The sequence below is a fragment of the Maniola jurtina genome, chromosome 10 (assembly GCF_905333055.1).
Source record: "Maniola jurtina chromosome 10, ilManJurt1.1, whole genome shotgun sequence".
Lineage (NCBI taxonomy): Eukaryota > Metazoa > Arthropoda > Insecta > Lepidoptera > Nymphalidae > Maniola > Maniola jurtina.
This window is the reverse complement of record NC_060038.1, coordinates 7,910,907-8,426,402: the sequence shown is the minus strand read 5'-3', so window position 1 is coordinate 8,426,402 and position 515,496 is coordinate 7,910,907. Positions and strand designations below refer to the sequence as shown.

The 515,496-nt window shown below is 35.6% G+C and overlaps 8 protein-coding genes and 3 long non-coding RNA genes across 24 annotated transcripts; 7 read left to right on the top strand and 4 right to left on the bottom strand.

The window, feature by feature from the left end:
* The first annotated feature begins 56,406 nt into the window (after nucleotides 1-56,406).
* Nucleotides 56,407-72,609, top strand: LOC123868882. Its single transcript, XR_006796752.1, has 2 exons — nucleotides 56,407-56,493; nucleotides 72,571-72,609. It is a non-coding gene; the product is annotated as an uncharacterized LOC123868882 (long non-coding RNA).
* Nucleotides 72,610-163,708: 91,099 nt separating this feature from the next.
* Nucleotides 163,709-192,034, top strand: LOC123869158 (lachesin-like). 4 transcript variants are annotated; one of them, XM_045911925.1, is made up of 11 exons: nucleotides 163,715-164,077; nucleotides 173,792-173,851; nucleotides 177,118-177,221; nucleotides 180,931-181,138; nucleotides 183,268-183,423; nucleotides 183,946-184,074; nucleotides 185,232-185,369; nucleotides 189,248-189,412; nucleotides 189,485-189,559; nucleotides 190,108-190,191; nucleotides 191,600-192,034. In XM_045911925.1, exons 1-11 carry the CDS (start codon nucleotides 164,008-164,010, stop codon nucleotides 191,695-191,697), a joined length of 1,287 nt encoding a protein of 428 aa, XP_045767881.1. In that variant the 5' UTR covers nucleotides 163,715-164,007; the 3' UTR covers nucleotides 191,698-192,034. The 4 variants fall into 4 exon arrangements, with proteins under 4 accessions (XP_045767884.1, XP_045767881.1, XP_045767883.1 ...); XM_045911926.1 differs by having other exon boundaries at nucleotides 163,822-164,077; nucleotides 189,263-189,412; XM_045911928.1 differs by lacking the exon at nucleotides 189,248-189,412 and having other exon boundaries at nucleotides 163,709-164,077.
* Nucleotides 192,035-197,615: 5,581 nt separating this feature from the next.
* Nucleotides 197,616-223,221, bottom strand: LOC123869155 (4-coumarate--CoA ligase 1-like). 3 transcript variants are annotated; one of them, XM_045911919.1, is made up of 9 exons: nucleotides 203,599-203,944; nucleotides 201,809-202,016; nucleotides 201,012-201,327; nucleotides 200,721-200,883; nucleotides 200,478-200,623; nucleotides 200,262-200,394; nucleotides 199,939-200,160; nucleotides 199,274-199,444; nucleotides 197,616-197,785 (listed from the first exon to the last, which is right to left on the bottom strand). In XM_045911919.1, exons 1-9 carry the CDS (start codon nucleotides 203,716-203,718, stop codon nucleotides 197,660-197,662), a joined length of 1,605 nt encoding a protein of 534 aa, XP_045767875.1. In that variant the 5' UTR covers nucleotides 203,719-203,944; the 3' UTR covers nucleotides 197,616-197,659. The 3 variants fall into 3 exon arrangements, with proteins under 3 accessions (XP_045767875.1, XP_045767874.1, XP_045767876.1); XM_045911918.1 differs by lacking the exons at nucleotides 199,274-199,444; nucleotides 199,939-200,160; nucleotides 200,262-200,394; ... (3 more) ...; nucleotides 201,809-202,016; nucleotides 203,599-203,944 and adding exons at nucleotides 214,889-215,059; nucleotides 216,061-216,282; nucleotides 216,873-217,005; ... (3 more) ...; nucleotides 219,892-220,099; nucleotides 222,753-223,221 and having other exon boundaries at nucleotides 197,639-197,785; XM_045911920.1 differs by lacking the exons at nucleotides 197,616-197,785; nucleotides 199,274-199,444; nucleotides 199,939-200,160; ... (4 more) ...; nucleotides 201,809-202,016; nucleotides 203,599-203,944 and adding exons at nucleotides 214,324-214,511; nucleotides 214,889-215,059; nucleotides 216,061-216,282; ... (4 more) ...; nucleotides 219,892-220,099; nucleotides 222,753-223,221.
* On the bottom strand, nucleotides 204,700-210,031 carry LOC123869156 (luciferin 4-monooxygenase-like). 2 transcript variants are annotated; one of them, XM_045911923.1, is made up of 9 exons: nucleotides 209,825-210,031; nucleotides 209,523-209,730; nucleotides 208,924-209,239; nucleotides 207,669-207,828; nucleotides 207,452-207,597; nucleotides 207,064-207,196; nucleotides 206,238-206,459; nucleotides 205,793-205,967; nucleotides 204,700-205,318 (listed from the first exon to the last, which is right to left on the bottom strand). In XM_045911923.1, exons 1-9 carry the CDS (start codon nucleotides 209,945-209,947, stop codon nucleotides 205,275-205,277), a joined length of 1,527 nt encoding a protein of 508 aa, XP_045767879.1. In that variant the 5' UTR covers nucleotides 209,948-210,031; the 3' UTR covers nucleotides 204,700-205,274. The 2 variants fall into 2 exon arrangements, with proteins under 2 accessions (XP_045767879.1, XP_045767877.1); XM_045911921.1 differs by having other exon boundaries at nucleotides 205,797-205,967.
* LOC123869162 lies at nucleotides 219,586-226,664 on the top strand. Its single transcript, XR_006796820.1, has 3 exons — nucleotides 219,586-219,665; nucleotides 220,227-220,231; nucleotides 226,654-226,664. It is a non-coding gene; the product is annotated as an uncharacterized LOC123869162 (long non-coding RNA).
* A 4,494-nt stretch (nucleotides 226,665-231,158) lies between these two features.
* Nucleotides 231,159-253,453, bottom strand: LOC123869159. The gene is made up of 4 exons (XM_045911929.1): nucleotides 253,444-253,453; nucleotides 249,366-249,370; nucleotides 232,492-233,539; nucleotides 231,159-231,815 (listed from the first exon to the last, which is right to left on the bottom strand). Exons 3-4 carry the CDS (start codon nucleotides 233,369-233,371, stop codon nucleotides 231,802-231,804), a joined length of 894 nt encoding a protein of 297 aa, XP_045767885.1. The 5' UTR covers nucleotides 233,372-233,539; nucleotides 249,366-249,370; nucleotides 253,444-253,453; the 3' UTR covers nucleotides 231,159-231,801.
* Nucleotides 253,454-269,615: 16,162 nt separating this feature from the next.
* LOC123869157 lies at nucleotides 269,616-271,939 on the top strand. The gene is made up of 2 exons (XM_045911924.1): nucleotides 269,616-269,859; nucleotides 270,567-271,939. Exon 2 carries the CDS (start codon nucleotides 270,572-270,574, stop codon nucleotides 271,907-271,909), a length of 1,338 nt encoding a protein of 445 aa, XP_045767880.1. The 5' UTR covers nucleotides 269,616-269,859; nucleotides 270,567-270,571; the 3' UTR covers nucleotides 271,910-271,939.
* Nucleotides 271,940-272,912: 973 nt separating this feature from the next.
* Nucleotides 272,913-275,933, top strand: LOC123869160 (transcriptional regulator ATRX homolog). Of its 4 annotated transcripts, none has more exons than XM_045911930.1 (6): nucleotides 272,915-273,057; nucleotides 273,808-273,859; nucleotides 274,030-274,104; nucleotides 274,290-274,445; nucleotides 275,698-275,760; nucleotides 275,841-275,933. In XM_045911930.1, the coding sequence occupies exons 1-6, from the start codon at nucleotides 273,007-273,009 to the stop codon at nucleotides 275,891-275,893; spliced, it is 450 nt and encodes a 149-aa protein (XP_045767886.1). In that variant the 5' UTR covers nucleotides 272,915-273,006; the 3' UTR covers nucleotides 275,894-275,933. The 4 variants fall into 4 exon arrangements, with proteins under 4 accessions (XP_045767888.1, XP_045767889.1, XP_045767886.1 ...); XM_045911931.1 differs by having other exon boundaries at nucleotides 272,916-273,057; nucleotides 274,299-274,445; XM_045911932.1 differs by lacking the exon at nucleotides 274,030-274,104 and having other exon boundaries at nucleotides 272,913-273,057.
* Nucleotides 275,934-276,655: 722 nt separating this feature from the next.
* Nucleotides 276,656-507,868, top strand: LOC123869153 (autophagy-related protein 16). 2 transcript variants are annotated; one of them, XM_045911916.1, is made up of 15 exons: nucleotides 276,656-277,009; nucleotides 277,272-277,382; nucleotides 278,098-278,263; nucleotides 278,641-278,803; nucleotides 280,952-281,040; nucleotides 281,784-281,837; nucleotides 283,117-283,273; nucleotides 283,798-283,903; nucleotides 284,312-284,457; nucleotides 474,245-474,365; nucleotides 475,681-475,860; nucleotides 482,868-482,952; nucleotides 484,391-484,537; nucleotides 496,941-497,073; nucleotides 506,579-507,868. In XM_045911916.1, exons 1-14 carry the CDS (start codon nucleotides 276,916-276,918, stop codon nucleotides 497,032-497,034), a joined length of 1,713 nt encoding a protein of 570 aa, XP_045767872.1. In that variant the 5' UTR covers nucleotides 276,656-276,915; the 3' UTR covers nucleotides 497,035-497,073; nucleotides 506,579-507,868. The 2 variants fall into 2 exon arrangements, with proteins under 2 accessions (XP_045767872.1, XP_045767873.1); XM_045911917.1 differs by lacking the exon at nucleotides 281,784-281,837.
* LOC123869152 lies at nucleotides 292,190-354,604 on the bottom strand. 4 transcript variants are annotated; one of them, XM_045911912.1, is made up of 11 exons: nucleotides 354,355-354,604; nucleotides 326,626-326,669; nucleotides 301,715-302,107; nucleotides 300,906-301,066; nucleotides 299,815-300,016; nucleotides 294,904-294,998; nucleotides 294,569-294,810; nucleotides 294,246-294,490; nucleotides 293,892-294,141; nucleotides 293,634-293,804; nucleotides 292,190-293,526 (listed from the first exon to the last, which is right to left on the bottom strand). In XM_045911912.1, the coding sequence occupies exons 3-11, from the start codon at nucleotides 302,098-302,100 to the stop codon at nucleotides 293,026-293,028; spliced, it is 2,253 nt and encodes a 750-aa protein (XP_045767868.1). In that variant the 5' UTR covers nucleotides 302,101-302,107; nucleotides 326,626-326,669; nucleotides 354,355-354,604; the 3' UTR covers nucleotides 292,190-293,025. The 4 variants fall into 4 exon arrangements, with proteins under 4 accessions (XP_045767868.1, XP_045767869.1, XP_045767871.1 ...); XM_045911913.1 differs by lacking the exons at nucleotides 326,626-326,669; nucleotides 354,355-354,604 and adding an exon at nucleotides 320,798-320,872; XM_045911915.1 differs by lacking the exons at nucleotides 326,626-326,669; nucleotides 354,355-354,604 and adding an exon at nucleotides 314,256-314,410.
* On the top strand, nucleotides 486,169-491,718 carry LOC123869163. Its single transcript, XR_006796822.1, has 3 exons — nucleotides 486,169-486,180; nucleotides 490,345-490,348; nucleotides 491,130-491,718. It is a non-coding gene; the product is annotated as an uncharacterized LOC123869163 (long non-coding RNA).
* Nucleotides 507,869-515,496: the final 7,628 nt, after the last annotated feature.

Genomic DNA, 515,496 nt, shown 5'->3' with positions numbered 1-515,496 from the left:
TTTCAATACATGTGTAAATTAAAAATTTAGAACACCCCCGACAAGGGAAGGTTACAGTAACTAGAAAACAGCTGATAACTTTCAAACGGCTGAACCGATTTTCTTGGATTATAGCTAAGAACACTCTCGATCAAGCCTCCTTACAAACAAAAAACTAAGTTAAAATCGGTTCATTAGTTCAGGAACTACGATGTCACAGACAGGTACACCTGATACACAGAGACACACGTCAAACTTATAACACCCCTCTTTTTGGGTCGGGGGTTAAAAAGAGGATATATCCTCTGTTAGAAAAACAAAACAGCTGTTTTCTTTGGGGCTCTCTGGAAGTAGGTAAGTTATTTAAACCGTTGCTTTGATCTTTCATTAAAAAAAACTTGAGTTACTCTTACCTAACTCTCAAGTCACGCCTAAAGGTATTTTAAACTTCCAAAAATTACAAAATAAGTGCGGATAAATCCGTGGGCAATATCGTCATAATGTGATGTAGGAATTACGAAATGACACGCCGTATTTCGTAAACGGTACAATGCGCTCGAATCGAAATTCTGTGTTCGCTTTGAAAATTGCGAGATAAAGACATCAATCACTTACCTGAGAACATTCAATTCCCCAACGACTACAATAGAAAAAGAAATAAAAGCCTCTAATAAATTACGTAATCGGATCGTCTATATTATTGATCTATTATAAAATATTCTAATCTAATTAATGCTTGGATTTTAGAAATACATTTGGCATTTTCCGTTGTTTGCAGATAGCCCAAGCAAAATCAGTGCGATGCATCCCTTTCACAGATATGTATTTTTTGTTGATGTAAAAGAGAAAGCCGTAGAAAGCGTTTTTAACCCCCGGCCCCGACCCAAAAAGAGTGGTGTTATAAGTTTGACGTGTGTATCTGTCTGTGGCATTGTAGCTCCTAAACTAATAAACCGATTTTAATTTAGTTTTTTTTTTTGTTTGAAAGGTGGCTTGATCGAGAGTGTTCTTAATCTAAATAATCCAAGAAAATCGGTTCAGCCGTTTGAAAGTTATCAGCTCTTTTCTAGTAACCACTGGTCGGGGGTGTTATAAATTTTTAATTTACACTTGTCAAACTTATTGTATCTGTGCTGCAGGTATAACTTATTGAACTTCAATTGAAATACCCCTTATAGTACAACATTTTCAATAACCAAGATGTCGAAATGAATCATCACGTTATTATAAATATAATAACAATGGTTGGCCTGAAAATGCTAGACTTGCCAATTAACCTGGCGGAATACAATATAACAACGCTAATAAGCTGAATAACATTTACCTACTTTATCCGCGAAAAAAAGATTTTCGTAAAATTTTACATAGGACGTAGGTACATGTATTGTATACAATGGAATACCTTTAAATAAACACGTAAGACTAATTAGGATTATGTTGAGGGTTTTAGATTACACACGTTGTATAAACATAATACCTAATGCGAACTTTATACCTACTGGAGTTGTAAGGTTTAGCTCATTAATTGCTTTCAAAATACATATACATTTCATTAGAAATTTTAGAGATAAGAAAACTGTTTTCCAGCAAATGCCGATAGGTAGAAGAAACTTAAAATGAATAAATGTAACATTTTTGTCCACTACCAAAATATATAATCAATCGATCAGGTCAATAACAGCTAAGGTGGTGCTGCATCTTTCTTTAAAACAAATTTACTTGTTTTACTAACTTACTAATTTGGCGCATGTGGGTGCCCCGCCGGCTTTATTTACTTTGGCACAGAGGCGGCAGGGCATCCACATGCGCCAGAGCATAACGAGTCCTTTGAGTATCCTTCGTCTACCAGTTTTAGTAAGTGTACGTATCAATTTCAAGTGTATATCATTCAAGAGTCATTATAATATTAAGTTTATGTTGTCATCAAAAAACTAGTCTCCTCCGTTTCCTCTGCCTGTATGCATTGGTCCTCTAAAAACATATTTAGAAATTCATGGAGTGGTAAATAATAATATAAGCATAAAATGTTGATGCATCCATTTAAAAATGAAATCAAAATATCCATTATGAATACATCTAGATATGGCTATATGTATTGTGAAACCCAGCGATATACACAATTCGGATCGGCTGCACCACTCAATCTTCATTCCTCTTTTTTCCATAACACTATCCTGCCAGTTGTGATCTATCAGTTCCAGTATGTGAAACGAATGATTGGCAAACCTCGCAAAATAAAGCCTCCAAAATCCCTGCGAATTCATGTCCGTTTTGTATTCTTGACGGATAAGTGTTTTGATTTTCAAATATTTTCTTCCAGTTCATTTTTTATGTCGGAATCTAAAAATTCAGGAGCGTGTGATCACAAAAAAAAAAGTGTTGATAAACTAGTTCTTAAGGCGTCGATCTTTTTTTCGGGAGGTCGGGGGTTTGATCCCGGGCAAACACACCTTTAACTTTTTATAGTGTTATGAGCGTTTTTAAGCAATTAAATATCACTTGCTTCAATGGTGAAGGAAAACATCATGAGAAAATCTGCAGGCCCGAGAGTTTTCCATAATGTCAACAAAAGTGTGTGTAGTCTGCCAATCCGCATTGGGCCAGCGTGGCAGGCCGAAGTCTTTTTTTATTCTGAGAGGAGACCCATACTTGGCAGTGAGCCGGAAATGAGTTGATCAAGATGATGATGATGTCACACTGGGAAAAACCTAATTTTCGAAGTTAGGTCAGTTCTAAAAGATTTTGGTCCAAGTAATACCATGGTCCATGGCCCTATGCCTAAGATGTAAAAATTACAACAATATATTTGCCTTTCACGTATTTCTCACCAAAAAATCGTGAAATATAAGGGAAATAAATATTAAGTTTTTATATTAAGTACGTATTAGCGTTACTGCCTTTAGCAATATGTAGTTATACTATTGTAAATCTGGATTTGCTACAGGAATACATTTAAATAAGCCAAATGGTTCTACTTTGAATTGAATAGAAAGTCCGATTATATTGCACGATTTCATTCATCTTTCAATTGTGAAGTCGATCGTGTGTGACGCATACGGACGTATTGCCGTGCAAAGGCTTGAGCATTCCTATTGAATTGAAAATTTCATGTCTGGAACTCTGGTTTGCATTTTGCGGCAAAATGCAATATCTAATGAAAATGTTTTTTGTATATTATATACTTCATCGCATTTACCGAAAATTTTATTTATTGTTTAATAGTTGTAGTTGCGTTGTTGTGTAAAGCCGAAAAGAACAAAATTACCTACTAATAGTGTTATAAAAAGTAAGATAAAAAACACACTTATCGTTTTTATAGATTTCCACCAGAGGTTAGATAAATACAAAGAAAATAGGTGTATGTAAATAAAATGTATAGTAATAGTACATGATTTTCTTAAATTTCTAGTCTTAAACGATGGGCTTAAGGCTATTTGTCAGGAATAGTTTTATTTTCTCAAAACGGACAGTACTTTAAGTTTCACCGAATATTATAAATTTAACTCACTTGAGCTTTAACCAGAGTTCCAGATATGAAATGTACAATTCAGTTGAAACTGTTCAAGGCTTTGCATGCCAATACGTCCATGCGGTGCTCACACGATCGACTTTTCACACTGCAAGATGAATGAAATCATACCTAATAATATAATTCTCCTTTCCATAAGTAATATCTATAATAGAGCTATTTTCTTTATTATTTCAGTCTGTCCTATGGAATATTCAGGCTTTTTTGTCTTGGTAGGAAAGGCGGTCCAAACGTTAGATTCACTTGACTATTAAAAAGTACTTTGAAAAATTTAATAGTACAAAATTAGTTTAAAAGTATTTTTTATAGTAATTTTACCAACGACAAATCTATCATAAGGATAGCGTCAGTCTACGCTACGAGTATTTGTTTTTACAACTATGATTTATAATATCCTGCCTTTTCAAGAGAACACCCTACTATATTTCTACTTTATGTTTCTAAGTGACAAGTACTTTAACTGGGAAATTGATCTAAAAAGATATCAGACCAAAAGAAATTAGTTTGCCTGAGAATTATTCATCAATGTCCAAAGCCCGACCAAGGCCTAACATAACGAACTTCGAGAAAGTTCGAGAAAATTCATGAAACCTTTGTTGAAGTTTAAACAATACATCAAGGCGCTAATAACATTGTAATATAGCTGCAAGATTGATCACTTGAATTTCAAATACTATTGAACGACGGCATTGTGCGCATCCGCCGTTCGCCCTAACTTAGGCTGAGATCCACGAGTATAGAGCGCACTTTGACTTTGCTCAGACTTAAGACACTGTTAAAACGAGACAGCGTTATACCGCTGGAATAAATCTGTCTCGTTTTAACTGAAACTTAAGTCTAAGCAAAGTCAAAGTACACTCTATAGATTTCAACCTTAGTCTAGGGCCTAAACTCAAAACCGCCGATCTTCCGCCGGACCGCATTGGTATTTTATCTTCCAGGAAAATGCGCGTCACGTTGCATGTTTGTGCGAAGCGTTGATTATTATAATTTTATTGTGTATTTGTGTACCTATATTGTGTATATTGTATTAATATAAGGCAAAGATGTCTATCCGAATTTTAAATAAGAATTTTGAAACTCTTGCAGGCTATATCACGAAAAACAAATCTCTTATATTTTTATTTCTTCATTATAAATCTACTAGGTATAGCTTTTAAAAGATTTTCGAAAGTGATTCGCATTTTGTTAAATGTACAAGTTTCTCTTCGCGATCAAAGAATAAAGTTTCTTTCCAGAGAACTTTAGACACTCAATTCTTTTTAATCCGATGATATAAAGGATACTTTTATGCCTTATCATTCCACGATACATAAATGTGTTAAACACATTTTATTAATGTTAAGGAAAAGATTAGATACAATAAGTAACAACGTTGTTATTTATCAAAAAAATTATGGTAGGCATTTTTAACAAATAACAATGTTGCTTAGTAATTTATCGACTTAGTATAGAGTATAAGTTAATTCGATATTTTAAGTCGCTTTTTATGACTGTCTTACCTAAAAAATTAGTGTGCTTCGCCAACCGCTATGGACCAACAAAGAATAACATATATTAATAGAAAAACCGGCCGTGCGAAAATCTATTTTGTATGAAATCAGCGATATTTGTAATAGTGCCATGGCGTCAGTAGGCTCTGCACGTCGTCACCCTATCGCGACCTTCATACACTGCCCGGCGACATCTGCACATTTTCGATGTTATCGAGTAGAGTGGAGGACACATTTTTATAGGATCAAATTTAATCTGAGCACATGGAGGGATCAGTCTCAGGAGTACCCAGCTCGCACGTGTCCTCGCGACGTGAGCACGGACTAACGATTTTTCACTCAAAGTTATTATGTTCCGATGAACGACTTTATTTTTGAAACTCTACCATTTCAGAGTGATGTTGTGAACGGCTACATGTAACATTTTGTACCTACTAAGTAATAATCTAGTATTAGTATAATTATATCTGTATATATAAAAAGAAAAGCTGACTGACTGACTGACTGATCTGGACTGATCTTTCAACGCACAGCTCAAACTACTGGATGGATCGGGCTGTTTAGCATGCAGACGATATTACGCCATAAAAGTACGCATAAATAAAATAAACCGGTCAAGTACATGCACAGAATAGAGTTTCATAGATGCCCATCATAATATACCTACTACTTATCTGTTTCACACAACGAATAACTTCATTCATCTTAGTAATTTTCAATGAAATAATATATTATATACGATTACGATACTGTTAGAGAAGAGGTAAGTACTCTAAAAAAAAAATTTAATATTTATTTTATTTAATCACTTTGTCGGCATGATTAATATGTAGGTATACCCATGCCAAATCACAGCTTTCTACTACTAATAGTCTCTGTACTAAGCCGCGGATAGACAGACAGACTAACGTGGTGAAGCTTTATGGGTTCTTTGTTTACTACGGAACCCTAAAACAATTAAAAGGAACTATAGTGCAAAAGAAAACTATTCAAGGAAACGAGGCATTGCATTAGAATCGTAGAATACAGAGCTTTAGATTTTCCGTTAGGAAAATGGTTGCATTGCAAGGGGGAGCAAATATTCTACTAAGCCTATATTATGGTAAAGTTCGTTTTAATTAAAAGTAATAGTTACAGTCTTAGAAAACAGCCTACTACTAGTTTGAAATAGTTATTATCGAGAGAGGTGATTAGATTTTATCCTTCTAATGCTATATTGTCTGAAAAGTGTATTTGTTTTTTGGTTTGTCTTTCAATCACACCACAATGGAGCAACGGATCGACAAGATTTTTTGCATGGATATGGACGGAGAGTGATAAATGCTACTTTTTTTTACGGGATTTCAAATAGTTCCCACAAGAATTTTTAAAAATCTTAATCCACGCGGACGAAGTCGTGGCTATACCTAAATATTTGAAAATTATATTCATCTAAAGACTTATACTTTGGTAAGGTAGTCCAGATTGCCAAATAAACATTTAGAATTCACTTAGGATTACAAAATCAGATTTTGTAAAGGTCTTATGTGAATAAAGTGCCTGTGCCTGAACAGCATGTTTTCGATACATCCGTTATAATAAATGCGGAAGTGTCACAGTGCTGTCACCTTCTCACGGCCTATCCGTTCAACCTAATAAGAGATACCTTTTTATTTCGGAAAACGAGTCCTCACGTAATTTTTAAAAGCCTATCCGTTTAACCGATTTTGATAGTATTTGATGCACAGGTAGCTGTCAACCCGGAGATAAACATAGGCTACTTTTCATCCCGGAAAATCATAGAGATCCCAAGGGACTTAAAAAGAGAACCAAAGGGAACGAAGTCACAGGCATCGTCTAGTATGTAAATATACATCTCTATGTTTGTATTACATTCGTTCCCGCAATTGCTACCAACACAAACCACTAACCTTTCAATTCGCTCCCAAGGGTTTAGCGGGGACGCAGTATTATAGAAAGAAAATTTTCTTAGAAAAACAATAAATTTCCTGTGAGCGACGCTCGAGTGAGTTTCAGTGTCGGCTGAGCGAGAGCACGCTCTAATATATTGAATTTGAAACAGTGTTTTCGCTGCGCGTAAAATAATTTTCGCGTATACTATAAATTGTCCTTATTAGAATTTGGCTGGATATCAATATGTATTGGTCGACTAATAATAACCGGTCTAATAAGAAAACTAGAAAAGAACTGGTAATCTACAATGGCTGAACAGATTTTCTTGGATTATAGCTAAGAACACTCTCAATCAAGCTACCTTTCAAACAAAAAAAAAACTAAATCAAAATCGGTTCATTCGTTTAGGAGCTACGATGCCACAGACCGATACACAAAGACACAGATACACAGTTAAACAGGCCAAACTTATAACAGCAATATATTTGGATCGGGGGTTAATTAAAGACATAGTCAAAGACTAAAATTATTACAAATACCTGGAGAATAATCATAAGAATCAATTTTATAATGTAGTATAATGATTTAGATTAGATCTAAAAGAAAATTGATCTACAATGTCTTTTTATATTATACTAGAGGATGCCCGCGTCTTCGTCCGCGTGGATTTAGGTTTTTAAAGATCCCGTGGGAACTGTTTGATTTTCCGGGATAAAATGCCTATGTCAATTACAGGGACGCAAGCTACCTCGGTACCAAATTTCATACAAATCGGTTAAGCGGATGTGTTTTTAGCAATCCCGTGGGAACTCTTTGATTTTCCGGGATAAAAAGTAGCCTATGTCCGTCCCCAGGATATAAGCTAACTCTGTACCAAACGTCAGAATCGGTTTAACTGTTGGACCGTGAAAAGGTAGCAGACCGACAGACAGACACACTTTCGCATTTATAATATAAGTATGGATTAATAAAATAAATAGAACGTAGGACAATACGTATTTCATTTAAATTAGATATCGTGACTCAAGGTTTTAAGGTTATGATTTTGTGCAACAAAACTTATGGTAAACTTAGTTCATTTGTCACAAGGAATGATAAATAGTTTTGCTGGTTACCTGACAACTTTTCCGTTACTACATACCTATTACCTACAGATATGAACGAATACCTTTTGTGGATTTTTATGATTATAAATACATTATACACCAAGATTATACAAATATAGATATATAACTATATTTGTATACCTATATTTTATATTTCTAATAAAGTTTTCAACAGTCGGTATCGAAAAAGTCGGAATTGGTAGGTAGGTACCTCCCTGAGCAATGGAGTTTGGTGAAAATGTTACAAGATTTTTTGTCTTCTTTTTTACCTTCAGCGCATTCGAATTGTTCGATCACAACGAATAGAATAGTGATATGTGAAAAACAAAACCAGAGTGGACCGCTCAGTTTAAAACCTTTCTTTTGTGATTGAACAACCCTTTTTTTCTTAGATAGGTATATTTTAACGACAAATTCAAATAGTAAAACTCAAAACTACAATCATTTGTCTTACGTTGAAGTCGTCGGTCGTGTGTGGGTCGCATGTTTTTAGGGTTCCGTACCCAAAGTGTACAACGGAACCCTATTAGGTACTAAGCCGTCGCTGTCCGTCAGTCTGTCAGGCTGGTGGCGTGTAGCGGCAATAATAATACACGTTGTGGTAATTTCATGGTTCAAGATTTATACAATCCGCTGACATACAGACAGACGGACGGAACGATGGATGGACAGACGGACGGATAGCTGAGACTTAGGAATAATGGGTCCCGTTGGCACCCTTCGGGTACGGAATCCTGAAAATGATAAAATTTGGAAAAGATGTGTGTTAAAAATTTTAAAACACATGTTTTAGGCCCATGCCAATTGTCTGAGCTTACGCCATGACTGTGGGTAGCGGTTTGTTTTAGTCTTACTTACTGTTTTAGAGAATAGAAAATCTAAATTGTATAATAGTGTCTTAGTGAGCAATTAATGGAAAATATTATGAAATGTCAATGGAATTAACAGATCACATAAGTTGAAAAAATTGTTTTAAGTTTAGAATAGTGCAGTTCCAAGTGTAGGTACATTTCATTTTGCTTTGAACGCTTTATATGCGGTTTGTGAACCGCTGACAGATCCGTGAATCGTGCGACCGAGAACTGGGATAGACTTTTCAATAAAGCGTTTAGTTTTGTTTTAATAAAAAAATAGCAGTTTGTTAAAGTTTACTAGCCGTTGCCGTAGAACGGCGTTGAATATTATGAATTTACGTAATTATGTAAGGCTGTGATTACACCTGCAAGTTTTACTCACATTAGTAGCTTAGGTACGTAATATAGTTTATTGGATGGACGCAAACGAATGGAAAGGAGACAAGAGATGCTAGGAAAAATCTGACTAAGTAGGTGCATAACTTATAGACACACAAGTGAAATAAGTCTAGACTCTCTAGATACCTAAATTAAAGCGCGCATAGCAACTATTTACATAACAGTACCTACACCAAAGTATTTTACTCTCTTTTTTGCAGACTTTTTCTCTCACAAATCGGCTTTTATTATAAACGGTTATTACAAAGTAGGGCACCACTACCTCTTAAAACATTACCGTGTTTAAGTATTACAAGTAGCGCATAATGGAAGGTTTTATTACATCGCCATGAGGCCGTTAAACGTTGAAACGATTCACATTATCTATCATAGATATTATTAAATGTGCTCAGTACATCGGGAATCCATAATCATTCAATATCGCGAAGTTAACTGGGGTTTTGTTCGCAGTGGGTGCACGATCTGAATACCAAAAATGTGGGAGCAGTCCTCAGTAATCGGGACACGTTTATCGGGACCCTATCACTTCACTCTTTATTCACTTGCTGGGCAGCATCAGAACAACTTACCTAATTCAGTAGCGATTATACAACAATGGTCTTTTTTGTTATTAAAGTTTCACACCTTATTGCAAAGAATGGATTGGCTTATTTGTATCTTAATCAACAAAACCTTAGAATATCTAAGGACTAACCAAAAACTAAATTTGAGTTTTGAATACCCTCTATACATTTACCTAAGTGATATAAAAGAATTGTTCTGACTGACTGACTGATTGACCACTGACCTAGGTTTTAAATGACGTAAGCACTCACGAAGAAAGGATTTTTGGTAATTCCACCCTTAAGGGGGTTTAGAGGTGGTCCCTCTTAGAGGTGGAATTTCCATCAATCAATCAATAAAAATAAAGAACTATGTGTTTTTCTATTTTTGGGAATTTCCAGCCGGACTGATTTTCAAAAATTCCACTTGTTCGAAGCCTAGGCGGATCAGCTAGTTTCATTATTATTGTAAAGTTTGTACAAAATCACTCCCTAAATTCAACACAATAATTTTTAAAGTAAAATAGAAGCTTATAAAATAGAGTTTTTCTATTTTACCCTATTCAATATTTTTACGATAAGAAAAAGCATCGTTTTTGGTAAAATTAGATGTGGTGCTCAAAATATGAGCACGTCGTCGGAGAGTGTTTTAATGGCCTCTTGACAGGATTTCACCGGGTTCTCGACGTCACAGCGTTGCTCTGGTTTTACAAGCTGTTTGTTATGTGTGCTATGAATATTCTCAAAGAAAATTTTTACTTTGGCCTTTTATCAACAGATACACAAATAGTTATGAAAATAGTAGGTATCTAATTAATTTATCAACTAAAAAGTAGGCACAACTGAATTTAATTTTATTATGATCTCCATCGCGTACCTACTATCCTACAAATGTAAATTATTATTTAGATATTAGCAATATGCAATAGTATGTACCACTCTGAAGCTGGAGTGGCGATGGACAGGGCACATAGTTGGAAAAATCAACCAATGTTGGGGTCCCAAGGTGCTAGAATAGCGACCTCGACCGGAAAGTGCAGCGGCGTTAAGGACTAGGTTGACAGACGACGTCAAACGAGTCGCAGAGAGCCGCTGGATTCAGGCGGCGCAAGCGTGGCGTGTCAAGACAAGAAGTGTATAACTATGGACGAATATCAGTTGTCTATGATATAATGTACCACACATAACAATTAGGTGGTATAATAATAATTTTGCAGGTCATTAGCCTTTGAAAATAAATCGGGGATGACATTAAACGGCCGTTTACAAACTTTACTAATATGTTGCCTAAAACCTCTGTCACCTCATAAAATAATGGAGGTAATATTTGAAAAGTTCCCGAAGGTAGAGGCGAGGCCATCGATATACAAGTAGAGTCGATTCGCATCCCTTAAAAAAGTTTGCTACCCGATGTACTATCGATGTTTTAAATTATTATTTTGCAAGATTATTTTGGAGTAATAACAAGTGTAAATTAAAATTTATTACGCCCCCGACATTCGACAAGTGAAGGTTACCGTAATAAGTAGAAAAGAGCTGATAACTTTTAAACGGGTGAACCGATTTTCTTGGATTATTATAGCTAAGAACACTCTCGATCAAGCCACCTTTCAAACAAAAAAAAACTAAATTAAAATCGGTTCATTAGTATAGGAGCTACGATGCCACAGACAGATACACAGATACACACGTCAAACTTATAACACCCCTCTTTTTGGGTCGGGGGTTAAAAATAGAGTCTCTTTTACCTTTTCCACGAACAGTGCGGTAAGCGGGCAATAACGTCAGCCTACCTAGGCTATTATATACTAACTTAGGTACTCTTAGAGGATTTTATTTTCCTAGGTTTACTACAATAACTCTTGTAACTTGAGAAAGTAGCTAGTAGCAAAGTAATAAAGATTCACTAGTCCTTCGCCATTTTTGTCAGTTGGTATGACTGACCAATTTTTTCTTTTCGCCAAGGACTACACTCAGCCAAATAACCTGATGCCATTTGCTGAAATAAGACGCTTTCTAATTTACATTCCGTGTAAAAAATTGCGCAAATGTGAATAAGAAAATAAAATTTCCTTCTTTTCTCTTTTCGTAAGGCGGCGGTCTTTGTTCGCATTATGTAGATTTGTATGACATAAAATAAACTGATAATAAGATCACAATATGATACCTACTTCTAGCACTATTTGTTATGTTGATAAAATAAATAAACAAATCTTAAAGAGTTTGTATCGTTAAACTCAAACACTGCGAAATGGCAGTCAGCGAGACTGCCGACAGAAAACTTAAAACTATGAAATAACAGTAGTCCTTTGGATTTTAAAATTAATTGTAGTACTTATCAAAAACTAAAATTTCATAATTTGTAAATTAAAAACATTACATTATGCATTTGTTGGCATTCCAAGCACTTACATTAGCATGTCACTCATGCGACCTTGAAGTATTTTACCCATTCCAAAAGCGCCCACGTGCCTAAAGAAGGTTTCACCACAGGTTTCACTTCAAAAACGTGGGGTGTATTGCCGTCTGAACGTGGCCTAAACAGTTAACTTATGTCGCGTGACACAAAAGCGTTCCGACATCAGGCCAAGTCAGGACCTCGGTCGGATCAACAGATTAACTTCCTGTAGCAGTATGTCAACCAGACCACCAACAAAGATTTACGCCTTTGTTTCCATTCTTTAAAAGGATTGTCTTTTATTGTCCCGATACGACAGACTTTATCTATTTGTTGTTTTATTTGAAACTGTCTCAACTGAATTGCCAATCCGCGGCAATTACTTCTTTGTTAATTAATTACGTACCGCTATTGTTCTCTTTGAGATCGTTTTCTTTGACTCGAAGCTTAAAACATCCTGAGACAATGAGGGAATGTAATGTCAACGTAGAAGAAAATCAAGTAGTAAATGAATATTAAATTATCATTGACATTACACACTGTAGACATCAGTAGACATTCATGAATTTTTTAATTCCACCATAACTTCTAAATACCTGAACAGATTTGGATGTATGAGATATCGTTAGAATCTATAAACCATCCTGAATGACACTGGCTATAAACTATAAAAATCAATATGGCAGGCCAATCGTGTTTTTAACTTTTTAATTTTTAAGGACTTGTTTTATTTCATTTATATTTGACCCACTTTAATCTATCTTTACAGGCGAAGCTAATACTAATGCGATGGATAAGCTCACTATTTGAATTACTTAAAATAATCGACTACGTACGTTATTACGTAGTCTATCTATCATCATAATAGATGGCGTATATATTTTGTGCTCGCTGATCAGTAAGACAGACAAGAGTAGAAGAGATAGCGTTTTATAAATATCGTCTCTACTAGATAGCTACTATGTTACTTGGTATGACATTTTAGCAGACATTAATACATATTATCATGGTCGCAAGGTCATTTAAAAATGTTAATGAGCTTGACTGACCTACACGAGCTTTATATTGTTGTTGTCGTGCAAATGGCACTTTAGAGGGCTATAAACATTCTTTGTTTTATCATAAATTGCGAAAGTAGATATCTGTAAAGTATAATATATCTGACCATTTGTTAACTTTCACGGCCCATCTATTCAACCGATTTTGACGAAATTGGGTACAGAGATTACTTTCATCCCGGAGATGGACTACTTTTTTCCCGGAATATCAAAGAATTCCCCACGGGTTTCTTTAAAACCTAAATCCTCGAAGAAGAAGTCACGGGCATAGTCTAGTATTAGGAAATGTAATATTAGTAAAATGAAAGAACAAGATAACAAATAAAATAGTATGCAGGTTATTGCGCCTAAGTAGCTTTATTCGCCAAAGTAGACTCACTATTCGTCAAGCGCAATACTGCCAAATAACAGGATTTCTGCAATAAGACGCTTTCTAATTCACATTCCGTATACAAATTGCGCAAATGTAATATGAAAATAAAATTTCCACCATTTTTGCTTGGTCATGGAATGTTTCTCTTTCACATTACATGTAAATTCTTATTACTTTACTAACCAGCAAGTTTAAATTAGAATTTAGTATTTGCACATTGAAATGGTTTTAGGCGTTTTTGGTTATTTACGACTTCTATGGCGCAGTTGTGAGCGCTGTGGTTTTATTAGTGGGAGGTCCCGGGCTCGATTACCTACCGGCAAGAGAAATTTGGAATTTCTCAATTTTCTCTGGTCTGGTCTTGAGAGAGGCTTCAGCCGTAGCTAGTTATGAACCTGCCAGCAAAGCCGTGCCGCCAAACGATTTAGCATTCCAGTCTATGCCGTGTAGAAACCAACGGGGAATGGGTTTAATAAAAACTGTCATACCCCTTCCAGGTTAGCCCACTTCCATCTTAGACTGCATCATCACTTACCCCCAGGTGAGATTGCAGTAAAAGGCTAGCGTCTATCTGAATAAAAAAAAAGGCAAAGAGAAACTGAAAATCAAAATAGAAGCGACGTCATGTCAATACATAGGTATTGCACTATAAATTTTGTTACTACGTGACTATGGTATAAGTACGAGAATAATTTATTTATTTGAACCACTTAATTGCATTAAAAAAAACATAATTCCAAATGAGATATAATATTGAAACACACTATGGAAGTCATAATGATTGGGCATAGAAAATAGAATTTATCAAACAACCGAATAAAATGAATGAGTGCCGATGCTTTACGATTTCAAGGATTCTGAAACAAAAATTAAAGGAGTTCCAGGGGAAAGTAAAAAAATAACCTCACAAGATTTAATCTTTGTGACTTTTACACTGCTAAACTTGGAAAGGCATAACCATTTGAAACGTTCAAATAACGAGAGAAAACAAAGCTACTTACTCGCAAAACAGAAATTAGAACAAGGTACACAAAAAAGTTTTCAAATAATTCACTGGTTTTGAATTTATTACGATGTTAATTATCGCGGAGCCTAACTGTAACGGTGTATAATCGTTTTATTAATGTACGAAAGAATAATCTTTGAGCTACGCGATGTGATCTTTAATAACAAACTTGCAACTCGCTCTGGCTTTGTACGGGCCCATTACTAATAAAGAAAATAAAAATTTTATATACTTAAAAGTACTATCCAAACCGAATTTCCCGGTAGACTTCTAAAAGTTTTCTTTCATACAAACTTTGTCCTGATAATTACGAATACTACAAAAGAATCAGCCAAATCGCTTGTACCATTCTCAATCTCAAGTGATCAGGCAATTGATTATAATTTATAAAGATGTTACAATAAAGCTAACTAACTCTCGTACTCATAAGAAATACCTACTGTTATACTGGCTTTATTTCGACACTAAATGGTTAGGCATGATTATTTGCGCAAAAAATTAACCAGTCATTCTGCAACCAGATGATGTCGTCACGACAGAAGAGATGTCCCAGTAGTAGACTTTTGCGGTAGTTTGAGATCTTGTCTTATTTCAAAGAAGCAGTGTTTAAAATAGATAGATAGATAGATAGAACACTTTATTGCACACAAAAACACATGTAAAGGAACACAACGCAGAAAGAAGAAAACAGAAAAAACAATTGTGTGCAAAGGCGGCCTTATTGCTTGGAGCAATCTCTACCAGGCAACCTTTGCTGAAAGGTAAAGGTTGCTTTGCTAAAATAGTTAAATTTTGGAACAATTTATAACAATATAAACATGTATACCAGCCCGCTGGACCGATGACCTGAAGAAGGTGGCGGGGAGTGGGTGGATGAGGAAGGCTCTTGGAAAGGCCTATGTCCAGCAGTGGACGTTTACAGGCTGATGGATGGATGGATGAAACATGTATACAGTTCAAAACTGGAAATTATAGCTCAAACTGCCTTTCAACATTCGCTTAAACAAAATATTGGCTACTTAACTTCTGTCACTCAACTCTTTAGAAGTTGCTCATAAATATGCAAGTCTGAAGTTGTTCTTGGTTTACCATTTCAGCCAGGCGCAATATGTTGCTGGACTTACAAATACAAACTTCATTCGTTGCATAAGTATAAAGTTCCGAAGAATTATAACGAACAGAGATCATAAATATTCAAGGCAGCTGCCGGCAGATATCCAAATCAAACATTTTAATTAAAAGTGTTGCTGGTACGGTCAAACAAATTCCTATATTATTTTATTCAACTATTTGACGATAGTTAATTGGTAGCTCTGTATTTTGACTTTTAACGAGGTAATTACTTGATGGTGCGTATCATTTTTGATTGTTTACAGGCTACATTTTGGGGCGAAATTTCCGCTTCATTTTAAATTTCGCAGTTCGATTGTCAAAGAAATATTACTAGTAAATAATGATGTCCAATTATTATTTACTAGTTTTTACCCGTGACGTCGTCCACGATACACAAGCAGCTGCTACTTCTGGATGCAGTAGCTTTCTAGTGGTAAAATAATTATTAAAATAGATTTAGTAGTCTCAGAATTTATCCATTGCAAACAAACAAACAAATCAATCTTTCCTTTTTATAATATTTTATTGTTTATATCATTGGAATATTAGAAAATACAGTAATATCTATCATTATTCAAGTCTTTTAACTTCATTCATTATGAGCGTTGATGGTATAGGAATCTCTGCTGAATAGGTACCTGCAAAATCCCAAGTTTCTAGTCCTGTGGTTTGAGCTATCCTTGATATGTTAGGCAGTCAATTACTATTTTTGTATATAGATGTGCCAGGTTATATTTATCACATTTTTGTTTATAAATTTTGCATGAGTTCGAATGTATTGGTTTTTATTTAATAACAAAATTGGATATGCTTTTTCCCCGTATCGTGTGCGCGCCAATAGCATTTACTGTCGTAATTCAATTAACAAATACAATTTTGATCATTAATATCATTTATCTGATATTTGTCGTAAAATTTACACATGAAATTATAGGATAGGCATTGTAAACGGTACAAAAGCATTCCAAAGTCGGCCAAGCTAGGACATCAGTAAGATCAAAGGATTAATCTGGTAGCAGGTACCTCAACCAGTCCATTGTTTCAGTTCTTTCACGAGATTCTGTTGCTGCGTCTATTTTTTTTTCACTTCGCTAGTATCAAACAGTTGAGTTCTTTTTTTTTTTTAATTTTTGTACCAAATAATTTCAAGTGCAGACGGGGACTTAATCGACAACTTGGTTGGTTAAATCGAACCTTTAAAGGATTCCTTTGAATCACTGTTCACTTCGAAAGTGTGGTAAATATGTCCTTTAAATACTCCGCAACGGAGCAACTGATCGATGTGATTTTTCTTATATAGTGAAAGACATGGAGAGTGACATGGACTACTTTTTATTCCAAAAAATCAAAGAGTTCTTATATAAACATATTAATGCGGAAGGAGCCGCGAGCATCAACCAGTATAAAATATTGGAAAACAACATTTACGCAAAGTAGAAAACATTAAAAAAAACTAAAGAGTGAACGTAGAGTTAATTTAATAAATTGAATTCAAACAAATAGCTTTTTTAAACGCTTTGAGATAAAATGTTCAATCTCTGCAATGCGTCCAACTAAGCGAAATGCGAGCTATCGGTTGCCGATAAACACAAATAAAGAGTTCATTATAATACGGCCCGCCTCGGTAATATTCATTCGCGGGTAAAAATTGATTGTCGCATACTCGACTCGGTATTTTTCTGGTTCCATTGTTTGGAATTACGCAGCACTGAAAAATGAATAATCGCTATCGATTTTTGTAATATATTGATGTGGCGACAGAATTTATAGGCTTTACCTTTCGATTAATTGTTCACAATAATTATGAAAATGGAGCTTAAAAATAATAACTTTCTGTAATCAAAGTTGCATTTTTGTGATCTTGTTAATATAAAGTTCCACGAGGATTTTAAAAACAAGTAGCCCTTGCTATAAATTATGGATGAATTAAGCTATAATTTGGTTTTAAAAAACTACTCATAAGTTACAAAGCACGATAATATTCTTTCAGAGTTAGGTACCTAATACCTAAAAAAATACATGCTGTCTCTAAACTAAAATATCATGACAGGTATTTTATTTATATTTACTAATACTAAGTAAACATAAAGTTCTAGTAATTAGTGACCGTCAGACAAAGTTGCGAACATCTAGTAGTTATTAACACTTTAAAAAGAAACCGGCCAAGTGCGAGTCAGACTCGCGCACCGAGAGTTCCGTACTCAGGTAATCTTTCCGACATTTTGCACGATAAATCAAAAACTATTATGCATAAAAATAAATAAAAATCTGTTTTAGAATACAGAGGTAAGGCCCTTTCATATGATACCCCACTTGGTATAGTTATCTTACTTTTAAAATTGAAACACACTTTAATTTTTTTAATGATGTAACCACTGCGCTCTTCAGATTTATTTCCTTCACTTGTGCTATAAGACCTACCTACCTGCCAAATTTCATGATTCTAGGTCAACGGGAAGTACCTTATAGGTTTTCTTGACAGACACGACGGACGGACGGACGGACAGACAGACATACAGACAGACAGACATACAAGAAAGTGATCTTATAAGGGTTCCGTTTTTTCTTTTGAAGTACGGAACCCTAAAAAGTTAATTTCATTTTCAGGGCTCTGATTTACATGAGCATTGAGCATGCATGCAGTCTGTCGGACCACATAATCTGTATTGTAGTGTTTTTTTTTGTCGCCGCCAGATCCAAGATGTATAAATGCCCCAGATGACCACGTCGATGGTCATGCCTAAACTGGTTATAATGATAATGTTGCGAAGCCTGTGTGTTCGATGAACATAATATGCGATTTGTATTCACGATCGTGTTGTTTATGGGCCATTTCAGCGTCCATTGACTAAACAATTTACATTGAATCACCACTTTGGTGTAGATGGTTCTATTGAAACACAGCTAGGTATAACGCTTTTCACTACTCATTTAAACACTTAATTTTGTTAAAAGTTTATTTCAATTAGGTACCTATAAAAATCGTATTTATACTCGTATCGTAATAAATTATACGTCTGCTGAACATACTATACCAACCCACCTTTCAAGAGAAACTCTTTCAGAGTTATTTTTGCTTTTTCCTGTGTTTTACGTATAATGTTTCAATGTAACTTTGTTTGTCTGCCTGTTTGTTACTTTTTCCGACTGATCCTTACCGATTTTAACGATTGGCACTGAGATAGCCTTCAAAATGGGTAGTAACATCATAATATTATAATCTAATGCTTTTTCCCGGAAAACCAAAGAGTTACCGGATTTTTTAAAAACATAAATCCATTTACGACACGTACACGAAGTTGAGGACATCAACTAGTTAAACAGTAAAAATATGAGGAACTCCTGGATCAAAATTTTATAATAACGTAACGTACACGTGACACACGGGTTTAATGCCACGTGACACAAATGAACATGAGCCCCTCAGGTCCTGCTTGACGTCAGCTAAGCCAGGAATTCAGACGGGTCAGCGGATTAACTGCCGGTAACTGTATGTCGACCAGTCTGACAACATTTCACGCCACTGTTTTCAGCCTTTTTTTAAAATTCGGTTTCGAATTCTTTTCCATTTTATATATTTGGGTACGCTGCCTTTTTTAATGAAAAAATAGAAAAAGGAATGTGATTGACTTTGAAGTATCAACTTCAGAAGTACTTATGGTTATGCAAGGGAACTGCAACAATCAGCACGTACGCATGCAGGTTGTTACATAGGTAATGATTATTTTTACATTTATATTACAAAATCAATTGAATTACGCAATATCAAATATTGACAGCTAAGATATCACAATGAATCATTTACTCTTAGTCGGATCAAATAAGTAGTAACACAGTTTTCCAATATTTTTTTCAAATATAAAATATAATGTTAGGTAAGAGATCACCACCGCCCATGAACATTTGCATTTTGCAGCACCGCCAATGCATTGCCGATTTTTCAGGAATTTATTTATCCGGCCCATTTTATAAACCATTGTTAGAATCTAGTGGAAATATCAATAATTGCCAAATAATAACGAAACGAATTACCTAATATTAAACTGGGAAATGGTTAATTTTATAATAGACTAATCCAGCCAAAATCATTTAATAAAACATTTTTAGATATTACATTAACCCATAAAGAAGTTATAATAATTTAAAATCATAATTACTTACCTAATTGCTTAATTTATTTCAAAGTCAAGTGTTATCTTTACGAACACATTACTTACCGTCTAAATATGTGAGCTCTTTTAGGGACCAAAAGCTTCAGCTTCAAAAGTTTTCCTCTATTTATCAAGTTTCTCAAGGTTTTGTTTACGAAATCTGTGTTGACTAACACTTGTTCTTTATCCGTCGTAATCCGGCCTCCACCTAAACATCGTTCATTCGGCACCTATCGTCGTGTTAAGATAAGAAAAGGGATGTCGTAAACTTGAAAATAATCTTTTTATTCCGTGTATTCTGAGCTTGTTCTACTTTCACAAAAATATTATGATTTATAAAACCTCAAAACGACATATTTTTAGTATTTTATGACGACACGAACCGATTTTTGATATAAGAAGTTTCAATTTCAGTTTCATTTTCAAGAAGTGTCTGTTAGCCACAGATAATCCGCCAAAAAGCTTAATGAACTCTAAGAAAGAAACTAGTCCCATTTTCAGTATGCAAGAGTCTCTATATAATCAGCCTTAAGCTAGTCAAAATATAATACAAAACCGCAAACCACTACCAAAATAAGTCAGCTACGAATATGTACCACAAACCACAAGGTGTGGCGATCTTCATCAATATTGCGCGCACGTTCGAAAACTTTCTGCCACAATTACCTGCAAGCTCAAGTGTCGGAAAAAGTATTGGTTTCATTCTTTTTCTGCTTTTTACACGACTGTCCAAAAAAAGAAGTATAATGTTGGCAGGTTTCATGTACTTGTATGTAGGTATATGTATGTAAGTTTCTTTATTACATCATATCTTCTTAATGCCTGAACAGATATAAATGTATGGGGTATCCTTAGAATTTTTACATCATCCCGGGAGATACTGGCTATAAAATTATTAAAAAAAATCAATACGTATGGCGCCATTTTCAAATGTGTTTTTTTTTTGCATTTCAGTTCGTTTTTTGGAAGGATAGTCGTGTATTTGTTTTTAAATTACGATTTGTTTCTATAATCAATTTCCAATTATTCATTTATGATAATTATATAATTATTATCTATTTGTCTTAGTTATAACAAAAAAAAATGTAAGTTTATTATACAATTATTCTGATATCATCTTAACTACCAACAGTTCTTAAAGTGCTTCTTCGTAGGTAGGTAGGTACATGTTATTTAATACTTTTGATGAAAACAATGTTTTGGTTAAAACAAAACTTTAATTAGTAAACTAAACTAAAACGAATACGAGCCCGAATATATCAGTTATATCTACTTCTGTTTAACTTCTGTTATTTGTCATCATCATCATCATCATCAGCATGCAGACGTCCACTGCTTTACTTAAGCCTAATAAGAGCCATCACATCCGGTCCTCAGCCTTCTTCATCCAGCAACTTCCCGCCAGTCTTTTTATATCGTCGGTCCATCTTGCGGGAGGGAGCCCCACATAGAAAATAAATAACAATGTGTAGTAGAAAGTTTAAGACTAAATTCTTACACCTAATCGTATTTTAACTTTATATATATCTAACAGAATAATTACTCTGAAAGCTGATGTAAGACATTTTGACCTTTGAACCTTTTCAGCCACATATTTAAGTACATGAGAGTCGAGAACCCGTCTAACAGAGTTAATTAATGATAACCAGGGCAGCTCGCTGACATTCAGCAAAAGTAGAGGACATAAACAAAATAATATTATTATACTTGATATTTGGTACACAGCGACGCCTTTTTCCTCGAAATAATAAGATATTGCTATAGTGATTTATTGTACTGGCTTTGTGAAACCTTACATGGAAGCCTGATAAAATGATTTCAGTTCTTATCATTACTATAACGTCTAAATCGGAGTCAATTAATATAACCTATCTAGCCATGAAGCCAAAGTCAAAGACATTTATTCAAAATACTTAGCTACCATTGTACACTTCTTGATTGTTGAATTTTGAAAATACCTAATTTGTTGTAATTGTGATAATAATTTATTAATAATTAATTATTCATAGAAGAAATATTTAAAATTGTTTTATAATTTTTTTTAAAATAAAATTATAACGAACCGAAAGTATTTTTTTTTTTAATTTTTATTCATTAAAAAGAATATTAGCCATACTAATCATGAATACTCCCCCTTTCCCCTCCAATTAAGCGTAAAGCTTGTGTTAAAGGAGCGTTGTGCGTAAAGGAGTGGGTACGACAATATTGCAGCGGGTGGGATTTGAACCGCCGACCTTTCGGAATTCAGTCCGCTCCTCAACCGTTGAGCTATCGAGGCTCTCACAATCACTCAATCAATCTCTCAACTCACGGAACAACCCCTCAGAAAACTATTTTGTGATTAATTTTAAGATTTATGAGTAAGTTTTATAAGTAATTTGGTCCCAATCTTCGAAGCTCTATAATAATGTAGGTACAACATCGCCTTGATCCCAGGAGATTTAACCTCTATTCAATTTTGGCTAGTCGTTTTGGGGTACTTGTGAAGCAAAACCACTTCTGGCCAAGTTAATTAATAATAACCGAGAAAGTCTGCCGGCGCGGGGCTGGTGGTAAGAAACAGGATGAAAATAAAACTATTTCATAGGTAGAAAATAGAAATATAGAAAATAGAAAAAAAAATGAGAATAGAGGTCAATTCCGCATTCCTTTGACACTCGACTAGGTCTTCTAAGAAGTCTTTATAAATAAGTACATAACATCATTCGATGACAAGTTTACTCTTGACTACGATCTGACCACTGTGGGCGCGACCACGATCAAAGCGAGATTTATTTTCCAATTTGCACCTGCCGGGAATCGAATCTGGGACCTCTCATATTTTACAAGACCACGACGCTCTTCCTACTTACACTGTTCATACTTCCAAACTACATACATAATATTATATCATAATTGCAAAAGTCTGCAAGCTTTTCATAACCCATGCTTTTAATCGAAATTAACCTATAGCTCGCGATTTTTGAAAAACTTACGCCGATGAAATCGCGGGCATCATCTAGTACAACACGTCATAAAACTAACAAAAAAAACCGGCCAAGTGCGAGTCAGACTGGCGCACTGAGGGTTCCGTACTCGGATATTTTTTCCAACATTTAGCACGATAACTCAAAAACTATTATACATAAAAATCTGTTTTAGAATGTACAGGTAAAGCTCTTTCATTATGATACCCCATATGATAACTTGGTATAGTTATCTTACTTTGAAAATTAAGGGTTTTCAGATTTATTCCTGTACTTGTGCTATGAGACCTGCCAAATTTCATGATTCTAGTTCAACGGAAAGTACCCTATAGTTTTCTTGACAGATAGACAGACAACAAAGTGATCCTATAAGGGTTCCGTTTTTCCTTTTGAGGTACGGAACCCTAAAAACATTTGAGAATTGTAAATAGTTGATAACAAAATAGAGCTCTGTGAGGTTGATTTTGCGGTTAGTACGGCAGTATCCGATTAGAGTGGATAATACGGGGAAAACAGGCTGATAGATAGATTGCCCGAACGAGGCGATGTTACGTATAGCACGGGCTGCGAGATAAATTACGCAATTAATCCTTCGATATTGCTCTTTGTAGTGATCCATGCAGCTATCACTTTATTAAACACTGATATTATTCAGTTTTAATTTGACCATTGTTTACTCAGGGTCTCATAATATGGCTCGACAGTCTTGGAGCGGACTGAAATTCGAAAGATACGGTTGAAACCCCATGGCGTACCTTCTTCTAGCACTACACTTATACAGAGATAGGTGTATAATTACCGGTTACAAATACCGGTGGGTATTTGTAACCGTGGGTATTGTTACTTACACCGTTAAATATAAAGATACCTAGATATAACGTTAAAGGATCTGTGGATATCGTTATTTTCATTACTACTCTATGGCGTCAACATAAATAAGTACCTACCTTTGTACAAATAAAATAAGCAGAAATTCAATCTCTGGTTAAACTAGCACTTATTTTTGGCTACTAATTTTTTAAACAAAAGAAAAACATCTTTATTTTAATTATCATTATTAACAGCTACAAAAAAACTTTAAAAGCATTGAATGTTATTATTTAAATACCTGTCAGGTGTCATCTTGTTACAATAGAAATACTTGAGTATCCCAAAGAACATTTATTTTAAACGCAAGTTTCAATTTACACAAAGTTTTGTGAAACTTAAAACCCTATCGTTTAAGCTGAAAGCAAATTGAATGAAAGACGGCTCATTTTCTTGTTAGTTAATGACTATAATTATTTAGACTTGATAATAAGATGCGACAAGGGGCTTTGTTTGTTTTTGAAAGGTAAAATTGCACAGCTAAATGAATGCTTATTACGAAACGGCAGCGTTAAAATAAAAGCAAATTAAGTAGGTAAGTAGCATGACATTCTGAAAAGTCTGACAATTCATTGTTTCGAATTTTTATATTTTCAAAATTAAAAAAACCTTTGTTTCGCTTAAATACGTAATGACGTTGCTTCAAAATGATACAAATAAGAAAATTAAAAAAAAACAAGTACAAGTTTGGCATCACTGTACAAGTATGGTGATGCTATACTTGGTTGAAACACGTAGAAATACAGGGTATATACCTACCTAATAATAACTCAACATAAGAATCTATTACGTTGCGATTCGCCTACGGTTACAGTGTTGAAATATTGTAATAAAATCCAGGCGTCTGTTTTCTCTCGCCAACAACGTAATAATATGATATGCGACCTGCCTCTGCTTTCTGTATTGTTAGATTATAGGTTAAAGTAGCTTCGCCACCACTCTCTTTGTATTTTCACTTTTCAGTAAGTAACGTTTTCTTTTTTGATGACTGGGGGAACTTTCGTAACATCCCAATTTGAGTACCTCAACTCTGGGGAAAATTGGGTTATGTGGGATTTCTACTTATTAAATCCCTCTCACCCTCTCAGTGGCCATCTTCAAGGTATAAAAAGCGTCTCGGAGCAAACTGCCGTCTTCTTAGGGTTACCGGCCAGAGCCTCACTCCAGCTTGTTGCGACCTCGAGGTCACATCGCCTAGGCAATACAGGTTGGACAGATCAGCGCGTCGATCAGCGTCGACCTAAATAGCGTCTCCGTCTCCGAGCAAAATCGGCCCAAAAGGAGACCACTGCCCTCCATGCTTCATCATCCTCTCGCATTACCGCTAGTAGTGACAGATCTATCCCTACGTAGCTGACTAGGGTGCGCCGTTCGGGTTCGATGTTGAACCTAAAAGTGAAAAAATAAATAAATTATTATTAGTTACATTTCTTAGTTCAAAATAAATATAAGTTATATTCCTACATATTAACGCAGAAAAAGAACTTACAATTTGTGTCTTTAATTATAAATCAAAAACTGGTTAATAAATAGGCTTCCATTTATTAGACTTTATTTAATTGCTTCAGTCATACAGAATTTATGTAGCTACATTCTTTTACTTGGGGTGTAAATTAAAAATATTACATGCCATTAATTTAATAAAAGATAACAACAAGCACAAATGAATTCAATTAATCACTTCGTACAGTGTTGCGATTTCGTGATGTTTTGTAGTTAACTTACACAGCAACTTACCTGTTCAGATAACACCCCTCGAGTACATAATTGCAGGCATTTGTTACCTCGACGAGTAATAAAGTTTATGGAGCGACGGCTAGACGGCTTACAAATGTCACACGTGGACCGATAGTAACAATCCCTAGGGTTTGAACTAATAATAGTGATTATATTGCAAAGCATGGTCTGCGTCTTTTTAACCCCCGACCAAAAAAGAGGGGTGTTAAGGGGTGTAAGTTCGACGTATCTGTGTATCTCTCTGTGGCACCGTAGCTCCTGAACTAATGAATCGATTTTAATTTAGTTTTTTATGTTTAAAAGGTGGCTTGATCAAGAGTTCTTAGCTATAATCCAAGAAAATCGGTTCAGCCGTTTGAAAGTTATCAGCTCTTTTCTAGTTACTGTAACCTTCACTCGTCGGGGGTGTTATAAATTTTTAATTTACATTTGCTAAAGGGTGAAACTAGAAAGCTCTAACATGAAATAACTATTTAGTTACGCTTATATTGTTTCGTTTATATGCTACAAGATGATGAAGACGTAATCCCTGTGATTTCATCCGCGTGGATTAAGTTTTTTAAAAATCCCGCCGGAACTTTTTGATTTTCCGGGACAAAAAGTGGCCTATATCCGTTCCCGGGATGTGACATTTTTCATTTCCTTGCGAAACATACTAAATGGCTGCATTGAAATCTACTAAGCGAACAAAAAACAAATAGGTAAAACAGATCATTGATAAGGTAATAGTAGCGTAAAGTTTCAATTAGGTAGTTCACATTCACACCATTTCGATTGCGTGATATTTGAAATAACTAACACAGCAAACCGCTCATAATAATGCATTACCATTTGTTACCTTGAAGAGTAGGTAAGTCAAGTTCAATACAGAAATTTTATTATTGAAAAAGCCAATCCATCAAAATTCACTTATAGTGCTGTCCTTGGTCCTAGTTGTTCTTGTGTTGTAATAGATATTATGATTAAATCTGTTCGTTTGTATGAATTGTTGGTAGTGTGGTTTCCTGGGCCAACATTTTATTAAGACTGTAACCTAGACTTCTGGACAAAGAGTTATTAATTATACTACATACTCACTTCTCTGGACCTCTATCTTTCTCTAAACTAGTTCGCATTCACAGAATAGAGTTTTCGATTGCTGAATCTGAACATAATTTCTAAATATAGTCTTAGGGAAAAGCAAAAATATCTGAAAGATTATTCATAGCACCGATAACAGCCTGTACAATCAGAGCAACGGAGTGACTTTGAGGACCCGGCAAGATCCTGTCAAGAGGCCATTAAAACGCCCTCCAACGAGCCCATCTACTCGAGCACCTCTAACTTTTACAATAACGATACTTTTGTTTCTTTAGAAATACCCAGTACCTATCTCCGAATAAAATGCGAGAATTTTTCATCATGATAATTATTACTAAGGCTGGTAGGCAAGCACTTGGAACTTTTGATTGTTGAATGGAATTTCAAGAGGTGTTTGTAATTTCTTAAACGGATAACGAAAATATGAGTAAAACGTTGCATACAATATCTATAAAAAACACATAATTAAGTCTTTAATTATGTGGTTTGTATGAACACCTTCTAAAAAATGGATGGTTGGAATGGATACTTTCTCTATCTTCTTGCTTTAAACCAAAACAAATTGTTGTTTAAAAAATAGATATTCGTACTCTGTTACAATCACTACGATATTCTGTCATATTTTTTTACAACTTCATCATTCTCTAAAATACGAAAAACTTACCTAAAAGGATATGAATTGTAGACTCCTAAAGATACCCCGGACAAAGAAGGAAAGATCTGTGTGATAGTAGGTATTGTGTTATTCGGTAAACCAAGGAGTCGACTTCAGTACATTGAAAATTAAAGGAAAATAGATTAGATACGCTATTTTAAAAACACAAAATACACTTTTTATTTACTAGCTAATAACAAGAACCGAATCTATAGTATAATCTTTGTTACTGAATTGGGCTGAATGTGCAGATGGCGCCCAACGAGTAAGTAAAGAGTGAAGTGATAGGGTCCCGATATACGTGCCCCGATTACTGACGGCAGTTTTCACATTTTTGATATTCAGATCAAGTAACCCCTGGGCACAAATCCCAAGTTAGCTTTGGATATTGAAAGTTTATGGTTTTTCTATGTTCTCAGCAACAATTTGATAACAATATAAGATTGGGAATATGAGTCGTTACAGCGCCTCCTGGCCGCGATTTATGTAACGCATTGTAAGCAATTGCTTTCAACTTTGGTATTTTAGAACGTGTGCTTGGATTACACTGGTTGTACCTATTCCTCCACTCGTTAATAACTCTTAGTAACTATAATATTAATTTTTTAGTAGGAGTTCTTAATAACAATTCAAATATATTTTCATTTGATATGTACAACTTTGACCGAAATTTCGATGTTTATTTTCTTAGTTTATAATGCGTAATGCTTAATTCTCTCTGATATTTCTTTGTGATCTTATATAGGTATCATACCATTAGGCATAAAAAGATTTTTGTAACTCATGTTAATTTAGCACATTATTATAAATAATATTATGTTTTAATAGTCGAATGATGAGCTTCATATTGTGTGGTGATTTAACAAGAGCTCTCGTAAGCACTCTATGGGTATGCCGTTATTATTATAATATTATGAGTAGGTACCTATGTAAGCACTAAGCCATAATAAATGATTTTATCAAAATGTAAGGTTATATGTACCTAGGTGTCAAAATAAATTTTGATATTAATAATTTTCAAGTAGTAACTTTAGTCCTTCTTTAGTCATAGATACTCATTGATGAAGATTAGTTCTAATTTTTGTGTGAGTACCTATAACCTACACTGTAAAGTAATTTCAAATTATAATAATATGCAAAGGAGTTCTGTATTATTAATTATATTCATTTATTTAATTTTACCTTATGAAAAAGAGAAATATGTCTGTAGTTATGTGATTATGTACCTTATTCAAAAGCAGAAACTGAAAAACTGACCCTATTCGTACCAACTTATAGCTTAAATCACTAAGAAATAACCAAATTTTTTAGCCGCTCCCTAGAATCTAGAACCTTATATTTTGCACGCAGGTTATATTCTAATGATGCGGGAGATAATGAAAACCGTGGCATCTATGAAAACCATTTTTTCTATAAAATTCCCGTGGTCAAAGCCGCCAAAAAAAGTTAGTATTGCTATAATGAAAAAGCATAGAAACAACATAGTTGTAGTGCATTTAGTTGCTTACATGGACAAAAACGGTATTGCAAAATGTCTAGGGACAGTTTTTGTACATACTCCTGTCGTTGTGTATGCTAATGAACAAAATTGAGATCAACAACAACTGCTTCACGTTTTAGGTGTTAAAATATTTTATAGAGTGAAATATCATGTTGAACGTATATTACGTGAACTGAAAGATATTTTTTCGAAAGGACAGACATTTTTCAATGTACGTATATTATCTGTTAAAAGGTTTCTTAGCAAAGTTTCATAAAAACAAAAACAATCAAGATCTTATGGTACCTATCAAGAAAGGAAACAGATACTACGAAAGCTAGCAAAGACTGTCGTATCGCAAAAGCAATCTCTACAAACAACTTTGAAAGCGAAAAATAAGTTTTCTGAATAAAATAGAAAAAAAATTAACAGAATTCTAGGTTTATATTATGTACACAACACAAAATGCTGTGATAAAAAAGTAAATTAAATCTTTAAAAAAAGATGAAAGCGCTAATTCGATTGTACATCCTCGTAATCTCTAAATTAAACTAAAGCAATAGGTATAAATTATTATTTCAGCGGGGAATATTTTAGAAAAGAATAACACTACTTATAGGTATAACTGTTGAATAAATTCAATTTAAAATTTAAGTAAAGTGCGACTGAATCAGTATTATTCGTAGTAGTATTTCCATAAAAAGTGAAGTGTCCGCTAGCAATAAAACTTGAAGAAGCTATTCTTGCAAATCACTCAAATATACAAGGCAAGTCAATTTCTGCAAGTTTTGATAATACAAAATTTGCAGGTATTATCTTGCTGCGAGTGCAGCTGTGCAAGTGATTTTCCATGCCAAATTTATTTAAGATTTTTGCGCGAAATTCTTAAGTAGGTACTTAAATACTATAATAATTATTAGAAATTCATCAAAAAAAACTCATACTGCTTCTTAAACGCCCTTTTGATAATAAATTTCTCACCAAAAACCTTGATTCAGTTTTAGAAATCTTAATTAATGAAGCGCGGAATGAAAATATTTGTGTTATCGGAGCTACTTACGGAGTTTCCACTTAAACATTGTCAAAATATCTATCGAGGGTTCTCAAATCTTACAGACTGCGAAAAAGTCCCTCTTTATCTTTAAAAACCTTTTAACACATTGTTTCATAAATTCTTAACTCATTTGAAAATAATTATTCACATTTCATAGATAAATTTTGTTTTTGAGTCTATCCTGTAATTCTTTGTCATAGTATTTAGCAATAAAGGTGTTTAAGTAAATAAATAAAATAAAATATTTATTTTGCCTACAGGAAAAATAAGTTTTAGATTATGTAGATATGTTTTAACGATTTCATGTGTTATTTTATGATTGCGTAAAAATTGGATTTCTTTCGCTTGGAGAGTATATTTATCAGCAGAATTGATCACATGCAGTGGTAGCCCTTAACATACCTTTAAAAATCCTTTAGTAGTTCTATAGCAGTATCACATGTACTACTCTTTTGCATATGATTTCCTTGTATCCTCGTTATAAACGATGACCAGTTAGCCCTTATATGCAATATGATCCTATGGTAGTGATGATGCAGGGAAAGATGGAAGCGTGCTAACTTAGAAGGTTACGCCCGTACCCCTAACTACTGTCTACGCAACATTATACCACAAAGCTAAACTAACTAACTTCTAACTTGGAGTAACGTTTTTGCCAGTAGGGTAGTAACTAGCCATAGCCAAAGACTCCCACCAGACCACACACTAAATTGTCTTTGAATTAATAATCACCAAATTACCATGTAGGTATTCGAACCCTGAACCTCGCACCACATTACTTACCACTATACCAGGGACGCTTATCGTGTTATTGTTGTAATTGTCTCAAATGACAAACAACCAAAAATGGAAATATGCCTCTTGTTGGGATTTCCACATGTCATGGATCTGATGTCGATGGCTTTCAATGTGGTGTTGTGTCATTTATGATCCTTGAAGAATTATTATTGCAACTATTGCAAAAATAAAATGGATACAGTACATCACTAATGGAACACTGTAAATCTTTGCTGGACGGCACAATGGGAAAATTCAATATAACATTTTTTATATATTCACCGCACTGCGATCGTGAAATCCATTTTGTGCATTCGATTCAATTTGTGAACTATTAATTTTACACTTTTTTTTTTTAAAGAATATTAGTCATGTTAAATGACTCATATTCCCCTTTCCTCTCCAACTAAGCGTCAGGCTTGTGCCAGGAGTAGGTACGACAATAGTGCAACGGGCGGGGTTTGAACCGTCGACCTTTCGGTTTTCAGTCCACTCCTTTACCGGTTGAGCTATTGAGGCTCAACCGGTAAAGGAGTACAAAATAATATGTATAGTATTGCGGGATACTAAAATCTAATACTTCGAGTTTTCTTTTTGTAACCTGTCATTTGTGTTATGTGGTGCAATAAAGTATGTATATACATTATACATACATACATACATCTGATATGGTTGCTTAAGTAGGAAAGTAGATTTTGTATAAACTTCAGAATTTACAATTGTTTTGAATCATCATAGGTATTTATAAACTGGTAGTTCATTATTATTATTGGAGTAGGTAACCAATTGGAGTAGGTAGGGAATTGCAAAAAAATAAAATTCTTCAACATGAAAGCTCTATCAAAACCTTATTGACTACACTAGCGAATGTTCACAAAACAATAAACTCGCATCAACGCTCGCTCAGTGGTTGCCGGAGGGTTTCATTGGCTGACCACCCTGTAAAATCATTTAGTATTTGGCTTGAATAGAAATTCAAAATATTTGCAAAAGTACACCTTTTTAAAACGATAGGATTACAAACAATAACTTTAGAGCCTCGATAGCTCAACGGTTGAGGAACAGACTGAATTCCGAAAGGTCGGCGGTTCAAACCCCACCCGTTGCACTATAGTCGTATCCACTCCTGGCACAAGCTTTACGCTTAATTGGAGGGGAAAGGGGAGTATTAGTCATGATTAGCATGTCTAATATTCTTCTTTTTTTTAAAGATATTATAGGTAGGATTTCAATAACAGTAGTGTTTGAAATCTGCTATGTACAGGTATGTACCCGCTAAAGTAGTGACCATACTAATACATGAAAAATATAATTTCAGTATCGTTACCTGCAAGGACGCGAAAATATCTCACTTTTTGGCAATTTTTACTTTCGATTATATTCCAAAACTTGAATGAAATTGAAATCACCAAAAACGGATACAATGTTCTTCCTTGCAGGTGTCGATATTTTCTAGCACTATATTACAAACATATGAAAACTGAGGACGTGGAGGCAGACGTGTTAATCTCACTATGTCGACATCAGTGACAATTTTCAAGTCTATTATTTCTCTCAAAGTTCTTTTCAGCGAAACCTCACTCATTGTACAGATGTATTCGGTTTTTGACGATATTATCAATATTTTGTAGCACTACACAAACTATACAAACTCGGAGGACGTGCAGGCAGCGAATAGACGTGTTAATCTCACAGTGTCGGAAACATGTGACGATATTATTTTTCTCGATCTCGTATCCAGTGATTAATAACGTATATTTCTTCTGCTTTCTTTATTTATCTTAGCTGCCTTTTCTTATTAGACATGTTACGGAGCCAGTATATTTATTTATTGCGGATATTTCTTTAAAGATACGCATAAAAATATTTCCAAAGCAAATAACACAATATTTTATTTTTATTATTCCAATAGGTATACATTTAGCTTACTAGCCGCACTTGACCAGCTTGGTGGATTATGGCCTAAAAGCTTCTAAATTCTGAGAGGAAAAGTGCTCAGTAGTGGGCCATCAATGGGTTGAGATGATGATAACAATAACGGCTAAGCAACTGTGAATAAAAAAATTGATAAAGAGCTAAAATAATCTTTTTTAGTATCCAGATACAGTTAGAAATCGGAATTAAAATCTGATCATTGACATAAAACAAAATACAAGCAAAATCCAACCAAAATCTTGTTATCTCAGTAATTAGATTTTATATTTGTATGGTGGATACCTACTTATTCATTTTATTTCCACAATATTGAAGAAGATATTATTTATTTATGAGGATTCTGGAGCTGTGACAATATCAATGCCAATAAATTACTCGTGTTCGTACGAAGATGATAAAATGAACCAATATTGAACCGACTGTTTATTTTGTCAATATCGGTACGATCAGAGGGCGTTGTTTTAATTGTAAGATAAAGTTACTATAAAAAATGATGTCATCGATTGAAATGTTTAAAATCAAAATTGTGTTTTTTTAAGCGGCTTGTTAAATACGTAACTGCAATGAAGAATGTGTTAAGATATTTTCAGCAAATTCCCCTAAAGTTTAACTTTAAATTATTTTATTAATGTTGTGTGTGTATGTAAAGCCTCTTTACTTGAATAAATATAAATTTTGTGCTCAATGGTGAGTAAGACAAAAGATACGAGAGGCATGAGGGAAGAGGAGATAGTGCTCTATAAATGTACTTTTTTTCACTTTAAATACGAACGTAACGTATACACTTCTTTTTTACTTTAAAATAATAACATCATTGGTTACCTTAGACACCAAAATTTTCCTTGAAAGAACTACACTTCAGATCCGCGATAAGTGGAGGTATTCTTGAACAGCTAGAATTACTGAAAAAAGAGCGCTCTCACCTAGCGCGGTCCTGACTAACGATGTATAAAATTTCCATTGTCATCAATCTCTGACACCGCGCCGAGGATTCGCAAACTCCTCACTAATTGCAATTTGAACAAAAAACTAAAGAGCAAAGTCATCGTGCGCTGCACTTTTTACAGTCAGCCTTTTAAAAAGTGGCTGTTGTTATTCTATAAGCTATGTCAGCAAGCGAAATAAATGGGAAAGGAGATGTAAAATCTGTTCATAAGGAACTTAAAATAAACATTTCTTATGTAAAGAAAACTTTCTTGTAAATTAATTTTATCCTTAGTCTAAACTTAAAGTAGAATAAAGTCACTTACAATGTAATTAGTTAAAGTCCCTCTGTGCATGGCGGAAAAATTCTAAGAACTATTTAATAAGTTATTCATTTTTTCTAATAGGTATGTGAATCAAAAATCCTTACAATTTCTCAGTATTTAAGTGAATACTTTATAAACTTGGACTGCTTTAATCTGTAAATAGTTAAGTCAGAGGCGCAATTCACGTTTGTCTGGGATCTCACTGTTATTCAGAATATTTCATGAGAAAAGTTTATCACAATATTATTAATCTATAGAATAGTTAAGCCCATCCATGCAAAGCTGAGCGAGTTAAGTCATCTAAACTAATAATAAAGAAGTAAAGTTTGCAAGTTTGGATGTGGGGGTTAATTTCCAGAACTAATGATGCGATTGTGAAAATTATTTCACTGATAGATAGCTACATTATATGTATACTAGCTGATGCTGAAGTTTTTTAAAAATTCCATAAGAACTCTTCAATTTTCCGGGACAAAAATTAGCCTATGTCGCTCTCCAGGTCTTTAATTATGCCCATGCAAAAATCATGTCGATCCGTTTCTCCGTTGCAGCGTGATTGAAGGCCAAACCAACAAACTAAACTAGCGGCACGCTATGATGGCCGGTTTGACGTTTGTCCGCTCATGAAGTTCCGTATTAATTGATAACGACTTTGAAGGAAATAATTGTATTACTTTATTGACGATAGTGATGTGCAGAGATTCATAAATTTTATCGAATGTAGTTTTAGGTTTAGGACTCAAAATTTATTTATTAAATTGATTTCTTAAATGTATACAAGTGTAGAAAAATCAGTTTGCACCATTTAAGGGGTGAATGTACTTGTGAATATGAACAATTTTCACTATGTGGACAAACCTCTGAAATCGCAAAAAAATATCAATAAATTTTTAAAAATGGAATCTAATACGATCGTCACATAGGATCGCTGGCTAGCACAACTACTACCTCCGGCAAACTCGCGTCAATGCTCAATGCAAAACAAAGCAGTTTCGAATTGACGTTGCTTCGAAAAGTATAAACTGTCAGTGCAATGCGATTGTGATATAGTTTTGACCTGGCTTTGGATTTCAAATATTGATACTGCATTACTGTTGACCCTTGCTCGTTAATTTGGACTCTGTTCAAGCCCTTTGTTGTGGATTTCGTCGATATGACCGAACGTACGCAGAGAACTGTTCTAAATAGTCAGACACGTGAGTTCGTAATACGCCTTCGTAACTATTTCGATCGTGAAGCTCAAAATGGAGGGCCAATTTTACCTATAACGTCAGTGGTTGAACGCGTAGCTGATGCGCTTAATATTGGACAACGAACTGTTAGACGGATAACTAAAAAAAAATATGGCGAGACTGGCACAGAAGAAAATAAACTTCACACACCAAAAAAGAGAAAACGAGCAAAACCAGTCGTAGGCATCGATAGCTTTGATGCCGATGCTATCCGAAGACATGTTTACGGCTACTATTTACAGAAGGAGTATCCAACAAGAAAAAAGTTGGTGCATTCACTGAAGGAAGCTGGATTATTCTTCGGTGGGGAAAGTTCTTTAACGAAGATTTTGAAGACCATTGGATTTCGATACAAAAAATGTAACAAACGCAAAATATTGATGGAAAGATTTGATATAGCGATGGCAAGGTATACTTTTTTACGGCAAGTGAAAGAAATCAAAAATTGGCAAAATGTTGTGTTCTTGGATGAAACATGGCTTAATGCTAACCATACTGTAGGCCGTTCTTGGAACGATGACACAGCAGCATCTACTTCCAAAGTTCCTGTAGGAAAAGGATCGCGACTTATAATTTGTCACGCCGGAACCATCAACGGGTTTGTCGAAGGTTCTCTCATGGCTTTTGCGTCAAAAACCACTGGAGACTATCATGAAGACATGAATGGAGAAAAGTTTACTGAATGGTTTACCTCAATGTTGTGTAGCCTCCCTGAACCATCTATTATAATTATGGACAACGCCCCATACCACTCGATGCAAATTGACAAGCCACCTGCCCAATCCCAAAAGAAAGCTGATATCGTCGCATGGCTTCGTAAAAATGGCGTAGATGCAAACATGAATATGTTAAAAGCGGAATTAGTACGTCTTTTAAAAGAAAACAAACCAACCAAGATCCGATACGTCATTGACGAAATAGCATTAGAACATGGGCACAGAGTTATACGGTTACCGCCTTACCATTGTGAGTATAATGCGATTGAGTTGGTGTGGGCTCAAATTAAGGGATATGCTGCAAGACACAATACAGAACCCCCATTTACCACAAAAAAAATGCTAAAATTATTAGAAGAAGCTTGTGAACATGTGACTAAAGGAGACTGGGAAAAGGTTGTGAATAGAACTGTTAAATTAATAAGGGAAGATTATGAAAGAGATGTGAAAATAGATAATATTATAGAAAACGAACATATAATTATTAATGTATGTGATGATAGCAGTGACGACAGTGAAAATAGTAGTATGGACGAATCTGATTAATTATGGCCTTTTGTGGCACCTTTTTTGGTATCTTTTGTATTCATATGTTTCTTGTGTGCATATAAAGTATGTATATTCATTTTCGTTCAAATATTCAGTTCGTTCAAATAAATTAAATAAACATATACATTTTTGTTTTATTAAACCTATTTAATCAGGTACAAAAACAAAACTTAATTGTTTTTTGTTCGAGAATAAATTGACATTCCACATCACTATTGTAATGTGTCAAACCGGCCATCATAGCGTGCCGCTAGTGTAAAAATCAAAGACACTGTCACATTTATAATATGGGTAATGATTATTCTCAAGTGCTATAGGCAATAAATCATAAGCGAAAAAGCTAGTAGCTAGGAAATATACGAAATATTTAACTTAGGAGCCTATTTGTAATTCTGAACTATGCTAAAATATCTGAATATCGTCTGTCAGTAAAGACAGGAGCAATAAATAAAGGGATGAAATATCGACGGTTTAGATCGAATGTAATTTGTAAGCTCGCCTATCTGGAGTAGGTATTGGAGATCATGGGTCTGTGAAAATTACATACAACAGGTTTTGCGTGATTTGTAGCGCCCCCCGGCGATTTGATCAAGATACCGGTCGGTTGTGAGAACATCTCGTACGAATACGAATGTACCTAGTAATATAAAATTATTCAGACTAAATGCATACGTATTTAAACATAACAAAATGCTTTTAAACATGAATCTGAACAGCTAGGCTTATCTTTTGTGAAAGAAAAGCTAGCCCTTCTATCACCAAGTGAGGCAAATAACCGTGGTTGAATTATTAAATTATTATTAGGGTATTAATCCTGATAATTGCTTGAAATTGACAAGCTCGGTACATAGAGGTACTATCTATTAGTTTCGAAACAATAAACCAACCGTGAATTCAGAGACGAGCAATTTTCGCAAGCTAGGTGAAACCTTAACCGATGGGAAAATTGAATTGAATGTGCAATTATATAAATTACTTCGACCTTTCGTATAGGTCCCATGCGGAATTTATGATCAAATCTTGTGGACTCAGGTGACCATATATGCAATCATGAACCCTTTGTAGATTAGTGTTTCAATATATTATTATGAAGACACTTGCTGAGTCATCCCGGCTTCACTCGGGTGGAATTTCTGAAAATTATGTCTTAGTGGAAAACACCCATAAGCTTTGAGCTAGTACGGGTAGGTACGTTGATGTCAGTCAATTAAAAGATTTTCTTCCACTTATAATTTTGAAATTAAAATAGAAAAGTCTTTTATTTGAATGTGTAAGTTATAATAAAGAAAATAATGTCATAAATATTTTACACTACATAATATTTGCAATCTCACCTCGTAGGCCCGCTACGTATTGTGTCGCAGTCGGTTCGTTGGTACCTACAAAATTTTTGCATAACTAGTCCTCGATTAGGGTGAACTATTTCGATGTAGTTATATAAATAATATGAGCTAGATCCATACTAATATTATAAATGCGATGTGTGTCTGTCTGTCTGTCTGCTACCTTTTCACGGCCCAACAGTTTAACTTATTCTGACGTTTGTTACAGGGTTAGCTTATATACTGGGGACGGACATAGGCTATACTTTTGTCTTGGAAAATCAAAGAGTTTCCATGGGATACCTAAAGACCCATCCGCTCAACCGATTTGTATGAAAGGTACCGAGGTAGCTTGCGTCCATGTTATTGACATAGACAACTTTTTATCCCGGAAAACCAATCAGTTATCACGGGATCTTCAAAACCCTAAATCCACGCGGACGCAGTCGCGGGCATCCTCTAGTTAATCATATCCTGACTGAAATTGAGTTTGATGGTTTTATTATAAATATATTATACTTGTCCTGACTGACTGACAACGAACATACTAGTGTTAGAAACTTGAATTTTTTAAAGTAGATTCCTATTATGACGTAAACACTCACCAGGAAATTGTTTTGGTGAACTATACTTCAAAGGTCAATTAAATAAGTGGTGTAAGTTTGTATTAATGTCCGTATTTTTCAAGTTATATCCATCAACAATCATCATTATATCCATCATCATCAATCAGATTTTGGATTTTCGATGTCAGTCAAAAATCACTACCTACAATTTTTGGAAATTCCACTCCCTTCCTGATTTTCAAAAATTCCAATTGAGTGATGATGGAGTGAATAAATTAATGAACATGACTTATTCAAATTTAGACCACAACCTTGGTATATAATATATAACTTAAGAAATACTTGACCATCACATCATATATCTTGACCCAATAATAATATTGTATGAACCGCGTGCCAACTCGGTTACCCAATTAAGTGCATGTGACGCCAAGTACTGTATTAAGTGTAGTTAATTAATAATATCTGGGCAGGGATCGCTGGTGATTGAGAACAGAATGAAAGAAAAATACTGTTGAGATGACCAGCGTAGAATGGTGGCATATATGGTGGTACTAATTTCACGATCCCTTACTGAGTTACGTGATTTATTATTTTAGCTTTCCAGAACGTCACGTCTTCGATACAATATCGGCTCATTAGGAAGCTTCATCGATAATAATGTCATATTTGTAGTTAAATACATTTTTATCAGACTTGTTCCCACTGAGCGTACCAAGTAAAATCATCAAAGTAAAATTGACATTTTGTATCAAAAATGATCTTCATGTTGACTGTGTGTATTTTGGCAAATGTATAATTACAAAAATTTTGTTCTAAGTTTTTTTGGATTCCGAGTGGATCCCAGGATTTCAAACTCAGGCACTTTATTAGTAGAGGCTAGTGGAAAACCTACGAAAATTGACAAAACGTTGAATTCGTAAAACGTTTTCTGACAGTTGAAAAATCGGTGTAGATTACCTATTTTTTATATATTGAAATATTGGCTTAATCTGAATAGCAAAGTTTGCTGAATTTGTATTTGTTCCAAAGTGGAATTACGTATAAAGTATATAAGCATAATGTACTGAACCGAGCACAATAATTTAGAAACTTCGGATTTTATCGCGAAAAGCAAAATTCTTTGCGGTAGGCGTTAGAAAGGGGCTACCTCGGGAAACTTTTCAAATATTACCTTCATTATTTCATGAGATGACAGAGGTTGGGCACATATTAGCAAAGTTTAGAAATGGCCGATTACCGTCACTTCTATTTATTTTTTACGACTAGCATTATTATAATATAATGGTTCTTAGTACATGTGATTATACTAATTCAATTAAATGGTCCTTTATAGTAGGTTTAGTAACGTTTTTAGGTATTAATATAATTTAACTGAAAATACGTGGGAAAACAGCTGTGTTTTCAAAAATAATTAAAATGGTTGCCTACTTGTCACCCTCACTCAAATCTGCGTATTCATTTTACACCTTACTCAACCACCGATTATTGGGGTATACCGATATATACCTAATTGCAATTCCAACCTTAAGGAAACAATATACAAACCTACTGAATCTATAAATATAAGGTAGTATCGCCACAGAAAGTTGGTGGCTGGGACAGTTTTCTCATACCTACTCATGTTTCTGTTTATGCTAATAAACAAAAAGGGGTACAAAAACAGCTCAAATTCCCCTCGCTTTAGGTGTTAACAGTTTCAATTTATATGCTCTGTCGGGGAAAATTGTGCGGTTAGCACGTCACTAGAATTAAAGTACAAATTACCTGAAACTGAATATTGGCGTCACTCAGAAAAACAGGTATTATTTAAATATTTTTATCGAATTATTGGAATGTCCTCTCCATAACCAACACAAAAAAACACAAGTTTAATGTGCAAGGTTATCCGAGAGTTTTAATCTAAACAAACTAATGCCAAAATAAATAATTTAATTAGAGCTTGATTGCTATCACAACATCTAATTATCCAGTTCACAACCCAAATACCGAAAATATGCGATATCGCCGAATCTCGGAAGGAGACTGAACTAAAACCTTCGAAACACCCGTATTTATGCAAGTTCAATCTTGTTGGCCTCCTAGCAACAGATTGTATGACATCGAATGAGCCAAATATCGATTTTATCAAACTACCTGCATTAGGTAAATTAATAATTTTATATTATTTTTGACAACTCAAATCAATTTTTAAAAATAACCTTACATGAAACACAAGCTGAAATGTAGATTGCTTTAATAGTATTACATGTGGTCACGTGACCCATGTTTATGAGTGATTTGGTGACCAACGACTGGAACGAATGGGCTTCACAGAATTTTAATACCGAAAGTATATGTTTATCTATACATTGATACACATACTGCCTAATTGAACTGCTTATTAAGCTAATAAAACCAAATTCCTCTGGACTTTTTAAAAAAAGCCTTACATTTCCAAGTTTACATGACCTTGGAACTTGGAAGACAGTATAGCGTTGGGCACAATATATCGATCTACGAGTATGTTGCTCAATGATACCTAATCCGGTGGACCTAGATATTTGAAAGGAGGACGTCACATTCCTTGAGGTCTCTAGAGGTACTCTAAGATAGGATTTTTAGAAATTCTTACGGGATTTAAATAAAACGCATATCAATTCCGACGGAGTTGTGGTAATAAGACCAAATACCGGATTTTAAAAAGACCATTTGGAAATAAGTCTCAGCAGATAAATAGGTAATCTTTGGTCACAAATGGTTCATTCGCTGGCAACAAACCGCTAAACAAATTGATGGGTTCCTGAAACGAATGAAATAACCGGCAAAATCCGAGTTGAACTTTTTCCTTTGAGACCTTGCTTCTTGCCAAACATAGTTCTAGGTCAACGATAAGCACCATTCAGGATTTTATTAATTTGAGAGTGTCAAAATAAATGGCCGTATTTTTTATTGATTTATTGGACTTTTTTACAGCTCTAAAGGACCGTCGACCAGATATTTATTTAAAATTGATACCTTCATGCGTTCCTAAGAAAAAGAGTCTTGACAGATAGACAGACAGGCAGGCAGACGCGGGACAGCAAAGTAATTTTATAAGGGTTCCTTTTGAGGTACGGAACCGTAAAAATGTTCTTTTTTAAAAGGGAAAAAAAAAATTGTTGAGCTTTTCGTAAAATGCATTGTCAAAATATCTATTGAATCTACCAAAAAACTCGATTCGGCGGTCTAAAAACGTGTACAAGTACGTAAGTAATGGAATGTTGTAAATCTTTCACCGGGCAGCGCAGCGGGGTCGCTCTACAACATTTTTTTCCATTCACTCCACTGGGAGCACGGAATCCATTTTGTACACTGAGTACAATGTTGCGACTGCTATTTTTAAATGGTAAATAGTGTAGTGAAAACCTGGTATATTTTATTACAGTAACATTTTATTATTACCTTGTTTAAATTAAAAATTATACATAACATTTTGATGAATTAACCTGATATAAATAATTTTATACCTACTCCTTGCTGTTTTAAAGCAAGGAGTATTAGTCAATAGTCAGTATTCTTGCAATCAAAATTTCACGCGGATATCTATGACTTGTACAATTTGAATTTAGATTAGATTAGCTAAAAGTTTTGTTTATTAAGTATTGTTGCAATATTCTGTAAAAATATTACAACCACCACGCTACGCTACCCGCTAGCCAAGTGCGGATTGGCAGACTTCACATATTATCTTTGAGATCACGATGTTTTCCTTCACCAATAATGCATGTGATATTTATTTTCTTAAAACATACATAACTCCGAAAAGTTAGGATTGAACTTCGAATAAGAATCCCACCTTTTAACCACAAGGCTATCATAACTTATTTTATAATTTATGTAGTTCTTATAATATACGATATCTTTCTGTTCATAAATTCACTCCGATTTGCAATTAAAATTGCAAGCAATCCCATTCCAGCGAGAATGTAGAAATGAATAATCGTCATAGGATTTAGCGGAGAGCAATAAAGTCGGATTCGGGCGGTGCCCGGTGATGTTAATAAGTGGGATCATTTTTTATCAAGCTTCAAGCGAGGTTTCCCAAAGCCAAAACAATAAATCACTAAGGCGTGTTGTAGCTTATTATTTTGAATCACTACTTTCCGCGACCAATGCGACGTGATATTATTTTTCTGCGTTAGTTCCTTTTAAGTGCCTAATTATATCAATGACAATGCTATATTATAAAATAATAATAGTCAGGATATAGTTTTAATTCCTTCTATATATTTTGAAAAATATCAATAAATGACCATCAAACAAGGACATCGCGACGAAGAATAAAGAATATTGTTAATGGTACTTACCGTATAACAAAGATTATTGTTATCGGCGATTTTATTTTGCTTTAAACTAAAATTTGTCTTAAGTTTCTTAAGGGTTGGCGATGTTAAATTATTACAGAACCCATTAGGTACACTTATCTAAATAGATTATATCGAAAGCTATAAATTTATTGATATCACATTCAGTATAATTTTAATGGCCTATCATTTGCGTAATGAGAGGGATCGAATTACTGTTAATAATAATAATAATTATTACTGTAATTGTATTTATTATAGACTAGCATTATAATTATTTTAAACGTACTTACGAGCATTTTTTTTCTAGAGATATGTATTTGAAATGCCCATTCTTAGTTCACCGATAACTGTGGTTTTTATTCGTTTAGAAAAAGCAGAGTGTAATGTGTATATTGAGCGCACCTCTCTAGTATGACATAAAATACAAACGATGTGGACACTATGTAAGTCTTTAGGCTCCAGTACACTATTGGTATCCAATATCCATATACTCGTAGGTTTGACTAGAGCCGGTCAATGTATAGACGCTGTTCACCACCGCGCCAGGCTACGTCATGTAGTCTTATACCTACGCATTATCCGAGTGCATTGGTGAAAATGTAAGCACTTAGAAGAAATTTAAGTTTATTGTATCTATTCGTAACATATCGACAATTAGCTGACGCCCGCGACTTCGTTCACGTGGATGTAGGTTTTTCAAAGTTCCCGTGGGAACTCTTTGATTTTCCGGGATAAAAAGTAGCCTTTGTGCTAATCCAGGGCATAATCTATCTCCATTATAAATTTCAGCCCAATCCGTCTAGTAGTTTTTGCGTGAAGGAGTAACAAACACACACACACACACACACACTCACACACACACACACGAATACAAACTTTCTCCTTTATAATATTAGTGTGATATTTGCTACACACACACATCTGTATAAATCGGAATTACTATACTTACACAAATTCTTAATCTTACTAAACATTGCCTGCTAGTCAATAATGGATCAGTTTTACAGCTCTAGATAAAGTAGGAAGAAGTATTATATATGTATCCTCTATATCTGGGCTATAAAAAAGAATAAAACTAATAAATATATGTTCCAACACTTAAGCTCCCAGGTAATTGTGGCAGAAAGTTTTCGAACGTGCGCGCAATGTTGATGAAGACGCCCACAGCTTGTGGTTCATGACACAGCTTGCTTACTTTCCATTACTTCTCTCTATATTGTGAATGGATTAATCATAAGGATTTACCTATAATAATAAGTAGTGATACTCAATATACACTGTGAAGTTTTCACAATATTATATTTTGAACCGTACCTTATATTATAGTTTCGATATGTAATGGTTTAGTTCTTAAAGGACGGACAAGACGGGTTCTAAGCGATTAAAACTGAACAAATTACCGTAGGGTTTAATTCAGGTATTATATTAGGGACTAGGTGACGCCTGCGAATTTTTTCGCGTGGATAATCTCGCGGGATATCTATGATTTTCAGAGATAAAAAGCAAATGTTAATCTCCGGGCTGCAAGCTATCTCACCATCTCATCCAAATTTTGTCAAAATCAGTTAAGCAATGGAACGTGAAAGGTAACATGTGGAAAGTTATAATCCCATACCCATTTTTATTTCGTTCACAATAGACCATCATGATCAACCCATAATGTCCACTACTAAGGATCTCTTCCCTCAGAGTGAGAAGGTTTTTAGGCCATAGTCTGCCACGCTCGCGCTGGCACAGTGCGGATTGGCAGACTCACGATACATATAGATTGACAAATACTGTAACTATTTCACAGTAACAAGTTTCTACATTCAAAATTCAGAAATTATGTTTTCATGACGATGGAATTGGAAATTTTAAACATGAGTAGGTACGTTGGAGAATTTCGCTTTAAATTTACCCGCCACCTGTCAACAAGTAAACGATACGCACCATCAAGTAATTATCTTGCTACCTATTAAAATATGAAATATAGTATTACCAATTTAATTAGAATTTATTTTGAACGAACAGCGTTGTTCAACAAATACGTTTCGTTGTACGGTCTATATATTTAAGGTTTCATAAAACCATAAAAGTGAGATACCTAATTTAAACTTGTATTTACCTATTTCTATTTAAATTATATCTACTCATGATATTAAAATAAATAGGTAACATTTTTAAAACGTATAAGATTCTGATCAGCTTTCCTGATTTTTTTTGTAAATATTAATTATTTTATTTTTTTCTATGCGGTGCAAAAACGTTAATAGGTACAAACTGTATATAAATATCGTGAATTAACGGTATAATATTATCTACAGTACCATTACTGACAAAAACAAAAGCACAGAAAAATTGATAGCTGAAATTGATTTGAAAATTCTACATAACGAGATCAACCTACAATAAACCTCGAAGATGAAAATTTTATTTTCATATTTACATTTTCGCAATTCGTACGCAAAATGTAAATTACAAGGCGCCTTATTTAAGCCAATGGAGTCTGGCTTTTCGGCCTTCTGTCTCGCTTGACGAAAAAAGCTTATTCACTTTTGTTATTTAAAACATACATGCCCCACGGATCCTATTTATAAATAAAAATAGATAATACCTACTTTTTAAATTCACAAAAAAATATATTTTCATTTAATCTACTCGCAGTTTCATTTATTTTAACGTTTTTGATATAGATTTATGAATTTCTGCAGTGACACTGCCAGTCTTAAAATTATCACACTAATATTATAAAGGCGAAAGTTTGTATGTGTGTGTGTGTGTGTGTGTGTGTGTGTGTGTATGTTTGTTACTCCTTCACGCAAAAACTACTGGACGGATTTGGCTGAAATTTGGAATGGAGATAGATAATATCCTGGATTAGCACATAGGCTACTTTTTATCCCGGAAAATCAAAAAGTTCCCACGGGATTTTGAAAAACCTAAATCCACGCCGGCATATTAACATAAAATAAATTCAATACATGTTTTAATGTAGGTAATACTACATAATATTCTAAATTACGAAATCTTGTTGTATCATATAAATGACGTTCGTTTCAGTTTGTAATGTGGGCATCTGTGGCCTGGGAAAGAGTTGAATACCTTTGAATAATAAAGCGATCAGGAAACCGACTTTCGCTGTTTTAATTTTGTTGTGAATGTTCACGAGTTTATAAAAACCACATCAAGGTCGATTAAATTTACACAAAAAAGTAACCAAAAATTTCACTTTTCCAATTCTAACGTTAGCATAATGTGTGATGTACATTGTACACTAAGTATTACTTTAAACGATTTATGAATCGTAGTGACCATCTGAGGACCGCTTAAACATATTATCTCTTCACCTTAAAAATAAATATTCGGCCATATTTAAAAACTGTATGGAATATATGATAAGCCGTCCACGTCGGTGTCCTTCGTATTCGAGAGGTCGGGAGTGCGATCCCGGACGAGCACCTCTAACGTTTTGGAGTTAGGTACGTGCATCGCATGTTTGAAGCAATTAAATAACACTGATTTAACGGTGAAGGTAAACTCGTCTAGTTAAAATAGTGTTCTCAGAGATGTGTGAAGTTTGCCTATCCGCACTTGGCCAGTGTGTTGGACTATAGCCAAACCGTTCTCATTCTGAGAGGAGTACGAGCTCAGTAAGCTGAAAATAGGTTGATGATGCTAATGATGATGATGAAACAAATATAGAGTCTACAAGCCTATAATAAGGTCTCCATTTTGAAATAACTATATTATTATTATATTTGGCTAAGGTTTTGCAAATTTAATTAAGTAGCCACCTAACCTGATTGAAGTGCAGAGAATTTCGTTCCCCGCAATAAACTCTAAAGTTCCTAAATCATTACGGTCTTCCAGAGTAACTTACATTTTGTTATTTTATGTGGATAGGTAGCGCTAACTTTTGTTAATATTTTTCAATTAAAAATATTTTCTTTCCCTTTCACCACAAAAAGTCTGAGGCTAATAAATAGTATTGTGCTTTCTTTGCTGCGATGCAGGGAAAACATAATATTCCTCATTGCTGAGGGTCGTGAACCCTTCCATTAATAGGAGTAGGGTGAAGGTTTCCTTGGAATGTTAATGTGGTGGATCATAGACTCCCAGAATCTTAAAAAAAAATCCAAAACCTAAAAAACAACTTGATTAAAGTACAATTTCCATTCTTAGGCTTACGATATCAGACATATTAAGTGTTAATTACCTGGACAAATAGCTTAACGTGCTCTCTGAGGCATGCAGGATAGGAAAAGGCCAATTTTTGTGATCTATCTTTACAAATTTACATGCCTACATCGTACGGAATCCTTTCCACGCGAGTTTAACTTGCACTTATCCGTTTTACTGAAGAACAAGATTTTAATTGCACCGTTACAATAGAAAGCGTTGCTTGTGGTTCATGAGATCAAGAATGTGTTTCTCCAATTTAACGATGGACGGAATCTTATTAGCGTCAAGTGGGTGAGCTCGGGGGACATGTCCAATGCTGGTTGCTTCTACTTCGATAGCGTCCTCTCTGCTACTTTACGTATTCTAACATTTGATAAATCTTGGAACCTTTTATCGTTTATCACACTAATATTATCACACTAATATTATAAAGGCGAAAGTTTGTATGTGTGTGTGTGTGTGTGTGTGTGTGTGTGTGTGTGTGTGCGTGTGTGTGTGTGTGTGTGTGTGTGTGTGTGTGTGTATATGTTTGTTACTCCTTCACGCAAAAACTACTGAACGGATTTGGCTGAAATTTGGAATGGAGATAGATAATATCCTGGATTAGCACATAGGCTACTTTTTATCCCGGAAAATCAAAGAGTTCCCACGGGATTTTGAAAAATCTAAATCCACGCGGGCGAAGTCGCGGGCATCGGCTAGTGTTTGTTATAATGTTCAATGGTAAAGGGACGGATTGAAATCCATAAGATTGTAGACCACTTGACAAGAAAATCATGCATTGATTGTAATGCATGTAATATCGCTGGTAAAAAGGTTGTAGTGGTTCAATAAAATCGCTTCTGTAATAATAATTTGTTGTGAATCCTTTTGACTTATGACCCTTTTTGCATACTTTCTAAATGAGAAGACGATACTGAGATTTTAGACGATAAATAAAATATTTATTTGGTAAGTAGCATAGAATACTCGTAGACTGAAACGCTGCTGAGAGAATTTGTCTTACCTAATCTTCTTTTCTTTTCTGGTGAACTTGGTAGGAATCCAAAAGATGTCATGATAACTGCTATAATATTTGTATAGAAGCAAAGGTACGCTTTCGTTACTATGCGTCTGAATAGTTTCCTTTTCAACTAAGTAGGTAACAACTACTTAATCATTTTTTAATAAATTAACGAATATAGTTAAGCCAAATTAAGAAAAATACCTAATTCTAAAAAATGTTCAAATGGATAGATTTAAAAAAAATACGAGTTTAAAAGAATTTAAATGCAAATAAAACAGAACGAAAAACCATGTCAAAAGAAAACGTACGCGTTAAGAATTTTATTCCCATACTCACATTTACTCAATTTGTATACTGAATGTAAATTAGAAAGCGTCTTATTTCAGCCAACGGCGTCAGGTTATTTGGCTTAGTGTCGCGCTTGACGAATAAAAATATACGTAGAGGAATAAAGCGGCTCAGTCACATTCGTTACTTTTCAAAATGCGCAGCCAAATGAAACGCTCCGTGAAAATACTTTTCGGGATTTCATTTCATTAAGCTTGAAGTACCTACAGTCAGTGCTTGAAGCCCAAAGTCTTCGAACAGTGCATGTTCTCAGTGATGACCTATGGATCAGCGACTATGTCGCTAACTATGAGCCTCATAAGAAAGCTCAATTACGCAGCGGGTGATGGAGAGAGATATATGCTTAGATTTTCTTTATGTGATCATATCAGAAACTAGAGGATGCCCGCGGCTTCACCCGCGTGGATTTCGTTTTTTTTTTTAAATCCTGTAGGAACTCTTCGATTTTCCAGGATAAAAAGTAGCCTATGTCCTTTCCCGGGATGTATCCCAAGTCTGTACCAAATTTCATTAAAATCGGTTCAGCGGTTGGGCCTTGACAGACACACTTTCGCATTTATAATATTAGTATGGATATGGATAAAGAGATCCGTTGGAGAACCAGAGTAACCGACGTTGCTCAACGGATTGCGAAGCTGAAGTGGCAATGGGCAGGCCACATAGTTCGTAGAACCAATAAACGGCGGGGTACCAATAGTGACCTCGAACCATAAAGTGTAGCATTCATAGACCTCTCCACTAGGTGGACAAACTTGCTTGTCTAGTTCTAGCCATAGATATATATCTATGGTTCTAGCGGCTTAAAACTCTACGCAGTTTTAACTGAAAGTTACATCAGTAAGCTACTAAGTTGCAGGAGTGCTTAAAATATTAAAATTCACCGCGGATTTATTTTTATAAAATAATTGTAGGTTTTTTATTTTACACGTCATTAATATTGAGATTGATATCGACGGCATACCCTAACGATTCATGAAATATTCTCATTCATTAAATCATGTAGCACGGGACTGGAGTAGTCGCTAGGGCTCTTATGCAATTACGATCCGACAGACAATATTATATTCAGGATTTAATATTGATAATATTGAGATTATGAAAGGAGACTACAGTATGCATATAAAAAGAATTATAATGGATACATGCATACTCCCTACGCTAACTTACGCCAGTCAAACCTGGGTCTACACCAACAAAATTAAGCAGAAGGTAGCCGTTTGCCAAAGAGCTATGGAGAGAAGCATTTTAAAGTTACGCAGGCTGCATAAAGTCACAAACAAAAATATAAGAAAAAAGACGAAACTGACCGATGCATTGCAACGAGCATTACAGTTGAAATGGAGATGGACAGGACACCTTGCTAGAACGACTGATCAAAGATGGACATTCACAACTACAACATGGCCTGGTCCTGCAGGAAAAAGACGAGTGGGAAGACCAAGGTCACGCTGGTGTGACGATTTAGTACCCATAGCGGGTAAAAACTGGATAAAAAATGCAAAGGATAGAGTTAAATGGCAGAAACTGGGGGAGGCCTATACCCAATGAGGGATCCTTATCGATAAAATAAATGTATATAGACTAACACTAGCATATTATACTAACATTAATTAGGTTAAGAAACTAAATTGTAATAGTTAAGATTATACATAAGGAAAAATTTGTAAGATAAGGAATAAATAAAGGCTTAATAATAATAATAATAATAAAATATTGAACACGACACCCCATGTTGCATAACATAACATGTATTTAATACAATTTGATACTAATTTATCGATGTTAATCATCAGTTTATTTATTCTGAAGAACGGCTGAAATTTACGCTTTTTTGTCGTAGTTTGCCCGTTGTAGTTTCGGACCGGTCCTGGATCCTTAGTCATGGACTTGACCACGCGACACATGTTGCATGTTGTTTTTGCGAGCTTTAGTCATCCTATTATAATATTATGTGTTTGTATCGAAAGGTCACACTTTGGTCACAGAACTCTACTCTACACGCTCTACATCGAGAACATTAGTACAATTTACGATACTTAAGCGCAATTATTCAATGAAAACGATACATCTTCTTCGTTGCTTCGAAGTGGAGCGTAACGATAGCGGTCTCTGCAAAAGTTGGCACGCCTGGCGAACCAGACCACTGCCAATTTCCATTAACCATCGTCCAAAACGAAAAAATGCATAGACGATCACTTTTTTATTCAATTAAAATTGGCTACCAACCAAAACGGTTACACATTCCGAAGGATAAGCATGACTGCATTTTAGAATACGTTTAATTGCCTTTCGCGATTGTGGCTTCCTATGGGATTTATTTAACAATCAACTGCGTAAAGATTTCACATTTATTACTATTAGGTATGCTATGCACAGAGATCATTGTATAGTAAGTATTTTTTTCTTTTCTAATATTTGAACCTTTTAAAAGTAATTTAGGTAAAAAGGTAGAGCATTCAACCAAATTAACACATATAAAAGGGCTATTACAAATAATAGTGTTTTTAACCCCCGACCCAAAAAGAGGGGTGTTATAAGTTTGACGTGTGTATCTGTGTGTCTGTGTATCTGTGTATCTGTGTATCTGTGTATCTGTCTGTGGCATCGTAGCGCCTAAACGAATGAACCGATTTTAATTTAGTTTTTTTTGTTTGAAAGGTGGCTTGATCGAGAGTGTTCTTAGCTATAATCTAAAAAAATTGGTTCAGCCGTTTAAGAGTTATCAGCTCTTTTCTAGTTTTCTTGTAGAAAAGAAGGTTAGATAACCGTTAGGTTCATAATATTATGTCAATTGACAAATGTCAAGCTGTCAAAATGGACGTTGCCTAAATACATAATTATTTATTTGAAAATGATGGTTTGGAAAACTCAAATACTTTGGATCGTCGGGGGTGTTATAAATTTTTAATTTACACTTGTATGAGGCTGTCAAAATTGGTACACATGACACTGGACATCAAGTTGTAAGCAAATACGAGCTGCAGCTTGCAAACATTTTTGTTCGGATTTTCGCTACTACGCTCTACCACTATAAATCTTATCAATACCAGTACCTTTTAGGTAAAAGAAAAGTAAATAGCTACAGAAATAATTGTAGAAGTTTGTAAATTTAAACAAGCGCTATGCTAACTTTTCTGTTTCAACACACACGCACACAGGCGTTTTGGATTTAATGCAAATACCTACGTCAACTGTTGAAGCCGCCGCACCGACAGGATGCTAATCAGTTCGCTGCTAATATACTGAAGCAAAATATACTAATGTAAAACTTTTAGCTTTAGTATAAATTTAAATATAAAAATAAGCTACTTGAAAATACAGTAGCAATGTATAACAACACCCAAACTGCAGATGTAAGGATCATCATCATCATTGTTGATCGCCACTGCCACGGGTCTCCTCACAGAATGAGAAAGATTTGGATGTGTACGGTCGGCCTCAGAATTCGAGTAGCAATTCCGCAAAACTATTGCATCAAGAACCTGTGGCACTTATGACCTATTTCAATAAACACACCACACACACCTACTGTGCATAACCGTGCCACGCGAATATGATCATTAAGGTGCTAAACAACTTATCGTCTTTTACTGTGCATCACGTATATGTACATACTTCCTATTTTTGCTGCGTAATGTTTTATTTTTATGTTTCTTTTTATAATGGTGTACAATAAAGCATATTTCATTCATTTCATTTCATCACGCTGGCTAAGTGCGGATTGGTCGACTTCACAAACCTTTTTGAACATTATGGAAACACCGAGGCATGCAGATTTCCTCACGATGTTTTCCTTCACACCTAACTCTGAAAAGTTAGAGGTATGTGCTCGGAATCATACCCCTGGACCCCTGGAATAGGAGGCTGACGTGTTAACCACTAGGCTATCACCGATATAAGGGTAATGACGTAATAATGTTTTGATTAGCATGTCACGGAATGAACAATGACTGTCATAACAAAGTCATTATTAAACTCGTGGGCTCATTATTTAGATTAAATGAGCGCCATAACATTTACTTACGGCTATATTAATGTCTAGTTGCGTAATAATGGTTAGCTTGCGTAAATCGATCGTAAACAATATCGATTATGAACATTGTTCCATATTTAGATAGTAAGTATAAGTAGTTTACATTTTTACGTATCTATTGTATGAGTAAAGCTAGACATTTTTCTTGTCCATATCCATACTTAATATTATAAATGCAAAAGGGTGTATGTCTGTCTGCTAGAATTTCACTGCCTATCTATTGGGCATTGTCTACTTTTAATCCCAAAAATTCAAAGATTCCCACGATATTTTGAAAATCTAAATCCACGCGTACAAAATCACAGGCATTCTCTATATATACGGAATAATTACTACGAGATTTTGTTAGCAGTACATTGAAGGTTTGAGGTTACGCTGCTTCAAATGGTTTATCTTTTTAAAATACCTAAGCATGCAGAGTTAATTAGAATTAAGTTATGAATTTGAGTTACAAAACTAATTAGAACCTCATCCAGCTTTCTTGTATTACATTTCTATTTAGCGATATGACCGCCTTTTTGTACCTACATTTTAAGTTTTCTTTTTTAGAGTTCTGTGGAAATGGAAAAAAGATTCCGACGAATTGAGAACCTCCTCCTTTTTTGAAGTCGGTTAAAAAAGGAATCCTTATAGGATCACTTTGTCATCTGTCTGTTTGTCCGTCTATCCGTTTGTCCGTCTGTCATGTCTGTCAAGAAAACCTATAGGGTACTTCCCGTTGACCTAGATTTAGAATCATGTTTGGCAGGTAGGTAGGTCTTATTGCATAAGTATCTAAAGGAAGAAATCCAAAAACCGTGAATTTGTGGTTATATAAAAAAAAATGTGTTCATGAATAAATAATTAGTATTTTCAATTTAGAGTGTGGCATAAATAGGATGTGGTAATATAGGATGTGGGTGTACACAATATCACGTGCATGATACTTACACAAAAATAATTTCTCCAGCGGTGTTATAAATTTAGAATATTATGTAACAACAAAATATTTATAATAAATTCATAAATACATATAGTTAATTGTTACTTGACTAAAATTTTAACCTTCATATTTTACCTCCTTTACCTCCTCCTAATGGTATAGTAGGTACCTGCCAAATTAAGAAAATCATAATTTCCGATACCAGGCATAATAAATGACTCATGTTTATTACGAAGAAGACTAGAATGTATTTACCAAGTTATAGTGCAAATAAGACTTCAAACTTAGGTCGTTTATCATAGAAGTTTTTCAAAACGAATAAAGTGAGTTTGTTACCCAGTATCTTGTTCTGTAAAACATGGAGATGATAAGTAACTGTAACTAAACTCAGGAGCATAACTGTTCCGATCAAATGCTGGAAACTTTTAATGAAGCGAATGTAAGTTTAATTGAGTGCAATTTTCTAAAGTTTATAACTCAAGTAATAAGCAGAGTTTTAGCTAGAGGAAAGTTTTTATTAGTCAGGTGTCTACAATTAACTTAGAGAATTTATAAAAGAAATAAATTTTGTAGCTGCAAAGATAACAACTATTTTTATAAGTCGGAGTGAATGAAGATTAAATGCAAAATAAATGTTATAAACATTATCCATACTAATATTATAAATGCGAAAGTGTGTCTGTCTATCTGTCTGTTTGTCTACCTGCTAGCTTTTCACAGCCCAACAGTTTAACCGATTCTGATGAAATTTGGTACAGGGTCAGTTTATATCCCGGGGACGGATATCTAAGGCTACTTTTTATCGCGGAAAATCAAAGAGTTCCCACGGGATTCCTAAAGACCCATCCGATTAGAAGCCCTTAACCACTAGGCTATCACCGCTTTGAATAAAATTAGAGCGTACTAAAGTTCAGTGGAAAATCCTTACTGTCGATACAAAAGTAGCGATTTAATGTAAATTTCCCAGGCAATGGCCACAGGAATGGGTGCTCGTATCTCAATAGCCCATAAACAACACAATCGTGAATACAAATTGCATATTAGAGCGTTCATCGAATAGACAACACGCTACGCAATATTATCACTAGTGTCGGCTTTAGGATGACTGATTATTGTCATCGGAGCACATGTGGGTTCAGTACATCTACATCTAGTTCTAGATAATATTATGGATACCATCTAGATGTAAATCACATATAAAAATTAATATGAAATTAGATGAACTTTAATAAAAAGAGAATAAATCGGGTTTAACTATAGGGTAAGCTATCAGACAGACAAGTTTGAAATGCGTAAATTAATTGTCTGTTCCAAATTATTTACAAAAAATAAAAAGCTTGAAAACATCTATGGACAATTGGCAATAAACAAGGGTGCCACAATGTACCTATAGTGATGGATAAGGATGATGGTTGGTAGAAATATATTTTGAATTTTTTTGTTTTGAATTTGCTAATTTTCAAAAGGTGCAAATTTTTGATGGTAGGTACCTATATCTTAAAATTTTGAAAAACATCCAACATTTTCTTATTTTTCTTTCTATAATCTTCACTTTTAATATTGTACCGTACTTACCTACGGTGGAGCCCGTTCATATTTTTATAATCCAGCGGTACAGGAAGCAGGCATAAGTTACACATCATATTATCTTGGCGAGAGAAAACAGATGGCTGGATTTCATTACAATATCTCACCGGAGCGGAACGCGAATCGCAGCCGGTACTTACAATATTTCTTAGAACATTATATGGTATTACTTTCAATTTTTGGTAATGCACACAATTTATCGTGATGGACCGATGTATATATTAACCTGCAGCTCAAACTGTTGTGTCTAGTTACAACAGATTTTGCATGTAATTTCTATAACGTAGACTCCAGAGATGAGCAACATTGCTACTTTAAAATCATTTTCATTTGATGAAAATATTTTTTCCTTCACATCGAATTCACATATGAATTTTAATAAAGAGTCATTAACAATCATTAGTTACATTAATTTAATTATATGTTTTTCTATTTCTAACACTCAGTGATGCGAGTGTTCTCGTTCGCACACTCTTTAGGATCTTAGCTCGGGTAGATGATAATGCGCGCGCAAATATTCCGCGCAGCAAATTGGGATTAAATATACCTAATAACAATTTTCAAATTTTTTAAGATTTTGCTTCGTGACTTTTTTTGTCAAGCTATTTTAAGTAAGAAAGTACACTATATTTATGAAAAAATTCATGTTATTTTTCTCATTCTATCTGTGAAATAGTCCATCTCTAGTAAACTTCTAAAAATAATTTTGAGAAATTTCAAACACCTACATATGGTCCAAGTTGTGATAAATAGCAACGAGTACTTAGTTGACAGAGAAAGCGACTAGGATGTAAATAAGATTACCGACTTTAGGTGACGTTACTTTACCAATGATATCATTTTATATGAACACTTACTATGTCATACTTAGCTGCGAATTCATAGCCCTCCATATGAATTACAAAAGTACTACGAGATAAACTGCAAAAAAAAAAGAATGGAAACGTCCTTTATGCAAATATTTTTGTTTTATTCTCAGTTTGCATTGAGTTCTATTGTGCAAAAGCTGTTTAACTGCCATTTGCATGGCAACGACGATGTATAGCGGACATTATATCCGGTACTTACCATCCTTTTTACCCAACTACTGGAGGATATGGTGTTTGGCAGTTTTTGTATGTTTGTCTTACAGTTGCTAAATTATTAATGAGTGTCGTTTGCTTTGTTTTAATATTTTGCCTTCGCCGGTCATAAGGTATATTATGAGCAACGCAATAAGGCGGTCAAGATCTAATACTAATAATTAGAAAAGCGCTAGCCTGAAATGGTAAACACGGTGCGGATATTCCAGACCTTTCATTATTAGACTGTATTTACGAATACTCTACAACCGTTATTGTATAGAAATACAAATTTATTTTGCAGTTATAAAGCGGCTCTGGCAGGTAGAGTGGAAAAGACAGAGCTCTGGTTTTTAATTTGACTCAACCGTAAATTAAATTAATTAAAAAGTAGGTGGATTTAGAAAAAGACTTGTTTAAAAATTCCGGGATAAGCTAAGTTAATGGATGTAGCTACCTATTAAAGTAATTTCCTTCAGTACGAAGCATACCTTTTAATTTAGTTAATTGTTAGTCACAGAAGTGAGTCTCAAGTTGATCTTCAGAGATCACGGATGTCTTTATCCAATTTGTTTAACGATGGACGCGCTCTCATTAGGCAGCGTAGTCGACGAGCCTCAGGCATCTCGAGTCTCGAACGTTGGCTGCTCTTGATTCGCTAGCGTCTTCTTCGTTAGTACCAGGGACGAATCAAAATACCTCCAGCACTCTGACATACCATCCAGCTCCTTATACAACTGCGTTTTAAGTGCCCAAACCCAGGTAAGGTCTCATTAGGATGAGTAAGTACATAATACGCCATTTGATGAATTAATTATTATTTTAGTTAAGGGTTAAGAGGGGGTTATTCGTAGTGCAATCCAAACAAACAACTCTCATTTGATTACTAAACAATCAAACTCAATGAAGTTTTGTAGACAAGTTCTTAGAACTAATACCTATGTATGTGGTTTTCCATATTTGCGTTAAAATATTCAGTTTCAATTTCAACGTTACATGGTCTCAAGAATTTATATACAATTATATTACCTGTCCAACTTTAAAACTAGTAATTTTTACGGAAATCTGGTAAACATAGATATTAGTTTTTAGAAGTTTTAGAAGTTACATTGTGTTTTATTGGTTAATACATGAGAACCAAAATACGTTTGTATCGAGCGAGTAATGGAGATATCACTGCTAAGGGCTGATTTTTCAAGTGTTGTATAAATACCAGACGAATTTCGGCGAATAAATTATTCATCAGGTAAAATTTAAAACCTATTTTTTTGTATAAATTAATTGCAATAGATAAGATAAACTGAGCGGTTCGCTTGGAAAATGGTTTGAAATGTTGGCATCTGTGTGGGAGTAATTAATTACGTTTGAACCATGTTTGAACAATAAAAGTATCGGGAAATCGACTTCGTCGTTTTAATTTTGTTATGCGTGATCGCGAGTTTGTAGAAAACCTTCAACCACATAGACCTTTTAATTAAAATGAAACAAAACTGAACACCTTTAATTATAATATGATTTTTCTACGATATCGTATTTATTAGGGAATGAAATGAAAATGAAAAAATAAAAACGATTGGATATTCAGGAATTTTTGACCTGGTTAATTCTTCAACTTGCTAAGGCATCGGCATCGCCAAGGTTTGCATCCGTATCTAATCGAAACACGAAAAATGTTGTCTGCTTTTCAAATTACGAGCTGGCCCCCTTTTTTCTAAAGCAGTCTGTAAAATTTGCAGCGCATGATGACTTTGCGTTTTACTTTTTTGTTTTGTCAGAGATTGATGACAATGGAAATTTTATACATCGTTAGGCACAACCACGTTAGTTGAGTGAAATCCTTTTTACCAATTCTTGCTTTTAAAACTAAACCTTCATAGTAGCGAAACTGAATAACCGGCTGATCAGAATAGCAGTCTCGATACGGCAATGTATATAATTTATTAATATGATTGCACGTAGGTACGGCAATTTTGGCGTATAATTTTGTAATCCATTCGCTATTTGCTTTGACTTTGATATAAATAAAAGCATAAACTGCAAAACAATGAAATCTAAAAATTATCTATTCGACGTCAATATTTTTTTACCTCACTGGATGAGTATTATGGAGGTGGACTGTTATCCAAACTCATTCAATTGTGTTTATCAGCAGAAAACCGATAACCCTCATTCCGCTCGGTCTGACGCAATGCAGAGATTAAAGGCTTTCACTTGTAGTGCCGTGCTGGTGGATCCAATATAATCCCATCCTGACACTTGTGTATTAAAAAATCGTATTTTGAATACATTGCCAAATTTCATTTCAGTACGAACAGCGAGGCGTTATCGCACAATATCACAAGTCTATGTACTGCAGACATGAATACATAATTACATACATGGGTTTTGTTACACAAAAACCATGTCTTGTCAATGACACCATTCGACGACACCACTGGCGTGTCGTTTACAATTATTTTTTGGTAACGACACCACCGCCGACTATAAGTGAGGCTCTACATAAAAAAAAATATTGATCCAATATTGTATAATTAAATACCCCAGTAATATCACTGTCATCCAATGGCGTCGAGTAGCATGAAAAGCCCCTTCTAATTTTAGCATTTTCTGGTGAAATACAGAGACAACCTTTCTTAGTAGATAATTTTTCCACTTTAGTACTTGTTTCTTGAGTATCATTAAAATTTGATGACAAATAAGCACTTGACGAAGCAGTCTAAGACACCTCACTCATTTGATGGATGCAGTCTAAGATAGCTTGGAGCTCGCTAACCTTTAAGGTGCCCACGCACTTTGAACTGAACTGCAGCTGAACTGCGCGTCGCGTCAGCGCCCCGCACGATATTCTCTCCAGCCGCTGACGCGACGCGCAGTTCAGCTGCAGTTCAGTTCCAGTGCGTGGGCACCTTTAAGTGGTATGCTAAAACATCCCCTATCCTCCATATCATGGTAGTTATAGTGGTACGGTGCCATAGCGCCAAATTGCTTACGGTACTTTACTAGATACTTAAACAAAATTAAATAGTAAATACCTAAACAAAACTACGAAAAAAACAAAAATATGAACTTGTTCTGAAACATTCTCTAGCTTGTATATGAACAACACGAATCGCCTAGATATACGGCAAAAATAAAGTTACGTATCTCACGAATGTCTTTTGCCACCAAGTGTTCGTGACAATATGATATAGACAATGCCATAGAAAAGGATTGTGCTGCGTTTATACTACACACAATTTTAACTTCAGAAAGTATAGTCAGCATAGTAATAAAAATAAAATAATCGACATACCAATAAAATAATAGTAGCTTTTTCCCGCTACTTCGTGAATATGCGTTTTTTAAAGATCCTCTTGGAATGTCTGATAATCCTTCCTTAGTGCATCCCAAGGGATATGTCCTTCAAGTTTTACCGATTTAGGTAGTTCATTGTTTTCCAGTCAGCAAGAAGTTAGATTGAGGAGTTAGAATATTGCACATTGATAAAAAAATCCTAAAATAGGCAGTTCTGAGTTACAACTAGGTATACATCATCTGTAATTCAAATAATTGTCCCGGTCTTGTATATAATATTATATAGTTACATTATACTTTACCATTTGGAGTTCAATAGCAAAATGCAGATCTAATACCCAACTAAAACAAAAAAAAGAAAAAAAAAAAAAAGATTTTTGGTATGGTCACTTTTGTTTTCTATGTCCTATTATGTTGTGTGTTATTACAAGATTATAGGTATAACGACAAAATTAGCTGCTAAAATGAAATAGGCAATAGTATATGATAGCCAATATAATATGGCTAGTTTTGAAGCCAGGAATAAAATCTTCGCAGTTAGGATTTTTTAACTTGCTGATGGACAGTCTAATAGAGCTTGAAATAGTATTCTTTGTAGACAATATAAACGCGGCATAAGAGACAATGCGTTAGAAAAGGGTAAGCTATATTGGCCTCACGTTCGTGAAATATGATTTCGATAAGTTGTAAGCTATTGGACGGGGTCTACTTTCTATATAATAGACTATTTTACTTGTAATTCAGAAGGGTGGAAGTGTGTTGTATTATGGTTTATAGGCTTTTGGAAATTGAAATTAAGTTCATACTATAGAATAGGTATTATAAATTCAAAAATGTGTCTGTCGGTCTATTTTACGGACAGTTTATTTTACAAGGCAGCCACAAAACCTGAACCATACTTTCCAAAAAGGTAACCACAAAATATCCTTTACACAATATCATCAATACCAAAGCCGTATAAAACATCCAAATAAGCATTGAAATGGAAATAATATTATATTTCGTATCTTTCGATATAACACGTACACACTTCCTGATCGAATAATTTAACTTAAACGCAAGTTGTTTTTGTAAAGGGCATCTGGACCACAAGCGCTTGGGGGCGCTACAAATCACGTAAAACGTGTTGTAGGTAATTTCCGAAGACCCGTGATCTCCAATACTCCAGATAGGTGAGCTTACAAATTGCTTTCGATCTTAACCGGCAATATTTCATCTGTTTATTTATTGCTACCGTCTATATTGACGGGTGCTATCCCTGATCTGTATTCCGGTTGTTGAATGGGTACGGTTTAGCATAAAATATTGCTTGTTTCATTTATAAACAACTTTAGACTGCGGTACGGCTTTGTCAGTAGAGATATAATGTAACTATTGTCGGTATATTATCATTTATCACTCAACAGAAAATCAAGATATCGTATTTTGACTTGGGGTGTCCTTCCGTGACATCAACAAAACTATTCAAGAAGTTTTTGTAAATCACCAGAAAGTTTTTTGTTTATTGACATAGTTTATCATTGAAAACATAATATTTATGTATGTATATCAAAAATATTTCTATACCAATGATTTGTACCTATATTCTGCAAACTGGATTGGTCATTCCAAACAAGATTTTTTCTTCTGATTGAATTTATTCATGGAATATGGAGCTTGCGGTTTTGACTTTAATTAAACTATTTATATGAACTTTACCTTTTATTTTTCATGCTTGGGCCTCATAGTAATCGACAAATAATCGCCAGCTCAAAGCCCATAAATTCTGTCACCGCAACAATACATAACGGGAATCGGCAGCGATTATTCATTTTTAAGGTTCGCTTGATCCCAAACAATAAAAATCCAGAAATAGCTATTCAATTGTGCGAAGGAATTTGACGGATGAGTGCTTGTACGAGTGTTCAATGCCTCCTAGTATTTTTGTGCTCTCAGAAATAAAAATTAAATATAATTTTTATGATAGTGTTTTTTTACCTACACGTCAAGGAAATTTCTAAATAATATTTAAATCACATACATATCACAAATTTCGTCACGGGCAGTAAGCGAAACCGAGGCTTAGCGGCCAGAGCGTCGGGCGCGAACCCAGAAGACGCAGGTACGAATCCTGCCAGTTACGCAATTTTACATATGTATGTATTTAAAAATTGTATAAAAAATTAAATATTATTCCAATAGGTATGTTATCCGAAACAGAATATCGTTAAAAAAATTCATGGTACTTAAATATGGTAGAGTTAAATGATAAATCACTAGCGGTTGCCCGCGACGTTATCCGCGTGCATTTTCCAATATCACTCGATATTAAGAAATTTTCCCGCGGTAAAAGGCTTATCACTAAAAGGCGACTAAAGGCACATTATATACCTACATGTTTTATTATGTGATATACTAATACTTAAATACCAATTTTCATATCTTTCTGTCATGTTTTGATGTAACTTCAACTTCAAAAACATAGAACTTTCATATAACATTCCAACCCCCATTTCATCCTTGGGGTAGATTTTCTCGAAAACTTTTCTTAACTAATGCCTACGTCCTAGAAGGAACCTACCTTCGTTTCAAGTTTTTAGGCTTTATAGTTCCTGAGATTTCGTGAGTTTTCCGAGAGTCTGTGAGTGAGTGGTATTTCTTTTTAGGGTTCCATAGCCAAATGGCAAAAAACGGAACCCTGTGGATTCGTCATGTCTGTCTGTCCGTCGGTATGTCACAGCCACTTTTTTCCGAAACTATAAGAACTTTACAGTTGAAACTTGGTAAGTAGAAATATTCTGTGAACCGCATTAAGATTTTCACACAAAAATAGAAAAAAAAAACAATAAATTTTGGGGGTTCCCCATACTTAGAACTGAAACTCAATTTTTTTTTTTTCCTCAAACCCATACGTGTGGGGTGGGGTATCTATGGATAGGTCTTCAAAAATGATATTGAGGTTCCTAATAAGACACTTCCAAAGTGGTAAAATGGGTGCCCCCCCCCCCCCATGTTGCCACATGAAGTTACATGGGGGGGGGGGGCATGTAACTTCTAAATAAGAGAACGATAAAACTAAAAAAAATATGTGATGTACATGCAAACTTCCACCGAAAATTGGTTTGAACGAGATCTAGTAAGTTATTATTTATCAAATGTGCACGTCCTATATTATCATCCTACACCAGTGTTAAGGAGACAGTCAAACTGTTCGATATTGCTCATTATATCATACCAATCCGATCAGTCGTAATTTATTGTCAGTGATAACATCAGTGAGCCAGAATCCGTCCACATTTAAGTTAAACCGCCCACTGAGACCAGGCGACAGAATGATAAAATATATTTGTTACGGTATTGTATTAGTCTGTGTAATATCCTAACGTCATCTGTCACTTGTCACATACTTGTCACTTGTCACCTATCGCTGTCTTGATACAATGTCTGTCTGTGTCGTGTGAATGGAATTAATAAAATCAAATCCAAGAGCATCCATGTTTTATTTGTAACACACCAATGAAATATGGTGCCAGAACAGGGATCACAATAAAGAAAAACAATGCAGGACGAAGATTTTGTGAACACAAAGCCTAGAAGACCACCAGGTCACAGCGAGTCGTCAACCAGCCACGCCATGACGCCATTGCCAGTAGGCATGACCCTGCCGCCGTTCATCGTTGAAGGTAACAACGTCCCATTGCTATGGAAAAAATGGCTCACACGACTAAAAGTCTATTTAAAGGCAAATAATTTAGATGAAGCCGAAGATGCACGTAAAACAGCCATTCTCTTGCAATTCATCGGATCAGATTGTCTGGAAATTTTTTACTCATTTGACTTAGATATTGAAAAAGTTAGTTTTGGCGATCTCTGTAACAAATTTACACAGTATTTCACTCCGAAAATAAACGTCACGGTAGAAAGGCATAAATTATTTAGCAGGAAACAACTACCAAATGAATCTATAGACACCTATGTCACGGATCTAAAAAATTTAAGTCACACTTGTGAATTTGGTGACATACGTGAAAGCTTGCTCAGAGACATATTTAGCTGGAACTGCAACAACACTTACTATAAAGAAAGGATTCTAATTGAAAAACCGAACACCCTAGAGGAGGCAATAAACATAGCCAAGCGCTGTGAGTCTACTAAACAACAAGCAAAAGCATTGGAAGACGCATCATTACATTTCATAGGACGCGTGTCAAGATCACCAAGTCGCAGAGACTCTTCCCATAGAAACAGGTCCAGACACCAGTCACAGCAAACACGTCAACGCACACCATCAACGTCAAGTCAGAGGAATACATCATGTGGTCGGTGCGGTCAGGTACATAGATTCAAGTGCCCAGCTCAAGGTGTCAAGTGCAGAAAGTGTAATAAGTCCAATCATTTCGCTCAGTTTTGCCGTTCACATCAAGTAAAAGTAGTCAATTGTGAAAATCAGTCTGTAAATAATGAATCTTTGTTTTATCTTGGTTCTGTCTACTGTATACAGGATGATAAGTCTAATTTGTCAAAACCTTGGAATATTGATCTATGTATAAACCAAATACAGGTAAATTTTTTATTAGACACTGGAGCAGACACAAATATTCTATCCATTCACACATACAACTCATTAAATCTGCCACTTTCCAACATACACAAAAGTAAGAACACACTTTCTACATACAGTGGAGAAATTATCCCCCTGGTAGGTCAATGCAATTTGTCAGTGATTCATAAAAATAAGTCATATACAGTTAACTTTCATATTGTCGACATGAAAAGTCAAAATATTATAGGTAGGGATACCTGTAAAACTTTAAATTTAGTAAGAAAAATTAATAGTGTTTCTTTCCAGAATTTAACATGTCAAGATATAGTTGATACAAATAAGGACTTGTTTGAAGGTTTAGGTTGTCTAACAGAATTTCAATGCGAACTAACCTTGAAGCCTAATGCAACTCCATCTATAGAGGCATGCAGAAGGGTTCCATTCCGTCTTCATCAACCACTAAAACAAGAGCTAGAATCTATGGAAAAAAGTGGAGTCATACAACGAGTTGAAGAGCCTACTGAATGGGTAAGCGCTCTAGTCTTAACCTCAAAAAAGAATGGTAAATTACGTCTGTGCATTGATCCTAGAAAGCTAAATCAGTCAATTTTAAGATCACATTTCCAATTTCCAACCTTAGATGAAATTAAATCTAGTCTTGCTGGAGCTCAGTATTTTTCAACATTAGATGCCAATAAAGGCTATTGGATGCTCAAGTTGTCAGAAGCTTCTTCTAAGCTCTGTACATTTATTACACCTTTTGGACGATATAGATTCACTAGGTTACCCTTTGGTATTAATGCAGCTCCAGAAATATTTCATAGAGAAATGATAAAAAGATTTGGTGATATTGAAGGTGTTAAAATTATGATGGATGATTTTCTTATTTATGGTAGAACTGTAGAAGAACATAATCAACGGTTACAAAAAGTCTTAGAAAGAGCACGTCAAATTAATGTAAAATTTAACAAAGAAAAGTCTGTGTTTTGTCAAAAAGAAGTCAAATATTTAGGCCATATATTTAGTGAAGAAGGTGTACAAGTTGATAAGTCTAGAGTAAAAGCTATTTGTAACATGCCAAGTCCTAAAAATATAACAGATCTTCAAAGATTCCTAGGTATGGTCAATTATCTTAGTCCATTTATTAAAAATTTGTCACAGCAAATAAGTCATTTGCGAGCACTTTTATCAAAAAATACTGAATGGTATTGGTCAGAGCACCATGAGTCCCAATTTAATAATATTAAAAAAGTTATTTGTTCAACACCTGTCTTAACATACTATGACCCTAAAAAGGAAATAATTTTATCTGTAGACGCATCGAAGGATGCCATGGGTGCAGTGTTATCCCATGACAAGCAACCCATTGCATATGCATCTGCTTCTCTAAGTAAAATACAACAGTCCTACTCGCAGATCGAGAAAGAACTACTAGCTGTCCTCTTTGGTTGTACTAAGTACCACCAATACATATACAGTAGAACTCCAATTATCCGAACTCCGACTATCCGAATCGCCGATTATCCGAATCACAAAAAATTGTCCAAAAAAAGTCTAAGTGCGCTATTATTCTTCCCCCCGCGAAGCCAGTGTTTGCGCGTCAAGTCTTGACTTGACTTGTCTTAACTTGCCGTTGTGCCTACACTGACTTCCCCCCGCGAGGTCGGTGTAGGCACGGCGGCAAGTTAAGACAAGTTCCGGCGCATTGCAGTCACGGCGCACCTGTCATTGTTTGTTTTGATTAGCCAGTGTGCTATTGACCTTGCTCCAGGACGCTACTCTTTCGCTACGGCTTACTTTTGTTTGTGCGTGTACAATACTGTATTGTTTTTATACCATGGCTTCGAAAAGAAAACGTGTTGTGCTATCGTTAGCGGACAAACTGAAAATTATAGAGCAACTCGATAAAGGTGTAACGGGTAAGAAGTTGTCTGAGATTTATGATGTTGGACAAGCAACAATTTCTGACATTAAAAACAGTAAGTCAACACTTTTAAACTTTGTTTCGGTGCTTGAAAATGAAGATGGAAGTTCCTCCAGGAAAACAATGAAGTCAGCAACCAACAAAAATTTGGAAGATGCCGTGTTTAAATGGTTTTTGCAGCAACGTTCTATGGGAAATCCGATTTCAGGTCCAATCCTTTGTGAAAAAGCCAAAATCTTAGCAGAAAAGCTTGGTTATTCATCTTTTAAGGCTAGTAACGGCTGGCTAAGGAATTTTAAATTCAGGCATGGTGTACGCGAGTTAGATTTGGCTGGTGAGAAGCTTTCAGCAGACTCTGCAGCTGCTGAAAATTTTATTGAAAAATTTAAAACTGCATCAGAATCCTATGATCCGGAGTTTGTTTATAATGCCGATGAAACTGGCCTTGTTTGGAAAGCATTACCAAAAACCACTTTGGCTTCTAAAAGGGAATCTAGTGCCCCTGGACATAAGGTCAGTAAAGAACGTGTTACAGTGCTTAACTGTGCCAACTCCACTGGAAATCATAAACTGCCACTTCTTTTGATAGGAAAGTCAAGAAATCCAAGAGCATTTAAAAACGTAAAAAAACTTCCACTCTTCTACAAAAGTCAACCCAAGGCCTGGATGACTGCAGCTTTGTTTACCGAATGGTATGATGAAGTGTTTATTCCTGAAGTGAAAAAGCACCAAAAATCGGTGGGAAAAGAAGGCAGTAAGGTGCTTTTAATTGTTGATAACGCACCCACTCATCCTACAGCAGAACTGTTGGAAAGAGAGAATGGGCAGTTTAAAACGACGTTTTTGCCTCCCAATGTTACAAGTTTGCTGCAACCCATGGACCAGTCTGTTATTGAAACAATGAAGCGCCATTACAGAAGGCAACTGCTGAGAAAACTGCTGATCGAAGGTGCTGAAGATGAAGAATTGGTTTTGGCAAATCATAGCAAAATAAATTTAAAGGACTGCTGTTACATGGTAGCGGAAGCTTGGAGTTTGGTTACGGCAGTGACGCTAAGACGTGCGTGGAATAAACTGAAAGGCCTACCGTCTGAGAAGAACAAAAAAAAAGAATCTGAAGAAAATGAGAAACAAGAATATGGAGAGGATGATGATGATGAAGATGCGTTGTCACTAGAGGAAATAAGAAAAATGATTGTAAAAATTCCTGGTTGTACAGAAGTAAGTGCTGAAGATGTAGGAGAGTGGATGGCTTGTGACACGTCTGACCCTGGTTTTCAAATTCTCAATGACGATGAAATTGTTGTAAGTGTGAGAGAAGATGTTGAAGTGGAAGAAGAACTTTCTGCTGATGTTGAAGTAGACGCTGGACCATCAGCTAGTGAAGCATTTGCCGGCCTCGAGACTGCTTTGAAGTGGATGGAGCGTCAGCCCGAGTGTGACCACTTGCAACTGCTTACCGTCAAGCGAATGCGTGACCTGGCTGCCCGAAAACGGTTGAAGACCGCAAAACAGCTTACATTAACGGAGATGTTTAAAAAACAATGATTTTTATTTCTAAACTTGTACATAAGTACATTTTATTTATATTTAAAACATGTGAAAATTTCATGTTTCTTTCATTTAATTCAATAAAAAAATAGTGCAATATCAAAACGTAGCTTTTATTCTCTCCAATGGCAATTTTTTTTAAAAAAATCCGATTATCCGAATATTTGATTATCCGAATGGGTCCCGGTCCCCATTAATTCGGATAATTGGAGTTCTACTGTATAGTCATAACATAACAGTGGAGACAGACCACAAACCTCTCATAACTCTTTTCAAAAAAGCTCTATATGACATTCCCCCAAGATTGCAAAGAATCATGCTTAGATTGCAGCCGTATGATCTAACTGTTGTATACAAGCCTGGTCGTTACTTATATATTGCAGATACTTTGTCTAGAGCAGCATTAAGTGAAACTTGTTTGTCAGAAGTTGATCAAGATATAGATTTACATGTCAATATAATAATGTCTAATTTGTCAGTCAGTCCAGAGAAATTAAAAGAAATTCAAGAGTCTACAGTCCAAGATCAAACATTAAGTCAAATAATTCAATATTGTCACAACGGATGGCCTGAACATAAGCGTTCAGTTAGTCAGTCAGTCAAATCTTATTATAGTCTCAAAGATCAAATATATGTCATTGATAATGTTGTCTTCAAATCTAACTGCATTATAATCCCAGAGTCAATGAGAGAGTATATATTAAAACTAATTCATTCTGCCCATCAAGGTATAAACAGCTCAATCCGTCTAGCAAAAACTACAGTCTTTTGGCCAAATATGCAAAATGACATAGAAAAATATATAGGTCAATGTAACATTTGTCTATCTTACCGTCGAAATAATAGTAAAGAACCAATTATGCAACATGAGTATGAAAACATACCATGGTACAAAATTGGTATAGATATTTTTGAATTTGAACGAACTAAATACTTAATGGTAGTTGACTATTATTCAAAGTATATAGAACTTGCCAAGTTAACATCAGGCTATTCAGCTAGCCAAGTAATTACACATTTAAAGTCAATATTGGCCCGTCATGGAATTTGCAGGATTGCAATAACAGACAATGGCCCCCCGTTTAATAGCAAAGAGTTTAAGTTATTCACTCAAGAATGGGACATAGAACACATAACTTCTAGTCCATACTTAAGTAGATCAAATGGTTTAGTTGAAAGGACTATTGGAACTATAAAAAATATGTTAATTAAGTGTAAAACTGACAAATCTGATATGTATTTAGCATTACTCTTGTACAGAAATACCCCTAAACAAAGTCAATATTCACCAGCAGAGCTGTGTATGTCTAGACAACTGCGTACAGTAGTTCCTACTGGAAAAGAAAACTTGCTACCTAAGCTGTGTGATATGAATAAAATAAAGAAATTAAATGAAAAACAAAAGTCATACACAAAATTTTATTATAATAAACATACAAAAATGCTTAAACCATTACATGTAGGTGATAAAATCTTATTTAAACACAAACCTGAACACAAAAAATGGGTTCCTGGAGTTATTATCCAGATAGGTCCTGAACCTAGAAGTTATCTAATAAATAGTGAACTAGGACAGTTTAGGAGAAACCGTCAGTTTATCATTAAACAGTCAGTACACACATAATATCATTTTCCACAGCACACAACACAGTCAGTATACCTATAAAGATGTAAATAAAATGAAATTGTTATTTGTTAGTAAGTTTGTTAGTATTTCAATCATTTAAAGATGTAAACAAAATGTTAGTATTTAAATTATTTTTCAGGAAAGGTAAAGGTTCAAAAAACAAATGTCAATTTTAGTAGTAGTCTGTCAATGTATCGAGAAAGGCAAAGGTTGTAAACCATGCAGCCTGGATAGTCATAAGTGATTTTCTTGTGGTGTTATAAAAAATAATGTTGTACTTGTACTATGTATATACTTGTGTTTATAAAATATAAAAAATCTGTCGTTGTCATAATAATAAAATTGTTAACAGTTAGTACCTAGTGTTAAAAAAAAAAGGGAGATGTTACGGTATTGTATTAGTCTGTGTAATATCCTAACGTCATCTGTCACTTGTCACATACTTGTCACTTGTCACCTATCGCTGTCTTGATACAATGTCTGTCTGTGTCGTGTGAATGGAATTAATAAAATCAAATCCAAGAGCATCCATGTTTTATTTGTAACACACCAATGAAATAATATTGTGATTTTGGTTACACTGGTATTATATTGTATTAACAAAAGTTAAAATTTTATTTGGTGTTTGCTTTCGTGTTTGGATTGCTGTTGTTTTCGCCTATAATTTTCTTTTTTTTGCGACTATGTTATATCATTGGTATTTAGATATCTCCATGAGTGATGGATAGTTAAAGTTATTAAATTTAAAAATTAAAAATTAATGTACCTACTTTTTAAGGTCACAAATGTCTTGAAGTATAATGTAAAAATACTGATGTTAAAGTAAGCGTTCGGACAATCTTTTAATTTACTTAATTACTAGTCACAGTGAAGAGGTTCAAGATATTCTTGAGAGATCCCGAATGTCTTTATCCAATTTGTTTAACGATGGAGGTGCTCTCATTAGAGACCGTAGTGGACGGGCCCCGAGCGTCTTGAGCGTCGAATGTTGGCTCCTTTCGCTAACGTCTTATTCTTACGAGCCAGAGTTGGGTAGCTTATACATAATTCCATACTACTTCTGCACCCCATACATATCTATCACCATATTGTAATAATAATACAGTCAACATCTTCATTTGTATGTGGAGTTTTGGGAGAGAATATTTCAGAAATCATTGTTTTGTTTTTATTCGGTCATAAACTCAAGATTTAACTACTATAAAGACCTCGGTAACCACAAAACGAGTGTATTTTTTAAATATAACTTCTTTTAAACTCTTCTTCAAAAGCACATAACGCATTTTTTGTTTATTTATACATCTTTGTATAATTTCGTAACAATAATATTCTGGTGGCTATCAACATTAGTTGTACCTTATTGTACTAAATAAATAAATTCTTTTTTCCTTGGTTTCATCAATAATGTCGTAGCGATAGAAACCAACTGGCTGGCCTAGTAAGGCATATAAAACGGTTCGCACGTGATACGACCCGTCATATGAGACAATATGTAGGAAAAGGGTAAACTCGATTGTCCACACGTTCCTGATATATGATTTCGATAACTTGTATGTTATTGGACAGGCCACAGGATTGTAAATAATGAAGCCTTTTCACAACAGACACCTTAAACGAAAGACTTAGAATATCACATCACACTAATATTATAAAGGCGAAAGTTTGTGTGTATATGTGTGTGTGCGTGTATGTTTGTTACTACTTCACGCAAAAACCATAGGACGGATTTGGCTGAAATTCGGAATGCAGATAGATAATATCCTGGATTAGCACATAGGCAACTTTTTATCCCCGAAAATCAAAGAGTTCCCACGGGATTTCGAAAAACCTAAATCCACGCGGACGAAGTCGCGGGTGTAGCTAGTAACTAAATAATATTGAAGTTAATAATATTTTAAAGACCATGACATCGTGATTGGAGTTAGAGATTTAAATGTCTGACAGGAATAATATTATTTAGAGTTCGTCGTAGTTTAAGAATTATCTTACAAGCTAAATATAGTAATATCACAGCTTGTAAACAAGAAATACTCCGGGCAAAAATAGACCAAGCCAGCTTTGATTTTTGCGAGAAATGTTGAAAAATAAAATACAAGTTGGCCAAGTCTCGACTGTTCTTCGAAAATATCCTCAGACAGGAATCTCAGTTCAACTCATAATAACTTTAGGCGGTTTCTTTTTAAAGTCAAGACTAATTTCAAAGTAATTATGATTTAAACTTTTCTCATTTCTGAGGATAGTTGCGATTTTTTAAAATAAAGAAATAAGTGCGCTTATTTTTCTACACACCTAATGGTACTTAGATAGTAACGTACAGATTTAGACATGTGTATAAAAACAAAACCAGTTATGTGCGAGTTGGACTCGCACACCAAGGGTTCCGTACCATCGTAAGTATAAGATATAGGTACCTAACACTTTAATGAAGAACTTTTATATGCATAGTTGATACAGATAAACAGTTTATGACGGACTTTGTCATCTATATATTATGTGATTTCGTAAATTAATTTTTTCGTGAATACATTTTTTTTATTTAACCACAAATTCACGGTTTTCGGGTTTTTACCTTTACTTGTGGTATAAGACCTACCTATCTGCCATCTAGGTCAACGCGAAGAACCCTATAGATTTTCTCAACAGGTACGACAAACAGACGGATAGACAGACAGGCTACAAAGTGATACATAAGGGTTCCTTTTTTCCTTTTGAGGTACGGAACCGGTAAAAATACTGCCTCACCTTGACTTTGTCCACGATATTCCGTGATATATTATTTTTATAAAGTGGTTTTAGAAATTAGCGTATACAATCAGAGGGGACTTTGATTTTTTAAGTATGTACACTGATATTTTTTTTAAATCACGACAGCACGTTCCCAAACCCTATTTAAGCTCATTGTAAAAGAAGATGTTATACAGTTAGTCCGTTAGCCGGTCAGCTTACAAGAAATATCAGTTTATCGGATTACTAGGTACGTAGTTTTCCTTGATCCAGCGAGCTGATTGTGTATGCCACTCACGGCACCAACTCGTTTGTAAAGGTAACAAGGTTGAGTGGAAAAGAGTTAAAAGGCCGCGCCCCCGGCCGCTTCGAGAGTGCCTCGGGTTTGGTTACGGATCATTAAGCTTATTACATTTGTTGCAAACTCCTATTGTTTTGATCCGATGCGAAGTTTTTTAAAGTATGCTTTTAATGATGACGTTTCAATTATGCTTAAAATTACTAAACAACTTTCCGAAATTTTTATTGCTCAAATTGGAAATAATTTACCACTAAAGTGTTTACTGTGAATAAAATGTGTTTCCAGCATCTAGCTGGATGAAATAAGTTTTTAGAAAGGACCTGGACTCAATACCAAGGAGTGCCGATAATGAGTGTATTACAACATGTTTCCACCAACCAAAGAAGATTTCAAACAAAGCACACCAAAGATCCGAATCAAACAAACCAAAAAAGTTGCGTAGACCGTGCATGTTAAAAAGTGTTTTTTTCACATGTACTCTACGCAACAGATATACGAAAAAAAAATTAAGTCAGGGTCAAGGGATCATCCGTATTAAAATAATTAAAATGTACTACCAATTAGGTGGCGCCGCAAGGTCTCGGACTTAATTAAAATATCTTACTTTAGAGAACCCTGAACTGGGTTGTACGTAACTCTATAAAGGTAAATAAATTAGCGCGAACAAGCGCTTGTTCTGTTTTGACCAGGCGCTTTATTTTTGTAATACACTTTAAAGAAAGAAAATCTTATTTATCGTAGCTAATTATTATTTAGGAAAGTAGAGATTTCTTTTGTAACTTCTATCCTTTGAACTTTCTTTCGCTTTTTTTATTTTCATCATCATCAACATCACGGGACTCTTTAATAGGCTAAAATTGTTATAGTAGGCACATCACGCTGATCAAGCGCGGATTGGCAAACTTCACACACCTTACGAAGGACTTTCTGCATGCATGCAAGGTTTCCTCACGTTTTCCTTCACCGTTAAGAGGGCCCTCTCCGTCACTCGTTTCATACAATCGTAGTTCCAATTTCATTTGAATATTAAGCAACCAAATTCCATGAAATTTTGCAGACATATTCTAAAAACTAATATCTATGTCTGTGGTTTTCCAGATTTCTGTTAAAATATTCGGTTTCAAAGTTACGCGGTCTTAAATATTTTCATACAAATCTTTGAGCCCCTGTAATTTTAAAACTACATATTTTTAGAAAAATCTAAGACACCACAGACACAGATATTAGTTTCTGAGAGCTGTGTTAACGCAAGTGATATTTTTAACTGCTTGTGTTGCTACTGTTGTGTAAATATCAACATATCGCCTACTTGAACTTTGCGTCGGTAAAGATCTAATTTACGCTCAAAACTTGCAACTTTATCATGCGCTGACAAGATATTCGTCATGTTTCCTTTCAATGAGATATTCAACCTACTAATTTCACTGAATGATTCTACTGTTTTGTTTGGGTGTATTGGCGAGGAGGCTAAAATCATTTTCTTCATGATTATTTTTTGTTAAGTTTTGATTCTAGTAAAATAATATAAATTTAAGTTAAAGCTTATTTATTGAAAATTATTATTTTTCCCCAATGTGTTGCGTCTAACTTGCTGCTAGAACCGCAGATGCTACAATTTTAGTAGGACCTACCTACCTATTGAAAATGTAAGTTACAGATCTGCATTGGTCGAAGAAATGCTGAAGATCTCAAAATGTTCCGAGCATTTTCAGTACTGAAAAAAGCGTTGCGTGCGGCTCTTTCGCCTTCTGCGGATATAGCCGTTCGTCTCTTAGTAATAAGTATGCGATCACCTTTAAAAAAGGTTTAACAAATTGAAACGTAATACTCCTAAATACTAAGAATCCATAAAGGAATAGATAAAAGGAAATCCAGTAAATAGATAAATGGAATTAACTATAAATGTTAACATTATTGGGATAGAATTTGGTTGGCTTAAGCCACTGGATCTTCCTACTGTCGTAATGCTTTGACATGTGGTTACGCTCGCGTAGATATTAATTCCCCTAATGGGATAGGTATTTGATTCCAAGACCAACAATATCGCACAATGTGTACATTATAGTATCTTCTAATACTTACTCAAGTAAACTCAGACGTTTTATTAAGGCTTTCGAAGGTTGAACTAATTATATTACTTCCTAGAAATGAGATTAGCAAAATATAAAATTACGTTTGATCTAGCAATTGAATTTTATGTGCGTAGTACTTACATAGAAATTCCTGATATAAATCTTACTAGTGAAATGCTAAAGATGTTGAAACCACTGTTTCAAACCATTACTACTTTTTGTCCCAGAAAATCAATGAGTTCACTCACACGTTAAAAAAATATCCACGTGGATGAGGTGGCGCGCAGTGTCTAACTCTAATTCTAATTTAATAAGATAACAGTAATTAAAAAGATAAGAATCCATATACAGTCCTTATATTTTGCCATTTATTACTATGCAAACAAAAATATCAGGATTCAGAAACTTTTAAATAGGTAGGTATTTTAAAAACACGACGTATTAAAATTTTCAATATTTTTCCAAAGGTAAAATAGGATTTTAAAATGTTATTGTTATTCGCATAAAATAGCTATTCGTGGTTATTTAAGCTCGCGTAGGGTAATTCAGCACAGTCTATAAACATTTAAACAGTCCAACGAAACGAACGGGGCAGCTCTATGTAAGCAGTAAGCACGTATTGTACGTATTTGGAAATTGCATTGTACTAACATTTAGTAGCCTTGCAAATAAGAGGTCTGCAGTATGATTTTTGGTTCACTTTGAGACACTGTATTATCTATTTTTTCTTTCAATCAAGTCAACACCGAATAGTATGCACGTAAGAAGACTTAGGTATGTCCTACACTGCATAGAGGCAAAACATATTCGAATTGGCTGTAGCCTTAGCTGGGAGTTGAACACTATTGGAAACCCTAATAGTAAATGCACACTGACCATGGCATATTTGGCTCACGAGACTTACGAGGCATCTCAATCGCTTGTCATGTGGTACCACTAAGAGAAAGGGCTTACAAAAACTACAAAAACCTAAAATAGTTACCCGTCCCAAGGCTCATTGCTGTGACATTGAATTGCGTCGACACGAAGCGATGCGGTTTTTGAAATATATTACATAGAAATCATTTATTCAAAGTAGGTGAGTACTATTGTACTCCTTTGATGGTCAGAATTGTTAGATTGTGAGATGATAATAATAAAGAGATAATAGTACAATAACTAAAGCTACAAGGGTTACAAACGCGCCCAGGTCTGAGAAGAGCCCACAGCAATCTCGCTTCTTTGTAATATCGATGCATCTTCTATGTATAGATGCGTATAGACTCTGCCGCAATAAGCTTTGTGCTGTCCGTTTTTAGCCATGTTTACACCAACAAATATATTTGATACCAGTGTTGGCCAAAACTCATAAAAATTACGTCAAAAATTTGTCAAAGATAAAGGTATAATGTAAGGTATAGTAATTGTACTCCCTCTATGTTAACAGATAGTAGAAGACTTGCATAGTCCAGCTCATGTTTACAACCTCATAAGCTGTAGTAAGCAAGACTGTGATGTTGAGAACATTGATTTATTATATTGCTTTTCTCGACCGCCAAACAGACTGCGTGAAAAATGAGCGTTATTTCGAACAACACCTCTGTGGTTGACGTTTTGCTCAAACACAAATACTCAAACACTATAGACTTTATTTCCCAGAATAAAGGGTTTCGACTTTGTAAAGTTACCTTTATGAGCGATAATATAATATTATTATACGAAGGATGTGAAACATTACCTATAGCCTCCCATAAAAATTATGGGGTTTTGTATAGAAGCAGGCGTTACTTTGCGGAAGTTCATGATATACAAAGAATCAAAAGCTTCATTTGCTATAATCCGCTAAAAAGGCAAATATGTTTGGTATAACATGCAGCATGCGGCATACACCACCCGCCCTTCCATAGCTGCTTATGTAGGAAAAGCCACCAAGCAAGCCCCAAGCAGCCCCACGACACACCACACGCCCTCCCACAGCTGCTTATGCAGGAAAAGCCAGCCACCAAGCAAGCCCCAAGCAGCACCACTTCACACCACACGCCCTCCCACAGCTGCTTATGCAGGAAAAGCCAGCCACCAAGCAAGCCCCAACCAGCACCACGCCACACCACTCAAAACCACCACCAATGAACACTTGCAAGTATACTTGCTTGCTACTTGCAAGTATACCTACTTGCAATTGTAAGGTCTACATCTCATGAAGATGCTCCGGTGTCGGAGCGAAACGGGCATCGAGTGTGTTCTGGTGGATTTGTGTGGTGTTATCTGTATGACTTTTTATCATCACGATAGAGTAGGAACGCGCCCTTAGATTTCCCAATAAAAATAAATAAAATGAAAGCTTCGAAGTTTTAAAAGAAGCTAACCTAGGTACTTAGGTACTATAAATTGGTCAATGGTTAAAAATAACTTATTCATTCCGCGATTGTCGTCGGATCTCGGAGGTAAATGGTTGCAACTAAATCGCATCACAGTCACTCGGACGTAAACAATTGAAGCTTATGGAAATCAGGGTCCGTAGTATTTTACCGGATTAAATATACTAGCAATTAGTGACGTCCGCCACCTCCCGGTTAGTTATTTATCGCCAGGCTTTAGACTTAATTAAAATATCTTAGTTTGGGAAACACGGAACGTACTTACACTGATCTTTTTTAAGTCTAATTATGTCCAACTGAATGTAATTGCTGCCAAGAAAGAATATTGTTAGTCAAAACGACTTATAGAATGTCGTAATTATATTCCAGTGCGTGTTCACGTCAATTCGCGGATGCAGTAGCGGACGATGCAAAATATCAAACATAAATGAAGCAATAGTCTATGTGTATTCATTAGTTTAAAAACGCGTTCACGCTCGATTATATACAAAAATTTAGGCGCACAACACACCGACGGAGTGGAATGATGGCGAGACGAAGCTACTATGGTCTATGTAGGTATGTCCGACTCTCTAGTTTGTAACGTTTTCGGTTTGTAATACCATACTATGCGTTTTAACTAAGAAGAATACAGCCAATTTTGTCTTGTTCTTCCTGGTTGATAAGCATAGTACCTAAACTTAAAATAATTGTTCTGTGATCTTTATTTGTTGCTTATAATATTTTATTTACTTATGTATTTTTATCCACTTAATCTCAGCATTTTTACTCTCACATACAGGTGTAACTGTTACAATTAAATTGAGCGCAAATATTTATAAGCAATCGCGCGCACTGCGCATGGGTCACAGAGGCGCACCGCGAGAGGTCCCGCAGTCTAACGTCTAGCTCATCACCGTCCTAGATATGTAATCACCGTACATTAGCCACCGCTCGTCACGCTAAGACCACATCTACTCGTGTGCTACAACTCTCGCCGCACCTCGGTCTTTGATTGCACTCGCCGTGCTTAATCTAAATCCGCTGCCGCTCTCGTCCCAGCTGAGCTTTCGGCGTGAACACGCACTCACGCCAACATTAACGTCAAAGATATTAAAATATTACATATCATTTAAATAATGCAAACTAAATGGGCTAAAGATAAAGCAATATTATTTACCCGCGGACATTTAAAGTCTATTTAGGCGTGAATATGCGTACAGGGCCAATTTAGCGTACAGCCCATAAACATTTAAACAGCCTGGTTAACTGCGTAGCTCTGTGTAAGCACGAAATTGTACGTATTACGTGATTGTAATACGGTCCGTATAAATGTATTTTATATTGTTCAGATTTTACGCTAAAACACACACGCTACCACTTAGTAGCGACTACGAGTATCTTAATTAATACTGGACCCCTGCACCTGCTGTATGGAGTTTTGACGTCTTTTGCAATATTTGATTTCAGCGTGAAAATCGCGCATTGTACCACAGAATAGGAACTTAATAGTACGTACCTTCCGGGTACAAAAGGCTCCACAAAAACTTTAGATAAATAACAACTCTTATTGTGGTATAATAAAATGCAATTCAGCTCGCACATTAACGCGGTTCATAATTTAATTAATGCCTCTTTTACTATTCCGTAAATTCTCATCTTTTATCTCCCTGTCCCTCATAGGAGAAGCTAGAAAGAGAAAGGGAATAAATGTGCACAACATTATAGAGTTCAATCGCAGCTTCGAGCTTCCGCAAAGTGGTAACCGATGCTAAAAGTATCGTGTGTGCGGCGGCCTTAAACATCTGGTTGAACGAGCTTCAATAGGGCACGACACAAAATTGTTAGTACATAGAGATGAGCCTTTCCTTTGAGATCATCTACCAATATACTTAGACCTGGAAAATCTTGTCTAAAAAACAGAATCATGTTATAATCTAGAATATAAAATTTAAAATCTATAATTCAAAACAACTTATTTTTTATTAAGTACTTTATTAGAAATATTTTACAAAATAAAATGTGTATATTTGATTAGAAGTGAGATAGATCTATAGTCATCGAAATTGATCGGTGCAGACTACCCATGTAATGTAATGGGTCATCAATACTTAAGTCGTTTGATCTATTTGTAAAAATATCTACTTATGATAAATAACATAGGTACCTATTTTACAAAACCAATTATAAAAACATCAGATTGAAATCTTCTGATTTATTTATAGTACTTAGTATTTAGATACTCAGTTGCACTTGCAATAGGTACTCCAGAACTCTCATTCCCTTATCAACTTAGTCGTATAAAGTTATTGATTATTTTAAGGCACAGCTATCATTCATATCATTATCATAGGATAATCTCCAAAAATTTTGATTTGCTTTCGTTAGAACAAAAATATTAGGATATAAAAGGCTAAAGGCTAATATTCAGAATTCGTCATAATATAAAAGTAAAACATGTAAGTAGGTACCAAAAAATTCTTTGATGTGTATCAAATAAATAAATCATGTATCAAGTATATTATACAACTCGCCTGAAAAAGGCTGGTATGTTTATATTATAATAAAATAAAATATTCCTACTCAAAAAATAACAATGGCGGCGTGGCATTGAGCCAAAGCTAAATTAGATAATGGAGTTTGCGTGCTAAAATATAGGAAACCGAGAACAAAGACGAATGAGGTCGAGTCTGACTCTGAAATGCCGAAATAAAATAATATAAGAGATTTCGGTAAGTCCCAAAACCCTAGCGGTTTTTAGGCATGTTTAAATCATACATGGTAAATTATTTTGTTCGTAAAAAAGATCGCCGTCAACCGATAGGATAGGCCCACAGCTGGACATAAGGTCTCTTGTAGCAATTTCCACACGCCACGGTCTTGCGCCGCAGCCGCGCCGCCTGAATTCAGCGGCTCCCTACGACTCCTTTGATGTCGTCTGTGTACCTAGAGTTGTCTGCCAACACTGTGATTTCCAATGCGAGGCCGCCATTCCAACAACTTAGAGCCCCAATGTCTATCGGTTTTCGAGCAATGTGCCCTGCCCATTGCCACTTCAGTTTCGCAATCCGCTGAGCTGTGTCGGTTACTCTGGTTCTCTAAGGATCTCTTCCTTTCTGATTTTAACATTATACTTACCTAAAAGTATTAAATAAAATAGTTAGGTTTATATTGCCCTTCATATCATGAAATCTGCCTATTTTAAATAATAATTAAAAAATTGTTTTGTTTGGAATATGTTTTAAAGTCTTGTGTTATGTTTAAAAGTTTTTGAATAATTAGGTATTGTGACTCTAAAGTATTTATAACAAAATAATTTATGGTTCAAGTTTCAAGTATCAATTACATTTACCTATTGTGAAAATTAACCGATGTTCTACATAATATACCTAAGCTGTTATTCATATAAATGATTGCAACAAAAAATGACTACATAAACATAATTTTACTTAAGTACCTAAATAAGGTTGATATATTTTCCTTATCTTCGCGTGTTTTTTTTTTTTAATTTATTTTAAGAAGAACTTATGGAATGTTCAATGAAAATTCAATCTCTCAAAAACGTTATGAAGTCAAGTCAATCATTCTTGAAACGGAGAATTTGCTCAGGAATGATTAAAATTTATAGATCAAAAACAAAAGAAATCATTTGTGGAATTTTGGATCCAAAGTTGTTGTTACCTATAACTGCACCGTGAAAAAATATCGAATATCTAGATTAAAACTACAGTTTATTCTAAAATGGTCCTTAGTAATTACAAATATTCAAAATAGAAAAAATCATCATAATATTTTAAGGTATCTAGATCAAGAATTTAGTACAAATAACATTTTGTGGCTCAAAATTATTATTAATGTAAAAACTCAATGTCGTCTAAAGTTAAATAGACTTTGCTAACGGCTCTCACGACAATTTGAACTATTATTCTACACTTGGATAAAATGTCACCACTGTCTAGTATTACTTACTACTATTGTACATAGTTGTGTGATTGTGTACGCCACTCACGATGCCAACTCGTTTGTAAAGGTAACAACGTTGAGTGGAAAAGAGTTAAGAGGGGTCTCTCCGTCACTCGCTCCATACAAACGTAGTTCGTCTCTCCTTGGAATACTAACCAATCATACTCAATGGAATTTTGTAGAAACGTTCCTGGAACTAATATCTATGTCTATGCCTGTTGTTTTTCAGATTTCCGTTAAAATATTCGGTTTCAAAGTTACACGGTCTTAAAAATTCACATACAAATCTTTGAGCCCCTGTAATTTTAAAACTACATATTTTTAGAAAAATCTAAAACATCACAGGCACAGATTAGTTTCTAGAATATGTCTACAAAATTATATGGACTTTGGTTGCTTAATATTCAAATGAAATTGGGGTTACGATTGTATGGAGTAAGTGACGGAGAGAGCCCTGTTAAAAGCCTGCGCCCTTCTAGCCAAGTGTGACTTGACTATAGCTCCTGTTACGGATCATTAAGCTTACCTTTATTGTAAGAATTTCTTCCTGCATTTTTCTATTGTGCGTATTGTGTTATCGTAATTCAGTGTTCTGAATACGATATTTAATGTTAAGTATTATGGAGCTTCTGTAAAGAACGATGGGCAAAATACAAAAATCTTGTTTCTCAAAACGCGCTCTTTTTTGAATTCTATATAAACTTTGATTAAACTAATTAACGTAGTTTTATTAAATGCTAAAACTTATTGAGGAAAAGTTACAAGATTTTTAAATTAAGTTTGGCAACTAGCTATTATAAAAGATAATGTGATTAAAATTCCTTGAAACATGTTGTAACTGTTCGTTATTGTGTTTAGAACTAAGACAGAACACCCTGGCCTAGCACTCTACAATAATGTAGAGAATGTTGTTCATAAAAATATTTGCTCGTAATTAAACCACTTAAATCCAATTATTATCAAAAATGGCCACAATTAGGATCATTTTGCTCATTCTTCTTTTATACATATATTTGTGAGATAGTATAAATTCATATCAGATCCTTAAAATGTAGATTGTATGTAGTAATAGTTATTAATTTAAAAAAACTCAAATAAAAAAATATTTGTTGTATGATATTGATTATCATGTCATTTTATTTGAAGTTGTCAGATGCAACTGCTTGACGATATAACTTTAGTGATCAGAAACTAACGAATTCCTCAAAATAAATATATAAAATAAAACGTATAATTACTTTCTACAGGTAGGTAGTTATACAGGCTCAATGACACATACGTTGAGGTAAACATTTGAAGCTTATGGAAATCAGGGTCCGTTGTATTTTACGGGATTAAATATACTAGCAATTAGTACAATCCCATCCACCCCGGCTAGTTATTTATCGCGAGGCTTTAGACTTAATTAAAACATTTTACTTTGAGAAATCCGGAACTTGGTTTGAACATAACTTTAGGATTTAAATAAATTTATAGTAAACTCGAATATTTTTCTGCTTTATATGTTTTTTTTATTCGTTACTATTAAATATCAAGATTACTATGAAAATATCAACATAAATTAAAAATTTTGAATCTGTTGATTTTTTGTAATTTCGCTTGTCAGAATATTTTATAAAAAAAGAAAAATGTTCTTAATCCAGGGCCACCACTTTTTAAAATATTTTTTCCAAGAACTTTATGTTACTTTAAACTTAACTTAACTAATTCAAAAACTTTACTTTTGAAGTCTTCATTTTTATTGAATATTACTTAGGTATCATTTTATTTAAGTATCATTTTTTTCTTGCTACTATGCATCAAAGTACATGCAAGAATTTCTTGCTCAATCTCATTATAAGACTTTTGAAACTTAAATCCAGTAGATAGGTATAATAGAAAAGCAATTATTTGAAAATTGGCTATACAATTAGTATCAAGGGTAGTATCATCGCAGCATTTGAATGTGCAGCTAAACGAGACTGTTGGAATGCAGATTTGAATTAAAACTCGCTTTCTAAAGAGGAGCTCGGAGGATTAGAACAACTTTGAATGGCTCATCTTGAAAATTAATTAACTAATTTCTCGCTTGGCGGCACTTATTACTCGCTCACGGAATATAAAAGTCATAATTTGATTTTCAGATATTCAAGCTGGCTAATAAAATCGAAAATCAGTATTTCAAAGTTTGGGAGAAAAGGAAAATAATTTTAGATAGTCTGTTGGATTTCATTACCTATAGAATGCCCGAGAACGATTATTTATTATCATGAGCAATTTAGGCTGCACATTCCATATCCCTCCCAGGTTACCCCACTTCCATCTTAGATAGCTTTATCACTTACTACCAAGTGAGATTGCAGTCAAAAACTAACCGATTAAAGCCGATCAACTGCGAATCGGACTCGTACAGGAAGGGTTTCATTATTTTATAACACAGACAAGTTGTTCCAGAAACCGCTACCGCTAATAGGTATGCGATGCGAAAATATTTTGGAATAGTTACTTTAAAGTCACCATTAGATTAGGTCTAATTCATCCAAGGATTAGGTAAAGCATACCTACATCTTATGCGGTATCTACTTAGGATAACTTATTCTGTGCCAAAGAAAATGTCATAGTTCACTCTGAAAATACGAAATAGCCAACTGTAGTCAAGATCCTGATAAAAACAGATTTAGTCAGCTTTATTACAATAATGAGACCAAAAATGGCCACGATGGTGGTGGTGGTAAGTAAGCTTAAATGTATGCTATGCTATAATATTGATGAATGATATTAATATTGAAATGATATCGATGAATGATTTTGATGAATAAACATAGCCTAGTAATTTAATTGTGAATAGGTGCATGTATGTGAGTGCGGGTAACCAATAGATTTTCCAATTTAAAATAACGCCGCAAAATGTTATTAATTCACAAAAACAACAGGTATTAGGTCCTTAGGGGTTCCCATAATCATGATTACAAATATTTTCACAATTCAAAATACGTAAAGGATAAAATTTTACATATTATTTTCCCTCGGGTGTTTAAACAACGTTATGTTTATTCGAATAAAATTATTATTAGGGATGGTGTTTAACAAAACGCAAGCGAGCGTTAGTAAAAGTTCATTACACTCTCGTTAAATATTTAACTGAAGGTACAGTTTTAAAAAATCTTATTTTTTAGTTAAGATTCGCATTCAAGATGGAAATTTGTTTGCCGATATACGTATTAATGGGTGGTAATAATATAATTAGCATTCTGTGCCATGGCATAAAGTAAAAGAGTAATGATATACTTACACCAAGATAAAGAGATATGTCACTTTTTAGTAAAGAATAGGCGATCGTATTGACACATCTTTATATAATGCGCTTACACGCGTAGGCTTTATTTATTCTTCCCCTAATGGCAGATTATAATACGCCAGCAAAGTGAATTTGGTATGTTAATTAAACAAAGATGTTCCACTCTAATGGAATTAAATAAAACATAACAAGTACAGAGCTTTACCTATATTTTCTGATGGTATTTATAACATTAGGTACTTAATAATTATAATTTTATTACCTGCGTAGTTATATTTGAAGAACAAAACGAGAACAATTTTGAAACCTGATTAATATTACACACCTTATCAATTCAATTATTAATCTAATATTTATAATTAATTATATATATCAATGAATTTTAATTGTTATATGTGTGAATCGAGAAATCTCTGGTTAATTTTTATATAATGTCAGAAACTTAATATTAAATGCATGCATAAAATAATTTATAATTCATCAATCAATTATTTATTTATCTATACTTATACATATAATAAAATTGTAGAAAAGTGGTGTCTGTACAATGAAAATATATAAAAAAAATTAGCAGGGGTTGTTATTATATCGATGCTGAACCCAAAATTGTAATTAATTTTTTTTGTCTGTTTGTCTGTGTGTTTGTGCACGCTAATATCAGAAACGGCTTATTCGATTTAGATACGGTTTTCACTAATATATTGTAGTAAGCTTCACTTAATATTTAGTGTTTATTTCATGTCAATCGGTTCATAAATAAAAAAGTTATGTCAATTTAAAGAATCACGGCGAACATTTTTAACGTACAGAGTACGTACTACACGCCTCGCGCCTGAGCGTCGGTGGCTATATAAAGCGCGGTCACTATTCCACGCGAACGAAGTCGCGGGCACAGCTAGTAAATAATAAAAAAGGCTTTTTGTATTGTTTTATTTACCTACGATGATCTTTTAACTTCAACGGTCGGTCATATTATTTGCATTTACTGACTTTGCATATTATACATTACAGTCAACTCAATCTAATGATATTAACTATCATAAAGAGGCTGGATTTAGGAGTTACATAACATTTGTGGCAAAAATTAACCGGACTGAATAAGGTCGTGATGTTGGCAACAATGATTTATTATATCGCTTTTCTCGGCCACCGAATGAACCGCATGAAAAATGATCTCGGTTATTGCTGGAGCAACTCTGCTGTTGACGCTTTGTTTAAGCCCAAACGGTTCACACTACGAAGTTGTTATTTGGACTTATGTTTTTACTTGTATGGGAACCGAGCCGAGCCGTCCGTAACCATCATACGTTGATGACAAATCGTTTCCATTTCGAGAGTGTTCGCAAAAATAGTAGCGAGGATTTGGAATTACGGTATTTCCATTTGTATTCTTATTCGTATTTATTATAGTCATATTAACTGGTTAATTTTAAAAGATTTGTCTGTTTTAAATGAAAGATGTCCACATCCAAAAACGGTTTCTTAAGATTTCAAATTGAGGAATTTAAAAAAAAAAACTATTCAAGTGCATACCTACTGAAGGATTCCATACATCAAACATGTCTCTTCCATACGTCGAACTACTATGAAATGGCTACTATTAAAAGGACGGACTGGATGAACCTCTATTTTCCTTGTTTTATTAGCAAACCTTAAAAATGTTGGTTCTCTAATCCATACCTACTAATAATATAAATGCGAAAGTGTATATATCGGTCTGTCTGTTTTTCACGATCCACCCTTTCAACAGTTTTCGCGTTTTGGTACAGAGATAGCGTTCATCCGGGGGTGGATGTAGGCTACTTTATGTCCCGGAAAATAATAATTAATGAGTTCTTACAGGATTTTTACCTTATTGCATTTGAACCAAGACGTAGGCATCATCTATGATTATACAGTGATAGCTTGCATCCTACATACTGATATACATAGCTACTTTTTATCTCAGAAGATCAAAGAGTCTCCACGGAATTTCGAACACTTACTGAAATCTTACGCTGACAAGGTCGCAGGTATGATCAGGTAAATAGTATTGAAGTAAATTAATGAATACATAAATAACGAAGTAGTATCTTAATTAATTTAAGAGGCCAAAACAAATGCTACAGTTGTCACATCTCATTAGTTTGAATTAATTCTGTCACAGGTAGAGAGATCAGAATACTTTTATCCTTAGCGAATAATTAAATTCATTTTACAAGTTTCAAGATCAAGTTAGGTAGACTTTGATAGAGTCAAAAAATAAAAGAATTTCGAGAGAAAACTTGGCAGCTTAGTTTGTAAAGACGTTTCAGATCAATTCATTTAAAAAGATACACAGAAGATTTTTAATTGCAATTAAAATTAATGAAAATAGTACCTATTATGATAAAATTGTAGGTTAAATATCTACTTCAATTGTGAAATTTCAGAAAACCCTTTACTTGATTTTTAACGCTTACAAAGTCGTTGCATGGAAGCTATTAGTGGTAATTATTTATCATTTGTATGTTTATTATCTTTCCTAAAATATTTTACCTAAATAATATCACATAGAACAAGTAGATATAGGTGGTGTACAGAACGGTGATTTTTTTTGATATTAAATGATAAAACCCCAGGGTATCGTGAAATACGCACCTTGTAGGTACAAAAAGTAAAGCTGTACAACTTTGTTTGACCTCTACAAATATGGGCAGGAATACGTACTGCCCACCCAATGGTGCCGCATGCGGTCAACCGTTTTACTTTTTGCCAGAGCTTCTTTGTACAAATTGTATTGCAAACCTAGCTTTGTTGCTGACTGTACAAAGAAGAAGTATTTTATAATAGCATGAGTTTTTTATAAAATATCATAAAAACTTATTAGATACTAGACGATGCCTATGATATCATTCGAGTGGCCTTAGATTTTTGAAATCGGGTGGAAACTTTTTGCTTTTCCGGGATAATGCGTAGCCTATGTCCATCTGGAGATCAAGCAATCGCTGAACCTTTCACCAAAATCGTAAAATGCATGGACGTGAAATATCCACAGACAGACACAACAAACTTTCGAATTTATAATATTAGTATGGATACATATTAATTATCTGTGCTTGCAGAATAATTGAGGTACACACTCAGTGTGAGCAATCTCTTATCATCACTCCCAACTGGAGAGCGCGAGCCGCTACTGATGAGGGTTTTCTTTTTCTCGTCGGCAACGGAAATTAATTGTCACCGAACGGAAAATAGGGTGAAAGTCCAATTAATTATTAGTTACTTCATTTATTTAATCCAAGGGACTCACGGTTCTTTTTGATATTAATGCCCAAAGTGCCAGATTAATCGCGTCTCCACTTTTTAGGCGATTTATTATATTTTTAATGCCCCTAAAATCTTTTGAATTTAGTCTCAGCGTTTTTTGTAATTTATTTCAATGTAGCCCGTCATTTTTTACAACTTTACTCTTTGGTCTTTTAGATAAGAATATTATTTACTGACCACAAAAAATACCAACGGTCTGAACTTTTCTTAATCTAAAATCTTTCAGGGTTTTCAAATAATGTTTTTTAGATTGAATCATATTATTTTGCTGTCTTGAAAAAATATTGGTTCTACTCCTAAATACTCTTTATTTATATACTTTAAAAGACAAAAAAATTATATATGGCAGAAGTGGATTCCTGCTCTGAACAAATTCAATACCTACCTATGGTATTTCACATATACCGCGTTTAATAGCCTCATCGGGTGACAGAAGGGCTGGCTCATTTTTTGCGCAACGGATCGGCCTGGCTGTCCAACGCGGAAATGCAGCCAGTATTCTTGGCACCATTCCACGCGGGCATGATTTGTATAGTAATTAGATAAGGCTAGCTTTAAGTTTTATTGTAATATTTTCAATTTTTCACATAGTAAGTTTCCGTTTTTAAAATAAGAATAACACCATTCACCTATACAAAATAATATTATTCATTTTGTAGTAGCTATCCACGAATGTATGTATTTAGACTAATCTATAAATACTCGTACTATACTGTGAAGAAGACTGGACTAGGTACCCTTAATATTATTATTTGGTATCTATTTATTACCACAGAATATTATAATAGTCTATTACACAAACAAGATATTTAACAAAGCCGTGGTTATAAAAAAATTGTTAAGTCTAAATACATGTTCATTATAACAAATTTGTCTCATAATAATCGTACATTTACATTAAAATAAAGTCACGTATAATTCACTTTGTAATTTACAAAAGCTTATTAACATTTTTGGAGCACAGATTGTTTTAAATGAAGTTAATGAGACCGCGGCTCGGTACTGCAGACGCTTTTTTATAGCACTTGGCTTAAGGTGCAAATTATGAAGATTTTCTCTACGAAAGTTAATTGACTCTTGAATAGTGATAGGTACTTACTATTTTAAATTTTGTTTGAACTAATGTATGCTTCGGTGGAACATAATATTAAGAGATTTTCCTACAAAAATAATTTTAATTAATTTAATTTTTTTTAGTTTGCCTTTAATCATGCCACAACAGAGCAACAGATAGTCATGATTTTTCTAATATATATTATTATAAGTAATATTACGTCGGAAAATCAAAGAGTTCAAACAAGATTCTTAAAAACTTAAATCCATGCGGACGAAGTCGCAGGAATCTGCTAATCACTGGTATATAGATGTATTTTGAGAATACATACAGATTTTTTTATTATAATATATATTTTTCCTTAATTGACCTAAAAGGAAGGTAAACAAGTACTTAGCTTCTCGCTGAAATGCGTATGAGTAGCAACGAACTGATAATAATAAATAATACGAGAGAAACACCTAACTCCACAAGGTCTAACGTCGGAAAAATTACGTCACTTACGCGTTTCTCGAGGTTTCTGCAATTCGTTTATCTTTTAAATCTGCTAAGGAAAACCAAAATAGGTCTCATCATCATCTTCATCATTATCAACCGATAGACGTCTACAGCTGGACGCAAGTCTCTTGTAGGGACTTCCACACGCCACATTCTTGCGTCGCGTCGCTTGAATCCAGCAACTCTCTGGGATTCGTTGTCCTATGTGCACCTTCCAACGCTGCGCTTTCGGTGCGAGGTTGCCATTCTAGCACCTAGGGTCCCCAACGTCTATCGGTTTTCGAACTATTTGCCCTGCCCAACCCGTTGAGCTACGTCTGGTTCTCCTACAGATTTCTTTCTGATTTGCGTAGCTCTTTCCATCGCCCGCTGAGTGACTCTGAGCTTTCTTATGAAGTAGGTATACGATGCACAGTAAAATACAGCTTGATATCTAAGGTGTTATACGAAAACCGGCGATAACCCCTAGCGGCTCGGTCCGGCGGCGGCAGCGCCTCGGGCAGCGCGTTTCCGACAAGCTATAAATAGGGTGGCAGGCAACCACGCCTATTAATCACGACCACCACCTGCGCTCAGTCCACCTGCGAGAAACACAAGGAAATGCAGGCAAAAACATTACACCACATTAGTAACGTCACGGAACTAATCTTTTCCCGCTTTTTAGGATTCCGCACCTCAAAAGGTCATAGCTTACTACCCAGTCAAAAAGCGAACTAAAAGCAAAATTTTCCATATTTGAAAATGGTGTCATACCGCCGCCATATTACATTTAAAAAATAATTATAGCCACTATCACTCGGGATGATATTTTAACGATACCACCCCATACATCCAAATCTGTACAAGAATTTAGGAGTTATAGTGGAATAAATAAACGCACATACAATACATAACAATACATAAAATATGATCCCTGAAAACATTACACTCCTTCTTTTGCGCAGTCGTGTAACAGAACCAATGATCACCAAATCACTTCGTTATCTTCTGTCTGTGTATGTGTCTATCAAGATACTTTTTCTGTGGGACGGATGCGTAGATATATCAAGTTTTAAAGCTGGGACACACCAAACGCGTATGCAGCACGTAAGCGTAGACGTAGCGCGTACCAGGACGTTGTAATGTATGGAACTGTATGAGATATTATGGCATATCGCTTGCGTGATGTGAACGTTTGCGTAGACGTAATGCGTGCTGTCATGTCTATGGATTCACGCGCGTCACTACGCGCGTGGTCACGTGTACGTGCTTGGTGTGAATCGGCTCTTACTTAGGTCTACGTATTACGTCAAACTATAAAAAATCAAGTTTCTAAGTCACCTTCTATGTGTGCCGCATATTTTGAAACTAATAAATCAACACCTATAGGGTTCCGTCGACCAAAAATCATGAAAATAAACAAGAAGCAAGTTCAAGCATTGATCTTCATAGATAAGGAAAAATTTCGAATATCATTAATTTGATCGCTGTGTGTAGCTACATGACATAAGATTCACATAATTAAATTAACCTTAATTTACAGTTTGAGATAATAAATAAGCAACAAAATAATTATTTCATGTATCCAAGGTACGAAACCGTAAATGAACGAGTTGAACTCGCACTTGGCCGGTTTTTTTTTGTTTCCCGCTTCTCGTATCAGGCACAAAGGCCACGTGGAAAACGCACGCCAAAGCTAGGACTTTTCAGACTTTTTGTTCCCGTAATATCTGCATTGTGTTTACTGTAATTTTAAGCAATTCTTTTGTTAATACGTAATACTCGCGTGGATACTTTAATTTTTTTTTATATGCCACAGATAGAAAATAGCTTTTCTTATCATTAAAAAAAAACTTACATTAACATTTGCATTTAGTATTTGGGATAGAAGTTTTGTTTAAAAGTATTTTATTTTGAATATTTATAGCAAGATTCGCTGTTCAAAGCAAAATATACTTGAGCAATGATGACGTGAATGAGCTAATCAGGGGGCACGGCAGTGCCCCCGCCAAGACGAGCCAAACGGCGGCCGGGGCGCTACGTAGTACCTTTTTCTCGAAGTGTTTCGCCGTATTTTCGACCCGTCATAACTTCGGTCTGGATGGCGCTAGAAAGCTGAAATTTTCAGTATAAGGTGTCCTCAGCAAATGTACCAAATATACTAAGTATCAAATATCTAGCTTTTATGGTTACAGATTTATTGATACCTAAAATACGCCGTTTTCGTCCCTCACTGATGATCATCACTATTCATAGTATGTAATTCTAGGGTACTTCCAGAAGTCCTAGAAGGCTGAAATTTGGTATGTAGACTAGAAATTGCATACAAATTACAGGAAAATTAAGAAATTGGCAATGCCCCAATGTATAACAATAAATAACAAATCACTCTACTTACAAGCTCTGATTCTACAAACCCTACATCTTGGTAAAAAAAAGACGGCTTGGCCCTTTAATAACTTTTAACGTTTAATATGTTATGTCATGTAATAGTTTTACGAACATTAAACGGCCAAGCCGTACTTTTTTTACCAAGATATAGGGTTTGTAGAATCAGAGCTTGTAAGTAGAGTGATTTGTTATTTATTGTTATAAATGTGATATAGTCAAGAACATTTAAGAGCTATATTACTTTGGACTTGGGATAGGTCCCATGGCCAGCACAAATCTAAGCTCAGCTAGGGGCTTGGCTCTACTAGAGATCTCATAACTTTTTAACAGTGAAAACATTATGAACTTGTGAGTCTTGGCTAACTTTTTACATGATTAATTTGATTCTAATATTCATTATGCTACTTTGGTAATTTTAGAGGCTGTAACTTTTTAAATGTTTTGAATGATTCATGAAAATTAAAATTAAGCTGGATTTAAGATAATTACTAAAATCATTGTTTAATTACTTTGTAATGAAAGTTAACCGTAGCATGAAATAATAATAAGTGAATGAAACATTTTCAATTCATGCTGAACTGGGAATCAAAAGTTATTTTAGACCAGATTTTGTTACCTACTTTTTTTGTTAATATGATGTATTAATTATTTTCCATTTTCCCAATGTGGGCTATTTAAGAGAAGTAACCCTTTTCATCCAATTTAAACCAATCAGAACACATAATGAAATTTTGTGTATAAGTTCTGTCTGTTAGTATTTCTATAAAAACGTATAGTTTTAATTTTACACTGGCTCAAAGATTTTTATATAGGCCGTACTTAAATGTTTGAGTGTTGTGTCTACAAATTTTATTGAGGTTAATTGGTTAAATCTAAATGAGAACCAAATCGTGTTTATTTTTAGCGCTGGAAAACGAGCTATTGTTATTTTCTTTACCTGTTGTATTGTCATAAAATACTTACGCGTACCTACCTGTGCTTTAAATATTAATAATAATCAGTTTACATTAAATCTTCATGTTTGGAAAGATCTATTTACGTATAGAGATTGGTGGCTAGTACTGCACTTAAATACTAATTTGTCAAAAGAAATAAAACAAATTTGTATTCCCAATCGAATCACAGCCAAACCCATCCCTAACTCGAGACGTCACGTTACGCCTTCTACATTTGCACAAATACCTCATCTCTAGGGGCCAATTAATCACGCGGGCCACCTGCTACCAGTTTTGTAATACCGGGGGACATACGTAGGGATGGACCATTTCACAGGTAACATGTGAAAAATTACGTGAAAAACCTTTTCATAATATTATGTGACACTAACTTGTTATCTTACTAAAGTAGCCTGTGAAAAATCACGACGCAAAATCTCACAGTTTGAAAATTATTACAATTAATTTCGGTTTATTGTTTTTTCGTGCATGCATGGTCATTGATCCGAGCTAAGACGCTAAAGAATGCTCGAGCAAGGACACTTGCACCGCCTGTCACACTAATATTATAAAGGCGAAAGTTTGTATGTGTGTGTGTGTGTGTGTGTGTGTGTGTGTGTGTGTGTGTGTGTGTGTGTGTGTATGTGTGTATGTTTGTTACTCCTTCACGCAAAAAGTACTGGACGGATTGGGCTGAAATTTAGAATGGAGATAGATTATATTCTGGATTAGCACATAGGCTACTTTTTATCCTGGAAAATCAAAGAGTTCCCACGGGATTTTTAAAAAACTACATCCACGCGAACGAAGTCGCGGGCATCAGCTAGTGTTTTATAAAGGAAAAAACATCTATGTACCTAGTTGAATAAATATAGCAAGCAATTGTTTGCTACGTTGCACGGAAAACAACAACAAATGACGTTATAAGTACGAAAATTCATTTTCCGTGAAAAACCACCTGTGAAGTATTGATCTTGATCATAATTCCTTCCTTCCTTTGCTATATCAATGTAACTACATTGATATAGCAAACGATTGGAATTGCGAAAATTGAAAAATCACTTCCCGTGAAAAATCACCCGTAAAATCGCTGTGACGAAAAATTATAATTTCATCAAATGAAAACGATTTAAATTAGCAATCATGCCCATCGCTAGTTAGAATAATCCTCCTAAAAAAATGCATTGCAAAATCAAAGATAATGTAGGTAGATGTAGGAAAATATTTACTCATGTGATATTACTAGGCACATGAAGAAACGACACTCACTCTCTGCCAATATATCGTCGCCCGCAAAGTATAATGGTACGGCTACTGGCACTGCCGCTCTGGCGTCACTCGGTTCTCGCCTTGCTATCACGCGACGGAGTAGCACCGCGTTGCTTACGTATAGAGTTGTCCTTGTCCCGCTCAATTGTTTTAGCTCAGACCTCAGCCCAAACGTTTCTCACAAACAAATCTTATACGAACAAGTGGGTGTGCCGGTAGTAGTAATAGCTAATAACAGTAGCAAGCACTTGAACCAACATATTCTGATGACGTTAACGTACCTGTTTCATTTTAATCCATACTTTCAATCTGATATTATAAATGCAAAGTCTTGTCTGTCTGCTAGCTTTTCACGCCCTAATAGTTTAATGGTTTTTGATGAAATTTGGTAATTAGGTACAGAGTTAGCTTAATGTCGGGGACGGACATAGGCCACTTTTTATCCCGGAGAATCAAAGAGTTCCCACGGGATTTTTAAAGGCCCATCTGTTTAACCATTTGGCACAGAGGTGGCTTACGTCTCGGAAATTGCCATAGGCAACTTTTTATCCCAGGAAATCAAACAGTTGCCACGGGATGTAAAAACCAAAATCCACGCGGAATATATACCTACAGTTGCATATCTATCGCAACAAGGCGACGCGATACGATACAACTAGGTTCAACTTACAAGTTACGTCACATATAGATCGTCCCAGGACGCCAATAAATCACGTGAGCCACCTGCTTCGAGAAATTTAATACCAGATTTGTAATAGATGTTGCCAGCAGGAATACTGATCATAGATCTTAATCGCCTATGATTGGTTTGATCGAAACAACATGATCACCGACTTGTTGCGACTAAGCTTTGCGATTTATTTACAATTCTAAGAAAATGTTTTGCTTTTTATGTAATAAAATGGTATGTAGCTGCTAAATACTGAGACGGATAAAATTTTGAACTAGAAGTAACGGTAACATAAATAATTAACTGATTTATAGAGCTTTGTTTACTTTAAACAATTAAATATCGCTTGCTTTATCGGTGAAAAATAAATAACGCAAGGAAGCTTGCATTCTCCATAATGTTCTCAAAGGTGTGTGAAGGGGTATGAGCTTAATAAAAATTCCAGGTTAGCACCTGGAAGGGTATGCTTTCATCTTAGACTGCATCATCACTTAACATCACGTGAGATTGCAGTCTAGGGCTAAGTTGTATGTGAATAAAAATAAATAAAAAAAGAAGTCGTTTAGTTCATACTTTGCCAGTGCGGTGGACGATGGCCTAATAGACTACAGGCCCATACTCAAAAATGGATGGGTCATATGAACCACCAGGTGACGTATACAGGACGATATAAGAGCATAAAATAATAAGATTCAGCACTATGCCGTCACTTGTAAGCTGTCCAACAGAGTGCTGGTGAGAATTCAAAAGTGCAGGTAGAGTGAGTACATTTTGGTCATATATTTTTGTACGGCATTTTTACCATCGATAGATCCATGAAAAATAATAAGAAAGCGCGCAGTGCCGTAAAAAAATGGTGCGCCACAAAGTCAGTAAATTTTTTGATTTTCTGATAATTTCCAGGATAAATTTGGTCATTTGATTCTGTACGGCATTAGTTTCATACTGTTTCAATACAGCCTCTAATCCATTATTCCGCAACGCCGTACAAAAATCATACGACAAGGGGAAAAAATTGAGGGTAGCAACCCCCTCTCTTTCCGTGGTCCGGGGGGTGATTTGAAAAAGTACGGCTTTGGTTCCAAAACATTATCTAGCACTCAAAAGTACTATTAAAAATAATGCCGTCAAAAAATTAGTGTTCATTTGAATGTGTATCAATAATTATCTTAATTTCATGGTATACTTGATTTTTAAAGCTGTAAAATCATTTGACTCTGTACGGCAACTTTTTTTTAACATGATAGTGTAAAATACTATTGTTATATAGTATTGCCGTTCAAAAGAAACTGTTCTAAAAAAAATTATAGAGAAATACAAAAACTGAAATTTTTCAAATTATTGCAAAAGTTTAAATATTCATAGATTAATAAAATATCGCAATTATCTACGCTTTTCCCTTGTTTTAAATAGTATTAAGATAAATAAATTAGGAAAAAATTATGCCGTACATTTTAACGCAGACCATATCTTTTAGGCTGATGAAAATGACGCTACCATTTTAAAGGTGTAGTACTTTATGGCCATCTGATACTGTACGGCATTAACATATTTTTGAAGAGAACAATTGATAATATGATAAAATCACTATGCCGTCTAACTGAAGTGAACGGGTGTGTATATAATATCCACATCCCCTACAAACCTTTGGACCGACGAAAATGTACGGCATGTAAAAAAATATTATCTATGCATAAAACACTTTCAAAATAAATTAATTTTATGTTGTTTCAAATCACCCCCCGGACCACGGAAAGAGAGGGGGTTGCTACCCTCAATTTTTTCCCCTTGTCGCATGATTTTTGTACGGCGTTGCGGAATAATGGATTAGAGGCTGTATTGAAACAGTATGAAACTAATGCCGTACAGAATCAAATGACCAAATTTATCCTGGAAATTATCAGAAAATCAAAAAATTTACTGACTTTGTGGCGCACCATTTTTTTACGGCACTGCGCGCTTTCTTATTATTTTTCATGGATCTATCGATGGTAAAAATGCCGTACAAAAATATATGACCAAAATGTACTCACTCTACCTGCACTTTTGAATTCTCACCAGCACTCTGTTGGACAGCTTACAAGTGACGGCATAGTGCTGAATCTTAAAATCTTTCATGAAATACTTCTATATCCCCCTTGTTACAGTTTCGAGCTGTTACATCCTTTGAGCACGTTTTTGCACCTGAATGAACAAAGGTAAATGGTGACATAACAACGAATAAAGTGTTTTACGAAGTAGCGAGTGGAGGAGATTTTTCAAAAAAATACCCAAATATCTCCAGCAGTCTCCGAGAAATCGGTGTAAGTACATAGGTATCAAAAATATTAGTAAGTGTATGTAAATATTTTATTCCTGAAAACATGTAGATTTCACGATAGTTCTTTGAGTTCTTCTAGATCGTAAAAATAAATACAGCTATTTATATCTACATACGGGTTGAATACATAACCTCGTTTTTGAAGTCGGTTAAAAGGTGCCTTAACTATCATAAGTTATGTGGGACCGACTGGTGAGGGAATGAAAACGTACAATTGATAAAATATCTACATTATCTATACCTTAAAGTAAGCATTGTCGTCAGAGGAGGAACATTAAAATGATTTAAGAATTTGATGCTTCCGCTGTAAGCGTAAAAATGATAAACGGAATAAATTTTAACCCGTTTAGTTCCCTTTTAGTGAAAATGGCTTCCTTTAGATAGAGAAAACGTATAATGGAATGCAATAACTCTTGACCGGGTGTGCGAAGAAATAACAGTGTGTCATATTTCACAACCCTCGAACATTTTTATAAAAGTGGACCATCTGCTTTTGACTCCTCCTTTTAGTTTCACGTACCCTATTTATAACTTATTATTATAGTATAGTTAAGACGGGTATTGTTTAAATTATAATTGAAGCCAAACTGATAAATCCATATATCTTAATATTATGTCTATCTGCTATGTTTTCACAGCCCATCTGTTTAACCAATTTTGAAGAAATGAATTATTAAAAAATAGTATGATTTTCAAAGTAGCATGACAACGAAAATAATACTGATCAAGGCATGATCAGTTCATCAATTTTAAGTTATTATTTCTTTACTTTTGTATAATTTCTTGAGCTTACATAATTTACTAGAACTTTTATGCCACCAGCTGCTGTGGTGATCCCATCGCTATTGTGAATAAAAATCATTCATGTGTATGATACCATTCTGACATTAAATGTGACTATTAAAGCCGATTTACACCAAGAACGTACTCGTACATGTGACACGTGCGTAGTGACGCGCGTAAACCCCTAACACATCGGGTTACGAATACGTCCACGCTTTGCAAGCGGTGCGGTGTGCCATGTTTCATACATTACAACGCAATGGTACGCGGTACGTCTACGCTTACGCAGCCTGTGTGAACGAGCTATTAACATGAATACTACAAAATATGCTGCATTAATCATATTTAGGATTATGTAAGACAAAAAATTTGAGTATTAGGTAATTAATTATCTATCTTACGAAGCTATCAAATTCATAACAACCATAAATTCATTTTATTAAAAACAAACATAATTCCAGAAGTGCTTCATTGTTATATTGCGTACAGCTAGGGGTAGGTTACACCTACCTACGAGTATTTCGTTTGTCGCACCGAATCACCAGAATACTTTACGCTGAGAGAGGCTTTATCATCTACTGAATGAGTACTGTAATAAAAGATGCCTGAAAATACAAGGTTTCGCAGGCAAAATAATATGACTAAGGCTTTTTTGTAAATGTGTCCTATATTTTGTTGGAAGCTCTGTAGAATTTAGAGTCAGAAACTTCATTACTGTTCATAATTCAATTAATTACTCCAAAACTATTTTTTTCAACTTTGTTTGGACAAAACTTCACTTTATTGGGATACCTGAAGCTCACTCCATCGCCCGGGAAGTAACTCTTTTTTATGAGACCTGTGGCCATAGTAAAATTGTATACCTATTACTTATCCTTAAATTAAGAATTTTCGTATGCAATTGTGCATTGTAATGTTTCCTGAGGATGCTCCGGTATCGGAGTGAAACGTGTGTCGAGTGTGTATTGGGGGATATGAGTGACGTTCTCCACCACGGTGGAGGTGCGTGTTGCTTGCTTGGTGGCTAGCTTTTCCTGCATGTTTAGCAGAGGGAGAGCGGGTGGTGAATATCGCATGCTGCATGTTGCTCAATGCATATGTGTTTCAGTGGATTATAGCAAATTAAGCTTGTGGTTCCTTGAAAATCATTTTGATGAGTCCAATTTCTTCAGATAGCAAGTGTAAATCAAACAAATTATAACACCCCCGACAAGTGAAGGTTTCAATGACTAGAAAAGAGCTGATGACTTTCAAACGGTTGTAAAGATTTTCTTGGATCTCTCAATCAAGCCGCCTTTCAAATAAAAAAAACTAAATTAAAATCAGTTCATTAGTTTAGGAGCTACGATGCCACAGATTGATACACAGTTACACAAATACATATTATGTCAACCTTATCCCCCCCCCTCTTTTTGGGTCAGGGCTTAAAAATCAGTGGATGCTATTAGAAACTGCTCTTTTAAATAAATAAAACAACGTACAAGTTTTATATAAGGCTTATTATTATTGCACAACATAGATTGCTATAAACGAAGGCAATTAAACCGCAGCTTGTTTCTACAGTCGCGCCGTTTTATTGGAGTAAACCAGTTTATTACATGTTACGAGGCTCGTTACGCCTATACGCTTGCCAAGTATGTGATAACAAATACACACAAGCTGCTTAATTTTTTCTTTATCGATCTTTTAAAGCTCTCTTTATGTACAACTTGAGTGTAAAACTATGTTACAAGATTTAGGGAACAGAGTTAAAAAAACTATAGAAATATTTTGACCAAATTTATTATTATTATCAATGGCATTTCTTAAGGCAACAATTTTAGTTAATGCTACGAACGAATAGTGTAGAGAGAGGTATGTAGGCAGTATGAGATAATTTAGAATAAGGTAAATAAAAGGTGCTAGTCTGGAGGATCATCTCAACCCATGACCAGCTCACTACTGAGTACGGATCTCCTCTCAGAATGAGAAGGGTTTAGACTTTAGGCCATAGCCCAACTTGCTAGCCAAGAGCGGATTGGCGGGCTACACAACATTGAAAACATTGTGAAGAACTCTCAGGCATGCAGGTTTCCTCACGATGTTTGATATATTGTTATTGTTTATAAAGTAGGTACATAACTCCGTGAAGTTAGAGATTCATGTTGGGTTTTGAACCCTGACCCCTAGAATTGGTAGCTGAAGTTCTAACCACTGGACTATCGCCATTTTTTCCGCAGCCTGGCGCAATTACCATTAAATGCAGAGATAACTTTGTTGTTCTGTGAGTATTCATACTAATGGAGACTCGGTCTTTCAGCATGCCTCATTGGTCTACGCACGATATACCAGTAGATGGGTATCTTAAGAAATTGCGATCACACGATTTCCATGTTCCATTTCAGGACTATGCAGTTTCAAAATGCAATTAGCACACGTTAGACGTACCTACTGTTCTGCTAAAATGTACGTGGGCAGGACGTGTCCGTTAAGCAATGCAATTTGTGGAGCTGAAACGAGCTAAATTCTGGGTCCTGCGGAGGCAATATTGGCGACGATGTGGCAGACCTAGATGGTGCATGGTACTTTAACGGCTATATTATTCTAGGGATACTAATACTAGGTTCATTCATGACTTGAAATCTCAAAAGCTTTTTAATCCTGACTATGTCGCCGTATCAAATCATAGTATGCACAAACGATTCTTTGATAATGGTTACTATCAAAGTGAACTACTGAACTTTACGCTAAAATTGCCATCTACCAAACTCAAAGGTTTTATAGTCGACGTAGTTAATTTACACTTAATTTAGGTCTCTCAATAAAATTATTGAAAGGTTCTAGAATAATTAAATAACAATACAGAAGTTATATCGCTAGTTAGCGATTACTATTATTGAAAGATTATAATTTCTGTGCAAAATATCTGACTTTTGGTTTAATGGCTTAGTCAGTACAACGGTTCGTAGAGCGATGCATTTACATATTCAGTAGTAACATGCTGGCAATATTTCTTATGATTTCTTGATCAGATCAGTGGGTTAATTCTATCTCACTGAAGATAGTAGTAGTAGTAGGAGCTATGATAGACTAGTGGTTAAGAAGTCCGCCTCTTTGGAGGTCGGGGGTACGATCCAGGGCACGGACCTCTAACTTTTCGGAATCATGTACATTTTATGTAATTAAATATTACTTGCTTTGGCGGTGAAGGCAAATATCGTGAGGAAACTTGAGAGTTCTCCATAATATTCTCAAGGGTGTGTAAAGTCTGCCAATCCAAACTTGGCTAGCGTGGTAGACAAGACCAACTCATTCTAAGAGTAAACCCGTGCTCCGTAGTTATACGGCGATGGGTTGATCCGGATGATGATGATGATGACAAAAGATAGTAAAGGTAGTCGAAAACGTAATCTATTAACAACACAAGCCTAAGGCTATTGTTCCCACCCATACCTTTAATTAGGATTTACGCCAACGAAACCCTTCCTTTACACGGCCCGCACTGATTGAGATTGAGATAAGATCTGATTGTAAATCAGTTAAATTAGTTTTGAGTCCCAGTGTCCCTAAATACAAACTCATAACAATTAATAACTGGGTTAGTGCGTGTCAGAACACGCATACTTAAGTTAAAAAAAAAACCGGCCAAATGCGAGTCAGACACGCGCACCGAGGTTTCCGTACTCGGGTATTTTTCAAACATTTCGCACGATAAATCAACAAGTGTACATTTATAACACCCCCGACAAGTGAAGGTTACAGTAACTAGAAAAGAGCTGATAACTTTCAAACGGCTGAACCGATTTTCTTGGATTATAGCTAAGAACACTCTCGATCAAGCCACCTTTCAAACAAAAAAAAAAACTAAATTAAATCGGTTCATTAGTTTAGGAGCTACGATGCCACAGACAGATACACAGATATACAGATACACACGTCAAATTTATAACACCCCTCTTTTTGGGGTTAAAAACTATAATGCATAAAAATAAAAATAAATCTATTTTGGAATGTAAAGTTAAAGTGATGTAAGTAACCACAAATTCACGGGTTTCAGATTTTTTCCAGTACTTGTGCTATAATACCTATAAAGGTATATACCATAGGCCAAACGTGATTCTAGGTCAACCTTGAAGTCAACGGGAAGTACCCTATAGGTTTTCTTGACACTTTACAGACATGACAGACGGACATACGGACAGAGGGACAGACATCACACAGATCTCACATTATTGTTGTAATTTTTTTTAAATAATAATCAGTAGGTAATGTTAGCTTAGAATATATCAGATTTTTCCAATTAACTAGTTTACAAGTAAGGGGCTGGGATATTCATAACTTTCATGTCAATGAGGTACTCTGAAAGATTTTTCTTTTCATTTGAATAGACGTCTATTTATCTAGCTCTATGTTAGCAGTAGCTAACAAGTTAGCTACAGAAACACTACATGATTGTGCCAAATTTTAACTTTACAACTTTAAAAGTTTCTATATAAAATGACTGTAACACACAGATAGATAGACTGGACAAATCTTTAAGTTTTCTTAGTTTTTCTACGTTTCTTACGTTTAGTTTCTAAACCCTAAAAATGCACTTTGTGAAGAAAAAACTCGGATGAATATTACAATAAATCACAATGTCCTAAAACGTTAAAAGTTTCGGACAAGGTCGTAAAAGAAATTATACCTACTTTTCTTTTTGAAATTAGAAGACAATAGTCCAATTTTCCAAACTACACCAAATGCTTGTTATTTTGAATAGATTAAGAGGTATAATATATTGGCGTCACTCAGAAAAGCAGGTATTATTTAAATATTTTTATCGAATTATTGGAATGTCCTCTCCAAAACCAACACAAAAAAACACAAGTTTAATGTGCAAGGTTATCCGAGAGTATTAATCTAAACAAACTAATGCCAAAATAAATAATTTAATTAGAGCGTGATTGCTATCACAACATCTAATTATCCAGTTCACAACCCAAATACCGAAAATATGCGATATCGCTCCGAATCTCAGAAGGAGACTGAACTAAAACCTTCGAAACACCCGTATTTATGCAAGTTCAATCTTGTTGGCCACCTAGCAACAGATTGTAGGTATGACATCGAATGAGCCAAATATCGATTTTATCAAACTACCTGCATTAGGTAAATTAATAATTTTATATTATTTTTGACAACTCAAATCAACTTTTTAAAAATAACCTTACAGTTTGGCCGTCCTGAATTTAACACGCCCTCGTGTTTCTAAATAATCTTGTCATGTCAGTCGCGGGCTTCCTTGCCCTAAGTCAAATCCAAATCATGGGCTATCCTGCCCTCCGTCAAATCATTAAAACCTATCCTTGAACTGCCGAACTCTCAGTTTTAATATCAAATCAACAATAAATCCAAACGACTAACTTCTCATTCGATGTATACAAAATCTGAACCACTTATTGCAAATTACTTTCCACTACACAAAAGACTAAATTCTTAAAAAAAAACTAGAAATTTTAATCACCAAATCAAACTCAATAAAAAAATTTAATCAAATGTGGGTTGTTTACAAAAAGATACCAAAGCGAAATTAAGGCAACGTGAGACACGTCCCGCTTCTGAATTATTGGCGTCACTCAGAAAAGCAGGTATTATTTAAATATTTTTATCGAATTATTGGAATGTCCTCTCCAAAACCAACACAAAAAAACACAAGTTTAATGTGCAAGGTTATCCGAGAGTATTAATCTAAACAAACTAATGCCAAAATAAATAATTTAATTAGAGCGTGATTGCTATCACAACATCTAATTATCCAGTTCACAACCCAAATACCGAAAATATGCGATATCGCTCCGAATCTCAGAAGGAGACTGAACTAAAACCTTCGAAACACCCGTATTTATGCAAGTTCAATCTTGTTGGCCACCTAGCAACAGATTGTAGGTATGACATCGAATGAGCCAAATATCGATTTTATCAAACTACCTGCATTAGGTAAATTAATAATTTTATATTATTTTTGACAACTCAAATCAACTTTTTAACATTATGAGTGTCACATGAAAGTGTGCTTTTTTGTTGGTTTGTCCTTCTATCATGCCACAACGGAGCAACGGATCGACGCGACGTAACTTTTTGTATGGATATAGTGAAAGACCTAACCCGGAATATCAAAGAGTTCCCACGGGATTTTTAAAAACCTAAATCCATGCGGACGAAGTCGCGGGTGCACCTATTCTGGCTAAATAGGTCCCAAGAAAGTTCTAGGTAAAACAAAATTAAACATAGGTAGAATGAAATTAAATATAGAATACACATAAAATATTATAATGCCGATCCCTTCCAAAGTAATGTTTGGAAACAGCAATATCGATGAATTTTATTTTTCATGGCTTTAATACTTTAGGGAAATTTGTCCCCTTCAAGAATCTCTTCCTTTCCCCTACTTTTATTGGATTCTCGCATCTGCGCTACAAACTTTGTTTACGTATCAAAAGTTAGTAGTGATTTAAACCCCCTTCTTATTCTAGGGCTTGGTTTGGGGTGCATAATGTTATGAACAAGTCCAAGTGGCAATAAAATCATGTGGTCAAACAGTAGGTAAGTATAGGCCATAGGGCAAGATGCAAAAAAAAAATCTATAAGAAAATACTATAACTGACCTGCTTACTATTTTTTCATAGTTTATCGTATTGTGCCTGTACTCTTATGTAATAATAAGTAGGTATATTTTTTGAAATAAGTATGAAACACACTTGGAATATCACTTTAAGAAACACTGTACCGTAATGCAAAGTTAGCGCAAAAGAGAACGACATTTGAAAGCCGATATATTTATCACGTTCCGAGGTAAAGTCAGTGCACCTGGATATTTTAGGTGCAATAGGAAAATCGGCGGTAACCCCCTGCGGTTTGGTCTGACGCCTCGGGCAGGGCGATTCCGACATACTATAAATAGGGTGGCAGGCTCCCACTCCTCTTAATCAAGACCACCACCTGCGCCGGTATGCACTTAATACCAGTAGCAACTCTAAATAAAGGAAGCTAAGTAAAACATCACACTACAATATATGGCAATAAGCTAACTTTTTTATTTTTATATATTGCCTTTCTGAAAGAGATCAAACGTGATAAGACTCTCTGCAAATCTTATCTGCTGTTATGTTGTAATATACTTTTGCTTTCATACATTTGTTGTGTTTTTTGTTTGTAATAAAAAGATTGTAATATGTATATCTTGTGTTTTATTGTTGTAGTAGTGTGTAGAGTCTAGCTGTCGCTCAGACTAACAATACATATCGTATCCTTAGAAACGCGTGTGTCCGTCTATCCACTGGGGACTAAAAAACGGCTACACACGCTAACCCTAGTGACTGTTTTGGGGTTAATTAGCGGATTAGAGAGGCTGGCTGGAAGTAGCTGGATGAGGAAGGCTGAGGATGGGTGTGTGAGGACTCTTTAGGTCTATATCTAACAGTGGACGTCCACAGGCTGATGATGGTGACGATGATAATAAGCGGAATAAGCCGCAGCATCGACAGAAGTGAACCGTTGTCTAAACCGACTAAAGGCATTTGGCCGCTTTAGCTAGAGGTTCAGATCTTACTTACCGGTTCCGCATTAAAAATTGATCACGAAATTTCTTTTAAATGAAAGTAAATACTTAATTTTTTTTTCAAAGTTCTTATTTACTTACTACTTATTCACATAAACAGACAATTTTATCGTTTTCATGATGTTTCCCCGTATTTTTATTGGCAAAGGCTCTTCAGTATACCTTTTTCTTTAATTTAAACCAAATCAAATCATGTCAAGTTTATTTTATGAAATTGTGGGTGAATAAGAGATTGGCAGAAAACTATTTGAATCGAAAGGAATCCTCTTAAGTCCGTTTAAATTATTTACGTAAAGGCTTTTTACGTAACGCTCCAATGTTTCTGAATAGCGCCGTTAAGGTCCGTAAGCAGGTTACAGCTGCACGTCCATCTGCATTTCTGCAGCTCGCTCGCAGACGCTCGTAAATAATCCTCTGGACCTGAAAAACGTTTCAGTGAATCCAATAAATACGTATCCGCAGAGACTACGCCGCAGTGAGCTCGTTACCACGCCTAGACGATTTATTGAGATTTGAAGGTTGAAATATTGAAGGTATTCCGTTTTAAAATCTTTTATGAAACACTGCTTCTATATTTCTCTTGTTTCTGTTTTAATCAGTTTGGTCCTTTGAAGAAATTTGTTTCTCTTGTTTCAGTTTTAACCTATTTCGTCCTTTGAAGAAAGTTTCTCTTGTTTTAGTTTTAATCTTTTTCATCCTCTCAAGTTTGCCATAGTTATAAAGAGTTGTCATTGTTGTTGTCTCAAAATTCATATATGATAATTAATAATAGTGCGTCCTGCACATCCTCACAACCCTCACGCTAACCCGCTGCGGGTGAGCGCGGGTGACGTGTGGGTGTGCGGGGCGTCCCCCCGCCTCACACCCCGATTGCCATCTCGACCTGTCGCGTACTATACAAGTTGACTCTATCTCACCTGGTGGTAAGTGATGATGCAGTTTAAGATGGAAGTGGTCTAACCTGGAAGGGGTACTGCAGTTTATCAAACCCATGCCTCTTTAGTTTCTACACGGCAATAGACGACGTGTACTAGACATGACCTATGTCTATCCTTTGAAGATTTCCACCCTCTACAGTCCGGTGCCGCCCCTGACCTTGCGCCTCTTTTGATGATATCTGTTCACAACTTAGAGTTAGGTTCACAACATCCATCTATCCTCCGAGTTTAAAGACCAAACCAATCTAATCATTGCGGCCTATACTATAGTGATAAGAAGGCTTATTTTATCTCTAGATTATCCTTTGCCCAAACATTTGTCCTAAAATAATTAATGTATAAAGAGCTAATTTATCTGGTTAATCTTTTTGAATGTGAAATATTGTCATAACCGGCGGCTCGCGTTTACATGACACGGGACACAATGACGCAGAGATAAGGTGTTCCCTTCCAAACCACTGAGTCTATTGTCAGTCTCTTACGTTGCGTGGTACGTCGAAAGCAGTCAATGGCTCGGCCTTTACACAACCCGTATTAAGGCTAGATACAGTTAATATTGAGAAAATTTAATATTATAATGACACTATTTGATAGGTGAAATCTTCGCCTTTAGGGTCGCAGGGAGGTCGCAGGGAGCTGCTGGATTCAGGCGGCGCAAGATCGTGGCGTGTGAAAGGTAGGTAAATGTGTACATAGTTGTGTGTGTACATAGTTCACTTGTAGGTACATTCACACTGTGAATGCTGCTGTACATAGTTCACTTGTAGGTACATTCACACTGTGAATGTACCTACAAGTGAACTTTGTACAGCAGTTGACGATGATGATCATGATGACTATTTGGAAATAGTTTCTACGATTTCTACCAGAAATTAAACTATAGTTACGATATCTCATTGCAGGACATAGGTACACCTCATTCGTTGTTAAATTTTCAGAATAACAATTCCTTTCACTATGTACTACTAACAACGTAAAAATGATTTAGGTTTGATATTTCCGTGCGCGCGATAAAATGATAAGCGGAATAAATTTTAGACAGTTTAGTTCCCCTTTAGTGAAAATGGCTTCCTTTAGATAGAGAAAACGTATAATGGAATGCAATAACTCTTGACCGGGTGTGCGAAGAAATAACAGTGTGTCATATTTCACAACCCTCCAACATTTTTATAAAAGTGGACCATCTGCTTTTGACCCTTCATTCTTTTTGTTTCACGGATTATTTCTACATTAGTAACGTATACAGATTCATTATACCTCCTAAGAATATTTTATGTCTACTCTTCCTTGGTATTCTTACATAGTAGGTAACTGTCTAAGTTAATATTATTATTATCCATGGGAAGGGTTTTATCCTGACAACGGCTAGCTATAAAGCGGTATGGGTCACTGTAGCGTTAAATAAGTGCAAAAGCAAGCGGGACAAATCTAATGAACTGTGTCCAAAATCAAGCTAATTCAAGCTTAGACTGTAGGTAGGACTATACATATAAAGTGGTATGCAATACATAATCATCTGTGAACTAAGTATGTACAAATATGCCGGAATTTTGTAACAAACCAACAAAAAATATACAGGAAATACTAAATATCACTACCCATATTATAAATGCAAAAGTGTGTATTTCTGTTTGTCTGCTAGCTTTTCATGGTTCATCCATTTAATTGATTTTAATGAAGTTTAGTACAGAGTTATTTTACATCCCAAAAAATCAAAGAGATCCCACGGGATTTTAAAAAATCTAGGCAGATGAAATCGCGGGCATTATTTAGTACAGAATAAATATATAAATTTTATTGAAGTGAAAACTATAAAAAACATCGAGTTGCTTATTTGTAAACGACACAGACCGAAAAATTACAACGTGAATGGCATTTCGCAAGATTTTATCGCCAGTACAACTAGCAATTTCATAAAGCAATCTCCATGTCGCGCTGTGTTATTATAAAACTTGCAGTATTTTACAGATAAATTCGATATTACCCGCTCAAAGGGAATTACGTTGTCCAAAAAATCTCAATAGAGGGGTGAGTATTCGCTCCGTCCATAAAAACTTTGGGGGGTGAACGTGTAAGGAATAAACGTCACCGGAGCGGGGTGACTGCGGTCATTTCGCTAAACGAAGATCAGAATCGCAAGCTGTTAGCATAGAGATTGCCATCGAATGAAAGCCGACCGAAGTATTCCATCGCTGAATCGGAGGGCACCGAATATTGCGGCTCTGAAATAACCCACTACCGACTCCACTAATATTCTGCCACGCATTTAGCTGCTGATTTCCTTCCTTTGTCTAAATGGATTATTGGCCACAATTAGGTTTTCGCCTATCTTCATAAGGAAATTACGAAATTCATACTAACATACCTACGTGGTATGCTGAAATATTATACACATAATTTTACAGATTGTGGTACTATCCTAGTGATACCTACGACGTTGGTTTTGTAGTCGGGGACCAGGGTTCGATTCCAAGCAAACTTTAAGCAATTAAGTATCACTTGATATAACGGTGAAGAAAAACAAACTGCATGCTTGGGAGGTCTCCATAGTGTTCTCAAAAATGTATGAAGTTTGCCAATCCGCACTTGGAATGCGTGGGTAGAATATGACCAAATCCTTCGTTTTCTGAGACGAGACCTCGAACTCAGTAGTGAGTAGTGATGATGATGTAGCGAATAATGTACAAATTGCAAAGTTTAAAAACACTTATATTTTAAAAGAAATAACCCTAGCGCGCGAACAACAAGAACCCCATTTGGGATCCCCAACCTCACTTCATGAAGCCCTCGGCAACCTGGGCGGTCTACTCGGCTTCTGGAGCGAGCTTTTTTTTTTTTTATTTTATTTATTATTATTTACATTAAAAATATACAGAGAGTTTTTGTTACAGTCAGCTTGGATGGCTGGAGTGAAGACTTCGGCGGGGAGGGGCAACGCACGCACAACAGACGGAAACTTTAAGTGCGGAAACCAGCCCAGAGAGAAGAAAGAAACCCTGGCGCGCTTCCCAGCGCCATAAAACATAATTTGGTTCACAACATAGGTTTCACAATAGGGTTATATTATGTGGCAATAGATAGAGTATGTTTTACACTATTTCCATCCTTTTATACTATTTCCATCATTCCATCATTTTCCAAAAAATCTAATTATCTATTTATAAAAATTAAATTTAAATGATGGTAGGTATAGAACGGATTCTGATAAAGCCTTTTCAAGTAACTTTCTTTTGAAGACCGATCGACATAGTCAAATGAAAGGAAAAAATACGTCTGAGGAAAATTTCGAACCCGTCAATTGTTTTGTATTGAGAAAACTTTCTTTGTCATTTGATCGATGGGCTCTTGTCCATTAGGGCCTTTTAGAAGTTGTCCTTTCATTTAATGTATATTTTAACAATAAACGCGAAGTTTAGATAAGAAACTGCGCTGATGAAAAATAAATAACAATTAATCACATAAAAGCATTGTACTTTTGTTTGAGAAATGAAGGCTAAGCTCTTAAAAGTTTTAGGATTCATAAATTAACAATTCAATCAAACAAGAAAGAAGTGTAAATTAAAAATTTATAACACCCCTGACAAGTGAAGGTTATAGTAACTGGAAAAGAGCTGATAACTTTCAAACGGCTAAACCGATTTTCTAGAATTATAGCTAAGAACACACTCGATCAAGCCATCTTTCAAACAAAAAAAACTAAATTAAAATCGGTTCATTAGTTTAGGAGCTATGATGCCACAGACAGATACACAGATACACACGTCTAACTTATAACACCCCTCTTTTTGGGTCGGGGGTTCATAAAAGAGTTCCCACGAGATATTTAAAAACTAAATTCATTAAGACGTGGTCACAGGCGTCATCTTGTAAAAAACAATATACATATAATTAATTTACTTAATTGGCAGCTAAGTTATTCACAGAGGCAATTTTCATACTAATATAGTCGTGAGTTCGCTAAGTTTATGCCGAGAAAATATTTTTTTCAGGTTTTTCAACAAGTCGCGGCGAGTCCGTTAAGTATCAAAGGTAGCTTGAATCTCTCTGACGCAGACTTTGTTCAAGTTATTTACTTTAGAGCTCGCTCATTAGCTAAATGACCGTGTCTTATTAAAACAGTAATCAAAAGAGGACCTAACTTTAGCAGCGCTGCCTTCTTTTGGAACTACATACCATATCAGATGCATTTAGAACCCATGCAAATTAATATAAATTATGTTTTACTTATTTAAAGTCATGGTATCACCTAAGTACTTAATAATGATTATAATATAATATTTTTACTTATATTATATTTTTAAAATATAATATAAGTAAAAATAGTAGGTATTACAAAAAGACCTTGTTAAATCAAGCTGAATAAACAAATCAAAATTGCCACATGAAAACAAATAATTATTTTATTCTAGCAATTTGTACATACACATTATAATAGAGGTTCGTAGAACCACTCTGCAGTTTTTTTGTCTATTATTATACAGCACAACTACAGCTGATGGATTTGCATGCCGAATTTAATTTAACCCATATAGACGAGTTGTTTAAATAGAATTACGAGGGCCCAACAGACCGTCGGTCATGATATTATGACATGGTAGATAACGTTTTTCAAATGAATTCCAAATAATATTACTATAGATTTAATAAAAATTAAAAAGTACTACTACCGTAACTACCGTACCGTACTTAGTAAGTATACTAGCGGCACGCTATGATGGCCGGTTTGACGTTTGTCCGCTCATGAAGTTCCGTATTAATTGATAACGACTTTGAAGGAAATAATTGTATTACTTTATTGACGATAGTGATGTGCAGAGATTCATAAATTTTATCGAATGTAGTTTTAGGTTTAGGACTCAAAATTTATTTATTAAATTGATTTCTTAAATGTATACAAGTGTAGAAAAATCAGTTTGCACCATTTAAGGGGTGAATGTACTTGTGAATATGAACAATTTTCACTATGTGGACAAACCTCTGAAATCGCAAAAAAATATCAATAAATTTTTAAAAATGGAATCTAATACGATCGTCACATAGGATCGCTGGCTAGCACAACTACTACCTCCGGCAAACTCGCGTCAATGCTCAATGCAAAACAAAGCAGTTTCGAATTGACGTTGCTTCGAAAAGTATAAACTGTCAGTGCAATGCGATTGTGATATAGTTTTGACCTGGCTTTGGATTTCAAATATTGATACTGCATTACTGTTGACCCTTGCTCGTTAATTTGGACTCTGTTCAAGCCCTTTGTTGTGGATTTCGTCGATATGACCGAACGTACGCAGAGAACTGTTCTAAATAGTCAGACACGTGAGTTCGTAATACGCCTTCGTAACTATTTCGATCGTGAAGCTCAAAATGGAGGGCCAATTTTACCTATAACGTCAGTGGTTGAACGCGTAGCTGATGCGCTTAATATTGGACAACGAACTGTTAGACGGATAACTAAAAAAAAATATGGCGAGACTGGCACAGAAGAAAATAAACTTCACACACCAAAAAAGAGAAAACGAGCAAAACCAGTCGTAGGCATCGATAGCTTTGATGCCGATGCTATCCGAAGACATGTTTACGGCTACTATTTACAGAAGGAGTATCCAACAAGAAAAAAGTTGGTGCATTCACTGAAGGAAGCTGGATTATTCTTCGGTGGGGAAAGTTCTTTAACGAAGATTTTGAAGACCATTGGATTTCGATACAAAAAATGTAACAAACGCAAAATATTGATGGAAAGATTTGATATAGCGATGGCAAGGTATACTTTTTTACGGCAAGTGAAAGAAATCAAAAATTGGCAAAATGTTGTGTTCTTGGATGAAACATGGCTTAATGCTAACCATACTGTAGGCCGTTCTTGGAACGATGACACAGCAGCATCTACTTCCAAAGTTCCTGTAGGAAAAGGATCGCGACTTATAATTTGTCACGCCGGAACCATCAACGGGTTTGTCGAAGGTTCTCTCATGGCTTTTGCGTCAAAAACCACTGGAGACTATCATGAAGACATGAATGGAGAAAAGTTTACTGAATGGTTTACCTCAATGTTGTGTAGCCTCCCTGAACCATCTATTATAATTATGGACAACGCCCCATACCACTCGATGCAAATTGACAAGCCACCTGCCCAATCCCAAAAGAAAGCTGATATCGTCGCATGGCTTCGTAAAAATGGCGTAGATGCAAACATGAATATGTTAAAAGCGGAATTAGTACGTCTTTTAAAAGAAAACAAACCAACCAAGATCCGATACGTCATTGACGAAATAGCATTAGAACATGGGCACAGAGTTATACGGTTACCGCCTTACCATTGTGAGTATAATGCGATTGAGTTGGTGTGGGCTCAAATTAAGGGATATGCTGCAAGACACAATACAGAACCCCCATTTACCACAAAAAAAATGCTAAAATTATTAGAAGAAGCTTGTGAACATGTGACTAAAGGAGACTGGGAAAAGGTTGTGAATAGAACTGTTAAATTAATAAGGGAAGATTATGAAAGAGATGTGAAAATAGATAATATTATAGAAAACGAACATATAATTATTAATGTATGTGATGATAGCAGTGACGACAGTGAAAATAGTAGTATGGACGAATCTGATTAATTATGGCCTTTTGTGGCACCTTTTTTGGTATCTTTTGTATTCATATGTTTCTTGTGTGCATATAAAGTATGTATATTCATTTTCGTTCAAATATTCAGTTCGTTCAAATAAATTAAATAAACATATACATTTTTGTTTTATTAAACCTATTTAATCAGGTACAAAAACAAAAGTTAATTGTTTTTTGTTCGAGAATAAATTGACATTCCACATCACTATTGTAATGTGTCAAACCGGCCATCATAGCGTGCCGCTAGTGTAATGATTGCACATTTTTACATACCGAAACATGGGACGAATTTTCCTAAAAAGGTAACTAACAATATGTTACACACTATCACTAACCAACCGATAATATTAAACTTAATTTGTGAAAGTGTGTTTGTTTGTTAGTTTATTAGTTTGTCCTTCAATCACGCTACAGCAGACCAACAGATTGACCTGATTTTTAAAAAGGAGGTGGTTCTCAATTCAGAACGTTTGTTGTACGTGGATGTAGTTGAAGATATGGAGAGTGACATAGGCTACTCTTTATCCTGGAAAATCACAGAGTCCCCACGAAGAAGTAGTCGCGGGCGTCAGCTAAATTCCATGTAAACCGTACCTAGAAACATTTTATTGATATTTGAAGAAGCAAATAAGGAGAACTCTGGTTTGTTTAGATTCCGGAATTAAGCGGGGCCGTTAAAGCAGTGGCAGAAGCCGGCTGCAAACTTGCAAAGGGAAGGCGTCGAGCTGAATAATTGCCGCAATCACCGTCAAGCCACCTGAGCTATGATCGGGAGAAATTCAAGCTCCATCACACACTTGCACATCAATTGAACTTAAGTTATATTAGGCATGGTTATAGAGATCAGAGCGGTGATATGGCACAGAGGTACCCTGTGTAATTCACTAAGCGAACTCTCACTTGAAAATGAAAATTATTAGATTAAATCGTTTTCTTTTTTGCGCGCATTATCGACCCGATTAACTCGGCCAAGTGTGAGCGACAAGACTTGTATCGTTTTGTGTAAGAATTTAAAAAGATCTATCTCTCAAAGAGAGGTACACCGCGTCTTGAGATTAATTTTACCAAGCCATTATTTTGTAGTATTTCCTTTTTTTCGACTGAAAGTAAGGTAACGGAAAAGTTTAAATAAAATCAAAATAATATAACCATAATAACCATAATAACATAACAATAATATTATAACCAACATTTTAACCTCTTCTGCAGTTATCATATTTTTTACTGTTAAAGCACTATCCTTTTATAGACATAATATGGAAAGCAAAAGTTTGTATACAGCGGTGTCGAGATTAAATGAGGCTGTAGAGGCCACAAAGAGAAGGCGGTGAGGTGAATAATTGCCGCGGCCACGGGCAAGCGCCAAGCAGTGGCCGAGAGAATTTCACCCGATCGGTGTTCTGTGTATTACCTATGGTATTTTATTAACTTCATTTACAGTTTTCATTGTGTTTTATTATCGGAATTGAAGTTTATTAACTACTAACTGGTGTTTTAGCGTTTAAGTGCGGCTTCACCCAAGTGGATTTATTAGCATTTTGTTAATTCCGCGGATACTTTGTTATTTTTCGGGATAAGAAATAATGTCACTCTCCAGGTCTTTGAATATATTTATGCAAAAAAGTCACGTTCATAAACTGTTACGTACCTTACCATAAACCAAGTCAAATTAGTGATAAATTGTTATGTAAAATATTACATTTTTTTTTTCTATATTTTATTATTTACACCTACACTAGTCCTAATCTAAAAGTTTTAGAAAGAATAAACATAAATTTTAAACAATAATGTAGGAAGTTAGGTATATATCCTAGGGTTAAGAAAATTCACTAAGAATTACTAGACTTTTAAAGTTTTAATGATTTTATTTGTCCAAGGAAGGATCGATTTGATCCTTTCTCAATTGACGAATTTAAAAAAATACCCTACAAAATCTGTAAGGCCTATCATCTTATATGAGAGAATTTATGTGTGTGTGTATTATATCGTATATGAGATATAATATATATTATGTGCTATACTTACATCACTTGTTATTGGATTTCCGCACTTATTCACTCTGTCGCCTCCGAAAGCCTCGTTAAACTAATTTTTTTTTTTTTTTTAAATTATATAGACTAGCGCTTGGCTGCAATCAGACCTGCTAGCAAGTGATGATGCAGCCTAAGATGGAGCGCGCTTGCCTAGAAGTTGCCTATTAACTCTTGACTTGAAGGTACCCATATTATAGGTGGAAGGGAAAACTGACGCCGGAAGGGCGTTCCATATCCTAGCGGTTCGAATTAGGAAAGAGGAAGCAAATCGTTTCGTACGTGTTCGAGGAATTTCGACTACGTACGGATGCAGACCTTGACGATGCCTGGCAGTACGATGGTAGAAAGGTGAAGGTGGAACCAGGTCAAAGAGTTCTTGTGCACACTCTCCGAAATATATCCTGTAGAATACCGATAGACTGGCAACTTTACGCCGATGTTCTAAACTTTGGAGTTTAGTATTCACCAGTGTTTCGTCACCAATGAGTCTTCTAGCTCGGCGATCCACCGAATCCAATGCTTCGAGCTGGTACTTGGCAGAGCCATCCCATAAATGGCTGCAGTACTCCATGCACGATCGAACTTGAGCTTGGTACAGGGTAAGAAGCTGTTCCGGCGTGAAGTACCGCTTGACTTTGTTGAGGATGCCAAGTTTCTTGCCAGCTGTTTTTGCCTTGGATTCGATGCATTGTCCAAAGTTGAGATTGGACGAAATGTTGATTCCTAGAAGCTCAACACTATCGGTAATCGGAACGGGACTAAGCTTTGTCAGTGACAATTTTCTATCGGATTGTAAAGTTGTAGAGCTGCTACTTGTGCACGTTATATTTCCATTCTAATTCAACTATAGGGTTAAATATTATGTCATAAAAGGTCGTAGGTATCGTCCAAAGTTAAAGCTTTAAAACCTAATTTATAAGCTATATAAGCTAAAGCTATAACATAATTTATAGGTTTAAAATATAATCGTAGAACATAAATAATAATTAATTAATGGAGACGGTATGCCAATTTCCTCACGATGTTTTCCTTCGCCGTTAAAGCAAGTGCTTTTAATTTCTTTCTTTTGAAAAGTTAGTGCGTGCTCGGAATCAAACCCTCCAGAATAGGAGGCCACCCGTCTTAACCACTAATAGGCTATAACCACTGTAGGTGGTAGGCTTAAAGGGGTTCAAATACATGATTTTAGAGCTACTTCGCTTATTCAAACTGTCAAAATAAAACAATAATAACATAACACTATGAGTATTATGAGCTTAGGGATACCGCCAAAAGTAAAAGCGATACACTGTTCTTCCTTGACAGCCGAGCTTTTAGACTCTGGAAACTTTGTCAGATGTCGAACGCGGCGAGTCCTGTGGGTTTTCCTGTCTATATAAATATTTTAGCTTGCTTACAGATGAGCGGCATTTTGTCGTAGTCGCGTGTCGTCGACTGCCATTAGTGTCGGATGTTGCCATCAACACTAGCAATGGACGATTGTTGCACAAAAAAAAAACAATTGAATGAATCGAACAATTTTAACAATCGATTGTCGACTTATTTGTCTGCACAAAAAAAATCGACTATTTTTAGATTGTTCAATTGTCATTCGATTGTCCTCAAACAATAACTACAATCAGATAGTTTGATTGTTACTCAAATGAATCGCCCATTGCTAATCGACCTGGCGGCTGTCGTCGCGTGTTGTTGGCTGCCGTCGACACGCGCGTTGCTGGAGGGACGGCGACAAAGTGTCCTTCGTATGATGGAACACCTAATGCAAGAACTACATAATATTACCTTATGTATATTGTATATACTACATATTACATACTAACTTATGTTTATAAACAAGTTACCTATGAACTATTTATATAAGCAGTAGATAAGTATTACCTACCACTTCATTATACCTAACCTGCTAATAAATATGCTGCAAACAAAATTCTACAGTACCACTAACGCAATTTTACAAGATAGGCAAATCGAAATGCACCTTTTCGGCTGGTTTTGATTAATATGTTTCGGAGCTGCATAGATTGTGTTGTGCAGATTTGAAAGCCCAAAAGAAGCAAAAAATCAAGCACATAAAAAGTGGGTAAAAGTCTACCTTTACTAATATAAAATAAACTTACCTACCATCCCTAAATTACGAAGAATAATTTATTAGTAAAAATAAACAGATGAAATAGCTGAACATAATAATGATTCATAGTTTTGCCCATAATATTCATGTTCGTCAATCAGCTAATGATACAACTACTAGCCAGTGTCCTTGTATAATGAGATATAATTTAAATATAAATAAATAAAATATATCTTCAAGTTTTTATTATAAATAGGTATAATTAATATAAAATCTCAATAAATTACGCGAAGATAATAACATAATTTACATAAATTTTAAGCACCATTATTTAAATATATATCTCTCCGTGCTCTCTATCTGGAATGTTTCCAATTTTGCGAAGCGAGCATGTTTATTGGCACAGTGAAGCATGTAATGTAAGTGTTGGCCTGGGTTGGGGAAACCTAGATATTTCCTACTATATTTGCTTTTAATATAAAATACAGCCAAAAGCTACAAAATAGTGGCGTTAAAAACTCTGTGGATAATAAATCTAGTTAAAATATTACAACACAATTATTATATTTCGGAATGTAGTTTCTAAGTAACTAGTTAAACGTACAATTAAGACATAAGGATAATCGCACATTGGCTACTAGGTATGTCTTGAACGTCTTTTCTTTCTTAATAGTAGTCAGAAGCTCAAGAGATATCATTGAGACACTACTAAAGTTAAGTACGGCTTTACTATTTATATTTTAAGCTATAAAACACGCAAGAAGTGTTTTCGTTTGGACGACGGGCCGTGTCTTTATGGAAGCATGGGGACAGGGCTAAAAATCTGCCACAATCTGCTCGAAAAAAATAATTGTTGAGCGATAATGAAATGAAAAAAAATCGATTCTTTTCAGCAGCAAAGTTGTAGTTCACATAGTAACTAAGACAGCTAAGTCTTGCCTGGACATGGTTCATGTTTCTATATCTGTATCTTTAATTAGAATGTTTAATTCAAACTTAGTGAACCATTGCACGAAGTGTTTACCAAACCACGGAATTATTCTCAAACGGATCTATTAAATTGCTCCTTAGCATTGTAAAGGCGTTTCAAATGCTTATTTGCATTCAAGAAGGCGGTTTAAAAGAGCAGGCGGGAGTATGGTGGTAGTAACGTTAGTACTCCGGCTCGCAGACAGAGGGCTCCCTTGATAGCGATTAGACGATCCTAATACCATTTACTTTCCAAGTTCTCTGACTTACCGACCGTTACGTGAACATTCGCTATTTATTTTACAGAACTTTGGAATCATCTTTAAACGGTAGGTTAAACTCTGCCGCTCAGTTTATTAATAATAATCGTTTTCTCTTACCTACTTAATGTTTTAATTACATCATAATATTATATAAGTAGTTAATGTACTAGAAAAGTACTTGTAGATAATTATAAAAAACACTATTCTTAGAAGAAATCTTTGCGTAGGATTTAAAGTGTTGACGTTAGCAGAGGCGTAAATCAATAGTTTTGTTGTACCTATTGTAATTATTGTACAAAATTAACATTAGGTAGACATATGGAGTTGCATTCCAAAAAAAGAAACAGTAATTTTATACTTGGCTATGTATAAGTACAATACATACGTTTCATCAAAATGCTATTGTCAATTAAGTTATAATAATTATGCACTTAAAGTAACTTAATGTAACAAGATGCTGTATGTTATTCATAAGTTGGAGTATGTAGATTGGAGATGGTGTTCGCATATAAGAAATACTAGCTGATGCCCGCAACTTCGTCCGCGTGGATTTAGATTTTTCAAAATCCCGTGGGAACTCTTTAATTTTCCGGGATAAAAAGTAGCCTATGTGCTAATCCAGGATATTATTTATCTCCATTTCAAATTTCAGCCAAATCCGTTCTGCAATTTTTGCGTGTAAGAGTAACAAACATACACACACACACACACACGCATACACACATACACACAAACTTTCGCCTTTATAATATTAGTGTGAAGCATACCTATAGTGCGCGTCAGGTTGAGATGGCGACCGGGGTGGGGACCGCAGGGTGGGCAACCCGCTGCAGGTGAGCGCTGATGACGTGTGGGCGTGCGGGGCGTCCCACTGCCTCATACCCCGATTGCCACCTTAACCTATCGCGTACTATAGGTAAACTACAATAATAATTATCTATGATGTTATGTGCCCCTCTAAGAACATAAAATTTAATTTTTTAAATTTTATTCGTATAAAGTAACCATAATCATTATTATACAACTCATATTAGCTGATACCCGCGACTTCGTTCGCGTGGATCGATGTAGGATTTTAAAAATAAATAACTAAGTAAGTATATGTCACTCTTCAAGTCTCTAACCTAACTATAAACATGCAGAACATCGAGTTGATCAGATGCTCCGTTATGACGTGATTAAAGGACAAGCCAACAAGCAAACACATTTCGCATTTAAAATATGGGTAGCGATTAATAAAAAAAAATTAAGAAAATTGGACACAGAAATCTGAAAAACTGGATAGAATTTGCGCTGTTTCGAGAAAGTATTTTGCATGCATTGTACTATTACTAGATTTTTGGAGTAACTGTACTGAATAATATACCTTATAATCATAGATGATTATATTAGTAATAGCAAACGTATTTGTGTCACTAAATTAAACTCAGTCAAAGTTCTTAACTGTACCTACTTTTATACTTTCCGTTCCGATATTATCACAATATTAATAAAATCTCTACGCATAACGTACCTACTGCCTAGGTACCAATTATTCTATTTGCATTCACCAAGGCTACTATAAAAGAGCTAGCTTAAAATGGCAGTACTAGATATCTAATGTTAGTATTGAAGCTTGCAGACAGAGGGGTCCCTTGATAGTCATTAGACGATGTTAAACTTTCTAACTTCCTTGTTATACCAACCGCTATTTATTTTACAATGCTTTGAAATTATATTTAATAAATGACAGAAGTAAAGTTTTCTACTACACCTTTTTTTTACTACAACTTAGGGGATACATAAAACTATTAAAAAATTGACAGTCGGTGGCAACCGCCGACAGAAGTAAAAACTTTGTTTTGGATTTTCAAATTATTTGTACCTAGTATTAAAAATTAAAATTTCAGAATTTGTAGGTAAATTATAACCAATAACATTAGTATATTTTTTACGTCTATTGGCACTCCAAGCACTATTAACATGCACTATCACTATTAGCATGTCGGTGACGAGATCTTGACCTTGATTTTGACCCATCTCAAAATCACTCAACGCGTCTAAAGAATGTTTTGCAGCCAAGCGCTGGTCCATAAATTTAAAAAATCTCTCTAATAAAATCATGAAGATTCCCGTGAAACATTAGATACTTTGAAACCATGTTGCAGTAATATTTTCCCTTTCTTGCTTAGGATAATTGCTTCAGAATGAAACAAATTACGCCAAGGAAATATGCTAAGTGTAACTGAATAAGCATTCCTAACTTCTTATTTTCATTCCTTACAAAAATATTAGAGTGGTAAAATTATACCAACCTACTTATTTGCTTTTTCTGCTATATAGACTGTTATGATTCTACGCGTATATAAATTAAAATTATTATACGCGTTATAATTTACTAACTAGGTCTCTAGTAAAAAAAATATTTTAATTATTTTCTATTTATATTGCCTTTGCCTTTTTACAATCAACAGTTTCTCGCATTTACTTTTTTCTATTATTTTTGATTAAAAAATTTTGAAAATAACCTGAGTGGTGATGGAAAGTAACCTGGTGAAAAAATACTGTTAGGATTTCTTAAAATCCTTTCATATAATATAAGCTTTCAAGATTGTAAGCCGAATAGTTCGAGTCAGTCAGTGAATACGTAGTGGTTCCTCCTTTTAAGTATTACTAGTAGTCCTGATGCCCGCGACTTCGTTCGCTTGGATATAGGTTTTAAAGATGCTGTGGGATTTGATTTTCCGGGATAAAAACTAGCCTATGTGATCTATCATCAATCCAAAATTTCCCCAAATCCGTCCATTATTTTTTGCGTGAAAGAGTAACAAACATACACACAAACTTTCGCATTTATAATACTCGTGTGATACAAGATAGCACTATTCATTGTGTAGGTACGGGTAGATACCTATGGAATAATTAGTATCGCTACCTCGCGTCTCATTTATCGTTCCCCGCTGGGAGAGGGTCAGCTGGCAGTAAATCTACCAAACTGAGCACTGCCGCCTTTGTACACTTGAAAATCTAATTACATTTGCAGAAATAAGGCAGATAGTTTCAGCTATCTTCCCTATTTGCATTTTCTTTTTCTTATTTATTTTAAACCTTATTTAACTCATACCTGAAACTAAATTTTGCGAATGATTCCGAAATAATTTAAATTACTTAACAATTCATTAAAAATTGTTTCGAAAAGGTTAACATGCATAATCTGAACCAAATTAGTTTCAAATCAAAGATAATGTTCACCTTTCATAACATAAAACTTTCAGTATATTATGTAAATATTTGATTAAAAATCGAAAACATTGAAAAGAGAATCAATATTATTTTCTTTCATTGTATAAAAATTATTTAAATTTTTTCGTGATTCCCATAATCCACAACGATGCGTCCTACTCGTACGTCGTTGTAGATCAGAACCGTATTTTGAATTCACACTGTTACTGTATTATTTTTTTGAATTATTGTATAATGTAATTTTGTTGCGGTAGTTAAATGGCTTAGCTGAAATACATTTTGCGAAAAGTTAAACGGACTTCTTAGTATGAAAACTATACCAACCCGCGTCGTTGCGAGCAATAACCTAACAAAATCATATAACACAATAGCTCAAAAAACTAAAAGACACGACTTCCCTGGCATGTTGATTTTTTTTATTCATAGCCAGCTACCTACCTACTGTTAGGTGGGATTCGTTGATGGTCTGTGCGAGGCCTAGCACCCTCTGGACATTCTCAAAAAGTCTATGGTATCGGGGGACTCTATACTCTCTGACGCGTAGAGTGGAGAGAAGTCGTTGTGCTCTATTTGTAAATTAATAAAATAAGAAAACAGGCAAATAAAAGTATATTAAAGTACACACAAGTGTTTTATCTCTATTACTACCTACAACTATCTCTATGATAGCCAATGTTGCTCAAGATGATGTAAGGATTCTAAAGATCCCCCATACATCCAAATCTGTTCAGTAGAAGTTAGGGTAGAATAAAAAAACTCACATACATATTTCATACAATGAACCTTGAAAACATAAAATCAGCCCATTTTTTGGGTAGTCGTTTGATAAGAAGGAAAGAGTATAAATACAGAAAAGTCTCTAACATTAATTATATCACTTAAACGTTATATGGAAAAGCTTCTTTCACTAATATACGTTCAACCTCATAATATAAGCTTTAGGTATATTTCACGATACCCACTTTGATTAACTAGTGCAACCCAGACGTAGAAGTTTCTTCTTTAAGCTTTCATAACTTCTTCGACTTCGGAACGCGATGAAAGGAAAACTTTAAACATATTTGGTATAAATATTAAGACTAATTTCATACTAAATGTACGCTTTATATTACAAAGTAAACATCTTTTAAAAACCGGCCAAGTGCGTGTCAGACTCCCACACAAAGGGTTCCGTACCATCGTACAAGATATACCATGTGCTTTTTTTTTGATCTTTGTGGTGGCAATTTCGAAATTCGCCATCTTGGTTTTTTATTATTAATTGTTGTTATAATGACACTAAAACTACACGCTCCGTGAAAAATTCAACTCGACCTATTACGGTTCAAAAGATACAGCCCGTTGATTGACAGACAGACAGGGACGACCAGTGGAGGCTTACTAAAAGGGTTCCATTAGCACCTTTCGGGTACGGAACCCTAAAACGGTTTTATAACGGTAAATAATAATTAAGTCCAAAACTCTGAGCGATGAAGCCATTTCAAAAAAACGTAAATTTTGTATTCAATACAGCTACACTTTTAAACCTGATTGGTAGAGCCAATAGCATTTTGTTCATTCGTAAACTTTCTCCAGAGATTTACATTATACTTACAACTAGCTGTGCCCGCGACTTCGTTAGCGTGGAATAATGACTTTTCGGGCAGCATATACTCTGTACGTTAAAAATGTTCGCCGTGATTCTTTAAATTGACATAACTTTTTTATTTATGAACTGATTGACATGAAATAAACACTAAATGTTAAGTGAAGCTTACTACAATATATTAGTGAAAACCGTATCTAAATCGAATAAGCCGTTTCTGATATTAGCGTGCACAAACACACAGACAAACAGACAAACAGACAAAAAAAAATTAATTACAATTTCGGGTTCGGCATCGATATAATAACTACCCCTGCTACTTTTTTTTATATATTTCCATTGTACAGACACCACTTTTCTACAATTTTATTATATGTATAATATATATAGATTAAAATACTGACGAAACATTGCAGGCTAGTAGATAAACTAGCTGATGCTCGCGACTTCGTCCACGAGGATTTAGGTTTTTCGAAATCCCGAGGAACTCTTTAATTTTCCGAGATAAACTGTAGCTATTATATATATTAAAAAAAATGGAGTTACTCTTATTTCACTTAGAATTAACACCCCCGAAAAGTGAAGGTTACAGTAACTAGAAAAGAGCTGATAACTTTCAAACGGCTAAACCGATTTTCTTGGATTATAGCTAAGAACACTCTCGATCAAGCAACCTTTCAAACAAGAAAAATTAAATTAAAATCGGTTTATTAGTTTAGGAGCTACGATGCTACAGACAGATACACAGATACACACGTTAAACTTATGAAACCCCTCTTTTTGGGTCCAGGGTTAAAAAGACCGAGTTGTAGGAATAAAATAACAATGTGAAACTACAAGAAGCAGCCCAAAAAAAAAATCGTTTCCAAAAACCATTTTCAAAGTACTAATTATCTACACTAGGTTATCAAGGAGTAAATAAATGGTTATCAAGTTAAGAGAAGTTTTTCATAAAATAATTTCAAAGTAAATAAATGATATTGAAAGAAATCCTATTTTCCATTTCATCGGAATAAAATAAATTAGAAAGAGAGAAAAATCGGTGAGAATTCCAACACGGCAGCTTGTTTTTCCCTCGATCATTGTTTAGTCGGCTTGGCTTTGATTGTGGCAATTATTCACCTCACCGCCTTCCCTTTTGCTGCAAACGATCCTATGTCTCCGCTCTAAAACCTTGACTTTACAGTTATACACTGTAAAGTCAAGGTACCTCTGTTAACTACTATAGTTTAGACAGTATTTTGCACACTTTTTTAAAAGTATACTTTTATAAAAAATACTAGAGGATGCCCGCGACTTCGTTCGCATGGAAACTGTTTGATTTCCGGGATAAAAAGTTGACTATTTCGATTACAGGATTAAAGGTACTTCGGTACCTTTCATACAAATCGATTAAGTGGATGTACCTTTTAGGAATCCCGCGGGAACTCTTTGATTTTCCGGGATAAAAGCTTACCCTGTACCAAATTTCGTCAGAATCGGTTACACTGTTGGGCCGTGAAAAGGTAGCAGACAGACAGACAGATAGGTAGACAGACAGACAGACACTCTTTCGCATAATAACAATAATAATACTTTATTTGCATAATGTGTGTTACAAGATGTTGGTAATTTATAATATAAGTATGGATTAAATTGCTTAGTTTAAGATAGATTCTAAATTCTAATTCAAAATAATACGTAAAAGGAAAAGCTGACTGACCTATTGACTCTGATCCCTCAACGCACAGTCCTAACTACTGGACGGATCAGACTGAAGTTTTGCATGCATCTAATAATTATGACGAAGACATCCGCGAACAAAGGATTTTATAATTCAACCCTGTAGGTGGTAAAACAGGGGTTTGAAATTTTTGCAGTCCACAGGGGTGATATTGCGGGCTAGTTTATTTAGTATTAAAATCACATGTTTTAATAATTTTAATGAGTTAAGTAATAATGGGCAAACGAACTTGTACGACCAGTATATAATGTAATGCATTCTTTGAACTATTTATTCGAGACACTAATGAAAGTCATCATGGACCGAAATAAAATTGGAAAAAAAATAATACTTACTTTCTCCCATTATGAAAATAGCTTTTCAAAACAGGAAAAAAACAAATTATAAATACAAAAAGTGTTTCAATCTACATAGTTTGTTAAAATATTGTAAAAGGAAGTACACAAAATAATTACTTACTTCAGAGTGATTCGATTCTACGAATCATTGCTTACTTGGCTTAGCAGCGATTGCGATAATTATTTACCTCGACGCTTCCACTTTACAGCAAGACTTTGTTTTATTCTGACATAGACATAAATAAAACTAACTCTTATACAAACGGTGGATCTTTTAATGAAAAAATGATAAAGAAATGTCGAAAAACTTGCACATCCTAGGTAAATAATCGTCCCCTCGTAAACAGGATTACTTGATTTATTCTAATATTATAATGGAATCTCAAACAGAAATATAAATAATAAAAATACTATTTGAGCTTTAGAAAACCTTAAGCTCAAATAATATCTATTTCAAGTGAGAAAAAGTATAATTTAATATTGCTTGAATATTAAGTGGGTACCTACGCAGAATTAGGTCAGACAAAAGAAAACGAAACTTAATAGGCTCTCAAAATCCATTGTCAATAAAACTTGTAAACGTAATTCACAGTAAAGTTGCATAAGAATACCTTTCTGCAGAGAAAACCTTATAGTAAAGATGAACAAAGGAATATACCAACCTACCAATGCATTGTATTGATTGAGCTTCAGTTGGCCGCAATATGGAAGATTTGTTGAGAATAACGGCTGAGCAGATAGCTCGAGTGGCCATTACAGATATCATGAGCTCACTACGATCGAGAACGCCCATACCTATGAGTACGTCGCATTCGAGTTTCTACTGGCTATCGATTGTGGATGCTCATTACACCGTAACGTAGCAAACAACAAAAAAAAATCTACTGGTAAATAATTTACACGTGTAAAGTATTCACTAACATCGTTAATTCTTACTCAAATAACTTTATTTCGTGTAAGATAATTAATTAAAACGTCGGTCCCGGTTATTATCACTGACATCTGATATCATTAATTTCATTAAAATAAAGACCCGTTTATTCTCCAAACCCATGTAACATTAAAACTACACAATATTATTGTAATTTGGCCCTCCAAAATTTCATTGAGTTTGATTGGTTAGTAAATAGTGAGAAATTAACCTGTAGGTATGTACAGAGGAGCTGAGGTTAGATCGCAGTCATGGCTCGAATAAAAAATTGAAGCAGTCAAATGTGGGCTTAGCATATTACGGTAAAAGTGATGGGTGCAAAGACGGTGTAATTGCGGGGATGCGTCGTACTGCATTTATATGATAGAAATGAATGTAAAGTGAAACACGACACTTGGACAGAATATTTATTTTATTGCCTTTAGAATTTATGTATACAGGATTTCATATTAACAAGCACGATGTAAGTAATAGGTACTTATTACCGATGATGTTCATATTATAAATTAAAGCTGAAGCTTTTAAGACCTAAATGTAGCAAAACCTGACAGAGAAAGTTTACCTTATTGGTATCATTAATGCTAGTTTAAGTTTTAATTAAGTTTAAAAAAGTGAAATCTAAGTAAAAAAGTAATCTTGCCTACTTACAGTTATCTAAAGTTTTTAAAATCTTACGCCTGGTATACCCTAGACTTGTTAAAAATTACTAATATTTTGTATACCGGTAAAAGTTCTTGCCTAGTACCTACTTACAAAGATTTTTAAATCTGATGAGTTTATCAGATTTAAAAATCTAACATGAACTAATCTAATATTAAATTAATTGCATTAATATTTATATTCTACGATTTCCATAAGAACCGCCAGCCTACTTAGTATTCTTCGCACGTTTCTCTTCTTGATAAGATCGCGACTACTTGACTTTCCCATAGGGTGATCTATTAGGAAATGCAATATGTATTTACATTTGTAATTCTCCATATTAGAAATACTACTGAATGTATGTACAGACTTAAATTTTGTACTAAACCATCTACAATCACTAGTCATTGCAGGATTTCCACATTTATTCCATCCAATTACCTACGAAAGCTTCGTTAAACTAAGCATTGTCTGAAATAGTATTTTGGAGTACGTTTCTTTGAACAACCAGCTAAAGTTTAAGTCCAATAGATATCATAATACCTAATATTATTCGTACGTGGTTTTTAATTCATTCCATATGACTGGCTTCAGCTATAACGGAATGGCCGTATTCAATATAATTTTAAGTTAAATCGGCTTAAAACCTAATAGCTTTCGCATACTCTGGAACTGGATATTTCTGTGCGGATTTATTTTATTTTAAATTCACTGGTTAACTTTACTGTAATATTTGAAAAAATAGGCAATTAGGCCAAATTCTGACTTGTAGAAATAACTATAAACTAATAACTAAAAACAGAAGTAAACTTCTGATTGATTCTCAGAGAAGAACCGTGCTCAGTAGTAAGCCGGCATTTGCTATTGATGATGATGAGTATTCTGATTACAATTTGATTAAAAGTTACGCATTTAGTTAAGGAAGGACGTTATCTATTTAGGCTAACCAAATACATAAATCCGTAGCCAAACTTGCGCGTAAGCAAGCGCATCATAAAAACATAATGTGGACGTGTCCACGAGTAGTTTGTGAGCGGTTAGCGTGCATGTTGTACAAGTCACGGCATGCATTTGCATCGTTAGTTTTTGGGAGTGAGTACAATCATGACATTATACGCGTTCGCGATATGCACACGCATCGTGACGCGTCCATAGGTATTCGATGCGCGTGGTGTGCACGGTTCGTGCGCGTGCGCAAGTGTGAATCCACCTTATATTTTTTAGCTCAAGCAGATTTGGTATGTCACTTAAGTTTCCTTTTCTTGATATTTTGACATTTATTATTTTTTGATTCAATAGGTATATAGCAATCCGCCATTTAAAATTCACCGTTCAGTAGGTACAATATACAGTAGTTTTAATGAAAATAACTTACTACAATAACTTTAAAGCAAATTATCATCAGCAACGTGTACATACTAAATTCAGGATATAAAAAAAGGAATTGCATTTTAACTTTACAAAAAGTCGAAATCGCCGCGGCAAACCTACATTAATCCTCGAAACAATTTGTACAGAAAAGGTAAACATTGAGAAAATTCATAATTTGCACAAGAGCCACGGACTGTTTGATATTCCACTCACGTTTCACTCCGAGATAAGTTTCAACCACAATTACCTGACCGTTCAGGCGCTGGGAAATGTATTGGCACCTTCAGCAAACCCACCTCCGATTGCGTCTTCAGTCTGATACTAATCTTGAATCTTATATTTACAATCCAGCTTTGAACATAAATGACTTCATTTTCAAAGAAATCTAAATCAAAAAATTTTTGGTAAAAAAAATTAGTCCGTCCAGTTATAAATTTGTAGTTTTTGAGAAGTTCTTTATTGATCGAGGAAAAGGGCTGAATTCTCGTTGAATATTTAATTAAATGTCCACGTCACTGGTTTGATTGATCAAGATTACGTAAAATAAACATACTTAATAATATTATAATATGACGACTCTATTAGACTCAATGAGAATAATATAACTTCTCTGCTACGTGATTTAAAAATATTAGACTACGATAAGCAACGTGTGTTGAAATCACGATGGTTATAATTTGATTTGAATTGCGTCCATTAATTGGGTGTTAGTTTGATTGAAACTCACTGATAGATGATTTGAAAACGGGAAAGCGGTTTAAACATTTAATGCCGACACAACTAGAAAGCACGGCTTCCTGTGGGATAATTAGTATCGCTACCTCGCGTCTCATTTATCGTCCTCCTCTGAGACTTAGGAGAGGGTCAACTGCAATAAATCTAGCAAACTGAGTACCTACTGTCGCCTTTGTATACATGAAATCTAATTACATTTTCAGATAATTACTGTTTACGAACACTTAGGACTAATAAAGACAAAGGGTAAACAAACAACTTAGAAATTTCTTTTTTACATCCTACATCACAATACATTTCACTGTATGAAACAAATCATGCTAGACTGTGCAGTCAGTCTTTGTCTGGGCAAAAAAATATTTACTATTGCACTATATTAATAGTATATAGTACTAGCTGATACCCGCGACTTCGTTCGCGTGGATGTAGGTTTTTTAAAATTCCCGTGGGAACTCTTTGATTTTCCGGGATAAAAAGTAGCCTATGTGCTAATCCAGGGTATAATCTATCTCCATTCTAAATTTCAGCCCAATCCGTCTAGTAGTTTTTGCGTGAAGGAGTAACAAACATACACACACACACACACACACACACACACTTTCTGCTTTATAATATTAGTGTGATTAGTATTCTGTGCTATTGCCCAGCCGCGGTAGGCGCAGTCCTGTACACGCATGGCATTAAAACCGGCCTTAGTGGCTATTGGAGCTTTTCTTACACGTCTTATAATTTATCTATACATGATCGATTTAATACTGTAATAAAGACCGCCAAAGTTTAAAGACCTACTTATATTTTACTTTAGAAAGCGACAAAAGTAGACTTCGTTAACGTCAAATTCGTTATTTTAATATCATGTGCTAGTTCCACCCAGCTTTATGAAGAAGGAAGAAGTTACCTACCTTCAAGCTAAAAGTTACGATGTTAAAGTTATAGATTTTATAAGTTTAGGCATGATTTATGCTACGCCTTGCTGGAGACGGCAACCAGTAATATGAATACTTTATAAAGATATTATTCTACAATTTTATTATTATGAAAACAACAATGTTCAAGGAATAAAGCAAGAAAGAAATCGAATAGATAATAAATGAAATAAATCCACCCTAATTCTTCAATTACTTATTACAATAAAAACCAAAATGGCCACCATACAAATTAAAAAAATTTAAAAGTTTTATATCTAGTACGATTTTATTATAGAAACCTAATTTGTTTTTGATCGCTCTTATTTTAATTGAACATAGTCTTTATAGTACTAATTATCGTCTTTGGGTTGATTTTCAACCGTCAAATTGTTGCATAAAATTCACATTTTAACAGATTTATTTAGATTAGGTTAGATTCCATTGTTTCAAGTGTTGGCGTCTTATTAAATAACCCTTAGTAGGTAATTATTAATTATTATTTAGTGATTGACAAGCCAGCTCTTATTATGCAGAACAGTGCCACTATAATATTATGTGAAGCAGCGTTTTTAATCCAGATGACGTCATCGACTGCTGGTTTAATTTATAATTGAATACGGGTAACAGTGGTCGTAATGAAGTATTCGTAACTGAATTCAGTGCATGCACGACTGTAAATTACATCGATTGTAAAACCAGTTAATTTTATTTACTTATGCTATTCCGTGTCCTGTTTTTTTAATTGAAATTGTAATGTAACGAAACCAAATTATGAGTTCTGTTCTGTAGGATCTTTTTTAATCTCGCAAGAATTATTTATTTTTTTGGGATAAAAAGCCTGTTGTGTTAAGTCAGGTTATAAGCTATTTCTATTACAAATTTTAGCCAAATACGTCTAGTAGTTTTTGCATGAAAGAGTAAAAAACATTACACACAAACACACACACTCAAACACATAAATATAAACCTTCGTCTTTATAATGTTAGTGTGATTAATTAATTTACCCATGTACAAAATTGGATGTGTGAGTTAGTTTGTCATTATGATCTCTACTATTAGTAATTACAGACCAGAAAGGGTCTACGTCGCGCTACAGCGAATGCTACGTAGCTACATGGTGCTACGACACGTTAATATTATTTAGTGAAAGTGTTATTATGTATAAACATCCACCAATTTCCTATTGAATAAAAGAATAAATTGACGAACTAACACATCATTAGTACAGAATAAACAGCTAAGTTTTTGACTTTTGAAAACAAGATGCAAGTATCAACTAGTACCTAATATTTGCAGAAATTAGCTCTGGCAGTCAATTGCATATCAGTTGCACTGTATAAACACTCGTAGTAAGTAAATTTTAGCAACTTACCTTCGTAGTGGACACTTATTCATGGCTCCATATTTTAAGTAATAGGTTTAAAGCAAAATGTTAGTATTTTTCATTTTACTTAGCATTTTAATTCAAAACGACAATTTAAAAACCAAGCTCAAAGTAATAAAAAAAACTTAATAACATAATATTGACTTATAAATGGTAAAATTTCCAAATTCTTCCTATATTATATCCACATATAGAATAAAGAAGGCTATTCAGACCCGAGGGTCTTATTTCCCCGGTCTAATGATGTTGAACGATGCGACAGCCTCTGCATATTCAAGATAGCACCCGTCATTTTAAAAAAATGGCGGCCCTTTCACCTCCTTTTCATGTAAAGAACCCTTTCGTTTTCCAAAAAGGATATTACTTAGACGGTGGCTCGATAGCTATATTCGGCTATTCATGTTTGGTATAGCAAATATGTAGTTAGTTTTTTGAATTTACATAAAACCTCAACATATATAACCTACCTACTAAACTTTACATATATTTTTAAAATTCTACAAGTAGGCTAACGTTCGAAATTAATAATAATAAAAACAGTCTATCTGCAATCTGACGTTATGTTGCTTAGCAACATTGTTAAATTTTGTCAAAGAAGACCATACAATTATTGCTAAGTAATTTATCGACAGATAAGACAGAATGGATTATTAAGTATATTACTTCGGCCGTCACTAAAAATGTACAAGCATAGTTGTATTGAATTATATTTTCAAAAATAGCACTTAATACTAAAAAACAGTAAAACGGTATACAGTATTTACCTAAGTCCTAAGTAGGTAGCTACTTGAAAAAAGAAAGACGATTAAGATGAAACAAGTGAAAAAGCATTTATGTAACTTATTTTCACAAGAAAAATGCAACGACATTTTCTTCCAGATTTTACTTAGGTATATATTTTCTACTAATACAAAAAGCATAAGAATAAAAGTAGTTACTTCTATACTTTTCCTTTGTCGGGCTCCGAAGTCTTGGCAGGTACTTATAAAAGCTTGCAAAAGTTCGCCTCTCTGCACTGGCTGCGGCTCTACCTAATTTATGTAAATAGTTACTTGGGTATCTAATTATAATTACTAATTATTATGTTACTTAAGGGCCTGCGCACATATGGCGGAACGCAGCGCAGAGCATGCCCGCGAAGTTTTCTAATCGCATGACACATCACGCGAATTTCTACCAGAGAATGCGCGAGCACGCGCGGGACTGCGCGCGGATGCGCGAGTATCCGCACGGATGCACAATTGATTTTAGATATTATTTCAATGAGGATAATGTCGATAATATTTTGACTGTGAAAAATGCTCTGCGCTGCGCTCCGCCATATGTGCGCCGGCCCTTAATATGTTTTACCTATTACGCAAAGAGTGAAAACAGTTTGAGGAATAAAATTGTTTTATTTGTGTCAGTCTCAAAATTTAACTTAATGAACAATGACTAAACTAGTTCAACCAACTTCCAAGCTGTTTTGAGTAATATTTTCGACATCGTACTCTACTAGAAATTAAATGCAAAGCAACGTAACGTAGGCAAAAAACTGTAGTAAGCAGGAAATGGTATAGATATATTTATGAAAACTGAAAAGAGAAATGTAAAATAGTACATAGGTAATGCCTACAAAATATTTTTATCATTGGAAATTACCTTTTCTTTCACCATGCCAAGGTTATTATGATAACTTATAGAACGGAAAGATGATAATAATTTAGTGCACGACTCCTATTAAAATCAAAGACCAGCACGTGGAAATCATGGACCTAGTAGAAACTGGTAAAATATGGAAGTAGGTAGGTACATGAGGCTGTGCACAATTTATACTAGTTCTTATAAAATACAAACAAATCATTTTTCATAGATAAACTTATTTTGATTGCTATTAAATGTAGATTCTAGTTCTCATTCTAAGTTAGATGGTTTTTACGAGCTAACTTGGAGTGAAACGGCTTGCATTGTGCGAAGAAACACTTAACTGCTGGTATACTTGTAGTGTTGCTGGGAAGTTCCTGTTCGCGGTCAAGCTCAACATATAACTTTATGAAACTTTAAAGCCTCAGTTTTCAATTTGGTTTTTCTCCTATAGAAGTTGAATACTGAAATAAGAAAATACGATACCATCGCATTTTTTTTGCCTAAAGATATTTATTTTTAGCAGACTAGTTTAGAAACTATCTTGCTTCTGTGGCGTGTGAGAGATAAATCACTAATGGGTACAAACGTGAGACATAATTTTCACCTAGCTTTCGAGTATTTGAAGCACTTATAATGGTATCTTCTTTTGGCATGTTCCAGCATAAACATAAAATCTTCAAGTTTTCAAAAGAAACGAGAGCAAAACAGCTCTAAATATAGCATTTCACTTCAAAGTTTTAGTGCGTGCATTCAGAATACATATTTTTAAGCTCTCTGCCACAAGTAATGCAACTAAACGAGTATCAAAAACTTTGCGCTAAAGTTTCCCCCAAGTTCCTTGAAAAGCACCGTATGAATATTCACAAACGCCTGGGGATTACTCGCGTACACAAAACTGTTTTAACAAGCACATTAAGTGCTGTTATATGTATCTAGTTAAATTTTTATCTTAGAATTTTGAAAGTAGAGTGTAGCAAACACCATGTCGCATAATCTAACGCCGCAAATTGCATGGCTGAATACAATGATATTATTACCTACCTATATATGGGTGAGTTTTATTAAAATAGTCAAAGCGCGCACTTAAGTAGTCTACCACTGAACACCAATCTCAACCAACCTGATAGTAAACCCCAACCTTTGCACTACGGTTATCTTAACTGCTAGCACAAGTTTCACATCGAATTGAAGAAGAAACCAATCCTCGTCATGTTAGAAAACATTCAGATATTAGTAATAAACACTTCTTCTTATTAAATACAAGTCTTAAATTCCTTCCATAGATAAATGAATCCGCATTTCTCACAATTATTTATTTTACTTTGCACTAACTGACTCGCTCTACCAATTTTGTACTTATAGACTAAAAAGTATGTTAGTGCCTAATAATGACCTCCCGACCAAATTTTTGCCATGGTGTTAGGTAACTTAACATTATATAGCATCATATATACCATAAAATATTCTGATATTGATGGTGGAAAATTGAAAGATACGAATATAAGAGGTAAGCTCGAGCTTGATCATTATTTCAGCTGATTAACAAGTGTAAATTAAAAATTTATAACACCCCCGACGATCCAAAGTATTTGAGTTATCCAAAACATCATTTTCAAATAAATAATTATGTATTTAGGCAACGTCCATCTTGACAGCTTGACATTTGTCAATTGACATAATATTAAGAACCTAACGGTTATCTAACCTTCTTTTCTACAAGAAAACTAGAAAAGAGCTGATAACTCTTAAACGGCTGAACCAATTTTTTTGGATTATAGCTAAGAACACTCTCGATCAAGCCACCTTTCAAACAAAAAAAACTAAATTAAAATCGGTTCATTCGTTTAGGCGCTACGATGCCACAGACAGATACACAGATACACAGATACACAGATACACACGTCAAACTTATAACACCCCTCTTTTTGGGTCGGGGGTTAAAAACAACTAAGATGGATTTTTTCTACTCGGAAACCTCCTGATATTTATATTTCAGAATACTTGAATGATGGAAAGATGAGGTAGGGTACGCTTTTCTAGAAGATGCCTATTCATTACGATTTTAATCAGTATTGTCTAAATTATTTGAATGACGCATTAGAGTATACCTACTATACATAGTAACTAAAGTGCTGTGTAACTTAGACATTAACTTACAACGCAATTCACAGGTAGAGTATAAAAGCAACGTTAAATAGCTCCCAAGTGTGTTCTTAGTCTAGCGTTCTAAACCAGAATACCAACATCTTGGAACAAATTCTAGATTTTTTGAGGAGTAACTTTCGCGAAAATTGCCTAGTACCTACATTGTCTTCAATATGAAGCCATAGGATCCCTGTACCCATTTTGCTTTTGTAAAATTTCCTCTGTTTACCGATATTCGCAATAAAGGAGTTCGATTTGATTTCAAACCTAATAAGTACCTAAACAGAATAATTTTCAAGTATTTCGCCAGACAAAAGGCAACAAAGTTTAATCTATTATTTACCTACAGTCCTAAGATGAATCCGAAGAAATGTAAAATACGACCTGGCTGCCATCTTGAATGCAAATAAGCATTTGAAACGCCCTTACAATGTTGAGACGCAGTTTATTAGACTTGTTCGAGCGTAATCCCGCGGTTTGGAAAACTTTGTACGCACTAGATACCTACTATTATTGCTGAGGGGGATGAGTCATATTATGACGAAATTGAGTATTTAGTAAGGCGTGCTTTCCGTTTGAAGCGGAGAAACACATCTCGTGTTCAGTGGGCCATTCAGATTTTTAAAAGATGACCAAGATGACATGATAATTTTTCACATCATCTGTTAAAAAACCTGATTGGTCGACTGAAAACATCTACTCTCCGCCCCGCTTAGGTGGGAACCGGACCTGTAAATCCCTCCACCTCCCCCCATCTTAGCCTATCTCCCCTTCACCTCCCGCCTGCCTTTCCCCATCTCTCCCCCCCTCATCTACCACATCTCTCCCAACTCCCCTCAACCTCCTTCCATCTCGCTCACCTCCTCCCACATCCTTCAACCTCCCCCCACCTCCCCGCACTTTCCCTCTACTTCCCCCCATCCTTTTACTTTGCTTTTTAATGGTTTGGAAAAAAATATTAAATCAAATCAGTCTAAAAAACTGAAATTCTGATGAAGTCTTCCAAAAACTGCAGTCGTAAAGTGAAGTTAGTCGTTGCGGCTCACCGCGGGGGAAACTTCCCGCAGTACATACAACAAGTGAATCTGCAGTTAAGTGTTTATTCCGCACGTTGCAAGCCGTTCCATTCCAACTTGGCCCATAAAACAGGTCTGACTAGTGCATTCTCTACTATTATAATTATTACATTTGATGTAATTTTGGTCATAATGTTCGCTTTCAATTAAAATAATAGGGATCATAATAGTGGGGGACATAAGTTAAAATATTGATTCAAAAATAAAGGCGCTCGTAGCTAGATCTCCACGTCTCATTCATAATTGCTAAGGGTCATTACTTCTTTCATAGTGGAATTTTCTTGAGTTAATAATGAGATGGTACCCTTGAAGGAATAAAATAAGTCATGAGTACTTTATCAATTGATATATGTAATAATTAAACAATGTCGCAATTAAACCACACACATAATATTATCACTGATGAATAATCTAAGCAGATTTCAAGCTTCCTGAGACCAGCCACGCTGTAGCCTCAGCAACTTGAATATAGACGTGTAATCCGAGTAAAATACATATAATTAAGTAAATGTTGCCCGCGTCTTCGTCCGTGTAAGTTTTAGTTTTTTTTTTTAATCCATGAGAGCTGCATTTTGCCGAAAAAAAAGTAACCTAGGTTTATCCGTCACCGAGTTACAAGCTATTCGTGTGTCATGTCAAAAACGGGGATCGGCCCTGAAAAGTTAGCAGACATAATGTAGACATACACTTTCGTATTTATAATAGAAGTATTAACGAATATGGTACAGGTACATATTGATACAAAAGTACATACCGATTATATTAATACATACAAAAGTACATATATTTTTTTTTACTTCTTACAATAAAATAGGGATACAAAATAAAACAATGCTTGAAACAATGGAATTTAATAGCAGGAACGTTTTATCACCAAAAGGGGATAAGAATAAAAAGGTCAGTTTAGGAGATTAGAGACTCTTAAGAAAAGCTGTAAATGTAATTAGATTTTCAGCAGTACAAAGACGAAAGCAGACTTTAGATTTACTGTACTGAGTAGCTTTTTATCGTAAGCCCGGAAGAGATAATGTGCCTGTAGCTTAGCCTTTGGATTAATAAACGGGCTTCCGAATTAAAACGAAAATACGAAAAAATTATATACTAGTTAAGGCCCGTCACTTCGTCTGATTTTCCGGCATAAATCGTAGCCTATGTCACTCTCCGGCTCCTCAACTATACTCATGCAAAACAATCTTGTCGATCTAAAGCTCTGTTGCAGCGTGTCTGGTGAAGGACAAACCAAACAAACAAACACACTTCCGCATTCGTAATATTAGTATGATTATTATAGATTATACACAATACTGTGGATAATTCTATTGTAAGCGATCTTTATACTTAAAGGATCTAATTGCGGATTCATATAGAAGTATCGAAGGTGGCGCACACCTAGTATGAACACAGCGAAGATATAGGTACCTACTTCTATCGTATATTACCACGCATAAAATGCACACAGTCTGCATGATTGAATTCAGCTAACATTTTATTAGATCCATCTGTGGCAAAGCATTTAAACTTAAATATTATTTAGCCGTATATCTCAAAATACCGTGCAAAGTATGAAATTGAAAATGTGATCTATTGGTACATTCAATTTGATACGGCAAAAGTGCTCCGAATGTGGAACGTGACGTAAAGAGAGGGCGACAAATTTTAACCAGAATAAAATATTTTACACCTAAAAATATCTTAAAATCTATAAATATACTAGAACAAGCCACATGATCTAAAAAGGTGAGATTTTGTATCTACCTAGTTACATTCCATATCGTAGTAGACGTTGATGAAGAAGACTGAAGAAAAGATTTTGAGATACTTATTCTAATCTTTAAAAACTTAAATCCACGCAGCTAAAGTTGCAAGGAAAGACTAGCCAATTAATTAAATTCTATTTCATCATCACCATCATCTCATCTTGTGGATGACTAGCGCTGAACATAGGCTTTCCCAAAGAGCGCCTCCAAACCCGGTATTCAGCCTCCCACAACCAGTCATTTCCTGCCACTCTCTTTTGGTCCATTTTGTTCAAAGGCGCTCCACATTACGCTCACTTGATCGTGGAACTCTGGAACTTTCCAATTCAAGCGGCCATCGCCCCTACGGCAAGCATGGCCTGCCCACTGCAATTTCAACTTGCTAATAGTTTGGGCTATGTCGGTGATCTTGGTTCTCCTACGGATCATTTTATTTCGAATACCTTCAAAGGGACTTCTAATATCCCTTCCATAGCTCGCTGAGCGAATTTAAATTCGTAGATCAAGCCCTTTATCAATGCCCGCATTTCAGCGCCATTTCTATTTAATACATTATACATACCTAGTATGAAAAGAGTTTGGGAAGTACTTAACTGCATATTGGTAGGTATCAGAGTCGTTTAATTACTATCAAGAGAGCTTGCTCAGTTAGCGTAGAATGAACGCAGCGCAAACGCTTTAGAACAGCTTCGTATACTTGGTACTTCTTGCTAACGTGTTCGGGACGCGTTCATGAATGCAAATCAGCTCCGTAATACATTAAAGAAACTCCTCGGATAAAAAGATAAAATTTTACAAAGAACGTAATGAATACCTTATCATTCACTAGGAAATCTTATAGGAAGAGCCTTACAATTAGTCTCGTTTTGTAGGAAAACCTCAGACCGGAAGTGAACTATGAAACACGTCCTGCACTAGGCCGAAACTGTTTTATGCTTATCTATGATATAATTACTATCATAATATGTGACGTTGAATGAAATCAAGAGTGAACCACTCGGAATGGCACAACACCGTAAACGTCCTCTGCCCCATCAGAAAGCTCAAAATGTTATGATCAGTTGATTACACCTGACAAAAAAAAGTTGTTGAAAAAAACGCTTAAACCACTCATATTAACTTATAAGTAATCGAGCTATAACCGCTTAAAAACTCACAGACATAAAATACTTTGACAGACACACAAACGATAGTTATACAAAAATGCTATTTCATATCGGAAAATGCTCCTACATTATTCAAAAAACATTTCAATTTAGTGGAGCAGCCTCGCTAACAAAGTGGAGCGATAAATCTAATATTGTCTGTAAAGACAATATATTGTCCGAGCGGATGCTATGACAGCACAGCGCTGTCCACCAATGTGTTGAGCTAATGTAATATTCATAATAAATGTTAGTCGTTCTAATAGAATACACTATTATTGGTAAACATATTTTATTCAACGATGACTCCTCTTATAGCGTGATCCCGGCTTTAACTGGGTTTGTTAATTTTAATTGTTATTGACAGGCTACACGTTGTTTACATGGAGACACTACCATCTAACCTCCACAATCGTTTCACGGTAAACAGGAAGTACCTAAGGTTTAGATAAATTATATTTCCTCTAAAAAGTTAGGATGGAGAGAGCTATGTTTGGAGTTTCTATACGATTAGAAATGTCCGGAGGTCTGTAGGAGAACTAGAGTAACCGACACAGTTCAATGATTTGCGAAGCTGAAGTGGCATGTAGTTTGAAAAGTCAATAGACCTTGGTCCCAAGATACTAAAATGGTAACCTCGCGCCGTAAAAAGCACCAGATGGAGGAAAGACATGAAATAAGTCGCAGGGAGCCATTGGGATCAGGCGGCGCAAGATCGTGGCGCGTGGAAGACCCTAAAAAGTCTTATGCTTCTTTTGGGGACAACAAGACGTCTATTGGTTGATGATGATGATGATGAGCAAATCGCATTGCAACGATTGCCGTGGCATCAACATATTATTGCATGTCTAAAGTCAAGTAGTCCATGCCATTTTCTTACAACGGTGTATTCTTTTAGCACTCACATAAAGCTGGGTTGGGCAAATTAGGTAGATAGGCATATAAAGGTCGGTAAACTATATGATGCCCATTAGAGGCTGCGGTTTCTCGGAGGGCAGTGATATAGAGACGAGTAAAGATACTGTCTCGCCCGCATTAAACCAATGTGGCGAATTAACGGTCAGAACCCTACGACGGCATTTATTGGACACTTTCAGTTATTTACGGTATTTTTTTCACTAACTTTAATCTGATTAGGGCTCCCATGAATTTTAATGTGCTTGGAAAAACACTGGGCTTATTTATCGCAAAAGGACTTTTAAAAGAAAGGATTGAAAATAAAACGAGGATGGGAAACGACTGAATTGATAAGAGTAGAGTTATTGCTGGTGTACATTTACACTTGTATTCACGAAGTCTCATAGTCTTGAACGCAGTATAGATACAACCAATCAGATTACTGCGTCACGTCAATTTTCAATAATCTGATTGGTGGAATCCACACTATGCGTTTGAGCTCACTGAGAAACCTCATAGTAATGAGTGTGAATACTGGTGTTAGTGTGCTTACAGACGAGCGGCAGCATTTCGTCAGCAACCACCGACCTGCGTCGATGGCAGCCACCAGTGTGTCAACGGCCGCCATAGATATGTACAGCAGCGCCTGATACGCGACTACAGCTGTAAGCACAAGCAACTATATTGCTAAAAAGCCATAATCGTATTTAACAAAAAAATATGAATATCCTGAGACAAATAAGGTGTGACACAATAATCACCATTAAAAATTCAGTACAGAATATTTTGCAGCTCAGTCGCTTCGCACCGCACCGCGCATGCAAATAAATCGGCTGCGAAATAGACCCGGTAAAACAGATATACTCGGACTCCTCGCATGAAACAAACAGGCGAGGTTTATGCAAATTGGGCTCCTTTGTATTTCGCCGGATTAAAATATAGCGGGAATTAGTTCCGTGTCAGATATCCGACTGCGGTCCACTTGATTTTATTGCTCACTACTTTATTTGAAATGTGGCCTTAATCTATCTGCTTTCTCTATCTAAGGAAATGTTTATTTTGAACCAAACAAAGCGGTGTTATACCTAAACAGTCGTGTAAATGCTTTTATGAAATCAGCCGTTACGTAGGCACCTAACTATGTGAATTTTGAATAAAAAATTCTTATGTATCTAAGCTATACATATAAAATACTTGCATTAAAGCATGATATTATGGCATGTAAATTGATAAAATCGCTACCCATGTTATAAAATAATGCGAATGTGTGGTTGTTTGTTGATTTGTCCTTCATGCACGCTGCAACGGAGCAACAGATCTGCATGATTTTTTGCATGGATATAGTTGAACACCTGGAGAGTGACACAGATTACTTTTATTCCGGAAAATCAAAGAGTTCCCACAGTTAGTAATAAACATTACGGTTGGAAATAATATTTATTATAAAATTGGCGGGGAAAATATTTAGTTAGATTCATTCACCATATTATTAAGTTTTTTTCACCAAAGTAAGAATAAAGATATATTCACAATAATTTAAGATATTTGATATTATTTGTATCCTAAAAAAATATCTTCTAGTTAGTAGTGATTACGCGTAACTCGTAAGAACGAAAGTCTCAAAAAGTAGAGCATAAATAATCAAATCAAAAACAGGAAAAATCTTCGATGAAGAAACTATTTAATGCCCCTTCTTCTTGAGTATACATAAAAAGTTCATTGTTCTCGAGTCATGCCGGTAAAATAAGTTTGCTAGCGGCGTCGTCTTGTCTGGGTTTCATAGAGACATATTATTGATGGTGTAATTCACCGTATAAATAACCCATTTAATTATCCTGAGTAGCGCTCAGTGTCGCTTGATAACATTATGTTCGCTAATACGATAAAACTTTATGTGCTAGACTTGTTCAGTATTCTATCCCACTTCCTGCTGACATTATAAAGTTGGTTTCTTGGTTAGTCCTTCAATCGCGTCGCAATGGAGCAATGAATTGACTGGATTTTTGCTCCTGATGTTTGCTTTTTGATCCTGGAAAATCAAAGATTTTCTACGGGATTTCCAAAAATCTACATCGTCGGGGTTTTTTTTAAATTTTGAGTTATCAATTTATGTTTAAGATATAAGGAATGCGGTGCAGTTAGGTTGAAAATAAATAAACAAAAGTTGTGTAACCAGCTTTTCGTAGTGAAATGCTTGAAAATAACATTTGTAGGTTAGAATAAGTAAACAGAATAAATTAGAATAGAAAGTCCTGCCAAATCGGCGGCCTCCCTGGCACAGTGGTTAAACACTGGTCTTATAAGTAGGAGGTCCAGGATTCGATTCCTGGCCGGGGTCTGGAATTTTATAATTTCTAAATTTCCGGTCTAGTCTGGTGGGAGGCTTCAGCCGTTGCTAGTTACCATCCTACCGGCAAAGCCGTGACGCCAAACGATTTAGCGTTTTGGTATGATGCCGTGTAGAAACTAGAGGTATGGGTTTAATGAAAACTGCCATACCCATTCCAGGTTGAGCCCGCTTCCATCTAAGACTGCATCATGACTTACCACCAGGTGAGAATGGATCACCTATCTGAATAAAAAATACTACTATACAATAAATACAGCCGCTTCGCGTATAGATAAATTTTATACAAATACAATATAGTCGCGGTGCAGCGAATATGCCTCTCGAATGAAACAAACAGGTCGAGGCTTATGCAAATTAGGTCTTCTTTGTATTTTTCCGGATTAAAATATAGCGCGAATTAGTTACGTGTCAGATATCAGACCGCAGTTTCATTATCATCATGATCAACCGATCGCCGGCCAGCTATGGAGCACGGGTCTCCTCTCGTGAGAATGAGAAGGGTTTGGCCATAGTCCACCAAGGTGGCCAAGCGTGGATTGGCAGACTTCACACACCTTTGAGAAAGTTATGGAGAACGCTCAGGCATGCAGGTTTCCGCGACGTTTTCCTTCCTTCAAAGCGAGTGATATTTAATTTCTTAAAACACACATAATTCCGAAAAGTTAGAGGTGCGTGCCCGGAATCGAACCACCGACTTCCCGAAGGAGGCGGATGTCCTAACCACTAGGCTATCATGGCTCTACCACGATTAACTTGATTTTTATTTTTATGTATCTATGATATATACCTATGTAAGTATATCATTTATCTATGGTACCTATACTTATAACCACTTACTTAAAATAGAGTCTTATAACTTGACGCCTTCGTCTACATCTATGGCATTGTAATTTATTCTTGAGATTTGTTACACTGTCAATATTATCACACCATACGCGATATCATTATCCTGTATTCAGAACATATTAATGGTTTGGCAGTATCATAATGTAGGTAGGTATCTGGATGTTCTTGAAATCCTGCGATACCAGATCGCGATACGGTATTTATTGATAGTGTAACACCCACTTACCACACTAAAAGGAGTATCAATATCAATACGATTATTTTTAATTAGAAGGTGGGTTTACTCTCCTTTGAATAGACTGATATTTATATACGGTCTCTTTGCTAAAAATACTAGACACGACTATACACATATTATAGACTATTTTCTTGGAGAAGACTTAAAGTCCAGTTACATGTCAGGTGGTTAAAGTTACGTTACCGTTACCGTTAAACTTTGACCAACGAAGAAAGAAGCTTGAACCAAAACGACTTGCATAAGTACGAGCTTTTTGATTTTGAACCAAGTTTTACCTTTAACCGTAATAATGGACGTAAGAATAGGTAGATTCTAAGTAATGAAAATCTTTTTTTTTTTCAACGCCCGACATACCTACTCGTAGATCTAAGTTGAATCTAGCTTGAACTTCAATGCTCAAAGTTTCTGATACGAACTTCTAATGCGTGGAATGCCCTTCTGGGCTCTGGCATCCTTATCTGACATCATTATCTTCAAGGCAAGAATGAAAAGGCATCTCCTGTGCACTCCAATCTAGACCTCATCATTGCTTTTTATCGAGCATGATTGACGTCAAGCTTAGCTTATCTTGCAAAACTTATTTAAATTCTAAGCTAAAGTATAAACCTGAGTGTATAAACCAAAACATAGTTAAGTACCTACCTACTTCCAGAATAATCACTAAAGCCAAAAGCATTACTTAGACAACTTCCCCGATGAAGTTTATTGGTATTGTTACCATAATGGCGTTAAAATTATTTAAGGGTTCGATAAAGTTTAACAACCCAACGATATTGACTTTCCGACGCTAATATAATCCCTGTGCGCCGATCGCATCTTATAATAATCTCATTGACTTCTCGGCTATCGATATTTTTAGTACCGTGTTGAAAATTACCCAGAAAATTATCTCTGTAAGTAGCTTTCACCAAAAATTATTCCTTAAGATTTTAGCTCCGAAATTTATATTACTTTCAACTCAATGTTTGTGTAACGTACGTTAATACTTACCTACAGTTAAGAGATAGAACAGCTGTAGAGTAGGTAAAATATTAATGAATAAATAACAGAAGCAACAAAAAAAAATAGCAGAAACAACAAATAATAAAATAACAGAGACAACATAAAAATTAAATAACTAAACAACAAAAGAACACTATAATGACGGAAAAAAATATTAATTAAAAATATAATTAAAAGGTGGTAAAATTAAAAACAATAGAAAAAGGATTTTTATGCGTCATAATATTACCATGATATGCCTCGTATTATAAGTTCAGATAAAAATGCTCCAAAAATAATTTTCCAATATGTTTTCAAACAACACCACCCATGGGAGTGTGTTTATGCTACCTAGTTAACCAAAAAATAAATTCATCACACATAACGAGCACCGAACTGAAAGCAATCCTTTTAACGGTTTTATCGTGAAATCTCTATAGAAACATAAACAACTTTATATTATCCAAACCAGAGAACTTTATATCATCCAAATCATTCTATTCTTTAGATATAATCTGGTACTAACTACATACTAAATATAACAAATCGTGTAATACTAATAATAGAAAACCATAATATAGAAGAATACTTTCTTAATAATCTTCTTTATAATCTTCAGGTGATATAATTCCTATGTGATTTGATTCAATTAAGATCCAGGTGATCAAAGTGGAATAAACCAGTTTGTAGGCAGATATATTCCACTTTGATGCCCTGGGTCATGGGTGTTAAAGTGGAAATAAATCACTGAAGATTAGTGGAGCTGTCAGTGTTTCATAGGTATTTATCAGTCTTACTAATTTTGGTAGAATTTCGTAGTTTAAATAAAATACTCTTGAATTTCAAGGTGTTAGATCAATCCTTAGTTTATGGTTAAGATGTTCAATTAACTTTAAAGCGTTTTCAAATTTTAAGGCGCTCTATAAAATTCTATTTTACTTATATTTTCTATTGTAGAGTATTTAAAATGTAGAGTATTACTCTAAAATTTCAGCGTTCTTAGATTTTAGGGATTTCTTAAATTATTAATCGCTGTTAACCATGAAATGTCAAAGGACTGAGGTGATTAAGAGGGCTCTCTCCGTCACTCGTTTCATACAATCGTAGTTCCAATTTCATTTGAATATTAAGCAACCAAAGTCCATGAAATTTCGCAGACATATTCTAGAAACTAATATCTGTGTCTGTGGTTTTCCAGATTTCTGTTAAAATATTCGGTTTCAAAGTTACGCGGTCTTAAAAAATTTCATACAAATCTTTGAGCCCCTGTAATTTTAAAAGTCCATATGTTTAGAAAAATCTAAAACACCACAGACACAGATAATTAGTTTCTAGAATATTTCTGCAAAATTTTATGGACTTTGGTTGCTTAATATTCAAATGAAATTGGAACTACGATTGTATGAAACGAGTGACGGAGAGAGCCCTGTTAAGTGATGTGATCAAAATAGAAGCTTCATTTAATCATAAGAGATCGCTTTTACTTCGTGATAAGGCAGTTTGCCCTTCTTAGGGCTAATTATCATAATTTACTCGTACCTAGCCTACCCGTAAAATTAGACTATTTTTGCGACCTAGCTCGCTAGGATTTTCGAGAATTCCAATGTAATTTCTCAAAATCTCTTCTTCGTGGGTATGCAACTTGCCAAATCCTAAACTTCTATAGATTCGGCATTTTTGGTTAGATTAGTTTCACTTTTTGTGTACATTGTGATCATAATCAAATCAAAATATTTTTATTCAATTAAACTTTACAAGTACTTTTGAATCGTCAAATGCATATAACACTGCTTCGGAAAGCCTATCCTACCGAGAAGAACCAGCAAGAAACTTGGCAGTTGCTCTTTTCAAAGATTTTACAATATTAGGCCATGTCTAAAAGTAATTGAAGTGCCGCGCATTGCTGGAGCGATTTGCAGGTCAAATCCACGCTCTTTTATCATTTACATAATCTGCGATTTATAATATGCTTTTTTCAAGAGCATAATTTTAAAACACTTTTTAAGCCTGTGTAAAGGCAAGTCCAAACTTGGGTGCGAAATTTTGTTATAAAAGATTATCTATACCCATTCCCAGGAGTCGCAAACCTGATTGCGTAATTATTTTCATATCTCAATAGTTAACTACGGTCTAAAAATTTATTGTTAATTAGGAAGGTGGAGGAAAGGTTTTCAGAACTGATATCTTAATTTTTCACTTAAACACCGCCAGGGGAGCTTCATAATACCTATTGAGGAAGCTTCCGAAAAAATATGATAGTAATTTTCTAAGCTACTTGTTTAATTTTTTTTTGAGTAATAAAAGTATAAATAAGATCTATTTGCTTTAGTACATAATACATCCATAAATCCATCCATTGTTCTCCAAAAAAAATCATTCAGTTACAGAAACAGGAGATAATATATCAAAACGGATAAGCAGAAAAAACAAAACTTTGAACGTAAGTAGTGTAAAGAATACTTAGAAGATTGCATGGAAAGCGAAAACTAAAGCCAAACAAACAACACTAAACAAGCAGTTAGCGTTTGTGAGAAGCGTGAATGGATGGCGACGCATTTCTCTCGATAAAGTCCTTTTCGCTACAGCAATAAAACATTCATGAATTCAGATTTTTATACAGCTCCAATAAAAAGGAAAATAGGGAGATTGCCTTCGCAAATTCTCATAGGTAACTATCGATAATTAATTATTACCTTAACCAAGCATTTATTAAAGATTATAAAAATAATAATAATTTATGATGTTTTCTTAGTAATACCTTTGAAAATAATATTAAGTATAAAAGTTTTCAAAACTCATATGTTAGGTACTTTTATGTATAAATAATGTGTAAATTGCAGAAGTGATTGCTTAGGTTACGCAGATATTTATTAATAGGTACCTATTCATTATCTCAACCGCAGAATTAGGAATAATATAAATTCTTATTAGGATTTCTGTGATATCAACCCATCTCCGGTCAATTATCAAAAGTTGACCACGGCATCATAAAGAGGCTATTAGTGAACAGTGATGATGGTGGTGTTGTGTGGTGGTGATAGGGTTATAAGTATAAAGGGTTTAAAATCACTTCAAATAGGATACTAGGGGTGACTTAGGGTCCGTATCCAATTTTTTTTGGAAAGGTCCACCATATCACAACCCACCATATTTTTCAAACATACTTTTGAAGCTTATGCAAAATGTTAAGTAGATTGTATGTATGTATAGGTACCTACTGTGATTAGCCCGATTGACTATTATTTAACATAAAACTATATTTACTAAAAGTTTAGATGGCGGAACTGATTGCAGTTACAAAACTTCTACCATTCAGTTATAATAGTGAAGGCTAACGAGTGGATATTGGATACCTTTCATTTTGATTAGATACAGAGTACAGACCGCGTGTCCACTTTTGTCACTTTCGGCTTTGGTAACAAACAAGCTCTGTGTTTCGAATACTAAGCCTAATTAGACAGTATTTTGTCTAAACAAGTATTACTCTAAGTTAGTAATAGACATTGTATCTGTACCTAGACCTACGTGTTTGGCGACGCGTAGGTATTAACTTTATCTAATTGCTATGATTACTTTAAAAACAACAAAAGTAATATAATAATAGAATGAATAGGTATTTTTTATTGTTTGAGGAAAAATAATATGTATGTTAATCTGGCTTTGTGATCGCATCAGAAGGGATCACCCACAACACGTACAGGCGCAGGAGTAGCTAGAGCCGATAAAGCCGCAAGAGATGCCCGCAACCCATTTTTACCCGACTGCGGCAATGCCAAAAGGATGGGTTATGATTTTTTTTATAGCAGTCTATATATGTATGTGGTTATGTATGTTTGTATCCAGATTCTGTGTGTTCCACCGTAGCGCCTAAACTACTTGGCCGATTTTGATGAATGAGGTGTCAATCGATTCGTCGTAAAGGTCCAGGTGACATAGGCTACACTTTATACGAAAAAATTGACCTAACGGTTGTTACACGTAAAAAAGTGGCGTCTCCAAAATTTTTTTTGCTATTTTATCGAGTGGGATGTCAAATGAAAAAGGAAAAAATGAGTTCATAAATGTAAATGTACTACAACATTAAAATATACCAAGCGACGGAAAAACAATTTTGCTATAATATTTCAGCGTTTATTAAGACAATCGCAGTCGGGTTTTAGTTTTCAACTTTATTCAATAGTGAAAATACGTGTGATAGATGGGCGGCTTTTGCAGAGCCCTGTGCATATATTAACCCGTTGCACTTGGTGAATGCACACTGCACAGGATCCCTTAGTAAACATTTGCCGACTTAATTAATTGTGGGATTTAATAGGTACAAACATCAAAGGAGCTTGGCGCAATTTGAAGACAGCGTTCACATGCAGCCCGGGAGTCTCCGAAAGCCTTTGGCTATTGTGTACTGAAGCAGTTATAAAATCATTTGAAATCTCAACTACAAATATCGATAAATTGTAAAAGCAGGTTAGGATTTTTGACAGTGTATCAAGAAATCAATCTATTGTACTGGTAGTCGTATCTACTTAATTATTATGTTATTCTAGTAGTTAATCTGCTCAATTGCGTGTCACTGTCCTCTATTGAGATCATAGTTTCGAGGCCAAGACTAAAACAAGTTTCTGGAAAGATTCCCGGCGCCACCTTGTCTGGTTCCATGAAAATGATATTGTTAAGCTCTCTTTGCATTCGTTGAAATAAGTATAATATACTATAAGAAAATACTTTGCATTCGTTGAAATTACTAAAATATACTATAAGTAAATTGTTTCAAATTAGCTTGAATATTTTAAGCTAAAACGGCTCTTTAAACGAGAAAGGTGAAAACATAGTATTAGTTTAGTAAAAGATACACGGCTTTTTAAAATTTTACACATTGTTCAAATGGCTTTTACTAGTTCTATATGTGTAGAAGTGTTATGTATTTTTTTTAAAGTGGCAATGTAGGAGAACTACATAATATGTAACGTTAAATTCTCTGTCTGGATCATTATAAAAGATAGGCATTAAAATTGAAAATGGGTAGTTAGGAGTTTAGGTATTAGTATCGATCGAACAGCGGCGACGTGTTTATTTACCTACTAGTTAGGTACAAAGTTTTTCTATATACTCCTCCTTGACCTCCCTGACGCAATGGCAAACAATGGTTAGTAGGTAAGTAGGTACGTTCTTACTCTACCTTATAAAATATCCATACTAATATTGTCTGTCTGTCTGTCTGCTACCTTTTCACGGCCCAACAGTTTAGCCGATTCTGACGAAATTTGGTACAGGGTTAGCTTATATCTCGGTGACGGACATAGGCTACTTTTAATCCTGGAAAATCAAAGAGTTCCCACGGGATTCCTAAAAACCCATCCGCTTAACCGAATTGTATAAAATTTGGTACTGAGGTAGCTAGCGCCCCTGTAATTGACATAGGCATTTTATCCCGGAAAATCAAACAGTTCCCACGGGATTTTCAAAAACCTAAATCCACGCGGACGAAGTCGCGGGCATCCTCTAGTAATGTATAACTAAGAAAAAATCAATTAAGTTGGTATATCTAAAATATTATATTTTAAATATTTTGTACAATAGGTACTGCGTAAAATCAATGTATAAAAGAATATCTAAAACACATATGTACATAATATTTTTAAAACATCTTTCAACAAACAAGTAAAATGCATCAGCGACAGGACATAGTTTTACGTTGCAAACTTGCATTTTTCCTTAGAAATCCAAACGACACAGTAGTATACGCAGTTAGTGTCCGTGACGAGTGTGAATGGATAGCGACGTATTTTTCTTCCAAAGTTCTTCCTGATAAAATATTCGTTTTGAATGTTTTAGGTGTTTCAAAAACTTTTAAAGTTCAAAGTTCATACCACAACACTTCTCTCTCATATTTATAGGCGAACTGATGCTCTTCATTGTTATATTGGTGACGCATTGAAATGTTCTATTCTCCTAAGTCTAATCTATCTAGATGAAAGCTAAAAAAACACAGTAAACCCTTTTAAACAAAAATAAAACCAAAAATTTACTAATACCATTAAGTACTATGTAGATTTGCGTACTTAAATACTAATGTTTTCTGTTAATTTTATATAATCCTGTAAAAAATATTAAAGCAATATGTAGCCCAAATAAATATGAGTACGTACCTACATGATTTATCGAAACAGACTTTTTTGCGCAAAATTTTATATAGGTAATATAATAAAAGTTTATTAACACCGAGTGAAATTTAAAACTATATTATGATTTTTATCTGCCAGTGAAAAAGTCCACCTGCAGCCAAAAATGTAATATCAACAACCTCATATATCTGAATGAAAATATGAATTTTCACTAGCTAAAACAAATACGTGACGTAGTAATCACCATTAAAATTTTCAGCACAGACTGTTTACAGCCACTCACGTCCGCGTCGCATCGCGCATACAAATAAATCGGGTACAAAATAGTCCCGGCAAAGCGGATATACTCGTACTACTCGCATGAAACAAACAGGCGAGGTTTATGCAAATTGAGCTCTTTTGTACTTTAACGGACTTAAATATAGTGCAAATTAGGTTCGTGTCAGATTCCGGCTGCTTTTCTATTAGTTATTTGAAACAGTTTTCTATCAATGTTTAAGAACCATTGGACTAACTCTTGCTCCACTCATTTTATGAGTCACTAGCGGCCCACCCTGGCTTTGCATGGGTAGCCTGAGAGGAACTCTTCTACTTTACATTGTTTTCATATAACTTTGTTAACTATTTTTTAAGACATATCAAGTAAACCTAAGTGGTTTTTTGTTGTGTCAAAAACAGTCTTCCCAAACATTCCATATTTGATAATTTAAAAAAAAAATATTACGGAAGATCTCAGATGGAACAATTCATAATTTGATATTAGCACTCCGACTTCAAACAGTTTTTCTGTACATACGCTTATAGTATTTTTCTAAAGCTCGCAAAGAAAGTGAGCCTACGAGGCCTGTGGATCAGGTATGGAGACGCTATCTTGTATGAATTTTGATGTCTATAATTATCTAATTATTATGTACCTTATTACTACATATATTATAAATACTTACATTATACTTACATATTATTAGATGTACTTGATTTATTACAAAGATAACTGAAGAAATGTTATAGTTATAGTTTCGATAGTTACCTATGACTTACAAGTAGATACATTTAATTAATAAAGAAAATATTGTATTGTATTATATTTTGAAGATTTAACAACGCATCTTCTTACAATAAGCTCATCGCGTTCCGTTATTTTTAGTCAGGTACCTATATAAAAATGTCTAAAAATAACTCCTATGAAAGGATTCTTTTACTCCCGACTTTTCAGTATTCTTCAGCTTAATTTAGTCAGACTATTCATATCTACAACAATGAAATTAGAGTCATAATGTTTAAATAAGTAAATTTTTGTAAGTAACACTAGATGATGCTCGCAACTTCGTCCGCGTGGATTTTGGTTTTTGAAAAATCCTGTGAGAACTCTTTCCTCTAACTTTTTATTTGGGATAAAAACTTAGAGGCTGGGCCAGTGGATGCAAGCTACCTTTGTATCAAAAAGATAATACCCGCGAATTTTGCCAGAAGTATTTAGGTTTTTTTAAATCTCTGGGGAACTCTTTGATTTTCCGCAACCAAAAGTAGTCTATGTCCGTCCTTGGGATGCAAGCCTTCCTGGTACCAAACGTCAAAATCATTGAAACCGAAAAGCAAGCGAACAAACAGACAAAAATACTTTTGCACTTATAATATTAAGTATGGATTATGCAAGATCTTCCAAAGAATGTTACCCTAACATCTAAATCTACTTAACTAGGTAAGTGCACCGATGACACAAGCGAAAAAAATAAACCCGGTTTTCCAATTTATGTGAAAAAATATACGTATTTCCAAAACTCACGAAGCTTTTGAGTTAGGTCGTCCAACACCCATAGACATAGATAGGTACCTCCTTTTTTGCAACGCTTGTACACTCGAGTTTAGTAACAAACAAGCTCGGTGTGTGATTGGAATACAAATTCTCTGAAAATTCTTTGTTTTAAAAGAACTAACCAACTGGACTCGACTTTTTCACTACGCGGTTTCATCACATGGAATTCGTTTACCAAAAGAAGCTTTCTTTATTAGATTGAATAAACAAAACATAATATCTGGATAGATTTTCTTTGTTTTACACACATTTTATTGTTTGACTAGCTCATGCCCACGACTTCATCTGCGTGGACAATACTTTCAACGAATTTAAACTATTTTACCCCCTTAGACGTTAAATTTTAAAAATCCTTCCTTATTGGATATCTACGTCATTATAGTTATCTGCGCGCCCAGTCCATTCCGTCCAACAACCCTTTCTTAGCGGATGTCTATGTCACAAGAGCTATCTGCATGCTACACAGTCCGACCCTTCCAGTAGTTTGAGCTGTAGGTACGATGATAAATCAGTCAGTCAGTCAGTCATCTTTCGTTTTTATTTATTTATATAAAAGCCGATTTCAATCGGAACCCTCGTAACTTTAATTTCAAAAAATTGTCACCATTATTCAACAGTTAACAGTCAAAAAGTATCAAATTAAATGGCGTGGACTTTTGAATGTTGTGATACAAACATTTTCAAGAAATTCAAACTATTCCAAAAAAAATTATAAACTTATAAGACTGAATAAATCGTAATTTTTCGTACAGTCCTTACAAAAATAACATGCAGTTTGTGTCCGTGACGAGGGAAGATGCAACCAGCGCTAACTTTCCAAGCTTATACTTCCCTGGTATAAAATATTCATAAATTCTGAACGTCACTTGACACTTTTTCCTACAGGTAACCAAAATAACGGCTTTGCATAAGAAATACAATTATTAATTTTATTTTTACTTAATAAAACTTAGTATCTGTATTTATAAAGGCATAAACGACTTAACAATGTACAGTTTTCCCAAAGCGTAGACACCCACTTTGCAAGAATTGACAAAAATTCCACTCGAGTAAAACCCAAGCAGGTCGGTAGTTTAAAATACTAAATTAAAACCAGAATTCAAAAATAATAAGACGAGTTTATTCGGAGCGCACTATATACAAACGAAACTTTGAAAATATTGACAGATCGCACTTAGTTATATAAATTTTCATATATGCTCACGTCAAATTATATTTAATTTTCGATTGTGCAAAGCGTGCTACGAATTGTACTGATTAAAATTAACACCCTATAGAAGACCGCATTGTCAGCAAAGTATTTTGTCCAATTCAAGATACGAGTACATTCAGCAAAAACGTAACTGTGACGTCATTGAATTAAGACGTCAGAATGTAATAAAAAATTTCACTTCTAAAATGGCAATCCATTTTAAATCGTAGGTATAGATGGCCTGTGAAATGGAGAAATGACGGAAATAAAACTGTATTTTCAAACATATCTGGCAGGATTGCACTGATTCGACGGCAATGGAAGCGCGGCGAAGCTATGCGAACAATTTTCCAAGAGTCCAGAGAGTGAGACATTCTCCTGTGATAAACGTAAGACAGTTGTCTGACCGCCGACGATTAGCGAAATACGAGTTAAGCTAAAAACTAGTGAGTTGGGGAGCAATGAGATGCAAATATGTTGAAGGAATAGTTTAGTTTTGTGCTGGGCTATGAGCGAGTGAGCTAGTTTCATGATGATTACTCGTACTAGTTGCCGAGATATACATAAGTATAATAATATATCCGTGCGCAAATTGCGTAAGTGTTTTGACTGCCAAGAGTTTTAATCGCTCAGTGAAATTTTTTCTTCGATAGCTCTTTTCGCTACGACAAAGTAGTGATGAGAGTGTTCTCACCGACAATGTGCACAGTTAGCGATCAACTATTAATATATTTATTTCTTTTATATGCACAGTATCATGCATCGATGTACGTTTTTTTGAGGGAGAAAATAAGTCAGTAATTAAGAAAATAAAACTCTTTATCACGCACAAATTATATACAAATAACGTAAGAAAAATTAAACAATACATAGAAGTTAGGGCGTAAACGCGAAAATATAAAGAAAAGAGGAACAAAAAAGGAAAGCTTAGTCGATATAGTCGATAGCTACGCTCTTTCTGCGAAAAGAGGGTCTCTCTGTTACGTGATCTCATACAAATGATAGAGGCAAAAATCTCAGTGGATACTAACCATTTTGAGTCACCAACTAATCACAAACGAAACTATGTTTTCTAATTGAATTTCGAATGTTTTTTTGAAAACATTTTCTAATTGTATTTCAAAGATTTTTAAAAAACGTGTTGTGATTGGTTGGTGTTTCAAAAAGGTTAACGTCACTGAGATGTTTGTCCCTATCATTTGTATGGGATTACGTAACAGAGAGTGCTACTTATACTAACTGCTATCCGCAGATATAGTATAGTCGCTTTCTCGTCGGCAGTGGGACAGCTGCCTGAAGAAGGCTAATAAAACCTTACACGGAGGTGACGAAACCAAATGCGGGAAGGTGGCAATAATGAATGCCGGCTGCGGCTTTATTGTTGTTAATATGACGTGCCGCTGGGAAAAGAAACTTCTCTGTTGACGCTAGATTTGTCGAAAATATATTTTTCTTCCTACGAAAATGTTATTTCTTAAAGTTCTGGTTTCGTCTTAACTTAAAATTAAACTTAATCCTTTTTTAATCAATTAGTGAGTGACTTAACTAACGAATGAGATTTGCTATTGGCCTGTAAATATGTACGTAAGATATTTTTTTTTTTTGAAATATGTAAAAATTTTTTGACGACATCGATGAATTTTTTTTGACAACTTACCTAGTGTACCTACCTACCTATTGCTATTGCCTACTTGTGTTGCGGTGGCAGTGCAAGTGGTGAATTCTGAAGTGGAAGGTCCCGGGCTCAATTTCTGGCAGGGGCTATTAAGTTATTTAAATGTCTTAAATTGAGTGCTTAGAGGAAATATATAATTTTTAAATTGTTCGGATGCTTAGGCCGTGACTCTCTACCGACCAAACTCCAAGGTTTGTCCACTTCCATGTTAAACGGCATAATCACTTACCGCCAGGTTAGATCGCAGTCAAGAGCTAACTTGTAAAAATAAGTAGGCACGGACGATTTTATAATGACAAAAGTTATGCTGCAAAGTTTACAACAGCGTTCTGTATTCCTATTCGTGAATACTGGTAATTAATATTCCTTATTGCACTGGCGTATCATAGCTAGATGTTGGAAGAAGATTAACGTAAACGGCGAAAGAAGTAAAAATAAACCGTTTAACGTAAAATGTTTTCATCACAAACATGTTTAGACGTCAGATTTATGTTTTCTGATCCATCTGCGGTGCCGCCTCGCATAATATTGCGGTCGGACTTGGAAAATAATAAAGGCGGGGAGAGATAAGGTTTTCGTCTGCTCCCAAAGAAACGTTGAAATTGACTTGGGACAATTTTATTTTTCATTTTCCACAGGCAAAACATATACGTGAATACGCTTTGCCATTTCGTACATACATTTTCATCATTTTAAGATTACATTTGAGACAATATTATTGTGAGGTTTATTTTTGATACAATAAGCAACGTTGAACAGGCTGGCTTTACCATTATATGAGTAAGTAATCAGTCAAAAAGTTAGTTACTTCACTAACATCTGCCTTCGAATTAATTAAAAATTTAGTCACCACGCGTTTTTACGAAACCTAGGTTTTGTAAAAACCTAGGTTTCGTAAAAACGTAAGGTTTGCCTGCGATTTCGTTTCTCTGTACCTACGAGTACTTACTTTTTTTAATCTCGTAGAAATCATTTGCTATAAAAAGTATATCCTATATTTTTCCATGAAAAAAGCTTTGTGCCCGTTAAAATTGGTTGAGTGGGTTGAGTAGTTGATGCACACAATCAGACATCCAACACACGTTCTAAATTACACTGATTATTTATTATTACTATAATCAATAGAAACAGTGTAATTTATAACTTATACCTAGTGTTATTAAATAAAACATAAATACTCTGAAATATTTGCCTATTTTTCCAGAGTGCATCTTGTAAAACTGTAGGTAGTTATTTTGCTAATCCGCACATCTAGGAGACCAGTGCTGCAATGCACTTGCTGTAACTTGATGCTTGATGATGATGACAATGAAGATGATAAATTGTGCTGCAAAATAACATGATTTCTAGGTTGATACTTATATTTAAGGTCAATTTTTCATAATCTGAAGTTACAAATTTCAATAATAGCTTAACAAGAGGAGTACCTAATATAGTCAGTCCTTTAACTATAAAACATAAAATGCTATATTTTCTTAACTGAATACGTCAGTAAAAAATGGAATATAAAGGTAATAAGGTATTTCCATCAAATATAAGAAGGTAAGTCTCAATATTGTGTTATTATATTTTCTCAAAACCTCTTCTTTATTCCATCGAAGAAATACCGCTATCATTCCACGACAATATTGGGCCAGAGATTAAAACATCCATAACATACCGAAAGAAAACGAAATAATAAAAATAGGTTTCAGCGTAGCAAGTTTCTTCGGGCAGTGGAGCGGCAAGGAGAACCAATTTCTGAGCCGATGCGAACCGTTTTGTTGGAAATAGCTTTCTTAAATCTGCATTTTCTTGCTGATTTACCAACTTTCATATAGAACGGGAACTTTCATGATATATTCAGACCGGATAGGAACTTTGGACGAGTCGACACATTTAAATTATTATTAAAGTTATCTGGCAATACTGGATTCCCAAATTGCTCAGCTAACTTTACAAAGTCAACATTTCAAGTGGGAAAACAATGTGAGCATTGGCATTTGCTCATGATTGGGACATTAAAAAGCAATTAGGATTTTTTTCACGAAATGAATATTTTTTGGCTTCGGCAGCCAAAGCTATTTGTACGAGTAATAAGAAAAACTGGAAAGGAAATCGTTCCTAGGCAAGTAAGTTGTATGTTATTTTGCCACTAGAGAAGTTTTTAACAGTAGGTAGCCTACCAAATTCCTTGCATGAAGTAAAATGTAACACTAGCTAATTCCTGGTATGCATTTCAATACGACTCTCTACGTTGATAGTTTTGCATCATAAATCTTCATGCAAGCATCAACAATAACTGTACGAAGTTTTAATTCGCTCGATGAAACACGAGAACGATGTAACGTACAGACCCACATACATATATTATATCAACATCCATTTTCAACCAACATAAAAAATACTAATAAAAAATACACTAATAAGAAAATATGATCGGGTACCTATTTACTTTAAATATATTTAAATAGAATTAGAAAAATAAATTATATTTTATCGAAATAAAAATATTTATCTTTAGGCAGTCATTATCACAAATATGACCTTGCAGACTGTAAAACCCTAAAAGTTGAAATCGACTCAAAGTCGAGTTGTATGCGGAGGATCATTATTATTACTATCCGAAGAAAACTCTTACCATGAAACCATAAAGGTCATGATCCTCAAAAATGAAGAATACGACGCATAGAGAGAGAATACCCCTCTTCTCAAATCAACCAACAGAACGTGACACGAATTTTAACATAAAAACCTGACTGGTGAGAAAATTAGGTTTGTAACACCAAATTATTCTTATTGATATTCAACAAGTAGATGCCGATTTTAATTTTTGTCTCTTTAGGGAAAGGAGTCTGATTTAATACGATTGAAAATACTTATTCATTTATGTAAATCAGCGAATTTATTAATTGATGGATTTCTAATTTAATTGACGCTTAAGGGTGAGGTTCTCTTCAAGCATTTTCATAAAGAATTGGCTTTTAGTTTTAATTCTTTACACCTTACTAATATTTATGATTTTAATAGATGCAGATTTCTTTCTTTGTTTTAAAACCATACTAATATTATAAATGTGAAATTTGTCTGCCTGTCTGCAAGCTTTTAATGACCCATCTGTTTAACCAATTTTGACTAAAGGTACTTACAGTGATAGATTGCTTCCCAGGGATAGATTTTCTTTGTCCCTGAAAATAAAGGTCCCCATGAGATTCTGAAAAATCTTAAATCAACGTGGACAAAAGTCGCGAGCATCATTTATTTGGTACTTCCAGAGATAGCTTACATCTTGAAATCCCTATATTGGATACCTACTTTTTACCCTAAAAAAATCAATCCCAAATCTCGGACATCATCTAGTAACAAATAAATAAAAGTTCTGATTTAAGTTTTTTTTTATACTTAAATACGAGTTAAGCTCAGATTATTTTATTCGGGTTTCATCAAATTTTAAGATGAATAAAACGATTTTAGAAAAACCATATAATATATCACTAATCAATACTTTATTACATCTCTGGTGGTCGTCTTTTGTCTTCGTTACTATAATACTATTGTACAAAGCGTCCTTTTACAAGAATTTAACAGCAAAAGCGATTCCAAACTTTAAATTTATAGCACTAACTCAGGTGCAGGTTAGATTCCCTAATTTATAGTAGGTTATAACCCTAATCTGTAAATGCTTAGTGTAGAGAAATGTAACTAAACTGTGTAACATTTTGTAATTATTATCTATATCTAGGTACATCTAGGTAGTTACCTATTATTGTCCATAGTTAATTACACAAACATTAAAAGTCCCAAAAAATTGATAGTTTAGAAGGAAGTAAATAGAATTATTTTTGTCTTGGAAAAATAAAACGTTTTTATAGATTTTTATTAAAAATCTAAATGCATGCGACGTAGTGGTCAAAAAAATATTGTTTTTAATATTATACAATACTAGCAACCGATCGCGGCTCGATTTAGGTATTTCAACAAATTAGGCCTTATTCCTTGTCTACTTTATAAAATGAAACTCCGTGCAACATTTTTACTTTCTAGATTTGGGATGGGCGTTGATGAGTCACTCAGTGAGACAGAATTTTTCTTTTTTATATATTTACTTAGAAATAGAGCATTTTTAATTTCCTTGCTCCATAATTTCAGTACACCACACTTACTGAAGTTTTTCTAAGTTAATTATTATTATTAAGTCTAAAATGTAGGTATGTTAGTACTCGTGATATAACGTCCCAAGAGATAGGAAGCCTAACATCTGCAATGCGACCATATTTCATTAGCGTATAGCCACCTACATCTCACATTATCTTGGAAAAACTCCAGTAATAGCAGTATTGAAATGGTTTCAAATTAATGCTATTAAAGTATGCGTTTCATATTGTAAGTCGACAGCAAAGCTGATTCCTATAAGTGCCATGGTCAATATTACATGGTCTGTCAAACTCGTAAAAACACCATCTCGTTTGGTTTTATTTTACTGCTTTTATTTTTGAAGAAAACGAACAAAAACACATACTCATACGAAAAATAAGTAAATCTTAATTTAAATAAATCTAAAAGAGTAAAAAACATATTTACGGTGATTTTCAAAGTGTGATCCACTCACCATCAAGACATATGAAATCTTTCTGAAATGCATACCTAGACTTATTGGATATTTTATGTATTCCTACATTTTTAACAAAAACGTACTATTTATTATTATTTAAGCCAGCTACTAATAAATAAGAAAAATGGCAACTGCAGCGTACCTATTTGTTGCTGCAGAGGAATTGTGGCAAAGTAATGCAAAAGTTACGATTTTTAACGTTTCCAAGAATGTCCAATGAAAAGTTTTGTGACAAGTTTCACTTAAGTCAACTTTCGACTTGCTGTATAATTTAATTTGCATCACGAAATTTAAAAGTGCATTATTATTTTTAAAAAACTTATTTTTTAATACAGTTTCTATTCTGGGGCCTACCTGGTCCAAAGGTTGTCCATCGCCATTCAGCGGGGCAATGCTGCCAGCTTGATGGGCACTTTTGGTCCAGGGGCAACCAGGGGTGGTCTTTTTGACGACTATAACTAATAGGAATAAAAAAAAAGTTTCTATTTAAATCATTATATTTATAAGTAGGTACATAAGTGTTTAAAAATCACATAAAATCTCTCTTTTTCGATTATTCCTTGTGAGAATATGTAGAAATAATAATAATGAACTATTTAAAGCTTCACGTGTACCATGTGACGTACATTATAATATTATGCGGCTTAAATAACTCTCTGCTTGAATCCGCACCGATGATCGATTTCTAGAACGGGAACAGCCTTAACGTCGATTCTGCTGGGCGAATTGATCAAAAGATCAAAGCGAATAAAAGCGAAAATATACATTTTCCCTGATGACTTAATCCTACTAACTACCACAGTGACAGAGTAATGTAGACATAGTATGTTATTATCTACCAGAGATTCAACGAAGCCATCTAGACAGAGCAATCGTGGGAGGCCCAAGACGATCTCAGTTATTCCGCGACCTATAGGTAGGTATGGCAGAATCAAGGCAGAGTTGTTATGGTCGTCATAATATTAAGGGTGGAATTCGCCGACTTTCAAAGATCTTGATTTCGAGATCAAATGCTTCGGAGCACTGTGTCTCTCTTTGTACTGTGCTAGTACTATTTCTACTTTGTTTCTAATATATAATACGTGAAAAGTATTTGTTTGATGGTTGCTTGGCTTGTCCTTATCACGGCGGCGCGGAATAACGAAGTAACGGATCGATGTGATTTTTTTACACGGATTTATTTTAGAGAGTAACATAGACTACTTTTAATTCAGAAACACAAAGAGTTCTCATGAGATTTTAAAAAACGTTGATTCCCGGACGAAGTCACGGGCACCATTACGGATATTTTGTTTTACTTTTTTCGTTATTTTTTCTCCCGTCTAAGTATGTGCATGTGAGCTAGTGTAGACTGTGGAGTGGAAGAACTTGTTGTGTGTCAGATGCCTACCATCGTGTCTCTAGGAGGGTTGAGCCGCCATATTAATACCTAAAGGATAATTCCCTCCGTGGGAACGCGTGATCGTTTGTTTGTTCGTTACTCGTTGCGTAATGAACCAATTTCCCGTTGGATTTAGTAGCAATTCACTATCGTTTAGAGCTATTAACTGTCATCGAATTCTCTTGGTTTAGTTACTGAGACAAAGCTACTTAATATTTTGAATTGTTCTATTTCTAGAGTATTAAATCAATGATTTTCAGCCAAAATACACAGGCGATCCAATAAGCTAAGCTAATCGTACGCCTTCCTGAGAAGGCGGTGCCACCATGTAACGGCCGTAATGTAGAGTTGATAAAAGAATAACATGGTGGGCAGAGGCATGCAAGTTATATACGCATAAAAGCACTGCTTACCCTAGTTGTAGGTAATCATCATCATAAACAATAACTCATCGCCCAGCATTATGTTTCTACTTATTTCATTTTAGTTACAACTTTTGCAAATCTTCTAACAACTGGTGCAATTAAACCACAAACTTCAGCTTTAAAGTCATATGCATTGTTCTAATGATAATAATTTAATAGAATATTAAGTTTGGTCTACATATAAAATTTTAGAATATTAAAACTTCATTCTATTTGATTGAAGAAGGCGTAAAATGAATGAAATAAAATTTCATTTCATTTCATTTCATTTAAAGATGCATTGAATGGTCGGTTCACTTTACCTATTCGTTTGACAATGGTTTGACAAATCTCTTGCCAAATCGGGCGCAAATCACGGAAATCGTGCCGTAGTCACGTACCTACTACATGAGCGCTTTTCTACTAATGATGATTCAGCATGAAGTTGGAAACACGTCTTTGAGCTGAAATTTTAGAATACTTAAACTGCAATCCACCAACTGGCATCTATATCTGCTTGAATTTTTCAAATATTCTTTTTATTTGAATGTTTTTCTTTACTGACATAACAGTGCGTTGTGGAGCTTTGTAGAGAGGGTACCAGTGCAACGAATAATAAGACATGCAAGTTCTGTAGCGAACTAAACTGATTTGTGTCAGTTCGCAAAATTACTCTCATGGTTCCACAACTTTGTCAAGTAACAACTGGCAATTATTTTAAGCGCACCCATTGCTCTACAACTACGTTATAGAGACGATGGTCGTAACAAACGTCGTTATCCTACATTCTGAGGTCGATAAACTACGAAGCGGGAGCGACGCGACGGCCAGGCGGCGACCCGCCGGCTGACTTCAAGCCATTACTTGATCAAAGCACACACCGCTCAGAAAAAAGCTGTATACTTCATAAATTTTCATGTTGTGTCCAATAACTTGCTGTGCGTACACAGCTTTGGCCCAGTTTCGCGTGCCAAAATTTTGGGACCATCTCTTAGATCAATCTATAAGAACTCTAAGTACCTACATCAAAGTTGTATCGTATTCCCAAGCAAAAGTTTAGCCTCTGGCCCGCGTTAAGAAAAAAATCAATGCGATATTAATCCATACCTTAAATCTAATATAGTTATATAAAAGGAACATGTGACTGATTGACTGACTGATCTATCAACGCACAACTCAAACTACTGGACAGATCAGGCTGAAAGGCATGCATCTGCTCATTTAGCTATCATGACACAGACATCCGCTAAGAATTTTAGTAAATTCGACTCCTAAGGGGATAAAATAGGGATGTGTTTGTGTAGTCGACGTGGACGAAGTCACAGGCATAAACTAGTGCATTATAAAACAAAAAGTGCAAGTTCGTCTGGTTTGTCTGGTATCTTTTCACTAATCTTGATCGTCACAGAAATACAGCTTGATGCATCTCCAGGACAGACGTAGGCTTTTTTTTATCCCAGAAAATCAAAGAGTTCCCTCGTTCAAAAACCTAAATAAACCACGTGTATGAAGTTGCATGCGTTATCTGAACAGATGATGCCAGTAACTTCCCGGAGACGGATTTAAGCTTCTTTTTATCCTGGAAAATCAAAGGGACCCCACGGGATTTTTAAAAACCTAAATCCACACGCACGAAGCCGAGTGCATCATCTAGCTGTACCAATTATAAACTGGGCACCTTGGTTTGAATATAAGATGAGCCCATCTTAAATTCAAACAAAAAATAATTTGTCAAAAGAAATTCAGCCACTACAGATACAAACGAAACTCGAAATTCATATTTTCACCTTTCAAATATAACAAAAGCGAGAACAAATGAATAACAACGTTATCGAAATATTCTGAGAACACTTGGCGCAAGCTGATAACCTTGATGTTTTCCTACTCCCAGATAAGAGCTCTCGGAGCATACTGTAAGGAACAGTTACACTTAAGAAGAGCATTATAGCGATGGTCTTATACAAGACAGTGTTGAGGGCGTCTTTAGCGTCGAGTCTAGGACCGTTGTAGGTACTTCCGTTCATGGTAGGTACAACAATAACGTTGCACTATCGTACCTATTTGAGTCACATGTACAGAGTAATTTTGCAGCTTCATATGGCCAGCTTGATTCATTTAAAGGTTTACTTTTTATTGCACCATTATAGTCGTAATTAATATCGCGATGTTAAAGCATGACGATTGAGGTAAATTCACATAGCGGTTTTAACGGTAAACTTTTCAGTCTGAAACTAACCATTGTACTTAAATAAAAACCAAAAAAATATGTATTTAATGTGTACCTACCTATCTACTACTGTGACCTCAGTGTCACAAAGAGGTGCTAAAACTGTTTTTGATGTAAAATATTCACGAGTAGTTATAATGTACTGAAAAGCTTTTAAAAAATATTCAAAAGGCAATAAAACGTTTGATATGCAAGTGCAAATAAAAACAATTAGTTACTGTTTCATCAGATTTTTTAAAACGCAGTTTGTAGTCTATAGTACGCCTATCTATTTTCATTTCGTAAAATCCAAATCCTGTCTGTCTGTCTATCTGCCAACTTTTCACGGCCCATCCGTTCAACCAATTTTGATGAAATTCGGTACAGATGTAGCTTACATCCCGGGAACCAACATAGACTCTTTCATTCCGGAAAATCAATGAGTTATCACCAGAAATCTAAATCCACGCGGACGAACTCGCAGGCATCATCTAGTTAATTTATATAAAACGAAATAATTTTGCTTTATAATAACTAGCTTATGTCCGTGACTTCATCCGCGTGGACTTTTAACTCCCTATTTTACCCTCTGAAGGGTTGAATCCTTAAAAGGGTAAAATCCTTAAGAGGATAAAAATCCTTTTGTGTGGTAAAAGTCTAGTAGTTGATAGATCAGTCAATTGGCCAGCTTTTCCTTTTATACAGGTATAATATATGTATAGATAACAATATCATATCACCATCATCATCAATCCATAGCCGGTCCACTATTGAGCACGGGTTTGCTCTCAAAATGAGAAGGGCTTAGGCCTTCGTTGGTTTTCGTTCACTGTTATAGCAAGAGATACCTATATCTAATGTACATAAGTCAGAAAAGTTAGACGTGCATGCGCAGGATAGAACCCTGAACCACTCGAATACGACACTAGCGTCTCGCTATAATCACCACTAATTATAATATAGGTAATACGGCAGGTTAAAAATAGCCTGAAGTTTGTTATCGGGCCATTTCCACAAATCAATAAAATAGGTAGACATACTTAAGTACCTACCTAGTATGATTATCATTTGATGTTATTAACTAATGAGATTTTAATTTCGCACATAGCTAACCTAACTACCGAGTACGAGTATGCTATGTTTAATGAGGAAGCTGACTGGACCAAAATAATTCACTCAATTACACGCAGCAGTGAAATGGTGTGAGTATTATGGCAATGATCATGACTCATGAGATACGTTTTACTTTTTGTCTGTTTGATTACATGAATACTTAGATAGGTACTTGCTACTTATATTAGCTTACTTAATAAGTGATGAAGAGAGTTTCTGTACGTCATCAAATCAAAAATGAGGAGATCCTAAGACGAATAAAGTAGAAGTTTAGACAAAAATTACAAGCACTTAAGAAGGTTGAAATTAAGGATGATGGGTCACGGCATTCACATTCAACCCTTATAAGTAACCTTCTTCTTAATTCTTTAGGCTCCAGAAATAAGCACAAATGTGCAGCACACTAAATTGATTTATTTCAGCTGGACTGGCAGACAAATTCACCGGATCCGTTTATTATTCAAATAGTGCATTTCGCTTTCAAATAATTTGACAGCGAGCTGCCTAGAAGAGTGGCGGGTGTGAGCGGGTATCTCGTTGGTTATTCGTCTTTTGTCTTATTTTACTACCCCATTATTCGGTGCAGGTTATAAAGGCCAGCGAGACGGTTTGTCTGCTCGTTCCTGGTTTTCTCGCCCTTGTTTATCCGGCTGGGGTAGTTAGCGCGGCGTAGAGCCGGCTTGCGCCCCGCGGCAGTGCTTCCGCGAGCCGCCTAGCGATGGCACGCGCGCCCGCCGCCCTTCTGCATGATCCTGCGTACGTCCGCGAGCATAGGTGAACTTCAGCCACAAACATTTTCACTGAGACCCCCGTTTTATATGACTACCAAAAATGACTTTTTTTATACATTTATATTGTGTGGTATGGATAACGTTATTGACAGCCTGCAGCAGTACGACAGGTGAGCAGAGAATGCAATTAGCATTTTTATTGAGTTTGCCCGCAACTTGTGAAAAAGTTCCCATTGATTGGGAAAATGTTGATGTTGCGATATTTTACTGTGTAAAGTATGTTACTATATAAAACAATCAAAACAGTTTTATGGAGGCCTGTGTTTTGATGCAAACCTGCTTTTTTTTGGATAATTTTTCAAAAACTTTCTTGGCGTCACTCTTTTTGCAAAAGCATAGTAGAATACCAATACAATGTTAAAATCATCCATATTATGTTTCTACTTTTAATAGTTTTTTTTGTCATCAAAGTAGAATAACATATTGTAGCTATGTCTACATACCTACATATTATACTATATTAAATGTATAAATGATAAACTGTCCAAAAATACAATGGCAAGTCTTCCAAAAGAAAGCTCTATTTTAAAGATCTCAACGTTCAAGCCAACTCGGTTATTTTAATTAAAGTCCGCGAAATTTTATTTGATAAACATTACCAGGGTAAAATAAAGGTGAGCTAAATTATAACTGAGAGATGACGTCTCCACTCAGAGATGTAAGAATTCTTGGAAAATAAGATTTATTCAGAGGGTTCGGAATAAGAAGCTCTCGTATTTCTTTAACATAATTCTGCTAACAAGGGGAAGGAAGACAAACAAAACGGACAAGGGTCGATCTGTGAGTCATCCGCGGATATCCGCTGGCATCTCTGCAGTGACAGTTATGGATGTATTCCATTATTGCGATAAATAAAGCTGAGTAATCTTTTATAGTTATACGCGTAAGAAAGCCGGGGAAACAAAACAACAAGCTACAACGTATGTTGTTTTCATTCCACACAATAGCTAGGTTAGTTTTACTAATGGAATAAACTATTATGTTACTGGAAACTTGAAAAATTCAACTAGGTACCTAGATAGTTTAATTATTGACAATATTTACGTAAACACACATTCTTCATTTTTCAGTTTTCTAAAAATAATGTGTTTTTGCCTTAAGTACCTAGGTTCTGCCATTTTACTCTACAATTTTCTGAACATCAGGAAAAGTTTTATGTATTTTTTTATTTAAGTATTTCAGTTTTTAAAACAAGAAAAGCATAAAACAAAAGGTTATCCTCTGAAAGTGTTTACAGTTACGGATTTCTTGGGATAAATAAGGAGGAAAACGTGTTCTTCTAGATTTGCCTTTTCTTTCAGCTTATAATGGAATAAATCATGCCACGTGTTATTACCTACAATGTATACATAATAAGCGTGGTAAAAAGCTCGTTAGAAAAAGTAAAAGACAAAAATGAAATGGTCTATTTCTATTCTGTGTAAGAGAATATCCAGAATGTTTTAGAATATTGAGCATACTAAATTATAGATAAGAAAATTAGACTGAAAATATATTTCTTTGTAATGCAATGGTAAGAACAATATACGAGAAAGTGCAAACTACTTCTATCAAATCCGAAGTCAATTGAAAGACGAACTCTTTGATACAATTCTGACTATAAAGTCAGAGCGTCGATTGAGTTCGAATCTCTTTTTATTTTACCAATATATTTATGTATTGGTACCAGTGTAGACAACTTTATAGAATAACTAGCTGTACCCGGCATGCGTTGCAATGCCGTAAACAAACATATTTTTATTTATTTATAGATATATAGTTTTTTTGATGCAAGAACCATCTCGGACGCCCTCAGAACACCCTATCAAAGTTTCATAACAATCTGATCAGCGGTTTAGCCGCCTATAGAACACAAACATACAAACATTGATTTTTATATACAAGATTATGTAGAAATTAGAAAACCAATGTTTCAAAATGTTACCTTAAGTGCCTACCTAGTAAGTAGGTATTTATGCTGTGGAATGCTCTGCCCAGAAATATTTCGTGATTTGAAATCTTTGCCCATATTTAAAAACCTTTAAAAACTTTATGCCAAAAAGTGCACTTCAAGCTTCGTTATCACCACTCATTTTTAATAGAAAATGAAACGTGTGCGTAATAGGGCTTATTACAACACAAGTGTGGGTTGAAAAACTGAACCGCAGGCGAGAATTTTAGTAGCATCATAATATAAATGCTTTAATACCTAGGTACTTCTGTGCTGTACCCGTTTCATACACTTTATCTAAACTCAAAATCCAAACATCAAAAACATCAGCCGCACTTTCTTATTAGTCTAGTAGTATTTTTGGGTATGGATTTTTATTTACACGTAAGGTACGTGTCTATTCGAGATAAATAACTCAGCTGGTTTACAGATAGATACTAAATATAATAGACATGAGTGTAAAAATAGGCTTAGCTATAAAAATGATTTATTCTCATTCATAAACACCACTGATTGATGAATTGTTATTCATTGAAGTCACGTAACTCGGCATGAACCCGGCCGAGCTATGAGAATCGTTTATAAGAGGGACGCATTATTCATATTGGAAAGAGCATTTTAATATTAATACCCGCTGTGGGCTGTGATTGCGTCTTTCAGTACAGAAAAAATTATCGCAACTCACCGTAATAATATTACAAATGTGAAAGTTTGGATGTTTGTTATGCTCCTTCGCGAAGATTTGATGAATAGTTTAGAAGATGGAAGACGGAACTCCTCAAAGGGCAACAGAAAATCAATCGCGATTAGGGCAATATCTGAGTAAAAGATAGACGTTTAATATACACAATATATTGCTACAATACATCTATTAATTTACTAGAGGATGCCCGCGACTTCGTCCGCGTGGATTTAGGTTTTTAAAGATCCCGTGGGAAGTCTTTGATTTTCCGGGATAAAAAGTATATGTCCGTCCCCGGGATATAAGCTAATCTTGTACCAAATTTCGTCAGTATTGGTTAAACTGTTGGGCCGTGAAAAGGTAGCAGACAGACAGACAAACACACTTTCGCATTTATAATATTAGTATGGAGTATGGATTATTTGCCGAGGCGCGGCATCAAGTTTCAAATGGGTACCTACTACGAAAAAAAAAGAGACTTGATTTTCACATTCTCAATGGGATAGCGGAAAAATCAATGTGTTTCTTTTAGCATATTGATTCCAAAAGAAATCATTACCATATATTGGATAGAACGTTCAAACTGTATTATTTCATCAGCATTAAGCAATTATTGACTGTTACAAAAATTCTTTCGATGCTAAAGGTGCCCACGCACTCAAACTGCACTGCAGCGGAACTGCGCGTCGCGTCAGCGCCCCGCACGATATTCCCTCCAGCCGCGCCGCGCAGCAGTGACGTACGCGCGTCGCGGCTGGAGAGAATATCGTGCGGGGCGCTGACGCGACGCGCAGTTCCGCTGCAATGCAGTTCAAGTGTGTGGGCACCTTAACTCGCTCAGGTTTCGCATAGACTAAGCTAGTAGATAGATATACCTTATGTTACGTTTCTCGTGAAATAATGAAAAAACTAAAACTACAAAGTTGGAAACAATTACACAGATAAGCGCGGTTTGCAGACTTTGTTTTATACTATTTATAGAAGAGAAACAATAATTCAATCACGATCAACGAAATACTCTGAATCATCTTTTGATTCAACTCGAACAATGTAAATGATTCACACTCTTTCTAATAAAATCAACCACATCAATCTTCCACTGCACTGCTAGAAATAATACACCACAGATCACAGATAAAGAAAACGTACAAGAATACTATAAATGTATCAACCCATACACCTATTTACCTCTAACGTTAATATATCTCTATAATATGTTTAAGATATTGCAATCAATGTTTTCCTATAATATGCATTGTTCTTCTTGTTTACAAGAAGGAATACAAATAGATAAAAGCAACAAGGAGCATGAAGTAGAATACAACCTATCAACCTAGGTGTCTGATTCTAGCGGATTACCGTCCTAACAAAGAGTGCAATAAGTCGAGTTTTTGGGCAAATTGACTTAAGACCATATCCGTAATCAGGAAAATGAGCTCTATATTTTCGCCTTAGACGTCTTTTTTGTATCTTCAGTAGTTTCGGTTCTGTTGGTTATCAAAACTGCAATATGTAATATTACGATTTGTAAGTAGCTAACCATAACCGCAAATATCTCGAAAGTAGTCGAAACCTAGTTATTGCTCTCTTCGTTAGGGTAATCAGGAAAATGAGCTCTTTATTTTCGCCTTAGACGTCTTTTTTGTATCTTCAGTAGTTTCGGTTCTGTTGGTTATCAAAACTGCAATATGTAATATTTCGATTTGTAAGTAGCTAATCATAGCCGCGAATATCTCGAAAGTAGTCGAAACCTAGTTATTGCTCTCTTCGTTAGGACGGCAGACTGCAAATAATCTTGTTGGTACTCTAAAGTCTTAAGTATTACCGTGAGCATTAAAGTAGTTAGTAGCATTATCTTAATTATCTTTATAGAGGGCTTCAACAAAATACCTAACGTTTTCTTTTCATTTCTCCAGTACTAACTAATAAATAGATACCCAATAACCAATACACTTACGATGTTATTTACCTACTTGGTCGGGGAAGTTGAATGTTGACTCAGAGTGACTCCAAGTCAACAACACTCACGGACTTGCGAACCTAGAACTTATGAGCTATTTATTTACTGGAATATGCGGTAAGTTCGGTAAGTTGAAGATTTTACCCATCGAACATTGAATGGAAACTGGATATCATCATCCTGATCAACCCATCGTCAGCCCACTAATAAGCACAGGTCTCCTCTCTGAATGTAAGGTGACGCATTCCGGTGCTTTCTTCATACAAACGTAGGATTGATCACTACATTATTTGATATTATCTCGTCATTATCTAGGTTTATTGATATAAAAAGTATTTATTTTAAAGTTATGAGCCACGAAAGATTCCTCTTTTACACTAAAATGAGTATGATAATTCGGAAACAATTTAACTTAAAACATTGTTTACCTATTTATTCATTAGTTGAAATGATTTTACATTGCAGACATAAGTTCAGTAGTTTTTTTTTTTTTTTCAAAAATACTTTCGACCAAACGACTGTTGAACTCTTTTCGTGCGCTTGATTTTGGTGAAAATAATCGTGAAAATAGATACCTCTATGAAAATAGATATAGATAATTCAAATGACGTGAGGTACAAAGTATTGCGATATTCGTGATACCATTCACACTTTATATTTCAAGTGGTAAAGTTGTTAACAGAGTAACTGTTATCTCTACAACTAAAGATCCAATTTCGGAAATTCATTCACTGATAAGTAAATAACTACATTATCCCCGAGTGATATGGAGTAGGTAGGTATACCTACCTACTCCATATACATATATAATTTATAAATCATATTATGCGGATGAAGTGACCGGCTATAGCTAATCAAAACAAAATTATTATTGTTTATATTATATACTTAAGTACTTAAATGCAACCTCATCATGATAATTTTTTATCCATAAATTCTAAGACTGGTATCATAATATATTATATACTAAGTATCAGACCTGAATCTTCCTTCGACAGTTTTAAAATTACGAAAAATTGTAATATATAAGTTGGTAAGTTAGGTATACAAACTGTATATTATATTTCTAAAAGAGGACTATTCTTTTATTCCTACATTTTTAGCTCAAAGTTGCAAAAAGTTTCTTCATAATAGTGTCGTAGTGTTTTTTAACCCCCGACCCAAAAAGAGGGGTGTTATAAGTTTGACGTGTGTATCTGTGTGTCTGTGTATCTGTGTATCTGTCTGTGGCATCGTAGCGCCTAAACGAATGAACCGATTTTAATTTACTTTTTTTTGTTTGAAAGGTGGCTTGATCGAGAGTGTTCTTAGCTATAATCCAAAAAAAATGGTTCAGCCGTTTAAAAGTTATCAGCTCTTTTCTAGTTTTCTTGTAGAAAAGAAGGTTAAATAACCTTTGGGTTCATAATATTTAAGTCTCAATTGACAAATGTCAAGCTGTGAAGATGGACGTTGCCGAGAAACATAATTATTTATTTGCAAATGATGTTTTGGAAAACTCAGATACTTTGGATCGTAGGCGCGGAATAGTCCAAGAAAATCGGTTCAGCCGTTTGAAAGTTATCAGCTCTTTTCTAGTTACTATAACCTTCACTTTTCGGGGGTGTTGAAAATTTTTAATTTACACTTGTATTATTTTCATCTTGAAAGTCTTGGTGCAGTCTCAAGTCTCAACAGGGTTTTCGACGAAGTTTTATAATGCTGTTTTAATTACTTTGATATGTTATTCATAAGTAGGTATAAATCACGGATTCCCTAAAATATTACATCAGGTTTATTATTATATTATATATTGAATCCCGGAGACGGACATAGGCTACTTTTAATCCCAGGAAATCAAACAGTTCCAACGGGATTTTTATAAATCTAAATCCACGCGGATGAAGTCGCGAGCCTCATATAGTTTCCAATAGTGTTTTGTTTCATATTGTCGTCGATAATAAAAACTGTTGCTTCCACTCCATATTTCTGTAAGTACATAGATTAATGATTACCTACTTCTAAATACTTTTACACCCTAGAGACTTATGCGGAACGTGAGGAAACGATTAATTAATTATCATTAAGTACGGCGAACGTTAAATACTAAAATCATAAATTCTACGCGTAGCGATAATGCATCCCGCCTTCAAAATTATGTCAATTATTCAACCGTTGTTTATAATGGAACAACCCTGTCGCAGAGAGGGGCTGTCAACACCCCTCGTTATGTGATGTTGAGCTAAAAACCAATTCTACTTTATGTACGAGATGACAACTCTCATTACGGGCAATCGAAAAACGTCCAGTGGAGTTTATTACACTTATTTAATTAAATACGGTACAATGTACCAGAGCAATTCAATCCCTATATAAAGTACCCAACTTACACTTCTCATACACAACGTAATTAGTCCATCAGGGTTTCTAGAAGGCAAGGGTTTTTTTTATTTTTATTTATTAATCTTCGATTTAGACTTATAAGAGCGCTTACGAAAGTCAGATTAGTACAGTACAATGACAACATAAGTCTACAACATTATTAATATATTATTATAGATATTATAGATTATACTTACTTACTTAAACTTATTTAAACTTTTACCAATGGACCCTACACTAGAAGATGACCTGTATCGTAGGGTCCGAATTCTGTGTGACTTCGTATCGTTGTATGCGTAGATGTTTTATAAATCTTTTCAGGCTTAGCAAAGTCATAACGTAAAGTAGTGCCGCATCTAGCGATCGTGGTGAATATCAATTATTCAACCGCTGTCTATAATGGAACAGCCCTGTCGCGAAGAGGGGCTGTCAACGCTGCTCGTAATGGTATACGTTCAACAAAACCATTTATACTTAACGTATGAAATGACGGCGCCAATTATGAAATAATTCATTATAGTGTTTATTGCGTTTATTAATAGATACTTTAAGTAGGTATACGAAATTTTTTGTAGCTAACAAAATAGTGTGATAAAGAAACGTTTTACTTATGGTAAGTATTCTTAAGGATGGTATAAACTGTACCGTACTCAGGCCTTAACTGGATAAAACATAAAAGCTTGAAAAAATTGTAGGAGATAATAAATTATGATGTAGTTCATGTACCTACTAATTTTTCATCGAACTGCTAGAGACAGTACTGTGCCCGTGCCACGTCCAAGCTCAAATGTATAGTTATTGAGGGACTAGTTAATTGCACGGGTATTGAACGTAGCGTGCACTGTGTAAAATTATCTGGTCTTGCGATGCAATTAGTTTAGATTCTGTTCTTAACACAGGACGCTTCATAAGTTAAGTAATAGAAATAATGGCTTCTGTTGTCACCCTCTTCGATAGAAAAATTTACAATAATAATTCACAAAAAAAAAACAAAATTCTTATTAATATTTTCGAATAATTCGAAATTCTCAAACGTCTAAAGTAACATAAATTATTATTAACAGGGCTCTCTCCGTCACTCGTTTCATACAATCGTAGTTCCAATTTCATTTGAATATTAAACAACCAAAGTCCATGAAATTTTGCAGACATATTCTAGAAACTAATATCTGTGTCTGTGGTGTTTTAGGTTTTTCTAAAAATATGTAGTTTTAAAATTACAGGGGCTCAAAGATCTGTATGAAAATTTTTAAGACCGCGTAACTTTGAAACCGAATATTTTAACAGAAATCTGGAAAACCACAGACATAGATATTAGTTTCTAGAATATGTCTGCAAAATTTCATGGACTTTGGTTGCTTAGTATTCAAATGAAATTGGAATTACGATTGTATGAAACGAGTGACGGAGACAGCCCTCTTAAACTGTAAAACTATGCAAATAAATCTACTTTTACAGCAACGCATCATGATATTCACATTGTCGATTTGCTACAATTTTTTTGAACAATCTTTAGCTGTAGGGAGCTAAAGATTGTTCAAAAAATCTTTAGCTCCCTACACTTCTATACTTATTCTGATTTCTGTGGTTACCGAAAAAACCCGGTCAAGTGCGAATCGGAGTCGCACATGAAGGGTTCCATACCATAATAAAAGATATAACACTATATATACGCATTAGTTTTTTTTTAATTAGCACGGCGTTCATATTGAAATTTTTATTATCTATTTATAGAGCGGCAATAGAAATACAAACTACGTGAAAATTTCAACTCTCTGTCTATTGGTATATGAGATAGAGATACAGCCAGTTGGTAGAGACTGACGGACCGACAGTGGAGGCTTAGCAACAGAATACTGTTGCACCTTTGGCCTTCGGGTACGGAATCCTAAAAAGGGTTGTACAACTTAAGCTCAATAGTGAAAATCTTTGTGCCTCGTAAATAGTTCACCTGAGATCAATTTGTTTGAGTCTGAGTGATAGCTCAAAGACCTACTTATTTTATCTTTTACCATAAATCGCTACAAAACAAAATTGCCCTACTTAGTCCGTAGATACATAATATAAAAACATTATGCGGGAGGAAAGCACAGCCGCTTTATGTAAATGTTTCTATTTAACACATAATAACGAATTTAAGGCCGCCCCGACTGCATTATGGTAAAGTTTCTAACACAATAAAGTAACTGCTATTTACTACATTTCAGCTTATAAATCATATTAAAATTGTACCAGTTTCGCAGACGGTTGAAATATAATGAACCTAGGAAATCTGAATATTTGATTTTCTAGTATTTTTTTAATTTTATCCAAATCGTCTCGCAGCTAAATGAATAACATAGGGAGTGCCATGAACTATCATAGCGCTTTTTCAATTATCTAATCTGTATAATATCTATTATATAGAATTTATAAAAGAGGCGTAAGTGAAGGACGGTATATGTCATATAATGCCCGCGACTTCGTCCGCGTCGATTTAAGTTTTAAAAGTCACGAGGGAACGATATATTATGTATAACAAGTGTAAATTAAAAATTTATAACACGCCCGACAAGTGAAGGTTTACAGTAACTAGAAAAGAGCTGATAACTTTCAAACGGCTTCCGATTTTCTTGGATAGCTAAGAACACTCTCGATCAAACCACCTTTCAAACAAAAAAAACTAAATTAAAATCGGTTCATTACTTCAGGAGCTAAGATGCCACAGACAGATACACAGATACACACGTCAAACTTATAACACCCCTTCTTTTTGGGTCGGGGGTTAAAAAACGAACAAATGGACGGCGGGAGTTGGTGTATACAATTTTTATTTGAAAGGAATAAGTAGATACCTATTTGTAGGCCAGTAATAGCCTAGGTTCTTTATCATTCATAAAATTTAATTGCAGGTCGTGAACTGCTCAACGGGCAGAATGTAGTATCAGTAGCTCCTATAAAGGTTTTTGACGGTGAGTTTATTTAGCTATCAGATTCAGTCCTACTAGTAGGGATGCAAATAAATAATATAAACCTAGTAGGTATGTACTTTTTGGATTCCGTACCTCAAAAGGAACAACGGAGCTCTTTTAGAATGACTTTGTTGTCTGTCTGTTTGTCTGTTTGTCCGTCTGTCAAGAAAATCTATAGGGTACTTCCCATTGACCTAGAATCATGAAAGGCAGTTAAATTAAATTATAAAAAATAAGAAAAAAAAATTAAAATTAAAATTAAAAATTATTACAGTATTATGTAGTTGAAATTCTCGACTTTGTAGGACCTAGTCATTCAGAATATTGAATCTGATAGAAGTCTTTTAAGTTTATAATTTTGATAAAAAAATTGGTGCAATAATTAATATTTTTGTACACATAAGTACAAAGCACGAGATATTCATATAAAACACAACTAAGGGCCTTTTCAGTGCGACGCGGATGACTACGCGGACGTCCGCGACGGACGGTAAAATGTATGAAACCTCAACAACTCCGCGACGCGGACAGCTCCGCGTCGCTCTGAACGCGCTGTTGAGGTTATACATTTTTACCGTCCGTCGCGGACGTCCGCGTAGGTCGTCCGCGTCGCACTGAAAAGGCCCTTAGGCTTTTGAGTCCAACGTCTCCTAAATGGTCCCTACCGAAGCAAAACCTTAAACTCTACTATGAATCTCAATAAAACTAGTCGAACTAAAACTATCTTAATATACCTAACATAATTTTAATACAAAACGCTGCCTCCAACCATCTAACGTACTCAGTATGCTGATCAATTCTGCAGTATAATATGATGACCGGCAATTGTATTAAAAGCGTTTCCAACTTAGAAAAGAGTGCAACACTTTTAGAAGAAGATTGAACAGAAAATAGCTTATAGAAATCTATAGACAGTCTTATATCTCTGCATAAGTCTTTCTTCTTTTAAATCCGGCTAACTTTGAGAAAAGTCTAAATAGGTACGTTCTATAGACCTTAACTTAAGAATATCGGTGAATCACAAATTAGACATTAGCTCCTATACTTCGGATAGTAATAACCGGTCTAATAAGAAAACTAGAAAAGAGCTTATAACTTTCAAATGGCTGAACAGATTTTCTTGGATTATAGCTAAGAACATTTTCGATCAAGCCACCTATCAAACAAAAGAAACTAAATTAAAATCGATTCATTGGTTTAGGAGCTACCATGCCACAGACAGATACACAAATACACCGCCGTTTGAAAGTTATCAGCTCTTTTCTAGTTACTGTAACCTTCACTTGTCGGGGGTGTTATAAATTTTTAATTTACACTTGTTCTCTACAGACTTTACAGACAAGGATTTTTGATTGAAATTTTTTCGATTCGTTGATATTTTTCAACAAAATCTTTAAATTTTTTATTGTATCCCGGCAGTAGACAAGCTGTAATTTGAAAAAATATACATGACGTAGGACGTGGGTACATAAAAGCAATTTTCCTATATTGATTCTGCTGTTTACCAATTCATATACAAAAAAAAATACTCAATTCATAATATCATGCAGAATTTTTTCCCTCTCTCTCTGCGTCAAGTACCTATTCCTTATTGTTGAGATTCATGCTCCCTTTAGCATTAATCACATAATGGTGGAGGTTTTCTTGAGATGATAATGCAGTAGACTCCACTATTCAATAAACCATTATCTCTACCCATAAGACAGTGGGTAGGGACATACCTACCTAATGAATTTTTTTTCTACTTTAATAAAATGATTTTATCCTGTAGTTACATCATAAAAAGAAGGCGTCCTCGTAACTAGTACGTAGGTATTGATCAAACAAAGGTGAGTAAGAAAGTGGGGCAATTGCGTTGATATAAGAATATGACATTTCAAAAGATTACTCTACAAATTGCACCCACATATTCGCTTCTTCTTCAAAAAATCAACAATACGGTATGGAAATATACCATTGATAAAATTTTCCCCTTAAAAATTAAAAATAAGGTTAAAGATTTCCTTTTCAAACAATTAATTCTTATTTATTTAAACAGCACAATCGTGATTTATTTGCTAAGCGATTTTATCTTTTAAGCGTAGTTTACCGACACTCTACTTTAAAAAGGTTTTTTAGGGGGCGCGATATATTATTTTGGCAGCGCGAGGGAAAGAGTGATACCAACGACAAACCGCTATTTGTCGTGGCATTCTGGACATAAATCATGCACCCCTCGGCACGGCAGACGCGCCGGCACCCAGCGATCGTCATGTCCTTAAACCTGTGAACATGACACGAGCGGACGCGGGTGCAATAGCTACGTGATTTGGATCCGTAACAGCTATTACTTCGTATTTTCTTTTATTAGATAAAGAATCTGAATTTCTCCCGTTTACTTTACGTGTCACGGTAGTTTATATTTCATTTTATATTACTTGAATGCCGCCTTATTTTGTATAAATAAATGTTGACGGAGGTACTTTTTTAATTTTAGGTAAATCCCGTAAAGACGGTTAGCTACTAGCACAGACAAGCGTTTTTTAGAGCGTATTATTTCGCGCTTTTATTATATCAATATCAAAGTTATGTGCATGCGCTCATTCCAGAGTGTTCGCTCGAAACAGCGGGTCCTGACTCGCTGTTTCAAACGAAAATAGTAAATAGAAATAGAAACACAAGCAGCAGTAGAAATATGAATATCTATGAGAAATGGCTGACATATAGGTATGGGTTAAAGCCGCGTCTGCGCTTGTATACCCATGAAATACACGAGTGACAAACGGTGCGACGCTCATTCAGAAATGAACTTAGGTATACGCGAAAGAACAATACTAATCTGAAATCGCTGATAAGGTCACAGACAATACTATGTAAACTATGTTGAGTAAGTTACAGAATTGTCTGACCATTTACTTACGCAATCATTTCTGATCAGATTTTTTAACGCTGGATAATAGGCTAAAGAGTTGATGTACTAAAACCTTGAAAGCTTTCATAAAATGTGTTATATGAAACTGAAAATGTTTCTGACATCATTAATTTATTCCTAGAAAAATAAATTAATCAAAGACAAGTAAAAATTTTCTCTTAAAAGGGTTGATATAAAGTTTCATGATTGACGGTTACGCTCGCGTTCGCTTAATTAACGTGAACAAATGCTGACTCAGACGCCCGTGCTCAACCCATCTTATCAACGTATTTTATGGAAGTTTTATTATAAGTAAACTTATTTGTCTTCTGTATTTATTGTCAGCGGTACCTACTTAATGAATGTTTCTTTTCAGAATCTATGTATCCGAGATTCGCTGAGCCAATACCAAATGTCACAGTCACTGTTGGCAAAGACGCTTTGCTGGCTTGTGTTGTAGATAACTTAAGAGGATTTAAGGTAAACATTTTGTTTTATTGTACCAAGTAATAATAATTTACTATTGATATTACTGAATATAATACTTATACCCATATTATATAATATAGCACTATACCCTATTGATTAATGGACGGAATGACACGCATCAATAGCAAACCTTAGTGCTTTTTTTTTGTTGAATATTAGATAATTAAAAAAAAACAGGTAGGGTTCTTGCTTGCGACTTCTTTGACTTTGGTTTTTCTGTAGGAAACCCGTATTACCGGCTTTATAGCTAATAAAATAATCTATACAAAAAATGACGTTGGCGTGTTGCTGCGTTAAAGTCTAACAAAGTAACAAACAAACACAATTTTGCATTAGGTCATATAAGTACGCTGTCTCTGTTCTTGATTTATTATTAGATATTATTATTACTGACTATCACTTTATTTTGCAAAGAAAGTGATTTTATTTATTAGTAACTGATCTCACTAATATTATGAACTTGGCCACTCTTTCTATCAGGGGGCACGGCAGTGCCCCCGCCAAGACGAGCCAAACGCGGCGGCCGGGGCGCTACGTACCTTTTTCTCGAAGTGTTTCGCCATATTTTCGACCCATCATAACTTCGGTCTGGATGACGCTAGAAAGCTGAAATTTTCAGTATAAGGTGTCCTCAGCAAATTTACCAAATATACCAAATATCAAATATCTAGCTTTTATGGTTACAGATTTATTGATACCTAAAATACGCCGATTTCGTCCCTCACTGATGATCATCAAAACCTCTACTCAAAACCTCTAAGGTACTTCCCGAAGTCCTAGAAGCCTGAAATTTGGTATGTAGACTAGAAATTGCATACAAACTACAGGAAAATTAAGACTTTGGAAATTCCCCCCCTCTACGCCTCTTATGAGAAAAGCAAATCTGTAAATTCTGTCGCTAGAATGCTGATATTTTCAGGATAAGATGTCCTTGGCAGATTTATTAAACGCATTGAGTATCAATTGTCTAGCTTTTATAGTTTCAGATTTATTGACAGTCAAACTTCTAGTCTGTAATTCTAGGGCACTTCCCGAAGTCCTAGAAGACTGAAATTTGGTATGTAGACTAGAAATTGCATACAAACTACAGGAAAATTAAGACTTTGGAAATTTCCCCCCTCTACGCCTCTTATGAGAAAAGCAAATCTGTAAATTCTGTCGCTAGAATGCTGATATTTTCAGGATAAGATGTCCTTGGCAGACTTATTAAACGCACTGAGTATCAATTGTCTAGCTTTTATAGTTTCAGATTTATTGACAGTCAAACTTCTAGTCTGTAATTCTAGGGCACTTCCCGAAGTCCTAGAAGACTGAAATTTGGTATGTAGACTAGAAATTGCATACAAACTACAGGAAAATTAAGAAATTGGAAATTTCACCCCTCTACGCCTCTGTATGGGGGAAGCAAATCTGTAAATTCTATCGCTAGAATGCTGATATTTTCAGGATAAGATGTCCTTGGCAGATTCATTAAACGCACTGAGTATCAATTGTCTAGCTTTTATAGTTTCAGATTTATCGACATTCAAAACCTCTAGTCACAAATTCTAGGGTACTTTCTGAAGTTCTAGAAGACTGAAATTTGGCATTAAGTAGGAATTTCAACAATTATGAACAACAGATAAATTAAGAAATCGGGTCCCCCTTCATCCCCTCGTATATGAGATGCATATCTGTAAAATCTGTTGCTCGAATTCTAAAGTTTTCAGGATAAGATGTCCGTGGCAGATTTATCAAACGTACCAAGTATCTGTGTTTCCTGAAGTCCTAAAAGACTGAAATTTGGTATATCTGCTTCAAAATTGAGTTGCAAGATTCCACCCGAACAAACATATTTACATACGAGTCCATTGCAAGTTGAATAAAAGCTTTTAAAAAAAGAGGTAACGATAGAGAGTGGGCCATGAAAATGATGTACCTACAAAAAATAGATCCAAAAAAATCTAGGGCACCTGCCAAAAAGAAATGAAATCCCACCAAAAACATTTCATGTAAAAAGGTAGCCAAGACTCACAAGTTCATAATGTTTTCACTGTTAAAAAGCTATGAGATCTCTAGTAGAGCCAAGCCCCTAGCTGAGCTTAGATTTGTGCTGGCTATGGGATCTATCCCAAGTCCAAAGTAATATAGCTCTTAAATGTTCTTGACTGTATCAAATTTATAACAATAAATAACAAATCACTCTACTTACAAGCTCTGATTCTACAAACCCTATATCTTGGTAAAAAAAGTACGGCTTGGCCGTTTACAGTTCGTGGATTTTTTATCTGAAATGACATCTAAGCCCGGAATTGCTTCTGCGACCATCACGAAGTACAATACAAATTAGTAATTGTCGAACAAACTATTCCTTAAGGCCTTAAAATATGTTATGTCATGTTTTACGAAACATTAAACGGCCAAGCCGTCCTTTTTTTACCAAGATGTAGGGTTTGTAGAATCAGAGCTTGTAAGTAGAGTGATTTGTTATTTATTGTTATAAATTTGATACAGTCAAGAACATTTAAGAGCTATATTACTTTGGACTTGGGATAGATCCCATAGCCAGCACAAATCTAAGCTCAGCTAGGGGCTTGGCTCTACTAGAGATCTCATAGCTTTTTAACAGTGAAAACATTATGAACTTGTGAGTCTTGGCTACCTTTTTACATGAAATGTTTTTGGTGGGATCGTTTCTTCTATTCATTTCTGTCACACATAACGTTATGATAATAAATTATATTTCAGTTACTAGGACAAGATTATGACATAGGTTTACAATAGGTATATTTTCACCTTATATTACCTTCATTACCAGTACCATTTACTAGGCAGAATGTTTAGTTTAGACATGTTTAAAGGACATGCAGGCTTCCCCGCAATTCCTTCATGCAGGACACGTAATAAATTCTACATTAAGTATTCAACATTATTAAAAGGAACCTAGAAATATTCGCACGAACTCTCATTGAATTATGAAACCAGGTAATTTTTTAATCAGTAAAATAGGAAACAAAAGTCCGGTTAAAATATTTTTGTATCAAAAACATTACTACTTTTTCTACTTACCACATACCGCTAATAAATTAATTTATTTGACTGTCATAAAATGGTTATAAACCTTGTAGTTCATTCTGTTTCGGTTGAGAGAAAAAAAAATTGAAATCATCCATAATAGGTGCCTTGTCCATGTTCGAGATATAAATTCCGCTCCCTACTTTATACCTATATTCACGCATAGAGGTGGGAATTGCGTCCCGTAGTTTTAGTTTAGAAGTGAAAGTATATCTCATGAAAACCAAATATACCTACTATAAATAAAAAAGTGCTTGAAAAACATTTGATATCTATAAGATACCCATTAAGTTCTATAAGATTACCCACGTTTAAGATTGTATGTTTTTTTTTTGTATTCATTTTGTGGTGTACAATAAAAGTATATTCATTAATACATTCATTCATAAGTACGAGTATTCCATATTAATATTATAAGTGTGAAAGTGCGTCTATCTGTCTGTTTGTCCGCTTACTTTTTCACGACCCATCTGTTATACCATTTTTGGTGTGATACAGATATAACTTGCATCCCGGAGATGAACATTTTATTCCGGAAAATCAAAGAATTCCCAAAAGATTATTAAAAACCTAAATACACGCTTACAAAGTCACGGGCGTCGTTTTTAATTAATATGAAAATAAATCAAAATGTTATGATTACCAGGTCGCCTGGGTTCGTATGGACACCCAAACAATCCTCAGCATCCATCACAACATAATAACCCAGAACCCACGCATCAGCTTGTCGTACAACGACCACCGTTCGTGGTATCTTCACATCAAGAATGTTGAAGAGGTGGACCGAGGATGGTACATGTGCCAGGTCAACACAGACCCGATGCGTTTCAGAAAAGGATATCTACAAGTTGTAGGTTTGTATCAATATAATATAATACGTATTATTCAGATTTCCAGCAAAACATTTTGACTCATAGCATATTGCAGGAGAGTCATATACCGCGAATATTTTCAGCTATTTATAATTTGGACACCGATGATAATATTATGATCTGTTAAATTTTTTTTGATTAATGAATAAATATTGATAAATGAATTTTTAGTAAAAAATTATGGCGGTAAACCATGATAAAATTACTAAATAAAAAAAAAATGACTGACAAAAATATGTTTTTTTTTTCAAAATACTCAACCCGAACCGGTTTCTTTTATCTCTGAACCCTTGTAAACATGTTATACAACATATTATTGCTATTAAATGCCATCTAATGGCGTAGGTAAAAATATAGTAGGTATAAGCCTTGTATAAGCGTGGGTAAACTACTGAAACACCCACCGGCGCACTTGATGCTTTCATAATAATATGCTTGTCTAGACTCTAGACAGATCATAGAACTTAACTATTATTGATCTTTTGCATAAAAGTTGAATATGAGACAGCACACAGTTTTATGTCGTAGGTATATTTTATATTTAAGGTACATTGACCAATGCTTGAACACAATTGTTCAAGTGTTGGTGAGGCCACAATAATTGTAAATGTAAATTTTTAACCGCTTCTTCGTTCCATAAAGTAATTACTAAAATTAATTTATAAGAATTAAAATTGTATACTTACAAAAAAATTGAGGCTTAGTTGCTCTAAATAAAGATTTATTTGTTTATTATTTTACGAAGCCAAAAAACATAATTTGATGGGTATGGCTACATGAATATTTTCCAATGTTTTTATGACTTCTTAAAGCGATATTAATAGCGCTTTACGACCACCAGGTAGACTTTAGCTATCTATTTAAAACAATTGAAGAACATCGAGAACTCAGCTCATAAAAGTAATAAAATATTTTTATTGCTAAAATTCCGCAAAGCGAGTTAAACCCTGATTTGAATGTTAAAGTATAGTCGGTGAATCTCAAACTTTTCATTTCAATTTAGAAGGATTCATTTTAACTTCAAAGAACAATGGATTAGGCGAGAAAAGGCTTTCTTCTTAACTTAATTCATTTCCATGCGAATTACAGTGGGGATGGCTTAAAAACAAAAATAATATCTACCTTCCCTATTTCCCTATTGCTATTTTCTGGCACTGCCGCCGTGTTCTTATAAGTGGGAGGTTCAATTTTTTACAAGGTCGATATAGGAATTAACAAATAAATTTTAATTAAGTTTAGCGCCAGGCTTTGGCGACAGCTAGTTTCTACCCTAGCGGCAAAAATAAACCGCCAACAGTATTAGCATTCCAGCACGATGCCGCATAGAAATTAGACTAGGATCTCCTTCATTTTCATCCATAGATTTTCATCATAAGAGTGCATCATCACTTACGAAGTGACTGTTGCAAACTTTAATCGAGTGTTAAAGTCAAGAAAGGCCCATATGATTTTACTTGATTTAAAAACTTGTCATAATTTAAACCTATATCGCTGCAAAAATAAAAATGGTTCTATGAAAATCTAAAATAGAAAGATAAAATGCCTACGAGGTACGATTAAACCACTGTGCAGGTTCTTATTAGAATAGACTTTATGCTAATTTACTTTATGTATTTTATGCCTTTCGAAATAGAAGTAAAGTTTAGTGGAACAGTTTTTAGAATTTATACCTATGAGTATTCCGAAGTATTCCGAAGTCTTAATCAATAGGTTATCACCGATTTTATCTAAGTATGTACTAGCTTATGCTCGCGACTTCGTCCGCGTGGACTACACAAATTTCAAACCCCTGTTTTACCTCTTAGGGGTTGCATTTTCAAAAAATATTTCTTAGCAGATGTTTACGTCATAATAGCTATCTGCATCCCATATTCCAGTCTGATCCATCCAGTAGTCTGAGCTGTGCGTTGATCGATCAGATAGTCAGTCAATTCTTTTATATATTTAGGTTAAGTTCCAATACTTAATTAGGGATACAATAACAGGGAATTAAAATTCAAACTATGTCAACCATCTTATTTATTATCTTATACAGTTCGATAACTTTTACTAAAATGAAAGCATTATAGAAATATGAAGCTAACACCGTAATTACTTAACAACATGTCCAGTTCCCCCATCGATCATCGACAACATGACGTCTACGGATATGGTGGTGAGGGAAGCGACCGACGTGACCTTGGTGTGTCGCGCCTCAGGCTATCCGGAGCCTTATGTCATGTGGAGGAGGGAGGACGGACAAGACTTTAATTATAATGGGGAATCCGGTAAGTTTGAAACTCATTTATCGTTTTAAATATTAACATTCACAGCTCTCTTCACATCGCTCAATTGAAATTGATTTTGAAACATGACTGGTAGGTATTAGACTCAGGGCTAAGAAATTTTAACTTTACTAACTTCAATGAATCCACCCAAACCTCACCTGATGGTGTCCACTGTCCATTAGTCAAGACTCCTGACTGATAGACATTGGAATCCCTGTAGACAAGGGCAAACTTTTCCCATCCCACATTCTTTATGGGGCTTTACTTACTAGAGGCCATAAAATGCATTTTTAGCTGGACTTGACAAATAATATTCATAACCTTATAACTTCCTATGCTATACAAACAAAATTTTATTAATATTTAATATTTTTCGACGTGTTTCTAAAACCAAGCTGAACTGGAAATTCCTTCTGGCGATGAAAATATGCCGAACACAAAAAATCTTTATTAGAATTGATAAGGTTTTTATATGTGGCTGTCACTGCACCATATAAAGTTTGATGTTATTTTTATTGGCAGTAAGCGTGGTGGATGGAGAGACGCTTACCATAACAAAGGTGTCTCGACTACACATGGGAGCCTACTTGTGTATTGCGTCTAACGGAGTGCCTCCGTCGATAAGCAAACGGATCATGCTCATGGTTCAGTGTGAGTATCATCATCATCATCATGATCAACCCATTGCCAGCCCACTACTGAGTACGGGTCTCCTCTCAGAATGAGAAGGGTTTAGGCCATAGTCTGCCACACTGGCCTAATGCGGATTGGCAGACTTCACACATCTTTGAGTATATGGAGAACTCTCAGGCATGCAGGTTTCCTCACGATGTTTACCTTCACCGTTAAAGCAAGTGATATTTAATTGCTTAAAATGCACATAACTGAAAAGTTAATGGTGCGTACCCGGGATCGAACCCCCGACCTCCGATTAGGTGGCGGACGTTCTAACCACTAGGCTATCACAGCTTTACTTCAGTGTGAGTATAATGCTGGAAAATCTTAACTTTTTTTCTCAATTCGGCACTTGCTAATTCCAACAGCTCATACTCAAATTTTTTAGGGTTTCGTATCCGAAGGGTGTCAACGGGACCCTATTACTAAGACTCTGCTCTCCGTCCGTCCGTCTCATAAGCTGTATCTCATAAACCATAATAGGTAGAGACCTGAAATTTTCGCAGAATGTTTATTTCTATTGCCGCTGTAACAATAACAACAAATTATATTGAAAATTTTAAAAAAGTTCAAGTGTTAATTCTTGTACGATGACACGGAACCCTTCCTGTGCGAATCTGACTCGCACTTGATCGATTTTTTTAATACTAATCTGTAATAAAATTTTCACAACTTCAAAATAACAGATAGAGAATAATCTCTTATTATTAAAAAACCTATCGAGCTAATAATCTTTTTAACCAGCTGCAATATAACTGATATAGGCACCTATTACTTGATTAAGTATAATTAGTTCAAACATCATAATAATTTTGGAAGCGTATAATTATTATTATTATTAAGGTTAAAGTTTCTTTCAATTTATCTAAGTCAATAATGCTTCTTATGTCTGTATAAAGTAAAAAATGTTTTGACTTGTAAAATTTTGAACATATTTTTTTGGTTCAGATACTTACCTACTTTTATTTTGAAATCGAAGGTCTATTCCGTCCTATATCGGGACTTCAAAATACGTAAAACATACTTTGTAACGGCATTTGAAGTCGTATTTTTATGGGATAATATTTATTTGTGGTAAGTAATAAGTATATTTAGCACTAAGACGATTTATATTCAAACTTTTTTTTTCATAGTTCCACCGATGCTGTCGATACCAAATCAACTAGAAGGGGCCTATATCGGACAGGACGTGACTCTGGAATGTCATACGGAAGCATACCCTTCCTCAATCAACTACTGGACCACGGACCGCGGAGACATGATCATTTCCGGTGAGATTTGTTTGAATATATTACATCCCTTGTCATAAATGACGGATATTATTGTCATACTAAAGAAACTTATGTAAACGTATTCGCTTTCGTTAGAGCTGCGTATGACATAAAGTCTTACTGTGAGAATGCATCGGTGTGCTGGCTTGAATAGATATAATTTATATTTATATTTATTAGGACACCCAAAAATTATCATATCTATACATGCTTAAATCTATACACATACCTACACACACGCATTATTTGATATATAACTTATTAAAAGGTGCCACAACGTGTGCCAAAAGAAGATATTATATACACTACAACCGATTAAAGGGTATAGAAAGAAAACCTGCAATGTCTTATGTCGCATAAAATCCAAAAATAAAGTAAGTAAGGAAATAGCGCCGGTATTACGAGTAGCAATATTTATAAGGCAATAGATTTCCCCGTATATTTATGTGGCATTAACCAAAAAATGTAAAAACAATGATTTCAAGTTCGTCGTTTATACAAGCTTTATTACCTTAATAATAATACTGAAAACCTGGAACCGTCTCAAGAACTACTGCCTTCTGTATCTTACCCTTGATCCAACAGTTAAGCGACAGTTTCTTAAGATGTTGGTCGAAACTGTTCGCATTAAGACCATGGACTGAAACAACTATCAGTACAATAATCGCTGAGTCAACACTCCACATGGCGGTAATCTCGTGGGCAAGAAATACTGAAAACACTCTTGCCCAAACGATGCCTTGACCTATTCAATGTTTAGGTTAATATATGTATTAATTTTATAATAATTATAATAATCTAATCTAACACTAATATTGATAAAACCTGTGATATACTTATAACGCTATTGTTATCAGTACACGATAACCAAAGGTAATAGTGTATAATGATACACTAATGACTAATAACAAGCTACAAACTACAACTGCGATCCATCAAAATTCACTACATATAGGTATATTTAAATCTCAATTTGTTATCAGCGAACACAATAGAACTGCTACAACACATTCATCATGTCGGCTTAAATAACATGTGTCTCTGTCAAATATAATACTACGATTCATCATTGATTTATAGGCTGATAATGAAAATAGTTCGTGTTCAAAGCGAAGAAGGCGACATTGTGGCCATTCAGTCGGGCAAAAGAACGCTGTGGAATGGAAATATATAAAGATTTTATGCCTTTAGTAAGGGAAAACGTAATAAATGTCTTTTAGAAAAGATAAGATATATTCGTGATCATGTTATGAGTGTCCCTGAAACACACTTTTCCTAAAATCTTGATTGGGGATGGCGAAAAACAGATCTAAGCAGCCCGAGGTGCAGAAATCCACAGATTTAATACTATAGTTGGTTTTAGTATACAGATGCTAAAGGTGCTTGCAAACTATCGTTTCCTGCATATTTTATGCGCGCATAGTGTTCGCTCGAACAGTGTGTCAGTAGTGTCTGACGCATATTTTGTCCGAGCATATTAGGGAGATTAGAAATTGTCACCTTTCACGGCTCGCGAGTAGGTAATATTGTGCATCTCGTACGAGCCTTACGACCTTATAAGCGCATCTCGTACGCTCATACACGCCTTACACGAAAGTCGCGCGTACGGGTGTGTGCAAAAACGAGCTTATGCGCTTAAAAAAGCGCTAAACTAAAACCGCTCTAATCATGACGTTTGTCCATTCATAATGATTGATAAATTTTGATTATGCTAGATACGCACGCACACCCACACCACGCAAAAAGTTGCCTTGCGTTATTTATGAAATGAAACAGAATGAGTACTCTTTCACCGCTTCTTTGTAGCGTCTAGTTTCTTACTCTCTTGGAGTTTTGACATTCGGAATAGATATAATAAGAAAACCTACTTTGATGTGAAACTACATATTATATTATTTATCTGTTTTATACGGCTATTACCCATAGACATACAATTTTCGCTTCGTCTTTGCTATTACCACTCATAAAGATTAAGAAGTAATTTTCGAATATGAGCGATCAATTGTTTAAAAAGTCCCCAATGTGATTCGTTCCCCAAAGTTCGTAGTTAGTAGTAGAATGAATTTAGCCGAAATGGTTATAATTTAACAGCAAAACTTTAAATTAATTTCAAAAAGGTACTTACCGTAAAAGTTTGTTTAAATTCGATATTCGATTCAATATTTTCCGTTGAATTATACGTGATTCGACGAAGTTTTAAATTATAGTTTTAATGTTTAAATGTTCTTACCATAATAATTTCAGTGCTCATATTTTCAATTTTACACGAATCGTGCTCACGATAAAATTATATTATTATTATGCATACTTAATATTATAAATTAATGCGAAACTAACAAATTGACGAGGAATAGTTAACGGTTTATTGTATTTCAACGGTATAAAATAACAAAAATGTAAACCTCGTAATGAATGTATCAGGCTTCAAAAAGGCGCCCTCATAAATATACCTAAGTAGGTACCTATTGGAACCTGTAATTATAGGCGTAGTAAAAATGAAAAATCCTAGAAATTTGTAGTCACATTTCAGTCCCCACAGCCAGAGGATTAAAAAATCGGTCAAGCCACACGAGGGGTTCCGTAGGTACCATCGTACAAAAAATACCACTTTTTATTTAATTTATTTTCATAGTCATTTTAATATTTTTAGTATTTGTTCCTAGCAATTTGCAATTCAAATTTCAGTCTCCACAAGCAGCCTTTAATACTAAATACGAGCTGCTTTTTTAATAGTATGGGATTAAAAAATCTGCCTTTAATTGTAATCAGCATAAATTTTGTCTTACCTACAAAATTGTTTCTAAATTTCTATCGCGCTGAGTTTTGGCTATCCGACGATAAACTTTTCACTTTACACCAGCGACGGCCCCGTTTGCAAGGGAAATTAACTTCTGGGAACTCTGCGTGTTTTTATAAACTTTTTTGTCAATGTTCCACCTCTGCAGTTATTATGCACTACGGAATTAGTAACTTGATTAAGCGATACAAGTACCTGCTAAAAGCATAAATTACTTTAGAATTTAAAAGTGAATTTTATCGTGCAATGGTTATATTTTATCTTAAAATATACAATATACATACATATAAAACATATTATGTTTATTGTTTAGTGTTCGTTCGTTACCTAGGAGTTTTGTGTTTAGCATCGTTTTTTATCTTTTACGGTTAAAGGACGCCACATGTCCTCACATATTCCAACAAAGAACAGACATGAGAAGGAGACAGCGTTCACAAAATGAATTATATAGCTTTGTACACTCAAATAATGAATTCGCACATAGATCTAGAATTAAAAAAAAAATTAACGATTGTCTCTCATGTACCTACTGAAAGACTTCTTATCACACACTACATATCCAAGGCGCCGTTGTGGTAAACAGGCGTAGTAATAAATCTGAAAGCAGTAAATTTAAATGCCCATACTCCCCATACCTACGTTTTAAGACCACAAACTTGCCCCTTTATGAGAATATCGTAGTACCCTATCACACGATTGCACCCCATTTGTTTCTTAACGGTCCATTTATTTCATAACTATCAAAGCGCTACATTGATGTTATGGTTACGTTTTAGAAAACCAAAACTGACATCAGAGAGAGTCTCGCTTTGTAGCGGCTTTAGTCGCGCTTTGAATGATTGTTTATGTAGCATCGCACATTCTTTTGTTGGGAAATCTTACCAAATATGTAGTGGCGCATTCACTGTGTAGGTATAGAACCGTTCACACGATTAAGTTAATCTGTATAGGTATAGTTTTTTGTAGTACGAACAAGGTGTGAATGGTTTTATTCTCAATGTGCCACTACGTATAACAGTACAAAAATCTTTAAAATTAAATGTGATTTTAAGTCACAGGCACAGGTTTTATATTTAAGCAGAAATGGAAATTGTAGGTGGCAAGTACGAAGCGTTCCCGGTGGATAGTGGCTACAACAAATTCATGATGCTCAAGATTCGCAATATCACCAAAGAAGATTTCGGATTTTACAAGTGTATCGCGAAGAACTCTTTGGGCGAGACGGACGGCATCATCAAACTCGATGGTACTCAACCACGTTTTTGAATCTGAATTTATTTTAAATTGAAATATACTGAAATTTTGCGTCTATTTTTAGAAATCCCGGCGCCGCCGTCTGTCTTCACGACCACGCTGAAATCCGTCCTGGATAATCAAACGATCAGGAAAAAGGGTTCGTTTCTTCCCTCTATAAAAAACCGGCGAAGTGCGAGTCAGACTTGCGCACTGAGGGTTCCGTACTCGGGTATTTTTTCCAACATTTTGCACGATAACTCAAAAACTATATATTTAAATAAAATCTGTTTTAGGATGTACAGGTAAAGCCCTTTTATATGCTACCCCACATGGTATAGTTATCTTACTATGAAAATTTAAACGTGGACATTGCGTAATGTTTTAATCACAGAAATTAACTTTAAAATACGTTTAAATTTGTTTGCTGGAATTGCTCCTTATATCGAAAATTTTCTCGAATTGAAACACCTCATCTTTTATTTCCAATGTATTTTACTTAATCATCCTCCGGTGTACCGAGCAATACCTGAGACATTTCAGATAGATTTTTAGTGATCTCATTCGCCTTGATTATGACGTTACTTCAAATCCTTTGATTATCACGTTACTTCAAATCCTCTGGACTCCCCTACCAATAGGAAATCATTAACTATTTCTATTATATTAAAAAAAATATATACTTACCTGATATGTTTTTACTTGCAGGGCAACTTCAAATAGTACAAACGAACGATGCAGTCAGCTCTACATTCCAAGGTGAAGCCTTTGGTGAACAAATAAGAGATTTTGGTAACGTATTATTTGAGCTTAAAAAGAGTTATGAATAGGGACTAATTAATGTTTCAATTAAGTACTAATAAAACTTCTTGACGCTGATTTTGCAAAAACATACTGAACAATGAATTAACATTGATTTGAGATCAAAGAAATGAAATAAAAAAGTAACAAGTGTAAATTAAAAATTTATAACACCCCCGACAAGTGAAGGTTACAGTAATAACTAGAAAAGAGCTGATAACTTTCAAACGGCTGAACCGATTTGCTTGGATTATAGCTAAGAATACTCTCGATCAAGCCACCTTTCAAACAAAAAAAACTAAATTAAAATCGGTTCATTACTTTAGGAGCTACGATGCCACAGACAGATACATAGATACATAGATACACAGATACACACGTCAAACTTATAACACCCCTCTTTTTTGGTCGGGGGTTAATAAAAAGAAATTATCATCACATATTTTCACGCTTTGAAGAGAAAGATTTTTTTACTTTACAATTTTATATCTGACAGCAAAATATCACCTATAAAGACATTACTGATTATTTTAATTCTTATTTCAACGTTAGTCAAATTTCAAAGACCTAAAAGTAGAGGATAAATCGATAACCGCAATTTCGCTCGCCGTGCGACACGGATAGAATTACGCACTCTAAAGGTTTCAATTGTCAACTTTATTTATGCTAAACAGGAGCTTTAAAAGTTGGGAGCAGTAGTAAGCTAATTCCCAACACTCTCACGTTACATTGAGAGAAACAGTTACACAATAGTTGTACAAGTCTGTCAAATAAAAACAATTTTCAAAATACCCAAGTATATCGAAATCGGAGACTTCGACAGTTCTTAAATTTATAGCTTTCAGGTGTGCTGCTTAGAACAATTTATTTCATCCACATAAAGAAACAAAATATATACTGGATACTACCAAACTAAAGATTTTTAAAAACGATTTTCCAAATTATTGACCTGATTACTGATAAAGATAACTAACCCGTTGAGTAAATCTGTTCTCCATCTCTGAAGATCTTCATCGGACCTGCACCTTTACTGGTCCCGCGTTAATAAAGTGTAGAAGTAAATTCTTTTAAAACTAAATAAATAAGTAATAATAAATGATTTTCAATAATTAATGAATGTTGACGAAAAATGCAATCAATAATCCTCAGAAAATTGTGCAAAAAAAAAAGAAGCGAATAGCTTCTAAGTGATTCAAGAACAAAATATTAATTTAACGCTATACTCCGCCTCTTACAAACACAGCCTCTTCAACTCATTACAATGACTAATTAGCGCGCTCGGCTCAAATTTAATATTTACAGCACATTTGCATTAATGCGCCTTAACTCGAAATTCATAATCCCTGCCGAGTACCGACCTATTTTAACAAAAAACGCTAACGAAAATTTTCTTTTACAGATTTTTATGAAGAAAATTCCGCTCCTACGACAAGTAAGAAGAAACTATTATTTTTAATACTGTTGGTGATAAACGCGGCGAGACAAATGCTCCTTTGATAACTGTGATGTAAATAAAAATAAATAAGTACCTTTCTAAAATATACTATTATAAGTTCCTATAAACTTATTTTGTTTTAGCTGAACAGACAATAAATATTATTCGAGATCAACTTTCTTGACCTTAATATTATGTTTGTTACACGCACATATTTAAGTAGATGTATATATTTTTTATATATATTGGATCTTGTAATGATTAATTTAGATTTTATTGTCTTATCCTTGTAAAAATGCTTTTTAAGTAGGTAGTGTTAATAAGTTTGCGGATCGTCATGCTTGATCCTCATACTTTGCGTAAATTTAAAAACGGATCGTGCACAAAAGATAGCCAATATTTATTATAGGGGAAGTTTTCATAGCGCGCTCCCCAACGCTCCTCATACAAAAGCAGTTTAGGTTCTGATTAATTGAAACCAACCAACCAACTCACCAATCAAACTCAATGTTTCGTAGATATATTCTAGAGAAACCACGGATATTAGATCCGTGGTTGGTCTTTCTGTAAAAAATGTATAGTTTTAAAGTTACACAGGTTCAAAAATTTACATACAAATATTTGAGCCCGTGCTGAAACTACACATTTTTACGGTTTTTATATGGAGCGTGCTACGAATAAATTCGTAGCTTTAATTTTTTACGAAATGTAGATATTGTGAAGATATAAGTATTATTTCATCGAATCTTGTACAACTTGATGTATGATTTTTAAAAACTTTTTCTAGATTTTTAACAGCCGATTATAAAAAAGTTGTTTGCAATATGAATCTATAGGTTTTTTTTTTTTTTTTGGTAAGTATTTATAATATATTTCAAGAAGATAAACATAATAAATACTATGCTATTATTTGTACATAAATAATAAATAAGATATAAAACATTTAAGGTTAGGTTGGCCACAATTTTTGTAACAATTTAAATAAATAATTAAAAATTTAAGTCAATTATTAAAGTTCATTTACTTATAATTACTTGAAGTTTGGCAAAATCTGACATCGAATACTGCTATTACAACGTCCAGCTTTATATTATGAAAAACATCTGCCCATCGACTTTTACAATATATTTCAAATGTAGATGTAAGTATAACAATTTTTATCAGTATTTATACAATTATAGAAAAATTGATTTATTATAACTAATTTATAATTTTCCTATAGTAGGTTTAAGATTAAGAAACATTTTGTAAGATATTGTAAGAAATAGTTATGTACATGTATCGACACCTCCCACGCAAGTTGTTGTAAGCCACAAAATTGCCATTTTGCGTTTTTTACATAACAATGTCTATTTTTATGTATTTTATATGTTCAATTTAAAAAAATCCTAAAAATGTTGTTTTTTAAAGTACTTATGAGGCGTATAATGTTGTATGTTTCAAACGAGGACGACGTAAAATATCATATTGACCTTTACAACGTTTTATGTGGGGTGAAGTCGCACGTTTGCGCCTCGTATGTAACAGATACAACAGATCACGCCGGACTTCAGATGAAATGTTTGTAACTCAAGACACTGATATGTCACGGTTGTGTTTACATTTTTTTATTTCATTATCGTATTTTAGTAATTTAATAGTGATGCCAAGCTAAACTATTGTATAGATTACATACAACAATTTACGTCGTTGAGGACACCCAAAAACAGTATTGTATGATGACATACAACCGTTTACGTTGCAGAATTATAATAAATTTTGTGTTAAGTGATACATACAACATTTTACTTCGGCATTTATTTCTCAAAATTTTGTTGTATGATTACATGCTATATTTTACGTTGCTATGACATTGTTTTTTTTCTTACATACGACATTGCATACAATAAAACTATGTTAAAATTTAGTTTGATGGCGACGTAAACTCATGATAGTCAATAAAATAACTAATCGGCTCATCATACCACTAGGTTACTATATAATTAACAAAAAAATCACTACTACAATATATAATTTCAGAGCCTACCTTTCCAATAAATAGGTTGGTAGAACCTGCCAGGTGGTGGAGTCCGATTTCTTTACGGCCTATCGTCCAAAAATAACAAATATTTTTTATGATTTTAAAGCTCATGGCCAGAAAAAGGCCAGAAATGATACTGTAGTCTTCAGCAGATGCACCTTCCTACTGGCAGATCTCTATTGTACAAACACGTGACTTATGGATCTTTAATTTCGTTTTAAAGATACCATAGAGCGGAAGAGGAACTCAAAAGTATTCACGAAAAATCTGTCTGTAGTAGTCTAATCTAATCTGTCTGTGTGTCTGTCTGTAGTGTAGTTTTTTGTCGTATCAGCATGCCCTGTTTAGACAGGGCATGCTGATACGACAAAAAACTGACAACACCTCATTTCAGCTAAACTTGAGCTCTTGAAATAAGTGGAGAAGTTCTATGGACAGTTATACACAATACAACACAATACAATACAAAGACTTGTTGAAGATTTGGCTAAAGATCCCAGAGCTAAATTGACGGGACACTATACCCAAGATATCCCAGATGCCAGTTTATACGAGATAAGTATGGCTCTCAAACAACTCAAGGATAAAAATTCGCTCGGTGATATCAGAATCACAGTAGAATTCCTGAAAGCGGGTGGCAAACCAGTACTTAAGGTCTTTCAGCGATTTTCCAATCTTTTTCCAAGAGATTTCCAATCCCGTCATAGCGATAATGCCGTAATAAGTAATGGTTTATTTGTTGCAATGTGGGCACAAAAGGTTAGTGAATCTTATATTCAAATTAATCTAGTTCATTGCATAACGAAATTACAAAGTTACAAACATTACTCAAGAAGAGTCATAGACTCATTTCGCTGCTAAGCCATGTCTATAAGCTGTTGTTATCGTAAGTCATTTTTCACAGACTAGGCCAGTCCAATTGCAGTGACAGGGTGCACATTGAGACGTAATTCTCTGAAACTCTTTACCACTGCTTTGGAAGACGTCCTTATGTTTAAGCTTGGATTGGAATGAACTTGACATTAACATCAAAAGAAATTCACCTTCAATTTGTCGATGACATAGTCTTTAAATATTGGATAGAATCAGGCGTTACTTTGCGGAAGTTCATGTTTAGCAAGAAACAGTTAAAAATTATTTTGCTATAATCCGCCAACAGGATAAATCTGTATGGTCAAACATGCAGTTACAAGCTAAGCACCGCTTACCTCCCCAACCAAGCAATAAAGCCAAGTTCCCAAGCAAGCACTGCCACCACCATTCACATGCAACACCACACAAGACTTTTCCACTACTCTCGACGCACGTTTCGCCCCGACACCGGAGCATCCTCAGGAGATTTTGACTTTACAATGCTGTATTGTCAAGTCTTGACAATACAGCATTGTAAAGTCAAAATCTCCTGAGGATGCTCCGGTGTCGGGGCGAAACGTGCGTCGAGAGTAGTGGAAAAGTCTTGTGTGGTGTTGCATGTGAATGGTGGTGGCAGTGCTTGCTTGGGAACTTGGCTTTATTGCTTGGTTGGGGAGGTAAGCGGTGCTTAGCTTGTAACTGCATGTTTGACCATACAGATTTATCCTGTTGGCGGATTATAGCAAAATAATTTTTAACTGTTTCTTGATGACATAGTCACTATCGCAGAAATTAATGAGGTTTCCCAGTTTCTACATTTACAGCTCAATGACCTTTGCAAAGTTTCACAACAGATGGGCCTGAAAATGAACATGAGTAAGACGAAAATTGTGTCTAATTCTTATGTCTCGGCCCACCCAGTAATCGTTGAGGGCTCTGCACTCGAAATTATAGAAAAGTGTGAGCCTGGAACAGGTACCTGGACCAGGTAGGTAAGTGCAATTTCAAGAAACAGGTCAGCCAACGAATCCGACTCGGCGTCAGTGTACGGAAACTAAATTAGTCTTCGAACAGTGCGTTTTACCAGTGATGACATATTATGGATCCGAGATAATATGGTCACATATTGTAATGGAATTCATAAGAAAGTTCAGAGTCACTAAGCGGGCAATTAGAGAGCTATATTTGAAGTTTCTCTACGTGATCGAATCTGGAATGTGGGTATCGGTAGGAAAATCAGAGTAACCGGCATAAATGGGTTGCGAAGCTGAAGTGTAAATGGCCGGGGCACATAATTCGAAGGACCCATAGACGTTGAGGTCCCAAGGTGCTGGAACCTCGCACTGTAGGCGCAGCGTTGACAGACTCCCACTAGGTGCACAGACGACATCAAACGAGTCACAAGGAGCCACTGGATTCAGGTGGTGCAAGACCGTGGCATATAGAAGTCCCTACAAGAGACCTATGTCCAGTAGTGGACTTCCATTGGTTGGAAATGATGAATCGGACTACACATACTACATTTTTTTTAAATTTTAAACGACGTACACTGTTGTATTTAACACATACGATGACACTCAACCCGTTTTTTCCAGCGTAATTTGTTGTAAGTATCTTGTACAACATCTTACAAAGATGAAACACGCCGTAAAATGTTGTATGAACAAAATCTCAGAAATGTGAAGTATTTCTATAAATTATCTTTCAGAATATGTTAAAGTACTGTAAACTATAACTAAATACCGAATTTCACAAAAATATATTGAAAAATGGAGCTTTAATTTCAATTTATATCTTTAAAACGCTCTACTGAAAAGTTGTAGTTTTGGGGATACAACAACTTACGTGGGAGGTGTCGGTATGTTCTCATTTTTATATAATATCTTAGTTGTTCTTAAAATATGGCCGGATTATGATTTTGCCGTAAGTGTTAGACAAGTTAGAAAATATCACTATAGAAATATTGTAGAATGATTTGTTATTATTTACCTGCTACTAAATAAAACTGCCAAATGTGTATAAAATAAAGGAACGCTTAAACTATATATAATTTTCATCCATTCATTCATCTATTTATGCATTTAGGCATAGTAATAGAGTCTAACGATAAATACGTTAAGTATGCAAACTGCCATACCCTTTCCAGGTTAGCTCGCTCTCATCTTAGACTGCATTATCACTTACCACCAGATGAGATTGCAGTCCAGGGCTAAATTGTACCTGAATTAAATATTTAAAAAAACGTTTCTTTTCGAGTGAAGGATGCTGAATAAAAGACAGAAATGAACAAAAAATAGACCGTCTGATATCAGATTTAGGCTACTAAGTTTGGAGATCCTTGCCAACACGAGCTCCTGGCCGCTTAGTCGCCTCTAGTCGCCGCACCACCCTTCGCCGCAACCCGCTGCGCCTCGACTTCACTCGCCACACTGTCTGCGCTGGGCCAAAGCATGGTTTTTACGATCTACAAGGTTTGTACTTTGGAATGCCTGTGAACGGAAGTGGACTGGAGTAGGAATGTGGTCAGCGGAACAATTAGATTATTGATAATATTATCACGTTATTTTAATAATGTGATTGGTCTATTAAACACGTTATCACTTCGCTCCGCTTCAGTGGGCAGGTACTCCAGTCTCCAACTGACTTAGCTTCGGTTAGGTTGAATTTCTGAAAATCCTTTCTTATCGGATATCTACGCTATATTATAAAGAAAATCTAATGAATAGGTAGTTTAAGTTAACTAACAAGACGATGCCCGTGAATACGTCAACGTGGATTTACACTTTTTTAAATCTCCCACGAGATTTAATTTCTGGGATAAAAAGAAACCTATGCCCGGCTTAAGTATGCAAGCTTTTTCTGTATCAAATAGACGATGCCTGCGATTTCCTCTACATTTTAGGTTTTGTAAGAATCTCGTGGTAATTCTTTGACTTTCCAGGACAAAAATAGCCCATGTAGCCAAGCTAATTCTGTGCCAAAGTCAAAAACAGTTAAACAGATAGGCCGTGAAAAGCTAGCAGGCAGATAAACACACTTTCACATTTATAATATTAGTGTGGATAATGGATTTCAAGAATGAAGACAAAAACTAAGAGCATTTTAGTAAAAATTTATTTAAAAATATTGAAATGAAATGACTACAACCAAAATTAAATAAAAGTTATAAATTCATTTATCATTTCTCTTAGTTGGCGGCGTAAAACCTTTCCTCTGGGACTTCTAGGTAGTTCGTCAATAAACCTCACTCCACCAGCTAGTTGCATGTGTTCACGCACCTGAAAAATAGAAATGTACTTAATTAATTAATTAAATCTAAGATTCAAGTTCAAGTAAAACTTGTTTCTTCAAAATGATATTGAAAGAACAATTGCTCAGACCTATGAAGCGTACTTTAACGTTGCTTAGGCTTAATTTTCAGTTTAAAAGAGACAGGGTTCTAGAGAAAGAGCCAGCCCGTGCCAGACCTTCGTTATTTTATAAAAGCTGAAAGTTTCTCTGCGTATTGTCTGCAACACAAGGAGGAACGATCAGCGACTACGAAGTTTGGAAGTTTGGATCATGGTAGCTTTGGGAGATAAGAAGTTATAAAGGTGTAAATAATTTACGTCAAAGTATAAAAAGTCTGATTATTTTTATATTTTCTTCGAAATAGCATAAGAAACCACGTCAGGCATTGCCAGACACTTTGTATCATGGCAAACTCTTGCTAAACATCCTTAAACTTTTAATCTTTAAGGGCGTCTGGCCGGGGGTTGCCACGATACTAATGGTCTAGTAATGCATGACGTGATTTCTAATACTATTCCGAAGAAAATATTAAGAAAATGTACTTTGTACGTTGACGTAAGATTTATATCGCCGTTATTTCCCAAAGCCATCATGATCCAAACTTCATAGTGGCTGAACGTTCCTCCCTGTGTTGAGGACAATAAGCACAGAAACTTTCAACTTTTGTAAAATAATGAAGATCTAGTCATTTGGTAGTTTTAGATGGAAAGTTTTCCGGGAGCTTTGCAAATTAGTGGTTTTATAGATTTCAACGTGCTCTTTCCGAATTTTCACTTTGCCACCTCGTATCTTTGTCGCTTGCGCCGCCATCTTGGAAAAATAGCGTCTAAAAACAGTTTTTTGGCGATAACTTTTCTCTGACTCATTTTACGATGAAAATGGTTATGTAACAATTAAACTAGAGACAATTTTTTACAATTTATGAAGTCACATTTTTTTGTAGACTCAATAGCGTACGAAGGCTACAAAGCCAACACTTGTTTTGGCCAAATAACTCATTTCCACGATTCCACGGTGCGGTTTTTTTATGGTATATCCAGGAGACGGTAGTCACCTTAAATTTAAGCCATCACTTTGTCCAGATAAAACTAACGCTCTTCAGAATTCTGCTCGAGATAAGAGTAAATATACTGCATCGCAGTTTTGATCTCATGGGCATATGAGTGTTTTTTTTTTTTTTTAATTTTGAATTCCCTTTCTCGAGGACCAAATGACTGGACTATGAAATAAATACAAAAAAGGGTTTTTTATAGGAAAATCTATAACGATGTTATTTGTACAAACTTAGGTATTTAACTCGCACTTTGCGGTTTTTAAATACCTACCAACTTACTAATAATACTTAATAGGTTTTAGTAATATAGTAATTTAATAGATGGGCTTTGCCTATCTGGAGTTTTAATACCTAGATTATATCGATCAATAGTGATCGATATATTAGATCAATAGTGTCACTTCATATAGCTACAACTCACCTCTGCGGCTACATAATCCACCAATTCTTGCTCTGTGATATTTGAACCTGGCTTCATTACTACAAAAGCCATTGGAATTTCTCCACTAACAGGGTCTGGTTTTCCAATAACAGCGGCTTCAAGAACATTTTGATGCGTTTGTAGTAAATTTTCCAGTTGTATTGGGGCAATCTATTGATAAAATGTAAATGTAAAATGCTTATAAAACGGCTTAAGAAAACGTGAGTGTGAATTTTCCTTTTACACCACTACTTTTTTAATTGCCTTAAGGACTTCGTCTGTGGTGGCGTTTGCTGGCGCGCGTGTTGTGCCTTTTTGGGGTGCCGATTTTTGTGTTCTGCTTGTGTTTATTGATGGTGGAACTGACTGGGAAGCGTTCTAAAGGGGCGCCGCGTGTATGTCGGCGGGCGCCGGCACAGACGAAGTCCATACTTATACAAACATATAGTTTCCCTAACTTGTAATTTGTAAATAACTACAAACTTGACATTGGCTAATCAGTGTGGTAAAAATAAATAAAAAATAATTGCCTTAAAATTTTTTTTTAAATGCGCAATCAAATATTTTTTTGTTGTTGAAATGAACAATGTTATTAAAGTTTTTTTTTTTTTGTGGTAATAATATTATAAACTCATTCTATTTTTTTAAATATATTACAATGATACCTTTTTCCCTTTACAAATTATTATATCTTTTATTCTGTCGACGATATAGAAATACTTGTCATCATCATAGTATCCCACATCACCAGTTTTAAAAAAGTCTTCGTCATCAAGGTAAGTAGAAGAGTTGATTTCTATGTATTCCTTCATAAACATTGGGCCTGATAATCGAATTTCTCCGGTTTGGTTTGGGCCTAGTGTCAAGTTAGTTTTTAGGTCCACGATCTAAAAAAGATTTTAATATAATAATATTTCATGCTTTTGGAACCACCGAAAGGTAGCTATTAATATTAGAATTTTATTGAGTATTATTGTTTACCACCTACTTTAATGATAATCCCCGGTGTCGCCTTACCAATACTTCCCGGTCTCGGACCCTCATCTGCCCAAATTTCTGAAGTCGGTTCTCCACATTCAGTCATCCCATAGCCTTGTAAAATGTTTTGTAGCTTAGGTAGTCTAAGCAAAATCAAGAAGTTCATAAATTATCATTTACGATAGTAATTAAAAAAGGCCATTTTCATTTGATTGTGTAAACTGACCTTTTCTTTACTTGTTCAATGGTATTTTTGTGAAGAGGAGCTGATCGTGAGTAAATTATTTTGAGAGAATCTAAATCAAACTTTTCTAGAGTTTCTTCTTTATTTATAAGGTTGAGCATATACGGCAGAATCATTGTTATATTAACCTTAAACCACAAAATTTGAGAATATTATCAGGGTTCTTTTTTATACCTATTTAAATTTATCCGTTTATTTTCTCCGTCAAATCTACCGTTGACTGACCTGGTATTTTTCTATACATTTCAACATATTGAGAATAGTTACATCATTAACATATACCACTTTCTTGCCAGATAATAATAATCTATAAGTCATAAAGATATCGTAATTATGAAACCAGTCCCCATAAACAAAACCAGTCTGTATATTCCACTCATCCTTGTAACTGAAATAAATAGTGTTTATAGTTAACACTTCAATCTAAAACAAAAATGTCTATTTTTTTGTTATTTTTTGCAATTGGTTCCAATTATGTACCTAGATAGATATTAAATAAGTATAACTATATCTTACTTATCCGGTAGACTGCTCATAATACAGTTTAGATGTGTTAGACAAACGCCTTTTGCTAAGCCCGTCGTCCCGGATGAGTACAATATCAATGCAGTGTCCACTTGTCCAACCCCTCTCGCTGGTTCAAATCTTTCAATGTCAATATCCTTTGCAACTAGCGACTGTACTGTAATGGCGTTTTGTGGGTAGCCATCCAGCGCAAAATATGATTTTATAGAGCCACAAGAATTTAATATTTCTTCATATCGCTCCCAGAAAAGTTTAGAGCATATAACGTGCGTAGGTTTGGCTACAGACAATTTGTGCTGAAATGGGGCTGAAAAAATATCACAAACACGTGTAAGCAAAAAAAACAGTAAATAGGTAAAAATGTTAAATTCAGTCTATGTTTTAATGGACATTTGCAGTTTGATTTTTAATCTAGCAAACTGAGGGGCTGTCCGCAATTTGACGATTTTTGATGTAATCGTGAGCAGTGCCTTATAAGTGAGAGGTCCCGGGTTTGATTCCTCGCAGGCGTAATTTATACTTTTTTAATTTTCTCTAAAAATAGGCTTTGACCGTACGTATAGGAAGCTAATTACCACTTTACTGGCAAAGACGTACAAGTTAGCCCACTTCCATCTAAAGCTGCATCATCACTTATCACCTAGTGAGATTGCTATCAAGGGCCGATTTTTTCAATTACACATAATTTTTTTTGAACTACTCACTACATTATAAGCTTGCCCTTGACTGATTGCAGTCCACCAAAATTTTTGACTTGTAATTGATTTAAAAAAAAAACTAAGTCTTACCTTTACCATTATCTAGATAATATGGAGTACATGTAGCTCCAGTAAGTAAGACACCTAGTACATTTGGAAGAAATGTAATGCGTTTATCTGAACCTACTGCAATTACGTCACCTTTTCCGATTCCTAACTGAGTAAGTGAAGTGGCCAGGTTCACAGAATACTGAAGTAATTGTCTGATAGTCAGTTCCTCTCCAGTAGTTCCATTTACCTGTGGAAATATCAAAGTAGTCATTCAAACCAGTAACCATCAATATTTTACATCACATTCAAATATTAATAAATAAAAATAACTTCCTTTAACAAACAGTACTAATCCTGAATTGCTAAACAGTATTTTAATACCTACAAAAGTTTTTAAATAATTGCTAATTTTAAAAATACTGGGGTCAGCGGCGAATGCCTCTTTCAACCTTTTCCAAGACTTTATATCTCTAGAGACTCTACTTCATGTACTTAGGGCCTGCTACTTTTATAATATCTTCGCTTCAACGTTGACGTGGTATGCCTGGCCTGCGTTTTTTTGAATGATGGAGTAACAGGTCTGTAGTTCATTCGGGTCCAGTCTGTTGTCCTTAGTTTTATGAAGGTTTCACTTCTACCTCGTGTGAACACACACACACACAGTTTCCATTATTTATTTTTTAAATTCATGACCTCTATATACATGCATATCTACAGTGAGGTTAAAAAAATTGTGACATGCTGATAACACCGTCGTGTATTGCCTTATCAATAGACCTCGTTGTGCTACGGGCTTGTTTTCTGTAATAATAGGGTTACAGCAACGTCCATCAGATATCGAGCATGTCATCATCATCATCAGCCTGTAGACGTCCACTGTTGTACACAGGCCTTCCCTAAAGAGCGCCACCACACCCGGTCCTCAGCCTTCCTCATTATAATTAAAACAAGCATGTCAGCTCGTTTTGATCTTTTTACTCTTGGGGCAGCTAGATGTGAGTTGGCAAGTGAGTTCAGATATTTGGAAAGACGAACTTCGTGTTTTTGGAGTACTTATTTATTTCCTCAGGACTTGTTGGCATATCATGGTAGACAGATAAAAATATTTTTGAATTGATTTTATGATAAGTATAACTAGATGATGCCCGCGACTTCGTCCGCGTGGATTTAGGTTTTTCGAAATCCCGTGGGGACTCTTTGATTTTCCGGGATAAAAAATAGCCTATGTGTTAATCCTGGATATTATCTATCTCCATTCCAAATTTCAGCCAAATCCGTCGAGTAGTTTTTGCGTGAAGGAGTAACAAATATACACACACTCACACACATAAACACAAACTTTCGCCTTTATAATATTAGTGTGAAGTGTGATAAAAAACATATTATGTAGGTACCTATCTCCTATAATATGTTTTATGATATAAACACAATAGTATACAACTATTTGATCATCTAATGATTAGTTGATCAAATAGTTGTATACCCATTAGATTCTAATCAATTTAATTAATAATAATTAGGGATTTACAACTACATGATGCCTGTGACTTGGGCCTCGTAGATTCAGGAAAGAAAACTCTGTGATTCTCCTGGATAAAAATTAGCTTATGTCCGTCCCCAGTATTCTTGATATCTGTATACCAAGTTTCACAGAAATCGCTTAAGCGAATAAGCAGTGAAAAGGCAGCAGACAGACACACTTTCGGATTTATAATATAATAAATATAAAATAGTATAATAAAAGTCGTTATTAACGATGAGTCTAGCTTGCATGCTGGAAAATTAATACATTAGTACGTAATTAGTACTTACATAAAAAAAATATTTACCAGTGCCACTTTGTTTTCCATTCGTCGAAGGCGATCTAATACATATTTGCCAAAATTCAAGTGAACTGGCACCATAACATTCTTCTCACCGAACACATGAAATTCATTAATTACAGACATGTTGAAAAAAATTATCTTGCCGTGATTTCTATTTATTTCATTGATTCAACGTCTGGTTTGTTTCGTGTCAAATATACCTTTAGCGAATCATGAATCAGCGATTTTATTTAAATACTGCTACTTTACCCTGTTGTGCGCTCATTGCCCTTGTTTTGGGTGTATGACACAAAAATATGTTAGGGCCTTGCCTCAAATTGCAGCGAATAGCGATACGTAGTGTACGTACAGATGCAAAAAGGTCACGATTCACTAGCGATACGTTGCTGACCCGTTTACCGCCGTCTACTTCGCCGATTTTTATCGTTATTGGCTACTATCGCGATGCAGAATCGATGCAGCATTGATGCAGCAGTGACTCAAAGAAGCCTTCACATTATCCCTTGCTTGGTCTCAATTAATCCTAGATTTTGAATTAATTAAAAAATATTATACCTTAATTTTTATTGACTATACTTAAATTTTGAATTTTTAAACTTTCGTATTGGATTATAATTTCTATCTGTCTGACTGATACTATTTAAACTGATTTGGTACAGAGATAACTTGCATTCCGGAGACATAGGCTACTTTTATCCCGAAAAATCGATTTTTAAAACCTAAATCCAGGCGAACGAAGTCGTGGGCATTATGTAGTGATTCTGAAAACTTTAGGGGAAATTTCTAGAGGGATTTTTTTTCTAATTTATTGTAAGTTCTGATTTCAGATTCCGAGTTTTCTAGGTGTCATCGGTTTTGTCTTTGTAGGTACATAATATATGTATCTCTGTAATATGATTTTTGCGGGAACAAAGTCTTCCATAAATCTAGGGTAAAATATCCTACGGTGGCAACACTGCTATTACTTAGCAGCCTAGCGATGTATCATGCTCAGTGCCGTGATATCATTGATTTTAGAGCGCCACCCCTACGTGGTATTCTCCACTGGTGTCGTTGACAAGACATGACCGATATCAACGGGTAGGTACAGAGAAACAAGTTAAGCAAGATTTCACTTTTTATTTCCAGTAATCCAACGATTTCAATTTTAAGGAAGCGCCTCCGTTTCTGCAACTGATCATCAAGTTCTGTTTTCAGTTCTTGCAATATATTTTTAGTCTAGAAAAGTTCTTGGTTTGTAAGTCAATTGTTGTAGAATGCTGGCGGAAGAGTGTAAGCTCGAGCAAGCTTTGCCTACCTAGGTAGGTACTGCTAGGAAGTAAATCCGAAATATTACTTACTAGACTAGATCTCCCGCGACTTTGCTTTAATGATACAGATTTAAAAAAATTGATAAGATCGTTTATTTGCCTTCAAACGTTTGAAAACAAATTTTCAGAAACTGGCAGCTAAAAGTAGTAAACTGGCAACAAAACTCACTCACTTCACAATAAAATTCACAATAAAATTCACTCATTCATTCATAACCTAAGTAATAAATATTACAAAAGTTTTTTAATTAGGTCAGTTTCATTAAAATATTTGTCATAAACAAGAAATCATTGTTTCAAAATAATTGATTTAGCATCTTCCTTAACAGGCCACGTAAAATCTTTCCTCTATCACTTCTGGGTAGTTCGTCAACAAACTTCACTCCACCATGTAAGTGCATGAATGGAGGCATCTAAAAAAATCAAAACATCATCATTAAAAAAACCGGCCAAGTGTGAGTCAGACTCGCGCGCTGAGGGTTCCGTACTCGGGGATTTTTTCCAACATTTTGCACGATAAACCAAAAACTATCATACATAAAAATAAATAAAAATCTGTTTTAGTATACGTAAAGCCCTTTCATATGATACCCCACTTGGTATAGGTATCTTACTTTGAAAATTGAAACACATTTTAATTTTTTTTTAAATGATGATGAAAATTCGCGGTTTTCAGATTCCTGTATTTTTGCTATAAAACCTACCTACCTGCCAAATTTCATAATTCTAGGTCAATGGGAAGTACCCTATAGGTTTCTTGATAATAGACAGGACAGCCAGACAGACAGACGGACAACAAAGTGATCCTATAAGGAAGGGTTCCGTTTTTCCTTTTAAGTTACGGAACCCTAAACATCGTAAATACAAAATCATCATTTTGTATTTACCCACCTCTGCAGCTACATAATTTATCAACTCTTGCTCTGTAACATCGAATCCCGACTTCTTTACTACAAATGCCGTAGGAAGTTCTCCTAAATCAGGAACTGGTTTTCCAACAACAGCGGCTTCAAGAACCTTTTCGTGCATTTCGAGCAAAATTTCCAACTCTAGTGGAGCAATCTGTAGATAATAAACGTAATTAAGTAATTTATTATTAAAGAGCGGTATTGTGTTAAAGACGCACAAAACCGTGGAGTGTAGAAATCTGTACCACAGCAAAACGTTAACCGAAATAATTGTCGCGACCTACGGTAACGTTTATTGGTTAAAACGTCAACGAAATCAATCATTCAATAAATTGCAAAAGATTCATGAGTAACATTTTATCTTAAAATCTATTATAGTGTGTAATTTAAACGTATGTAAAATAATATTAATAAAATCATTTACCTTATGGTCTCTATGAACAATAACTTCGTGTAATCTATCAACAATGTATAAATAATTTGCTTCATCATAGTATCCCACATCACCAGTTTTGAAAAAGCCTTCTTCATCCAGATAGGAAGATGGGTCGACTTCGATATATTCCTTCATAAACATTGGGCCCGTTACTCTTATTTCTCCAGTCTGATTAGGGCCTAGTTTCATATTGGTTTCCAAATCTATAATCTAATCCCTATATAATTAAATAACTTTCTACTAAACTAAATCATTAGAATTTTTTTTCGTTCAATGTATTGTTAAAATTCTTATTTAAAATCTTACGAATCTATATTAATATTATAAAGAGGTAAAGTTTGTAAGTTTGTTTGTAGGAAGTAATCTCTGGAACTGCTGAACCGGTTTTGAAAAAATTCTTTAACCAGTAAAAAGCTATATTATTCATAAATAACAGGTATATTTTATTAAAAAAAATTAGAGATCCATACGTAAAATTGTAATAAGCTTGTCTAGCGCGTCGCTAGTAATATTATATTAATGTGAAAATATGGATGTGTGCATGTTTATCAAACTTTCACGCCACAATGGCTGAACCGATTTGGCTGAAATTTGGAATGAAGATAGTTTGTACTGTGAATTAACACACATAGGCAAAGTTGTCTACGCGGATTAAGCCCTAAGGGTGAGGCCTGTTAATTCGCACGAGCGTAAAAAAAGCGTTGCACGCATTTTGTATTAACGCAACGCTTTTTTAAAGCTCATGCGAATTAGGGCTAAGTCACAGGCATAATCTAGTATTATTTAAATTACTAGTAACTGGTATGATAGTTACTTTGAAAATAACACCTGCAGCTGCCATACCCGTACTTCCTGGTCTAGGGCCCTCAGTTGCCCAAATATCTGAAGCAGGTTCTCCACATTCCGTCATTCCATAGCCTTGCAAAACGTTTTGCAATTTAGGCAATCTGAAAAACTTTGTAGTTATAGGCTTTTATATCATGGATATGCATTTGACGATTTAGAAGTCATTGTAAAAGTTTAATTGAATAAAGTCTCAACTCGAGATCAGCTGACGATAGTATTGATGAATGGCGTAAGTACACCGAAGCGTTGTGCATCTTAAAACAAACAGTCAAATTACGATCATGGTCGGAATGTGCCTTCGAGCAACAAATATCAAGACCTTCTTTTTGATAGTGAAATAAGCTGTGGAAACAAACCTTTGTTTAATTTTTTCGATGGTCTTTGTATGAAGAAGTGAACCTCGTGAATAAATAAATTTTAGTGAATCTAAATTATATTTTTCCAAGCTTTCTTCTTTGATCATTAGATTAATCAGGAACGGTATAAGCATTGCTATATCAACCTAAAAAATAATGAACGACATTAACCTATATATGTAGATATACAACAGAATCTCTTTTCATTATAACTGACCTGATATTTTTCTATGCATTCCAATACTTTGTAAATTTTTTTATCTGCCACATAAACCACTTTCTTTCCAATGGATAGATATTTATAAAAAAAGAAGTTATCGTAATTATGATACCATTTTCCAAACATGAAAACTGTTTGTATACTCTCGTTGAAGAATCTGAAAAATATAAATACTTTCACAAAATAGCATTTTCATCTCACTAACTCGGAAAGGTTTTGTTTTTCCTTCGAAATCTGCGTGCAAAAGTCCATTTTAACCACTAGCGTGGAAAAGTCATTTCAAATTCGAACGTGACGAGTTATGGTTTACTGGTGTAACTAACTTTTTCTTTCTAAGTATCAAAAAATACCACAATTCTGAACGCACCCGAAAAAAAATCTTTATTCAAAATTTTGTTTTTTTTTTTAACGGTTAAGAAATATTTATTTGAACTTGACATCAACATAATAGTTTTTTTTTTAATAAAATAAACTTACACCTAAATTAAAAATAAAAACAACAATAATTAAATAAAAAACTTAAATGAACTAATTTGAATCTAAAACCTCATTGAGACAACCGCAGCGAGGTATTGTACCCAAGATGCTGGCAGCATGACTCTTTTGGATGGCCAAGGCTTTTTGTCCAAGGTAGCTGCCAACTCTCAGGTCCCCGGTTGACTCGATAACCCTTTTCGAAATTTCCTCAAAAAGAGCTCGAGGCCCCACGGCCCCAAGGTCTCCACGCCAAAAGGTACAAATTTGAAGCTCCCATTGGGTTTCATATTTGCGCCTCTTGGCCCATACGGCGCTGGATATAAATTTTGTTGTAATCTTGCATCTAGCGTTTTCCTCACTGTAGTGAGATGAAAAGTTGTAGGTTTTGCACGGCTGCTTTATTTGCGCTCGTGCCTTTGAATTCTTCGCTACGCTTAAGATTCTATTTTGAACCACTCGAACTCGCTTTACTCGTAGTCCAGTCCTTCGCTAGCTCGGAATTCAATACAAACTCTCTCGCCAAAATAGCAACTTTGCAGCCTTGCATAACAAAACAATTATTTTTCGTCTAGCCATCGCGATTTTGTATTTTATGGCCCTCATAAATAAATCGCATGGTTTAGACACCTCATTGATTAAAGTCCATCCAGCCGTTGCAGCTTCGAGGGTATAAAAAATCCATATGCAAACCCAGATAAATATTATATTTATTACGAAGTAAGTTTTTAACTCATGTTGGAATATTAGGCCAATTTAATTGAAACTAAATATTTACTTATCTGGTAGACTATTCACAATACAGTTCAGATGCGTTATCCGAATGCCTTTTTGCAAACCCGTCGTTCCGGATGAATATAATATATACGCTACGTCCACTTGTCCAAGTACTTTAGCTGGTTCATAGCTCTCTATATCAACATCCTTCGAAATTAACGATTGTGTTGTTATAGCATTTGGTGGGCCATCATTTAATGTGATATAAAATTGGATAGAGTCGCAAGACGCTAAGACTGTTTCATACTGGTCCCAAAATAGTTTAGAACATATGAAGTGCGTTGGTTTTGCTAGTGATAATTTATGTCTAAGTACAGCTGCAAAATAAAACTTGAATTATTAAAACCTAATAACGTACTTAAAATAATGCAACAAAGAAGGATGTCTTTCTTATGTGAATAAGCTTAAAAATTGCATTAAATATATTTTGATTTCTATTGCAAACTAGGTACCTCCTGTACATTGACAATATTATGGTATTGACAGAAATCTTTCCGCAATTCCCAACAACAACTCAATCGGACGAAATAATATGATTTGCGAAAGCATAGGTTACAGACAGAAAGAAAAACATTAATTTTATATAATATTTGAAAATACCTTTTCCACTAGGTAATTCATAAGGTGTACATGTAGCCCCAGTAAGTATAATACTGAGGATTGTAGGCACTAATACATTGCATTCTTCTGAGCCTATTGCAACGACATCACCTTTGCCAATACCTAACTTTGATAATGAAGTGGCCAGATTGACAGAATACTGTGCGAAATTTCTGTACGTCAATTCTTCTCCAGTCATAGCATTTACCTGTAGAAAATTATTGTTAAGTAAATGTTACCAAAAAAACTGTCGAGGCACCAAAAAATTATTGAGGATGAAATATTATGAAAATATAATTTACCAGTGCTACTTTGTCTCCCATTTGTCGCAGCCGTTCTAACATATATTTACCAAAATTCAAATGTACTGGAACTTGTCTATTTTGATCACCATATATATACCCATAGCAATTTTGAAGTGACATCTTGAAGTAAAAATATAGCTATTTTATTTTAGATGTGAAAGTTCAAAATTTGCCTCACAAATGATTTGTTTTTTGAATCTTGTTTCGAAGATAATTACTTTTTATCTGCAATGACATTAACTATCTTGTACCAATTAACATATTTATCTTTTAAAGTCATTATCTTACATTATCCATGCTTTTAAAGTGTGTTCGCTTACATACGGTCGTCTTTACTTCGCGGCGCTCGCCACGTGTCATAAATTTATCAAAGGCGCTGCCGCGACATCAACCGGAACCGCGTCGGGTGTACACCCGCATGGGAATTTTGCATCTACCTACTCATACTATTCATAAAAATTCTCTTAGCTACCTAACTTGAGATTATTAATTATTATTACTAGATGATACAAGCGTCTTTGTTGGCGTGGATATAATTTTTTTAATCCCACGGGAAATCTTTCATTTTCCGGTATTGAAAGTAGTCTTTATATTAAGACCAACAGTTTTTGCATAAAAGAATAACGAACATACACATTACACACATAGATATACCCATATAAAACACACACATACAAAATTTCACTTTCATAATATTAGTGTGTTTTTTTTTAAATTCAGATACGAGTTAGCCCTTGACTGCAATCTCATCTGGTGGTAAGTGACGATGCAGTCTAAGGTGGAACCGGGCAAACCTGGAAGGGCTATGGTAGTTTTTATTAAACCCATCTCCCTTTGGTTCCGCATCCCATCGAAATGCTAAATCTTTTGGCGGCGGCTTTGCCGGCAGGGTGGTAACTAGCCAGCCAAAGTATCCCACCAGACCAGAGATTTAGAAATTATAAAATTACAAATATGTGCGAGAATCGAACCCGGGATCTCCCACTAATAAAACCACTGCGCCAGAGAGGTCTACAAGCAGGGTATTCGTATTTTATTACAAAAACCATAAGGTACAATAGAATTCTATTTTATTTTTAGAATAGTACTACATTTACGTAACAAACAGTAAAAATAAATAAAAGCTAAATAAAAAGAGCGCCTGTGGGTGTACCGACACTATATATTTATATATATATTTATTTTTCATGTACCAAAATTGTAGTTACAAAGTTATGATAAATTAATCTATATACAATATACATAGGAAATGCTTATCTCTAAACAGAGATTTCTTCCAGCTTCCCCGTGCAGGTTGTGAGTAAGGTGCATTAATACGTGGAATAGGTCCCATGGTACTAGACTTATAAAATGGTTAATACAAGTGCTACACAATAATAATAGTTACACAAATGTCTTCCAATAAATACCAAAATAAAATACTTACATACAATAATAATATAATAATAAATATATATATATACTTATGCATGATATAATATGTCAAATACGAATAAATATAATATATATAAAATATAATAAAATACTCTATTGTAATGATAGGTAATACAGCTTCACTCTGTATTTGAATGAATGTACTGAGCGGCAGTTCTCTCTGATATTTTCAGGAAGTGAGTTCCAAAGAACTATGTCACTGAACAGACTGTAATAATTATATTATTGTTAATCCCAATCAGCAATTAAAAACAACTGTTGCAATTAACAAAATATAGATAAGGTTCTAACTTACCAGAAAGTTCATATGTTCATATGTTGATAATAAAAGTTAAAAAAACTTTAACCCGACTACGGAAAAAATGAGACAACTTGAACCCGACTTGGTACAAGTAAAATAAACTAAAAAGAAAGAAACAAGATAGGTGCTTAGTGCTATCATCGTCTTGAGTAAGATTCAATACAAACGCCGTGGTGGCGAATAGGTGGCGCTGTATGAGAAATAATAATTATAATAAAATGGGGTTTCTGTCGCTTGGTATATTTTAATCACACTATAATATTATAAAGGCGAAAGTTTGTATGTGTGTGTGTGTGTGTGTGTGTGTGTGTGTGTATGTTTGTTACTCCTTCACGCAAAAACTACTAGACGGATTTGGCTGAAATTTGGAATGAAGATAGATAATATCCTGGATTAGCACATAGGCTACTTTTTATCCCGGAAAATCAAAGAGTTCCCACGGGATTTCGAAAAACCTAAATCCACGCGGGCGAAGTCGCGGGCATCGGCTAGTATAACTATATTTATATTTATGAACTCAAAATTTTCTCCTCTTTCGTTGGAGACCCCACCCGACACAATAGCAATTAAAAAAAATTTAAAACCCTTACTTTTTTAATGTCTGGCCGATTTTTTTCGTATAAAATATAGCCTATGTCACCCGGGCCTTTACAACGAATCGATTGACACCTCATTCATCATAATCGGCCCAGTAGTTTAGGCGCTAAGGTGGAACACATAGAATCTGGATACAAACATACACACATACATACATACATACATACATACATACATACATACATACATACATACATAGACTGCTAAAATCATAACCCTTCTTTTCGGCTTTGCCGTAGTCGGGTAATAAAGTTTTGTCGCATAATCGTGTATAAGTTAATGCACGCGGTTTCACCCGCGTGGATATAGGTTTTTTAAAATCATTCACTAACTCTTTGACTGTCCGGGATAAAAAGTAGCCTATTTATTACGTCTCCGAGGTGCAAGCTAATTATCCATAGTTCACCCACGTGGAATTCGGTTATAGATACATATTTCTGTGAGAACTTTGAAAATTCTGAGATAAATTGCAGCCTATGTGCTAATTGTGGATATAAGCTATCTCCACTCCCAGCCGGATCAATTGATTTACTGTGACTTGAAGGACTAATAAACATCTAAATATCCAAACTTTCGCATTTATAACAATCAATTACTAGTTGATGCCCGCGACATCGTCCGCGTGCATATAGGTTTTTTGACATACCACAGGAAGTTTAGGATTTTCTAGGAAAAAGTAGCCTGCTTAATCAGAGTATAAGCTATCTCCATTCCATACAGCCAAATCAGTTCAGTTATTATGGCGTGAAAAGAACAGAATATACCTATTTTTATTATTATTTTTTAGTTGTAATTTAGATTTTAGTTTATTTTATAAAATTGTTAATTATCATAATGCTTAAATAAAACTATATCAATATTTTTATTTTTTCAATCCAATCCAATCCATCAGCCTGTAAGCGTCCACTGCTGGCCTTTCCAAGAGCGCGCCACCAAACACCGTCCTCCGCCTTCCTCATCCACCCGCTCCCCGCTACCTTCTTCGGGTCATCGGTCCAGCGGGCTAGAGGTCGTCCCACACTGCGCTTACCGGTACGCGGTCTCCACTCCAGAACACGTCTGCCCCAACGGCCGTCGATTGTGCGACAGACATGGCCTGCCCATTGCCACTTCAGCTTGCTTATCCTTTGAGCTATGTCGGTCGCTTTTGTTCTCCTGCGAATTTCCTCGTTCCGGATTTTATCCCTGAGAGTAATAACCCAACATAGCTTGCTCCATAGCGCACTGAGTGACTTTTAGTTTGCATTGCATTAACGTACAGAAATTTATATTTTTGGATAAAATTTATCATCATCATCTTCAACCGATAGACCCCCACACGCCAAGTCGCGCCGCCATCCACCGCGGTCTTGCGCCGCCGCCTGAATCCAGCGGCTGCCTGCGGCTCATTTGATGATGTCTGTCCTCCAAATATGCCCTGCACATTGCCACTTCAGCTTCGTTGAGCTATGTCGGTTACTCTGGTTCTCCAACACATCTCTTCATTCTGATTTGACCACGTAGAGAGATTCCTAGTAGGTATAGCTCATTCCAACACCCGCTGAGTGACTCTGAGCTTGAGCACCACAAGAATTTTAGATAGCCAAAATCTACCTACGACATGAAAATGGAGGGTTTAGATACTTAATAAAAAACCTGCCAAGTGCGAGTCAGACTCGCGCACTGAGGGTTCCGTACTCGAGTATTTTTTCCAACATTTTGCACGATAAATCAAAAAAACTATTATACATAAAAATAAATAAAAATCTGTTTTAGAATGTACAGGTAAAACCCTTTCATATGATACCCCACTTGGTATAGTTATCTTACTTTGAAAATTGAAACACATTTTTTTTTGAATGATTTAACCACAAATTCGCGGTTTTCAGATTTATTTCTGTAATTCCTGTTATTGTGCTATAAGACCTACCTACCTGCCAAATTTCATGATTCTAGGTCAACGGGAAGAACCCTATAGGTTTCTTGACAGACAGACAGACAGACAGACAGACAACAAAGTGATCCAATAAGGGTTCCGTTTTCTTTTTGAGGTACGGAACCCTAAAAAAGATAAAAATAAATAATTAATTATCACTTAATATTATTTTTACAAAACTCAAATTGAGCTGTAATTATTTTCTGTGTATCTGCAAGGTTTTTAGTACTTATCAACAAAACAATGAGCATTTTAGTAAAGTTTTAATTAGGTATGCTAACAATAATATACGGACGACAGCCAAAATAAAACATTACTTAATAAAAGAATTAATTTAACATTTCTCTTAATTCTCGGCGTAAAATCTTTCCTCTGGGACTTCTAGGCAGTTTGTCAATAAGCTTCACTCCACCAGTTAGTTGCATATATTCGGGCACCTGAAAAGCACAAATGCCATCAATTCTAAGATACTTTAAGTAAAAATTATGTTGTTACAATACGAATAGTCACGACGTCGTTCAAGTTCTGGGTTGGGTCATAAAAGCTATTGGGGTTTCATCATCATCATCATCAACTGACATAGAGGTCCACTGCTGGGTGTAAATCTCAGGAACTTCCGCACGCCATGGTCTTGCACCCCCTGAATCCGCCGACTTTTTGCGACTCGTTTGATGTCGTCTGTCCATCTATTGGGAGTCTTCCGTTGCGAAGTCGCCATTACAGCACCATGAACCCCAACATCTATGGGTTTTTCGAACTATATGCCCTGCCTATGGCCACTTCAGCTCCACACTCCAGAGCCTATATAACTTACCTCTGCGGCTATATAATCCACCAACTCTTGCTCTGTGATATTTGTACCTGGCTTCAGTACTACAAACGCCATTGGGAGTTCTCCACTAACAGGGTCTGGTTTTCCAATAACAGCGGCTTCGAGAACATTTTGATGCATTTGTAATAAATTTTCCAGTTGTATTGGGGCAATCTATTGATAAAGATATGTAAATGTATGAGTGGCTTATAAAACGGCTTAAGAAAACGTGAGTGTGAGTTGTTTGAATATTTTTGTATAAATATCATTCACGAGTCACGATAGTTTTCTTGTACAACACTACTTATTAATTGCCATAAAAAAATTAAAGGTGAAAAAGTCGATTGCTTTAAATGCGCAATCATTTTTTTGTTTCTTTGAAATTAACAATGTTATTAAAGTTTGTTTTGTTTGTGATAATATTGTAACCTTATTTTTTTTATTATTTACAATTATACCTTTCTCCCTTTACAAATTATTATATCTTTTATTCTGTCGATGATATTATAGAAATACTTGTCATCATCATAGTATCCCACATCACTAGTTTATGTCTTCGTCATCCAGGTAAGTAGAAGAGTAGTAACATCTGAACCTGGCTTCAGTACTATAAATGCCAATGGGATTTCTCCACTAACAGGGTGTGGTTTTCTAATAACAGCGGCTTCAAGAACCTTTTGATGCATTTGTAGTAAATTTTCCAACCAATGAACAAAAACTACGTTCGAGTGGATTTTTGAAAATTTCCTAAATTATTCTTTTAAAACAGACGTGACCAAAGAACTGTTCTGTAAATTAATGTCTGATGATTGAGATGATGATGATGAAGATGGATTAAACCTGACTGCTTACAAAAAACAATCAGAAAAAAAGGACAACCTGGAATTCTGAAAGCAGCAACGAAACCGAACAATCTTTTACTTGCAAAATCAACAAAAGCTTACAAAAAATGTTACTAAAAAGTTATTTACCAAGATTTTAAGATATTATGAGTTTAGATAAAGTAGAAAGTATAATATGTAACTGCATATAACTGGGAAATTATCTCACACACAATGATTGCACATTTAAAACAACAAACTTTTCCTGTATTCACGCCTATATTTTTATAGTAATTCAGAAGTAGTATTCGTAAAACAGCAAGATATAACAAGAACATGATATCCTACACTGACCTTATGTCCTTCAAAATTAATTATATCCTTTATTCTGTCGACGATATAGAAATACTTGTCATCGTCATAGTATCCTACATCACCAGTTTTGAAAAAGTCTTCTTCATCCAGATATGTAGAAGGGTCAATTTCTATATATTCCTTCATAAACATTGGACCTGATAATCGAATTTCTCCTTTTTGGTTTGGGCCTAGTGTCTTGTTGGTTTTTAGATCCACAATCTAAAAGAGATATTATTATTATTAATATTTGATTTAATAATTATTAATATCTATGAGCCAGTTGGATTTCACTTTAACTTAATAAAATATATTGAAAATAAAATTATTACCAATTTTTTTTGGTTTTTAAAGGCGTGCGTCATACGTTTATATAACCACAATATGCTTATTTGATACTTGAAAATTAACGAGAGAAATTGATGCAATAGTTCTTGATATTACTCTACGATAATAAAATTAATGAGTATAGCTTCACTATGATGATACAAGGCGAGAAAACGAGTTGACGTTTGGAAGCCCGAACCCTACCTGAGCCTTACCTATATGTATTTCTTTTCTTTTTTGGGGTTCTAAAAAAATAAAAAAATGGAATTATTATGAACTGTGTTTGTTTTCTTTCCGTTTGCTAGTTTGTTTACCTGTTTTCTCACGATAACGATAAACGAGCGTTATGTTAATAACAAACTCACTTTATTACGACACGACGATGGTCAAACGTGAACTCGTTTATACTATAATAAGCCTATTTACCGCTCATTATCACGATATATGTACTATTATTTTTTTATAATAACCTGTTTATGACTTACTTTAATGATAATCCCCGGTGTCGCCTTACCAATACTTCCTGCTCTCGGACCCTCATCTGCCCAAATTTCTGAAGTCGGTTCTCCACATTCAGTCATCCCATAGCCTTGCAAAATGTTTTGTAGCTTAGGCAGTCTAAACAAAATCAAGAAATTCATACAATATTTATAATCTAAGAGACTAAGTTTAACATGCGCATGAAGCGTAGGTATATATCCTGCAGTAGGTAGGTACGCTGGGTTTCGGGCAAGGTTTCGGAGGTTTCGAAGGTTTCGGTTACTAAAATTGTACATGAAATTCTATTAGAACGGATAACATCAAGCGCTGTCATCGGTATTTTAATTTTAGTAACCACTTGAAACACAGCGCACTGGACACGCGCTTAGGCGCCTGTTATACCTAACTAATCCCTAAAAAAGCCTAATTAATTTTGTATCTCATAAAAACTGACCTTTTCTTTACTTGTTCAATAGTATCTTTGTGAAGTAGAGTTGATCGTGAGTATATCATTTTCAGAGAATCTAAATTATACTTTTCTAAATTTTCTTCTTTATTTATAAGGTTGAGCAGATACGGCAGAATCATAGCTATATTCACCTAAAAAAGTATTTTATTAGATTCAAGAATCAAGATTCTTAGTTGGCAGAAACATTTTTTACAATAAGATGTTATTAAGTAGTTATGTAAGTAAAAGTGTTTCTCCTTACATAATCAGGCATGCAAAGTTAGTACAAAGTACAATTTCATATTTAACCTATTCTTTAAATTTCAAAAAATCATATATTGCGTATTAGGTTTCTCTTATATACCTACCTACTATAATAATATATTATTGTTTATCGTTTACTGACCTGGTATTTTTCTATACATTCCAACATGTTTAGAATAGTTACATCATTAACATATACCACTTTCTTGCCAGAGAATAGTAATCTATATGTCATAAAGGTATCGTAGTTATGATACCATTCCCCAAAAATAAAAGCTGTCTGTATATTCCACTCATCCTTGTAACTGAAATATTATAATGGATGTTTATTACCAAAATAAACCTCGAAATTGAAGCATTATTCTTCGGTAGGTACTTTTGCTAACCATTTCAAAAAAGAAGATAGAGAGATAGATAAAATATTTATTGCACACAAAAAAATGAAAAGGAACACAGCACAAAAGGAAGAAACAGAAAAAAACAATTGTGTGAAAAGGCAGCCTTACTTATTGCTTAGAGCAATCTCCACCAGGCAACCTTTGGTGAAAGGAGAAGTTAGTGTTGGAAAGAAGGTTCTGTATTCAAAAACCGGCCAAGTGCGAGTCAGACTCGCGCACTGAGGGTTCATACATAAAAATAAAATAAATATCTGACGGATGGACGGACGGACGGACGGACGGACGGACGGACGGACGGACGGACGGACGGACGGACAGACAGACAAACAGACAACAAAGTTCTTTTCTTTGTATACCGTTGGCTTCCTATTAAATAAAATAAAATAAAATAAAGTGATCCTCTAAGGGTTCCGTTTTTCCTTTTGAGGTACGGAACCCTAAAAACAATGATCCGATTTTGATACGATTTTACACTGTATACATACTTTCAAGAAGGTTGGAATATAAAAATTCCAATTACATAAATATGTCTCTAACTTTTAAGCGATTAAATATCACTTGTTTTAACGGCGAAAGCAAACATCGTGAGGGAACTTGCATGCCAGAGAGTTCTAAATAATACTCTCAAAGGCGTGTGAAGTCTGCCAATCCACACTTGGCTAGCCTGATAGACTGTGGCCAAACCTTTCTTATTCTGAAGAGAGACAGCTCAGTACTGAGCCGGCAATGGGTTGATCGATGATCACACTATCACACTATCACACTAATATTATAAAGGCGAAAAGTTTGTATGTGTGTGTGTGTGTGTGTGTGTGTGTGTGTGTGTTTGTTATTCCTTCACGCAAAAACTACTAGACGGATTTGGCTGAAATTGAGAATGGAGATAGATAATATTCTGGATTAGCACATAGGCTAAAACATAAATGCACGCGGGCGAAGTCGCGGGCATCGGCTAGTGATGACATAAATAGGACGTGAAATAAATATAATTGTATTACTTGTCCGGCAGACTGCTCATAATACAATTCAGATGTGTAAGACGAACGCCTTTTGGCAGCCCCGTTGTCCCGGATGAGTACAATATCCATGCAGTATCCACTTGTCCGACCACTCTCGCTGGTTCAAATCTTTCAATATCAATATCCTTTGCAACTAGCGATTGCACTGTAATTGCGTTTTGTGGAAAGCCGTCCAGCGCAAAATAAGATTTTATAGAGCCACAGGAATTTAACACTTCTTCGTATCGCTCCCAGAAGAGTTTAGAGCAAATAAAGCGCGTTGGTTTGGCTACAGACAATTTGTGTCGAAACACGGCTGAAAAACAAAACAAATGTAAATGTAGCAAAAATTAGGTTACTAAATTATTTTTGTTAATATTATTCACTTATATTATACTATTATAATATTAATCACTGTCCTTTGATTTTTTATTTCAAAATTTTGTATGGTCTGGTTTGGTCTAAGTTTAAAGCAGGCAGGGCTGTTCTAGAGTGAAAAAGTGGAGAGGGTCCTAGATTTCCTCCTAAACAAGTCTTGTGATGGGTCATTCTAGGCCGGATCCTAGATCACCTCCTAAATCGGCCGGCAGGAGCAAATATGAGCACTGAGCAGCAGACACATGTGTAGGGACCAACCTAGATTGCTCCAATCTAGCTGCCTCCTAAATCAGCTATGCCGCAGTGTCGTGAGTAGAATGCTTTAGTCGTAGCTAGTTACTACCTCATTGGTGAAGAAATGCCGCCAATTGTGAATCGATTGTGCGTTCCATTACGATGATCTAACCTAGCCCTTCCTACCCGCTTCCATGTTAGATTACTTAGTGGTAACCAAGTAAGTGAGATCATAGTCTTAAGGGCTGACTTATCGACAAAGGACATCGAATAATAAAAACTCGAACTAATTTTAAACTCTTACCTTTACCACTATCTACGTCATATGGAGTGCATGTAGCTCCAGTAAATATAACGCCTAGCACAGTTGGCATAAACGCATTGCGTTTTTCTGTACCTATTGCAATTACGTCACCTTTTCCAATCCCTAACTTCGTAAGTGAAGTGGCCAGATTGACGGAATATTGAAGTATTTGTCTGATAGTCAGCTCCTCTCCTGTAGTTGCATTTATCTGTGGCAATATCAATCTTTATTATAGTAGGTACGTTTTTATTATAACGCAGAAATAAATCCTAAATCAGAAGCTTACTCGCTGCACTTTCCAACTAAAGCTGCCGAACAAACAGCAATTTTCCCAGGTTTAGTAGCAAAACCTGTTTTTAAAAAAATCTACTGAATTTCTTCAGTGAAAACATCCAAAATCATATAAAAGCTGTGAAAATTTAGTTTAAAACTTATTGAAATCAATACTGTTTGTCCGTTTCATGGAAATTTTCCTCTTTTAAAAAAACTCCGCGGGTCAACCCACGCAAGGTTCCTGTTGCCCGCTAATCGGGGAATTTTCCACTGACTAACGCAATTAAAGACGTTGCGACGGATGGTTCTTTTTGATTATCCGACACCCCAATTCTGATCATTCTTTACGATAGGACGGTCAGATACTCAAAAGCTCCCAATTTCGTAATTATTGCCGATAGCCCGATAAACACATTATTCTTCATTTGAATGAGAGGAACAAGAGGTCGCGGTGTGTTGTGATAAGCTGATAAAAACGCCGCTGTGCAATGCCCTGTTATCGGACCCCATTGTGTAACGGAATTGTTTTCTATGAAATTATTGTTGCACCATCCGTCATCACGTAGCCCCTATCTGTTTCTGTCCCATCCCATCCACACTATTTGTTATCGATGGTTTAGTTCACAATAACTACACAATTGAAGATTTTACAGGAGAGCTATTTAAAAGGACTAGCACAAAAATAGTACAAAGATCATTTCAATGCAGTTTATCATCTGGTCGAAAGTTATAACCTGAGCTAAACTATAGATATTGAAATGATCTAGTGCTAGTCCTATCTGAACTTTAAATAGCTCTCCTGTATAATCGTTAGTAGTTCGTCGTGTGTAGTTAGCGCAATTGTGAAATAATCTATCGATATTGTCTATAGGGTACCTTTGTCTATAATTATTATGTCTGTTGGTTGAGCCAACCATTTTGTGTTGTGGGTTTGGATTGAGATCCAAATATACATCGCTATGGCTCAATTCTTTAAACGACTTGAAAGAACGACATATTTACCTTGTTTTGTAAAATTAAGTGGTCCACAGTTTGAGGAAAAAAATATTTTTGTGAACTTGGGGTTTTGTTTTAATTCGTGTTTTGAGACCGTACTATATTAATAAGGGGTTCCATAATAATACAAAAAAACCCTTGTAGTTTCGACCAGTCCGTCAGTCTGAGTGTCACAGCCATTTTAAAAATGAATTATAAGAACTGTAAATGCATCAGCATGGCTACGAAGTCCTGCCGTATGCTCGACCAGGGTTTTTTAATGAACTCGTGAGAACTCTTTCATTTTCAGGAAAAAAGTACTCAGTGTCAGTCCCCAAGATTTCAGCTGTAGGTATCCCATTACAATCGCAAAAACAAATAGGCTATGAAAAAATAACAGACTGATAGGTAGACAGAAAGACACACTTTTGCATTTTTATTATATCATAGTATCGATAGTTAAATCGACTTTCTTATCAACTTAACTAAATTATGCCATCTGAGGTTGATACACAAGTAGGTAAAGCAAAGTAAAAGTAAAATATTCTTTTCACCTCTCTAGCTCAAACAGGGCGCCTTTGCTGCCTGAAACCAGTGAGCAAAACTCAATTTTGCTCACTGGAGTGAGAAAAAGTGTTTTTTTTTAGAACGCTCACAAGAAACGTTCGGAAATGTTGTATATAATCTGTGTATATAATATTGCATACCGCATACCCCATACATTTTATTTCGACAATTTTTTTAACTCTCAATTTTATTATTTAAAATAATTACTTTATGTTAAAATGTGTTTTAGACTTTATAATTCTGTAACACAACATGAAACATTAAAGAAAATTAAAATTAATTAATTAATATATTTCATTTTATGATTGACACAATTCTGAACGCAGATTAAAAAGGAATAAAAAATGGCGGAAAAACAAAAGAAAAATTGTCTATGAGGTCTAAAGCTTAATAAAAACATACCTATCTAATTTCTTTGTAGATAATTGTTATAAAAGTTTTAAAAATAAGAAAATTAGTGATTCTAGTGATAATTTTAAACCATCGGTTATTAAAGGAATCAGTGTCTAACGCTGAATTAAACTTTGTTCCGGAAAAGTGGCGTGAAAAATACTTGAAAGCCTTTGAATTATTTAACGATTGGAAATTTGTTAAAAGTGTGAAGATCTACTCAGAAACTGGTTTTATCATATAAACATGTAATATACATGAATATAAAAATATCTTAGTGTTTCAATAAATAATTATCACACGATAGCAAAATTTTTGTTTCTTGTGCCTTTGAACCCCTCGCTACACTCAGGATTCTACCTTAAAATCCTTCGCCCGCTGGGAGTTCAAACTAGGCACTCGCAGCAAAAATGAATTTTGCTATCTTGTTGAACAAATAACTATTTTTACACCAGATTTACATAGAAACTATTTGAATACCAAATCTATTATATAATTCGTTCATTCTATTCATTAATAACATATTATATATTTAAAAGCCGTTATTAACGACGGGTTATTCGTTAGTCTATTTCATCAATCTCCTTTGGGAGAGTAAGCTTGAAATTACATCGTGGAATTTTTTAGGTAACTTAAGTATAACTACTTTTACTTACCAATGCAACTCTGTCTTCCATTTGTCGCAGGCGATCTAGCACATATTTGCCAAAATTCAAATGTACTGGCACCATAACATTTTTCTCACCGAACACATAAAAGTCGTCAATTACAGACATTTTGACAGACAAATTGAAAATATTGTATATTTTCCCGTGATATGTCCGTCATACGACTAGCTTGTATCCTGTCAAATACACGTTTAAGAATGTTCATGAAATATCAGCGTTTCAATTTAAATACTACAAGGTTCATTCACTTTGTCATGGGTTAGAAACAAAGCACTTGTTGGTAACAAATATAATTTGTCATTAACTACTGTTAAGTAACTTTTTAGTTACCTAATTTTCAAATGATAAGGATAACAGTTAGGTGCAACACACATCGGCAGAGTAGAGCTGAGGCGCGGCATCCTTCATGATACAAACTACCTCTTTATTCATTTTGGCAGAACGGTGGCAGCGGCACTCTGCACGCGGACCTTTGAATCACTCCAGGTTTTGATTTTATATTATGTTGTATTGTACTCCAATTTAACCGTATTTCAGCCTTCATAAGACTGAGTTTAAGTTGTTATCAGCAAGACTCAGCTTTATTGCAATCTGTCTGTATGTTCTGGGCCTTAGTAGGTAGATAAATGTTCAGGCTGGGCCAAGGCCAAATTGACGCACGACCGGTAATGTTATCCATAGTATTATTGTAAATTTTATTATAAGGACTTAATAGATTATGCAAAAGTGTGTCAGTGTGTCTACTAGCTTTTCACGACTCGATTTTGAAGTTTTGTACAGAGATAGCTTGCATCCTGCAAAGCGGATAGCCATACGGTACTTTTGGTCCCGAAAAATCAAAGGATCTTTAAAAACTTAAATCTTGCTTAAATCTACGAAGTTGCAGGCATCATCTAACTAGTACAGAGATAGCTTCCATGCTGGAGACGGACATAGAATACTAATTTTTGTCTTGAAAAATCAAAGAGTTACCTACCTAACATGAGTTTTAAAGACCTAAATCCGTGCGGAGGAAGTCGTGGTCAACTTCTAATCATTAAATATCGATTGTGGACTGTACTTGAAAAGTTGATAAGTATTCAACTCTTTAAACGAGATGATTACGGTTTTTTTTTAAATAAATACCTAGTCATATTTAAAACAAAACAAAAGCCGTACAGTGGAATTGAATTATTATAGGTATATTGGCAATATTAAATTAACGTTTATGCAATTAAGTCAATCCGCCTGTTTAACTCTATTTCCCTTTAAGAAACCTATTACAAGCCGCAGGGACCATTTTCGAGCAGGGCTACGAACTAAATTGCTCCGAGGTGGAATGAGTCAATTTAAATGTTAAGAAGTTTCATTTAAAAAATTGACATTGGAAAGTCTTTAGCCGTATTTGTTATTGGTTCTCAAGCTTACAATAATAGTTACTCAAGCAAGGCCCATGCTTTTCATTAGAATTTTAGATGTATTTCGTACTCAAAAAGAAAAACGGAACTCTATTGGAATTAAAATATTATATTATGGTTGTCTGCCTGAGACCAATTTCGAACGAGTCCGTGGAATGCCGACTATGTAGGGTTGTAGACCTTTACGATGCCTCGCAGTCCGATAGTGAAATAAATGGCTAAGGGGGAACTAGATCAAATTAGTTCCTCACACTCTTCGAAGACATTCTGCTGTGTTTCTTGATTTGGTTCGGCGTGAGAGGTATTCTTTATCGACAGTACGCAACGCGGTTTGTTCAAAAATACTTGAGTAAAACTTTCCATAGTTGATCTTTTCATAGGTGTTCACTAAGAAAATAATTCATGATTCAGAAGAAGTTTTCTCGATACATACATAATGATTTCACTAAACTTTAAGTTGGAGTTAGTGGCAAACCCGGCAAACCACTATTCAGTCCAATATTGCACCTTTATAAGGATCAGTTCCCTCAAGTACCTCGGTACCTTGAGCTGGAACACGAACTCGAACCGCTATTCCCATTAATATATTGTAACGACGACCAATCTCAGTGCAGTGGCCTTTATTGTCTCGACCAAATCGATATCTCGCTCAGCTATTAACCACATTTCAGTTTTACATGGCTGAATTTCTAATCTTTTAATGACCTAGCCTTGGAGGAAAGCCATTTCGTTATCATGTTGTAAAATGTCTACTCGCAAGGTAATGATAGTTTGATGATTAAAACAAAGTTCAAACAAATTGCTCATGTCTTTATCTCTCTCTCACTGGGTTTTATTCCTTATTGGTGAGGGCCATTGATCATATTATAATTGGTGGTAGGTGGTAGCTACCACAATATGCGCTACATTCTTCATAATATGACTCGATCAAGAGTTGTACATTATTTTTTATTCCCTCTCGTTTATTTCCATGACTCATTACAACTATATTATTATGTTTATGAATTATATTATTATAAATAACCGCATATTATTAATAACCGCAACAATCCAAAAAATACGGTTAAATAGTTAGAAATTCTCATTCTGTCAAAATTTCAGATCTCTGCCTACTTGTTGTATTACATACAGTTCATAAGACGAATTCAAATTCAAAATATTTTTATTCAATCAGACTTTTACAAGTACTTTTGAATCGTCAAAAGCATCTACCACTGGTTCGGAATGCGTTTCCTAGCGAGAAGAACCAGCAAGAAACTCGGAGGTTGCTCTTTTCAAAGATTTCTTAAATACAGACGGACGGATGGACGGACGGACATCGGAGGCTTAGTAATAGTATCCCGTTGGCACCCTTCGGGTACAGAACTCTAACTACTTAGTATCTATAGAAAATGATGGATTTACCTCAACGACGGTGTTACTTTTTTACCCGACTACGGCAAAGCCGAAAGGAAGGGTTATGATTTTAGTTAACTTGAAAGCTCCCTAATTTCCTTTGACATTCCAAACGTAATCACGCTGGAATGTACTTTCGATAGCACTAATGACATGACTAATAGGTAACTTGACAAAATAGACTTCTCGAAAGTATGGTACAATAAGTTACTTTTTATGATGTCATTTTTAGCTGAATTTATAAAAATATACTATGTATCTACTATTGTACTGATCCTGATCCATTCTCAATTCTCATTATTCCAAAACTCTTATTCTACTAATAAACTTGGGAAAAATTTGACTGCAAAACGAAAAAAAATATGCATAAATCTACAAAGTGTTAAATGAACTACACCACACAATCCACTTAGTAGATTCACAGTCGAGCGTTGAAAATCCAACACTGCGGCATTAATAGCACAATAACGATGTGAACGATGATTAGAGTACGTAAAAAATGATTTGTGATAGATATAATTGAGGTGAATATTATTATAATAATTAAAATCGAATCAAGATATTTAACCGTTTGACCCGCTTTGATTCCCTAGTTAGCGTTCGAACTGACGTTTCGACTTTTATGCCCATTGTGGACGAGGGTTCGTAATTTATCGCAGGACATCAACGTGAATCCAACAGATACGGTCTGTTTAAGAGGGGTCTCTCCGTCACTCGTTTCATACAAACGTAGTTCCAATTTCATTTGAATAGTAAGCAACCAAAGTCCATGAAATTTTGCAGACATATTCTAGAAACTAATATCTATGTCTGTGGTTTTCCAGATTTCTGCGAAAATATTCGGTTTCAAAGTTACGCGGTCTTAAAAATTTACATACAAATCTTTGAGCCCCTGTAATTTTAAAACTACATATTTTTAGAAAAATCTAAAACACCACAGACACAGATATTAGTTTCTAGAATATGTCTGCAAAATTTCATGGACTTTGGTTGCTTAATATTCAAATGAAATTGGAACTACGATTGTATGAAGCGAGTGACGGAGAGAGCCCTGTTAACCAACGATGCTTATATTTTAACTTCAGTAATTAATGAAGGCTAAATTTATTCGAAAATTGTTTAGAGGATTAGGTTTTTGAAAATCCCGTGGGATCTCATTGATTTTCCGCTATGAAAAATAGCCTACATGTTCTTTCACGGGATGTAAACTACTTCTGAACCTTTCGTAAAAATCAGTTTTGTGGATGGACCGTGAAAAGCTAGCAGACTGACAGACAGACACACTTTCGCATTTATAATATTAATAAAACTAATTAATGATTAATAAAAACTATAAAGTACTAGTTGATTGCCCCCGTCTTCGCATACCCGTGCGTGTCACCGGGGCGGTGCGGGCTTACGTACCTACCTGTTCCATAGACAAAATAATAATATGTGTTATATTACAATACATATTAAAAATGGAACTATAGAGTAATATATCCCGAACGAATCCCATTATTTTGGAGTATCAGTTATAATTAGTTATAGTTAGCCAGGTTACATTCAAGTCCGTTCAGTAGTTTCAGCGTGAAGCGCGTACAGACAGACATACAAAGGTAAGTCGTATTACCTATTCCATGTATTAATTCGCCTTACTCACTGCCTTGAACGGCAAGCTGGAAGAAATCTCTGTTTAGAGATAAGCATTTCCAATGTAAGTTAATTTATTATAACTTAGTAACTACAATTTTGGTACATGAAAAATAAAAATAAATAAATAAATAAGCCTGCAGATGTTGAAAAATAAAAAGTGAATAGCTATTCATCTGGCATAAGCCTGATGCAAGCAGATACCGAAATCAACTTTTGAAAATTCTCTTTTCGTGTGTTGCTTGATTAAAATCCCTTTTTATATGTTTTTTTTTCTAAAGTATACTCGAAATATTTCTTTCATTTCAGTCTTTATTTTCATTTTAATACTTATTTTTTGGTACTAAGTAATTAATACAAATACCACGGGTTTTGTTGGCACTTTTCTTTATTTACACTGTTTAAATTATTTTTGGTAAGCACCAATTAATTGCTTTAATTATTTCATCCGATACAGTAATCGTTTTTCATTCATTATATAAATACAATCATTACTGCAGTTAATGCAGTTGTAGAAAAGGCATCATTTTAATTGAATGCTATTGCAGGTTCCACACGATATTTCCAATGCTATTTGTGTTTTGTAGATGTATTTTGTGCTAGGTAGCCTAAATTTCACTTAGGTGTCCTTAACGTTTCTCTTAAATTCTTAAATAAATTATAAGTAGTTTTTTCGTCGGCGCGGATACACTTTACGTTATACTTTAATATAGCTTTGATCTTGCGGAATAAAATGTATCCTATGCCCGTCTCTGGGATGCAAGTTATCTTTGTACCAACATTCATCAATAAATTCAATGTTCAAGCAGTGAAAAGGTAACAGATGCGCAGGGAATCCCGGACACATTCTCCTATCTTTTCGTTTGCTTTAGAAAAACATCGTGACGAAACCCTTTCATTCTGAAACTTCTCTCTTTCTGAAGAAAAAATCTCATTCTGAAAGGAGAGCCGTGTTTAGCAGTGGGCTAGCGAAGGGTTGCTGGCATGATGATGATGTTGAGGAGCAGACAGACATACATTTATTTGCATTGATAATATAAGTGTGGATACGAATTTAAGTTCCGCAATTTGATACAGTTAAAAAAAATCCGTCGAATTGAGAACCTCCTCCTTTTTGAGGTCGGTTAAAAATATGAAATTACAACGTTTACTCATTAAAATGTTAAAATTAGTAAGTTTTTCAAGATCCTGGATTTACGTTTCAAGTGACACAGCATCTGTTGCTGATTCTCCTCGCTCATCTGAACAGCCGTAATGGAATTAACGAGCTGATTATGAACAAAATAGGACGTCTTCATTTCCAGCTGGCTGTTGTTTCTCAATTTGCCAAATTATGTCTCTCTTACTATATTAAACTTTCTTCTTCTTTGTTAAGTGGTTTTTTGTTGTACCCGAACACCACAATTTACTTTGGCAATGTCACGTACGATTAACTTGAAAAAAACATACGAAGGAAGTTTTCAGTCTTAAATTTTTAAGTGTGATCTGGACTTTTTATGGATTTGTGGTAAAAAAGAAAATTAATATTTTCTTTAAATGTAGGCTAATGCCTACATTTGCGAAATTATTTGATTTTGACTATGTATTAGTTCATACAAATAGCATGATAATAGAAGAGAGATAGCGCTTTTCAAATCTAACCTATAACAGCTGTCGTAGATTACTTGTCGCTTTGGATATGTACTTATGTTACGTATCTACATCTTTTTTACATAGGTTGGTGGGTAATTAATTAAGCATTGATGTACGGTACGGTATGTACTCAGAATTTGAGTAGCGATTCCGCAAAACTATTGCATCAAAAACCTGTTGCACTTATAACCTTTTTCTATAAACACGCCACACCTAACGCATGTGCATAACCATGCCACGCGAATATGATCATTAAGGTGCTAAACGACTTACGACCTTTGATTGTACCTACCATAAATTCAAATTGCGGTTTTTGTTTGTTACTTCTGTACGTCCCAAGTTCTCTCGTTCTCTCAAATACTACCTTAACTTAATATTTAAAAAATTAAATCTAGATACATGGATGGGCAAAAGCTAATTAAACTGTCTTACCATTGAGGTAATCTCACAACTATTTGGAAACAACTTTTACTCCGTAATTCGCGTTAATCCATAGTTAGCGTCGGGATAGGCAGCTTCTGTAGGTTGACGTTTTGACTCGAAGTCCATTGTATGCCGGACGAGGGTCCGTGATTTATAGCCAACATCGACAACAAACCAAAGGATGCGGTCTGTTTGTCCAGCGGTACCCATGTTAAACGCTAATCATAGTACCTACTTTTTTGGGTTCCGTACATCAAAATGAAAACAGGAACCCTTTCTTGTCTGTCTGTCTGTCTGTCGTGTCTGTCAAGAAAACCTAAAGGGTACTTCCCGTTGACCTAGAATCATGAAATTAGGCAGGTAGGTTGTCTTATAGAACAAGTAATGGAAAAAATCCATAAACCGTGAATAATTTGTGGTTACAGCATTTAAAAAAATTAAAATATTTTCACGAAAAAAATTATTTACTAAATCACATTTAGATGGCGCAGACCGTCATAAACTTGCTGAGTTCTACATAAAGATGTTAAGTTTATCTTGTCCGACGGTACGGAATCCTACGTGTGCGAGTCCGACTCGCACTTAACCGGTTTTTTAATTATAGTTGAACGTTTGACGATAAAATAAAATTCGTGAAACAATAGTTTTTATGATATCTAATTATAGGTACAGTTACATTTTAGGTTCAGTGATGGGTATCAAGTTTTATTGCAGAGACGAAGGATTCATAAAGCGCACTTTGGTACTTACTTTAGTCGTGAACGGCACTACCTTGCACCTACTACGCTTTACGTTAGTCTTTTCAACGTTCAACGGTTAATGAAAATTTCAATTTCCTTCGGCCATTTATGGATAAATAAATCAGTCAAGACCTAACATAATACCAGAACATAATACCTGTTTGGTAGGAAGAAAATAAAGCGGTTCTGTAACCTGAATTATTGCATTTGCGAGAGATTGTATAATATTGTAATGTTGTGATTTATTTTCATTTTTGCTGAAATCATAATATTTTACAGGATCTAACTGTACCGTATACCGTACTATACCGTACCTACAAATTAATAAGGAATGAAATATTGTTCGCTAGGCAATTTTTTTTTTTTTTTTTTGGTTATTAAATAGCAATTAACAAAATACATAATTGAATAACCATACTTATCAAAATGTAGCAAAATAAGTTTTATACTTTCAATGTTTTGGTAAAAATTTGTATGTTCGACTATAGTCTGAGTAGGTACGAGTGATGTAGTCAACGCTGATGTAGGTACCACATCAGCGTTGAAAGTGAGGTTGAACCTGTAGATACAACAAATTGTACGTGCTTTCCATGAAGTTTAGAACGAATCATTTGTCTTTGAGTGCTTTTGCAAACAAAGAGTTATCCGTGCATAAGCGTGCAATTTTCCGTTTATGCAGCGATCGATTGAAAGCGCAGATTTTAAAGTAAACTAACCATTGCGCTCGCATCAACGCAAACATGCCTCTGGATATACCTACATAATATTGTTTTGGATTTTATAGGTGGATTTTTCAAACACATCAAAAAAATTCCCTATAGTCCAATCAGTGTGGAATAAATAAGATTCCACATAAATGGTGCGGTAAAGAATAGTTTTTGAAAGAATAATTTCGTTTGAATATCTTACGATCCTAATGAAAAAAACGCATTTTAGTAAAAGTTGTAATTACCTCTTATTTTAGTAGAACAAAAAAATATTAAATATGGCGTATGGTTTCAGTTCTCTTACCTTAATAATATTTATAGCAATTAATATTATAATTTATAAGTTATGAAAACCACGAAAGTTATCGTGAAACGTGAATATAGTAACGAATAAATCATGAGAGCTGCAAACTGAAGAAACAATTAAGAAAAGCTCTCCTGATACCTACGGCATGAAAACATGTAGGTACTTGTTATTTCTAGGCTTTTTGGGAGGCGTTGAATAGAAACACAGTTATACCGTTACAAGCTGTATTCCCACTGACTCACGCATCGCGCGGGTGCAACCGCGTCAACAAGTTTTTTCTATCTACCTACATATAACATCCCTCCAACACTATTTTAACAATTAAAAACTTATCAACTAAAAGACATGCTTAATTAAAAATATTTCTTATAATCTATGTGTTTACGAGGCCTTAGAGTTCGGACTGTTCGACTGTCCGTATTCGGTATAGCCTGGGCTGAAGGAGCCGGAGGACATGATGGCCTAGGAACGGGCTCCGTAGCCTGGTCAGATCGATTCGCCGATGCAACGCCGCCGGGGCAATCTGTGCGGACCTCAATGTCTACCGAGCCTGTACTGGCGACCTTATCGTGTCGTACGGCTTCTTCGTGTCCACCCATCACACTTTCCCCCTCAAATTTGCAAATTTGATTCTTGTGTCTTTTAATTTTAACGTTATTTTCCTTGAGACTTATTAAATATAACGATCGCCCAATTTTTTTCAAAATAGTTCCTTTAGTCCAAGCATTTTGTTGTTTATTGTATGTTTTCACTAGAACCAGTTCACCTTCTTTAAAGTCAATGTTTCTTTTTCCGTGATAGTTTTTAATCTGTGAACACTGATTTCTTTTTTTTTTTTTTTTTTTTTTTTTTTTTTTTTTTTTTTTTTTTTTTTTTTTTTTTTTTTTACCGTTACAATAGGGCTGGCATACTCGGAAAACTGTACCGGCTCAATAACCCCTAAACACGTTAATCTGTTCAATTCTGCTTCTAGTTTATTACGCAGGGCGAAAGGCACCGACCGGGCTTTAAAAAAAATAGGTTTAGAATCCGGTTTTAAATTCAATGTCACTTCAATGTCTTTGCAACACCCTAATGAATTGGAAAAAAGCTTTGGAAATTTATTAATTAGCGTTTCAACAAAGTTTTCTTTCGCTGTGCAAACATTTACTGAGCATATTTCTAGATTGAATTTATTTATAAAATCACGGCCTAGCAGAGGTGGCCCGCCTCCTTTTACTACATAAACATCTATTATATCCATTTTATTTCTGTATTCAAACCTTAAAGGTAACATCCCTATTGTCCGAATATTGCTGCCATTGTAACTTTGTAATATTCTGTTGGTTTCTAATAGCTTATGCTTAGAAAAATACTTATAATATGTAGAATCTGAAATAGCCGTCACAGCTGATCCTGTATCTAATTCGAAACACAAGGACACACTATCCACCACAATCGTCTCACGCATCGGCTCTCCATGATAGCTACGAATATTAAATATGAGTCGCTTACCATCATCGTCATCACCCTGGGCATCCGAATGAAACTGTAGGAAATGCTGGCTGTCCCGTCCTTTCACGGCGCCACAGGCGCGCTGAATGTGACCTTTGACACCGCATACCCTACACGTAAATGACCTATATCTACAGATTTGGCTTCCGTGACCGAACGAGTTACAGACGACACACTTTTTTTTATTAACTGGCACTGAACGAGACGCACTTTCTTTCTCCGCACTATACGCTTGTCTTCCTTGCGACGACCTTGGTTGCCTGGACGTTACTTTGTGTACCTCGACGAAAGGTGATAAGGACAGATCTTGAGATGGCTGCACCGTCATGGCTGCTTGTCGTGCTCCCTCGTTAGCACAATGTACACTTTCCGCCCATTGCAGCGCTTTCTCCATCGTTAGCCCCTCGAGGGACTTCTCGAAAAGTCGCTCACGAACTTTGCCACTCCCCATGCCCAGGACGAATCTGTCGCGCAGCATTTCGTTTAGTACAGCGGCCGGAAAACTGCAGTCCTTCGCTAAACCCCGCACTCGGGCGGCCCACGCACTCAAGGACTCACTGTTGCCTTGGCAAGCACTGTGAAATTTATACCTCTCAGCAAACCCACATTTCTTTGCTTTAAAGTGGCCGTCCAGCAAGGATACCACTTGCGCGTACGACAGGGACGAAACGTCATTAGGGAGTGCTAAATCCCTAATGAGTTTGTATGTGGTTTCGGCACAACTGCTCAACAAAATTGCCCTCCGCTTTGCGCCCGTCTTGTCCGCGTCATCGTCGATTTCATTCGCAAGAAACCATTGTTCTATGCGTCCTTTGTACAACTCCCATTCTTGTGTTTCGTGGTTGAACACTGTTAATAAGCCCACTGATATTTTATCCATGATCACACGCGTTAAGGTTACTCGTCGCCACTGTTATTTCTAGGCTTTTTGGGAGGCGTTGAATAGAAACACAGTTATACCGTTACAAGCTGTATTCCCACTGACTCACGCATCGCGCGGGTGCAACCGCGTCAACAAGTTTTTTCTATCTACCTACATATAACAGTACTTATAGCAATCATAAATAACCTTCTGTTTAATTATTGTTTATCAGCATAGGCACCTGTAGCCTGTAGCCTACATACCCTGTATACCTAATATCATGTTCTGTTGTGAGTTGTCTTAACAAATACAATTTAAGTGGATATTAAATTAAATAATTTAATCACGAGTCTCCATAAGATTTCTGTGAGTTAGTAAATACAGTAAAATTAATAAATTTTTTCAGCGTTACAAGTGCAGGATAATTATCTACTTTTCTCTACTAAATAGCTGTTTTTCTCCCCGTATTATTCTAAGTTTTTTTCAATTCGTGAGGACTTTGTGTTAATTATACTAACCCCCTGTGACCCGTGCGATCTAGAAGACAAAAGATGAAAGATAACAGAACAGAAGATAAAGACAAAAGATCAGTTATTATGAACTCAATAAAAGGTCAGACAAAAGTTAAAGATTTGCACAATCACACAATACAAAGTCAACCAGCTACGTTGAAACTTGAAAGCGCTAAACTCAAAGAGCTTAACGCAATTCATCCGAGTTTTCAGCAATTGATAGAATGTCGCTCAGAAACTTATATTATTTACACTAATCCCACCCGGTACAAAACCAAGAGCCAGCTTAGCAGTTAAAATATTTGATTGTCATTAAAGTAAAGATAAAGGAAATATTTAATTGGAAACATAATATGGTACAGACTTAATATATTGTACTTGGATTAAGGCATATTTTAGACTGATATGCAAAATATTAACTAAGCATAAGTGGTCCGTAGCTCTACCGCTTTATCCCACTAGCTACTGTCTCTACCGGTATACCACTATGTACTCGTGGTCCCACCCATTTTATTAGTTCTGCTTTTCTATGTTTTCCAATTCCAACTCGGCGGGTATCTTTTCTCGAAGAGACTCTACCCTAAGTCATTTCAATTAAAGAACTTTATGTTACTCATGTGGGCGTTGCCTCATACTCCTTAGTGGCAAAAAAAGGTTTGATTAAATGGACATCGAAGTGCTGACTTCGTAACATGTCAGCAAAATTGCGATAACGGCAACTTTTGATTACCATGGTGATAAGTTCGCGTTGCGTAATAATTCCAGAGTACCCCTAGGTTAACTTTGTACAATTATGTATTTTATTTACAATCATTTACTTATTACTTAGAATATTACAAATGCGATAGTAGGTATGTCTCTTTGTCTGTTGTCTACATTTTCACGGCCCATCCGTTTAACAGCTTTAATATACGTATGTGCAGGCATTTAATATGTGTACAGATATGTATTTAATTAGGTAAGTACATCTAAAGATAGGAAAAGCATAGATAGTTTTAGGAAACCTTAAAAGTCGTATAGGTCTATTGAATTTATTATTTCTGACGCTCTAATACTTCTTGATTTATTACGGTAAATTATGCAATCAAAAAATGTAATCAATTGCATTATAATCAAAAAATAAAAAGTAAACACAAGAGATCCCTTGATCTATTTAGATTGTAGAAGCGTAACAACTTACAAAATAACACATAAACAACAAATTCAATGGTATTTTTCCATAGTGGTGTAAAACAGTGAAATAGTAAATTAATGCCGACATAATATATTATTGAGAACGACTTAACTTCATGGCAAATGTAGAAAACAACTTGTTATGAATATAACTTTGACGACAAAACATTGATAACTTTTGACCATTTATAAATATAACTACTTATGTAACATGTATTTAAAAAAACAAAACAAACAACTAAAATCTAAACCTTTGAAGTAAATAATAATTAATTCCAAATTCCTCCTAATGCAAATGTATAATTAATTAAAAACGCATTTTCGTTTTTTCTAAATTCTTTGTCTGGAAAAAAGTTTTAAGTACATAGTTCTATTATTTTCTATTCCCACTAATAAGACATCATTAATTTCAACTTTCACTCATTTGAATCAATTAATTTTACAAAAATTGGCAAAAAAGGAGCTCAGAAAAAATATTGCGCCTTAAATAGTAAATTACAGGAATTTTTCATTATTGCTGTGCACCACTTTTTAGGGCGTTAAATGCTGTTAACCATTTTGTTTATGTAATTCTAATTTTGTCATCTGTTACGTGATAACAATATGGTTTATGGGTCCCAAGGTGCTAGAATGACGACCTTGCACCGGAAAGCGCTACGTTGGAACACCCCTCATTAGGTGGGCAGACTACATCAATGGAGTCGCAGGGAGCCGCTGGATTTAAGGTCATTGCATACGTAACGTGTTTTTTCTCGTACCGGACGAGACGGGAGGATTTCTTGAACTACTATTGGACAACTGGAAAGTATTGTCCCGTCCGTTTTCTAGTTATCCAATAATAATTCAAGAAACCCTCCCGTCCCGTCCGGGACGAGAAAAAACAAGTTAAGTAGGTACGTATGCAATGACCTTTACACGGTGCAAGACCGTGGCATGGGGTAATCCCTACAAGAGACTTATGACCAGAAGTGGACATCTATCGGTTGATAATGATGGTAATGATGACTCAAAATAAGTATTTTTTTAAATGTAAATAAATGGATAACATTTTTGTTTTGGGGTGGGCACTAGTCAGTGTCAAAAATGTAGTTAATTAACCTCTCAATCGGTTACTTGTAATTACGTAAAAAGCCGCTTGGAGAGATAATGAAACTAATTTATATGTGTTAACAAATTACATTTTTATAATCTAATCATTACGGGTACGGGTCAATACAGACTGGTCAAATCAAAATAACAAGTAATTATCGCAAACAAACAGATAACCTTACGGTTCGTCCAAAAAATCCGTAATCCAAAATATTGTAATTTAAATTTTCACTCATCACGATAAAATTTTCGTCCAATATTTTTTTACAGTGTAACCTAGTTGTTAAGTTTCCGCCTCCTATTCGGAGAATCGGGGGTTCGATGCCAGGCACGCACCTCTTTTCGGAGCTATTTGTGTTTTAAGCAATTATTTACTCGTATCACTTGCTGTATGTAACAGTGAAAGAAAATATCGTGAGGAAACCTGCATGTCTGAGAGTTCTCTGTAATGTTACCAAAGGTGTGTGAAGTCTGCTAATCCACACAGCGTGATGGACTATGGCTTAAACCTTTCTCATTCAGCGAGGAGACCTGTGCTCAATATTTCGCCGGCGATGGGTCGATCACGATGATGATGATGATGAGTGTTTTAAATAAAACTACGCTTGGAACGTGAAAGGAAAAGAAAATATCAGAAAACTCCCTTTCCCATTAAAAAATGAAAGTATTCGAACACGATAGCAGTTCGGATAGGTATCAGCAGATGAATAAATTATAATACACTTAGTCGCTTGCGTTTCGACCCATTTCTCTTCTTATTCGGCAACCATTTGCAGATCCCCAAACGCTGCCATTACTCAGCAATAAATTGGCATTTGCGCCGTCATACATAAATTACATGAAAGCGCACCGAAAACCAAGTTTCTTCGCAGTCACTTTTTGCGCATTAGGTAGTAAGCGTTATACTTTGTTCTCGAATTTAGTGCGACCTTAATGGTTATTTCATTGAATGATCTATTGAGTTTCCAACTTCTAATGCTAGCATCCAAATTCCAATTCGTAGGCACAAAAAGTATTTGTACTAAGAATTAACTTCTTCAATTCTTTTAAGAAACAAAGACAAATGAAGTAGGTCCCTACCTAAATTCTTTTCAATTTAATTTCTTTTTGTATAATAATAAATGTACAATTCAAAAAGACTTATACCAAAAAGTGTGAGCCTATACCTACTATTAGCTACACCATTTACAATATAAAATAATACATACTACAATGTTACCACTGGAAATATTTAGTTCGCAAAGAAGCGCACTCTGAACCATACGCCTGCGGCTCTTATCAGGTAATTTTCAAAACAGCCACGTCGCTTCTAATAAAGGCACGTTCTTGTATGAATCGCTCGTGGCTTCACTACTAATGAAACTCATAAGCATTGCCCTAATACCAGACTATTAACACTCCACAATTACCTTTCGAAGGGTACGAAAGCCTCCCCCTTTGTGAGGCAGCGCCCTACCTACCAAAATACCATCAAATTTAGCACACAAATTAACTGAAACGTTACCTCGCCTGCTAAACGAAACAAAAGCTCTTTTCAGGAACTTTCGAAAAGCGTAGACTTTTCTTGTTAGTAAAGGCAGAAATATAACACTGGGTTTGGTTTAACTAACTTTTAAAAATACGTTACTTAATATTATAAATGAGAAAATGTGTCAGTTAGTCAGTCTATCTGCTAGCGTTTCACGGCCAATCCGTCAAACCGATTTTGACGTACAGAGATAGTTTGCACCCCGGGGGCGGCCATAGGCTACTTTCATCTCAGAAAATCGAAGAGTTTCGAAGAGATTATAAAGGTAAGATTATGTACGCGTAAGACATCAGGGGCAACATATTGTTATTAAATAAAACAAAACTAATTATTATGTAGTTATTTTGTTCTGCTCAACTAACGTACTTAATATGGTTGCAATTTCAATAAAATCTTAAAACATACTATAACCAATATAAATTACTATTAGCATATTTCTGTCTAGCTTTTGTGGAGAGAAAGAGAGAGGGAGCGCAACCACTTATACAAATCCCAGTGCGACGTCTTGGAGGCTCCAAGTTTGCTTAATACTTTAAACTGGTAATGAAGGTATTAACGCGCGCTGAATGCATAAGGAATGAGCTGCCGCCACAAGAATCTATATAATTAGCCTGTTTAATACAGATAATGTATTAATAATCATCTTTGTAAAAATATGAGTTCACTAGATAATGCCCGCGACTTCTTTCCTCATGGATTTAGGTTTTTCAAAAATCCCGTACGAGCTCTTTGATTCCCTGGGATAAAATGTAGCCTAAATGTGTTAATTCAGGCTAGGTATAAGAACAGGTAATAGATATAATGAGCTATCTTCATTCAAACTTTTAGGCAAATCGGTTTAGTCACCAATGGCATTCTTTACCATTTGGCATGAAGGAGTAACAAAATATTCTTTTCACATTTATAGTATTAGTAGAAACTAAAGATAGAGAATTTGAGAAAGAGATAAAAACTGTGGTGGCCAAGTAAGTAATTTACAGTGCATAGAACTGTAAATTAAACCATCTGAAACATACATCTGCCTTTATTTTGTTATAATTAAAGTGATTTTTATTAAATAGCCTTGGGAGGATTGCAGCATAGTTTTCAGAACCCCTATAGTACCAAATACATACGAGTACGTTTACGTCAGTTTATTCCGACCTTATAGAGGATCCTTTTATTTCAGGTGGCGAAGTCACACCTACCTTATGCTATCTTTTATACAAATTACGAGGTTTTATTTGGGGATATACCGGCTCTTTCACCTTGATTGTTTCAAGTAATTCGACAGTTTTTGTCTTGGAATCTTAAAACAAAAATATAACTGGGCTATGAAGCGAAAACATTTTTGGCAACGTTATTTTCGGTCTCTATGAAACCTAAAACATAGTTTTTTGCCTTCAATGAATAATTTATGTGAGGCTGCAGCCAATTAACCGAATTAAATTATTAAACAAGATAAGTAAAATTGCAGGAATTTCCCAAAACTAATTCTAAAGTAGGGATTTACCTCTAGGTTGACTGCTTGCCTACGTTTAATCTTCATTGTAATGGCTTCCTTATTGTTAGGAGGTTAAGATGCGCATACAAGAAACTTTTCCTGTGCATAGCTGCTGCATGTTAACCTTATCAAGTCCTCCTTACGGTTATTATAAATAAATAAACACCTGCGCTTACCATGGCTGCTGAAGTGTCGATCCTGCATCAGAAAACGTAGCGTTAGGGGCTTAGAGATTTCTAAGCTCAGGAAATCGATGTCCAGCAGTAGACGACTATATGTATACATCGATCTATTCAAACGATGCTGACGAGATAAATAATAATAATATGCAGGTTGATATTGATTTGACATGCTGAAATTGAGAGGAGTATATATTTTAGACACAATAGCTTAACGGTGATGAGTTTTTAGCAATGAGTGATATTATAATAATAGGTATCTATCTACAAAAAAGAAAAGTTCAAAAATGAAGCGAATTATATTCTCCATGGGATCTGTACAAGGATCAGGCAATGACACAAGATCCCCGTTAGTCGTGCGTTAATAGGATCAAACCCGGCTTATTCGGGATATGTCCACGCGATTTCAGCTAACTTATCAAATTCGCAAATCGGCTTTCGCTTCGTTAATAACCAATATTGTTCTGGCCTGTGTCTAATAGTATCTAAATAATTTCAAATTAAAACTTTTAAGTATCAATATATAGATAACACTTATGTATACTTATTATAGTTATCCAGGCTATTATTCAAATGACTGAAATAAATACATATTAAAACTATTTGACTTCCGCGACTTCGTCGGTGTGAATTTAGGTTTTTAAAAATCCCAAGGGAGCTCTTCTATTTTTCGAGGTAAAACGTACCATGTCCCCTGGGCACAAGCTATATCTGTACCTAATTTTGTCAAAATCGATAAAGCGGATGCCGTGAAAAGCTAACAGACAGACAGACCTACATAATTTCGTATTTATAATTAAGTATTGAGTAGTATGGATTGAGGAATCGGCTCGAACCCACGTCTCTCTCTCTAAATTTTCCTCTCAACTGATCTTTGACTTTGACAGAATTTTCACAGGATGAGTAAATCTCTAGTCCCATGGCAAAACTGTTATTCCACGCTGTTTTTAAGTTGCGAGCAATTACTAGTGAATAAAATACACGTTTTATAAAAGGTATACACAAACAACTCAAACGTGTGGATAATGAATATTATCATGGGTCATTCGACAAGGCATTGTTAATTCAGTGTCTTTATAACGGAATTAGTTCCTCGTTTCAATGTTATTCAACTTAGTCGGGATTATCCCGAGCCGATACGTAATTTAGTGGAAAAGGTTGCGACCCTGCTAGTTTGTATTACCCCGGCAGTGATATAGGGTATTAAGTTCCCGTCCCTGCCTCCCTAACGCGTAAACAAGACAGAACCTTTCGTATCACCCTTACAGGGTTAATAATTTAAGAGACTAAAGCGGGAGAGACTTTCTGTTCTAAATAGTAGGACTAAATAGGTATTGTTCTAGCGGTTCTACCATTGTTTCGTTTGTTTCGAAAGTATCTATTTAGATAACTGTAATCTCATCTGTAATCATTGTGCACATTACCAAAGTTTACCAACTGTAACGAAAACTTAAAACTGCTTTAAAATAAAATAAACTTCTACGAACTCGGAAAGCGCTTCTTTTATGTTCTTATGCTTCTTCTATGCGATTATTATATTAATATCAACATTATGTCGCTTATAATGTACATTTATAGTAACCTACTCCGCGTATAGATTTACATTCTACAAAGTACAAATTATTTTTTATTTACGTTCCACTGCACTGATACCTACTGGCGAAATTATTGCGAAACATCATACCTATCGCGGTACCAAGAGCTACAGACAAACAATAACTCAAAATTTAAAAACCCCCGACACAAAAACCTTTATAAGAAGAAAGGAGCTGATAACTTTCAAACGGCTGAACCGATTTTCTTTGATTATAGCTAAGAACACTCTCGAACAAGCCACGATCGAGCCTCAGCTCGATCTTCGTTTAGGAGCTACGATGCCACAGACAGATAACAGATACACACGTCACACTTATAACACCCCTCTTTTTGGGTCGGGGGTTAACAAAAACTCGTATACATGTACGCGCTTTTAGTACGACGTCCTGCCGTGCAGTTTCCGTGATACTTTATGATTGCTTCCTACTTTTGTTTTATGTATTAAAAATGCGTGCTAAGACACGTTTCATTATTAATAAGCCTTCTTATTCCCAATGGAGAATTGTGTAAATTATATGCCATCGAGAGTCGAGACGTAATGGTTAGGCACAAGGCGTGACACGGGACCCGAGTTAAAAATTTATTGAATTGATAGAATCTCAGCATGAGCTCGAAAGAGCACTTTTGTGTATTTTTTTTTAATAAAAGCTTCCCCTAAAAGAGAAAAAGAGCCAAGGGAGGCTGCGCTCTCTTTTCCGCCTGCCATATGTCATATAAAACAAGGTTTATAATTCAAATATAAACAACTTTATAATTCTTAATTAGGTTTTAACCTTATTGAAAAAGAAAAGTTTTGTTATAATATACTATTCCAAAAATAAACAATTTTTCCAAATCAGCAGCTCAATCAAATTGATTGCTTGATTGATTGATGTCAGCTGAACTGTCTTCTAGAAATTGAACTAGTAAGTACCTACTATTTTTAGTAAATGCGGCTGTGCGGGTGTGCGGAGCGTCCCTACCCCGATTGCCATTTCAACCTGTCGCGTACTATATCTACCTATTGCATTATGAATATGCTATCATAGCCATAGAGGTAGGTATAGATTCATCGATATAGGAAAGGTGAGATTATTACGACCCATTCGTAAAGGGGACGCGGACGCGTTGCCTTTCATTCATTATTTATAAGACCGATAGAATCTCAAAATCACCTTCTACTATGAAGAAGTGGATACTTATAGTTTTTTAGTCCCCAAATATAGTTCGAGTCTCGTGTACGAACAAGGGCTGTTGCCCACGGCGACTTTTTGTATCGATACAGCTGTGCGTATCTTGAACGCACAGTAATCGCGTTTGCATATTATTTTGTAGTTGTATCGCGACCTTTTATCGCGCTGCAAAAAGTCGCTATGGGCGATAGCTCTAAAACAAATATAACAAAAGCAACCCGTCAAGATGCCGACTTTATGTAGGTATACCTAGGTTACTTGTCAAAACAGCATTGCCTTCAAAACCTTGAATTACACGTACATAAAGTAATAATTTTATTTGCTAGTATTAATTGTGTTTGTAAGAAGAAATCATATTAATTCGCATTTTGGAAAGTAGGTACCAAAATTTTATTAATTGATATGGGAAGCGTCTAAGTCTAGTTAAGTTTCATGTCTAATTTACTAAAAGTTATTAGTACGGATATAGTACAATAATAAATAGAACAGAAAATATATCTAGCAACATCTAATATGAAGATAACAATAAAGAAATTAAATTCATGACGAATGAGATTCCGTGATTTCCCCCTGTACTGGTGTGAGCAGAATTTGCCCTCTGGGCGGCCGTTATACAGAAGTGCCTCTTACGTGTTACAACTTTCTGAATTATTTATCAAACTATCCACCTTATTGGATTGAAATATAGTGGCCCTTCGCGTTACCCCAAAACAATCACATTACGGCGACACTGGACACTTCTCGCAATAAAGGAACTCTAGAATCGCCTATTCATGCCCAGTCATCGTACAAAAATGTCAATTCAGAATTATGTTGGATGTGGATGTTACTTTATTTTTGCTATCTCAGAATCTTTGATAAAATAGAACAAAAATAAAATTGGATGATTTTTCAATCGCTGAATAATTTTATCTGCGGAATAAAGTCTTTTGCCAGTTTTTGTAGGTATGAATGCAGTAGGTACATATTTGTCAGAATGTTTATTAGTCTATTAAAAAATAAGCCCTTAATTGACCGTTATTTTACTAACACATTAAAGTGGCGTACACATAGTATGAACCCAGGGTATGCATTAGTGTGTTGGCTAAAGTAAGTACTTATTTACTGACATCATGATGGAAAATGTGCATTGAGCTACGTATTATTATTTCAACTTGGGTAGTGAGTGTTTTTATGCCTCTATGATTTGCACGCCATCGAGGATATACCTAATAATATAGAAAAAAGTATACCTACCTTTATGTTTATCCAATATAAAGCGTAATAAATTAGAAAAGTATTCCCTATCTTCAATGTTTGTAAAAGAGCAAATGTGTTTCATCTCAATGATTTTTTCGCTTAACGATCTCTCAGCCATCTTTCATTTTCTTGCTTTGGGAAATACTTTCTCCTGATTTTTTAAAACATTTATTTTTATTAATCTCAAATACACTGCTCGTCTTCTTATTCTGAGAGGAGACCTGCATTTAGTAGTGGGCTAGCGATGGGTTGGTAAAGTTACCTAAGTAATACTTTTTAAATATTGTAATTTGTAAATATTATGAATATGTTACGGCTGGATTCACATGATTATTCAGTGTATGTCCAACTAGTTTAAACGTCCGAGATCCTTTTTCAAAGGGCCTCTACTTGCGCGCACTCAGAATAGTTGAAACGCTAAAAAATATAACAATTTCGCTCTAAAAACTTTACCGAGCACCATCTTCAATCAAAAACATCAGTTTAAAATGTAATAAATAGTCCCTTTTCAGTAAGTTCTCGTCATAACTTCATAATATTCCCAAGACGCCACGGAGACCTTCCAAATGAGTCCATTATTTCATTCCGTGAAGCGGAGTGGCAGTAAAATAGGGCAAGGGCGAACAAACGTACTACTGAAAATGAAGACGCCGTTTGTTCATAACCAGCTCGTTAATTCCATTATTCAGTCAGTGGCGAGAGGCGAATCGGCAACAGATGTGCCACTTGACCCGTGAATCCAGTACTCGAAAAAGGTTCTCGAATTTCAACGTTTTAATGATATAGTCTTTTGTCTTATTTGCTGCATGTGAGTGTTCTTGATATTATGTAAAGGAAGAATCATAAGATCATTGGCAATAATTAAATGTAGCTCGAGATACGAGTCTGATATTTGTCAAGCCACTTAGAGCACCATTATAATCTGAAAGCAGGTCTCCTGTCAGAATGGGTCTGCTCAGAGCATAAGAAGAGTTTAGCCATAGTTTACCACGGTGACCAAGTGCGGATTAGCAGACGGCACATAATATGTACCTTTGAGAACATTATGGAGAACTCTCAGTTATGCAGGTTTCCTCAGGATGTTTTTTTGCTTCACCTTTAAAGCAAGTGATACTTAATTGCTTGAAACGGACATAATTCCGAAATTTTAGAGGTGCGTGCCAGGGATCAAGCCCGGATCCCCTCATCTACCCCCGTTTACCACCAAGCTATCACCATAATAACAGTAAGTAAGGTAAAGAGGTCGTATTTTTACCACCCAAACGATACCTTCGTCTTTAAAATGAAATATTAATATTCAGATAGGTAGTTTATTATTACACCTAAAAGGATGGTATAATTATATGAAATTTAAAACGCATATTAATTTTTAACAAGCTTAATTACACATTTTAAAATGTTATTGTTGGCGCAGTGAATTAAAAATGCGGTGGGGTCTTCCGTGCAAATCCCTCCATTTCGCATGCCAGACATGCAATGCAGGCAAGTAAACGCAGTCAGAATTTGTTATGGAGCGTATTAATAGTGCAGTCTACGAGACATAGTGAGCTGTCATGTTAAGCATGGACCTGACTTTGTAGACCTCGAGGAATAGGCATTCATCTTCTGATTCAGCATCTTCGAACCTCTGTTCACGTTTTGCTCAAGATAATACTTACCTAGTTTTATTTTTTTAAGTGAACATCCTTATATCTACACGTAAATACTTTGAAAAGTTCTTCGTTCTTGTTTAATTAATTTATCATTAGTAAAAAAATTATAAAAAGAAAATGTGTAATATTAAACGGTATCGTAACTTTTTATGACTTGAAAAGAGCAATTGAGACACCAGCCATTATTGTAAGCAAATACCAACCAACCAATCTAGCAAAATACTAACCAATTGTTAAGTATTATTGTTTTAATTAAAAAAATGAAATAGGTATACTTATATAAAAAATAGAGCTATATCTACAATTTCTAAAGTAGGTACTTGTTTGTGCTTATCAAAAATATGACACGTGAAAAAGAAAAGATTTGGATAATTTTAGTAAGTACATACCTACCAGTTTTTTTTTATCATTCCCTAATATCCACTTAAAAATTTAGGACATTTTAAACAAGTTTTCGGTAAGGAGATCTGTTGTCCCTTGCTACATAAATCCTTTGAGATGAGGGTTCTTGAACACAATATCTGGATGAGCCAATTAATTTCGATCTTGGGGTCTGCCCTTAATCTGATGGTCACTCATACCCCAAACTTATAATTGAATTTCGGTTTAGACTTTACAATATTCAGCCAATGGGCCTTTGATATTGCAATATCACGCCATCTTGTGACGTAAAACTTATAAACTTATAACTTACTACAAAATAGGTATTTAGATATTGTATCTATACTACAACCCCCCCCCCCCCCTCTCTATTAGCCACCCTGCTAATTAGGAACTTCTACCATAAAATTGCCTTGCTATTAGCTGTATCCGAAGGGCGTCAACGGGACCTTATTACTAAGTCTTTGCTGTCCGCCCGTCTGTCCGTCTGTCTGACAGCGGGTTGTAGTAAAAATTACAATGTGTTATTTATTGTACGAACCCTTCGCATTTAAACCCAACTCGCACTTGACCGATTTGTTTAATGACTGAACAGCCACAAATTACCGAATAAAAAGGTCACACAGCATTTCAGAAATATTCGTCCTTGTAAGATTTAGTGAGAAGTGACCATGCTTTTGAAGTGATTTTACATAATAATATACTTAAGTAGGTATTTTGCATCGCATAATTTTGGGTAGGTAGGACAATATTGATGATTTACGATCCGTGTCAAATTAGACTTCATAGTAATATAATCTGTGAACGGATCACGTTTACCGTTTATGTGAAATCGATTCGAACGTTTTATTTGGCATTCCGACGGATTTAATGGCCGAGGTGACGACTGGTCGAAGGCAATAAACGGGAATAACTATTTCTACACATTGACCGATCAAATAAATCTTTAACTGCCGTGACGGATTTTTCTATACATACGATACCTACCTACTATTGTTTATTACCAAAAATTTAATTTTGTAAATGATACTGATGTATTAGAAGAAGAAAGTTGTAGGTACTTAGGAAAATCCGAAAATGGACCGCGATAGCCAACGTAGCACAACTTTTCTGTTTGCCAACCATCAATTAAACAGTTAAGATCAAGAAAAGAAGAAAAAATAACAATAGTGGGTAGTTTATAAAATTGGATTGGATTTTTCGTTGAAGGCAGTTTTGGTTTCTGTGTTTCATGTGTGTTACCTATTGTTTGGCTTTAATACTGTGTGTCTCAAAAATAAAACTAAAATAAAATTTAAAAAAATTTGAACATACACAGTTTCCAAAACGCAGCTGTTAAATAAATACCTACTTAATTAGTTTTGTTTGATCTTGGAACCAGTCAGTAATTCAAACAAAATTAGGTAGGCTGTAATGGCTGTAACTATAATAATTATTATGACGATTGGCGTTTCTGCAAGTCAAGCAAAGATTTTTTAGTTACCCGTCAATGACCAGATAATTTGAAACAGTTAAAAAAAAGAAAATTTGAGTTTATGTGGACATTTAAACAACAAATTGGTAACCAAAACCACACTGGCACATGGCAAAAGTTTTCGGTTCGGCTCACCACTTTTCCGCCAGAGTCAGCCGCAACATTTATTATTTTTGATGCATTCCTTTTGCAACTTGAGTACCTACGGATATTTTTTATGCACTCTAAAGCAGCCACCCTAGGGTGTAGTCATATTTGGAAACGTGTGTTTGTCTTTCCACCCCGAACTCAAAAATAACATTATACAAATTGCGTTGACAGGGATAGAGGGATACGCGTCAAGTATAAGGGGTGGTTTTGTAGCACATTTTTTGTAGTATTTCACATTATTTAAGATCATATAATTATAAGTAAATATAGGTAGATATTGGAGCAGTGCTGAGAAAAGTTGATCTCCGAACATGGGCGAATACGGAGCTTTACACATAATACCAAATGCATCCTAAGTATTTGTTGAATTTCAAATAAGCTTTACACAAAGTATATACCAAATGCATCCTATTTGTTGAATTTCAAATAATATTATGATTTAGTTTTGTTCTCAGAATTGTTGGTTGATCAGATACTCTGGTTTAGAGCTTTGTCAATCGTCTCGGGAATTTATACAGATTCCGGTCACTACACAGTAAACATAAAATATCATAACACTAGAGAATTTATATTAAGTAGAATTTAATTTAAATATGGTTCATTTGAGTATTCCATAGAAGTATTCAGTGAAGCTCATAGAATCCGCATGCGTAAAATAAGTTCCTCATCCAATTTATCATTATTACATTTTATTATCTACACTTATGATGAAAATATGATCAGGCGCCCGCCAATATAATTATTTGACTCTACGGAAAACTTTCCTTAATACTGTAAACAAATAAGTGTTTAAATAATACATTTATGTAAAATATAGCGACGTAGTTCTCGTGCTCGTTCTATATGTAATTATGTCTCAGTTTGAGTGCTTGCTCGTAGAATGTGGTTTGCGGTTTGCTGAGAATGGTGGAACAGGTGAATGTATTTGTCAAGCACGGGTATTAGTAGTTCCTACATTTCAAACTGAAAATAGCCTAATAACAGTTTACTAATATATTTTATAATTTATACTAATATATAAGCTGTGATAGCCTAATGGTTAAAATATTCGCTAACTAATCAGAGTTCAGGGGTTCGATTCCGGACACGCACCTCTAACTTTTCTGAGTTATGAGCGTTTTATCACTTGCTTTAACGGTGAAGGAAAACATGATGAGGAAACCTGCACACCTAAGAGGTTCCCATAATGTTCTCAAAGGTATCTGAAGTCTGCCAATCGGCACTTGATCAGCGTGGTAGACCATGGCCAAGCTCCTTCTCATTCTGATAGGAGACCTGTGCCACGTGCTCTGCCTGACCTGAGCCGGTGGTAGGTTGATCCTGAATTATATTGATGGTTTCTTTTAACATTTTTTCTATTATATTATGAAATTTTAGCCCTCTTAACTACGAACCGAAGCTTTTAATAAGAAAATAGAGTTATCTTGTTATTTCAAATATAATATTATGAACTATTTGATGGATGACTTCTGGTCGGGAGTTTTCTTCGAAGTTTTACTTAGTGCTAACTAAGTTGGCAAACTTTTCTGCACTTAAACTTCCTAAGTGTTAATCGATCACCTCTGGTCAACGATCTCTAAGAACTAATTAAGTTGGCGCTGCAATAAAAACATGAGCATATAAATCTATATCTATATCTACTAATAAATAAAATTGAAGTGTCTGTAACTTCGAAACAACTACCTCATATTAAGCTCATAATAATGGTTATTTGAACTGTAAACTAACTGAATCACACGTTTTTAAAATTTTTGTCTCTTTGTCTGTGTCTGTTGGAACGGGCTAATCTTTGAAACGGCTGAACCTATTTTGACGAGACTTTCACAGAGAAGTAGAGGATTAACCAATTGTAACATGGGCTATTTTTAACCGACTTCCAAAAATGGAGGAGTTGTGTTTTTTTACTTATATACACCGATATCTCCGGGATTTCTGAACCTGACATTGTTCTGTAAAAAAATTGGATTCCAACTCGTCAATCCTGATGCTGCAGGGGGCCTGACCACCAAAGCTAACGAGATTTAGGAACTGTCAGTTATAAATTAATATTGGAGGTTTCTATACCAAGTAAAGACTTTGTCGTTGACGTTGTTTGATCACGAGATTTTTGAAAACATAAATCCACGCATCATCGTAGAAAATATACGAGTAGGTAGGTAAAGTAGTGGGTACGCCCCGGGGCTGCAATCTCTTGGGTTTTGCATGGAAATAATATTGCCTATGTTTACGCATCTTGCAATTTATAATATCGCGGATTGCTGTTCGCTGTCATGAATCGCAATAATGTAGCAGAGGCAGTGACTGTAGGTTGTAGGCACAAGCCATATGGGAGACATTTTGCACCCTTTATAAGCCAGTAAGCCGCGTTAAATCCGGAGCATTACAGCAGCTTAGTGGATGTATTTTATTACGTTATCTTCTATAGAATTTAAACTGTTTTTATGGTGATTGTCAGTCCTATTTCGTTTCACAGATAACTGAATACTATATGCTAAGGTCTAAAAAAACCAAGTTACTGATATTTATGATACTAAAATCCTAGAGCAACAAAATCCGGCTATAGGTTAGTAGGTAAATAAGTAAGTATATCTTAAAACTCCCCTCGCGCAGCGTTTGCATTTGTTCGGGCTAATCTCAGAAACGAACTACATACCTACTTTACGGATTTTCCTATGGTTTTCTTCAATAGAAACAGGGATTATTTTAAAAGCCTATAAAGTATACCTACGCACCTACTTTATGAACATTTTGAGAAAATAAGCTATAGAGGTAGAGCTAAAGAGGTATCTCTATGATGACAACCTATATACCTAGATAGCTACTAGGTATATCAGGGGGCACGGCAGTGCCCCCGCCAAGACGAGCCAAACGCGGCGGCCGGGGCGCTACGTACCTTTTTCTCGAAGTGTTTCGCCGTATTTTCGACCTGTCATAACTTCGGTCTGGATGACGCTAGAAAGCTGAAATTTTCAGTATAAGGTGTCCTCAGCAAATTTACCAAATATACCAAATATCAAATATCTAGCTTTTATGGTTACAGATTTATTGATACCTAAAATACGTCGATTTCGTCCCTCACTGATGATCATCAAAACCTCTAAGGTACTTCCCGAAGTCCTAGAAGACTGAAATTTGGTATGTAGACTAGAAATTACATACAAACTACAGGAAAATTAAGACTTTGGAAATTCCCCCCCTCTACGCCTCTTATGAGAAAAGCAAATCTGTAAATTCTGTCGCTAGAATGCTGATATTTTCAGGATAAGATGTCCTTGGCAGACTTATTAAACGCACTGAGTATCAATTGTCTAGCTTTTATAGTTTCAGATTTATTGACAGTCAAACTTCTAGTCTGTAATTCTAGGGCACTTCCCGAAGTCCTAGAAGACTGAAATTTGGTATGTAGACTAAAAATTGCATACAAACTACAGGAAAATTAAGACTTTGGAAATTCCCCCCCTCTACGACTCTTATGAGAAAAGCAAATCTGTAAATTCTGTCGCTAGAATGCTGATATTTTCAGGATAAGATGTCCTTGGCAGATTTATTAAACGCACTGAGTATCAATTGTCTAGCTTTTATAGTTTCAGATTTATTGACAGTCAAACTTCTAGTCTGTAATTCTAGGGTACTTCCCGAAGTCCTAGAAGACTGAAATTTGGTATGTAGACTAGAAATTGCATACAAACTACAGGAAAATTAAGACTTTGGAAATTCCCCCCCTCTACGCCTCTTATGAGAAAAGCAAAAAATTCTGTCGCTAGAATGCTGATATTTTCAGGATAAGATGTCCTTGGCAAATTTATTAAACGCACTGAGTATCAATTGTCTAGCTTTTATAGTTTCAGATTTATTGACAGTCAAACTTCTAGTCTGTAATTCTAGGGCACTTCCCGAAGTCCTAGAAGACTGAAATTTGGTATGTAGACTATAAATTGCATACAAACTACAGGAAAATCAAGACTTTGGAAATTTCCCCCCTCTACGCCTCGTATGAGAAAAGCAAATCTGTAAATTCTGTCGCTAGAATGCTGATATTTTCAGGATAAGATGTCCTTGGCAGACTTATTAAACGCATTGAGTATCAATTGTCTAGCTTTTATAGTTTCAGATTTATTGACAGTCAAAACTTCTAGTCTGTAATTCTAGGGTACCTACTTCCCGAAGTCCTAGAAGACTGAAATTTGGTATGTAGACTAGAAATTGCATACAAACTACAGGAAAATTAAGAAATTGGAAATTTCACCCCTCTACGCCTCTGTATGGGGGAAGCAAATCTGTAAATTCTATCGCTAGAATGCTCATATTTTCAGGATAAGATGTCCTTGGCAGATTTATTAAACGCACTGAGCATCAATTGTCTAGCTTTTATAGTTTCAGATTTATCGACATTCAAAACCTCTAGTCACAAACTCTAGGGTACTTTCTGAAGTTCTAGAAGACTGAAATTTGGCATTAAGTAGGAATTTCAACAATTATAAACAACAGATAAATTAAGAAATCGGGTCCCCCTTCATCCCCTCGTATATGAGATGCATATCTGTAAAATCTGTTGCTCGAATTCTAAAGTTTTCAGAATAAGATGTCCGTGGCAGATTTAACAAACGTACCAAGTATCTGTGTTTCCTGAAGTCCTAAAAGACTGAAGTTTGGTATATCTGCTTCAAAATTGAGTTGCAAGATTCCACCCGAACAAACATATTTACATACATTACAAGTTGAATAAAAGCTTTTAAAAAAAGAGGTAACGATAGAGAGTGGGCCATGAAAATGATGTACCTACAAAAAATAGATCCAAAAAAATCTAGGGCACCTGCCAAAAAGAAATGAAATCCCACCAAAAACATTTCATGTAAAAAGGTAGCCAAGACTCACAAGTTCATAATGTTTTCACTGTTAAAAAGTTATGAGATCTCTAGTAGAGCCAAGCCCCTAGCTGGGCTTAGATTTGTGCTGGCCATGGGACCTATCCCAAGTCCAAAGTAATATAGCTCTTAAATGTTCTTGACTGTATCACATTTATAACAATAAATAACAAATCACTCTACTTACAAGCTCTGATTCTACAAATCCTATATCTTGGTAAAAAAAGTATGGCTTGGCCGTTTACAGTTCGTGGATTTTTTATCTGAAATGACATCTAAGCCCGGAATTGCTTCTGCGACCATCACGAAGTACAATACAAATTAGTAATTGTCGAACAAACTATTCCTTATGGCCTTAAAATATGTTATGTCATGTAATAGTTTTACGAACATTAAACGGCCAAGCCGTCCTTTTTTTACCAAGATGTAGGGTTTGTAGAATCAGAGCTTGTAAGTAGAGTGATTTGTTATTTATTGTTATAAATGTGATACAGTCAAGAAGATTTAAGAGCTATATTACTTTGGACTTGGGATAGGTCCCATGGCCAGCACAAATCTAAGCTCAGCTAGGGGCTTGGCTCTACTAGAGATCTCATAACTTTTTAACAGTGAAAACATTATGAACTTGTGAGTCTTGGCTACCTTTTTACATGAAATGTTTTTGGTGGGATATTATGTACTTGTTACGTTCACATTATGTCATGAGTCATGACGTATAAAAATCATACTGGATGATTAGTAAGACGAGATACAAAACGCATGAAATAAGAAGAGATACCGCTCTACAAAATGTGAGCCAAGGGTCATAATTTTAACTCTTTCCTTTACGAGTACTTAGATATCATTGTGGATTAACGTACACTAATAAATTCATTCAAATTTAGAACGTTAAAATTTGTCCCCCATGCAGTGACCAACTTGGGTCGAGCCTAACCAACTAAGTATGCGCCACCATTCACAACTAAGAATCTACGAGAGCCTTAGTTTAATAAAGATACCTACCCGTATTTAATCGTTTAACCCTACCGGAGTTAGTGGCTCGCGTCAGAGGTGCTCGAACATAATTACGAGTTGAAGCTGCCAATGATTTCTCACTCCACTCCCACGATTAAACGATTCAATTTACGAAGTGCCAACCGTTAAATAAAGACTTTGAGGTCTATTTCCCACTGTATACGAATGAAATGGGGCAGAAAATGGAGCATAGTAGAATAATTTGGTATTTGTGAGCAATGTGCTTTCTATAATATAATTAAAAAAACGTAATGCCCGCTAGATTTCTAAGAGTAAGAGTTAATAGTATTGGCACTGTTATGGATACCTTAAACAGCAGTCTGCTGTCTGGTTTACCCAAAAAAAAATCAAAGAAAAATTATTGAAAATCTTTTTCGAGAAAAATACTCCATTTCGAATAATATTTGCGGTGACTGATTACCGCCTGTTATATTTATCTTGAAGATAGCGAAAGTCAAGAAGCAATTTATTCAGTAAAATGAAGTTTCAAATTTTAATAAAACGAGCCAGCACATTGCGAGATTCGTTTCTTTGAACTTTCGACCGATTGCAAATTGCTTTTCGAGTATTTCTACTTATCTACCTGTATCGAGTGGAGTAAACAACAATAATTGGTATTATCTACTATCTAGGATTGATAATATTTTGGTATGTAGTTAGTACTTAATACTGGAAACTGGTGCTGGAAATTTGCTAACGAAAACTTTATATACATAGTACTGTCTACTCTAAATTACTGGGGAAAAACAGCAATTTGCAATAGTAGAGAAGCTTTCGAGCTTCTTCATTAGACACTATGGGTAATGAGGCTTGACGATCCAGGTATCGGCTATAGAAACCAATGTGCAAACAATGATGTTAAAGGTTAGGTTCTAGTAAATATTACTAGATAGTTATACTTACTTAGATTAGTACCTATCTGTATCTATCAATAAAATCTATAGCATAAGTTTATACGTATTATACTATTCATATTACCTACATTTGTATTGTGTTTTACCTATTTTAAAAATATATAGTAGTGTATATACATATAGTATAGTATAGTATAGTAGTATAGTAGTAGTGTTTTAAGCTTAAAACATCACATCAACAAACAGCTGAGTATTTACGCGCAAGGTAACTTAGTAATGTTTAGGGTCGCAGGAGGTGGATGGAAGAAAACTAGTCGGCGATAATATCCTTATAATAATTATATTCAAAGTTACATTTAAATGAAAAGACTAAAAACTAGTGCTTATCTCTAAGGATGAGAATATTCTAACTTAATATTACGATTCCCACATCGCGCGGGTTCTGGTATTACGCCGCGTCAGCTATACGGGTCGTATTCGTACGTGGGAATGGGAATGCATGTTGCGCTGGCTCACTATGTATCAGCCGCTGGCTTCGCCTGCGTAACACCTCCCCCATCAGATCGGCGCTTATGGAACACCTTGGCTGTGAATTGCGCCGGGAGGTCATCGGATGAAGAACTCTGAATTTCGGCTGTGCTTCTTATCTGCAATGTCTTCGTGCGCTGTATTTTACGATAAACTATGATGATTATACTCAGTCCGCAGGTTCCAACCAATATGGTGTATATGGGTATGGTTGTGTGGTAAATACTTCCGTGGTCCGAACTCGGAGGTAAAGTGATAGGTGTTTGAGATGAAACCTTTGCACTTGCATGATGTAGGTGATCCAGTTTTGTGGACTTCAATTCATAATGCGGAGATGGTCTTGAGTCACAGGGTTCTTCTTTTGGTAAATCCATAACTTGAATTGCTTGGCCTTTTATGCGATCGTTTCTATTGAGAATCATAAACTCTGGCGTTTTCAAAAAGCAATTTTGTGGAATTACTGCCAAGTAGCTGCCTCGAAGTGTCCGGTACAGGTCGTGGCCACACGATAGGTGAACTTTCGTGGGCAGCGGAAAACTCATTGTATAGTGACGTTCGTCAAGTTGCTCGAACGCTGGTTTTTCCAAAGTTACTTTCACTGGATGGCAAAACCTACTTCTATTTTGGGCGGTTATAAGTTGTTGGATACAATCTGGTTGATTTGAAGGTTCACGCTGTAAGCTTCTAATATCGGCACATAGATAACCCTTGCTGGTCTTCGGGCATTCAGCCTCTATGTACTTGTACTCGTTCAAGCTTATTGCCAGGAATGGATGATAAGGAATTAGGATCTCATGATTCTTGTTGGGTACAATGAATAATTTATACATATCATATACTTGGGTTAAAATAATAGGAAATTTATAAACTATGAATATTTCGTTTCTTACATAATACGAACCTAATCCTATAATATCATAATACTCTCTATCATCTAAAGATATAATTTTACCAGTACCATAAAGACTGGTTAACCTACTAACTTACTTATAAGGAGGATCCTGCAACAATTGGGCAGTGTTAGGAACTCTCTTTAGTCTTGACTTCGCGATCGGGCCTCGTTTTTTTCTAGTGTAAATGTGGATTGGGAGATTTGCCACAACTACATCCTGAGTATAGCGGGGAGCTGCCTTTTGACGAGAGGCAACAGGGTTTCTAACAAAAACTTGTTGCTCTGGGGAATAATTTGCTTCGGGCTCTCTAGTTCTATTACGACTATTAGTTAAATCTCTGCGTAGACTACTACAGGATTCGTGGATAAGGTTATATGTAATTTTTATTCTATTTTTATGATCCTGTATGTACTGCTGTAAGACATGTGTCGTGAGGTCTATGTCGAGTGGGTCGCGTGGGTCAAAATGTCCAGTTACTATTTCGATTGGTCTGCATTTTGTGAAACTATGAATACTGCTATTGTAAGCTAGAAGAGCATAAGGTATCAGGTTCCTTACTGATTCATCCTTTTGACTGATTCTAAAGATACGAAGGTGTTCTAAGAGTGTCAAGTGAAATCTTTCAACGATACCATTTTCGTTAGGAGTATGTGGTGCGACCTTATGATGCTGGATTTTATGAAGATTGAAGAACTCAGATATAACTTGATTGTTAAATTCCGGACCGTTGTCAGTAACTACAGTTAAAGGATTTCCATGATGCGTACTAAATTTAAGTAATGCTTGAACTACACTGACTGCCGTGCTGTCTCTTAAGAAATATGCTTGAGCATATTTGGAGAAAGAGTCGACTATTGTCAGAAACTTACAGCTTTCAACACTTAAGAGGTCTAAGTGCACAAGCTCAAAAGGTTTACTGGGTGGTGGAACTACTTGAAATTGCTGTCGGATTGGATTACGGTCATACTTAGCCTGTCCGCATACTTCACAGTCGTTGATAAATTTTGAAATATGCTCTCGCATTTTTGGCCAGTAAAATTTTCGAGATAAAGCAAGAAAGCATTCATTGATACCGCGGTGGTTTGTCTTGCCATCATGGTACTTATCTATAATTTGTTGCTGCCTTAAATATTCTCGAACATTTTCTACTTCTGTTTTAGCTAAATTGAGTATCATTGACGAATTTTTAAAGGTTTTCTGTATTATTGGAATTATCTTATACATAGCCAATGGTGGATTGATTAATAAACCAGTTTTAATTTTAGGTTGAACAAATTCTTTAATAGCATTGATGACATCTATTTCTAAATTTGATTCAGATAATTGAACAGTCGTACGCTTATGGTTTTCAAAGGGGTTTGTAGTGACTGGTTTGGTTTTAATATCACCTACAACGTTAAAAACGATTTGCCTAGTAAATTTATTCAACGGATGTTCTGTAATCGGGATTTCCAAGATGGGGCTTTCGTCATCAGTATGGACAGTTGCTGTTCTAGAACCATCTTCAGCCTCCGGAACTGAAAGAGTTCCAGAGTCATCTAAAGAGGGAGCTCCGTCCGATAGATTCACAGCAACCGAACTTAGCTCTTCCACATGAACTTCAATGCGCGATAACGCGTCCGCGTTGGTATTAGACTTTCCTTGCTTATACAACACCGTAAAATCGAACTCGCTGAGTTTTAAACGCCATCTTGTAAGTCTCGAATTAGGTTCCTTAAGACTCATTACCCATTGCAGGGGCTTATGATCTGTAATAATTTTAAATTTACGTCCAAAAAGGTAAGGCCTGAAATACTTGGTGGCCCAGACGATTGCTAAGAGTTCTTTTTCTATCGTACTATAGTTCAATTCGCTAGAATTAAGAGTTCTAGATGCATATGCGATCGGTTTATCAGACCCTACTGGGCCCTGTGATAAAACGGCACCTACTGCGACATTAGAAGCATCAGTTGTTAGCAAAAATTCTTTAGTAAAATCCGGATACTGTAAAATGGGATCATTGGTAAGCAGTTGCTTACGGTGCTCGAAACACCTTATGTATTCATCATCGATTATTATTTTAGAATTTTTCTTCAGGCATTGAGTAAGGGGCTTTGTTAGACGTGCAAAATCAGGGATGAATTTTCTGTAATATCCTAGCAATCCGAGAAAACGTTTGATCTGTGTCGTAGTCTTTGGTAATGGGTATTTACTTATGGCTGCTATTTTATTGGGGTTTGGTTTCACACCATCTTTAGAAATTATGTGACCTAAAAATTCGGTTTCCAGCTTCAAGAATTCAGACTTATCCATCTGTATCTTGAAGTTTGACTCACGCAATCTCTGAAATATCTTTTCCAAGTTAACTATGTGCTCTTGAAGACTTGTGCTAAAGCAAATTATGTCATCAAGATATACTAGACAAACTTTGTTCTGTAGATCTTTGAGAACATTATCCATGACTCGCTGAAAAGTCGATGGAGCATTTTTCAACCCCATGGGCATCCTTAAAAACTCATAGTGCCCATTCTCTACATTAAATGCAGTCTTGTGAATATCAGCGGGGTCCATTTCAACCTGGTAAAAGCCACTAGCTAAATCTAGGGTAGTGAAGTAATGACACTTCCCTAATTTGTCTAGAACATCGGTGATGTTGGGAATAGGGTACTTATCATCAATCGTTTTCTCGTTTACTTTTCTGAAGTCCACGACAAGACGCCATTTACGACGACCAGAAGCATCTGCTTTTTTGGGAACCACCCAAATAGGAGAGCTCCAGGCGGAGTCAGAAGGTCTTATAATATTTTGTTCAAGCATTTTACTGATCTGATCTCTGATTTCTTGTCGGTGGACATAAGGATATCTGTAACTTTTTGTATGTACAGGAATTTCATCGCTGGTCTTAATTTTATGTTTAATCTTATTATTGAACGTTAACGGTTCACCTTCAAGATAGAACACGTCGGCATACTTTGCACACAGTGATTTCAAATTAGCTGCTTCTTCTGGATTTAAATGTCCAATGCGAAGACGAGAAAAAACTTCTTTAGCACGATTCGAAGAGACATTGGTTTGCTCACATTCAAAATTATAAAGTTCTGCTGATATGGGTTTGTCTATGAAAAAAACTATATCATTCGGGGAATCATTAGTAATTTCAACATATCCTTTCTTATTTTTAACGCGTGTTATACAATCGGAAATAATACAGTTGCATATAGTTTGAGATGGAATCAAGACATCACCGTCCTGCGAATTAATAGGCAATGCAAATAGCTTTGAAGAATGAGCAGGAATAATGTCTTCGAACAAATTAACGTTACGCGAATCATACATTTTTATTGGAATCTCAGCGTTACGCGTTACTAATTTTCTGTCTTTAAGATTAATAGTGGACTCCAATTTTTCAAGTAAATCTAGGCCTAAAAGACCGTCAAAGTATTCGTGAAAATGATATACGTAAAAAGTAATATCACCATCTTCGTTAAATTCGGAAAACCAAGGTAATGTAATGGAATAGTCATTTTTAGTTGTTGCGTGCACGTTGGTTACTTCAAAGGGTTCATAGTTAAGTGGCATATTACTAAAATACATTTGTACTGCTTCAGGACTGATAAAAGATTGATTCGCCCCGGTATCGATAAGAAATCTGAGAGGTGGATTACTAATCTGTACATAACCAAGTTGCCGCTGGACTAAAAAATTAACATCTATCTTGGTTTTTCGGATTCGCTGACTATCTGAAAATTTTCTTTCTTAGAACTGACTTCCTGTTTCTGATCAACTTCTTCTATTATTGGACTTGGTTCAACGTTCGAGGAGCTTTCCTCATAGTAATTATAGCATTCATCCGTAAATTGTTCGTAATTGTCATAGTCATAATCGTAGTCATAGTCATAATCATAATCATAGTCATAGTTAAGTTCATTAAAATTGACGTCGCGTGATTTCATATAGTTAGTTGGTGGTGGATTACCAAATTTACGCCAATCATGTCCCGATGGTGGTAAATGTCTAGGGGTGAAATGACTCACACCGCTCATGGGACGTGGGAAATTAGAATTGTTAGGCGATTGGTGTCGATTTGGTAATTTGAAAACGTTGCTCTTCGAGTTATAATTCGGTGGAGGAGCGCGAAACATTAATTGGGTACGACTAGGACCACGCGGATGCATTTGAGGGTTAGGTTTCCAACCAGGTCTAAAATGCATAGGTGGCTGACTCTGAGGTGGTCTAAAATGTATAGGCTGCTGCCAAGATGGCCCAGGCATAGCGAAACCTTGTGACCTTGAAGGACCTGTGTAATTTGACACGGAAAATTTATGTCCAAAATTTCCTTCATTTCGCTGTTGTATATATAGGGTGTTAAGTTCCTCTTGTACAAATTCGAGGGCTTTTTCCATTGACACTGGCCGCATGCACCGTATCCTTGAGCCTAGCGGGTCTTTTAGACCACGTAAATAACACTGCAGGGTTAACTTTTGGTAAAGTTGCCGTTTAGCCTCTATTGTGGTAGGTACGGATTCATGTAGGGAAATGTAGGTCATAATTGTGCTAAACAGGTTTTGGCACTTTTCGTAAAATTCTTGCGGGGTGCTAGAGCCTTGTGTCTGTAGAGACAAATCATTGTATAAAGCGGTCTCATCGCGATGGTCTGCGAAATTATTAATAAGGGCATTTCGTATGCCATTCCAACTATCTGGGATACCGTTTGCATTAATTAACCTAGCCGCGGAACCCGTCACTTTATTTAATATTCCACTAATTAATGCCGAATTTTGTAACTCATGTCCCGGACTAATGTCAAAATGGGCAATCACTAATTGGTCACACAAATTTATAAACCGTGTTAACACATGAGGATTTCCGTCAAATTCGGGTAAAAATCTAATAGATTTATAGATAGTATCTAAATCGTTTGATGCCATGTCTTCTAAGTTCCTAGATTCGTCTACGGCTCTTGACCTATTAACCGACCCTACGAAACTACGTCCTGACCTTGGATGAAAAATCTTGACGAATAAAAATTAAACTAACACACACAAAAAATACACTCAAAAAACTTTTATAAAAAAGCACTCAATAAAACATTACTTCCCTAAAGTTCACGTAAAATTATATTAAATAGGTCTATAGATTTTGTATAAACCTAAATTATAAAATTTTAGGAATAAGGACGATATATATAAATGAGGATACAATAAACGAACGATTAAAAAAAATCAATAAAAAAATTAAACACAATACCTCTTTTTCTTGTTAGTCGGAAAAGGATAGGTAAAAGGAACTTGAACGATTCAAGTACTTACCGCATCGCCGATCTATTTCTTTCCACGAATCGAAGTTTAGATTCTCCACTACACTGCGGCCTCCGAATGGTAGGTTCTCAGGATAAGTTGTTCTCCGTCACAGTTGTCCGATACAGCTACAGGTACAGCTTATCCTACCCCGTCACTGCGCCAGTAATGTTTAGGGTCGCAGGAGGTGGATGGAAGAAAACTAGTCGGCGATAATATCCTTATAATAATTATATTCAAAGTTACATTTAAATGAAAAGACTAAAAACTAGTGCTTATCTCTAAGGATGAGAATATTCTAACTTAATATTACGATTCCCACATCGCGCGGGTTCTGGTATTACGCCGCGTCAGCTATACGGGTCGTATTCGTACGTGGGAATGGGAATGCATGTTGCGCTGGCTCACTATGTATCAGCCGCTGGCTTCGCCTGCGTAACAACTTTGCAAATATTTGTTTTATTGAGAGCACTTCCGTTCCAAAATAGGGTCGATGGGTACCTATTTCTTATTTTAACCAGAAAATATCCTTCCTTTCCCATAAACTTTCTCTTAGGATTGTACAAATTGGGTTTTAAAAACAAAAGCATAATATACTTACCTAGGTGTGGGTATTTTGCCTTGCATGACAAAATTATATTTGGTATTAAACATGATATCAGCTGTATTAGAACAACAGCTGATTGGTTAAACTTAACTATAACTGTACTAGGTACTATGCTATAGAATCACACTAATATTATAAAGGCGAAAGTTTGTATGTGTGTGTGTGTGTGTGTGTGTGTGTATGTTTGTTACTCCTTCACGCAAAAACTACTGGACGGATTTGGCTGAAATTTAGAATGGAGATAGATAATATCTTGGATTAGCACATAGGCTACTTTTTATCCCGGAAAATCAAAGAGTTCCCACGAGATTTCGAAAAACCTAAATCCACGCGGGCGAAGTCGCGGGCATCGGCTAGTAGAATAATAGTTAACATTGCAATTATGTTTGTGATGTGATGAATGATGATATTAATGTATCTATGGGTTAATGTGAACTCACAGCCACACAATATGGTATATGACATAATATAATTTTATTAATGCTTCTCTTTATTTAATAACTTTACTTTTTTACTAATTTTATTTTATTAGTCAAAATCTTATAATAGGTACAAATAGGTACTTTAGATAGAATACCTAGCAACGCTGGCAATCGCTGACCTTTCGACAGATTACAGATACGATTGATTTACTTAATTATGTCTGGTAAAAATCAAAGCGGAATTTATAACTGCGAGTATCTATATAAAACTAGATATAGGTACATAGGTGTAAGGTAGATAAAACAAAAACTAATCCTGTAGGGGAATTCCAAAACCCGGGAACTAAATTACTTCTTATTAAGTATAAAGATTTCACTTCTGATGCCTGTATTACGAAGGTAGAACAATGAGTCGCTTTTAATCTAACTTTCTTTTTGTTCTCGCGTAGCAAAGAAAAGCTCTACGCACACAGTGAAATAACATGACGTTCTTTAGTTAATTAGTAAGTGATTCTGTTGTGGCGAGATAATGCAAACGCTTGCGAAGCCATCGCTTGAATATAAAAAGATTTTATAGACTTAAAATAAGTTAGGTAAGTTAGTTAAATAAGAACAAGTAATGAAGTAATTGCCCATCTGCGTTTGTATGGAGAAAGTACCGGCTTGTGCGCTTTTCACAATAGCTGTGTCACAAAATACCACAATAAGTGCTGTATGGACCTAAAAACACAATATAGCGGCTAATTAAATAGGGGCTTGTAGCTCCAGCTCATTCCTTATGCATTCAGCGCGTCTTAATGCCTTCATTAGGTACCAGTTTAAAGTATTAAGCAAACTTGGAAGCTGGAAAACGTCTCACTCAGGTTTGTCAAGGCGGTCGCGCGCATTTACTGAAATACGAGACAAGTTATGTTTTATGTATCTGAAGTGAAGCTAAATAATAAAGTATTTAAGCACTGTCCAGTGATCCAAATGTTTAACTAAGTACTTCTTGGTGTTTTAAGTGGTTTAATTTTAACTAAGAAAAAAATCTCTAAGTAAGAGCTACCTGGGCTAGCTGGCAGGTCTAGTTTATAGACATGGAAATCTTAAAAGTTTGTCCATCTAATTAGTGTAAGTAGACAAAATCTAAGCCGTACCTATGCGGTAAAGTTAAACTTTTTTAATAATTATTGTTATTTAGATTTAGATTTTTCTTAAATCTCATACTTCACCGCCCAGCCAGTAGATCTTGCCTTTACGTAAGAATTTCCCTGCAGGGGTTGAAATTTTATAATTTCTAAATCTCTGGTCTGGTCTAGAGAGAGACTTCGGACGTGCCTAGTTAACACCCTACCGGCCAGGCCGTGCCGCCAAGCTTTTTAGCGTTCCGTTACGATGCCGTTTTGAAACCAAAGCGGTATGGATTTAATAACTGCCATACCACTTCCAGATTAGCCCACTTCCATCTTAGACTGCATCATCACTTACCACCAGGTGAGATTGCAGTCAAGGGCTAACTTGTATCTGAATTAAAAAAAAAAAATCTAAGCCTTAGGTACGTTTTCTTCGTCATAAGACCAACATTTTAGGTAAATTCGAGGGCGGGATAGCGAGAGTAGTCTTCAATGTCCTATTTAATCAGTCAACACAAAAGTAGCAATATAAAATTGTAAAAGTAGTTTTTCTCAACGTATAATTAATTATTATTATATAATATCAACCGCTCTTAGTGCATGAGAATCGTTTCTGTAACATCGAATAAAAAATTTTTCGGATTTTCTTGGGCGTGGTGCTGCATATTAAGGACACCTAGGTACCTACTGCTAAATATTAGCATTGATTTACGATACTTACGAGTATAATTATTAAGGCAAGTACTAATTAAACTTGGTTCAACCTTTTCCAATTATTTTTCTTTTGCATTGTATTAAGTGTGCATTTCGAAGAGCAATCGATCACGGTGGACACTGGCTAGGTACTTCGTTACAGAGGTACTATTCCATGTAGAATCCGTTTCATTTTATTTCTTGATATGTATATCTATTGAATTCATTTGTAACCCTACCTAAAGAGCTAGAGTAGAGTTCTTCGTCTTTCATTTGGTCTTATCTACTCTTATTAATGTTATTAATTAAGTATGTGGATCCGATTATTTTCCTCTATTTATTAATAGGGCTGATATGCGAGCTTGAGTCACTCAACGGTAGACAATACAATTTGCTCGGAGTTTTTTACGTGATCAAATCCGAACTGAGTAGATCCGTAGAATAATTAAAGTAGCCCACATTATCCCAATCAATTCTGAAGCTGAAGTGGCCAATGGCCATTATATTGGTTCATTTTTATGGCTAGAGCACAGTTTACGATAGTTGAAACTTGTAACAAACCGCCAAGGTTTTACCCATGGGTTTTACCTGTCAAATGTACAACGTAATGAAATGACCATGGATGTACCATGTAAGCATTATTTCTTTTTAAATGACTAGTACTAAGTATGTGACATGGTCATGCATGGGCCGTGGCGACAGCAGCGTAGCAAAGAGTTTTAAAATATTATTATAATACTAGCTGACGCCCGAGACTTCGTCCGCGTGGATTTAGGTTTTTCGAAATCCACGCGGTTTGGTTTTCCGGGATAAAAAAGCCTATGTGCTAATCCAGGATATTACACACACACACACACACACACACACACACACACACACACACACACACACACACACACACACACACACACACACACACACACACACTTTCGCCTTTATAATATTAGTGTGATTTTTGAATCTTTGATTTCACAGCACCCCTAGTGCTCAAATACCTAATATTTGACAGATGTCGATTCAGAATCAAAGCGAGAGCTGCCTCAGTCTGGTTCACTCTGGCCAGAGTAAGTCCGCAGTAGACAGTATGAGGGGGTACGCTTCCACGCCTGTCATTGACGGATGCGGCTGCACCGTGATCGTTATTGGAGCGGACATTCCATCAATAGCCTTGCGCTTAACGAGTTCCGACGCTCCAGTCGATTTCACTTTATTTGCAAAAAACTGTGCCGAATCAATCTCTGCGTTGTTACTACGAAGGTAGCGAGCGCATTGATTAAATGTTTTACTCAATTAATATTTCAAAGCAAAGTCAAGTTTTTCCTGTTATTACTTAAAATAATAAATTCAAAAGTGTGTAAGTATGAAGTTTTCAATTGTTTGAAGAAGCTCACTTGGGAATATCTGTCCACCTAAAAGGAGGGTTTTCTAACTATGCGCTTTCCGGTGCCAGCTAGGCAACCACCTTGGGAACCCATCACAACTGGAATAATGTGTTTATTCTTAACATTGTAATCCTAAAGATGGTGAGAAAGTCACAATGCATAAAATTATACATCCACATAAATAACAATGATATAAAACGATCACTTGGCATAAAGATATAGGCTTCGTCTAGTGAGCCAAACGATCGAATCTTGGCAATGATATTACGGTGTCAGTTGTCTGGTGCCCTACTTTTTTAAGAAAAGTAGGTATTTGAACAAATGCCTAATGTCCCGGCCACATTAACGGCCAACGACGCGATTTTAACGGCGTTTCCCATTAAACGTAGATGAAGCCACGATCAACGTACAACTTATTACAATGCCGTTTGGCGTTAGACGATTTTAACCCCAATTCAATTGGTATTAGACCTTATCCGTTCAACTGTGGTCATTCTGTTTAACGCGTTGATTATCGCGATAATTATGTCATTGTTGGGGATTGACGTTAACCCTAATGTAGCTGCAACATTATAAATCACACTAATATTATAAAGGAAAAATATTAATAAATAATATTATAATGATAAGTAGGTAGGTACTTAACTACATAATATTTAATTGATAATTATTGGATGATATTAATTATTGTTAAAATATTTCAATTAAAAACAAGGTCTCTAAAGATGGTTTCTCTTGGTTCTGGACAACTTCTGTAGTTCAGTAAGATTTGGTACCTACTATCTAAGTAGGTACTTACATGACGCGACGCTAGGAATTTCAAAAAATTCCAAACCATTTTTTCTGTACAAAATCAAACAAAACATGCTCGCTGCACTCGTGCGTTGTGAGCACTGTTGGTTGGCTGTTTAACATTAAATCATGATTTATTATCTTACTATCAGATTGAAAGGCATAATTTTGAAAACTGAAACGATTTGGTAAAGACTCTGATAAAAACTACGGCCTCGACAACACTAACTACATTGTTTTACAAAAAAAACAGGCCTACTGCGAGGTATGAATTAGATTTAATAAACTAATGTAAACTTATCAAGAAAAATAAAATGAAGTCTCCAACTAGCACAGTTTTTTAAAAATCAGAAATAAACCTTTAAAAACAAAAAGAATTTTGCGTTCCAAATAAAAGAGATTCGTTATCAATTGAGACAGTAGATAAATTAAGTAAAAAGCTACCTACTTTATATTTTACATGCTGGATTAAAGACTGGTCTTTCTCTCCGCTCCGACGCGCAGCGATCTAATCTTTAATCTTAAATCATAACCCTTCTTTTGCTGCAGTCGGGTAGAAAAGTAAATTATATTTCTTTTGAAGCTACGGAGCCCTCCCACCGAAATGCGAATCAGACGGTGCCAAAGTGTTGCCAAGTGTGAGTATAACGCGCATTATAGCAGCTAGCTTAATAGTCTAGGTAAGTTCAATAACTTTTCAACTCGGTCAACTACGAGCCGGACTCGCAAACTAAGGGTTCCTTACTGTCGTACAAGATATACCTAACACCTTTATGTAAAACTCTGCAAGTTAAAAGTGTAAATTGAAAATTTATAACACCCCCGACAAGTGAAGGTTACCGTAACTAGAAAAGAGCTGATACCTTTCAAACGGCTGAACTGATTTTCTTGGATTATAGCTAAGACCACTCTCGATCAAGCTACCTTTCAAACAAAAAAAAAACTAAATTAAAATCGGTTCATTAGTTTAGGAGCTACGATGCCACAGACAGACACAGATACACAAATACACACGTCAAACTTACAACACCCCTCTTTTTGGATCGGGGGTTAATAAACGGTCTGCGCCATCTACACAGTATATTATGATTTAGTGACTTAAATTTTTCGTGGACACGTTTAAAATAATTTTTGTGTGATATAACCACAAAATTCACGGTTTTTTTTCCTTTATTTGTGCTATAAGACCTACCTACCTGCCAAATTTCATGATTCTAGGTCAACAGGAAGTACCCTATAGGTTTTCTTGACAGACACGACAGACGGACAGACAGACAGTCAACAAAGTAATCATAAACGGGTTCCGTTTTTCTTTTGAGTTACGGAACCCTTAAAAGGAACCGCGTAGTGAAAGGTACCTAACATTAGCAGACAAAGAAAGTGACGATAGGTTTTATTATCACTTCCTGAAAGGGGAGCCGTGAACCTTCACCAAAAATGCTACAGGACAATTTTATATTGCAGCAAAACATTTAGTTGGAAACATTCCAAAAAGGGCGATAGCAATTGAAGTTGACGATGACAAAAATTGAAAGATTGTTTTGACAATGTTACCTACTAGTTAGGTACATAGGTTAGGTTACCCTAACAGTACCTACTAAATGGTACTAACCATGTACTAACCACAGCTACTAACGAACTCGTACTTGCTCGTACTGTACCTTCATCCAAGTCTCCCGATGTCAATTGTCAATATGTATTGCAAGATTGCAAGATGCACCCAGTACCTATTTTCGATGAATTGTCAGGGACTGGTCTTCGATTTAATTAGGTACAGTAGGAGTGGGTAACATTGGTCTATACCACCACAAAATATGTCTCAAACATATTTTATGGATTTTGGTGTACCTCCAAAGGTTACTGAACCATTTACAATACGAAAGTAATTTATTGACTAAGAAAAGGTGTGGGAAAGAGTAGAATGAAAAAAAACTTGAGTGCTTTAGAATGCTATTATATTTTTTTAAGCATCATTTACTGGACAACCGCAAAAATGGTACCAAACAATACTTGCTTTGTTGCACATTAAATTAAATGTAATTTTATTGGACATTTTTCAAGGGTTTTTAAAATATAAATAATTTAATTTTAAAATATGGGCAAACTATTTTAATATTTACCAAATAAACAGCCATAAATTGATGCTGGCGTATAATGAAACGTACATTCCTTCACTATAACACCATTACAAATCACACAAAAATAAACCTTATGCACTAGAAAATAAAGCAGACTACGCAATAGTACCAACATGACAAGTAAAGGCAGGGGCGGTCCGTACAATAGGTAAAACTACGCAGGTCTGTACTCTGTGGCGATGTTTTGACAAATGTCAGATTGCCGTTGTCAATCTTCATTATTCATTCGCTTGCGTACGCTAATTAATTACTGTGTATCTGTAAGACATCCGAAAAATCGTTCATACGAATCTCTCGCAGTTTTGATATTTCTTTATAAACAATAAATTACCGAACTATTTGCTTGTCTATAACATTGACCAACGACCACAGAGTAATCACTAATCATTGACATTGACAACTGACACTAGACAGTTGTCACATGAAGACTGAACAGTGACAATTCAACTTGAACAGACTAAATATGGTCGTTGAACGTCAAAAATAATCGATTTTCATGGTTTTTTAAAAATTAATAGGTATCTCGAGAACCCCATATTTTTGGGAAACAAAAAATATACTAAAAATTAAAGAAAAAATATATGTTCCAATAAGCCATATTTCGTTGCTTAACGCTCTAATTTATTTTTGGTACCAACCCTCTATAGAAAGCTGCGGTTGTCCTTTCATTAATTATTTAGTGCAGTGCATTAAATGAAGTAAGCTTTTATATGAGAGGATTTATTTTTACATCCAAGTTATGGAAGTATTAATATTTAAACTTTTATTTGCAACGAAAAGTGTTGGTTCATGTCACTACAATATTTTTATAAATGTTGACAATGCAATATTTCTTCGGTCTCAAAAGGGCTAGAGTAAAGCCCTGTAAAGCCAGTTGAAAAAAAACACCCGCCTTGTACCAAAGAGTATGGTACCTATTAATCACTACCTTTCAATAGATATAATATTACTCTGACGTATGCACGATCTATGACTCTGACTCTGGCATGACTGGTGATTCACATGCTTGCAACAAACAGCAAACAACAAGCACAGTTTGAAATCGAACGACAAATGTAGGCAAGCTTAAGCAAGCACCCATCCTCACGCTTGCCAGTGTTTGCCACAATTCACAAGCATCAAGCGTGTTCTTAAGGTGAAAGCGACGGGCCTGCCTGCGAAATTCAAATTTTATTTGGTTTTTCGCAATTTGTAAACTAATACGACAATGTAGGCGTATGGTATTTTACTTGCGTCAATGGCAGTCTCATTCTCACAGGTTTATTTATAAATCTTTACTTAAAAAGGTCAACTAATACCACAAGTATTAGTTTACAAATTGCGAAAAACCAAATAAAATTTGAATTTCGCGGGCAGGTCCGTCTCATGCTCCTTAAGAACGCGCCTCCCGCACCTCACGCTTGTGGCAAACAATAGCAAGCTCGGCAAACACCAAGAGTAAATTTATACGCATGTTTGGCTTTAGTTTGGCTTGCAGCCAATCGGATCAATCGACAAGAAACAAGACAAGCGTGAGGATGGGTGCTTGCTTAAGCTTGCCTACATATTTTGTCGTTCGATTTCAAACTGTGCTTGTTGTTCGCCACAGACGGTGTCCATACTTGTATAGTTTCCATTACTTGTTACAAATAACTACAAACTTGACATTGGCTAATCTTTGTAAAGCCAGACGAGAAAGAAAAAAAGAAAGAGTTTTTTTTCTCTCTCTTGTCTGGCTTTACACAGATTAGCCAATGTCATGTTTGTAGTTATTTAAAAGTTAGGGAAACTATATACACACGCGCGGTGCCCCCTTAGAGCGCTTTCCCATGTCAGTTCCAGCACCAAAAACACCAGTAAAACACAAAAACCAACCACTTCTAGCAAAAAAAAAAACACTCCAAAAAGGCACCGCACGCGCGCCAGCAGACGCCACACAGACAAACTGCAAAGAGTATATAATCTTTTTTTTTTTTTTGATCACTACATGTGTGGCACAGCGTACTTATGTGTGGTAACTGGTAGATTATGTCTTTGGATTATGTCTAATACCTAATCTGTGGATTATGTTTTATTATATTCTATGTTGTATTATCATAATTATATCTCTATGATTGTGACAAATAAATAATAATACAAAAAACAAAACGGAATTCATTCGGAATAAAATATCAGACTACATACTAAAGCTACATATTAAAGATATCTAGATCAAGATACTGGGTAGATACCTAGTCTCTAGACTAGTATATTAGAGATCTGTGATACCTAACCTTCTGTTCTAAGATCTGTTACCGGGTTACTGAATCTTGCGACTTAGGTACGTACCTATTATTACTACTAATAGTACTATTACATTAATTTTACCTTGATAAACGATTTCTTCTATACGATGTTGAATAATTGACACATCGTTCGAAAAATCGATAGACGTTGGCGTTCCAAGTTGCTGGAATGGCGACCTCGCACCGCAAAATGCAGCCTTAAAAGACCTTGCACTAGGTGAACAGACACAAAGAATAGGGACCCACTGAATTCAGGCAGTGCAAAACCATAGCAGGTAGAAGTCTGCAATCGACTTGATTTTAGGCATACAGATAGTTGAAAGGACCGAGAGTTACTAAGGCTACTTTTTATCCCGGAAAATCAAAGAGTTCCCCATGGGATTTTTAAAACTTCAATCCATGTGGATGAGATTGCGGGCATCAGCTAGTAGGTAAATAAAGCCGGAAACAGCAGCATTGGAAGACTCCCCACTAGGTGGACGGATGACATCAGACAAGGCGCAGGGAACCGCTGGATTCACATGGCGCAAGACCGTGGCGTGTGGAAGTCCCTTCAAGAGTCCTATGTTCAGCAGTAAACATCTATTGGTTGATGATGAGGTACTTGAAATTCTAGATTCTTCTCAGTGATAGCCTTTTATGAAGAAATCAGAATTCGAATCTAGAACTTACCATATTTCTCTAAATAAAATATGAATATGTTACTACTATAGCTATGATTTTGTTACTTCTTTGTTTTCAGTTAACATGGACGGCAGAGCTGCCTGCACAAGTTACGCCACTCCCTGCATTAGCTATAGTGTACCAGACACAGCTAGCAAGAAAATAAGAACTGTAGATCAACAAGTGAAGTCAATATTGAGAACAGTTATAGAAAGGTGTAAAAAAGAAAAAAGCAGTAATTGTTTACAAGTGCCAATAGAAGATTGCTACGAAAGAGTATCTTTTTATACAGCATTGCCAAAAATGTTTGTTTACCATGTTATAGATGATAACCCATATAGAGAAGATGTTTTTGATGATGATGACCACATCATACTAATGGAATGCATCAACATATTCCTAGCTAGCAAATTAAGTCTAAGGATTAAGGATCTGTATGAAAAATTTTTGAAACATAGGAAAACTACTAACCACAATGCTCAATATACTCCAGACTTGCAAACCTTTGAAAAAAAAATATTATTCAACTTTGGTTATACATATAAAAAAAATTTGATAGGTCCACCTTTAATTCTTATTGAAGATCCAAAACTTAAATTTGACAGATATAATTATTTGTATAAAATAAAGGATTTTAGAGAAAAAAAATTAAACATTTATTACATTGATGAGAAATATATTTTAAAACTTCCTTTTAAGGACCCAGTTAAAGATCAGATAAGCAGTCATTTGAAATGCGAGGGTTTAATTTTTTTCCACATAATATCATTGGATGGCTATGAAAATGGTATATATGTTTCTCAGGAAGGTGTGGAGAACCATGGAGAGATTTTCAAAAAATGGATGTTGGATATAGTGCTCTACAGTATAAAACCGGGTAGCGTTATTGTAATGGCAAATAATTATATACATGGATCACTTCCTAAAAATTCTATAACAAGATATCATTCAAAAAAATGCATGCTGCAATGGTTGAGGGACAATGATATTCCCTGTGACCCTAATATGAAGAAACCTAGAATTTATGAGTTAATTGAAAAATGCACTCTCAATAGTAAAGATTATGATATTGATCGGGTTTTCAAGTGTCACGGTCATCATGTGCTGCGACTACCAAACAATTTTCCATCATTGAATCCTACATATTTTTTGTGGGATTATATAAACAATCTATCAAATTTCAAAAGTCTTACAATGGAAAAAAATGTGGAAGTTTTGAGAGACACCTTAGTAAAATACATATCAAACATTGATAAACAAATGTGGTCAATATTTTTTAACAGCACCTTTAAAATTGAAAACCAGATTTTTGAAATAGATTTGGTAACTGAAGATCTCTTAGAAAATAATTGTGAATTAGATGAAAAGTGTTTCTTTGAGGCCTCATCAAATTTTAATATTAAAGAATTTTTAGAAGAATAATGTAATAATAAATCGTTATCTGAAATCACACTAATATTTTTTTATTTACCTCATCATCATCATCAATAACCGATAGATGTCCACTGCTGGACAGAAGTCTCTTGTAGAGACTTCTGCACGCCACAGTCTTGCGCCACGTGAATCCAGCGGCCCCCTGCGCGTTGTCTGTTGTCCTTCCACCTAGTCACTAGTGTGGGGTCTTTCAATGCTGCGCTTTCCGGCTATATTTAACTATGCTAATCTAATACTTTTTTAACCCCGACCCAAACAGAGGGGTGTTATAAGTTTGACGTGTGTATCTGTCTGTGGCATCGTAGCTCCTAAACTAATGAACTGATTTTAATTTAGTATTTTGTTTGAAAGGTGGCTTGATCGAGAGTATTCTTATCTATAATCCAAGAAAATCGGTTCAGCCGTTTCAAAATTATCAGCTCTTTTCTAGTTACTGTAACCTTCACTTGTCGGGGGTGTTATAAATTTTTAATTTGCACTTGTTATTGAATGATATACTTATAATGGGCTGTTACACTATCAATACTGGTATCGCGATTCTTGGATCGCAAGATTTCAAGATCCTGTCAATAGTCAATACCACCAATGGATCTCGATATCGCGTATCGCGTCATAATATTGATAGTGTAGGTAACTGCAGGGTTCATCAAAGTGTAACCTTCACTTCCTTCTTATAATTCTTGCAGTATCACCTGGTGGTAAGAAACGATGCAGTCTGATCCTACTAATATAAACGCGATAGTTTGTATGTATGGATGAATGTTTGTAACTCTTTCACGCAAAAACTACTGGATGGATTTGGCTGAAAGGTCACTGGTTTGGGAGTGCTACGACCACCCTAGTCGGGATGGTTCTAGCTATATTTGTTAGATTTCTGTTCAGGCTTTTTTGGATCTGGTGATGGAATAGCGCAATAGGTAATAAAATATGTAGGTAGGTATATACCTGCCTACATATTTGATTGCCTTTGATTAAAATCAAGGCGTGCCATTGCAAATAGGTAAGTAGGTAAACTGTATGCCTACCAATCGAGCTACGAGAAAAGCATTTTCTTTTCATTTAGGTATGAACCTTTAGTTTTCGTCATGTATTGGTCTATGAGCAAAATACAGAAAACAGGAGCACTTTTTATCATGGTAAGCATGTAAAATCACAATAAAAACTTAATTAATATTATGACCTTCGTCCGCGGCTTTGCCCGCGTGGATTTAGGTTTTCAAAAATTCCGTTGAAACTTGATTTTTCAGGACAAAAAATAGCATATCCGTATAGTAGCCCGTCCCCGGTATGCAAGGTATCTCTGCACTTACCAAATTTCGAAAAACCTTTAAACGTAGGTATGATTCTTTGAAAATCCCGTGGGATCACCACTATTTAGGAATAGGTACAATTCCTCACAACTTATACCTAACCGACAGGTTCTAAATCGTATCAGTTTTAGTAGTCAGGTCTACAGCATCAGAATTGAGGAGTTGGAATTCAAACTTTTTATATGAAAATGGCAAGAAGTTTCTCTATCGATTAAAAAAATAATACGGAAATCGGTTCAGAAATCTCGGGAGTCGGGATTTCGGTGTACCTAAACTAGGTAGGTAGAAAAATAACTCCTTTTTTGAAAGTTGGTTAAAAAGTAGACTCTATGTTACTCCGTGCTTAATCCTCTACTTGTCTGTGGAAGTCCCATCAAATTAATAGGTTCATCTGTTCTGAAGATTAGCTCGTTCAAACAGACAGACAAAAAAATTAAAAACGTGTGATTCAGTTATGGTAGGTACAGTTCAAAGTTCAATATGTGAGGTAGGTACTTAGTTTTTTCGAAATTACAGACACTTTTATTTAGGTATTAGTACTTAGTTACCTATAGATTGTACTTACCTGTTTCACAGATTTTTCTATCTTGGGTCACTGCTTTTGATGAGGCTAAAGATGATAAAACTCGTAAGTAGAAAAGGTACCTAACTAACTAGGTAGGTACACTCTTTTGCGTTTTCGTTCATTAACTAAGGTAGGCAGACGTACCTATGTACTTTTAACTTATAGCAAACTTGTTGGTACTTACCTAAACTACAACCTAGTTACTTAGTTAGGTGCCTCTTTATTTTTTTCAGTAACTCTTAAATTAGGGTTCGATCTAACGCGAGAGAAAAATAAAGCTCCATCACTTCGGATAAGAAACTTTGAAGGTAAGTAATAGTTCGCGACAAGCCGATATGGCAATCGGGAATTAGGCGGAGGGACGCCACGCACACCCGCTCAGTGCCCGCGCTATGCACCGGTTAGTGCGGGACTGCGAGGCAGCCCCACCCCGATTGCCATCTCAACCTGTCGCGTACTATACCTACTCTACTTAAAGGAATTATTTTCGAAGTGTTTCCAGAGTTCAATGGAGAAAAATTTAAAGAAGAGAATAAAAGAAAAAGAGCCGAGTCGTCCAATGAGAGCGATGAGCCAGCTAAAGATAAAGTTGCTTCTGAAGATAAGGAACCAAAAGACAGTGATGAATCAGAAGATGTTGATACATCCGGTTAGAACTACCTATCTACTTACTAAGTAGTTACCTTTTTTTTCGTGAGAAAAACCGTCATGGATGCCACCGGCCACGGAGGAGCCCAGTGGTTATGCTTATGTCGGACTCCTATTCCGACTAAAAACCTCATGAGATTCCATCCCACTGGTGACGATGGAGCAAATTGACCGACAACTCCTCGTTACTCCACCAGCGGGTAGGTATCCGCACCACTACGTGCCCTCAAACACCATTACAGGCATGCTAGAACCACAGCACGCTAACCAACTTGAGGACTATACTGTGAGCTACGGACCGCCCCGTGTTTATCATCAGATCTTCTTAGAGGCCAAGGCTCACGGGGAGGGCGATTCCCTCTCCACGTTCCCCATCCTCAATATCTCAGGCGAGCAAAGCTCGCCTTCCCTATGAGTGCGTCCACTGCGCCCTCTGGGCTCCTAGAGACGCGCGGACGAAGACCTCCAAATACCTTTAGAGTTTAGAGTCTAAAGGTATTTGGGGGTCTATATACCTATTGACCTTTAGAGTCTAAAGGTATTAGGGGGACTCCAAGATTTTGCATTTGTCTGATTTCATTTCCATAAATCACCTTTTGAAGATGTTGCTGTGGTAGAATGGACTAAAATCAGTCTTTCAAAGCCTTCCCTTAAAATGGAGATTATGATCTTCGCGTGAACCAAACTATAAATCACTGGCTCAAGACTGTCGGTGAAATTTTTCGCATGAATAATATTACCTAACTATCATAGATAATTGTCATTCATATAATTACCTAAATAAGGCAAAATAAAAACCTATCAGTTTTTTTCTGGCCCTTGATAACATTTTTCAGCAGTATTCGGAACTTAAAAATCGGTTCAGCCGTTTGAAAGTTATCAGCTCTTTTCTAGTTACTGTAACCTTCACTTTTCGGGGGTGTTATAAATTTTTAATTTACACCTGTTACCCTAAAATAGGTAGTTTTACCGCGGCTTCGTTTGATTTAGTTTTTACTTGCCGACCCTTGCTTTAGACGTTAGACCCAGACATTGGTTAGAAGGGTGTACAAATAATGGTTGGTCTGGGTCGCTATAATGGGTAGACGCGGCGACCTATGGAGGAATAGGTTAGGTTAGCCTGGTCTGCTGACTTTTAATAGTAACTAGGTATAATTATTACTGGTCTACAACATATTGTAATGATATTGTATCTAGTTAAAGAATCTCGTGCCATTCTATGAGTTCTTTACGAGTTATTATTATCTTTCTAGGTTCTGTCGATAGTCAACGTTTGAGCACGAAAGGTATATCGCCTGATGAATTTGAACCTGAACGTAAGTGGTGTCATTTGTGGAAAATGTAGTCACTTAAGCTACCTAACTAGGTAACTAGTATATTTCGATTTTTTTTGCAGGTAGTCCCAGTTTTCACGGACGAATTAACAGCAAAAGCTCGGATTCAGAGTAGGACTAAGTAGGTAGTTACCTGAAATAAATAATTTAATTTAACTACAATCAAGTTTATTTTCCATGCTGATAATTAATAAACCCTTCACTAACCTACCTAGATAAGTAGGTACGTGCCTACCGTACCTACCGTAGTAACGTAGTAGGTTATTTTACATACCTATATGTACGAGTACAATATTTTGTGGAAGAGGCATATTAGGTATCATAAAGGTATGGAGCCCAAAACAGTACCTACTTAGAAGTACATGTCGGCAGCGCTGTCATTTTACCCGACTGCGGCAAAGCTAACAGGAAGGGTTATGATTTATAGCAGTCTAGGTATGTATGTATGTATGTATCCAGATTCTGTAAGTTCAGAACTCGGTAAGTTACTTAGGTACCGAATCGAGTGTTCTGAATCGCCCTGCTGGTACCTACTTAAATGGTACCTGGCGTAAGAAGAGCTTTTGTATTTGAATTTGATGATGAACACTAAACCAAAAAGCACACTAAACAATAATAATATCGTTATTCTTCTTTTCTTGTTTGGTTGCTTTTTGTAGTAGTTACCAGACCAACACAATGCACTTCGTCAGTCACAGCACAAAAACCTAGAATTTCAGTTATAGTTAACTAGATTCTTTATAAACGTCCATGTATACTTTACTCTATGATCTAGAATCATAGAGTAAAGTACAACTGTCAAACTCAAACCTACCTACTGTCACGTCAAATGTCAGTTTGAAGCATGAAGTTTGATTTGAAGTTTGAACATTTTGAATTTGACAAAACAAAAGTTTATATTTACGAGTGGCGTGAGAAAAAAAAAATTCTCAACGATTTAGTAGTATTTAAATCAATATTAGATTTATATGCGTTGTTTTTAGTAAATTAGTTTTTACTGTCACAAGTTATATTACATGGTGTTAAGTCGATCTAGTCTTGTAGAAATTGACATGACATTGTGATTGTTTTGATATAAGAACTTTCGAAAAATATTCTAATTACTAACTCATGTTGTAATATACTTACGGATTTACGATGGAAGGTGGAGATTGGAGAAATAATATTATAAGTCAGCTACAGGCTCGAAATAAGCGAGAAACGAGTTCTTTTCAAGATATCATAGCCTTTCGTAAGTAACATAACCTATAGCTCATTCCCCTTTGTCTTTATTAATTGTCATTTTTATATAGATGTAATATAATGTTAATTTATGATTATAGAATAATTAAAGTAAAATGTTTACTTGGTTAATTACCGTCGTCTTCCACAGCGATAAGGAACACCGTGATTGATAGAACTGTTTATTTTGATTTTAAATGTGAGCCAACTAAGTTTTAAACTTTGAGAAACTTATATTAAATAACTAATTAATAAAGTTTTATGATTTTCAGAAAGCAGACTCTTTGATAATGTTAATACACTGAAAAATGAAAACTTACAGCTCACATTATTGAATGAAAGAATTAGATTTTCCAGTACAGAAAGTGTATTGAACAGTGGAGGTTAGTATTTGGTTTTATAAGTATGTTTATAAGTTTTCATAATGTAGGTGCCAATTCTATAGGTTTTCTTGACAGATACGACAGACAGACAGACAACAAAGTGATCCTATAAGGATTCCGTTTTTTTTTGAGGTATGTAACCTTAAAAAGATAAGTACTGATTTGACTAGTTGTCAAACACGATTGCCTGCCTCATCAAAATCTGTTTAGCCATTTATAAAATTAATACAGATAAACAGGCATACATAATTTTAAACAAAGGTTTCAGTTCAGATTTTTATTAATGTGTTAATTACCATAAATTAGATATTTATTATTAGATATAGATTAGATAGATTATTATAGATATAATTATTTGTTTGTTTGTAATAAAATAAACTAACTTTCGACGACTCATTTTCCAATAGCTGTTGTTTTGTCTGTCAGTGAATACAGTCAGCTTTCTCTTATTAATAAATACTGTGCATTCTCATTAACTTGGTATTCATTCCTCATATAGCGTGACCTCTTTTGTTATCATTGCTAGAATTTAAATGATATGTCAAGTGAATAGTTTGAAGATGCAGTGTTTATTTGTAATGGAAAGACTATTTACTTCAATATTTAAGCAAATGATGGGCCTGAACAGCTAGCAGACAAACGGATATAGGTACACAGATACTTTAGCATTTATAATATTAGTATGGATAAATAGATAGACAATTTATTCTTTCAGGTGGTGTATCTAATGAAAGAATACAGGCTTTAGAACAAAAAATCCTATTGCAACAAGAGGAACTTACATCGCTGCACCGAAGACGAGGTGAAAGTTCTCAGCAAATTATTAACCTCAATGCTAGAGTACACGACTTAGAAAAGAGTTTACAAGCCAAGGATGTAATGTAAGTTGTAGTTTTCGATTCACAGTTTATTACATGGTTCAGTATCTAAGTAATTAAGAGCAGATCCTGTGTAATATGTGAAAAGTAAAATATTAATATTTAATCTAAAATGGAATTGGAAGTTGCTGTTTGGTCAAAATATCCAATGTTTCTTCCCCTTTGAAAATGCTTCTCAGAATTTGGGGGTAAGATAATTGTCAAGATGGTAAATAACTTATAACAAATATATTCAATACTTAATAGATTGATTAAAAATTAAGTAAAATTATATTATTACAATCTCAAATCAGGAATTGTATCAGAATATACAAAAGTTTCATTCATCTTTACCTACTTACTTTAATGGGAATAAAATTAAAGTTTTTGTAACTCTGCAGAATTTCAGAAAATACTGCATTAATAGCATCATTACGTGCTGAAATCCAGATGTATGAAACAAACATGACAGAATTACAAGGACTTAATCAAGTTCTCAGGGATGAGCATCAGGCATTGCAAATTGCATTTGCTGCTATTGAAGAAAAATTGAGGAAAGCACAGGTATCATTTTCATTATGAGTTTTCTGTTATTGAAAGACTGAATTGTTTAAGAAATGTTTTTTCTATCACACTAGCTTAGAAAGGCTTTCTTTATCGAAATCCGCACGCAAAAGCCCATTTTATCTTACACTAGAGTTGACTAGAGTGTGAAAAAGTTATTCGAAATTTGAAACGAAACAGGAAAAATATGGTGTACCTAATTTGTTGTGATTGGTTGGTGACTTAAAATGGTTAATACCCACTGAAATTTTTGTCTCTATCATTTGTATGGGATTACGTGACAGAAAGAATGCTACACTAAATTCTTTCCGCAGATAGAGTATAGCTATAGTATGCCAAGTTGTGTATAAATCCATTCAGTAGTTTCAGCGTGAAGTGTACAAAGACAGATGATAGACGAGAGATATAAAAAACGTTTTAGGGTTCCGTATCTCCAGAGGAAAAAGAAACCCTTATAGGTTCACTTCATTGTCTATCTGTCCATTGTGTCTATAAGACCCGTCAAGGGAATCAAAACCTATATGGTACTTACAGTTCACCTAGAATCATGAGAGGCATGTAGCAATGTCTTATAGCACAAGTAAAAGGAAAAACTCGGAGACTGAATTTGTGGTTTTGTGGAAAAAACATCATAATATAAATTAAAAAGTGTTATTATTTGTACGATAGTACGGAACCCTTCGTGTGCGAATCCGGCTCGTGACTGGTTTTTAACCGACTTCAAAAAAAGGAGGAGGGTCTCAATTCGTCGGAATCTTTTTTTTTTTGTTTGCTCTATATCGATAATAACCCTTTCTCCAGCTAAAATTTTCAAAATACATATATTCAATATTTACAGAAATTATGCAGTTACAGTTTTTTATAAGTATAGGTGTGGATTAAAATGTGTACATACATTTTATAAGTCTTTATAAAACAGTCTTTGCACCAGCTTTGTTTATACAAAGCTATTATGTAAAGACTGTTCATAAAAATATCCACCTCATAATTAATTTATTGTTATGTAAATTTTTAGTACTAAATTATGTTTAACCAATTGCTATTCCAAACCTACTCATATGAAGAGATAAACCTCAAGGTTTCCTTTTAATACCGACTTGAATAAATGACCTTGTTGCTAAGATGAAAATATTCTTTTCACAGTTTTTGCGTGCATCTGTTTACGTGGAGTAAAATCGTTTTGGTATTGTTACGAGTTATCTGTGGTAAACGAAAAAACGATAACATGCGAAGCAGCGTGTTAAAACTATAGCACTTTCAACCAACGCACTGTTACCTATGTAACATTGGCACATAATATGTCATGACGCTCTTTCATATACGTTCACATCACTGGAAACAAACTATTCCACTGGATCTTCAAATTTTTATTGCATTATTCAATCGTGGCAGTATGCCAAGTCAATTTGGTGTCTTCAACGTCATACTTAGTATGATTTTTATCTAAAACTTGTTAGTTTGTTAATATATTCGGAATGTCTTTTAGAATTAGCACTTTTCATAGCTCTTAAAATATTGTGTTAAAATATTCATATATACATAATATTATGCATAAAAGGTTAAATTGACCGATTGACATAATATCAATGTATAGCTCAAACTGGGTTTAGAAATTTGAGATTTCGCATGCAGGTTCTCTGTATAGTATGCCAACTAAAACAATATTTTCAAAAAATCCAATTGACAGAAGCAAGGGCGGGTCCATTAGTGTGATAATTGTGCTAATTCTTTTGTACACAATCTCTAAACTTAACTAAATTAATCTAGTGCTATCCTTAGGGATAGCATTGGTGTAGATATTGTATGCTACAGAATTAGCTACACTATTTTAGATCATAATATTGGCTGAAGAAAAAAACTGTAACATCCTGTATACTTTATGATCCTCATAAGATTATCTTTATACATAAACGTTTACTTCTATATCTCCTATGATATTATTACATACGGAGTCCAGTTGAAAATTTTACGCCGAACTGACTGCATTAGAGCTATTTGTATATTCAGCTCATGTAAATAATTTCAAGTGCTATAAAAGTTTGTTATTATAATGATGAACTATCGCAAAAAGGTTATTTTGGAAATGTTTTAATTATTTTCTTTTAAGAAGAAAATATTGAAATAAGAGACTGTACTATTTAATTTCAGGATGAAAATCGGTCCCTCGTTGAAAGGCTTATAAAGTACAAAGCAAAAGATGCGGACAAAATGAATGAAGAAAATGAACACTTTCTCAAGTAAGCTTATGATGATAATTATTTATTATTATTGGTTTTATTTGAAGTTCTGTTTGAGAGGCCTTAGATTCCGCCTGTTTACAAAATTACAAATGCTTTTCCATAATCGGTTGTGAAGAACATTTTGCATGAATCCAGTTTTTAATTGATAATTACCGACAACAGTTAAAATTAAGTATGTTTTTTTTTTCAAATATTTACTTTTATAAAAAAATTGTGATGGCTCTTCTTTAGTTTGTATTATTTTATTGGTTGGGGCTAAGGTGGTTTGTGTAATTATTTTAGTTGAATGTTTGGTAATACACTAGTAGCAGCATTTGGAAATTGTAAAAAAATGCACAGTTTTGTTGGTTCCATAATATTATGATTATTGTCAAAAATCAAACTCATGCAGTTGTTCATTAGTGGATGAATATTGTTTCACATTGGCTTCACTGCACTATAAAAGTGTATAATGAATGTGTATGTATAATCTGTAAACTATAAAACTATATTAATTACAGGACTCAAAAGCAGTAATGATTTACTAATTTTATTTTTATCACTCGAAATGTACATTTTAAATGGCACTTCTTAACTGTTATTAAATTAATTTTGTGTTCACAATTTTTGTTTAGTCTTTTAATAATGTGTGCGTTTAGATATATTACGTTTAGATGGACGATGCGTGCGATACGCAGTTGTAGAGGCTTGCATATTTTGTGTATGAATTTGTTTGCTTCTTTTTTTAATTTGTTCAACAGGTCAAGCAACCCTACTGCGTTTTTCATCAACACGTTTGGTAGAGTTAGTTTCGGGTGAGTTTGACATAATGTGAATGAGGTCTTGGTGGTATGAAGGCATTGTGGCGTTATAAAAGACATTTACTTCTTCATTACGATGGCCCATATATGTCTTAACTGCACTCTGAAACTGACTCATTTTTTTTTTCAATTTTTCCCACTTATCATTCTTGTGATTTGACGGACATTTCATTACGTATTTGATTTTGTACTATTATATTATATTTTAAATTCGTCTTCTGGTTCTTTGCAGTTTACATAATGAATTATTGTAATTATGATTTTTTGCTTATAATTTCCAAATTGTATTCTTGATCATTGGTTTGTATTCTCTCTGTATATGAATTAATGTTATTAATTATTATTATTATAACAATTAAATTTCTGACTTTAGCATAAACAATTGGATTATATGAATTTTAAAACTTGTGTAAACAAAACATAGCCTAAGTTTTTTTTTTTTTATAAAAAAATGTATTGATTATAGCATATACATAAATATGAATTGATAGTTGTTGGGTTGCACATGAATTTTATAAATAAAATGACATCTTGTGGTACTTTACAATTTCAGTTTTATACTCACGAATGGAAATTTGAAGACATTTGTATGAAAACCATAGAAATTCATAACAATTATATTTTTGTGAAATTATTCACATTACAAGAATAATTATTACAAATGTCTTTAACTCATGGGGTGGTTGACTGGGAAAATTAGATATATTATTATGGATTAACTAAAAAAAAAAAAGATAAACCTGTCGAAAAATTGTCAAGTTTCTTTCTAAAAACGTTTGGATAAAACATCTATACATATGTTTCTATGATAAAGTATCTTAAATACCCAAATAATTTTAGTCAACTACCCAATTAACATTAATAACAACTCAGTTCCATTGAATTTTGGTTTGGTTTAACAATGAATAATTATAATTTTTACTACGGTTTGTAAATACTTTCGACTTAAACAAGGATTTTGCATTTTGCATGGTTTATACTCCATTGCATGGTCCTTTTGCATCTGCATTTTGCACATTTTAACATGCGAGGTATGGATGAAAAAGGTGAGCTAGTTAATTGGTTTTAACTTGAAATAGTAAATCATAGCCTCACGAGACCTGGACAAACAAGAAAGTAAATACGGTTCTGGTTTATTAATGGAATAAATGGAATATTCTGCCGATAGCTGGAGAGTTGGGCTCTAAACGCTTGTACATACAGCTTGTGCAGAAAAGCCAAAAACAAAAAAAATTGTTTGCCACAACGATTTATATTTTAATATTTTTTGCAGGAAAAAGAGTGACAAGGTACGCAAAGAACTGGAAGAGGCAGCTAGAGAGGCTGGCAGCAGAAACAGTGCCGGTTCCGCGGGCAGTTCCGAGGAGAAGATTATGGACTCGTTGCCGTACTATGCGACCGCCTTGCCTACAAAAGTTGCATTGAGATTTGTGAGTGCAAACAATGCAAATACAACACATTTTTATATTTTAAAAGACGTGTATATCTTAATGTTGGCTTTTATTCTGCATGACGCAATTTAGACACAGAGATGAACGCGCTAACCTTGGATAGATATGATAGTTTTGTTGATGCATATGCCAAATCAATCTTTTAGTATTCTAAGCATAACACTAAATCACACTTTAATAATAGTAAGCTACCTGAAAGCGAAATTTTTCAATATTTTAATGTTATTTTACTTTTTGGAGTTATGTGCGTTTTACTTTTAAGCAGTTAAATGCTTTAATGATGAAGGAAAAAATTGTGAGTAAACCTGTATGTCTGCGAGTTCTCCGCGATTTTCTCAAAGGTGTGTGAAATCTGCCAATCTGCACTTGACCAACGTGGTGGACTATGACCTAAACCCTTCTTATTCTAAGAGTAGACGTCTAAGAGTAGACCTGTGCTCCGTAGTGGGCCGGCGGCGATGGGTTGATCAAGATGATGATGATAATGATGTTTTTTTACTTAGGATGCGCACGACGGTGAAGTGAATGCTGTTAAATGGAGTCCAACAGACCACTTAGTGGCGACGGGAGGCGCCGATAGAAAAGTTAAACTATGGAATGTCTCTAAAAGTAAGTACATTATCTTAATCCTTTGTACCAACTTAGAGGGCCAGAGAGGTAGACTCTACTCTTTTCCTTCCAAACGAGGCCGATCTTTTTACTTTGTTAAGAACAGTTGAGTTGTCAGTCCATACTGATATTATAAATGTAAAAGTGTGTCTACCTGTCTATCTGATTTTGATGTAATTTGATACTGAGATTCTTGCGTCTTGGGGAAGGGCATAGGCTACTTTTTATCCCAAAAATTCAGAGTTCTCAAGTAATGATGTTATTCAAAGGGTGGATCAACAAATTCCTGAAAATCTGGCAAGCTATTGACCGGTTCCTTTTGATGATGCAAATATTCATGGGCGGCTGTAGCTCGCTATTTATATAAAAAAGTCTTGGGAAAAGGCTAGTTAAATTATTTGTTTGCAGTTGGCGTAATAGAATGCAAAGGGACGCTCGTCGGTTCTAACGCTGGTGTGATGTCGGTGGACTTTGATGCAACTGGAGCGTACATCGTAGGGGCTTCCAACGACTTTGCGAGTCGCGTTTGGACTGTTGGCGACCAGAGGTTAAGGGTAAGTCGAATTTTTTACACGATGACAACCCTAGTCTGCGACAAAAAAAAAATGGAAATTTTGGATAATAGTGATCGGCTGAATTTGTGGTACTCTTGTTGCGACAATGCATTGTAGCCAATAGTGAGCAAGTGTCGACCAATCAGAGGTGATTACGGTCGTGACATTGTAGACCACCAAAAACTGTTAACAGTATATCTAATTAGAGAGGAGTATGTGATAGAACAAGGTATTATTTTAAGTGAATTATGCGTGTATGTATGTGTGTGTGTGTATTCTATGTAATGAGAAATCACAAATCGTTGCTATTGGTTTATCAATTGATTGCGTTTATATAGCTATTAACTATAATTAACATTATTTTCACTCAGTAGACTTAACTGGAGGTTGGATAATATTCAAGCATGACTGAAAGTAAAAATATCCGTATTTTTAGTGAGTAGGACAACAAGTCATTACCTTCTATCAGATAAGATTTAAATATTTCAATGCATGCCAAAGGCAAAATATGCTAATGTACAGTTTTAAAATCATTAAAATTCGCATGAGGTCAAAAATTCGTAACACTGTTCTCTGGCAGCCTTGACTCTTAGAATTCGATTGTGATTTATTTCTATAAAAGAACGTATCATTGCCTTCATTGTTGCCGGTCAACGGCAACAATAAGTCAATTATAATCCGTCAGTTGGGATAATATTGTCGAGCACGGGAGGCGGGGTCACGAAGTACGAACACGATGCCTATTAGAGTGAAGCCACACGATGCGTTGCGTGAGCGGTGTGGCGCCTGAGCGGTGCCGCTGCGTCATCCTATATAGAAATCGCTGTATCATGTTACTTCCGCGGCGCCGCACCGCATGCGGAAAGGACTTGGGACCAGAGAGACGAGGCTGTACGGGAGCTGTGTGTAAGCTCGACCGTACCAAAGGGAAATTTCCCACCAGGTGGTGTAGTGCTCGGTAGCGCCAGGTGGGCCAACGGTTGTATCTTGAGACTTCTATGTATAGTGCAAACTCTGTTAGTGTGATTCAGATTTGCCTGTATATGTGCTACTTTTGACTTTCGATGAATGTACCCGTGCTATCTAGTGCGAGCATTGCGAGTAGTCAGGCTTGGGTTCGTGTATCCAGTGATTGTTGATTGATATCTTCGTATGAGTGAGAAGCGCCATCTGCTTGCAACAGTGGCAACGGACACAAGGCGGAGAGGGGTGGTTGCGTGCAACGCCATACTTTCTGCGAATGCTGCAACGTAGTGCCCGTGTGGCATCCAATACGAAATTCACATCCGGTGCGATGCCGCGACGCACCGGAAACGCGTCGTGTGACCTTAGTCTAAGTCAATTTTAATCCGTCAGTTGGGATAATATTGTCGAGCACGGGAGGCGGGGTCACGAACACGATGCCTATTAGAGGATTGTTAGCGCGTCCGCGCGTCCGCTTCGTGATCTCACCCATCACTTCCGACGGCTCGCGAATACTAAAACCTGGTTTCATTGTATATTATTGTTATTCGTACATTTATTGTGCACCGCGATTTATTACTCACGAATCACTGCTGAACCGCTACGCGATCTTAATTTAAGTAGGAATGCAACACTTCTTGCTTTGCAGCTGTTTTGCAATCTTAATCAGGTCTTAGCATTAAGTTATTAAGCGTGATCGCCTAGTGGCGTGGATAGTTCTACGTAACTGGTAGTTAAGACGTTGGCTGCCTCTTTGGGGATCCGGGGTCCGATCTTAGGCATACAAATCTATCTTTTCGAAGTTAGGTGCGTTAGAAGTAATTAAATATCACATGCTTTAACGGTGAAGGAAAATATTGTGAGGAAACCGGCATGCTTGAGAATCACACTTAATATTAAAAAGGAGAAAGTTTGTATGTGTGTGTATGTGTGTGTGTGTGTGTGTGTGTGTATGTTTGTTACTCCTTCACGCAAAAACTACTGGACGGATTGGGCTGAAATTTAGTATGGAGATAGATTATACCCTGGATTAGCACATAGGCTACTTTTTATCCCGGAAAATCAAAGAGTTCCCACGGGAATTTTAAAAAACCTACATTCATGCGAACGAAGCCGCGGGCATCAGCTAGTTCTCTATAATTTTCTCAACGATCTGTAAAGGTTGCCAATCTGCACTTGGCTACCGTGGTAGATTAGGTCTTAATTTTCTCATTCTGAGAAGAAACTCGTGCTCACTGGAAGGCCGGCGATTGTTTGTTGATGATGAGAAAATTTAAGGGATGATTTGTAGAAATGTTCTGTGATTGTAAAAAATAACAGCGATTTACAGAATAGTCGATACAAATGAAATATTCTATGACACATTTCGTAGTTCTCTTTTTCTAAAAAAATATTCAGAATATTGTTACGATTTTTTAAAAAGTTAAATAGACTCAGTTGTACGTAACTGTAAAGCTAATTGTGATTGATAACGTTGCAGCTTTCTAATCGGTTAAACGGAATCACAGTGCTTTGGAAACAATGAATATATTAATATTAAGTGCCTCTGGAAACCATCCGTCAATGTTGATAACAAATCAAACTATTCACTATTGCAATATAAGTTGACTGATAGTCCTGTCGTGGAATTATAGGAAACCAACTTACCAGTTTTATTGCTGCTTAACAAATAAGGAACTGTCAGTCAAGTACGGGCTAGTTAATGATAACCTGGTTTAATAACCATGACGGATGAATTTCACGCCACCCGCAGGGACAATACGGCGAAAAATATAATTTGAAACTATTGAAAGTTGAATCGAATATATTTTAGACCCAGATAAAAGATTTTATTAGACACTCGTAATTGTGGTCATGACTTAGGGTCTTATATGTCTTTTACATTTTGCATGGATATCATCATCAAATTTTTCAATCACTAGTCGAGGTAGTCGAACGCGTAAAATTAATGTCCTTTTGCGGCTCCAACTTTGCTATGGTATAATTTTTTCTTAAAGATTTGCATTATCAATAAGTCCATAAAATCTAATAAAAAATATTCTTTGTAAATAAAAATACTTTTGCATAATTTGTATTATATCTATGTAAGTAACCGTTACCTAGTTTTTTTTCTAGTCTTAAAACTTTCAGTGTTACCTGTACGAGTAGAAATTTAATGTTTTATGAAAAGTGAAACATCATCTCCTCAAATAGAGCAATTTTTACTAACGCTGGGGCTTAAAATAGTAAGAATCTTTGTTATAGTAGGTTTATTTCGCTGTCGCGTCGCTTCCTATTCATAGAATTCCACTGTTGGACAGAGGTATCTTGTAGAAACTTCTACACGCTGCGGTCTTGCGCCATCTGAATAGGCAGACACTCGACAGATGACATCAAACGAGGTGATGTGAAATAAATATCTATTGTCTGAAAAATATTATAGTAGGTATGTATTTTTAAGAGGAAACACATTAGTTCGTTTGATTTGCAAGACACGTGTAGACGTAAGATCCCACTTTTACTTGTTCGTTGATTCTCTCTGTTTTTGCTCACGATTCCTTTTTTAACGTATTCAAAGATTTAAAACTAACATAGACCCTACAGGAATGGCTTTTGATTTAATGGCAAACGAGGTTTGTTTTCGCACTGGAGTCTGCGTGACTGCGATCGCTCTCAACGATTTCGATGCAAATAAGTTCACAAATTGCACCACGAGCATCCGTTACCAGTATCGAGTATCGCCTTAATAATGAGCCAAAATCGATTACATATTCATGCACTGAATTCAGGTTACCGATTATTTCGAATAGTTTATGATCTGCTAAAGTTTTCGTGACGACAGATGAGAATACGAATTTTTACTCGTACCGGTTTCCGGGTGTTCCGGGTTGTATGGTAATTTTTTTTTTTACATGTATGATTGAATGATTGTTCATTACGACAAAAGTTAAACAAATACCACTCATCGTTTCTAAGATAGGCACTAGGGTGTAATCAAGCAGTAGTAAAACATATAATAATTTTCTGCATTGATTCCTTCTAAATGAAAATTTAATTCAATACATATAAATGCTTGTGGTATGTTTGTTGGATGCTTCACCCAGACGAAATCGTGGGAATAAAGCTGGTTTTTCAAAGGTTAGAGAAATAGAGTTACTCAAACACTAAAATGTTTGTAATTTTTGTAGACACTTATGCAACTATATTTTTTATTTTTCCAGAGAAACTGGCATAAGTTTATGTTAAAGACTTAAAACTGGCCATTTTACCGGAACAGTAGAGTCATGTGGGAGGAAAACATTTTGAGTATTTTTGCTTCCGTTTTCAATAAATTATAAACACTTTTAAGCTACGGAATTCACGTTGATGCCGAGCCTGATGTTCATATTTGACTATGCGAAGACACGCGACTTAAAGACTGAATCGTTTTGATGAATATCAGAATAACTATCAGATTAACTTCCGAGGGAAACTAGAAAATAAATCTATTGGTGAGGCAAGCTTCACCTTTATCCACTAATTTCATTATTAAATTATAACAAGACGTTATTATATATCAAAAGAATAAAAATAAAATAAGTATCTCCATAAAATATAAATATACGTATTCCCAAGCTCACAATACCAGTATGTAATTTATACTTTGAAGTTATAGTCATATTTCAGTTGTTAAACTATGCCGAGTCTTAGGTTCTATCGAATAATAGAATCAGAGCAAGATCGAATCATCCCGTTTATCAAATAGAAGATCTCTTTAAACCTGTTTGTTTTCAAGGACGTCTTTGAACAATGCAGGGATGTTTCTAATGTAAGATTTATTATGAAGCATTATATTAAAATGTCTCAGAAATTGTCTTCAGCGAGAGGGCATGTAGATGCTTTATTTTTTTCGTTTTATTATTTGCGTTTTATTATTTGACGTTGCGGCCAATACGTAACCTTTATATTTTATGAATATTTCATATGCTATTGTGAACGACTTTATTTCTCATGGACAATGTTGCGTTCTTCGATTTTATTTTATGGTCGCCTGGAATCATTGGCTATTTATTATAAACAAGACGATTCTATCGGAATAATTCAAACGGAGTTAGCTTTTTAAAATCTTCAGGGAATGCTAAAAAATAGCGGGTTATTCAAGGGGCGGATTGACCCTGAAAGCCGTTAACGCATATGCGATTCCTCAGATGCAGCAAATGTTTATGGGCGGCGGTAATCACTTAACATCAGGTTACTCATATGCTCGTTTGCTCGCGCTATCTATATATTTAAAAAAAAAAAAACTAGTTTAATAATTTAGGTAGTAGTTCTTGGTAGTAATCTTAATCTCGGACTAAAAGTTAGATTCTAAGCAGCGTTAGCTAATGGTTGTTGTCGGGGCGGACTGCGGCACGTGTCTGAGTCGCGTGCCGTTGTCTACACAAAGATCTAATCTTGGGCACGAATGTCGACGTGAGGTGTGCCTCGTCACACGTGATTATTCCACGCAAAACTAACTTAGCGATCTCATCTGTTTGATGCGTACCGTTTACCAGACTGGTCGAGAACTGGTCAAATCGCTTGCCCATTTTTGTACTAACTTTAGCATTCTTTAGAAATACTTCGTGGGTTGATACTCGTCTTTTTCTGGCGCAGTTTGTCTTTCGATAACTTATTTGAAATTCTTATCTTCATGATATTTTTTTTCTTTACTATAAAAAGGCCTCTTTAGAGTTTATCTTTGTTTTTTTCTTTGAAATCAAGTGGCGTCTTTATCCTCGCTTCATTCATTTATTTTTCTTGATGTATAAATTAAATGCATCGTTAAATGGAAAACAATGGTTAATATTACATATTATTTTATATATTAAAATTAAGGTTTGTATATTCGTGTGTTCGTTACTTACCTAGTAAGTAGGTATGCGTTCGCGTATCGTTCATCCGGTTGAGTTGATACTTGCTATAGTTGTTGTTGGGACTTGCGTGTAGCTTTTTCACATAGTACCATCAATGTACGTGGATAAAGTTGTGGACATTTGGTAAAGAAATAACTTGCATTCCGGAGACGGACATAGGCTACTTTTATACTGAGAAATCATAGAGTTCCCGCGAGAGTTTTGAAAACCCATATCAAAGCAGACGAAATCGCGGGCATCATATACTTAGTAAAATATAAATATCGAGAGTTATCTTCTAAGGTTTTCTTCTCTTTCTATTCGCGCAAACCATATGAAAATCCGTACTGTAGCTTCTTAGATTAGCCCGAATAGGGTTACTTCATATTTATAATATATTCATATTTATATTCGTTTGTAGTAACTACATTAAAAAGCTTTGCCTTTAAAACATTCTTTTATATTATTTACCTAATAGGTTTGCTACTCTAGGTCTCACTAGTTACCTTCTAGTATGACTGATGCGAAATAAGTAGCTCTATAAAAAATACATCCGACACAAGACTAACTAACAACATTATATTATTGAAACATGATTGAAATAAAACATGTCTATGCTGGGGTCCAGAGTCATATCTATTTATTTCATACTTCTCGCTTACACAATATCTTATAACATAGTGACTAATGTGTTACCAAGGCATTCCATCTTGTCGGGGCCTCCGCCCCCGCATCATAATTTCTAAATTCGAGTTTACTTGTCGAAGCCTATAACAGTTAACTTAAATCGAATATGCCAGTCAGTATAGGCACAGTTCATGACAGGGAATTATAACAAAATATAGAGGCTTCGACGTCACTAGCAGGCGTCAAATGTACACATAGGTTACATTTGACGCACGAAGCCTTAAAGTAACCCTATTTTTATTATAGCCTAATATTTGACACATCGTTGTTATCTTATATATCATGTCCATCCACAGCAGCCCATCCAATAGTTCAATTACCTAAGTATTAAAGTATCCATTACTTGAAGTTGTACTGCACTCACCAGGGTTTATGGCTCAGTACAAATTATTGATATACTGTAGGATAAGGTCCAGTTTTTGTATCCATCTTATAATATTTTAGATCAATTCTCTTATAACACTACATGTTGGATATAATATTTCCTTACGCAACCTTAAGGGCCGAGATTTGTCCTATGAGAGAACACGATTATTAAGAAAGGATCAGTAAAATACCAACCTGTTATTGTCACCCTGCAGGGAAATGGTTATTTCTAATAACAGTGGTCTGCAACGTAGATACTCGTTTTGCTACTTTATTAAGGGATAATGTATTAGAACTTGTTTTAAGTCTGACCACACACACAATCTCGTACTATGTCTTCATTTTAAATATAACTAGCTGACGCACCTCCGCTTTATTTGGGGGTAATAGGGGTAGTTATAGAGACAACCAACATGCAAAATAGATTTCGGTTTCCTATTGGTTTCCGAAAAATTCTATGCTATATCTACTATCATCAGTTTTGATAGTTCTAATAAGTTATAAGTGATATTGTGAAATTCTGATGATAAAAAAATACTTTTACTCAGTCTGTTTAGTTATTAATAAATAAAATAAAATTATCATTTCCATTCGATAAGATTTTAGCCAGGTATGAGTGTGTGTGATCTTCCTTAAGATTTCTTTGACTCCAAAGCGGAACTGCAGGATAATATGTTTAATTCTTTTTTCTAAATCTCGTATTATTATACACTTACATTGAGTGGAAGTGCCGGGGGGATTCAGTCGTCCATTTTAAATAATGGGATGGAGTAACTACGCAAAAATACTAAGGAATTTGTTAATGCGAGTAGAAGGTAAATTAATAATGTCTAATGGGACAAAATAAAATGACGGAATATTTAAAATAAGTTTATTGCAGGTAATTGGCAATTTGGACGGATTAAATTTGATTTTACAATTCAATATAGTATAAATATTGTATAAGTCACTATACAGCATGATAAAATAATTTTAATTTATTTAACGTAGAACTTAGCACATTTTAGTCATAAGCATGTATTTGTTTAAATTAAGAATTTTTATAATATTAGTAGCTTTAATTCGTAACCGAACATAAATTACGCTAAAATACTAATTTCAATAAATTACGAAGTCGGGATGGCCGTTAATCTACCACTGCTTGACTAAGGGTCGCGAGTTCGGTTATCTACTTAAAAGGTACTGGGATTGTTAATTTTTACTTATCACTACAATTAAATCAGGCTTATACTACTTTAAAAATATGGTACAATACGAATTCGGACGCCGGCAAAGTGTCCAAACGTAAAGTAAACGAATAAGCGACATGATCTTGATAACGACTCACGGCCTGGATCCCGCTAATGACTCCAGAGATGGCGACAAGCGGGCGTACTCAATCGCATCAAACACTCTAATATCAGACACACACAACGCGTTACTTCTAACATCCATCCACATTTGCGCACGCTTTTCAGGTCGTCCCCGTCTCCGTGTCGCGCAATCGCTCTCAGTTGCCTGACGTGGCATCAGAAGCGGTTGCGCTCACACTTAGTAAAGTTAAAACCGCTGTCGTCGTCTTATGCTCCGAAAAAGATGAACGTGTCTTATTGGCTACTACGTTGTCTTTCCGAGCGTTGGACTCGACGGGGGTATTTAAATTAAGTAAATATACTATTATTGCAGACGTTTATGATCACGTCGACATGTCTTAATCTACTCAAAAGTGCCTCTGGTGCGCACGGGTAAAACTAGCATCGTAGACTTTACAGAGAGCAGATGGTGCGTTAGGCCCGGGAAGTAATTCCGCAGCTTTAGCTGCTGCACGTCTCCGCTGCCAACTGCACGTCCACGCCGCCAGCACGACTAGTTGAGCTGCGATGAAAGCGGCAGCTGCCAACATTGCTCCAGACGCGTTAACGCAAGTGACGTCTGTTTCGCGGACAAAAACTGCGTCTTCCGTTACATTCTTCGCTTTCTGTTTGTCAAATCCGAACTTGTCAGTAATTTGGATAGTTTGTACTAAAAGCATATCATCAGTAGGGAGCGCTGGGGAAGAACGCCTCTTTCTGCGTCCGTATGATGTGACTGATCGTAGTTCGTTTGGTCCTCCATCGCACTGAACTGGTTCACAAGTGGGCATGCAAGGTGTTACCAAAGCACGGAACTGCACGACCTCGGATGATGGGAACTTGAAAGCATCAAAGTGGGAGAGCAGCGTCTGTAAAAAGAAAATAAAAATGGCATGACAAGAAATTACTTCAAAAAGAAATTTAGTTCAATAAAATTAATTTCACTAACTAATTGAAAATGTCATATGAAATTTACCTTTCCACTTAAAGTCGACTTGTATAACGGTCCCATGATGAAATGGTCGGTTGGGCAACCATCACTGTCAATAAGCGTAATTTCGCTGGAGTCTACGCCATCCATAGCAACAAGTTCTCGTACAAATATTTCGAATGGAGAGTTCTGATCCATGATTTCGAAACGGAGTGCCTGGAAAATAATTTGAATGAATATCATTTCATTATTGAAATACATTAATAACAATCTGTAGAGGATAATCATCATTGAAATATTTACCAAAGGATCACCAACTTCAGCTGAAGCAATAGTATCGTCACCGCTCCTGTCTGTTATTCTCATAGCTACGTTAGGAGAGTCGACAATGACCTCTTCTGAAATGTCTGTCTTGATATCTCCATGAATTCCAAGATCAAATTCATTTGCTACAGTTTTGTTCGTCAGGTCGTATTGACAAGTCACTGCTAACCCAAGATCGGATGATGTTACAATCGTGTCGTGATGTTGAATGACTACGTCGTTTAAGTATCTGGAACAATTATGTTATTAGATATCTTATGTTACGATTCCAATGCCTATTTATTGAATTTACCGGATGTGACCTTGAAATAAGGAAACCACAAAAATCATTACCTGCCGAGTCCATTTTGCTTAACGTTGCATTCAATATTATTATAGCCCATATGCAATTCAAATTCGAGACTTTGCTTAACGTCAACTACACACGAGTTGGGGCTTCCCTTTGCATATATTTTGCCGTCAAATAATTTCGATGTTTGAATTCGAGCAACCATGTCGCCTGCACGACAGTCAATAGAAACATTGTAGCACGAAGATAGCTCATAAGTGGCCGCTTCGGGAACTTCCAAGTAAGGATCCTAAAACGAGAAAGGCCATAATATAAACGAGTTTGTCTCTATGTCTTCTTTAAAATAATTGTTGATGTGGGCACTTACCTGGATGTCAGCGAGCGTAGCTTTGGAATGATGAGAAAGACGACAAACATGATCACCCGTGTCTCCGTGATCATAGGAATGGCAGCGGAAAGGTGAATTAAGACATAACTCTCGACATTCTTCAATCGTTTGTACATCTTGATATACTGAGTCTACTGTTTTTAGAATACGTCCGCTCATCTTTTTAAACTCGCACAGCTTCGTAGGTTCTTCTACGCAGTTGTTCTCCAAGTAGTCGATATCTTAAAGATTACAAAGTACATATTTACATTACTATTATGTTTACTAATACACACAATTCGATTAAGATATAATAAAATGCGAAATATCATTACCTTCGTTAGGTTGAAAAGCATTGGTGCCAGCCAAAGTAAGACGGTCCAGATTAGACAGAACGCATTCACCCGTTTTGTTGTTGTAGTTCGCCGATCTGCAACAATGTGCGCATTTTAATAGCTGTTGCATTCCTATATTACTGTGTGAACTTTCTCAAGATATTATCGCCCCGTCTTTATTCTCAGCTTTTTTAAGATTATGCGTTAAGTTGGTTGTTTAAACCGTACCACGTTTACGATGGATTTAAATGCGGGAAATGACATCGATTGATACATAAAGGTGTAAGTATATTATGAATGGAAATAGGCGATGCCCGTGACTTCGTCCGAGTAGATTTAGGTTTTGAATGATCCCATGGTAACTCTTTTTCCGTCCCTGGGATGCAAGCTCTCTCTGTACCGAATATCATCAAAATCGGTTAAATGGATAGGACGTGAAAAGCTGGCAGACAGACAGACACTTTTGCATGTATAATATTATGGTATCATTTAGTACTTATGGATTACGTTTAATAAACTTAAGATAATCTAGTGCTCTTAACATTGCTATAAACTTATAATGCAGAAATAAAACGAAGTGAACGATAAATTAAATGCGTTTCAAAGTAAAAAGCATAGCAAAGGTTTATCTGTTTCGGTTTTATTACGGGTTCGTATCAGACGTTAGTTATGTAACTTTGACCTTAAGCCCTTTATTGCTTTATACTGACCACCCGCATAAGGACAATATCTTTGTTCATCTTGTCTATATTTTCTCTTGATTTACTATCGATTTTGATCTCGATCCTCTTGAACGCCTATAAGAATGCATTCACACGAAAGATCTATTCAAATGTTCATGTTATTGCAATACTCCGATTTTACAGACTGTTTACATATTTAATTTATATAAATATTAAAGCGAATTTCTAATTTTCTTTTGAAAATTAGACTAGGTTATATCGTAGAACTCAAATTTTTTTTGCTCTATTTATAGAATGGGACTTCCCTTTCCGTACCAGCACGATCATTGATCTTGTCGTTAAATGTAATGTTAAGTAAAAAACGTTGTTGTTAAGTGAAAAACTGCTATCAACAAGCAATCATCCGACTTAAAAAAAATTGACAATTTTTTCTTCAACACACGACAATTCACACTTTGCTATTTACCATGCCTTGATATGATTCCTAAGACAGTTTCTTTGTACCTAAGCATCTCCGATTATTTAAATTTCCCCATAATGTTTAAGATTTTTAAAAAAAACACACACTGCCCATGTTACTTCTGAATAAAGTAGCTTTCTAATGGTGAAAGAATTATCATAATAAGTTCAGTAGTTTCAAAGGTCATCGTTTGCAAACAAGCAAATCTTTCCTCTTTATAATATTGTTAGTATTAGTATAGATATAGATGTTACGGTATACCTAATAAAGAACAAAGAAAACTAATAAATATAGAGACGTGAATTATTTAAAGTAATCTTTCTATCTGCGAACCAACAATATAACTGATTTATAGCTACGTTCTGTAGTCACAATAATCCGCGGTGGTCTTAGTTTAAGCGAAGAATAGACCATTTATAGACGATAATTCAATTACTTGATATTAACCTCTTGAACTGTTGTAAACTTGTAGATTGCTGATACCAATTCTCTTCAAATCGCGGGATTTAAGAATTATCTTGAAATCTATTTACTCTGTAAATAAAATCTATACTTCCGTACTCTATAGTAAATATAAGCTCGTATAAGTAAAAATACATCTACCTATTGTTAGGTTGATAATTAAAGTCTCGGTTTAGTCGAGATTTAACATTAAATTGGAAAGGTGGTGTAGTTTGAGCAGTAGAACACGACGGTGACATTTAAGGACAGGTTTCTCCTTGAATTTATAGACTTTCAATGAGTCCCGAAGAGCAATGTGTGCCTTATCGGTTATTGTATCGTGAAAGTAGGAAGCGATAGGGCAGCTCGCTCCCACACCGCGCATCGCCACGTCCACGGAATATTTGCCAAACGTCGTGACTGCTTGAGATCGCGATTTGCGCCGCCCGGGGTAAGCCGGCACCAACCTCAATGAAGATACGATTTGTACCCAACGGTATGCTTTTCCAACTACTCTCATTCTTTAATCTAAACGTCACTTTTTTGTTAATCAAATTTTTTTCTTGTCTTCATTGTGTCTGTTGATCCAGATTGAAGAAAAAGCTCGTAATCGCAACTGATTGTAGAGTACGTTTATTTTTTGACGTGGCGTGACGTAGCAACTTCCTGAGAAGACTATAGTAGGTACTGCTCAAAGTTAGATGCACTGGTTACCATAGAAGTTAAAGCTAGATGATGCCCGCGACTTCATCTGCGTGGGATTAGGTTTTGTTAAAAACTCGTGAGGACTCTTTGATTTTCCGAAATAAAAATAGCCTATGACCTCCTCGGTAATGGCTATCTCTGTTTCAAATTTCGTCGAAATGGTGACAAACATTAGACAGACAGACACATCTTTGCATTTATAATATTAGTATGAATTTAATGTTTCCTATGTTTAAAGTAGATAATATATAAGTAAGGAATAGTAGGTATCTACGGTAATTTTAAGTATTGCTATTGAATACGTACATAACAATAGCCCAATGTAACTAAATTTATTATTACTTTGTAACTACTAATAAATAATAAATAAATAAATAAAAAGTACTCTTATTATTATTATTGCTACACGTCTTAAGACCTTTAATGCAAATCAGCATTAAACTGGCATTGCTGAGGTATAAACAGCGTATCAAACAGCGTTTAATCCATCTGTAGGTATACCAACAATTTATGTTAATGATGTCAAAAATCCTAGGTAAGGAAGCAAACACAATAGGGCAGTGTCTTGTTTCGTTAGACGTCTCAGGAACGGACTTTGCAATTGGCCTCCCTGCTTTGTATATAATGGCCGTTTCTCAAATTCAAAAACGCCCTAGCAGGAATAGCACTCGATGATTTATCCAGTTAAATGCACCTCGAAGATTCCTGAACCTCCATAAAAGGGATAATTGGTATAGTTTGATCGACATCCTTACATTTTCTATAGTTGCACTCATTAAAATACACATTCCCAAGCAGTTTTAATTTATTTTTATACGTTGAAGTTTAAATTTAAATTATTAGTTAATTATTATGACTTATCCTTAGGGTTTTATTTCTTTAAGAATTAAATAGTTAGAGAGATTTAAATAGTTTTAAGAAATCGAAATTAGTAGTCAATTTGAATTTTTTAGGTTTCCATACCTCAAATAGAAAAAAGGAACCCTTATAGGATCACTTTGTTGTCTGTCTGTTTGTCCGCCTGTCGTGTCTGTCAAGAAAATCTATAGGGTGCTTCTATAGGGTGACCGGTTTTTTGTTAATTTTTCCGTGTTTTTTTCAGAAAAAACACAACGACACGTCTTCCAAAATGAGCCATTTTCACCCATATGTATTAAGGGATAGGGTTTTCAATCATTTAATAGCATTTAACTGAAAATTTTGTTCGTATGAACTGTATAAAAAGAGTTCGAAATATTAAGACAAGATTAATGTTAGGTATAATAATGTACACAATTCACCATGAAGAAATATAAAACAAGTCGCTATTTTTATTGCAAACATTTACAACTCACTATAACAATTATTTATACAGTTCAAAAATACTTTCATCACAGGATTTATGCATGAATAGATTTAACATCGTGAGTACCGAGAATTGTGTAATAAAAACAGCCGATTGAGTTTAATGAGACTAACAAGTAAATGTTATTAGGGTCTATTAGTATTTCTATCATTATACTTAAAGCTTTGATTGTTCCGCTTCTCCGCTTCATTGAAATATGCACCTGCTTTTATAATTTTATTATGAAAACGTACCTAACCTTTAAGAGTCGTAATAGCCTAGCGGTTAAAACAGGCCTCCTATTCGGGTGGTCGGGGGTTCGATCTTTAACTTTTCGGAGCTATGTGCGTTTTAGCAATCTAATATACTTTGTTTTAACGGTGAAGGAAAACATGACGAGGAAACCTTTAGATCTAAGAGTTTTCCATATTGTTCTCAAAGGAGTGTGAAATCTGCCAATCAGCACTTGCCAGCGCAGCGTGACCAACTATGTACTAAACCCATCTTATTTTTTAAAGGAGACTTGTGCTCAATAGTGGGCTTAAGTTTTTTATGGTATTGTTACATATTAAGCAACTAAAGCACAGCACAGTTCCTAATCCATACAGCCATTAATAACAAAGTTAGCAATAGTTTATCTCTCCTCAGGATCTTTATTTGTGATAGCAAATCTCTGGCAGTTAGATAAGGCAATAACTGAGTAGAACCTCCGGTTTATTACATAGTCAATTGAATCAACCTCACATTCAACAAAGCGTATAATATTAATTCCAACAATCTTGATATCTTTGCTTCCTTATCGAAAGTATGAATACATAATAGAATGCGAATGAAGATGTTATGACCTTTCCTATACCCTGGATCTGCATTCTCTCGAATAAATGAACACCATTTTACAATAGGGTTTTACCACTTCCTTCTATTGTGGTGTAGAAATAAATTTTTAGTGACCAATTTGAAATGTATTTTCTATGTTATTCAATGTTTTGGCCGCAACTCACATCCATTACCTATTACTATTATTGAACTTGCTTACTGAGATATGATTGAATGAAATCAGACTTTAAGTTGTTAAAATATAGTGATGCAATTATCATCATCACTGTCAACGGAAGTCATTGTTTTGCGATATCTGAATCCAGCGACTCGTTTGATGTCGTCTGTCCACCTGCGCTTTAAAGTGTGAGACCGCCATTCCAACACTTTGGGACTCCAACATTTATCGTACCCGAACGCTGAATCCCTTTGGGGATTTATAATAAGCTCATCAGGTATAACAGTATCTCTCTCTATCTTACCTGCAAACAAACTCATTTTCGCCCAAGCACAAGTCAAGGCACATTTGTCTCGTATCCACAGTGTGCGTCCTCTTGCCGAATCCTTTAAGGTTATAGCCACGGACACGATCGAAACACCACGCCCTCTCACATGGTTTCACTCCCAAGCACGACTTTTGAGCGTAAATTGTGAACACCGGAAATTGAGATTTGGTCAAAGCTCCTGCAACAAAACAATTGTATTAATATAAACATCCACAGAATTTCGACTAAACTAATATTCTACCGTTAACTTAACAAAAAACCGGACAAATGCGAGTTGAACGTGAGTGGAGAGGGTTCCGTACGATGAATATTATGTACGCACAATATTGAGAAATTTTCTTTTTTCTTTAATCTATAAGGGAAGAACTACTTTCTGTTTTTTTTTTTTTTTTTTTTTAAATATTAGGCTTAATAGTTTTGTGAATACGGAGGCGGATGGTGGTCAGCTTTGGTGTATATTCTTGAATAATTGCAAAACCATTTTTATTTACGTTATAATGGAGATAAATGAATTTCGAATATTAAAACAGATGTGTACGCGTCATCCGTGTTGGGGCCACAGAAATTCATACTATATGTACACTTAATCGGTTCAGTAGATTCGGGACAAATTGGCTGTGGCAGACGGACAGACAAACAGATAGATAGACACGTGTGATCCTATAAAGGTTCTGTTTTTTTCATTCGGGCATACGGAACCCTAAAAATAAAGTAGAAATAGCTGTATACTCACGCACTGACATCACTTTGATAAACAAACGAAAGTACCTAATTGGGATATTGTAATATCACCACAAAGAAGAACATAATGTTGGAGTCAGTGTATGTAATTTATTATACTATTGATTCGCTATTGTACTTCACTTTTTATCCTTTCTCTATTGTTGCAAAATTGTCTGATCAAAATAATTGTACTCCGTCAACTTCCTAGAAATTCTCGACTATCAATCAATAACAGTACTTGTACAATCTCAGGGAGCTGCTATTGAGCTGTTTTTGAATTACACATTATTATGCTGACAACCCGTTACAGTATTACATTTTTAATAAAGTGGCAATTGGCTAACCTGGCAACTGGTCGGCGTCGGAGCTAAATAGGACGCAGAGGCCTGTCTCGTAGTTCACGGCACGGCAGGTGTCGTTGGCCTGGCACTGCTCTAGGCAATCGGTGAGCATCAGCGTACCAGGGATGTCGTCTAGAATGTGCGATGGCGCCGAGAACACGTATCTGTCCATAAACAAGCGTAAATTAAAATCTATTTTGCAAAACTAAAACATAATTAGGATTTGTGGTGGTTGTTTTTTTTTGTTTAAACTAGCTGACACGCCCCGGCTTTGCTTGAGTGGTGTTAAGAAAAATCAACAGGGTTGGAGTTTTCAAAAATCCTGAAACACGTATTTCTTTATTGATCGTACTACGTATTTCGTAATTGAAAGCTTAAATACCAATTTTTATGGATATAAAAGACTAATTGAAAAAGACGTACTTTGTCAACACCTATTTAACCCTTTTGGTGGTAAAATTTCCAGAAAATTGTGAAACACGTATATGTATATAGGTACATTTGAACCGAAATCTCAAATACCAAATGACGGACCTTCATGCAATCTTTCACCCCCTGTTTAACCGCTTTAGGGGTGGAATTTAGGCTGTAGGTACGTCATCGATATAGAATCTAGTCTGTACGTTGCTAGATCAATATATATAGGATGTTTGAAGTGGCTATCCCGTTGATCTGATTTCGTGATTTTGCAAACATAGCCACATCTTATCAAGATGTCTAACTATAGCAAGTTTGACTTCCTCTCAATTTATGTACTTAAAAAATAATTAGGTACGTATACCTAACATATATAACAAAAAAAAACATTTTACCCCGTTACGAGTTCAAATCCAATCTTTTCTGGGTCACATTCCTCAAGTGAGTTAGCCGGTGCCGATGGAGCAGAAATACCACTAGGTGCTGAGGGTGGAACACCACCTGATGCAGTTTCTGGGGCCGATGCTGGTTCCTCAGGCTCTTCGGGTTCGGGAGCAGGCTTCGATGGTGGCGGTGCTCCTGGATTCGTGTATTCTTCTGGCGCGACAACAACAGCGGGTTCTGGTGAACCTGATTCCACAGCGAGATTATCTTGAGGTGGGGCATCCACTGCCGATCTCAAAGTTCCTTCGAACTTTTTAGCAGCCTGTGCAGCGCACACCACCATCATAAAACTTAGTAAAATCCGCATTGTTCTGTGAGGTACAGGTCGGGGCAGCATTTGTTATCTGTAACAAACAAAAAAATAATGTTATACGATGTCATTTCAGTTTTTCGCTAACCAATAACAATTATCTTCTTCACACCATTCTATACTTGTTTACTCGGACTAGATCTGTCTAATTATGATTCACACATAACATTCCCACGAATAAATGTAAAACATTTATGATTCCTATCTCGGGGCGTTAACTTTATAATTATCTTCAATTATAATACATAATAACTGTACCATACTAAATGCGACGGCCGTTATAACAAATTAACCGTTTTAGTCTATAATTATGTAATTTTGTTTTTTGATAACACATTCAATAAATTCGAAGAAAAGGGAAAGGAGATGAATCAATTATTATTATTTTTACGAGATCCATACTTGTAGACAGTAGTTACCTACTAAGTACCTATTTATAAATTATCGTTTGGAATTGTAATTGGTAGATATTAGTTTACTCAGAGAGCAAAAACGCTATCAGAAGCGTTAGAAAAAAGACTGGCAATCAAATCGTATAGGTAAGTTTCTAAATAGTTTTTTATAATAGATATTGCCAACAATATACGTGTGGATGGTAGCTCGTTGCATTATGTTACGCTCACGTTTCCCATACAATGTATATAACGGTCCTTGTCTATTTCGCGCTGTCCACTCAGTACTCAACGGTATAACTTACACCATTTTTATTGTAAAAATACATACGCCTGCCAATGGCCAACAAATTGTATATTGTTAGTATTAAACGACAACCGTCCAGTACTTATTATGATTTTTTACTACTTTTGTAACGTAACTATCTCTGCATTGTGTCTTAAATGGCTCATTGAATTCTATTTTCAAAGAACTGAAGTATCGGTAGAGTCAATCAAAATTTTGGAATTCAATGGACGACTATTTTGAAGCATCGATGTTTTGAAGGCACAAAACGACCTGCTGTGTTAGTTATTATTTTTCATCGGGTCTGTGTCATTACTTATAATAATAATACAAGTGTAAATTAAAAATTTATAACACCCCCGACGAGTGAAGCTTACAGTAACTAGAAAAGACCGAAAAGACCTGATAACTTTCAAACGGCTGAACTGATTTTCTTGGACTATTTCGCGCCTACTATCTAAAGTATCTGAGTTTTCCAAAACATCATTTTGAAATAAATAATTATGTATTTAGGCAACGTCCATCTTGACAGCTTGACATTTGTCAATTGACATCATATTATGAACCTAATCGTTATCTAACCTTCTTTTCTACAAGAAAACTAGAAAAGAGCTGATTACTCTTAAACGGCTGAACCAATTTTTTTGGATTATAGCTAAGAACACTCTCGATCAAGCAACCTTTCAAACAAAAAAAAGTAAATTAAAATCGGTTCATTCGTTTAGGCGTTACGATGCCACAGACAGATACACAGATACACAGACACACAGATACACACGTCAAACTTATAACACCCCTCTTTTTGGGTCGGGGGTTAAAAAAAATGGCATACAGACTAATTCAAATTTTGTTGTGGGTTTTTTTTTTAATTTTTGTTTTTTTTTTTATAAAAATTGTATGCTGTGAAATTCATAAAATTCGTCCTATGTACTTAATTGGTTTTAAGTTTATCTAGATAGTTGTCACTCCTGACTCCCGGCGGGAATTCAAATTTAGGGATGATAATAGACAGAAATAGAATGTATAAGCGATTTTTAGAGTTCCGTGCATCAAAAGGAAAAAAGGAACCCTTAAAAGATCAGTTCGTTGTCTGTCTGTCTGTCTCTAGTGTCTGACAAAAAAAGGTAATCGAACCTATAGGGTACTTCCCGCTGACCTAGAAACATGAAAGGCAGGTAAGTACCTACGTCTTATAGCACAAGTAAAGGAAAAATCCGAAAACATGAACTTGTAAGATACATCACAAAAATAAATTAAAATGTGTTCACGAACAAATAAATATTATAAGTGCAATTTTTTTAAAAAAGATGAAGACGTCTGGCGTCTAAAATCCGTTTCATGCGCGAGCCACTTTCAACGTGATTGACATTTAATTAACAAGTCCTCTGTGACTGAAACTGTTTACTGGGAAAAAATGAGGACCTAGATACAATACTATTTTGTAAAGGTTTAAAATATTGACTGGACTTTACTACTACTGTGTCCTTTCTCACACTTACTTAAAATCTTGCTCGGGTACTTGAAAATGACTTAATAAGGTAATTGGGGTTATGTAAACCGATTTTATTTTGTTCTAAGTAGTTCGTCCTGGTTTTGTAATACTTTTATTTTAAGCTCTGTTCGAAGACAAATAAACTAAGCTGAATAATAATGAATTCATAACCGTATAAGTTTTGAATAATAAGTGTTACTAGCTTGTTGTTAAAAATATAAAACATTAGATAGTTAGAATGAAATATGAATATGTTACATTATACTGTAAGCAGAAGCAGCTAAATTAAAATCGGTTCATTAGTTTAGGAGCTACGATGCCACAGACAGATACACAGATACGTCAAACTTATAACACCCCTCTTTTTGGGTCGGGGGTCAAAAATAAGCCGTCAACATGAATAGCGTAAAATAATAGGAGTAAACGCATTAGGTGCCGCTACGGATGCCTATCAAAACTTACGTGCCTCCAGCAATGGTTGACCCGCACGTAATATAGTTACAAAATTGGTCATAGACTAATCTCTAAACTAGTGCCTTACACATTGTAAACTGTTAAAGTTTTGTTTCCTTCTAGGTACAACACTAGGTATACCTAATAATAATCACACTAATATTATAAAGACGAAAGTTTGTATGTGTGTGTGTGTGTGTGTGTGTGTGTATGTTTGTTACTCCTTCACGCAAAAACTACTGGACGGATTGGGCTGAAATTTAGAATGGAGATAGATTATACCCTGGATTAGCACATAGGCTACTTTTTATCCCGAAAAATCAAAGAGTTCCCACGGGATTTCAAAAAACCTAAATCCACGCGGGCGAAGTCGCGGGCATCGGCTAGTACAAGATAAAGTTGGAAACTAAAACCCGACTGCGATCGTCTTAATAAACGCTGAAATACTACAGTAAAATTGTTTTTCTGTCGCTTGGTATATTTGAATGTTGTAGTACATTTATATTTATGAACTCAGAATCTGGATACAAACATACCTACACACATACATACATACATACATACCTACATACCTACATACGTAGCTACATAGTCTGCTAAAATCATAACCCTTCCTTTTGCCTTTTGCCTTTTGCTTTTTATAGATCTCGTGGAAACTCTTTTTGTGACCAAAAGTAGTAGTAGTGGTATGCAAGCCGTCTTTATACCAAAAGTCGAAATCGGCCGTGAAAATGTAACAAACAAACACACTTGCGCATTTATAATATTGGTCTAGATTACCTAGTGTTCGAATAGAATGCTTACGTAAAGAACAATTAGACAACACGATAGTAAGATGTCTCTCTACTAATAAAATCGCTGTCTTGATAGTAAAGAAAGCGGTTCATGATTAAAATCAAACTGATAATTTTATGGAGAACAGGTTTTAGAAATGCAAATTTACGTTGTAGTGTGTAGGATGTATCAGGTAACCTACTGTCCTAAATCGATAATAGCCATAGGTGATCGAACACTAAGCTAGCGTAGGCTTCAAAAGATGACTAAGGCACTGACCGGTATCGATATGCTATGCGGAGTTCATATGTGTACTTAGTTCTTAACTAAAATGCGATACTGTATTCATTAACGTTGTTGACACAACCTAAGTTGGAGCGCGCCTGCCTAGAACTGTCTGGTTTGAAGGTACCAATAGGTATATTAGCTAGCGGGAAAAACAAGCCGGAAAGGGATTCCATTGAAAAATCAAAGATCAATTTATTACTTTGTAATATTATAAAATATGCCAAAGTGTGTCAATAAATTCACGTGGATGAAGTACCAGCAAAATCTGATTGTAGGTACATATTTTACTAAATAACTACGAGTATACTAAAGTCCCACAGATCATAAAATATCTTATACTTATAAGGGACCTTACAGGGATTTGCTAGTAAAGCCATTGTGTTCCCATGTCGGATATCACTTGCTGCAAATGTGCAACTAGCCGCGAGCGCCGATCAGATGGGGTCAGCGCTTTCAATGAGCCGGATGCCTCCAACCTGCTATTTACGTTTCACCATACTTGTACTGGTTGGCACACTATGGATATCGCCTTTGATTTCTTGTACCTAGATCCTGATACGCCTTATTGTAAGTGGATACCCCCATTACAGTTTGCTTTGTGTTTGGTACGTTATGTCATTAGGTTTTATTATAGTCTGATTAGCTAACCCGCCCGCTGGAGTTTCTGATATTGATTATATTATGGGTTAGCTTAGGTATTAATTCTATATCTATGAATAATTATACTTAATTAGCGGGTTAAATTATGACTTATAGTCATGGATTTGGGGTTTTTTTAAATCCCGTGGACACTCTTTGTTTTTCCATGATGTAAAGTAACCTATTTATCGGTCTCCAGAATGCAAGCTATCTCTAAACCAAATAGATCAGACCCGCGGTTTCGACGGTTGGATCTTAAAAATACCATGGGAACTTTGATTTTTCAGAACAAAAAAGTAGCCTATGTCCTTCCACGGGATGCAAATTAGATCTTTACTCGTCAAAATCGATTAAACGGATGAACCGCAAAAAGCTATAGCAGACAGAAATACACACTTTCGCATTTATAATATATAGATTTGATGAACAGATACTATACAGATATACACTATTTGATGAACTGTATATACAGTGGTAATGGTCATTATCATTAAACGTATGAATATAGGAAATTATTACTTCGATATAACATGAGAATTGCCTAGTTGCAATCAGCATTCCAGAAGTAATATGCACAAAGCTCACCGTTAAAGTTTATTGCTAATGCCTTTTAGTGTATCTTCAACGCTGGTGAATGGAATAAATTGACGCTTGCTGTCACTACGAAACCAAACGGCTTAATCCTCATGGTGAAGCATTAGGCGTGTCTAAATTCAACCACTAGCATCGACAGTCGAGTTACGGGTATGCTTCTCGTATTTACATTGAATGAAATTGTAATTTGTGTGTCGGTTCTAATGGGGCGCGGAACTTGCCTTATGTGCTGACATGACGGGATTGTGGGTCCCAGGCCTTACAAGGGAACCAACGGCCGGCTCGCAGGCGTCAATGTCGCTCATTGTCTTATTCCTTATGCCTATATTTGTACAACAAAGCTGTTCTAAAATCAGAAAATGTATGTAAACTATATTGTATGCGATTAGTACAGCCTCCGAGCTTGCTTTCCCGCATTATGTAGGAGTAATAACAGAACTCTCCGTGGATAGTAATTATTGACAAGTCAAACGCTTATTTGTTTCTTGTCTCTCTAGTGTATTAACCTTAATATGTGCAAATGTTACGGTTATGGCGGCAATCGCCGTTACAATTAGCGGCTGGATGCTGAGATTAGTAGAGGAATCAGGCCACTAGTCAATTTTATTAGTGACTCGATCAAAGTTTTACTATGTTAATTAATGAGCGATTTGTCCGCACCCGATCACGTAGTAGGTACATGTATAGAGATCGTTGATCACCAATAGAAGTTCAGATTCTTATGTGAACTGAATGGTGATCACCCGAAAGAGGCAGGTGTAGGAAGATGGACCTACAGAGTCCCAAGGTTCGTTGAAGCCTCAAATGAATTCTATACAGCATCATATCACTATTGAATACTTTATTGTACACACATATGTATAAACAAAGAGAGAAACATACCAAAGGAAAACTAAACTCGTATATTAGGGTGCAAAGACGGTCTTATCACTAAAGTGATCTCTCTCGGACAACCTTTGGTGAAAGGAGTCGTTTTACCATTCTGCTAAATACTAAAACAAATCGATATATTTAGTACCCAATGAGGAAACTAATTGATACATTCCAAAAGCGAAATATAGACGTTTCACAGAAAAGTCGCTTATTTGAATTACTCAAGATTGGAATTAATTTACATTAAAATTTACATGAAAAATGTGTGAGTTCAAGTGAAAGCAAATTCCCTGCGAAGATGTTTGAATGCAGAATATATTAATACTCGATAAAATCCTTCGGGTCAGTAGGTTAAACATGGACTTGATCGTTAGCACTATTTGCATATGAGGAGATAGCGATTTCTCTAGGTGCCTAATCGAATTCCAACAAGCGATTATTTACACACTTTTTAATTTTTAATTAATACTTTTCAATATGCAAGGAGTGTTGATTTATGAAAATGCCCACCACTTCATCTCTCATCATCTCTTCATTCACTCTGATTTTCTCGACAGAAAAAGCCTGTGTCCGCCCCCGGGATGCAACTATCTCCGTACCAGTCGAAATAGACCAAACTAATGGACTATAAAAACGTAGTACACATAGAAACATATGATTTCGCACTTGTAAAATTAATAGTATGCACTTGTGTTATTATTCTGATCGTATCAAATACATTGTAAGTAGAAAAGATCCAACTATATTTTGATTATTTGGTAGTTGGTACCTACTTGTAGCCATTGCCTACAAATGCGGTGCATGATTTTAGAATCAAGATATGCGTTATTATAATACGCATTCTGGTTCAGATTGACGTATAATGAGTGCTGCAGTGAAAATTTAAATTATATATACCTAACTAACCCCGCGTCTTGTTTTCTCCGCGATTAATCACGCTAACTCAATGAGGGGACTACAGACTAAATCCTATAATTTTGCGCCATTGTTCACGGCAGCATGGACTTCGAGTAGCAATCGGAACTAGGTTTTCGGTGCACGTAGCATCCGTCTTGAGACGCTTTCTTTGTTGCCACCTATTCTCTACTATTTCTAATCTAAATATATAAAAGGAAAAGCTGACTGACTGACTGGCTGATCTGTTGACGCACAGCTCAAACTGGCTGGATCGGGCTATTTGGCATGCAGATAGCTAAGTATTTCCCAAGGGGATAAAATAGGGGTTGGAAATTTGTGTAATCCACGCGGACAAAATCGCGGGCATAAGCTAGTACTATACCCATAGTAGACAATTTGTGGCTGATGTTTTATTGTTCATAATCACACTAATATTATAAAGGAGAAAGTTTGTATGTGTGTGTATGTGTATGTGTATATGTGTATGTGTGTGTGTGTGTATGTTTGTTACTCCTTCACGCAAAAACCACTGGACGGATTGGGCTGAAATTTAGAATGGAGATAGATTATACCCTGGATTAGCACATAGGCTACTTTTTATCCCGGAAAATCAAAGAGTTCCCACGGGAATTTCCATTATAGTATTTTGAAAGACCACTTTGAATATTTAATCTAACAACCTATTCCCACATAAGTTTATTGAATACTGACTTTTTTCAAAGATGATCTACTTTTTTTTTATAATAATTGTGACATCTAAGCCGTAAGTGTAATACAAGGTTATGCGATTGTCTTCCTATGAATTTCTTCCTAGGTATATGATATTTTAACAACTCAAAATGGCTTATTAAAACGGTTCTAAATAAAGTTTTCCTTCAATAGATATATATCATTGTGTTTAATAAGTATGTGTACGAAGAGTTAGTTGCGTCAAGTGCTTGTTAGGGCTATTTTGTGGTTCGCTGGTAGGTACATTATTGACTGCGACATTGTAATACATTTCTATTTCTGTCCGCATCGTGTTCTGTGGTTTCGTTTACAATTAAATTTAATTTTTTCTTTTATAATTCATTCTTTAGAGATTGTTTTCATACGCCTTATTATGTTTTTTTACATAATAATACGAAGAGAGTCGTTTACAACTTTGTTTTCTTGTTAGTTTAAAAAAAATGTAATTGTAATAAAAAAATGTAATAAAAGAAATGTATTCTCATTCTAAGTTATTATTATCAAACTTTATGATATGTTTTCATCTATTTCCTGTATAGTATGGCTATACCTCCGCAACTTCTTTTACATGCTTGCAATTTATTAACTACTAGATGCATGATGCCCACGACTCCGTCCGCATAGATTCATGCTTTTTAAAATCCCGTGTGAAATTCCGAGATAAAAAGTAGCTTATTGTACCTGTATTTTGTTTTTAATTTTTTTTTTTTTTACTTTACAACCAATTAATTATTTATTTAAGCTATTAACATTGGAGTAAAACAATGACGACCTTATTTGGTTGAATAATATTTGATCGTACATGTTCTGTTTAATCTTTAGCCTAGGTTTAATAGAGCTTCCCTATAATTAACCTTTGCTAGTTTAAATTACCCGCTCTACCACTTTTATAAGAAATTAGTTTTAATGACCGCAAGCCCTTGTACCCATAACATTTATCGTGGCTAAGCCGATTTATCACTTTGATAGCATCAGATATACGATGTTTTATTGGTACTTTACGATCTTGTAACAACAAGAGTTGTAAATTTTGCCCAATACTGTTAAGTCGTCAGGTACTGGCAACTATACACGGGTCCGTTATTCAAACATCAGTAGCAAAATTAATAGCGATAACTTTTGTAATAATGCCTATGAAAAATTACATTGAAATGTATTTGCTTTTTGTGAAGGTATACCTATATTAAATAACCGTAGCACAATAGTATTTTCAGTTTCATTGAACGAACTAATTTATTTGGCTAGGTTTAGTGAGTTTGGCAAGATTTTTGTGACTATAGGCACTGGCACTGGTACTACTCACTCCGTCTACTAATGGCATTATTTGTGTGAAATGTCCTATCGCGAATATTTTTTTTTTTTCGATATTTTATTTCGGAATATTGAAAAACCCAACCTTGTACCTGTTCTAAATTATAAAAGGAAACTCTGTGCGCAGCTTTCAGGTCCAATGGTTTAAGCTGGGCGTTGATGAGTCTGTGAGTGAAACGGGACTAATCTTTTTTAAATAATATAATTTTATACATCTTATTAGCTTATGTCCGGCATGCGTTGCTCACTTGCAATGCCTATTTTTTTTTTTACTACTCGGCGCCACCTATTGTACGTTGATAGTAGTGCCTACTGCCTAGGTGGGCACCTAACTATGTCAGAAACCTTCATGTAAGTGCCAAGAACAAGTTTAAACTCATCTGATGAATAATACGATGCCACATGATACGTTACGAATAGTCAGACAAAATTTTAAATTTCTATGTAATATATATTCATAGAAATTCGAAGGATATATTATTGTACCCACGCGAAGTAAAGTGATTCTACTCATATAGATCTTGTAATATTTTGTAATAATTGATTTAAACTAAAGTATAGCCTTCAGCAACAAAGTATCGCGTGAAATCCATAAGGTAAAGCCATAGGCGTCGGTTCCTTTGAATGGACAGGGCGACGGAAAACAACAGTAGAGCAATTAATTTGATAGACGTCGCACGCCACTACACCTGAGGGTGAATTCTAAATATGAAATGCTTTAGTTATGATTTAACTTTTAGCACTGTTCATTGTTCACTTTAAATGAAATACTTAAAGCGGTAAATATTCCATAATTTATGAGACTTGTTTCGAGGCAGCAAACGGTTATGGGTAACTAATAAAATATTTATCATCATAGCATCGATATAATACATATAATGATATGATACTGTTACATCTTACGCTAGATATTCTGTGCCATACAAAATGACAGTTCTTTTTTGTGCCGATTCCAAGCGCCCTACCGAGCGTACCGGAAATTAATTGTGTCAAATGGCTAGTCAAAAAAATGACAAACGTGTACACCAGAGTCGGATTTATGTTAAAGTGCCAAAGTAGGTATAAAGTAAATTCACGACATAGGCCGTCCTTTATACAAGACAATTAATATGACTCATCGCCAATGTTACGTTTTTAACTTAAACACCTACACTAAGGTTGCAGATCAATTCATCAGTGGAATACGCTAAAAAATTAATAAAATTCAAAAAAATAACGAATTGAATAAGAATTTTTTTAACGTATTCTGTCGAATTCCTGTAATGCAAATGACACGGTCCGCCCGGTTGTCGGTCGCCTTTGCGGCTGCAGTCGTGCCATAACGGCATCATCAATCATCTGTAATTTGATTTCTATGCTCAATTATTGCGTTCGCGGAGGTCGAAACGCGCACTCCACTTCCCAGTACCCAGCTCTACTGCGATGATATACGGACTCTGTTTACTTAAGTTTATTGACCTACGATGCGTCTTTCCGAATCGGGACACCTGCGCTGACATGACCGCTCACAAAGTAGTTCTGTATACATACAAGTTTTTACTATCGACTATCTATTTATACATCATGTTATATCTATGGCATCGTTAGCGTTTGAAACATTATAGGGGAATATTTCATAAATGAAATAACGACGTAAATAACGACGTAATAATTTATATAAATTTATTTATAAGTGATTATTCACGTTGTACCGTGCTGGACCAGAACCACGCTGTTCGAGATACGTCTGACACGCAGATGGCAACGGATTGAAATTTCATTATATGAAGAAATCTAACTCGGACGGGGCTCGGCAAACTCTGACACAGGACGGTCTGATGTGAATTTTTTTTTTATTCCTTAGCTGTGAAATGAATAGGGATTCAATTACATTTTATCGACTAATTTATGTCGACCCGAAGAAAGCAAAAAAATGTCGTAAAGTAATTTATTTTATTGATTTCAATTTTACCCATGACGACACGATGACGATATAATATGTCTTTGGAGCTTGAGCTTGTGTATGTGTTTGGGCGTTTTTTCTATTTTCCTAAAAAACTACGTACGAGTAGGTACGTATCACTTCTGAGTAGATGTTTAGATGTATTTTATGGTTATAAGAGGGTACTGCAATTGTGATTTTACATTTTACTTTGTTACCATTTTTTTAAACTATTGAGTTGATTTTTACGCGATTTTTTTCATTACATAAATATCAGTAGGTAGAGAAGGTTGTCAGGTATTTTTAAAGTTATAGACCACCGGGTGCTGCCGCCTTAACTTGATGTTTCAGTAGCCTGTGGCAATACCTTCCAGATAGCTACTACCCATCTAAACCGTGAGGACTAAAGATCTGTAGATTGGGAATAAATGTTATGGCTACCAGGTATAAACCTTGAAACAATACTCCAGGTTCCAACTTCTCAACCTCATGTTGCAAGGATACTGCCTACACTGCACCGGTATCAACTCAGAGCAGGTTCTTAGATACGTATGTTTTAACGTTTTTGTAAAACGTTTCAGTAGTTGGTAAGTTGGGCGTAATGCATTTTGTATACCCAAGTTGGATGGAATTCTTCTTCATTAAGAAATAAAGGATTCGGAGAAAGGATTATGTGTATGGAAACCTGCATGCCTAAGAGTTCTCCATAATGTTCTCAAAGGTATATGAAGTCTGCTAATCCGCACTTGACCAGCGTGATAGACTGGCCAAAACCCTTCTCATTCTGAGAGGAGATCCGGCGATAGGTTGATAGTGATGAAGAAATGAAATACCATGCTTTAGCGCTGCATTAGCGCAATTCACACGTGCCGGATCACGTACTAAACTGACCTCAATCTCTCAATCTGTTAAGCATTTACGCAGAAACCTGAAATCGGTAATTGATTAATTTAAATTATCTGTGTTCTGGTTACACTAGACATTGATTGATTTCATGCGACTCCCAAGTTTTTTGTTGTATACCTACTAAAACGTGTCACCCACTTTCATGAAAAAGGCTTCATGCGACAAATATCACGAATTCTATTGAGATAGCGACACAATTTCAACATGGTCGTGCAGTTCTAATAAAAGCACAAAAATTCCAATACAATAATAGCAGACTTAGTTGCTTTCGTACATAATACGGAGAAAAGCAGACTCAATAAAATGCAGTCTATCAAGTCTATAGCATCACAGCCAGATCAAGAGAAAAGTATTAGGTAAGAAAAATAAATGTATATGGCGCTAACATGATACGGCTATGTGGTAGTATAGACTGGTTCCACAACTGTATCACATTAGTACATAATATATCGATATTCGTCGAGTAACACGACGTGCATCGTGATCGTTAGTTCGCATCAGAGAAAAACAAAATTATACGAAGGAGGTTACCTTTCGGGTCGATACCGCTGTCAAACGCCTAGATTCCCGAATCCAGAGTTCTGTGGATCGCTTGACAGAATAATCTATCAAAAAGTTCGTGCTCACCTTACTGAACTTAAAACTCTGGTTATTATATAGCGTTGTTTAATAATGATGTATAACTGATAGTAGGCGCTACACAATAATATTACAATCAATGATAATATTATAATATCCTAGGTGCTACGTTAATCGTAAGTGGCACATGGCACCTGCATTGCACGCGCACTTCTGTCACGATCGCCTCGGGTGACGTTATGACGCATGGTGAGCGTGGTAGCGACCATTGAAGCTCTACAATCTACAACACGCACTGTACGTTCTTTATTAGATTAAACGTTTCATTCATCTTACACTTGAGAATGAATCATACAACAGCCAGGGCGGACATGGAGCGGGGCGTACTAAGGTAGCTAAATATTTTTAAAGTTCATACTTTATCACAAAATATCAGTAGTACAAATAAGTATGTTGGGAATCCACGAATTTAGGTAGGTATTCTGTGTGGCATATTTCATACTTTGCGAAATTAAGAAACAAAACGAGTTGTAATGCGATGACTAAAATAATTTATAAACGAATAAGCAAAAATTGTTTCTGTCAATCATTCGTGTACGATAAAAATAATGGAATATACGTGAACGGAAACATAATGACAGCCAGCGAAGGCATGGGCACTTTATACTCGTCCTCACTTGCCGTCATTTCGGATGCCTCGCTGAGTTAGTTTTTATTTCCGGTTCAGAGGCTCTACTTATATTATAGTAGAGGATTACACTCTAGTCATCAGGATAAGTTTAATCCATTTTAATCTTAATCGTCTCAACTGATGAACGTCTACTACGCTTCAGATTCTTGTATTAAAAGAAGAATTAAATATATTATATTGAATGGATTATATTGAAGTAAGTTTAATTAAATTGATAGTAGTTGTGTATTGTGGATGGTTTCAAAGTCCTATAAAGGACATAGGTAGAAGCATTTGTGTTTCATGTATTAAAGAATTATTGTTTGTGGGTGTGATATTCGCAGATGTTCAAATAAAGTTTCAACTTGTTGAGTTACGAGTAGGGTCGACGAGATGCAAGTCGGTTACTTTGATTTTTCTACGAATCTCCTCAATTCTAATTTTAAATGGTACAATTTTAATTGTTAATTTTTCTACATCTCAACGATTGCTGTTGATTCAAATGTGATACTCTACAAGCCAGCGTGTAAGTTGGGCTACATCGTCCAACTAGCAATCTTTATACACAGTCGTCTAACTAGGTAATATCACTGTTTATTTCCTCATCTATCATCGCGGCGTGACAAACGCCGACGGGTGCACTACTTACACCTGTATTTCTTAACCACATGGAGGACAGCGCTAACGATGGCCTAACGACATTCGCCGTGTTAAAATACAGCAATCGACACATACTCGTACGTAAGGGTGAGAAATGTGGTGATGATTGCTTGTGATATCAAGACTGTTAACTTTTATGGCAGAACCAACACTCGACGTGACGTGACACTCCTCACGATTCGACTTCAAACATCGTTAGGCGCGTGACGTCGATGTTGACCAATGTTTATCCAGAAGACACATTGTGACGACACGTGCCTTAAGTGCCACGTGAGCAGTCGTGTGAAAAAAAGGGTACGCTCGAAGGACACAACTCCGATTTAAAATGACACGTCACTTTAGGAGTCGTGTTGAAAATGTTTCTAGCATTAATGATTGAATTAACGTTTACGGGGCTAACTGAGCGGAAAAGTGGTGCAGTGTAACGGTAGGCGGCGCGCTGTTTCGCACGAACACGCCGGCTCGCGCTTACTTACCTCCCGCTGCCGCTGACTTTATCCAAATCTCCGATGCCCATAAAATTCGAATTAGTCACTAATCTTGTTTCTTTTGCTTTAGAGTACGCGTTCGGGTTAATACACCGTGAATTCTTCGAAAAGCCTTTTTGCTCATGATTTCGTTTTCATTTGAACAAAAGATTGGCCACATTTTAGTATCATCTCAACGCGTTTTGAATCTTCTGAATTAACACACAATAAATGAGTGGTGGGAGGCTTTGGCCGTGGCTATTTACCACCCTAATGGCAAAGCCGTGCCGCCAAGCGATTTAGCGTTCCGGTACGATACCGTGTAGAAACCAAAGGAGTATGGATTTAATAAAAACTGCCATACCTCTTCCAGGTTAGCCCGCTTCCATCTTAGACTGCATCATCACTTACCACCTAGTGATATTGTAGTCATGGGCTAACTTGTATCTGAATAAAATAAAATAAAATAAAAAGAGTAGGAATACTTTGAATTATTATCAGACCCACAGCAAGATATAAAAGACATTTTGCAACTTTACTATCTAAATTGCTTAAGATTTTGTTTCTAATGCCATAAAGCACACTTGCGATTTAATAGTTAGACCTAACTCGTAAGTAGGAAGTAAAACACTTATCGATGCAGCGGATCTATCGGGTTCTATTTGTCGTTTGCAAACGTGTAACTATCAAATCTACAGTATCTGCTTTAGACAGCTCGTCGAAGCCCACGCTCGTAAATAGAACCTCGTCTAACTTGTGATACACTCATCGATATCCAATGAAATATGGACAATCGAAACGGGGTTCCACAAGAATTATGAACTGCGATAGTAACGAACCAACGACGCGTCGTAGATATGTGGATACGTAATTATCTGATATCATATACAATAAACAATATATCACATTTCTCTTCAGTGTTATGTACTCTACTTCTGTATTGTGCTAGTAATCGACATGGCAGTAAGTCTGAATAGGCAGTTTCCAGAAAACGATGTTTAAAGTTTTGTTCTAATATTTAGTGTTTATGAAAACTGTACGCCTATTTGCTTTGCCGTGCTTTAGTTTTTGAGTTATCACCAAAAAACGTAAGAATTTTCGGAACTTAATGTTTCTAAAAAATGCTACGTATAGAAGGTCAAGGCCAAGGTTTTTAGTTGGGTAAATAGGTCATACGCAGCACATTTTTTTAGAAACATCAGTTTTTGAAAATACCTACGTTTTTTGGCAATAACTCAAAAACTCGACTCGCGGCAAGTTTTCATCTTGAAACTCTATCCTATTCTTAAGGTTTCTATCTTTTACCCACCAAGGCAACAAACCAAGGGTAGAAGCTAACGGTTGCTTTATTCATATAATTTCTGGGTTAGCGCATGTTATATGCTGCTAAATTAAAAAAACCATAATATAATTTATGATGACATCTTCCTGTCGAGCATATAGGACTATTGACCGCAAGGAATCCGCTGGCCGCCATAATGATAGCAGCTTGTACGTGATAGATTCGATTTACAGGTTCATTTCAATTTTCCGTAGTCGCCGCAGTACCGGCTACAAATTGCATTGCGGCTTTACCAGTGTCCACAGGTATTAAGATTTATAATATACATCCCCGTCACAAGTTGAACTGCACTTGCTATAAAATAAGCTTCACGAAATTATAAAAGTTATTCAATCATTTTCAACGGTCCACGTCGTAAAATCCATTTTATATGACGTCTTCTGTGAAATTAATAGAAACCCGACCATAAAGGCAGCATCATTTTTCAAATAAGTAGTCTGCTAACTATTGGCTATTACAACATCAAGTACGGTTATTAAATAATTTCAATCTTCACTGATGATTACGCAATCGTATCTGATCATTAATTAACAGCTAATTGTAAACGTTTCGGCGTCAAAATCAATTTTATCGCTATTTGAACAACCGTTAACCAGTTGATAAGTATTAAAGAAGAAAGTGGAAAGGATCAGACTTCTTTAGCATTTACTTTTATGATATAGAAAGTTGAATTTATTGATGTTTTACTAGTAAATACGAGGATTACAGGAATTTGAATGTCGCATGAAGTGATTAACCTCAGAAATCAGCTCTTGACATATCCGGCAGATAGCCGATGCTATTGATGACAAGATGACCTATTTTGATGAGTCATTTATATCTAACTCGACACATTACTTATTTAGATAAGACCACGTTAAATGCAACACAAGAAACGGGAAAACTCGTACGATTGAAATAACTGTCGTTAATTTAAATTCAGTCTAACTGAAACACTCGTTTCTCTCACTGTTTCGGATAAGGTTCCCCTGTTGTTGTCGTGTGTACACGAAACGGAATTACCTAAGATATATGTCGGTAGTACTAATTGGTACGAGCGAATTCCCCAGAGTACGGTACGCATGCGACCGGTCTATTCTAACGGACCTCTAAACTCATTATCGAACAAGTAATCATCCAAAGTACCCATGAACCTCACGCTCGACACCAACTTATATTATTTATTTAATCTCGAGTGCATCGCTCAAAACGGAGCACGGGATCGAGAAGTCGCGAGGAGAATTTCCTCTGAAATTTATTATGTGCCACAATGTTACAGAATATCTGCTTGTAAGAATTTACATTATGTCAGAGCCAAATAATATAGGTAAATTCAATATACACTTTAATGGTTCTGAAACGAAATAATTTTTTATCTGTTTCAGTTAATTAATGAGACATTTTTTTTAGTTTTATATTATATTCTAATTGCCACGATAAAATTGTCAAGAAAACTATTACCAACCCCAAATGAATTTTAAATTATGGTGTAAATTTAAAAATATTATATTGACATTTACCTACTCGTAACAGGAGCCCTAGTAAAAACAGCTTGAAGGTGATCGAAGTGAACCATAACTCGTATGGTTCCACTTATTGAGCCTATAGCAAAGAACTTGGTCATAATTTTGAACTCAGGTAATTAATTGGCCAAAAATGTTTGACTGAACATTAGAAATTAATTACAGGTACTCGTAACAGGAGCCCTAGTAAAAACAGCTTGAAGGTGATCGAAGTGAACCATAACTCGTATGGTTCCACTTATTGAGCCTATAGCAAAGAACTTGGTCATAATTTTGAACTCAGGTAATTAATTGGCCAAAAATGTTTGACTGAACATTGGAAATTAATTATACATTTATCTTTTTGTTTGGGAGATTTTTATTAATATAATGGTGATTTTTTTAAGATAGAAAAAATTTTTTCGTGTTATTGGAAACTTAGAAAAATTGTTTTATGGTACCTTGATTCAGGGCACAATTTCGTGTGAATTTATTTGTTCTTTTAACTTTCAAAATAATCACATTTTACTTTCAAATTAGATAAAAATTGGTCAATTTGTTGGATCACTTGTTGTCGGGATAATTTTCTTTCTGGCGACTCAAAAAGGGCGTGTGTTCGTGGCCGGCGGCGAACACGAATCCTCCGCCCTCCTGGTGCACCGCCATTGTTCCCCAGGCTTTATCGTCTCCGGGCCCAACCACGATATCCTATATAGGTGCAATTAAAATGATGTTTATGGCTGACCCATTTTCCGTTTTGTAATAGGAAAATTTATCATCATTTAAATTTATCATACTGACCAATTGTATTTTATACTACGACTGAAAGTTTTCTAACATCTGTAAACATAAATTCTAAAGAGCAATAAACCATAGTCACAAGTACGTTGTCTCAGCCTCTAGTCCGTTAGTTAAGAGACCTCAGGTCACTTGTTTTGCACGCACTGCGCGGATGCTTGAAAGTCTTGGGTCATCTTGGTCACATTAAGCTTAATATGTAATTGATTGGCTTCCCTGTGTACGGGAGCGGCACTCGACGGCGTATACCCCTGTCCTATAGATGACGAATGCAAAAACACTAATGTTATAACGGCAATAAGTATGACTCTTCCTGTAACATGAGTGGATACTTAAACTTATGATTGGACACACAATTTCGACTAATTAAGCAGCATGTTTGACCGACATACATTAAACGACTCTAGTACATGACTGCGAATCGATTAAGATAATTTCCGGTCTCACAAAAAAGTATTGAATGAGAACACCATTAATTAATTGAGGTAAAAGCTGACTCGTAGAGTAACTAGGTCAAACTGAATCGATGAAACATATAGACTTTTTGTGATTATTTTTATTGATGTATAACATTTTTAACTAAATCAAAAACTTAGCTATTCATTGTACCCGTTTAGTCTAACAACGCCAGTCGATCTTTCGGTGTTTGATTTATTTTTTGTTACTTAAATAGAAACTATGCCAACTCAAACGATTTTATACTCAATGAAGTTCTATTTATAGAGTCGAATGATTAATGGCGTTAAATAGAAATAGTAATCAGTGTTAACTTCCGACAAGTTTATCTCACGATATCTTGTAACGGTATTTAATTTTTTTGAACTCGTAAGAGCATTCGTTTAAAGCTGACTCTCCTTACTATACAATACATTCTTTTATTTGCTTAATGCATGTACATATAAGATGATAAATCTAATTAGATTAATCTGATCTTCTTACTTTCTCTCTGTTATACGCCTGAACCTAAATATCTAGTATATCTACACATTAAGAGATTACTCTAAAATTGAGTATTTGGAAAGAGCTTAATGTCTTGCTGATTCTTCTCGGTAGGAACTAAGAAGAGCATGTATTCCAAACCAGAAAATTCTATTGACGATTCAATAGAGCTTGTAAAAGTTTGTTTTCTAATTACAATATTATTATTCACTCAACAAGCATTTTTTACTCACACTGTTGAGTTATCGCCAATGAGTGTTAATATGTCAATGAGGACGACTGATATGTTGATACTTGTTTTTATGATGTGCACGCGTCAACTTTTTATAGATCAATCAAGTAGGCCACTGAAAGTGTTTATATTAAAACACTTAAGCTTTAATTAGTGTCCCGTCATCTCGCGCCCCGTTATCGGCACCCGATTGAGCGTTTAAGTGCCTTGTTTGAGCACATATCGCGATTCATCATGATGCAGAGATATCGGACAATTCAACTAACACTTTACGGCGCAAATTCATTCACCCATCGCTATAAGTAACTGATTCAACGGTAGACGCTAACTGATTGTAAGATAATAATAATTAGAAAAGTATTATGTTTTGATTGCTCTGGATTTATAACTTTGTTAAATAGTAGATAATAATTAGAGGCAGTTTTTAACGCTGTACTATTGAACATATTTGATTATTACATGTCGATAATGTTGCTGAAAATTAGTTTTATAGAGGGTACGGCATCTATCTTCATCACATCGACGACACGCTTTTATTGATATCTCAAAGCCTTCATGGAACTCTTTTTGCCCTTGTAACCTTGATTTAAATACATTTAGAGCGTTTTAGTTTTTACGTCGGATTCCGATAGTTTACTGGAACAAGTTCACACGTATTTTAAGTAGGACGGTGTATTACGGCCGCACGATGAGACGCGAAACGATGCCGACACGAATCCCGTTGGGACGGACACCATTACCGCCCATCGCACCGCGCACGCGTAGAAAAACTGATCCGACATTAAGATGTCGCGATATGATAAGATTGGACGGACAGTAGACAACGCCGCCCTCTGCGCTATCAACAGCGTCTATCTCACTTTCGGATCGGCCGCTTACTGCGAATATCCAATTAGGTTCACACAAATCCCGCTCCGGAATTGTATTGTAGTCATGCGTCCCCATCTTTGCATGCGGCGTGCAAATCGAGCGCAACTTATCAAAAGGCGCTCGTAAAGTGAATTTCCTCTTGAAACGCAGCTCATTTTACAAAACTAGGTAATTCGACGTTATGTGCATTTTTAATGTCATATTACATGCCGTTACTGCACTGAGACTTGTTTCTTTGAGAAATGATAAAGTCCTGCTACGGGCGGCGGTCGACATAAATTTTTCTTAACTCCGTTAAGTAATTTACACACTCTACGTGCCATTAGGCCGCTTAATTACTCTGCAACCTGGATCCGAATAATCTTACACGTTGTTATAAAATACTTTTCCATATCACGAACAATCTGAAACCCTCAACTTCATCCGGGTGGGTTTAAGTTTTTGAAAGTCCCGGAGGTTTGATTTTCCGGAATAAAAGTAGCCTATGTCTCTCTCCAGGTCTTTAACTATAGCTACCTATGCAAAACTAGACTACTACCTATACGGAACTATACTCGTAGATCTGTTACTCCGTTGCAACGTGATTGAAGGACAAACCACTGAACCAGCAAATGACTATACGCTTTCGCATTTATAATATGGGTAGTAATTGGTAACCGTCACATATTTAAACGGGGATTAATATTGCGTTTGTTTGAGATTAATTTATCTGTGTTGAATAATGACAACAAATAGGTAGGTACGCAATAGACCCTTTAACATAACTGCTGAACGTATTCCAGAAGCTATATCATTGAAAAATAACTTTCATTGATTCATCTTAGTTACAATGGAGTTTATTAAATTAAAATAGTTGCCCCAGTTTAAAATCAGTTAACAGTAGATTTTTCAATTCCGGCAAGTACGAATAATGGCGAAAAGAAAGAAAATAAAACACGCGCATAACCGCGCCGCGAGTCTAACCTAGCATAGCTGAACGGTTTTTCGCCTCGTTATCCGATTTTTATTTTCCTATTTTGTACAATAAGCATTCTCACATTTTTTTAAAGTAAAATAAAGCAAATCTTTTGAAAATAATTATGTATATTGCATAATACAGAAAATTAAGTTATCCATTATAGGAATAATCATCTACCCGTCACTGGCTTACTATTGAGTTTGAGTCTTGCCAGATTGATAAAGTTCTGGCCAAGTGCGGATCGGCAGACTTCACACACCTTTGAGAACATTATGGAGAACTCTCAGGCATACAGGTTTTCTCACGATGTTTTCCTTCACCTTGTGTGTTGAAAAGGCTAAAATAAAAAGTTGCTTTCTTATAAAACTGTTTACTAATAAATTAATTGATTTGAAGACGGATAGTGAGAAATGGCAGTAGAATTTAAAATTATTTATTATTATTACTGGAATGGTAGTTTCAATTACTGTCCAACTTAAACTAATAGTTGCATTAGTCAAATGTTATGGCGGTGTGGCCCATTTGTTCTAAACATCTCTGTGCCTAATTGCACTCGCTAATATCACTAAATAATTACTTTTAACTCACGCTCATAAAACAAACTATGGGTAATGTACTAGATTTGAGATTTCAACGAAGTTCTTTAATATTGGATGTTTTATTTACGACGGACATACTCTTAGCTATAATGCATACATTTTGAGAAAAGGCTCGTCATATTTGCTCTATGAGTCATGTCAAAAGGCATGGGGGTCTGTATCCTGAGAAGCTGGGTTTTAGGAGGTCTTTTCATAGTACCCATGAACAACAAAAATCACATGCGACATCCTACCTATCGGTATATTATTACCTTACTATCGGTAGCATACGAGTGATAAGTAATTATTATTTCTTTGTGCGTATTAGTGTGTATAGATTAATTATATTACTATTTATATTAATTTAATTAAATGTTAATCACCCTCATAGCCGTATACTTTGCAATTACACTGGAATATATAGTGAAGACACAGCTAAGTGGCTCAGTACGATAAAACGAGTCTATCATCAAATCGAAATAATGAATAGGTAGGCTGTCAAGCTCCCGTCGTTTTAATTAGCTTTCAAAGTGACGGCGTTATAGTCATCGCAGTTTCTCATTAATCTACTTTCGCATTGTTGTCTTATAAAAGTACCCAATCAATCACGTTTATTTAAAGATCAAAACAACTTAGTCTTGATTTATTTACTTCATTATAAACATTAATTTACGATTTAATGATCATGTAAAGATATGTCATTAACCCATATTCACATTATGTACTGTTATTAGCCCTTTGTGTTGACCATTATCTTTACTAATAATACAGTAATTTATTGCCAATTAAAAGCCTTTAAGCTAAGCCATAAAGGTAGTGACCGGCCGCCTTTTACTTGTTCTATGACTTCCACAATGATTGCTTCCCGACGTATGCCATGCGCCTCGAGGTTGATAATGTTCAGACGTTTCCTGTATTACTCGTACCGCATGCTGAACCTCTCTATTCTTAGCGGTCGCTAAATTAACATAAATTCTATTTAGATTTAAATCATTGCTTGATCTGAAGAGAGCAATCAGGAAACAATATGCCGAGTGATTGAATGCATTGGCAATCTCAGTGTGCCTTCGCCATCTAGATCCCGTCTGTGCCCACCTGTTTGCATAACGAGAAATGTCTTATTGACTCGAGCCAAAGACTATTCCTATCGGATCGTATTGACCATTTCCTTATTATAAAGCAGACTTGCTGAAATTGATAAGTAAGCCTACGCGTACAGAATGATTTCTATTTTTTTCTATTTTTATTCGACTACGGAAAAGCCAAAAAGAAGGGTTATGATATTAGCAGTCTATGTATGTATATAGGTTTGTATTTATGTGCTTTCTACCCAAACTACTAAGCTAATTTTGATGAATGAGGTGTCAATCGATTCGTTGTTATATTCGGGGTGACATAGGCTACATTTTATACGAAAAAAATCTACCTAACGGACGTTACATCCAAAAAAGTGGGGGTACCAATTTTTTTTAAACTATTGTATCGAGTGGAATATCAAATGAAACAGGAAAAATTCTGAGTTCATAAATATAAATATAGTACCATGTTAAAATACACCGAGCGACAGAAAAACAATTTTATACTATGTCTATCGCAATCTATCGGCAGTTCGTGGGTAGTAGTTGGGTTTTAGAGCTGTTGAACTTTATCTTGTTGTTTGAAAGTTTCAACTGTTCAATGTACCTACATTCCTATTTGTATTTTGCCGTTGACGCCTGTCTTGATGACATACTTTTTCCGAGAAGAACTCTTTGTTACTCAGCTTATTCACTTTCTAACTTAAAACAATATCAACGTTAATGTATGCAGGACATGTACAAACTTTGCATCGGTCAACTGTTAGAAGTTTGTAGGTATCTGAAAGTGAGTTTATTTGTGACAGTTGCCATAATTACCACGAAAGTTTAATATAGTTTTTTTTTTCCGAGGACAATTTTATTCCACTCAGCTCACTAACTTTCAACAAACTTAAAGTTCACTTTCTAACTTAAATTCAATGTTAGCGTACCTATGCGTAGGTATCTGAAAGTAATTTTTGGACTATCACGAAACTTAATAGGTACATGCAGGGCACACGCATTTTAACCGTTCAATTAGTATACATTATGCTCGACAAAACGGACTTAAGTCAAAAGGTTTAATATGAAAAGATTAGTACGAAATAATAATAGAACTCTTATAACTTTATAACTTCCGTTTACATCTAAATGTACCTATATGTGCATAGTAAGTAGATAATAAAAAAATGTAAAAGATATTAGCGGCGAAGAAAAAATACTTTGTATTCTTTACTGCAGTTGTAAGTGATAGCGTCTGTAAAACTGACACATGAATAGGACTGAATTCTCACATGCGGCGTCGACGAATGTTTTTTTTTTCATCTTCTGAATCACTAAATACGTTAAAAGTACAAGACATTTCACTTAATTAATATTAATAAGGTATTGATAAGTCTTGTACTACATTCGGGGAAATGTGGGTCGCGTCTCGGGGAACGGTAAAAAATAACAGGATGACGTTTATAAACCGGTTGAATTTTTCGGTAACCACTGAGTGGTTTCATTCATTTTTTTGGAAAACTCAAGCAGTTGCGGTCACAATCTGTGTACCTTCAGAGTTTAAATTTAATCAGTTAATTTTGCGAATTCGGCTTTTCATTGCGATTTTGTTTATTCAGTTAACAGTACCTATTGACATGACATACTGTTATATTGTGAAATAATATTTGATTTGTCTAGAGGTATAGTAAACTAGGTAATGCCCGCGACTCTGTCCGCGTGAATTTAATTTTTAATAAAAGTAGCCTATGCTCATCTGCATGATCTGTATCTGTGTCCAAATAGATGATGCTCACGACTTTGTCCACGTAGATTTAATTTTTTTAAGATTCCCGTGGTAACTCTTTGATTTTCTAAGACAGCCATTGAGTCGTGAAAAGCTATCAGACAGACAAACTTTCGCATTTATGATATTAGTATGTAAAAAAGCTTATTTAAGGTTTTATGTTGCGAGTCACTAAGCACGCACTACCAGAAAATATAACTGTATTCTATGTGTCTTATATTTACACTTCGTTGACTTTAAGGTCATTATTCTTTTGAGTCATTTGAGATAATTTGACAATGCTATTATATCATTGGATGTTTTACAATGAGCATCGCTTTAAAAGAAAAGCCGTAACTTCTTACACTCATAAAGCGTAACTTTTTTAATAGCCACCGAATGGAATCGCTTTATGTATTAAAATAATACTAAGTAATTTAGCGTTTTCAGTAATGGATGAACCACTCCGAGCTGGAAACGTGTTATTTTCCATACATTTGCCTTAAGTGCTTCCTTAACGGCTAATAAGCCATAATGACATGTTATTTAAGAAGATTCACGAATATGTGTAGCAAAGAGTAAGGTGCAGGGGTTACTGACCTCGAGATCGCGCTACTCGCTGCTCCCGCTAGCCACGGCCTGTCCTGTTGAACAAAGAAAGAACTATCGTTAATTACACGTTGCATACATAGCTTTCATCAATGACCAGTTATACCATTTGAATTATCGGTTTATTGACTGGAAGAAAATGATTCTACAGTTAAACTAGCCTAAACAACGGTTTATAGGGTACGAGTAGACTGGAGTTCTGTGAGGACTGACTATTTGTGTTCGATTGAATATATTAGTTAAAATGATACAAAATACTACAATAATTACGAGGTATATTTTTGTAAAGCCCGTTTAAAATTGAAATCCATACCAGTATTATTATAAATGCGAAAATATTTCTGTTAGTTTGTCGGCGGCCTTCCTTCAAACCGATTTGTTTGAATTACACTTTTTTTTATTTGACATTTGGCATATAGCTTGCATCCCCGGGATGGACATAGATTACTTTTTGTCCCGGAAAAACGAAGAGTTCCCACGTGATTTAAAAAAAGGCTAAATCCACGTGAACGAAATCGTAGACACAATCCAGTACTATCACAGTGGAATTCATAAGGATTAAAATTTCAAAGGTCGTGCATAAGGTTGTGTATGACACATGTCGTCTGAATCGTTTTCTAAAGAAGCTTCTACCTTGACTATGAATTCCGGTGTTACTAAGTAGATACCTAATGAAATATTATTGTTTCTTTTAAAATAACAATTAGGACTTTTTTCTAAAGAAACAATAATGTTTAATTTTATTAGACTAACGCCAATGCCGTTTAAATTTAGTTTTTAAAATTCTAACTTTTCTAATTCTAATATACATATTTTTATGTAAGTACCTATACTTACGCACGTTTATAAATGTTGAAGATTCCTATACCGCATAAACACTGGAGCGGCGTGGTATTGCATAAGTCGTTGAAATGTAACAGATATGCACTCAAACGCACTTGTACGAGCGTCATTACGTGTAATATTGAAGATCAGACGCTGGAACGCAACGCTCCAGTGATTTACGTGTTTTTGCCAGTACGGGTAATAAAATAAAGTTGATAATCTTTTTCCGTCTGAGCCCACGGAAAAATGTTATGGAATTCCGCTGCCACGTAAGATATTGAATAATTGGGGACAAAATGCCGAAGAGAATTTCTGGTTTCCAATTTTCTGTGGATGCTCGCAGAATTTTTTGTCGGCATTTTGTCCGCATAGATATAACATTACAATATGGCACATAGCGAAATTCCGCTAGATTTATCCAAGGATAAATCGTACTGGAATGGCTCAGCGCGAAAACATTCTACACTGTAAATGAATTTTTTGATTATAAAGAATGAATAAAATTATAATTTTAAAAAATCTTAGTTTATTTATATTAAATATATTTATTGACTTGATGTGATTATTCTATTTGCTATAATATTTTATATTTGTTGACTCAGGTACTATAAGGTAATAATTATAATTTGACACGTGATATATTTAATGTAGTTTAATGAACTCAAAGAATAGTTTAAATAATGACTTTGTACAAATTTTGCATGCCTCATTATGTAAGGTGAAACATTTCTACTGGACAATATGTACTTAATAACATCTCACTGTAAAAAATGTTTCTGCAAATAAAAAAATCTTGAATCTTGAATCTTGGAAAGATCGTAAGTGGCCGCATGAAAACCAAAGCAGCACGTGACGCAATTTTCATTACTGAAAATGCGAATGCTTTCTTCCAACACCAAAGTTTTAATTCTTTTTTACTTGATGCCTCTTGAGAGTGAGGTCTATAGAACGCACTTTGACTCTGCTCAGACTGAAGACAGAGTTAAAACGAGATAGATTTATATATCCACATTAATCTGTCTCGTTTTGACTTAAATCTGAGCAAAGTCAAAGTGCTCTATAAATCTCAGCCGGTCTGCTGCATCAGATAAGCCGGCGTCTTCAATGATGGTATCATTTGTATTTTCAGTATAGCACCTAACAACAAAATGCGCCTCGTGCGGTTCTAGTTTCAGTTTAGTAAAGTAGCTCTGTAGAAAGAATTTGGAAACCTCTGTCTTATAGCCAGCCTTCACGGTCCCGGTCATCTGAAAATGCTATTTGCCCATGTGAGAGCCAACAAGCCCCTTAAAAAATGTATCTGATATAGTAGCGAAGACTAGGCGAATGAAGATTTAGTCGAATCTGTATCAATTTATGCATCACATTGTATTTGTAGTGCTAATGGTTTAAATTACATTCAAATCTGTTAAAAGTGGCGTTTAAAGGTAATTTTGTATGCCGCTTTCAAGCCTTCCCGAGAAAAGAATAGGCTGATTTACATTTAACTGTAGCACTGCACCGGCTGTTTTCGTACGATACCTGAATCGGGAAGTTTTAGAAAGGCAACAAAATTCTAGTGATAAACTAATTTTGTATTCCGTGGCTGCTGAATTTGTGTGATACATGGTGACAGAAGGCAGATGTTATCGTGGAACAATATAAGATACTTCTTATCGTAACACTTTTATAAAAATGCATAGTTAGTTTCAATTTTCCAGTTTCAATCTCCTTATAAGTGGAGTGTTTTATTTTTAAACATAAGAAATTTATAGGTGTAAAGGTAAAATAAATTAATAATGCCAGAGGTGGAGAGCTCACAACACCGCACGTGTAAAAGTATATTCTTGTGGTTTTACTTTTTTTGCGGTTCTTCTTCTCACAGTTTTATTGTTCGGACAATAATCCGTACAATATCCTATTAATCCTGCCCTCTTGCACAACTGCTTATTAATCCTTACATACAGTGTGACAGCTTAAAAAAAAATTCTTGCCATTGTTTTCATCCTAATTAAAATAACCAAAACCTATTTGAGCATGTCAAGTATTATTGACAGCGCATCTCCTAATTAAAAGTTACGCTTATCATCATCTACCGGTCAGCTTCCTTAATCTTTTTCATTTATCAACTCACGTCATGTAAAGCTATTGGTAGTGCAACGTTATCCCACGTTCACTGAATGATTAGTAAAAAAAAAACTGGTTTGTAATGCAGGAATATATAATCATCATTCCTCTATGTGACTACTGAACCTTGAAATACGACGAATCTCGTAGAAGTTTACAGTTTACACCATCACAAATATGTGTTAAGTCATTTTTTCAATTTTTTAAGTGTAAAGTTATTTAAGTAAAACTTTTAAAACTTGAGATTAGGAGGAAGTATATTTTATACATTAAAAACATACATTTATACACATACATTTATAAATTATGTTTAATTATTCGCCAGTTACTTTGTCTTCTACGTTACGGGGGCTTTACATTAATTACATCATTCAAAAAAAAGTGGCTGTCACATACGGACGGACAGACGGACAGACATGACGAATCCATAAGGGTTCCGTTTTTGCCATTTGGCTACGGAACCCTAAAAATCAAAAATCGTTGGAAATAGTAGTATCCTATAATCTTTCAGAATAAAGATTTCGTTCGTTCTATTTCTAACATAAGTTCTTAGCGTCGTCTTTAGTTCGACGTTTAAGCACTGAAGGTGTAAGAATCATGCGTCCCGCGTTAGAACGTATCACCGACGCGGACGTCCCGACACCTGCGCGCGATTCGGTCACGCCACCCGCGCCCCATCCGTCACTGTCACGCCGATGCCGGGCAATATTCTCACGTGAGCAATACGAGGAAGTGTTTTTATCGCCATTACGTTAAGAAGCCATTACCGAAGACGCCTCTCATCGGCCCTTTCTGTGTTCGTGTGTTTTAAAGTAGTTTAATCTCGGGCTGTAAATTCGCATTAGATAACGGCTGCTGAACTAAAACATGCGTGCTAGGCTTGATTCGTACTTTTATCTCGTTGTTATCGGATGTAATTTCACTATTTCAATATATAACAATTTGTATTTTGATCATGTAGGTACTAAATTCAGTATTTTCTTTCCGTAGTCCTGTTCGAGGCAGACCGGTCGTTAACCTGTAAATATTGACTCACTTAGAAGTATGCGCCTGGTGTTGACTTAGCGGGAATCCTTCGCGGCTATTAATGTTATTAAAAAATCTGTAGCAACCATTACTTTTACCTATTGTAGTGAGTAAATAATATGTTAAAGGGACCTAAAAGAAGCAACAAGTTCTGACTTGAAAAATACTTTGTTCCTTTAAAAGTTACGTGGATATAAATTATGATATCGATAAAAAATTAATTTTAATAAAGAATCTGATGTTTTCTTTATTTGGTTTCTGTTTATGTAACATACCCTAAAACTTGTTTCGACCTACGTGCTGCAGGTTTATCACTCGTCTATCATCGGCATTGTACGTCCCAGTAACTACCGTTGACTTGTTGAAAACCACATACATTCTGAAGCATGCTTCATGTCACTGCTACTATGCAAATCAAGTATTCGAATTCGAAACCTCGTTCTAAACAATAGAGAAATAAACCACTTCCTAGTTCCCACCTTCACCAAAACTTAGTTTACAGTAATCCCTTTATACCCCTTTTGTAATTTTTTATTTTGCAATCAATAGACACGTTACGTTAACATAACGTGGCGTGTATAGGTAAAATTTTTGCTCGATGATGAGTAAGACAGAAGATAAAAACGAATGAGATTAGAAGAAACAGCGCTCTACAAATGTAAACCAAGTGTCCTAATTTTGTCTTCAACTTAGATACCTTTTACATATTTTTACATATATTTTATCATTGCTTGCATTATTATGTTTCAATTATCCCAAAATTTATCGTTTACAAGTAGCATCGAGGTAACTGTACTCGCTTAAAAAAGATTAAAAAAAATTACGGTGACGGAAATAATTTGATTAAAAATTTTCGACCACGGCGCGGTTTTGTGTTCTCTTTTTGCGATGCGATTCAGAATCTCACGTTCACTTAAATATAGGATGACTTCACTGATATTTTTTTGAAATAAATTATTCTTATTTTAACTCATAATACCAAAAGAATCTACGAGGTTTTAGTATGCAGTTCAAATGGCCCGACTTAGGTGCTAGTTGTAGGTATCTCTTATGCTAGTTTTGTAACGATTTATAACGATTTTACTTTAAACTAGTTCTTATTCTGTAGTGTCACACAGTTCAAGACATTTATTTAGTTCGGAACAAAATTTTAAAAATTAAAAAACGTACACAAGTGAGGCTTCACCTACACTGACCTTAGTAGAAGGAAGCAAGTTTTTTCATTCATCCAATAAAGTTGTTGAAATTGAGATAGGACCGGTTGCCAATTCACAATGGATATGGACGATGTTCTCGTACTATCTATCCAAAACTTCTTACCATCTACATTCTACATACAGCACCTAAACTACACTCAGCTATTGGATTTGTTAGAGTAGGTAAGTACATAGCTACGGCAACAAGAAGAATGCGCCATCAACCATGCACCACTACCCTTAAACCATGATATTGTTCCTTCGCCACAACGGGAAATGTCTGTCCACCTCTTTAACCACATAACCTGCTCTACGCCGCAACTTCCGGCACTATCCACAAAATACAACAAGATAAAGTTGAAAACTAAAACCCGACTACGATCGTCTTAATAAACGCTAAAATATTACAGTAAAATTGTTTTTGTCTCTTGGTATATTTTAATGTTGTAGTGCATTTATATTTATGAACTCAGAATTTTCTCTTCTTTCATTTGACACTCTCGATACAATAGCAAAAAAAATTGACACTTTTTTTTCATGTAACATCAGTTAAGTCGACGAATCGATTGACACCTCATTCATCAAAATCGGCCCAGTAGTTTAGGCGCTACGGTGGTGGTGGTACGCTACGCACAGAATCTGGATACAAACATACACACATAGGTACATAGACTGCTAAAATCATAACTCTTCCTTTTGGTTTTGCTGCAGTCGGGTAAAAAGAAATAATCGACAGCAAAAAATAAAATAACGGAAAATCTACAAATAAGAATGTCGAAATCAATATCGAAAAAAAATACCTATTGTTGTAATTTTTGCATATGCATTTTTTTTTAAATTCAGATACAAGTTAACCCTTACTGCAATCTTAGCTGGTGAGTGATATTGCAGTCTAAGATGGAACCGGGCTAACCTGGAAGGGGTATGGCAGTTTGCATACTTAACGTATTTATCGTTAGACGTCCATTAAGACATTCCCATTACCAACCCATTACTACATAATTCTTCTGTGAACTCCACAGGTATTTCAGCGCTATTGGCAATATTGCGGTTTGGTTGCTGAGTGAAACTTGAGCATCTTTTATTCAGCTTAATTCACACCGTTTCGGCTCTTGTTCAGGTCCTAGAATGTGACTGACATTATAATTCTGAGTGAATATGGAAGTGTACAAAGACGGCATTGTGCTCTCTATAAATATTTATGAGTGCCTGTTTTCTACACATGCGGACTGATGGATACTCACGATAATTTTGACCTAATTCGATATTTAGCAGGTGTTAATTTGTTTCAGACTAATAAGATTACCTATTTTGACAATTATATTTTTAAATCGTTACTTAATTGACGTAATCATTTGTTTAGATATTTAAAAATTGTTAAATGAGTCGTCTCTTTAAGGGAATTCTGGTTAATGTTACATAACGATAAATACTAGTACGATAGTAATCCTACTTTCTCTTAACTAGTTTCTTAAGGCCACTTCAAGAAAGTAAAACCCCGCTATGTTGGCGCTAGATGGCTCGCCCCGTGTCCTGTTGACATACAAATTGCTATGATAAATTATTCTGGGATGCTGAACCATACTTTTTATTAGGGGTTACTGCAATTTTAACGCCAGGCATCATAGAAGTAAATCAGCATGATGTGTCCAATAAAATGATTTTGTGTTTATTAATAACTACAATAAACAAAAGTAACTGTAAAATAGAATCGGGAAAATTTCTATAAAATAACTTTTAGTAATTATTTTATTTAATACATTCTATAACTGAATACTACATTGTAAAGGGCAGGAATGCTTATCCAGTATTTACGAAGAAGGCATAGCGACCTCAATAGTTTGTTCGCGATATGTGGAACGCGGGAACCGTAAGTACGGCTGTGGCTACTACTTATCTTTTCTGTTCTGGCCCTGCCCTTTACCCTCACAGTGCTTTCATTGGTAACTATTAGTGTTCTTGATAAACATCAAGCTTATAACGCTTACCGATTTTCTAGTGTGTATAATGAAACAGAAATGAAATATTAATTGTAAAGTGAATCTTAGAAATTAGAAAAAATCTGTGTTACCAGAAGTTTGGTGGTTAAGACCTCGGCCCCCTAGGTCCGGGGTTTGATTTCGGGCTTTTACCCGTAAGTGTTGTCACGTAGAAGGAAAACATCGTGAGGAAACCTGCATGCCTGACAGTTCTCCATGTTTTCAAAGGTGTGTGTAGTCTGCCAATCCGCACTTGGCGTGGCTATGGCCAAACTCTTCTCATTCTCGGATCTAATCGGATACTAAAATCCCCATAGTGGTATCTTTCATTTTCACAGCCAAATTTATTTTATTTCAAAGTGCAGCGAACAGCGAAACTTGGGAAACGGCAAGGTAAAACCGCAACATAAAATCTGCTAACACGTATTGCCTTTGACTGTGTACAAGGTTGACACACTTTTGGGATGTTCCGCTTAAGACTACGTCGACGACATCACGTTTCCCATGTTAGGAGTTGTTTATTGAAGTCATGATGTGACCTTAACATTGTGTTTTACGATTGTCTCGTCAATGGTCCGAGTACTGACATTTCAATAGAGAGGGTGAGCATGGGTCACAGCGTGAGGCAAAGCACGACACGAGATGCCGAGTCGCCAGCAGTCTTGACAAACGCCACTAGTAACACTATCGCTATCAGTCCTAAAGTTATGTTTCAAACATTGTACCTACTTTGTTACGTCCAAAGCCCAGGACTTGCGCAGTCAAGAGCAAGAGTTATCTAACTTGCCCGCACGTGCCTTTCCTATACCTAACTATATGTGAAGCGCTTTAAAAGTGCTGTATTTCACGTCCTGGCCACTAAAACGAACGATTAGCTATATTTAACTCATTCGTATGCCTGGTTACATTTCTAGAATTGCTAGCGGAAGCTTATCGGCGTTGGTGTTGACTTAAATTTGCATCTAGTATTTTCTAGTCGTTACTTGGATTGTAGGTACTCACGATTTAACGCTGGTATTAATGCATTATTCAGAGAGCTTTTCATTAGACTGTCACTATCGGTGCGGGGAATCGCGCTCTCGTTAAAATGTACGGATGGCATGACGACTGCTCGTATTGGGCACACTGGCTCGCGAGCATATAACCCTAAAATTAAAATTCTTGTCTCTTATTTGCATATTGCAGTTCCACGTGTTTTACTGCCGTTCTTCGCAATTACCAACCTACCTCAATGTTTTATGCTCTACGCTTTCCAAAGTGCTTTGTCTTTTAATAGCTATGCTTCTACCTACTGTTAAGCCATACTACATTTTAAGAGGCAGTAAAACAGTGTTCGCCGTAAAATCTAACTGTATCATTAGAAAGACAAATTAATGCTTTGGAGGTCTAACATTAATAACTATATAAATTAAGCTAATAAACACTATATGCTAAATATATATATTATCTTGTCCAGCAAGCTATACCTAACTTCAAACCCTACTAGAAAAGTCCCGGTAAACAGTATTTTAATATCTGGCTTAATTTTTTTCTCAATTTAATATTGTAAATTAGCTACCCTTATTTTAAAATCTCTATTTTCTCAAATGAAAGCATCATTTGAGGAAATGAAGATCTTAAGCATGGGTGCAACCTTTCCTAATTGCCATCTAACTACATTTTGTAAGTCTGTAACACGTTGTGATTGTTAATAAGTAGGTACCAACAAAAGCCAACGTGCTGTACTTTCTTTACATTTGTACTATCACTTTCCATCGTGCTTGATATAAGAGATAGGTAGAGATGTAAACTTCCTCCAATATCAATAACATTGATAAAATTAATGATAAATTTTTATTGTTAATTTTAGATCTTTATGTAGGTATATAGCTATGCCTTACTGGCCTTTGGCTTTGCCTGTGTTATACATACATACACAATACATAGCCTATGCCCATCTTAAATAATGTAGCACTTAAATGGTGAAAGAATCTTTCAAATACGGGCAGTAGTTCCGAAGATCACCCGTCATACACAAACATACGAAATTCGCACTCTTGCTTTGTAATATCGTCAGTTACGTTTTTGGGGGGACGTGATTATCTAAAGAGGTCCATTACAGACCTTGTTTTCAGTGAACCAGTTCAAGAAACTTGTGCGGTACGGTCAGAAGACCGGACAGGTTTATCAACACAGGCGACCTCGCGGATACGGTTTACTTTCTACATTAATGAGTACGCACATCTCGTTCTGAGTGCCCTAATTTACAAATATGTATCAAATCAGGAACTTCGATTTATCGGCACGTTAAAGTATTTGTTTTTTTTTTCAATCGAGGTCAGATTAAAAACTACTTAGTAAAAGTTTTTAGGCCAGATTACCTGGTCAATTATTATTGAATCATCAACGTTCATTGAAATAAACTATTTGTTAAATGTATTAAACATGGAAACTTTATTTAAATGTCTTATGAATCGATCTAAATAAATTATGCGTTGCACCCGTTTCATCCTACCAGTCAAGATGAGAGGGCGTATGCTTTAATTATTGAATACATTTCTAATTAATGGAAGGACTCCTATTAATGTAATGGTTGAAGCCCGTGGGCTAGAGCGGTCGCAGGACTAACGCACGCATGTGTTCCTATCTAGATTCAAAACGACATTCGCTTAAAATGTATAAACCCACGCCCTAAAGCCTTCATGTCTTCTATTGGCCACTCTATGCATTTCATTATCGTAAATACACGCATTAAGACGTTTATATCTTTCGGCAATGACTATTGAAGATCATAATTTGGAATTACATTGTACTATGCAATCACGACACAGATTGAACGAAACCCCGTTTTCATTTATAGCATGCCGTTAAAGCTTTCTCTGTATTTTATTTACCAAACTTAGCCCTACTTGCACTAGGATATTTAGATAAATTCCTTAATTCTGACAGTTTTTACTTTTTAGCAACCATATTATGCACTTGCCAAAAAATGACAGCATAACAAAAATTTTATTAAATCAGTTGAACTGTCCTTGTGCAAGTGATTCTTAGTTATACCTACTCGTACAGGTCCAATGGATAATCCGGATGAATAGCGATCGACATTTTCACACAGTTCACTGATCTTAGTGCACTGCGACACTAATGTAAACAATGAGTTACACTGACCGGGTTAACCTTGAATGGCAAATGTGCGTGGAGTTTCGCCGAGGAAAAATATGCCATTGATGCAAGCGGCGTGCGTGCGCTGGATAACGGTCATACAAACCGAATAAGTGGTTTAACATCGTACGTGGAATGATAATGTTTAGTCTAGTTGACACGCGATTCTCCGGATGTTTTACTATCTGACGCATTTCACGGTCCCACTTTCTAACCTTCGTCTTTAAGTCGCAAAGAAAAGTTTCTGGTTGGTTTTGATATTCTTTTGTTATCAATTTTTGATCACAAAATTTAGTAGGCAAAAGCATCGTCTTATGGTAGACTCCGACACATGACACTAAAGTATCGCACGATTGACTCATGTCTATGGCTAACTAGAGTCGCGTGTCTCAGTCGCTCACCTCAAACGCTTAGTCAAAATTTACCTTCGCCAATAATTGCATTTTAAATGTTCTTTATCTCCGCATCAAACTTTATTTGGCGTTTAAACTATTATGAGTGATATTCTATCACTCTTCACTCTAATATTATAAAGGCGAAAGTTTGTGTGTGTATGTTTGTTACTCTTTCAAGCAAAAACTACCAGACAGATTTGGCTGAAATTTAAAATGGAGTTAAATTATACCCTGGATTAACACACATATGCTATTTTTATCCTAAAAAATTTAAAATTCCTAAATTCCGGAAAATTCCTAGTTCCTACGGGATTTTTAAAAACCTATATCCACGCGAATGAAGTCGCGGGCATCAGCTGGTTAAAAATATATATGTATGGTCACTTATTGGTCACAGTATGCCCGACTAGTTTGAACTCGTGCTTCGTAGTTTCGAACCAGTCCAGCATATTCAAATAAACAAGCAAGTTAAGTTACTGAGGTACTTATATATTTATAACTTTATTCGGAATACAAATCACGATTGTACCTACTTTATTTTTAAGATCAGTAGGTATATTCCATACAACAAATCTAATAACCAATCAAAGTTATAAAGTGGCGCACTGTTTAGCTTGAATTAGATCAAGATTTTGCAAAGTCGATTCTTTTCATTACTATTTTTATTATGTTTACAAAAGGGAAAAATCATGAACATTATTGTATTCAGTGTTGATGTTACAAAAAGGTGTCTTGTCCCTCCAAAAGGTCCGACAAAGACAGATAAAAACAAATTGGAAACAGAAAATCACGCCGCAGGCCTTCGCGACCAAGCAGTATCATCGAGACTCCCTACCAACATTGTGATTACAATCACGTAAAATACATCTACAGGAAGTACTTTATCCTCCAACTTGCCCTTTTATTCCCTTCGTGCAGCATTAAAAACTTGTAGTTACATCGGCATGAGGAAAGTGCACCTACCAGTTACCGAGATCGATCCTGTCTTATAATGAAAAGAGGAAAGGTTGGTTCTTGTAAAGTCCATGTTTATATATTGTGTGGATTTGAAGTTCCCTTTCGAGATATATCAGTTGCTTTCTCCGTTGCGACTAAGACTTGGGCACTCTTCCTTTCTACCTCGCAAGTGGATACGATACTTAACTCTTAATAATAACTACAGTTTACAGAACTTAAGTAAACTGTGACATAAGATAAGTTTTAGGACAATTCTTAATAAAATAAAAGTTTCACTCGTCACAAAAGTATCTATTCTAGCTTATAACATACAGATAATGCCCGAAACAACGTCCGCGCGGATTTATGTTATTAAAAATCTAGTGAGAACTCTTTGATTTTTCGGGATAAAAAGTAGCCTTCATTCGCCTCCGAGATGCAAGCTGTCTCTGTACCAAGTTTCGTGAAAATCTGTTAAGCAAATGGGCAGTAGAAAGGTAACAGGCAGGCAGACATAGTAACGCATTTATAAAATTAGTATGAATTTTTAGTCCGCAATTCAATTACCACCTTCCCAGAAAAATGTCCAAGTCCGTAAAGATAGAGTCAAGTGGGCATAGTGATAACACAAAAAAACAGTTGAAAATCTAATAGAGGTTCGGTTGTAGCAAGTGTATTATTTTATTATTTTTAGTTTCTTTAACGCAGAGGGTTATGTAATGTTCGTGAGCGTAGACAGAGTAACCTCGTATTACAATAATAACCCTGAACCTCCCTCTTCCTATTATTCGTGCTCTTTTCTGTTGCACTTATAGAAATCTACACAAATAAAAAATATGGAGGTGTAAGTATGTTTGCGATTTCAAACACGGTTTTTTTGCTCTCTGTATTCTGTTCTGTTCGTCAGAAAATAGTTTTCTACTAGACCAAAGTCGTGGAAAACTGCTTTAATTTCACACCTACCTTTTTTCGAATTGCCGGCTATATAACATTAGTTGGAATTTTATAAAAACATGTTGATTATTTTCTAATCACTAAATAAATGATCACTTTTTATTATTTCTAGTTAATAATAATAAATAATCTTACATAAATGGAAACAAATGATATCGTGTATCGTGATGCAATGCTATTACAGTAGGTTACCATGATTACGATTTGCATAATTAATGAAGATGCACTGAACTCGCGGTAATAGGTAGATGCAAGTGATAACGGAGCATGATAAAACGGGTACTAGATATACAAGATACAGATTCGCCTCTTATATTATGTGAAGTGAAGTAAAGACAGCCTTATTTTAATAAATAAATGTAATTAATTGCCTGTAACTTTTCATAACTTTGAAGTAAATTAGTGCCTACATAGACTGTCAAAATTATAAGCCTTTCTTTTGGCTTTGTCGCAGTCGGATAAACAAGTGTAAATTAAAAATTTATAACACCCCCGACGATCCAAAGTATCTGAGTTTTCCAAAACATCATTTTCAAATAAATAATTATGTATTTAGGCAACGTCCATCTTGACAGCTTGACATTTGTCAATTGACATATGAACCTAACGGTTATCTAACCTTCTTTTCTACAAGAAAACTAGAAAAGAGCTGATAACTCTTACACGGCTGAACCAATTTTTTCAGATTATAGCTAAGAACACTCTCGATCAAGCCACCTTTCAAACAAAAAAAACTAAATTAAAATCGGTTCATTCGTTTAGGCGCTACGATGCCACAGACAGATACACAGATACACAGACACACAGATACACACGTCAAACTTATAACACCCCTCTTTTTAGGTCGGGGGTTAAAAAAGTTATTTCAAACAAAAATGGCTTTCTATGAAACTGTCAAAATTGCACTAGACATCAAGTTGTGAGCAAAAACGAATGCAGCCGCCAAAAAAATGCTTAGAATGTTCCGTCTTGTACTACATAGAGGTAGTTGCTTCATAATATGCTAACAATCATACTCATAGGACTCAGAAATGACTCATATCCTGACACTGGACATCAAGTTGTAAGGAAAAACGAGTCGCAACTCGCAATTTTTTTTTGCCGGGTCTTTATCATTTCGTGACTATGTTGCCGCCATGAAAGTTTTTTTTCTTAGGAATGTCCCTTCTTGTACCACTTACTATGTGGAAGTCGTTAATTCATAATATTTTAACAAACATACTCGTAGGACTCAGAAATCACTCATGTCCGCCAATGTATTACAAACCGAGACCGAAGACAACTCGTCCTTTATGCGGATGGTTCCTGCTTGTACGTGAACCGTATTTATTGTAATTACCTCTCGGTCGCTGACTGCATTGCATCGATGAGGTGACTGAGCTAGACAAGTCGCTCGCGGTCGTAATGCTTTTTTACATTCAATTATGCTTAGACGCACTTCGAATCGATGCATTTGATTGTTGTACGTGATTTGATTTTTATTTTATTTACTGTGAAGCAGCTGGCTAAGTCTCTGGCTTCTATTTCTATGTTCCGATAGCTGATGTCGGGACAATATTTTTATCATCAAAATATAGTTTGTAATCAAATAGTAACCTGTAATATATCGATTTATCTCTCTAGGAAATATTTTTATTGTCAGATTAATTAAAAGAGTCCCAATTAGAAAGTTGAAATTCAAGGCAATTCGTATACAAATCCCTAGTAATTTTATAAATACGAAAGTGTGTATGTCTGTTAACTTTAAGAGCTCGTCCGTTTCATCGATTTTGCATCCCGAAGACAGGCATAAACTACTTTTCATCCCGGAAAATCAAAGAGTTCCCACGGGATTCTCATAAATCCACGCGGACGAAGTCACGAGCATCATCTAGTTGTAAATATTCAAATCAAACTGTAGTAGGTATCTCTGCCTAGCTATAAATTACATTAAGTAATAAATTGCTTATCCTATTCAAACCGACGATCAGCAAGATTAGGTGTGTGTAATTAAATTTGACGTAAAAGAGAATGCGCAAATTGCTTCTCTGAGTGTTTGATTAACTATTTCCGAAAACATAAATCTTCGTAGCTATCCAACTTTATATCAATTCATCAACTACTCAATAAAGAAAACGGCACTTAGGTAAGCTTTAAGCACGCGAACAGCAGTAAAATATTATTATAGACTAAGCTAAAGCCATTTGCGCTACCAACAGCGCTATCTAAATGCATTGATTTTAGTGGCACGCTAATAGTTTTTCGATTAACCCTTGCGATTAGTGAGTAAATCCGTTTGGTCCAGTGGCAGTATCGCGCGAGGAATCGTAACTTCTTCCCACATAATTGGCGTGTGGGCTGGCGTTATCCCGATCGCCGCCCACCGACGTGGCGACGCCTGATTAGATAGATAGGCCCTGCCCGCGACCTGTTGACACCTCCCAACGCACTATCTAAATCATCTACACACACTTTATGATTGTCCTAATAAATACCACTATTTGCTGTAAGTCATCCCAATGTAGCTACCACGCGACATAATTAGCACCCTACACAGTAGTACATGGAAGTTGGAATTTATTTCTGTACACACAGTTTGGGATGCCAAGGTGCTAAAATGGAGATCTCGTACCTGAAAGCGATGTGTTCGGCAGACCATCCACTAGGTGGTCAGATGATATCAAACGAGTCGCAGGGAGCTGCTGAATTCAGGTGGCGCAAGAGACCTATGTTTAGCAATGAACGTCTATCGGTTGAAGATGCTAACGATAAAATTTATACTTTAAGTAGGTATATATTATCCTCGTTTAAAATACCTTTATGTATATCTTATTTAAATCTTCCCGATTGAATTAGTTATTAGGTCATATAACGTTTTGTCCCAATTTTATAATATTATTACATTGAATTAGAGATACCTACTCATTAGTGTTTTCTGCTTGTCGTTAATTTTACAGTTATTAATACTTGGCATTACTCAATAGTTACGCACGGCAAACGTCCGTAGATTATCATCAGTAAAGAGGTATTAGGTGCCCTTGATGGCTTCTACGGATTGAACACGTCTGAGACAACATCTGAGGAGAGCTGCAGTTCATTAGTGATGAGAAATTGCAGTAGCTTGTTACGCAAAATGAGGCGCGGGTTCTTCATTAATTGCGTATTGTTCCTACAGAGCGCTCTGATCGCCTCACATCTCTGATGGTATCGGAGCAATCTCAGAAAGTACTTATTTCCGCCCATGTGACTAGGTGCTTGGATGAACTTATATACCCACGGCTAAATTAATCGATAACATTGATGATAGCTAGCCTGCCGCGTTTATGCCGTCGAGATAAACACAGATAATAATCTTTAAGGTCGTAAAGTTGATTTAAGACTGATTCCGGATAGTATTCTATTTGACTATATTGGTTTGAATTTCCGTTTCTAATAAACCTCCGTTTTATATTTGAGTATCTACGTATGAATTTCGTTTTCGAAGCAATCTAAATACAGTTAGAGTTGGAATAGGTAATCGTAGAACTAAGACATATTTCATACGTCCGTAACTAACCAAGAAATGATTGTGATTTGTATTTCCTTTAAGAATTGCGTAATTCGTTCTTTCTTAGAACTTCCCAGTAATTTAGTCTGTGTGCGGCCTCTCGAACCATTTCAGAAATTATTCTAGTCTTACACTTTCTCGTTAGTGCAGCTAACGCCTGAAGGTTTGTAGCTAAACCTCGTAAATATTCAATATTACCTATTTGTTGAAAATGTTAACCACATACATTACTGGTACCCGACAGCTATTGTGTTGTGTTAGTTACTATGAAATCGTCAGAACCTGAAGAAACCTAAAAAAGTTACCACTGTTTTATCTAATAATAAAACAGCTTTATCTTCATTGTAATGAAAATATTTATCACTGAGCGATACAGGTAATAAATTTAAAGGATACTTTAAGCCTTAGCTAAAAATATAACAACATTTGTCAGGAGCCAAGAGAAGCGATATACCCGACGGCGTAGCTGCTTTAATGATGTGATAAGCCTAAGCATTTGTGAGATACTCGTTAGGAGAGACTGCACCTGTTGTAGAATCGATTCACCGCATAGTTTATTACCTATTTAGGTAACACCATATTTTGTTAAAGCACGCACCTCTATCTTTTTGGAGTTATGTGCGTTTTTAGAAAATAAATAGTGAAGCAAAACACCAAGAGGAAACCTGCATGCCTAAGAGTTCTCCATAGTGTTACCAAAGATGTGTGAAGTCTGCGAATTCGCACTTGACTAGGCACTAGGCAGCGTGGTGGACTATGTTCAAACCCTTCTCATATTGAGAGGAGACCCGTGCTGTGTGTGAGCCGGCGATGGGTGATGATATTTTGCGTCTTTCAAGTTCGAAAAATCGATAGACGTTGGGTTCTAAAGGTGCTGGAATGGTGACCTCGTACCAGAATGCTCAGCATTGGAAAATCCCTCACTAGGTAACAGACGACAACAAACGAGTCGCAGGGAACCGCTGAATTCAGACCTTCGAAGTCTCCACAAGAGACCCATGTCAACAGTGGACATCTATCGGATGATGATGGATAATTTGCGTTTGCTTTTTACTTAAAAAACAGTTTCTATATGTGCAATACTGTAATGCGAAATAGCGGCACAATGCAAATGGCATTCCACATCCATACCACACCAAATAGGCTCGGAGCGTGGTGCATATTTGGGTCACATACTGACTCTCCGTAATTGAAGTGTGAAATGTAAAGCTAAGTTTCACCGCAAGTAATCTAAAGATACATAAGAAGCTCCTGACTAATTTACGGATCGTGCATTTCGGGCTGCGGTCACGGGCTGCCGCAACCAAATTCCGCTACAGACCGTGCAATAACCCTACGCCTACTGTTCTCCAAAATTACGGAGTTAACGTACAAAATCATTTTGAGGTCATTGTACATACGATTTGCTCTAAAATCACCGACAAAACCACATACCCAATGTAATATGCTGTTATCCGTTGAGGAGTTTCGTCCTCAATCTCCGTTAGTAGGTATTCATCAGATATTGGCTGAATTTAAGAGGATTATTGAAAATTCTAGTTTGACGGAGACATGGAGTAACATCGTCAAAAATGCTCATTCATCCCGTATTCCGAAAGAACCCTTTGTTATTCAGGATATACATATCCATTCAGTAGTTTCAGGTTGAGATCTATAGAGCGCACTTTGATTTTGCTAAGACTTGAGACACTGTTAAAACGAGACAGCGTTATACCGCTGGCATAAATCTGTCTCGTTTTATCTGAAACTTAAGTCTAAACATAGTCAAAGTGCGCTCTATAGATTTAAACCTGAGTGTGTTGCGCGGGAAGACAGGCAGAACGACAGACAAAAAAACTGTTTTGGACTCTATAGTCTTATATATCTATTCTATACATATAATAAAATTGTAGAAAAGTGGTGTCTGTACAATGGAAATATATAAAAAAAAAGTAGCAGGGGTTGTTATTATATCGATGCCGAACCCGAAATTGTAATTAATTTTTTTTTGTCTGTTTGTCTGTTTGTCTGTGTGTTTGTGCACCCTAATATCAGAAACGGCTTATTCGATTTAGATACGGTTTTCATTAATATATTGTAGTAAGCTTCACTTAACATTTAGTGTTTATTTCATGTCAATCGGTTCATAAATAAAAAAGTTATGTCAATTTAAAGAATCACGGCGAACATTTTACGTACTACACGCCTCGCGCCTGAGCGTCCGTGGCTATATAAAGCGCGCTGAGAGCTATTCCACGCGAACGAAGTCGCGGGCACAGCTAGTCGATAATAAAACTTCCTTCAACTTTCAAAGAATAAACGTTTGTTCTTTCTTTCTTCGATTAAATTTGCAAAATGTATGTATTAAATGTACGAAATACATCTTGTTAAAATACTTTTACTCTAAGTATAGGTTTTTTTGCGATGCGCTCCGTTAAAACTAAATGGAAATATTATTTAAACTCAATATTTTAAACATTTTTATCTAACAAAATAAAATACGTACATAAATAACAATGTACAAAATGTTATCAAATCGTAAAATACGTAAGAAGAATTTTATTGGTCTCCTGCCTTAATGATGATACGTTTACGTACTTTAAATATTTTATTTATTTTATGCTCATTAGATAGTTAAATTAGCGTTAAAATAATTAAATAGGTACTCATTCCTAGAGTGCATGTAAAGCCGTACAGTACAAACGTGCAGTAGAACCTTTAATTGCTTGAATGTCAGTAATAGTTATCTTCGTTGTAAGTTGAAAATTGATTGCCTATTCAGTGAATCTCCAACTTATAATGTACTTTTACTCGTCTTTACTGTAGACTATCAGGAATTCTTAGTCAGGTATTATTTACACCGTAGGTGCGAGATGAATACATAAAGGAAATAAGCGTTTTTCGCTAAGCCGATACTGATCTTGATAATAATATGTAGATACAGTGATTAAATTAATTATTGTAGCAGGGAGATGTTTCTCATGTGATTGAGTGGCATCAGGGAGACGTGACAATGCGGTATATCAATAGAGCGTTAGCGATCATCTGTTTTCACTTACGGTGGCTGTTTTTCGCCGGGAATGCGATCGCGACCGCGTTCGGCTCGCATTGTGTTCGTCGACTTGTGCGCTGCACACACAGGTTGCATAATGCGTTAGTCGTGGGAGCGAGCACACAGCCGAGCCGTTATGCGACGCACGCCATCGGTACCGTTCCATTAGTGATTTTATTAGACGATTCGCGTGTATCGCTCACAATCAATTTAAGCGACCGCTCCACTTCCAGCATATTATAGACTATGAAGCGCTTTAAGCCTCCTTCCCCATTCGAACTCACACGGTATTCCGATTTACGGCGTAATGTGCGCCTTCGCAAATATAATTTAGTCCAACCGACGCTATCTAGGACAAAGATAACAATATACCACTAATTTCATGGATTTTATCGCATGCCTTTTGAAAGCGATACCGAACAGTACGTGATTTTGCACTATTTTGTACACAAGAATTCAAAATTTGTCACGGTTACGGGTGACCATTTAATTTATTAATATACTTTGTTGCACACTATTCATTTAATTTTAGTGGTTTTACTTTCTTTTAAAAATTTTAGAAAGTAATTTCACTTAAACGTTTGTGTTTGTCGGTCATTCGATTTTTACGGTAAAGTATTCCGCGCTTATTTATGAAATACTTTTCACACGAAAATAAAATGATGCCAGTCAAAAACCAGGTTTACGAGTTTTCAAAGGTACCTCTTTGGCTATTCGTCATTGGTCTAATGATGCCTTGTTACGGTGTGCCCAAAATTACCAGTTAATAATATGTTGTTTTGTTAATATTTGGGCATACTAACCGTGTTAACGATGACTCAGCAAAACCACACCCACGCTATCCTTATTTTAGAAGCTTTTCTACATTCTCATCTTACTTTATACGGTCTCAAGTGTCGTTTTTTGCATCGATTTTTACGAAAAAATATCTGGAACGAAATACGGTTATTCAAGTATGTTAGGTGAAGGTCTACTTATTGATAGTTTGTTTGGCACAATTTTGTGACAGCCGTTTTTTTGTGATTGTTTTCTAAATAGTGTTCTTTAGCACCAATTAGGACGCCTAGCAACCGTTCGAGCCAATTCAGTATTACGATTTGTCGCTGTTATTTTTGTCTTCAGTAAATTATTTTTTACTTTTAGCTTCGTTTGCTCTATACAATACAAAAAAAAATACTCTATACCAAAAATTATAACGATAGTAATAAGATAATGTTATTATAAATGCGAAAGTGTGTCTGTTTGTCAGCTAGCATTTCATGGCCCATATGTTTAATCGATTTTGACGTTTGGAACAGAGATAGCTTGCATCTCGGAGATGGACATAGACTACTTACTTTTCTTCCTGGAAAATCAAAGAGTTCCCACGTGATTTTAAGATACCTTAAGCCAAATGGGTGAAGTCGAGGGCATCTTCTAGTAAAACATACTTACCTTTATTTTATATACCTTTTCCTATTTTATTAGCCAGTTTTATATGCAGTTACGAGATTGCAACTTAAGAGTTATTCAGGTAGGATCTTTATCTTAGTTTTTAACTATCGTTCCCATAAAATCTATTTCAAGTACCTTTTCAAGCCGATATTTTATTAATCTTTACGATGACGATAATACCACTAATACATGTCTCGCATAGACTCCCATTGTGCGTGCACCTGCCGAACGAAATACTACAAGTTGGATTCTTGAGACTGGTTAAGTGCGTCGTATGAGAACACACACTTGACCGCTTTACCACTGTCTGGCTCAGCAGCGTTATTACTAAGCACTTATATTTGCGTTTAGAGTTACTGATAAGTAAATCGTAAAAAATAATTATGAAATGTTGAGCTCAGATTTAGTTCGTTAAAAAACATGCGCTGGATTGAAAATCTCATCCTGATTCGAAATCGGTTAAAACTAAGTTTATATTCTTTAAAGTGTGGATTAATGAATGATTGTTTTTTTTTATTACAATACTAGTTAGCCCTTGACTGCAATCTCACCTGGTGCAAATATGTAGCCGTAAGATGGTAGCGGGCTAATTTGGAAGGGGCAGGCAGTTACATTAAACTAATACCACTTATTGGTTTGTACGGAACGCTAAATCGCTTGGTGGCACGGTTTTTAACAAAACCGTGCCACCAAGAGTAACTAGCCACCAGACAAATGCCTTCTAAGTCACTTTCTTCCTCCTAGTCGTATTCAATGCTGAGAACCGTGACCTCTTTCCATTGGTCACATAATCGTATGCAATAAAACCCATGCTTTGGTTTTTTTTTAGAGAATATAGATAATAGTAGAGGTTTTCTTGGGATATAATAATAAGATGGGTTCCCAAATCAACCCTTCATAAATATAAAAATACATTATCTTAAAACAAGAACTATTATTTTTCCAGTTATGAATTATAATAGAATAGAAAATGAATTGTTTAATAGCAAAAAAAACTATCGTTAACGAGATCCGCAATTTTTTTAAAATCCAATTTAAAGTATAATAAATAATAATCAATTTTCAAATTACTTCTATCGAATTTAAAAAGACGACTTGTCAAGCCTTTTCAGACGCTCCTAATAGAAGTGGACAGAGGTCGTTCAACTCGTCGCAGCGTAATTAAAATCCTTCAAGGAAAGCCTGATGGAATCCGTCCTGACCCCGCGCACGACCGCTCCGTACCGCCCTTTAAGAGATACTATATAAATAGGAGCAACAAGCTTCTTCACTGTAGGTCCACGACACGAACGACGCTGCCTTAACTTTTTTGTTTTTCAACTCTAGTAAAAAGAAAAATAAAGCGGGCCATTACCAATTATATCGAAACTGTAATGGCAGCTCAAAATTTAATTATCATGTTCAGTTTATTTACCTGAATGCGTCGTTTTCATTCTACTATCCATGCTTAATATTATAAATGCGATAGTGTGTCTGTCTGTCTGTCGATGCTAGCTTTTCACGGCTCATCCGTTTGACCGATTCTGACGAAATTTGATACTGAGATAGCTGCCATCCCGGGGATGGACTTCTTTTTGTCGCGAAAAATCAATGAGTTCCCACGGGTTTTATAAATCTGATTCCACATGAACGAATACGATTAGTTCCCTTGAGGTTTAAAAAAAACTGAAATCCACGCAGCTGAAGTCACAGGCATCATTTAGTAACATTCAAACTGTGTTTGTTTATTGGTTTATCTATCAATCACGCCGCAACGGAGCAACAGATCAACGCGATTTTTTCCATGGCTATAGTTAAAGATCTGGAAAGTGATATACCTAGGCTACATTTCATCCCTTAAAATCAGAGTTCCGACTGGATTTCAGAAACTTAAATCCACGCAGACAAAGTGGCGAGCATCATTTCGTGGAAATATAAAATTTCGCAAATTACCATTGTGCCATAACTTCTTATTATAGAGTTCGCTCCACAGCAATTTCTGAGTTCAGTTCCGTAAACAGAAACCTGTTACCTGTTTGTGGAGGCACCTCGCACTCCCGATAGATTTTTCTTGATGAAAAGTTGTTAACGATAAACTTCCGTCGTAAGAAATTCCCCTCCCGTACTCGCTCCACAACATGTTTTCTTATGACGTGATAGGAGCGTATTAATTTGCAATTTTAATCAAACCGGTAATAAGTTAGTAGTCATTGAATTGGGACGCTACATTGCCTTGTACTCGATAGTTCACAGAGTAGCGTGTTACTGGTGCGCGCTCACGAATGCGTCACTGTTTTCACGTGACCATCTTAATTACTATAAAGTCAGCATTGGGGTCAAACAGAGCTATCAAATCTTCGGTATTTTAACTCTGGTGTTAATCATAGGCATTATTATTCATTGCACAATGTGTAACATTTTTTTTAAGTCTGTGTAATTACCAACTAAATGGGCCTTTAGGTTGTCCCAAATAATTTTATTTATTTACTAGATGATCTGCCACGAGTGATTTTTTTAAAATCGTAAAACCAAACTCGCAAAACAGCGTTTAATAATTTTTATAACACAACTAGCTCGGATTCTCTGAACGTATAAATATTTCGTTACCTGTTTCTAGTTACTTTCATCTTTACGCCATGGCGTCTCAAAGTACCCTTGTAGGCTAGAACTAATAACAGCTATAAACGGATTTATTTCCGAAGTGTACCTTGTCTGTGTCTCAATTTACTACGGCCAGGGCGTACTATCTGAAGGCCTGTACTAATGCTGACCCTCGACCCCGATCGTGCATTCCAGGTCGTTTGTACCTATTCTATGACCAATCGTTTACTACTATCAATTTTGTATGCAATTGTGTAAAGTACTTAGATACTGACGGTTAGCATATCTTAATAAAGGGCGTTAACTGTAACGAACAATGGCAAAGTGCATACAATATTCTACCTCAAATCAATCTAAATAATTTAATCTAAGCTTTTTGATGTAAAACTATTTTTGTATAAAACACTAACTAATTAAATTATTAAGTTTTGTATAATTCACATTAATTTATTGTAGACGCCTCCTTCAGGTACAACCTATCCATTGATGTTTGTATTTTCTTCTAACATTAAAAATTAAGAAACTTTATTATCATTTACTGCAGCTACTTCAAGAACCTGGACCAATTTCATCTTAATTATTACGCGTTTAGTGATATAGTTTCAAGTGCTTTTGCATACTTTACTAACATGCTGAATAATTAATGTTCTTATTATTATTATGTGTACCTTCTGAATTAAATATAATATTATGTATACTTAAGTTCCCTGTTTCATCCTGTATATTGCCCTAGGTTACACACTACCGTCATAGTAGAATATATTATTCAAATCGCATTCATTAAACTTGTAGTTGTATTAATAAATCACCTCAAGCACATTAGAACCTGTTTACTTTCCTATATATAATTATGAGCATCTAGATAAATATTTGCAATTTATTTCAACTTTAAAATGATAACATTATAAATACTTTATAAATTTGCTAAGGGTTTATCTGTTTACGGAAGTAAGTTTCGCTTTTATTGCTGCAAAAAAATAAGATTGATTATATTTTCCAAGATTTTTTGTAGAGAAGCCTTAAAGACGTTGTAGATCAATGACCTATGCCTGCAACACTATTTGACTTCTGACCTCAAAAGTTATGAAGTTTTGTAGATACCTACCACAGACAGTCAGGTAACTTGTAACAAAACGTCGAGGCTTCGACGTCACTGGCAGGCGTCAAATGTTTCTACATTTGACGCTAGGTAGCCTAAAAATTACCTATTTTTCTTTGATTTCACGTTGCCCAATATTTGACATATCGTCGATTCAGGATTAAACCGAGAATTCCCTCACTCTAGTTTACTCTGTACCTACTCTTAAACTAAATAAATACCTAGGTTGACACGGACTAAAATTTAGGGGCATACTCCGTTATAGCGGCTGTCTTTATAGCTTCTTAGTTTATTAGTGAAATGAATTATGTATGCAATCAGATCTATTTAGGTGATACATTCCTGATTTGTTATTCTATTTTAATTAGGTAACGTTTCAATAAATTCGAGATAAATTAAACTACGAGTTTATCTCGAATTTGGTTTTATTAAGTCCAAAAATTCTTCTACTTCTACTTCTAGTTGTCGTTGGGACATTGCATGGGGGAAAGCTGCTGACAGAGTACCATCAACGTACACTAGGTGACGCGCGAGTTGCATTGCAATGCATGCCGGGCACTAACTAGTAATATATTTTTCATGTGAAATGTATGGCAGCTAGCTATGGTTAGCTTAGATATTTGTGACGCCGCGCCGCGAACGCGTTGAAGTCTTTTATTTGAATCAATGATAATGATGACTACTATCCATAACATAGAATTTTTTATTACGTTCAATAATACTTTATCAGGTAAAACTATTGTCCAATAATTAAAAATTATAGTATTTTATGCAAATTGTATAAAAAATGTAATAATTTTATTTAATAGGAGTAAAAGATTGAAATGTTTAGCTTTAATACAATTATTTTACTAAATTTTAATAATTAAAAAAAAAACAAAACAAGTGAGTGTCAGAAAACGCATCTGATAGGGTTCCGTAGTCAGGCTTATACAACAACGTCTTTTTGTTATGTTGTTCTATAGTAACATTTTTTGGAGTCGGTGCCAATGAGATGCCAATGTAGAGTCACAAACAATACGTATGAAAGTAGAGGGTTCAGCTAATTAGCACCGGCTTCAAAAAATGTTACTATAGAACTACATTAACTCTTGTTCACATAATATATTCGATAATAAATTAAATCATTTTTTACTTTTTAGTGTTGGTGGTTATTGAAGTCGATTTTCATTTTGTTTATTTTTCGAAAGAATGTTAAAGAATGCTCATGTTGATTTTAAAATATCTACTCAATGAGATCCCCACTCAAAGGGTTATTATACATTTTACTCTCACGTTTCGTGTTTAGGAGCTATCTTAAAGTTTTTCTTTGAATATAGTCTATAAAGGAATAATAAGTTACTATGACTGGACCAAATTTCAACTATACAGCTCCAAACCCTTCTGAGTACTGTGTGTGTGTGTGGCTGTGATACACAGACGGATAGACAGACAGACGGACAATCATATAAACGGATTGGACAAAGCTATAAGGGTTACTTAATATACTACAGAATCTTAAAATGTTGAGTTCTTTGCGTGTTACCTACAGAGCCACGCAACGCATGTATTTGTAAAAAGTTCATGATTAATATGCCTTTAAAACCTGTTATGAAACTTATTGTTTTTTTAATGTTCAAGTTCTTTTGATTCAAGCTCTAAATTTAAATTTTTTGCTTTTATTTAAAGAAAGAGGGCATAAAAATGTTTCTTTCCATCAATTAATCATGTACCCTAAGGTGAAGAAACTTAAAATAAATCGACAAAAAAGTCTTCCTGCTACAGAACGAAGCGATGCACGGCTAAATATAGCACAGGAAAATACTGTATTATCATTATATTACTGCGTTTACCCGTGACTTTATAAGTATACGTAAAAAAATTGTTAAATTTAACTTAGCAATTGTTTTTAAACAGAATCATAGTGCTTTAAAAATCATAATTAAACTTTTTCGATTTTAAAATCAATATGCTATGACTATTGTTTCTGATTAAATTAAAGTAGGTAGGTATTCATGTAGCTACCTATAAGTGATTTTTTTCCCATCGTGTTTAAGAGATTATTCTTAATATGTAATTTTTAAAAATGTTAAAGGTAACAAGTTCATTCCTAATAATACAGCGCTTCAGTAAAATTTGGTTACTAAATAGTCAGACTCCTCAAACGTTTAAAATAAAATTTATCTCTGAACTGCTAATAAAAATGTAATTTTAAATTAACAGTTTCTTATTTAATTGCTATGGAGATGGACTCTGATTTACTATGGTTATCTGAGAATAGGTAGCTTGATGTGCACTGGAGCCTATCAATCTCACACACACACGATCGAAGTGAGTCGAGATGCGCAAAAACCCTCGCAAACCCCTAACGGTAACACTCGTTATGTTTCTTTCTGATCTGTATATTATACCTTTGATATATCGCTAGAAATAAAAAGTTGACAACACTGATTAATGTACTGTATTTCAGTGTTGTCAGTTTTTTATTTCTAAGCTGGCTACTTTATTATTTAATTAACTTAATTGTGGATCCTAATATATTGTGTTGGTATTTGCAACAGCTGAACGAATTATGTGATAGCATTTTCGCCTTCATAAAAAATTGTGCACTGAAGTTGAAAGAGCAACGCTTATTTTGAAAAGTAAAAGAAAAATTGTTTCCTACTTTGCTTTGCACCGCATATTATGTAACTTCATGAAAATTATAGTTCGAAGATAAATTAAGATTGCTACCCGTAATACAGAAAATTTAGTTAAGGTAAACTGATTCGAAACATTGTGCAGCGTCAACGCAGTATCACTTTTGCCTAATACATATATTATGAACATTATGATTAATTCAAATAATAATAATTATGATCAAAGCTCGGTTAACTTACAGAACAGAAAGAAGAAACACGTAGAAAAAAAAGGGGGAAAAAATGTATAAGTTATTTTTTTTTTTTGCATAAATAAAATTAAATATCTAGTAAAATTATAATTACTATTATAATATATTCTGTTATTAAATGATAAAAATATCTTTATAATATAGTTTACAATTTAGACCATTACCTAACTGCATACATTAGGTTCCTTAAACTTATTTTATCACTAGCATAAAGAATACAATATAACTCCATGCCCATAGTAGGAATTTGTGATAAAATTGTATTGTGATTTGTGACCTAGTTGCTAGCATCTCCAAATATAAATTGTTTTCCAATAGTGTTAAAATTTTCCGTTGTGCGTAGAGTCATTGATCTTGTAAAGGATTTTTTTTCTTTTAAGGGTATCTATCCTCATTAATATGTAAAACTATAGAATAAAGCTCTTAATTATCTCGAACCGTAGTAGGAAGTGTGGTAAATACTTACTCAGCTGCCGCAACTATAAAACATATTATATAGACCAGTTGTCGCACAGGACATGCTGGTCAATCCAGGCCGTTTTGTAATGTTATTTATTTAATAACTGTAATTTTAAATTCGTTTCTGCTCAATTTCTATAAACTTCTTATATTTTATGACTTACCTATAAGTTAGTTTAGAAGGCCTAGCGGAGATTTTTGGGAGTCAGCTTCACGTGATAGTTCAAACAAATTTCAACACCCAGTTCATGAACTTTTCACTGTTCGTATATCACAGGCGACACAGTCCTCGTAAAACGCGTGCTGTCGATCGCGAGCCTAGTGTCGCGGCCACTCTCAACGAGACACTGAACTTGCCGCTCTGCGCCCCAACGGTTATAACATAACACGTCTGACGTAACCTTAACCTTGCAAGAAGAAGAGGAATGAGCCGCCGAAGGACGGAGAGAGAGAGCGATAACCTGAGAGAAAGGGAGAGATGGCCGGACGTCGCGGCGATCGGCGCAAGCGACCGAGCGGCGCGCGGCGGACGTCGCTGGCTGTGTGCGATTCCACTGATACAGATCTGCCCTTGCGACTTCTCGTATTATTGCTCTAAATGGCATTCACACTTACCATTTATTTGTTTCATGATAAATCGGCGAGAACTTATGAAGTTGTCATTTTATTGATCCAGCAGCGAGCTTTTGCTTGGGTCTTTATCCGTCTTATTTGTTCCATATGCCATGTAAATAATTCAAGTCTTCCGATAAATCTGCATATTTTTGTGGGAAATAATGGGATATGTGCAGTGTGCACCAACCTGCACCTGCGTGCAGCGTAATGGACATTAGGTACATTCTTTCTTCTGTCTGGCCTTTGTCTAGTAGGTATTATAAAATAGGTATAAATAGGCCGATGAGGTGAGCTAATGCAAATTTGCTTTTATCGAACGATACTTAAACTTTGCCTACCACAATAATACATAAATTGAAATAGAAATGCACCTTACTCCCAACTGGGTCACATGACGGTGAACTTTTCCCTAAAAGCATATATAACTGTAAACAATCGATTTCAAAGATGACTCCCGCTTTCTACAGGTCACCAGACATGGTTTATAAACCGCTATTTTAGTTGAGTGTTCCCTTTTAAACTTCAATAGGTGTACCGTGTATTACTTAAAGGAAGCCAAACGGCAGGCAAAGTCAAAGGACATTTTGAGAAAAGGTAATTATGCGCGGAGACGACACTGAATTGTTGAACATAGCATTTTGTTTTCCTTAATTTCTTTCGTCTGAAAGAAAAAAAGGCGTAGAAGCTAGTGCCGGCTACAAAAAACCTCGGGAGGACAAAAAATCGTGTAACATTTGCGATGTGCATTGTCCTGTAAGTTGAGTTTAGTCAAAGACTGGGCCAAGCTTACTGATGGAGTGGAGCGTAGATGAGTCTTTCTGACAACTATGTAAAAGCTTGCACTTTGACAATAATAGAACATGAAGTTTGTATATATATTATATAACTAGCTGATGCCCGCAGCTTCGCCCGCGTGGATTGGTCAGATCCCCTGCAGCATCAGGATTGAGGAGTTGGACTCCAAATTTTTTATGAAACAATGTCGCGAAGTTCCTCTATCGATTAAAAAGAAATGACGCAAATCGGTTCAGAAATCTCGGAGATTTCGGTGTACATAGGTAGAAAAACACAACTCCCTTTTTGAAAGTCGGTTAAAAAAGTAGCCTATGTTACTCCCTGGTCAATTCTCTACTTGTCTGTGAAAACCCCGTCAAAATCGGTCCAGCCGTTCCGAAGATTAGCCTTTTCAAACAGACAGACAGACAGACAGACAGACAGACAAAAATTTTAAAAACGTGTGATTCAGTGTTGGTATCGTTCAAATAACCATATGAGCTTAATATGAGGTAGTTATTTCGAAATTACAGACAGACACTCCAATTTTATTTATTAGTATAGACTATAGATCATAAGAAATATCACAATAACTTATTTAAGTACACGATTTTTAAAGGAGTAAGTATCCTAATTATTCCTACTATTTAAATGGATAGGACATCCTCATTTTTGGAGCTTTATATAATTTTTAATTAGACAAGATTAGCTTTTGAAGTAGAGTAGACTTGAGTAACCTGTGCCTGTGTTTCAGCGTCAGTGCCGACTCCCCTAGCAGTATTGTTGTACTAAAAATCTGGGCAAAAAATTACAGTACTTTATTGTATTTACAACAAAAAGAATAATAAATAATAGAAACAAAATATACTGTATGAAAACAGTCTAAGTCTATCTCCGGGATGCAAGCTATCTTTGTGTCTAATTGCGTCCAAAGCGGTTGGGCCGTGAAAAGGTAACAGACAGACGGACAGACACACTTTCGCATTTATAATGTTAGTCATGGATTTCCTCCTCATCCGTATCCAAAAGCACAAAAAATGTTAATTGATTTCGTGAGGCTTGATCTAGTTTAGACGAGGTACCATCTACATTCTACACTATTACTAAAACTTTCAATTTTTTCCCATATTCACAACAAATTTTTTCACAGTTTCCTATGCTTATCTTCAAAAAAAGGTTACAGAATTTTCTACGTAAATTATCTACCGTCTCATTTTTAACCCCCGACCCAAAAAGAGGGGTGTTATAAGTTTTTCGTGTGTATCTGTGTATCTGTCTGTGGCATCGTAACTCCTAAACTGATGAACCGATTTTAATTTAGTTTTTTTGTTTGAAAGGTGGCTTGACCGAGAGTGTTCTTAGATATAATCCAAGAAAATCAGTTAAGCCGTTTGAAAGTTATCAGCTCTTTTCTAGTTACTGTAACCTTCACTTGGCGGGGGTGTAATAATTTTTTTAATTTACACGTGTAAACAATATAGAAAAAACAAAAATTCTAAAAGAAAATCATCAAAATCGGAGTTTTTCTGAGGACTTTCGACGAAAAGGCTTCATTGACTCCGCTATCAGTAGAATAATCTGGCCAAAAGTTGATGCATACTGAGAAATAATTTTGATACGGCCCTAGGTATGTTGATTGTACATTACCTTCGTTTGTCCACGTTTTTTTCAACGACACGTTTGGAAGTGTGTCTTAGGCTGTTCAGCATCTCCTTGAGATCTTGTGGTGTTCACGTCATCAGCGAATCGTAGGTATGGATGTACTCGCACGTTATATTAAGAACTCGGCCAATCTTACGTTTTGAAGAGGTCTTTGATTACATATTTAATAAAATCAAACATTATTAACTAACGTAAAAATACCTGATTCATATTCTTAACGTCTCACAACCTTTATTGTCGATTGATTACATCGTTAAACGAAGTTCTCAAGATCATTCACGATTATACATAATTAGTAGCTATTTCCCATCGTACTTTCCGCTTTGCTAATTAGGCTTAAATATAGCTATAGAACATTCTTGGCCATAATCACATTTAAGGTAGTACCTATCTATTATTTACGTTTGCTAGTGCCTGTAACGGACATGCCACTGATGGATTAGTATGACATTGTATGGAGTAATTTATCGCCTTAATCTAAGGTAATTATTTTATGTCACTATGCCGAGCCCGTTCCGTGCACGTTGTTAATTAAATTTACACCCTACGCCTAACTAAGCTGTTTACTTGTCAAATAGCTTCCTTAAAAAACTAACAACCACAAACGAATCCCACTTCCAAGTGATCGCATTACAATAAGGCTAATAAGGTTATTTACCTTTCTGAAATAATAATAGGCACAATCACTTTGGAATTAATCTATCTTGTCAAACATGGGTTTACACCTATTAACACAAACCAAGAATTTTCGCATACCTGTCTAACAACCGTTACTGAATAAGTATTAGCCATTAAAGACATGAATATTCATCTGATTGCGATAAAATTTTGTACATTTATTGTTAGGATTTGCGTTCTAACATAACAAGTATTATCCACGTACAGCTGGCCTGCGAGTCGTTCATACAAAGGTGGCATTTAAAAATGTATATTTTTTTGTCCCTCATGCGTTCCTAAAACATCCACCCGATTGCGATGAAACTTAGTACTGTTGTTATTGGTACTTGCGAGAACGTTTCTGACATGTAGGTACCATCATCAAAAAAGTATCGCAAGTCATGCCAGACTCATGCTACTAAACAATAAATGTAATATAATATTATATAACGAATTACGAACAAGACTATCCAATTCCTTAATGTAAATCAATTTCGATCAATTTGTAGCAAAATCTGTTAATTACCAAAACCGTTATGTAGTAAAAGTATAATGTGTGAACACGATTAACAAAACCCGTTGAATATTTATATCTTCATGAAATGAGATTTTTGCTCTATTTTTTATCTTAATAGTATATCTTCAAAACTTTAATACAGTTAAACATAAGATGCTTTTAACTTTAATGGTTTAAATAGTCAGAATCCTAAATATTTCGCCAAATCAGTATCTCTGTTCCAAAAATGGGCATTAATGGGCATGGGAATTGACTCGTTACTTTCTTTCTCGCGACTTTTAGGCGGTGATGCTATCAGCCGTCTATTAGCAAACACATTAAATCACATGAATATTTTTGCATTAAATTTTGGCACAGTTCTCGACAGTTAGGGAAGTTCTAACAAAACGTCGAGACTTCGAAGTCACTGGCAGGCGTCAAATGTTAAGTGTTAATGCATTTGACGCAAGTAGGCCTAAAGTAGCCGTATTTTTCTTTGATTTTACGTTACCATAAGCTAATATTAAACATATCGTCGATTCAGGATCAAACCGAGGGTTCCCTCACTTTAGTTCACTCTGATTGTGAGCAACATGCATAAAATCATGCTAAACTTCATTCCCTCACAAGCAAACAAATAATTAAACAAGAGAAGCAATATTTTTTAAGTGGAAACTTTTTTAGGCGCTTTGGGCAATTTTGGGATAGGTAAAAACTTCAATGTTATATTAATAGTGTTTAGAAAATCGATAGATGTAAAAAGTTTTAACATTTGATACTATAATAAATTTGAAAATAAAAAAAAAAAACTGTTATTTCAAAGTTTTAAGTTTTCACAAAACTAGCATTAGGTATACCTCGTTTCAATCTGATGAATACTCGTGGTTAATTCATCCAAGGTGGCATAGGAACGCAAAAGAGACCAACAAAAAATATACATATTATGGATACATTCATATAATATACATATAACTACGGATACCATTAGCGTAAAAAATAATATAATGTAAGGCCTAACACTCTTGTTACTATAAATTAAATATTCATTACCATAGATCAACGCCTTGTCTCATTTACATTCGTTAAATTAATTATAGGACTTCGTTATTTTTTGCTTATGTATATATATATTATCCATTCATTATTATTTATCTGTCCACGAAATTTTATTTAGTTAGTCAGTTACTTGAATACACGAACTTGGATAATGCGTGAATACATGAAAATATGATGTTTTTTTTTACAAATACTCAAAATAACTCTTGAAACATTACTGCAAGTGTACCTAACATTTAAAGTAGAGCGAATACTATGTGTAGTGAAGGCTGTATTAATAACAGGCTGATAATATTATGGGTTAGACGTTCATTATTTATTTCAATACAAAATAATCTGTTAGACTTCTACCGCATATACTTGTATCAAACCCTTCCGATTGTATTACTTTAAGCTATTGTTTTAGATATTGAAACTGCACTACAGAATTTAGAAGCGGTAACTTTCTGGGAGATAATATTATAATAATTCTGGACGATGTCCGCGACTTCGTCCGCGATATAATATGTTTTTCAAAAATCCCGCAGGAATTCTTTGATTATCCGCGATAAAAAGATATCCGTCCGTCCTATATCCGTCTTCAGAATGTAAGCTACCTCTGTACAAAATAGAAGATGTCCACGATTTCGTTCAAGTGGATTTAGTTTTTTAATACCGTGGGAAAACTTTAATTTTCCGGGACAAAATTAGATAGGTAATAATATGTCCGTCCCCAGGATGTAAGCTAACCTTGTACCTTATTTTCTCAAAATCGGTTAAACAGCTGTTTAAAGTTGAGATTTAACTGGAATATTAAAATTAATTTTGTATCAAATCAAATCAAAATCATGTATTCAAAATAGGTACTCTAGATATTGTACACCTTTTGTTTGTCCGTTATTAAGATGTGAAAGATGATATTATAGTGGTGATTAATTACAAAAACTTAAAACTAAAGCTACGAAGGTTCCAAACGCGCCCAAGTCTGAGAAGTGTTTTTTTAACTACAATTACTTATGCCACATTTCTTCTTCGTGCCTTTACCTACTTACGAGTACATACGTTTACGAAAAAAAATTTTTTTTTTTAATTTTACAGCGAGCCAAGTGTAATATACTTTTACTAAACTTTAATAAAGTCCTGGATGCTCTTACGAGTATGACAACTCAAATAGAATGGGAAGCCTGTTTGGGGATAAAGCCTCTCATGACCCCTAATTAAAATATCGAATACTAACTGATTCGGTCGGTTTCGCTTGGGTGAAATTTGATATACCCACATATAAGTACATGCCTTTTTTTAATTATTTATCACGCCGCGAAAAAACCACTAAGGTTTACATGATGTTTGTCATTCAGTCTACTTATCAATAGGGTATGGTAATGTTACGAGATTAAGTTATATTTAATCCATACAAGTGTAAATTAAAATATTTAACACACCCGACAAGTGAAGGTTACAGTAACTAGAAAAGAGCTGATAACTTTCAAACGGCTGAACAAATTTTCTTGGATAGCTAAGAACACTCTCGATCAAGCCACCTTTCAAACAAAAAAAAAACTAAATTAAAATCGGTTAATTAGTTTAGGAGCTACGATGTCACAGACAGATACACAGGTACACAGATACACACGTCAAACTTATAACACCCCTCTTTTTCGGGGATTAAAAATAGGGATCGTTACAATTTGTTAATAAAATAGATGACATAAAATATCAGTCTATATTTTATGTCATCTATTTTATTAACAATTATTTTTTACTTTGAAATAAAGTAGCTTTCTAATGGTGAAAGAATTATTTAAATCGATTCAGTAATTTCTGAGTTTACTGATAACAAATAAAGAAACAAATCTTTACTGCTTCCAATCTTGGTACTATGCATGACTTATAATTTTATTTGCGGAACATAATATCATGGATTAAAGATGCTTGAAATAAACTTTACTCTAATTCTCACGTAGCTAAATGCAAATTATTATATTTATATTGCACACCCACACGCACCTCAGGCTCCGCATCACATAAAACATGCAGTTTTCCTTCGTAACTAACTACTGTTACTATTTCCTTTATGATGTGTACATTCACACGCTTTGAGCTTCATTTAAATCAACGCATAGTCATAAATTTTTTACACATTGAACCAGGAAATAATACTGGAATAGAATAAAATAAAAACAGGCGAGGACTCGATGCCTTGTCAGTGTGTGAGCATTAATTTATTCTTGACTTCAAATATACATCTACAATTTTACATATGTGAAAGAATCAAGTTTTTAAATTAATAGTGTGATTATAGTGGTTATCGTCGGCGATTTTTTACCATCTGGCATCTCAAATCTCTATGTTGCATGAAATCTTGAACTCATCAATCTCTCTCGACCCCACTTCATAATGACTTGTTTGTTGTTTCTTAACCATTAATTGATATAAAGCTACCAATTAGACTTATTAATTGTCTCAAAGTACTCATTAAATTGTTATTATTTCCTTTACACTTTTTTCAAGTGCTTCTTCTGCGAAACACCTTTTTATGAAATCAGTTTAAACCATTACTGGATGGTATAGAAATAACAACTCTTTGGACGCTAATTACAACTTATCATTTAACTAATAAAACGGTAACTTGAAGCTTGTTTAAAATTAGCATTAAAAATAAATTCATCAGTTACCTTATTTCTTGCGTGTTTTAAAATTTTTACTCCATCAACCACTATTAAGTATGCTATTATAGGATGAAAACTGTAATGGGCCTTCATTTAACATGCATATTTTGACAGCGCATACTTACGGGTAATTGTAATAGAATGATTAAGTCGTGTTTTATTTCAAGAAAAAGAAAAACTGCAAATTGATTTTTTATTACTATTTCTTTCAAGTAGCGCTTTGAGGTTTGACATTGAGTCCTTGTTAACGCTATTACGATTAGGGCACTTGGGCACTAGATTGTGTCCGATTCCATTCCGCTCCGAATCCGTCAAAAGGCGGTACCTACTTACTGAATATCTGTTTTTTCCCAGATTTGGATTAGAAACTGTGTTCACCGTTTCTCTATCTCCAACTCTACGTCTAGATATCTTCATCTCTACAAAGCGCAAATATCTCTAGAAAAGTTAAACAATAAAAAACTGCGGTAAAATTAGCAATTTATAGATAACCAGACTAGATAAGGCCCGCGACTTCGTTCGTGTGGATTTTTTTTAAACCCCGTAGGAACGAACTCTCAGATGTTCCGGGATAAAAGTAATCTACATAACTCTCCATGTCTGTCTGTTACTCCCTCGCTGCGTGATTAAAGGACAAGCCAACAAACACTTTCCTACGAATTTATAATAATTTGTGTATTAATTTTCATTATGAATCAGGTATATCGTAGATACTAACATTCAGCGATCACTATCTCTCAGTCTACGCAAAGAGTGCTTACGCGTTTATTACACCTAATTGCATTGTAATTATCGGCTATTGAAGGCGGCATGCAGTAGCAGTGCGTGCGATAGAAGCTAGGGCCTTTATTGTGTCACGTACTTATACCAGACATGAGATAGTAACTTTAAATAAGGGATAGAAAATCTATAGGTAAATAATTTTATAAGCTACGAGTCACGCGCTCTCAGTAGAAAATGAATTAAAATAGTGGTGTCAAAACGTATATTAGCGAACGCGCAATTTCCTATAAACAAACTATACTTGTAATATTTAATTTATTATGTTAGACAATGTAGCAAACTATATGACCATAATTTTATTAGTTTGTCACTTTTACCGCCTCTCATGAAAGAAAATTCTCGTAGTTCGTCCTGTTCATCTGGAAGCGAACAAAATCATTACTGTTAACAATTAAATTCTCAATTTATGTCTAACTTTATATTTTACGACGTAAACTCTATTCGCTGTTTATTGCTTTAATCGTCATATGCATGTAATATAGAAGGTCGTATTTAGAAACTGCGTATGCTGAAGACAATTTCAAGATAGTGGTTTATACAACGTATAGTAACTAATAAGTTCTATCAAAATTCTTGTGGAAAGTAAAGCAATATATGTGATAATACTGAAACGAGAAACAGTGTTCGAAAATCGACTAAAGGCGCGCAAATCATTTTTATATCTTATTAGCTTGCCATGACCATACCCATTCGCAACTCTACCACAAAAATAACAATAGGTATATGGTTAAAAGTAAAAAACTTTTTTTTAATAAGATCTTATGAAAAAAAGTGAAAGTTAGTTATGAAAATAATATAAGTCAAAACGTGACTATCCTATCATATGCTAATGTGGCATTCCAGTGCTCACCTTCCATCTTCATCATCAGGGTCTTGTCGATGTATTTTTTTTAAATACTCACGAAAACATAACAAATGAGGAGTCCAAATTCGACTGTCCTGTTCTATTTCATCAAAAGTTCCAATGTACACTTCCCACCTTGAATATCAGAGACGATCAGTGGAACCATAATCATCTATTGTCATCCAAACCACACGTTTTTGCCAAATAACTCAAACTCAATCAAAGAATTAGAAGTAGCTTGGAATTAAGAAAAGTCTGGCTTTCATCTGTCATGTGTCAACTATCATGTCAAAACTCAAAAGACGATTTCGTCCTTATTTAAGGGTAAACCGTACTTTTGACATGACAGCTGTGTCATTGAGCAAAAATGGGGAATGTGTTCTCAAATATTATGCACTAGAGGATGCCCGCGACTTCGTCCGCGCGGATTTAGGTTTTTAAAGATCCCGTGGGAACTGTTTGATTTTCCGGGATAAAAAGTTGCCTATGTCAATTACAGGGACGCAAGCTACCTCGGTACCAAACATACAAATCGGTTAAGCGGATGTGTTTTTGGGAATCCTGTGGGAACTCTTTGATTTTACGGGATAAAAAATAGCCTATATCCGTCCCCGGGATATAAGCTAACCCTATACCAAATTTTGTCAGAATCGGTTAAAGAGTTAGGCCGTCAAAAGGTAGCAGACAGACAGATAGACACACTTTCGCATTTATAATATTAGTATGGATTATAACAATTTTCACGGAATGTCTAACAAAGAAACGTAATCTACTAGTAATCTAAATAAAACCTAATCTACTAGTTATTATAGAGTTAGGTAGGTACCCTACATTATTATGCGTCCTCTGTCCCCGGTGGTTATCCATTTTTACGTCCACTCCGTAAACATCGGGTCAATCGTAAAATCCTATGGAATACTCAATGCTCTTATAACAAAATAGAAAGTTTATATTTACTAAACCTTAGGAGGGTGTGCGCACTTTGCTTTTACGTATAGAGAAATTGCATCCTTCGTTTTTTACAAAGCGTAGTAAAAAGTGGCATATAACTACGCAATCAGCTTTCCCATTATCTACGGTCTCAGGTGTTTGACCAAAATAGTCGTTATAGACATGTCTATTTTAATACATCTTAAATAGTAACCGCGCTAGTCATTAGGTAAATTGCTTGTTACTGGCTGTCATGTAAATGCACTGCTGCCGACTCGGCTGCCAGCTTGGATCAAAGAGAGTATACTCGCTTACTTGACTGACCATGCTTGTGAAACTACATATTATTATGGTTAACCAAGTGGTTAACACAAGTTCGTCATATTATTATAACAATACAAACTGACGTAAGGTAAGCATGGAAGCTCATATTGCTATTGTGTCATCATTTATTAGTAACAACTTGGTAAAAAAAATTGGGTTTAAACTTCTCGGTGAATTCATGGCAGGTTTCATTATCATTTAGAACATTTCCAAGGAAGGTTTATATAATATTATATATCATTTTCGAAGGTCTTTCATTGTAAAGAAACTTTACTACGCTCTCATAATTTAAGTACGCCATCATCGTGTAATGAATCTCACTCATCTTTATTTATAATGACTATCGTACTATTATGTCATAAAAAGTTACCTCAAAGATTTTTTATAGATTGAAACTGCCTCTCATCGTACTATCGTTAAGGATAAATTGACTTGATCGCTCTTGTTTTATATTTGTAAATTTTACTGGCAGTAAAGCGATAGTTTGTACATAATATTTAAACTTAGTTAACAACGTCTTAACCTAAAATATTATTAATTTTTAAAAAAATTTGAAGTTGTTTTTTTGTCGACATTGGTAACAGATTTTTTTGGCTACTTCCGATTGCCCGAGTTGATTTTACAACCATGTGTGGTTTGGATAACAACAGATTATTATGGTCTCTGATGATAAAGGTGTGAGGTGGAACTCACGTGGAAAGGTGTGAGGTGGTGGTATTGGAACTCTGATGGTATACGACATGACTGTAGAATTTAGATTTGCTTTGATCACTCGCTTCGCTCGTTTGGATTTTTTTTTGTGTTCCCCAGTAGGAAGGTACTTTTCAAAAACATGATGATAAGAGCCTGGAAAACTAAAAAGGAATAAATAAAATATCTTGGCAACTTCCATCCTACTGTTAGGTTTTCGGGATAAAAAGTTGCCTATTTCACTTTCCAGGCCTTTAACTATATCCATGCAAACAAGCAAGTTGATCCATTGATCCATTGCGGCGTATTATTGTGTACTCGTACCTAAAATCTCCCAATAGGAAACAGACTATATGTATCAAAATTATTATTATTAACTACTAGTAAATATAGTAGGTGTAAATGGAAAGTAAAATAATAACTTTCATTTTTCATACTAACATAATATATGGCATTGTAGAGTTAGTTTTCTTTTATGGTAAATATAATATTCACTAAAGAACGCGCAACGCCAAAAAAAAGAAAAGTAGGGTAACATTGCCGACACTATTTAACAACTACTTTGTCGCCCAGACATTCCTTTATATTTAAAAATGATGCCTTGTTTATATGCAAATATATTTTGTGCACACAATACTCGTTTCTGAGCCAATTTTCATGGTCTTTCTTTTGACAGCCTCATTAAATTCAGTCTGACAAGTTCGTCTCAAGTGTCTTCGTTGCTGTAGTCCACGTTATTATAAAATTACATTTTATAGCCGAAACAATTTAACATGTAGCTGGAAAATCCAACTTGTAATTGAAAAAGTCAACCCAAAAATCGGACTGCAAACTATGTACTTTTCTTTACATTTATGGCTAGCCAAATTGCCATTGCCCCTACTAATATTTTAAATGCGAAAGTGTCTGTCTGTTGATTTGTCTGCTACCTTTTTACGGCCTATTCTTTAACCTGATTTTGACGTTTGTTACATAAATCATCTCGGGGAAAGATACAGATTGGCTATTTTTTCCACGGAAAAACAAAGAGTTGCTACGGAATTCCTAAAAAAACCTTAATCTACGTGGATGAAGGCGCGCACGTCATCTGTTTATTACAGAGTTGTCTGGAATCCTGGAGCCGAGCATAGGATACCATTTATCCCGGAAATCAAAAAGTTCCCAGGGGATATTCAAAAAACTAAAATCCACTTGGACGAAGTCGCGGGCATCATCTTATAATTACATATTATATTATGTTAAAAATTATTATTATAATTATTTATCACTTAGGTATAAGGTTAAACAAATTTAGGTATTACAGAAATCTTTCTTAAAGTGTAAATTGTAAAAGAAACCTAACAAAATCCTGTTGAAAGTTAGCTTAGTCATCGTGGACAAGGGGGTACATATCAATTTTACTTTTTCCTCATCTGTCATGACGACATTCTCATCACGATCGGGGCCGCGCGTGTTAACTGGCTAAACGCATGAACAAGACTTTTCTCGCGGTCAGTTCTCTGATAAAATATATAACAACTAGTGATTCGCTCGGTGCGCGAGCTGCTAAAGCAGCTCGCGTGACGTGGTTATGTTAACTTTATTATATTTAACCAAATTTATTTATTAAGATACACAATTCACCGCAAAACCCACAAAACGACACCCATATCAATTTTTTCTTAAAAACTGCATGTCCGCCATCTTGGATTTCAAAATAAATGTCGTTATCAAAATCAGCACCGTGGAAAACTCTGAAAACGACATCCATATCATTTTTTGTAAAAAACGGGGTAGTTGAGGTTAATAAAGTAGGGTGCGTGGGTGCGCGGACCACTAAAGTGGTCCGCGAGCATGCAGAGTTTGTTCCACCGAGTAGACCTTCGGACCCTGATCATCTTTTGCCAAGAAACCACTCTTCCATCTTTTATAGCCTCCGAGATATACACTGACGAAATTTGTACGGCGGCCATCTTGTTTTTCCAAAATTTTCAACTTTTTCTATTAATCATTTACTACTTTCTTCAAAGATTGCGAGTTTCAACGAAATCGGTTGGAAAACAAAAGAGTTGCAAAAATCACGTCGGTCGCCATCTTGTTTTTCTGAAATTTCATAATTTTCCCCTACTCATATCGTGCATCCGAACATATCTCCCGTACATCAATGTATCGTTTTCCGTCTCTTTCTAGGAGAATGAGACATTCATAATCGCCATACAAAATGTATGGAAAAATAAATTCCGCCATTTTGAATTTTTTTTCTATTCATCGAGTAGCCCTTTAGATCCTGATTCTCTTTTGCCAAGAAACCACACTTCCATGTTTTATGCCCTCCGAGCTGGACACCGGCGAAATTTGTATGGCGGCCATCTTTTCTTCGCCATTTTGAATTTTTTTTCAGCTTTTTGGCAATTGGATGACGTCATGAATGACATTTGCTCGAGCACCCCCCACCTATCTTCAATACCTTAAGCGGGCCCTTCACCCGTTTCCGATATCCTCAATCATCAGCTCTCTCCATAATTTTGGCTTACTAAGTTTTTGTTCTCTATACGACACCATCAGTGAAAAAAAAATTTTTCATACAAAATTTTACAGGAGTTTCTTAGTTGAAATTCTCGAAAATCTCCCCAAAAGTGGCAACACCGGTTGCATATCTCCATACTGCCAGCCGAGATAAACAATCGATTCATACATATTGACTTTCCAAAATGTTGCCAACTGCCTCAAAAACGTGATCAAAAATTCGAAAAATTAAAAAAAATACAAAATGGCCGCCAACTCGTTTCACAGAAAGATTTTACACGGTTTCATAATTTTCCTATTAACTACAGGATATACCGCTCCCGATCACATTTCAATCTTTCCTCTCGCTCGCACCCACGCGAAAGGGGATACCGTGAAAAAGACCGTGTCGAAAATCACTTTTACTTTGATAAATTCCAGTGTTGCCAGTCTCCGGTGACAAAAATACCCAAATGTCATTTGTACGAGCAAAACACGTAATCGCTCATACTCGGATTTTGCTAAAAGTGCGTATTTCGATTTTTTACAATTTCCCGAAAATCTCGAAATTTCCCGAAAAATGGGGTAATTTTTTCCCACCGATCTATACCTCGAGTCTATACGTACAACCGCTTCATAGAAGCCGAATCGCTCCGATGTTGCCAACTTTGAGATATTTAACTTTTAAAATTGCGTTTTTTCGTACCTCGAACAAAACGGCCGCCATGACAGCCGCCATCTTGAAATTTTTAAAACCACTCCCGTTTTGTCAAAATACAGGATAATCGTGGGCGAAACACGAAAAAATAGTTATCCTCGACTACCCCGTCTTGGATCTGTGGCGCCGCGGTTCGGGGTCGAAAAATCAAAATTTTGAAAACGCTACGGCTCGGCCGCCATCTTGTTTTTCCAATTTTTTCTACTTTTTTTATCAATCATTTACTACTTTCTTCAAAGATTGCAAAATTCAACGAAATCGGTTGGAAAACAACGGAGCTGCAAAAATCACATCGACCGCCATCTTGTTTTTCCGAAAAGTCATAATTTTTCCCCAGAGGGTTCCCGAATCCAAACACATCTTCTCTACATCACTATATCATTTTCCTTCTCTTTCTAGGAGAACAATTATGTCAATGAGTCAGTCAGTCAGTGGTAATCGAGCTATATATAGTATAACTAGTATTTCGCTCGGTGCGCGAGCTGCTAAAGCAGCTCGCGTGACGTGGTTAGGTTAACTTTATTACATTAAACCAAATTTATTTATTAAGACACACAATTCACCCCGAAAACCCCATGATACGACACCCATACCATTTTTTTCTTAAAAAGTGCATGTCCACTATCTTGGATTTCAAAATAAATGTCGTTATCAAAATCAGCACCCTAGAGAACCCTGAAAACGACATCCAAATAGTTTTTTGTAAAAATGGGGTAGTTGAGGTTAATAAAGTAGGGTGCGTGGGTGCGCGGACCACTAAAGTGGTCCGCGAGCATGCAGAGTTTGTTTCACCGAGTAGACCTGATCATCTTTTGCCAAGAAACCACTCTTCCATCTTTTATACTTTCCGAGATAGACACCGACGAAGTTTGTATGGCGGCCATCTTGTTTTTCCAAATTTTTCCACTTTTTCTATTAATCGTTTACTACATTCTTCAAAGATTGCGAGTTTCAACGAAATCGGTTGGAAAACAAAAGACTTGCAAAAATCATATAGGCCGCCATCTTGTTTTTCTGAAATGTCATAATTTTCCCCTACTCGCCTTCCCCACCCGAACACATCTCCCCTACATTATTGTATCGTTTTCCGTCTCTTTCTAGGAGAATGAGACATTCAATATTCGCCATACATTTTCTATGGGAATAAAAATTCCGCCATTTTGAATTTTTTTTCTACTCAACGAATAGACCTTCGGATTCTCTTCATCTTGTGCCATGAAACCACACTTCCATCTTTTATACCCTCCGAGCTGGACCCCGGCGAAATTTGTATGGCGGCCATCTTTTCTTCGCCATTTTGAATTTTTTTTCAGCTTTTTGGCAATTGGATGACGTCATGAATGACATTTGCTCGAGCACCCCCCACCTATCTTCAATACCTTAAGCGGGCCCTCCACCCGTCTCCGAAACCCTCAATCATCAGCTCTCTCCATAATTTTGGCTTACTAAGTTTTTGTTCTCTATACGACACCATCAGTGAAAAAAAAATTTTTCATACAAAATTTTACAGGAGTTTCTTAGTTGAAATTCTCGAAAATCTCCCCAAAAGTGGCAACACCGGTTGCATATCTCCATACTGCCAGCCGAGATACACAATCGATTCATACATATTGACTTTCCAAAATGTTGCCAACTGCCTCAAAAACGTGATCAAAATTTCGAAAAATTCAAAAAATTACAAAATGGCCGCCAACTTGTTTTGCAGAAATAAATTACATCGTTGTACAACTTTCCCATTAACTACAGGATATACCGCTCCCGATGACGTTTCAATCTCTCATCTCGCTTTAACCCACGCGAAATGATCGTCCCTGAAAAAAGACAATGTCGAAAATCACTTTTGCTTCGATAAATTCCAGTGTTGCCAGTCCTCGGCGACGAAAATACCTAAATGTCATTTGCACGAGCAAAACACGTAATCGCTCATACTCGAATTTTGCTAACAGTGCGTATTTCTATTTTTTACAATTTCCCGAAAATCTTGAAATTTCCCCAAAAAATGGGGTAATTTTTTTCCTTCAATCTATACCTCGAGTCTATACGTACAATCGCTTCATAGAAGCCGAATCGCTCCGATGTTGCCAACTTTGAGATATTTAACTTTTAAAATTGCGTTTTTTCGTACCTCTAACATAATGGCCGCCACGACAGCCGCCATCTTGAATTTTTAAAAACCACTCCCATTTCGTCAAAATTCAGGATAATCGTAGACGAAACCAGAAAAAAATTATTAGTTTCAATTTCCCGTTTCGGATCTGTGGCGCCGCGGTTCGGGGTCGAAAAATCAAAATTTTGAAAACGCTACGGCTCGGCCGCCATCTTGTTTTTCCAATTTTTTCCACATTTTCTGTTAATCGTTTACTACTTTCTTTAAAGTTTGCAAAATTCAACAAAATCGGTTGGAAAACAACGGAGCTGCAAAAATCACGTCGGCCGCCATCTTGTTTTTCTGAAATGTCATAATTTTTCCCCAGAGGGTTCCCGAAACCGAACACAACTCCCCTACATCACTATATCATTTTCCTTCTCTTTCTAGGAGAACAATTATGTCAATGAGTCAGTGGTAATTGAGCTATATATAGTATAACTAGTGTTTTGCTCGGTGCGCGAGCTGCTAAAGCAGCTCGCGTGACGTGGTTAGGTTTTACTATATTGTATTAAACCGAATTTATTTATTAATTTACACAATTCACCACAAAAACCCACAAAACGACACCCATATCAATTTTTTTCTTAAAAAGTGCATGTCCGCCATCTTGGATTTCAAAATAAATATCGTTATCAAAATCAGCGCCCTGGAAAACTCCGAAAACGACATCCATATCATTTTTTTGTAAATTAGGATAATAATTTAGTAGGGTGCGTGGGTGCGCAGACCACTAAAGTGGTCCGCGAGCATGCAGAGTTTGTTTCACCGAGTAGACCTTCGGACCCTGATCATCTTTTGCCAAGAAACCACTCTTCCATCTTTTATAGCCTCCGAGATAGACATCAACGAAATTTATACGGCGGCCATCTTGTTTTTCCAAAATTTTCCACTTTTTCTATTAATCGTTTACTACATTCTTCAAAGATTGCGAGTTTCAACGAAATCGGTTGGAAAACAAAAGAGTTACAAAAATCATATAGGCCGCCATCTTGTTTTTTTGAAATGTCATAATTTTTCCCGATTTCCATCCCACACCCGAACATATCTCCCATACATCAATGTATCGTTTTCCGTCTCTTTCTAGGAGAATGAGACATTGAATATTCGCCATACATTTTCTATGGGAAAATAAATTCCGCCATTTTGAATTTTATTTCTATTCATCGAGTAGACCTTCGGACCCTGATCATCTCTTGCCAAGAAACCACACTTCCATCTTTTATACCCTCCGAGCTGGACACCGGCGAAATTTGTATGGCGGCCATCTTTTCTTCACCATTTTGAATTTTTTTTCAGCTTTTTGGCAATTGGATGACGTCACGAATGACATTTGCTCGAGCACCCCCCACCTATCTTCAATACCTTAAGCGGGCCCTCCACCCGTCTCCGAAACCCTCAATCATCAGCTCTCTCCATAATTTTGGCTTACTAAGTTTTTGTTCTCTATACGACACCATCAGTGAAAAAAAAATTTTTCATACAAAATTTTACAGGAGTTTCTTAGTTGAAATTCTCGAAAATCTCCCCAAAAGTGGCAACACCGGTTGCATATCTCCATACTGCCAGCCGAGATACACAATCGATTCATACATATTGACTTTCCAAAATGTTGCCAACTGCCTCAAAAACGTGATCAAAATTTCGAAAAATTCAAAAAATTACAAAATGGCCACCAACTCGTTTTGCAGAAATAAATTACATCGTTGTACAACTTTCCCATTAACTACAGGATATACCGCTCCCGATGACGTTTCAATCTTTCATCTCGCTCGCACCCACGCGAAATGATCGTCCCTGAAAAAAGACAATGTCGAAAATCACTTTTGCTTCGATAAATTCCAGTGTTGCCAGTCCTCGGCGACGAAAATACCTAAATGTCATTTGCACGAGCAAAACACGTAATCGCTCATACTCGAATTTTGCTAAAAGTGCGTATTTCGATTTTTTATAATTTCCCGAAAATCTTGAAATTTCCCCAAAAAATGGGGTAATTTTTTTCCTTCAATCTATACCTCGAAACTATACGTACAATCGCTTCATAGAAGCCGAATCGCTCCGATGTTGCCAACTTTGAGATATTTAACTTTTAAAATTGCGTTTTTTCGTACCTCTAACATAATGGCCGCCACAACAGCCGCCATCTTGAATTTTTAAAAACCACTCCCATTCCGTCAAAATTCAGGATAATCGTAGACAAAACCAGAAAAAAATTATTAGTTTCAATTTCCCGTTTTGGATCTGTGGCGCCGCGGTTCGGGGTCGAAAAATCGAAATTTTCAAAACGCTACGGCTCGGCCGCCATCTTGTTTTTCCAATTTTTTCCACATTTCCCATTAATCGTTTACTATTTTCTTCAAAGATTGCAAAATTCAACGAAATCGGTTGGAAAACAACGGAGCTGCAAAAATCACCTCAGCCGCCATCTTGTTTTTCCGAAATGTCATAATTTTTCCCCAGAGGGTTCCCGAAACCGAACACAACTTCCCAACATCATTATATCATTTTCCGTCTCCTTCTAGGAGAACAATTATGTCAATGAGTCAGTGAGTCAGTCAGTGGTAATCGAGCTATATATAGTATAATAACTAGTTTTTGCTCGGTGCGCGAGCTGCTAAAGCAGCTCACGTGACGTGGTAAGGTTAACTTTATTATATAAAACCAAATTGATTTATTAAGATACATAATTCACCCCGAAAAGCCCCATAAAATGACAGGCATTTCTTATTATTGTAGAAAATGTAAGTCCGCCATCTTGGATTTGAAAATAAATGTCATTATCAAAATCAGCACCCTGGAAAACCCTGAAAACGATATCCATATTATTTTTTTGTAAATTAGGATAATAATTTAGTAGGGTGCGTGGGTGCGCGGACCACTAAAGTGGTCCGCGAGCATGCAGAGTTTGTTTCACCGAGTAGACCTTCGGACCCTGATCATCTTTTGCCAAGAAACCACTCTTCCATCTTTTATAGCCTCCGAGATAGACACCGACGAAATTTGTACGGCGGCCATCTTGTTTTTCCAAAATTTTCCACTTTTTCTATTAATCGTTTACTACATTCTTCAAAGATTGCGAGTTTCAACGAAATCGGTTGGAAAACAAAAGAGTTGCAAAAATCACGTCGGCCGCCATCTTGTTTTTCTGAAATGTCATAATTTTTCCCTACTCATATCGTGCACCCGAACATATCTCCCGAACATCATCGTATCGTTTATTGTTTCTTTCTAGGAGAATAAAACATAAAATATTCGCCATACAAAATGTATGGAAAAATAAATTCCGCCATTTTGAATTTTTTTTCTATTCATCGAGTAGACCTTTGGATTCTGATCCTCTTTTGTCAAGAAACCACACTTCCATCTTTTATACCCTCCGAGCTGGACGCCGGCAAAATTTGTATGGCGGCCATCTTTTTTTCGCCATTTTGAATTTTTTTTCAGCTTTTTGGCAATTGGATGACGTCATGAATGACATTTGGTCGAGCACCCCCCACCTATCTTCAATACCTTGAGCGGACCCTTCACCCGTCTCCGACATCCTCGATCATCAGCTATTTCCAAATTTTTCCTCGATTTTTTTTTTGTTTTATATACGAAACCATCAGTGGAAAAAAAAAAATTCATACAAAATTTTACAGGAGGAGTTTTTGGGGAGAATCTCGAAAATCTCCCCAAATGTGGAAACACTGTTTACATATTTTGATACTGCTGGTTGAGTCACACAATCAATTGATATATGTCGACTTTCCAAAATGTTGCCAACTGCCTCAAAAACGTGGTCAAAATTTCGAAAAATAAAAAAAAATACAAAATGGCCGCCAACTCGTTTCACAGAAAGATTTTACACGGTTTCATAATTTTCCTATTAACTACAGGATATACCGCTCCCGATGACGTTTCAATCTTTCCTCTCGCTCGCACCCACGCGAAAGGGGATACCGTGAAAAAGACCATGCCAAAAATCACTTTTTCTTTGATAAATTCCAGTGTTGCCAGTCTTCGGTGACAAAAATACCCAAATGTCATTTGTACGAGCAAAACACATAATCGCTCATACTCGGATTTTGCTAAAAGTGCGTATTTCGATTTTTTACAATTTCCCGAAAATCTTGAAATTTCCCCAAAAAATGGGGTAATTTTCTCCCACCGATCTATACCTCGAGTCTATACGTACAACCGCTTCATAGAAGCCGAATCGCTCCGATGCTGCCAACTTTGAGATATTTAACTTTTAAAATTGCGTTTTTTCGTACCTCGAACAAAACAGCCGCCATGACAGCCGCCATTTTGAATTTTTTAAAACCACTCCCGTTCTGTCAAAATACAGGATAATCGTGGGCGAAACACGAAAAAATAGTTATCCTCGACTACCCCGTCTCGGATCTGTGGCGCCGCGGTTCGGGGTCGAAAAATCAAAAATTTTGAAACGCTACGACTCGGCCGCCATCTTGTTTTTCCAATTTTTTCGACATTTCCCATTAATCGTTTACTACATTCTTTAATAGTTGCGAATTTGAACGGAGTCCCTTAAAAAACAAAGGAGCTGCAAAAATCACGTCGGCCGCCATCTTGTTTTTCCGAAATGTCATAATTTTTCCCCAGAGGGTTCCCGAAACCGAACACAACTCCCCTACATCATTATATCATTTTCCGTCTCTTTCTAGGAGAACAATTATGTCAATGAGTCAGTGAGTCAGTGAGTGGTAATCGAGCTATATATAGTATAATAACTAGTGTTTTGCTCGGTGCGCGAGCTGCTAAAGCAGCTCGCGTGACGTGGTTAGGTTGATAAGTATTAAAACGAATTTATTTATTAAGATTCAAAATTCACCCCAAAAACACCATAAAACGACACCCATATCGATTTTTTTCTTAAAAAATGCATGACTGCCATCTTGGATTTCAAAATAAATGTCGTTATCAAGATCAGCACCCTGGGAAACTCTGAAAACGACATCCATATCATTTTTTATAAAAACAGGGTAGTTGAGGTTAATAAAGTAGGGTGCGTGGGTGCGCGGACCACTAAAGTGGTCCGCGAGCATGCACAGTTTGTTCCATTGAGTAGACCTCCGGACCCTGATCATCTTTTGCGAAGAAACCACTCTTCCATCTTTTATAGCCTCCGAGATAGACAACGACGAAATTTGTACGGCGGCCATCTTGTTTATCCAAAATTTTCCACTTTTTTTATTAATCGTTTACTACTTTCTTCATAGGTTGCGAGTTTCAACGAAATCGGTTGGAAAACAAAAGAGTTGCAAAAATCACGTCGGTCGCCATCTTGTTTTTCTGAAATGTCATAATTTTTCCCTACTCGCCTTCCCCACCCGAACACATCTCCCCTACATTATCGTATCGTTTTCCGTCTTTTTCTAGGAGAATGAGACATTCAATATTCGCCATACAAAATGTATGGGAAATTAAATTCCGCCATTTTGAATTTTTTTTCTGTTCATCGAGTAGACCTTCGGATCCTGATCCTCTTTTGCCAAGAAACCACACTTCCATCTTTGATACCCTCCGAGCTGGAGACCGGCAAAATTTGTATGGCGGCCATTTTTTCTTCGCCATTTTGAATTTTTTTTCAGCTTTTTGGCAATTGGATGACGTCATGAATGACATTTGGTCGAGCACCCCCCACCTATCTTCAATACCTTGAGCGGACCCTTCACCCGTCTCCGACATCCTCGATCATCAGCTATTTCCAAATTTTTCCTCGATTTTTTTTTTGTTTTCTATACGAAACCATCAGTGAAAAAAAACAATTTCATACAAAATTTTACAGGAGGAGTTTTTGGGGAAAATCTCGAAAATTTCCCCAAATGTGGCAACACTGTTTACATATTTCGATTCTGCTGGTTGAGCCACACAATCGATTGATACATGTCGATTTTCCAAAATGTTGCCAACTGCCTCAAAAACGTGATCAAAATTTCGAAAAATTAAAAAAAATACAAAATGGGCGCCAACTCGTTTCACAGAAAGATTTTACACGGTTTCATAATTTTCCTATTAACTACAGGATATACCGCGCCCGATGACGTTTCAATCTTTCCTCTCGCTCGCACCCACGCGAAAGGGGATACCGTGAAAAAGACCGTGTCGAAAATCACTTTTACTTTGATAAATTCTAGTGTTGCCAGTCTCCGGTGACAAAAATACCCAAATGTCATTTGTACGAGCAAAACACGTAATTACTCATACTCAGATTTAGCTAAAAGTGCGTATTTCGATTTTTTACAATTTCCCGAAAATCTTGAAATTTCCCTAAAAATGGGGTAATTTTTTCCCACCGATCTATACCTCGAGCCTATACGTACAACCGCTTCATAGAAGCCGAATCGCTCCGATGTTGCCAACTTTGAGATATTTAACTTTTAAAATTGCGTTTTTTCGTACCTCGAACAAAACGGCCGCCATGACAGCCGCCATCTTGAATTTTTAAAAGCCACTCCCGTTCTGTCAAAATACAGGATAATCGTGGGCGAAACCAGAAAAAATAATTATCCTCGATTACCCCGTTTCGGATCTGTGGCGCCGCGGTTCGGGGTCGAAAAATCAAAAATTTTAAAACGCTACGGCTCGGCCGCCATCTTGTTTTTCCAATTTTTTCCACATTTTTTGTTAACCGTTTACTACATTCTTTAATAGTTGCGAGTTTGAACGGAATCCCTTAAAAAATAAAGGAGCTGCAAAAATCACGTCGGCCGCCATCTTGTTTTTCCGAAATGTCATAATTTTTCCCCAGAGGGTTCCCGAATCCGAACACATCTTCCCTACATCATTATATCATTTTCCGTCTCTTTCTAGGAGAACAATTATGTCAATGAGTCAGTGAGTCAGTGAGTGGTAATTGAGCTATATATAGTATAACTAGTGTTTTGCTCGGTGCGCGAGCTGCTAAAGCAGCTCGCGTGACGTGGTTAGGTTGAATTTATTTATTAAGATACACAATTCACCCCGAAAACCCCGTAAAACGACACCCATATCGATTTTTTTCTTAAATAGTGCATGTCCGCCATCTTGGATTTAAAAATAAATGTCGTTATCAAAATCAGCACCCTGGAAAACTCTGAAAACGACATCCATATCATTTTTTGTAAAAACGGGGTAGTTGAGGTTAATAAAGTAGGGTGCGTGGGTGCGCGGACCACTAAAGTGGTCCGCGAGCATGCAGAGTTTGTTCCACCGAGTATACCTTCGGACCCTGATCATCTTTTGCCAAGAAACCACTCTTCCATCTTTTATGGCCTCCGAGATAGACACCGACGAAATTTGTACGGTGGCCATCTTGTTTTTCCAAAATTTTCCACTTTTTCTATTAATCGTTTAGTACATTCTTCAAAGATTGCGAGTTTCAACGAAATCGGTTGGAAAACAAAAGAGTTGCAAAAATCACGTCGGTCGCCATCTTGTTTTTCTGAAATGTCATAATTTTTCCCTACTCATATCGCGCATCCGAACATATCTCCCATACATCAATGTATCGTTTTCCGTCTCTTTCTAGGAGAATGAGGTATTCAATATTCGCCATACAAAACGTATGGGAAAATAAATTCCGCCATTTTGAATTTTTTTTCTATTCATCAATTAGACCTTTGGATCCTGATCCTCTTTTGCCAAGAAACCGCACCTCCATCTTTTATACCCTCCGAGCTGGACGCCGGCGAAATTTGTATGGCGGCCATCTTTTCTTCGCCATTTTGAATTTTTTTTCAGCTTTTTGGCAATTGGATGATGTCATGAATGACATTTGGACGAGCACCCCCCACCTATCTTCAATACCTTGAGTGGACCCTTCACCCGTCTCCGACATCCTCGATCATCAGCTATTTCCAAATTTTTCCTCGATTTTTTTTTTGTTTTCTATACGAAACCATCAGTGAAAAAAAAAATTTTCATACAAAATTTTACAGGAGGAGTTTTTGGGGAAAATCTCGAAAATCTCCCCAAATGTGGCAGCACTGTTTACATAATTCGTTACTGCTGGTTGAGTCACACAATCGATTGATACATCTCGACTTTCCAAAATGTTGCCAACTGCCTCAAAAACGTGGTCAAAATTTCGAAAAATAAAAAAAAATACAAAATGGCCGTCAACTCGTTTCACAGAAAGATTTTACACGGTTTCATAATTTTCCTATTAACTACAGGATATACCGCGCCCGATGACGTTTCAATCTTTCCTCTCGCTCGCACCCACGCGAAAGGGGATACCGTGAAAAAGACCGTGTCGAAAATCACTTTTACTTTGATAAATTCCAGTGTTGCCAGTCTCCGGCAACAAAAATACCCAAATGTCATTTGTACGAGCAAAACACGTAATCGCTCATACTCGGATTTTTCAAAAAGCCCGTATTTCGATTTTTTACAATTTCCCGAAAATCTTGAAATTTCCCCAAAAAATGGGGTAATTTTTTTCCTCCAATCTATACCTCGAGCCTATACGTACAATCGCTTGATAGAAGCCGAATCGCTCCGATGTTGCCAACTTTGAGATATTTAACTTTTAAAATTGCGTTTTTTCATACCTCTAACATAACGGCCGCCATGACAGTCGCCATCTTGAATTTTTAAAAACCACTCCCGTTCTGTCAAAATTCAGGATCATTGTGAGCGAAACAAGAAAAAAATAATTATTATCGATTTCACGTTTCGGATCTGTGGCGCCGCGGTTCGGGGTCGAAAAATCAAAATTTTGAAAACGCTGCGGTTCGGCCGCCATCTTGTTTTTTCAATTTTTTCGACATTTCCCATTAATCGTTTACTATTTTCTTCAAAGATTGCAAAATTCAACGAAATCGGTTGGAAAACAACGGAGCTGCAAAAATCACGTCGGCCGCCATCTTGTTTTTCTGAAATGTCATAATTTTTCCCCAGAGGGTTCCCGAAACCAAACACAACTCCCCCACATCATTATATCATTTTCCGTCTCCTTCTAGGAGAACAATTATGTCAATGAGTCAGTGAGTCAGTGAGTGGTAACAATTATGTCAGTGAGTCAGTGGTTTTGCTCGGTGCGCGAGCTGCTAAAGCAGCTCGCGTGACGTGGTTGGGTTGACAAGTATTAAAACGATAGTATTTATTAAGATACAAAATTAACCGCGAAAACACAATAAAACGACACCCATATCGATTTTTTTCTTAAAAACTGCATGTCCGCCATCTTGGATTTCAAAATAAATGTCGTTATCAAAATGAGCAACCTGGAAAACTCTGAAAACGACATCCATATCATTTTTTGTAAAAACGGGGTAGTTGAGGTTAATAAAGTAGGGTGCGTGGGTGCGCGGACCACTAAAGTGGTCCGCGAGCATGCAGGATTTGTTCCACCGAGTAGACCTTCGGACCCTAATCATCTTTTGCCAAGAAACCAGTCTTCCATCTTTTATATTCTCCGAGATAGACACCGACGAAATTTGTACGGCGGCCATCTTGTTTTTCCAAAATTTTCCATTTTTTCTATTAATCGTTTACTACATTCTTTAAAGATTGCGAGTTTCAACGAAATCGGTTGGAAAACAAAAGAGTTGCAAAAATCATATAGGCCGCCATCTTGTTTTTCTGAAATGCCATAATTTTCCCCTACTCGCCTTCCCCACCCAAACACATCTCCCTTACATTATCGTATCGTTATCCGTCTCTTTCTAGGAGAATGAGACATTCAATATTCGCCATACAAAATGTATGTAAAAATAAATTCCGCCATTTTGAATTTTTTTTCTATTCATCGAGTAGACCGTCGGACCCTGATCATCTCTTGCCAAGAAACCACACTTCCATCTTTTATACCCTCCGAGCTGGACACCGGCGAAATTTGTATGGCGGCCATCTTTTCTTCGCCATTTTGAATTTTTTTCCAGCTATTTGGCAATTGGATGACGTCTTGAATGACATTTGCTCGAGCACCCCCAACCTATCTTCAATACCTTAAGCGGGCCTTCCACCCGTCTCCGAAACCCTCAATCATCAGCTCTCTCCATAATTTTGGCTTACTAACTTTTTGTTTTCTATACGACACCATCAGTGAAAAAAAAATTTTTCATACAAAATTTTACAGGAGTTTCTTAGTTGAAAATCTCGAAAATCTCCCCAATAGTGGCAACACCGTTTCTATATTTCGATATTGCCGGCTGAGTCACACAATCGATTCATACATATCGACTTTCCAAAATGTTGCCAACTGCCTCAAAAACGTGATCAAAATTTCGAAAAATGAAAAAAAATACAAATTTTCCATTTTTTCTATTAATCGTTTACTACATTCTTTAAAGATTGCGAGTTTCAACGAAATCGGTTGGAAAACAAAAGAGTTGCAAAAATCATATAGGCCGCCATCTTGTTTTTCTGAAATGCCATAATTTTCCCCTACTCGCCTTCCCCACCCAAACACATCTCCCTTACATTATCGTATCGTTATCCGTCTCTTTCTAGGAGAATGAGACATTCAATATTCGCCATACAAAATGTATGTAAAAATAAATTCCGCCATTTTGAATTTTTTTTCTATTCATCGAGTAGACCGTCGGACCCTGATCATCTCTTGCCAAGAAACCACACTTCCATCTTTTATACCCTCCGAGCTGGACACCGGCGAAATTTGTATGGCGGCCATCTTTTCTTCGCCATTTTGAATTTTTTTCCAGCTATTTGGCAATTGGATGACGTCTTGAATGACATTTGCTCGAGCACCCCCAACCTATCTTCAATACCTTAAGCGGGCCTTCCACCCGTCTCCGAAACCCTCAATCATCAGCTCTCTCCATAATTTTGGCTTACTAACTTTTTGTTTTCTATACGACACCATCAGTGAAAAAAAAATTTTTCATACAAAATTTTACAGGAGTTTCTTAGTTGAAAATCTCGAAAATCTCCCCAATAGTGGCAACACCGTTTCTATATTTCGATATTGCCGGCTGAGTCACACAATCGATTCATACATATCGACTTTCCAAAATGTTGCCAACTGCCTCAAAAACGTGATCAAAATTTCGAAAAATGAAAAAAAATACAAAATGGCCGCCAACTCGTTTCACAGAAAGATTTTACACGGTTTCATAATTTTCCTATTAACAACAGGATATACCGCGCCCGATGACGTTTCAATCTTTCCTCTCGCTCGCACCCACGCGAAAGGGGATACCGTGAAAAAGACCGTGTCGAAAATCACTTTTACTTTGATAAATTCCAGTGTTGCCAGTGTCCGGTGACAAAAATACCCAAATATCATTTGTACGAGCAAAACACGTAATCACTCATACTCGGATTTTGCTAAAAGTGCGTATTTCTATTTTTTACAATTTCCCGAAAATCTTGAAGTTTCCCTAAAAGTGGGGTAATTTTTTCCCACCGATCTATACCCCGAGTCCATACGTACAATCGCTTCATAGAAGCCGAATCGCTCCGATGTTGCCAACTTTGAGATATTCGAATTTTAAAATTGCGTTTTTTCGTACCTCGAACAAAACGGCCGCCATGACAGCCGCCATCTTGAATTTTTAAAAACCACTCCCGTTTTGTCAAAATACAGGATAATTGTGGGCGAAACCAAAAAAAATAATTATCCTCGATTACCCCGTCTCGGATCTGTGGCGCCGCGGTTCGGGGTCGAAAAATCAAAAATTTTAAAACGCTACGGCTCGGCCGCCATTTTGTTTTTCCAATTTTTTCCACATTTTCTTTTAACCATTTACTATTTTCTTCAAAGTTTGCAAAATTCAACAAAATCGGTTGAAAAACAACGGAGCTGCAAAAATCCATTCGGCCGCCATCTTGTTTTTCCGAAATGTCATAATTTTTCCCCAGAGGGTTCCTGAAACCGAACACAACTCCCCTACATCACTATATCATTTTCCTTCTCTTTCTAGGAGAACAATTATGTCAATGAGTCAGTGAGTCAGTCAGTGGTAATTGAGCTATATATAGTATAATATAATATGATAAGTATGCAGCGCATAAAATGGCTTGATAACGCAGTCATAAAAATGAAAGTTTTTTGTTTTACAATGGACAAGAAACCGTTAAAGTTTGTACAATCAGGAACGTACATATTTAAAGTTATAATATACCTACTAATTATTTCAGAATTTTCATAAATCTTATCTTCTATGTTTGTTGTACCTATTATTCTTCATTTACATCCTCTCCCACTGCTAAAGATCACTGTTAGAGATCTCTAATAGACATAAATGCTTCCCTGTCCGTGTCCACTTTTGTTTCTTTTTTCTTATTATTATTACAAAAAAAAATTAAAAAAAACTTAAAAAATTTATTATTAATATTATTCCAAAAAAAAATTGTCTGGAGAAAAGTTTTGCTATATTTTTTTTGCTGATACTTAACTAATATAACAAGAACTTTTTAATAGGATTATTGCACGCTTATACCATTTGAATATGATGTACCTTTTTTTTTTTTAATTTTATAGAGTAGCGCTTGGCTGCAATCAGACCTGCTAGCAAGTGATGATGCAGCCTAAGATGGAGCGCGCTTGCCTAGAAGTTGCCTATTCACTCTTATAATAGACTACAGGAAGACAAGGATTACTTTTACGAGCCAAGAACATGCAATTGGCAGTTACGGCATTTTTACCATCACATTCCTTTGAACTTAAAAGCTAAAAGCGGATGTCGACCATCGCTGTTTTACTACCAGATTTAATTCGCTGCGTTGTACATCGAATAATTTCTCGTTAATTTTAACACGGGCTGCTCGAGTAGGTATTTGTGCGAAACTTTAAGATATTTAACGCGCCAAAGACAAAATCAAATCTTGACAAATAATTTTATTCCGAAAAGAACTACCGGCTTGAAAATAGGGAGTGTTTTATTAATCCTTTAGAAATTCTTATTAAAAAAATATATATCTTACAATCCATTTCAAAAACTAAGTACATTGAGAAAACAATACGCCACCTTTATATAACAGGTGTTTTAAGTAAAAGTTGTCATACAAATACATAATTTATCGGTAAGTATCTGAAAACTTCAAAAAAAATATATCATATTATATTTTCAATTCATAATATTTTTAGATTTTACTGAACATTTTGAAATGATTTTAACTAATGATTTTTTCATCCTAGAATCAACTCTTTATCGATTCCACTCATTTAATGAAACTATGCAAATAAGTAAAAATATGCCACAAAGTAGTATACCCAACATACAGGTTTGCTCCATAGGCAAAAATGTTGACCATGTTTTACCGGCAAGGTCTGAAGATGGAAAAGATATTTAATTGAGGACCGTGGTTAAAGGAAACGAAAATACATGTTATGTTGTAAATTCATTGAAATGCAGATTTTCTCTTCAAAGCTGATAAATTAAGGCGCTTACTGGCAAATGCATAGCGGTACAGTTTCTATCTTTGGAATGTGTGTACCTATTAAGGTGAATAGTCCAAATTCTTACAACACTTGTATTTATTTTTATAGATATTTTAATTATTTATAAACCAGTCTATGCTACATTAGCTAGTAGCCTGCACGTTACAAACAAGCAACAGGCGGATTTATGTTTTTAGCAACGTGAAGTAGTTTTTTAACTGCAAAAGTATAATTGGTAGGAATCAGATATTTAAACGTGCAGGGCTGAAATTAAAAAAGAAATCGTGGTAGCTTATTACATCAGTAGTTATTTATATTATTTATTTTTTACTTGTAAATAATAATGCAAGCGTAGACTGCTACGATATTTTTTTTTCTAGAATAATTAAAAATAATCCTCGCGTCCTCGTGCGCGTGAAGTTAGATTTACTAAAAATCCCGTGGGAACTCTTTGATTTTCAGGGATAAAAAGCAGCCTGTCACTCTTCAAATCTTTAACATTATTTTTGCAAAAAATCACGTCAGTCTGTTGCTTCGTTGCAGCGTGATTGAAGAACAAACCAATAATCCAACAAAACTCATTTTTGCATTCATAATACGTGTAATGAATTAGTGATACAAGCAAATAACACAGTGACGCTTCACCTTAAACAAAAGGCGTGTTTAAAATGTGGCCCGGTACGTATTTCTGGTGTTATCGGCATCCGAGCATACGGCACGTGCGGCGTTGTTTTAAATACGAATAAAAGATACAATTTGGACCTACAAAAGGGTCTGGAACGGTACACGCTTGCAATTGACACGAACACCGTGCATGGATACAAAACCACTTGGACATGATGCGTGATGTTTTCGTATTTGAACACGCGCTAATTAGCACACCGTCGCACGATTTGAGCAATAGGTATACTGTGCTCATTAACAAACATCTGAGCCCAGAAAACTACGGAGTAATGACTTCTGGTTTCCAAGCAATAGTAGTTTTAAGATTTTCTTAATTTTCCGACTTGTTATCGAAAAGTTAATTTTAAAAAGCTACTTCAATCAAAATATGATACTTTTCTAAAGCCAACAAAAATTGGATGTTTTTTTTTTAATTGCTAAAAGATTTTTGTAATCTCAGACATAAAAATCTCGAATTGGAATTTCTTAAAATTTTATTTCAGAAATCCATGAGAGTTAGGTACTTTAAATGAATGTAACGCATTTAATGTACCTACTGGAAATAAGGTTGAGGCTCGATTTCTCACTTACTTGCACCATCCTAAAAATATTTTTTAAGAACGAATATTTATCAGTGTTTCCTATTAATTATTTAGATAATAATTAATTAAATTTGAAATAGATAACATTAGATTTGCATTTAAAAATAATCGATATAAAATGGAATTCCAATTAGATTAGAGACAGGCCATCTTTGGGTTTTGCCGATCAGCCGACTTAGGTTGGCCAAAAAATGTCGATCTGTCTTTTATTAATTGGAATTCTATTTAGTATCGATTTTGATGTGAATGCCACATTTATATTGCTACCATGATTCTCTAGGCATCCTGGGAGTTACCATCGCCTTTACGATGGCGTAATATACGTACAATAAATAATAAACGACATACAATAGGCATGATACAATGAAGACCCTATAACTTATTATTAGTTAATTTGGTATGAATCTAAATTAGGTAATTTCAAATGATAGGGCCGGCGATGACCTTTTGCCTTTATAGAATGCACGCCACTGTAGAGACCTCTGTGGGGGGCAGAGTGAGAGGGTCAAGGGTCTGTATAAATCACAATATTACTGTATATCTTATTGAAAGTATAGACTATAGATTCATATAGCCTAATATAATAGATGTACTATACCAAAAGCCGGCGGCATATAAAATTAATATAATAATAAGGCGGCATCTATGAGACTAATACGTGCTTGACGGAAACGTATTGTTGTAGTTTTGTATTACAGTGCACAAACATGTAAATTTTGTCAGATCGTCATATGTTTTTTGTCATAACTTGTTTTCTTAAATATACATATGTACGCACTGAAGAAAATAGAGTAAATTTTTTGGCAGATTTCTAGATTTGTTGAAATGTCAAACCAGTTCCTCTTCAACAAATGTTCGATGTAATATGAACAGAAAAAAGAGTTTTCAATATTATGTTTTATGTAAATATTTTGTCAGTGCAAACCCACAGTCAAACTACGATATTCTTTGATCTGCCCCGGCCAAAAGTCTTGGCCCTTGCATGTTCTGAAATAAATTCACCCTAATAGAATGTAACAAGAGCAACATTGCCAGTAAAAGCTTGTAGTAAAATACGCAGAGCTTCTGTTTGAGTATCTTAACCAATAAATAAGCAGGTTTTTAATTGATCTGCTGGCGCCCTACATAAAGACACGTCCGAGGTCTTATATATTATGGTAATATCCGGTTATTTACGAATGTATTTAGCATAACAGCAAAGAATAAAATCAATTCACGAATGCTCGGGGGCATTTTTAATATTTATCACTGAATTAAATACTCGTATTTATAACAAATTTGTTATTAATATCGAGTCTGATATAAATTAAATCAAATGAATTACATACATATATTACTTGTTTAAAATAATAGAGCTTGTACACTGCCTCGCTCGGTACATCTTTATGATTACTGCTTACGTTCCTAAGATACATCGTAAAACACATTCATATCTAGTTAAGGTATCATGTTTAATGTCGATGTGGTTTTAAATAACTTTTATTATCAAAGAACAAAAAAGTTATGTATGTATTAAGGCGAATCATGTATGTCGTGTACCCTACATTAGAATTTTTTGTTAGGTACATTTATTAGTTTAAATTATTTTGATCTCGGACATACACCTCTAGCTTTTCGGAGCTATGTGAATTATAAGCAATTCTTGCTTTAGCGGGTGAAGGTAACATCGTGAGGAAACATGCATGCCTGAGAGTTCTCCATAATGTTCTCAAAATGTGTGTAGTATGCCAATCCGCACTTGGCCAGTGTGGTGGACTATGGCCAAACAATTTTCATTCTGAGAGGAGACCCGTGATTACAGCCAAGCAGGCGATGGACCAATTTTGATGGAGGTGTTAGTAGGGACTAACAAAAGTTGTTTAAATACGCACAGCTGTCACAATTTCATTGGAAATCAAATTTTTATGACTCGGCTACTAACTGTTTCCGACGATATTCACCTTAAAAGCATTTATTATAATACTTTCATGATACGTTCGCAATAATACTTATCGAAGTGAAATGTTGTTTTAAGATTGTTTCTTTTAGTACATTGCCAACTTAACAAGTTCACAAACATGTAACATACAAATCACTACGCAGTAACTTTGGAGCGTTTTAAGAGTCTAGACTAAGTAGTTACTGTCTTATGAGTATGACTGTATTCTTTATATTATTGGCTATTATATTGACACGAAATCGTGGGCACGCTTACACGGGCAATTGGAATTCCTCAATTCCAGGCAATTAAGTCAATTATGACGTTACGACCATATTATGAAACAATTCACTGCAATACCCAGCAATACCTAAAGATTTCAGCAATGTTATGCAAAATTGCTACACTTATTGCTCCAGATTGATCCATACGTGTTGCCGAGCTACAATAGCTTAAAAAATTGCCCATGTATGCCCAACATAACATCGATATTTATATGTATATCACTCATACTATAATCAGATTAACCTAAATTTATAAATAAGAATCCAAAATTTTCTTAAGAGCTCAAAATTCTCACTTGAATGACATACATTCCCAATTAGGTACTTCAACTTCAGGTATTAACATAGATGCCAACGGTCTTTAACTGGCGAGAGATAACTTAAAATCATATTTTAAATATATCTGTACTTATTTAAGCACTTTAAGTTTAAGTAACTACAGATTTCTCGCCGGGTCAAGTTAATCCTCATTATTTGTTGTGAATGATACATTTAGAAAAGCTAACGTACGCCTTATACGGTACCTTCACCATTTATGTCATGTATTTTACTTTTCAGGTACGTATCTGACATCAAAGAGTCATTCATTTGCTCCTTAAGCATCGGCTGGTCAGACCTCTTATCGAAACCGTAAGTAATAAACTAACCCTGTGACATACTTACCGATCAAACTTTAGAAAGTGCGCTTACAATGAAAAGCTAGTGGTGTTTGTATAAACCGCTTTTGACGTAAAGGATACGAAATGATGATTGACGTTCTCCAATCCTATCTCACAATAGGCTCTGATTACTTCTTAATTTTTATACATCTCGGACTATCATTCACAAGCATACATGTGGATTATCGACTTACTTGTAGTTATTTTGTATAGAATTTTGTTAAATTTCCTATACCTAATAACCTAGTTACGACAAGATATTGGAAGGGTACCTAAATTTCCGGTCAAAGTTAATAATAAATAATGATCAATCTATCTGTGATCTGTAGATAAGTAACTTAGCAATGTAGTATTTTTCTGAAAAGGACCATACATTTTTTTGAAAATAATAACTTATAGAGGGAATAAATTAATTATTCTGTAACGTGACAGTTATTGTCACGCTTAATAACAGCTTACTCTCTGCTCAATAATTTCATTTGTTTTTTAAATATCACCACACGTAAACATTGTATTGTAGTAACATATACCGTTACTGGTCAACACTAACACACTGCGCTAGACAAATTTACTCCACTTTCCATTTTTCATAAGCCATTTTCTTTGACAACGCAGACGTCTTAAGAGCAGGTGATTCGAAGAACAAAATGTAGAGCGCCAAGGCTGCCGTCTTTATTATTACAAAATGTGTCAATGGCCAGTGCATCTTCAGACCTTAGTTACTTATTCGTAGACACCGTTCCGAGATTTAATGTTTTACATCCTTAATGACATTTCATTTTATTTATTTTTGACATTTGCTATAAATTAATTATTCAAAATTTTTACTGTACTCAAACTATTTTCTTTTTAATGTAATTATTTATCAATTAAAAATATTATATTGTTAAATGTTGTATGGCGGAAATGGCTGGATGCATGCTATATTCGTAACAAATAGACGAATCTAAATCATTTTAAGTGACTGAAATATATCACTTTTCTTTTAATTTTAAAACTCAGTCCACTAATCCACTTTCTCGAAAAGTTATTGCCATAGATAAGATGTAATTTATAACTAATTATAAAAACGGATACACACTCCATCCGCGCCAATACATTTAACTTAAGGATAGTGCTTAAAGTAAATGACATGACGATCAAATAGAAACTATATTTAGAAGAAGTGCCTAAACAGTCTTATATCTCAAAGATCTTTAGAGTGTAAAGGCTGTGTACCTACACTAAAAATATTCCATTTATACAATAGGGTCTTGGACTAGTAATAAAATGAATTGATTTTTTGTATAGCGGTACTTTATGGACCTAGAATTCATTAGTTAAGAAAATAATTAAATAAATAACAAGTGTAAATTAAAAATTTATAACACCCCCGACAAGTGAAGGTTACAGTAACTAGAAAAGACCGAAAATACCTGGTAACTTTCAAACGCTGAACTGATTTTCTTGGACTATTCCGCGCCTACGATCTAAAGTATCATGTGTTTTCCAAAATATCATTTTCAAATAAATAATTATGTATTTAGGCAACGTCCAACTCGACAGCTTGACATTTGTCAATTGTCATAATATTATGAACCTAACGGTTATGTAACCTTCTTTTCTACAAGAAAACTAGAAAAGAGCTGATAACTCTTAAACGGCTGAACCAATTTTTTTGGATTATAGCTAAGAACACTCTCGATCAAGCCACCTTTCAAACAAAAAAAACTAAATTAAAATCGGTTCATTCGTTTAGGCGCTACGATGCCACAGACAGATACACAGATACACAGATACACAGATACACAGATACACAGATACACAGACACACAGATACACAGACACACAGATACACAGATACACACGTCAAACTTATAACACCCCTCTTTTTGGGTCGGGGGTTAAAAACATGATTTTTATTTATTTCTATCAATTTTTTATTAACGTCACGCTGTACGGAAGGCGATTAATGAGGTTACTAACAAGTATTTTTAAATCTTTGAACATAAAAATATTTTCCCGCAGAAATTACTCTATTTTTTATGTTAAAATTTCGAAAAACCAAAAAAAAATATTTTTTTCTTTCATAATGAATAAACTACCGCTATCACATCATTTTATTACTACATTCTAAGGCCCTATTGCGACAAGAAATAGACGAGACAACATAATACACATGCGCAGTGAAGCTAATCGGTTAAAGCGACTCGATTTATTGCAAAATGATTATTAAAATCAAATGCATCTTCTGGTAGCGGAGATATGCGTCAGCCACATCGCATGATATCCTATTAAGTTGATATAGACAGCTCGATAAGTGGTACAGCTTATTGGCGTTTGTCAGTCAAATAAATATATTTACCATTTAAAAGTCCTTATTGTTTAATATTCTATAGCACATTTTTTCATTATTTGAAATATATGGACGCTTTTGCGTAGTTCTATCTTACGTACTGGCAAAAGAAAGGGACTATCTCTACAGTTGACACTAATCCGAATGCACTAGAACTTGACACAAAATAAAAGAAAGCGTGACGTATTGCAGGACAGATGCCAACTGGTGAAGTCCGGCCAAGAGTCGAGACGCATACACTTGACAAGACAAAATAACCGTCCTTATTATAATTTGAGTCTGAGTGAATTTCATAATTATTTTCAAATCGACTGACTAGCGCAGTCTCTTTATAGTCTTGAGCCGTGTATGCTTAAGTTATCGGCTAATGTTTAGTCACATTTAACAAAATGATTGCTACCCAATTAATTTGTTCATAAAAAACATTCCAAACACAACAGCATTCATATCACTAGCAGAGTGAACTAATGTCGCTTGTCACTAAATAATTAACGTGTGCCACCCGCGAAGTTTTGCGGTCAGGATAAAAAAAAAATTAGAACAGACACAACGCTCAGAAAACATGCTTTCTTTGGTCACTTGCCTAGGTCCAAGTCTCTACTCATTCTCTAGGTTCATTATTTTAGGCAAGAGGTTTCTCCAATTTCCTCCTTTAGGAGACCTTTGGATAAATCTATACTAATAAATAAAATTGAAGAGTCGTGTCTCTTTGAACGGGCTAATCTTCGGAATGTCTTCGAAATCTTCGAAATATTTTGACGGGACTTTCACAGACAAGTAGAGGATTAACCAAGGAGTAACATAGGCTACTTTTTTAACCGACTTTAAAAATGGAGTTGTGTTTTTCTACCTATGTACAATGATACCTCCGAGATTTCTGAACCGATTTGCATATTTTTTTTAAATCGTTAAGGGAACTTTGCGACTCAATCCTGATTCTGCAGGGGATCTGACCAATCCACGCGGGCGAAGCTGCGGGCCTCATCTAGTTCAAAATAAGAGGGTGAAAAGAGCTTATAATAAAGTCTGTTAATTAAGAAGAAACTACTTACCACCGGCGAAACGCCACCTACTATAATAATGTTAAAATGTTTTATTAAGTAAATAAACTTAATCTACGAAAACACATTTTACAAATAGTATTGAAAAGATGGGTAAACAGAAATATGAGAGGATACGATAGCCAAAGATGTTTTCCCGTTACAGCAATAAGGGACCTGTTGACCATTATTTACCTTTTAAATTAATCGTGGCTAAGAGGTTGAAGTTATTCCCACCGCATAGCCACGTACCAAGTGTAAATATTAAGTTGAAGGTAAAAGACAAAAATATTATTCTCATGTTTGTATGCATTTGAATAGCAGTGCGCCAAGTTTAATGATGTTAAGGTTCGTTTTAATCTAAAAGAAATAAAGTTTATATAACCATCAAAGTAATATAGTAGAAGTGCATGCGACTTATTAGGTACACCTAGTGTCTATGAATTATTTATTTTAACGCTTGAAAAATTAATGCAGAAAAACCTGTCCTAGTTGAAAAGCTGGTGATCAATTTATCACTGACTATTATTTTAGTTACATTTAGAATCAGAGTTAGCTCTTCTCAGACCCGGGCGCGTTTGAAACCCTCATATAGCTTTAGTTTTAAGTTTACGTAATTAAGTAGGTATTACCACTATAATCTTACAAATCTTACAATTCTGACCATCGAAAATGGTACAACAATATCTACTTTGAATAAATGATTTGACTTTGATTTTGAATTTCAGTATAATATACTATGTGTGTACAATGTACTCGTACATATATGTCTAGCTGCAAGACGCAGGTATGCAAGGCAAGAAAGACTCTTATCTATCCACTGGAAAGAAAGGTGGTGTTCGTGCAAAATACACCTTTATTTATTTATATCTGGCACAATATTTTATTTCGTAGATGTGTGTAGATTCACATTTTAATACATACAAAACTTTTAATACAGTTGCACTCTCTAGAAAAATTATTTGCTCTAAAAACAGTGGCTGTAAATAAACCAAATGTCATGATGTTGTGTTACAGCAACCAGTTTAGTGCGTTCTCTCTATTTTTTTACTTTGACATAAAAGAGAATACGTCACATAAAATGATGTATCTCATATTTGATTGTAAATGTATTTTAAATGTATTCAAAGGAATAAGAATAATATAATGCACATAGATTCGAGTATGTAATATTAATATATTACATTAACATTTGATAATGTACGTGCACTCCAGTACGGCCAATCCTCAAAAAATATAGAACCCAGAGCCTTAAAAGCCTCCTTGGTAAAAAATTAAATAGCATATTTTCTCAACAAGATACATAATTTTTTTTCAGGGTAGAGATGTAAGAAAATAAAGTATGTCATTATTCACTCTTTTTAAATTCATAATCAAGATTTTAACATATTATAAGTAATTATAGAATTATCGTTTAAAAAAAATATTATTTCACAATAATAATTCTACTCTTTGAGATATGTCGCTTTAGACTACTCTAGGGCTGCTAAAATAAAAAAGTTTCTTTTTATGAGCAAACATGTTTCGTTATTTTACTTAAGCTCTTAAACTCATTAAAATTATGTAGTAATCTATGGATATTGCGTTGTGTACTAAACTAGCAATAATAGTAACTCGTAACTAAGTCTAAATTATTGTTCTTTATAACCGACCGTACGGCCCGCTTGGTAAAAAGAAAATAAAAGACAAAATAAGGGTATTTTTAAAACGGCTTTCAAGTTTGATCCCTATCATTCGTGGAAGATTCATTAGGTGTATAGAGCACATCGCACTCTATAAAAATATATCGTGTATCAGCATTATCCGAACCTACTTCATTTACATACCTTACTATAATAATATGTAAGCAAATTGGCCTCTACGGCTAGGCTGTAAATTTTGCCCTCATTATTATGCGTTATTATGAGACGATTTCTTTGTCAGGCAATTATTGTATTTTAGTACTCTTTTCTATCTAGTAATAGAAATCAAAATAAGGAGAGCGCACTAGCAAAAAAAAACCCCGCTTACCGAACTTTTCAGCAGAATGTCGACTCATTCATTATTACTAGCAAGACGTGCGCGAATTTGTTATTTAATGAAACGTTACTTTAACATAATAAAACCGCATTAACACCGTGCACTTTAGTATTTGGAAGCATTATCATTTGTAATTACAGTTCAATAGGATCGAATGAAGATAGATAGCTTAGCTGGATATTGTTTAGAATGGGATGTGACGGGCATGATAGGCGACGACGCGTACGAAGTGGTGGCGATCTGTGTGGTTAGTATGAGTTTTATATCTGACCCAACGATGTTAAAATTCGAGATTAAAACATAATAGCGTCAGTGTAAACAGGATATGTCCTGTACCTAAAATTCCTTGACTTAAAGTTAAAAATTCAGTACTTTTTACCACCGATTTTAATTTCACGAAGTTTCCGCTTGGAGCGCTGCGCTGGCTGTAGATGAATGGACACACTTGAGCTTTAAAACAAGGTAGCTAAAGTCCATTTTACTTCAAAGCTAAAGTGTTTCGTCGCTCGAATTCTATCAACGTCGGAATGATGTAGAACTCATACTAAGCGCACTGCCGGGCAGTACGCGGCGACCACCTCTGACGAATGTCAATGGCACGCCAACACCGTTACTCGATCTCGCGTCCGCCAAATTAATTCGCCAATGAATCCACACAACGTTTGATTCCAACATTGATCGACTTAATGAGAGGCTTGTTGTTCCGGCGCCAGAACCCGTTACAACTCACCTCTACTAACACTTCTGGACACTGATACCTTCAATCGGATTGTCATTCTATAAAAAGATTATATTTATTTATTCATGCATCAATAACTTAAAAGTTAAACCTCGACCGGGGACATATAAAAGTAACAAGTGTAAATTAAAAATTTTCAACACCCCCGACAAATCATTTTCAAATAAATAATTATGTATATCTAGGCAACGTCCATCTTGACAGCTTGACATTTGTCAATTGACACTTGAATATTATGAACCTAAGGGTTATCTAACCTTCTTTTCTACAAGAAAACTAGAAAATAGCTGATAACTTTTAAACGGCTGAACCAATTTTTTCGGATTATAGCTAAGAACACTCTCGATCAAGCCACCTTTCAAACAAAAAAAAGTAAATTAAAATCGGTTCATTCGTTTAGGCGCTACGATGCCACAGACAGATACACAGATACACAGATACACAGATACACAGATACACACGTCAAACTTATAACCCTTATACCCCTCTTTTTGGGTCGGGGGTTAAAAACTGTTAAACATGTCCCCGTCTACAATACTCTTTAACACTTAAGTTTAATTATCTTTTAGAACCTTCTGAGCTACGGAGTTTATTTATTTATTTAATAATTTATCTTGATTCCAAGTATTTTTTATTTTTTTTGTAAACGTAAATAATGTCGAAAAATCTTGGAAAATCAATATTTTGAAAAAAAGCTTATTACGAATGATTCTATGAAAACGATTGCTTTGATAATAATAAGCGTTAAGCAAAATAATATTAAGTAATTGCGATTGTTATTAAAACGTGTCCGAGAGGCTATCAGTAATGAGGGTATTTTACAAACGATTATATTGCGCTCTGGATTCTTTTATTGACAGAAGCTCGTTAATCTACGCTGTCAGAGGTCTCGCGCTAGTGAGCGACTAACAACATTTGCATGCCTCTCTTAGGCATAAAGAAAAAGTTTGCCATTCAATGATCATCTTTCAATATCATAAATAGGAATAGAAGGCTTTCAATCGAATCGGCGCCACACTTTTACTCACATCTATCGCTTTGTGTTAGCTACATTCTGATTTTATATTTTGTGCTCCTTACTCTAATGTTTTATTCGTTTTGCATATCACTGGGCAATCTAGTATTGCGAATTGTAACATGAAATGTGCCAGAAGTGTTTTGTTTAAAGAGAAATCAATCGATGTACTTACAAAAAACGAAGAAGCTAGTGAACTGATACTAATAAATAATAATTAAAAGCTCATTTCAAACAAGTTTGGCAAATGTAATACATAACTAGGTTGTGCACCAAATTTTTGCTATATTCAGTCCACTGATGAAATATAATAAGTAATTAACGGTCACATTTCTCAGTCTAGAAGACAGCAATACACTGAATACTTACCGCTATACAACCTTCAAAAATCACTGACCTCTACTAATGTAAGTACACTGGACATGCGATTGCCGACTTGTTTTTGTAGCAGCTTAATTTTCGTCATTTCAGCGCTGATAGCAGTAGTTTTCATTTGAGCATACTCGGAACTAAATATTAGTGATGATGATGTCTCATCTGTCAACATAGTGTCAACACGAAGATCTTTAAACAAATTGTCAGTTTTAATTCCGGTACACTCGGTGGGACGCTTCGAATCGGCATAATATTTAACTGACATTTTGTATTACACACCCTTTCCGGCGTACGTAATTGTATAAGTCCATTTCAGTGTCAATGAAATAAATTACCTCGGGCTTCACATTAATATTTTAGGTTTTTTTTTAGTTTAGTAAAAATAATATTCTTAATGCTATTACTTGTAATATCATCTGATAGACATCAGCTACTTGTACGTTCAAACATCCTTGGACGCCAAATACCTACTTGTTTAAGCGCCACCCAACATATCAATTACGCTATCTTATCATCGATCATAAGCCAACCACCTCGGTCGAGGTCAATATCTTTTCGAAAACTCGATCGCATCACAAGTCGTTGAATTTTAATCGAACTGGTTTCGATAATAACTTTGCACTTTTATATTAAAATAGATAGGTACATATTATGACTGTTATTCTCAACAACAATTTTTTTTTCGATACGTGAACGGTACTCGTTAATTGATATAAAAATAAAGAAAGTAAATGGAAAAGTCCAATCGAAAAAAAAGTAACGATACAATATTTTTCTAAATTCTTGTTAGTCTTCAAAGCAAACACTTACCTAATATTAAAATTTTTAAAACAAATGTAAAGGTTTTCAATGTGTATTATTATCATCATCATCACGTGCCTTCTTCGAATCGAAGTTTGGCGATCATCATCCGAAAAGCTTCTCTATTTAAAGCCGCCTCTTTCAACTTCGGGTAACTAAGCCCTGTCCACCCCCTTATATCGTCCAACCTTAGTATTATTTGGATTTCTGTGCGTCCAACCGTAAAATCTTATATCGGTTAGATGCTTCCTTTTTGAGAACCCAAGTTTCACAACCATACAAGAGGGTGGACCAGACATAGCACTTTACAAGGCGGCATCTCAGCTCAAGCTGTAATTTGGTGCTGCAGAGGATCTTGGACATCTTGTGGAACATGATTTTGGCTATTATTATAGAATGATCAAAGTACCTGTAAGTGAACTTCGATCACTATATACAAAGTTAACGTCTCGTCTAAGTTATTTTTTTTCGTGTTCTCATAGATACGTTAGAGCATAAACTACGTAGTGTTATTAGAAGAGGCGTTAATGAGTATAATTATGTAATTGTTTTCATGTACTTTGTGCCAGTAAGTGCAACAAAGAATTTTAAATCATAAATTGTAAGAAGTCTTTCGCATGGACAAAACAAAAACCAACGCAGTTCGGTACAAGAATTAAAACAATGCAAAAGGTTAAAAGCTTGGACTGTGAGCACTAATAAATTGTGCCTTGACCGCGGTTGCAATTATAGCTAAATGATATTAATTTATAAATCAAGATCTAAAGATAAAGCAAACCCGTCGATCCGGATAGTGCGTGAGTCAATGCGTGATAGCATTCGGTTTTGTCACCACTACGCGCATGTAAAGTCCTCTCACACTAACCTCTACAAGGCATTAGCGTCTACGGAATTTACAGACAGCAATGGCGTTACGAAAAAACCAACTCTGCAGAACTTATAGCTTTTTTTCAGAACATAGTTGCTCACGTCAGCATGATATTGGTGTATTATTGTTATTATCAATCTTACTACGTCGCATCATAGTAGGCACATTGCAACTTCATTTCATTGATCATACAAAATAAATGAATGCCTACATTTGACTTCATTCATTAGTTCATTACATTGTTTTGTCACTTTGCATTATAAGCAACAACGCTCGATTTACATAATTTTTTACTTTTTATGAACGCCTACGCTTGAGAAGTTTAATGCACTAGCTTTCGATGAAATATTCGTAGTATTTATTCTATAAAAAACTGTTGTACTCGTTAGTATTTTTCTAGTTCAATTAAATTTTGTTGAGTTTAGTTTTTTGAATATTTTTTGTAACTTCAGTGTCCACTTGTCCTACACGAGTGCTATTGAATAGTGTGGTGTTTTTTAAAGTGCCAAACAGAGCTCTCTCCGTCACTTACTCCATACAATCGTAGTTCCCATTTCATTTGAATATTAAGCAACCAAAGTCCATGAAATTTTGCAGACATAGTCTAGAAACTAATATCTGTGTCTGTGGTGTTTTAGATTTTTCTAAAAATATGTAGTTTTAAAATTACAGGGGCTCAAAGATTTGTATTTTTCTTTAAAAAAAGGCCCAACTTTGTGCTCGTTTTTCTAGACAACGAAGCAATTTAATGAAATTTGGAAAAACCACAGACCTAGAAAATTTAATGAATATTATGTAGTAAAAAAATTATCGTTATATATTTTATATTGTTATAATTATGTGGGAACTACCAAAACCAGAAATTACACCCAGAAATCTTGAAAATTTCGTGCTGTCTCGATTTGTGCAAGCGGGGTGGTGAAGTGCGGGGGACGACACGTGAAACTGACAGAAACGGACAGTCTAAACACACGGGCCACATTTAGACTGCACCCGACTCCAAACTTGTCGATAGGTCTAACTAAATACATTTCAACTTGCGTTAGACGTATGCGTTACCTACTCAGACGTTGCCTGTAGATAAAAATATGTCTCATGTTTGCTGGCAATAGCGTATGCATCAAACCCTGCAAGTTGCAACTCTCTTGCAACCTATTCCTCACGCAATACGCACAGCTTTAATATTATAATTTTTGACAATGTATACTATATGTAATGCCATATCACAGGTCACTCTCTGATTTATTGCTAACAATTTACTTCCAAATGCAAAGAAATCTAAGTGTGTTGAATTCACACTGCCCAATACCAGGACCTTAAATGACATAAATTCATTGATAAATAATCATATGTTGAAAATAAAGGAGAACCCCGTGTTTCTCGGTATAATGTTAGATGCAAAGCTTCTATGGAACACCCACATATCAACACTTGATGGTAAACTCAGCTCTGCTGCTTACACTGTTAGAAAAATTCGACAGGTACTGACGTGGAAACTGCAAAAATTGTATATTTTGCCTATTTTCACTGTATTATGTCTTACGGACTCTTGCTATGAGATAAAGCGGTAGATATTGAGAAAAAAATGTATTACAGAAAAGGACAGGACGTGCAATTTATAATTTAAAACCGCGCGCTGCCATACAATAAAAATATAAGGAAATAAGTACCTTATCTATTATCTTATAGTAGCTTCTAAATATATTTACAACTAGCTAATGCCCGCAGCTTCGCTCGCGTGGATTTAGGTTTTTAAAAATCCCGATCCTTTCATTTCCCAGAACAAAAGTTGCCTCTCCGTAATAGCCCGTCCCCGGGATGCAACTTGTTTCTGTATCACGTAAGAATATTTAAACGGATTATCCTTTTCAAATCCCGAGGGATCACCAGGATTTAGGAATGCAATTTCTTACAGCATCAGGGTTGAGGTCAACGACAAAGTGTTTACTTGGTATAGATACCTTCAATATCAATTAATAATCGACACTTTTTAAATCCCATTAGCTTTAGTAGTCAGGTCCCCTGCAACATCAGGATTGAGGAGTTGGAATCCAAATTTTTTATTGAACAATGTCGCAAACTTTCTTTATCGATTAAAAAAACTACCCAAAATTACGCAGTTAGGTTACCTGCCAAATTTCATGGTTTTGAGTCAACGGGAAGTACCCTAGAGGTTTTCTTGACACACACGACAGACAGAGAGATAGACAACAAAGTGATCCTATAAGAGTTCCGTTTTTCATTTTGAGGTACGAAACCCTAGAAAACGTAGGAACGGCATTCCGAACCAGTGGTAAATTTTTCTGACCATCCAAAAACACTTTGAAGTTTACCTAAAAGTTTACAGGAATAAAAATTTATCATTGTATTCCATTCCATTTCATTCTATTCCATTCTGTTCAAAGATAAATAGATAATAAAAATATTTGTCACCGAAACAATAATTTACGATACATCGACCAATATCAATTTTACTGATGACAATCTGACTATTACCAAAGTGAACGACTACTATAATATCTATTATATACGACTAACATAATATGTATTATAAATTGTGTGCCGTTTGCATTCTCACTAGGTTCTCATTAAGTTTGTTTTATTTGGTTAAACTTTCTGGCATTTATATTGTTATGACGTTTAATTGGCAAACAGTCTGTTTATTGGCTGAAACTCAAAAATTCAGCCAATCACAACAAAGAAAATATTGTAATAATGATTGATGCAGCTTTCTGTAATTGAAAACAAAATATTTGACATTAACTTGAATGTGACAGTGTTTTCCGAATAGGGTTGCCAGAGGCCCCGTATTTTACTGGTTACCCCGTATGTCAGGATAGAGAAACCGGTAATTATGAAAATAAAATACGGGGCAAATAAAACTAAATATTTTTAGGGTTCCGTAACTCAAAAGCAAAAAGAACTCTTATAGGATCACTTCGTTGTCTATCAGTCTGTCTGTCTTTCCGTCTGTCCGTCTGTCCATCTGTCCTTCTATCCGTCTGTCATGTGTTCATGAACAAATATTAGTATTTTCAATTTTCAAAGTAAGATAACTACATATATCAAGTGGGTTATCATATGAAAGGGCTTTACCTGTTCATTCTAAAACAGATTTTTATTTATTTTTATGCATATTTTTTTTAATGCATAACAGTTTTTGATTTCTCGTGTAAAATGTCGAAAAAAATACCCGAATCGGAACCCTCGGTGCGTGAGTCTGACTCGCACTTGGCTGGCGAAACCGAACACTGACGTTATGTCCAGTAGAAAGAATATTTTCCTTTTGCGGCAATGCGTAGCCGAAACCCACTCGATATTGATCATGGTCGTAGCCAAGGCGGCGGGGCTTGGTTTGAGGATGTTAGCCTTTTTTTATACAAGTTAGCCCGTGACTTTAATCTTTTCTAGTGGTAAGTGATGATGCAGTCTAATTTCTTGGCCGTTAGGGCCATACTAACCATATAACTAGCCATGACCGAAGCCTCCCACCAGACCAGAAATTTAGAAATGGCGACTGCGCCTGGGAAGCCGTCAAAAACCTAAGCCTAAAATAATACTTACACTATTTCTTGCATTTGCTTACCAATTTTTTTTTGGAAATATATCAAACATTTCGCGCTCACTTCACTCGCGCTTTGAATTTGTATTACTTGGTGTAAGCCCCGCAATTTCGTTTGCATGAATTTAGAGTTTTAAAAATTCCGTGGGGGATTTTCCGGGCTAAAAAGTTTATGTCTGGGATGCAAGTTACCTCTGAATAGTAAGTACCAAAATTTTGGTAAAGAAGATGGGCCGTGAAAGGGTAACAAATAGATAGGCAAATAGATATACTGTCGTATTTGTAATATTAGTATGGATAGGGAGCTTTAAAAATAAAATCTTGCTATGGCTAAACTCGTTTCCCTTTCACTTTAATTCTTTCTGTAATTGAACCAAAAACACTTACGCTCACTGCGCTCGCGCTTTTTTATTGTTGTATTTTATCTCACTGTCAAATTGAAAGGCGAAATTCCACTAACCAGGTAATTAGCCCATAAAGTTGAGCGAATGTTATTTTCCTCATGACAGGATTCAGTTCCGGCCCTGATAAAACCTCTCCCGAAATCGATTCCTGGCTACGGCCATAGTATTGATACTGTGAAGGTGGAATTACAAGTTAAATGTAAATTTAAGTTAAAATGCAAAGATTGTATGCATGAAATGTATAACATTTTGCTTTACAAAACTAGAGTTTTTAAAAGCTATTTAAATAAATAAATCTTTTATTTAAAATCACATTGCAAACACAGTTCACCAATCAAGACACGGCAACATACAGAGAAAAAATACAAAACTTACAAATAAACTGAAATATCTAAATAGGCTTTCCATGCATTTCAGAGAGAACCACCGCCTATTTCTTCAAATACTTCAAATTTTTAAATTTCTTCAAATCTAAACCCCGTATTTTTGATGGTGGTAGCCTGTAAATCAAAAAGAGGCAGGTGGCAACCCTACTTGCCACATGACATTACAGAATGAAAAATTGTTTTCATTACTCGGTAAGCCTACTGCCATAGTTTCACAGAAAGTGTGACGGTAGTTGTGACCTCTGATTGGTCGACTCTCTTTCACTATTTGCTAAAATTGATGATTGCAACAACAATTTTTTCTTTTTTGTAATCAAAAACAGAACACGGACGTCATACAGGTTGACTAATTGCAATCATTTCTGACCGGCTAACATTGTTCCGCTAGTGGCTCAAACTCACTGTCGCAGCAAGAACATGGTAAATTCAGCCAATCACAGCAATTAGAATTGGTTATCACAAATGCACCGATCTAGGAACCGAGAATACACGAACCAGGGCAGATAGAGATGAGAACAATAATATCATACGTAGGAAATCGACGGGGGATCGTTGACAATGATCCTCTTAAAAGGCCTAACAAGAGCCGCTGTTATTTCATCCCTGTATAAAATAGAACAGTGAAAAAAGTAGCATCATTCGAGTCTTATTAAGTCCAACCGTGTTACAAATTAGCAGCCAAGACAACTTTATTATTAAACAGGTGAGAAGCGATATATATTATCTATAAAAATTAGCACATAATTTATTATATCTTTAAAAAATATTATGCAAAGCAGACATAGTTTAGTAGATAATAATCATATAAAAGGCGTGAAGCGTCAAACGCGAACAAGTTCTGCGGTATACATTTTGTAGATCAATGTGGCTATTTTAATTATACCTACCTGTTTTCTTTTATCGGAAACATCCCAAACGGTAATTCTGAACTCGATAATCGTGACTGCAACATGCGAGTCAAACATTAAAACCGTAACTTCTATACGTAAATTTAATATCGATACGTAAAAGGTTCTGTTCAATCCCATTATATAAAACAGAACCTACTTGAACCTTTTAGTAAACTATCATGCTTCTTGTCAGGAACTCGTTACGATTAAGTGCCCAATTAATTTCGTAACCAGAAGCCACAATAATCACCATTGTATTTAGTTTGAATGCGCCATAAGAACTTAAATACGTACTGTAACTGAATTAACTTAAAGTAAGAAGTCCATTAGACGATAAATTCTGTATTAATCAATTCCATTATTATGTCCATAATATGTCGTTGAACCACGAATTAATGAGCCTAAAATCATGAGTCAATATCGTTAATCATGAGTGAAAAATGACTTATGGTGGTGAAAATTAGTGGACAAACGCAAACGACATGTTCTACATGATACATCAGTCAATTCCGTTAGTCATGAGTGATGATTGATAAACGACTGATGAAGTAGAGAATTATTCTAATTTATCATGTAAACATTTGTCGCATCGCTACTAGATGGTAGGTTATCTGTCAGTCATAGCAGTGACTGTGGCAAAACTGACAGCAAACCCTCTCATCTAATTGACTCCTTAAATACGACTAGAGGCAACTTTTCTGTCTTGCCATATCTGAAGCAATAATCAGCATCTTAATAACCGAGTCAACGCATGTTACAGGATTAAAAAACATCGTGCTCAATTAAACGTGGGCGTAATGCAACAATGATTTTTATGATTAATCGAAATGTCATCGATAAATGATCATATTCATAGAACTACTCGATTATCTGCCGCAGGCGACGCAAATATGTTTGGTTGTCAAACAAGAACAAAAACAACGAATGACTAATACTAAGTAACTCGATTCAAGTTATAGTAAAGTTTCTCTACACGTATGTTGGGATATTAAACTCCACAGAATATCTAATTCTGTCCCTCGCGACGCAGATGCCAATTCAAGTTTTTTTTCATGCGTGGGCCCTACTCAAATTACTTTATGCGGACTCAAGTAGTCACATATTTTCTAAATGACTCCTCATCTCGAAATACGATATAACTATATCTGTCCCCTGGATGCAAGCTATCTCTATACTAAATATGTAGATGATGCCTGCGATTTTATCGGTATGTGTTTAGCTTTTTCAAACATGCCCTGGGAGCTCTTGTTTTTCCGGGACAAAAAGCCTATGTCTCCGGGATGAAACTATAGGTATCTGTACCATTTTTTGTCAAAATCTATACAATGGATGGGCCGTGATAAGCTTGTAAAAAGACAGACACACAGACAGACTTTCGCATTAATAATATTATACTACATAGTATGGATTTAGCAATTGCCGTTGTAGTATACACCTGTAGGTAGGTAATAAAGAAGCGAAGCCTTATTTTTACTATCGACATTGCTTGCGATAGTATGTGCATTTCTAGATCTGTCAGGGCATCTTATTGTCGTAATACTTGACAGGGGTCCGTTTGACCGGGGGCAGTAAATAAGCGGGCTAACGACACGCGGGCGGCCTTGCGAGACGTCCTTGCCGCCCGACCCCAGATTGTTTTATCTCTTTTCCACCAACAGGCAACCGTCTCTCCATCTCATTTTATCAAACCGTGGTTACACTACCGCCTCACACTGATCCGCCCGGTGATAAATCGCTCTCGTCGACAGCCCTTCCATTCCCTACCACCATAATATATTCTTCGCAAGACTTGTTAGAAGCTCGTATCATTTTTATGGCACGGTGAATGAATCTACCATGTTATATATAGGCGAATAAAGTTTATTAATAGACGACAGTTTTCTTATTTTAACTGCAGTTTATTTTTATCCTATACAAAAATAGCTCTAGTTTTTATTTTTACCTGGATCCATTTAGTCAAAGTGTAGGTGGTTGGCTGGTAGCTGAGTTTCTATGAGAATATAATATAAGAATTTTTATTTAAGTCGCTAACTAGATCATTACTAGTTTAACCTGGGTTGTATGACAACCGAGCGCAATACATCAATCTTTTTTTAACCCCCGACCCAAAAACCCCTGTTTTTGGGTCGGGGGTTAAAAAAAGTTGTACAAGTAAAGTTGTAGTATAAGTTTGACGTGAGTATCTGTCTGTGGCATCGTAGCTCCTAAACTAATGAACCGATTTTAATTTAGTTTTTTTCGTTTGAAAGGTGGCTTGATCGAGAGTGTTCTTAGCTATAATTCAAGAAAATCGGTTTAACCGTTTAAAAGTTATCAGCTCTTTTCTAGTTACTCTAACCTTCACTTATCGAGGGTGTTATAAATATTTAATTTACACTTGTATAATAGAGAATGTCGTGGTGGCCGGAAATCGTCCGGTTGTGCTGTTATACATTTTAATACATAATATAGTTTTTATTTTGTATCAAATAAATATTATTATTATAAAGGCGAAAGTTTGTATGTGTGTGTGTGTGTGTGTGTGTGTGTGAAAAACCACTCGACGGATTTGGCTGAAATTCGGAATGGTATAGATAATATCCTGGATTAGCACATAGGCAACTTTTTATCCCGGAAAACCAAAGAGTTCTCACGGGATTTCGAAAAACTTAAATCCACGCGGACGAAGTCGCGGGCGTCAGCTAGTCAAATATAAATATAAATGTATATATCTGTAGACAATGTTTCTTGGCCTTTATTAAATCGAGTAAACATAGATTTGTCACAGCTTCATTTCAGGCTATAAGGAGAAAACGCTACCTCTTTCTATTTAAGTTACCAATGATGAATATTTAATTCGACCAGTTAGAAGTTAGGACTACACAACCGTGTAGCGGTCTAATGAGGGAGCTCCTTATAGAGAAGGAGTCGCGTGTTAGAAAATACCTAATTGTATTTAACTATGTCATTGATATTCGAAACGCGATGTCAAGTAGGTGTATCTACAGTCTAATTACTCGTTAATGTTAGCAGCCTATTTATTTTCGGTTGTATTACCCGAGCATTCAAAAAAATGTTAACGAACTACGACCACTAAGCATCGGTTCATAGGAACGGTCAGTGTTTTGATTATTTAGCATTAAATTAAATACAGGAACCTCATTCAGCTTCAAAAAATCTAAAAACAATGCCGAATTAGATGCACACCGTTTGAAATATATTATGCTATTATTAGCTTAGTATTTTACGATATAATCGTAGTGTAAATTGACTAATTATATTTAGTTAATAATGAAGCTGCATAATTTGCTCTTAAACCACTCTATCACTTGCTTTTATAAACAGTAGCGTATCAATAAATAAAATAGATTTCTAATAGCCATACGCTTATTATAACTTTTTCATGTCAGTCATAAATAAATCCATACTAATATTATAAATGCGAAAGTGTGTCCGTCTGTCTTTCCGTCTGTCCGACAGACAGCTAGCTGTCTGTCGGACTGTCTGCTAGCTTTTCACGACCCAACAGCTTAACCGATTTTGATGCAATTTGATACAGAGTTAGCTTACATCCCGGGGAAGGACATAAGCTACTTTTATCCCGGAACATAAAATAGTTCCCACGGGATTTTCAAAGATTAACCGATTTGCATGAAATTTGGCACAGAGGTACCTTGTATCACGGAAATTGATATACCTATAGGCAACTCAAATCAGAGTTCTCCTAAGATTTTTCATAAACCTAAATCCACGCAGACGAAGTCGCGGCCATCATCTAGTACTCAATATATTTAATAGAAAAATAATTTAATGCAACATGTGTAGTAGGTACTACCCTTAAATTTGTCTTTAAAAAGAATTTACTTTAGATCTAGGTACTTGTTATTGAGAAAATAGTATAAAGTTCTGAGTAGAAAATATGTTATCTTTTTAATCTTTCTAAATGAATTCTGCATACCACAATTAATTGTCTATTACTTTTATGGCGACCAAGATATTCTTTAAAACGTATTGAGTCTCGTATGCTGATATTTATCGCCCCGACTCTATAAGGACCAACGACAATTAAGAAAACATTCGTAATAATAAATACAAAGACACTCGTTTTAAAGTAGCGGTAGATACTCGTATGTGGTCTGGGAGCAGTGGGAGCACTCGTGTCGATAGAATCAACATTGCTTTTTACGCGTTATTCGTGTTTATCCCGAGGGCTTTGTAGGTTAGTTGGTGAGTATGCGGTGACAGGTTAATGCGTCTATTTGTAGAGGCTCGCATGCCTCAGACCACGGCGCTGATTATTGGCGCCTCACTGAATAATGTAACGCCGATGTAGGCTAATCAATGCGACTTTTTAACGAACCCTTTTTAACCCTCGTAGATAAAATCTTAAACGGCACAAAAGAGACGATTTACTCGGCAAATTTACGCAAATGAGTACTAACAATTCACTTAATTGCGATGGAGAAGAGCGAAATATTTTACGTTTTTGTGGTAGGTAGTTGAAATATTTTACTCCACTGTACTGGGCCCCGGTCACCTCGTTTCTTCGTGTCTCGGCTAGTTTTTAATTAAATTAAGATTGAATTCCTCCGATAGCGTCAATTTTTATATTCAATTAAAAAGATTTGTGGACTGTACCTATTTCTGTACTTATATAAAACTAGCTTATGACCGCGACTTCGTCCGCGTGGATTACATAATTTAAAACCCCTGTTTTACCCCCTTAGGGGATCAATTTTCCAAAGTTCTTTCTTAGCAGGTGTCAACATAAGTCAGTCACCTCTTCCTTTAATATAGTATTTAGACGGATTTAAATATTTTTTTTAGATATTTAGCTGCTACAAGTCAAAATGAGACCTAAAACATTGCACATATTATCAATAGGAATTAAAAGGTTTAAATATAATTCATTTAAAACAATTTAATTTAATCAGAAACTTCTTATAACCCCCTTTTATTGTTTGTTAAGATTTTCGTTTTGATATGTTGTTTCTACCAATAAGAACTAAGAAAATCTCGATACTGCCTGATTGATGATAATTGCTCACTTAATTAATAAGTGCAGACTAGTACAAGTCTGTACGCGATTAAAATCTCCATTATTTTGATGTCAATCGCAAACAGTGCGACGGAGTGCTCATCAGAATGCATCACATAACATAACACACACAGTGTCATTCGCACTTCGCTTACAGTAACCGCCCATTTATAGACTATTAGTATGAATTGTCCTGCGTTGAAAAAGATGGTGGAGAATAATCAACAGGTTTTTACAAATTGTAACAAAGTTCCATTATATACCACGTAACTAAATATGTATGTATTAAGTATGTATAAGATAGGATCTGATGCACCGCATAAGTTGAACGGCTCAGGTGTCTCGCTGAGGTTCTTGTCCGAATGCAGAAGTAGACCGAGCTAGTTATAATGCTAAAGCTAGCTGGATAAAATCGCAAAAGAAGTCTTGGTTACGAAACATAAGGTAGTAGACTAGTCATGGACAAGGAGAAGTTTAGTAACACGATCTGTGTTTCCTACACATTACACTCAGGGTACCTTTAAAACAAGAGTCAATAGGCATCTTCTAGTTAAATGCGTCCCATCTTAGGCCACATCATCACTTTCCATCAGATGTGATTGTGGTGCTATCATTAATAAAAAAGGCACATGAAGAAAAAGATAGGATCTGGAATGGAATCTTGAACGTGACAGCTACTATCATGGGTATACGTAATGGCATGTTGGCAAAACTACTAAGAAAATGAATAGCACCTTCGATTTTTTGACATTGAATGCGCGACAGGTGCATCCGTAGGGCTCAAATCGCATACCAAAAGGCATGTTTACGAAGCCAATGTATCTATACAAAGCAAATTGAATGCAACTTTACTTACAAATACGTAATATAATATCTTCAGTGTGCCATCATGCCATTTTTTGATGTGCAAGCTACTTCTCTGAATTGATGGCGGCACGTTTGAAGCATAAGCTGAAATTATGCTAAAAGTGTAACATTTAATTTAAAAACACTGCTAAATTATCTTGACAGCCCAGCTTCTAAATTAGTTTTTCAATTAAACGAAAAAAATTAAATAAAAACGAAAAAACGATGCTTTTAATAAAAGTTTTTCATGTCTGGTATAAGCATTATATCCCCGTTTACGACATAATAAGGCCATAATACACTTTATCTAGTCTTCAATATTAAAAGTAACATGAACTTTTTAATTTCACATCGTATAATGAGCCTACTTATTATTTACGGCTTGTTGCAATTGACAATGATAATCCGTTTTCAATAAAAATCCATCATAACGTCGCTCATAAACTTAATGCTCGTCGTCAAGGCGCCGCATAATTTACAACTTCGCCAAACCTTTGACATAAACTGGTCACCCTTTTTTAATTATAACTTTGTAGTACGAGACACCGTTAGGTTATTTGATTCATCGACGTGCACCTCGCTGGTTCAAGTGTTTAGCGAATCATTAAAATCAGGTGTCAATTACATTCTACGTGGTTAGCTACGAACGAGGTGCTTTGCATAAACTCCGGCCTTATTCTTACAAACTGTCGTTTTAAATGCGATAAATAAATGGTCGGTCTATAAGCGGATCAATGTTGAACAAACCGACGATTTTTCAAATAAGCTACAGAATGTACTAATTGGGTAATGAGTAAGTAATTGATTGAGTACCAGAGCCAGCGGAACACAAACAGGACCTGCGCATAGCAAGCTGGCTCATTCAAGCTGCATGCATTCAATTCATCAAGTCTTCTCGTTTTTTAATGCTCCCTCAGCAATCGCCTCTGTATATTTTATCTTTAGCCATCGTAACAGTTTACATTGTAGTCTATTTTCACATCTGTCTGTTACTAAAGTGTTACACTAAAGGCTATATCATTATTCAATTGAAAATAAGTACGATTTGCTGTCGGCCAGGTCGGTTGGAAATAACATACTTACCTACATTTATCGAATTGGATAATTACTATGCTTATATTCATACTCTGCTATCTGCTACACGTATGGCAATTTCAATCCCAATTTTTTGCACACTTTTTAATGTGTCCACAAATAATGCACAATCTTAATGGGGATAAATTATATGTAATTGACTTAACTGTTTAAAATTACAATGAATTGAAAAAGTACACTTGTATGCTCTTTATCGAGCAACATGACGGCAAAAACTCAATGATTCGCAGTAGATAGAGGCGGTATAAATTATATTACTATTGAACACAATGTAAATATTATGTTTAATAACGCAGCCATCTACTTTTAGTGATCATAAATGAATTGATGATTACACTTTTACTGTGATTTAGTATACGGATACAATTTAATGGAGTATTTAACATGTTAGTATTATGTTCTTGCTGCCCACTCTACTGTTAACTTTCAAATTAAAGTTAAGATATAAATATTGGTAGAAGTATTGGTCTGAAATCGTAACACAAGTTGGTACTTCTATGCGTTATGTACCTACTTCAAGTACATTTGAAATATTTTGAAAAATATTTTCGTTTTAAATTCAAGTGTAAATTAAAAATTTATAACACCCCCGACAAGTGAAGGTTACAGTAACTAGAAAAGACCGAAAAGATCTGATAACTTTCAAACGGCTGAACTGATTTTCTTGGACTATTCCGCGCCTACGATCTAAAGTACCTGTGTTTTCCAAAACATCATTTTCAAATAAATAATTATGTATTTAGGCAACGTCCATCTTGACAGCTTGACATTTGTCAATTGACATAATATTATGAACCTAACGGTTATCTAACCTTCTTTTCTACAAGAAAACTAGAAAAGAGCTGATAACTCTTAAACGGCTGAACCAATTTTTTTGGATTATAGCTAAGAACACTCTCGATCAAGCCACCTTTCAAACAAAAAAAAGTAAATTAAAATCGGTACACTCGTTTAGGCGCTACGATGCCACAGACAGATACACAGATACACAGATACACAGACACACAGATACACAGATACACACGTCAAACTTATAACACCCCTCTTTTTGGGTCGGGGGTTAAAAAGGTGATTTGGATTATCTTTGTTTCTAGTCACCAATCTAGGAGGCTATAGATCATCTAGGAGGCATTTAGTACTTCGTATTAGAATTCTCATTGTATAATAGAACTACTATTGTTGAAATAAGACTTTATAGTACATACTTTATACTATAGATAGGTATTACAAGTTAAATTAGATTATTATTGATAGTTCCTGAAATTCGTAACTTGGTGGTAGCCCCCAATTCCACGTAGTGATTAAAATGAATTCGTTTTCGTCAACATCGCCGATGTAATTTTAACGGGTCCCATGGTGGTAATTTTGAGGCGCCGCCGTCCTCAAAACGTCTTTATTTAAATAAGTAATTGAATTGTTTTCTTATTACAGAGCGGTAAACCAATCGTAAACCTTGTCCTTTATTTTTTATTTTCATACTCATTACTCTGTCATTATGCGATTCAGAGTGCAATTAAAAGACAAAACTTAAATTTCTTTTAAACCATGTGATCGCCGTTGATTTAATTTCAAAACATATTCAAGCTCATGATTAAAAATCAAGCAGGTCAGTTCATATGGTAATACGTGTATGGGTCAGTTAAGAACAAATCATATCTATAAAATATTCGAGAAACGTTGCATCATTTTTCTCGGCAATACACAACTGTATTGAAACAAATAGATTGATTTAGAATGTGTCCAGTTAAGTAGGCTGATTTAGATAAATGAATTGTCAGTTATTTTAATCACAAAGTGCCATGAGCAGTAAAAATAATTACAAACTGAATCTACTTTCGATAAATAGTTGGTCTGAAAGGAACAAAATGAGTAAGTAGAAACTTAAAGTTTATCTCGTCTGATAGACGGGAGAGAAATTCCTGTCAATCATAGGCGTGATAACCTTCATCTACTTTCTTGTCTTACAATTTGAAGTGTGTCTATCAAAGTACAATATGCTGCGTTCATTTAGTCCTAGTCGAGTTTGCAGATTGCTGTTCATAATATTTGTATCAGAATACAATAAAATTTGCTCCGCTACGTGGAAAAAGGGTGGAAGCATATCCTAATATTTATAGTAGGTAACTATTTTATGGGCCACATAATAAATATTTTATTCTACCTACTATATTCACTATTTTATAGTTAGAATATGAAATAAATAATTCTAATCATCAAGCCGACCTATTTAACATTTTTTAAAGCATTAGTCCTTATTTTATTTATTTATTTATTATATTTATTTCATTTTCACATCTAATCCCACCTTAAAAATAATTTTAAGGTTACAATTACTTTTATATGCGCAATCTGAATTAAAACAAATTCCCTTTCACAATCAAAACTCCTAAGTACCTCAAAGGTAACTTCCTCTTCAACATCAAGCTACATTTAGAGAACGCAATTAGTTTAACAACACCTCATTTTTTCAAATAGGAAATCATCTGTTGCTCATTCTAAAAGTATCATTTTCATACATTCTCCACATTGCATCTTGAAAAATTATACACTCGATGAAAAAAAGGTCTAATTTCTCCGTGCTGGTGCGTACATTTATTACCATACCGTGGCCCATATGCAACGCCGGGAGGCCTCAGCTGTCATTAAATAACCTAACCAATAATCGGTCCTATATAAATCATGGTAATAGTAGATTATTGAAGACGCATCCGAGAAAACACTGAAGGAAAGCTCCCGCGGTATCTATTACATAGGGCCTACATGTAATCGCAACGCCTATTGATGCCTCAAAGGCGGTAATTAGACTTTGTTCCACGGGAGCGCTCGCATTTTTATGGCGAACGAAAAAAAAGAAAGTTAATTTGGCGTGTATTTTTAACTCCGTGGACGTGCGGTCTACATAATTAGATGTTTGAGTATGAAAATGTTAAATGCATACAACCTTTCATCACATAGTACTCATCATCATCATCTCAACACATCGCCGGCCCACTCGCACAAAGCACGAGTCTCTTCTGAGAATGACGAAGGTAGGCCAAAATCCACCACGCTGACTAAAAGCGGATTACATAACTTTACACACCTTTGAGAATATTATTGAGAACCCTCAGGCATGCAGTTTTCCCCTCGATATTTTCCTTCACCGTCGCTGTGATTGAATAATCGCTTAAAGCGCACGTAACTCTGTAAAGTCAGATGTGCTTTTCTGGGACTCGAATCCTCTCGAATCTTAACACCTTATCAATATGATATCAGCAAGAAACAGTTAAAAATTATTTTGCTATAATCCGCCAACAGAAAAAATCTGTATGGTCAAACATGCAGTTACAAGCTAAGCACCGCTTACCTCCCCAACCAAGTAATAAAGCCAAGTTCCCAAGCAAGCACTGCCAACAACTCACATGCATGCACCACCACACAAGACTTTTCCACTACTCTCGACGCACGTTTCGCCCCGACACCGGAGCATCCTCAGAAGATTTCGACTTTACAATGCTGTATTGTCAAGTACTATACTATACTATACTAATACAAGTACATTTGTATGGTACCATTATTAAAAACACCGTTATGACCTATAAGATCAATATGTCGGGAATAGCTTTTATCCCATTGAAACCAACTGTCTGCATTCGTGCACTTCCATAGATATCTCGCTTTACACTTGAACTCTTGACTTTTCTCCATACTTGACAATCTTTTCCTGATATATGAATTCCTTACATTTTATTAGTAGAAATGAACGGTGATTGAAAAGTAACACGAAATAATTTCCAAACCGCACGTAGTCATTCATAAAATGTGAGCGCCGTCCGAGCTCAGCGTAATTTGATCATTTTTGTGGTATGTCAATTGCTTTGATACCTTCGACGAAATTCAATTAAGAGTAAGATTACATCTGTGAATGCTGTTGCTCACCTCAATAACTACGTAGCTATGTGTGGTGTGGTCCAGTTTTAGACATCAATATGGAGCTTGTTACTGTAAATTTGGTTTTGCGTGGTTTCATGAGATGTATATCGTCAAAAATTTGTGCCGGGCCGTTAGGCCAGAAATAATATTATACTCGTGTGAAGTACGAATCGATAACCTATCGCCCCTCGAGGGAGAGCCAGCGTAACGTCATAGTGTTCGGTGGAGATGCAGCGGGTATCATCGTGTCCAATCAAGTTCGCACGCGGCGCGGTGGCTAAATCATTCGATTATTGATTTCCGATGTCGCGGTCGTGATCGGGCGTGGGGATTCGACGTTCGGCATGACAGCGCAAGCATTGTCGGCCGCTGCTGCGACGCGGGCTCATTCTCCGCGATTAAACGCTTGTAATTCCAACAATATCATCCCGCCTGTCCAATTCAATCTGAGCCAAGCTACTTCGGCTCTCGTCTCGTGTCGTCCGATTCCCGATAGCGGGTTTGTGCACGAACTTTTTTTGTTCTAATAAATTTTTCGAATTGTTCTAGGTGACACACTTTTGTAAAGAGATATTATTCAGATACGAGATAATGTAGCTTCATAGATCCAGATCTTTAGGACGCTAAAACAATAAAGTACAAATGATCTTCTTGAATGTTGTCTGTGATTTGCTAGACTCTAGAGGGACTATTTTTGATGTCAATCATTATATTTTTAACCCCCGACCCAAAAAGACGGGTGTTATAAGTTTGACGTGTGTATCTGTTTCTGTATATCTTTCTGTGGCATCGTAGCTCCTAAACTAACCGATTGTAGTTTAGTTTTTTTTTGTTTAAAAGGTGGCTTGATCGAGAGTGTTCTTATCTATAATTCAAGAAAATCGGTTCAGCCGTTTGAAAGTTATCAGCTCTTTTCTAGTTACTGTAACCTTCACTTGTCGCGGGTGTTATAAATTTTTAATTAACACTTGTTTACGGAAGAGATTTTATATTACATTGATATAATTTGTAATTTAATGACACGTTTTTAATCAACATTCACTCATAAACCCGAGTAACACTAGCAGTATTTTTCATTAATAATAATTGTTCTGTTCACTGCATACTGCCATCATCATCTTGGTAATAGAAGACGATTAAGTCTCTTATAATATAATTAGTTGGTAAAGAATTTTTATTGTTATGATATCCCGTAGTTGCTTAGAGAGACTAGAACCATTTAACATTGGCAATAAAGCTGCAAAAGGTGCTTTTACTGTCCTATTAACTCTCCTATTAGGCCGTACGTAGGAGTTAATCCATGCATAATTGAACTCTATAAACAGAGAACTGTAAACGAAAGTACTTAGGTAGCGCACACGCAGGGACCCGTAATAGTTCCATTACATGAATAGGGACTGTTATAATAGATTCATAAATTGCACATCTAAACTCTTAAAACTCATTTGAAGCCATCTACCGTCGTAAAGCTTTTTACTAAATTTTCGCAAAAAATATTTTTTTTCTGTAATATATTTTATATCATTTTTTCATATTTTACTGACATCAACAAGACCTTCACATATTATTTTGTTCGTGTCTTCTTTTTAACCCCCGACCCAAAAAGAGGGGTGTTATAAGTTTGACGTGTGTATCTGTGTATCTGTCTGTGGCATCGTAGCGCCTAAACGAATGAACCGATTTTAATTTACTTTTTTTTTGTTTGAAAGGTGGCTTGATCGAGAGTGTTCTTAGCTATAGTCCAAAAAAATTGGTTCAGCCGTTTAAGAGTTATCAGCTCTTTTCTAGTTTTCTTGTAGAAAAGAAGGTGTGATAACCGTTAGGTTCATAATATTATGTCAATTGACAAATGTCAAACTGTCAAGATCGACGTTGCCTAGATACATGATTATTTATTTGAAAATGATGTTTTGGAAAACTCAGATACTTTGGACTAGTACTGTAACCTTGACTTGTCGGGGGTGTTATAAATTTTTAATTTACACTTGTTATTTATATAATTTTATTATATTTTACACATACATTTTTATTCATTTCATTTATCTCTTCTGGTTTATCAATTGAACAAAATAGTTAAAGCCTATTAACCATTGGCAAATTGAATCAGATATCCCTTAAAACGCTAGAGATACATGCGTTGAACATGTATTATTAAAACATTTAAAAGTAACTGTACATATTTTAAAACTCCATAAATCTCTCATGTTGGCGTAATAACCATTTCAAATATACAAGTGATTTAAGCTCATAATAATTATGTACAAATTGGAATCTCGGGGTCACAAGGGCCTGCGCAGACGAGATTTTCTTGTCCGTGGAGACCAAAAATCCTCGAAGCGTAGATAAAATGTCCGCTGAGAACTTGTCAAGCGAAGAAGCTCTCGAGCGCTATACGCGGTTTTTTTTCGAGGACTCTTCCGTATTTTTATGTGGTCCGGCCTGTTGAAATCCGTGGCTATTCTGGGTACTTTTTATGCGGGATACTTTTAGGCTCTCGTGCGCGTTGTTCGATGCAAATTGAAAGCGATTTATTTTGACGGACAAAAAGTACCCTCGTCTGTGTAGGCCTTAAACGAGCTTATGGTTATCTAGTAAAAGCCAGCTACTACGTTCACATTAATAAAGATATAAAACACTCTTTAGCAATATATTATAACTGCAGATTGCCCATGATTATTAACCTTTTCATCGTTCATGTAAACGTTATCATTACAGCTCTGTTATAGCCTAAATGCGTTCCTGCACCATAATCGATAATATTCTTACCATTTAATTATACCAATTTGCTATATAGCGGAGTGTAGGTACTTAGCTTCGTAGTAACCATTTATAGTTTAGATGGAATTTAATATTCTTGTCATAAATTACTTTTGCTTAAAGCAAAATATAAACATAATAAATAGGTAAACGATTATACTTTGTAGAACCAATCAAATATTAACTGTGTATTTTGCAAAAGTATGTAAGGTGTGCACAAACAACATAACAAGTGGTCCTTTTCACTATAGGTGATGGTCATTTTCAGGGTTCCGTACCGGAAGTGCGCCAACTGGAGCCTATTACTAAGCCTCCATTGACCGTTCGTCTGTCTTTCCGTCGGTCTGTCCTACCGTCCGTCCGTCTGTCTGTCTGTCTGTAAACGGATTGTATCTTATGAGCCGTAATACGTAGAGAGATGATCACAGACACAGAGTATGTCTATATTTCTGTTGCCGCTATAACAACAAACAATAAAAATTTCTAAATAGCAGACATATAAATTTAAAAGTACATAATCTTGTTCGTAATCGTATAATCTTGTTGTACGGAGCCCTTCTTGATGCGAATCCGACTTGCACTTAACCGGTGTTTCACTGTTCATTCGTACCTATTGGATGGAATTCATTCGGCAATGGGTATTAATTTTATATATGTCGATAACGGGAATATAGTGCAATAACATATGGCCTCGGGTAGTAAACCCGACACACACGTGTTGTAACACCATCAGTTGCGTTGGTGTGACCTGTTGTTTGCCAACAAGTTTTGTCCCAATTAACGTCAAAGGCACAGTGATTAAACGTTTGTAATCATTTTATGATGGCCCAGCACAACGGTATGAAACGATGTTTTATTAAGGAATGCGTCCAGAAGAGACGGGCTGGGCTCCGTATTTTTTTGTATGTAATATCCGTACCGCGTCTCTAGTCGACGCAGTTTCATATAGGCGGATTTTAGCGTTGCTATGCGGCCCGCCTGGTGGACGCGATCCTTTATAATATGTATTATCTATTAGCGGTTACCACCCAATGAGCAAAGCGATTATGACACAATATTGTGTATAAAGCCAAATTCTTCAAGTAAAGTATTCACTTTTCAAGTAACGATTCTATTCTAATCTTGTAATTATTTTGTACTTCTCTTTTCTCTGGAGATATTCAAAATTTTTATTGGCGTTTTGATACATATTTTTTCGGTTCAATCAATAAAATATCGGCGCACCACGTACCTGCCATTTCAGTGAAAAAGACAATAGCTCGATGAATATTTCATGAGCACAGACTGATATTTAATGACCATGCTTACAATGCTTGTGGCATCAATTAGAAGCTATTCAAGCTGTTTCTCTCACTGGACCCGCGTGTCCCATGACCTTTTAAGTATTGGATAAGCTTCGATTTATAGCTTTTTTCTTTTTACTTGAAAAGGTCAGATATTCCAAGTCGCAATGATGCGGGTGCCATGGGAATTGTCTTTTTACTTAAAGTTATTTAAAAGTAATAGAACAGATCGTCGGAAAATCTATGTCTATTGTTGGGGCATCACTCAACTGCGACACAATTATCATATCGATTAATTGGATACACAGCGACTTACAGGAATACCAAAGCCCAAGACACTTGGGTACCGATGGTTTACTAAATTTAATCCGTCTCAAAATCATATCTGCTTTTGAATTTTACCAAAAAAAAACTAAAGCGCAACGCCGCTGCTGCCGCTATGCTACAATAAATAAAGTAAAGTTTCAATTTTTATGAAAAAAGACACCGTGCTTCAAGTTCAATCTATTCTGCAGATATGTACCGTGCCTCAGAAGTTTTGTAATCTTAGCTCAGAGAAATACGCACTAGTGACGGACAGCTAATAAATTCATTAAAACTTTATTATACATACTCAATAGTATTGCAATACATTTATATTTAATCAGATCATGCACTTTACATACCTATCCCAAAGACCAAGTTAAATGTGCAAAAAGTGTGTATCAGAACCCTTGTAAGGTAGGGTTCCGTAGTCATACTTATAAAAAAGTCCTACCGTAAATCTAAAAGAAGAACAAAGAGACAAAGTTATTTTCTGCGTGAATTTTTCCTCCGACTATAGTTATGGTATTCCCCAAAATGGATTAAAATTACCAAAATGGATTAAATAACTGTCATCTATAAAATTTATTCGAAAACATCACGCTAGCTACACATCCATAGTTATTGGTCTCATAACAGTCGTGCCATTTGGTTTATACGATTATTTAAATCTTGTGTTAGCCTGCGCAGTCTTATTTACTTTTTTATGTGATAGAAAAAAAAATCTTGAAAATCCCTGAAATCTTTTAAAAAACGGCTCATTCTCACGGTCTCACTTCCTGTTCTTCGCAGGATCAATTTTTACATGACTGCGCAACGCAAAGAAGTGCTATTTAAGTGACGGTGGATATCTACGCTCATACAAGTATTCTGTTCGGGATCCAGCAAAAAAGGATCCGGTCGAACTTTCATATTTAATTTTGTCAACATAATATGCTGGATCTGGCATCCTACAAAAAACAAGGTCCAGTTATACTTAGTGACATATTATTCTTCAATTATTATCAAGCATTTACACGAGCATCCCGCATTAGTTTTACGGGAACCAGAAAAAACCGTTCCTGTAGAACTGGACGGCCGCCGTGAGAAAGTCCATAAGTAAAGTCAGGCTGCGTTCACCTATTTGCCATAGCTAACGAAGGCTATTCGTTGTCAGTACTTTAATGCTTGACTTGACTGAAAATCATACACTTAAGTTTTAATTTAACCCATAAGCTACATGACCATTAAAGCTCATCCTGAACAATTTGATGTAATAAATACCGGTTGCCCGTGACTTCACTCGCGTGGGAAAGGAAGTGTCCGCAAAGAAAATTCCTTTTCGTTCTCATGAGATTAGAAAAATTAATAACTTATCGATACAGCAGGAGTGAAGCCTAAAAATATTACTTTAGGACTCGTGTAGGTGATATCTAGTAATGTATGCAGTGGGTTCCCTGTTGGAGATTGCTTTAAGTAATAAATAAGGCCGTCTTTGCATACATTTTCATTTGTTTTTTAGTTTCTTTGTATAGGTATATTTTTGTTTTATGTGCAATAAAGACTTTCTTATGATCTAGTATGTTTCTGGAAATACTATCTACAGAATGAAATTTGAAAATGTGTCAGTAGGGAAAATTTTAAAACTCCAGCAAGCGCAGTTTAGGCACCTGAAGGAAGCGTCGGGAAGCGGCTGGATAAGGACAGTACAGAACTATGTTTGGTGGCGCGCTCTTGAATAGCCCTATGCCCTAGTAAACTCATACAAGCTGATGGATTGAATTGGAACTGTACCTCGTTTCAGATGATTTGATATTAGATGATTAAATTATTTGAAGCACTGTTCTGTTACCACACATCGTTACTGTAGCAAAAAAGTCCGATACTTACACCCGTAGGTATTCGCAATCATTACTATACTTAAGGGTTCACAGTGTAGATCCCACCAATCAAACTACTGATTGAAGCAATGTTACGTCAATTTTGAATAATCTGAGTGGTTGAATCCACATTGCGTTCGAGCGCACTGTGAAATCTCATCCTAATCCTAATCCTAATATAATATTATAAATGTGAAATTGTGGATGTTTGGATGTTTGTTACTCAATCACGCAAACCCGCTGAACGGATTTTTTTTCGATGAAATTTAGAATTGAGATAGATTATACCCTGGATTAACACATAGGCTACTTTTTATCCTGGAAAATCAAAGAGTTCCCGCGGGATTTTGAAAAACGTAAATCCACGCGAACGAAGTCGCGGGAATCAGCTAGTATTATATAAAATATAGTGTATTCACAACACACAGATTACAAAATATTGTACCTGATAGTTGTGAATACGGGGTGTTAGACATGATACTCCGTTGCTACGTCAACATGACTAATGTGTGCTATACCTACCTGTAAATAAGTCAGTTATACGGGTCGGTTCTATGAAGTCCTCACTGTGCCCGTGCCTGTGCCCGTGCTCAGCCACGCCGAACCCGCGTTAGCTTTACTGGTCACTTAAAGGCCACGTAAGCGTGACGACTCACCATTTGCGCTTAATAAAGCGTAGGTTGCGATGCCTCTTGATGCCGGTGTCTTGTGAATGAGCCTTCACTGGAATTCAATAATATTGTGTTGTCTTTGCTCAATATTGTTATACATATCTTCGTTATTTGCAGACATTGACTCTTAGAGAATACCGATTAGGTACTTTTCTAAGTTGTAGCAAAGAACCGGCTACAATTAAAAAGAGACTTGAGTATTTATTAGTTTTCCCTGCTAGATAGCATTTTATAAAATTAGTAATATAAACAAATTCTTGCCTACTTAACTAAACATTGTTTTTACATAGTTTCCGCAATGAGTTTGAAGCAGGAATAACAGTACCTACCTAAACGTTATAGGACCGTTTGATTTCCGGGTGGCCAATCAGTTAAAGGGTTATTATTTTCAAAATTGCTTTTGTGATGATTATTTTGGAGTTACATTTCGGTCACATTAAGTACCAAATACACCAGTACCGGAAAACGAATGACCCCAACTAAGTAATTAGAATCTCATTGAATTTTCGCTTTACTAGTATGCATTCCAAGCATGATCAATAGACTATCTGAAATACCATCGGAATGGTTAAATAACTACTTATTCAACAATTACTAATTCCCTGAAGGCCGAAGTGTTGATAATGCAAAATCCATTTCCATCCATTCATACAACCCATCACCGGCTCACTACTCAGAATTAGAAGGGTTTGGCCATAATCCACCACGCTGGCTAAGTGCGGATTGGCAGACTTCATAAACCTTTGAGAACATTATGGAAAACTCTCGGGCATGCAAGTTTCCTCACGATGTTTTCCTTCACCGTTAAATCAAGTGATATTTAATTTTTAAAACGCACATAACTCTGAAAAGTTAGAGGTGCGTGGCCGGGATCGAACCCTCATATACCTCCTGAATAGGGGGCGGACATCTTAACCACTAACTAGGCTATCACCGAATTCAGTTTAATATTATAAATGCGAAATTGTGTCTGTCTGCTAGCTTTTCACGCTCCACGGCCCCTTTAACTGATTTTAATGAGGTGCAGAGCTGTTGCACCCCGGGAACTGACTGGCTACGTTGTGTTGAGGAAAATCACATCCCCGGAGGAAGAACTTAAAAAGACAGCTACTGTACCAAATGCTGGTTATATCCCGGTACAAGAGGCTATATCTTGGAAAATCAATGGATTTCCCAGGCGAATTCCCGAGAAATTTTTAAAAGACCTATACCACACGGACGAAGTTGCGTGCATCATCCAGTAAGTAATAAGTCATAGTCAAATGAAGCGGAATGCTAAAGTGATGTATAAATTGACATAGCGGAGTCAAAGCAGCCGGAGCCTGGCTAGCGGTACGCCGCGATGGCATCGCGCTCGTGCGCCACCGCTCACGGCGCCCGCCGGCGCTCGCGTCGCCGTGACTTATGGCCTCCGAGCGAACTTCGATCGTCCGATTGAATAATAATATCCGATTCCCGCACACCGAATTTATGTTAGGAAGTGAGCACTGTCCCGTATCGACGAACACATCGCCTGCTCAATTTCTAAGCCGCCCCTCCTTGGGCTACGATGCCCGAGATAGCCGATAAATAAATTTTCCAGTTTCTCTGGTTGCTTGTCGGCACTACTTCCCTCGAAGCAGCCGCAAGTCGTCACATTTAACTGTTGGATGACCTAATTCTGCACTGTTGTTATATTTTTTGCTTTAGTAATGGCTAAGTTGGTAGCTAGAACTTAAGGCTAAAACAAGAAAAAGATGCATATTTTATCAGAAGAGCGGAGCATTTTTTTTTTTGATAACTTTAAGTTAGTTTTATCTGTATGGTCTCACATACCGTTGAAACTGATATAATGAAAACAGAACTTGGGCAAGATGGTTTAGGTTCAATTTGTTCGATTTTAATTTCGTTTGTATCAAGGGGGCTGACATACCTACAGTTCACTTACAAAAGCGCCTTAAAAATATCAGATAAAATGGAAAGAGAAACTCAAAGGATACGCGACGCTGATCAGTCGAGAGCGCGCTGAACTTAGCCGCTATGATGCTAACCTAAATAAAGCGTAATTTGAGTTGTTATCACAAAAGCTCCACTCCGCTTTACAAGTGTGTGTTGCGCCTTAAATATTGTTATGTAAGCCTACTTTGCAAGTGCTTATATACATATGTATAAATAGCATCAACGACCTCGATATTGATTTTCTAAAGCAGAAAAATAAACAGCGACTTTAATGTACTTTCTTTAGTAGAGTTATAGTGCATATTGTTATGATAGGCAAGTATAGGCGATCTTATCTCATATACAATTGGTCCGTGAAAATTGCCCGCAACCCCGGTCATTAAAAAACCAATGGCTGCTCTAAATTCGGTAACATAATTAGTTACTAAAGTGCTTAGATCATTTTCTTGCCACTTAAATTGCTGTAAGTTCAACGCTCCAAAAGATTTGTATTAAATTATGGGTTCACACGTCTTAATGTTTTCACTTCGGCTCGTAATCGTGACCACGGTGCCTAATTACCTCCTGGATCAGTGCATGCTGGAATTTGGTTATTCATACCGTTACATTCTATCTTTGTAGTGTACCGCGTGAGAATTGTCTTTCTGTTATATTAAAGTAATTTAACTGAAATTGCTTAGTTATATTATTAAAAGTTTTAAAACATTCTTTCGACCGGAAAAGATGGAGATAAAAATGATGGTTTTCGCATTTATTTGCGCTTAGGTATTTTTTTTTTTACTGGTAGTAAAACTTCATTCAGGAAAACGCGGAGCGATGCGTGATGCATTGGCGGAAGCGTGGCGTGACTAAATAAAATATGTTGATTTATTTTATGAGAGCGTTAAGAGAAGTTTCGATAGCGCACTTCCATACAAACCAGGTTTGACTCATTTAAATATTAACCAATCTAACTCAATGAAATCTTTAATACACTTTCTAGAAACTAATATATACCTATTTTTGTTGTAGTTTTCCAGATGTTCCAAATTAAATATGTCTAGTTTAGCTAGTATCTCACGTAACAAATTTTAGAGTTGCATGAATTAAAAGATTTGTACGTAAATCTTTGAGCCCGTGTAACTTTCAAGCTGAATATTTAAACAAAGATCTGGCAAACCACAGACACAATGTCTACAAATTTACATTGAGTTTGATTGGTGCAGGGGTGCGAGGTTGCTGCACTGCAGACATGAGACACTGTGCCGCGGGAAACGCTGCGGGCTCCGCCACTCACCAATTCTCCATGAACAGAATAACCGCAACACGCGACGCCTAGCATGCAAACAGTGCGAGCGGCACGGGCGGACTCCGCTAGAGGGAACGACAAAGGCGTAGTTTTGATTATGCGTGCACAAAATGCAGGCAAACGTTTTCTGCTAGCGGATTCCTCCCGCTTCTACCGCCCGCGCCGCTCGAAATCTGTTTGCACACTAAGGCCTCATTCGCACGAGAGCTTTTTAACGTCCGTTAAATAGAGCAAATGCATTCCCGAGTATCTGTTCACACGTCAACGCTTTTTAAACGCGCACTTTGTATTTTCAGCGCAATGCCTGGTTTTAATGCGACGCTTTTTTAACGCTCGTGTGAATTAGGGCTAACGCGCCGGGCAACGCCCTCGTTTCTTTGATTGAGAGTTAATATTCCTAAAACTAGGTACATAATATAGTGTTAAAAACCTAAAACGGATGTCAGTTCGTTAACATGTATTTAAGACCGCACGATTTTTAATGTCAGTATCTACCTAATAAATGAGTTTTAATTTTTTGCAGATTTTATAATCTACTACGTAATTGCCCACGATACGTTCGCGTTTGTTTAGGTTTTCCAAAAATCTTTTGGAGCTCTTTAATTTTCCGGAATAAAAAGTAGCCTATAATGCTGTAAATAACTAATAGACAGACAAACAGACATTTCACTTTCGCATTTATTATTATAGTGATTGTAGTGTAAAAATTTGTAAAAGATGAGACAAAAAAAAAATATTTTACACACAAAACAAGTGTTTAAAAAATGACTACGAGTGTAGGTAATAAGTTATTCAATTCAAACAAAAAATCAGGAAATAGAGGTCCCGTTCGACATAAATATCTTTATTTGCACGTTGCTGTCAATCATTACAAAAAATCTGTACAAAATTATATGCCATGTTAAATGTAGGTATGATTCACAATAATGAGACGCTACCATATTATCTCTTATAGTTAGAACCATAATGTTTAATCATCTCATACGTCAGCAAAAAACTTAAGTGCAACACATCTCACGTTTGACTTAGTATAAACCGGTATTACTTGCCTGAAAAACCAAGTCTCATTCATGCGTAATTTGCTGCAGATTACAGAGCAAGAAAATAGCAATTATTTTAGTCATGTTTGATGGCAATGCCTGTAAAGTGCAACTCGCGAAATTCTAGCCTAAGGCCTAATATCCACTAGCAATAAAACTTGCAGAAGTCACTTATGGTTGACTTGAATTGACTTGCAGCTAGTGTTGTATGTTTTGCAAGTTGTATTGCTAGTGAAAATTTCAATTACCGAAATTCAATTAAAGGCTCTTCCACATACCTACGGCGTGGCGTAACATAAATAACTATTACTAGCGTACCGTAGTAAGGCTTACTTAAAATTTAGATTACTTAGTTAAATACTAAGAGGTATTCTGTATTTTTTGTGAAATTGTTACATGTAATATAACTTATACCTAGTGCGGAAAGCATTTTCGCACTAAATAGTCAGGCTGATCCTTTGCGCAAAAAAAAATGAACACGCCTTCTGTCACCAGATGAGGCAATTAATCGTGGTGAAATGTCTTGTTAGATCTTTTAGCACTAAGACTCTACGGCTTTAGGGAAGACCCTGGAGCCGTACAGAAAACTGTGGTAGTATGAAATTTTATTTTATATTCTCCGTATCCAGGAGGATACATCGTCTAGGATCGTTTATCATTATAGATTGATGTTACATGCGGATCGTTTATCATATATAATTAATTGGCTAAGTACACCGTCTGCGCTTTGCGCTTGCACATCTCTGTTGGCAGCTCTATAAGAAACGTATAAAGACTGAGTTCAACTTCAGTGGTATATCTTCTTATAGTCTTCTAATCTTATAATAGTATTTCGCCTGTAGACTTTAAGTATTTTCTAATGTTAATGTTAATTTATAAATTTGGAATTTATAAATTAAAAAATGTTGTGAAGGATAAACAGGCTAACAAAAATAAAAAATGCTAAAATGATTTCGCTACCTCATTTTGAGAAATTAAATAGTCAAATAAGGATACTTAAGATTTGGCAGTGCCTTTACCTTTTCATCCACTTGCGGTACATGAATTTATTTTTTGTACACAACAATCACAATACACTAAAATATCAAATTATTTTCACAATACATCATCATTATGTCGTAACGGTTTTATCAATTAATGTGATTAAATCGAGTAGGTCTCTCGGTCGATCACGTACGATGCCTTGCATTGTGTAGACCGCTTGGACCCATTTGGACCTCTCCACAATTTTTTCACCGACACCGATGCATGAACATTTACTAATAAAGAAAAAAACTCTTTTCGAGACTTTCTACTTGGCATTATAAATTGGAATAATGTTCTTTTTCACTTTGGCATGAACTGAGTGCCTCGGGAGAATAATGTGCTACTGATAAAGTGGCGGCATAAATATAAGTAAATAAACTGAGTGCTAGAAGTTGTGACCAAGAACGGGCAATATAACTACCAAGTTTTCACCAACTATAGCATCTACGCGCGTATTGCAGTTATGCCTACGTGACCAAATTGACTTCGATCTCTGAACTCTTAAAAGTAAAAGCAATATGTCTTTCTTCAAATAACATCAACGCAAAATGCGTGCAGCACGAGCTAAGGTGCAAAGTGCAAGTACGTGATCTTTCAATTTTAGTTCCCTCGATGAAAGCTTTTTTGTATCGTCGCTCTACATACAAATTTGACAGCGCTATCTACGCATCGAAACTAATATGAGAAAAAAAATTGTAATTTACATTCATGTAAACATTGTAATAACAAGAGAACGGAATAATATTTCAACAGATAGGTAGTTTATGCTTATGTGACCGCGAAATGAAAGCTCTCCATTTTGTTTAATGAACCGCTTTGTTAGTCCTGCGCTTGAAATAAATTTGCCGCGTATATCACGTCAAGAGCGGGCGCTGGGGCCTATGTTAATTAGCACCGGACTATCCTAGGTCCAAGCAAAAGGGAAAAAAATACCAAATGAGTTAGTTAATCATTCCAATTACAGATGGGTAAAAGTAAATCAACGCACACCATCCAATGCAATATGTTTACGATTTTACTTCTTTCCTATTCCCCTAGGTTAAGTGATAGATATTTTCAATTTTATCCAAACTAAATCAATATATTTAAATAATTTGGTATTAACTTCCTGAAGAAAACGTTATATCTACCAATGAAAATTACTGTACGTAGAGCGCATAAATACAGTTAGTCAGTAAAAGCATTTGCTACATGTAAATAGTAATTATTGTCTGAGTTCAAGTGTATTTGACCCTTGTCACCCACGTCTCCGTTAAACAATACCTACCTACTCTGCACTCACAGCCAGCGTAGGCTAACTTCCTTTACAGCCTGCCAATTAACCTTCAATCAGTTTGATCGAAAATGCAGATTATACTGATCTCTAATCCCACCTATATAGTTAATAAAAAATCTGTCTTTTTCCATTTTCCATTTGCATATTTGAGAACACAGCTAAAATATGAAGAAGGCTTGTAAGCTTTTTAATCCCCGATGCAAAACACAGGCGTCTTATAAGTTTATGGTGTGTATCTGTGTATCTATCTGTGGCATCTTAGGTAGGGCAAACGGATGAACCGATTTAAATACGGTTTCTTTTATTTGAAATCCTGCTTAATCGAGCTGGTGCTTAGTTCTGTTTGATAAAAATCTGTTCAACCGTTTGAAGATTATCAGCTCTTCTCTCACTCGGTGTAGGGATCTCTAGGGTGATTCTTAGGTATACCTATTGCTTTGCACATGTTTGTCTTGACTTAAATTTTTAATTTACACTTTTTAGCTGCTTAAGCTTCCACCGAAACGCGCGAGGGAAGCTCGGACGTCCAAACGGAAGCATTTGAGCATCTCATAACTCCTGCAAAAAGCTTCAATTTTTTTAACGATATAGGCTATTTAGCTGGACATCTCTCTCTGGAGGTGCTGGGATGATACAAACGTCGGCACTAGGAGATTCCCCCAAACATTATTATACGTCTTAAATAAGTACATAAATAAGATAAACTAGTAGTAAGCTAAGTTAGTAGTAAGTACTAACGTAGCTTGTGATAGTTCTTACTAACAACCAGTATAGGTTGTACCTATGCCTTAAGTAAAAATGTACTTCTCTATACATTTTGCGACTAGTTTAAGATATAATTCCCTTATTAGGTACCAGATGTTTACGTACCCGCTAGTTTTTTCAATTAAAATACGGCTATATGTTAATGATTGAATCATAATGATGATGGTACGAGTACGTTACCTTCATTACGCATGCACACGTAACTAAAAGTATTAGCCAACGTAATAATTTGATTTGCCCCATAACCACACACTTAACCGAGCGTGTCCTGTAATCATACTTGCCCGTTATGAAATACAGGTTGGTTTTAATCAGAAACTGTTGCTCATATTATTGCTGGAATGACCTTAATTCACAACAAGCTCTTATGAAGTAACAACATTGTCATATTTGATCAAGTCTACTTAAATACATTAATTGGTTTTTTAGTGAATTAATAAATAAAAATATAATAAGTCCTACCTAATAAAAACAAAACCAGGTTTGATATTTTGCCTTGAATTGTGAAGTTATGGAGTTTTCAAGTAAATAAATAAAATATACCCTTCCTAGTTCCTATACCTAATACAATATTTCACCTACAGTATGTGGACCTACATGATTTGCGAAAGCTACAGAATAACCAGTTATAGTCTAGATTTAAAATAGATTGGCAATAGCATTGAATAAAACTGTATTAGAATAATAAGCAGACGTTTCCGCTTCACAATATGCTATTTACAAGATAATCTCTGAAAGTAGAAGACCGCAGCTTTCAATAATATTTATCTATTTTACATTTATTGATCTCTCATCTCATGATATGTGGTTCTTGCCATACTCTATAATCTATATCTTAAATACCTGTCTCACAATCGTTGGAAAGTAAATATTCCATCTAAATCAGCAGCGGCTTGATGCCCATTTAGCCAGCGCGGTCATTGTATGTGGTTCCGATATCGCGACGCGTTCATCGTATCTCAAACATTAGCATTATCAAAAGGGCCGCTAGCGTCATGCTCGTATCGATGAGGACACGCGACGCGCGACCGGCGCTCGCGGAAGCGAAGCCAAAGGCCCCGACAGACGACGCGACGGCGATAATTCAACTAGGCATAGTTGAAATAGAATCGTGTGGATAACGTACCGAGTGGCACCGGCGTCTGCCCTTCTACGTGCCCACTGAACTTTGCGATCCTACACGCCTTTTCACTGTTAACCGTTCTCGGAATCAAAATGCTCTTATAAGGCTCATATCCATCATTCATAAGCAGCTTCCATACATCGATCCCCTTAGGATTATTGCCAATATTAGAAATCCAAGTTCTTTATATTCTGCTATGCCATATACTTATCCGAAAATTAAAGTATGTTAATAACCTTTCGCAACAGTGGTTTATTTCATTTGCAGACTTGATGCGCTCAGTAGAAGTACATACAGGGATAAATAAAAAGAAAAATACAAAATATTATATTTATTAGTCAAACCTGCTTTATCAATAGCTACTTTCTCATGGATTCTGTTAATGCAAAAAGTTTCTATGGGTATTAAAAACTATTATAGGCACCTGCTAATGTAAGTCTAAAAGACTCGTAAATTGAGTCGTGCAGCTGTGACCAATAAAAATAACCTGCGAAATGGAAGATAAATTTGCTATTAAAATGGCAACAAAGCATTATTACGTCCGATACGCTTGAAATTATGTAGAGATTGTGCCCACACACGCAAAAATAAAATATACTGCAGATAAGTTCGCAAGTTTGTATTTATCATATTATGCGAGATGGACGTACAAAAGTAAAAGAGATGAAGGACATAAATATTTAATTTGGTATTTGAATTACGGTCTTCAAGTTACTCTTCACTTATTTTTCACTGTCTGCCACTCCTTTGTACGCTAAGCTGTATTACAAGTACACACTGGACGTTTGCTTAGCTGTCGGGATTTATGCACATAGTTATGAGCGATACCTACGTGATCATACAAATACATACAATGTACCAACTTTATTTAATAGAATCTATGAGCTTTGTTCTGGCTACCTCTATTACTAAAGATCTGGAAGATAAGACTACTGGCAACTGGTGAAGGTTTGAATGTGAAGAATTTAATGTTGGACACACACAATCTTTTTACCAATTTATAAGTAACCAATGATGATTATTATAAATATTACCTATACAACCTAAAAAAAATGATAATATTATTAAACATTATCATAATAACTCTGTATATTGTATAATGTAACTCTGTATACATAATACATGGCATAATATTCTATATCAAATCTTTGAAAAGATCAACCGCCGAATTTCTTACTGGTTCTTCTCGGTCGGAGGCATTCCGAAACAGTGGTCTATGCTTTTGACGATTCAAAAGTACTTGTAAAAATCTAATTGAATAAAAATATTTTGAATTTGTACCGTTATCCATCACTTCCTAATCTGGATCACCAAGAGCCGTTACGAGCCGAGTTTAGAGCCGACTACGGCAAAAGCTACCAATGTTAATTATTGACAGTTAATGCCCACCACAATGATACCAACGCCACCCGTGCGTTGCTTTACCAACACTTACTACAATTTACTAATTTGCATTAAAACATGTTTAGGTATATATTCATGACCGCATCTGTTCTGCTGCTTTACTAATTTTTAGGTAAGTGACCAAAAGACTCAAAGCTGCTCAATCTGTTCTACTGCTCAAGCTGAAGCATAAAGCTGAAGGCCAAAATAACATATGACATATTCCTCTTCATAACTCTCTAATGAGATCAATAAATAAAATTACCGGTTAATATCATTGATGTAGGAGGAAGCTATATCGACACCTCCCACGTAAGTTGTTGTATCCCCAAAACTACAACTTTTCAGTAGAGCGTTTTAAAGATATAAATTGAAATTAAAGCTCCATTTTTCAATATATTTTTGTGAAATTCGGCATTTAGTTATAGTTTACAGTACTTTAACATATTCTGAAAGATAATTCATAGAAATACTTCACATTTCTGAGATTTTGTTCATACAACATTTTACGGCGTGTTTCATCTTTGTAAAATGTTGTATAAGATACTTACAACAAATTACGCTGGAAAAAACGGGTTGAGTGTCATCGTATGTGTTAAATACAACAGTATACGTCGTTTAAAATTAAAAAAAAATGTAGTATGTGTAGTCCGATTCATTATTTCCAACCAATGGAAGTCCACTACTGGACATAGGTCTCTTGTAGGGACTTCTATATGCCACGGTCTTGCACCACCTGAATCCAGTGGCTCCTTGTGACTCGTTTGATGTCGTCTGTGCACCTAGTGGGAGTCTGTCAACGCTGCGCCTTACAGTGCGAGGTTCCAGCACCTTGGGACCTCAACGTCTATGGGTCCTTCGAATTATGTGCCCCGGCCATTTACACTTCAGCTTCGCAACCCATTTATGCCGGTTACTCTGATTTTCCTACCGATATCCACATTCCAGATTCGATCACGTAAAGAAACTTCAAATATAGCTCTCTAATTGCCCGCTTAGTGACTCTGAACTTTCTTGTGAATTCCATTATAATATGTGACCATATTATCTCGAATCCATAATATGTCATCACTGGTAAAACGCACTGTTCGAAGACTAATTTAGTTTCCGTACACTGCTGCCGAGTCGGATTCGTTGGCTGACCTGTTTTCTTGAAATTGCACTTACCTACCTGGTCCAGGTACCTGTTCCGGGCTCACACTTTTCTATAATTTCGATTACTGGGTGGGCCGAGACATAAGAATTAGACACAATTTTCGTCTTACTCATGTTCATTTTCAGGCCCATCTGTTGTGAAACTTTGCAAAGGTCATTGAGCTGTAGATGTAGAAACTGGAAAACCTAATGAGGTTTCCCAGAGTTTCTGCGATAGTGACTATGTCATCGACAAATCGAAGGTGAATTTCTATTGATTTTAGTGTCAAGTTCATTCCAATCCAAGCTTAAACATAAGGACGTCTTCCAAAGCAGTGGTAAAGAGTTTCAGAGAATTACGTCTCAATGTGCACCCTGTCACTGCAATTGAACTGGCCTAGTCTGGTCCTATATGTCGACTGACATGGCGTTTTCGTACAGGATTCTATTTCAGCATTTGTATGAACAGGCAGTTGTTTCAGCATCTCAATAGCGACCTTAATACAGGCCCAGTTTCCACCAAATCAAAAACTTTCTCATAGTTTACAAACGCTTAGCAAAGTGGCAGATTATTATAATAGCCTTCAGTTATATTATGCATAACATGTCGCAGCTTATGAATGTGACCTATAGTGCTTAAGTTTTTTCAGAATCAAGCTTGTTAGGGATGCTGAAAGTCATCGAACTTATTATTGTGACGATTCATAATGACTTACGATAACAACAGCTTATAGACATGGCAAGGCAGCGAAATGAGTCTATGACTCTTCTTGAGTAATGTTTGTAACTTTGTAATTTCGTTATGCAATGAACTAGATTAATTTGAATATAAGATTCACTAACCTTTTGTACCCACATTGCAACAAATAAACCATTACTTATTATTTATTACGGCATTATCGCCATGACGGGATTGAAAATCCCTTGGAAAAAGATTGGAAAATCGCTGAAAGACCTTAAGTACTGGTTTGCCACCCGCTTTCAGGAATTCTACTGTGATTCTGATATCACCGAGCGAATTTTTATCCTTGAGTTGTTTGAGAGCCATACTTATCTCGTATAAACTGGCATCTGGGATATCTTGGGTATAGTGTCCCGTCAATTTAGCTCTGGGATCTTTAGCCAAATCTTCAACAAGTCTTTGTATTGTATTGTGTTGTATTGTGTATAACTGTCCATAGAACTTCTCCACTTATTTCAAGAGCTCAAGTTTAGCTGAAATGAGGTGTTGTCAGTTTTTTGTCGTATCAGCATGCCCTGTTTAGCAGACAGATCTTTCGTGAATACTTTTGAGTTCCTCTTCCGCTCTATGGTATCTTTCAAACGAAATTAAAGATCCATAAGTTACGTGTTTGTACAATAGAGATCTGCCAGTATGAAGGTGCATCTGCTGAAGACTACAGTATCATTTCTGGCCTTTTTCTGGCCATGAGCTTTAAAATCATAAAAAATATTTGTTATTTTTGGACGATAGGCCGTAAAGAAATTGGACTCCACCACCTGGCAGGTTCTACCAACCTATTTATTGGAAAGGTAGGCTCTGAAATTATATATTGTAGTAGTGATTTTTTTGTTAATTATATAGTAACCTAGTGGTATGATGAGCCGATTAGTTATTTTATTGACTATCATGAGTTTACGTCGCCATCAAACTAAATTTTAACATAGTTTTATTGTATACAAAGTCGTATGTAAGAAAAAAAACAATGTCATAGCAACGTAAAATATAGCATGTAATCATACAACAAAATTTTGAGAAATAAATGCCGAAGTAAAATGTTGTATGTATCACTTAACACAAAATTTATTATAATTCTGCAACGTAAACGGTTGTATGTCATCATACAATACTGTTTTTGGGTGTCCTCAACGACGTAAATTGTTGTATGTAATCTATACAATAGTTTAGCTTGGCATCACTATTAAATTACTAAAATACGATAATGAAATCAAAAAATGTAAACACAACCGTGACATATCAGTGTCTTGAGTTACAAACATTTCATCTGAAGTCCGGCGTGATCTGTTGTATCTGTTACATACGAGGCGCAAACGTGCGACTCCACCCCACATAAAACGTTGTAAAGGTCAATATGATATTTTACGTCGTCCTCGTTTGAAACATACAACATTATACGCCTCATAAGTACTTTAAAAAACAACATTTTTAGGATTTTTTTTAATTGAACATATAAAATACATAAAAATAGACATTGTTATGTAAAAAACGCAAAATGGCAATTTTGTGGCTTACAACAACTTACGTGGGAGGTGTCGATATAGTAATAGGGATGATGTCTACTAGATCAGTTCACCAACTTTTTTAACAAACGTCAATACGCTCGCTTAGTGAAAGCGTGTGTGAAATACATAAATATGATGTCATAAACATTAGACGTAGTTTGCCGTAAGTACTTTTTTAGTTAAGTAAATCGATAATTTGAAATGGTACTTAAAACTAACAGTGGAGTTGATTTTTACATTTAAACTTACTAAGAAATAATTTATTTTTACATAGGCACCATCCCAATTATTATTCGAAAAACCGATACATTACACTTACCGTAACAATAATATATACCCAGATCGTGAGGAGCCGTTACCGTCTACGAGCATTAAGCTACTACTCTTAATTATTATAGTATAACAGTTAATGCCGACCGCTTTAATATCATTAAATTGCCACCCGTGCGTGAACTTGAACTCACTATAAGTGTAAACACCCCCGACAAGTAAAGGTTACAGTAACTTGAAAAGAGCTGATAACTTACAAACGGCTGAACCGATTTTCTTGGATTATAGCTAAGAACACTCTCGATCAAGCCACCTTTCAAACAAAAAAAAAAACTAAATTAAAATCGGTTCATTAGTTTAAGAGCTACTATGCCACAGACAGATACTCATATACACACGTCAAACTTATAAAACCTAAACCTTTTTTTGGGTTGGGGTTAAAAACTATTCGAAACGATTACGACAAACAGGTGCGAGATACTTAAAAACTATCTGACTAGAAAATTAAATTAAAAGTTGGAGTAGATGTTGTATAATTTTATTGTTATTATTGTCTATTAGTATGTGCGTTTTAAGCATTTAAACATCACTTGCTTTAACAGTGAAGGAAAACATCTCTGAGAGTTCTCCATAATGTTTTTAAAGGTGTATGAAGTCTGCCAATCCGCACTTGGCCTGGCGTGGTGAACTGTGACCAAGCCCTTCTCATTCTGAGAAGAGACCCGTTCCTATTTGAGCCAGCGATAGGTTGATGATAAAATTATTTGTATGTACTCATTGTATCGAAGTCTCAGTATTCAGGCGAAAATATTTATTATTTTGTTTAATTTAATAAATATATGGGCTATTTTGATCTATGTTTATGATAGCTTTAACATTAATTTTAGATGAACATTTACGTTCCTATTTTTATTTCTATTTTGCTCAAGCTTATAACTAGTAAAATTTATTACGGCGAAATACCGTTTCGGCACGATTTGCGATTTGAGAATTTATGACTTCCATAAATATTTGAAAATAATCGACAAGCCACTTTCATAATTTAAAGTCGTACCTATTCAGAAGATCGACACTTTGAACTTTCGCAATTGATTTGCGGCATGTCATAAACATATAGGTACATATTATATTATGAAATATGTTTAATTTTAAACCCTCACTAAATCTTACCGGTAGTGATTGTAATAATATTTATCTAATCAGTTTTCGTATTAATTAATTATTATTTAAACTGGTAATAATAATGTGATATGTTTTTACTTACATAATTATTATAATCAAGTAGTATGGTTTCCTATGACTATTTCGAATAGCAATATAATCAGATAAATTTTATCTACGAAATATTATACTTAGACCTCAAACGGAAAATGTAAGTAAGTCATTTTGTAATATCAACAAGTCGTTTTATCTCTACTTCCTCAAGTAATCATAAGTGGTCGGTTCAGATACAAATGCCAGCAACGTATGATAGATGATAAATATTCTCGTTGAGACCACTTCCCAAGAAATATACATATTTTTAAAGATAATAAACTAGACGGTAAAATAATACGTCAGGCAAATATTTGATTAGAAAGTTTCACGCCTACGAGATCGCATGAACCAAACAAATCAAACAATAGTGTCTGCATACACATTGGTAATACAGTATTAAAAATATGATGACAAGATGAATAAAATATAGCGGATTCGTAACATAACTAAGGTTCCGATACCCCGAACACGATTCCCTATATTCCGCTGAGTGCAAGAGAAAATAAAAAATAGGCTTAAGAAAAATGCTACAAGAATCTAGTGGTGTAAAATTAATTTTGTATTAAGTTCTGTCTAAACCGGTAGAGAAGAAAATCTTAGTTGTTTTTAACTAAACGACGTTAAAAGACAAGTTAGAAAAAAAATACTGGGATCTTTCTGATGGTAAGTAAATAACTAATTACGAATACAGTCTAAAGATGGAAGCGGGCTAACTATAGCAGTTTTTCATCAAACCTCTACTTAATCGATTCCACCACGGAATCATAGTGGAAACTACGGCCGAATTCTCCTGCCAGGCCAGCAAAGATACAATTTAGAAATAATTTCCAAATTGACCCTGTGAAAATTGAACCCAGGACCTCCCACTTATACTGACACTGTGTAAATTAGATATATTATGTGTTTAGCTGTTGTGCAGGCGGGCGCAATGGCGAAGGATGATCTCTCACATGATAGCGCGGCGCCGGATGCCGCGATACCGTCGCCTGCCGTCCTCTAATTACGGACACCATCCCATGAAATATTCGCGGATGTAGCGCGCACGCATTGTCTCCCGCACCTTACTTCCTGAACACTTTAACGGCCGCTTGATGCAATCTTGCCTAGTGTGGATTTAAACCGACTATTTACTTGATTAGAGCCATTTACTTGAGTAACTGTAGTTTTACTTAGAATTTCTACTCTTTCTTGGAAAATAAATTTACCACCAGTACCTATCTACTAAATGTCCACAATTCCTCCCGCTCAGGTACCATAAACTTAGTAAGATGATCGGTGGACTTCGTCTCGTGGATGTAAGTTTTTTCAATCCCCTAGGAACTATTTATTCTATTTTCCGGGATAAAAATTAGCCTATATCTGTTTTCAAGCAAAGTTTTTACATAAATATATATGTACAAAATAATCAATGCTCACAACTTCGAAAACGTGTATTTAAGTTTTTTATTTTAAAAATCTGTGGGAACTGATTTTCCGAGCCAAAAGTAGCCTAAGTATATGTCCATCCCCGGGATGCAAGCTAGCTCTGTACAAAAAGTCAAAATCGGTTAAAAGGATTCGCCGTAAAAAGCTAGCAGACAGACACAGTTTCGCATTTATAATGTTAGTATGTACCTAGTAGTATTGATTGCTATGAACCTCTCGATAAAGACTCAAAATGCGCGAATTGCCCTTATGAAATTGAAACATTGTTAACATTCTTTTCCTAAAGTGTAACGTTGTTTTACTAAGCACTATGTTAACAAGTTCTTGTCTGATGCTTTTATACAATATCCAGAAAGTTTAAATTACAATTTGAGATAATTTTTAAGTCATATCTTGGGAAGTGAATGAATACATAGGAAGTTTGTGCGGCATATTAATGAAGCTCTGATTGGATGCACGCGTGTAGGAGTGCTTTTAAGTTGTTGGCCACCCGGCCTGCCCGATTATGCCCAGTAAAGCTTTCATGTTTCTGTCCATACCCAAATAGACACCAGTTACTTACGTATATTATTCGTGTAGAATTCAAATTATTTTACAATAAATAAAGCTCAGCTTCGCAACTCGTTTAGCTACGTTGGTTACTCTGGTTTCCCAATTGATCTTCTCATTTCTGATTTGATCACGAAAGAAATTCCAACTAGTGAAGTGGCAATGGGCATGGTTCCAAACCACTACGTCTATACGTTGGGGTCCCGAGGCGCTATAATAGCGACCTCGCACCAGAAAGCGAAGCATCTGAAGACGCCCAGCAGAGCCGCTGAATGAAGAGCGCAAGACCGTGCGTATGGATTATGGAAGTCCATACAAGAGGCCTATGCCCAGCTGTGAACGTCTATCGTTTGATATTGATGATGAAATAAACCTCAAGCAAATATTCAGTTGCTGGTACGTAAATCATCGTAGAGTCTCCGATAACAAAGGATCATATGATATCGGTTGTCGTGTATTAATATTTTGTAGGAATTGACAATGTCTGCAAATAAAACTTTCTATAATAAAAATTTATTTTTTAATTATAAAATTAAAATATGCTATCTACTCCATTTTTTAAAATGTTTAAATATTTTTACGCTGCGTATTATATATCATCAATAAATGATGTCAGCACTTTGGATAACTTAATTCAACAAAGTAATGTACTTATCACCTGCTGGTATTGAAAAAACAATAAAAAAGTAGCTGATAAAAAACAACTTGTCATGACAGTCATAATGAGACACTGATTTATTAGTAGTATTCAAGCAAAATTCATTTATGTCCCGATGATTTATTGATGGCTTACTCCAATATACCTACATATAAAAAAAAAGTTGCTCTTTAAAAACAGTTACAAGATCTAAACGCGGGCGTGCCCATGTATTTTGTGCGACAAAAACCAATGATGAATTACAGACATTATTCTGGTCTTTGACGTCTATTAGTATACGACTAGGTGGATACTTGGAAGATTTATACTATCGAAATCTTGGTCGACTGAAGGCGTTTTGAAAAGTAGTGGTTAGGCTACGTGTAATATGTACCTACTAATATTATAAAGAGGTAAAGTATGTGAGTATGTTGTAATCGCTGGAAATACTGAACCGATTTTGAAAATTCTTACACCAGTAGAAAGCTACATTATTCCTGAGTAACATATGCTAATATTTTATTTTCCAAAAAAAATTGAGATCCCTACGAAAACCGTAATAAGCTCCCCGTGCGAAGTCGGGGCGGGTCGCTAATAAAGTTGTAAACAAGTGGTGCGGATTTGTGCGTGAAGAATTAATTAGTGAATTATGGTGATAGAGATACACGACTATGTGATAACTAGGTACATATTATTTAACTCAATAGTAGACATAGAATTTTTTTTATCCGAATAAACTTAAAGCGCACTTTTGAATTGTCAAATGTATATGTACGTACTAGTGGTGTTTTAAGAACTTATTGTTTAGATAGCAGATTTTACTGAGCCAGCAAGAAACTCTTTAAAAGAAACATCTTATTATTATGTCGGCAAATTTTCTCTTAAACTTTGGTTTCGTACTAAATTGTACCACATAATATATTGTATTATAAATAATAATAATAATTGGACCACAGGAAACAACGCTCATATATTTGAAGCTGGTCTTTTAACAAATTACGTTTCTGCAAGTCTCAACGAATCGTGACTCTTTATTGAGAGCAGCTTCACTTTAATCTAGACATATTTGTTATTCTACTTTATCAGAACTAATATATTATGCAAATAAAGCACGATTGACTTGAATCCATTTAAAATGAAAAACGCAATGTAAAAAGATAAAATTGTTTTCTCATCATATTATTGTGTAATCATTTTCCCCTAACCTAAGGCTCTTCATTGGCACCTCATTGTTTTCGGGATAAAAGCTATGCTAAACGTTAACGCGGTATATTAGATATAAGTATGCCAAAATGCATTCAATTCGGTTCAGTAGTTTCAGCATGATACGTGCACAGACAGAAAGACAAACAAAGATTTATGAGATTCTTTAACAGTTTTCCGAAAAAACTATCGTTAACGAAATAATGAGCCTCAAAGTCGCAGTTTTAAATGTGTTGAATTTCCCAGTCTCTAACTCCTACTGTAAGTATCAAACTACTGTAAGTACCTAAAAATCTGAAAAAATATATTTTTTATTATTTATATTGTATAGGATATTAGCGAATAATACCTACGCGTTATCACGGCTATTGTGAGTTCAATAACTTACTAGCCGTTCGTCTTAGTGACAGAAAAAAAATAACTTTTCTTCTTTTTGATTTACGGTAAAATGGTTTTTTATAAGCATGACTACGGAAAGGTTCCGTTCTGTAGTCATGTTTATCCGTATGGTACGGACCACAACATGACGTGTTTCCTGGCACGTTCGCATGTGTTTTCTTATAAGCAGTTATCTTTTATCAGTATTGCACTAATATCCAAAATATAATACGAAATAAAAACTATAACTAATAGCTAAAGACTATAGTAGTATACCAAGTATTTATTTTTGATATCAAAATTGGTGCAGTAGCGCTTAAGTAACATTTGCATAAGTAATTGTCTGTAAAATAATCTTAATAACAACGTAACGGTAAACGCTTAAAACCTTTTTACACGGATGGAGTAGCAGACGGACGCTAATTTCCTATATAAAGGTTGTCTTTGTAGTGTTCTTAGAATAATAATATGTGTGCTCAGATGGTGTTCAGTCTCAAGTATCGGGTCGTAAGTAAATATTCGCGATGTGAACGACTTTGGGAGTTTTTACACGGACCACCAGAAGACATTTTTACATCTCCCGCGTACTGGGCGACAACGATCGCGACAAACATTTTACGTAATATTAAATTCAACTACGCACACTACGCGACCGCGACCAAGTAAGAAGCCGATAATCGCTGCTACTGTGGTCGCGATCGTATCGTCCAGTGTTCGGGAGGCTTTACGGTTACGATACTACACACGGCAACACACGACACTAGGTACACTCTGCACACGACCTGTTATCAGTACGTTTTTGTACGAATCAAACTACGCGCTCCGATACGACAGGACAAACATTTAGTATAGGTACTTTTAGTATAGTTTGCTGTTTAACAAAAGAATGTCATGTAAATGCGTCGTTTATTGTTGATGTTGGGTAGAGTTTTAAAATCACTGCAAAAAATTCATACGCCAACGAGTTATATCTACGTACTGACGACATTGCCAACAAATCATTTGGAAGTAGGTGGGTCGTGCTTATGTCATATCATTGGATAAGCGTTGCACGGGTGATGATCGAATAGTCGTTGTCGTGTCGTACAGTGGTTCGTGGAAAACGTCCTCAACGAGCGCTTTAGGTGTGAAATTTGGCGTGTGGTCACCCTGCCGTACCGTTCCCTGTTCCGCACCGTTAATTTGATGTACGGAGGCAGATGCCCCCGGGCCGATAGTGAACTGAGCGCGCTCCTTCCGCGCTTTACCGCGAATTTCCAACATTTGCATGTGACAAGAAATAAACGTACAGCGTAATGGATTATTAAATAAAACCAAATAAATGCTTATTCTCCTACACCGGAATTCATAGTCAAGATATGGGCTTCTTTAGAAGACGATTCAGACGACATGTGTCATACACAACCTTAATGCACTGCATAAAGGTTGAATATGACGCTCACTCTTTTGCAATGAAATTCACCAAAATGAGCTCAACGATGTCCATACGGCGGCCGTTCCGTTCGCAGTAGAAGACGGAAATAATATTTAAACTATTATTAAACTATTACTTAAACTACATACATCAATGAAAAGCTTAACATAATAAATTATGCATTTGCATAGGCTTAGTAAATTTTTTTTCTTGTATTTTTAAAGCAATCGTTTTTGTATTTTTAACCCCCGACCCAAAAAGAGGGGTGTTATAAGTTTGACGTGTGTATCTGTGTATCTGTGTGTCTGTGTATCTGTGTATCTGTGTATCTGTCTGTGGCATCGTAGCGCCTAAACAAATGAACCGATTTCAATTTAGTTTTTTTTGTTTGAAAGGTGGCTTGATCGAGAGTGTTCTTAGCTATAATCCAAAAAAATTGGTGCAGCCGTTTAGGAGTTATCAGCTCTTTTCTAGTTTTCTTGTAGAAAAAAAGGTTACATAACCGTTAGGTTCATAATATTATGTCAATTGACAAATGTCAAGCTGTCAAGATGGACGTTGCCTTGATACATAATTATTTATTTGTTTGAAAATGATGTTTTGGAAAACTCTGATACTTTGGATCGTAGGCGCGGAATAGTCCAAGAAAATCGATTCAGCCGTTTGAAAGTTATCAGGTCTTTTCGGTCTTTTCTAGTTACTGTAACTTCACTTGTCGGGGGTGTTATAAATTTTTAATTTACACTTGTTAGATGATGATTTAGCTTTAAGCTGGGAGCCACCGACAATATCAAAATCATTTGTTGTTAATATTTCTTACTCTCTTACTATAATGTGAGTTGATACTTACATCATAGTAAGAGAGACCACATAAAAGGGCATAAGCGTATCGTACCAATAAGTTCAATAATAGGTAGGTAGGTATACGTGCGGCCGTGCAGCGGAGCATAACATGCCTATGTATTTATATATGACGTTCTAAGTTTGGTAGAGCTTTGTACTTATTAATTTTTAACAAATCCAAGTCTTTTGCCAATCTCTTATTGCATCATTTAAATTACCTATATATGATTAGCATCTTGACAAACTAACCTTTCTTTATTTTGGCATAGTTATATACCTATGATAAATATTTCAGGATATCTATGACGACTCAAAAAAATATGTATGTATAAAATATTCAGCAGCGTCACTTGCACCACACCTGAAGCGAGATTAGCCGCGATTTTGGGCCAATTTGCATGTTAACCGGTGAAAAGTTCCAAGATAACACTTTTACGCTAAAAAATCTCTACCCGCATCAAGCTTCCGCGTATCATCCATCAACTTACTTATTTAGACCTCATTTGCCTTAAAAGGCTGCGAAAAATTAATGCCCTAAATTTTTTAATGTTGCACTGAACTTGTTTTTTTCGTTTGTTTTTTTTCTTGTCTGATGAACTAAATAATTTTATTGCCACAAATTAAACATAAAATATGTAGTTATTTTTAAGCAGAAGAGATTTGATCATCAAATATATTTTACGGATCAAAACCCGCTAGATACATTTGTGAATCAAAATCGACATATAAGGTATACTTCCCGTTGACCTAGAAACATGAAATTTGGCGGTAGTAATGTCTTATAGCGCAAAGAAAGAGATAAAATCCGGAAAATGTGAATTTGTAGCTACATCGCCAAAAAAAAAAAATAGGTATATGGTTTCTTGTACAATTTAACTCTTCGTATGCGAGAATGCGAGTTTGTTGGTATTATTAATATGTTTTGATGACCTCCCTCCCCGATTCTCGGCAGGGGCGATTTCAGAATTCATATTTCTAAATTGTCTATGGTCTGGTATGGTATAGCGAGGCTTTGGACGTGGCTAATTACCAGCCTATTGGCAAAGCCGTGCCGCTAAGCGATTAAGCGTTCTGGTACCGATGCATTGTAGAGACCGAGAATAAATAATTAATTGGGTAATTAAATAAAACGTCCAAGTTAGCCTGCTTCTATCTTAGACTACTTCATCACTTACCACCAGCTGAGATCGCAGTGAAGGGCTTGTAATCGAATAATAGGAAATTATAACCTTTATTCTAGTGAAACTAATGTGATTGTCCCCATGTATAGTTGCGTCACTTCCGAAGACCTTGCAGGGGGTAGATTTGCCATTCCTTTTTCAGTTTTTTTTTTTTTCGTTTTTGGCTATGCATCTATACTACTAATAAATAAAATTGGAGTGTCTGTCTGTAATTTCGAAATAACTACCTCATATTAAGCTCATATGGTTATTTGAACGATACCATAACTGAATCACACGTTTTTAAAATTTTTGTCTGTCTGTCTGTCTGTTTGAAAAGGCTAATCTTCGGAACGGCTGAACCGATTTTGACGAGATTTTCACAGACAAGTAGAGGATTGGCCAGGGAGTAACATAGGCTACTTTTTTAACCGACTTTCAAAAAGGGAGTTGTGTTTTTCTACCTATGTACACCGAAATCTCCGAGATTTCTGAACCGATTTGCGTCATTTCTTTTTTAATCGATAGAGAAACTTTGCGACATTGTTTCATAAAAAATTTGGATTCCAACTCCTCAATCCTGATGCTGCAGGGGATCTGACCAATCCACGCGGGCGAAGCTGCGGGCATCAGCTAGTTACTTAATAAAAACACGACTCCTCTGCCATTTCTCTACCTAAGTAAAATTTAATATCCAACACATAAATAAAAGCATTTTAGAACCGAGGGATTTGGAGTAAAAAGACAGCAATCACTGTGCGAAACATATTAAGTATATCTGCAAAACTAAGCATCGTATAGATGCCCATGTGGTTTTGCATGTTATGCGTGATAATCTAAGGTTATTGAAAAGACTAAAACACAATATAAGTACTTGAATTGTTTTTTAGGTTGGTATTTCATTTTATACTTGGTCTTTGAACTGTAGAAAAAAGTAACATGATAAATCGTCACTTTTTGAATCTTACTCTCAAGTTCCTGTACATATTTTAAATTGTTATAAAATTGCTTCGTATTTATTCTTTAACAATTTCTTACTTAGTTTTCTTAATGTTTTACACAATGAGGTACTTATATGTTGTGTAAACGCGCGGGAAACCAAGATCTCCCCACGAGTGTACTCGTAGTTGCGTAATTGAAAATAACAAGTGTAGTGAAGGGTTACAGCGACATTGGTTGCTAAGGTAAAACTTTAACACATTGTGTGTGAAAATATAGGAAGTCGTCAAATGTTGCGCTGGCAACGGCCACAGCGTGAACTGATTTTGGATTCATTCACCCCACGTTACGCGACTCAGCCGTCAGGAGTTCGCATTGTCTCCCACGAATGAACGATCCTTTGTTTGCTACACTTTGCCTACACTGTAACCTAGACCACTCGGAACAGTTCGCGCCCACTTCTAAACGTTATGTTCATGCCTCAGAACGCCCGAGAGCCATTACCGATTTAACGATATTTGCTCTACAATAACGAGGCAGCTCTTGACGATGAAACCTCTCAATCTAAGCCGCTCTTTACGTTTTGTAATACGCTGCATAGTTTACTCTCGCTGTTCGAACAAAAAATAAATATAGAATTATCCCCATTACAAGGCTCTTCTCCACTTTCACTGCAAGAGACAATTTATAGAACAGATTTGAATCCCGTTTAGAACTTTCTCATGATGAAAACGTATAATTTAGTGAATGGCCCATTAAAAAATAGACGGCGGTAAACCTTAACCAAACAATCGAATCTTATCGTTTATTTCAGTCTGCGCTGACCATTGATCTTAACCGATTACCGGGTAATTGTGATTATGATAATGTACCTACAGAATTTACTTTTACTAGTACCTCAATTTTAAATAGAAAGCATTTTTACGTATTGTTTATTGTTATAGGACTTACAATGGGCACATCAAGTTGTTCGAGGTGGAAATGATGTTGGCAATGTTTTTATAGTTGCCCATAGCAAAGGCAGCTCAGTCAAAGTGCCATTTCCTGCTTGTTGTTATTTCATTTTACAACTTTATAAAGATGTCCATTCTTCCTGTACACGCAAATTTCTGTTAGTAAATGCTTTACCTTCCCATTATGTGCATTGCCCGGAGGTGAAAATTTAATCATTAGACATAAATTTAACCTATGTATTAAATGATCAGTAATGTTGAAACATAAATCAAAATGAAGCTATTATTGATAAATATAATTTATTGTATTAGCTCTTAATCGCTAGGCGATAGCCAGTTGCTCTATCAATTACTTAGCACCACGGACCCGCCCGATATCGCCATTATAACCACATTAGAGATGGTGTCGGCACGCCATAAAGGCATTACTACATTTGTAACACGGTCACATCGTTTCTTGACCGCCCAATTTTGTACACCACATACTTTTGTACTCAGTCGGACAATTTCACATGAGCGTGCGAAAACTCCAATGATACGGATTTTTATGAATTTCTGCTATGTATACATGGTTTTGCAATTGAATGTACAGTTTTTAATTCAAATAGGTACGTGTAATCGGAAATGCTTGATGGTTCTTGGTGATGGAGCATTTTTATGGGCAAAATTTCCTCACGCACAACATGATATTTCACTTAAAAGTGGGCTACTAAAATTATTACAGTTATCTCAAGGGCATTGATTTTACGAATGTCTATGATACCAGCAAGTTTCAGGGAATTTATTCTGTCCATTTAGGGACGTTCCTAAATCCAAAATATGGATGTGAACTGTAAAAATATTTTGGGCTTGAAGCAAAATTCCTCTTCGTGGTAACGATATTCGTACTAGCTTATAGTCAATAACCTCTTGAACTACGTACTAAATTGGCACAATATTTTTTGATGCGATTTTAACTTTGCTATAACTTGTTGGCAGCATGTTTGGCTTAGCAGTTTTTTTCATCATCGTTAATCGATATACGCCCACTACTGTACATAGATCTCTAATAGAAACTTCTGAACGCCACAGTCTTGCACTGCCCGAATCCAGCGGCTCCCTGCGACTCGCTTAAAATCGTCTGTCTATCTAGTGAGGAAGTCTGCCAACGAGTCATGCGCCTTAAGACCCCAACGTCTATCAAGTTTTTGAAATGCCCGTTGCCACTTCAGCTTCGCAACCCGTTGAGCTATGTCGATAGACAGGTAGGAAAACTAAAGTACCTACTAGTCCTTCTACGTTGATCTCGTAGGGAAACTAAGCATACCTTTTTCCATTGCCCGCTAAGTGACATCCATATGTTATCACTGGCAACACGCTTTTTAGACAGCTTTGTGTTAACTGAACCATACTTTAAATTCAATGAATAGCAATACAGCAAATATACAAACATATACGAAATACATTCGCACAAATAGTCCTAAAGAAATTTTTTTTTCCTTCGTCTGGCTTTACACAGATTATGTCAAGTTTGTAGTTATTTACAAGTTAGGGAAACTATATAAGTATCAACTTCGTCTGTGCCGGCACTCGCCGATACACGGGCGCCCCTTTAGAACGCTTCCCAGTCAGTTTCACCACCAAAAAAACCAGTAAAACACAAAAACCGACCACTTTTAACAAAAAAAAAAAAAACCCCCAAAAAGGCACCGCACGCGCACCAGCAAACGCCAACACAGACGAAGTCCCTCAAGAAACATGCGACTGATAAAAATTTTGCTCTAGCTTTACATGCTTTACATTAAGAAAGCATACGTATTACATGTATTTCCTTACACATAAATTAAGGCAGCTGGGTGGTTACAGTCAGTGCCCCGTTCTCCGAACCTTGTGTGTACTACAAGCGCCTGAACTTAGGTCGCCGCTACACAACTTAGGGTAACTCGATGGTTATGTACGTGAGCTCTCCGTTTTCTGTTGCTACATGCTTTTCTTGTACACTGTCGTAAGATAATACAGTATAGTGGTTCATGAATCATGCCACATGCATACCTATGTTCCTTTATGGTCCTATAAAACCTCGTCTTATTGGCAGAAGGTAGCGAAGATTTGTTACGCAGACCACTTCGTAATTTGTTACAATTAGCGTACTTACGAGAACATAAATATCATCAACGTCATCGTTGACCGACAGAAGTCCACTGCTAGACCTAATAATATGTAGGCCTCTTGTAAAAACATCCATGCGCCACCTGATTCCTGAATACAGCGGCTCTCTGCGACTCGTTTGATGTCATCTGTCCATACTAGTGGAGGTATTCCAACGCTGCGCTTTGGAACATGAATGTACTGAACTAAAATTTTATGGTATGGAGACAAACTTAAATAAAAAGTAAAAGTTTTGGGATTTAAAAATTAAGTAGGTACAATAATAACCTGCAGCGCTGGATTTCGATCTTGATATTTTTTCTGTCCTCAAATGATAAAATGATTTCTTAAATATTATTCTGCTCCAGTTACGTCAGGTAGGTACTGCAACCGCCTTAATTTTTAATTTAAACACTTATTAATTTAATCAGTGTCAATGATTTTATCCTCTTTTTCTTTTCCCACGCGGCATAACATACTATATAACAAGTTCTATATTGAGGTGAAGATTATAACCGCAAAGTACTTTTACTGTACAAAATCCAGACTTTTTGTTGGATTTCAGTTCAATGTTTTAATGGGAGTGCTAAACTAGGTATTAGCTTGGACTTGCAATCTACATCTTCATTTACAATTTTTCCTATTGTGCTATTAAAACATTAAAAATAATAATTCTCCGTTAGAATAAACTTACCTAATAACTGTATTACTACAGCGGCCATAGTGCAGAATAGGATGTTGTAAAAAATGTTTATAGTTGGATGTTAGTTTAATGGTTTTATGAATATTGGCTGCTTGCTGAAGTGAGCAATCAGTTTTGTTGCCATAATTTGCGCTAGCAATATCTATCTACTCGTACTGTCGTATTGGCCATTAACTAGATTTAGATTAGGCTTAATAAACTGAATTCCTTCGATATTTATTTAATTAACAGTTTTTAATAAAACACAGTTTTTAATCAGCCTGCAATTTATCAACGAGGCCACGGGTCGGGTTAAAATAGGTAGGTATCGAGTTTTTTCTGTTAAGGAATGTTCAGTAGGTACATACCCGGAGTTAGAAAGTTGGTGGTATTTCTCCCCCGTGCCTCGGGGAGCTCGTAAACCCGTAGGTCCTGCGCCAGATTCTGTCCGGTCGTGTCAGATTTCCGTCCTATCAGGCTATGAAATTGAGGGAATAAAGAGTGTACTTATGTGTTTGCGCATAAACTGGTATAATATCTCCCGTGTAATTGGCTAATCTCTATGGAGATTGGCCGCCCGTGGCCGAGATTCAGATGGGAGGACATTATATCCAAATTACGAAAATTACTTTATCAGATCATAATATTATTATACCCTAATAAAATTAATAATAAATGAAACTAAAGATGTTAAATGAGTATAAAATGAGTTTAGCCTGCTAACATAAATTAAAGATAATAATCGAACATCTAAAGCGAGGCGATCACGCGATTAATCAACAAATTGTATGTGAGAATGACCGTAATAAGCAAGATAGGTTAGTTCTTAGCGCCACTTCCCATTGTTTTCTACAGCATTGTCTGCTAGGTCTTCATTAGCTTTGACAGCTTGCTACATTGACGATACAGAAAGTGTTTTACAGCCATTAGCTTTTTGCAGGTTTAACCTTAAAATACTTTGAACTGGGAAATAGTGTAAGTTAAAACCAATACTACTTAAATATTATTATTTCATAAGTAGCAAAGTAGCAAAGTAACTGTTTCTACTAAAAATGTTATTAATGACCTAATATTTAGTAGGATTAGTACTTAGCTATATTATTTCGATATTGACTTTTTAACATCCCATTTGTCTTTTATTGTACATATGATTTTATTGCCTTATAGAGAATTGGCTTTGAATGTGATAATGTTTTTAGGATAGGTCAGTGTTTTCGTATTCGATGTAGGTACGCGACCGAAATTAGCTCTACTGTAAGTCTATAATTGATCATAATCTTTATGCAGTTTTATTTTAAGTGCAAAGTGGTTTAATGTATTTTTCCCAGGGCAATTCCTTAACAGATCCGGATATGAATGTCTTTGTAACAGACGCTATCTATATCCCATTCATGAAAAATCAGTTCAGTTGAAACGGAATGAAACAAAATCATATAAAATTGCTTCGTATTTATTCTTTAACAATTTCTTACTTAGTTTTCTTAATGTTTTACACAATGAGGTACTTATATGTTGTGTAAACGCGCGGGAAACCAAGATCTCCCCACGAGTGTACTCGTAGTTGCGTAATTGAAAATAACAAGTGTAGTGAAGGGTTACAGCGACATTGGTTGCTAAGGTAAAACTTTAACACATTGTGTGTGAAAATATAGGAAGTCGTCAAATGTTGCGCTGGCAACGGCCACAGCGTGAACTGATTTTGGATTCATTCACCCCACGTTACGCGACTCAGCCGTCAGGAGTTCGCATTGTCTCCCACGAATGAACGATCCTTTGTTTGCTACACTTTGCCTACACTGTAACCTAGACCACTCGGAACAGTTCGCGCCCACTTCTAAACGTTATGTTCATGCCTCAGAACGCCCGAGAGCCATTACCGATTTAACGATATTTGCTCTACAATAACGAGGCAGCTCTTGACGGTGAAACCTCTCAATCTAAGCCGCTCTTTACGTTTTGTAATACGCTGCATAGTTTACTCTCGCTGTTCGAACAAAAAATAAATATAGAATTATCCCCATTACAAGGCTCTTCTCCACTTTCACTGCAAGAGACAATTTATAGAACAGATTTGAATCCCGTTTAGAACTTTCTCATGATGAAAACGTATATAATTTAGTGAATGGCCCATTAAAAAATAGACGGCGGTAAACCTTAACCAAACAATCGAATCTTATCGTTTATTTCAGTCTGCGCTGACCATTGATCTTAACCGATTACCGGGTAATTGTGATTATGATAATGTACCTACAGAATTTACTTTTACTAGTACCTCAATTTTAAATAGAAAGCATTTTTACGTATTGTTTATTGTTATAGGACTTACAATGGGCACATCAAGTTGTTCGAGGTGGAAATGATGTTGGCAATGTTTTTATAGTTGCCCATAGCAAAGGCAGCTCAGTCAAAGTGCCATTTCCTGCTTGTTGTTATTTCATTTTACAACTTTATAAAGATGTCCATTCTTCCTGTACACGCAAATTTCTGTTAGTAAATGCTTTACCTTCCCATTATGTGCATTGCCCGGAGGTGAAAATTTAATCATTAGACATAAATTTAACCTATGTATTAAATGATCAGTAATGTTGAAACATAAATCAAAATGAAGCTATTATTGATAAATATAATTTATTGTATTAGCTCTTAATCGCTAGGCGATAGCCAGTTGCTCTATCAATTACTTAGCACCACGGACCCGCCCGATATCGCCATTATAACCACATTAGAGATGGTGTCGGCACGCCATAAAGGCATTACTACATTTGTAACACGGTCACATCGTTTCTTGACCGCCCAATTTTGTACACCACATACTTTTGTACTCAGTCGGACAATTTCACATGAGCGTGCGAAAACTCCAATGATACGGATTTTTATGAATTTCTGCTATGTATACATGGTTTTGCAATTGAATGTACAGTTTTTAATTCAAATAGGTACGTGTAATCGGAAATGCTTGATGGTTCTTGGTGATGGAGCATTTTTATGGGCAAAATTTCCTCACGCACAACATGATATTTCACTTAAAAGTGGGCTACTAAAATTATTACAGTTATCTCAAGGGCATTGATTTTACGAATGTCTATGATACCAGCAAGTTTCAGGGAATTTATTCTGTCCATTTAGGGACGTTCCTAAATCCAAAATATGGATGTGAACTGTAAAAATATTTTGGGCTTGAAGCAAAATTCCTCTTCGTGGTAACGATATTCGTACTAGCTTATAGTCAATAACCTCTTGAACTACGTACTAAATTGGCACAATATTTTTTGATGCGATTTTAACTTTGCTATAACTTGTTGGCAGCATGTTTGGCTTAGCAGTTTTTTTCATCATCGTTAATCGATATACGCCCACTACTGTACATAGATCTCTAATAGAAACTTCTGAACGCCACAGTCTTGCACTGCCCGAATCCAGCGGCTCCCTGCGACTCGCTTAAAATCGTCTGTCTATCTAGTGAGGAAGTCTGCCAACGAGTCATGCGCCTTAAGACCCCAACGTCTATCAAGTTTTTGAAATGCCCGTTGCCACTTCAGCTTCGCAACCCGTTGAGCTATGTCGATAGACAGGTAGGAAAACTAAAGTACCTACTAGTCCTTCTACGTTGATCTCGTAGGGAAACTAAGCATACCTTTTTCCATTGCCCGCTAAGTGACATCCATATGTTATCACTGGCAACACGCTTTTTAGACAGCTTTGTGTTAACTGAACCATACTTTAAATTCAATGAATAGCAATACAGCAAATATACAAACATATACGAAATACATTCGCACAAATAGTCCTAAAGAAATTTTTTTTTCCTTCGTCTGGCTTTACACAGATTATGTCAAGTTTGTAGTTATTTACAAGTTAGGGAAACTATATAAGTATCAACTTCGTCTGTGCCGGCACTCGCCGATACACGGGCGCCCCTTTAGAACGCTTCCCAGTCAGTTTCACCACCAAAAAAACCAGTAAAACACAAAAACCGACCACTTTTAACAAAAAAAAAAAAAACCCCCAAAAAGGCACCGCACGCGCACCAGCAAACGCCAACACAGACGAAGTCCCTCAAGAAACATGCGACTGATAAAAATTTTGCTCTAGCTTTACATGCTTTACATTAAGAAAGCATACGTATTACATGTATTTCCTTACACATAAATTAAGGCAGCTGGGTGGTTACAGTCAGTGCCCCGTTCTCCGAACCTTGTGTGTACTACAAGCGCCTGAACTTAGGTCGCCGCTACACAACTTAGGGTAACTCGATGGTTATGTACGTGAGCTCTCCGTTTTCTGTTGCTACATGCTTTTCTTGTACACTGTCGTAAGATAATACAGTATAGTGGTTCATGAATCATGCCACATGCATACCTATGTTCCTTTATGGTCCTATAAAACCTCGTCTTATTGGCAGAAGGTAGCGAAGATTTGTTACGCAGACCACTTCGTAATTTGTTACAATTAGCGTACTTACGAGAACATAAATATCATCAACGTCATCGTTGACCGACAGAAGTCCACTGCTAGACCTAATAATATGTAGGCCTCTTGTAAAAACATCCATGCGCCACCTGATTCCTGAATACAGCGGCTCTCTGCGACTCGTTTGATGTCATCTGTCCATACTAGTGGAGGTATTCCAACGCTGCGCTTTGGAACATGAATGTACTGAACTAAAATTTTATGGTATGGAGACAAACTTAAATAAAAAGTAAAAGTTTTGGGATTTAAAAATTAAGTAGGTACAATAATAACCTGCAGCGCTGGATTTCGATCTTGATATTTTTTCTGTCCTCAAATGATAAAATGATTTCTTAAATATTATTCTGCTCCAGTTACGTCAGGTAGGTACTGCAACCGCCTTAATTTTTAATTTAAACACTTATTAATTTAATCAGTGTCAATGATTTTATCCTCTTTTTCTTTTCCCACGCGGCATAACATACTATATAACAAGTTCTATATTGAGGTGAAGATTATAACCGCAAAGTACTTTTACTGTACAAAATCCAGACTTTTTGTTGGATTTCAGTTCAATGTTTTAATGGGAGTGCTAAACTAGGTATTAGCTTGGACTTGCAATCTACATCTTCATTTACAATTTTTCCTATTGTGCTATTAAAACATTAAAAATAATAATTCTCCGTTAGAATAAACTTACCTAATAACTGTATTACTACAGCGGCCATAGTGCAGAATAGGATGTTGTAAAAAATGTTTATAGTTGGATGTTAGTTTAATGGTTTTATGAATATTGGCTGCTTGCTGAAGTGAGCAATCAGTTTTGTTGCCATAATTTGCGCTAGCAATATCTATCTACTCGTACTGTCGTATTGGCCATTAACTAGATTTAGATTAGGCTTAATAAACTGAATTCCTTCGATATTTATTTAATTAACAGTTTTTAATAAAACACAGTTTTTAATCAGCCTGCAATTTATCAACGAGGCCACGGGTCGGGTTAAAATAGGTAGGTATCGAGTTTTTTCTGTTAAGGAATGTTCAGTAGGTACATACCCGGAGTTAGAAAGTTGGTGGTATTTCTCCCCCGTGCCTCGGGGAGCTCGTAAACCCGTAGGTCCTGCGCCAGATTCTGTCCGGTCGTGTCAGATTTCCGTCCTATCAGGCTATGAAATTGAGGGAATAAAGAGTGTACTTATGTGTTTGCGCATAAACTGGTATAATATCTCCCGTGTAATTGGCTAATCTCTATGGAGATTGGCCGCCCGTGGCCGAGATTCAGATGGGAGGACATTATATCCAAATTACGAAAATTACTTTATCAGATCATAATATTATTATACCCTAATAAAATTAATAATAAATGAAACTAAAGATGTTAAATGAGTATAAAATGAGTTTAGCCTGCTAACATAAATTAAAGATAATAATCGAACATCTAAAGCGAGGCGATCACGCGATTAATCAACAAATTGTATGTGAGAATGACCGTAATAAGCAAGATAGGTTAGTTCTTAGCGCCACTTCCCATTGTTTTCTACAGCATTGTCTGCTAGGTCTTCATTAGCTTTGACAGCTTGCTACATTGACGATACAGAAAGTGTTTTACAGCCATTAGCTTTTTGCAGGTTTAACCTTAAAATACTTTGAACTGGGAAATAGTGTAAGTTAAAACCAATACTACTTAAATATTATTATTTCATAAGTAGCAAAGTAGCAAAGTAACTGTTTCTACTAAAAATGTTATTAATGACCTAATATTTAGTAGGATTAGTACTTAGCTATATTATTTCGATATTGACTTTTTAACATCCCATTTGTCTTTTATTGTACATATGATTTTATTGCCTTATAGAGAATTGGCTTTGAATGTGATAATGTTTTTAGGATAGGTCAGTGTTTTCGTATTCGATGTAGGTACGCGACCGAAATTAGCTCTACTGTAAGTCTATAATTGATCATAATCTTTATGCAGTTTTATTTTAAGTGCAAAGTGGTTTAATGTATTTTTCCCAGGGCAATTCCTTAACAGATCCGGATATGAATGTCTTTGTAACAGACGCTATCTATATCCCATTCATGAAAAATCAGTTCAGTTGAAACGGAATGAAACAAAATCATATAAAATTGCTTCGTATTTATTCTTTAACAATTTCTTACTTAGTTTTCTTAATGTTTTACACAATGAGGTACTTATATGTTGTGTAAACGCGCGGGAAACCAAGATCTCCCCACGAGTGTACTCGTAGTTGCGTAATTGAAAATAACAAGTGTAGTGAAGGGTTACAGCGACATTGGTTGCTAAGGTAAAACTTTAACACATTGTGTGTGAAAATATAGGAAGTCGTCAAATGTTGCGCTGGCAACGGCCACAGCGTGAACTGATTTTGGATTCATTCACCCCACGTTACGCGACTCAGCCGTCAGGAGTTCGCATTGTCTCCCACGAATGAACGATCCTTTGTTTGCTACACTTTGCCTACACTGTAACCTAGACCACTCGGAACAGTTCGCGCCCACTTCTAAACGTTATGTTCATGCCTCAGAACGCCCGAGAGCCATTACCGATTTAACGATATTTGCTCTACAATAACGAGGCAGCTCTTGACGGTGAAACCTCTCAATCTAAGCCGCTCTTTACGTTTTGTAATACGCTGCATAGTTTACTCTCGCTGTTCGAACAAAAAATAAATATAGAATTATCCCCATTACAAGGCTCTTCTCCACTTTCACTGCAAGAGACAATTTATAGAACAGATTTGAATCCCGTTTAGAACTTTCTCATGATGAAAACGTATATAATTTAGTGAATGGCCCATTAAAAAATAGACGGCGGTAAACCTTAACCAAACAATCGAATCTTATCGTTTATTTCAGTCTGCGCTGACCATTGATCTTAACCGATTACCGGGTAATTGTGATTATGATAATGTACCTACAGAATTTACTTTTACTAGTACCTCAATTTTAAATAGAAAGCATTTTTACGTATTGTTTATTGTTATAGGACTTACAATGGGCACATCAAGTTGTTCGAGGTGGAAATGATGTTGGCAATGTTTTTATAGTTGCCCATAGCAAAGGCAGCTCAGTCAAAGTGCCATTTCCTGCTTGTTGTTATTTCATTTTACAACTTTATAAAGATGTCCATTCTTCCTGTACACGCAAATTTCTGTTAGTAAATGCTTTACCTTCCCATTATGTGCATTGCCCGGAGGTGAAAATTTAATCATTAGACATAAATTTAACCTATGTATTAAATGATCAGTAATGTTGAAACATAAATCAAAATGAAGCTATTATTGATAAATATAATTTATTGTATTAGCTCTTAATCGCTAGGCGATAGCCAGTTGCTCTATCAATTACTTAGCACCACGGACCCGCCCGATATCGCCATTATAACCACATTAGAGATGGTGTCGGCACGCCATAAAGGCATTACTACATTTGTAACACGGTCACATCGTTTCTTGACCGCCCAATTTTGTACACCACATACTTTTGTACTCAGTCGGACAATTTCACATGAGCGTGCGAAAACTCCAATGATACGGATTTTTATGAATTTCTGCTATGTATACATGGTTTTGCAATTGAATGTACAGTTTTTAATTCAAATAGGTACGTGTAATCGGAAATGCTTGATGGTTCTTGGTGATGGAGCATTTTTATGGGCAAAATTTCCTCACGCACAACATGATATTTCACTTAAAAGTGGGCTACTAAAATTATTACAGTTATCTCAAGGGCATTGATTTTACGAATGTCTATGATACCAGCAAGTTTCAGGGAATTTATTCTGTCCATTTAGGGACGTTCCTAAATCCAAAATATGGATGTGAACTGTAAAAATATTTTGGGCTTGAAGCAAAATTCCTCTTCGTGGTAACGATATTCGTACTAGCTTATAGTCAATAACCTCTTGAACTACGTACTAAATTGGCACAATATTTTTTGATGCGATTTTAACTTTGCTATAACTTGTTGGCAGCATGTTTGGCTTAGCAGTTTTTTTCATCATCGTTAATCGATATACGCCCACTACTGTACATAGATCTCTAATAGAAACTTCTGAACGCCACAGTCTTGCACTGCCCGAATCCAGCGGCTCCCTGCGACTCGCTTAAAATCGTCTGTCTATCTAGTGAGGAAGTCTGCCAACGAGTCATGCGCCTTAAGACCCCAACGTCTATCAAGTTTTTGAAATGCCCGTTGCCACTTCAGCTTCGCAACCCGTTGAGCTATGTCGATAGACAGGTAGGAAAACTAAAGTACCTACTAGTCCTTCTACGTTGATCTCGTAGGGAAACTAAGCATACCTTTTTCCATTGCCCGCTAAGTGACATCCATATGTTATCACTGGCAACACGCTTTTTAGACAGCTTTGTGTTAACTGAACCATACTTTAAATTCAATGAATAGCAATACAGCAAATATACAAACATATACGAAATACATTCGCACAAATAGTCCTAAAGAAATTTTTTTTTCCTTCGTCTGGCTTTACACAGATTATGTCAAGTTTGTAGTTATTTACAAGTTAGGGAAACTATATAAGTATCAACTTCGTCTGTGCCGGCACTCGCCGATACACGGGCGCCCCTTTAGAACGCTTCCCAGTCAGTTTCACCACCAAAAAAACCAGTAAAACACAAAAACCGACCACTTTTAACAAAAAAAAAAAAAAACCCCAAAAAGGCACCGCACGCGCACCAGCAAACGCCAACACAGACGAAGTCCCTCAAGAAACATGCGACTGATAAAAATTTTGCTCTAGCTTTACATGCTTTACATTAAGAAAGCATACGTATTACATGTATTTCCTTACACATAAATTAAGGCAGCTGGGTGGTTACAGTCAGTGCCCCGTTCTCCGAACCTTGTGTGTACTACAAGCGCCTGAACTTAGGTCGCCGCTACACAACTTAGGGTAACTCGATGGTTATGTACGTGAGCTCTCCGTTTTCTGTTGCTACATGCTTTTCTTGTACACTGTCGTAAGATAATACAGTATAGTGGTTCATGAATCATGCCACATGCATACCTATGTTCCTTTATGGTCCTATAAAACCTCGTCTTATTGGCAGAAGGTAGCGAAGATTTGTTACGCAGACCACTTCGTAATTTGTTACAATTAGCGTACTTACGAGAACATAAATATCATCAACGTCATCGTTGACCGACAGAAGTCCACTGCTAGACCTAATAATATGTAGGCCTCTTGTAAAAACATCCATGCGCCACCTGATTCCTGAATACAGCGGCTCTCTGCGACTCGTTTGATGTCATCTGTCCATACTAGTGGAGGTATTCCAACGCTGCGCTTTGGAACATGAATGTACTGAACTAAAATTTTATGGTATGGAGACAAACTTAAATAAAAAGTAAAAGTTTTGGGATTTAAAAATTAAGTAGGTACAATAATAACCTGCAGCGCTGGATTTCGATCTTGATATTTTTTCTGTCCTCAAATGATAAAATGATTTCTTAAATATTATTCTGCTCCAGTTACGTCAGGTAGGTACTGCAACCGCCTTAATTTTTAATTTAAACACTTATTAATTTAATCAGTGTCAATGATTTTATCCTCTTTTTCTTTTCCCACGCGGCATAACATACTATATAACAAGTTCTATATTGAGGTGAAGATTATAACCGCAAAGTACTTTTACTGTACAAAATCCAGACTTTTTGTTGGATTTCAGTTCAATGTTTTAATGGGAGTGCTAAACTAGGTATTAGCTTGGACTTGCAATCTACATCTTCATTTACAATTTTTCCTATTGTGCTATTAAAACATTAAAAATAATAATTCTCCGTTAGAATAAACTTACCTAATAACTGTATTACTACAGCGGCCATAGTGCAGAATAGGATGTTGTAAAAAATGTTTATAGTTGGATGTTAGTTTAATGGTTTTATGAATATTGGCTGCTTGCTGAAGTGAGCAATCAGTTTTGTTGCCATAATTTGCGCTAGCAATATCTATCTACTCGTACTGTCGTATTGGCCATTAACTAGATTTAGATTAGGCTTAATAAACTGAATTCCTTCGATATTTATTTAATTAACAGTTTTTAATAAAACACAGTTTTTAATCAGCCTGCAATTTATCAACGAGGCCACGGGTCGGGTTAAAATAGGTAGGTATCGAGTTTTTTCTGTTAAGGAATGTTCAGTAGGTACATACCCGGAGTTAGAAAGTTGGTGGTATTTCTCCCCCGTGCCTCGGGGAGCTCGTAAACCCGTAGGTCCTGCGCCAGATTCTGTCCGGTCGTGTCAGATTTCCGTCCTATCAGGCTATGAAATTGAGGGAATAAAGAGTGTACTTATGTGTTTGCGCATAAACTGGTATAATATCTCCCGTGTAATTGGCTAATCTCTATGGAGATTGGCCGCCCGTGGCCGAGATTCAGATGGGAGGACATTATATCCAAATTACGAAAATTACTTTATCAGATCATAATATTATTATACCCTAATAAAATTAATAATAAATGAAACTAAAGATGTTAAATGAGTATAAAATGAGTTTAGCCTGCTAACATAAATTAAAGATAATAATCGAACATCTAAAGCGAGGCGATCACGCGATTAATCAACAAATTGTATGTGAGAATGACCGTAATAAGCAAGATAGGTTAGTTCTTAGCGCCACTTCCCATTGTTTTCTACAGCATTGTCTGCTAGGTCTTCATTAGCTTTGACAGCTTGCTACATTGACGATACAGAAAGTGTTTTACAGCCATTAGCTTTTTGCAGGTTTAACCTTAAAATACTTTGAACTGGGAAATAGTGTAAGTTAAAACCAATACTACTTAAATATTATTATTTCATAAGTAGCAAAGTAGCAAAGTAACTGTTTCTACTAAAAATGTTATTAATGACCTAATATTTAGTAGGATTAGTACTTAGCTATATTATTTCGATATTGACTTTTTAACATCCCATTTGTCTTTTATTGTACATATGATTTTATTGCCTTATAGAGAATTGGCTTTGAATGTGATAATGTTTTTAGGATAGGTCAGTGTTTTCGTATTCGATGTAGGTACGCGACCGAAATTAGCTCTACTGTAAGTCTATAATTGATCATAATCTTTATGCAGTTTTATTTTAAGTGCAAAGTGGTTTAATGTATTTTTCCCAGGGCAATTCCTTAACAGATGCGGATATGAATGTCTTTGTAACAGACGCTATCTATATCCCATTCATGAAAAATCAGTTCAGTTGAAACGGAATGAAACAAAATCATATAAAATTGCTTCGTATTTATTCTTTAACAATTTCTTACTTAGTTTTCTTAATGTTTTACACAATGAGGTACTTATATGTTGTGTAAACGCGCGGGAAACCAAGATCTCCCCACGAGTGTACTCGTAGTTGCGTAATTGAAAATAACAAGTGTAGTGAAGGGTTACAGCGACATTGGTTGCTAAGGTAAAACTTTAACACATTGTGTGTGAAAATATAGGAAGTCGTCAAATGTTGCGCTGGCAACGGCCACAGCGTGAACTGATTTTGGATTCATTCACCCCACGTTACGCGACTCAGCCGTCAGGAGTTCGCATTGTCTCCCACGAATGAACGATCCTTTGTTTGCTACACTTTGCCTACACTGTAACCTAGACCACTCGGAACAGTTCGCGCCCACTTCTAAACGTTATGTTCATGCCTCAGAACGCCCGAGAGCCATTACCGATTTAACGATATTTGCTCTACAATAACGAGGCAGCTCTTGACGGTGAAACCTCTCAATCTAAGCCGCTCTTTACGTTTTGTAATACGCTGCATAGTTTACTCTCGCTGTTCGAACAAAAAATAAATATAGAATTATCCCCATTACAAGGCTCTTCTCCACTTTCACTGCAAGAGACAATTTATAGAACAGATTTGAATCCCGTTTAGAACTTTCTCATGATGAAAACGTATATAATTTAGTGAATGGCCCATTAAAAAATAGACGGCGGTAAACCTTAACCAAACAATCGAATCTTATCGTTTATTTCAGTCTGCGCTGACCATTGATCTTAACCGATTACCGGGTAATTGTGATTATGATAATGTACCTACAGAATTTACTTTTACTAGTACCTCAATTTTAAATAGAAAGCATTTTTACGTATTGTTTATTGTTATAGGACTTACAATGGGCACATCAAGTTGTTCGAGGTGGAAATGATGTTGGCAATGTTTTTATAGTTGCCCATAGCAAAGGCAGCTCAGTCAAAGTGCCATTTCCTGCTTGTTGTTATTTCATTTTACAACTTTATAAAGATGTCCATTCTTCCTGTACACGCAAATTTCTGTTAGTAAATGCTTTACCTTCCCATTATGTGCATTGCCCGGAGGTGAAAATTTAATCATTAGACATAAATTTAACCTATGTATTAAATGATCAGTAATGTTGAAACATAAATCAAAATGAAGCTATTATTGATAAATATAATTTATTGTATTAGCTCTTAATCGCTAGGCGATAGCCAGTTGCTCTATCAATTACTTAGCACCACGGACCCGCCCGATATCGCCATTATAACCACATTAGAGATGGTGTCGGCACGCCATAAAGGCATTACTACATTTGTAACACGGTCACATCGTTTCTTGACCGCCCAATTTTGTACACCACATACTTTTGTACTCAGTCGGACAATTTCACATGAGCGTGCGAAAACTCCAATGATACGGATTTTTATGAATTTCTGCTATGTATACATGGTTTTGCAATTGAATGTACAGTTTTTAATTCAAATAGGTACGTGTAATCGGAAATGCTTGATGGTTCTTGGTGATGGAGCATTTTTATGGGCAAAATTTCCTCACGCACAACATGATATTTCACTTAAAAGTGGGCTACTAAAATTATTACAGTTATCTCAAGGGCATTGATTTTACGAATGTCTATGATACCAGCAAGTTTCAGGGAATTTATTCTGTCCATTTAGGGACGTTCCTAAATCCAAAATATGGATGTGAACTGTAAAAATATTTTGGGCTTGAAGCAAAATTCCTCTTCGTGGTAACGATATTCGTACTAGCTTATAGTCAATAACCTCTTGAACTACGTACTAAATTGGCACAATATTTTTTGATGCGATTTTAACTTTGCTATAACTTGTTGGCAGCATGTTTGGCTTAGCAGTTTTTTTCATCATCGTTAATCGATATACGCCCACTACTGTACATAGATCTCTAATAGAAACTTCTGAACGCCACAGTCTTGCACTGCCCGAATCCAGCGGCTCCCTGCGACTCGCTTAAAATCGTCTGTCTATCTAGTGAGGAAGTCTGCCAACGAGTCATGCGCCTTAAGACCCCAACGTCTATCAAGTTTTTGAAATGCCCGTTGCCACTTCAGCTTCGCAACCCGTTGAGCTATGTCGATAGACAGGTAGGAAAACTAAAGTACCTACTAGTCCTTCTACGTTGATCTCGTAGGGAAACTAAGCATACCTTTTTCCATTGCCCGCTAAGTGACATCCATATGTTATCACTGGCAACACGCTTTTTAGACAGCTTTGTGTTAACTGAACCATACTTTAAATTCAATGAATAGCAATACAGCAAATATACAAACATATACGAAATACATTCGCACAAATAGTCCTAAAGAAATTTTTTTTTCCTTCGTCTGGCTTTACACAGATTATGTCAAGTTTGTAGTTATTTACAAGTTAGGGAAACTATATAAGTATCAACTTCGTCTGTGCCGGCACTCGCCGATACACGGGCGCCCCTTTAGAACGCTTCCCAGTCAGTTTCACCACCAAAAAAACCAGTAAAACACAAAAACCGACCACTTTTAACAAAAAAAAAAAAAAACCCCAAAAAGGCACCGCACGCGCACCAGCAAACGCCAACACAGACGAAGTCCCTCAAGAAACATGCGACTGATAAAAATTTTGCTCTAGCTTTACATGCTTTACATTAAGAAAGCATACGTATTACATGTATTTCCTTACACATAAATTAAGGCAGCTGGGTGGTTACAGTCAGTGCCCCGTTCTCCGAACCTTGTGTGTACTACAAGCGCCTGAACTTAGGTCGCCGCTACACAACTTAGGGTAACTCGATGGTTATGTACGTGAGCTCTCCGTTTTCTGTTGCTACATGCTTTTCTTGTACACTGTCGTAAGATAATACAGTATAGTGGTTCATGAATCATGCCACATGCATACCTATGTTCCTTTATGGTCCTATAAAACCTCGTCTTATTGGCAGAAGGTAGCGAAGATTTGTTACGCAGACCACTTCGTAATTTGTTACAATTAGCGTACTTACGAGAACATAAATATCATCAACGTCATCGTTGACCGACAGAAGTCCACTGCTAGACCTAATAATATGTAGGCCTCTTGTAAAAACATCCATGCGCCACCTGATTCCTGAATACAGCGGCTCTCTGCGACTCGTTTGATGTCATCTGTCCATACTAGTGGAGGTATTCCAACGCTGCGCTTTGGAACATGAATGTACTGAACTAAAATTTTATGGTATGGAGACAAACTTAAATAAAAAGTAAAAGTTTTGGGATTTAAAAATTAAGTAGGTACAATAATAACCTGCAGCGCTGGATTTCGATCTTGATATTTTTTCTGTCCTCAAATGATAAAATGATTTCTTAAATATTATTCTGCTCCAGTTACGTCAGGTAGGTACTGCAACCGCCTTAATTTTTAATTTAAACACTTATTAATTTAATCAGTGTCAATGATTTTATCCTCTTTTTCTTTTCCCACGCGGCATAACATACTATATAACAAGTTCTATATTGAGGTGAAGATTATAACCGCAAAGTACTTTTACTGTACAAAATCCAGACTTTTTGTTGGATTTCAGTTCAATGTTTTAATGGGAGTGCTAAACTAGGTATTAGCTTGGACTTGCAATCTACATCTTCATTTACAATTTTTCCTATTGTGCTATTAAAACATTAAAAATAATAATTCTCCGTTAGAATAAACTTACCTAATAACTGTATTACTACAGCGGCCATAGTGCAGAATAGGATGTTGTAAAAAATGTTTATAGTTGGATGTTAGTTTAATGGTTTTATGAATATTGGCTGCTTGCTGAAGTGAGCAATCAGTTTTGTTGCCATAATTTGCGCTAGCAATATCTATCTACTCGTACTGTCGTATTGGCCATTAACTAGATTTAGATTAGGCTTAATAAACTGAATTCCTTCGATATTTATTTAATTAACAGTTTTTAATAAAACACAGTTTTTAATCAGCCTGCAATTTATCAACGAGGCCACGGGTCGGGTTAAAATAGGTAGGTATCGAGTTTTTTCTGTTAAGGAATGTTCAGTAGGTACATACCCGGAGTTAGAAAGTTGGTGGTATTTCTCCCCCGTGCCTCGGGGAGCTCGTAAACCCGTAGGTCCTGCGCCAGATTCTGTCCGGTCGTGTCAGATTTCCGTCCTATCAGGCTATGAAATTGAGGGAATAAAGAGTGTACTTATGTGTTTGCGCATAAACTGGTATAATATCTCCCGTGTAATTGGCTAATCTCTATGGAGATTGGCCGCCCGTGGCCGAGATTCAGATGGGAGGACATTATATCCAAATTACGAAAATTACTTTATCAGATCATAATATTATTATACCCTAATAAAATTAATAATAAATGAAACTAAAGATGTTAAATGAGTATAAAATGAGTTTAGCCTGCTAACATAAATTAAAGATAATAATCGAACATCTAAAGCGAGGCGATCACGCGATTAATCAACAAATTGTATGTGAGAATGACCGTAATAAGCAAGATAGGTTAGTTCTTAGCGCCACTTCCCATTGTTTTCTACAGCATTGTCTGCTAGGTCTTCATTAGCTTTGACAGCTTGCTACATTGACGATACAGAAAGTGTTTTACAGCCATTAGCTTTTTGCAGGTTTAACCTTAAAATACTTTGAACTGGGAAATAGTGTAAGTTAAAACCAATACTACTTAAATATTATTATTTCATAAGTAGCAAAGTAGCAAAGTAACTGTTTCTACTAAAAATGTTATTAATGACCTAATATTTAGTAGGATTAGTACTTAGCTATATTATTTCGATATTGACTTTTTAACATCCCATTTGTCTTTTATTGTACATATGATTTTATTGCCTTATAGAGAATTGGCTTTGAATGTGATAATGTTTTTAGGATAGGTCAGTGTTTTCGTATTCGATGTAGGTACGCGACCGAAATTAGCTCTACTGTAAGTCTATAATTGATCATAATCTTTATGCAGTTTTATTTTAAGTGCAAAGTGGTTTAATGTATTTTTCCCAGGGCAATTCCTTAACAGATGCGGATATGAATGTCTTTGTAACAGACGCTATCTATATCCCATTCATGAAAAATCAGTTCAGTTGAAACGGAATGAAACAAAATCGCATTCATAATTATTAATGTAAATAATTTGAACATATCTTTAGTAACGATAGGTATGGTTATGCTATCCTGGTCCTGTTATTTAGAAATATAATATTTTCAACAAATAACAATTATTTAGGTTAACCAGCCCGCACAATAAAGTAAAGGCAATTGACATGGCAATGGAGTAAATTTAAACGACGCGACGTCAAGTGACCTCAGGGCCTGGAAAGCTGGAGACTTTCTATAGACAACGGCCGGCCACTTATAAAATAAAACGAGAAATTGTATAATCAATTAATAAAATCTGCGTGGTTTATTATTAGACGGAATTATGCGGCATTGTTTCGGAGGGGTATTTTTTTTAAATAAATATTGCACGTTTTTTGGGGTTTCTTACCGAAATGAGTAGAGACACGCGCTTCTCTGTCCACTTATTGTCTTTCTTCTTTTTACAATACTATTTTTTGTACAAATAACTTTTAAAAAAATGATAAAAAAGAATCCTTATGGTACGACTAAGTCCGACTTGGAATAGTTCTAAATAATGCTTGCTTAACCTTAATGAAATAATTCAAAATACCTACTATTATTACAATTGCAAAAGGACTCGCAATTTTAAGGTTTTAATTACTAGATCCTGATTCTCGTCTAAAATTCCTAAATATTCAGGAATTCAGAAATTTAGACTAAGAAAGTGAGTTGCCAGTAATGGCATACAGATCCGTCTCTGACAAAGTTACTATCAACGTTCAATAGGTGGTAACTGGTACCCGAGTGTTTATACAAAGTGGCATTGTAAGGTATGCCAGGCCTTAGCTAGTTTGCTAAATTAGCGCTAAGTATTGATAGACGTCATTGAATAATTATGTAATGAAAGTTTCTCAAAAATGAACCAGGAAAAATAAAAGTCTACTAGCATAGTTTTTTTAAAACAGCAATAAATAAACATTTACCTGCTATTTTTTTATTTTAAATTCAGGTAAAAGTTAGCCCTTGACTGCAATCTTACCTGGTGGAAGCGGGCTAACCTGGAAGGGGTCTGGCAGTTTTTATTAAACCCATACCCTTTCGGTTCGGCATCGTACCGGAACGTTAAATCGCTTGGCGGTACGGCTTTGCCGGTAGGGTGGTAACTAGCTACGGCCGAAACCTGCCACCAGAGTTCTGCATGTTGCATCTTAGTTTTGCATGTCGCACAGAACTGAAGTAATGCTTACAAAGCGATAAGCAAATCGCGGGTAAAGTTTAACAAGACATAAAGTGCTTTCTCCGTTGTTGCGCATGAAATAAGTAGGTACTTACCTACAAAGTAATTGTAAAGTCTTATGAAATGAGACTTGAATTTATCTTCTCGCTTATTCTTGTTGATACTATAATAGTGAATGAATGAATATATTGTCTAATGAATGAAAGTTGTACTCGTACCTTTCCTGAAAGCATTAACCCCGGTATAACCAAAAGCTCGACTTATAAGGCATGTTCTGTCACAGACCGCGGACCGCACTCTATGCAAACGATTTTAGTGCTCCACTGTACGTAAAATGTCTCCGAGATACGATTCGCCAGCCAGATAGAAAAGATAACGTAAATAAATGGCGAATAATTATAAACTCGTAAAGTTGTTTAATTAACGCCCCCAGTCTACAGCTTGCGAGACGGTTCTATATTACGAATATTTTGTAGGTTAAACGCGTGGATATGGATTTTCTTCGTGATTAGCATCTTTGAAGTAACCGTCTGGTAGGTATAAATATCAAAAACTTTCTTTGAACTTAATATTTACGAAAGTCGGAATAACGGCTTTTTATTAATACTTCATTTTCTAATTTCACTTCAAATTTAAAGGATATTCATATTCATTTATTAATTGATTGCACTCTATTTATTTACAATAATTCTTATAATATTTTAACATACAAATCATATTGTATACCATTGAAACCCCGTGGGATCGCAGCAGTTGTTATTAGACTAGAAAGGAGAAATATAATTATTTACCTATCTCTTATTTCAATACGATGCACCTATAACTCGAATAAAATTTATGCGTGACACTAAAAAGTTCTTAAAGTTAATTTATAGGAGTTAAAAAATCAAGGCACTTTATATTTGTAATGGGCATTCTGAAAATAAGTAAAATTCTTGCCTAGTTAATAGTGAGTTTCTAAAACATCAGTCGTAAAAAGCTTAGAAATCAACAGTATCTAGACAACAAGTTTAACAGATATCGTAGAAATACTTGAGAAATTTTTTAAGTTTCGTAGTACTGAATAAAATTGAAATACATAAATCTTTTCATTATTGGTGTTGAGTACAAACCTAAATAATCATAAAATAAAAATGTTCTCACGCTGCTTAACGAACTCAATGTCTGTCTTTATCACCTAAGATCATGCACATCCCTGCTCAAATTATGCAAATTAAAACCTGCTTAATTGGTCAATTTCCAGGCCATTATGCAAAATGTTACAATTTTTTTTCGCTTGCGAATTAAAAAAAAAAAAAACTTTATTCTGGACGACTTTATACGATGCAATTTTAACATGTAGTTTATCGTTTCAATATGCACCGTGAATATGCATTTAATATTTATTAATCTGAGAATTAGTACTAATTATTATTATTAGATGACAATAATAAATCTTATAATAATCACGAAGTGATTGCTAATTAATAATTCCATTTACTAGTTTCTAAATAAGTAGTTTTAAATACATATTAAAAATTGCGGAACCGGTAGGTTTTTTGATAAGTAAGTATTTATTTAAAATTATTTAGAAATTAGGTAGGTAGGTAGGTGATATCTAGTGATATCCTTTTCCGCAGACTATTATAAAAGAGATAACAAAAACGATACATTGACACTTGTCATTTAAGTTTAGAGATCGTGTACAAGCTGCTCGATTGCGGGAACACTGCATCAATCATTATTACAATCGCAATCGTTGTGATTGGCTGAATTTATGGTATTCTTGTTGCAACAACACGTTGTAGCCAATAATACCTAAGCGAGCATCAACCAAATGGAAATGATTGTGATCTTGATATTGTAGCTGTCATTCTACCGCAATGGAGTCGCTGAATTAACCACGACTTTTGCCTAGTTTAATATAATTCAGTGTAAGACAATTTAGTAACTAAGTGTCTATCATTCCATTTAATCTTTGTTCATTATTATTATTATTGGGTATCATAAATACATTAGCTCAGATCATTGACTTCCTGTTAGTTATAATCCCATAACTAATACTTATCGCTCGGTTTATTGCACCAGTTCCTTGCGTTATAGTATCATAGCTTTAGGATAAGCGCGCTCCAAAGCGCCCGGAGTTAGCCATTAACAATGTAAACATTTAGAAAACAATCATTATTATCAGACAGATAATAAACGAAACAAACACAATATTGAACTGGAACAGCAATTGATTTGCGGTTATCGACGAAAGCTACATTTTGTGTGATATATTTCTTCACCTATTTAAATAGGTACATACTTACTACTTAAAATTTCACTCACCTCGATTCCTACGCTTTGCATAAAAATCATACTTACTCTTGATTATTGACTTTAAAGACAGACAATTGCGAGTATTCTATACAGTGTGTGAATTTGTACCTAAGTAAATACCTACATACTTACCTACGTACCTTCTGCAGTAGAAGTTCATCGGTAGGAAACGAAGTGTTAAAATTCTTATTGGGATTTGTTCTGAAAATATGAGATTAACGACTTTGTAAAGGTTTCGCAGAGGTTTGAGTTTACTAAAGAGTATTTTACATACCTACATGATTGTTACCTACATAATTGAAATTCGGAGTATAGGTAGGGGCTTATTTTTACGTTACATTAACAGTCATAATTATGAATAGTGAAAAATCAAATTCTCATTTACTTCATAATATGTAACTGGCATCCCTAGCAAGTAATAATGTGACAAGAAATACCTTTTCTTATTTACAACTAATCTTTCACACATAAATCAGTAATTGCAAATATACAACATTGGCGGAGCATAGTTTACTAATGGCCGCTGAACAGTACAAATATCGTAAGCATGTACACTTGTACATAGCTCGCTGCATCTCTACCGCAAGTGATTAAATCACCACGTCAGTCCCATATAGCGGACACATATGATTTAATAGGCATCTAACGTAGTTTACTCTTCGAGATAAGATCTACGAGGAAGTGCACAGAACCCAATGAAGCTACGTGGCACGTGCTTTAGCTAAGGACAATGTGATAACAAGACTTTTGCGTAACTAGCTTTTAACGGTAGTAATTGTAAAGAACAGACGTTATCAGAAGTGTGATTTTATTTATGACTCTTTTATGCTTGCCACAGAATAAAATTCCGAACATATTCAATTTTAATTTCAAAATTAAAATTGTATGTATGTATAGCTCGCGACAGGTCGATATGAAAATCGGGGTATGGGTATGAGGTGGAAGGACGCCCCGTACAACCGCACCTCACCTGCGCTATTGGGTTGGTGCGGTTGTGGGGGCGTCCCCACTCCGATTGTCATGTCGACCTGTCACGTACCAAAGCAACTAGTGTCTCTTATGACGCCTGTGATATTTTTATTGACAAATAGTTCTACCAAAATGACCGAAATGTATTACTTTACTAATTAAAAAATATTATAAACACTTCTTTCTTTATTTTACCTATTCTTCTTCCATTATAACATTTCCCACTGCCAAAGGTCATTGGTAGAGATCTCTTAGAAATCAGTGCTTCCCTGTCCACTTTTATTTTCTTCTTGTTACAGTTTTTTTGTTGCACGACAAAAAAAGATTTCTTATAAGAAAAAGGATGAAACAACTCCAAATATCCAACATACTGAGCATTATATTGAACTCAACTTGTAACATGACTAAGCACAAAAACATCTATCCATAACTACCATACAATGGCATAGATATTTTGCGAATGCATTTAATTGTCCAGCTAAAGTAATAAGTTGTGTAGTTCTGCCCAACGCACCACAACTGGAATCGCTAATGAGAGAGTGCAATTCAAATCAACTGATTTATAAGGAATAAGTTATTTCGCTGGGAGCACGTACATTATTTATATATTCTAGCAGCCACTCAGGTATTCAAATTCATAGCACAAAGATAAGTGTAGCGAATGTCTGATATCCAGCCTTGGGGAAGCTAATCCATATCAATTATTATTATTAAACTGCAGCATTTATAATTGCTTTTAAATTAAGATTCTTATTAGCACGACTTGCAAAGGGTAGATCGTAGAGCACAGATGTAATAAAAAGTTAATAAAACTGAATTAAAAGGTTAAGTAATAAACCCCGATGTTCAAGTGCGAGTCTGATTTCCGAAGAGTACCATGCCATCGCACAAGAAATCTCAAATCAGTATGTTAAGAGGGCTCTCTCCGTCACTCGTTTCATACAATCGTAGTTCCAATTTCATTTGAATACTAAGCAACCAAAGTCCATGAAACTTTGCAGACATATTCTAGAAACTAATATCTATGTCTGTGGTTTTCCAGATTTCTGTTAAAATATTCGGTTTCAAAGTTAGGCGGTCTTAAAAATTTTCATACAAATCATTGAACCCCTGTAATTTTAAAACTACATATTTTTAGAAAAATCTAAAACACCACAGACACAGATATTAGTTTCTAGAATATGTCTGCAAAATTTCATGGACTTTGGTTGCTTAATATTCAAATGAAATTGGAACTACGATTGTATGAAACGAGTGACGGAGAGAGCCCTGTTAAAATCGCTCCTGCATCTGTACACCACTGCAAGTTCATGGCGGATAGCGCCGTGTATGATGTGATTTAGTAAACTAATTGTTTGTTCGTGAACACTCATTGTTTTGTGATGTAACCACAGATTCACGGTTTTCAGTTATTTTTTTTACTTGTGCTATAAGACATTGCTACCTGAAAAATTTTATGACTCTAGGCCACCGAGAAGTACAGACAGTACGACAGAGACAGACAGACAACGAGGTGATCCTATAAGGGTTGTTTTTTTCTTTGAGGTACGGAACCCTAAAAATAAGCGTTGAATGTCAAATGCTAATGAAATCATAAAGTTTGAGTTACTCGTAGAATACTGCGCTTTAATCATAAAGTTTGAAGTAGAATTATAATAAAGTGACTGTGCGACAAAAATAAAAAAACAATAGTAAAAAAGATTGCGACGAATTGAGAACCTCCTCCTTTTTTAAAGTCGGTTAATGAAAAAGAAGGTCCAACAGTATTTTAGAAAAGTATTTTCTCAATCTCTGCAAAGCCACTGCAGCGCGCCGATCGGAACACGCTTCATGCCCATAGTCGGTTCAGCGTTGGTGTTCTTTGATCATAATATGATGATTGCTCGCGGCCCATGTTTGCTACCGGTTCGAACACGGTCCGACTACGTTGCGATCCTTTACATCTTTATTAAATAAACATGTATGCATGTCGTGAATGATAATTAAGGAACAAACAAATGAAATGCAATAGTGAACGCGATAGTTTCTTGCTTTTTATTTAATTGCCCATTGTTCGCTATGAACTACGAAGAGCCTTATATGAATGTTTAATTCCTCTAATAAACTGAATGGCCAATGCATTCACATGTGCGCCATGTCGGAAGGACATTTATATGAGCTCGTTAGAGTTGAATTAGACCTGTCGCAATGATATCCCTTAACCCCTTCAATTAGCGTAAGTACATACGTACGGATGTCAGCAATAACCCGAAAGCTCTCATGTACCTATCTAATTTACCTTCCTCGTATTCGTGATGCGATGAAGGAACTAAGTGCTTAATTAGCCGTTATACTATAAATTTTAAAAGCAACGATAAGGTCCCGTTTGTTGCACTGTGTGGACAGTGCTCGCTGGGTAATGGCGCCTTGCGGATTACGTTTAATTAATTCCTCCTCGCGGAATGTACTCGCAGAACGGATTTGGGCAAGCTATCGCTGTTCGCTATCCGCGCGCGGAAACATGGAAACGTGACAGTGTTCTCGCTTAGTTTCGCACTGCATCTGATCTATTCGGGTCTACTGTGCAACCCTCATAAAAATGATAAGTAAGTACCTGCTACGGATCGAGAATTCTCCGATTTGGATCGGATGCAGTTCGTCAAGACCCTTAATGTAACTTTTCAAATTAAAAACGTGACATCGGAATTACTTACGTGCCTAAGTCTACCTATGCAATCGTCAAATTAGGATGTTTACCAGTCCATAGCTATGTTACCTCCACGCACGCACATGTCATGTTAGTTTACTTAAAATAGTCTTCAAAAGGGCCATTTTAACAATCCCTATATTTTATTAACATACTTTTAATATATTCATGAACCGTTGCCTTAACCTATATTTATGGGTACGAAGAAAATACTAAATTGGTTTTAACGAGTAAAACAAGAATTTTTCACCTACATACTCGTACAAACATGTGATATGGGATTATTGACAGCTTCACCAACCTCGTAAATAAGTCGGCGACAAGATATGCCATTTTTTACTGAATAAACTTGTAATCGACTACTTTTTACACCGCTGAGATGCCATTGAGCTCAATTTGTATTACTGAATGTAAATACATAAAAATATTTTACAATATACCTATATCATGCGAAAACGCTGATAACATAACAAGCCGCTCTAAATTCAGGCATAGTTAGGAGATCAAAATGATCTATTAACCGGTAGCTAACTGAATTTTTTTTTAATACCAATGCAAGCTAATCCTTGACTGCAATCTCCTGTCTGGTGGTAAGTGATGATGCAGTCTAACCAGACCATACCTGAGACAAATTAGAAATTGGAAATAATTCCCAATTTGCCATTGCAGGGATTCGAACCTAAGACCTCCCATTTATAATACCACAGCGCTTCAGGGAGGTTGTCAAGTGTCGTTGATCCAATTCGGGTGTATTTAGTATGTAGTAAGTTGTAGTTTAGTAGTATTTAAGGCTAAATTGTATCTGAATAAAAATAAAAATAAAAACTTTGTAAAAAATAGGTACTTAGTCCTGAACATCGACTCATTGGCTCATTGGTTAACCAATTAATCTCCATTAATGGAGATCTAAAAAGTGCACTTCGTCTGGCTTCACCTAATGAATACATCATGCTAACTATACACGGCCAAAACACTATGGGACTTTACCACAAGGTACATTTTAACAGTTAAAGTCCCAGGTACTCGTACTTAACAATGCGTGCATATCTAAGCTTATAAGCGTAAGTTTATGTTATTGTTTAGTACTTAAAAGGAAAGAGATTCGACGAAGCTGCGTGATAATAAGGCGTTTTGTTGGTAATTAAGAACAAGAGACAGATCCGGTCTCTTATCTCACGAGTTGTGATGACAGTTTAGTCGCTCTTTACTTTTTAATTGGCTTTATTAGCGTCTTTGTTGCGTTTCATTGCAGGTTGCACCTGTTGTTTTTATTACTATAGAGAAATTATACTGACCTGATTTGGGTTTACCGCCTTAATAAATTTTAATTTCATTACATTTAATTTCACTATAAAATAACGGGAGATGTAATATTTAACGATATTATCAATTATTAACATCAACAATGTAAATAATAGTATTCTGTCATAAATCAATAGCGTAATAGCCTATTAAATATCATAAAATTGTAAATATCAGTAAATATTAACGTTATAAACTGAAGGAACAGTGACTTGCTATTATGCAACGATGTATGCAAGTGGTATATAGGTGCACTATTAATTAACGTTATATTGCGTCATCATTTTAACGTGATTTAACGGACCCGTAATGTTGACATCCGGCGCGTACGGTTCGTCTGTAATATGTAACCAGAATCCATCTGCAGTTTATAAATATGCAAATGGTCTGGTGTCAATTCTTTCGTGAGACCTGAATATAGCACACAAGGTTCTTTGTTGATCACGAAGCCGTAAAGGAGACTATAATCGTTAGTCGTAGTCGAACATTAGCTTTAAAACGCTATCGGGTGTCATTCAGTAGCTGGCGATTTCTTGTAACAATAGATAAATATCTTTAATGTGTGTTCAACACAAACATTTATTTAAATTAATCGTTTGATTCATGTCAAAAGCTAAAATGAAATATCAGACAACGTAATTTAATACTAGATAATGAATGGTACTTACAAGAGAAACAGATAATGTCCTCTTAAGAAACTTCGTCCACGAAAATTTGGTTTTTATAAATCGCGTGGGGACTCTTTAATTTTTTCAGGGTAAGTGCGTGTCCATCGCCAGGATGCAAGCTTTTTCTGTACCAAATTTTGTCAAAATGGGTCAAACGGATGGGCCATAAAGAGATAGCAAACAGACAAACACTTCCGCATTTATAGTATTATATAGTATGGATTTTTGTCTCTTGCCTCGAGACCGAGATGACATTGAAAAATTAATCCATAGTTTACATGCAAACGAACCTGGGGTTCTTTCGTGAGTTGACAATGTAGCACAAGAGGTTAGTTGCGGATCACGAAACTGCAGAAGAGACGATAATAATCGTTGCTTGTAGTCGGCCACTTCGTGTAAATGGTTATTGTTCGTTGTTCGGTTTAAAGCGATATGTAGGCACGCTTTTTAAACTTCCTACATAAATCACATTATAGTATTTTAGTCATACGTGACCCTACCTTTCTATTATTTGCACCATTACTCGAAAGCACTGTTTTTTTTTGCACTTTTCTTGAAATATATCCTTCTGTTCACAGCACACGTTAACGGGGCACAGCGGAAAAGTGATGGCGGCTAAATTTCTCGGTGAACCAACTAAAGTCATCACTGGCAGCCATGATAGGACGCTTAAAATATGGGATCTTAGGAGTAGAATGTGTAAGTTACGTATTTGAAATCTTAAAAAGTAGTTGAATAAAATAGGTAAGTATACAAAATTAAAATCTATGTTGCTACCACACAATAGGGATTGTTGGTAACTAATCTCAATCTAATCAGCAACTCTATCAAAAGCTATCAAACGTCAAAACGCGCGCTTAATATGAGTAGCTCTCATATTAAGCGCGCTACAAAGGAAGTAGGTTTTATATATTTTGGAAACCCCTCTGTTTAATAGAACAAATAACTCCGAACATAACACTAAGAAAATAATGTTTTTGACTAGCGAGTTCGACCGTCCTTGGCTTCGCTCCCGCGGGAATCTTGAAAAATCGAACCTTGTTTCTTGTCTTGTCTATAAAGGGAACCTCCGTACAAAATTTCAGCTTTCTAGATCCAAGGACTTGGGCTGGATATTGATTGATAAGTCAGTCAGTGAGTTAGGACTTTTCTTTTCATTGTATTTAGAAACTATAGGTTATCTACTTAAGAGGGCTCTCTCCGTCACTCGCTTCATACAAACGTAGTTCTAATTTCATTTGAATATTAAGCAACCAAAGTCCATAAAATTTTGCAGACATATTCTAGAAACTAATGTCTATGTCTGTGGTTTTCCAGATTTCTGTTAAAATATTCGGTTTCAAGGTTACGCGGTAATAAAAATTTACATACAAATCTTTGAGCCCCTGTAATTTTAAAACTACATATTTTTAGAAAAAATCTAAAACATCACAGACACAGATTCATGCAAAATTTCATGGACTTTGGATGCTTAATATACAAATGAAATTGGAACTACGATTGTATGAAGCGAGTGACGGAGAGAGCCCTGTTAAATACCAGTGGTTGCAATAGCTAGAGCTACAGATTTTTCAATGAAGAATTAGAATAAATATATACACACGTACCTACTCTCATACCTACTAGTCTATTTAAGTTTTTTTAGCCTTTCAAAAATTAGATTCAGGTATATAGAAACATTTATTCGTTTGTTACTTCGTTAACAGATTTAATCTCAGACGGTTAATTAATTACTAATAGTCAGCAGCGATTTGTTCAATTAATTTATCTTAATTTAAATCTTCCTCAATCTGTCGGTGACCATCTTAACGAGATTCAGTGTATTGCGGCCTGCACTTTACTTATAAGAAAAGCATAGGTATTGTTATTAAGGCTGCGAATTGCGACACGCGATTCTCTCACGTTACTTCTTTTCGCTACTTTGGCTTAATAACGTGCGTAAGTTGCGTGACTATAGCAGATTGCATAGTGTTTATTTTCCTACTTCTCTGAGTATATTTTCGACCGTCCACAGGTACAGAAACTAAGTTCGCAGGATCATCTTGCAACGACCTCGTGACGTCCGACGGCGCGGGCTCCACCATCATCTCGGGCCACTTCGACAAGCGGATACGCTTCTGGGACATACGCACAGAAATGTCGGCCAACCACATCATGCTGCAGGGCAAGGTCACGTCGCTCGACCTCAGTAGAGGTGCGCATATCATAATCACGATATCGATCGCTGCAAGATAATTAAACACGAGGCGCCGCGCCGTACGCACGACTCTTGCTAAATAACTCTTACTATACGAATCAGTTGGAAATACGATATTGAAAAAAGGCTTGTTGGCTTGTTAATTTCTATTGCTCCAAACTAATATTCACAGATAATTGAATGCATAGTATATTAGTATCGGTATTCGTGTCAGCACAACGACGTGACGGGTATGCGATGCCCATTTCCGTTACGCGTGTCTCGATCAATCCCTTTTTTGTCAGTAACGGTCCGTCCGGCGCACGAAACACGAGATTGATACCTTCAATCAATCGAAGTGCCGGGACGTCACTGCCTGTGCAACTGATTAAATCACGTCGATTTCGTCGCGACCTCGCCGACAAATGAATGGGGAACCATGTTCACAGTTACGCATCACGCTTGGTCCAGATCTGTCACTATATTGGAACCCAACGTGTCACGCCCGTATTGTCAACCGGGTAGATACTACTTATCTCTCACTCTCTCTGTGTTGTATTCCTCACTGCTGAAGATCGTGATCCCTTTCCATTTATCACATAATGGTAAGAGTTTTCTTGGTGTAGTAATGCGGTGATTTCTCAGATCCTTCCGCATACAACTCTACCAAGAAAAACCAAAGAGAACCGGGACCGATGGCACTGAGGAAACAAAAAGGTCAAATGCTGTCTTCTAGATTTGGTCACCCATCCAGTTACCGGCTTTGGTCACGTTGCTTAACAGACCCAATCGATTGATATGCATTATCACAACTTGACCACACCTTCCTAAAGTACTACGTCTTATATCTCAGAAGCAACCTTCGCTTGTGAGCTAAATATGTGGTTATTGGGGCGGATGTAACTCATGGTGCACATTTACATAGAAATTGAGTGAATTCCCACGTGAAAATAAATAATTCTGCACTAGATAAGACATGAGAAATCTGATATGATCACATTTAATTAAAAGGGCAACCAAAAATAATAAATAATATTTTGATTAGGCAAAGAACTCTTAGAATTAATGAAAAGCGTAATGACTTAATTAATCTCTATTTTTTTTAATCTTTCGCTGTAACTCAGCAACTTGTAAGAGATAACTTATTATTATTACAAATGTTTGATAAAAAAATATACCTACTTACTTTTAGAATGTAATAAACTATTTCTATATCAGCTGGTCGGATCGTGATGCACGAGATAAATCACCTCAAACGGATGACTTTGTACGCATAATTTCGCAATCATTCTTGCATCTTAATGGTAAATATATTTTTTTAGTTACCCGTTACAGCGCTTATAAATTTCTCTATGACAGCATTGACGGACCGAGCAATGCGGATCGGTGACAAGCCTAAAATACCATTGCGGTGGATAACGGGTTCAGTCTTTAAGTTTTGTTTGTCTTGCATAGTTATCGAAATAAGGTTATTAACATCATGTCAAAATAATATGTCGATGTGATAATTCGTCGTCGTCGTCGCCAACCGCTAGATGTCTATTGCTGGATAAAAGTCTCTTGTAGGGCCTTGCCGCCTGATTATAGCGGGTTCTTGCAAGTGTTGATGTCGTTTGCCCACCTAGTGGGAGGTCTGCCAACCCTACGCTTTCCGAAACGAAATCGCCATTGTTGAGAACCTTGGGACGCTAACATCTATCTGTGTGTGTCTCGCCCACTGCCACTTCAGCTTGGCAATTCGTTGAGCTATGTTGGTAACGGCTCTCCTCGTTTCTGACTTGATCACGTATAGAAACTCCGAGGATAGCTCTCTCTATCGCTCGCTAAGTGACTCTGGGCTTTCTTATGAGGCCAATACTCATCGATCGTTTCGGTTTCGTATGTCATCACTGACAAGTGGCAGCACGCACTGTTTACAAACTTTGATTTACAGACTTGAACAAGAAGACATCTTGAACCTTTCCGAACGCTACCCAGCCTCTTCTAGAAATTCAACCGGCCTAACTAGATCGTTGTTCGAATGATTCAATACTATTAAAAAAAAATCAAAAAAATGTTTACGATTCGATTTATAAAACCAAAATGATATACAACTTTTTATTTGGCTAAGAGAAAATTCTTTAGTTTGGGAGACATAGATTTATTTCATTAACATTCGATTGTTAATAATATTTTAAGGTACGCTTCGACATCGCTAATTACTTAGATCTAAAAATACTTAATCATTTTACCGTTACTTTGCTATGAAAGTATAAATATAAAACCGGTAGTTGAACAGATAATATTTTTATTACATTAACTATCGGATGTCGGCGACTTCATCAGCGATGGAATGTTGTAATATCTGTGAATTATTAGTAGGTATATGGCACGTAGCACTACGTAGCTTCCAAATAGTGACTCTAAGCCAGTATTGTTACGGAGTTGATTATCGAACAGTACCTACATTTTTTTCAAAATTATTACAACTGATTTAATTAAAGTTAAATAATTAAAAATCAAACGAACTTACCAAGTGAAGTTCGATTGTAATTATGCGAGCAGCTTCTTTCGACGCGATTTGGTTTACATATTGTAGAACGCGTCCCACGCATCAGCCTAGCACGGATTTTTAGATCTTTTTTGACTTTGAAATTGGCAACACTGCCTACCCGCATCCAATCCCCCACTAGCGCCCTCCCACCACAGCTCGGACCATTTCACGACCGGCTTGTCATTTTAGTTGATAGTTATAGATAGATACATTTTATATTTGTTTATATATGTATGTATATATATATAAATTAGGGTAGGGTGTACTTTTGTGTACTTTATGAAAATAATAAAATTAGGGAGGGTGTGTATAAATCGCGTCGAAAGAAGCTGCTCGCATAATTACAATCGAACTTCACTTGGTAAGTTCGTTTGATTTTTAATTATGCTTCGCAGCTTCTTTCTTTGCGATTTGGTTTACATATTGTAGATGTTCAGAGCTAACAAATATAAAATGAGTAACCTATTTGGAAAATAAATAGATTACGTAAGTATTTGTGAATATTACAAATAAAAATTTACATTAAAAACATAATAGATTATGGTATATTATAGCTTGTTGAATCAACTTTTTTAATTGAGTAGGTATATACTTATACAATACATTTGTGATCTTATACATATACCTACTATCTACATAATAAATCGGCATGTTAAATATAATAAATAATAATAAATTTAATAAATCAACAAAAGTTATCGTTAACTAAGTATCTTTATCTCTCTTTTATAAAATTTAGCGAAAGTAGCCGATAACTGGCTGTAATCAGCAGTGTTATCATTGTTGACACCTGCTCTGCTGGCTCCAGATGTGGATGCATGGCGTGTTATGTGAGCACTAAATTTTGTCATATCAATAACACTTTTATGAATTGTTATCCAATGACTCAATCATTGGGATGATAACTTTTTGGAAGGCCCTTTGTAACTAATATAAACAAATAATCATTATTAGTTTCACGAATAGAATTTGTTTTATTAATATACTACTTTAAACATGTATCTGAATATATACTACTTTAAACATGTATCTGAATATATATAAAATTTTCACTAAAGAAAGGTAATTTCAAAAAAGGGTTGAGAATTGAGATGAATTAGGTCAAGAGGTCGTTATCAAATCTGAAATTTTAATAGTAATCTACTTCAGCCTATTGACGTTGCTTATTTTTATCAGTGAAAAAGTAAGCACTCTATGAGAAAGCAGTCATTAAAGCCAACAAAGTAAGGGTCTTTTTTTGAAAGATTTCCCAAGTTGAAGTTCTCATGTGGCCATTGTTCAGATAAGTAACTAGGAACAGTGTCAGTATCCCATGTTATATTATACCTTGGTTGAGTTGGGCTTGACCTGCAACTCCCTTCATAAACTTCCTAATTTGATAGTCATCTAACATATTAGGAAAACCCAATAACAAGGCAGATAAGTACAAATTTACAGTTCCATTTTTTTTTTGTACTCTTATCAAATATTTTTGTAAGAAAATCTAAAATCACAATAACATTTTTATGACTATAATGATAGTCATTTTGTTTACGATATTCTATCTAGGACCTAATACGTGTATCGTATTGTCTGTACGTAATGGTCAGAATGTGAATTAATCACAAGATCAACAATTATTGCTGGTACCGACATTTTCAGATATTTTTGTCGCATAATTTCACGGTGACTAAGTGGATTGTTATGTGAAGATTATGAGGTTTTCTGAAAGGTTAAAAGATTAACGTTAGGATGAAAGTATACATAGGTACATGGTGAGCAGACCGATCTTGTAAACAAAGGAAACTAGGCTTGCGATGGCTAGTTATTATTTTTATCGGTTTTAAGTTATTATTTTTCTTATCATTTTTAAAATTAAAATCAATGGTGGAAACGCATAATAGTACAAATGTTTTTAGGACACCGTAGAGGAATCAACAGTACATGCATCAGGATTGATTTTCTATGTGAGTCTCACATTTTGCATTGCAACGACTAGCGAACAAATCTATTTCAAAACTGTCAAACACTTGAGTCAACGTTTTAAAAGCATAGTCAGTTAATTCCTGGTTAATTCCCATTCGGTGTCCTGGAAAGATTTTCTCGACAAAATATTAGCTTAGGTATTATCTTTAATTAATAATAAAGATGTAAATACATAAGAATTACGGGTACTGCGCGCTTCCCCCGTACAATTTACGTAGAAAATAACTGCTGTACTATCAATCCTTAAAAGGATTGTCTACGTTACAAAGATCATTTGCAAATACCTTCAAAGCTAGGAAAACTGCCTTTAATTCTAACTCGTTTATATGTAAACAGGAGTCTTTCTTCTTACGACCGGACGCTACACTGTAGCTACACTATACATTATTATAATAAAAAGTACTCCAGTTAAGCATGCGTCCGAATGTTTAATTATCAATTAATTAAAGGTGAAAATGCAGTGTTGATACTATTTAACTTTCTCAAATCCTCAAACTCAAATTTAACTATTTCAAATTGCTAAGGCGGTGAATGTTTTTGTTCGTAACTCGGGTTATTTAGTAAGCAATGATACTTGTGACGTTAGAACATTTTCGTATAATAACCCACGAATATTGGACTCCAGGATAAGCTGAAATTAACGGTTCAAACAATCTAGCAAAATCACGAAGTTTGCGTTTCGATTGTGTGAATATCTTTTCAAAAAATAATAATAATAATTAATTTTAATTTTCTTATCATCAAGAAGTTTTAAGTATCATGTCAGAATGCTCACGACATTTAAAACGTAAATATTTTCGCTGTGATATAGTTATATTAAAAAACATGCATCTTTTAGGCTGATTTAAGCCAAGTGACAATTTGTTGTAATTAATTTTGATGCAGTGCGATAATCCTCTATTTTAAAATTACTACTTTTAATAAACCTAAATAGGTTTATAAGGTTTAAATACTAAAATATACTATAATAGTTCTTATCTAGAACTGAGAGTTGTGATTCGTCATCTACGAATCGCTCCTATTTCGAGTAATTTGTTTAATGGTTTTTGAAAACCTAAAGACTTGTGAGGTGATTTTGGGCAACAATCACTGGGATTGCTATTTTGGATAGGCGTGCTTATAAAAGGAATAATGTAGCCTTCGATCCATTATAAAACAATTAGATCACTTGTAATAAATACATGATCATTCATGTGAGAAAGGACGTAAACGTCATGCGTACGATACCTCGTGTAGCACTAGCGGCGGCTGTGAGCGCATGCGGCGCGGCGGCGACGCGACGGCGGCGGCGAGCGCTCGGGTGCCGCGGCGCGGAGGGGCCGGCTGCTCTGCTGCTGGTACTGGCGCGGAACTAGCCGACTCTTCCCTATATCTTGTTTGATTTTTTCCGACACATTATCGCCGAATATATACTTGTTAGTATATGAGTTTTCAAGAGTGTCTATAGAAGACACCACGAATTTTTTCCTGCTTCGTTGTGGTGCATATCACATAAGATTCGGCAGGCGTCGTTCGCTATTGCTCTTGGTTTAAACCTTCGTATATTATGATTTCTAGTGCTGGAGTTAAGGCAGTTAAGGTGTTACCGAGTTGTTTGTGCAATTACATAATTACATTTTACAAAGGGTTCCGTTAGGACTGCTTTTAGCCCATGTTCAGAACGATGATTTTAATAATATTTCGCGCGGGTTTCTGTGACGTGCGTAGGCTTCGGCACGGAAACACGTAATGACAAGCCGGTCGTGAAATGGTCCGAGCTGTGGTGGGAGGGCGCTAGTGGGGGATTGGATGCGGGTAGGCAGTGTTGCCAATTTCAAAGTCAAAAAAGATCTAAAAATCCGTGCTAGGCTGATGCGTGGGACGCGTTCTACAATATGTAAACCAAATCGCAAAGAAAGAAGCTGCGAAGCATAATAGAAGATAGGAAGGTTAGAAACTCATCGACCTTAGTGCTATACAAATGTTTGTTTCGCTGCGCCATACAAATCTTCAAAATATATTTTCAAAGAACGGATATACTCTTTCATGTTTTTATATTAGTGTAGATAATTGTGAATACGATGCTCAAACGTTCTGGCAATAAAACCGCTTTCTTATCTTTGAATTCTTTGCCATTTTTATGTGCCGCCATAGCGTATAAAATTTCTAATGGTTCTTTCACGGTCACGGCTTTCCTGTAAAACACCGGCAGGCAGGGTACAGGCCCTTGTAAAGTTACTTTCTCGACCTGCTTTTCGACAGATGTAACTAGTTTTAATTGAGATGACCTCAAGGTTTTCACGTGAAACATTAAAATTGTGCTAGTCTACTGTACGCAGTTAAAAGTTTACCGCTGCTGCCTTGACTCGTAAAATAAATTGCCTACCAACTTATTTTGACTGACGGCTTTTATCAGAGCTTAGTATATAAACTTTATAAACAATTTCAAATTGCGGTCGTTGCCTTCCTTCTACATAATTTATATTCGACATTAGTCTTTAGCGGATGATATATTGTGAGCTTTTGATTTTATTTATTTTATTTGCAGATAGCAATTATTTGTTGGCGTGTGTTCGAGATGACACGATACAGCTCATAGACTTACGGATGAACACAATAGTACGATCGTTCAGGTAAGTTCCAAATGTCGTAACAAATACCTATATAAATAAGGATCAATTTAGGCCTGACCAAACAGCGGCCGTAAGCGTAACGCGGTAGAGCGGCCAACTAGACGCGAGTGCGATTTGTCATTCAACTGTATTCAGCACGTCGATCTGTCACCATCAGCGGCGTTGCGTCATGTATAAAAACCAATTCATCGTCATCATTATCAACTGAAAACATCCACTGCTGGACATAGGTTTGTTGCAGGAACTTCCGCATGCCTCGGTCTTTAAGTCCCTGAATCACGATGACCATCTCCGATCTAGTGTCGCCAATAGCACCAGATACAGCAGCACTCTCTTGATTGCAAATAGTTTCCTGAGGGTGTATGATGTGTTTGCTTAGATGAATACTACATTTTAAATGCATTAGCATTAGATAATATGCATCGGAGTTTCAGCAGGCTTCTGGCATAGTCTGCAGTTATGTTTGCCCTGGAAATTAAAAATTACGGTTGTGTTTACATGTGTCTGTTTAGTCCAGAGGGACCCGTTAAAGCTCACACTAATGTTTATGTTTTTTCTACTAATCGTGCTCAGAGGCCGTCTACTTGTTGAAGGACCTGACCAGCGCTTTCGGGTGGTTTAAACCATGTTGGAGGCATGTTGCAGGAATCTTAACCCATTCCCAAGGTTTTGGGCACTCGTATATTCTTTCGTGTGCGGGATTTCGTATATTTTAAATATCACTCTTTAACTCATAAAGTATTAGATACTGGCGTATAAAAAATTAAAAGAAGTCACGCAAGAAAAGCATTAAGGATAAATGTGGTGAATTATTGTAGTATTAAATTGTCAATAATATATTAAATGATTCACTTTCTACAGTTTAGATGGTGTGGCGAATTTTTTTAACGTTATCTTCTTTTCATTATTATTTATTATGCCACTTTCGAAACCAGAAGTCGTATTCAAAACAGAATTAACCCAAAAAATACATATACTTAGTGTATGAAAGTTGCAATTGTCGTGGCATAAATATTTAAATGTGACCATTTATTATAAAATGGCAGTGTAATTTTATTTAAATGTATTGAAAGCTTATTGATACACACTTAAAGTAAATATTTTTCGGATTATGGCCATTGATACTTAGGTATATTTTCGTTTAGTGTGTTAGTTTTATGTGTATGAATTTTTTGTACTATAAAGTTCATTACAACTCTCTAAGTTTTTATTGTTTAAGTATGACTTTAATGTCGTAGAAAGCCGCTGGATTGAAGAGACTTATATCTAGCTGTGGACTCTATCGGTTGACGATGTCAATTCCTAAAGTTGCTAGGAAGAGATCGCTATTTTTTAGCGATAAGGCCGCCTGCTGTACTCATATCCGTCACATTTTTATATAAGGTATAATCTTATGGTGTATTTTACTTTTCTTTTCTAACAACACACTTTATTCCAGTCACGAGTCGTTCAAGGTGGGTTGCGACTGGTCGCGGGCAGCGTTCGGGCCGGCCGGCCGGCTGCTGGCGGTGGGTGCAGCGGACGGCGCGGCGTACGTGTGGAACACGCATTCGGGCAAACTAGAAGCCGTATTAAAAGACCATTCGTAAGTAACGACTTGATCGCAAACACAAAATCCGTATTCATAGTTACTAAAGCTATAAATGCGAAAGTGTGTTTGTTTATCTGCTAGCTTTCACGGCCCACCTGTTTAACCGATTAAGTACACAAATAGCTTTCATCCCAGCGACGGACATAGGTTAGTTACTATTTATGATAAAATCAAAGAGTTCCCGCGGGATTTTAAAAAAACCTGTATCTGTATCGTCATCTGGATGAAGTCGCAGACATCGTCACTTTCATACAGACCTAGCTTGCATCCCAAGGATGGGTATAGGCAGTAGCCTATACCCATCATAAAAAGTATTTTATCCCGGAAAAACAAAGAGTTTAAAAAAAACTAAATTCACGCGGAAGATGTCCCGGACATCATCTAGTGTGCAAAAAACCTGTATCAATCTGGATGAAGTCGCAGGCATCGTCAATTTCATACAGACCTAGCTTGCATCCCAAGGATGGGTATAGGCTACTTTTTATCCCGGAAAAACAAAGAGTTTAAAAAAAACTAAATTCACGCGGAAGATGTCCCGGACATCATCTAGTGTGTGTGCCTGTATTATGTCGCAGTCAAATTGAAGAAGTTCGCTATTTAACCGATAGAAAGGGAGGTATTTGGAAAATTTTAAATCGCAGCACTACGTTAGCTTAATTTGCACTTTATTGCATCGTAACAATAGTCGGAGTAAAACTTCTGCACCTGTGAGGTACAACTCGATAATTTATTTGAAAAGATCAAACTCAATTGACACCGCGTCCATTAGGAATATAAAACAGGTATTTATAAAATACCTGTTTCTTTGACAAATCTACTATGTTAATAATACATTTATTGACACTGATAAACCAACATCGCACGTCAATAATAGAGTGTGAAAAATTTATGGCTACCTGTTATCACCGTGTATAAAAAATATGCCTATTGTTAATAAGTATGCTGTTCAGAGGCGATAACCTTTTATTGCCCTCAAAACATTAGTCATTAGGATTCCCTACACGAAGGGTGCCAACTGGAGTCTCCGCTGTCCGTCCGTCGGTCTGTCTGTTAGTGGACTCTATCTCATGAACCTCATGACTGTATTTCAACTCACTACCCATTAAAGTAGCGAGTTGAAATTTTCACAGAGTAAATATTTCTATTGTCGCTTTAACACCAAATAATGAAAAACCAAGATGGTGGATTTCAAAATGGCTGCCATGGAAATTAAAAAAAAAATTACATAGTTTTATATCTTATATGATGGTATGGAACTCTTCATGTGTAAATCCTACTCGCACTTGACCGGTTTTTAAATGGTACCCAATTCCCTACTTGTCTACTGCACTTTGACCGGTTTTAACACTACTGAGATGATTATCTAAAACAAGCATTCCTAGTAGACAATGGCTGCAGATTCATTACATTTTCTATTCTTTAAAAAGGCACTTCATAAAGACTAAAAGGAAATATTCATTATATTAATAACAATCCTGAATTTAAACCTTTTAACAGTAGGTAAATACGTACACTCTTTAATATAATTTGAACTTTCAGTTTTATTTTATTTTCTAAATTCAATAGAAAATTCAAGTCTGTTCTAGTATTCGGAGTGAAACTTCTTATTAGGGACTATATGTATATAAATATAGGTAGTTCATGATAATTTAAACGCTAAAATAAAGCTTCTTACTTCACATTTAAATATATAAAAAGAAAAGTCCCGACTCAATGATACACTCGTAAACGTCCATCTCATACCCTTGGACCTAGAAAGCTGAAAGGCACAGGTTTCCTTTATAATGTAGATAAAGATTATGGGCGGATTTTTGATATTCCCATGGCATAGAAAATGAATAGGATTTATATTTTTACGGAACGAAGCCGCGGGCGATCGCTAGTCTAAATATGTAAAAGGGAAAGTTGACTGACTGACTGATCTATCAACGTACAGCTGAAACTACCTACTGGACGAATCGGGCTGGGCATGCAGATAGCTATTACGAAGTAGACATCCGCTAAGACAGAATTTTTGAAAATAAAACCCCTAAGGGGGTAAAATGGGGGTTTGAAATTTGTGTAGTCCACGTGAACAAAGTCGCGGGCATAAGCTACTAATAAATATAATGTCTACGTAACATACCTAATCAAAAACAGTGCAAGACTCTTATAAACTATTAACTTTAATCTCTCTACATCAAGAACAATTTAAACTCTTAATAAACTTCTCAGCTCTAAGCACCATTGATAAAGGAACTACTTATTTAGAACGGATGACAGGGACTAGTTCCTTTATCTCAGGCACTAAGGAACGAAATGCGATCCCTGCAAGCTTAACTTTTTGCGGCAGAGATTAATAAAACTAATGCAGATGAAACTAAGCTCATTCATAACTGCAATATCTAATCACACGTCGGTTTTTCTAATGAAAAGATATCTAAAGCCATGTAGAATGTTTTTGACAGGAAAATTATTAGTATGTCCGTAAGTACTTTATTTTTATTTTTACCGAGGTAATTGCCATCTAGTTACGAAGAAAAAACGAAAAATGCTCGGAGTGAAAAGCCTCACGTCTACTTCTTCGAGCTGGAAACATAATAAAAAGAATAGGTTGTTGGCGCAAAAAACGCAATTCGCTTTGATGTTCAGAGTTTCACAGCGCCTTTCGGCCCGCGCTCGCCCCCTTGACATGTAGCTAATAAGAATAACGTTTCAGCGGCCACATATCTGACCTTGAATTTAAAACTAGAATTGTCTCGCTCGTGACATCGTTTAGTTCCCTTGTAACATTCGCATGGACAATTGAAATCGTGAGGTCAACATTGCATCGGGCTGTCTCACCGGTGCAAATTTCTCTTTCCCACACACATACCATCAGTGGCTGTGTTTAGATGGTGTTAAGCATTGTGCACCGCTGATTTATTGGTTTGCTGAGTTAATTACCTTGGATTAACATTAAATCTTTTAATGATACGTATAAAAAAGATACGAGTACATTTCCTTTAGGTGTTTATAAATCGGAGAATTCACTTTTGACATAACATAGAGCATTCGCTGTTTTTAACCCCCGACCCAAAAAGAGGGGTGTTATAAGTTTGACGTGTGTCTGTGTATCTGTCTGTGGCATCGTAGCTCCTAAACTAATGAACCGATTTTAGTTAGGTTTTTTGTGTGAAAGGTGGCTTGATCGAGAGTGTACCTACTTAGCTATAATCCAAAAAAATCGGTTAAGCCGTTTGAAAGTTATCAGCTCTTTTCTAGTTACTGTAGCCTTCACTTGTCGGGGGTATTATAAATTCTTAATTTATACTTGTTTAATTTTGTCCAACTAAAGAACGAATAAAATCATTCCGCGTCACGTTGTCGCGCGTCGGTATGAACATTTCGTCGATCATTCTAAGCGAACGCTCAAGTATAACTAAATGCTCGTCAAAAATCTACTTTTCGTAAAAAAGTCAGACTTGGCAGTCGCGTATGCTGCATTTATACCTATGGGCTACTCATATACCTATATTTTTTTGTGCATCCGCTACAATACACGATAGAATGCTAAAGAGAACGCTCCTGTTTATTTCTTGTGAGGTCTTTACCAGTCACGTAACATTTGCTAAAATGCTCATTTCTAATAAATGCTCAAGTTTATCATCGCCTTTTATATGTGTGTATCAAATGAGATTTTACATTTTAGTGAACTAAGATTATCATGGCTCGTTTATCGCATAGGCTCACTTACAGTCGAATTAATGTTTGTAATGAACAACAAAGAATAAAGAAACTTCTATTATTCTGCTATTTATCTATTGTTTAAGATCATTTAGCAAGATTTTGCAAAGAGAAAGTCCTAATTGAAATCAGCAAAATCTTCCGCAAAAGATAGCACAAAGATTTTTTTGATGACTTCAATTTTCCATTGTACCTACCTGACCAACTAAGAAAGGTTCTTTTCTTTAAAATCCACGTTCATATTGAAATGCGAAAGTGTGTCTGTCGGTTTGCTACTAGGTGCTTCACGGTCAAATAACTGAGCCGATTTTAACACGTTTTAGCGTGAAGAAATAGTACATAGAAAGACACACGAATGACCGAATAATCTCTTTTGAAATATAATTAGGGACAATTTTAATTTCACACAGATCAAGGCACACAATAAAATATCTATAGATGGAGTCATCGTATAGTTCTCGAATGGGTCCTCAACTAACATAGAGTAGTTACCTACTACTTTAGGTCTTTCAGGTTAGCTTGTTTTATCGTTCTACATAGCTGATGCCCGAGCCTTTGCTCACGTGGATTTAGGTTTTAATAATCCCATGGAAACTTTATTTTGCGTGGTCTTCAACTATATCCATGCAAAAAAATCATATTGTTGATCCGTTGCTCGGTTGCAGCGTGATTAAAGGACAAACCAACAAACAAGCACTTTCACAATAATTAGTGATGTAGCGCTACCAAAAACAGATAAAATATTTGCTTTGTTATGATTTTAAAAAGTTAATAAAAATAAGTATTGAACTATGTACAATGTACATACCTATCTCTTAGGTAGCATAATCTTAATTTTGGACAATTAGGCACAAGTTTGTAAATACCTAAAAGAACTCACAACAATATTCAGTCACAAGTTACTAACTATACCTAACTACTATTGTTTCTTACTTCGTTAAAAAGCTATATAATCTCTACAACGTGTACCTAATTTGCTTAGTAATTCTCGTGTGTTAAATCGTATCAAAATTGCTCTGTCATTTATTTTATTCAACTGACTCTATTTCAGTATCTACTGAGCAAATATTATTTCTTCGGTTCTCTTCGATACCTTCGCCATGTACCGTTTAGCCGTAAATTTTAATTTTATCTCCTTTTGATGGGAATCAATTTGAATGGAACAATTTCGAATTAGAGTGAGATGAACAATAAAGATTGCTCGCCTTTTCGCTTCGCTATTGTTTCCCATTTCATAAGCATTTAACCGTGAGCAAGAAATCGTTTAAGTCGTAGGTACAAGTTAAGGCTTGATTTTGCTTAATTTTTAACCCATAAAATCTTTAGGGATTAAGGATAGAATAAAAGGTCACTATGTAAAATACGTGAAACAAATAAATAAAATTCCTCTCTGTACTATTCAGATGACGATTACAAGTGCCACTACCATAACTCTACGTTAGCGTTTTCTAGCTTTTGCCTACTGATTCACAATCTACCATCAAACAAGAACCTATTTAAAAGCAAATAACAAAGCTCAAGATAAATGTGAAATACAACAAACATCTTATTTAATGCCGTATTAGTCGCGTACATTAGGGTCAGAGGTTAAAATAGAGTTCGCTTTGAATTTCAGTTTGCGTTTGCGTGATCAAAGTTGGACGGAGCGAGAATGTTTCCGGATTTGTACAGTTGGTACAGTGGAGCGATGTCAGTCTGATGGGCGGTGCGATCGGGCATTTGAATGTTATCTTTGTAATGCGCGCTCGGCCGCTGTCCGCACGCAGCATGTGGCCGCGAACATGTGCGACACGTACCTACTTAGTGTTGTCTATCGCTAACACTATGATTTATTGCGTACCCCCATCGCGTTATCGCCGATTTGTATCATAGGAGATACTGAGGCTGCACCTTGGGAAAATTATTAAACATAATAGCTACAAGACGTCGAACCCCGATAAAGAGAGATTCACTGCCGAGACACTAAAGTGGGACAGGAATTCAGTGTTTCTTTAAAGGTTAAAAGCACACCATTATCGTGTTTTAGTATATTGATTGACTACTTGATTCTTATAATGCTCCGATTTATGGGCACATATAATTACATTTGATTTTAGTGACGTATTTGACCTAGTTCCGTGCATAATAATTACTATCGAAATGTGAAAGTTTATATTGAATTACATGCAGAAGTCAGCAGCTTTATTTCGCGAATCAATCAACTGATTTTATACTTCATTTTATCGCTCGCTCTTAACCCAAAAACCTAATCAATTGCTACTCAACAAAGTATGTGTACGCGTGAAAACGGTGGCAATATTTCCAACTACTCACTTCAAAGTTGGATAATAAGGCAATCTAATGTGGGAGGGAGTAAATCGCGATGTAATTAGCATCTCATAGTTTAAGTAAAGCTTCTTTCTACTTTATTATTATAGTTAACTGCGATATTGCGTGTAGTTGGTTCATGTTAGATTATGTTTTTTCCTCGGTAATTTGATACATTCAGCCGTTAATGAAATAAACCGTAGAACATTTGAAATGAAATCGTCTCATAAAAATCACATTAAGAAGAATATTAAGAGAAACAAAAAATTGAGATGCGAGACCATTAATTGGTAATTTAAATAATTTCAAAATTATTATGCAAAGCTTCAAATATTAACGGTTGCAATCAGCTCTTAATTTTTAACCCCCGACCCAAAAAGAGGGGTGTTATAAGTTTGACGTGTGTATCTGTGTATCTGTGTATCCGTGTATCTGTGTATCTGTCTGTGGCATCGTAGCGCCTAAACGAATGAACCGATTTTAATTTAGTTTTTTTTGTTTGAAAGGTGGCTTGATCGAGAGTGTTCTTAGCTATAATCCAAAAAAATTATTTCAGCCGTTTAAGAGTTATCAGCTTGTAACGTGGTGAAGCAGTCGATGGTTCGTCGGCTACTCCGCCACGTACATTGATTAGGATTTACCCTATCGAGATTTCGGGGAACGGGGGTTTCGAGGAATAAAACCCGGATTACTATCTAACGTGCTTATTTATTTACAACCTTAACCTATTTTGCTACAGGCTAGTTTTATTTACACTCGTTATCGAACACGCGGGTATATCGGCACGGCGATTCGAAATGCTACAGTACGGAACCTACCACCCTTCTTGCGGTGCGGAACTCTAACGTGTCGCGGGACTCTAATCAACGGACGACCGAGGGGTGGGTGTCGCGCGCGCGAGGGGAGAGACGGCGGAGCTGGTTACGGGGCAACGGGTTGCCGCGTACTCCAACACCTCCAGCGTCTATTCTGTGGTGGCGTCTGCCCGAGTTCCCACGAGCCGACCCAGTGCCCACAGAACGACTGACTGCAGTCGGCGGCCGCGGGCGTTATATACCCGCCCGCGGGTGTCGGTCGGCGGGAGGGCGGCGCGGATCATGCATTCGCGGCGTGGCTGGAATTTTCCATCATATCTCGTCGGTGCGGGTACTTCGTGCTCGCTTCGCTACAAGCTCTTTTCTAGTTTTCTTGTAGAAAAGGAGGTTAGATAACCGTTAGGTTCATAATATTATGTCAATAGACAAATGTCAAGCTGTCAAGATGGACGTTGCCTAAATTCATAATTATTTATTTGAAAATTATGTTTTGGAAAACTCAGATACTTTAGATCGTAGGCGCGGAATAGTCCAAGAAAATCGGTTCAGCCGTTTGAAAGTTATCAGGTCTTTTCGGTCTTTTCTAGTTACTGTAACCTTCACTTGTCGGGGGTGTTATAAATTTTTAATTTACACTTGTTAATGTAATGCGTTGATAAGTTGTAAATAATTATTATATTCATACTCCGCACAATATCATAGTTATAAAATTCTGTAGCAACATCCGAGGCTTTATTAAAGCTAAGCCTACAATATTTCTTCCATACTTGAATTCCCATTGAGCTTTATTAATATTTGGTTAAAACGATGTCTTACACCGAGATACAATATTTATCTGAATATAATTGGACTAGCATCAATTTGTAATGAGAGTATTTACGCAAATATATCTACCCATTGTACCTGTTGTAGCTTTATGCAGATTTAAAAAGTTAACGTTCGTACAGTAATAAAATAAGTAATCGTGGTATTTTCAAAACTCGTTCCACAAGTTCTTATCTAGATATGTAAAAAAAACCCCTGACTCACTCACTGACTGACTCATTAGACCTAGAAAGATGAAATTTCGCACAAATGTTCCTTTTATAAAGTAGGCAAGGGATAAAAGCCAGATTTTTCGAAATTCCCACTAGAGCAAAGCTATTATACGAGTGCTACCACCTGCTTAATAGAGTAGATGTTAGTCATCAATGGCATTTCGGGGCTTCAATGAAAATAAAAATAAGTGGAACATAAATTAATTGTTTTATCTGATTGCGAAGAAGCCGAAAACTGTGTACATTCTTTTATCGATGACAGGTCTGCTCTCGACTGCGATCTCGACAAGATCTCGCCTGATAGTGAACGATGATGAAGTCTAACAGAATTTGGAAAAGATACGCATGGCATTTTTAACCCCCGACCCAAAAAGAGGGATGTTATAAATTTGACGTGTGTATCTATCTGTGGCATCGTAGCTCCTAAACTAATGAACCGATTTTAATTTAGTATTTTTTGTTCGAAAGGTTGCTTGATTGAGAGTATTCTTAGCTATAATCCAAGAAAATCGGTTCAGCCGTTTGAAAGTTATCAGCTCTTTTTTGGTTACTGTACTTACTGTACCTTCACTTGTCGGGGTTGTTATAATTTTTTTTAATTTACACTTGTTGACATAGTTCAGTTCTTAGATGTCAGGATCCTTTAATATGCGTATTATTTTTGAGTAGGTACTTACGAATTAAGACTTTGTGGCATTTCAGCTTAGTGTTTTATATGTGTTCCAATACATATTAGATGTATAGTCACATGTCTGATGCCACTAACTTTCTCTCAATTTAAACAAACCTTTGTCCAACAGGACATCAAAGAGCACTTAACTTTTACTCGTTATTACACGTACATTTATTATTACTAGGAAGTATTGTCTAGCAATTGGGAATTCCACAACAACCTCGTTATTGCCTTATTAGATTAAAATCTTTAGCGTTTGTTATTACATTCCATATTTTGGTTTATCAAGTTTTCCGTATCTATTAAACTTCTATTAAGCTCCTTAACTCGATAAATACGAAACCACTTTTAACTGCGAACAGAACTAATGTCCCGTGCGTGCTCACATAACTTGTTAAGTCGTGGCCCTTGTAAAATTCCAGCTTTACTTCAAATTTCCTCTTCCTACACTCAGTGGACATACAGTTTTAGTACTGTTTTATTTATACGAGACTCTACTAACGTTTGCTTATTTTATCAATTATTATTATCCTTACCAGTATTTGAAATGCGAAAGTGTCTGTCTGTCTGCTATCTTTTTGCGGCCCATACATACAGCTTTTAAAACCAAACAATATTACATCAAAAAAGAAAAACCTAAAAAAAATCATAGCGGATTTTGCAGCGAACGCGTAGCGACACAGATTGCATAGATATTGGCGCGAAGTAGACGCGCCTTTTGACACCTTCGAGCATGCTCCAAAAAATAGCGGCTCGTTACCAGTGTATTTATCAGTGTCGAAAATAATTAAAGGAAAAATCTTGCATTTAATTAAAAATAATCGATATACGGGAAAAATAGATGGGTACTTCACCTTGCCTGTGGTTGATGCACTGAAATTTGTGTTAACGCGATGGGAGCTTTTTGTGGTGGCAAGGCTATCGACCGCCGCGAATAGATTCTTGAAATTGCTTTATTGGGTAACCTGTTCCCGAACACAGTAGGCGTGTAATGCGGTTATAAATCAAAACGTGACTCGTATAAACACAGATTCTACTCATATTTAACCGTGCCATCAATAATAAGGTTCGTTTTGACAATACGTGCTCGAGAAGCAACGTATAGACCAGTTTTAATTAAACCAAATATTTTTAGTTAATATCTTTACCTATATTGGATTTTTAATTTCACTTTGAAACCAAACTAAAAGTATACTTATAAGCTTTATATTATAAAATTAGTGGAAAAATAAAATTCAAACGTCTTCATAAACTTCATGTCATTCGTCTAAATTAAATTTTATGGTCAGACAAACGACAAACGACCAGACAAACGACCGTGCTGCCAAAATACAACTTTAATCAGTGTCCAGATGCCACTAAACACATTTCCATATATCGTAAATAAAAATAATAGCGCCAACTTGGCTATTTAATTCTCTTTTTAATATTCATTGCTAATATGAGTTATTGTTTTAATAACCGTCGATAATTTTTGCCCTATGATTGGACGATGTAAGATATCCAATTATTATAAAATTGTTTCTTTACAGATTATTCATTGAATCACCATGTTAATTTCGCTCGAATCAAAAGTAACGATTGCTATCATCATACAGATTAGAAAAATTAAATTAGATAGTCGTCAATAGATGGGTATTAATTAATGGAACTTACATGCCAAAACAGAAAATTAACAATCTATTTTATGTTTCCATTCATCTCGTTATCGCCATAAAATAAATAATATACTGTTATATCCCTTTTGTTGCGTATGCGTTTGAAACACAATTGTATGCTATTTCACTAGGTATTACCGTCGCTTCCTAGTACCATATCGGATATTCCTTAGCTCGTTAAACGCAACCGGGAGCGGTATGTGTAAACGAACCGAGCAAATTCACTCTAATTCTTGTTTATGAGGCCTTAACCCGCATAATGAGATATAAAACCGTAAAGCGGCTTCCGACAATCGAAACGGTGCACCAAATCATCTAGGTATTCTCCGCCTTAGAGTATTGATATGTTTTATGTATCTCACTAGCAGGTATAATTTAAACTATTTGTCGGAGCTCATATTCAGTAAAACCTGACCGCATTTTGCTATTTAACTATAATAGTACATTTCCAACACCGATGTAATCGTTAATTTTTTGTCGATCTCATTAGGCGGTGCGCATTAATAATGAAAGTCACGATGAGTATCTTCTAAGAGGTAGTGACACGGATTTGAGCGCCAACATAATATTTATAATGTATGACCTTATAACGTGGGATACCGTTCATAGCCACCTCGAGTATTCTCAGAAGTGTAACGGTCCAGCCGACTCCAACATAAAATGCACCAGTTTTGTCATAAAACAGCACTATCTGGTGGCATTTAATGACCTTTTAACCTAAGATTATGTCGGGAACGGGCTCCGTGATTCTCGTCTCGTATGCACTTGATAATGCCAAAAATCGAGAGCGCCGTTTGGGTTGAACAACCGGTAGCAATCAAGACACCTACATACGAGGACGACGACGACATCCCTGGCGCTGAAGTGAGCGCTGTGGTATTATAACTGGGAGGTTCCGGGTTCGGTTCCCGGCAGGGACATATGGGAATTTGTTTTTTTCTAAATTGTCCCTGGTCTGGTGAGAGACTTCGGCCGTGGCTGGTTACCACCCTACCGGCAAATCCGTGCCGTCAATCCATTTAGCAATCCATCATTGACACTGCAAGTTAATGATGGACTGTACCATTTATATGTGATTTAGTAAATTATTTTTTTTTGTGATGTAGGTAATCACAAATTTTCGATTTTCGAATGTTTTCCTTTTACTTGTCCTATAAAATCTACCTACCTGCCAAATTTCATGATTCTAGGTCAACAGAAAGTTCCCGTATAGGTTTTCTTGGCAAACACGACAGACAGACGGACAAACAACAAAGTGATCCTGTAAAGGTTCCTTTTTCCTTTTGAGATACGGAACCCTAAAAACACATAAGTAAATAGACAAAGAATTCTTTGTTGCAAAAGAAAATTTAAACAATTTCTACGATAACCAAACTCGCGGGTGTGATAAAGGGCCATTCGTTTCCAGTCGTGATCCCGTGTTAGGAAGATATTTTGCTCTGAACCATTACTTCGCGCTAAGTCGACACTGGAAATGTCAAAGCTCATATATACATAGGTACATGTATTTGACGATTGTAGCCGACATTCCTAAAGTAAATACTAAGTAGTGCCATTTATCCATATCCGTACCATATATTCCTTTCCAAGCATTTGACCTAGGCTTCTTTGAACTTAAATTATTCTAAGCTTTTAACGAAGTAGTTTTAAATTCCTGCTACAATTTATTAAATCACAAGATGTAACCCGCGACTTCATCCACGTGAATTTGGGATTTTAAAAATCCTGTGGGAACTATTTCATTTCCCGGGATAAAAGTAGCCTATATCCGTCCCCGGTTACATACCGGGGATGGTAATAGGACGAATATAGCTATCTCTGATCCTCGGCATAATCGGTTAAACGGATGGACCGTGAAAAGCTAGCATACAAACAGACAGACACACTTTTCCATTTTTAATATTACTAGCTTATATCCGCGACTTCGTTTAGGTGCATTTAGGTTTTAAATCCCGTGGGAACTGTTTGATTTTCCGGAATGAAAAGTAGCCTATGGCACTCTGGTCAAGTCTTAAATTCACTATGTCTGTGCAAAAAATCACGTCGATCTGTTGCGACATGATTGAAGAACAAACCAATAAACAAACACGCTTTCGCATTTATAATATGGGTCGTGATATATATGGATGGATCTAAGATGACACATTACTATGTTGTGGTGAATGTGGTGGTACCTGACCTAAGATTTTTGATGTTTAACAGATCAGCCGTAACAGCAGTGTCATGGCATTCACAGTCTGGACTCCTGGCTTCGGTAGATCGAGGAAAGCGCGCAGTCATTTGGGGTGATTTGTGACAGGCGACCGAAAATGTTGCACTCCCGCTAACTGAACAGGTAATTGTTTTAATAAATTATGCAGTTTTGCATAGCCCTCTAAATTATTGTAAGCATACAATTGTATTATGCCTCATTTACTGTGTTTTTCAGGGTTCCGTAGCTCAAAAGGATTAAAGGAATGCTTATAGGATCACTTCGTTGCCTGTACGTTTGTCTGTCTGCCTGTCTGTCGTGTTTGGCAATAAACCCTATAGGGTAATTAATTCCCGTTGACCTAGAATCATGACATTTGGTAGGCAGGTCTTATAGCACAAGTAGAGGAAAAAATCCGAAAACTGTAAATTTGTGGTTCCATCACAAAAACTGGCCAAGTTCGAGTCAGGCTCGCGTACTGAGGGTTCTGTACTCGGGGATTTTTCTGACAACGTGCACGATAAATCAAAAACTATTAAGTATGCATAAAAATAAATAAAATTTTGTTTTAGAATATACAGGTACAGCTCTTTATATGATACCCCATTTGGTATCTATAGTTATCTTTCTTTGAAAATTTAAACATATTTTAATTTTTTTTCTGTGATGTAACCACAAATTCACGGTTTTCGGATTTATTTATTCCTTTACTTGTGCTATAAGACCACGTGCCAAATTTCATGATTCTAGTTCAACGGGAAAGTACCCTATAGGTTTTCTCAACAGACACGACGGATGACGGGCGGACGGAGAGACAGACAACAAAGTGATCCTAGAAGGGTTCCGTTATTCCTTTTAAGGCACGGAACCCTAAAAAGTAAAGATTTCTTGTACGATGTTACGGAAACCTTCGTGTGCGAGTTCAACTCGCACTTGGTCGGTATTTTAGAATAAAAAAGCCCCAAAAGCTGGTAATGCATTGGCGGTTCCTCTAGTGCTGCAAATGTTCATAGACGGGCGATAGGTACTTTAGTACTTACCTACCTAATCAAAATCTCGCCTGCTTGTTTGCTCGCATTCATATTTTTTAAACTTTATTTAATTCTCTTTGTGAAAATATGAAAGTGTGTAACATTTTTTGTAAATGAAAACATTGCAACGTCACTTTCTCGGCCTCCATCCAAAAATTGTAAAATACTAATTCAGACCAATCTTCTCCGCTTAGTATTGTGTTTTAGTCCCGTGGAATTTCTCGAAATCCTCCCTCAGTGCACCCCTCGGATACCTACATAAGAATAAATATTTCCTACTTTCAAATCTCTAAGTTCTCCTATGTGTAGGTACATAGTGTAGAAAAAACGAAGATTATCACTCCTTCATTTTGGAAGTCGATTAAAAATACAAGCCTTTAGCAAGCAGAGTGCTATTAAATTGAAATAAAGTTTTGGGGCAAATAGCGAAACGATGTTTCTATTAAAGATACCAAGTAGCTTAAATTAACGACGCCAAAGAGGCGTGTAATGAAAATTAGCTTTCGACGACCTTACATGAGCCTGTGTAGATTCAATTCGTTCAGCGGCAACCTGATTTAATTAATTTTATTAGAAAGTCAGACTTTTTATGAGCTTTTTCTCTCTCGACTATGGCCGTTACTATACTTATAGGTATAAATATTTTATCGTATTATTCTTTCAATAAATTATTATTATTTATACAATAATACACCGTAATTGTAACATGCACTGATTATAAAATATTCGAAAAATCTAACAGTCTTTTTGTTACTCAATTTTCATACAAGTGTCATGATATCAATCAATCAATCAGCCTGTTTGCGTCCAGTGCTGCACATAGGCCTTCCCAAGAGCGCGCAACCACATATTGTACAATCCTTCGCCTTCCTCATCCACCCACTTCCTGTTTTCTTAAGGTCGTCAGTCCAGCGGGCTGGAGGTCGTCCCACATTGTGCTTGCTGATACTCGGTTTCCACTCCAGAACTGCACGTCTGCCTCAGCGACCATCGGTTCTGCGGCATGTAGACGTGGCCTGCCGACTGACTTGATATTTGTAATAATGTCTTATTTTTATCGTACGCTTTCTTGTTAAGAACAAGCATGTTTTATTTAACCAAAGTAAGAGTTTCGAACATGGAATCTGTATCACTTTTAATATGCCTTAGGTATATAAAATAAAAATGTGATTCAACATGAGCCATATAAGGTTAAAGATAATCAAGTTAAGATTGATACTTGTTGATTTAACCGATTTCAAAAGTAGCAGCGTTTTCGATCGTTAAAAAAGTTGTAGCCATTCAAATTCATGTCATGTTCTTATCAAGTAAGATCATCTTGACAATAATTTGACACGGAAGTGCCAAGAATAACAGGTTCCGACAGTGTGATTTGTATCCGTTTTAATGCTACTTACATTAATAATATAACCTATATTGATAATACAATGTACTTACCATGTAATGTATCTGTAGCGACGTTTTATATGTGATCCGTCTGCGTGGATTTAGATTTTCAAAATACCGTGGGAACTCTTTGATTTTCCGGGATAAAAATTAACCTATGTGTTAATGTAGGGTATAATCTATCTCCATTTCAAATTTCAGCCAAATCCGTCTTGTAGATTTTGCGTGAAAGAGTAGGTACCTAACACACACACACACACACACACACACGCACGCACGCACGCACGCACGCACGCACACACACACACAAGCACTTCTTATAATCACTTAACATCAGGTGACCCGCCTGATCGTTTGCTTGCTATTTTTATTTAAAAAAAAAAACTCGTAGATCGCTGCGATTTTCTCAAACTGCATTTAGTATATAAAGAGTTCATCCTTTTCTTTAAAAGGATATTTTATTTATCACACATATTATTAATAATATGTATTCAGAATTTGAAGGACATCTGAAAAGGTAACCATAATAAATTTCAAAGTGGCCATAGCACGACCATAGTAAGTGCAGAAAAATGTTTCGTTATTATTCGTGAAGGTCGCAGTTCACACTGTTATGCTGTCTAGACGGACTCTTATTTCTTTTAAAGTCCAGTGTTAGAACTTAGAAGCTCACATTAAATGTCGCTACATAACTTAATATTATATGCTAACGGAACTCTCATAATAAACACACCTAGATACTCGAACGCTCGAAAAATTTTTTAAAGAATCCATTAACCAAATTACCGGTTGATTGAATACAAAAAAATATAATACAGTTCTTCTACAGAAGATAATAACAGCAATTAACAATCTTTATTATTACACAAATTAAAATCGTTCTTTGAATATGTCCGAGCATCGCTCTCGGGCTATCAAACGGGGAAAATATAAACGAAACACATGTAATTGAACAATACTGTATTTGTATTTTTCCGTGGTTTTACACTTCTTAAGTAGGTACTAATAGTTATTTTAATTATAGAACATACGACTAGTTAAAAGAAAATTCTTAAACGAAGTATGGGCAAGACTTAGACGTACGATAATAATAATTACTTCTAGATTTAATCCAGGCATCGTATTAAAATGCGGATAGTAAAAAGCTATGAAATGTTATTTAGATAAAGATATCAAAGTCAAATCTTTTTAATGATTTTCCTTTTAACGTTAATAAAGCTAAAACTGATGTGTTCTTTTTTATATTTCGATGATTCTTTTCGAACTCTTTCTTATCTGAAAAGTTACTTTTGATTGCATGCTAGCAAAGCTATGCGATATTATTTTTTTCTAAATCTCTGTTACTATTCTACTTTACTCGATCCTATTCGAATACTATTATCTTCAGAAATAATAACACGGCTTCACGAAATGAATAGAATATCTAATAAACCATCAATGGTGACTGACAGACATCTACCGCATAGCAATTTTGACTGTAATAACTTACCTGACCTAATCACCTAGGCTTCTACCAATAATTCGACCATTAACTATATGAAAACTTTATTGTTAAAAAATGAGTGTGGCATAGCGAGGGACAATAGATGCCGCCGACAAGTGAAAGCTTGACTTTCGACTTTCATTGGGTTTTTGTATAAGTGTATGTATGGTTTGGCGGCGACCGGCGACCGCGGCCGGACCATATTGTCTCGCGACATGAATTTGCCGAATGGTTTACACTAAAGCACCGTACACACTTGTTTGTATCAGTTTGTTTGTAATTTTTTAAAAGTTTTGTATTTAATTTAAAAAATAAGTATTTATGAGATGTTAAGTAACTACGTATAAATACACAATAATTGTAAGTATACTTAGCTATACTTATTTGGATTATATGTGTAGGGATAAGATTTAGAGTATCACTATCGATATTATAAATGCGATAATGTCTTTGTTTGTTGGTTTGTCCTTCAACCGCGCCGCAACGGAGTACCGAATCGGTGAGATTTTAAAATGGGTTAGTTAAAGGCCTGGAAAGTAACAGACTACTTTCTGTCCCGGAAAATCAAAGAATTCCTACGGGATTTTAAAAACCTAAATCCACGCGGATGAAATCGCAGGCATCGGCTAGTAGAAATAAATTGGTTTGCGCTTTTAAATTTTTAGAAGTCTAGTGAGCTACTGCTTTCCAGACTTATAAATCCATACTAATATTATTAATCCGAGAGTGTGTCCGTCTGTCTGTTACCTTTTCACATCTCAACCGGTGAACCGATTTTGACGAAATTTGACACGGAGATAGCTTGCAGCCATGAAAACGTCATACTCGTAGAATTCTTTTTTATCTCGAAAATTCAAAAAAATCCTACGGGATTATTATAAACCTATTTTCACGCGGAATAACTCGTGGGCAATAATAAGAATCAACTAATTTCTTTTTTAATTGCGATACCTAACCTCATCGATGCAAAAGAAAAAAATGGTTCAATTCAAAATCAATTTAAAGACTTAAGACATCCCCTGTCCTGAAAACCAGATGTGCCTCACAAAACTTGCTCTTGAAACACTATAGTAAGTTTGGTTCACGGGTGCCAGCCAGTGTTTTTATTTTAAATATCTACTCAAAGATCTGTTTCTATGAAAATAACTTCAACAGTGTATAGACATCTTAATAACACTTGTATATCATCACGAAAATCTATCTGTAACAGTTCGACCAAGTATCAGATAACAAAGAACAGGTAATGAAGTCTTAAAAAATCTTGCCGTACCTATTCCTGCCAACATCTTGCTTGATTGAATTACTTACATACAACTTCCAACAATAATTGAAATCAAAATAAACACACTAAACACTTCAGATTCACAAGACACGTGATCAATGTTGTATTTTTATTATAGTTACACTGGCATACTTTCATTTATATCGGGGTATTTCGGCATTTTGGAAGTTGAACCTCAGCACTTTTATATTTGTTTTTGATTGCTATATTGAGTTAAATTAATAACAGGAAAATTAATAAGTAAAAAACAATAAGACAAAAGGGCTGGCTCATTTTTTGCGCAAAAGATCAGCCTGGCTTTTCAACGTGCAAATACAGCCAGTATTCTTAGCAACCACGCGGGCATGATTTGTATGTAGTAAGTAGATAAGACTTTCAATTGTAACTTGTAAAGTTTTCAAAAAACTTAACATAAAAAAATAAACAATAGGTAGGTAAGTCATTCTTAAATCTTACTGATTCGTATTGATATAAATCGAGTCCACGCCAGTTAAATTGTCGTGTTTGCCGCAAATCACTGTGCTGAAGAATAGATTTCACATAGTCAAAGTCAAAGTCAAAATCATTTATTCAAAGTAGGTACAATTGTACTCCTTTTGATGGTCGAAATTGTTAAACTTGTACGATATAGTGGTGATAATTAATTACGTTACTTAAAACTAAAGCTACGAGTACAACCTACCTATTATTATTATCAAAGGGATCCCCTAAAGCAATAAGACCGCCTTTGCATACAGTTGAGTTAGTTTTTGGTTTCTTTGTATTTTTTTCTTGTTTTGTATGCAATAAAGATTTTCTATTTATTTATCTATATTTTAATGATTTATGTTGAAAATACTTACTCGTAGTATGCTAGTTAATGCTTGGGCAGACTAGGACTACTTTCAATTGCATTGACTAATATAATGTTAATGGGTTAGGTATACTATAAGCCTTCTTCGTACTATTAGCATTAATGATGATGAAAAGCACATTGAGATCCACTAAGAAGTTAGAAAGTCGTAAGCGAAAACACAGACAAATGCGATGGCGATTTAGGTTTATACTCGTAAGAGAACACTTCTAAGTACCTACCTACCGCAATCGTAGAATCAATATTTCTACTAACAATGAAATGACACCTCGCCTCACAAATTCCGACATGATAAATTGATACTTCATCATAATCACACGACATAAACGTGTTAATCTAAAATAAAATCTCTAGATCATTATCAGCTGTATAGCTTGCTAATTAAACCCCGCTACCGTAAACAAAGCTGTGATATTATGTTGTCAAAAACAGCCTCAAGCGCCTCTCACTGGGTACCGTTGGCTTGTGACGTCGGAGCAGGCGTTTCGGCGTAATGACCCCTACATCTACAATCGCGACACGAACGACTCAGATCTTAATCGCTTCCTCTTGATAAGGCCACATTCCACCACCATTGTCGCCACCAATCCATCAGATGAACAAATAACACGTTACTTTGACATAACTGGACTTCAAGTGAGGCCTAATGAATACAGTGAATCGCATCTAATGAAATTGCACCTCTTGGCTCCTCGACAGCTGAGCAATGACTAGACTAAGTGGGATCTTTGATCCTATGTTCTGTCTATGTGCTGCTTTTAGATATCTATATTATTGAGTTCAGCTCAACAATATTATATCAAGCAATTCTTTATCGTTCGTTTTTCGTCTTTAAAAAAATATGATATCTAGACGTAGGCCGCGATCACACCTGTAAGTTTTACTTACTTTTTAAGTACCTTACGTAATTAATTGGAAACGGCGAAAAAATACAATCGGCGGCGCATGAAAAAAATCGTCGGGTGCATAGACTCTACTAATATCGGTTGAGTTGAAATTAATACATATGCATCAATAGTACTCTATGCAACTGCGACAATTTAGCCATGTGAATCAAGGGGAGTATTCCCTTTCCCCTCCAATTAAGCGTAAAACTTGTGCCAGGAGTGGGTACGACAATAATGCAACAGGTAGGGTTTGAAATGCTGACCTTTCGGAATTCAGTCCGCTCAAATGGGCTATGAGCCCGAGAGGGCTATTGTCCTCAACACAGGGAGGAACGGTCAGCGACTATGAAGTTTGGATCATGGTGGCTTTGGAAAATAACAGGTACACTACTTACAGGATAAACTTTTAAACTTTAAGTGTGTCCGGCAGGGGTTTGCCATGACTTAAGTGTCTGGCAATGCATGACGTGGTTTTTAATACTATTCCGAAAAACATGTAAAAATTATACTTTGACGTAAGATTTTATTAGGTACACCTTTTTTGCCTGTACAATTGCAGATACAATTTTTAATCCTACTTTTCAAAAGACTAAAATATCTTTTGTCAGCAGCCAAAGATGTGGGCATTTGCTTATAAATATGATACATATAATGTCTTTTCAAATAGGTTTATAGAGGCTCCGTACTTAAAATAAGTTGTTTTATTATTATTTGAAACTGCTACTGGGTCATAAAATATTGTGCCATATTTCTTTCGTACGTACATTAAAGTATTTGAAAAGAAACACGATATGCCGTGTGTCTAATACCATGATTTGTAGTTATAATCCGAGTTTATTGATAAATTATTCATACATTTATTATTGTACTAGTGTCGTGGCGTGGATCAATGGTACCCGTTGCGATAAGGGTATCTCACGATATCATTGATTGTACTCACCAGAACTCAGTGGTTTGGAAATAAAACCTTTTCTACCTAAAAAAACCTATTTGTGAAATATATAACCAGATTAAATAACCTTACCTTGTAAGTTATATGCCTAAAGATGCTAACAAATTAAATAAAAAATGTACTTAATAAAATAGAAATTTCATTGTAGAATAATTTAAAATAAAATAACAAAATTATAGTAAGAAAGTACCCGTTCACAGTAGGTAACCAATTAATGAGCGTTAAAATTATGACTACTAGTTCAAGGCCTACAAAAAATTTAATTGGTTTGTAAATACTATGTAATATGAGCTTTAATTAATTAATGAGATTGATGTGTTGAATAGTAAAAAATATGAACGCAAACTTTTCGCCCCAGGCATCACTGCTGTGCAAAAATGTTATTAAAGACGTTTGACGAGATCAAGGCAATTAGTTCAATGATCCCTGGTTAGGTAATTAAAATTACTCATGCTGCTTCTTATTACATTAAATCTAGTATTACATTTCCAAAGTTATGATAAAAGGCAATGTCGGTTACAGACACTTGACGCGACACATATCTCCTCCTAATAAAACTAATATGTGATACCGTTTTGGCATAATTGTATTTTTTGCTTGGAAGGCCAGTAGTCCGCACGCAACACCAAGAGCTGACCGGAGGCGGGCTAATAACAGTTATTAGCAAATCGCTATGAGAAATCGACAACAATGAGCACGAAACACACTCATTGCCTATGTCCCATTCATTAAGTTTTTGTGATACTATCTCTTGTCTTAAAAATGTGGGTCGCTATTTTTTTCCCCTTATTACCTCTAAACACCTAAACGGGACAATTTGACCTCGAGCGAGTTTAATGTATTATCATGATTAAATTATCTTCACGCGTTTTGTGAGCTATCATTTCGCCATTTGTGTAAAAGCTCCATGAAAAAGTAGTAAATTGATCTTATTATGTTCATTAAACATAGTTTTACACATCCAAGTACGATTTTACGATGGTTGTTAAGTTTTATAATACGAATTCTAATTAGCGATCGGAGCGAGAGAAAAATGATAGGACGTGTGCAGACTTTTTATGGGAATAGATATACCTATTTTAATAATTATTACTAACGATTTCCGTATATAGATGTTTGATATCAGAACCCTAGTAAATGTCGGCAATCCACTAACGAACGATATAAATCCAGAGCTCCGATTCGATTTGAAATAGTGCGGTGATATACAAATATACGAGAACAGTTAATAACGGGTACCATACATTAAACATATCAATTTCAGTATTAGTGGTTTATGTTTTGCGATTATTTATTAGTACTCAATAACCAATACGGATTGTTTGATTACTTGTAACTTAGATAAATAAATATCATATTGTATGGAAAATAAAACATCTGACTAACGCTAGAGGTAAACAAACGTTGCGTAGACAAGTGCTGCGGGGTCCATGCCGCGTCGTGGGCAATGGCATTGACTGTGAGTTTAACCCGCTATACGAGTACATTGCGGGTTCGAAAAAGCTCAGTGGGTTTATGCATATTTTGCAAGAGTTTAATTTGCCTGCAGGTGCATTAAACTGACATTTTTAACTATATAGTTAAACTGTAAGATGAGTAGAGAAAACCAAGTACTGTACGTACCTACGTTATCAGTTTTCTCTACATTGGTACCTCAAGATTTAACTGAACCTTTAAAAATGTCAGTTACTAGGGATATAGAAAATTAGGATATGCTACGCGTAGTACTCGTATAATGCTGTTTTACGTTATGTTCATTAATATTTTATTTTCAGGTAGTGAGTCAGAATACTGCGGAGCTTGAGGGCGACAGTGCGGAGATGTTGGACTTCTTCCGAGGCCTCACCACCGATATTCTTCAGCGATTTACATGAGGCCTCACCACGTACATCGACGTGCGCAGGCGCCCCGTGGTTCACTGACGTGGTGAAAAAAATCTCTAATATGATTTTTTTACCTTCAAAGGGACTTTATGAGACGAGACATAAATATTAAAATAGTTATACCGATTGTGATAGCAAATCGAGACAATATTGCTTGAAGAATAACAAAGGGTTGCTATGTTCATATTATTAATTCGTTGCCAATGTTTAATTATATAACAGAAACTTTGTAGTCATGATTGACTAAATGTGCTAATCTCTAATTGCCCACCTACTCAATAAAATTGTATACAAAAAAAAAATTCAGTAGTAGGTCAATTTTTCACCTGGTATTCAAGGAAAGAGCATACTTATAGCTAATCTTATTCGGCAGCGCCCTAGCTGGGTTAATCCCTTGCTTAATTCAAGCATTAATTCAATATTATATAGATCAGGTTATCTTGTCGTATTGAAATACATCAATATAGTTGATTGTATAGGTAAGGGATAAACTTTAGAACATTCTTCTAACAAGATATAAAATTATGATTTCATATCATCATCATAATATTAGGTTTCTATTCCAAAACACCACAAATTCCAAGGTGTACCCATCTTGTCCCTTACCTTCTATCAGTGCAACAAGATAACGGGTCTAGTTATGAATAAACTTCACTTTAGTGGAATCGACGATGACGCTGAAATTGAAAGCGTGTATTTTTAGTTTGACGAGACTATTTTAACGATTCGCCTTTACTTAATTTCTTGGCAGTTATGTTCTACGCATCTAGGCTATAATGATCCTCATTATGTATCTCGATAAAATCTATAAACGGCTGAGCATCAAGTTATATTTAATAGGCGTATCTGAACTAACATTACATTCCCTTGCGTAATTTTTAGAGTCCATTAATTTAAATGCCATTTATAGCTGAAACAAAAAGGATGTGCGGCGGAATCTTGTCTAACATAGTTCTTAGAGGTGTAATAATATAAGGAACTGTATGAAGGTGTTTACATACAAAGTGCGTGTTGGAGCCGCGCTCCTGCTTTTGCGTAACCATTTTTTTTACTATATAGGTTTGCACTTAATCATGCTAAATAGTAAATGATGATGTAGCCTGCCTGCCTTACAGGTGCCTATTCACTCTTTTCAGGGTTCCGTACCTCAAAAGGATAAAAGGAACACTTACAGGATCACTTCGTTGTCTGTCTGTCTGTTTGCCTGTGTCTGACGTGTATGTAAAGAAACCTATAGGATTTGGAAGGTAGGATACCAAGTGGGGTATCATAATATGAAAGGGCTTTAACTGTACATTCTGAAACAAATTTTTAAATATTTTTTTGATTTATCGTACAAAATGTCGAAAAAAATACCGTTTACCGCTTTTTTTTTAAATACCCCCATTATCTCCGATGTTTACCAATCGAAAAATCTGAAATAACTCTGGTCAATGGAAGTTTAAGTATATTTCACGGAAAAAATAAAACCAATGTTCTTACTACCATAGTTTTTGGTATTAACAACAAAACTCTACTGGCAAAGTTAGTTTTGCGGTTAAATACCAAATGTGATTCTTACCGTTTTACTTCTCCTGTAGTACGGATTAAGGAACCCTTACGCACGCAGGAACGCACTTGGTTAGTTTTGTGAAAGTACCAATATTATAGCAAGTGAGGAAAACGAGAGACAAAAAGGCATTCGTACAAAGTGCTTTATAGAATCAGTTTCTTGTATTAGAAATTGTACACACATACGCGCGCGTTCAATGTTGCGTCCTGCCATGCAGTTTTCGTTGTGCGTTTTATGTTTTTAGCTTGAATACTATTTTTGTATTGGCCATAAAAACTACTTGTCAATAAAAACCTAGCTAGTAGAAAATATTCAATAAACTCAAATTACCTTTTATCTTGGTATCCTCTCTTAACTAACGGATCTAAAATAATCTTAGTTGCATTACAGTTAAATGGATAAAAGATACTTACCAAAAACCAAGCTAATAGAAAAGATTCAATAAACTAAATTGTAACTTTTGAAACTTGATTTCCTCTCTAAACTAACGGACCCAAAATGATCTTAGTTGCATTACAGAACAAAATGGACAAAATATGAACGTGGGAAACCAAAACCGCAAAACAATGGTCGTAGAAAACAGTGGCTAGGTCTAATTTAGCTCGCGATGCAAGAAATACACGGCGACATTTTCAAATTTAGATCACAATGAGCGATAAATTAATGAGCGTACATTATTGTCACCGTGACATCATATTTGTTTTAGTCGGGGGGTGGATCACGAACCACCTGTGTTGAACACTCATTAGCACACAAAGGCTTCGCTGCGGTCGCGCGGCTCGATCACAACTCCTCGCCGGTGTGTCGGGGCTCTACATTCAAACGAACAATATAGAAGCTTTACTAGAAATATTTTAATTGGAAATATATAATTAAGTAATACATATTTTTATAAATTCTACATTTTCATTACTGGTAAAAAAAATATGTAGAAATGGCATAGTGCTTGCAAAAGACGTGGTCTTATCTGAACGCTGAGGCGCACTGTTCGAAAACAGATTTCAGCTGGCTTGTGATGGCTCGTCAGTTAAACTTTTCCGTTGCGCGATCGAATAGACATCCCCTCCTCTCTCTCTTTGTACCGCTAAATAAATCTATAAATCGCCCACTGCGCAGGTATAAGTTCAGAGGCCGTTAATTTGATGGAAAATATAATCACTAATACATAATTCAATTTGCATCAGTTCTGCAAATAGGTTTGTATCCTCGACTCGGTATTCGACAAATTCTGTATTCGCCAGATTCGCGGTTATGCGATTATGAGATCGATATTATGAGATATTGCCATCGACAATATTTTCGCTAAAATAATGGTCTTGCTGAGGTGGAGGCGCTGGCGAGCGCGCATCCGCCGCAAGCGACACATCCATATCCCGTGACGCGTGTTCTGACGGACGCGATCGCGAGCTTTTTGCCGATGTTTTTACAACATTTTTTACACGCCAGGCCAACGACCCCGCACCATTTATATAGCGCTATTTTCACATGTAATTACGCGTATAACAGACCGCTTAATTACCCGAAACTGTTGCGACGACCGGCGGCATTTGGAATTCGATCAAAAAATCTAATCCGGTGCCGCTCAAAATCTTATCACACTTCGTTAACCTTCGCTTCTTCGGAGCTCAGGTGGGATTTCAAAATGGCGCAGCGTCTCTCTATATTAATATCATTTCTTGCCATAAAAACATGTCATACTTATTTTTAAAGATATTAAATTGCCAGTTCTTGTTATTAAGCGTATATTTACATAACGGTGATGTCGACGACGGCCGTCTTTAAAATATCGTTAGCGACGTCGAAAACTAACCATATGTATGATTTTTTTTTTTTAATAAATTCAGTTCTAACGTGAAGAACGAATGAAAATGTCAAGCATTTGAACATTATATTTATTAAACGACTTCCTTCTACAAACGTAACGCATGGAAGAGAATGATTAAATTGACTTTGAACCATTGCATTGACATTTTATCGATCCACAAACGATATTTGATCGAGTTATTTGTATATTTATACTATATTATTAATAATATGTACTTCCCTTACCTGTTTGCTTTTATAACGCAGGTAAGAAATTTCTGTAAAACTTCAAGCAATTTAGTTTATGGTTAAAAATTGCGGTGGAGTTCACACATTACACCTATTTGCATTGTGTAGGTATAAACTGTATTTTACTGCTTATGTAAATAGTTATAACAGAATCTTTTATCTTATAATATTAATAATCCAGCTAAATTTTGCTGAATATATGTGCCTTTTATTAATAATCTTACCGTTACGAGGTACTTCTGTACGCTGTTTAAAAATAATTTAACTCTGTGTTGCCATTTAATTCAGATATATTTGAAGATGAAAATGACTATGTACAGTACCCGGCAGGAAAGGCATTGAATCGAAGATAGTTGACGGTTTCGGTTCTTCTTCGTCTTCTTATTTTGTTTAATGGTTTTTAGTGGTGCCTCACCAGCACAATGCACTTCGCCAATGTCACGTAGAAACAGCTTCGGTTTCGTAGAGTGTTGTCTCTGTCGAGACTGACAAGTTAGCGACAAAATTTCAGATAGTAAGGTATAATGAACGAGTCCGAAGGTGTTGGCTAGCATAGCATCACCTCGGTGCCGAGCGCCACAAAATACCTAAGGATCGTGCACTGTGCAAGCAAGTACCCTGCCATTCATCTATTTTATTTTCCGACCGACATATTGTGATTGTTTTGTGTAGTTGTCTCATCCGAGTAATTTAATGAAATTTATATATAGGGGAATGTGCAGCGCCCAGACAAGTCGACAAGACTTAAGGGCGCTTAGAATATATGTAAATATTTATAAGATTTTCATGTTAATAAAATAAATAAATAAAGTGACAGAGTCGACGCCTTACGAAGCAAAAGCTGCCGATTATCTCTTTCTAAAGTTTGATGTGTAATCTTTCGTGCAGGGTATTGTAAACAGATATACTAGTTCACAGGAATTCCGTGCTGTGATTTTGTATGGAAAATGTCACAGTGCGCATTCCGTAGCGAATTGCGAGCCTTGGCCAATGCGATGTGTTTCATGTTTCATACTAAATCAAAGACACTAGCCTGGCAGGAAATACTTCTGTAACTCAGTACTATAGTCTGTAATTATATTATGTAAAAAGACTTTGCAAAAAAACCGTAAAGTGTAAAGTGCGACTGTGGACTGTGGACACAGTCACACTAAGAGATCAGATAAAATTTTGAAGAAAAAACAAGATTTTAAACCAAATAAAAAATAACCAGACCGAAAAAAAATACGTATAGTCCGTACAAAATGACTTCTCACGCGCCATTTTAACTAAGTGTCAACTGTCATGTCAAAAGTACAGTTCATATTTAAAATAAGGACTAAAATCGTACGTTTGACATGACATTTGACACATTAAGTTAAAATGTCGCGTGAGAAGTAATTTTTACGCATTATACCTCATAGTTTTCTTAACCGCATATATTCCAAAATATAATTTTATATTGAAACAGTAAATTGCTCTATGTATATTTGACAAATGACAAACAAACTGATTGAGAAACGGACAAAATTCTAAAACAAACGCACCAAAAAATCTTGAATGCCAATAAGATTTTTTTTTAACATTTTTTGTACATAAAAACTTATTTTAGAAGAATAGTAGGTACATATTATGTCCATATCCATACTATTATTACAAATGTTAAAGTGCGTTTATCCACCTGCCTTTGACATTTTCAAGGCCATTTCACTTAACAAATTTTGACGACATTTAGTACAAGAGATAGCTTTCGTTCCAAAGACGGGCATAGCTTACTTTTTATACTGCAAAATAAAGAATAATTTCCACAGGACTTTTAAGAAACCTAAATTCATACGGAGAAAGTCGCAGGCATAATCTAGTATATAATATATTAAGGATATATATTCACTGATTACAACTTTCATTAAAGACATACAAACTTACAGGTAGAAGGCTTACAGATGTTTATAGAGAGAGTATTACCTACTGATTGTGACATAGTGTGACATGGAGATCCAATCTAGTAATCTCACGTCGGCGACGTCATCTGATGTTACATACAAAAAAATTGTAAGAGCAGTAGTTAGCGGGATTTGGTTTTAAAATTAATCTTGGTTTGTGCTACTTCTTTATAAACACACTAGACTGGTAACCCGACCAGCCGGGCGATTCAGAACACTCGATTAGGTAAGTTATCGTTCGATAAGACGTATTTTTCAATAAAAAGTACGTCTTATCGAACGGTAACTTACCGAATCGAGTGTTCTGAATCGCCCGGCAGGTGGTCGGGTTACCAGTCTCTATCTATCGGAATTCGGAATGAATTTTGTAATGTACCTAGTATTTAAAATGTAGCATTGTTTTAAATAAACAAGTGTAAATTAAAAATTTTCAACACCCCCGACAAATCATTTAACCTTAATAACCTAAACAGCTTAATTCGTTTATGATGTCTTCAGCGCTTGATCCGTGGAAAGGTACTGACAGACAGATAGACGCACTTTCGTATTTATATTAAGTAGTATGGATATACTTTATAGGTAGGTACTCTTAGGTATGTCAGCGCTAGGTGTTCCAGTAATTAAGGATTAAATATAACCTTTAAATTCATAAATTGTTTTATTTTGTTAGATTTGACAAAGACTGTTGTGAATATTGTAAGTTTATCATCACATTTATCTCTGTATTTATAGTTACATAAAATGTGCTAGGCATATTTTGTTGCTAGTGTCCAACCTTTTAATTAATTTTACTTCAAAAATGTGTTTATTTCTTCTAAATGAAGTTTAATTAGTAGCTTCTTGTAGGTAATAAAACTTTTTTTTATATTTATACTACCTAGTCGGATTTCAAGTAAGTAAAGTTAAAAAATATTTAAGATGTAAGTTTGATACATTACATTACAAAAAATTATGGTTATTTATTTACTTATTACAATTACACAGATATTTTTGTTGTGGTCAACGGCAAAAGTTCATTAAACATATGTAATTGTTACGCAGGCGAAGCCAGCGGCTGATACATAGTGAGCCAGCGCAACATGCATTCCCATTCCCACGTACGAATACGACCCGTATAGCTGACGCGGCGTAATACCAGAACCCGCGCGATGTGGGAATCGTAATATTAAGTTAGAATATTCTCATCCTTAGAGATAAGCACTAGTTTTTAGTCTTTTCATTTAAATGTAACTTTGAATATAATTATTATAAGGATATTATCGCCGACTAGTTTTCTTCCATCCACCTCCTGCGAGCCTAAACATTACTGGCGCAGTGACGGGGTAGGATAAGCTGTACCTGTAGCTGTATCGGACAACTGTGACGGAGAACAACTTATCCTGAGAACCTACCATTCGGAGGCCGCAGTGTAGTGGAGAATCTAAACTTCGATTCGTGGAAAGAAATAGATCGGCGATGCGGTAAGTACTTGAATCGTTCAAGTTCCTTTTACCTATCCTTTTCCGACTAACAAGAAAAAGAGGTATTGTGTTTAATTTTTTTTATTGATTTTTTTTTAATCGTACGTTTATTGTATCCTCATTTATATATATCGTCCTTATTCCTAAAATTTTATAATCTAGGTTTATACAAAATCTATAGACCTATTTAATATAATTTTACGTGAACTTTAGGGAAGTAATTTTTTTATTGAGTGCTTTTTATAAAAGTTTTTTGAGTGTATTTTTTGTGTGTGTTAGTTTAATTTTTATTCGTCAAGATTTTTCATCCAAGGTCAGGACGTAGTTTCGTAGGGTCGGTTAATAGGTCAAGAGCCGTAGACGAATCTAGGAACTTAGAAGACATGGCATCAAACGATTTAGATACTATCTATAAATCTATTAGATTTTTACCCGAATTTGACGGAAATCCTCATGTGTTAACACGGTTTATAAATTTGTGTGACCAATTAGTGATTGCCCATTTTGACATTAGTCCGGGACATGAGTTACAAAATTCGGCATTAATTAGTGGAATATTAAATAAAGTGACAGGTTCCGCGGCTAGGTTAATTAATGCAAACGGTATCCCAGATAGTTGGAATGGCATACGAAATGCCCTTATTAATAATTTCGCAGACCATCGCGATGAGACCGCTTTATACAATGATTTGTCTCTACAGACACAAGGCTCTAGCACCCCGCAAGAATTTTACGAAAAGTGCCAAAACCTGTTTAGCACAATTATGACCTACATTTCCCTACATGAATCCGTACCTACCACAATAGAGGCTAAACGGCAACTTTACCAAAAGTTAACCCTGCAGTGTTATTTACGTGGTCTAAAAGACCCGCTAGGCTCAAGGATACGGTGCATGCGGCCAGTGTCAATGGAAAAAGCCCTCGAATTTGTACAAGAGGAACTTAACACCCTATATATACAACAGCGAAATGAAGGAAATTTTGGACATAAATTTTCCGTGTCAAATTACACAGGTCCTTCAAGGTCACAAGGTTTCGCTATGCCTGGGCCATCTTGGCAGCAGCCTATACATTTTAGACCACCTCAGAGTCAGCCACCTATGCATTTTAGACCTGGTTGGAAACCTAACCCTCAAATGCATCCGCGTGGTCCTAGTCGTACCCAATTAATGTTTCGCGCTCCTCCACCGAATTATAACTCGAAGAGCAACGTTTTCAAATTACCAAATCGACACCAATCGCCTAACAATTCTAATTTCCCACGTCCCATGAGCGGTGTGAGTCATTTCACCCCTAGACATTTACCACCATCGGGACATGATTGGCGTAAATTTGGTAATCCACCACCAACTAACTATATGAAATCACGCGACGTCAATTTTAATGAACTTAACTATGACTATGATTATGATTATGACTATGACTACGATTATGACTATGACAATTACGAACAATTTACGGATGAATGCTATAATTACTATGAGGAAAGCTCCTCGAACGTTGAACCAAGTCCAATAATAGAAGAAGTTGATCAGAAACAGGAAGTCAGTTCTAAGAAAGAAAATTTTCAAATAGTCAGCGAATCCGAAAAACCAAGATAGATGTTAATTTTTATGTCCAGCGGCAACTTGGTTATGTACAGATTAGTAATCCACCTCTCAGATTTCTTATCGATACCGGGGCGAATCAATCTTTTATCAGTCCTGAAGCAGTACAAATGTATTTTAGTAATATGCCACTTAACTATGAACCCTTTGAAGTAACCAACGTGCACGCAACAACTAAAAATGACTATTCCATTACATTACCTTGGTTTTCCGAATT

Excerpts from the sequence above, each read along its gene's own strand:
- LOC123869158 (XM_045911925.1), top strand. The coding sequence starts at position 164,008 with ATGACTTTTTTTATACATTTATATTGTGTGGTATGGATAACGTTATTG. Across the intron at positions 183,424-183,945 it reads TAATTATAATGGGGAATCCG|TAAGCGTGGTGGATGGAGAG; the intron begins GTAAGTTTGAAA and ends TTTTATTGGCAG. Across the intron at positions 189,560-190,107 it reads TCAAACGATCAGGAAAAAGG|GGCAACTTCAAATAGTACAA; the intron begins GTTCGTTTCTTC and ends TTTTACTTGCAG.
- LOC123869156 (XM_045911921.1), bottom strand. The coding sequence starts at position 209,947 with ATGTCACTTCAAAATTGCTATGGGTATATATATGGTGATCAAAATAGA. Across the intron at positions 207,197-207,451 it reads ATCGAAAAAATTAAACAAAG|ATTGCCTAAATTGCAAAACG; the intron begins GTTTGTTTCCAC and ends AAAGTTTTTCAG. Across the intron at positions 206,460-207,063 it reads CTGCAGGTGTTATTTTCAAA|ATTATAGATTTGGAAACCAA; the intron begins GTAACTATCATA and ends TATAGGGATTAG.
- LOC123869155 (XM_045911918.1), bottom strand. The coding sequence starts at position 222,872 with ATGTCTGTAATTGACGACTTTTATGTGTTCGGTGAGAAAAATGTTATG. Across the intron at positions 217,468-217,721 it reads AATGTATAGAAAAATACCAG|GTGAATATAGCTATGATTCT; the intron begins GTCAGTAAACGA and ends ATACTTTTTTAG. Across the intron at positions 217,006-217,321 it reads ATTGAACAAGTAAAGAAAAG|ACTGCCTAAGCTACAAAACA; the intron begins GTCAGTTTTTAT and ends GATTTTGTTTAG.
- LOC123869159 (XM_045911929.1), bottom strand. The coding sequence starts at position 233,371 with ATGGATAAAATATCAGTGGGCTTATTAACAGTGTTCAACCACGAAACA.
- LOC123869157 (XM_045911924.1), top strand. The coding sequence starts at position 270,572 with ATGGACGGCAGAGCTGCCTGCACAAGTTACGCCACTCCCTGCATTAGC.
- LOC123869160 (XM_045911930.1), top strand. The coding sequence starts at position 273,007 with ATGTATTGGTCTATGAGCAAAATACAGAAAACAGGAGCACTTTTTATC. Across the intron at positions 273,860-274,029 it reads GGCTAAAGATGATAAAACTC|TAACTCTTAAATTAGGGTTC; the intron begins GTAAGTAGAAAA and ends TATTTTTTTCAG. Across the intron at positions 274,105-274,289 it reads TCGGATAAGAAACTTTGAAG|TGTTTCCAGAGTTCAATGGA; the intron begins GTAAGTAATAGT and ends TTATTTTCGAAG.
- LOC123869153 (XM_045911916.1), top strand. The coding sequence starts at position 276,916 with ATGGAAGGTGGAGATTGGAGAAATAATATTATAAGTCAGCTACAGGCT. Across the intron at positions 482,953-484,390 it reads ACAATAGTACGATCGTTCAG|TCACGAGTCGTTCAAGGTGG; the intron begins GTAAGTTCCAAA and ends ACTTTATTCCAG. Across the intron at positions 484,538-496,940 it reads GCCGTATTAAAAGACCATTC|ATCAGCCGTAACAGCAGTGT; the intron begins GTAAGTAACGAC and ends GATGTTTAACAG.
- LOC123869152 (XM_045911912.1), bottom strand. The coding sequence starts at position 302,100 with ATGCTGCCCCGACCTGTACCTCACAGAACAATGCGGATTTTACTAAGT. Across the intron at positions 294,999-299,814 it reads GAAAATGAGTTTGTTTGCAG|ATCGGCGAACTACAACAACA; the intron begins GTAAGATAGAGA and ends ACATTGTTGCAG. Across the intron at positions 293,805-293,891 it reads CTGAAGTTGGTGATCCTTTG|GCACTCCGTTTCGAAATCAT; the intron begins GTAAATATTTCA and ends ATTATTTTCCAG.